The 567326-nt window shown below is 45.4% G+C and overlaps 1 protein-coding gene across 2 annotated transcripts; it reads left to right on the top strand.

Moving 5' to 3' along the window:
• The first annotated feature begins 257303 nt into the window (after positions 1–257303).
• On the top strand, positions 257304–548144 carry BAG1 (BAG cochaperone 1). 2 transcript variants are annotated; one of them, XM_069219547.1, is made up of 8 exons: positions 257314–257436; positions 318804–318876; positions 319577–319705; positions 332733–332815; positions 400177–400290; positions 493201–493308; positions 508378–508440; positions 547192–548144. In XM_069219547.1, the coding sequence occupies exons 3-8, from the start codon at positions 319642–319644 to the stop codon at positions 547279–547281; spliced, it is 522 nt and encodes a 173-aa protein (XP_069075648.1). In that variant the 5' UTR covers positions 257314–257436; positions 318804–318876; positions 319577–319641; the 3' UTR covers positions 547282–548144. The 2 variants fall into 2 exon arrangements, with proteins under 2 accessions (XP_069075647.1, XP_069075648.1); XM_069219546.1 differs by lacking the exon at positions 318804–318876 and having other exon boundaries at positions 257304–257436.
• The last annotated feature ends 19182 nt before the right edge of the window (positions 548145–567326 follow it).

Raw genomic sequence — 567326 nt, 5'->3', positions numbered from 1 at the left:
ATGAGGTCAGTAATAGATGTTATAAGTAGACTTGATTCACGAGTATCTCATCCTCTAGTCTTGTGTGGGAGGAAATATCTCTTTTATACAGCTTAAGCAAAAATCATTGAGCCCCCCCCCCCTCAATGTTCACTTATTGGCAATGTGATTTTCTTAAAGCCACATAAAACCTTTTCTTGGTATCTGCTGTACCTGAGTTTCAAGGGAGTTCCCTTTGTTGCAGAGAAACAGAAGACTACTAATCAGCAAAGACCAGTAGTTCCAATCACTTGTTGTTTGCCAACAACTCTCTGAACCAGGGAAGACGTGTATATGGTGGATGGAACTGTTCCTGTAATCAGTAGACCAGAGGTAACTCCAGGGTACTGTTAGCGCTCCTGACCTTAATAAGTAAACGTCCAAGAGGACGCGAATAGGTCAATGAACCTTTTGACTCGCAATTAAGATGTTCTTACTATATATCCAGTACATAATCAATACACAATAGTCAATCAGTTTGTAATCAATAATCAGTGGAGTCAGTAATTGTCACGCACCATGACCTTTCAGTCATGAATAACCACACCTTTAGTAAAAGTTTAAAATGTTTATTTCCCTATATTAACAATGCTAAGGTCATGTAGATTAATCTCAAAATCAAATGGAACACATACAGAAACAATACTGATTGTCCAAAGCGGCGGAAGAAACACAAGCTAATCAAAGCCTGAACTACACAACATTTTAAAGTTATGGTGCAAATCAATAGCAAAGTCCGCTGCGTCAATGAAATGAAGTACGTGAAGTTTAGCGGAGAAATTGATCAAACATTAGTCTTTGTCCTCATAAGCCGGGATCCTTAACTAACGTCAGATTAGCATCAGCATGTTAGGCTTCATGAAAAACAATTTAGTAACACAAATTTGGAAAAACATCCAACTGTGGCTCTATCAAAACAGCGCAGTTGGTACCTAGAAAAAAAAAAGGCAAATATGCATGGTAATCACAGTTCAAAAAATTACCTATCCTCAGGGTGGATCAGCAAAGCAGAATCAGTCTTCGTCCTCAGGACATCAGTCATTCAGCAAAGCATCAGGCTTCAGCATCAGGAATTTTATAAAAGGGCAAAGTCATTAAGAATTAAAGTTAAGCACGTCTCTAGTAAAGATGCATAAGAAAATAATAACCTCTCGGTCGGGAAAATATGGGCAGAATGAGCCTTTATGTCCGAATGACCCTTTTCTCTCTCTGCAGCGTCATTTTATTAAAGTTACCTAAACTATCCCCTAATTCCCTATTGGTCAATGAATGGTATGTTTGCACTCTGTCCAATAAAACTTAATATTGCAAATCTATGAATTCTAATGTTTCTCCATTGTTATATTGTTGATTGGTTCGTCTTGCGATGTCCTCATCATCCGGCTCACCAGGTAACAATATTGTTGCAGCTTCTACTCTAGTCAGTATCTTCATTGTTCTTGTCCTGGGAAAGTCAGTCTCACACACATTACACATAAAGGCCCTCATTACAACCATGGTGGGTGGCTGAAGCCGCCCACCAAGGTTGGGCCGCCAATGCGGCCGCACTCCCAACGCGGCCATTATGAGATCCCAGCGGGGCTGGCGGGCGGAAACCTGGTTTCTGCCACCAGCCCAGTGGGGATCTCGGCCGCAACACAGGAGCCGGATCCAAATGGAGCCGGCAGTGTTGCGGCTGTGCGACGGGTTCTGTTGCACCTGTCGCGCTTTTCACTGTCTGCTGCGCAGACAGTGAAAATTTGCACCGTGCCATGGCAGGGGGCCCGCGACTCCCCTTTCCACCAGCCTTTTCATGGCAGTTCTTACCGCCATGAATAGGCTGGTGGGAGGGGGACTTGTAATCCCCTGGGCAGCGCTGCCCTGGAGGATTACTTCCGCCGGTCCCGGTGGTGCGACTGCGGCGCTTCCGCTGCGGTTGTAATCCCCCATGGAAGCACCACCAGCCTGTTGGTGGTACTTCCTCCAAACTGCAGGGTTGTAATGACCCCCAAAATGTTGCATTAGCAAGAACATCCTCTCCTAATAGAAGGTTCACACAAAAAACTTCCGTTATGAGCACATTTAAACAATACAATAGGCATTTCACAGTTTAATTCACTTGGTCAACATTGTATTAAACGCTAAGAAATGCAGCTTTTACATGAGGCCTGGCAAAATAGGCCAAGACATTTGCTAAGTTAAGGCCTAAAATTAATAAAGCTACAGCTAAATTCATAACCCTTAATATGACATATTACTGCATTAGTCCAACTTATATTCAATATTTCATAAGTATTAATCATTGATTATTAAACTTTGTTAACATTGGTGGCCATTCTTCGTGATCACATTTTCAAATGCATGCATTATTTTTCTACATTATTTCATTTTCTACATAAACTTATCATTCAAAATACATAAACAATCATTAATATTTTTTATTAAGAAAACCTGCGCTAGCAGTACCAAATCAGCCTATCACCCGAATGTTTAGTTATGAACTGTCCTTGTCTTCTAACGTTGGGCTTTGGCTGAGTGAGTCCTCTTATTTGCCATGAGGTTTAACAAGGGCCAACTTGGGCTATCCTGGATTTGCATCAGTGGAGCTGTCCAGCCTAAACAGTCTATCAGAGGTTGTGTTACAGGACACTGGACATGCCTATTCTTTCAAATTCTGACATTTACAAGGCACCTAGGTCATTATAGACTGAGGCAAAAAGGCTTTGAAGTCTCCCTTATTCCTTTTGTGATCCAACTCTTTCCCCCCAGGTGCCTCGATCTATGGCTCCTATCAAGTTTCATCTGTAGCTCACTGGCTTGAGAAACGTTTTAAGCAAATAGCCAGACTGGTTCCTAGATGACTGGTATAGTCTACTGTTATGGAATTTCTATTTGGGGTCCAACCAAAAGTCAACCAAACAGATTTTAGGTGGCTTAGTGGACCAAATCCTTGTTCATCTGGGGCTAATGAGCCGTAGATGACAGGATATCTAGCCTTTATAATAGTTATTTCCAGATCCCTTGCCTCTGTGTTCCCTTGTGAAATTGCTGAAAGGTAACTTCGGTCCCTTTATATGATGAATCCAATATTGTGCAGGTGGAGGATCTAACTGATTTGTCCAGGAGTCTTTAGACTGGCTATAGGGTTCCCTGTGAGGATACTACAAACATTTTCTTGGGAAAGGTAATCAAAAAGAATCTCGTAGGTAAGCCATTTAAACCTCTGCTTTGCTTTTCGTCCAAGTGCTCCTACCTAAGTTAGATTGCCCACTCCTGTGACTCTGCCTGCTTTGCTTTTTTTGCCTCCCTGGTTGCTGCTGATGAGACTAGCAATGCCTAGTCCTTATCTGACTAGTCCTAACACCTAAACTCCCATACTGTTGTCACGTTTGCTTTGATTATCGAGAGAATCCATCAAGTCTACAGACACCCACTTAATGACATAATCCAGTACCACAGTCCCTTGGGAAGATCGAGTCCTTCACTCTTTTATGAAGTCTAACAATATTCAGGATTTCGTTATTCATTTGATAAAATAAATGAATTCGGAAAATCTGCTCTGTTGTTCTGCTTGCACCTTGTTCTTTTTCTGCATTTGCACGCCTTTCAGTTTGCAATCCAGTCTGCAATCTCTAACCAAACCTCTCGTTAAGTGAGTCAGAGAAGGTAGATGAAGTCATTTGCTCCAGAATTAACTTTCCACACCTTATTGGACGTTGGCTTTGCATAGATGAGCTCACAATTGGTGAATCATTCCAACACAAACACGGGGGTTGTAACTCCTGGGTATAAGGGTTGGGCAGATCTATTCTAACCCCATGCTAGATGATCTTCATGGATGTAGTCAAAATATTGTTATAATTCCTTTCTTTGCCATCATATCAGCGATAATAAATATTTCTTTCGAGTCACTCCTTGTTAAGGTGGTGGGCATCAGTGTAGAACTGCCATCACATTTTTGTGCTATATCCGAGAGATGTCTATGCTGTTTTGTCTTCTTCCCCATCTGCCATCGTAACTTGAATGAAGGTGCATTAAACCCCCTACCTTGCCCTGCGTTGAACCTGAAAAGGTGTTGTGTAGGCACAACCGTAAAATGTGAAAGTTCAGATTTCAAGAGGCACCATCTTCTACTTTAGCTTTGGCCTCGACTATATATCCACAGCAGCTAGAGATATCGGCATTGAGAGTCTCTGCGCAAACAAACCGGGCAGTTTGCTTACAACTTTACTATAGTGGCACAGGAGGTGACAGATGCCTTTTCTATGGTAATGCCCTTTTCCTGTCTTCCAGGCATCAAACACATGTTACATGTGAAACTGGGACAGTTTCAGCGAGTGAATGAATTAATGATTATTTCGGTTAGTAAAAAACATACACAAAAGCACTTCAAAACAAAATTTAAATACATTTCAAGATAAAAGAAAAAGTGCATTTTTGAGTGGTGCTTGATAATTTGTCCAAATGAGATGCTGGCTAAATAATTAGCAAACGTTCTCTTGAGAGGGCCCAAAAGATTTGCTGGCCCCTGGAGGGGAGGGAGGGAACATGACTTCATACAGATGGTGACTACAGCAAGATGGTATATGGTCACCTTCACGCTAGCATCTAGCTAACAACCACCCCCTGAGACTTTTCAAATAATGTCAAAGGGCAATAGGCTGGAGGAAAGAAATTGGACCCTTCAATTCCAAGACTGATTAAAGGCCACCAGGACAGCTATACGGTTTCTTTCCAGTGAAAGTGCAAAATTGATTGATGGCTTGCCCAGTAAAATACATGATGAAATATCAGGACTGACAATTAACATAAATATACCTTCTTGGGCCCAGATGTTTTACTGGCTCTTTGGGGTTTGATAGCATGGGTGTATGGGTGCATGGTGATAGTGGAAGATGTAAATGTAGACTGTAATGGAGTGGTTCTGATGCTGAGGATGCAGGAGATGTGGAATGCTCTGGGTGCTGTGGTTAATGGGAATGCCCTTGCGGTTACTCATCGGTCCACAGGTCCGGTAGGGATGACTTTGACCACAGATGTTGAGGTCCCTCGTAGTCCTCTTTGCGCCAGTACAAGGCTGTGAGAAAGTAGCCTCTTTCTAGCATGGTTGCCCCCATTTTTGGGCTGTTTGTCAGGACCCCAGTGCTTATGGTTTGTGGCCTTCTTGTCAGTATGTTTCACTGTTTTTGTCAGTATGCTTGACTGTTTCACTGGGATCCTGTTAACCAGGACCCAAGTGCTTATGCTCTCCCTGGTTCCAAATTTGTCATTACATACTGGTAACCCAGTATTTCACTCAAAAGTGGCATATTGGTGCCCCTTTTAAGTCCCTAGTATATGATACCTAGTTACCCAGAGCATTGGGTTTCCAGGGGATGCCTATGGGACGAAGCATTTGTCACCCATAGGGGGCCTATGCAAAGGCTTCTATAGGTCTGCCATTGCAGCCTGTGTGAAATAGTGCAAGCACTATTTCACAGCCATTTCCACTGCACAAGGTCACTTATAGGTCACCTCTGTGTCAGGCCTTCAGATGCTGAAGGCTAGGTGCAAAGTACCTGTGTGTGTGAGGGCACCCCTGCAGTAGCAGAGGTGCCCCCACGTCATCCAGGCCCATTTTCTTCATGAGTGTGGGGATGCCATTTTAAGTGTGCATTGGACATAGGTCAATACCTATGTCCAGCTTCACAATGGTAACTCAGAATATGGCCATGTAAGGTATCTAACAAATGGGAATTGTACCCCAATACTGATTCCAGTATTGGTTGCACAATCCCATGCACTCTGTGGGCTCCACAGTGGACCCCCAGTACTGCCATACCAGCCTTTTGAGGTTTCCCAGGCAGCCCCAGCTGCTGCCACTTCACAGACCAGCTTCTGCCCTCCTGGGGCTTGAGCAGCTCAATCCCAGGAAGGCAGAACAAATCATTTCCTTTAGGAGAGGGGTGTTACACCCGCTCCCTTTGGAAATAGGTGGTACAGGCATTGGAGGGGTATCCTCCCAGAGACTCTGGAAGTGCTTTGAAGGACACAGATGGTGCCCTCCTTGCATAATCCAGTTTACACTGGTTCAGGAACCTTCAGTCTCTTCTCTGGTGTGAAACTGGACAAAGGAAAGGGGAGTGACCACTCCCTGTCCTTCACCACCACAGGGGTGGTGCCCAAAGACCCCCCCCATTTTTTTGCTGTTTTTTTTTTTTCCGTAGTGTCACTGGGTTTTGCCATCTTGGAGTCCAAGGTGGTGGGGTACTCTTGAACCATCTGAGTGGCCAGTGCCAGCTGGTGACATCAGAGACCCCTCCTGATAGGTGCTTACCTGGTTAGGTGACCAATCCCCCTCTCAGGGCTATTTAGGGTCTCTCCTTTGGGTGTTTCTTCAGATTCAGATTGCAAGACTCCAGCAGGAATTCTCTGCATCCTTTACTTCATCTTCTACCGCCGGAACCGCAGCTGAACTCTCCAGGAACTCTACAAACTGCAACAAAGAAACAAAGACTACTTCTGCAACATTGTAACTTCAGCTCCTGCCAGCAACTCCAACAGTTTCCAGGTTGTGCATCCTCCGAGGACTGCCTGTCTTCAGCCTGCACCAGAAGAACAGAAGGAATCTCCCGTGGAGTGACAGTCACTTCCCTTCTTCAGCAGGCTCCTTTCTGCAATGCCGAACAGTGGTGTTGGCCCTCTCTCCAGACGACACCGTGGATCCAGCAACACGGGTGGTGGACTAAAGTGACTCCGACAGTCCCAACTTCCAGCTGTCCAACTTTGGTGGAGGTAAGAGCTTGCCTCCCCATGCAGGACAGTACCCTCGTGCACCGTGTGACTTACAGTCGCCAAGGCTTGTGTGCGACCTTCCAAGAAGTTCTTTGTGCAGAGCACAGCTTAGGCCCCCAGCACTCCATCCTGCAACGCACAGATACCTGAGTGGTTCTCCTGCGGCGTGGGAAACCTTTGTGTTGTGCTGCATGGGCCTCCATTTGCATCTTCTTTGTCCCCGTGCTGTGGGAATCCTGTGCATGCTGCCTGGTCTTCTGAGGGCTCTCTGGGTTGCTGAGAGCCCACTCTGTCTCCCCATCCTGGATAGAGGCCACCAGGTCCCTCCTGGTCCCGGGCAGCACCATTTTCTGCTAACCGTGAGCTTTGCGTGTGCCAAGGCTTTTTGGCGGAATCCAGTAACGCAAACCAGACTGCATTCATCCATCCGGCATGGGACATCTTCTGCACCAACCAGGAACCCGCATCTGTCTTCTTTGGTGCAATACTGACTTTGTCTTCTCACCGGTGGTTCTTCTTTTGCACCTTCATCCGGGTTAGCAGGGGCTCCTGTACTCCCTAGACTCTTCAGTGCTTCTTGGACTTGGTCCTCTCCTTCCACAGGTCTCAGGTCCAGGAATCCATTGTTGGTGTCTTGCAGTCTCTTCTGGTTCTTGCATAATCTTCTATCACAACTTCTTGTGTGTTTTAGGTAACTTGCTGTGTTTTACTCCAGCTTTCCTGGGCTCTGAGGTGGGGTCTATTACTTAGTTTAGTTTAGTTTATGGGATTTATAAAGCACATGGCTACCAAAAGGTATCCCAGCGCTGATGGAGAAACGCCAGACGATAGGAGCAGGACTATACTGTCAACAGTGCAGTTTTCAATTTTCTACAAAAAGAAGAGTTCTGAAGTATCTTGGCGAAGCTCTAGGAGAAGGAAGTTCCAAACTTAACTGCTCTACAGGCAGAGGATCTGCCTCCCCATCTAGATTTCTTAGCGCAGAAAGAGTTGATTAAAAAAAGCTGATGAAGATCTAACTGTTCTCCGAGAGATGTAGGGTGTAATAATTAGTCTGAGAAAAAGTGGGCCCTTATTTCGAAGGGCTCAGTGTACAAAACACATGGCTTTAAAAATGGTCTGCTGTTCAATACGAAGCCAATTAAGAGAAGTTAAAGCTGGTTTGGCAGACAAATATCTGGGGGTGTCCGTAAGTAGGCGGGCAGCAGTATTCTGCACCACTTGTGGTCTCTTTAGGACATAAAAGGGGGAGCTCAGGAACAAAACATTCCCATAATCAAGACGTGACAATATAAGGGCCTGAATAAGGAGTCTTTTAGTTGAGAAAGGAAGAAGTTTAAGAATTTTCCTGAGAGTCCTTAGAAGACCAAAGCAGGTGGCTGCAAGTTTCTTGGAATGACATTCCATCGTGAGATGTGAGTCTAGCCAGAAGGCCAGACTCTTTATAGTCTCTTTGGTGGGGTAAGGTCTTTGGACCATTCCGTAGCTGGAGGAGGAAACTTGAGTAAGGAAGGGTTCCCAACCACCATTACCTCTGTCTTATCGTCATTAAGCTTGAGTTTGCTATCTGCCATCCATCTGCCTACATCTAGAAGACAAGAAGATAAAGTAGCCTGTTCTAAGTTAGGCTTGGTAGAAAAGGAAAAGACCAGCTGAGTGTCGTCAGCATAAGATACCAAGGATAAACCATAAGGTTCAATCATTTTTGCCTAAGGGGACATATAGATATTAAAAACAGTGGGGCTTAAAGAGGAGCCCTGTGGCACCCCACAACTAAGGGGCAAATAATTGGAGAAAAAAAAAGACAGATCCAAGACTTGAAAAGTCCAATCCTTCAGGAAGGAGGAAAGCCACTCAAAGGAGGGTCCTACAATCCCCATCTGAGATATTCTATGTAATAATATCTTGTGATCTACCTATCAAATGCGGCGCTCAGATCCAATAGAAATGATTGCTGCATATCCGCCTGAATCCAGGCGTTGACGGGTATCTTCTGTGACAGCCAGAAGGGCAGTTTCAGTACCGTGTAGGGGTCTAAAACCCAGCTCGGTGTGATGCAGAAGATTATATTCCTTGAGGAAGCCTGTAGCTTGTTTATTGACATTTTTTTCAATGATTTTGGATTCTATCGGAAGAAGAGCAATTGGTCTATAATTACTCAATAGAGTTGGATCAAGCCTAGATTTCTTTAGAAGAGGTTTAATAACAGCGTGTTACCAACATTGTGGAAGCTGACCAGATGCAAGAGAGTAATTAAGAACCTTGGTGAGGACAGGTACTATATCGTCCGAGCCTAAGGCTAATATAGGCGGTCGCGCCGGGTCAAGGGGAGAGCCTGATTTTATAGTACATAGATGGATTGCTACTAGATCTTCCGTCAGAGGCTGAAAGACTGAGAAAGTGGCTTTCGGAGGATGGAATTCACCTTGGGGTACCAATTTGGCCTCGAGGGAGAGGTTGTGAGAAAATGTTCCTTGAATATCGAGAATTTTCTCTTGAAAGAAGCCTGCTAGATTGTTGCTATGCTCCACAGAGGCTTGAATTAAACTGCTTGGAGAGGGATCTTGGGTCAATTCTTTAAAAATTAAAAAGATCTCTCTAGGGGAGTTGGAAGATTGTTCTTTTCTAGAGGAATAGAATGTTCCCTGTGCAGCTTTAATTTCTGCATGATAGGATCTAATTGCTCTTTTATATATGTGTTTGGAGACATCGTCATAGGTTTTACTCCATTTCCTTTCCAGCTACTTACATTCCTTTTTTAACTGCCGCAGCTGGGGAGAGAACTAAGGAGATTTCTTAGTGTGGGCAAATTCATGGACAGTCTTAACCGGTAGTATGGTGTCAAGGGAATTAGATATCCATTTGTTAAACATATCTGCTGACCAGGGTTCATTGGTAGAAGAGGAGGGGCAGTTATGTTCTAAAGTGTCTGTCCAGTCTTTACCACATAACTTGGACCAATGACACCGCATTGATTTGCTAGCTAGTGAATGTGTTGGTCAAAATTAAAAAATGATCAGACCAGATCAAAGGAAGCGGGGCCAGGGCTGATAGATTTAAAAGGTTACTGAACACCAGATCAATAATGTGGCCTTTAATGTGGGTGGGGCCATGAATCAACTGTGCCAAATCTAAGTCTGCTAAATTCGTATGCAGAGTTTTTGACGAGTTATCATGTTCATTGTCTACATGAATATTAAAATCACCAGAATGGTGAAATTAGAGTGCCTACAAGCAAAATCTGCTATCACTTCTGGTAAAGCCTGAAGAAACTTCCTATCAGGACCAGGGCGGGTGATAAATCAGTATTCCAGAGAAGGTAAAGGTAGCTGTTAGAAATGGGGTCTTTGGTTGCCCCCTGTTCAAGCAAGGACCCTCACTCCAGTCAGGGTAAAAGAGAATCACCCGCAGCTAACCCCTGCTTACCCCCTTGGTAGCTTGGCAGAGCAGTAGGCTTAACTTTGGATTGCTAGGTGTAAAGTATCTGTAGCAACACACACAGTAACTTAATGAAAACACTACAAAATGCCACAACACCAGTTTAGAAAAATAGGAAATATTTATCTAAACAAAACAAGACCAAAACGACAAAAATTCACAATATACAAGTCAAGTTATCAATAAAAATGGAAAAGAGTCTTTAAGTAGTTTTAAACACACACTAACGCTGTTAGCGTGAAAAAGTACCTTGGGTGCGTCAAAAATAATCCTGCACGGGCGAGTGCGCATCAAAACGTTTGTGATGCGTTGATTACACTCACGAGCAGGACCTTGCGTCGTTTCTGCTTTCGCCGGGTCAGGGTGCATCGTTTCTTCTCTCCGCAGGAGAGCTATGCGTCGATCCGGTCAGCACACTAGGGTCCGGGCAGGCCTTGTGTTGTTTTTCTACGATCAGCAGTACTTGAGTCAGAAATCCAGCCGCACGATGATCCGAAAACCCCGCAACGTGGATTGTGATCTCCCAGCCTCTGTCAGCGATGCTGCTCGTCGTTTCTCCCCGCTCTGTGTGTCAATTCTTCGGTTGCGTTTCCTGCGAGCATCGATTCTCAGCTGCGGAGCCAGCGGCGTGTCGTTTCTCCAGCCGCAGATCGGAGTTGCGTCGATCTTTTCCCGTACCGCGCTCTGTGTGTGGATTTCCTTGTCTTTAGGCTGCCAGCTTCTCCTTTCAGGGTCCCAGGAACTGGATGGGCACCACAGGGCAGAGTAGGAGTCTCTGTAGAGACTCCAAGTGCTGGCAGAGAGAAGTCTTTGCTGTCCATGAGACTTCAAAGAACAGGAGGCAAGCTCTAAATCAAGCCCTTGGAGATTTCTTCTCAAGATGGAAGGCACACAAAGTCCAGTCTTTGCCCTCTTACTCTGGCAGAAGCAGCAACTGCAGGATAGCTCCACAAAGCACAGTCACGGGCAGGGCAGCTCTTCTTCCTCAGCTCTTCTCCAGGTAGAGTTTCCTCTTGTTTCCACAAGGATTTCTAAAGTCTGTTGTTTTGAGTGCCCTTCTTATACCCAATTTCTCCTTTGAAGTAGGCCTACTTCAAAGTAAAGTCTCTTTTGAATGTGAAATCCTGCCTTGCCCAGGCCAGGCCCCAGACACTAACCAGGGGGTGGGAGACTGCATTGTGTGAGGGCAGGCACAGCCCTTTCAGGTGTGAGTGACCACTCCTCCCCTCCATCCTAGCACAGATGGCTTATCAGGAAATGCACACTACACCCCAGCTCCCTTTGTGTCACTGTCTAGTGTGAGGTGCAACCAGCCCAACTGTCAAACTGACCCAGACAGAGAATCCACAACCAGGCAGAGTCACAGAAATGATATAAGAAAGGAAATGCTTACTTTCTAAAAGTGGCATTTTCAAACACACAATCTTAAAATCAACTTTACTAAAAGATGTATTTTTAAATTGTGAGCTCAGAGACCCCAAACTCCACTTGTCCATCCGCTCCCAAAGGCAATCTACACTTTAATCAGATTTAAAGGTAGCCCCCATGTTAACCTATGAGAGGGACAGGACTTGCAACAGTGAAAAACAAATTTAGCAATAATTCACTGTCAGGACATATAAAACTCATTACTATATGTCCTACCGTAACCATACACTGCACCCTGCCCTTTGAGCTACCTAGGGCCTACCTTACATGTAAGAAAGGGAAAGGTTTAGGCCTGGCAAGTGAGTACACTTGCCAAGTCGAATTTACAGTTAAAACTGCACACACAGACACTGCAGTGGCAGGTATGAGACATGATTACAGAGCTACTCATGTGCGTGGCACAACCAGTGCTGCAAGCCCACTAGTAGCATTTGATTTTCAGGCCCTGGTCACCTCTAGTGCACTGTACTAGGGACTTACTAGTAAATCAAATATGCCAACCATGGATGAATCAATCAACCATACAATTTACACAGAGAGCATATGCACTTTAGCACTGGTTAGCAGTGGTAAAGTACTCAGAGTTCAAAAGCCAACAGCAACAGGTCAGAAAAAATAGGACGCAGGAGGCAAAAAGATTGGGGATGACCCTGCATAAGCAAAAAAGTCCAACACGACCCCCTACCAGCCTAAAGTCAGGGGAGAACAATCAATACCTTGATGTACTTCCCTGATTGGGGTGCTAGAACAAGGACCCAGGCCCACAACAGCAGGGGTATGTTCCAGTTCTACGCCTTCCTGACTCCAGTTGGAACCCTCTGTCTATACTCTCAGGGCCCACTAAGCTAACCAACGGGGAACCCTTCTCCTCATCTGCAGGTACCATCTGTGCAGCACCTAACTTTACTTTGTTCACAGATGTATCCCAATGGGCAGATAGTACCACCAGGGCCAACACAGTGGTGTTGCCCACTCCACCCCAGGGGTGTGACTCTCGTCCTTCCCCCCCAGGTACAACTCTGTCCACCAGGACAGCAAGCCACAGTGACCCCTGACAACTGTCAGGTATGAGAGCCCATCCTCAGGCCTCTCTAACCACTGGGACTGTAGAGAGTGGGGGGCTGTAGCCCTAGGTGCCTGGTACCCTTTGACCACTCTCTCTTCCACCAGGTCAGGGATGACACCCTGACCCTGGTCCTCCCCTCTGGGGTTTGTACCCTCCCTGCAGGAGCGGCACCCCCAGAGTCCAAAATTGTCAGGGTGCTTGTAGAAGCAGCCCTGCACAATTCTACCATCAGTGCAGGGATGTTAACCTGCAACTGATTCTCCAACCTGGGGTCTGTACCTTCAGGTTGGACCAGGGCCAGGGGTGAGGCTTCACTCACCCTGCCCTCCCTTCTGGGGTCCTGCACCCCCCAACTAGGAGTGCCCCCCCCAGAAGACAACATGGTAGGGGCACTGTTAGCAGTAGCCCCTTCTTCCAGGTCAGGGTGGACACCCTGAACCTGGCCTTCCAATCCAGGGTCTGTACCTTTAGATCACACTGGGGTCAGGGGTGAGTCTCTCTGTCCCCTGCCCCTACTCTCAGGGTTCTGCACCCCCTCCCCCCACCTCAGGGAGAGTATCCCTTGAAATCACACAAGGGGGGGTGATTGGGCAAACCGCACCCCCCTTCAGGTCAGGGTATGACCCCTGCACCATATCCTCCAGTCCTGGGTCTGTACACACAGACTGGACCACCGCCTGGCAACCCAGGACTTCCTGGGGGCATACCTACCCCCCACCAGGTCAGAGTTTACCCTCTGAACCTGGTCATCCAACCCAGAGTCACCACCCTTCAGTTGAACCACTGCCTGGCGCACCTGGACTTCCTTGGGAGCACACCTACCCCCCATCAGGTCAGAGTTTACCCCCTGAACTTGACCACTCTGTGGTTGAACCATTGCCTGGCACACCAGGACTTCCAGGGGGGCACACTTACCCCCCTCAAGGGACACACTGTTCCCAAGGACCACACAAGAGCCTGGCTGGCGCAGGTCTCCTGTCCTCTGCCCATCTGACAGAGTCTAGACTCCCCCCCCCAACCCAGAAATGGTCTCACCAAGGTCATTCCTGGAGGGCTCTGCTCTCAGAGCAAACTCCTGACCCTCCAGGTTTGCCACTGGGGTCCGCAACCTCCTCTCAACCCTCTGTCTGGACTTCTGCACCACCCCCACTAGGAGTGGTACTGCCAGACACCAGAACTGGTGGGATGCTGGCTACAGCCGCCCCCCCCCCCCAAGTTCTCCTGATACTGTGGGTTCTCTCTCAACAGATGGCCCTACGGTAAAGGCTAGGCTCCCCTCCTGGTGTTCCCTCATGGAACCCTCCAGGACCTGGGACCGGATCTCAGGCACCTTGGGCCTCAGCCCATCCCCATTCCCTCTCCTCTGAGACTGGACATGGGGTCCCTCACTCATCCCGCTACACTGGGACCTACCTGGGACACTGCAATCCTTCCCTACCTCACCTGGTTGGGAAATACCTAGACCACTCCCTTCAGGAACACCCCCAAATGCCCCTTCAGACTCTCTGGTACTCACCCAAAGGTCTGCCTCCATTGTAAGTTCCCTGGGGTTGGAGAACTTCCACTCCACCTGGTGTTGGTGTAGCTCTGGAAAATAAGGACAAGACATATGCTCTTCAGCAATTACATCACTCAGCCCCTCACATGAATTAAACAAAGTACCCTTCACCCAACCATCCAGTGACTCTGCTTTGAAAAAGCACCCCACATCACCCTCCTGGGACTCATGAGACAGTACCTGACTGGCCCTGACACTCAACCCACACTCTTCTGGGATGCCTTTGCACTCCATAACCAGGACTTCTACCTGGGGGGAACCTCTCTCCCTGTCACTCTCACCTAGAGTCAGTAGAGTGTCCCTCCCACCAGTAGGAATATGGCTCCCCATGCCAGATCCCCAATCCCCCCCCCCCCAGGGACCCTGTGCATAACTAGAGCTACCTCATACCCCTAAACTTCCTGGTGTGTGTTAACTCCCTCACTCAAGTAGGGCATCACATCTCTAGGCATGTGCACTTCTTCAGTAGTACTGGATACCAGATTTTTGCTGCCACCATCTGAACTGAACTCAGCCCTCATGGACTCCAGCTTCAGCTCTTCACAGCTCGGCTCTTGAGCTGCAATCCTTTCTTTTTCCAGGGCTAAGGCTCTCTTATCCTCAGCCCTCTCAAGCTCTGCATCTAGCTCTTCCAGACTCCGGATTCGAGCTAGGAGCCAATCATCTCTTTTTGTTCCCTCCTCAGGACCACTGCCCTCCTCCTCGGAGTAGTTCTCCTCCTCAGACTAATTTGGAGGTGTTGCCTGACCACGTTTCAACTCATACTGAAACAGGGCTGACTCAAGATCCTCCCTTCTGGATTTCTTGTTTACAGCCAGTCCCCTTTCTATGCAGAATGCTTTAAGCTGCCACCTTTTATAGATAAATAGGTGCCAGAAATTGACTTCCATTCTGCAAAGGCTTCACAACCAAAAAACTAGAGTCCAAAAATATTAGCAATATTTCCAGGAGGACATCAGAGAACAAAAAGCAGAATCACAAGACAAGTAGTATGTGGTCACGTAGTGGTCTGAGCTCAAAACAGTAGTGTACACTTGCTTACTGTATGTCAAGTACAAATACAAGTCCAAATCCCACCGCTGCCACCAATGTTAGAAATGGGGTCTTAGGTTGACAGTCAGGTTACCCCCTGTTCAAGCAAGGACCCTCACTCTAGTCAGGGTAAAAGAGAATCACCCTCAGCTAACCCCTGCTTGCCCCTTTGGTATCTTGGCAGAGCAGAAGGCCTAACTTCAGAGTGCTAGGTGTAAAGTATTTGTACCAACACACACAATAACTAATGAAAACACTACAGAATGAAACAACACCAGTTTAGAAAAATAGGAAATATTTATCTAAACAAAACAAGACCAAAACGACAAAAATCCATAATATACAAGTCAAGTTATCAATAAAAATGCAAAAAGAGCCTTTAAGTAGTTTTAAACACACACTAACGCTGTTAGCGTGAAAAAGTACCATGGGTGCATCAAAATAACCCTGCATGGGTGAGTGTACGTCAAAAAGGGTTTGCGATGCGTTGATTCCACTCACGATCGGGACCTTGCATTGTTTCTCCTTTCGCCGGGTCGGGCGCGTTGTTTCTTCTCTCCTCAGGAGAGCGATGCGTCGATCCGGTCAGCACACTCGGGTCCGGGCAGGCCTTGCGTTGTTTTTCCCGCCCAGCAGTACTTGAGTCGGAAATCCAGCCGCACGATGATCCGAAAACCCTGCATCGCGGGTTGTGATCTCCTAGCCTCTATCAGCGATGTTGCACGTCATTTCTCCCGCTCTGTGTGTCGATTCTTTGGTCGCGTTTCCTGTGAGCGTCGATTCTCAGCTGTGGAGCTGGCGGTGCATCATTTCTTCAGCCGCAGATCGGAGTTGCGTTGATCTTTTCGCCGCACGGAGCTCTGTGCATGGATTTCCTTGTCTTTAGGCTGGCAGCTTCTCCTTTCAGGGTCTGAGGAACTGGATGGGCATCACAGGGCAGAGTACGAGCCTCTCCAGAGACTCCAGGTGCTGGGAGAGAGAAGTCTTTGCTGTCCCTGAGACTTCAAACAACAGGAGGCAAGCACTAAATCAAGCCCTTGGAGATTTCTTCTCAAGATGGAAGGCACACAAAGTCCAGTCTTTGCCCTCTTAATCTGGCAGAAGCAGCAACTGCAGGATAGCTCCACAAAGCACAGTCACAGGCAGGGCAGCTCTTCTTCCTCAGCTCTTCAGCTCTTCTCCAGGCAGAGGTTCCTCTTGTTTCTAGAAAAGTTTCTCAAGTCTGTGGTTTTGGGTGCCCTTCTTATACCCAATTTCTCCTTTAAAGTAGGCTTACTTCAAAGTAAAGTCTCTTTTGAATGTGAAATCCTGCCTTGCCCAGGCCAGGCCCCAGACACGTACCAGGGGGTTGGAGACTGCATTGTGTGAGGGCAGACACAGCCCTTTCAGGTGTGAGTTATCACTCCTCCCCTCCCTCCTAGCACAGATGGCTCATCAGGAAATTCAGTCTACACCCCAGCTCCCTTTGTGTCACTGTCTAGTGTGAGGTGCAACCAGCCCAACTGTCAAACTGACCCAGACAGGGAATCCACAAACAGGCAGAGTCACAGAAATGGTATAAGCAAGAAAATGCTTACTTTATAAAAGTGGCATTTTCAAACACACAATCTTAAAATCAACTTTACTAAAAGATGTATTTTTAAAATTGCGAGCTCAGAGACCCCAAACTCCACTTGTCTATCCGCTCCCAAAAGGAGTCTACACCTTAATCAGATTTAAAGGTAGCCCCCATGTTAAACCATGAGAGGGACAGGCCTTGCAACAGTGAAAAACAAATTTAGCAATATTTCACTGTCAGGACATATAAAACACATTACTATATGTCCTACCTTAACCATACACTGTACCCTGCCCTTGAGGCTACCTAGGGCCTACCTTAGGGGTGCCTTACATGTAAGAAAAGAGAAGGTTTAGGCCTGGCAAGTGGGTACACTTGCCAAGTCGAATTTACAGTTAAAGCTGAACACACAGACACTGCAGTGGCAGGTCTGAGACATGATTACAGAGCTACTCGTGGTTGGTACAACCAGTGTTGCAGGCCCACTAGTAGCATTTGATTTACAGGCCCTGGGTACCTCGAGTGCACTGTACTAGGGAGTTACTAGTAAATCAACTATGCCAACCATGGATGAACCAATCAACCATACAATTTACACAGAGAGCATATGCACTTTAGCACTGGTTAGCAGTGGTAAAGTGCTCAGAGTTCAAAAGCCAACAGCAACAGGTCAGAAAAAATAGGAGGCAGGAGGCAAAAAGATTGGGGATGACCCTGCACAAACAAAAAAGTCCAACAGTAGCATTAATTGCTAAAGAAAAAGACAAACTTTCACAGTCGGGGATAACCAAAGTTTGGGTGAGACGGTTGATAGAATTTTATGAATAATTGCAACTCCCCCTCCCTTAGATTGAGGTCTATCCAATCAATGGATTAGATAGTCCGGATATATCAGGGGAGGAATCCTCAGATAGCCAGGTTTCTGTTAAAAATAGAGCCTCTGGTGCAAAGTCAGTTACTAGTGAGTGAATATGGAGTTTATGAGCAGGTAAGGAGCGACAGTTGTCTAACAGAAGTTTGCCGACCTCTTTTAAGTTATTCCTTTGCTGAGGTGGAGAGTGGAGCTGGGGAGTCCAGTGGCACATATTAAAAGGTTTGATGGGGAAGTCAAAATTTAAAGACTGCCTACAGGAATATAAGGTATGATTTCTTAAGGCTAAAAGTTGATGAGCTGAGTAAATAAGCCTTTTTGGGGGTACCTGCATAGCATTCCTGGACCCTTGTCTCGGCCAGGCACAGAGGTTGGCCTTAGGCGCACCTTACCTTTGGTGTTTTCTTACACTCCCAGCACCCCTCTACATACTACACTTGCCTAGGTGGGAAACAGACTTTCACATTCCACTATTTTAATATATGGTTTGTGTTCCCCCTAGGCCCACTGCAACCTATTGGGATTTTCACTGTTTGCACTGTTTTCTGACTGTTTACTTACCTGTTTTTGGTTACTAGTGTAGTCGCCAAAGTATTTTTGGCTTAGTGTTACACATATAAAGTACCTTTATTTGTGTAACACTGAGTATTGTCTTTAATGTGTGTACGTAGTGTGTGATTACAGTGGTACTGCAAGAGCTTTGCATGTCTCCTAGTTCAGCCTTAGCTGCTATGCCTACAGCTACCTCTAGACGGCCTGGCTTCTAGACACTGACTAAATTTCACTAATAAGGGATAACTGGACCTGGTATAAGGTGTAAGTACCATTTGGTACCCACTACAAACCAGGCCAGCCTCCTACATTGGTGGCAGCTGTGGGATAACTACTTTTCAATTGCCTTATCACTCTGCCACCGGTGCTTTCCACAGGAAAGTGTACTCTACCTGGAGCTATTCAAAAGTATACCTAGTCTTTTCACTTGCTGTCTAAAACTTAGGTTAAGTAGGTTTTTCTCATTCCTTCCACTTTATTCTAACTTTCTATCACTATGCCTTCCTCTGAGGCCACCCCTAGGGTCATAAAAACCTCTTATGAGAACCTAACCTTTAAACTTTTGAGAAGCCTAGAGATGGGGAAGAAACCTTACAAGGATTTCCTTTTAAATCCCCTTCTCCAGAATGACCAGGAGCAGTCTGGTAACCAGGAAGGGGATAGAGGGAGATTCTAACCCATTAGAATCAGGGGAGCAGCCTGAGAATTTAGGGGAGGGTTGTAGGAGGCTGGCCTGGTTTGTAGTGGGCACCTTGGGTACTTACACCTTACACTAGGTCCAGTTATCCCTTATTAGTGAAATCTAGTAGTGTTCTAGCAGCTTAGGCTGATAGAGGTAGCTATAGCAGAGCAGCTTAGGCTGAACTAGGAGACATGCAAAGTTCCTGCAATAACACTTATAGTTACACAGTACTTATACACAAGTAAAGACAATAATCAGTGGTACCAAAAATAAAGGTAGTTTATTTGGGTGACACAAGGCCAAAAATATCTTAGAGGCAATACTCCTTCTGGAGGTAAGTATTATACACAATATATACACTAGACACCAAAATAAGGTAAGTAATTAGTCATAGGATAGTGCAAACAAAAGGAAATTCTGTAGAATGCAATGGGAGAAAATAGGCCTAGGGGCAACACAAACCATATACTAAGAAAGTGGAATGCGAATAACGAATTCCCCCCTAGACAAGTGTAGTGTGTAGAGAATCGCTGGGAGAGTAAGAATATACCAAAGGTAAGTAAAATACCCCATCCCAGAGCCCAGAAAAGCAGGAGTAAAGTACTGCAAGTTTCCTTACGACACACCGCAAGTTGTGATTACTAGAGTTATTGCAAGAACCAAGCAAGACTGCAAACAACAAATGGTGGATTCCTGGACCTGAAGACCTGCAAAGGAAGGAGACCAAGTCCAGAAGTCAAAAGAAGTTCCAGGAATGACAGGAGCCCCTGCCAACCCAGAAGAGGGTGCTAAAGAAGAGTTCCCGGTTGGAGGAAGACTGCAGAAATGAACCCAAAGAAGATGTCAGCGGGCTCTTGCATGATGCACTGGACGTCCCACGGAGAGAAGTTGGATGCAGGCGAGTTTTGGCACTGGATTCCTCCAAAAAGCCTTGGTTCCAGCAAAGTTGCATTTTGCATCAAAATGGTGCTATCTGGACCCAGGAGGGACCTGGGGGCCTCAACTCTGTGCAAGAAGGAAGAGGGGACTCTCAGCACTTTAGCGAGCCCTCAGAACACCAGATAGCACTCATAGGAGTCCCAGGACATGGGGACAAAGGAGGTGCAAAATGAGGTTGGTGCAGCACTACAAAGGAAGGTCCCACGCCGTCAAGTGAAATGAAAAAGCAAAGAAGAGAAGGAGTCCTGAAGCCTCAGGATCCTCCTCTCCACACAGGGAAAATGGTTTCAAAGTATCCCTTCCCCACCCTACCCCTAAAGATACCATTTCTGTGGGGGGGAGATACCCCTCATAGGGTGGAACCTGTACCAAGGGAATCCACAGCTAAACTCCCAGAGATAAAAGTCCCTCTCTGCGATAACACTGAAACAGATAAGCATAGCTGCACTGTTTTGGTCAATTTGGACCAACCCTCCAGCCCTCCCAGAGAAACTTTAGTGCAGCAGCCCTGCACTACCTCTAAGGACATAGGACAGCAGCCCTGTCCTTATGTGGAGCCTTTAGGACAGCAGCCCTGTCCTGCTCCAACCCAAGAGGAACAGCAACCTTGTTCCCTCTTAGAGCCATGGAGACAAACATTTTGCCCTGCTCTGGCCTTGCTGAGACAGCACCCCTGTCTAGCATTGCAATCCTTAGGTTAGCAGCCCTGTCTTGACATAGGATCACAGGGACAGTCACACTGCCCCACTTTAAAACTTTTTAACCCTAAAAATAAGGAATCTCAGAGTACGCACTTGCACTGTTCTCTAGCTAAAAATCTCCAAACAGGGCGGTTCACCTCCCCATAAGGAAGGGAACATACAGTGGATGATAAAGGGAGTAACCACTCTATTGCAGATCTACTCTCCACTTATCACGACTTAGACAATAAAGTTTCAACAGGCCAAGGTTAGCATTATTGTCCTTCGTTTGGGGGGGAACTTGTGTGAGAAAGTAGCCTCTTTCTAGCATGGTTACCCCCATTTTTGGCCTGTTTGTAAGTGTGTTTTGACTGTGTCACTGGGATCCTGCTAGCCAGGACCCCAGTGTATATGCTCTCTCTGGTTCCAGATTTGTCACTACATACTGGTAACCCAGTATTTCACTCCAAATTGGCATACTGGTGCCCCCTTATAAGTCCCTAGTATATGGTACCTAGGTACACAGGGCATTGGGGTTCCAGGGGGTCCCTATGGGCTGAAGCATTTCTTTTGCCACCCATAGGGAGCCCATGCAAAGGCTTCTACAGGACTGCCATTGCAGCCTGTGTGAAATAGTGCATGCACTATTTTACAGCTATTTTCACTGCACCAGGTCACAAATAAGTCACCTATATGTCATGCCTTCAGACCCTGAAGGCTGAGTGCAAAGTACCTGTGTGTGAGGGTACCCCTGCACTTGCAGAGGTGCCGCCACGTTGTCCAGGCCCATTTCCCTGGACTTCATGAGTGCGGGGACACCTTTTTAAGTGTGCAGTGGACATTGGTAAATACCGATGTCCAGCTTCACAATGGTAACTCTGAATATGGCCATGTAAGGTATCTAACAACTGGGAATCGTACCCCAATACTGATTCCAGTATTAAGTGCACATTTCCATGCACTCTGGGAGCGCCACAGTAGACCCTCAGTACAGCCATACCAGCCTTCTGAGGTTTTCCAGGCAGCCCCAGCTGCTGCCACCTCACAGACAGGCTTCTGCCCTCCTGGGGCTTGAGCAGCTCAATCACAGGAAGCCAGAACAAAGCATTTCCTTTGGGAGAGGGGTGTTACAACCTCTTCCTTTGGAAATAGGTGTTACTGGCATGGGGGTATCCTCCCAGAGCCTCTGGAAATGCTTTGAAGGGCACACATGGTGCCCTCCTTGCATAATTCAGTCTACACCAGTTCAGGGAACCCCAGTCCCTGCTCTGGCGCGAAAATGGACAAAGAAAAGCGGAGTGACTACTCCACTGTCCATCACCACCCCAGGGATAGTGGCCAGAGCTCCTCCAGAGTGTCCCTGGGTTTTGCTATCTTGGATTCCAAGGTGGTGGGGCACTCTGAAAGCATCTGAGTGGCCAGTGCCAGCAGGTGACAACAGAGACCCCTCCTGATAGGTGTTTACCTGATTAGGTGACCAATCCCCCTCTCCGGGCTATTTAGGGTCTCTCCTCTGGGTGTTTCTTCAGATTCGGATTGCAAGACTCCAGCAGGAATCCTCTGCATCCTTTACTTCATCTTCTACCAATGGAACCGCAGCTGAACCCTCCAGAAAGTCTACAAATTGCAACAAAGAAGCAAAGACGACTTCTGCAACATTATAACTTCAGCTCCTGCCGGCAACTGCAACAGTTTCCAGGTTGTACATCCTCTGAGGACTGCCTCTCTTCAGCCTGCACCAGAAGAACCGAAGGAATCTCCCATGGAGTGACGGAGTCACTTCCCTGCTTCAGCAGGCACCTCTCTGCCACGAGGACCAGTGGTGTGGGTCCCCTCTCTAGACCACAGACATGGATCTAGCAACACGGCTGTTAGACTAAAGTGACTTTGATAGTCCCAACTTCCAGCTGTCCAACTTTGGTGGAGGTAAGAGCTTGCCTTCCCATGCAAGACTGTACCCCTGTGCACTGCGTGACTTGCAGTTGCCAAGGCTTGTGTGTGACCTTCCAAGACGTTCTTCGTGCACATCACAGCTTAGGCCCCCAGCACTCCATTCTGCGACGCACAGATTCCTGAGTGGTTCTCCGGCAGTGTGGGAATCCTTTGTGTCGTCCTGCATGGGCCTCCGTTTGCACCTTTTTGTCTCTGTGCTGTGGGACTCCTGTATGCGCTGCCTGGTCTTTTGAGGGCTCTCTGAGTTGCTGAGTGCCCCCTCTGTCTTCCTCTCCTGGGTAGAGGCCATAAGGTTCCCTCCTGATTCCCGGGCAGTGCCATTTTCCACTAACTGCAAGCTTTGCATGTGCCAAGGCTCTTTGGCGGAATCCAGCGACGCAAACCAGACTGCATTCATCCATCCGTCATAGGACATCTTTTGCACCAACCAGGAACCCACATCTTTGGTGCAGCAATGACTTTTTCTTCTCACTGGTAGTGGTTCTTTTGCACCTTCATCCGGGTTAGCAGGGGCTCCTGTTTTCCCTGGACTCTTCAGTGCTTCTTGGACTTGGTACCCTTCTTCCACACAGGTCTTCAGGTCCAGGAATCCATTGTTGGTGTCTTGCAGTCTCTTCTGGTTCTTGCATAATCTTCAATCACAACTTCTTGTGTGTTTTAGGAACCTTGCTGTGTTTTGCTCCTGTGTTTCCTGGGCTCTGGGGTGGGGCTCTATTACTTACCTTTGGTGCTTTCTTACACTCCCAGTGCCCCTCTACACACTACACTTGCATAGATGGGAATCCGACTGTTGCATTCCACTATTTTAGTATAAAGTTTGTGTCCCCCCCCCCCAGGCCCATTGCAACCTGTTGTGATTTTCACTGTTTGCACTATTTTCAGACTATTTACATACCTGTTTTTGGTTACTGTGTATACATTGTGTAATTTACTTACCTCCGAAGGGAGTATAGTCTCCAAAGTATTTTTGGCCTTGTGTCACTAAAATAAAGTACCTTTATTTTTGTAACACTGAGTATTGTCTTTCATGTGTGTGCGTGCTGTGTAACTACGACGGTATTGCAAGAGCTTTGCATGTCTCCTAGTTCAGCCTTTGCTGCTCTGCCTACAGCTACCTCTAGTCAGCCTGGCTTCTAGACACTGACTACATTTCACTAATAAGGGATAACTGGACCTGGTATAAGGTGTAAGTACCTTTGGTGCCCACTACAAACTAGGCAGCCTCCTACAAAGGCAGCTGCTTTTAGGCTACCAGTCTCCATTAACAGTCGTTCCTGTGGTACCTGTTGGTGGAGGCGAGTGTCCCTCGTGGGCAACCAATCTAGACTGGGATGACACTCCTGGGTCTGGCATACTCGGGTGCAACTTTTGGCCGTCGAGGATTGGCCTCTTTGGGAGCCCAGCATTGATTCTACAAAAGTGGCTACTGACTTGCCAGTATTGGCTACTTCAGCTTTGACGGCCCTGGTTCCAGGACAACACAGCAAGATGTTGGAAGGAGTGTGGAAACTTTTCAAACGCTTGCCCCCCAGTCACAGATCTGGGTTAAATCCATTGATCTTTGCTCACCATGCCACCCCAATTGGGACCCAGCCATATTCAAATCAGTCTTGCCTCTGTTCTCCATGGGAACTGTCCAGTCCAAACTGCCAGGCCAGTTCCTCTCTTGGTGGGAAACAAGCATCCTGGGACCGGTTTTGGAGTATCACCCCTCATCAGTCAGCTAGCTTGAATCCAGTGGCACAGTGAGCAAGGGACCCACATCTGGGCATAACCTTGCCACTTATGGTGAATGTAGCAACATAAGATGATGGGCGGACAGCCAACTGACCCTTGGATTCACATGTTCGGTCTGGGGCATGGGATTGACTTTTCCGCAAGCCACGAGCCACAGGCACATTCCTCTCTTCGCTAGCCCAAGGTTCAGCAGGTGCAGTTCAGCAGACAGTACTGCCTCTTTTTGCCAGGGGTCAACAGGGCAGCCTTTTTGGTCCACTTTCAAGTTATGTAGTGCGCTGAGGTTCAGGGTGTCATATTTATGCTTGGAAAGTGCTCTAGGGGGATGATGCGGTCACTAGCCAATTGGTCCCCAGGATCCCACCCACACTGTTACTGCTTCCGGCTATGTGTGGCTTCTGGCAGTCACAAGGTGCACTATTCTGCCGACTTCCAAGATACCTGAACCATTCCTTGGATGTTAGGATCTTGGTAGCCCACCCTAGAGGTGTGGCTATTTGTGGGCTTCACATCCAGGGGAAAACAGGATTGGGCATTGGTCTCCTTTCTGTTCTCGTGGCCTGCCTGTCTACCTGAACAAAGGGGCAGGAGTGTGACTGCCGTTTGCCCACCAAAGGCAGCTTTACCTTTGAAGCTTGCCTTTTGGGCCAAAATCTGGGTTGTCTCCCTGCAGTGGCGGAGGTCACACCTCTCTCTGTAATAAGCTGCCATTGTTCATAAGCCTGGGAGTCGCTCATACAACTCCCTACAAGAGCAGAAAGCTGTCTGCTGGCCAGGCATCATGTAAGGCCATTGTACAAACTGGGCTACAGATTGACAGCTTTCTAAAAGTTGCTATTCCTTTAAAGTGACATTAAATTCAACTTGGGCATCAAGTTGAGTTGAATTCCACAGTTAATTTGATACCTTGAAGTATCAATTTTAGTAGTTCCATTCAGACTTTAGCTAGACTGAGGGATCAGCCGGTACCTCTGTTTTAGCCAATGGGGCTACTAACTTTTCCTCAGCAAAACAACAATTTGGAAATGTTGCTGTCAGAATAGATTAGAAGCATATGTCCTGCTTAATAATATATAGATCCCTGCTCAGGGTTCTGTAGGTCTTCCTTAGGGAAGACTTACATATATTGTTAAGGGAAGTAGGTCTTTGCCATTTGTTTAAATGGAAAAGTCAAACTAGCAGTTTAAAACTGCTCTTCCAGGCTGCAGTGGCAAACTGGGAACCATTTTGTACTTTGTCTCACACAGGATAGCACAACCAGTGCTGCAGCCATGTGTGCGGGGGAGGAGAGGGAGATACTCTTTCTTGCATGATCTTGGTACCATATACTAGTAAGACAGCTTATGCTAATTGTAGGTAGCCAATTCAACATACATTTTAAAAGGGGGGTTAGAACACTAACACTGAGGTCTGGTTAGCAGGCCTCAATGCACTCTGAGTCGAAAAAAACATCAGCATCAGTCGAAAACTGTGACGTCATAATGCAAAAAGAGGCATTTTCTTACAGTGTGACATGTTTGTAATTGTGAGACAGGGCAGGGATTGTGATCTGGATGTTCTGAGACTGAGAATGAAATTTTTCAGACATTGTCAGTGTGAAGTTGGACAATGCTTGAGTTGTTTGCTAGCTTGAGGCAGGGCAGTGTGTGGCTGAAGGACAGTCATCATCAGAAGATCTGTGTGCTAGATAGCAACCAAAATGTCTGCCATTATGAGATAGGGTATCTATGTGACTTCTACAGACATCGATGCATGTTTGACACATTTGTTGTATCTCTGGTTGTGCTGGAGGATTCTTGTGTGAGTTCTTTCTAGTTGTCTGTTCATATGTATGAGTGTAATGCAGAGAAAGAGTTGGCATTCATATTTAGCCTGAATTTACTAGATGAGAGTTGATGTTCTTGTCAATGTGCATTTTGTCCATGAACTTGCGATGAAGAATGGGGTCAGTCATGGAGTATGCTTTCATTTTAGCATGTGGATAATTGCTTGTCATCGTATGATGAAGAATGTTAGTGAAATGGCTTTAGCTAGAGCTGGGTGACTTTGGATTTTGCCCAGAGCTGAGAGAACCCGGGCTTTATCAAGTGCTGGCTATGCACAACCATTATCCAGAATTGTGTGTGTCAGCCTAATCTTTACCTAGAATTGGTTGAACTATTGTGGGGCACAACATTGCTATCACTCCTTTGTGAGACATTACATCATCTCAAGGAGGGACCCCGAAGTGTCATTTTTAAAAAAAAATTACCCTTATCCTATTGGTTAATTAATAAACACTGGAATAATTTTATTACTGATCTTTGAACAAGTAATATGTTATGATGCAGTGGGCTCTTCGGTGGAGCGTATACACTATTGATAGTATGCAGATATGAGTGTTTATGACCTTTATCTGGTATTGACAGAGTCTGTTCTTTCCCCAGAACTGAAAAAAAGCCACAAAGTGGCTTTAGCAAAGTGACTTTGAACATTACCTAAAGCTGATCATGTCTGATCTTTATCTCAAACTGAGTGTTCATGAGATTTTCCTACTGATGGATGAGTCGGACTTTTATCTAGAGCTCCTTTAGTTGATCATTATTGAGAGCTTATTACTTCAGGTCATTATCTGGTGCTGAGTGAATTACTGTATCCAGACCTAGATGGGCTTAAGCTTTATTCGGTGAGTGTGCCTGATGTGTATCAAGAGATGTGTATGCCAAAGATCGATCCAAATTGAAAGTACTGCTATGGACAACTTTGGCTCCCCAGTGTAACTAGATAGGACATCACATTTTAAAAGCCTGCTACATCACGCTGCCAAGGTGCTTAGAGTCTGGAACAAGGTCAGGCCAGTGGAAGACTGGGAGAGTACTTCTAATGTTTTCACACCATTATGAGTAAGCAGTGGACTGAAGGAATTGGGCACCTACAAGGGTTTTTATAGTTTGGGCATGATTGGGATTTCCACTCTGGGGGAATGTCTCTGGCCCAAAGGGACTAAAATACTTTTTTTGCCCTTAGCCGATTTCATATGACTGGCAAATAAGTAGTTTGATACATGCATTTAAGGAATGCTCTGATCATCCATATTAAGAAGACATCCAGATCAACAATGGTGTCCATGTAGACCATATACTCTTAGAAGAAATACTCTAGAAAAGGTGATTTTACTGACCTATATAATCTACTCAACAGTACTCCAGGTCAATTAAGTAAACTAGGATCCATGTGGCAGCAGATCTAGAGTAAATGGAGAACTCTGATTCAGAGGAAGGACTGCAACACCACAAGAGGTTTCTATCAGAGCTGGGCTTAGAATGGGACAGCTCAAGGTCCTACAGATAGAGTGCTATTCACGTTTTAGACTCAAATCTTCCCATCAATTGTAACCTGACATCTGTCTTAGGAAATGTATTCAGGAGAGTGATTACTTACACACCAACTGAGGAGATTTTGGGACAGGTGAATGTCTGAAATCATTATTGGATAGAACAATACAAATGTGAGCTAACCTCATGTTCCTGAGAATTTTGAAGACAATCCCCTGATGTGATATGCTAAAGCATTGTACAATTTGTTTTTATGGTTGCCTCTTTGGACATAGACTGATGTCCTGACCCTGGCAGGATGGTACTCCAGTATGGACTAGTGCCTGCAAGCAGAAAACTGTGTATATGTAGGACAACAGTGCCTTAAGAAATATGACAACATTTGGGACCCATTGATGAGAAATAGCAGAATTCCTGAGGGAGGGACACGTGGAGGATCTTGCAGCACTCCCCAAATATTGAAATTCGAGTCTGCACAATCTAAATAATCAAATCTTGCTGAATGTATTGCTGTTCTAAAATCATGAAGCCCAATGTTTACCAATTGAAACCATGTTGCAGCTATGTTCATGATCACCATGCACTGGTCTGAAGTTTATTCTATTACCGACTGAATATAATTAAATTGTTTTATTAAGGAAAAAAGAGGAGTGTGCGCCTCATCTTAGGTCATGTCCAGGACTGACCCAGTCCACAAATGTATTGGTCTACAGTTTCTCAGACACTCCTTCAATAGCTCTCATGGTGAAATTGGTTAACAAAAGAGCAGATGGAAATTGGGCAGACAGCTATGAAAACATTTTATATGTACATGAAGCGCTACTGTTCCTGGAGCTCTAATGCCCGCAAAGCAAACATACTTAGAACAGGAAAAAAAGACATAGAACAATCCAATGCCGTACAGATACAAAAGGGCATATTTATACTCAGTTTGCGCCGGAATTGCGTCGGTTTTTTTGACGCAATTTCGACGCAAAACTAACTCCATATTTATACTTTGGCGTTAGACGCGTCTAGCGCCAAAGTCCATTGAGTTAGCGTCATTTTTTAGCGTCTAAAAAATCGACTCCGAGGCATGTGCGTCGGATTTATACTCCCGGGCAAAAATCACGCCCGGGAGTGGGCGGGTCAAAAAAAATGACGTACGGCCACTTTTGCGCCGTTTTTTAGCGCCTGCAAAAGGCAGGCGTTAAGGGACCTGTGGGCTCTGAAGGAGCCCAGAGGTGCCACCCCATGCCCCCAGGGACACCCCCTGTCACCCATGCCCACCCCAGGAGGACACCCAAGGCTGGAGGGACCCATCCCAGGGACATTAAGGTAAGTGTTTATTTTTTATTTTTTTTGTGGCATAGGGGGGCCTGATTTGTGCCCCCCTACATGCCACTATGCCCAATGACCATGCCCAGGGGACAGAAGTCCCCTGGGCATGGCCATTGGGCAAGGGGGCATGACTCCTGTCTTTGCTAAGACAGGAGTCATTTCTATGGGGGTTGGGAGTGAAAAAAAATGGCGCAAATCGGGTTGAGGCGAAAAAATTGCCTCAACCTGACTTGCCCCATTTCTTGACGCCCAAGCCCCATATCCCCCTACGCCGGCGCTGCCTGGTGTACGTCGTTTTTTTAACGCACACCAGACGGCGCCGGCGGCTAACGACGGCTAACGTCATTCAATAAATACGGCGCCCGCATGGTGCTTCAGAATGGCGTTAGCCGGCGCTAATTTTTTTGACGCAAAACTGCGTTGGCGCAGTTTTGCGTCAAAAAGTATAAATATGGGCCAAAGTACCCACCTTACTTTTCCGTACCTCTTCGGTGTTGATTAAGGTTTGAAAATGTTTAAACAGCCCTACACACTAGCAACTACTGAGTCAATGGCACCAATAAAAACAAGCATTTGCAATGCAATAGGCCTTGCATTTGCGAGAGTTAGGGCTACTGGCGCTGCAAATGACAATGTCTTTTACTTATGTGTTTTGGTTTGGAGTGTAATGGATGTTTGGTTTGGAGTGTAATGGATGTATGTAGAGTGAAGTGGAATTATGTGGGTTGTTAGTTGCGGAATGGATGTGTGTAGTGGCTGTTGTACAGTGCGCAATGCCGGCTACATTTTAGATTGGTCCGAGTAATATTCAACATCCAGGGCCCCAGGTGTCAGAGATTTACACCTGCAGGTTACCTCTTGCCTTTATAGTTTGGAATCCACAAAGGCTTCCAGTAACACTTTTGTCCCAGTTTCCAAAAGTGCACTCGCTCAACAAGTAAATTTACATATACAAAAATCTTCGTGCAGATCCCATGCGTTTTCTAACTTTTTTTCCAATGGGGAAAACATTATTTCCTTGTTGAGAAACTTCTGAGGTACTGGGTTTTTCAGAACCGGTACTGATCCGGTAACCCAGCGGTGCCAGGGTACACCCAAAGACCTCGGGTACTTTCCTGATTCAGACCACAGAAACTCAGAGTCTTCTAGGTGAAGTAAAAGATCGAATTTATTGGCTGCAACCAATTGACAAGCGTCCTGGAAGTACAACAGCACGACTTGTATGTTCTCAGGAGACTGTGTGTCAATGCAAAATCAAGTTTCCTTATATACAGTTTTTTAAGCTTCAGGCAAACATTCTTGACATTTTGGTTGGTCATTCACATGTCTTCACTACAAAGGAAAAAAACCGTGTCATGATGAAACCTCATATTTCATGTCATCCAACCCATAATAAATTACCCGGCAAGGCCTAGAATTTCACATCAGATAAGTGTGGACCCCCAATAAAAACGGGCACCTCCCCCTCGTAAAGTAAGAAGAAGAAAAGAGCAGGTGCAAGTGTGAGCAAGATTAGGCAGGGTGTGTGAGCGATAATAAGGGTTTTATGGCATGGTGTGCCTTGATGCTATCTAATTCGGCCACTGGGAGAGGGACTGACCAAACAGGTTTGGCCTGAGGCAATGGTTCCAGCTTGCCCAGGTCAGAGAAAAGTCAATCAAGGTGTACGTGTCCTTGCAATCAAATCCGACTGTATTATAAGCCTATGTGAGGGCAACTTTTAAAATGGCTGCCGTGTATAAAATGGGAGCCACGAGTGCAGGACGAAAATGGCGATTTCGAGGTGAAAATGCTGCTGGAATTGAGCGAAAATGCTCATGCTTAGTGTACTAGTCATTATCGGTCTTTTGATACTAAAATCGTACTGCTGTGGCAAAGTAAACTACATGGGTCCAGAATTTTTAGAACCACAAACCCTCCTTTTGCCCTTACATAGGCAATATACCTATTCTCATGCTAATCTGAGTCCAGGTCTATGTTTCTAAAGTCGTTGAGATGTTGCTGTAACATCATCCTAGTATTTAGCTTGTCTCTTGGTGCAGGTTTCCTTATGCATGATGTAACACAGAAACCACATATCGCAGGAGCACACTGCACGCATAGACAGAACAGGAAAAGAATGGCCAAGATCATCCCAATGACCATCAGAATCTTCCATCCCCATGCTGATATCAGCTCCCAGAACCATCCCATTAATGACCAATCTAAATGAATAGATTCGGAAATTCTATGCAATTTGGAGATGGCCTGGTATACTGTTGGAGCGTTATCTGGGACAAAAACACAGCAACTCGACTGGATCAATGTACATACTCCACCCCGGTCTGCAAGGATGACATCTAATGCGACCCTGTTCTGAAGGGTCATAAGACGATCCGACTGGAGCTCAGCAGTCAAGTTACCAAGGGCACCAGCGGTTTCAGCCACGGTGGATTCAACCACTCTTATCAATTGCCTTATACTCCTGCTGTTACTTATTTGTCCCCAGAACGGCAGAAAACCCTTTACGAAGTCCCCAAATTCTTGTCCTGCAGTGTCTTCTTCACTGAAGACGCCTCTAACTATCCTTGTCTTTTGGTAATCTGCCGCTGCTGTGTAGGTAGGGGCAACAGGAATGAAACGAAGCATGTGCCCGAAAAGTCAGGGGGCAACCATGTAAAGGCTCTATCATGGCAGATGAAATAGGTACCCTTAGCTGCCAAGAGCGGAGGGGAGGTCTGAGATGCGAAGACATATGTCTCAGTGCAGACGCTTTCCCCTAGCTGAGCTCTGGCATTCTTGCCAGTACCTTGCAGACACAGGTGACCCTGATGGGGTACAACCCAAATCAGGGAAGATATCTTAGCTTGCTGTTTCTCACTCATTGTGGCTTCATATCCGGTCATGTTCCATCCTATATATGCCATTGTCTCATCTCTGGGGATAGTCTCGTAGAGGATATTGTCCTTCATCATGTCTATGATACCTTTAACTAAAGCATTTTTCTTAGGGTTGTCTTCCGCAAAACGTAGGGGGTAGTGTGCATAGATGAATATCGTTCTGAATGCCCACACGGAACCATTGTGGCTAAAAGGCAGGATCAGATAAGGGATACCTTTATCTGCTGTGTGAGGCATAAGGCCACACACCCAACAGTTAGTTGTATTTATCACTAGCTGGTGTTGGTGCAAAAGCTGGATGAAGGAGTTATTAATGAACTCTAGTCTCCTAGCAGATTCATGTTTAGGGAGGAGTTGAAAAGAATGTGGGGAAACAGTGGAAGGAGGAGGTGCAGACGAGGTAGTGGGTGCCAATATCACATTAAAACAGAATAAAATATATCCTATAAAAAACATAAGTATACTAAATAATATAAAAATGCACAGCAGCAAAAACCGTTTCCTGGTTATCGTTTCACATATTCTCTTCTTGAAACTCAGTCTTTCAACATGTTCTCCATTTTGGAAAGATTCCATCCTCTAAACGTTGCCGCTCGTGGCGATTGGTTTACTTCACTTAGGAGTGTTCTGAATGTTCCAGGCCGCCCTAGAACAAACCAGACCTGTAGACCTTGTGTCCACAGGCTACCCTCCTAAGTCTTTTCAGCCACGATCCTACAGCTGAACCCGGATGGAGGTTCAAAAAAATACAAAAAGCAAAAAGTCATTCAAAAATAATTTTCCATATTGGAGAACTTTGTAAAGAGAAGAAAAGTAAACTATTTTATTTGTCCTTTATTCTTGGTCGTAGATTATAACGGTTAGTCCCAGGTATCGTGTGGTCCTGAAAAAGGAGTTCAGGTTCTGTAGTGTCCAATCGAACTGACGGTGATACTGCTGATTGTAAAATGTCATCACTTTCTTTCTCAGTGAGTGTTCCTTTTATTCGTGCATCGCTGAAAGGCAGAAAACGTGGCACGTTTTCAGTCTCTGAGTCGGCGACACCTTCCTGGACCCACCGGTCACATGGCAGAGGTAGGGGTACCCTTTTGCAATGGGTCCCATGGATCCAGTGTTTCTTCCCTTCTACTCGAACAGCTGATCTTGTGGAGAGAAGAACGAGGTGCGGTCCGGTCCACCTGGGCTGTTCGTTTTTGGTTCGCTGAAAGTTCTTTATTAAAACCCAGGATCCAGGCTCAATGGGATGACCTGGAGATTCAGAGACCGGAGGCAAGGTGTCGTGGACCTGTTGATGTAAGACACGCAATTTAGCCGTCAATTCATACAGATAGTCAAGCAAGACAGGATGCTCTATCTCGCTAAACTTCTTGGGCCTAGGCACTCCCCATATATTGGCCGGGCGGCCAAAGACTATTTCGTAAGGACTAAGTTTCACTCGTGAATGCACAGTCATTCTGGTTGATAGGAGTGCTAAGGGTAGAGCGTCAGGCCATTTGAGACCAGAGCTCGCTTGTATCTTGGCCAATTTTAGCTTTAGAGTGCCGTTATAGCACTCTACTAATCCAGCTGATTGGGGGTGATTTGCAGCGTGAAACTTTTGGTTGATGCCTAGCCCTTCGCATACTTTCTTCATCACTTGACCCACAAATTCACTTCCATTGTCACTCCAGATCATTCTCGGCATTACGAATCTAGGGAAGAACTCTTTCACAAGGGCTTTGGCTGTGGATAGCGCAGTATTGTCTTTTAGGGGATAGGCTTCCACCCATCTTGAAAAGGCACAAACAACAACGAGTACGTATATTAAGTTGTTGCACCTCTCCATGTGGATGAAATCTAGCTGCAAAACCTCAAACGGATACGTAGGAGGTGCAAAATGACCAGCTGGAGTTGGGGTTCCTCTACCAGGGTTGTGTTTCAGGCATACCATGCAATTTCTAACCACATTTTCTGCGCACTTGGGAATTCCTGTATTTTGCCATACTGGGGCCAACAACTTACAAATCCCTTTCACACTGATGTGAGCCATTCCATGAGCCATTGTAACTACTGCAAGCACATACGCATCGGGTAGCAACCATCTCTGATGTTCTGACAACTCGACCCAACAACCATTCACATCCAATTTACCCGTACTTTCTCTCCACACACTCAATTCTCTCTCTGTGGCTTCAGCTCGAATCGACTTCACGCTTTCTATCGTGTCTTCACACATTCCAACATCACCAATCCATCTTGCAGGGCCCGCGACATACATTCGGCTCATCACATTCCTTGCCGTTTCTTTTGCGACCTCATCAGCAAATGCATTCCCACGACCAACATCATCAGTCACCTTTTTATGTGCACTACACTTCACAATCGCAACTTGCAACGGTAAAGTAAGTGAATCAAGAAGCTCATTTACCAACTGACCATGCTGTATTTTAGTTCCATGCGAGGTCAGGAACCCAAGTTCCTTCCACAAACGCCCAAAACTATGGGCCACACCAAACGCATATTGGCTATCGGTATAGATAGTCACTTTCATTCCTTTTGATACTGTACATGCTCTTGTTAGGGCTATTAACTCAGCTGCTTGGGCTGAATTGTGTGGGATACGTGCAGCTTCAACAATCGTACCCAAAGTTGTCACAGCATACGCCGCAGTCGTGTCACCATTCGGGAGCTTAAAGCATGAACCATCCACCCACAAAGTACCATCACTCTTTGCAATGGGAGTGTCAAGAAGGTCTATTCTCCCTTTCGTTTCTTCTTCTGTTCTACGGAGACAATCATGTTGTTCAGAAGTATCTAACTCCGTCACAATTGGCAATAACGTAGCTGGGTTAAGTGTAGTGCATCTTTTTATATGTACATGGCTTGCTAACAATGTCAACTCGTAACCTGACAATCGAGCACTAGTTAAATGCTGTGTCTTGGTTCTGTTTAACAACGTGTCCACTGCATGTGGAACCATTACGATTAATGTGTTATTCATCACTAAACCAGCAGACTGGCGGATAGAAACAGCAGCTGCCGCTGCCGCTCTTAAGCAGCTCGGTAGTGCCTTAGCTACTGGGTCTAAGGTTGAAGAGAAATAGGCGCATGGACGCTCCCTGTCTCCAAACTGTTGCGTCAAAACTGCTAACGCACAACCTTCTTTCTCATGGACATACAATGTAAAAGGCTTGCTGTAGTTGGGGGTACCCAACACAGGAGCTGAACATAATGCATCACGTAATTCGACAAAACTTTTCTGACAATCTTCAGACCATGGGACGGGATTCGGTATATCTTTACAAGTTAATGCCACCAAGGGTTTGGCTATTAACGAAAAATTAGGTATCCATTGTCTGCAATATGATGTAATACCCAAGAAAGCACGCACTTCTCTTTGTGTTCTTGGCACACTCATTGCTGCAACAGCTCTGATTCTCTCTGGGGTCAGTTGCCTTCCCTCCTTCGAAAAGAGATGACCTAAATAGGTCACTTCTTTTTGACAATACTGTAACTTTGAAAGGGACACTTTGTGGTGTAAATCAGACAAATGACGCAATAATGACAATGTTGCTTCTTTGCAGATCTCCTTAGTATCTGCGGCAACTAGCAAATCATCGACATATTGAATGAGAGTGGCGCCATCAGGTAACATAAGAGTGTCAAGTTGTGCTTTCAAAGCCTGACTATAGATGGATGGACTTTCACAATAGCCTTGAGGAGCTCTCTTAAATCTGAAGCTTCGTCCTCCCAAATTGAAGCCAAAAATGTCCCTGCTCTCTTCTGCAATAGGGATGCTGAAGAAAGCATTCTTCAGGTCTATTACTGAAAACCAAGTGGCTGAAGCCGGAATCATTGTCAACAATGCAGTGATATCGGGGACGACTGGAAACTGTGGCACAACTATTTTGTTCACCTGTCTAAGATCAATTACAAACCTATAAACAGGTGGCTGAGTAGGGTCAGTATGCTTCAAGACAGGCAAAACAGGACTATTGCAAACGTTGCCTCTTGTCTCTTCAATTACATCCTTCTCAATCAGATCACGAATAATTGCCATCAACGCTTTTTCCCCCTCACTAGAGATCTTGTATTGGGGAATACGTGGCATTTTAACATTGGCTTTTAATGTTATCACATATGGCTGAATTTCCAAAAGACCTACATCATTAGGTCCAGGAGCCCAAAGAGTATTAGGAAGAGACGAAAATTCTGGTGGAAATCTGTCCTTTGACAAATACATTGGTGAAACCACTTTCTTACCCAATGTGAGTTGCACTCCAGAAGGAGAGCAATACAATGTCGCATACAATCTTTTTAGCAAATCTAATCCTAACAAGTTCTCGCCACAACCTGTCGTCAAAATAAGGGGTGTTTCAAATTTACAAGGTCCAACAGAAAGAGATATAGGGTTAGAAATCGGATTTCTAACTGGGGCGCCGGAAAAACCTACTGATACATTTGTTTCGCCAGACAAAGGTGCGCCAGGGAGTTTTGAGTGCATAATAGAACTCTTGGTAGCACCAGTATCCAACAGAAAAGGTTCTGACACACCTGATGCAATCACCTCAACATAAGGCCCACTCTGATCTACCAGAACTGAAACAACTCCCTCTCTTTGTCTATGGCTATCCTAGCAATCATTACTGTCCAAATGCTCACCCTCTGTATAGTAATCATCAGTATAGTACTGAGCCGTCCTACCGGATGCATTAACCTGTTGATCAAATCTGTTCATTGAGTTTTGAGGGAGGAATGGGCGCGCGTTCTGGGGAACATATCCACGTCCTCTTCGTCTAGGTGCTTGTGGAACACCTCGACCTCTTAAACTGGAAGTACCATTTGCGCGCTGTAGCAAAGCAGGGCAACTATACTTGAAATGACCCTCTTCCTTGCAATATGAACACTGATTGGGACCTACTGGGATACGTGGTTGAGCATACTCTGTTCTTTGCGAGTTTCTCTGAAACGGTTGGGGCTGATAGTTATTCTGATAATTGTTCTGTGCACCACTATTCTGACCACCACGTGGCGGGTACGCTTGTTGTAACAGAACCTTCGTTTTCAAATCTTTTGTTTTCTTCTCTACTCTATCTCTCTCATCTTTATCTCTATTTTCATAGTATTGTGCAGTAGCCAATATCTGCGCTGAAGAGGAAACTGCCCAAGAACTTTCTGAATCTTTTAACTTTTTACACAACTCAGGAAGCAGATTATGCACAAATTTATCGACGAACAAACGTTGACCACCTTCCGTGCTCATATCTTGACCACTGTGGTCCACAAACGTTTCTTCAAACCTGGTGAAGAAATCTGATACCGTTTCTTCTTTCTTTTGCTTACATGCAGACAATTTATCCCAGTTTACACGCATCGCAGGCATTATAGTTTTCATGTAATCAATAATTCTACCAGGAAGTTCTGTCACTAAAGGCTCAGGTTTAGCACCACCAATTTGTCGGGCGTCTGCAGCAGCAATATTAGCCCATGTGTCACCTAATTCTTGAGCATGGTCTGCATGGCGAATCTTTCCCCATAAAGGCTGTGGAACAACATTCCCAAACAACATGTCTATGTCCGCTAAATTAATAATGCAAGACCCCGCAGTCTGTGACAATTCCTTGTAATACCCTGTAGGATTCTTACGGGGATCAGGCAATGTCTGCTTAAGGGCTAAAACTTCAGCTCGCTTCCATGGAACGTATACCCATACACGCTGGAAGTGAGGCAGGACAGGTGGATTAGCATTTGGGTCCCCTTCCCTCCACTGTGGGGGAACTTCTCTCATGGGGTACTGTTTCCCTTTCTTTTTAGCAGAAGAATCATATTTAAACAATAACCTGGAAACACCTTCAGTCCTAAACGACAATAACGTCGCAACTGCTTTCTCGACATCTGAACCCACAATCAAACCTGTCGAAAAATCAAACCGTACACGACACAACTTAGGCGGATTGGGCTCCAAACCATTTTCCTCTAAATCCTCAGAAAGAAAAGTACACATTTTCTCAAAAACGTATCTCTGTTTCAGTTCTTCCCACTGATGGGAGACATCCATAACAGACTCTAGTTCATATCTCGCTGGTTCAGTAACCCATTTATGCGCCAAATAATTCAGTGTCTCTTTCTCCATACCATCAGGCAATTGGCTACGCAATTGCTTACGCTCTGTAACTGGGGTCGTAGCTAATGACCCAAAGAGAGGGGATAAAAGACTAGTCACAGTGTTTGTCATTCTCTGACGGATAGAGGGAGAGGTTGACAAATGAACAGGAGGAAAAACAGAATGAGACAAGGCAGAGACAGAAGAAGTGTCAGAAACAATACCAGGAGTGGTTCTCGCTATAGTAGTCAAAGTTGTAGGAAGTAAAGGCAGAGCAGATGTCAAAGCCGGTGGCCCTTGAGAAGGCTGCACCGGAGGAATAGGAACCAACTGAAGAATAGCTGCTGGGTGCTGGGGAGGAGCAGGAGGCAATGCAACCACTGGTTGTGCAACCAGAGGTTGCGGAGGTGCCGTTGCATTCTGCGCATAGGGTGGTGGCGAACTTAGCAAATGCGACATTAGGGGATCTTTTTCAGAGTCTTTTCCTGCATCTTGCTGAAGAGGCGACAAAACTGGATAGCATTTATCTACTGTCATTTTGTGTCGCCTATGTAACTGCTCATTCAACTGTTCTGCTTCGTTATCTTTAAACTGTATAGCAGCTTGCATAATCGAAATACCTTTTTCTCTCTTATTTTTCTTAGCTAATTTAATTTCCTTTTGCTTGGCTTCCTTACGCCATAAGCGGAAAGAATCAAACATTGCCGGCCGGGCTTTCTTCTTAAAAAGTCTAACTTCGAGGTTATCTAAGATTTCTGTGTCAAAGCTACCATTTTGGGGCCATTTTAAAACACCATCTTTTCTGGTGTAACGGATCCATACTTCATTATATGTGATGGGGCCTACTCCGTGCTTCACATATAGTTCATAAGTTGGAGTTCCAATCGGAGGAACCGGACATGTGTCCTCCAACCGGGAGTCCCTTTTACAACCAAGACAAAACAAATTTCCAAGTCTGCTAAGACCAGGCATCTTCGCTCACTAGTCTAGCTTCAAACTTCAAAGGATTATCGTTTACGATAGTCTCGTGAATACACGAGTCCTTCGGCTTTGGTACTTGCAAGTTCCAAATCAAAGTGATCCCAAAGGGATACCAAACCAAATGTCCAACTAAGGACCAAACCAAGTGTCCAACTAAGGACCAAACCAAGTGTCCAACTAAGGACTGGGAGACGCTCCACTTATACTTAACTGAAAATATCAATGACGTCACCAGAAGACTCGTCTTATCGTTTCGCTCTACCAAAAATCAAGGGTCCAAATCAGGGCGATAGCCAGGGCAGCAGTCCTTCGTAGCCATCGGGAAGCGGGGAACCTCGCAGCAAAGACTTTCGGACCACGTCGACATGCAGGGGTCGATGAAGTGGCGGCCTTCCTCCAGAATTTTCACACGAAGCTCCTCACGAACCTCAGGCTTGGACCGGTACCGCTGGTATCGCTCCACGTTGGGCGCCAACTGAGGTACTGGGTTTTTCAGAACCGGTACTGATCCGGTAACCCAGCGGTGCCAGGGTATACCCAAAGACCTCGGGTACTTTCCTGATTCAGACCACAGAAACTCAGAGTCTTCTAGGTGAAGTATAAGATCGAATTTATTGGCTGCAACCAATTGACAAGCGTCCTGGAAGTACAACAGCACGACTTCTATGTTCTCAGGAGACTGTGTGTCAATGCAAAATCAAGTTTCCTTATATACAGTTTTTTAAGCTTCAGGCAAACATTCTTGACATTTTGGTTGGTCATTCACATGTCTTCACTACAAAGGAAAAAAACAGTGTCATGATGAAACCTCATATTTCATGTCATCCAACCCATAATAAATTACCCGGTAAGGCCTAGAATTTCACATCAGATAAGTGTGGACCCCCAATAAAAACGGGCACCTCCCCCTCGTAAAGTAAGAAGAAGAAAAGAGCAGGTGCAAGTGTGAGCAAGATTAGGCAGGGTGTGTGAGCGATAATAAGGGTTTTATGGCATGGTGTGCCTTGATGCTATCTGATTCGGCCACTGGGAGAGGGACTGACCAAACAGGTTTGGCCTGAGGCAATGGTTCCAGCTTGCCCAGGTCAGAGAAAAGTCAATCAAGGTGTACGTGTCCTTGCAATCAAATCCGACTGTATTATAAGCCTATGTGAGGGCAACTTTTAAAATGGCTGCCGTGTATAAAATGGGAGCCACAAGTGCAGGACGAAAATGGCGATTTCGAGGTGAAAATGCTGCTGGAATTGAGCGAAAATGCTCATGCTTAGTGTACTAGTCATTATCGGTCTTTTGATACTAAAATCGTACTGCTGTGGCAAAGTAAACTACATGGGTCCAGAATTTTTAGAACCACACTTCTACCCTTATACTTGCAGAGATTTTAGGGTATTTTCTGCCCATTGCACCCTGAAAGGGGATTTAATTCATCCTTGAACTTGGAGTAAGTCTCCATCTGGGTGGAAATGGGTAGTGTTTGTGAATATCCAGAAACACATTACTTTGTGTATCTGTGCAAAGTTTCATGGTATTCCTGTCCTGAAAAACTCTCCCACTCCTGGAGTGGATTTTCTCACCAAAAATCATTGTGTGTCTAAGGACCCAATTCATAAAGTCACTTGCGCTCGTAGCACACTTTTAAAAGCATTAACAGCAAGATGTATGACTGCTAAGCATTCACTAAAAATAATCTAATACTTGTAAATCCCGCTATTATCACTTCACATTAAAATATGATGCTGGAATGAATCTCATGCAACGATGGGAATGGATATTCAATTCCACACTGAGGAAATGCCAATGCAAAACACAGAAAAGTAACATCACTTTTCAAGGTTTGCAGATCTGAAAATCATTTTGTGCCCTTACATGCAAATGACGGCAGATGCAAATTTACAATTATTGTCTTGGTTTTATTTGGCTTTAAATCTATTAAGTAGTGCAAATTCACCTTTTGTGAATATGAAAACATGGTTACACTAGAAAAAAGCATCTATTAGCAGCAGTGCTTAATTTGTAAATAAAAAGGTGCCGGTGCTAAAAGCTCTCCTCTTAAACATGCGGCTGCTTCAATTAAAAGTGCGAGCACATAATACTGAAGTAGCGTAATCCTGAAGCCATCTCGGGCCTTTTCAATCCATTAACAGCCACTCCCCGTCCCTTCAGCTCACTCTTGCAGCTTCCTGCTTTTCCCCTTTCAGACGTTTCTTCTCTTTTCTCTTCCTCCGTCTTTCACACGTGTCTTTTGCTCACAGTAAATGCTTGAGACACAAAACTAAGTGCCGGCCCTCAGAAATAAGTGCTGGTGCGCAGCACCGGAAACAACAAGCGCAAATTAAGCACTGATTAGTAGATGTGAATTGAGCATGAAGGGGCAAATAGCTTTGAGAATCTTCCCCTTCCGCCACCATAGATCATTAGTGATATGGAATGTTTAGGTACAAAATTGGAGGACATTACCCTGCAAACCAGAACTATGCGGGTCTCCACTTGTGAATCACAGAGGGGTTTACTGCAACAAAAGTTGGAAATTTAATTTTCACTTGCACTGGAAAGGGATGTTTAGGAACAAGGAAAAATAAATATATATGAAAAGCCTCCGTTTAAGAGGTACACTAATTAGTCCTTTGGGACGATCGTACAGTGAAGATTTCGTCTGCCTGGTGCATTTACAGGGTCACCCATGGCACTTGCTTTCATTCAAGCCGGTGTTGCTGTTCGGGGAGTGGTCTAATCAAAGGAGTTTTATCTCGGATCAGAAGAAAGCATTTAATGCACCCTTGATGCTAAATACATTCACCGGAGCCCACAGAAACAAAGACCATTTAAAAGTTAAATTCCGCACAGATCTCCTAGATTAAAATGCTAATTCTGGATGTTCTTCCTGATAAATGTTGAAAGGTTAGCCTTGCTAAAATTTCTGCCTCTCAGATAAGAAAATGAAATGTTTTCTGAGGAAAGATATGCCACTGAGGCTTGGAAATGTCGCATGAAATATCAATTCACAACGCATGGTTATCATGCGTCAGCCACTGATAATACAGAGTATAAGATAAATTGCTTTTACCGGTTCTGGATATTGCTGTTTATGTTTTTGCAGAGTGTATGATAGAAGATAAGGCAGTGGGGAAAGATGGCTTCCTGGCAGTCTGCTGGCAGGAACGAAAACATAAGGTGAGTAGTGAACTGATGTATAAAGGACGCCGGTCCTAAGGGCTCATAACGAATGGGAGAAGCGGCGCCATTGTGTGTTGGAAAGCGGCACCTGGATTCAGCAATTTCAGACTGTCAATGTATCACAATAATGCATTCAACGTGCCTTGCTTGACACACAGAGGATTAGGCTGAACAAAGCAGACGGAGTGAAGCAATCAAAGAATTCACAACAGATGCTTCCGAAGTTTAAAAAAAAGTAGTCTTTTACTTTAAGAGCGGTGTCTGTAACAGGCACAAACGTTTATCACAAGACGAGGGGACAAACTGTACACCAAAAATAAAGCCTGAATACCCTGAAAGCGGTTTTCCGTAGTTTACCGGTGCTCTCGAGGAGGGCTAAACACCGGAAAAGGCATGACGCATGCATGCCTTTCACAACTGAAAGCAAGCGGATTTTAAAAGGCAAGCCCAGAAACCAATGTAAGTGACTGACTTGACATGGGCGTGGTTTGTAGCCCAAAGAGAGATTGCAGAATGGACGGAGCGCTTTGAGCTCGCCCATAAAGACGATAGTGTTTCAGAGTTTGTGCAGTCAATTTGTCAACAAAAGGGAAAATATCTGGTCTGCAGGTGTTGAGATGAACACAAGGTCACAAACCTGCCAACCTACTAAGTTCACATTAGATCTTAATGGCCTCTGGGTCCTGCTAGGTGGTTAGCCAACTGAATGCTGTACTGATGCATGGAGCAGATGGAGGACGTTAGGAGAAAACGGATTAAAACAAAAATAAGGCCAGAAAGAGGTGTGCTTGCCAGGCAGTCTCCACTATGTGATCTGTAAATTTAGTAGATGATCTCTTTAGTATCTCACCTTTGGTTCCGAACGTGTTTGAGAGCTCAGTGAATGTTCTCAAACATCTGAAGTGGTTGAAGTTGACTCATTAGCAGTCCACCACCATTTCATGGTAAGGAGTCAAGCTGGCTGAGTCTTTATTATGCATGTTAGGTCTTTTGCTTACTGGAGCTTACTCGCAGGGCAAGGTTAGTGGTGTAGCATGCCAGCAGGGCTTTAATAGGACCAACAGTCTTCTAGCCAGGAAGAAGTGGGCAACAAGTCAGCTCTACACTTTAGACTGCGCCTTTAGCAGGAGAGCCCACAAAGGTGTTGAGTCCACATGACATTCCTTGAGATGCTGGACAGTTCCAGCATTTATTTCCAAGGCCAGGATGTATAAAACAGATGCCTGATGCATCCTAAAGCCCTCCCCCCTTTTTATTGGTTTTATGCACTTACACAAAACATATACAACACGTAAGCAGTGTATGGCTCCCTTCTCAGAAAGGGTTGAAATCCGGTTACAAGTCAAGGCAGTATGATTCAAAACAGCGGTACACAATGCTGAACTTTAACATCCATTACATTAAAAGAGAGGGGGGACAAGAGCAAATCAAAGGCAAGTTGTCGAGCCAATAATATATTGAATAATACGATTATACTTGTTTGGCTGCCCCTGTCACTTTACCTCAATACAAATGGCCAACGCATCACCTCTCCCTGTCAGAGCTGTCCTCCGAGCCTGATATATCCTCTGCAGCAAATGTATTGAGAAGATACTCCCACAGCATAATTGTATCCGAAGCACCCTCATGTAACATACTATTACCCCCCCACGCCGGTCACCAGCAACTTACATAGTATTTTGACATCTGTATTGAGCATCATGAGGGTTCTGTACGATGCTGGGTCCGACGCATCTCCCGCAGGCTTCAGAAGGCAGCAGATATCACCCTCTCTTATAGGGTGCTGAAGTATCCACCCTGCCTGCGCCTCACAAAGCACCTCCAACAACTTCTCCCTAAGCACAGCTGAGTAGGTCTGCTAAAACGACATGAGAAATCCATCCCCTTATGGGGCTTTAAATATGTTACGGGTCCGAATGCCGCACCCAAGTCCTCCACAAGATCCAGATCCACGGTAGGCAGATCCACACCTGTCAAGAATTGTTCAATTTGCTCCAGGGGACCCACCTCACCCCTGTGATACACCCTCTTGAGGTGCTCCTTGAAGACACCTAGGATGTCAAAGCAACTAGTCACCAATTCGCCTGGCTGTCACCCGCTATCCAGCCACAGGATGTGCCATATGACAAGGTGTGAAAAAGCACAAGTCCCCAGCAGCAGCACCCAGAGTTTCACAAATCACCTCTGCCCAGACCTTTGCGATGCTCACTATCTCAGGGAAGCCCGTGAGAGGAGGGGAACACAGACCCAATCACCTGGAATTGCATGTCCTAGATCCAAGTCAGGAGTAGCCACCCCTGTTAAGGAGGCTTCAACATGGAATACAGGATTAACTGCAGTGCCAGATTTTAGACCGGGATGTCCACATGTCTTTAGTGCTTATTCACTACCCCACACGCCCACCTCAGCCCACACAACTTCAGGGGCAGGCTCACTGCTGCTCAAACTCACCTCAAAAAAGTAGGGGCCGCCTGCACTCCAGTAACTCTAACTGTGCAACCATCCAGGGATCAGACCCCATGAAGCAGCCCAGGACCCAACCGACCAGAACAAATGCAGCTCCTCACCTCCAGGGAGCCCGCTCATATTCAGTCAAAATCAGCCTCTGGGGGAGAGGGAGCAGCTCGAGACTGCCTATTCCCTCTGGTGCACAGCCCCCCACCTCGAACCACAGTGAGGGAGGCCGCCTCGTCAATCCGATCTCCCATGAGGACTCTGTCCGGCCACAATCCTCTGTCAGCGTGCAGGGCTTCATGCAGAGTTCACTGTAGCATACACAAGGGGCAGCTCTCTCCGAGATCGCAAGTCCTACCCCTGTCCCAAATACCTCACACCTTGAGCAATTCACCAGAAGGGGCCACGTTAGCTGGCAAAGTTCCTGACTCCGCCCTGCAGCCTGTATTAGCAGAGTCCATGGCTCAGTTTGCCTTCATAGGGCGCAGGTTACCAGTCAGCACAGGTGATCTCCCACCACTCTAATCCCACCGCCTGCCTCCCAGGTGTCAGGTGAGAAAGGGGAGAACCTCTGTCAAGTTGAAGGGGCAGGGGAAGGTCAATATGACAGGATCCTAAAGGATGTCACCGGGAATTTGAGAAGCCTCTCAGAGACGCGTCCTGCCAGCCATGTTGCATGGCCACTGCATCCTGAAAAGTTAAATTGTCTATCAATCAGTCTGCAACAGTTTTTAATTCAAAATAGAGGCGACGGAGATAGTCATCTTAGCCCAGGGCAGTTCATCACTGTAAGTTTCTTGGAGTGATTTTGGGGCCAGCGCTTAGGCTCCATTTTAGATTTCCATTTAGCTTGATGACTTTTTCTAATGGTGACTTTCTACATTTATTCCACCAACATGATGATGTGCTGCATACGCATTTGTTTTGGTAGGTATCATTGCCCTGTAGTCTGCACATTTATTCCAGGAACATAAATCGCATGATGCCCTTGTTTTCTTTTCTGTGCTTGTTAGGAGACAACCAATTTATTCTGGAGAGGCCAAAGTAGCTGTTCTGCCTCTCTGCCAGAGTGCAATAAGTAAAGTGTTTTATTTTATAAACAACTTCCATGCTACAATCAGTGAAAGGAGCACTTCATGCTGGGATTATCATGGAACCACTGCTAACTGTGACTGAAATGTAGCCCTGCTCACCCTGACCTTCATCCTGTGAAGAACGAGAGCCCGCACACTTACTGGCTTCCTGACAGCTAGAACCAAGGAATGAGGGTTTGCCTATCCCAATAGATCTAGCAGAAGGTACTCCCAATATGCTTTCTTTAGTGCAGTATTAGTAACAGATGCGAGTAGAGTAATAGTAGTAACAATTATCATGGTCGAATTGTTTGATTACCATGGTTGAATTGTTTGTATTGTTCATTTTAATAATGCTTATTACAGTAATGTGTCTCATGTGCTTGATAATTGCAACTCATGTTTTCTTTGTAAGAACACTATCATTTCAATACATATTTAGAAAATGAACCTTCATATCTCTCTTGTGTATACCTTGGGCGTGCAATAGTAAACAACAAAAGGGTAGATCTGTTTCCACAAATTCCTTAGGAATCAGAGTGGTCATGTTCAAGGTTGCCAGTAACATCTATTACCCTGGTAAGGTTAGGGGTTGGATGTGGTACTGTGAGCTAGCCTACCTAACCAGCATTTACTTATGATATACGTAGACTAAGGCATTCATTATAACAGTGGCGGTAAATGCTGCCTACCGCCACGACGACGGCCGCCAACATAACGTCGCCGTGGCTACCAACTGTCCACCAAACTATGACCGTAGCCAGAATTCCACCAGAAGGCTGGCAGAATTCCAGCTACAGTCATGGCGGTGGACGGCGGTAATGTGGTGTTGCTGCCAGCAGCAGCGCCACACCAATAGTACGCCGCCCACTGTATCATGACCCATGATACAGCCTGGCGGTGTTCTGATGGCGGACGCTGCTGCTGACAGCAGCGTCACGTCCCGTCTCCTGCCGAAGGACCCCCTGCAAGCAAGTAAGTTAGGTTCTCCAACAGGGGAGGGGGGTGAGGTGTGGTGTGTGTGTGTGACTGTGTTTGTATGCGTCCAAACCGCCAATGTCATAATATGGCGATATGTACCACCTGCCTGTTGGCGGTACTACCGCCATTATTACACTGACCGCCGGGGTCGTAATGACCCCCTAAGTGTCTATGTTGTGAATTTCTTGTTGACATATACACAGTCCTACTAGACTGATAGGAACCGTATAACACTTTCCTTCGCCTCTTGAGGTTTCTTCCCTTTAAACTGTGTGGCTAGACCTACTCTAGTTTATTTTGTGCACATTATAAATAAAACATTACATTTTCAGGAACAGTTACAGTCACCCTAACAATATCTTTGTTAAAGAGGCCTATCAACCATAACCCACTCATTTTATTGTTAATGAAGAGTTCTTCCAGTGATGAATAGATATAACATTCATTAAAATAATAAATAAGTCTGCCACAAATATGAACTTTAATTTGTATTGAATGGCTCATGGGCAACTCCCTTTAGTATGCCATGGAACTCCCCCAAAAAATCACCTACCACCACCCAGATCTTGTGCAGAGGGGCACAAAGAGGAGGGTACCACCATTAGGAGAGGAGTGAAGGACAATGGAGGTTCTCACCATTCTAATAGCATAGCTATTATCATCTGAAGAAGCACCAGGTCTGATATATGAGGGTTACCAGGGCATTAGGGCCCATATTTATACTCTGTTTGCGCTGGATTTGCATCATTTATTTTGGCGCAAATTCGGCACAAACTTAACTCCATATTTATACTTTGGCGCTAGACCCATCTAGTGCCAAAGTTATGGAGTGTGCGCCATTTTTTGTACGTGAAAACCTACCTTGCGCCTATGAAATGCCCGTGCAAAAAATGACTCTAAGACATGTGTGCCTTACTTATCCTCCGGCGTCAAAATGACGCACAGGAGGAGGCGGGCCTCAAAAAATGGCACCCAGACGGATTTGCACCATTTTTTAACACCTGGGTCAGGGCAGGCGTTAGGGGACCTGTGGGCTAATTTCCATGGTGGGAGACCATGGAAGCAGTCCACAGGTGCCCTTCCCTGCACCCAGGGACACCCCCTGCCACCCTCGCCCACCCCTAGAGGACACCAATGGATGGGGGGACCTATCTATGGTGAGTGCAGGTAAGTGCAGGTAAGTATTTTTTTTTTTTAAGTGGCATATGGGGGCCTAACTTGGCCCCCCCCCACATGCCACTGTAGCCAATGGCCATGCCTAGGGGACAGAAGTCCCCTGGGCATGGCCATTGGGCAGGGGGGCATGACTCCTGTCTTTGCTAAGACCGGAGTCATTTCATGGCAGATGCTGCCAAACAATGGCGCTAGTCAGGTTAGAGCCTATAAATTTAACTCTAACCTGACTTGCACCATTCTTTGATGCACAACCCTGAGTCTTCCCTTCACCCCGCTGCCCGGTTACGGTAATTTATTTTGTCGGTAACCAGGCCGCAGTTCCGGTTACCGTCATTTCATAAATAAGGCACCCGGCTGGCACGTTGGAATGGCGTTAGCCGGTGTTAAACTTTTTGACGCAAATCTGCGCTAGCACTGATTTGCGTCGAAAAGTATAAATATGGGCCTAGGTGTCAAAAAGCAGAATTCCATGAAAATGTCCTTTGTTGAGCAAGGGTGCCTTAGAATTGGTTCTGGAAAATGAGATCTAGCAGGATGTTAATCACATAATTTTCTTGTTCCAAAGAAAAATTGGGGTCTTTGTGCCTTTCTAGATGATTTTATCCTGAACTCTTTCCCTCTTAATGAGAAATTGAGTATTCTTTCCTTTGCACAGGCCCTTTTAGTTCTAGAGCTGGATTACTGGATGTGTCCATTGACTTGCAAGAGGTGTAATTTCAAATACCAATCTAGCAGTCATAATGGAGGTACATGCTTTTTGTAGCAGGCTCTGTTCACTATCAAATCGAAGCCCTTCTTTTTGCATTAACATCAGCCTCTGTATCCTGGTGGTGGTTGTAGAGCAGCTTCACAGGTTTGTAATTTCTGTATTACCTTCACTCAGTGATTGGCTATTTAAGGCGGGCTCACCGCAGCTGGTGCCTAACCACCTCCAAATCACAACCTCCCTACAATTTCACCAATAATTCTATCACCCTCCCTAAGTCTCATCTCCAGCCCACTCTGTGTCTTCTTTTTATCTGGATCCAGCTGTACACTGTCTCCCATAAGGGCTTCCCACATGTCCAGGTGGTACAGGACATTAAGGCTATAAGCCGGATGTTTGTTTTCCAGCCATGACAGTCTCTTGCATCTTGTTGGTTCACCAGACTTGGTGGTGCATGCAAGCACTTCAGCAGTTCCTAAGTTTTTGGTGGGCTTAGCACTGAGAGCTCCTAGTGGACAACATTTGGATGTCCCCAGAGGTGGCACAGAACCTGCTCTGGTCGATTTGATGGAACACCTCCCTTGCAGGAAGCCCTTCTGCCCTCTGTCAGCAGTGGCCACAATGTTGATCAATGCTTCCAATTTAAAAAAAGGCAGATTGCCAGAAAGCCATTTGGCACCTGAATAGCAGCACTATTGGAGTTCAATACTATCTCAGGAAGAGAGGTGATATTATACTAATTCTATGTAATATGCCATAGTTAAAATCCAGACTGAAAAAGGATCTGAGAACCTGTGTCATTCTACATGTGCTTTAGCTCGTTAGTGGCTACCTTCTTTAACATAGGTCACCAGATGCCCATTGCAATGCACAGTGAGGAGAGGGCTTGGCCTGACATTGTGCTGCCCCCACCCTCATCCTTGCCATCCATTGTCCTAGTCTATGCCTGCTCTCTCATTACAGCCCAGTGCTCTGCCACTACCATGAACAGTTAGCTTGCTATCCCATCCACTTCGTCCCTACCCTCTGTTGTCCAAGTCTGTGCACCAGCCCCTTCCCTCCTGCCCTGCATGGTTCGATGCCCTGCCACTGCCCTCCGTTTAGCTTGATGTCCCTGTCTACTCCTCCTTTCCTCTTTTGCCCAATTCTGTGCCCCATAATTGCCATCCTGCTTAGCCTCTGTGCTTAGCTTGCTACTCCTACCCTCCTTCCCCCTGCCATCTGATGTCTAGGTGCATGCCCGTGCTCCCTCATATCTGCCCACCAGGTCTCATTGAGCTGCCACTGTCCCTCCCACCTGCCCAGCATGGTCAGGTGGCTGCTGGCTGTCCCTGCCACCTCCACCCTACCTGTCTGAGTTCCAGTCCCCTATCCCCTCCCTCCTGTCCTCCATGGTTAATTTTGCCGCCACTCCCTTCTGCCCTCCTCTATTGTGCTGCAACTGGTCCTCTTGCCTGTCCGGTCTGTTATGAAGCCCTTTCCCCTGCCCTCTCTTGTCTGCGTTCCCGCTCCCACCCCTCCCTTCTGTCCTCCATGGTCATTTTTTTATGTCACTGCCCCCCTCCCTCTTGCCAACCATGGGCATTGTGCTGTCACTAACCCTCCTGCTTGCAATACACGGTCTTCAGTGCTGCCACCGCCGCTCCCACCTGTCGTGAGTGGTTAGACTTCTGCCCCTGACTCCCTCCTACCTTCCCTTTGTTGTTTTTGTGTATGCCATTATAGTCTCACTGTTGCCCTCCATGGTGTGTTGTGCTTCCAGTTCCTATCCTACCTGCCCTTCATGGTCAGCTTACTACTCCTGTCCGTCTCCCACCTGCTCTCTGTTTTCCATGTGCAGGCCCCATCCCCCCGTGTTATCTGGTCCGTTGTCATGCTCCTGTCCCTTCCCTCCTGCTCTTCATGGTCTGTTATGCTGCAACTGTCCCTCCTGTCTGTCTGATATGGTCAGCTTGCTGCCTTTGCCTCTTTACCCTCTGCTCTCTGTTGTCCATGACCCTGTCCCCTCCTTATTGCTTTCCATGGTCAGTTGTACTGCACTGCTGTCCCGCTTGCCCTGTGTGGTGTATTGTGCTGCTACAACCCCTGATGCCTGCCGTGTAAGGTCAGTTTGGTGCTCCTGCTTGTCTCCCTCCTGCCCTCTGTTATCCAAGTCCATGTCCTTACCCCATTCCTCCTGCCCTCTGTGATCGAATGTACCATACTTGCCCACATTTTAAACCTGGTAAGAGGGAGATTGTGAAAAGAAAACCTGGGGAATTGATTTTCTCCACTGACGTACATTGTAAAAGAGCATATGTGGTTGTACTGCCATAGTATCTTCCTTATGCCCTCAATGGTCTTTTGTTTTGTCTTGGACTCTCTTGCCTGTCCTGCATGGTTGGTTTGTTGCCCCTGCAACCATTTCCCCTTTCCTCCATGGTCAGTTGTACTGGCACTGAGCCTCCCGCCTGCCCATAGTGCTCAATTTGTTGCCTCTGTACCCTCCTCTCTACCCTCAATTATCAGACTCCGTGCCGCTGACCTCTGTCTCCCCACAGTATTCTAATGAACAACTAGATGGCTAACATTCTGTATTTATTACAAAGGTGTGTCACGCCTGACGTCATCCTGATGTAATCAAATCTGTAATGCCTAAAGCATTTCCGTTAGATATTATAAAAATTAGAGGGTCTTATTGCCATATAAATTATGGTTTGTGCTCTAAAAACTAAAATGAGGATATAATTTCAGAGTTCTCAAATAATGACAAAGCACTTTTTAGTGATTTGTTATTTTTTATTTTTTTATCCAGTTGATCACTTGATTATTTGCTACACCTAGGGGAGAGGATGTGGCTTTACAACCAGAGCTGCAGTCTTTGCAACTGGGAATCGAGGTTTGAGTTTTGGTGCCAGTTCGACATCCTGTGATTCTGGGCGAATCACTTAATCTCCCCATTTCTAAAACCAAAATGAACGTGTCCTTTTGTAATGTAACTTATGCTCATGTAAAGCTCTCCAATACCTTTGCATCAATTCTGCACTATATAAAACTGCAAAAAAACAAAAAATGTAGATGTTCCTAGTCTTGGTGTCAGAAAGGCTAGATTTTATTAAAGACACAGAGGCGAGTATTATGGACTCTTTTCTTTCTTTATTTTTACAGAAGCCAAGCAAGACCTAAGTTTCCTAGACAAAAAAACAAACGTTAGAACTGCAAGATGTTATCAGAAAGGAACAGCCAGTAGGACATTGAGTATCACAATAATTATGTTGACTGCGAACAACAAGTTCTCTTTTCTTGAAGTGAGAATTAAAGAGGTGTATAAATGAACAACAGAACAGAATAAAAAGTAATCATCATGGTGAACAAGCCTGTGAAACAGTCAGTAAAAAGAAAATAATTTCCGAAGCGATCCAATTGGAAAGGTCCATGGTAAATGGAATCATGTGTGTACGAAAGCAACCCAGCTGGATTAAGAGGAGCCAATGCCAGAAGAGGGTGTTGATACTGCAGAAAAGAAAACAGGGTGAGGTTAATAAAACAGTGCTGGGATAATACTTGCTTCCATGTCTTTAATAAAATGTAGCCTGTCTGACACCAAGGCTAGGAAAATCTTAATTTTATTACAACCCCGGAGGCTCATATTATGCAAGTTCAAAGCATAGCAATAACAGAGTCAGAGACATGCAAAATGTTTGCAATAAAACAATCTAAAAGTATTCACATTAGACCAATCTGCAGATTTGAGAATACCATGTAAGGAAGCCACAGCCCAATATGCCTAAGAGGCAATTGCTCCTCTGGCTGAATGGGCACCGCAAGAATCAATATTAATTCCCGCTAAGGACATGATACATTTAACCCAATAGGCTAAGGTAGGAGAGGTAACAGGTTTCCGGGTTTTCTGGAAAGAAATGAGTAACTGATTAGAAGAGGAGGATCTCAAATCTGCAGTGCGAGTAACATAACATTTAAAATCATTTCCAACACACAATTTGGGTTGAGAAGGAAAAAATGGATAAGGAATGGAAGCTAAATTGGCTTTGGAACATCTGTGAACCTGGAAAGAAACGCCAAGAGGAGAGTAATGGAAAGAAGACACATCTAATGCTTTAATATCTGAAACATGTTTTAATGAAATCAAACATAAAAGCATAGTCAACTTGGCAGAAAGTTGTTTAAGCAAGAGTGAAACATTGTCTGACCATGCAATGAATACCTTTAACACTAAATTAACATCCCACATAATACTGTATTTAGAAACTGGAGATTTAACAAATCTTACTCCCTTTAAAAGTTTACAAATAAAAGGGTGCCGTTCACTCTGTAATGTTCAGCTGAATTAGCCAAATAATAAGTGTTGATAGTACAACAAGCTTTACCTTCAGAAGCTAACGAAACTAGGCAATTGACTACCTATGTTACATCTGCTGAAAAGGGATCTGAATTCCTGTCCACAAACCAGCTGCACCAGTCTGACTTGTAAGCCTTTGACATGCCAGGGGCCTGTGATTGTTGAATGAAGTTGATAGCTTCTTTCAAAATCACTGGGGTTCTCCAGGAAGTCCCGAAATCTTCCAGGAGATCAGAAAAAGGGAACCGTTGAGAATCATATTGTGTTGATGACCCAGAGGGTCTAGCAGTAAATCTGGAAAGTGAGGGAGCCAAACAGGACGGTCCGTTGCCATATCCAAAAGAGTTGGATACCAAGGTTGTGCTTGCCAAAAGGCAGTTATGAGAATTAGAGAGGATTGTTGTCTGCATGCTTGAGCTAGGACTCAAGGGATGAGAAGAAATGGAGGAAAAGCATATAGAAGTCTGTGGCCAGTGTTGAAGGAAAGCATCGGTAGCTAGAACTTGCGGGTCTAGTCTCCAACTGAAAAAGGAAGAAAGATGAGAACTGAGATGAGAGGCAAAGAGATCAATTGGCATGTTGCTGAAGATGGAAGTAAGACAATTAAACACTGAAGGGTGCAGTTGCCAATTGCTTGAATTTTGAAGATGTCTGGAATACCAATCTGCTATCGCATTGAATTTTTCTGGGAGATAAACCACTCTGAATGAGATATTCCATTGTAAGCAATACTTCAAAAGATGTTTGGCAAGAATTGCTACAACTTTGGATCTGGTGCCTCCGAGGTGGCGGATATATATTTGACGGCAGAAAGATTGTTCATTTTCAGGAGACTGGTGCAGCTTACGTTTTCTTTTGTAAACGATCGGTTGGCAAAGGAACCTGCAAGGATCTCTAAACTGTTTATGTGCAAGAAGAACTCCTTCTGAGACCATGCACCTCCAGTCAGAACTGACCACACCTGGCGCCCCAACCAGTCTGACTTGCATCGGATTCTAAGACAAGATCTGAGGCGGCAAAGAAAAATGTTTCTCTCGTTCCAGGCATCTAAGTAAGTCAGCCACCAAAGGAGTTCTTCCCTGGACTTTGGGTCTAGAAAATCTGGGTCTGACAAGACCTTTGTGAAGATGTTGTATTTTCAATCATTGAAGAGCCCGATAGTGAAGTGGGCCTGGAAAGATCGCTTGGACTGAAGACGAAGAGAAAAGTCCTACCAGACGGCCTTAATACCTGAGGGAGAAGTGAGGGAGGGATAATTAATAATGAATTTCCTTTTTTATGAGAGTGAACCTGTGTTGAAGAGGTTGAAGGATAGAGCAAGTAGTTTCTATCAGAAAACCCAGAAATTCCAGTTGCTGAGCTGGAACTAGGGCTGATTTCTGGACATTGATGAGGAAACCCAAACGAAGGAGAAGGTCTTGACAAAGATGAAAATGAGGAAGAATAAGATTATTGTCTTGGGTCATAATGAGGAAGTTGTCTAGATAAAGAATCAGACGCACTTCTGTGGCTCTAAGGAAGGCCACAACTGGTCTGAGAATCTTGATGAAACACCAAAGCTGGGGTGACTTGTGTGGCTCTCACTAGAATGTGTGACCCAGAATCTTTTGCAAACCTCAACCTTTGACTAAAAACACCTTTCCTCACATTTCTGCGATGGAAAGTTCTGGAATATGTGGGGAGCCACAAACTTTCTTTTACCTAGCATTCCTCCAAGTCTTCTGATAAAAATTGTACCTCACTTGTGTGGGTAGGCTTAATGTCCATGGCAGGAAGCGGTCCAAAGCACAACTTGGACACATCACATTTTTCCACTGGAAACTGACCCTTTTTTTAATATGCCTAGCTGTGGATTTTGGGCCCCAGCTCAGCCCGCACCTAGGGAAACCTAGAAAACCGATACATTTTTGAAAACTAGACAACTAAAGGAACCAAAGATGGGGTGACCTGGGTGGCTTCCTCTAGGCTGTGTGACCCAGAATCCTTTGCAAACCTCAGACTTTGACAAAAAACAGATTTCTCCACATTTCTTCGATGGCAAGTTCAGGAATCTGGGTGGAGCCACAAACATCCATCTACCTAGCACTCCCCCAAGTCTTCTGATAACAATAGTACCTCGCTTGTGTGGGTAGCCTTAGTGCCCGTGGCAGGAAGCGGTCCAAAGCACAGCGTGGACACCGCATTTTTTCACTGAAAGTTGACCCTTCTTTTGCAATGTGCCTAGCTGTGGAGTCTGGACCCTAGCTCAGCTGGTACCCTGGGAAAGCCTATATATTTTTCACAACTAGACACCTAGAGGAATCTAGAATGCAGTGACTTGCATGGCTCTCACTAGGTTGTGTTACACAAAACCTTTTACAAACCTCAAACTTTGACTAAAAACACATTTCCTTACATTTCTGTGATGGAAAATTCTGGAATCTGTAGGGAGCCACAAATGTCCTTCCACCCAGCATTCCCCCAAGCATTCCCCCAAGTCTTCTGATAAAAATGGCACCTCACTTGTGTGGCTGGGCCTAGTGACTGCAACAGAACAAAACAAACCAAGGTCAATGAGGGTTCCTTTGTGAAGACTCACATTGATATTAGTTTAATCCATTCCTGTCATGCCCACTAGGCCCAGCCACACAAGTGATACAGCATTGTTACTGGGACAAGTGCTGAAATGCTGGGTGGCTGGAATTGTGTAGTTTCTTCCAGAGTCCGGAAGACTGTGGCAAAATAAATGCAAGGAAAATGTGTGATTTTAGTCAAATGTTGAGGTTTGCAGGGTATTAAGAGTAAGACAACTTGATGGCATCCACAAGAGGCACATCACTCTGTAATCTCCTGTGTGTCTAGTTTACAGAAAATGTCTGGAGTTGGTAGATTTGTCCTAGAGACAATGAACACCTGGCAGAGAAAGACAGAAAAGACAAATAATACTGCACAACTATTTGTTTCTCAAGTACACACACATACTGGTTGGATATGCACAAAAGTGAGTAAAAGGTTCAATATTTAAATGTTATTAGCTAGAAATTTTACAAAAATGAAATACACTGTTAATAATTGAAAGTTGCAAAAACTGAACCAATGACTGAGAGCTTGTGAGCTATAAAGAAACAACAAGTCACACTCCTTTCATGTGTGACACACGCAAAATCATCCACACCGCCAGGGCCAGCACATTAGAAATCTCACATCAACAGACAATACAATTCAGAGGCCCATCAATTTTCATTTGCCCACATGACTAACACAGCAGTCACACCAGCTGGCAGCCGCCGGAGTGTGTAGACTGGCATTTGGCTAGCAACGTATATGTAGTGACCAGCAGCAAGTCACTACACACACATCACCAGCCAAATGCCAGCTCACATACACTGCCAGCAAAGCACCAGTCCACACACAATGTCCGCCAAGTGCCATCCACGCATACTGTTAGCCAAATGCTAATTCCATCCACACACACTACCAGCTAAGCACCAGTGCATCCATACCAGCATCCCAAACTGCCAGCCAGCCACCAGTCCACACACGCCGCCAGCCAAGCACTAGTCCATGCACATCGCCAGTAAGATGCCAAGCCACACACACCACCATCAGATGTTTTAAAAAAAATATACAAACCAATTTGATGGAGATGAGAAAACAACTATGACTACAAACATAACAAGCTTAACTAAATACATCAAACTACTGCCAACCGCATGCCTCTTTGGACACAGATTCCACATCTTCTAAAAGAAAAGTTTTTTTGGGGCGGTGGAGGAATATAATCAGGAAAGTGGTGATCCTTCAATCTGGCGGTGCCCGTCAGACATTGCAGTGCCGTGCAGTGGAGCAACTCCGATGATGAAGCATGACAACCTTATGGGTGTGTGAGGTTTCTTGCTCCTAAAAATTAGGATCCCCCTCTGTATCCTTTCTCTCTTTCTTAGCTGGAACAGTGTATTATATATGTTGATGTATTACTTGGGAGGTCATACACTGGACCATAATTCCTCCCCATCCTCCTGATTATTATCCTATCGAGTACAGCAGCCTAGCTGTGGGATTCCTTTTTTCCTCATACCCCCAATGATGGATAGTTTCCAGGGTCTTAGTTTTGATGATGACATTGTGTCTGCGATTCTACAGACTCCATCAATCTTGGGAAACGACGGGGCTGGACCCTCGGGTCCATCTAAAGAAGAGTGGGACAAATTATCTACACTCAAGCGCGATCTTATCAAAACTGTTCTACATGGGACCATTATGACTGAATATCTGAGAGCAAACATAGCTCCAAATGGTCTCCTTGTATCTAACATACCCAGGATCTTCCTTCTGGATTAAGCCTTTAGAAAAGACTAGCCCAGATCGCCTGGAAATGCACCAGGGATTGGTTGGTACTTATCATAAATACATCTAAGCGGATAGCAGAATCTATCATGGTACAGATTAGTCTCATGGAGGGTACGCTCAAAGCTACAGTTTCACTCACCGCTTTCAAGAGTCGGCTAACTGAAATCAACTCCGAACGCAATGAGACGAAGGAATTCTTAACCCAACAGAAAATTACTAAATTACAAAAGGATATCACAAGGTTCAGCAGAGAAAAAGTCTATCCTTATATCACAGATGACTTCACTGCTGAGACACAATCATTTTCCTCAGATGAATCCTCCTCCTCTATCAGGAAACCTCGGAAATACAGCAATAGTTCTTCATCTGATGGGTGGAGTACAGATAATGATGGAGCACATCCTTTCTATCACTATCCCCAATATCCTCCAGGGCAACCCCTTACATGGCAACAGCCCTTCCCGTTTTACCAACCACGCCCCATGTTACCATACTTGCATTTTAGGCCGGGGCAGAGGAAGAGGCAGAAGGAGAGGAAGAGGCAGGAGGGTACACTGGGCCCAGGAAGCACAAATGGTGACTCGCAGCCAAGGCAAGAACCCACCAAATTGGACCTAGTGGTAAATCTTTCATCTAGACCGCTCTCCCCATCCGAGACCCAGGTCTTGAACAAAGGATTGGGCTTTGTACCCACATCTAAAGAAGATTCCTTTTGTCTCCATTGTGAACTGTCTCAGTTCTTCAGAAAGATCAGACTACGATTTTTCTTCAACGATAGACCTAGTATGGAACAGCCCCCAGACTCAGGTCTCAAGAGACCATCCAAATTTATGCCCCCGGCCTCATCGATGCAATGCGAAGTATTGGCATTCGAAAAAGCAGTACTAAGTGACATCACTTCATTACAACCTAAACAGAGTTTTCTCATCACTTCCAATGTTGAAAAAAGTGCCCTTAAGACTTTGGCATCCAACACTAATATTGTTATCAAACCAGCAGATAAAGGTGGGGCCATAGTCGTGATGAACTCGACTGACTACAGACAGGAGTGTCTGCGTCTACTTGGGGATTCTACCTACTATACCCAGATCAGTAATGATCCCACTGAGAGATTACAAGCTGAAATACGTGGGATGATAGAGGAGGCCTTAAGTAATTCATAGATCTCGCACAGAGAAACAGAATTTTTGGACACAGTGAATCCGTGTACCCCCTACTTCTACTGCCTTCCCAAAATTCACAAAGGCAGAGTGCCTCCACCAGGTCGTCCAATAGTCTCTGGGATAGGCTCAGTCCTTGAACCATTGTCGGTTTTCTATGACCACTTTCTACAACCTATTGTCCAGGAGTCTGCCACTTATCTCAAAGACACTAAAGATGCCATCAACTTGATAGAGACTATTAATTCAACGGTTCATGTTCATGCCTTAATTACCCTAGATGTCGAGGCTTTGTACACTAACATCCCGCAAGAGGCCACATTGCAAGTAATCGAAACTGCTCTCCGGTCTGCTAATCAGCCATTCACCACCCCGGTTCATTTCATTATGCACTGTGCTGCCTTAGCTATGAAAGAGAATTTTTTTCCATTTGAGGACCTCCTTTTCCACCAGATCCGCGGGACATCAATGGGCAGTACCTTTGCCCCTAGTCTCGCTTGTCTCTACATGTTTGACTTTGAGTTACGGTTTATAGTGCCGAATACGAATCCCTTTTACGGCAACATCAAATTATGGCGTAGATATATTGACGACATCCTGATAGTGTGGCAAGGAACTCTTGCTGAGGTCGACCGATTTACAACTTGGGTCAATACTCTGGATCCTTTTTTGAATCTCACTTCCTCTGTATCTAGCACACAGATACCTTTTCTGGACCTCCTGATCAGCATAGAGGGCGGCAAATTATACACATGCACCTAGCAAAAAAACACTGATCGCAACAGTCTTTTGTTATATGAGAGCCATCATCCAAAAGCACTAAGAGATAATCTACCCCACGGTCAGTTTCTTCGATTACGACGCAATTGCAGTTGTACGCATACATTTAAATCTCAAGCAAACAACTTGTCCATAAAACTCGGCAGCCGCCACTACCCTAACCCGTTGGTCAAAGCAGCTTATAAGCGGGCGCAGTCTTGCAATAGAGACACTCTGCTTTCTACTATTCCACGGACTTCGGATACTAAATTAACCTGTGTGTCCACTTTCACCCCTCTGTCGAATTCCATTAAGAAAGTTGTGAACAAGAGATGGTCCATATTGTGCAGCGGTGGGGAACAGATCCCTAACCCACTCTTCGCTTTCAGACGAACCACTAACATTAAAGACCTATTAGTCCATACAAGACCCCGTCCTGTCATCCTACCGTCTAGACAGAAGTCCCTTTTGGACATTCCTCCCGTTGCCAGAAATTTCCCGAGTGGCAACTGCAACACATGTGCCTTAACAAAACGTTTAAAGTCCCTCGATCTTGAACCAATAGGTACATGGCACCTGCTTAAACATACTAATTGTAACACTCGGTATTGTGTATATTTGATCACATGCACTACGTGGGGATGACCACACGAGCAGTGAAACTGTGAATTAACGAACATCGCAGCAACATTAGATGCGGTCGCACTACTACCAAATTGAGCATTCACTTCTTAAAAGTTAAACATAGCCCAGACGACATGTGGTGGGTTGTTCTTCAGTCAAGCCCACACTATGATACAAGTTCACTTTTCGAACTAGAACAATGGTGGGTGTTCAAATTACGCACCGATATAAATGGACTTAATGATGATATCCCATGGACCAGTTTGGCCCATTAAACTACACCAATATTCTCTCAAACATTTGCTTGGTTCTGACCAAATACCCCTCTCTGTTACGAAAAATGACAAAAAAAAATCATGTCGACTTACCTTCATTTATTACTAACCGTATGCACTCCATCTCTAAATTATCGAAAGTAACTATCGATAGAACACATGATTTGGGTATTTCAATCGTATGCTGACCTATGGACTCCTTTTCGTTTTTCGTTCTTTTTTTGTTTCCACCCTTATGACTCTCAAAGATTGAGTCCTTTTTCACTTTCCGGAGCCTAATTGGTGGATCCCGGCAAACGCTATGCCAGGTGACTCAGAAGTGTTTCCTGGTCACGTGGGAGTCACTTCCGGGCCGCGGGTTCTAATTTGAACGTACCGCGATGTTCCCAATTCACTCTGGAACACGGACCCGGGTAGGTTACCCGTTCTGGTGGCGGTAAAACCAAGTAAGTCAATACTTTTATGATTACGGTGACTCGTATGTTTTGACAAAATTCGGACCGCCCGAGCCGTCCTCATTAGCGACTCTCCTTCTTTACTTTACGTGCACTAGACTTTCCTTTTTAATTTCTCATGGGAGCGAGATCGACTTACCCATGCTGTGCCTTCTTTAAACGAGTATTCCTCTTTTAGCCACAGCCTTAGTTAGTTCTATTCATTCATTAATTTTATATCTAACGAACGGATCGTCTCTGTTCTTGTTCACATTGGGTGCTTGACTATATACAATAGGACCTTGCTTATGTGATTAAACATGAGGAGTGTATCCCTGTCATACCGATGGTTGTCAGTTGATTACTTACCATGTAGGTAGATGTTTATAATTTGACAATTATTGCAGATTTGAGATAATTACATTAGTATCATGCTATTCATATTGTCCATGGGCCATAAATTATTTTCAAGGTATCTCCCATAAATTTGACCAAGACATTTCACTTCCCATATCATCTAATAATTGTACCACTTTTTGTTTATATCTTCTTGTACCCCGTCTTTAGAGTAGTTTTGCACCTGACCACTGGTCTGTGTGGTCCTATGAAGCGCGCTCCCTAATGGGGACGGTAAGCTGGTTTATTTCCATGTGCATGCTTTTTGTATCACATGTTGACACTCTGACTATACCGCACCACTATTCTGACACCGTTGTTTCCTTAATTTTAATTGATATTGATGACGTCGTCACTATGTAAATATACATTGCCCGTGTTTGACCTGTGCTTATTTAATTACAGGGCGACAGTTAGGAATAATACATCCTTCTTTCGTGAACTAGTGTAAGTGACTGGATACATCTTACTGAGAATTTCCGACTGTAGTAATCCATACATTTTACATTTAGGAGATAACACATAGTCATTAGGTCCTGAAGAAGCGTTGCTGGATCCGTATGGACCACAGAGACGCGAAACATGTTGACCCCTGAGAGGGATGGTTTGTAAATTTCTCCATCCCTGTATTTTCTTGTGTTATAGAGTGATTGACCATTACCTCTGTTTCACTCTTGTGACTATCTTTTAATCTTGGTCTCTATCCTTTATATGGACTAATAAATTAATTACCCGCTATTTAGGTTTTGAGAGCCCATTTTAATCCCTCGCTTTCATCTCCTATTTTTCTTTTTTTCAAACCCACACTTGGGGACGTGGCATCATCACTAAAAAGATCTCCGGCAAAGAGCCCCCCCTTTTGGGGCGGTGCCCGTCAGACATTGCAGTGCCGGTCTGACGTGAAGCGACTCCGATGATGAAGCATGACACCCTTATGGGTGTGTGAGGTTTCTTGCTCCTAAAAATTAGGATCCCCCTCTGTATCCTTTCTCTCTTTCTTAGCTGGAACAGTGTATTATATATGTCGACGTATTACTTGGGAGGTCATACACTGGACCATAATTCCTCCCCATCCCCCAGATTATTATCCGATCTTTCAATCTAGCCACATCCTCCAGCACTCCAACTCTAGGAAAACTCACCTGTTCCACTACAACAAGGCTGCCTATCACAGACTGCTGAAACTAAACAAAAATTATCTTTGTATCTGGGGAACAATCCTTGAATACAACAAAAGTATTGAAGGATGCTAAATGAAACAAATGGATAGCCAACTTCTTATACAAAATGTATTCCTTATAAACAGCAGTGTAAGGCTCCAACATCTGATCTACTCTATCTACACCACCCATATGCTTATTGTAGTTTAAAATGCACACAGGTTTGCACTCTTCAGCAACTGACTCCAAACAGTCATAGGTGAAGTACTTTCATCATGAATGTGGACACCACTCATATTTGAAAATTTCACAGCTAGAAGTTCATCACTACTCAAGGCACTGCACTATCACCTCTTGAGCTTTTTACATGCACGCCTTTTAGGGTATCCTTTATGATTAGGGCAAATTGTGCTACAAGCAAAAGTGTCCACTTTAAACAATCCCTTGAACAAATGAACACCAATGTGGAGGTTATCAATGTATAAATGGTGACCTTGGTTAAAAAATCCTCAACCAAGTTCCCATACAAATATCTAATTGACTCCAAAAGTGGACAGCCATCCAGGAGAGTCAATAGAACAATCCCCACCAGTGTATACCCTGAAACTATAGACATATCCAGTACTACTACCCAACAGCATATATGTCTTCATGCCATAACATGCCTGCTTGCTAGGGATGTAATGCCTAAAAACCAAATGGCCCTTTAACAGGACCAAAGACTCATTCACAGCAATTTCATTCCCTGGAACACAGATCTCTAAAAAGCGATCTACAAAGTCATCAAGGACAGGCTGAATCTTGAAGAGATGATCACAATCAGGGTGATCTTATGGCAATGCTGAAGCATTATCAATACAATTGAGCATCTACAGCAGAAGGAAATTCCAATCATGACTCATGGTTGCAGGAAATATAGATGTTGCTATCAACGGACTAGTAGACCAATATGAAGGCAGCGATGGCTTCTTCAACTCATTTATATTTGTGGGAATCTACCAGCTAGCTCCAGAATGAGGCTTAAGTCTGGCACTGTTATCCCTCAAACACCGTTCAGCACACAAAAAACCCTTGCCAACATTCACATCCAAAAATGCATCATCCATAAACAACTTTAAGACATATATAGGCAGAAAGTTGTCAGTATTGACTCTATACCCTGCAACACTAGTAAAGGCAGGCAACACAGGCTGCACTATGTTTGGGGCAACCCAGAGTTCAGAACTTCCAATAGGAAGCCCTTCAGCCCCAGACTCCAATCGTAATCCAGATGCCTCTTGCTGCACTATCGACATACCAGTGAGCTCATCTAAAAGAGGCACTTCCTCCTCACTGAGAGTGACTTCATCCTCAAATGGTTCCTCTTGGACAGAAAATTCACCACCAGAATCTTGGACTTCCTCCTCTGCCTCAGATGCACAGTCAGTCTCAGAACCAAACCATGGTCAGAGGAAAATTTGTAAAGCAAACTAACAACCTGCTGAGCGGTAATCCTGGGGCTAGCCATAATCCTTACTAATGAAAGTTACACAACAAATAAGTCAACAAAAACTAACACTGCTTAAAATAAGTGACAAACAAGGTGTGGCTTTATCAAACAAAGTTAAAAAAATACAGCAATCTGGAAGGAAAAGTCAATCAATACAAGCACACAAAGACCTATATACTAAAAAGATACCACTCACTTGCCAGAGACAGCTATACTCAGGATCACCTGCACCTTCTCTGCACAGACACAGCAAGCACCAAATAAACCCCACTAGTAAGGAAAAACAAAAGAAAATTACACACACAATAACAAAAAAACGAATCTTGCACAAATCAAATGATAGTTTGGCACTCAATAGAATCTAAATATGCTGCTATTATTACACCATAAAAATGCCTTCATGCAGCACAATGATACTCATTTGAAGTAAAAGGTAGAAACATTTTTAGCTTACTAAACACATGCAACTACACAAACTGCAGGTCTAGCAGCGTTAAAACCCAAAGCAGGAGGTGCCACCAAGGAAATCAAAAGCTTTTCACTAGAATAAAGAGGAGAAATAAAACATTAGGATCACAAATGTAAATGATGACAAGAAATAAAACAGTTAACATTATAAAACACTATGAAGTCTGACATTGAGGGCAGAATAGCATCTCAAATGTCCGATCTTCCCTCAAGTGGGTCACAAAGCAAAGGCAAGAAATTGCCACCCTAGAGGGGAGTGACCCTTACCTCAGCCAAACACCACTACGTGCGCACCACCATTCACATGCCAGCCACACACATCAGCAGCAAGGACACGGTCCACAAACACCACCAGCTAAATCTGCAGCTCAAGCACACCATCGGGTAAATGCCAGTCCACATAGAATGCCAGCCCAATGTTAGTACACACACAGCCAGCCAGATGCCAGAACTCCAGTTAGGACACACACATAACTTTCCCTGGTATCTAGTGGTTTTCTGAAGTGGCCTAAAAATATGGCTCATCTGTCCCTGGGGTGGCAGAAAACAGCCAAAACATTGCCCAATAAAGAGGACCAGCCTCTGCCCAAGGAGCCGCTCATGACATACACATAAAATTATCCCTGTTGTCTAGTGGCTTTTTGGCCCAAAAAATGTGGCCGAGAAATGACCAAAATACATGCCCAAATAAAAGGGGTGTGACACTTGTCAAAGAGGCCTCTACCCGAATTGCACAAACAAATATCCCTGGTGTCTAGTGGGTTTCTGCACTCTTGGAGGCAGATCAGCCTACAAATATGGCCAATCTGCCCACAAGGGGGGCAGAAACAGTCAAAATATGTGCCTGAATAAAAGGGGAGTGACCCTCTCTAAAGAGGCCACTTTGTGAATTGGGCAAACATTTATCCCTGGTGTCTAGTGGCTTCCACACTCCTAGAGGGCAGATCGGCCTAAAAACAGCTGATCTGCCCTCTGGGGGGCGAAATTCCCCCCAAAAGTGGCCCCCAAGGGGAGTGACCCTTGTCCAAGGGGTCACTCCCTTCAAATGTGTAGCTCCCTGTGAGAAGGCGGTTCTGACTATCTGGTCCACCCCGGATTTTTTGCTTTTGGATCACCCGTTTTTTTAACCTTTTACCGTGGAGGAGCCTCCGGGACACACCCTCAGTAATGGTAAAATGGACTGCGCATGTTTTCCATTGAAGCCTCCTTGCTAAGATGAGACTGCGGCGATGCCACAAGTGTAGGAGGCCCAGGGTAGGTTGCAGGTAAACACATGTGCACACGTGTGTGCACCCATGTGGAGGGCTGCGCAGGGAAGATTCCTGTTGTGCACAACCCAATAACTATGCCCAGGTAGCCTGGCACAGAAGGGGCAATGCAGAGTGGGTGGTGAACTGGAGTAGGCCCTGTGCGATGGGTGTAGACATCTAAGGGATAGAGAGTCAGTGTGCTTACTGTCTTTTCATTGCAGTGGCACATCTGGATAGAGCAGAGGGGAAGGCCCGCTGCTCACTTCCGCCCCCACAGAAAAGGACTTGCACAGGGGAGGGCTCTCTCTCTTGGCTGTGCTTTACTGCAGGACACTCGGGCTGAAGACAGGTGTCATGGGCAACTGGAAGGAAGAACACCCTGACTTCCCACTGGGACAAGGACTCTGCCCCTGAATGACCTCATAGCCAGTGGGGCACACTACTGAGCCAGGTGAGCTGGCCTCCTTACACTGCCTGAGGACCAGATGGGGGACAGACTGGGCCCGGGTGCAAGGAGAGCATGCTGCCCAGAAGAAAGGATGGCGTCCAGAGGAGAGGCTGGTGCAGAGAGTCAGCGGGACTGGCTCCCTACCAATTTGGGAACCCTCGAGGCCAGGAGGCCTAAATAAAGTGCTCCTGGTGGCAAGGGCTCGCCACCAGGAGCAAAAGGATTCCAAGACCATCTAAATCGGGCCATGGGGCCCGAAATGTCCCTGGGGGAAGGTATGTGACCTTTGACCCCAGGGAGGACCGGCCAATTCTACTGTTGCCCCCAGGGTGGGCTAGGGCCTGGGGGCTGCCCCCAAAGAAGAATGGAACCACGGAGTGCTGTAGCGCATCCCCAGTGAGCAAAATGCTGTAACAACGTAGTGCTGTTGTGATCCCTGGAAGGTTAGGTGCCCCGGACCCCAACTTGGGGCCCTGCAAAGAAGGTAAGCTGGGGGACTCTGTCACTCACCTCCACTAAGAGTGCAGAGGGGTCCCGGATGACATCCTGGGGCCCCTCAAAGAAGAGGAATCAGGGAGCGCGAGAGGATGTCCACCGGCTGCAGAAGCTGGGGTGTGCCATTGCACTCCCATGAAGAGGGAGGGGGGCCCCAGCCTCCATCCCGGAGCCCTACACAACAGTAAAGTCAGTGGTGCCATCGCACCCCTGTGAAGATTGCCGGGGGTGCTCTGGACCCCATCCCGGGGCCCCACAAAGAGGTCAAAGTTAGGAGCGCCATCACGCTCCCTGTGAAGGTGGAGGAGGGGGCGCAGGGCACCAACCCATAGGATCCGCTGGTTGGAGGAGGAAGGAGGAGTGTGGCCTGGCCACACCAGATCAATCATCTGCCCGTAGGAGCAGGCAGACACCAAATGAAAGACCAGCTCTTGCGGTAGCACATGGAGGCACTGGCCAGACAGGGTGCTGGCGGGAGCGGCTAGGGGAGGGCTCCATGTACTGCTTCCCAACAGGGAACCACTTACCTTGTGTGGGGGTGTTTGGGTGGGACTGAGCACCTCTATGTTGGCAATCCACTTGAGCAGCAAAGCGGCTCTCCCCAGCACAGTGGGAGAGACGCTCATTAAAGATGCACGCACTAGAGGGAGCATCCCATAAAGCCTTGCGAGGCACAACGGTTCTTTTTTTGGCCCTTTCTCAGCATGTGATAGCCCCAGGCAGATGGGGTCACCACCAACAAAAAGTCCATGGACAAGGGAAGCTGCAGGAACAGTGCAACCTCCCCTCAACACAACTTTTTGTGTCCCCACCCTAGGTTAGGTGGGACTGGACATTGAAACCCTCCCCTAGGATTCCAATGTGTGTTTAACCAAGTCCCAGCTGGAACTTTTGTTCTGGAATGCTGGTCTTGCAGCCTCTATGGCCTCAAGGGTGATAACAACAGGACATTTGTAATGGTGAACACTCTTTAGGGGTGAAAGGCTGTCAGTACATGTGTTTTTGCACATAGTGATGTCTTTTAGGAACTATATCAACTGTACATGATTACTAGCCCACACCACCTCCCTTGAGTAAGCCTTGAACTGCTCTGCAATGCTACCCTATTAGATGCAAGTGCTACAATGGGGTGTTTGGTTGCCAGTGAAGGTTGAGTGTGGATTAATTACTTGTGCAGGCCACACAACTGATGACCCACCTTCCAATACTCCCCCAACAGAAAAACAAATCCCTTTTGGTCTAGTGGATTGAATTCCTACTCCACGATAGTTGCCCTACCCACGATTGTGGAGCGGAAATCCACCCCAAACCAGCACAGGGGGATAGGAAAAACTCTTTGTTTTGCACGTGTCTGTTTTCTGACCCTCCACCCCGGAGAAGGACTCACCTTCAGGAGATCCTCTCTCCAAAAGGGCTGAAAGCAAATACTTTCTAGCACATCCCAAACTGCATTTGATGTGTGTGCCAATGTCATCTAATCACCAAGGGGTGGGGGGTGGTATTGGTGGTGGCAGTGGAAGCGCTTCCGCTGCTATCCCTGCTGTAAAGGGGCATCCCACAGTGGAGCACCAGCGCTTGCCCCATGGGTGGGTGCGAGGACGGCCTAGAGCCGTCCTCAACCCACAGTGGCGGAGGACGCTCAGAGCCATCCTCAGCACAGAAAGGGTTAAATGTTTGTAGTTGATCTGAATGTTTTTGGTATTTTTATTGTATGTGTTTCAGGTCTACGTTTTTTGGGTAACTTTAATTTTTGGTTACGTTAACATATTTTTATTAAATTATAGATGTTTATTACATGTTGTGGGTCTATTGAAAGTATTTGTTTTATGTTAAAACTGTTATTTTTGATATATTGTTTAAGGATTTATTAGTTGTGCTGGTGCTAATATTGTAGTAAATATTGTGAGAATCAATATTTTTGCTATGTTATAAGTTTATTTATAGGTGATGATATTTTTGTTTCAGATATTTTTGTTAATGTTTTTGTTATTGATATATTTAAAATCGGTAATTTTGACAATATTTATGTGTTCAATATTTCTGATTTTTATAGTTAGGTATACAGATTCAATATTTTTGTGCTCAATATTTAATTTCCAAAATGTGTGTAAATCTAAATTTGATGGACCGATATTATATCAGTGATCTGTAATATCACAGGGATTCCCTTAGGCTCCTTGCTCAGTATATAGCTGTTGGGACAGCTAATTAGCTCCTTCAGGGTTCAATTCATTAATTGTGCTGACAAAACGCAAGTTGCACTTTCATTTGACAATTCTAGTTTGGAATCAGATATAATTGTAGAAATGCATGAAAGCTGTGCAACCTTGGCAGTCAGACAACTAATTAAAATTCAATGCAGAAATACGGAGGTTCTATATTTTTCCGGCCTACGGAGTTTCAGGTAACTCTAATCTTTCTCCTACAGCCTTGTGACCGGCTCTGTGCCCACCATTATCAGTGCATAATCAGGGTATTCATTTACAAGATGTTATCTTTGGTGATGGAGGTTAACCATCTATTTGCGGCATATTTTGCCTTGATGGGACTTCTATATAAATTAGTTGTTTTCTGCTTCCTAATATTCGATCTTAATGGGTATTCAGCCAAAACGTGTTTCACCCTATCATGGTGTGTAGGTCTAGGGTATTCTCAAGGCCCTGAAAATTCATAAGGGACTGTTATTTTGAATATTATAGTGAGAAAAATCTGCATGGTTGTAAGAGGACTATAATATGTGCCAATAAGTAGCTTGAAATATCATGTTAACATTAATAGAATGGACATTCCTGCTAGGCTGGTTTCAAGTATTTTTGATCAGTTCCTTCGTGAGGTAAGTTCTGTATTTGTATAAATTAAGTTCGGAAAATTCCATCGTGTAGTCTGAGTCAATGGACGCATTGAATGTGAACACATGTTCAAAGAGCATAAGAAATCTTTGTGGACTTGAGCACGTTGTCAACAACATAGGTCTTGTGCAGGTTGGTCACAAGCAAATTCTTGGTTACCTGTAATATTGTAACTCCCTCTCCCTCGGTTCTCTGGCTGGATTGATTAAAAGTGTCTACAGAGGCTAGAAAATGTAGCAGCCAGATTGGCCGTGCAATGGCCTAATTTGTCTCTGGCGTCAGCCACATTAAACAATTTACGTTGGGCGAAACGGTGTACAAACACACCAATTAGGGGTAACAGTCTGCTTTAATAGAACAGGTCTGGTATAAAACAATAACCTTGGCATTCAGCCTTACAAAACTAAACCTCCTCACTAATACATATAACTTACTAAAACCCCACCCCCACCCTCCACAAAACTTATCCTTCATCAATACCCCCTTCCCATCCTCACCTTGACCCGACCAATCCAGTACCCATCTGTCCTGTTGTCCACCTTCTGTAGTTACCCTTTCCTTTTCCTCCCTTGTGTTCCTTGTCAAAACTCCCTGACCTCTCATCTTTGTGCATCCATACTCTTCCCCCCTAAAGCATGTCTGTAAAAACCCGCCACATAGGAAAAACCTGCAAGGCAGTTTCCTGCCCCACCAGAAAAATTCTGTAATTACTCATGATCTCATAAATTCTCATCTAGTAAATCTGAGATCCTCATTCTAAAGTCCAATAATAATGCTTGTTACCTAAGAAAGATAAATGCACCCCGTCTTGTCTAAAAAGATCTACATCCCCATGCACACTCTCCTCATGCTGCAAACTGAAAACCCATGTACCTGACAAAAACTTCTCATCTCCCTGTTCACTTTTTTACGCTGTTTTTCTATCCCATTGAATGAATTTGCTCCCCTCCAAACATGTCTAGCCACCAACACCGTTCAAACAATGTGTGTCCCAGCCAATTTCTGCTTGATCCTCAATAGATCCATCTTCATGGCCTTCAGAAGCCCGATATCCGATAAAGCCACTAAGTCATTTTCACCCAAATGAACCATCAATAAATCAGGACAAACCCCTTGAACTAATCTTTTTGAAAGAACATATAATAATTCTCCCAAACTCATACCACTTTTGCCCACCCAACAGATCTTAATTCTGGCCCCATCCAAACCCAATTGCTGCCCAAAATGTCTTGATGAAGCCTGCTTCTCGGCCCACCGCATGAAGGAATGCCCCACTATCCAAACGGAACAAACTGCTCTGTTCGGGCCAGCCACACAACCTGAAGAAGGCAGAAAAAACACACACAATTACCCATAAAAAACAACTGGTAGCCATGTAACATTTCAAAATGCCTCAAAAATAGCTTGATCTAACATAACGCTTAAAACACTGAGGCCCAAATTTATACTTTTTTAGTGCTGCATTTGCGTAATTTTTTTATGCAAAAGTACAAAATACAATTGTATTTTGTAAGTTTCCGCTGCTTTTGTGTCAAAAAGCAGCGCAAATGCTGCGCTAAAAAAGTATAAATATGGGCTTGAGACTTCCAACGATCCAAATCCATTATTGCCCCATTTGATCACCCAAGTTGCTTAGCTTCTGTAGCTGCCCCAATCCTAAACTAATGGGTACCATAAAAATGTGGCTCACTCTCCATTTTTTTAATTGCCATCGCCAAAACTGAAAGTAACTGATGCAACTTCAATTGTGCACCATCCTGATGAACGCATACAAACCTGGAATCGTCCGGCAAAATCCTGGCAAAAGAAGACCAACAATATAGAGGACCTTCAGGGGGATCTCTCCCATGCATTACCACTTCATGTCCTCTCCCCAACTGATCAACCTTTGATGACCGTAACCACAAATAGATAACGCCTTCCCTCATCCGCACTTCAGAGCGCAAAATGCCTTTTTTACCTTTGACACCCAACAGCTCTGAGACTCTAAACACCCCTTGAAAAAGCCATGACATGCATGGGGGCATTAGGACCACCTCCCATGGAGAAAAAACAACTTCTTTTAAAACTAAGATTAGGACCCTCAACAACTGCGACATTATCGGGTGACTCTGATCACACCTTGCACCCCCGTTTCTAGCCCAGCCCGCGATTATCCTTCTGCAGATTTCTCCATCCATTGGATTATAACCCCAAAAATACTTACTGTGAAACAAAATACCTGACAACTTACCCGATATGGTTACTGCCAACAAACCCAAATCAATCTGTTGCATGAGGAAACGAACTGCATTCTTCTGCCTTTCTTTACAAGCCAAACCCCTCCCCATTCTCCTAACTGCACCAGATTTAAGAAATTCAGACTAAGCCTGATCATAACTTTTCCGTGTATACAGAGCTATGGACTGTTGAATCAGCTCCAACATCCTCAAATTCCCATCTCCCACAATGCCCTAGGAACGGCTGTCTTCTGCGCATTTGCTCCCATTGCAAACCCACGGAATCTCCGCCACTGCGAACGAGACAGTGCATCAGCAATGTCATTAACACATGGAACATACTTGGCCTTGAACATTTTATTGAACTTTAAACAATTCAGTCAAAATAACCTCAATGATCTTAACACTTTCTCATCCTTTGCTTTCTGTGAATTCACTAGATTCACAACTGTCTGATTGTCCACATTAAAAACCAAATTTCAGTTGGCTAATGTGTGTCCCCAAATCGACAATGCGACAACTAATTGAAAAAAATCCAAAAAGGTAAATCTGTGAAAGGCTGTTTTCCATGTAGTTGGCCAACTCTCAGCAGCCCAGTGTCCATGCCAGAAGAATCCAAAACCATGCTCACATGAAGCATCAGAGAAAATTTGAACTTGCCAAAACCGATTCTCATCTTTAACAAACATCGTCACATCATTGAAATCTTGTAAAAAAGATATCCACATCCTCAAATAAGCCCAAACAAAGCCGGATATGGTGTTGAGGTAACACCGAACCACTAAGTGCAAAACCCAACCTCCAACAAAAAGCCCTTCCATCTTTTACAACCTTACAGGCAAAATTTACATGCCCAAGCAAACTTTGCACCTGCCTCAACTCCAACTTAGGTCTTTGAACTGCCTCATTTAACAGTGTAACCAGTAACTGTAACTTTTCTTTAGGTAACTTCCATTTTCTTTGAATCTAGCTCAATACCTAAAAAAATTCAAACAAGTCGTGGGCCCTTCAGTTTCTTCTAGAGCCAATCGATCTCCCATGTCGAGCATGGCCTTTTGAAAAGCCAACAAAGCTGTCTGACATTGTCCCGAATCAGCTGCTCCCACCAAAAAGAAATCATCCAAATAGTGAGTTACAAATTCATAACCACTCCGTGACTGAAAAAAACACTGTAAAAATAAGCTAAACATTTCAAACAGAGAACAGGAAACGAGCAACCCGTAGGCAACATTCTGTCAACATAAATGGCATTGTCAAACTGAATGCCTAACAAAGAAAAATCATCTAAATGCACTAGAAGGAGTCTAAAAGATGACTGAATATCAGATTTTGCCATTTCTGTCCCAATGTCACAGCGTTTCACCAGAGAAATTGCTTCGTCAACTGACTCATAATGAACCATAGAGTCTTCTTGGGCAATGAAATCATAAATGGATGCCCCCAGCGGCCATGACAAATGATGAATCAACTGAAACTCACCCTGTTGTTTCTTTGGCACAACACCCAGTGGGGAAATCGTTGAATTTGGCAACAGCCAACAATCAAAGTGGCCCACAATTCTCCCCAATTCAATTTTTTTCCACAACTTAGCCCTCACCACTTCTGGTTGTTCCATTGCCGACCTCAAAATTCTGTCCCACCTCCGTATTCTTGGCCCTTGGTAACTTAGCCTAAAACCTTCTGTAAAACCCCACAACAAATCTTTGCCTCTGACTCCTTTGGATAACATTGTAACCAGTACTGCAAGATCCCCAATTAAATAGGAGTAGGCCCCCTTACCTGCGAACTGCTGCATGTGTCCCCTGCCCCACTCACCGCCTCTACCATGTGAACCTTGCCATCCCCAATGCATCCCTTAGAAACATTGGTAAACTGGATGTCTACCTCAACACCCGGAGAAGTCATGTCTTAATGTACATTTCTGTCTTGTACACACACCGCTGTTGAACGATCAGCATGCCCCATTCTGAGGCAGCTGTCCTCTCGATGCATTCCCCACCCCATATTGGGTGAGACGAGCCTGAAAGGGCTTATATTGTAATGGCAAACTACTAGCGTGTGCATTACCGGCGCTCTCCTTGCAGTCCGAAGCCACTGCATCCATAATTCATTTTCAATCTCCCCCATTCTTTATCCAGATAAATAGCCATCCTTGCCCGAAATTCCTCATCATATCAAAACCATCCAAAACCACCATAATCCATTTGAGCCCTATGCACAATATCCATATACTTGAATAAAAGGCAGAAGTCCAGTTCTAAATAGTGGTAGGTACTTTGGCCTACGTGCTAACTCCCACTCCTCTTCTTTTGAACATCCCTTGGCCTGGACTTCCCTGTGAAGGAGCTTAAAAACATCTATAAATTCACCTCTACACATTTTATCCTTCATGATCTGAGTGAGATGCACCCCCAAAGGCATCAACACTCCCATGTATGGAAGCTTTTTGTTTTTAACACTTCCTCCAGCTCCCTCACTTTCAGACTTATTCTCTTGAGCATGACTTTTCCCAACTTGACTCAACTCCGGCTTACCTGAACCCATAGTTGCTCCACTTACCTCTTGTGTTAAATTTCCGATGACCGCATCACTTTTATCCCCTATAACCACTTGAATCTCCATGTGTTTAACCAAAGCCTTTGCACCCAAATCTGCCCTCACAGCTTGGGATACCTCTCCCCTTCCAAAACATTCCATTCTCTCCTCACCTTGAGGTAAGTTTCCAGCTGTGATGGTATTCTGACTTCCTCCAACCCGACGATCAGTCCGGACCACCCTCCTTGGTGTCTCCTAGAAAACTCCAACACTTCTTTCTCCTTTAGATTTAAACTGCTCCCCAAAACCTTCCTTTACCCCCTTCTGTTGCACAATTTCTCCTTCTTCTGGTTTATCCCCATCATCATAATCTAAAACTTCTTCCAAATCAAAATTCTGCTCCGCACATCCAGAGCCCCAGCTGGTAGATGGCTCTTCAAACACCAATTGTTGCACATCCTGAAGTACTTGACCAAATGCATCCCCTGATGTCAGATGAGCCACTCCGGGTCCTGCCCTCTCTTCAATCCGGTGTCCTGGGGTGCCCTAACCCCCACCGGCATCCCCTGATTAACCGCAGACCGCCCAAACTGTACTGATGTTGACTGCTCCTCATGCCCGCCCATTGCATGCTTGCCGCCACACCCAGTCTGCGGTACCACTGACCCTAGTTGCCAGAAATCCAGTCTAACCTGCGCCATACCTGCCTTTTCACTAACATCAGTCTCACCATATAACATACCGCTCATACCTAAACCACCTTTGTCTGAAAATTCAATATGCTGCCCTGTCTGATATATCATCTGGTTATTGATATCCCATTCCTGGACCTTATGTAGCATTAGACTAACTAACCTGGTAATAAACTGCAGCCTGGATCACCACAGGCATATTAACCACTTCAATACCTGAAATTACACTCCCTTCTTCCATACGAGGTTCATCCTCCTCATCCAACACCATATCCCGATTTTGTGCAGTGGGCACCGCCATCTTTAAAGCCACTCCCAACAGTCTTTCCTTTAATGCTCTCTTCCCTTACTCACTTGTAGTTTCCGAGGGAAGTAGAGCTTATTTTCTGACTGCCAAAGAGACGCGCATTACCACAGGTGCATGCGCATACCTCCCAATCTCCCAAGCGGCCCTCCTCTGCCATCGTACTCTTCCAAGAGGCATCTCTCCCTATGGCTACAATGCGCTGCCTAATCGACGCACCTGAACGACGCGCACCGTTTGCACCGCCTCTCCGACTGCCCGAACTTTGCACAGGTAAGCCACCACATTTATCAGCCTTATCTGCACCAAAGCGCTCTGGCGATGCTCTGATTTTTCCTTTCTGATACACTTTTTTTGACTGAACTTTTTTGTTTTTACGAGTTGGTGATGCGCTGGCAAGTACTGCCTCTGCCACACCCTTGGAGGATACCCTCTTTGGCCTCCTTAATCCCATCCATGCCTGCTCCAACACCCCATCTGTTATGCCATTAATTGTGTTTGACCAATGACTCTGTGTTTCACCACTGCGCATATTAGTTGTTCAATGTTCATCAGGAGCACATTACATGCTGTATTCAGTGTAGCTGCCTATTGGCTTTAACGTGGCATTAGACATTACATTCTGTATTCAGTTTAGCTGCCTATTGGCTTTAACGTGGCATTAGACATTATATTTGGAATTTAGGTTAGCTGCCTATTGGCTTTAACATGGCATTAGACATTACATTCTGTATTCAGTTTAGCTGCCTATTGGCTTTAACGTGGAGTTTGACATTGCAGTTGAGACATTGCAGATGAGCTGTGTTTTTCCACATGGTAGACCAAGCTGTGTTTTTCAAATTGAATTCACACGAACCCTAACGTGATAAGAGAGCTTATAGTTGGTGTTTTCCTTTCTGCTTAGCCTTGGGAAGAGGAGAGGCTTAGGAGATCTGGCCAATCTCCAATGGCTTGTTTTATTTCCCAGGTCTGAGAGGAAGGGGCCAGGCTTTTTTAACAGTGGCCCTGGGCAGCAGCGAGGGGAGATTCTCCAGGACTTCAGTCAGGAGCAGACGTCAGCTGCCTGGCCTCCCGTTTGGGTGGAAAATCTCCTTCTTGCAGTTGAACAGGAGTCATCAACTTGCAGGCATGAGAAGGATGACGAGCAGTGATAGGCCCTACGGTGATGAAATTTTGACTTTTATTCTTTGCTTTGAAGTTATGCTATAGTATAATCACATGTATTTGCTGTGTACATTGCAATTGAGAAGTACTTTGATATATTTTGATTTCATTGCTGTGACTACTTTTAAACGTGTGCTTCCAACCTACTAATCTCGTCTTTCAGGAACCTCAAGGTGAAGTAATGATAATAAATGTCTTCTTTAAACTAAGAAGTGCATTCCAGAGATGTTTTGTCAGCTCGGTGATAAGATAAGGAAAGCAAAAAATGTTGGCGTTAGTCGACAGTCTGGGAGTCGATTTGGGGCTTGGAAGTGCACTATTTAAAAGTGTAATTGTTTTTGTTGTTTAGGGAATTAAAGAAGCACTGCAGACCATGTTTGAAAATGCATGTGAAGTTAAACTGCCTTATGGTGCTGTGAGAAACATGTTTTCTTGTTTATCAGGACCTTCTGAGTCTTGGGATGAGTGCTTGGATAAAGCAAAAGTGTTTTCATATTTAGAAAATGTACTTTTTGAAAGAAATGATGTCCCTTTTGTTCTTGACAGAAGGGTTTGGATATTTTTGTCTGCTTATAGAAGAATGCATGCGAGATGCAGGCAGTTAGAACATTAAAATAAGAATTTACGTGAGGAAATTAGCCAGAACACATTATTGCAAGATAATGCTGAAATCTATAAAACTATTGCAGGATAATCTGTCTTGTCCCATTCCAGTAATGATGAGGTCAAAAAAGGTGGGGGCCAGTGTGAGCCTCTTGAACAGAACGTAGATCTCAGTGTGCAGAGCAGCCCATGGTTGTTGGCATTTGAAGTGCATTCCTTAAAAGATTACACTGAGCACGAAGTCGAGAATGTTATATTCAGACCAATTTTGCAAAGTAAAATTAATTCAGACAAGGCAGAGGTACTGTCGCAAAATGTGCAGTTTCTGGGAATTCAGTGGAATCCAGAAAATAGACATATGTTGTCACAGGTAAAACAAAAGATTTTAGAGTTTTTTACTATTTGCACTAAGCAAGAGAGACAGAGTTTCACAAGCTTGTTTGATTTTTGGGAACAGTATAGCCCTCGTCTGAGTAAAATCTTAACACTTTGGTACAAAGTAACTAGGAAAAAACATGAGTTTAAATGGAGTGAAAAGCAGCTGCATGCTTTTGATTTGGCAAATGAAATAATTCAACAGACTTTAGATTTGTGCGCAGTGCACGAGGGAAACACTAATTTACATGTAAATCAGAATCAGGGGAAGACAAGAGTTCCCCCTGGAGCTTTGCTTTAGAAAACTATCTGACTTTGTGGAGCGCTGTACTTCTTTTGTAAAACAGCTTTTGACTTGTTATTGGGCTCTAGTGAATACTGAGCAAATGACATTAAATGATAATGTAATTCTGAAACCTGAACTTCCAATCATGCAGTGGGTGATGAGTTCACCTAAATCTCACAGTATAGGACAGGCACAAGAGGCTAGTATCATACACTGGATCTGGTACATACAAAACAGGGCTCGAGTCACTGCAGCCCTACTTGAACAGGTGTTAGAAGTCCCTTTACAGGATGAGGAGAGAGTGCAGAAGGTACCACGGGTAAAAGAGTCACCAGTGAAATTGAGTGCACCATTTGAATTCGTGTCCCCTGAGGATAAAAAGCGTATTTGCTTCACTAATGATTCATTGAAATGCATGAATACGAAAAGACAATGGAAAGCAGTGTCATACAATCCAGTTACTGAAAGGTTGTTGTCTACCACAGGAGAAGGAAAAAATAACCAATATACAGAATTGTACAATGTGTGTCAGACTTTAAAGCAAGAGCTGCTTGAGCCGTGTTATTTTTACACTGATTCTTGATTCACTGCCAATGGATTAGCCGTTTGGTTTTCCACATGGCTTGCACATAACTCGTTCAATTCCCTTGCAGATGTTAAAGAGAAAAATTCAGAGACAGAAGTGTCCACCCAGAATTATGACTTGGTGGGGATGGCAAAGTGGGTGCACCAGAAATGTGGACATCTGGGAGAAAAAGCCACTTGCAGGTGGGCAGAGATTAGAGAGATGCACATTCCCCTAGATTTGATAAAAACTGTGATTTTGCAATGTCCTATTTGTCAGCACACACAAAAGCAATCTGTCCCACAAACAGTCAAAGATAATTTGGGTAGAGGAAAGTTACCAGGACAGATGTGGCAAATTGATCAGGTTTTAGGGGAAGTGATTGCTGCAGATTACCAAGGAGAAATCAAAATTATGCTGATAACTAGAAGAGAATCTGATTTATTCATACAGATTGGAGACAGAATTGCCCAACTTGTCAAAAGTGCAGTGAATGGAGGTTTGGTGAAGAAGGTGTCTGCCCCAGCCCTTCTGACAGTGCAAGTAAAGGGAAGCTGTGGTGCAGCAGATAAAAACCTCAGTGCTAAGGTTTGGGTTGAATCCCCAAATGACCCTCCAGAACTTGCAGAAATGATAGCAAAGGGTCCCAACAATGTTCTGTTGATCATGAAACCAGGACAGGAAAAATGGGAACATATTCCAGATGACAAATGTTATTTGCAAGAAAAGTCATACTTTTTTCTTTTGCAGATTATACCACGACTCGTACTGACCATGAGTGTGCTGAGTGGTCTCCCTTTTGGGTGTGTGCGTGTGGGGATCGGGGGAGGGACCGCCCCCCAACCTGAACCTGATTGATTAAAGTACAAACCCCATGGATCCATTTTGCGCAACTGGCACCTTCAGTTCAAGTTCTACATGGGATCAATATAAAGTTTGTCAACTTGTTTGATTACATTCGTCCACTGGAACTAAGCAACATTGCCAGTTAACTGTCTGTGTTTTTTTCGTGTGGAACTCTGACTTTCACTTACATTCCAGCAAACCTTTCAGGTGGACCGTGTACCTTTACGTGAGTAGAACTCATGCTTCATCAACTTGCTGTTTTAGAGACACTGTTCAATCAGTTATTATCCCAGTCAGAGTATATAAGCTTCAGTCTCTTCATTGTAGATGTATCTGATTTGAAAAGTTATGAGATTATTATGTTAATCCACTTCCATTGCTCTATAGTGATTGTTTTTATCATTCAAATCTGATTTGCTTATAATATTTTGTTGTTGTTTTTGTTTTTGTTTGAAATTAGAGGTATGTAAACAAAAGTCTTTGGTCATAGGGTGGAGATGTTATGCCATTAATTGTGTTTGACTAATGACTTTGTGTTTCACCACTGCACATATTAGTTGTTCAATGTTCATCAGGAGCACATTACATGCTGTATTCAGTTTAGCTGCTTATTGGCTTTAACGTGGCATTAGACATTACATTTTATATTTAGGTTAGCTGCTTATTGGCTTTAACATAGCATTAGGCATTACATTCTGTATTCAGTCTAGCTGCCTATTGGCTTTAACATGGCATTAGACATTACATTTGGTATTTAGGTTAGCTGCCTATTGGCTTTAACGTGGAGTTATACATTGCAGTTGAGACATTGCAGATGAGCTGTGTTTTTCCACATGGTAGACCAAGCTGTGTTCTCCAAATTGAATTCACACGAATCCTAACGTGATAAGAGAGCGTATATTTGGTGTTTTCCTTTCTGCTCAGACTTGGGAAGAGGAGAGGCTTAGGAGATCTGGCCAAACTCTAATGGCTTGTTTTATTTCCCAGGTCTGAGAGGAAGGGGCCAGGCTTTTTTAATGGTGGCCCTGGGCAGCAGCAAGGGGAAATTCTCCAGGACTTCAGTCAGGAGCGGACGTCAGCTGCCTGGCCTACCGTTTGGGTGGAAAATCTCCTTCTCGCTGTTGAACAGGAGCCATCAACTTGCAGGCAGGAGAAGGATGACAAGCAGTGATAGGCCTTACGGTGATGAAATTTTGACTTTTATTCTTTGCTTTGAAGTTATGCTATAATATAATCACATGTATTTGCTGTGTACATTGCAATTGAGAAGTACTTTGATATATTTTGCTTTCATTGCTACAACTACTTTTAAACATGTGCTTCCAACCTACGGATCTCGTCTTTCAGGAACCTCGTGGTGAAGTAGTGATAATAAATGTCTTCTTTAAGCTAAGAAGTGCATTCCAGAGAAGTTTTGTCAGTTCGGTGATAAGATAAGGAAAGCAAAACACCAGCTTGTAGAAGATCTTCTCTACCTTCATACTGCAACATTTTCAATGCCTGTATTACTTTACTGGAACTATCCAGCATAACCACTTCTCACCTAACTATCGACACCTAAACAAACAGCCAACACCAATTACACAATCTAAGGTCTACCTCACAACCTCCAAAAAACAACTGTACTGGGTGTGACAAAATGGCCAAGAGGCTGCCCACAACTTGCCCCTTATTTATAAACGCCCCTATTACTCCCGCCCTTCTGCCCTAATTTACCAATCCTAAAAACCTGGTGGATTCTACCACCAATGCTCGATGAGCCCGGTGGGAGACCGTGCAAGCCCTTGCTCACCCCAAACCCACACGAGCTACCAGTTTAGAAGAGAGTTTGTTCTAAATTTCTTTGCTTAGTACAACAAGCCCTTCAAGGCAGAGCCTCTTGATATCTTCAAACCAAATTCCACTACTGTATACCTTCTTGACAATTGTGTTCTTCAGACAATTCTCTGGTTTCAGTTCCTAGGTTTCTCTATATAAAGTTAGGTTGGAGATCCTTAAATGCCGTCCTACTTTGGACCTCGCTACTGGTTGCCGTGTGGAAGATAGATCAGTTACTACCTTTCCTCAAGTCTTTGTAGACCTGGGTATATACACAGTAAACTAAGAGTTCCAGAAACAACGATTTACCTAGCTCCAGGATACATTAATGGCTGCAGTCAGCTCTAGAAGACATTCTAACAGAACATCACATTCCTGAGCAGGCAGTGTTTCACCTCAGTATTTCATGCAGGCTTTGGCTGATGGTCCAGGAACGTGGTACTTATTTAAAAAGCAATTTCCTTTGTAAGTAGACAGATTCTGGCGAGACATACTCGACAGATACATCATGGTCTTAGGCATATGACAGAGCTCTGTTACGTTTTTCATGTATGTATACATCCCTTCCTCTGACAAACAACTTCCTACTCACATTGGGAGCAGGTATACTGGAAGCCCCCTTGCGACAAACAACATTGGATGTGGACTTTAACAAGGTGGTTTGCCTGGCTTTGGAAAAAAGCACTACACAGGCAATAGAACTGGACAGACTCCCACTTTGTCACCTTCACAGATTCATTTGGATTGTGTGCATCTGCCACTAAAGATACCCTAATACACTGGTATTTACTTTCTTCTCAGGGGCACAAAGATCCTCTTCTAGAATGGATTACATTCTAGACTCTGAAATAGAGGTAAAGAGGGGGCATGGATCCATGCCAAGGAGATTGTCAGACCACACACTGATTGAACTCACCACGAGGGCAGAGAATGTATAGTAGTTAACCAAACCAGAACTCGGGGACACCCTGAGATAGCACAATACCTTCAGCAAAACAAGAAAATTGAAGATTCCCTGGAGACTCAATGGAAAGCATTCATCCCTGCAGTGAGAGGGAACGCCCTCTATTTCATTTTGAATAATATGTGAGACAAGTGGAAGAAACTGTGCTGAATAGAGGCAGACATACTGTGGATGGGGTAAGATACTGGGAAGACTGATAGAGTGAGGCACTCGATAAGCTAGAGACATCCAAGATTATATAGACAAGTCGTAATGGATAAGGAAATACCAGCATTTCAAGCCTCCTAGTGGAGGATATATGAACAGAAAACTAAGGCAGGGAGACTCAACAATTGGCTAAGCCAAAGAGAGACAACAGCATAGAAATAGATCAGCTTCAAGATAATGCAGGTCATATAGTTGAAAACCCACCAGAGATGACACAGATCTTTGCACAGTATTATCACACTTTGTGAGATCCACAACCCTGGGACTGGTGAGGCTCAGTCAGTAAACGCAAGGCCAATCATCCGGAGCCATACTTTGATAACTAGAGAAATAAATGCTTGACAGGGCTATCGCCATTGAAGGAATCTTTGAGGCAATTGCACTGCTGCAAATTAGATAAAACGCTGGATCTGTGATGAAAGTCTTGAAATACTTTGCAGGCCTATTGGCCTTCAGACCTTACAGGAGGGAGAGAAACTGCTGTGTAAGCTGGATAAAAAGATTATCATTGCTATTTCTAAGCCAAATAGATCACCATTTAACAATGGCAATGTCCTAATCCAAGTGAATGGTGACAATCTGCCTTGTTTGATTGCATCTTTCAATGTCTCAATCCTCTTTCAACTGCGTCTCTGTCTTCTTTCTCTGAATTTCGTGCACTGCCTTCTTCCATCCCTGTATCTACCGTGACTGAAACGAAAGCTTCTTGATTTTCACAGATCTCCTCCAACACGGTAAGTGCATTAGCTCTTTTTTTGTTCATTTGTAGAAAGACATATAGGAGGTACCTGAATTACAAGTTCTGATCATTAATTAACTGTTAGTCCTGGCTTCCTTAGAGTGATCTTCCCCTAAACCTTTTGCCTTCACTCCTCCTGTTTTGCTGGCATTGGTTTTTGTTGGTGTTAGGAGTCTAGCAGTGCTATAGTGCATGTGCTCATTCCTTTAAACATGGTAAAATTGACTTATACCCAAGTGGTACATTTCATTTACTTATAAGGCCCTAGTAAAGTGGTACTACACGTACCCGGGGCCTGTAAACTAAATGCTACTAGTGGGTTTGCAGCACTTATTTTGTAGGCTACCTAAGTATCCCTTTTAAAACATGTTTTAAACCTGCCACTGCAGCTTTATGCAGTTTAAACTGCCATTTCAACCTTGCAAAAAAACATTTACAAGGCCTAAACCTTTGTTTTTAATACACGTCACCCAAGGGTAGGCCCTAAACAGCCCATGGGCAGGGTGCAGTGTATTTACAAATATTGACATGTACTCTTAAGTTTTACATGCCCTGGTAGTGAACAACTCTTACATTTGTTTTTTCACTACTGCAAGGTCTCCCTCTACCATAGAGTAATATTGGGTTAACCTATTACATTTAATAAGTGATAACTTTTGTTTGGGGACAAGTAGAAATGTCATTTTTACACTCAAATAAATTGTAAATTAAAACCCTGTATAATGGTAAAGTCATATTTTAAGTCATAATTATGAAAATGCCAGTTTAAAAAAAAAAATCATTTTCTTCTCCTAACCATCTGCTGCCTGTATCCTGGGTCACTTGACTAGGTGTACTTGGCAGTTAGCCTTTGTATATTACTCCCAGACAGGGACACAAAGTGGGAATAGATGTTGCCAGTAGTCCATAGTCTAGTGGTGCTGGTCACCAAATCCACCCCTCTGAGGCAACCCCAGAACTCAGGTTCTGTGTAGTTAACGAGGCGCTGAACTCATTTACCCAAATCTGATGCTCAACCCATACCCGAGCAGTTGAGCTCATCAACACACTAAGAGCTGGCAAGTTCCTGAATACCTTTGATCTCAGATCAACAAGCGGATTGCCCTGACTGAAGGGGCTAAAGGAAGGTCTGTATTCTCTACCGTAGAGGGCCACATCCAGTTTCTGGTGAAGCCCTTTAAACTAAAGAATGTTCCTCCTACCTTCCAGAGGTTGGTAAACAGAGTCCTGACTGAGGTGGAGGGCTCCAGTGTGACCTAGCTTGATGAAGTAGACATCTTCAGTTCTAGCTGCAAGGATCATCTGTTTTACCTCCAGGGGGTGCTTCAGGCTCTTCAACAGGCAGGCCTGACTTTCAAGGTCAGCAAGTGCCAGCTAGGGTAGGGATCTGTGCAGTATCCGGGACAACTAGTGGGAGGGGATAAGGTGCAGCCCTTCCAAGCCGAGATTGGGAGGTATCCTGGCCCAGGGACCCCCTAAAATTTAGAGTGAAGTAAGAGACTTCCTGGGCCTCACTGGTTACTGTAGCATGTTTATTAAGAGCTGTGGCACTTGGATACCCTCAAGAAGGTCATGTGCACTGCACCTGTGGTCAAGGCCCCAGACTTCTCCCAGGAATTCCTAGTGCAGGCAGATTCTTCAAAGCATGGCATAAGGCTATGCTATTACAGTTGAACAAGGGAGGGGGGCTAAACCAACCTGTAGCCTTCATAAGTAGGAGGTCACTAATGAAAGAGAACCCTTTGTTGTGATCTGGGCACTGAGGAATCTGAGACTGTACCTGTTTGGGACTCACTTCAGGTTTCAGACACACTACAGGCTCCTCAGATGACTCATACAAAGGAGGGGTGAGAATTGTTGAGGTGGTCTATCTCCCTAAAGGGAATGGTCTTTATGGTGGAACACCACCCTGGGTCAGACCACTCCAATGCTGATAGTCATCCAAGTTCTTCTGCCTTAGTGATGAGAAGTCCCATGGGGGTGGGTAGATCTCACCACATTCCTCTTGGGTTAACACATGTTAGCATTAGGGTGGTCTTCCCCCAAACTGTTTGTCTTCACTCCCCCTCGTTTGCTTGAATTATTTATTGCTAAGCTTAGAACTCTGTGTACTTTACCTATTCTAAAGGGCTTGTGCTTGCTCCTTTAAACATGGTAAAACTGTCTTAGACCCACATGGCACATTTAGATTACTCATGAGTCCCTGTACTACATGTACACAGGGCCTGAAAATTAAATACTACTAGTGGGCCTGCAGCACCTATTTTGCTGGCCATATAAGTATATATAAAACATGCAGTTTAAAACTGTCATTTCAACCTGGCAAAATAATCTTTGGCCTGGAATTCATTTTTGTTTTTAATGCATGTCACCCTTAAGGTCATTCCTAAACAGCCGTTTAAAGCAGGGTGCAATGCAAGTTGGGCATGTACTTTTATGTTTTACATGCCTTGGTAGTGAATAACACTTACATTCATTTTTCACTAGTGGAAGGCCTACCTCTCCTATAGGATAACACTGGGTTACCGAATTATACTTAATAAATGATAACATTTGTCTGGGGACAGGTAGAAATTTAATGTTTACACTCAAATCAATTGTGATTAATTGTAATGTAAAACCCTCTTTGATGGTAAAGTTGGATGTTAAGTCACTTCTGAAAATGCAGCACTTAGAAAGTTGTCATTTTGTTCTCCTAACCATTTGGTGCCTGCAGCCTGTCTCCTGGTTCACATGACTAGGGAGTATTTGGCAGTTGGCCTTTGTGTATTCCATCCAAACAGTGACACATGATGGGAGGGTGTGCTGTGCAGAGTCCCTCTGATTTTTCAGAGGAGATGCCTCAGCACATTCACAAAGAACCTCACACTGGCCTGTTGTTACCCCCTAGACATCCTAGGACCGGGGTAGGGAGGAAGGAAACTCCAGATCCATCTCGGGGGGAAAATCTCCATAAGTTTTTACCACTTCAAATGTGGTACCAGGTATAAAATTGGACCCTCTGATATATTCTTCAGTCCATCCTGGACCTGTGGATACTACAAAAGGACTGCCTTGGTGCCAGAGGATTGCCCTGCTGCTTGAGGCCTGCCCTGATCTCTGAGAAGGAAGACTGGACCTGCTCCCTTCATCCCAGGCTGAGTGATTTCAAGGTTGCTGGCCTCTTGTACTGAGCTACAGGGGCATAAAGCTCCAGAGGCATTCATGCACCTACCCAGCTGACCTGCTACACTGGATCTGCTATTGGATCTATCTGATACCTGCTAGCCTGTGCTGGAACGAGTTCCTGATTCCCAAGAGGTGCCTTCCCAGGTCCTTAACCTTTGACTAGCATAAGCTGTCTGGAGAAATCCTGAAGTTTTGGGCTCTTTGCAACAATGAACGGGCCTGTTCCCACTGAGATCCTACCGCATTTGAAAACCGCCAATGATGACCTCTGACAAACCCAACTCTTACAGCAACTGCCAGCAATGTAAAATATGCTCTTCGCGCTGCTGCATCGAAAGCCTGAGGTGACTGCCAGCATGAAGCTTCAGGAACCACCATCCGGGATACCTGACGTGATCTTCACACTACATCAATGACTGTCAGCAGCTCTTACTGTTCCTCACGGCCCCTTCTACCGTGAATTGGACTATTTGTGCCAGAGTTTGAGATTGTACCTTTTTCAGCAGAACTAACCCAGTCCCTGTATTGGGTCCGTGATCGATTGCGATCAGTTCGAATCTGTGACTTTCTCCCAGTCTAGCATCACCAGATAACTGCGAGTGGTGCTTTGTGCTTATGGGCCCTATACTTACCTAAATCTTTTTAACTGCTTATCTCTGCCTCTCTGGTTGGATTTCTATAATTTTGGTTTCATTTTATTTATTTAAATGTGCTCTTTTTCTAAATTGGTGTGGTATTTATTTTATGGTGCCGGTTCACTTTATTACCCATTACCTCAAAGCTATACATGACTGCTTTTATGGCAAGCAACTAGAGAGTTAAGAACAGGTTAAATTAGTGACTTTTGTGGCTTACACTGACAGGGATTGGGGTTGTTGCTTGAGAAGGGTTAATCCCCTCAACCAAAAACCCATTTCTCAAGCCAAAATTTACATTCTGAGGTCACTTTTGCTGGCAGCCATCTAGCAGTCAGGGTCCAGCCCCTGATGGTATTTCCACCACATTCTTTACACCTTACGACATTTCTGCAGGCATCTCCTGACCCTGCAGATATATTATTCCACCTGGCACAATAATCCAAACCATGATTCCATTCCTCCGTAGGGTGATTTGATAGCCAGTAGTGGGTGATGTCTCTCTTACCGATCTTCATGCCCATTGCAACCTAAATTCTCGTGACCTCCGGCCAATCCACTCATCCATCAAAACCAGTAGTTCCATTTTAGGATTGGGTATGACAGGTCTACCTACAATTTGAGCTTGTGAATTGGGAATTTCAGACCAATATAGTTGTCCAACCAGGCATTTCCAGATTGTGTGGAAGAAGGAAACCAAACCAGCCCTACACCTAAAGCAATGTGGGTCCGTCCCCTATTCATCCTGTTAAGTCTTGTGGGGCTATAATAAACGTGATGTGAGTATTTCAGTTGAATAAGTCTCAGCCACATAGACACAGCAAGGACCCATGGGCCATCTTTTCCCTCAGCCCAGTCTGTATTTTCTAGGGTAGCAACATCTAACTCCCATGTTTGACATAAATGTGTTAAGGGGTCTGGGGTGTTGGCCACCAGTGAGTGGTATATTTTAGAAATACTGTTTCTTCCTAAGCATGACATCGTAATCTTTGACTCCAGTGGTTTGAATCTGGGTAATACAATTAGGCTACCCCTAGGAGCTTCCAGGACATGACAGCTGTAAATATCAATATAATTGTGATTTGTGCAAAGAATCTGATACAATCGCCCTCCCAAAAGCATTCCAATTTTGAGATGCTGATAAGGTCGCAGGGACGAAAGCCTTTCAGGCCCACCATGTGACTGACCCATTTGCCATACCACAGCGGAGTCTCTGATGTCAGAATGTTGTACCATCATTTTCATCAAAGTGCCTGGAGCCAACACAGCAGTGCTGTTTTAGTGCCGGAGGGAGATCCGAAAATCTTGCCAGGCCTAAAATCAAAACTGAGTATACCACATCTCTCTACACATGTTAGCTCAGAGCCAACACAGGGGCCATCACTGTCCGCAAAGATGGTGGATTTAGGCCCAGATCTATGTACTGGGGGTGAATGTTTGACATTGTTCAGCATTCCGTCCATCACTTGTTCTTTTTGCATTTGCTGCCCGAAGTGGGAAGGGTATGCCCAGACGTGGGTCCCGTGTACCCATGCCACTGGAATCAAGCTAGCCTGGCTGATGAAGGGTGATACCCTGAAACCGGTCCTAGGATGCTTGTTCCCAGTCCAGGGAGGACCTCGCTTGGCATTTTGGGTTGGACTGTTCCCATTGGGAACAGGGTCAAGACTGATTTGCATATGGCTGGGTCCAAACTGTAATGGCATGGGTAGCAAAAAAACAATGGATTTAGGCCCAGATCTCTGTACTGGGGGTGAATGTTTGACGTTGTTCAGCATTCCGTCCATCACTTGTTCTTTTTGCATTTACTGTCCAGCAAAGAGCCAGTCAATAATGGGCACCAGTTGGCTAGGCCTGTAATTTCATTTGATGTACGCAAACCCCAACCCCCATTGGATATAGAGAGAGTGTACATTGTTTAATTGCAATTCAAGGCTGCTTACCAGCCCATAAAAAGCCAGTGATTACTGATTACAGCAATTGGAAGGAGCTTGGTGGTATGTCATATGGGAAATTTTGTAAGACATAAATGAGACAGGGAAGGGAATTCATTTTAAACAAGGCACCTCCACCAGCGGTATTTAGGGAAAGAATGCCATGCCACCATGTCCAGTCTGACACTTTGAAATAATGGTGCTAATTTTAAATCCCAGGCTTTCTATTTCTTGCATGCTATGTGAATACATAGATATTTAAAGTGACCTTAGCAGGCTAATTGTCACCCTATGATTACTATGGCCACTTGTTACGGGCACATAGACTGATTTGTGCCAACTGAGTACCAAGTCCGAGACCTCACCATCCACTTGTAGCATGTACATTTATCTGGGCATAGAGGCAAAGGATCTTGGACATAAATTAGGGTCATCAGCATACAGTGAAAGTCTGTCCTCTCTTGACCGGTCTCATCTAAACCAAATAATGCTTCTCTTCTGATCTAGTCTGCAAGCGCCTCAGTAGTCAATGCAAACAGCACAGGCAAGAGGCCCTCCCATCCTCGCTTCCCACTTTAAACTGAAGGGGTCTGTACACAGGATTTAGACATAAGTAGAATAGAGGGATATATTTATTCATCAAACTCAAGTGACAAGTGCCCTGTCCCAGAAGTGACATCTTCAATGACTGAGAGCCTTCCCCGGGACTGAAGTGGGTGTATGTTGGGCCACGTAGGTTGTGACTGTAGGAAGCTGGCGTGGTGTGTGGTGGACACCTATGGTGTTGTCACCTTATACAAGGTCCAGGTGTCCCCTATTAGTGAAGTGTAGTCAGTGTCTAGGAAGACAGGGCTCTCTAGAGGTAGCTGTGGATGAGCAGCCAAGAATTATCTAGGAGACATGCAAAGCTTATGCAATACCACTATAGTCACACAGCACATCAGACATGAAAGAACCACACAGTGTTACAAAAATAAAGGTACTTTATTATGGTAACACAACACTAGATTACTTATAGGCAGTCCCCCCCAACTGGAGGTAAGCACATAGTAGTCATATACAGATCAGCAATCAGAAATTAGCACAGAAACAACAAGGATTGGCAGTACTGAAAATAGTAAGGGCCCTAGGGAAGGACCAAACCATATACTAAGAAAGTGGAATGCGAGATATAGCCCCTCACCCAAGGATGCAGAGTTGTTAGAGGGGAACTGGAAGAACTAGGAACCTCAAGCGCTGAGTACCTGAGTGACCCCCAGCAACCAGGAGAGCAGAGGTAAGTACATGGTCTTCACAAGGACTAACAGGAAGACTTAGAAAAAGAATTGTGCAAAAACAGGACCAGTCTAGAATAAACCTATGGTGGATTCTGAAAGAAGAGGACCTGTAAAAAAAGGGGACACAGTCCAGTCCATGATGGAGTGTCCAGTGAGGGCAGGAGCTACTACCCACCCTTTTGTGGATGAAGAACCAGGTCGATGGGGGAAGAAGAAGATCAGCTGTGGAGCCCAGAAGCTGAAGAGGAATCCTTGGAGCAGTGCAGATGGTGTCCCACATCAGTTGTTGGGTTGCAGATGGCCAGTGGTGTAGGAGAACCACCAACAAGCCTTGGCAAATGCAAGAGGGTCAAAAGAAGAGTTGCAAGGCTGAAGAGGACCAGTAAAGCCCAGAGGACTCAACCCTCGGAGGGGAGTCCCAGGGTGAGGCTCATCAGTTGAGATAGCCAACAGAAGTAGTCACAGCCCCCACAGGAAACCCACTGGCAGCAGGCACAGTAAGTTGCAGTGAGGTCCAGTTAGCCTACCTGGGGAGGAGTCCCACATCGCTGGAGCAGCAGAGAGGAGACCGTGCTTGACAGGAAGAAGTGCTGGGAGCTGGGGCTACTCATAGCCTGATGATCTCTTGGATCAGGAGAAAACAAGCCTTGGTAGCTGCAAGAGTCGCTTAGCACAGGGGTACAATCCTTAAAAGAGAGGTAAGGGCTCACCGTCTCCCAAGTTGGAAAACTGGCAGAGAGGACCAAGGAGACCACTACAGACAGCCACATGTGATGCAGAATCCATGCAGTTCCAGAGGAGAGCAGATCCACACAGCCAGACGTCATTGCTGTAGGTGCCTGCAGATGCAGGAGAGTGACTCCTTCACTCCAAGGGGAATTCATTTTTGCTTCTTGGTGCAGGCTGAAGTCTCATTGACCCCATAGGATGCATAGCTGGGGAAATATTACAGTTGCTGGAAGGAGCCAGAGAAACAATGTTGCAAAGCAAAGTCATCCCCAGAGTTGCAGCCTTGGCGGATCCTGAAGAGTCCAGTTGTGGTTCCAATGGCCATAAGTCAAAGTAAATGATGCAGAGGAGTCCTGGTGGAGTCTTGCACGTCGACTCTGAGGACCCACTTGCAAGGGAGCCCCTAAATAGCCCTAAAAGAGAGATTAGTCACCTAGCAAGGTGACCACCTATCAGGAGGAGGCTGTGACGTCACCTGCCTTACCTAGCCACTCAGATGCTTCCAGGGGCCTCCGCACATGTTGGTTTCAAGATGGCAGAATCAAGCTCTGGGCATCACCCATGTGTTGGTCACTTCCCTTTCCTTTGTCCAGTTTTGTGCCAGAGTGGGGACGGGGGTCCCTGGACTGGTGCAAACCAGTTTATGCAAGTAGGGCACCAAATGTGCTGTTCAAAGCAAACTGGTGCCTTGTGGAGACTACCCCTCCCAAGCCTTGTAACTTCTATTTTCAAGGGAGAGGGTGTTGCCTCCCTCTCCCATAGGAAACCCTTTGTTCTGCCTTCCACTGCTTGCACTGGTCAAGCAGCTGGATGTCAGAAACCTGTCTGAGGCATGGCCGCATTGTGGGCTGCCTGGGACAGCCTAGAAGACTGGTAGACACAATACTGGGGGTCCTCTAGGGAGCCCCCAGAGTGCATAGAAGCATTCAACCAATACTTGCAACAGTATTGGGGTATGATTCAGACATGTTTGATACCAAACATGCCCAGGTTTGGAGTTACCATTATGTAGCTGGACCACAGATAGAGTCCAGCACATGGGTAAAATGGCTTCCCTGCACTTACAAAGTCCAGTGAAATGGAACTGGAATTCGCAGGGGCACCTCTGCTCATGCAGGGGTGCCCTCACACATTGGGGCCTGCACCCTGCCCTCTGGGCTAGGAGGGCCAACCAAAGCGGTGGCTTACAGTGACCTGGTGCAGTGACCTGTAGTGAAAGAGTGTTTGCACCTTTTCACACTTGCTGCAATGGCAGGCCTACAGACACATGTTGCATGGGCTCCCATGGGTGGCACAATTCATGCTGCAGGCCATGGGGAACTCTGGGAGCCCCAAATGCCCTGGGTACCTAAGTACCATATACCAGGGACTTAATAGGGTGCACCAGTAAGAAAATTGTGGCATGTACAAAGTCTTAGGCAACCACATTTAGAGGGAAAGAGCACAATCACGGGGTCCTCGTTAGCAGGATCCCAGTGAAAACAGTCTCAGCACACTGATAGCAGGCAAAAAGTGGGGGTGTCCATGCCAAAAAGAGGGTTCTTTCCTACAGTGACATCAGCTGAACACTTGTTAATCACGTCCCAGTGTCCTTGCCATAGTGTCTAGGGCTATGGGATATGTAAAACTGTAGCCCTACCGGGTGTCTGGCTCATCAGAGCAAGGACCTGTGTGGATACACATCCAACATCCCCATTGCTGTCTAACCCAAAGGGGTGCTGGTCAAATGTGGCTCTTAAAAAAAAAGTGTCTTTTGTTGGAACCAAATAGTCAGTTTTGAAATGAAACCCTCCAAAACATAGACACTTGATCCAAACTTCCCACAAGAATGGTCAAATATGATTAGCAGATGTCAAAGTATAAAGTGAACACAAAGGCTTACACTTACAAATGTTGAAGCAGACAGAGGTTACAGGGAGGGGCCCCAGACCAAAACAGAAGACTACTTAGTGTTTGATATAGAGTATACACAAGAGACAGGTGTACACCAACCTAACTTTATTTACGCTCATCATCTAACTTCCAATGACAACTGGGAGTTTGAAGGCTGTAAAATGATTTCCTCAGGACTTCATTTAGCCAAAATTCAAAGGACATACCTTGATGGCGCATAACTCAAAAGCATATGACTCATTCTTTATTTTGCAAAACATGATTCTGAAAAGATGCCCATAGAACTGATCACCCAGGGTTCCAAACTGATGCTGTTAACAGCTGTGCCTTATAAATAACGTCCATTGATACCCTGAATTTTCTGCCTATGAAACTGAGCAAGTTGCCAAAAGCCTTTGGTTTTCCAGGGTGTAAAGGTTATTCCCCCCACTTTTTTAACACCTGGGAGAATCAGAATTGTGAGGATCCCATGCCTCCGCTGACAGCTACAGTGTTGAGTATATGATGCCTGCGAAGAAAGAGAGTTTTCTACAATGGTATGATGAAAAGCATGAAAATAAGTTTCATTTTCAACCAGAGTTGAAAGTTTACTGTCAAGCAGATGTAATGATCTTGTGAAAAGCATGCAATCTCTTCAGAGACGTTGTGATGGAGATGGCTAAATAGGAAAAAGTTTTGAAGCCCAACACACCCAAGATGACAGAATCCATTGACTACAAAGACACTTTTCAACACATTACACTGGCTTCCATGTGTATGTGTATCTACAAACACATGTTTTTAAAACCTGAAAGCATAGTACTAGTACCGCAAAACCTCTATAATGGTAAACAGAAGTGTTATTCAACCCCCACTATCCAATGGCTCATGTATGTCTCTGTCAAGGAAAATACCTTCATTCAGCATGCCATAAACGTGGTGAATACCGATTGGGGCCTTATTACTTAGATGGGTACGCTGTAGTTAATGGTGTGCCGATGGCCTTTGAATACAACAGGTGCTTTTATCACAGTTGTCCTCGTTGTTACAAACCCAATGAGTTTTACAGGTTGTTGGATGCCAAGTTTGAACACTTATACTGCCGTACTCTGGCGAAGGTGCAATATGTTGAAAACTGTTGCTTTGTTATGAGATCCCTTTAGGAGCATGAGTGGCTAGATATGTTAACATCAGATGCAGACTCAGCTCTTTCATTAAGAGTCAGACTTACCCAAACCTATGGAGCCCTGTGACGCCTTATTTGGGGGTTGTACAAACGCTATACAGCTGTACAGGGCCATGGGCGAGGGTGAGAAAATACATTATTATGATTTCATGAGTCTGTATCCGTTTGCGAACAAACTGAAGTTATACCCCTTAGGCCATCCTACAATCATATATAGAGACATTAAACCCAAAGACGAATACCTTGGAGAAGTTAAATGCCAAACCTATCCACCCCGGAGGCTTTCTTCCCAGTACTACTGTACAGAGTCAATAGTAAGCTAATGTTCCCACTATGTCAAGCATGCATTGAAAGTAAAGAAACTAACAAGTGCAGACACAATGCAGACAAAGGAGGCTGGCGGGAACCTGGTGTAGCATAGAGATACAAGCGGACCTAGAGAAAGTTTACCGACTTGGTAAAATACTGGAAATATGGCATTTTGAAAGGACTACAGCCTAACTCTTTTCTGAGTATATCAACTTATTTCTCAGCGACACATAGGAGGCATTGGGATTTTCAGAATGGTGTACTAATGAGACCTCTAAGCAAAAGTATATTGATGTTTACTACTCTCACGAGGGTATAAGCTTGAGACCCGAGCTCATCTAGGTCGACCCAGCCAGGCGTCAGTAAGCCAAGTTCTGCCTCAGCTCCTTATGGGGAAAATTCACTTAGCGTACAAACTTGTCAAACACGACCATGATAACAGATCATGACGAACTGTTTGAGTACCTTTTGTGCCGTGTTACCAGGTGTCCAGCTGCAAGTTTATTGATGATGAGACTACAGCTCCGTGTTGGAAATAAACAAAAGAGTACCCCAAAATGTATAACAATATAAACATCTTCATCGCCTGTTTCACAACTGCTCATACTCGTTTAGAGATTCACAGGTTGTTGGATAGACTTCAGGACAGGTGTTTGTATCACGATACCGACTCTGTTATTTTTCTGAGCAAAGTAGGGGATGAAGACCCTCCACTAGGTGATTATCTAGAAGCGAGCTAGAAAAGCATAAGTACATAGTTGAGTTCACCTCATCTGTACCCAAGACCTATTCTTACAAAACTTTTAACAGTGCAGTGTGTTTGAAAGTCAAAAGCATCACCTTAAATTTTAACAATACCATCAAAATCAATTTTGAGAGTCTAAAGGATCTGGTGAATGATTACGCTATATTGAGCGACCGTGAAAATAAATTGTTGTAAAACAGCCTAGTATAGTGTGGTCCAAAAAACAATGGGAAATTACAACCCAACCATTGCATAAAACCTTACACGTAGTGTTTGATAAAAGGGTCATAACTGAAGACTACAAAACCCTACTGTACGCTTAATAAAGGTACATTAGAGTCTCGAATCCCCCCGACTATGGACACCAGATTGCAACATCCGTTCTCCTGCGTTTTAGCAGTTCCCTCAAATTGCAGTAAAAGTTATTTTACAATGAAGCTATTAGAAAATGCTCCCAGGGTTTTATCTCAAACCTCTTACAATATTGTATGGCTTTATTCAGGCTGGCAAAATCTTTATATGGAACTATCCCAAAGGTTTCCCCACACCAAATTTATAGACAGCATACCCAGTAATCTCAACAACGATGCATTGTTACCTACAGGCCTTGTAAACATGGTGATTGTAAACGATCTTATGTGCGAAGGTGTGTATCACCCTGAGATAGAAAAAGCTTTTACTCAATATTCACAACATTGCAATCTAAGCATATCCTACATTGTACAGAACTTGTTTTACAAGGGTAAGAGCAGCTGTTCTAGAGCTCTCAACGCCTCATACCTTGTTTTCTTTAAAACCCTCAGATAGCTATCATAGCTAAACCGAAATACCCCAGAAACATGCAGTTTTTCTTGGCAGTCTTTAAGGACGCTACCACAAAACCTCACAGCTACTTACTGGTAGACTTAAAACCCAATACCCTAGAAGACTACAGACTTCTCCCACCCGATCTCCCTGTCGCTTACACACCTAAAACCAGACTCAGAGCCTATAAAAAGAATTGTTAAAAAGACTTTCAGAACATTTACACTCCAAACCTTATACTACAAGGTGTTGACCATGTCTGTGCATCTGCGCCGCAATTTAGCCCTCCTAAAAATGCTAATCAAAGCTAGCCCCCAGCATAGAAAGGCTATCCTGGGAACGGATTCGTATGACTGAGTGGCTGCCATTTCAGAAATCACCCTAAACACCTTAAAAGGCAATGTCTCTATATCAGACAGCCAGTTGCATTTCTTAAAGGAGAAGTGTCACCTCATCCAGAAGCTTAGTAATAAAAGGGATTCCCTCATTTCTAAGAAGAAACTGGTAAAGCAGTCAGGTGGTCTCATAGGTTCTTAGTTGGGCATAGTTATACTGTTGATTACAAGCCTCCTAGCAGGGAACTGATGGATTATGCCCAAAAGATGTACTTTATGCCATGCCAGCAGCTGGAACAGTTGGGCCTGTCTATAAGTGATGCTTGGGATATACGTAAAAATGAAACGCTACATCTAGATGCCAAGATTAAAGAAATTTTGAACCGTACTGATTTAAACCTCATGACAAAGTAGGCCTTTACTCCAGAGCTCTTCAAAACATTTTACAAAATTACAATGGAATACTTAGAAAAACAAGCTGACTCTATATACCCCGGACTCTGAACTGCCTCCGCCTTCCCCTGCAACGCCTCAAGATGAACAACCACCATCACCATCCTCAGATGTCTTTGTTGAAGAACTTAAAAAAATATATAAGTCGAAGGTGCTTCTAAAGACCTGATCTTGTAGAATGAGTGGGGCGAATGCCTCTACAAAGGTCAGCTGGTTGCTGGGTCCCACATGTACAACTTAGTCAAAGGTCTCACACACCCCAAAATACTAGCTCTCCAGAACGCTCCTTTAGGTTGGGACCAGTTTCGGCATACCTCAGCGGAACTTAGCATTCCTTCTATGATCATCAGTGATGCCGACCACTAACGTATGCTTCCAAGTTTGAAAGCCTCCATCCCCCAGTTGGCAGCAGCATCTTTCGTTCCCTGGCCCTGCATCTGTGGAACCTAAAAAAAAACGATTCTGTCCAAAGGGCACCCGGGGCTCACACCCTGATGTTTTTCTTTTTTTCTGACTTTTGATCGGATGTATATGTGTTCCAATGTTTGTGTGCATAGTTTTGCAATGTATAACATATTAAAGGATTTTTCTTCTTTTATTTCTTTGGTAAGTTTATCAGCGTAATGTTTGTACTAAAAACTGATTGTAATAAACACTTATAACTTTTCAACACACTTCTGTCATCTTGTAAAGCCTTTTTAAATTGTGTTTCCTGGTGTCCGAATGAAGATGTAAGTCTGAATTCAAGTTTAAATTCTTTTATTGCAGACATTCATTGTTACACATACAGGTGTTACACGACCTTACACTTTTGACAAACACTGTCCTCTCTTTTAACAGAGCTTGATGTAGACCTGGTGTTTTCTCAAACATGTTTCACAACAATACTGTCAATGTTTCCTAGATAGCTCGAATATAGATATAAAAAAATTCTAAACATCGTACCCTCAGACATTTTATTAATAAAATATATAGGCCCTCATTATGACATTGGCAGTAAATTCCACTTACCGCCATGCTGACTGCCGCCAACCTACCGTCGTGGTGGTGGATATCCGCTAACCATATTATGACACGCACACACCAACCGTCACTATTCACTGACACGCACAAATTCGCCACACCAAAGGTCAGTGATAAACTGGCGGTATCAAAACCCACACCGTTACGCCAACAGAACTACGCCCACAACATTATGACCCACGAATCACCACGGCGGACATTCAATGGCAGTAAACCATTGGCGGTACATACCGCCACGCTCAAAATACACACACACATACAAAACAGCACCACATTGGACAATTCGAAGTACACACACCTGACACCCATACACACAGCATACCCACACCACTATAAAACACCCACCCACATTACCCACAACCCTTTACAACTAAAAACATTTGCCAGCAGAGAGAGACAGCAAGAGCACTCACACAAACAGAGCCACATATCACCATCACCTGTAGACCACCCACGCACCCTACATCACACACCCCAAAAATCACCCTACACACCCTCACCCACACCACTCACACTACACCCATGGCACCGCAACAGCACCCCAGGTTCACTGAAGGTGGAGCTAAGGATATGGTGGAGGAAATCATCCGGGTAGCGCCACAGCTATTTGGATCACAGGTGCAGCAGATATCCATTGCTAGGAAGATGGAGCTATGGCGGAGGATCGTGGACAGGGTCAATGCCGTGGGACAGCACCCCAGAACAAGGGATGACATCAGGAAGAGGTGGAACGACCTACGGGGGAAGGTGTGTTCCGTTGCAGCAAGACATCAGCTCACAGTACAGAGGACTGGTGGTGGACCCCCACCTCCTCTCCCACAACTAACAACATGGGAGGAGCAATTCTTGGCAATCATGCATCCTGAGGGCCTGGCAGGAGTAGCAGGAGGACTGGACTCTGGTAAGACAACTCTTTACTACTATCACCACCCTACCTGCATGCCATCACATACCCCCACCCTCACCCTCACTCCCATCACTCCACCGCCTCCCACACACCCCACCATCACAACCCACTCATCCCAATGTCAAGCCCTGCATGCAACACCAATGCATGGACACTCCTCACAGACCTGCTTGGACACCTATCACCACACCTATCACCACAGCATGCACACTAGAGAGAATCACCTAGCCCACCAAATAACAACTCATACAAGGCAGAGCTGCCAGAGCAATAACAACCATAGAGGGAAACACACCCATGCACAATATGCCTCACGCAGAAACAATAGAACTGCATTTACATCCCCACAGGTACCCCAGCCAATGTCACCGGAGAAGATGTACCAGCAACATCCAGTCCCCCCACAGAAGAGGCCCAACTTAATGACAGCAGCTCTGGTTGCCTGGATCTGTATGACCAACCTGTCCCATCAGGGACCTCCAGACAGTCGGTTACCCAGGCACAGTCTCACACTACCACAGAGCCTCCCCACTAAGGAAACATCAACACAGCACCCACCTAGCGGGCCCATACATCTGTTCCCAGGACACGTCAATCAGCAGTGTGTCCACCACTACAGGGACCCCAGGGCACACCACAAACACAGGACAATCAGGGACCTGGGGTCAGTGGCAGTGGGCACACGCTTCAGGGGACAGAGGCACAGGACAACAGGGAAGCAGGGAGGACTGCTGTGTGACATGGGGAGGACAGGCCCAGGGAACCGACCCTCCAGGAGGCACTCACCGCGATCCTGTGAGCATACCAACATTCCCAGGATACACTGGGCCAGATCCTGGACAAGATGCAGGAGAACATGCGGCTGCAGGAGGGACAATACCTGCGGATCAGGGAGGACTTGAAGTCCATTAACACCACCCTGGTCTCCATTGCAGGGGTGCTGGCAGACATGGCCAACAGTATGAGGGAGGCAGTGGCATAACAGCGGGCCCCTGACACTAGCCAGACTACTGAACATCCCTCCACCTCCGCTGCCACTAGTGGACAGGAGGCCCCTCCACAGGACTAACAGGCCACCAGCACCCCTCCCCCTGCAAAAGGAGAACCACCCCGCAAACGTTCCCTGCGATCCAGGCAGAAGCCAGACACTATTGCCAAGACCCCCACCAGGAAATAAGACTCTCCTGATTGTCACCCTTGTGTCCCTCTCTGTCACCCTGTCCGGCTTGAACTGCCATTGCTCCCCTTCCAATGCCCCATTGAACCCTGCAACTGTACTACAAATAGACTGGACTCTAACCTGGACTTTCCTCCATCATCACCCCAGCCCATTGCACTTCCCCCTTTTCTTCAGAGCACTGCAATAAACACACTTTGAAAAAATATAAGTATGGAGTATGTCAAATGATTTCAAAATGTATTCATTTAACAAGGTTCAAACATTGCAATTCAACTGTACAGTAATGTTTACATAGGAAAGACCTGTAGTTGGCTGCACTGAACACACCAGGAGCAATCGTGGGGCACCAACATCTGCAAAAATAGGTGCCAAAGGGTACAGTGAGTGGGCATAGAAGTAGGAAGCCTGTCAGTGACAATGTCACACATCAAACTGTCAATGAAATGTAAAATAACACTGTCTTACCTGTGTGTCATTGGAAGTATTGATGAATGACTGCACTTCTGTTGTCCTCATCCTCTGCCTCCTCATCTTCACTGTCCACAGGGTCCACTGCTGCCCCGCGGCCATCTCCAGCCTCCACTTCCTGTAGAAAAGGCACATGGCGCCGCAAGGCAAGGTCTTGCAACATGCAGCATGCCACGATGATCTGGCACACCTTCTTGGGTGAGTAGCACAGGGATCCACCTGTTAGATGGAGGAACCGAAACCTGGCCTTCAGGAGGCCAAAGGTCCTTTCTATTATCCTTGCTGTTCACCCATGTGCCTCATTGTAACGTTCCTCTGCCCTTGTCCTGGGATTCCTCACAGGGGTCAATAACCATGAGAGGTTGGGGTAACCAGAGTTACCTGCAAATATCGAGGGACAACTGTTAGTCACACACTACCCCTTAGGGACACCCACATACACCAACATCCACTGGGTGGGAACCAGGGCTCACCTATTAGTCACACCAGGTGCCTCTAGAGTTGGGCCTTCACATTTGGGATGCTGCTATTCCTCAGGAGAAAGGCATCATGCACCGAGCCTGGATACTTAGCATTGACATGGGAGATGTACTTGTCCGCCAAACACACCATCTGCACATTCATTGAGTGATAACTTTTATGGTTTCTGAAGACCTGTTCATTTTGCCAGGGGGGTGGGAACAAATGCAACATGTGTCCCATCAATTGCACTTATGATGTTGGGGATATGTCCCATTGCATAGAAGTCAGCCTTCCTCCACCTGAGGGAAAACAATGTAGCTGCACATGTTTTTAATCAGGGCAGACAACACTCTGGTCAGCACTATTGAGAACAGTGGCTGACACATTCCTGCTGCCAAGCCCACTGTCACTTAGAAAGGAACTCAGTTGCCAAGAAATGGAGCACAGATAGGACTTGCACAAGAGGGGAGATTCCACTGGGGTAATGGATAGCAGGTATTAGGTCCGGCTCCAATTGGGCACACAGCTCTGTGATTGTGGCCCTGTCCAGTCCATGGGTGAGGATAATGTGCCTGTCCTCCATTGTTGCCAAGTCCACCAGGGGTCTGTACATGGGGGATGTCTCCATCTCCTATTCATCCACAGCAGTTGCATTCTATGGGGTAAAAGAGTGAGCAACTGGTCATTATCTGTACATTGTAACCACTACAGTTCAATGCATATTGTGATTGTTACAATATTTTTGTGGTATGTGTCCAGATTGTGAAATTGTGTACTGTGATGTAGTTAGGATCCATGGCCTGCCTCCCCCTCCCTGAAATGGGGTCCACCAATCCAGTATGGAGGGACAGTTGGAAATTATGTAATTCCGCTGACGTTGTGCACTGTTGCGGGAGGCGGTCGAGAACCGCCATACAACTCCTCATTGGTTATCATTGGGCCCTATGGGGTACAGTGGCCAATGGTGACGGTACGCACCGCAGTGGTCGTGACCGCCATTTTCTGTCTGTTCACTCACTTACTACCTGACCTTCAACAGGAGAGGAGCTACACTGCCTGGGCTGCTGTGACCTGTGTCTGGAACCTACCATGGCTCGTGTGACTGGGGAAAGGGCCACTGCCTTCACCTCGGTGGAGTTGCAGCGACTGGTGGATGGGGTCCTACCCCAGTACCGACTGCTGTATGGGCCTCCAGACCAACAGGTGAGTACACTGTGAGTACGATGCATGGGGCATGAATGCATGGAGTGCTGTGTGTGAAGGCCTCGTGTAGTGGGGGTTGGTGGATGGGCCCTGGGCGGCGTGCAGCATGTATGCTGGGCCATGTCTGTGCTAATGGGGATGGGAAGGGGCATTGTGGGCCATAAGTGTAACAGGCAGGATAGTTGGACTAATTCCCCTCATCCCCAACCTACACCAAGCACACAGTCAGACGAGCAGGCACCCAGGACAACACACACGAGTGGACATGGCAAACACAAGCACCACATTTCATCCCACTGGCACTCACACAAACACCATCCAGATGCAGACATACCAACATCCACTGCCTCCACTGTGACCCCCTCCTCCTCGTCCTCCACCTTTCTCCCAGTTGCGTCTCCACTCATACCTGCATGCACTACATCCTTATCCACTACCACCAGCACACCTCTCAGTACACACCCCTCACTGGCAGTCACCGCCCCCACATCCATGCACTCGTCCCCTGTGTCTTCTCCCACTGTGTCTCAGCCCCCTTCTCCCAAAGTACACAAACACAAGCACTCAGACACCCAACAGCCATCCACCTCACAACAGCATCCAGCCCATGCACCTGCACCCAAACACAGCAGACTGACACCTCCTACAACCACTCCATCTTCCTCCACTCCCAAACCATCTACCTCTCCCCACCCCAATATCCCTAAGAAGCTTTTCACCTCCACCGTTGACCTCTTCCCTACCCCTCCCTCCTCGTCCTTCACATCAGGCCAGGGTGGTCAAAACCCAGGCAAGCACCTAAGCCACCCAGTCCACGGGCACAGTAGTGTCCCCACCAACTCCAGGTGGGAAAGGATCCCGGGCACTAGCCAGCCAGACGGAAGTGGTGCCTGCCCCAAGTGCTGCAGGAAGGAAGAGCAAGGAGCCAGACCCAAGTGCTACAGGAAGGAAGGGCAAGGAGGCAGCGCCAACTGCTACAGGAGGGAAGGGCAAGGAGCCAGCTCCAAGTGCTGCAGGAAAGAAGGGAAAGGAGCCAACCCCAAGTGCTGCAGGAAAGAAGGGCAACGATCCAACCCCAAATTCTGCAGGAAGGAAGGGCAAGGAGCCAACCCCAAGTGCTGCAGGAAGGAAGGGGAAAGAGCCATCCCCAGGTGCTGGCAGGAAAGGCAAGGAGCCTGCACCAGCAGACAGTGAGGACAAGGGGCCTGGTGCTGGGACTCAGTCAGAGATCCCACCACCAAATTAAGGTGGTACAGCCGTCCGAGGTTGCAGGGGATGGCCTGAAGCCACCCCCCACCACCATGAGCTCCACCAGCAGCACCTCCACCAGCACCACCACCATCAGCTGCACCTGTGGGAAGCCATCAGAGGCTGCAGGGGATGGGCTGGAGCCTCCCCCCACCGCCACGAGCTCCACCAGCAGCACTGCCACCAGCACCACCACCAGCCCCAGTGGGCAGCTGTCCGAGGCTGCAGGGGATGGGCTGGAGCCTCCCCCCACCACCACTAGCTTCACCAGCAGCACTGCCACCAGCAACACCACCAGCAGCAGCAGCACCAGTGGGCAGCCGTCTGAGGCTGCAGGGGTTTGGGCTGGAGCCTCCCCCCATCACTACCAGCAGCAGCACCACCACTGCCACCACTGAACACCCGTCACTGCCGGTGGACAGTGTGTAGTCCTGTGTCCATGGGCCATTGTGCGGCCTGGCCCCTGCAAATCCTGTGGGTATGACACCCAGCTGAGAGACTGTGACCTTGCACTCCCCAAGATCTGCATCACAGGTAATGATGCCCCCTCAAGAACCAGTGGAGATGCCATCGACTCACCCCATCCTCTCCAGGATGAAGATCACTGGGCACGATGCCCCGTCCAGAACCAGTAGAGAAGCCATCCACTCACTGCATCCTCTCCAGGATGAAGATCACTGGGCACGATGCCCCCCCCCAGAACCAGTGGAGAAGCCATCAACTCACCCCATCCTCCCCAGGATGACGATCACTGTGCACGATGCCCCCTCCAGACCCAGTGGAGAAGCCATCCACTTGAGAGACTGTGGCCTTGCACTCCCCAGGACAAAGCACAGAGCAAGTTGCCCCCTCCAGAGCATGTGGGCAAGTCACCCACTTGAGAGACTGTGGCCTTTTACTCCCCAGGACCAAACACAGGGCATGTTGCCCCCTCCAGAGCATGTGGGCAAGTCACCCACTTGAGAGACTGGGACCTTGCACTCCCCAGGACCAGGCAGTGGGCGTATTGTCCCCTCCAGAGCATGTGGGCAAGTCACCCACTTGAGGGACTGTGGCCTTGCACTCCCCAGGACCAAGCACTGGGCATGTTGCCTCCTCCAGGACCAGTGGTTTTGTGCCATCTTCAGGCTGAGGTGCCCCCTCTTCCCAATCCCCCTGAGGTGCCTGGCTATTTTAGACCTGATGCCTCTGCAGTGTTCTCTCTGTGTTGTTGCAGGAGTGAGGTGGGGCCTTGGACTTTGTAATGTGGCCCTACGGACATTGAGGACTGGGCAGTGTCCCTTCAGTTGTAATATGTATATACTTTTTGATTTGGATGCACGTCTTACTACTAATTTATCTTATTACACTCTTTTTACTCTATTGTAGTTGTCCTTGCAATCATAGCTAAACCGAAATACCCCAGAAACATGCAGTTTTTCTTGGCAGTCTTTAAGGACGCTACCACAAAACCTCACAGCTACTTACTGGTAGACTTAAAACCCAATACCCTAGAAGACTACAGACTTCTCCCACCCGATCTCCCTGTCGCTTACACACCTAAAACCAGACTCAGAGCCTATAAAAAGAATTGTTAAAAAGACTTTCAGAACATTTACACTCCAAACCTTATACTACAAGGTGTTGACCATGTCTGTGCATCTGCGCCGCAATTTAGCCCTCCTAAAAATGCTAATCAAAGCTAGCCCCCAGCATAGAAAGGCTATCCTGGGAACGGATTCGTATGACTGAGTGGCTGCCATTTCAGAAATCACCCTAAACACCTTAAAAGGCAATGTCTCTATATCAGACAGCCAGTTGCATTTCTTAAAGGAGAAGTGTCACCTCATCCAGAAGCTTAGTAATAAAAGGGATTCCCTCATTTCTAAGAAGAAACTGGTAAAGCAGTCAGGTGGTCTCATAGGTTCTTAGTTGGGCATAGTTATACTGTTGATTACAAGCCTCCTAGCAGGGAACTGATGGATTATGCCCAAAAGATGTACTTTATGCCATGCCAGCAGCTGGAACAGTTGGGCCTGTCTATAAGTGATGCTTGGGATATACGTAAAAATGAAACGCTACATCTAGATGCCAAGATTAAAGAAATTTTGAACCGTACTGATTTAAACCTCATGACAAAGTAGGCCTTTACTCCAGAGCTCTTCAAAACATTTTACAAAATTACAATGGAATACTTAGAAAAACAAGCTGACTCTATATACCCCGGACTCTGAACTGCCTCCGCCTTCCCCTGCAACGCCTCAAGATGAACAACCACCATCACCATCCTCAGATGTCTTTGTTGAAGAACTTAAAAAAATATATAAGTCGAAGGTGCTTCTAAAGACCTGATCTTGTAGAATGAGTGGGGCGAATGCCTCTACAAAGGTCAGCTGGTTGCTGGGTCCCACATGTACAACTTAGTCAAAGGTCTCACACACCCCAAAATACTAGCTCTCCAGAACGCTCCTTTAGGTTGGGACCAGTTTCGGCATACCTCAGCGGAACTTAGCATTCCTTCTATGATCATCAGTGATGCCGACCACTAACGTATGCTTCCAAGTTTGAAAGCCTCCATCCCCCAGTTGGCAGCAGCATCTTTCGTTCCCTGGCCCTGCATCTGTGGAACCTAAAAAAAAACGATTCTGTCCAAAGGGCACCCGGGGCTCACACCCTGATGTTTTTCTTTTTTTCTGACTTTTGATCGGATGTATATGTGTTCCAATGTTTGTGTGCATAGTTTTGCAATGTATAACATATTAAAGGATTTTTCTTCTTTTATTTCTTTGGTAAGTTTATCAGCGTAATGTTTGTACTAAAAACTGATTGTAATAAACACTTATAACTTTTCAACACACTTCTGTCATCTTGTAAAGCCTTTTTAAATTGTGTTTCCTGGTGTCCGAATGAAGATGTAAGTCTGAATTCAAGTTTAAATTCTTTTATTGCAGACATTCATTGTTACACATACAGGTGTTACACGACCTTACACTTTTGACAAACACTGTCCTCTCTTTTAACAGAGCTTGATGTAGACCTGGTGTTTTCTCAAACATGTTTCACAACAATACTGTCAATGTTTCCTAGATAGCTCGAATATAGATATAAAAAAATTCTAAACATCGTACCCTCAGACATTTTATTAATAAAATATATAGGCCCTCATTATGACATTGGCAGTAAATTCCACTTACCGCCATGCTGACTGCCGCCAACCTACCGTCGTGGTGGTGGATATCCGCTAACCATATTATGACACGCACACACCAACCGTCACTATTCACTGACACGCACAAATTCGCCACACCAAAGGTCAGTGATAAACTGGCGGTATCAAAACCCACACCGTTACGCCAACAGAACTACGCCCACAACATTATGACCCACGAATCACCACGGCGGACATTCAATGGCAGTAAACCATTGGCGGTACATACCGCCACGCTCAAAATACACACACACATACAAAACAGCACCACATTGGACAATTCGAAGTACACACACCTGACACCCATACACACAGCATACCCACACCACTATAAAACACCCACCCACATTACCCACAACCCTTTACAACTAAAAACATTTGCCAGCAGAGAGAGACAGCAAGAGCACTCACACAAACAGAGCCACATATCACCATCACCTGTAGACCACCCACGCACCCTACATCACACACCCCAAAAATCACCCTACACACCCTCACCCACACCACTCACACTACACCCATGGCACCGCAACAGCACCCCAGGTTCACTGAAGGTGGAGCTAAGGATATGGTGGAGGAAATCATCCGGGTAGCGCCACAGCTATTTGGATCACAGGTGCAGCAGATATCCATTGCTAGGAAGATGGAGCTATGGCGGAGGATCGTGGACAGGGTCAATGCCGTGGGACAGCACCCCAGAACAAGGGATGACATCAGGAAGAGGTGGAACGACCTACGGGGGAAGGTGTGTTCCGTTGCAGCAAGACATCAGCTCACAGTACAGAGGACTGGTGGTGGACCCCCACCTCCTCTCCCACAACTAACAACATGGGAGGAGCAATTCTTGGCAATCATGCATCCTGAGGGCCTGGCAGGAGTAGCAGGAGGACTGGACTCTGGTAAGACAACTCTTTACTACTATCACCACCCTACCTGCATGCCATCACATACCCCCACCCTCACCCTCACTCCCATCACTCCACCGCCTCCCACACACCCCACCATCACAACCCACTCATCCCAATGTCAAGCCCTGCATGCAACACCAATGCATGGACACTCCTCACAGACCTGCTTGGACACCTATCACCACACCTATCACCACAGCATGCACACTAGAGAGAATCACCTAGCCCACCAAATAACAACTCATACAAGGCAGAGCTGCCAGAGCAATAACAACCATAGAGGGAAACACACCCATGCACAATATGCCTCACGCAGAAACAATAGAACTGCATTTACATCCCCACAGGTACCCCAGCCAATGTCACCGGAGAAGATGTACCAGCAACATCCAGTCCCCCCACAGAAGAGGCCCAACTTAATGACAGCAGCTCTGGTTGCCTGGATCTGTATGACCAACCTGTCCCATCAGGGACCTCCAGACAGTCGGTTACCCAGGCACAGTCTCACACTACCACAGAGCCTCCCCACTAAGGAAACATCAACACAGCACCCACCTAGCGGGCCCATACATCTGTTCCCAGGACACGTCAATCAGCAGTGTGTCCACCACTACAGGGACCCCAGGGCACACCACAAACACAGGACAATCAGGGACCTGGGGTCAGTGGCAGTGGGCACACGCTTCAGGGGACAGAGGCACAGGACAACAGGGAAGCAGGGAGGACTGCTGTGTGACATGGGGAGGACAGGCCCAGGGAACCGACCCTCCAGGAGGCACTCACCGCGATCCTGTGAGCATACCAACATTCCCAGGATACACTGGGCCAGATCCTGGACAAGATGCAGGAGAACATGCGGCTGCAGGAGGGACAATACCTGCGGATCAGGGAGGACTTGAAGTCCATTAACACCACCCTGGTCTCCATTGCAGGGGTGCTGGCAGACATGGCCAACAGTATGAGGGAGGCAGTGGCATAACAGCGGGCCCCTGACACTAGCCAGACTACTGAACATCCCTCCACCTCCGCTGCCACTAGTGGACAGGAGGCCCCTCCACAGGACTAACAGGCCACCAGCACCCCTCCCCCTGCAAAAGGAGAACCACCCCGCAAACGTTCCCTGCGATCCAGGCAGAAGCCAGACACTATTGCCAAGACCCCCACCAGGAAATAAGACTCTCCTGATTGTCACCCTTGTGTCCCTCTCTGTCACCCTGTCCGGCTTGAACTGCCATTGCTCCCCTTCCAATGCCCCATTGAACCCTGCAACTGTGCTACAAATAGACTGGACTCTAACCTGGACTTTCCTCCATCATCACCCCAGCCCATTGCACTTCCCCCTTTTCTTCAGAGCACTGCAATAAACACACTTTGAAAAAATATAAGTATGGAGTATGTCAAATGATTTCAAAATGTATTCATTTAACAAGGTTCAAACATTGCAATTCAACTGTACAGTAATGTTTACATAGGAAAGACCTGTAGTTGGCTGCACTGAACACACCAGGAGCAATCGTGGGGCACCAACATCTGCAAAAATAGGTGCCAAAGGGTACAGTGAGTGGGCATAGAAGTAGGAAGCCTGTCAGTGACAATGTCACACATCAAACTGTCAATGAAATGTAAAATAACACTGTCTTACCTGTGTGTCATTGGAAGTATTGATGAATGACTGCACTTCTGTTGTCCTCATCCTCTGCCTCCTCATCTTCACTGTCCACAGGGTCCACTGCTGCCCCGCGGCCATCTCCAGCCTCCACTTCCTGTAGAAAAGGCACATGGCGCCGCAAGGCAAGGTCTTGCAACATGCAGCATGCCACGATGATCTGGCACACCTTCTTGGGTGAGTAGCACAGGGATCCACCTGTTAGATGGAGGCACCGAAACCTGGCCTTCAGGAGGCCAAAGGTCCTTTCTATTATCCTTGCTGTTCACCCATGTGCCTCATTGTAACGTTCCTCTGCCCTTGTCCTGGGATTCCTCACAGAGGTCAATAACCATGAGAGGTTGGGGTAACCAGAGTTACCTGCAAATATCGAGGGACAACTGTTAGTCACACACTACCCCTTAGGGACACCCACATACACCAACATCCACTGGGTGGGAACCAGGGCTCACCTATTAGTCACACCAGGTGCCTCTAGAGTTGGGCCTTCACATTTGGGATGCTGCTATTCCTCAGGAGAAAGGCATCATGCACCGAGCCTGGATACTTAGCATTGACATGGGAGATGTACTTGTCCGCCAAACACACCATCTGCACATTCATTGAGTGATAACTTTTATGGTTTCTGAAGACCTGTTCATTTTGCCAGGGGGGTGGGAACAAATGCAACATGTGTCCCATCAATTGCACTTATGATGTTGGGGATATGTCCCATTGCATAGAAGTCAGCCTTCCTCCACCTGAGGGAAAACAATGTAGCTGCACATGTTTTTAATCAGGGCAGACAACACTCTGGTCAGCACTATTGAGAACAGTGGCTGACACATTCCTGCTGCCAAGCCCACTGTCACTTAGAAAGGAACTCAGTTGCCAAGAAATGGAGCACAGATAGGACTTGCACAAGAGGGGAGATTCCACTGGGGTAATGGATAGCAGGTATTAGGTCCGGCTCCAATTGGGCACACAGCTCTGTGATTGTGGCCCTGTCCAGTCCATGGGTGAGGATAATGTGCCTGTCCTCCATTGTTGCCAAGTCCACCAGGGGTCTGTACATGGGGGATGTCTCCATCTCCTATTCATCCACAGCAGTTGCATTCTATGGGGTAAAAGAGTGAGCAACTGGTCATTATCTGTACATTGTAACCACTACAGTTCAATGCATATTGTGATTGTTACAATATTTTTGTGGTATGTGTCCAGATTGTGAAATTGTGTACTGTGATGTAGTTAGGATCCATGGCCTGCCTCCCCCTCCCTGAAATGGGGTCCACCAATCCAGTATGGAGGGACAGTTGGAAATTATGTAATTCCGCTGACGTTGTGCACTGTTGCGGGAGGCGGTCGAGAACCGCCATACAACTCCTCATTGGTTATCATTGGGCCCTATGGGGTACAGTGGCCAATGGTGACGGTACGCACCGCAGTGGTCGTGACCGCCATTTTCTGTCTGTTCACTCACTTACTACCTGACCTTCAACAGGAGAGGAGCTACACTGCCTGGGCAGCTGTGACCTGTGTCTGGAACCTACCATGGCTCGTGTGACTGGGGAAAGGGCCACTGCCTTCACCTCGGTGGAGTTGCAGCGACTGGTGGATGGGGTCCTACCCCAGTACCGACTGCTGTATGGGCCTCCAGACCAACAGGTGAGTACACTGTGAGTACGATGCATGGGGCATGAATGCATGGAGTGCTGTGTGTGAAGGCCTCGTGTAGTGGGGGTTGGTGGATGGGCCCTGGGCGGCGTGCAGCATGTATGCTGGGCCATGTCTGTGCTAATGGGGATGGGAAGGGGCATTGTGGGCCATAAGTGTAACAGGCAGGATAGTTGGACTAATTCCCCTCATCCCCAACCTACACCAAGCACACAGTCAGACGAGCAGGCACCCAGGACAACACACACGAGTGGACATGGCAAACACAAGCACCACATTTCATCCCACTGGCACTCACACAAACACCATCCAGATGCAGACATACCAACATCCACTGCCTCCACTGTGACCCCCTCCTCCTCGTCCTCCACCTTCCTCCCAGTTGCGTCTCCACTCATACCTGCATGCACTACATCCTTATCCACTACCACCAGCACACCTCTCAGTACACACCCCTCACTGGCAGTCACCGCCCCCACATCCATGCACTCGTCCCCTGTGTCTTCTCCCACTGTGTCTCAGCCCCCTTCTCCCAAAGTACACAAACACAAGCACTCAGACACCCAACAGCCATCCACCTCACAACAGCATCCAGCCCATGCACCTGCACCCAAACACAGCAGACTGACACCTCCTACAACCACTCCATCTTCCTCCACTCCCAAACCATCTACCTCTCCCCACCCCAATATCCCTAAGAAGCTTTTCCTCTCCACCGTTGACCTCTTCCCTACCCCTCCCTCCTCGTCCTTCACATCAGGCCAGGGTGGTCAAAACCCAGGCAAGCACCTAAGCCACCCAGTCCACGGGCACAGTAGTGTCCCCACCAACTCCAGGTGGGAAAGGATCCCGGGCACTAGCCAGCCAGACGGAAGTGGTGCCTGCCCCAAGTGCTGCAGGAAGGAAGAGCAAGGAGCCAGACCCAAGTGCTACAGGAAGGAAGGGCAAGGAGGCAGCGCCAACTGCTACAGGAGGGAAGGGCAAGGAGCCAGCTCCAAGTGCTGCAGGAAAGAAGGGAAAGGAGCCAACCCCAAGTGCTGCAGGAAAGAAGGGCAACGATCCAACCCCAAATTCTGCAGGAAGGAAGGGCAAGGAGCCAACCCCAAGTGCTGCAGGAAGGAAGGGGAAAGAGCCATCCCCAGGTGCTGGCAGGAAAGGCAAGGAGCCTGCACCAGCAGACAGTGAGGACAAGGGGCCTAGTGCTGGGACTCAGTCAGAGATCCCACCACCAAATTAAGGTGGTACAGCCGTCCGAGGTTGCAGGGGATGGCCTGAAGCCACCCCCCACCACCATGAGCTCCACCAGCAGCACCTCCACCAGCACCACCACCATCAGCTGCACCTGTGGGAAGCCATCAGAGGCTGCAGGGGATGGGCTGGAGCCTCCCCCCACCGCCACGAGCTCCACCAGCAGCACTGCCACCAGCACCACCACCAGCCCCAGTGGGCAGCTGTCCGAGGCTGCAGGGGATGGGCTGGAGCCTCCCCCCACCACCACTAGCTTCACCAGCAGCACTGCCACCAGCAACACCACCAGCAGCAGCAGCACCAGTGGGCAGCCGTCTGAGGCTGCAGGGGTTTGGGCTGGAGCCTCCCCCCATCACTACCAGCAGCAGCACCACCACTGCCACCACTGAACACCCGTCACTGCCGGTGGACAGTGTGTAGTCCTGTGTCCATGGGCCATTGTGCGGCCTGGCCCCTGCAAATCCTGTGGGTATGACACCCAGCTGAGAGACTGTGACCTTGCACTCCCCAAGATCTGCATCACAGGTAATGATGCCCCCTCAAGAACCAGTGGAGATGCCATCGACTCACCCCATCCTCTCCAGGATGAAGATCACTGGGCACGATGCCCCGTCCAGAACCAGTAGAGAAGCCATCCACTCACTGCATCCTCTCCAGGATGAAGATCACTGGGCACGATGCCCCCCCCCAGAACCAGTGGAGAAGCCATCAACTCACCCCATCCTCCCCAGGATGACGATCACTGTGCACGATGCCCCCTCCAGACCCAGTGGAGAAGCCATCCACTTGAGAGACTGTGGCCTTGCACTCCCCAGGACAAAGCACAGAGCAAGTTGCCCCCTCCAGAGCATGTGGGCAAGTCACCCACTTGAGAGACTGTGGCCTTTTACTCCCCAGGACCAAACACAGGGCATGTTGCCCCCTCCAGAGCATGTGGGCAAGTCACCCACTTGAGAGACTGGGACCTTGCACTCCCCAGGACCAGGCAGTGGGCGTATTGTCCCCTCCAGAGCATGTGGGCAAGTCACCCACTTGAGGGACTGTGGCCTTGCACTCCCCAGGACCAAGCACTGGGCATGTTGCCTCCTCCAGGACCAGTGGTTTTGTGCCATCTTCAGGCTGAGGTGCCCCCTCTTCCCAATCCCCCTGAGGTGCCTGGCTATTTTAGACCTGATGCCTCTGCAGTGTTCTCTCTGTGTTGTTGCAGGAGTGAGGTGGGGCCTTGGACTTTGTAATGTGGCCCTACGGACATTGAGGACTGGGCAGTGTCCCTTCAGTTGTAATATGTATATACTTTTTGATTTGGATGCACGTCTTACTACTAATTTATCTTATTACACTCTTTTTACTCTATTGTAGTTGTCCTTGCAATATTCCTGAGGGGTACGGGGTCAATATGTTATGTTGCTGCATCTTCTTGTGTGTATGGTGTTGGGGGTGGGGGTGTTGCATATGTGTGTCACTCTCTTTTTCCTCCCTCCCTCCCCTGTGTGCTAGGCGGCTGTACTCAATGTGTTCGTCTTCGCCATCATTGGTGTTCGTAGTGGAGCATCACGTAGAAGAGCATGGGGAAGACATGCAGCTCGGGCTCCATGGCAGCTTGGTTCTTCCCTGAGTCTCTACAGGTGAGTTCTTTGACTTCTGTGCAGTGTTTCTGCCAGGCTTTTGATGTTGTTGGTACCGCCCCGGAAAAGGTGGCGAATTGGCCTCTCATAATACGGTGGGCGGAACATTGTCTTCTGCCTGGCTAGAGGCGGTTACCGCCTTGGTGCCTGTTGATTCCGCCCTGGTGGTCAGTGTGTAAAAGTGGCTGTCCGTCTGAGCTGTTTCTGCCAGGGTCATAATTTGGTGGTAATTACCGCCAGCCTGATGGCAATATTACAGCCACTTTATCACCAACCACCGGGGTCAAAATGACCCCCATAGTGTTACCCACATGTGATGGCTAGAGAATCCTGTACCCGCATCTTGGTATACTCAACCCTAGCAGCAGTATTTTTTTACATACTTGAATACAGGTTTTGTATAGATACTATGTTCAGGGAACGCTGCTGAACTGTCAAACACTGTAACCTTGTTGTTATCCAAAAACAGGGCTACCCAGTGGGTTCCAACCTTGTAATGCAGATCTGTGTTAAAGACAAGTGGGCAGGGTCTTTCTATCCCTATTTTCTCAGGTAGTCTGTCGCTTGGAAAAACACCCCAAATTTTTGTTTTTGTGCATATATGATGACTTAAGAACTCGCGTATCTGAACAGTGTCTATTTTACAATATTTTATAGTCAAAGAGAATCTGTCGGGCGTGGTTGACCTGAATGATGCTGTTGAATACAGAGAATACAACCATGTTCACATTGATAGCCAAAAGTTAACTTAAATGCATTTCAGCTTTTAGAGTTAAATTTTTGATCAAATTATAGTGGCCGCCGTCTTCCATATCAGGCATTAGATCGAAAGCAAACAGTGTGTAGCCAGTTCCATATCCTTCTCTTGATACAACAACTCCTGAGTCCCACAGGTGTTTCCCAGTTATCGAAACCAGGCCGAGATTTTCCCTGATAAAATTAGCTGTTCCAAAACTAGGTGTGCACGGTTTTGTAGGAATCACAGACTGCTCATGGACCCCTCATCGCAGCGTAGTTGATGTTGTAGTGTTTGAAATTGAAAGGGTTTGAGGTGAAGAGGCTGCTAAAAGTGGTATTTTCCACAAAACCAATGGTAATAAGTTTTGGTAGTTGTCCCAGAAATAAATTTTTCTGTTGGGCTAATCTGGTACCGGTGGGGATTCTGAATATATTCAGAGCAACTCTTTCAATGGCGTATTTGGCGTTCAATAGCTGTAAAGTTTAGACGTGAGCCAGTCTGACGCTTGTTAACACTTTCACTCTATTTACAAACAAGCTAGCGGACAGTATGACCAGTTTATACTGTTCTGCATCCCCACTGATAAGACAGAATGAGTTCTTGTTGCGGTTAAATTTGATCTTAAGGTCGATACCATTGATGAGTAGTAGTTTATCTTGGAAGAAAAGTTCTGAATGTAAACGTTCAAGGAGGTCAAACTGTCTCCTGCCTGCGGCGTAGCTCACTCTTTTTACAAAACCTTGATTGTTCCCATCCAGCTCCTTGTCTTCAAAATAGCCGTAAGTATCTTTGTAGAAGAGCCCTGCTGAAAGTTGGGTGTCCAGGGCATCATGGCTGTAATTTAGAATACTCTCGATGTTGGCCCTATATACATACATGTTATCACTTTGCGTGAGAAGTCTGTCGCAAAGGGTGATGTCCACCAGATTAAATATGGTTGCAATGGGGTAAGCCATTGTCGCCACTTTAGCATTGTTCGCTATGTGAGAACCACCCCCTTTTACGATTTTACAGATAATGTAATGTGCAATAGCGTAATGTTGAGATCCAGATTCATATCCGTGGACCCGGACACAAAAAACCCCATCAGCGCCAATAGTGTCAAAGTGGCTAGCGACAACACCTCCACGAACAAACTGCTGATCTGCGTGGGTTTTAGAGAAAACAAGGCTAACTATGTTTCAGGCTGCTGCGCTTTGAAAAATATTTACGCTAGCACCTTTTCTCTTCTTCGAAGCTCTCTTCGGACTTACAAATCTTCTTTTGTGGGAGCTTTTTAAAAGCGCTGTCTTTTTTTATAGGGAGCCGGTGGCCACCTATGCCTAGAAGCCCTATTCTTCCTTTTAATACGTGTGCAAGACTTGTACACCAGACCCGCTCCTTCTTGGGGCTGTTTATTCATGCGGTCAACAACAGCAGACCTACCACATCAATCAATCAGTAATTTGTTAAGCGCTCTACTCACCCGGTAGGGTCTCAAGGCGTTGGGGGGGGGGCGGTGTTACTGATCGAAGAGCCAGGTCTTGAGGCTCTTCCTGAAGGTCAGGTGGTCCTGGGTCAGACGTAGGTTGACGGGGAGGATGTTCCAGGGTTTGGTGGCAAGGTGGGAGAAGGATCTGCTGCCGGTTGTGGTCCGGTGGATGCGGGGGACGGTTGCGAGGGCGAGGTTGGCGGAGTGGAGCTGGCATGTCGGGATGTGGAAGTTGAGACGCTCATTGAGGTAGAGAGGTCCGGCATCATGTAGAGCTTTGTGAGCGTGAGTCAGGAGTTTGAAGACAATTCTTTTGTTGACGGGGAGCCAGTGGAGGTCTCTGAGATGAGCTGAGATGTGCTTGTGGCGAGGAAGGTTGAGGATGAGTCGTGCTGAGGCGTTCTGGATGCACTGGAGTTTCCTCTGGAGCTTGGCCGTTGTTCCCGCGTAGAAGGCGTTGCCGTAGTCCAGTCTGTTGCTGACGAGGGCATGGGTGACCGTTCTTCTGGTTTTAATGGGGATCCATCTGAAGGTCTTGCGAAGGGTGTTAAAACATGAGGATGAGATGGCGTTGACTTTCTGGGTCCTAGAGAGCGATGAGTCCAGTATGAAGCCGAGGTTGCATGCGTGGGCATTGGGGCAGACCCGAGGGTGGCAGGCCACCAGGAGGCATCCCATGCTGGTCTGTTAGTGCCGAAGATGATGATCACGGTCTTCTCCGAGTTCAGTTTGAGGCGACTGCTTCCATCCATTTGGCGATGGCATGAAGACCGGTGTGGAGGTTGGTCTTAGCGGTTGCGGGGACCTTCGTGAGCGAGAGGATGAGCTGAGTGTCGTCTGCGTAGGAGACGATGTTGAGGCCGTGGGATTGGACGATGTTGGCGCTGTGCAATATTCATCGCTGCCACTTTAACGTCGGGTTTTGCAAATTCGTAGCCTTTTCTCAAGAACAGAATGTCTCTTCTAAACAAGCTACGGAAGAAACCCCCGTACATAACAGGGGCCCCTTGAAAGTATGGTGGTGGTCCTCCATCTCTGGCCTGGTTTCTGTAATAATGCCTGTACATAAAGGGGTTACAGTATGTTTTCATAATCACCATGATGACTTCTAAATAGTCGCTGTTGTGTCACAGCCTTAAATGTTGCCTCTTCTCAAGAACAGAATGGCTCTTCTAAACAAGCTACGGAAGAAACTCCGTACATAACAGGGGCCCCTTGAAACTATGGTGGTGGTCCTCCATCTCTGGCCTGGTTTCTGTAATAATCCCTGTACATAGAGGGGTTGCAGTATGTTTTCATAATCACCAGGATAACTTCTTAATAGTCGCTGTCGTGTCACAACCTTAAATGTAGCTGAAACCCATCAGTCCGCGTGTCGGCCAATGGCTGACACATGCACACCCTCCATGGTGCAGGCTACGACCATTGGCCGACACCAGGGAGGGATTTTAAAAATCCTCAATTTAAAAACATTTTTTAAACCCCTTTGGGTAACACAGTGTCTCCCCACCCCACCCCTCCACCTGCCAATCTGTGACTTCAGCGCGCCGCAAGGCATGCTGACGTCACAGTTTGTTTTCCTCCCCAGAGCAGGAAGCAACATTTAAGGCTGCTTTCTACTCTGGTGGGGAAAGGGGACTCAAAAGGGCCTGCCCAGCTATCAGGAAGGCCTCTTTTGAACGGGGAGTTCCTCCCCTTTCAAACAAAGCCTTTCTGTAAGGGTTTCGGCTGCGCTGTGATCCATGGCCAGGAACCCCCACTAGATGCCTGGGATTTACTCTGGGGGGGTTGGCCCTTTTGAAAATGTGCTGACCCCCTCTCTCCTGGGCATTATTTATTTTAAAAATGTTGGTTTACCACTGGGGGAGGGAGGGGGTGCGATCGCCCCCCTTCAGGGTTTAAAATTAAAAATAACAAATTTTTAAATATTGAAATTGCCAGGCGGTTGCCTGTGAGCAGGGCTGATCCCCTGTGGGGGCACGTTATTTTTTTATAGATGTGTAGTTTCCCTGGGGGCCATGATCGCACCCCCAGGGAAACCACACAGCTATAAAAAAAAGTTATCTTTTATATATAGATATACATATTAATATATATATCTAGAGAGAGAGACACTATAGAGGGAGAGAAATGTCTCTCTCTCTCATATATATGTGAGTCACTATAAAAAAAACTGCTACCCCACTTGTGTGCCTGTGTCTAGTACCTGCATCAGGAATGGATCACCCCAGGGTCAACAGTAGCCCTCATGTAAGTGCTACCATTGACCATTGTGTGATCCATTCCTGTCACTTGTACACCAGTGGGGTAGCATTTTTATCGGGACAAGTTGGGGAACGCTGGTTGGCAAGTAGTTTGTGGATCCCTGCATATTCCTGTAGTTTATGTCACAGAAATGCAGGGAAAAATAGTGCTTTTATTTACGTTTTACCTTTGCAGGGCATTCTGGGGAAAACAATTTGGGGAATCCTCACAATTGATAATTAGTACCCTCACCTTTGTTATTATACACAATATTAGCCACAATACGTTTTAGGACCTTCCCTGTCGCGGGCACTTGGCCTACCCACACAAGTTAGGTAACAATTTTATCAGGGGACCTGGGGAAATGCTGGGTGGAAGGACGTTTGCGGCTCCCCTCAGATTCCAGAACCTTCCAATGCCGCAATGTGTGGAAAAAGTTTTTTTCTTGCCACATTTTGAGTTTTGCAAAGGATTCTGAGGTACCATTTTTATCGAGAGACTTGGGGAAATGCTGGGAGCGAAGAAAGTTTGTGGCTCCCCTCAGATTCCAGAACTTTGCATCTCTGAAATGTGAAGGAAATGTGTTTTTTAGCCATATTTTGAGGTTTGCAAAGGATTCGGGTGACAGAAAATGGCAAGAGCCTCACAAGTCACCCTGTTCCAGATTTCCTTAGGTGTCTAGTTTTAAAAAATGTATAGGTTTGCTAGGTTTCCCTATGTGCTGGCTGACGCTAGAGACCAGAATCCACATCCAACTTTACCAAAAACGTGTCCGTTTTCATTGGAAAAATGTGATCTGTCCACGTAGTGTTTTGGGGCATTTCCTGTCTTGGGCACTAGGCCTACCCACACAAATGAGGCACCATTTTTATCGGGAGACTTGGGAGAATGCTGGGTGGAAGTAAGTTTGTGGCTCCCCTCAGATTCCAGAACTTTGCATTGCTGAAATGTGAGGAAAATGTGTTATTTTAACCACATTTTGAGGTTTGCGAAGGATTTTGATAGGTTTTCCTAGGTGCCGGCTGAGCTAGAAGCCAAAATCCACTGCTAGGCACTTTGCCAAAATCAAGTCCGTTTTCAGTGGAAAAATGAAAAACGCTTTTTGGGGCGTTTCCTGTTGTGGACACTATGCCTACCCACACAACTGAGGTATTTTTATCGGGAGACTTGGAGTAACACAGAATAGAAGAACAAGTATTATTATCTATTGTCTTTCTCCACATTTGCCTTCCAAATATAAGACAGTGTGTAAGAAATAAGTCATTTTGAGAAATGCCCTGTAATTCACATGCTAGTATGAGTACCCCCGAATTCAGAGATGTACAAATAACCACTGCTTCTAAATTCCATATCTTGTACCCATTTCGGAAATACATAGGTTATTTTGATACCTATTTTTCACCCTTTATTTTTTACCAAATTAATTGCTGAATAGCCGGTATACAATGAAAACCCATTGCAAGGTACAGCTCATTTATTGGCTCTGGATACCTTGGGATCTTGATGAACCTACAAGCCCTGTATATCTCTGCAACCAGAAGGGTCCAGCAAACCTAACAGTATATTGCTTTAAAAAATCTGCCATAGTTGGAAATAGTTACAAAAGAAAACGTAGACAGAAATGGCTGGGTTTTTTTCAACTCAATTTCAATATTTTTTTATTTCAACTGTTACTTTCCACAGGAAAAGTTGTGATCCCTTGCTGACTTTGGAATTGTGTCTACTTTTCAGAAAGGATTAGTTATCCCGGGATCCACCTTTGGTTTCACACCCATTTTTGTCACTAATTGGAAGGAGGCTGGAAGCACACAAAATAGTAAAAATGGGGTATGTCCCAGTATCTGTGATGAAAAAATTGGTTTTCTGATTCAAGTCTGCCTGTTCCTGAAATCTGGGAAGATGAAGATGTTATCACTGCAAACCCTTCGTTGATTTTGTTTGCAGGGAAAAAACCAGATGCTTTCTTCTGCAACATATTTTTCCAATTTTTCCCCCAAAACCCCCAAATTTGAGCTTATTTTGGCTAAATTCTAAAGATAGTTATATGATATAATCATTATTAACCGCTTGACCTGCATTGGAATCTCAAAAATTGCTAAGCTAATCTTAAACTTGCTTCTTTAAGAATAGGCTTCTAGTGTGAAGACGTGTGTGAAAGGAGATTACTTAGTATGATCACGGTTAGAAACTGGGGTCTCTAGTTGGCAGAGGTATACTCCCTGTCCTAGTAAGGACCACAGTGCTAATCCGGGCAGGTCACAACACAAACTAATTTATCCTGTAATCACCCTCAGGTAGCTTGGCACAGAGCAGGCAGGCCTAACTTAGAAGGCAACGTGTAAAGTATTTGTGCAATGTCTCATACAGCAAAACAGAGAAACACTACAAAACCAACTCCACACCAAGTTAGAAAAAATAGATGGTATTTATCTGGAGGAATCAAGATCAAAAACGGTACAGATCTGATAAGCATACAACAAGATAATCTTTGGCAAAAGTATCCCCACAGTGCTTTGCAAATTGGGTGCACTCCTCTTAGGAGTACATATAAAGTCAGTATATGGGTCCAGAGATTATGAATAGGGGCCAGAGAGAGAGCTGGTGTCAGAGCATGCGGGCCCAAGTAAGTGACTAGACACGATCGGTGAGCAACCACACTCCTCCTGAAATGCTCATTACAGTACACCAGACGGGGTCCCAGCTGCAGAGTAGTTCAGAAGATGGGGCAGCACCACAGTGGTAGAGCAGTGTGCGACTGCGAAGAGGCACCACGCTCGCTAGCGAGAATCCACTGCAGTATACTCAACTCTTGAGCAAGCAGTTCACGGGCTGTGGAGAGGCTTGCACTGGATGACGATGATCTATGGCAGTAGGCCCAACTTCAAAAAGAGTGGTGTGGGGATTGCAGAGAGGCTCTGTGCTTGCTAGCAATAATCTGTGGCAACAGGCATAGTTTCAGAAGAGTGGCACAGGGTCGGCAGAGAACCACTGTGCTCCCTACTGATATTTCAGGACAACAGGCACAACTTCAGAGGATCAGTGTGGGGACTGCAAAGAAGCGCAGTGCTCACTACCGATAGTTCATGACAAATTTCCACCCGGTCAGAGCATCACTGGGGCTGATGAAGACCTGTTCACAATGTCTTTTATGTCCCTGACACCTTAGGGAAAATTAGGGGAAAGTCAGCAAGCCCTTGGAGATCACTTCTTATAAGAAGACAGAGTCCTTCTTCCGGGGTCAGAGAGCAGCAGGCAGCAAGACAATATGCAGCAGAGCAGTCTTTCCAAAAAAGCAGTTCATTTGAGTCCTTTGGCAGCCCAGCAGTCCTTCTGACAGGGTCTTAGTTTCTGGTCCAGTAGTGTCTAATTTGAGTGGGTCAGGGCCCTAGTACTTATATCCAAATGTGCCTTTGAAGTGGGGGAGGCTTCAAAGAGTGGTTTTGAAGTGCACCAGTTTCCTTTCAGCCCTGTCCTGTCCAGCAGGTTATCTGTGGGGGTCGTCAGTCCCTTGTGTGGGGTCAGGCCACTACCCTTTGAAATGTAACTGTGAGCCCCTCCACCTTTCTTGCCCACGAAGATCCATTAATATGTAGATGACTGCAGAGGCAGCTGAGTGTCCTATGTTTATGGATGTCTGGGTGGAATGCACAGGGGAAGTTGTCACCCAGCACAGACCAGACATGGATTGGAGACAGACTCAAAGGCACTTAGAGTAGTAAAAGAAGAGAAATGCCTACCTTCTAAAAGTAGCCTTTCTAAAATAGTAATGTCAAATCCATTTTGACCAATAAAGAGGATTTATCATTGCCACTCCAATGATATGAAACATGAGGTAGCCACTCCCCCTTGATCAAGAATTACAGCTTAAAAGTATTTAAAGGAATCCTCAATGCTGGTCTATGAGAGGAGCAGGCTTTCTAATAGTGATAAATGACTTTGGGAGTTTTCCACTACCAGGGCATGTAAAACTTAATATTAAACATCCTGCCTTTCACATACACTGCACCCTTCCCGGTGGGTCACATAGGGTCTAATTTAGGGGTGACTTACATGTAACAAAATGGGGATTTGAGGCTTGGCAAAGGGTTTTACATGCCAGGTTAAGGTGGTAGAAAAACTGCACACACAGGCCTTGCAATGGCAGGCCTGAGACATGGTTAAGAGGCTACGTATGTGGGTAGCATATACAGTGCTGCAGGCCCACTAGTAGCGTTTAATTTACAGACCCTGGGCACATGTAGTGCACTTTATTAGGGACATATAGGTAAATGAATTATGCCAATTGGGTAGGGGCCAAATTTGCCATGTTGAGGGGAGAGAGCACAAGCACTTTAGCACTGGGCAGCAGTGGTAAAGTGTGCAGAGTGCTAAAACCAGCAAAATTTAGATCAGAAAAATGGAGGGAAGCAGGAAAAAAGTTGGGCTAAGACCACCCTAAGGCAGTCAGGTCTAACAATCACATTTAAAATATACAAAAATGTTCTTTCATTCAGAAATCCAGGTGGCTGGGAAAATAGCAATGTTTCACCGTAGCTGAAATCTCTACAAAATGTATTTAGATCTCTCTTTGTTTAAACTTTCCATCTCAATGGAAACTGTTCCAGTCTTGCGATGTTCTTGTTTCCTGATTGGCTGATCTAATATTCATCTGAAGAAATTGTGAAATATGTGTATCATATTTCATATAAGAGTGTCCCAGGGAAAGAACAGTGGATATTAGAGCTTTGAGAAGCTGGAGTTTCTTTTCTATTTCTCTCTCTGCAGACACTGACATATTTACTCTTTATGAGTCCTGATAGCTTTACTGGCTTCGCAGACTGTCAAACACTTGCTCCTTTTTGCTGTTTTATATTCAGACTGCTGATGCTCTCTGACTCCGATGATTTTCTATTGCTGAATCTTGAATGCTCTTTTATGAGAAAACTCTTCAGGAGTTACTCGACTTCAATATATGTTCCTGACTTTGAAATATAGAATAGGGATTAGATTTGTGGGAAACCCTTTATGCTAATGTTCTGTAATGTATGCTTTATTAATAAAGGAAATTATTCAAGATCTAATGATTAATAAAATCTTTAAAATGTAACTCTCATTATTGAGTCCTGAGAAACAAAACCTTTGATTGAATGAAATAAGTTTTAAGATTTTGAGTTCCAGTTTCCCTTTCCCTGCTTGTTGCCGAGACCCCCTACTAGGTATCCTATGAGTCGCAGAGATATATGTAAGTTTAGGATCCTCTGTGCTCCCAAAAAGTTAGTAGCAACATTATTGTTTAAACGAGGAGGAAAAGGCACTGTACTAACTAAGAAGTGCCCAAGTTACATAAAGTCCAATTGCCCAGAACCCAATTGTGAAGGCTGATGGAGTGCAGGTCCTGAAGTGGTTGCAGATCGAGGTTCAAGAACTGGTGAAATTGATGGGTGTGAGTATCAATAGGCAATGCATCAAAATTATGATGTTATAAGTGTGAATTGTATTGAACTTTGTCTAATATTGTTGTCTATATGCTCTACATGCTTTGTTGAAGAAGATAAGAGGTTATTGGACTAAGAAGTAGTCTAAGATTGTCAAGATCCGCACATATAAAACAATGTGTTGCAATCCTGATTCTGTAATATGCACATTTACATTACGATTTGGATTATAATGATATGCCCCTGATGTGTATTTACTTTTGTGCTCATGGTCCTGCAGTGTGTGTATTCCATTTATGGTTCACAATGTCACATAGTACTAGTGAGATTACTTGCGGCATCCCTGTACTGAAGTGCATTGTGGACGATTCTTAAAGGAGAGACTTTGGACAAGACTTTTCAAAGATAAACTGCATTACCTACACATGTTTGCCACAGAACCAACTCACATGAGAACCCAACGACCACGTGACTAGCTGGGATGTGGTTGGGCATGGCCTATTTAAACCCTGCCCAAACCGATGACAACTGCTTCATGCTGAGTCTTCCATCAAGATTGGTCTTACCTGTTTAGGGCGTTGGAGTTCCGAACCGTGGAGATCTTTCTGGGTGCCTCGCTCCACCCACAGCTCCATATGGTGCTTCCTGCAAAAAGAAAAAAAGAAGAGAAGTTCAAGGTAAGACAGAGCAATAGCACTGAGCAGAGCATGGCATAGAACTTCATGTTTCAATAGCTCGTAACAAACAGCAAGAGCGCCCAAATGTAAGCAATACTTGGTGGCATTCAGTAACAGTAAGAGGATAATTGCTAATGTGTGGAAGGAAACATCAGTGAAGAAACTGCTAAGTTATGTAATTAACTTTTGTTGTCTTTCAGTGCCAAATGAAAACAACCCAAGACTTGTTTTGGGAAGAAACTAAGCTATTAAAACTCATATAACTGTAAAAACGAATAATAGTTTGCGCAGAAGTGACTTAACATTGTATATCTCTGCAAGAATCACAGAATCCAGGATGATGAGTATGTGGTATACTAGCCCCTTAAATAAGATGCAAACTACCATGTATTAGCTAAGAGAAAGACCTGAATGCATGAATAATTACTTATGTTTATTTATCGCATTCTTTAGATATTAACAACCATCTCAAGTTGCTAACACACTCCTCCAAGGGAGGAGACTTCTACTGCTTTCGGTGTGGCCTTCCAGATGTTCAGAGGTACAAATCATAAATTAAACAAGACATAAATATTAGAAATTTACGAGAGGACTGATAGAAGGGTGAGGGGTTTGTAAGAGTGCAACAAGTAATAATTTCCATTTTATTTTAGGTTGACGATGGGAACCAAGGCTGTGAGGACATCATCGTGGAAGGCCCTCCTCCCTGAACCTTACCTTCTGGAGTATATTAGAATCCCAAACGACAGGTAAGGAGCTAGGAGGTGAAATTCTATTGTCTCAGTTAGCTTAAAAGAAGTATTCTCAGGATACAAATACATTATTCATTCAGCCCCCTAGATTCACTGGTTCAGGTGGAACCTCAACATCTCATGGATCAGCAGCTCCTGCTTCTCCTACACAAATCCAGTTATAACTCCAGTACTCTTTCCATTAACTCCCCCCCCCAACTTCTTTATGGAGATAATACATTTTTTTTATTTTTTATGTAATAATGCCATTTACATTTTATGGCAAGCTCAACGGCATTCCCAGATGAGGATTCTAAGGTGGCTTTTGTTCTTTCATACTTAGGGGGGTGACGCTGCCTAGTGGTCCATACCATTGGTAGACAGAGACGACCCATTGTTGTATAGTTTCAGATGTTTTAAAGAGTCAGTGCGAAAGTTGTTTGAGCGTCACACCTTTTTTACAGGCTGCTAAGAACGAATTACTGGGTTTAAGACAGAGATCTTCAGATTTATTACATTATATCACCACCTTTAATTGTCTGGTCATCAAAGCAAACTGGTCAAAAGAAAAAAGGGTATCTCTTTTTGATCGCAGACTCACAGATGAGTTGAAGGATTTACTCTCTCAGTTGTTGGCGTGCCTCAAAGACGATGGAGAATTTGTAGATTTAGTGGTAAACCTCAACCACAGACTTTCTGAAAGAAAGATTGAAAAAAGGAAGGGTTCTGAGCATAAGGTGATCATCTTCCAAAACCGTGCCAGAGGGGATGCTCAATTTAAATAGTCACCAGATTTAGGAGAACCCATGCAAACCGGTTCAGTCAGGGGACCATTATCAAAAGAGGAGAAGGATAAACGTAGGAAGTTAAATCAATTTATACTGTGGACAGACTTGGCACATTATTAAAGAGTGCCCAACCTGGTAACAGAAGTCTAAAGTAACCTCAGGAGTTTCCTCCTAAGCATAAATCCAGTTCCCAGAACCAACAGAAAACTAGATGACTTGGTAAATAAAGAGGTCCACCTATTGAGTTCAGTATCAAGTAAGACCTCATTTCCTCACCCCCTGCTTAGCTTACCATGATTTAACCATCTCAATCTTGTTACACTCAGTCTCAGTACATTCTTGGAAAGTGGAAGCATTAGTTGATTGTGGGGCTACAGGAAATTTTATTGACGCCCGAACCACAGCAACTCTGGTTATACAAGTCCTAGCTAAAGGTAGACCTGAGACTGTCTGAGCAGTTGACGGTAAAGAACTAACCTCCGGTCCTATACAGTCTATGACTGAAAAGCTGACCATCATCTATGACAACAATCATGAAGAACACATTTATTTTGATATTATCGACTCACCACAGTTTCAGCTAATCTTGGGCTTACCGTGGTTAGTTAAACACAACACACATATTGATTGGCATATTTGAGTCATAGCTCTTGGTTCTCCCTTCTGTACACAACACTGTTATGCATCTACTGTATGAGGCATTCATAATATTCAAGCCAAAGATACTCTATCAAACGCATCAAGTATCTCATTAGTTGATGGTTTACCAGATATTTATGCTGACTTAGCTGATGTTTTTGATAAGATGAAAGCTAACACCTTGCCTCCCCATTGGGACTTTGACTGCAGAATTGACCTAGTGCCAGTAGCCAAGTTGCCTTGTAGACGAATATATGCTCTAACGGAACAAGAAAATTAACACCTCCATCAGTATTTGAATGAGTATTTAGCGAATGGCTTTATACAGCATTCTAAATCTCCAGTTTCATCACCCCTCTTCTTCGTCTCTTAAAAAGGGGCAAGTTACACTCTTGTATAGATGCTCTCAGTGATATCACTGTTAAAAACAGATATCCCCTTCAGTTAATTCCAGAGTTACTCAACAAGGTGAAGGATGCTGTAATTTATGCTCAGATAGATCTCAGAGGGGCATACCATTTAGTGAGAGTCAGACCAGGGAACGGATGGAAGACCACCTTCTGGACCAAGTTCGGTATATTTGACTACCAAGTGATGAAATTCATGCTCTGTAATGCCTCTGTTGCCTTCCAGTTCTTTATTGACGAGGTCCTCAGGGAATTGATAGACATATGCTGTGTCGTGTATATAGATGACATTCTTACATACTCAAAAACAGAAACTGACCATGTCAAACAAGTATGCGCCATACTTCAACAACTGCATAATTACCAATTATACGCCAAGTTAGAAAAAAGTGAATTCCATAAAACAGAAGTAGACTCCCTAGGGAATGTCCTTGGACCAAGTGAGGTTAATATGCATAACAAAAAAGTAGAAGCGGTGATCATTTGGCCAGCCCCCACAACAGCAAAACAAGTCCAAAGCTTCTTGGGCGTTGCAAACTTCTATCACTTCATTCACAATTTGTCTGGAATAGTCACTCCCATTACGCATCTCCTATGCAAGAATGTGCCTTTTACCTGGAATGTTGAAGCTGAAAAAGCTTTACGGCTCCCTAGGAAAAAGTTCACTGAAGCCTCAATTTTGTCTCTCCTGGACAACCTAATAGTACATTTCTTACGAGGGCCAGAGCGAAGCACCATCAATTTCGTTTTCTTCGTGTTCAGCTGCAAACCAAAGTTCCAGCAAAATGATTTAAATCTGTCCACAAGAATTTGCAACCCCATAGGGGTTTTTGAAATCAATAGAGAGTCATCCGCAAAAAGGAGAAATGGGATTTTCTGATTGACTAGGGTGGGGGCATCGTTCTGGCATGTCAATAGTTCTTGGACCACCTCGTTGATGAATAAAGAAAACAGAAGTGGTGCAAGCACACATCCCTGACGGACACCTCTTTTAATGGGAAATTTGTTAGTCAATTCGCCTTGATTGCCCCATCTTACTTGCGCATATGTACCTTCATGCATGCGTATTAATAGATGGATAATATCGGGTGGTGCCCCTATTTTGTGTAACACTCCCCAAAGCTTATCTCTTGGGACCAAATCAAAAGCAGAACGCAGATCAACAAAAATGACATATAAAGTTTGCTTTGCCAAGACTACATATTTCCAGTGTAGCAAGGTCAACCTAAAAGCCTGGTCAACCGTGCTAACTCTGGAGCGGAACCCTGCCTGAAGCGGTGAAAGGATCTGCTGCTCCGTCACCCAGCTCGATAGTCTGACTAGCAACTGTTTGGCAAAGATTTTTTGTAAATTATCAATTAAACTGACCGGTCTGTAATTGATTGGAAGATTTGCAACTAGTTAAACAACATTTCTGGTGGCCATCTTTGCCCAATGATGTGCAACAATACATCAATTCTTGTGGGATTTGCTCTCACAGAAAAAGTCCACATGGTCCCCATAGCAGTCTGCTATGTCCAATCTCAGTACCACCAAAGCTGTGACACACCATATCTATGGATTTCATTATAGAGACACCCAAATCTTCTATTGATCATACTACAAACCTAACTATTGTTGACCACCATTCTAAAGCAACACATTTAGTGGCATTGAAGAAACTCCCGATAACTCAAGAATTTGCGACCATCTTTTTACAGAATACGATATGGCTACATGGCCTACCTTCAGTAATAATTACAGATCACAGTTCCCAATTGATTTAGAAATGTTGGTCTGCCATGTGCACTTCATTGGGCATGGATGCACGCCAAGTAATAATTTCCCTTTTATTTAAGGTCGACAATGGGAATGAAGTCTATGAGGATATCATCCTGGAAGACACTCCTCCTGGAATCTTCCCTTCTGGAGTATATTAGAATCCCAAACGACAAGTAGGGAGCTAAGAGGTGGGTCCCTATCGTCTCCGCAACATTGTGGTACACTTCTACAGGCAAGAGCGTGCCACAGTACCCTTGAAAAGAATCCCGGGATAGATACATAATAGGTAGAGATTTTCTTGTCTGCTAAGGGAAGTGTAAGTTGTGAGAGGTCGACCACACAAATAGATAAGAATGTAATAAACTGTTGAGGTTGTGCGAAATTTTGATTAGTGCTTGTGAAACCTGATGTCCAAAGGTGACACAAAACTAACTGAATGATTTTCCCACAGGTAGAGAACTGATTGTGAGTGGAGGATACTTTCTGATTGAGAATCGGAAGGTGTATAACCTATTTCAGATTGCTGATTGCACTACTGTTTTTTCTTTAGAAGAAGCAGTCAAAGACTGATGCTATTTTATGATGCTTAGTTGTTACTTTTGTCTTTGCTTTTATGGAGAAATTGTAAAGGAGGGTGTGCCGCTGCAAAGAGTGAGTTGTTGCATCATATTGTGCTGCATTGGTATTGGTCGGTTGGTGTAATGCCGTGCTGTGATTGGTTGAATCTCAGCAAATGTTGCAAAGTCATTGGTTGATTGAATTACGGAACTGTGTTGTGATTTGATAAAAGGGATTCTAAGCTCTGATGTATACGGAACAATTTCCAAGCCATGAGATGCTGCAATTTAAAAAAAATTATTAATTTAAATACATTTGAAATCATGATTTTTTTCAATGCTTTGAGGAATCTAATGAGAGGTGATATGATGGTTCCAATAAGGGAGGGTGTAGAAACACTACCTGAGGGACACCAGCAGACGATCTGATGATTAATGAAGCATTACATGCATGTGCTTGGCTTCTTCAAGTGGTGCAAGATCAGTGAAAAAAAGGTGCATTGAGTTTTCCTAGATGGGGTACATTTAATTTGAGAATTCTAGACAAATTACGAGAAAATTTACATTAAATGAAGCCACCTCCTAGACCTACACAATTTGAAGCACTTAGTGCATGGGAGAAAATGGTTCGAAATAAAGAGAGAAAGTGGGACCAAACACAACCTAAGAGAGCAATGTGAGATTATGCAAATGCAATTTGGGATGATCAAGCTCAAAGATGGAGAAGGGGTGTTGTAGAGGGGACAGGGTTATATCCCGTAATTACAAATGAGAAAAATACAAAGGCTGGAGAACCTGAAAAACCTAAAAGGAAAAAGATTAAAGGCGATAAAGAATTGAAAAGAGAAAAAAATCTGATACTAATATTGATATGGGTGATGTCATTTTAGATTAACTCTTGGCTACACATCTGCCACCTTATGTGGGCCCTATACCAAATAATGGAGCTCGAATTGGTAAATAATGTGACCATAGATATGGTTTCTATAGATCCAGCTGTTATTCAAGTTACTAGTCCAATGCAAGCAATACCGCCTGCAAATTCACAAGCCTGGAATAACTCAACCGATTGTTGAACAGCCAGTTAGTAGACAGCCTGTATCTCAGCAAGCAGTTGCAAGTGCTCCAGCACCAATGAGTATTGCTCAAACGGTAATGCTTACAGATGCTACAACTTGGGTAATTGTGATCCAAGCACAAATTACTGATTTGACTGCATACAGACAATGCCTGCATAATTTATTCATATACCAGCTAAAGTAGTTCAGGAAGCAACTGGGGGTATACCAGTAAATGGATTCACCCTAACATAACAAAATTCACAGATTGTAGTGTGGGCACCTCTACAAACCATTCAAGCATTAGGAGAAGGAAGACAATTTGTCTTCACAAAACAAACCGTGCCAGGAAAAAGTAATTTGTTAGAAGGTGGTATATATTCTCAATGGTTTGAAGAAGCTGCCAGAAATTGTGTAAAAGTTGAGGATGCAGAAAGACCGAGTACCAGTTCAAGTTCAAATACTGGTCCAGTCTCAGAAAAAGAGAGACCATTACATGTGCCTACACTAAAAATCGAATTAGAAGAAATCATTAGAGGATAATTGAACCTTGAACACATAAACCAGTATAAAGAAAAATAATTGTTTTTCTGTTGTAAACAAATTACGAGACAAGCTGCAACTGTTCATGTCAAATTAACTGAGTTGCCTAACAAACATGAGGTTAATGTTACCAAAAGGATACCATTACAGATAAATTTTAAAGTGCAGTTAGATGAGGAATCAATTGAAAACATGTGTCCTTCAGGAATACAAATTCATCTCACTGAATAATAAAATGTGTATGCAAATGGAGGGAATTTGACATATTTTTAAAGTAAATGATCACAAAAACATGAAAAGAAAATGAAACAGACAGAAGAGGCTGAGGAGAAGAGAAAGCAAGCCACACATGCAGGAAAGAAAGAGACAGCTACTGCCTATCCTTTAAGAGAGATTCCAGGTGAAGGGTAGGTACATGTCCCTTGGAGTAGGGGAGACCTTGCATTATTTACAAACAATTTTCCATAGTTGAGAGAAAGTCCAATGCCATGGCACATACAAGATGAGAGATTTGTTAAAATTTCAAAGGTGGATTGATTTTAATACGTTTTTCGATCTTGTGGTTCAGAGTGTTGTATGGGCAAAATGCAAGGTTGCTGTATAATGGTCAAGTGCAGAACCAGCCAGCCAGAGATCCTATCACAAATGTACCTTTAATTCTAATAATAACTAAGTATAATGAGGTGATAACATTTTGGAAAAACAGTGTTCCTGAAAGGATTTAGATTATTTGAAATTGAATCAAATTCATCAGGAAGTTAAGGAGTCTGTGCAAGAATACTATGAGACATTGAAGGCATTTCAACAGCATGTAGGACAAACACATCTTGACCAGCAGATATGGGATTTTTCATTACACAGTTTGTGCTTGGTCTGAGATTTGTCCGCATAAACAGCAGGATGTGATTTGTTCACAGACAAAGGGCCTCATTACGAGTTTGGCGGTCTGATGGTAAGACCGTCACTGTGGTGGCCACCAAAAAACTGCCATGTTGGCAGTCATACAGACTGCTAGATTATGAGTTACACAGTTAGGACTGCTGAATTCCAGCCAAAATTCTGACACTGCCAGGACTCTGGAGGGTGGGAAAGAGGCGGTTCCTCCACCAGCACCACCTGCCTGTCAAAAATCCTCTAAACCAATCACAAAACACAATAGCGGTTCTCCCATGGCGTTGCAAACCACAGCGGTCGGCGGTCTACACAGCAATATACCACACCAATTGGATAGTTTGAATTCCACACACTTGACACACATTCACACACATACAAACTGCACTATTAAACACACCCCTTCACACCCCACAATCCTTTGCATCAAAAACGCCATACACAGCAACATAGAGGCCGCACACAGAAAGTAGGAACCATTGAATAGGCTCCCCTCAGCACTCCAAATACCACTCATCACACACCTGCACATCATACATATCCCACAATTTTTGTAACCACACATCAGACACTACCGGCACCCACTCACAGCATTGCACCCACACCCCATCACCTGGGTTTTTTCCTTATTGTGTTGTCCACCTGTACCATGTTCCCACAAAAAAATATCCCGACTTCACAGACGATGAGTTAAGGGTCGTGGTGGATGAAATCATTGGGGTAGAGCCATACGTATTTGGAGCACAAGTCCAACAAACCTCTATTTCCAGGAAAAGGGAGGTGTAGCAAAATATAGTCGACAGGGTAAATTCCGTAGGCAGCTATCCACAGAAAGTATGTTCCATGGCCAACAGGTACCAGCTGCTGGTCTGCAAGACTGGCTCCCCACTTCCTCCCCAACATTGACATCATGGGAGGAGAAGGTCTTGAACATCCTGCATCCTGAAGGCTTGACAGGAATACCTGGGGAAGTGGATTCCGGCAAGTCACAACACTGAAAATGTCACCCTAAAGTTCTGTCTTGCATGCTCACTGATCACCTTTTGACATCTTAGAAGCCAAGACACTCACCACACCTTTGTCCAACTGTCCAAATACCTTTATCTGGCATACCACACATCAACTAAACTCACCTGTGGGCACAGTGCCTGTGAATGGCGTGGGTAGTACAGGGACTGACTGTACTATAGCTCCCAGCAGGCACTGTTCTACCATTAAGAAAACCAGAACAGTGTACCTAAATGAAACTAGCCTTGCATGTCAACTACACAATAGACTAAACCCACATGAATGATGACAGCAATGCCATGGGCATCTGCCAGTACAATACCACCAACACACAGCGACAGCTGTGTCTAATGCTAAAATTGCCCTTTCAGCTCCCAACACCCATTGAAAGCTACTCACCTGGAAAGAACAAACATATCCGTACTAGGTGTAACCTGATATATATGGGCAGGTAGATTGGTTACCCCTAAGCTGATGTACAGGTCAGTTTCCACTTCACATTCTGTAGCTGTCTGGTGTCTCAATACTGAGCTATTGCTCAGTGGGATTAAGCTACAAAGCGGACAAGATATGAGTCTATCAACAGACATCCAACTGTCAAACTAATCTGGTATCCTGTAGCACGGTGTATGTCATAGGAATTTCCTGTATCCCATATAGCTCTACCTCAGCTTTAAAAGCAGGAGTCACTGTCATATCAGAAAATCTAGCTAAGCCATTCTGTACATGACTCAGAGCATACCTATCTGTCAAAGTGTGATACCACATGTTGCATTGCAATCTGTAACTGTCTGTTCCACTTCTTCAACAGGTGACCTACCCATTGTGAACAGGGAGATGACACCTGAGACAGTCACTTCCCCCCTGGATGAAGCCCTCAGTGAGGACAACATGCCTGGATGTGAGGACATTGAGGGTGACTCAGGCCCATCTGGGACACCTGGTCACGCTACAACTTTCAGCCTCACCCTGCCTTCATCAACTCCTCTAAGCCCTGTTACATCCACATCCCGAGCAACCATTTGCCCCCAAACCTGTGTTCCAAGGACAGTTAATACCATCATGTGCCCCCCAGTACAGGGGCTGGAGTCACCACTAGAAAAACCTTGACAATGAAGAACCTGGCACCAGTGGGAATGGGCAAACTGTGCCAAGGGCACAGGCATGTGGGGGTAGGGTACATGGGAGGGATGGTGAAGGCCAGCAGATTGAGGCTCCTAAGGATAAAACTGGCCATGACACCATCTCCCAAATCTTGGGAGCCTACCAACAGTCCCAAGGCGTGGTGGGCCAAGTACTTGCCATAATGGGGGAGTTTAAGGAGCTGCAGAGGGACTACCACCAGGAAGTCGTGCAAAAGTGGGAATCCCAAAATGCTAACATGGCCTCCCTAACAGGGAGGCTAGAGACATTAATACCACCCTGAATACGTTATGTCCTCAACAGCAGACCCCTTTCATTGGCCATGTAACATCAGGGACTTCTACATCTGTGGCAGCCAGTGGAATGGAGGCTCGGCAACGGGAAGGATATGCCTCAGACACCCTTGCCTCTGTAGCTAGAGAAACACCCCGGCAAACATGGACGTCCAACAAAAACCATCCATGAGGAGCAGATGCCAAGACTTCATCCGCTTCCAGGAAATGATCCTCTACTTATTAGTTCCCCTTGTGTGTCACAGGTACACCCTGTTGACTGTTTTACAACCACTCTCTGTTTTCCAATGGCACAGGGACACTTGACTTGAGACTCTAAGGCCCTTATTATAACTTTGGCAGTAATAACCACCTACCGCCATGGTGACGGCCTCCAACAAACCACAGTGGCGGCAACCATTTGTCTGCCAGATTCTGAGCACTGCCTGACTTCCACCACAATAAGGGTGGAAATCCGGCAGTGCTCATACTGGTGGACAGTGGTGACCTGGCGCTGCTAACACCAGCACTGCTCTGCCAGTAGAATGCTGCCAGCCATAATGTGAGCAGAAATACGGTCTGGCGGTATTCTGCTGGCGGGGCTCTGCTGGGGTAGCAGTGCCCCTTCCCATTCCCTGTCGGACGACCTCTTTGCTGGACAAGGTAATTCGGGTGACCGACAGGGGAGGGGGTGGGAGGGTGAGGGGTGTTCTGTGTGTGTGTGTGTCTGAGTACGTGAGTGCCTGTGTGAGTGCGAGTGTGAATGTGTCTGTGTGTGTTGTGTTGTATGCGTAGCTGTATGCATGTGAGTGAATGCGTGTAAGAATGGTGAAGTGAGTGCGTGTCTGCATGTCAGTGTGTCTGTGTGTAGGAATGTGTGTGAGTAGGTGGGGTGGAGGGGTGTTTGGATGGACAAAGGTGGGGGGTGTCATGTCAGTTGAGTGTTGGGGGTGCGGGGGAGCTACCTACCGGTGACAGGGTAAGAATTCCCTATCACCGGTAGGGCCTACTACCATGGTTTTCGTGGCGTTGCTAATGCCACCGACACCATGGTGGGAGGCCGGCTCATAATACCGCTGAGGTACTCTGTGGGCCACCGGGTCGGAGATTGACATCTCTGGCCTGGCAGCTCATACCGTAATGGTGGAATGAGTGGAGAAGTGGCGTGTTGGCTGCAGCCAACCCACCACACTCATAATGTGGAGGTATGTTTCGCCAGCCTGTTGGCAGGAATAACGCCACATTAACCCTGGCAGTTAGAAGACCGCCAGCATCATAGTGAGGACCTAAATGTTATAGCAGCTACCCTGATGATTATAGTCACCATGACTGAACCCTTCACTATGTGCACTTAATGGTTTGATCCCATTTTTTAAATATGCATGAGCACTTGTAAATAAACACTAATAAACCACATACCATGTTTGAGAGTCATTTTCCATCTAATTTGAAAAGTTAACTGTGAAATTTGTTGCTTACACATGATATTGATATTTATACCAAATCTGTTAAATCCCATCTCTCATGTACTGTTGAATATGGTTCAGATATATGCACATTTATACAAATGGACACACTCCTAATCTCACTTATTGCACTCTTCTGCAGATAGGTTGATAGCATGCCAAATATCACACTGTGCAGTACAACTTCACAATTTAAAGCTTTAGCATAGGAGTGAATAACAAGCAACCCACAGACTAATAAAGTTAGGGGCATGTCAGTCTTTGTCTATACAAATAGGCAAACAGATTGGTTCTTTCAGCTAAAGCCTTTTCTCATTCCCATACCATACCACTCTAATGACCATACTCATGATACAGACAGAGGTCAGTCCAACTGTCCCTAGTCATTGAACCTTCCACTCACCATGGTCAGGTATCTGTAGGCATGCTACTCACCTATGTCAGTCTTTACACACATGCACAGTGGCCTGTAATGGGGTAACACATTGAAAGCTACATACAAGTTAAATAGTATCTACATCAAACCAATGAGAAGGTAGAGGTAATGGATTGCACAGGATGAAGTGTCAGATACACAAGGTCACACATTTGACACCCTTGGACCCAGATAACATGACACACAGGATGAATGTGTAGAACAGTACACTACCATCCCACTGTCCTGACAGTCTGGGCATGGAACTCATACACTTACAGTATGATGGCATACAGTACCTAGATCTATTCATGTTCACTTCACATGTCAGGCCTGCAAATCCCACCTGTCATTGACACAATTAGAATTGACCAAATGAGGATGACCTTGTGAAAAAATCTGAAAAGTACAAATGTGATACAAAAGGTAAAGGCAGGTAATGGTAAGGGAGACCTATTAAGACATGTCCCTAATACAATAATAACACTAACTGTGCAGAGTGACAAACATTAACAAAGGAGATCACCACGATAATCATAACTTCAAGTACAATTTTCCATGCACACCTGAGTTATGTACTGCTATGCAACTAATGAGCTTCTTGATGGTCATACAAAGACCCTTCTCAAACATCTCTAAGTCCCCCAATAGCCACAGAGTCAAGTATGTAACAGCACAACACATACCTACAGTCAGTTGAAGTACTGATTTATGAGATCTGTCCGGCTGTGTCCACCTTCATCCTCATCACTGTCATCCTCACTTGGCAATTCTGCATTCTCACCCACTGGAACTGCTGGTTCCCCTTCATCTGGTATATATGGGATCTTACGTCTCAGGGCGAGGTTGTGGAGCATGCAGCAGGCAACAATGATTTGACACAATTTGTCAGGTGAGTAGAGGAGGACTCCACCAGATTTATCAATGCAACAAAATTTAGCCTTTGGGAGCCCAAAAGTCTGTTTCACAACACGCCTTGTCCTTCCGTGCGCCACATTGAAGCAAGCTTCCCCTTGAGTGGTTGGGTACCTCATTGATGTCAACAACTAGGGACAGTTTGGGCAGCCTAAATCCCCTATAATGAATCGTTACATGTGTGGAAATATAAATCTTTCACATCCTTACTTTTGGCAGCAGACATAAGATACTGACACACATCACATATATCACTTACCAACCAGCCAGCCCCTCTCTGTGTGATGTTGTGTCATCAGTAGTGGGATCTTGCTGTTCCACATGAGGAAGGCATCATGAACTGAACCCGGATACTTTACACAAACTTGGGAAATGTATATGCCTGCCAAACAGACTACTTGCACATTTATGGAGTAGAAGTTCCAATACACCTGTTCATTGCCATTTGAGGGTACCAATGCTACATGGGTACCATCAATGGCTCCCACCACCTGTTGGGATTTGTGCCAATGCATAAAATTCTGCCTTCACATGGGCCAAATCTTCATGTTGTGGAAATCTGATGTAGCTGTCCAGGTGGTTTAACAATGCAGAGAGTACATCCTTCAAGACCAGACCGAACATAGCCTGGGACACGCCTGCTGTTAGAGTCATGGTATTCTGAAAGGACCCTGTGGCTAGGAAATGCAGCACTGACATGACTTGTACAAAGAGTGGTATGCTATTTGATTGATGAATGGCAGGCATCACATCTTGCTCCAGCTGACGTCACAGATCCATGACTGTCTGCCTATCCAGGCAGTAGATCTAGATGACGTGTCGATCCTCCATGGTCTGCAGGTCTGCTAGTGGACGGTACACTGGAGGTTGTCTGACCCTTCTCATTCCAGGGTAACTAGATGAAGGAATACAAGAAGGTATGTTGATCAGTCATTATGTCCATTGTAATTGTGAATCCACATGTGTCACACATGATGTGTGGACATATCATATGAAATAGTTAAACATGGTACACAAGACATACCTAGGGAAATAATGATTTATTGCTGCCATGTCATCCCCTTATCTAGATTATGACTTATTTGAATTTCTCTGACCATCTAAGGATTTTAAAATGGCATCTTCCTGACATACTATAGTGGACATTAGGAAATGACCTACGAAGGGCGGTGGAAGTCGTCATGGTGGTAGGTGGATACTAAAGCGATGGATATTGTCATTGGAACACAATGCTGCCTTTGGTGGTCTTAGGCCAATGGCGATGTCCACCAGTGGTGACTGTGTCTTTCATGGCAGACGTGACTGCCTTTTCATACTTCATCTCTCACTTGACTCCTGATACAGCTGCCAGCAAGACCTCCACGACTTGAGCTGCTGTGTACTGCCTCTGGGAGCAATCATGCCATATCCTGCAGGTGATAGGGCCCCTGCCTTCTCACCCGAGGAGCTTGAGAAGCTGGTGGAGTAGGATCTACCGATGTATGAGCTGCTCTATGGTGCACCAGAGGAGCATGTATTTGCACCATGTGCACAAACATTTCCTTAGCCCAACTATACTTTGTGAAACTAAGCAAAGGCTGATGGACAACGTTTCTGATTGTGTGATTAAAGTCTGTAGGGTGCCAAAGTTGTGATAGAATGGGATGAGTTCCTGGTCATGTACTTACGTTTGATGACAGATTGTGAGCCCTGAGACATTGTGGAGAATATTTGATGTATGTTCCCTGACCATCCTTTTGACTGTTGCACAAGGTTAGAGGAGTTGATATACCAGACTCCCCAAGAAATAGCATATTTGAAAATGTGTTTGCTGTCTGGTCATATGTGAATATATGACAGCTGGTGCTGGAGATGCGTGCTGTCTGCCTGTTTCCACCTCACATGTGGCCTTACTGCATATGCTCATCTATCAGTCAAGGGGATGTTAAAGACATTCTGGGGGTCATTCTGACCTCGGCGGTAAAAGGCGCTTACCGCCGGTCAGAAGACCGCCATAACACCGCCGCGGCCGCGGAAAGCCGCCACGGTCATTCTGACCCACAACGGCCAAACCTCCAAAAATCCGACCTCCACTGCAGGCCGCCACATCAGCGGGCAGCGATAAACTGGAGATGACCAAACCTCCACCGTCACGCCAACAGAAAAACGCCCATGCCATTACGACCCACGAATCAACGCGGCGGGCTTTCCAACGCGGTATTCCATTTGCGGTACACACCGCCGCGGTCAAAAAACACACAGCACCAAAACACAGGCACATTGGACAATTACAAATACACACACCTGATACACATACACAACCCACTCCCACACAATCAATCAACTATAAAACACACCCCCAAATCACCCACAAACCCCTACGACCACAATTACTGAGAGAAGGAGAGAGAGACACAGCAGACAATCCATAGCAATACACACTGAGGCACACTACACCATCACACACACCACATAGTAGCACAAAGCACCACACACCAACATACTCATCATCACATACACCACCCCACACCTCACCCACACCACCCCATGGCACCCCAAAGGCACCCACGCTTTTCGGACCAAGAACTCCGGGTCATGGTGGAGGAAATCCTAAGAGTGGAACCCCAGCTCTTCGGCTCACAGGTGCAGCACACCAGTATAGCTAGGAAGGCGGCGCTATGGCAGCGGATCGTGGACAGGGTCAACGCGGTGGGACAGCATCCCAGGAATAGAGAGGACATCCGCAAATGATGGAACGACCTACGGGGGAAGGTCCGATCGATGGTCTCCAGGCACAACATCGCGGTCCAGAAGACTGGCGGCGGACCCCCACCAACCCCTCCCGAATTTACATCATGGGAGCAAGAGGTCTTCAACATCCTGCATCCTCAGGGCCTCGCAGGAGTAGCCGGAGGAATGGACTCTGGTAAGTCCAATCTCAACTACTAGATCCCCCCCACCCCACCAGCATGCCAACCCACACCCCCACCCTCACCCCCAACCCCCCAGCACACATCCTCCCTGACAATGTCTCACCAGCACAACCCACCCATCCCAACACCAACTCCTGCATGCCAACACAATCCATGGACACCCATCACCCAAGCATGACCACTGCACTTACCCCCCCCCCACTAACTACCCTCACAACACCTCCCTCAAGGGAATGCCTGCACTGGGGGACGAGGGCACCCATAACACGCACGCTATTGCACACACAGAAACAATAACCAAACTCTCTTACCCCATGCAGGACCCGAACGCCAAAACACCAGCCAGGAGGGTCCAGAAATGTCCATCCCACCCCCGGAACAGGCCCACAGTGAGGACAGCAGCTCTGTCGACACTGAACCTGATGACCAGCCCGGACCATCGGGGACCTCTGGGCAGTCGGTTCCCCTCACCCAGACACAGGCCACACCAGACCCGACCCCCTCTGCCAACACCAGCACAGCTCCCACCCAGCGGGCCCATGCCTCTGTCTCTAGGACACGTCAATCAGCGGTGTGTCTGCCACTACAGGGCACCCAGGCTAACCCAACACCCCAACAACAACAGGGACCTGGGGGCAGTGGGAGCGGGCACACCGTCCAGGAGACAGAGGCCGTGGGGAAACCGGGCAGCTCGGAGGGCTGCTGTGCGACAGGGGGGGGAGGAGAGGCCCAGGGAACCCACTCTCCAAGAGGCCCTCACCACCATCATGGGGGCCTACCACCACTCCCAAGAGACGATGGAGACGGTACTGGCCAGGTTCACGGAGATCCAGGCACAGCAGGAGGAACGCTACATGGGGTTCAGGGAGGAGCTGAGAATCATCGGGACCGCAATGGGGACCATCGTCCTGGCCCTCAACAGGATAGAAGACGCGTTGCGGGACCATGTGGCACCACACAGGGCCCCTGTCACTAGCCCGGACCAGGAACAGCCTACCACCTCCGCCGGCGCTAGTGGACAGGAGGCCCCAACACCACGGCAGGCCACCAGAACCCCACCTCCTGCTGAAGAACAACCACCCCGTAAGAGGAGCCTGAGATCCAAAAAAAAGACAGAGTAGGATGTCAAGACCCCCGCCAGCAGGACATACCCCCTGAACTCTTCCCACTGTCCCACATTGCCACCCTGTCCAACCATGAACTGCCTCTGCTCCATCCTTCCACAGGCAAAAGGACAATGCACCTGTGAGACTGAGAACTGGACTATGCCATGGACATTACTCCACCCCCACCCATCACCCTTATAATCACATGTACCAATATCTAGCCCTGTAAATAAATCACATATTGCACACAAATCAGTTTGGAGTCATGCTGTATTATTAGCAAATGTATTACATATTACTGTTCAATATCTGTTCTGTCAATTAGTGATGACAACATACCAATGTCAATACGCTGTAGTTCATGGGCAAACCAAGCAGAAGTCAGGCACTGAGTCATACAGCACTGAGAAGGGAAGGGAAAAACAAAAATTACCCAAAAATATCTGGTGGGAACTACAGAAAGTACAGATGCAGGAGGCTAGAACCAATTGTGAAATGGCGTGGGTGATTCTTACCTGGGTGTTACTGGAAATACTGTTGTATCACTCTGTCCCTATTGTCTGTGTCGTCCTCTGAGTCTTCCTCCTCTTCACTCTCCACAGGCTCCACGGCTTCTACAACACCACCATCTGGACCATCCTCCTGCAGGAAAGGCACCTGGTGTCGCAAAGCCAGGTTGTGAAGCATACAGCACGCCACGATGATATGACACACCTTCTTTGGTCAGTACATTAGGGATCCACCTGTCATATGCAGGCACCTAAACCTGGCCTTCAGGAGGCCAAAGGTTCGCTCAATCACCCTCCTAGTACGCCCATGGGCCTCATTGTACCGTTCCTCTGCCCTTGTCCGGGGATTCCTCACTGGGGTCAGTAGCCACGGCAGGTTGGGGTAACCAGAGTCACCTATTAGCCACACACGTTGTCTCTGTAGCTGCTCCATCACATAGGGGATGCTGCTATTTCGCATCACATACGCGTCATGCACTGACCCTGGGAACTTGGCATTTACATGGGAGATGTACTGGTCAGCCAAACAGACCACCTGGACATTCATCGAATGATAACTTTTTCTGTTTCGGTACACCTGCTCATCGTCTTTTGGGGGTACCAAAGCCACATGGGTCCCATCAATGGCACCAATGATGTTGGGGATATGTCCAAGGGCATAGAAATCACCCTTCACTGTAGGCAAGTCACCCTCCTCTGGGAAAATTATGTAGCTCCGCATGAGTTTCATCAGGGCAGACAACACTCTGCTCAAAATCTTAGAAAACATAGGCTGAGACATTCCAGATGACATGGCCACTGTGGTCTGGAATGACCCACTGGCCAAAAAATGGAGGACTGACAAAACCTGCACCAGAGGGGGAATCCCTGTGGGTTGGCGGATGGGGGACATCAGGGCTGGCTCCAGCGGGGCACACAGTTCATGGATAGTGGCACGGTCAAGTCTGTATCGAAGTAATATATGGCGTTCTTCCATTGTCGACAGGTCCACCAGCGGTCGGTACACGCGAGGATTCCTCCTTCTCATCGCAAGTCCCAGCGGACGGTGCCTAGGAAGGACAACATGGAGCAGAGAGTCAGCCAAACCACAGGTACGTACAGACAGCTTGCACAGTTAAAGAATGGCAATGGGTTGAAAGGCGTGTATGTGTGGCAATGCAAGGCCTAGGCCTGTGTGTCGCAGTCAATGCGCTGGCGGGGCACACCGTGGCGGTAGGCGGTCGAAGACCGCGGCGCAAAGCCGCATTGGTTAACATTGAAGCCTATGGGTTTCAGGAGCCAATGACGAAGTGCGCCGGCGGTCGCGGTACGCACCGCCGCGGGCGTGACCGCCATTTTCTATCTGCTTAATCACTCGAGACCTGATCATCCACAGGAGAGGACCTATACTGCAAGTGCTGCTGTGACCTCGGTCTAGAAGATACAATGGCTGCTGCGACTGGGGAAAGGGCCCCTGCCTTCACGTCTGAAGAGTTGGAGAAGCTCGTGGATGGGGTCCTCCCCCAGTATGCGCTACTCTACGGTCCTCCAGACCAACAAGTGAGTACACCGGGTGCACATGGAATGGGCTATGCCTGTGTGGATTGGGGTGGATGTAAGTTGGTGGGGTGGGGGGCGAATGAGGAGTGCAACGCCCGACAGATGAGAGCATGTACCATATGGCAAAGTTGGTGGGGGGGGCCAATCACATCTAACATGCAGGTCATTCATGATTTCCTCCTTTCCACCCTGTACATGTCAAATAGGTCAGTGCCCATCAGAAGATCGAGATTTGGCGTGCCATCGCCAAGGAAGTCCGGAACTTGGGGGTCCACAACAGACGGGGCACCCACTGCCGCAAGAGGTGGGAGGACATCCGCCGCGGAACAAGGAAGACCGCAGAAACACTGCTGGGGATGGCCTCCCAACCTAGGAGGGGTGCCAGTCGCACCATGACCCCCCTGATGTCCCGGATCCTGGCGGTGGCCTACCCTGAATTGGATGGGCGCTTTAAGACATCACAGCAGACACAAGGGGGTGAGTATCAGCACATTCTCCTATCTTTCTGCGCAGTGGAGGCGTCTGGGTGGGGGAGGAGGGCTGTGGGTGACATTAGGCCAGGGCGCTTTCTGTAGTGTAGTCCTCTCCCTTAGGCATGGCCCTGTGCCCCCGGCCCCCACCTCAGTAGGGTGACAAGTACAGCCATTGAAGGTCCAGCATCTCCCATGTGCGCGTTTGACGTCTCTTGGCCTGTTGTCTTAGTCAGTAGTACTGAGTAGTGTACCCCGAATGCGCGGCATAGTGCATTAGGCACCTGTGTCTGTCCTCTCCACCAACGGTGTTGACATTGCATGCACTCAACCTGGTCTTCTTTTTTCTCCCCCCACCCTTTCTCTTCATCTTCTTGTGCATGTGTGCATTAGCATCATCAGGCGGAGGAGATTTGGCATCGGAGCACGAGGGAGCTGCAGGACACAAGGCCCCGGTGGGCCCAGGAACAGACACCGAGGGCACCAGTGATCCGGAGGGCGAGGGGAGCACCACGACGGGGACCGCTGGTGAGAGCAGCGAAAGCGACACGTCCTCGGATGGGAGCTCCCTAGGGGTGGCGGCAACATCCGTGCCCCCCGCCTCTACAGGTACAGCCGCCACCCAGCGCACCAGCCCCGCCCTCCCAGCAGCCCCTCAGTCTTCGCTCCCTGCCGGTTCGCCCAGGAAGGCGCGCATCTCCTTCGCCCCAGGCACCTCAGCCCCTGCCCCTGTTGCCCCTGCTGCCCTCAGTGGGGAGCTCATTGACCTGGTAAGGACGCTCATTGTTGGGCAGACGACCCTTTTGAATGCCATCCAGGGTGTGCAAAGGGAGGTGCAACAGAGCAATGCGTACCTGGAGGGCATTCATTCGGGTCAGGCTGCCCATCAACGAGCGTTCACTGCTCTGGCCTCAGCACTGACGGCAGCCATTGTCCCTGTTTCCAGCCTCCCTCTTTTTACTGCCTCCAGCCTTTCTCTGTCTCCTGTTCCTCAGCCTATCCCATCCACACCATCAGACCAGCCTGCACACACCTCAACACCCAAGAGCAGCTCATCCAAACACAAGCACCACAGATCCCACAAACACTCACCCAAGCAACACCCAGATGCAGACATGCCAACAGCCACTGCCACCCCTGTGTCCCCCTCCTCCTCGTCTCCCTCCTCCCTCCCTGTGACGTCTACACTCACACCTGCATGCACCCCAACATCAGCCAGTGCTTCCATCACCACCTCACCCTCCAGTACAGTCCACACTCGTGCAGTCACTACCCCCACTGCCATTTACACGTCCCCTGTGTCCTCTCCCACTGTGTCTGTCACCCCCTCTTCCAAGACACACAAACGCAGGCAGACACCCACCCAACAGCCATCCACCTCACGACAGCCTACAGCACCAGCACCTTCACCCAATGACAGCACACCTGACTCTCCTACAACCACCTCCTCTACCTCCACTTCCATCTCCTCTTCTCCTACCCTTTACCTTGGCCCTAAAAAACTTTTCCTGGCTAACCTTAACCTCTTTCCCCCCGATGAGCTCCCCCATCCATCTTCAAAGAGTCCCAAGAGCACCGCAGCCACCACCAGCCCAGCTTCGGTTGTCACTGTTGTGCCTGGGTTCTGGAGCCCACCCTTTGCCAGCAGTGACACATCGATCAGCAGCAAGGACACGTCCAGTCCCCCCCCCGGCAAGAGGACCCGCAAAAACAAGGGCCGCCGTGCGAGGACCGACAGGGCTGCCCCCAAGGAGCAATGTGCGGCTACTTCACCACCCACACCATCTAGGGGAGGCAAGGGCCCGAGAGCCCCATCAAAGGAGCGGAAGGGCAGCAGGAGCGCGGAGAAGGTGGACCCCACATGCCACATCCCAGCTGGGAAGGAGGACACTAAGGAGGCCAGGAGTCCGTCCCCGAAGGGTCCAGAAACGTCACGGTCCGAGGGCGACTGAGCAGGGAGTCCAGGCCAGGTCTGGCTCCCTTGACCTGCTGGATGAGCACCGCTGAACAGGGCCCGCGGTGCAGAAGAGCACCGCTGAACAGGGCCCGCCGTGGAGATAGGCACCGCTGAACAGGGCCCGCGGTGCAGAAGAGCACCGCTGAACAGGGCCCGCCGTGGAGTAGAGCACCGCTGAACAGGGCCCGCGGTGCAGAAGAGCACCGCTGAACAGGGCCCGCCGTGGAGATAGGCACCGCTGAACAGGGCCCGCCGTGGAGAAGAGCACCGCTGAACAGGGCTCCGCCGTGGAGAAGAGCACCGCTGAACAGGGCCCGCCGTGGAGTAGAACACCGCTGAACAGGGCCCGCGGTGCAGAAGAGCACCGCTGAACAGGGCCCGCCGTGGAGATAGGCACCGCTGAACAGGGCCCGCCGTGGAGAAGAGCACCGCTGAACAGGGCCCCGCCGTGGAGAAGAGCACCGCTGAACAGGGCCCGCGGTGCAGAAGAGCACCGCTGAACAGGGCCCCGCCATCTCAAGCACCGCTCCACTGGGCCCTTCCTCTCAAGCACCGCTCCGCTGGGCCCTTCATCTCAAGCACCGCTCCGCTGGGCACCGCCATCTCAAGCACCGCTCCGCTGGGCCCTTCATCTCAAGCACCGCTCCGCTGGGCCCTTCCTCTCAAGCACCACTCCGCTGGGCCCCGCCATCTCAAGCACCACTCCGCTGGGCCCTTCCTCTCAAGCACCGCTCCGCTGGGCACCGCCGTCTCAAGCACCGCTCCGCTGGGCCCTTCATCTCAAGCACCGCTCCGCTGGGCCCTTCCTCTCAAGCACCGCTCCGCTGGGCCCTTCCTCTCAAGCACCGCTCCGCTGGGCACCGCCGTCTCAAGCACCGCTCCGCTGGGCCCTTCCTCTCAAGCACCGCTACGCTGGGCACCGCCGTCTCAAGCACCGCTCCGCTGGGCCCTTCATCTCAAGCACCGCTCCGCTGGGCCCTTCCTCTCAAGCACCGCTCCGCTGGGCCCTTCCTCTCAAGCACCGCTCCGCTGGGCATCGCCGTCTCAAGCACCGCTCCGCTGGGCCCTTCCTCTCAAGCACTGCTCCGCTGGGCACCGCCGTCTCAAGCACTGCTCCGCTGGGCCATTCCTCTCAAGCACCGCAACGCTGGGCCATTCCTCTCAAGCACCGCTCCGCTGGGCATCGCCGTCTCAAGCACCGCTCCGCTGGGCCCTTCCTCTCAAGCACCGCTCCACTGGGCACCGCCGTCTCAAGCACCGCTCCGCTGGGCCCTTCCTCTCAAGCACCGCTCCGCTGGGCCCTTCCTCTCAAGCACCGCTCCGCTGGGCCCTTCCTCTCAAGCACCGCTCCGCTGGGCATCGCCGTCTCAAGCACCGCTCCGCTGGGCCCTTCCTCTCAAGCACCGCTCCGCTGGGCACCGCCGTCTCAAGCACCGCTCCGCTGGGCCATTCCTCTCAAGCACCGCTACGCTGGGCCATTCCTCTCAAGCACCGCTCCGCTGGGCATCGCCGTCTCAAGCACCGCTCTGCTGGGCCCTTCCTCTCAAGCACCGCTCCGCTGGGCACCGCCGTCTCAAGCACCGTTTATGGTTCACTGTGCCCACCATGCCTCCTCCTTGACCAGTGGAGACTGTCATCCACCTGATGGACTGTGGCTTTGCACTCCCCAGGATGGTCCAGTGGGCAGCCCACCCACTGTAGAGACATTGAGAGACTGTGGCTTTGCACTCCCCAGGATGGTCCAGTGGGCAGCCCACCCACTGTAGAGACATTGAGAGACTGTGGCTTTGCACTCCCCAGGATGGTCCAGTGGGCAGCCCACCCACTGTAGAGACATTGAGAGACTGTGGCTTTGCACTCCCCAGGATGGTCCAGTGGGCATGGTGGCTCCTCGTGGATCTGGCATCGTGGACTCATGTGGCTGTGGTGCCCCCCCCTTCCCTTCCCCCTGAGGTGCCTGTAGTTTTTACATCTGATGCCCCTGCAGTGTTCTCTCCAAAGGACTCAGGTCTCCTGTGTGGGCTTTGCCCTTATTTCTCAAGACTTTGGCCCACGGACATGCTGAATTCGTAGGATGTGCAGGACTTGGTACTTCAGTTATACACTGATGTGTATGTCATTAGTTTTGTTGTGAATATCTTTCATGGTTGTACGATAATTTTCTGGAGCTTTTTGGTACATAAATATTTATTCCAAATATGATTATGTCCTAGCATTTTTCAGGGGTGTTTGGGTGGTGTCACTGTGACTTGGTGCTCTGCATTGGTGAGTACATAGTTGGGGGGGGGGGGTCGCATATGTGTGTGCCCATAACCTTTCGTCCTCCCCCTCCCGTGTGTCGTAGGTGCAGTACTCACCGTTGTCGTCTGCGCCGGACTTCGTACTCGTGGTAGATGAGAAGGTAGACGAGAGCAGGTAGGATGTTTAATTCGGGTTCCATGCTGTCCTCCTTCCTCCTGGAGTGCGTAGTGGTGAGCGTTTTCCCGTCCGTAGTCTGTTTCCGCCTTGTTTTTATCGGCGGTGCTCCCGCCCCGGAAAAGGTGGCTTATTGGTGAGTTGGAATAGTGTGGGCGGTACATTGTCTGCCGCCTGTCTGTTGGCGGTGACCGCCGCGCTGTTTGTTTGTACCGCCGTGGCGGTCGGAGTGTTAAGGTGGCTGTCTGTGTTGGCGGTTCCCGCCAGGCTCAGAATCCCATTTTTTTTACCGCCAGCCTGTTGGCGGGTTGGCCGCCGCTTTAACACCGACCGCCAGGGTTAGAATCACCCCCTTAGTCTTTCTGTGTGTAATTACGCACCATAGGAATCAATAGGCAGTCACATTAAAAAGCATCAAATATTGTACAGTAGGGCTACAGTCTATTCTTTTGCAGGGCGGTCGAGCTAGTCGGTGTGCACTGTGTGCCAGCTGGAGAGCCTGGGGCGGCTCCTGGTTCCGGCAGGAGCAGCATTAGAAAACCTCTTGGCACGGGCACAGGGGCACCTGGATATGCCACTTGGAAATTAGCTGGTTTGCAGATTTAAAGTTGGTGACTGTGGGTCCCCATGGGCTGTTGAGGTCGTAAGGGGTTGGGGACCCAGGGCACGCAGCAGATCCTGCGATGAAAGGTTCAGTGCAGCCAGGTGCAGGGCGTTTTGGAGGTCTTGGATGCTGTGCGCAAAGGGACCCTTTGGAGCTGGAGGTAAGTCTTCTTCTTGAGGTTGTGCAGAACGTCACAGGCTCTCTGGTGGGGGGCCTGGGTGTAACTGAAGTCCCTTGACTGGGGTTTCCTCCTGGTTGAGTTGCAGCTCTGGGGGAACTGTTGTTGGTGATGTCCAATGTGTACTGGTCAGTGCCTGGGGTAGTGCCACAACTCAGCCATGGGAGGGCCCTGTACCACTAAACTCGGCACACTTGCAGGTCTTATCCAGGCATTGGTGTGTCGTCGGGTCTAGCTAAAACTTCAGGTTGTGGAGATATCGTCTGGTCGGTGAAGGGTCCCTCACCGGTTTGTAAGTTCCTTGCAGGTTCCTGTAGTTTCTTGAGTGGTGCCTCCACTCAGGAGGGAGTTCTCGGGGTCTTGGAGCCTCTTCTGGTGCAACAGGTCCTCTGTTCTCATCTTGATCAGGTTCTTTGGTGCTGTATTCTTTTCTTCCTGATGAATCTAAAATCTTGGTCTAGGGGAGCCTACTAAATACTGAATCTAGTGGGTGTATTAGGGGGAACCTGGTAGTGTCCAATGGAACACTTACCTTTGGGTGGCTACACCCACTACAGTGACCCCTTCCTGTGGGAAGGGTCTCTTCCGTAAACCCTATTGGATATTTTCCTGGCATACAACATGGAGGAAAATGAGATGGAGGGTCCACTTTGCCTGCAAGTCCCTAGGGGTGGTGTATGCTCAGTGAGAGCACTCCTCCTACCTTTTGTCTGGTTTCCCGCCTTTGTTCCCACCAAATGTGGGGATTTCCAAGGGGGAAAGCCTTCTGCTGCTAGCTGCAGGCCTGGAGGCTCGAGTTTCATGGGCTGTAGCCCTTTGAAGCTCACCGCCAGGGCGTTGCACATTCCTGAGGGGAGGGGGGCTTCCCAAGGTTTGTATATTAGCCGTCTGGAGTGGCAGGCTGGATGGAACCAGTCAGCAACAATGCCAGATAGGTTAGCTTTTGCAGGGGGCACCTCTAAGGTAACCCCTGGGTACATTTAGTGTTACATCCAAAACTGGTACCAGTTGTATGATACCAAACAACCCAGGGTACAGAGTGGTCAACATGTAACTGGGGAACTCATGTTTGACCAGTGCCCAGTACATGTACTTAAAATGGCTACTCTGTTCACTCACTATGTCCCAGGTCTGGCAAGGACGCAGTGGGGGCATATTGGTCATAACTATTCATTACATATAGAACGGTGCACCCTGCCTTAGGGCTGTAAAGCCTACTAGAGGGGTGACTTATCCATACCATATGCAGTGTAGGGTGGACAGGGCACACAGGGAGAGTGCCATGTCAAGTTTGTCTTTTTAGGTTTGCCCCAGTACACTCATTCTACACTGGAAGTGCTGGGGGTATCTGGGTGCAGGGCCCTAGAGGGTGGCATAATCAGTGCTGCTGCCCTCAGAGGCCCACCTCTACTATCTTATTCCCTCTTTACTAAGGTCTTACAGGGATATGTAAGAGTGTATCCAATTGTGCCAAGCATCACAACAGATTTAAGGAAAGAGCTCTGGTCCAGGGTACCTGGTTAGCAGGGTGCGTGGGCACTACCAACTTCTAGAACACATCAACATCAGGCAAAAAGTGGGGGCTAACCATGCAAAAAGAGGCCTCCTCTCACAGGGTGGCTGTCTGTTGGGGTGGTGACTGCAGGTATGGTGGATGTGCTTCATGTAGGCGTGTCAGTGGTTGTGTTGTCTGCGGATATGGTGCCCACTTTCACCTACCTAACAGACACCCACCACCTACAAGCACACGTCCTGCAAACACACACCAGAAAGATCCACACCAACACATAATACAAGCACTCCTTCACCCTCCACACCCAAACTCCCTTCAGGTAACTGTCTCTGTGTGTCCAAGGAAGCTTTCCTTTCTGAGTTTGACCTGTTCCCCACTCCTCCTCACCCCCATGATAGCCCTAAAAGGTCTGTTGCCCTCCCAAAGTCCATCCCTTCTTCTTCCAAAGCCTCGCCTACCCCCCTGCCAGCACCCGTGCCCCTCTCCCATCAATAAGAAGTCCACCCCCCAAAAAGACCTGCCCCCTCCCAAGCCAAAGTCTAAACTCCCCTCCTAATCCTTAGTTCAAGTCCCCCCCACCATCACCCCAAAGGATCCCTGAGGTACCTGCCTGCCCCATTGATGCCCCTACCTGACGAGGTTTTGTGGCAGTCAGGAGTCAAGTAGGGGACCATTTAATGCCTTTGGTGCTGTTTTTCAACAGCTGAGGACTGGCCTATAGCTTTGGACATTCATTTTAATCAATACTTTTCATAAAGTTTAAACCAACCAGTTGTTGGTTTTCACGTTACATCTTTGTCTTGCGTTTCCTTTCCTAGGTTATAGTTGTTGCTGGATGACATTGGTTGTGTTGCAGTATTTGTGTGTGGTGCTGCTTGATGCTTCCGGTATTGTCTGTGCAGTCTCTGAGGTTGTGTGCAGTGCTTTTATTCCCCAGGGATAGGTTGTGTTTTGTGTGATGGGTATGTGTAAGAAGCTGAATTGTTGTCATGGTGGTGTGTAGTTTTAGTGTTGATATGTGTACGGACCAGGATGGCTTCCTGGAGTGAGCATCTGTTTTTATTCTGTTTGTTTCCGCCTGGTGTTCAGTGGTGGTTCTGTGGCAGTCCAACTGCGATGATCATGTTGGCAGTATGCAGCCTCGTAATGAGTCCGACTGAAAGATAGTCTCCGTCGAACTGATGGTGGCTCCAATCAACCGCAGCAGTCTGACTGCACGTGACACAGTAAAGAGATTAGGAAAGAATAAGAAAAATTTAAAAATCAAGCAAAATGAGCAGCAGGATGAACACCTCTTAATAATGAAAAAGTCCACTCAGCAAAAGACAGTTCCATAAATCAATAAATAATCAATAATATAATAAACCAGTATCAATATCCTGCAAGGTAGAGGCTAAAATCATGTATCCAATTTGATAAATATACATAAATAGATCTAGGAATTGGTTACCCAGTCTTATTCCTTAAAATTGCTAATCTCAGCTGCCAGAATAATTCGAAAAATGTTGTCACTGATAAAACTATCTGAACGGATAAATCACATTTTAAAATTCTCTCGGCTTAAAAACAAAAGACAGGTTCCATAGATCAATAAATAATCAATAATATAGTGAACCATTATCAATATCAATATCCTACACGGTAAAGACTAAAATCATGGATCCAAATTCAATGAATATACATAAATAAGACTATGCGTTAGCTACCCAGTCTTGTTCCTTAAAATTGCTGATCTAAACCGCCAGATTGATTCGAGAAATTTTGCCACTGATAAAACTATCTGGACGGATGAATCACATTTTAAAATTCTCTCAGCATGGAAACTAGATCTGATCCCTATTTGTTTATAAAGCGGGATGAGCCAGAGAGCTCTCTGTTTGTGATATGCATGACAATGAAAAAAAACATGTGAAACAGACTCTTCACTTTTACAACCCATCGGGCAGAATTTAGATCTATTGATGGAACTGGACCATTTGTGCGTTAGGGAGCACAAAGGGAGAGACCCAATTCTGAACCTAATAAAAAGGGCACGAGCAAATGGAGATAACGCGCATCCATAAAAGGCTCTAAAATCGTAATGGCATTTTACAGATAAAAAATTATCAGACATAGACAGCGGGACAGAACTGGCGAATTGGCCAATCTGGACATTATGCCAAAAAGCATCCTTTAACAGCTGTGCAGCATTTTTAGGAATGGAAATGGGATCCTGCCAATAGGTTCCTTACTCTGTTGATGTTTCGCTTACAAGAACAAAGACTGAGCACCTTACAAATTCTTGACTAACCAAATACGAGCAGCAGACTTTAGCAGGAAGTAATGTTGTGCTGAGAAGATGTCAAGTACTGAATCCCAGCACATTATTACCCATTCCTGAAGGAGATTAATCTGATTATTTTGAACATCATTGCCTTGCTGTCACGGACCTATGCATCAAACCCAGACCAGACATCAAAGGTGAGCCATTAATAAGTCCAGATTATGTCCTATTTGTGGATGGCTCATGCCTGAGAACAAATGACGGTTCTAGGAGAGAAGCTTAAGCAGTCTAAATAGTCCAAGAGATAATAAAAGCTTCATGGCTTCAAGGAATTTCTTCAGCACAAGTTGCTGAATTGATTGCTCTTACTAGAGCTTGCAGCATGACAACCCAAATGAGAATTACTATATTTACAGATAATCAGTATTAATTTGATGCTGTCCTTGATTTTCAGCAGTTGTGGTCACAGTGAGGTTTCATGACCTCATCTGGTTTGCCCGTTAGAAATGGAGAACATATTAAGAATCAATTGGAATCTGTACAACTCCCAACTGAAACTGCTGTAGTGAAATGTGCAGAACACAGGAGGGACAATGCTTTATCACAGTTGGCACAGGTATGCTGATGAGGTGGCACCCTATTGTGTGATTGTGGCCTGTACATTCAATGGATTTTTCACCAGTGAATCTCAAGAAGTGAATGTCTTCTCCATGATGATAGATTTGTTGACACTTGGGATGAAGTAGGGTGAATGTAAGAAAATGCACCAGACATAGAGGAACAGGGATGGATAGAGCAGGTTGTGGGATAGATGAGCATAATGTTTGGGTTTCGGTGTATGCAAGACTTTTCCACGGACCAACTCATTAGAAAGGGATGCAATGGTACTTTTAAGCAATATCGTTTCAATCCCAGATGTAGAGCCCAAGAAAATGAAATGTGTCATTGATGTGTAACATGTCAACAGATGAATGTAGGTAAACAAACATAAGTCACATTGAGTCTCATAAGGAGATCAGGAGGCCATTTTAACAGAATGCATATGGACTTCATCAAAATGTCTATTTGTAGTGGGCTGAGATATGTCCTGGAGATTGTCTGCATGTTCTCCAGATGGGTGGAAGTCCACCCAACAAGGAGAATTCATGCTCCCACTGTAGCAAAGGTACTGGTGCAGGAGTTAGTGCCCAGGCACGATATATCGGTTTCTCTAGAGTCAGATCGAGGTACTCACTTTTAATAGTGAGATTATAAAGATGTGTGCAGCATTTCAAATTGAACAGAAGCTACATTGCAGTTATCAACCAGAAGCTTCTGGCATAGTGAAGCAGCTCAATGGGACGATTAAATTGAGATTGGCAAATGTTTGTGCTTCCACTTCACTGAAATGGCCTGATGCTTTGACTCTAGTGTTGATGAGTCTATGAGGTACACCTGACAGAAAGACTGTTTTTTCGCCACACAGTGTATTGATGGGCAGAGCAATGAGATTACCTGCAGTTCCAGCAAATGCACTTGTGAATATTACAGATGACATGGTACTCAATTACTGTAAGGGATTGACTGATGTGGTACATTCTGTCTCTTGGCAAGTTGAAGCTATCACTGCGAATCCACACCAGGAACAGTGCCACGACCCTAGTCCTGGTGACTAGCTCTTTGTTAAGAAACAAGTGAGAAAGTTGTATCTAGAGCCATGTAGGAAAGGCCTCTATCAAGTGCTTCTGATCACAAATACTGCAGTTAAGTGTGCTGGAATTCCTAACTGGGTACACGCTTCACACACCCAGAGAATGAGAGACCTACATGAAAAAATAGTGCTCTATGAGCCAGAACCAAGAAGAATGGTGAACAAGCCACAACAAGTTGTACAAAATTAGACTCAAAAGAGAAAAAACTGTGCTCAGAGACAGCAAGAATGATTCAGGGGTGAAGAATCTCTGACAGGTGAAGAGGTCCAATTGCCAGAAATCTTACAAAGTGGCATTAGAGTTCTTGGCACTGGAGAAGAACAAAGAAACCAAGTTTAAGAAGTGACTTCTGGATCAGTCACAGGACAGGTAGACAGTCTTGAGGATCCCAGAGAAGGAACAAGTTCTGGAAACAAGAAGTGATCCACATAATGCAAAACGGCCAAAGGCTTTCACTCGAAAGAATTTAAGATTGAATGCATCAATCCATCAACACAAGCTTGTCAATTAACCACCAAAGCATCACAATACACTAAAACTCATTATAAATCCAATGCAGTCCTTGATTAAGACCAATGAGCAATAAATACTTGGGTCAGACATGTGTCCAATTGGTTTCGTAACAAGAAACTTGCAATAAATACTTTTAAAAGAAAAATCTCAGACTACTCATCTAAAATCCCACCCAATCAACCTTCATAACACGTTATTTACAAAGCGGTTACGTATATGCCATGCTGCCACTAAAAACTTGCTAACAGCAAGAACTAACACATTAGAATTATGACATTTTAAAACCCTTAATGCTATCCTACATTGACTCAGGCCCATTTCACAACAAATTTTACGTATCCATTTTGACCGGGGAGGAGAATAAGCAGGGCAGAAAAACATAAAGGCCCTCCTTACAACCCTGGCGGTCGGTGGAGAAGTGGTGGTAATACCGCAAACAGGCTGGCGGTAAAAAAAATGAAATTCCAAGCATGACGGTGACCGCCATGCAAAACCGCCACTTCTCCACTCCGACCGCCAGGGTGGTAATGACTGCTGGGCTGGAGACTTCGGTCTCCAGCCCGGCGGCCGTCACTACACCGCTGGCGGTATCCTAACCCCGCATACCGCCACGGATTTCGTGGGGTTCTGTACCGCCATGAAACCCATGGCGGTAGGCACTATCAGTGACAGGAAATACGTTCCCTGGCACTGATAGAGGTCTTCCCCACCCCCCACCCCCAGAGTCCTCCCCCCAAACCCATGACCCCCTACCACCCCCAGAAATGGGAGGACCCCCCTCCCCCCCAACATTGACACACACACCCCTCCTACACAAACACACACCCCCGCATGCATACACGCACTCACACACACCCTCTACACACTCACACGCACACCCCCATGCACGCACACAACACACAACACCCCCCACCCCGTCCCCTAACGGATGATCACCTTACCTGGTCCGGTGATCCTCCGGGAGGGAACGGGATCCATGGGGGCTGCTCCGCTGCCAGCTCCCAGTCACCAGAACACCGCCACGCCAAATCATGGGACGTGATTTGGTGGGCGGTGTTCTGATGACGTGGCTGTGGAGGTGGAGCAGCCTCCACTTCACCGCCGACCACCAGTATGGCTGCTGGCAGCTCTCCATCCGAAAAAGGGCGAGGGCTGCCAACAGTCATAATACACTGTGCGGAAAACCGCCTGCACTGGCGGTCTTCAGCACAGCGGTACCTCGGCGGTCTTGCGAAAAGAACGATGAGGTCCAAATGATGCCCAAAATGTTCCACTGTTTCTGGAGCGCCTCCGCATGCTGGGCATGTGTCGGGAGTAACAGTTGACCTCCAACTACTTGTCAAAGACATCAATGGCAAGGTCCCAAAAAGAAATCTAGCATATAAACCTTTACCCAATTCGTTGGGTATCATATCTAAATAAGGTTCATACTGCAGATACCACTTGAAGTCAATAAAAAGGTTAGTTAATCGACCATAAGATTTGCGGCAAATATAATCATTCCTTACATAAGACCAGTATGCAGATTTCAAGACCTTTTTATGGGATTTCTTTAAGTTGTGAGGATTCTCCCAATAATCTCCCAAGCCCAAGGTACGAAACCAATTGGACACATGTCTGACCCAAGGAATGGTAGCAGCATTCGGTCTCTTTAATAAATCAAGGAGTGAGATCTTATATATATGCAATTCGGGGACAGTCCAAATCCTTACCCAGCATAATACGGGTCTCAGAGCAATTAAATCAGCAACTCGATTTAACCCCAGATCAAGAAACATTGGGATCAATGGTGTACTGCGAGGGCATGCAATCAAGGCCCTCGCAAAGTTGTTTTCACCCACAGCTAATCTGTTACAATTGGAGAATCCCCATACCTCCGCACTATAGACAGCAGCTGGTGCGCCTTAGCCACATAGATCTTAATAACTGGAGATACAGCTTTTGTAGTCGTACTTTTATAAAAGCGCAGGCTAGATGCTGCTCTATGCTGTAAGAGCCCCACACTTTTACTAATCTGATCCTCCCAATGAAATTTACTTGTTAGCCTTACTCCAAAATAGTCTATTGAACTGACCTTGCTCAAAGCAGCATCATCCAATGTAATGGTACATTTCTTGCATGGTCCAGAATTGAATACCATCAATTTTGTTTTGCTGAAATTCAACTCCAGACCAAAATCCCTACAGAATGAATTAAATGTATTAACAAGAATTTGTAACCCCATTGGTGTCTTAGAAATAAGAAGTGAGTGGTCAGCAAAAAGAAGAGTGGGAATTTTCTGAGCATTCAAGGAGGGGGCATCATTCTGACAAGAAGTCAGGGCCTGCACCACCTCATTAAAAAATAGGGAGAACAATAACGGAGCCATCACACAACCCTGACGAACTTCCCTTTGAATAGGAATTTTTTCAGTCAGCTCACCTTGATTACCCCAACGCACTTGCGCATACGTGTTTTCATGCAACCGTTTTAGTATTCAAATTATGTTAATTGGAGCCCCTAATCTGTACAACACTTCCCACAGTTTTTTTCTTTTGACCAAGTCAAAGGCAGATCGCAGATCTACAAACACAACATACAAGTGTTGCTTGGCGAGAACTACATATTTCCAGTGTAAGACAGCCAACCTAAAAACCAGATCAACTGTGCTAGTTTTTGGGCAGGACCCAGCCTTGAGTGGGGAGAGGATCTGATGGTCTAAAACCCAACTAGTTAGCCTCCCTAAAAGTTGTTGAGCAAAAATATTTTGTAAGTTGTCAATGAGGCTAATTGGTCTATAATTAGTTGGGAGATTGTCATTTCCCTTTTTGTAAATAGGAATGATTTTCGCCCCTTCCCACGTACTCGAAATTTGGCCCCCTGCAGCAATTTTAATCGAAATTGAATTTGTATACCAGGACCATATGACAGGTTCAGATCTATAGAGATCTCCCGGGAGATTATCTGGCCCAGGGGCTTTGCCTGGTTTAAGAGAGTTGATTGCATCAAGGGTTGGTTTCTTCCATGGAGAAAAGAATATGATCCTCAAGGGCATTGACACCCCCCTCTAAAGAGTCAATACCAGGATTCACATCCAACAACAATGAAAGGACCTGATCTCCGTCATGAGAATCAACTACCAAGGCGTCAGTTGAATCCATACCACCGACAATCAAAGTGGAAGCAGAATCAAGAGGTACAAGTGACACAGAAGAAGAACAAAACACACTCAGGAGATCTAACAGATCTATGGTACCTTGTCGATGATATTCATCACCTGAATGGACACATGATGTCAGTCAAATTCTGAACGTTCCAATTTCAGATTTGCTTGACTGGAGCAAAGAACTGCCTGAACCACCCTGAAAAGTTAAAAAGAAAAATACTTGAGTACAAAAAAAAATCTACTTGCTATTGTGGGAAACGAAAAATAAAGACTGAGAAATTGTATAAGTTGTTTTATGAAATAAAAAGAGACTAATAAAATAATTAAAGAAGATAAGAAGAGTGCCCAGGTCCAAGGGGAAAGGTGAAGAGTAGGGATAACATTTTAGAAGAACATGGAGTAGGGTTAAGAATTGTCTTTACAAAGATAGTATTAACAAAGCCTAATGGAAAAAAGTAACAGACTAACTTGAGAAAAAATAACCTGAAGAAGAAGATATTGATATTGTTCATCTTTAACCTAAGACGACAACTTCTTGTTACAAACAATTATTTTTAGTAGATCTGATTGTAGAGAATCATGTGTACTGCTAATAGAACTAGATGCAAAATATTTCAGGGATTTTACTTTCACTTATAATTCTAGTAGGAGTAGCAATAGTTTTAGTTATACACTTGACACAGAAAAATCTGTAACAGGGTTTATAAATTCAACTACTAAACCAAGTATAGATTAAGATGAGTTGAAACCATCATTTTTAGATTACATGAATGAAAATAAATCAATTAGTGTTTATTCTGTTATGTTTGTACATACATGCCATCTTCAACTGATGAACAGGTTTCATATCACCATATTCCACTTTACTATGCTATTTCCTGTATTATATTTCTTAGCTAAGTATATAGGCAAAGACATTTTTTAATACTATTACGCAAACATAGGCCCTCATTACGACTTTGGCGGCCTTAAAGACCGCCAAAGCCACGGGAGCTAACATACCGCCAGTGCTGGTGGTATGCCTGGCCCCCTATTATGACATTTCCGCTGGGCCAGCGGACGTAAACAGCATTTCCATCCGCTGGCCCAGAGGAAAAGTCATATAAACATTGCAGCTGGCTCGTAATCGAGTCGGCGGTAATGTTGATGTCCAGCGGGTGCAGCAGCACCTGTCGCACATTTCACTGGCCATAATTTGGGCAGTGAAATGCGCGTTGGGGCTGTGCCTGGGGGGCCCAGCACTGCCCATGCCAAGTGCATGGGCAGTGCAGGGGCCCCAGGGGCACCCGAGTCCTCCTTAACGCCAGCCTTTCCATGACAGTGTTTACTGCCATGGCCAGGCTGGCAGTTGGGGACTCATAATCCCCAGGGCGGCGCTGCTTGCAGCGCTGCCTTGGAGATTCTGACCGCCCGGAGGAAGCCTGGCGGTATAGTGGAGGGGCCGGCAGTATCGCCATGGCTAATGCGCCATGGGTCATAATACACTGGCGGAACACCGCCAGCCTTTTGGCAGTGTTACCGCCAGTGTTCCACCGGTCGCCAGGGTTGTAATGAGGCCCATAGTTTTTATGTAGTTCTATCAAAATTTCTACTAATGAAGATTATGAATTTACACCCACAAGCTAGAAAGGTGGAAACCGCATGGCATTACTTTAGACCATTTCTACCTTTTAACACTGTTAAGGCACATGAAAAAAATCTAACATGCTTAATGAACTCACGAAAAAAAGCTCTTATTTTGATGCTAGAAGAGAGAAATGAACAATGCAGGAAAGTGCCCCTTTTGGCATGGTTACCCCCCCACTTTTTGCCTGATATTGATGCTCACTTGACTGAGAGTGTGCTGGGATCCTGCTAACCAGGCACCAGCACCAGTGTTCTTTCCCTAAAACTATACTATTGTTTCCACAACTGGCACATCCCTGGCACACAGATAAGACCCTTGTAAAAGGTACCAGTGGTACCAAGAGCCCTGTGACCAGGGAGGGCCCCTAAGGGCTGCAGCACCTGTTGTGCCACCCTAAGGGACCCATTCACCAAACACATGCACACTGCCATTGCGGCTTGTGTGTGCAGGTGGGGAGAAATAGGTAAAGTCGACATGGCATCCCTCTCAGGGTGCCGTGCCCACCAACCACTGCCTGTGGCATAAAAATGTCACTCCTCTATCAGGCTTTTTACATCCCTAAGGCAGGGTCAACTACACCACAGGTGAGGGCATACCTGCATGAGCAATATGCCTCTACAGTGTATAAGTCCATTCTTAGACATTGTAAGTGTAGTGTGGCCATGTTAAGGACATGGACTGGGAGTTTGTCATCACAAACTCCGCAGCTCCATGATGGCTTCACTGAAGACTGGGAAGTTTGGTATAAAAAATAAAACACTGCTGCAGTGTTAGATTTGCTGTTCAATTAACCCAGAGGGCAGCTTAGAGATGCCCCCTGTATTTTAACCAACCCTTTAGTGTAAGGCTGACCAGTCTTTGCCAGCCTGCCATTAAAACACAGGTTTTCGACCTCATGTGGTGAGAGCCTTTGTGCTCTCTGAGGCCAGAAACAAAGCCTGCTCTGGGTGAAGGTGCTTCACATCCTCTTCCCTGCAGGAACTGTAACCCTTGGTGGGAGCCTCAAAGGCTCATGCCTCCTGTTGCAGTGCCCCAGGGCACTCCAACTAGTGGAGATCCCCAGCCCCCAGACAAAGTCCTACTTTTGGCGGCAAGTCTGGTGGGAAAATTATGTAAAACTGGTAGAAGTGACCACTCCAGCTAGGACCACCACTAAGGTGTCCAGAGCAAAAGTGACCCCCTCCCTACAGAATCCTCCATCTTGGTTTGGAGGACAGGGACTGTTAGACCTGACAGCCTAGAGTGGTCATCCCCCCAATTTGTGCCTGCCCCCACCCATTTTTCTGACCCTGGTTTTGCTGGTTTTAGGACTCAGCTCACTTTATCACTGCTGTCCAGTGCTAAAGCGCATATGCTCTCCCCCCTAAACAAGGTAACATTAGTTCCTACCCAATTGGAATATTTAATTTACCTATAAGTCCCTTGTGAAGTGCACTACATGTGCCCAGGGCCTGTAAAATAAATGCTACTAGTGGGCCTGCAGCACTGATTGTGCCACCCACATATGTAGCCCCTTAACCATGTCTCAGGCCTGTCATTGCAAGGCCTGTGTGTACAATTTCACTGCCATTTCAACTTGGCATTTACATCTACTTGCCAAGCCTTAAACTGGGGGATATGTACTTATGTGTTTTAGAAGTCCTGGTAGTGAAAACCTCATAAATTCAGTTCCCACTACTGTGAGGCCTGCTCCTCTCATAAACTAACATTAGAATTGCCCTCATATACCCATAAGTGGTAGAGTCTGATCTGGAAGCAGTAACCATGTCTTGTTTTGTATTGCTAGAATATTAATAGAAAATCCTGTTTACTGGTGAAGTTTGATTTAAAATTACTATTTTAGAAATGACACTTTTAGAAGTGGAAATTTCTCTGCCTTTACTGCTATCTGTGCCTTACAGCCTTTCTCCAATCCACATCTAGTCTGTATTGGTTGACAGCTCCTCTTGCGCATTTCACCTAGACAACCACAAACACAGGACACTCAGTCACATCTGCATTCATCTGCACACTGAATGGGTCTTCCTGGGCAGTGGCCTATCCTCACACAAAGGACTGATAACCCACACAGGGATCCTGGCAGACAGGACAGGGCTGAAAGGGGAACTTGTGCACTTCAAAATGACCCCCCTCCCCCATTTCAAAGGCATTTTTGGGTACATAAACTGGGTCTCTGACCCCACCAAATCAGACACTTTTAGACCTACACCTTCAATCTGTCAGAGGAACTGCCTGTCTGCCCAAAGGACACATCTGGACTGCTTTGCTGAGAAGGACTGATGCCCTGCTTGTTGCCCTGCTGCCCTGCTGGCCTTTGACTCTACTGGAAGGACTCTGCTTTCCTCCTTGAAGTGCTCTCCATGGGCTTGGATTGAGCTTGTCTCCTGTTTCTGAAGTCGCAGGGCCAACAAAGACTCACCTCTTCAAGAAAAATCCTTGTGTACTGAAAATCAATACAACGCCTGCAGAAATCAAGTAAAGGCAGCATTGCGGCTGGAAAATCGCCACACCGCTGACTGGAACGACGCAGCACCGACTTCCTGACGGAAAATTCTACGCAGCACCTGCCTTCCGATATAAAATTCCATGCATTGCCTACCGGATCGACGCAGTGCCTGCTCCTTCTACCAGCACATCAAGGATTTTCAACGCATCATCCCTAGGCATAAAAATATTCCCTCATTGCAGTGAGGAACCAAGGCTGCGTGCCTGAAAATTGACGAAACCCCTAGCAGCATGGAAAGAAAAATTGCATTGTCTGTGCCGCGTTTGGAAAATCTGATGCAGCACCTTAATTTTCCAATCATCTCCTCCTCTGCAGTCTCTGTGCATGGTGATTTTTAACGCATCCCAGGTACTGTGTGTTACAAAGAAACAACTTTTGATTTATAAGGATTGAGACGTTTAAACCTTTTAAAAGTGATATTTCAACTTGTGCTTATTGGATCTTTGTCATTTTTACCTTATTTCATTCAGGTAAATATTGTCTATATTTCTAATCCCATGTGTTGTATTTTTTAGGTGTTTTCACTGTGTTAGTGTGTGATTTATTGCACAAATACTGCACACATTGCCATCTATGTGCCAAGCTACCAGAGGGTGGGCACAGGATAATTTGTATTGTGTTGTGATTTACCCTGACTAGGATTGTGGTCCCTATTTGGACAAGGGTGTACATCTCTGCCAACTAGAGACCTCATTTCTAACAGGGACCAATGGGGTAAGGAGTGTGCCCCCTCCCCAAAGGGAGTAGGCACAGGAAGGGTGTAGCCACCCTGAGGGACAGTAGCTATTGGCTACCCTCTGACCACTGTGACACCCCTAAATCTAGGATTTAAGGGCTCCCCTGAACCTACCTCACTAGATTCCTGGCAACCTTGTAACAAGAAGAAAGAAAAAGGACTGCTAAGCCGAACCCCCAGCAGTGAAGACTCCAGACGGCAACTGACCTGGCCTCAGACCTACCTGCCTGTCTGCAGCTTCAAGGACTCTGCTATTAAAAAGCGATGCATCCAACAGGACAAGCGACCTCTCCAAACCCCCCAAAGGACTGACTGCCCTCCAGAGGACCAAGAACTCCATAGGACAGTGGCCCTGTCCAGAAGAAACCCTCCAAAAAGGACTCCAGAACTGTCCCAGATCCGCAAGTCCTGCCCACCCTACACCTGATGGCCAAGGCACGAGTCCAGAATCCCACTGGCCCAGAACAGGTTCACAGGCGATTTCGACCATGTGTCCACCCTGGGTTGACCCCTCCTGGCCAGCACGATGAAACCTGCAACCTAAATCCAGAGGACCAGCCTGACCGTTAAAGAACCGGATGAAGATTCCTGAAACCTAAAGGTAACCCTGCACACGCAGCTCCCTGGCCTTGGCGAATCTGACCACTGGTCCAGCAGCATTCAGCAGGTGGCCCTCCTCCTTGTCCAGCCTATGGTTTCTCAGAACCAACCCCCTGGACCTAGCCCGCAGCATCTTTGTGACACCCTGGGTCTCCATATTGAAAAGCATTGGGAGCCTGACACTGTGGGAGTCATTCTGCCGCCCGCCAAAGTAACCCCGTCGGAAGACCGCTCCGCGGTCAACAGACCGCGACGGTCATTCCGACTTTCCCGCTGGCCCGGCGGGCGACCGCCAGAAGGCCTCCCGCCGGCCCAGCGGGAAAGCCCCTTCAACAATGAAGCCGGCTCCGAATGGAGCCGGCGGAGTTGAAGGGGTGCGACGGGTGCAGTGGCACCCGTCGCGATTTTCAGTGTCTGCAAGGCAGACACTGAAAATCTTAATGGGGCCCTGTTAGGGGGCCCCTGCACTGCCCATGCCAGTGTCATGGGCAGTGCAGGGGCCCCCAGGGGCCCCACGACACCCGTTCCCGCCATCCTGTTCCTGCCGGTAACAACCGCCAGGAACAGGATGGCGGGAAGGGGGTCGGAATACCCATGGCGGCGCTGCAAGCAGCGCCGCCCTTGCCCTTTTCTGACCGCGGCAGAATTGCCCATGTAGCACCGCCAGCCTGTTGGCGGTGCTACCTCCGGCCTCCACCCTGGCGGTCTATGACCGCCAGGGTCGGAATGAGGCCCTGTGTTTGCTCCGTGCACTCGGCCGATCCTGTGCCGCTGAGGGTGTGTGTCTGGTGCTGACCTACGGCCTCCCGGTGCTCACCTAAACCCCCTAGGTCTGCCTCCAGAAGTCACTGGTACTTACCTGCTAGCAGATCTGTATCCGAATGCCCCCCTGGCTCCAGAGCATCCCATTTTAAAACTAACACCAAATTTGACCTCAGCACCCAGCCGGCCCTGTGTTGCTGGTGGTGTATGTTTGGGGTCATCTTGAACCTTGACCAGTGGGCATCCTAACCACCGGAGACTGGAACTGTAAGTCGAGTACTTACCACAAAACGGCCCTAACAATTTCCCCCCAGGACTCTGTTAAAATTGTAATGTCAACTTTTTAAAGTGAAAAGTGTTACAGACCTGGAAACCTTTTTCTTTGCCAAATCTAAACAAATAGCTGTTGATACATATGCTTGATACTTATTTGGTAATATCTGTATATACTTACATGCAACAAGATCCTTTTGGTTCTAGAAAAAAAGTAACAAAATATATTTTTACTATATAAAAACAATTGGCCTGAAGTTAATCATTGAGGGTGTGCCTCATGTATTGCCTTTGTGTGTACAACAAATGGCTTGCACTACCCTTTGATAAGCCTAACTGCTCGACCACACTGCCACAAAAGAAAGCATTAGTATTATCTACTTTAACAAAAACAAAAAGAGAGCTTGAGTAGTGGGAGATTTTAACGAGAGTGAAAAACTGGTCCTGTGCATAATACTCCCATATAAATCACAAAACTCCAAAATACACAGTTCCACAAAAAAGAAAAATAAACCCAATGAGGGAAAAAAAGAAGAAAGAAGAAAAACAGGTCCCTGTGGATACCCAAATTCTGGAACAAGAGCCTTCACTCACCAATTGGTGACATGCTTCATCATCAGGCTTTGCTCCTCATCGGGCCGGCGCTGCAATGCCCGACGGGCACTGTGCCGGAGATCTTTTAGAGAAGGTATTTGCCGGTATGTGAATGCAAGAATGTGGGGATTGGTAAAAAAAGCTGTTTAAAATTGACTAGAGGGAATAATCAAAATGAAATAATTTATTGAAAAAGACGAAACCCTCTGTCATGGTTAAAAACAATGAGTAAGGGGAAAATAGAATGATGTCTATTCTACCCTATTTATATACAATGTCTAGTGACCACAAACCCTATATTCTGGGGATGTAGTAAAAGCAGGATTGGTCATCCCTATACTGCCATCAAGTAGATCAACATGTTTCTCGCTCAAGTAGTCAAAAAAGATCTGGTGCGATTCATCAGGACCTTAAATCACCTACCTAATCCTCACTCCACTAATGGGCTATAATATCTGTGTGACACAGGAACCCTCCTCACATTAAAGGATGGGCCCCACAGGGATGTCGGAGAACTTTAATAGTCCAGTCATTAACTGACATTTCTTAGGCAACGGACCGGTCAGTCGCACTTACCCCAGCTCGGTACTCCTTTCATCCCCATGTTGACCTACTTGATGCTGTAGGATTAGTGTTGAATGATGAGAAGATTAGAAAGCTTTCAACAGTAGTTGATAGACTGGCATCTAGTACCTCTGGAGCTATACTCATAGAAAATAATGAGCTCATAGTAATTTGATCTCTGGTTTTGCAGAATCAATACATCTTATATAGCCTACTGGCAGAGAAAGGCGGAGTTTGCAAGATGCTGAAAATTGTTATACATCTATATTCTGGATGACAGCACGAAAATAATGGAAACTACAAGCATAATTCAATGATTTGCAAAAAGGTTACCTTAGTAGCTAGCAGGTGTTAGGAAATAGGAGGCAGAATCATTAAAACTATATTTGTTCCTATACTACTAGTAGTAGCTTATTTCCTTTCTACATTAGCAATATATAAGGCAATAAAAATGATATTAGTAAAGAAGAGAGCAAGAGACTTTGACAAAAGAATGAAGAAAGATTTAGAATTGAATGACAGAGTGAATGAAGAATACAAGAGATTAAAAGAAAGAGAAAATCTAAAACGGAAAAGGCGAGGTACTGAAGAAGATGAAAGTGAACTCTGACAAAACATTTATGAATATATTTTTTGTGATGGTTCCAAACCATCAGATGGGGCAAGTTGCTAGAGAATTTAAAACATCCATGTAATTAATAACCAGTATGAGTGAACTCTGGGGGTCATTCTGACCCTGGCGGCCGGTGGCCGCCAGGGCCACCGACCACGGGAGCACCGCCAACAGGCTGGCGGTGCTCCCACGAGCATTCTGACCGCGGCGGTTCAGCCGCGGTCAGAAGCGGCAAGTCGGCGGGCTCCCGCCGACTTACCGCTGCTCGGGGGAATCCTTCATGGCGGCGGAGCGCGCTCCGCCGCCATGAGGATTCTGACAGCCCCTACCGCCATCCTGTTCATGGCGGGAAACCCGCCATGAACAGGATGGCGGTAGGGGGTGCCGCGGGGCCCCTGGGGGCCCCTGCCGTGCCCATGCCAATGGCATGGGCACGGCAGGGGCCCCCGTAAGAGGGCCCCGCAAAGTATTTCAGTGTCTGCCTTGCAGACACTGAAATACGCGACGGGTGCAACTGCACCCGTCGCACCCCTGCAACTACGCCGGCTCAATTCTGAGCCGGCGTCCTCGTTGCAGGGGCATTTCCTCTGGGCCGGCGGGCGCTCTTTCGGAGAGCGCCCGCTGGCCCAGAGGAAATGTTTAAATGGCCGCCACGGTCTTTTGACCGCGGTGCGGTCATTTCACGGCGATACCTTGGCGGACGGCCTCCGCCGTCCGCCAAGGTTAGAATCACCCCCTCTATGCCTAACCAAATGCATTTTAAATTTGCATTTTTCCTTTCTGAACTCTGCATGATCCGTACTTGCTTGACTTGCCCAATTTGCTAATGTTAACTCATTCCAAACTGTTTTAGCTCAGCAGAAATGTTTCTTTCATGACTTTTGCATGGCCTTCTTATGATGCAAACTCCCTAAGCCAACAAAGTTAGTTTTATTTTCTAATCATTACTAACTGCTTTACCTGCATTGCAATCTCATAGCTTGCTAAATTAATCCTAACTTGCTTCTTTATGAATAGGTTTCTAGTGTGAAGATGTGTGTGAAAGGAGATGACAATGGGATGAAGGCTTAAAACTTACACTAATGTTCATTCTTTCAGAAACCCAGGTGGCTGGGAAAATAGCAATATTTCACTGCAGTTGAAATCTCCACAAAATGTATCATGTATGTAGAACTCTCTTTGTTTAAACTTTTTTTAAAAACTATTTATTGGTATTTATTATACGTGAATTCAACAAGTGTATAACCCTAGACGATTCATCTACTGACAAGCGGATAAACTATGATTAGTATGGTACAGGTGTCAAACTCATGTGCTACCTAGCTGTTGCGATGTTTCATCTTTTGCTACCAAAGATAACCAATCATATCTGCCCATGGTTTGTCAGTGTATGTGATCACCAAATCCAAATCTCCCTGAAATAAGAACAAAGCCTCCCCCTCTCAATCCCTCCCCCATTTACTCCATGTGCTGGTCAATGTTTCATGTTTCCTGGTTGTATTATCCCGCAGCATGGGTCTAGCCTTCTGTAGGAGAGTACCCTCTTTCTTGGCATGGTTACCCCCATTTCCTGCCTGGTGTTCACTGGGATCCTGCTAACCAGAACCCCAGTGATTATACTCTCTTCCTTCTAACTTCGTAACTTAGGGCCAGATGTACAACCCCAAGCTTTGCGACTTCGAATTTGCGACTCATTTGCGAGTTGCAAATTGCGAGTTGGAAAAACGTATGTACAACAGTGTACTTCACATTGTGTGCGATTCCCAATGGGATCGCAAATGACCTACCTCTTGAACATTCATGAGTTAGGTCACAATTTGCGACCCCTTTGGGAATGGCGGCACTCACAAGGATGGTGGCCTGCTGGGATCAGCTGACCACCATGTCTGTGAATGCTTTTGAATAAAGCAGTATTTTTTTTTAAAATGCAGCCCGTTTTCCTTAAAGGACAACAGAATGCATTTCGAAAACAAAAATGAAAAGTTGTCTTTTTATTTTTTCAGAGCAGGCAGTGGTCCTTGGGACCACTGCCTTCTCTGAAAATGTTTTTTCGCATGCATTCACAAAGGGGAAGGGGTCCTTTTGCGAATGGGTTAACACCAATTTGAGACTGGTGCTAACTGCAATTGTTTTGTGACCGCATTTGTAGTCACAAAACAATCAAACATCGGACTGGGACTCGCAATTAGGAAGGGAACGCCCCTTCCAAAATTGAGAATCGCAACCCCTTCTTGCGATTCGGTAAATAGATTACCGAATCTCAAAAATGGGTCTGTACATACCAAAATGCTTTTTTCTTTTTCATACCGTTTGCGAAGAATAAAAAGGTACGTACATGTGGCCCTTAGTTACTTACACCACCCATTTGGCATACTGGTACCTCCATGTAAGTCCCTAGTATATGGTACCCAGGGTATTGGGGTACCAGGGGATCCCCATAGGCTGCAGCGTGTATAATGCCACCCATGGGAATCCGATACAAAGTGTATCTGTAGGCCTGCCATTGCAGCCTGTGTGAAAGGGGGCATGCACCCTTTTCACTACAAGTCACTGCAACGGGTCACTATAGGTCACTCCATGGCAGGCCCTCTTAGCCCAGAGGGAAGGGTGCAAGTACCTGTGTGTGATGGCACCCCTGCACTAGCAGAGGTTCCCCCACGAACTCCAGTTCCATTTTCCTAGACTTTGTGAGTGCGGGGACATCATTTTTATGTGTGTACTGGACATAGGTCACTACCTATGTCCAGATACATAATGGTAACTCTGAACCTAGGCATGTTTGATGTCAAACATGTCAGAATCATACCGTAATACTGTTGCCAGTGTTGGAAGTATGACTCCATGCACTCTGGGGGATCCTTAGAGGATCCCCAGCATTGCTCCTACCAGCCTTCTGGGGTTTTCTGGGCAGCCCAAGCTGCTGCCACCCCTCAGACAGGTTTCTGCCCTCCTGCTGCTTGAACAGCTCAAGCCCAGGAAGGCAGAACAAAAGATTTTCTTGGGAGAGGGGGATAACACCCTCTCCCTTTGGAAATAGGTGTTACATGGCTTAGGAGGGGTGGCCTCCTCAAGCCACTGGTATGCTTTGAAGGGCATATTTGGAGCCCTCCATGCATAAACCAGTCTACACCAATTCAGGGACCTCCAATTCCTGCTCTGGCTTGAAACTGGACAAAGGAAAGGGGAGTGACCACTCCCCTGTCCATCACCACCCCAGGGGTGGTACCCAGAACTCCTCCACAGGGTCCCATGATTCTGCCATCTTGAATCCAAGGTTGGCAGTGACCTCTGGGGGCATCTGAGTGGCCAGGTCAGGCAGGTGATGTCAGAGCCACCTCCTGATAGGTGGTCACCTGTTTAGGTGACCATCCCTCTTTCAGGGCTGTTTAGGATCTCTCTCTTGGGTGGGTCCTCAGATTCAGCAAGATTCTGCAAGATTCCATCAGGACTCCTCTGCAACCTCTACTTTGACTTCTAGCCACTGGAACCACGACTGGACCCTCCAGGAACCAACAATCTGCATCCACGACAAAGACTCTGCTTGCAACATTGTTCCACTGCTCATTCAAGCTTCTGCAACATTTCCCTGGCTGTGCATCCTCTGAGGGTGGCAAGTCTTCAGTCTGCATGAGAAGGAAGAAGAAATCTACCTTGGAGTGAAGGAGTCACTCCCCTGCATCCTCGGGCACCTACTGCGGATCTCTTCTAATCCTGAGCTGCAAGGATCCTGCATCACGGGGTGGTCTGGAGTGGTCCTCTTGGTCCTCTCTGCCAGCTTTCCACTTTGGTGGAGGTAAGCCTTTGTCTTCCCACGCAGGACAGTAACCCGTGCACAGCATCTCTTGTAGCTACCAAGGCTTGTTTGCATCTTCTCCAAGGGATCTTCAGGCTCCGTGTAGCCACATCCCCCAGCACACCTTCCTGCGACGCAGAGCCCTCTGTGTGCTTCTCCTGCGGTGTGGGACCCTTCTACACTTGTGCTGCGTGGGTTCCTCTGTGACTCCTGATTCCTAGTCCAGTGGGTCTCCTGTGGGCGCTGCCTCTTCTTCTTTGGACTCTCTGCCTTGCTGAGGTACCCCCTAGGACTCCCCCATGGGTTGAGTCCTCCTGGACCTTGCCAGTCCCCGGCAGCTCCACTTTTGCTTCACAGTGACTTCTGCCTTTGCCAAGGCTTGTTGGGGGCTTTTCCTCTCCACTGACTGACTGCAATCATCCATCCGGCGTGAGACGTCAACTGCATCCTCCAGGAACTCTTCACCTTCTCCAGGGCTGCCTTCCTGATTGTCTTTTTCCTACCTTAGACCAACCTCTGCATCCGCAGCTGGGTGGGTAGTAGTTCCTGCTCCCTCTGGACACTTCTGTGACTTCTGGACTTGGTCCCCTTCTTCCACAGGTGTTCCTCTTCAGGAATCCACCACTGGTTTCTTGCAGTCTTGTCTGGGTGTTGCATTTTCTTCATTTTGTTCCTTTTGGGTGGTTTGGGTAAAATCTAGTAATTTACATCTTGCCTCCTGGTCGCAAGGGGACACTGTGGTGCTTACCTTTGGAGTTTCCTAGTACCCCCAGCTCCCCTTTACACATTCCACTTACCTAGGTGGGGGTTCTGTGTTTGCTTTCCATTTTTTAGTATATGGTTTGGGCACCCCCTAGGCCTAGGTTCACTATTGTCTATCTGCATTTGCACTGTTTTCTATCCTTTTCTTCACCTATTGCTGATTACTAATATACATATCTAGTGTGCTACCTACCTCCTATTGGAGGGTTGCCCTCTCAAGTACTTTCTGGTATTTGTGTCACTAAAATAAAGTACCATTACTTTTGTAACACTGAGGCCCTCATTATGACTTTGGTGGTCTATTTCTTAGACCTTTGAAGTTACGCCCGCCACATTACCACCAGGTCATCAGTCCGCCATATTAGTCCGCCACTATCTCGCGGGCAAGCTGCCAGCAGCCACACTGGTGGTTGGCGGTCCAGTGGAGCTTGCTCCATCACCACCGCCACGTCAACACAACACCGCCCGCCGTATTACTACATTGTAGAGGGAGTGGCGGTGTTGTGTTGGCAGGGCACTGGCGGCGGAGCAAGCGCCATGGACCCCATTCCCTCCCGGACGACCACCAGGTAAGGTGACCGACCAACAGGGAAGGGGGGTGTTGAGTGTTGTGTGTTGTGTGCATGAATGGGGGTCTTTGTATGTGAATGGAAGGTAGTGGGGGGTGTTGTTTTTGTTTGTGTGCGTGTGTGTGCAAGTGTCTGTGGGGGTCATTCCAACCCTGGCGGTCGGTGTTAAAGCGGCGGCCAACCCGCCAACAGGCAGGCGGTAATAAAAATGGAATTCTGAACCTGGCGGGAACCGCCAACACAGCCCGCCACTTTAACACTCTGACCGCCACGGCGGGACAAACAAACAGCGCGGCGGTCACCGCAAAGAGACAGGCGGCAGACAATGTACCGCCCACACTATCACGACCCACCAATCCGCCACCTTTTCCGGGGCGGGAGCCCCGCCGATAAAAACACGGCGGAAACAGACTACGAACGGGAAAACGCTCACCTATACACACTACACGAGGAATCTGGACAGCATGGAACCCGAATTAAACATCCTACCAGCCATTGTCTTCCTGCTCCTCTACCAGGAGCACGAACGCCGGCGCAGAAGACAACGGTGAGTACTGCACCTACGACACAGGGGAGGGGGGAGGAGAAAAGAATCCCTACACACCAATGCAGAGCAACAAGTCAGACTGACACCCCTCAAACCCCCCAGAATAATGCAAAGACAAAATAAAATGATCATTAAAATTGAAGTATATTAAAGCATATTTGAACTTAAGTGAAATATGAAATTTATAAAATAAATATATTACAACATGAACAATATATACATAGTCCAAAAGTCCGGCACATATTGGCTACATGCCATTGTTCGTGGGCCAATGTGCATAAACACATGGGCAAAGCCCACACACGAGACCTGATTCCATTGGAGAGAACACTGCTGGGGCATCAGATAATAAAACCACAGGCACCTCAGGGGGAAGGGAAGGGGGGGCACCTCAGCCACATGAGTCCACGACGCCAGATCCACGAGGGGCCTCCATGCCCACTGTACCATCCTGGGGAGTGCAAAGCCACAGTCTCTCAAGTCTCTACAGTGGGTGGATTGCCCACTGTACCATCCTGGGGAGTGCAAAGCCACAGTCTCTCAAGTCTCTACAGTGGGTGGGTTGCCCACTGTACCATCCTGGGGAGTGCAAAGCCACAGTCCATCAGGTGGATTACAGACTCTACTGGTTATGGAGGAGGCATGGTGCCCAGAGTGCTTCGTGAAGCCCTGCCCGACACAGATCCGGCCCTGCCAATGGGCCAGCGGTGCTTGAGATGAAGGGCCCAGCGGAGCAGGTCAGAGACGGCGGTGCCCAGCGGAGCGGTGCTTGAGAGGAAGGGCCCAGCGGAGCGGTGCTTGAGAGGAAGGGCCCAGCGGAGCGGTGCTTGAGAGGAAGGGCCCAGCGGAGCGGTGCTTGACAGGAAGGGCCCAGCGGAGCGGTGCTTGACAGGAAGGGCCCAGCGGAGCGGTGCAGAGACGGCGGTGCCCAGCGGAGCGGTGCTTGACAGGAAGGGCCCAGCGGAGCGGTGCTTGACAGGAAGGGCCAAGCGGAGCGGTGCTTGACAGGAAGGGCCCAGCGGAGCGGTGCTTCTCACGGCGGGGCCCTGTTCAGCGGTGCTTGTCTTGGCGGGGCCCTTTTCAGCGGTGCTTCTCACGGCGGGGCCCTGTTCAACGGTGCTTGTCTTGGCGGGGCCCTGTTCAGCGGTGCTTCTCACGGCGGGGCCCTGTTCAGCGGTGCTACTCACGGCGGGGCCCTGTTCAGCGGTGCTTCTCACGGCGGGGCCCTGTTCAGCGGTGCTTGTCTTGGCGGGGCCCTGTTCAGCGGTGCTTCTCACGGCGGGGCCCTGTTCAGCGGTGCTTCTCACGGCGGAGCCCTGTTCAGCGGTGTTTCTCACGGCGGGGCCCTGTTCAGCGGTGCTTGTCTTGGCGGGGCCCTGTTCAGCGGTGCTTCTCACGGCGGGGCCCTGTTCAGCGGTGCTTCTCACGGCGGGGCCCTGTTCAGCGGTGCTTCTCACAGCGGGGTCCTGTTCAGCGGTGCTTGTCTTGTGTTCCTAGGGAACCAGATCTGGCCAATAATTCCTGCTCAGTCGCCATCCGACCTTTCGCTTGCGTGGCCCTCCTGTGCTGGAGTCCTGGGCCCGTGGGTGTCCTCCGTCACACCCCAAATGTGGCTGGTGGGGCCCTCCTGGGCAGCTCGCCTGCTGCCGGACTTGTCCGCCCTGCTGCCCTTGCCCCCCTTGGCAGAATCTCTGGGGCCCTTGCCTCCCTTTGTGGATGGGCCAGGTGACGGTGCAAGGGTGGTGTTCTTGGGGGCAGCCGTCTCAGGCCTGTCGCGCCGGCCCTTCCCTTTTTTGGTTCTTTTCCCAGGGGGTGGGCTGGCTGTCCCCTTGCTGCTGGCCGATGTTCCTGCCCTAGGAGCTGGTGGACTCCAATAGCCCTGAACGATGGTCCTAGTAGGTGCAGGGCTTGTGGTGGCTGAGGTGCTGTTTGGACTCTTACGATATGGAGGGGGTGGGTCAGGTGATGCAAAGAGGTTAATTTTGGAGAGGAACAACTTTTTAGGAGCAATGGGAAGGGTAGGTGCAGTGGGTATGGGAGTGGAGGAAGAGGATGTGGTTGTAGGAGAGTCAAGTGTGCTGTCTTTGGGTGCAGGTGCTTGTGCTGGAGGCTGTGGTGAGGTGGATGGCTGTTGGGTGGGTGGCTGCCTGCATTTGTGTGGTTTGGAAGAGGGAGTGACAGACACACTGGGAGAGGACACAGGGGACGTGTAAATGGCAGTGGGGGTGGTGACTGCACGTGTGCGGACTGTTCTGGTTGGTGTGGTGGTGACGGACGTACTGGCTGATAGTGGTGTGCATGCAGGTGTGAGTGGAGACGTCACAGGGAGGGAGGAGGGAGACGAGGAGGAGGGGGACACAGAGGAGACAGTGGCTGTTGGCATGTCTGCATGTGGATGTTGCTTGGGTGAATGCTTGTGTGATCTGTGGTGCTTATGTATGGATGAGCTGCCCTTGGGTGTTGAGGTGTGTGCAGGCTGGTCTGTAGGTGTGTCTGGGATAGGCAGAGGAACAGGGGAGTGGGACTGGGTTGAGGAAGTTGGAGGGGGGAGGCTAGACACAGGGACAATTGCTGCCGTCAGTGCTGAGGCCAGAGCGTTGAACGATCGCTGATGGGCAGCCTGACCCGAATGAATGCCCTTCAGGTATGCATTGCTCCGATGCACCTCCCTTTCTACCCCCTGGATGGCATTCAAAAGGGTAGACTGCCCAACAATGAGCGTCTGGAGGAGGTCAATGATCTCCGCAGTGAGGGCAGCAGGGGTAACTGGGCAGGACCTGAGGTGCCAGGGGCGAAGGAGATGGCCGGCTTCCTGGTCGAGCGGGCACGGGGCGAAAGCTGAGGGGCTGCTGGGAGGGCGGAGCTGGTGCGCTGGGTGGCGGCTGTACCTGTTGTTGCGGTGGGCACGGATGTTGCCGCCACCACAAGGGAGATCCCTTCCGAGGACGTGTCGGTGTCGCTGACGTCTCCACGGGTCCCCGTTGTGGAGCTCCCCTCGCCCTCCGTCTCACTGGTTAACTCCGAGTCAGTTGCAGGGCCCTCCGGGGCCATGTGAGATGCAGCTCCCTCGTGCGCCGATGCCACTTCTCCTCCGCCTGATGATGCTAATGCACACATGAACAGGAAAACCAAAAAAAAGGGGGGGGAGAAGAAAGAAAGACATGTTGAGTGCATGCATTGGCGGCACCGTTGGCGGAGAGGACAGACACAGAAGCCCCCTGCACTACGCCGCGCACTCGGGGTACACTACTCAATTATAGTGACTTGGCCTACAAGTCTATGGACGACAAATGCACACATAGGTGAGCCCGGGCCATGGATAGCTGTACTTAGCACCCTACAGAGGTGGGTGGCGGGGGCACAGGGCCATGTCTAACGGAGGGGACTAGCCTACAGAAACCGCCCTGGCCTAGAGATAGCCACAGCCCTCCTCCCCCACCCAGACACCTCCACTGTGCGCTAATATAGCAGAATGTGCTGATACTCACCCCTTTGTGTCTGCTGTGATGTCCTCACGCGCCCATCCAAATCGGGGTAGGCCACCGCCAGGATCCGGGACATCAGGGGGGTCAATTGACGACTGGCACCCCTCCTACGTTGGGAGGCCATCCCCAGCAGAGCCTCGGCGGTCTTTCTGCTCCCGCGGCGGATGTCCTCCCACCTCTTGCGGCAGTGGGTGCCCCGTCTGTTGTGGACCCCCAGGGTCCGGACGTCCTTGGCGATGGCATGCCAAATGTCGATCTTCTGATGGGCGCTGACCTATGTGACATGTACAGGGTGGAAAAATAAATCTCATCACTTTTCTGCATGGTCGATGTGAGTGGCCCCCCCTCCCCAACCTTGCCATGTGGCACATGCTCTCATCTGTCGTGCGTTGCACTCCTCATTCGCTCCCCTCCCCACCATCTTACATCCACCCCACTCAACACAGGCATAGCCCATACTACGTGCTCCCTGTGTACTTACCTGTTGGTCTTGAGGACCGTAGAGTAGCGCATACTGGGGGAGGACCCCATCAACAAGTTTCTCCAATTCCTCAGATGTGAAGGCAGGGGCCCTTTCCCCAGTCGCAGCAGCCATTGTCTCTTCCGGACCGAGTTCACAGCAGCACTTGCAGTATAGGTCCTCTCCTGTGGATGATCAGGTCTCGAGTGATTAAGCAGTTAGAAAATGGCGGTCACGCCCGCGGCAGTGCGTACCGCGGCAGTGCGTACCGCGACCGCCGGCGCACATCGTCATTGGCTCCTGAGACCCATAGGGTTCAATGTTAACCAATGCTGCTTTGCGCCGCGGTCTTCGACCGCCTACCGCCACGGTGTGCCACGCCAGCGCATTGACCTCACATCCCATTATCACACTTCACAGGTCAGGCAGCCGCCATTTCAAGGGCCCACATGGCTTAATTTCTACTGCGTCACACAGGCCTACGCCTTGCATTGCCACTCATACAAGCCATTCAATGCATAGCGAATTGTGTACTGTGCAAGCTGTGGTTACGTACCTGTGGGTTGCTTGACTCTGTGCTCCATGTTGTCCTTCCTAGGCACCGTCCGTTGGGACTTGCGAGGAGATGGAGGAATCCTCCCGTGTACAGACCGCTGGTGGACCTGTCGACAATGGAAGAAAGACATGTCATACTGACATACAGACTTGACCGAGCCACTATACAGGAACTGTGTGCCCAGCTGGAGCCAGACCTGATGTCCCCCATTCGCCAACCCACAGGGATTCCCCCTCTGGTGCAGGTTCTGTCAGTACTCCATTTTTTGGCAAGTGGATCATTCCAAACAACAGTGGCCATATCATCAGGGATGTCTCAGCCTATGTTTTCTAAGGTTTTGTCCAGAGTGTTGTCTGCCCTGATGAAATACATGCGGAGCTACATTGTTTTCCCTGAGGTGGGCGATTTGGCTACAGTGAAGGGTGATTTCTATGCCCTTGGACATATTCCCAACATCATTGGTGCCATTGATGGGACCCATGTGGCCTTGGTTCCCCCCAGTGGAAGTGAGCAGGTGTACAGGAACAGAAAAAGTTATCATTCGATGAATGTCCAGGTGGTCTGTTTGGCTGACCAGTACATCTCCCATGTAAATGCCAAGTTCCCTGGGTCAGTGCATGACGCGTACATCATGCGAAATAGCAGCATCCCTTATGTGATGGAACAGCTACAGAGACACCGTGTGTGGCTAATAGGTGACTCTGGTTACCCCAACCTGTCGTGGCTACTTACCCCAGTGAGGAATCCCAGGACAAGGGCAGAGGAACGCTACAATGAGGCCCATGGGCGAACTAGGAGGATTATAGAAAGAACCTTCGGCCTCCTGAAGGCCAGGTTTAGGTGCCTGCATATGACAGGTGGATCCCTAATGTACTCACCAAAGAAGGTGTGCCATATCATCGTGGCCTGCTGTATGCTTCACAACCTGGCTTTGCGACGCCAGGTGCCTTTCCTGCAGGAGGATGGTCCAGATGGTGGTGTTGTAGCACCTGTGGAGCCTGTGGAGAGTGAAGAGGAGGAAGACGACGGGGACGACACAGACAACAGGGACACAGTGATACAACAGTATTTTCAGTAGCACACAGGTACGAATCAACCACGCCATTTTACATTTACTTAAAGTTTCCTGCCTCTCTACTGTCTGAGTTCCCCCCAGTTCCTGTTAACTGAGTTGTGACTTTCCCTTCCGTTTTCAGAGCTGTGGGCCCCACTGCGTGACCTCTGCTTTGTTTGCCCATGGACTACAGCTGTGTGACAGTGGTATGTTGTCATCACAATGTAACTGAACATTTTGGCACCGTTATGTCTAATACATTTGTTCAAAATACAAGCAGACTCCAGATTTTTTAAGTGCAATAAGTGATTTAATTAAAGTGCTACATTTAGGAACATGATTGTAAAACGGTGATGGGTGATGGTGGAGTAATGTCCATGGCAGAGTCCAGTTCTCAGTCTCACAGGTGCATTGTCCATAATCAATCAATCAATCAATCATGGAATTTATATCGCGCACTGCTCACCCGGAAGGGTCTCAAGGCGCTTGGGGGAGGGGGTCTGCTACTGCTCGAACAGCCAGGTCTTGAGCTGTTTCCTGAAGGCGAGGTGGTCCTGGGTCAGCCGTAGGTGGACGGGCAGGGAGTTCCATGTCTTAGCCGCCAGGTAGGAGAAGGATCTTCCTCCGGCGGTGGCTCTTTTGATGCGAGGGACGACGGCGAGGACGAGGTTCGCGGAACGTAGCTGGCGGGTGGGCGAGTAGAAGGTCAGGCGGTCGTTGAGGTACCTTGGGCCCAGGTCGTGGAGGGATTTGTGTGCGTGGGTGAGGAGTCTGAACGTGATCCTCTTGTTGACAGGGAGCCAGTGCAGGTCTCTCAGGTGGCTTGAGATGTGGCTGCGTCGGGGGACGTCCAGGACGAGTCGGGCGGAGGCGTTCTGGATACGCTGAAGCCTTTTCTGAAGCTTGGCTGTTGTACCGGCGTAGAGGGTGTTTCCGTAGTCTAGTCTGCTGATGACGAGGGCCTGGGTGACCGGCTTCCTGGTCTCGGTCGGGATCCATCTGAAGATCTTACGGAGCATGCGGAGGTTGTGGAAGCAACCTGAGGAGACGGCGTTGACTTGTCTGGTCATCGAGAGGGAGGAGTCCAGGATGACGCCCAAGTTGCGTGCGTGGTCCGTTGGCTTGGGAGCGGTGCCTAGGGCCGGGGGCCACCAAGAGTCGTCCCATGCGGAGGGCGACGGTCCCAGGATGAGAACTTCTGTCTTGTCCGTGTTCAATTTCAGGCGGCTGATGTCCATCCATTTGGCGACGTCTTTCATCCCTTCGTGTAGGCTGGTTTTGGCGGTGTCGGGGTCTCTGGTGAGGGAGAGGATCAGCTGGGTGTCATCGGCGTAGGAGATGATGTTGAGGTTGTGTTGGCGTGCGATGGCAGCGAGGGGTTTCATGTAGATGTTGAAGAGAGTGGGGCTGAGCGATGATCCTTGCGGGACGCCGCAGATGACTTCGGTGGCCTCCGAGAGGAATGGAGGGAGGCGTACTCTCTGTGTTCTGCCGGAGAGGTATGAGATGATCCATTCCAGGGCCTTCCCTTGGATGCCGGTGTCGTTGAGGCGTTGGACTAGGGTGCGGTGGCAGACAGTGTCAAATGCTGCGGAGAGGTCTAGGAGGATGAGTGCCGCTGTTTCACCGTTGTCGAGCAGGGCTCGGATGTCGTCGGTGGCTGCGATGAGGGCGGTCTCGGTGCTGTGGTTGGCTCTGAATCCGGACTGCGATGGGTCGAGGGATCCGTTCGTCTCGAGGAAGGTGGGCAGTTGCTTGTTGACGACCTTCTCGATGACTTTGGCAGGGAAGGGAAGGAGCGAGATGGGGCGGAAGTTCTTGAGGTCGGTCGGGTCCGCTGTTGGTTTCTTCAGCAGTGCGCTGAGCTCGGCGTGCTTCCAGCTCTTCGGGAAGGTGGCTGTGTCGAAGGAGGTGTTGATGATGTCTCGGAGGTGGGGTGCGATGGTAGAGGCGGCCTTGTTGAAAACATGGTGGGGGCACGGGTCTGTCGGCGATCCGGAGTGGATGGTGTTCATCATGCGTGTTGTGTCTTCGGGGGTCACCTCGGTCCATGTCTGGAGGATGGCGGCGGGGTGCGTAGGTTCGACCGATGGGTGCGGGGGTGGAACGCCGAAGCTGTTGTGGATGTTGGCGATCTTGCAGTGGAAGTACGAGGCGAGGGAGTCGCAGAGGTCCTGTGAGGGAGTGATGTCGTTGTTGTCGGTGCTATGGTTGGAGAACTCCTTGACGATGTTGAAGAGCACCTTGCTGTCATGGGCATGTCCATATGCCTGTGGAAGGATGGAGCAGGGGCAGTTCAAGGTTGGACAGTGTGACAATGTGGGACAGTGGGATGACATCAGGGGGTATCGTTTGCTGGCGGGGGTCTTGGCATCCTACTCTGTCTTCTTGTGAGATCTCAGGTTCCGCTTGCGAGGTGGTTCTTCTTCTGCAGGAGGTGGGGTTCTGGTGGTCTGTCGTTGTGTGGGGGCCTCCTGTCCACTAGCGCCGGCGGAGGTGGTAGGCTGTTCCTGGTAAAGGCTAGTGACAGGGGCCCTTTGTGGTGCCACATGGTCCCGAAATGTGGTGACTATCTGGTTAAGGGCCACGACGATGGTCCCCATTGCGGAACTAATGTTCCTCAGTTCCTCTCTGAACCCCATGTACTGTTCCTCCTGCAGTACCTGGATCTCCTGGAACCTGGCCAGTACCGTAGCCATCGTCTCCTGGGAGCGGTGGTATGCTCCCATGATGGAGGAGAGGGCCTCTTGGAGAGTGGGTTCCCTGGGCCTGTCCCCCCCTGTCGCACAGCAGCCCTCCCAGCCCCCCTGTGTTCCTGGGCCTCTGTCCCCTGGACGGTGTGCCCACTACCACTGCCCCCAGGTCCCTGTTGTTGTTGGGGTGGTGGGTCAACCTGGGTGCCCTGTAGTGGTGGACACACTGCTGATTGACGTGTTCTAGAGACAGAGGCATGGGCCCGCTGGGTGGGAGCTGTGCTGGTGTTCCCAGAGGGGGTTAGGTCTGGTGTAGCCTGTGGCTGTCTGTGGGGAACCGACTGTCCCGAGGTCCCCGATGGGCCGGGCTGGTCATCTGGGTCCAAGGAGACAGAGCTGCTGTCATCACTGGGGGCCTCTTCTGGGGGTGGGATGGACATCTCTGGACCCTCCGTGGCGGTGTGGTGGCGTTCGGGTCCTGCAGGGGTATAAGAGTATGGTTCTTGCTTCTGTGTGTGGCATTTCGTGTAATGGGTGGGTGGCCGTGTACCCCAGTGCTGGCATTCCCTTGTGGGGGCTTTTGTGACGGTGGCTTGTGGGGGTGATGGGTGTGTGCAGTGGGCATGCTTTGGGGATGGGTGTCCATGCTTTGGGGACGCACGCAGGGCTAGGTTTTGGGATGGGTGGGATGTGATGGTGAGCCATTTGCAAGGAGTTGGTGTGATGGGGGTGGGGGTATGATTTGGCATGCAGGTGGGGTGGGGGGAATGAAGTAGTGAAGATTAGACTTACCAGAGTCCATTCCTCCGCCTACTTCTGCGAGGCCCTCAGGATGCAGGATGTGCAAGACTTCCTCCTCCCATGCTGTGAATTCTGGGGGAGTAGGTGGGGGTCCGCCGCCAGTCTTCTGCACCGCGATGTTGTGCCTTGATACCATGGAACGCACCTTCCCCCGTAGGTCGTTCCACCGCTTCCTGATGTCGTCCCGATTTCGTGGATGCTGTCCCACAGCGTTGACCCTGTCCACTATTCTTTGCCATAGCTCCATCTTCCTGGCAATGGTGGTGTGCTGCACCTGTGCCCCGAAGAGCTGGGGCTCTACACAAACTATTTCCTCCACCATGACCCTGAGTTCTGCGTCAGAGAACCTGGGGTGTCTTTGGGGTGCCATGGGTTGGTGTGGATGAGGTGAGGGGTGGTGTATGTGTTGTAGAGTGTGGTGAGTGTGGTGGTGTATGGTGTTTTGTGCGTGGAAATTGTGTGGGTGATGTTGTGATTTGCCTCTGTGTGATGGTCTACTCTATGCTGTGCTCTCTCTCTCTGTCCTTCAGTCGCAATTGTGGTCGTAAGGGTTTGTGGGTGATGTGGGTGTGTGTTTTATATTTAATTGGGTGTGTGGGAGTGGTGTGTGTATGTGTCTCAGGTGTGTGTATTTTGAATTATCCAATGTGGTAGTGTTTTGTAAAGGTGTGTGTATTTTGACCGCGGCGGTGTGTACCGCCAATGGAATACCGCGGTTGAAAGACCGCTGCAGGGATTTGTGGGTCGGAATGGTATGGGCGTATTTCTGTTGGCGTGACGGTGGAGGTTTGGTCATCGCCAGTTTCCCGCTGACCTTTGGTGTGGCGGACTTTTGTTGATGTCGGGTTTTTGGCGGTTTGCCAGTTGCGGGTCAGAATGACCGTGGCGGTTTACCGCGACCGCGGCGGTGTTATGGCGGGCTTCTGACCGGCAGTAAGCGCCTTTTACCGCCGAGGTCAGAATGACCCCCTGTGTGTCTGTGTGAATGTGTGTATGCGGTGGGGTGGGCCGGGTGTTGTGGTCATGTGAGCATTTGTATGTGAATGAGTGAGCGTGGATGCGTGCGTGCATGTATGCAAGTGTGGTCTGTGCGTGCGTGGATATAGGGGTGGGGGTTCGGAATAGGGATCGGGGAGGAGGTGTCACTGCTTGGTGGGGTGGGGGACTTCTGATGGGGTTGGGGTGGGGTGGGCACCTACAAGGAGGGGAAGTTAGGGAGTCCTGCAGTGCCAACAGCAATCAGTATTCCTGTCGCCAGTATCCTTACTGCCAGGGATTTCGTGACAGGGCTGCTGCCACGGAATCCCTGGCAGTAAGGATACTCAAAATACCACCGGGTCGAAGGTGGCCAACCTTTGGTCAGGCGGTCATACCCCCCCCCCCCCGGGGGTACAGGTGGTGAGCTGGCTGCGATGTTCACTTGCGAGGTCAGAATTTGCTGGTCCTGCACCGCCATTTTAACGGCGGTCTGGCCACCACCGGCATGGTGGGGCAGGACCGCCAGGGTCAAACTGACCCCCTGAGTGTTTTCTTTCATGTGTGTAAGTGCTGTGTGACTACAGTGGAATTGCATTAGCTTTGCATGTCTCCTATATAAGCCTTGGCTGCTCATCAACAGCTACCTCTAGAGTCTGGCTTCTAGACACTGCCTATACTACATTAATTGGGGGTACCTAGACCTGGTATAAGGTGTGAGTACCTTAGGTACCCACCACACACCAGGCTAGCTTCCTACACCTTCGCTTTCCAGGTCCTGTGTGCCCCCAGGTTCTCCAGTTTTGCTGTGTTTTGATAGTGTTCTGGATGTGTCAGAGGAATCTAAAGCCGGTTCCCTTAGAAAGGTCACCATATGGTCCCAGGACCCTGGCTTTATCTGTGGTGTACAGCAGCCCCTCGCCATCTCTTGATGGAGAGCCTTGCCTTCTGCCTCCGCCCATCTCAACATTGCATCCCTCCATTTCTCTAGAAGTAGGCCCCTGGGAGACTTCTAGTGTAGAGTCATTTCCCTTTTCGCCGGGACCAGTGCAAGGTCTATGTAGCTGGATGTGATTTTGTGGGATCTGCGGTGTGGAAGCAGGGAGTCTTCTATCCATCACATCATAGATGCTTTGAAACACTCTCTCCCAATATTCCTAATATTCCCTCAAGTGGGGACAAACCCATAGCATATGGAGAAAGTCTGCAGCCTGCTCGGCACATCGGGGACAACTAGCACTCCCCACGCCAAACACCTGGTATATCCTATGTGGGGTGAGGTAGGTTCTATGAAGGATATAAAAGTTAATTAATTTAAAGCAAGCATTTCTGATACTGTGTATGTTTGCAAAGTAATTCAGCCCACTGCGCCTCATCAAGGGGGCACCGATATTGCATTCCCACCTAAGTTTCAATGCATCTAAGGGGAGTAGTGTGTCTTTCCTCAGTGCCCTGTACATGGAGGTAATTGCCTTCACCCTCCCTGTGATGGTGCATGAGCTCCGGTAGCCCGTGTGTGTCCACAGCTCTGCTGACCCTTGCTGTCAGTGTCGTCTGAGTGTAGTTACCAACGCCCTATGCAATAAAAACTGTCCCAGGAGATCCCTCATTTGTCCGCCAGGGTATCAAAGGGTATCAGCTCCCCGTCTCTGTATAGGTCCCTAAGTGTTGTGATATTGCATTTGTCCATCTGGTCACTCCCCAAAGGGATTGGTTCCTGTATGAAAGTACCATCTTCCTTGGCATGTTACCCCCATTGTTACCTGTTTGTCAGTATGTTTTTGCCTGTCTCACTGGGATCCTGCTGGTCAGGACCCCAGTGCTCATAGTTTATGGCCTAATGCGGGTGTCTGTATAGTGCTTGACTGAAGGTTAGGTGCAAAGTTACTAAGTGTGAGGGCACCCTTGCACTAGCCCCACATAGTTCAGGGCCATTTCCCCGGACTTTGTGAGTGCAGGGACGCCATTACACACGTGCACTACATATGGGTCAATACCTATATGTAGCTTCACAATGGTAACTCCGAATATAGCCATATAATATGTCTAAGATCATGGAATTATCCCCCATTCCAAACCTGGTATTGGGGAGCCAATTCCATGCATCCTGGGGGCTCCACTATGGACCCCCAGTACTGCCAAACCAGCTCTCTGGGGCTTGCACTACAGCTACAGCTGCTGCCACCTCACAGACAGGGTTCTGCCCTCCTGGGGTCTGAGCAGCTCAGTCCCAGGAAGGCAGAACAAAGCATTTCCTCTGAGAGCAGGGTGTTACACCCTCTCCCTTTGGAAATAGGTGTTACAGGCTGGTGAGAGGTAGCCTCCCCCAGCCTCTGGAAATGCTTTGAAGGGCACAGATGGTGCCCTCCTTGCAGAAGCCAGTCTACACCGGTTCAGGGACCCCTTGTCCCCTGCTCTAGCGTGAAACTGGACAAAGGAACGGGGAGTGACCACTCCCCTGTCCAACACCACCCCAGGGGTGATGCCCAGAACTCCTCCAGTGTTTCCCGGACTTCAGCCATCTTGCTTTGCAAGATGTTGGGGCACTCTGGAGGGCTCTGAGTGGCCAGTGCCAGCAGGTGACATCAGAGGCCTTGATAGGTCCTTACCTGATAAGGTAGCCAATCCCCCTCTCAGGGCTATTTAGCGTCTCTCCTGTGGATTCTCTTCAGATTCTGCTTGCAAGTTTCCTTCAGGAATCCTATGCAACTTCTACTTCATCCTCTGACCTCGGGTCAACCGCAGCCTGCTCCAGGAACTGCTGTAACAGCAACAAAGTATCCACAAGGGATACTTTTCCTCTGCAACTACAGCTCCAGCCAGCAACTGCAACAGTTTCCATGATGCACGCTCTGAGGACTCCCTGTCTTCACCCTGCACCAGAAGGACCGAAGAAATCTCCCATGGGGTGACAGAGTCACTTCCCTGCTCGAGCAGGCACCTTCCAAGACAACAACTGGTACCCTTGGACTCCTCTCACAGTGACAAGCATGCTCCTAAGGACAGACAGGGTGGACCCCATCGACATAGACTGTCCTGAGGTCCTGTTGACGCAATTTGGAGGATATAAGACCTTGCCTTCCCTGAGAGCGATGGTACTCCTGTGTACTGCGTCTTCTTCACCGCCTGAGGCCTCTGTGCACTATTTGCAAAATTCCTTCGTGGACAACCTGGCCCAGGTCCCCAGCACTCCATCCTGTGATGCTCAACTCGCTGAGTTGTTCTCAACGGTGTGGGACCTTCTTTTGTTGTGCTGCACCAACCGAGTTTTGCACCTCCTTTGTCCCCATGTCCTGGGACTCCCGTGGGTGTTGTCTGGCATCCTGAGGGCTCTCTAAAGTGCTGAGAGACCCCTGTTCCTCCTCACACAGAGTTGAGGCCCCCAGGTCTCTCCTGGGTCCAGCCAGCGCCATTTTGATGCAAAACACATATTTGTCGTAACCAAGGCTTGTTGGTGACTTCCAACACAAAATCATGTCTGCATCCATCTTCACGTCATGGGACATCCTTTGCATCATGCAGCAACCTGCTGGCATCTTCTTAGGGTGCATTCCTGCAGTCTTGGTCGAACTGGGGACTCTTATTTTGCACCCTCTTCTGGGTTGGCAGGGGCTCCTGCCCTTCCTGGAACTTCTTTCAACTTTTGGACTTGGTCCCCCTCTTTTGCAGGTCTTCAGGTCCAGGAATCCATCAGCTGTTGTTGTTTGTAGACTTGGTTTGTTACTACAATATCCCAATCACGAGGTGTATTGTGTCCTAAGGAAACTTGCAGTACTTTACCCCTGCTTTTCTGGGCTCTTGGGTGGGGTATTTACTTACCTTTACTGTATTCTTACTCTCCCAGCGTTTCTGCACACACTACACTTCCACTTTCTTAGTATATGGTTTGTGTTGCCCATAGACCAATTTACTCCCATTGCATTCTATAGTATTTCCTATTGTTTGCACTATCCTGTGTCTAATTACCTACCTTATTTTGGTGTCTAGTGTATATATTGTACATAATACTTACCTCCAGGAGTATTGCCTCTAAGATATTTTTGGTACTGTGTCACCCAAATAAACTATCTTTATTTTTGGTAACACTGAGTATTGTCTTTACTTGTGTATAAGTACTGTGTAACTATAAGTGGTATTGCATGAGCTTTGCATGTCTCCTAGTTCAGCCTAAGATGCTCTGCTATAGCTACCTCTAACAGCCTAAGCTGCTAGAATACTACTACTTTACTAATAAGGGATAACTGGACCTGGTATGAGGTGTAAGTACCCAAGGTACCCACAACAAACCAGGCCAGCCTCCTACAGTTCCCCGGTAGAGCAGGCAGCCAGATTATAGATATCTCTGGGGCCTAGGGCAATGTGGTTCTAATGCGCTGTAAGCTATGTTACCAGCATTGCTTCACAACCTGCACAGCCGGCAGGGTCGGAGGGTGCCACCCTCTGAGGTTTAGTAGGATTTGCAGCAAGCCATGATAGGGTGTGGTTGTCTGTTGCCTATCCCTGTTAGGGTGGGATCCCTCATGCAGCCACTGCGGGAAACATTGAAGTTGACTCGCCAAGTAGTATAATTCTAAATCTGGAGCTGCCAACTCTCCATCTTCCGAGGGGCGCTGAAGTTTTGTCAGAGTTATTCTACGTCATCCTTTTCCCCATGTTAAACCTCTCAGTATTGAGTGAACTTCCCGGAAGAGGGACCCAGGTAGGTACAGTGGCAGGGTGAAAAAGAAATAAATCAGTGGAGGCAGGGCCACTATCTTAACAAAGGCGATGCGGCCCACCACCGAGAGGGAAAGCATTCCCTAAAAGGCTGTGTCCGCCCTAAGTCTCCAAACCGCCCAGCCTACGTTGCCCTCCAGGAGGTCATCAGGCTCGTGGTAAGCCTGCAAGCCTAGGTATTTAAAAGTGGTTGCTACCCAAGAGAGGCCCTGGAGGTCCCAGGCCGGAAGTATGCATTGCCCCATTGGGAATATATGGGACTTCTGACAGTAAATGTGCAATCCCGATAGGTCACCAAATTGCTCAAGTAAAGTTATTGCCCCCTTAGTTCTTGTTTGGAGTTAAGGAGGAAGAGCACCATATCGAACGCATAGAGTGCAATCTTATGTGCATGTTCATCCATGACCAGCCCCCTTTATTGATTTCTCATTCTTGCTGCCTATGCCAGGTACTCCACTTCTATTGCAAATAATGAGGTGGAGAGAGAACAACCCTGCCTCATTCCTCTACACACTGCATATGGCTCAGATATTGTGCTACCTGTCTGGACTCGGGCCATAGGGGTGGTTTGGAGCAGTTTTGTTCGTCTAATGAAACCCTGCCCCAGTCCCATCCACTCCATCACCTGGTAGAGATAGTCCCAGGGAAGACTATTGAAAGCTTTTTCGATATTGATTGTTATTATCATTGTGTCCTCTGCCTCTGGGGGTTGCTGCTGGAGGAGGGAAATCAGCCGTCAGATATTGATAGCTGTATTGTGGTGAGGTATAAAGCCGGTCTGATCCGGGTGAACCAGCATGGCCGTATGCGGAAGGAGGCCTTTGGCAAAAACCTTACTCAGGATTTGATAGTCCATATTCATCATGGAAAGTGAGCGGTATGAGCGCACGTCCCCCATGGGGCGCCCAGGCTTTAGAGGTGGCACAACTATGGTTTCGTTGGTGGAGAGGGGTAGGGTCCCCGTATCCAGTGCTTCAGCGTAGAGATCAACAAGTTTGGGTGCAAGTGTGTCATTATATGTGCTCTAAAACTCTGCTGTAAGCCAATCCGCCCCTGTACCTTGCCCTTAGCCATTGATTTAATGGCTGTTCTAATTTCTGGGAGGGTGATGGAGCCTCCTAGGGTCAGGTCTTCTGCCACCAACAGCTGCGGTAGTTCAAGATCCTCCAGGTTGTCTCAACTGCAAGGGAGAGATGGGTTCACTTGGTGGAGAATATAACAAGGTGTAATATTCAACAAACCTGGCAATTATCTCACCCTGTCGATATAATCATCCCCCCCTTCACCTTCAATCTCCAGTACCAATCAGCTCTTATGGAAGGGATTCACCAGCCATGTGAGGAGAGTGCCTGATTTATCCCCCTCCGTGTGCACCTGTGGGATTGAAGCCCTGTGGTCAAAACATCTCAGCTTATCAAACGAAGCTGCCTCCAGTACCAACAAACCCGAATCCGGATTAACCGCTCTCTCCCATTCTAGGGTGCATAGTGCATTTCCATGTTCCTCAATTTCCCTCTTAAGGGTGGGCCTAACCCTGACCGCCTCAGCTATGCATCTGCCCCTGATCACTGTCTTAAAGGCCTCCCACTTCACCATCCGGGAGGTCGCGGATGAGTCATTATCCACAAAATAGGTTTGGATGGCCTCACCAATCGAGTAGCGGAATGCTGCATCCTCCAGTGTCTCAACTCAGAGCCACCAGTCCGGTATATGGGGGTGCTCTCTGTGTCACACTACTGAGAGCAGTAGAGGGTTGTGGTCCGATATCATGCGACATAGATATTCTGCAGCGCGAAGCTAGCAGCAGATGTCCGGGAACGGCAAGAAGACATCTTATCTGACATGTAGGTAGTGGAGCCCTGAGTAGAATGAGTAATCTCATTCGTCGGGGTGCAGGTGCCTTCAAGTATCCAGGAGTCTCCAGTGTTGCTGCCAGTCAGAAAAGGTCTTGGCAGTGCGGTGGATTGTAGAATTAGGTAAAGGAGGGTATGACCTGTCAAGATCAATATTTGAAACACAGTTGTAGCCACCTCCAATAACGTCTGCTTGGGTTAAGTGAGGGCCTAGTTTTCCTGACAACGTAGCAAGGAAAGACTCCTGCTCATGGTTGGGTACATATATCCCCACTATAGTGATGTCTCGACTCTCCAACTGTCCAGAGACCAGGGCCTGGCGGCCCTCTGGGTCTATCTATTTTTTTGCTGCCTGAAAGGGAACCCCTGGGCAAACCCATATCAGGACTCCCCTAGCGAATGCTGAGTAAATGGTGGCGTATACTTGTCCCTGTAACCCTTTTTGATGACATTGCGTTCTTGGGTTGTAAGGTGTGTGTCCTGAATGATTGCAATGTGTGCACCCCACCTCTTTAGGCAGGAATAGACTTTAGAATGCTTGGACATGCTATTCAATCCGCTGACGTTCAATGTAATGAAGTTATATGTTAGAGAGGACGCCGAGGGGAGGGTCATCAATGTCTAATAAGTGCATGTTGCCAGATTGCTGTTGCTCACTTCCAGCAGGCTCAGGAATACCCCTTATAAGCATAGGAGATAATGGGTGAGTAAATGCAACTCCTATAACAAGCAAAACAACTAAATTAACAGCCCACCTCCCCTTCCCCAAGGCCATAATAAGAAACATCCCCGTCCATACTTTTTTAAAAAATGTCAAAGTAGGGCGTTCCGTGCAAGGAGCCCTAGGCAGACTCTCACAGCGACATACCACGCCATCCACCTCGCCAGAATTATCAGAAGGCCCCCAATCACACTGCTGAATGAGCCTGCCCATCGCCAGTAGGGGCGGTGTGAGGGAGCGCCTCCAGGGCTCCTTTCGATGTGGACAGGGTTAGGCTCTTAGCGCCAGTACACCAAGTCTGTAGTAGATACTCAGACCCTACCATTAGCCTTGCCAGCCTCCAGAAGCCACCGGGGGGAGCAAAGAGTCTGGTCAGTCCCAAAAGATTTAGGCGGTCATTCCTACCTTGGCGGGGGCGGTCGCCGCCCGCCTGGCGGGAACCGCCAGAAGACCGCCGGTCATTCTGTCTTTCCCGCCAAAAGGCCGCCCACCCGCCCAGCGGGAAAGCACCAGCAACGAGGAAGCCGGCTCTGAATGGAGCCGGCGGAGTTGCTGGTGTGCAACGGGTTGCACCCGCCGCAATTTTCAGTGTCTGCCAAGCAGACACTGAAAATCAATGTGGGGCCCTGTTAGGGGGCCACACGACACCCGTTCCCGCCAGCCATGGGGTCGGAATCCCCATGGCGGCGCTGCTTGCAGCGCCGCCGTGGAGGATTCACAGGGGCAGCGGGAAGCCGGCGGGAAACCGCCGGCTTCCCTTTTCTGACTGCGGCTTTACCGCCGCGGTCAGAATAGCCCCAGAAGCACCACCAGCCTGTTGGCGGTGCTTCCTCCGTCCCCTACCCTGGCGGTCTCGGACCGCCAGGGTAGGAATGACCCCCTTAATGTGGTTCTAGAATTTCATCGGACGTCCCAGGTGTTACTGCTGGTGGTGGGTCCGTAGACTCCATGGAAGAGATCGAAGAACATTCTGACACTGAGTCTCGGTCCAACAGATTATCAGTTGAGTGTGAGATGCTAGGGCTTGTTCCACCAAGGGCCACCACAATCTCCACCGCCTTGCGTCTTTCTGTTAGCGCATGCATGCGTGATGGGGCTGGCCCAGTCTTGGTTTGCCTTGGTTTCCTTAAGCGCTTCCAGGGTAGGCCCTGCTTGTCTCCTTGTCCCTCTCTTGAGGCACGGAGGTTCGATACCATCAGGTCTCATGTCTGTTGAGGGGAAGTGAAGAAGAGTGTAGCATTGTTGTTAGTTACACAGCGTTTGGCGGGCAACAACATGGCATACTGGACCCCCAGATCTCTCAACTTCTTCTTGACCTTGGTAAATTATGCTCTTTGCTTCTGTGTTTCTCTTGTGAAGTCTGGGAAAATAATGATGCATCGATCTTCAATTGTTAGCTTTCCACGCAGCCATGCTTGGGCCAGAATATGATCCTGGTCTCTGAAGTGGAGCAGTTTGGCGACCACCGGCCAGGGATACGCACCCGGTGGGGGAGGCTGAGATGGCACCCAGTGGGCTCATTCAAAAGCAAAGTATGGGGGCAGGCCCTATGGGGGAGGGGATCGTTGTGAATCTAGTGTTCGAAGGCAGGCATGTTTACTGCAGACTCTTCATTTTTTTCCGGTAGGCCCACTATGTGTTTATTACTACTTCTTGCTCTATTTTCTGCGTGTTCCGTTCGCGCTTTCAGAATTTTAATTTTGCTGTCCATCTTGGTCATGCGAGTTTGAAACTGCCGGAAGTCAGGTGTAATATTGTCCAGAGTTCGTTCTGTTGTGGTGACTCTATCCGACAGCCTGCGATGAACGTCTCTGAGGACACCCAGGTCAGTGGCGATCATGTCAATTTTAAGTTCTAGGGCCTCCCGGGACGTGGCTATGGCTTGGAGAATTGTGCCCAACGTAGTTTCTAGAGGTGAGGTCTAGAATGAAGCAGCAGCCCAGATCTGCCACTCAGGCGGTGCAGGCTGATTGAGGTGTCCCGATCTATCCCAGTCCTCTTTCTCGCAGACTTGCCCATAGTGGGCAAGGGGAGGTTGCCGGGTCATAGTAGAGAGTGTCTAGTGTCTAAGTTAGGGCCCCCAGGCACCACCGGCCCACATTTTCTAAGTGTTGCAAGGCTCACTGCCTCCCCTCTCCTGCAGGGGGTACCCGATGCACGGTCCAAAACACTCTCCAGTGCTTGGTTGCCAGTTTCACCATGCCCGCATAGGACTCATTCCTTGCGTACATCCCTGGGCCCGTCGTTCTCCTCCGGTCCTGGGTCCAGCTAGGCCCAGATCCCTTTGAAGTAATCAGCCAGGGCCTCATACTTCCAATAACACAAGGGGCCCAAGCCCACAGTGGAGCTGTCACGCAGCGGTGTCCTCCAAGCAGGCCCTCGGATCACCCCCTCCTCCTCCAAGGGCCCATTGAGGCAGCTCATCCAAGATCCCTCACTCAGAGCCCATCCCCGCAAGGGGCACGCAGTGGGGGTCCAAACAGGAACATCTGGGATCTCCCGCAGCTTCAGCTGTGGCTGGGGGTCAAGGCAGCAACGGACGGACACCACCCACCACGAGATTGGGTAAGGTGCTCGCTCCACCGCGAGGCCCCACACTCTCCCACTCACCTGCAGTCTGAGTATCCCACTGAAGTCTGAAACACGTGGTCGGAGGACGAGTGAGGCCACAGGTCAGCTTGGTTCGTTAGCCTTGTTTCCATTCCCCAGTTTCCCGCCTCAGCTTCAGACGTCGCAACTGGTGCTCCAGTCGCGGGCGCACTGGCAGTACACCGCTCTGACCTGTCAGGGGCCTCCCCAAACACCCTGGGCCATCGCTTACAGGCCAGCGACTCGGTGTTCGCTGTACCCTTCGATTAGGGAGCCTGCCATCCAGCTCTGGGCTCCCCCGTTTTAGGTCACCGCTCCGCTCTCAGCCCAGGGCTCAGTGTCTGGCTCCTCTGTGCTCCACCACCTTGGACGCCAGGGCCCCGGACCCCGTCATCTGTTGCAGTCCTATCAGGGTGAACCAGGGTGGTAAGCTGTTTGCAGAGTGTCAGGGGTCATAGCAGTTGTTAGGCCTGCCATCCTTGGCATGGTCTCCCCTGTTCCCATGTTTTGACTGTGTGCTGGACTCTGTTTTCACTGTTTATGGTACTCTGGGCACTTTACCACTGCTGATCAGTGCTAAAGTGCAAGGGCTCACTATGTAAATTATATGTGTAATTGGCTTTTCCATGATTGGCATATTTGATTTACTAGTAAATCCCTAGTAAAGTGCACTAGAGGTGCCCAGGGCCTGTAAATGCTACTAATGGGCTTGTAGCACTGGTTGTGCCACCCACACGAGTAGCCATGCAAACATGGCTCAGACCTGCCACTGCAGTGTCTGTGTGTGCAGTTTTAACCTGCCAATTCGACCTGGTAAGTGTACCCACTTGCCAGGCCCAAACATTCCCTTTTTATACATGTAATGCACCCCTAAGCTAGGACCTACGTAGCCCCGTGGGCAGTGTGCAGTGTATGTTAAAGTTGGGACATGTACTGATATGTTTTATATGTCCTAACAGTGAAATACTGCCAAATTATTTTTTCACTGTTGCAAGGCCTATCCCTCTCATAGGTTAACATGGGAACTGCCTTTTAATATCTTTTAAGTGCAGTTTCCCTTTGGGAACAGATAGAGAGGTGGAGCTTGAGGTTTTTGAACTCACAATTTAAAAATACATATTTTGGTAAAGTTGGTTTTTAAATTGTCTGTTTGAAAATGCCACTTTTAAAAAGAGGGCATTTTCTTGCTTAAACCATTCTGTGACTCTGCCTGCTGTGTATTCCCTGTCTGGGTCAGACTGACATTTAGACTGTTTGTGAATCTCCACTACACAGTGACACAAAGGGAGCTGGGGTGTAGCTTGCATATCCTGATGGGCCATCTGGGCTAGAGTGGAGGGAGGAGTGGTCACTTACACCTGAATGGGCTGTGCCTGCCCTCGCACAATGCTGTGTCCAACCCCCTGGTGTGAGTCTGGAGCCAGGCCATGGCAAGTCAGAATCTGGTGAACAACAGAGACTTTCCTTTGAAGTTTGCCTACTTCAAAGGCAGAAAGGGGTATATGTAGTGGACCCAAAACCCCAGATTTTCAGATTACTTCTGGAACCAAGAGGAACCTCTGCCACGGTGAAGAGCTGAATAGCTGGAGTAGGAGTACTGCCCTTTTGCCTATGACCGTGCTTTGCTGGGGTGGCCTGCAGTTGCTGCTTCTGCCTTAAAGAGGACGAAGACTGGACTTTGTGGTATATTCCTGCTTGTGAAGAATCTCCAAGGGCTGGGACTGAGCTTCCATCCTGTTTTGAAGTCTCAGGGCCATCAAGGACTTCCTCTGTCAGCACTTGGACTCTCTGCTGAGACTCCTGCCCTGCCAAGTGGTGCCCTATCCAGCCCCTGGGCCCTTGAGAGGTGAAGTTGGTAGAAAACAAACGAAATCCACGTACAGGATGCCATGCAGGCAAAATCTTCTGGCCAGTGTAGGTCTTGGGGAGGAGTTGGGTTCATGTGGTTGGGAGCCAGCTGAGATGACCCTTGTCTCACTAGGGGACAGTGAGATGGTCCAGAGGACCCTTGTGCCTGAGAACACTAAAAAGTACAGGTAATGAGTAACCATCAATGGACTGAGAGTAGAGGCTCTGAGAGACACAGGAGCAGTGTGACTACGGTGAGAAGTCACCTGGTGTCTGAGGAGCAGGTAGTTACACATGCACTTCACCAAATAGTTGCAGTACACATCCCTGAGCACCTGTGCAAAGTGGTGCAAGTTCCCTTTTAGTAGGGGGAGTCTCAGGTTCCTTCAGGGTAGCTGTGAGTCCAACCATGCCTGCAGATTGTCTGCTTGGCAATGACCTGCAGGATTCCCCTTGGAAGGAGGTGGAATACAGGTCTCACTTGGAGATGTTGGGTTTGTCTGGGTGTGTGTGTGTGTCCATCCGGTCAATGACAGGGTGATCAGGAGGCCCTGGAGCCTGAAAGAGTGGGCCAGGTGTCTGCCAGAAGAAGGAAGGTCAAGGGGCGTGGGAAACCCATTCCAGAGGTTCCCACGGTCTGGGAGGAGGCTGAACTTGAACGGGAAAGCCCTGGAGCCTACATGGGAACAGGTGGCTGAACTGGGGGAGGTCGCTGAGCTGACTCAGTGGCAGCAGGAAGGGGGACTGTAAGGAAATGCCTCCTTGGCATGGTTATCCCCTGACCTGCTGCCTTTGCTGATGCCAAGTTATGATTTGAACCCCACAGCACCATAATGGATACACTCAAAACTGGGAAGTTTGGCATCAAACTTCTCAGCACAATAAATGCACACTGATGCCAGTGTGCATTTTATTGTGAAATACACCCAGAGGGCATCTTAGAGATGCCCCCTGAAAACATACCCGACTTCCAGTGTGGGCTGACTAGTTTTACCAGCCTGCCACACACCAGACATGTTGCTGGCCACATGGGGAGAGTGCCTTTGTCACTCTGTGGCCAGGAACAAAGCCTGTACTGGGTGGAGGTGCTTCTCACCTCCCCCTGCAGGAACTGTAACACCTGGCGGTAAGCCTTAAAGGCTCACCACCTTTGTTATAGCGCCACAGGGCATCCCAGCTAGTGGGTATGCCCACCCCTCCGGCCACAGCCCGCACTTTTGGCGAACCCCCGGCTCAACCTGCGGAAAGCTAACTCTACAGGGAGGACTCCCCGGCGACTGCGAGCCCGTGAGTAGCCAGAGTTGACCCCCCTGAGCCCCTACAGCGACACCTGCAGAGGGAATCCAGAGGCTCCCCCTGACCGCGACTGCCTGCTTCAAAGAATCCGACGCCTGCGAAACACACTGCACCCGCAGCCCCCAGGACCTGAAGGATCTGAACTCCAGTGCAGGAGTGACCCCCAGGCGGCCCTCTTCCTAGCACAGGTGGTGGCTACCCCGAGGAGCCCCCCCCTTGCCTGCCTGCATCGCTGAAGAGACCCCTGGGTCTCCCATTGAATCCTATTGCAAACCCAACGCCTGTTTGCACTCTGCACCCGGCCCCCTCTGTGCCGCTGAGGTTGTACTTTCTGTGCCCGCTTGTGTCCCCCCTGGTCCCCTACAAAACCCCCCTGGTCTGCCCTCTGAAGTCACGGGTACTTACCTGCTGCCAGACTGGAACTGGGGCACCCGTATTTCCATTGAAGCCTATGTGTTTTGGGCACCACTTTGACCTCTGCACCTGACCGTCCCAGATCTGCTGGTGTAGTAGCTTTGGGGTTGCCTTGAACCCCAAACGGTGGGCTACCTTGGACCCAAGTTTGAACCCTGTAAGTGCTTTACTTACCTGTGAACCTAACAAATACTTACCTCCCCCAGGAACTGTTGATTTTTGCAGTGTCCATTTTTAAAATAGCTTATTGCCATTTTTGACAAAACTGTACATGCTATTGTGATGATTCAAAGTTCCTAAGATACCTGAGTGAAATACCTTTCATTTAAAGTATTGTTTGTAAATCTTGAAACTGTGGTTCCTAAAATAAACTAAGAAAATATATTTTTCTATATAAAAACCTATTGGCCTGTAATTGTCTTTGAGTGTGTGTTCCTCATTTATTGCCTGTGTGTGTACAAAAAATGCTTAACACTACCCTCTGATAAGCCTACTGCTCAACCACACTACCACAAAATAGAGCAATGGAATGATCTCTTTTTTCCACTATCTTACCTCTAAGGGGAACCCTTGGACTCTGTGCATGCTATTTCTCACTTTGAAATAGTACATACAGAGCCAACTTCCGACATTGGTAGATCAGCGGTGAAGTACAAGACTTTGCATTTGCTGGACTACTCAGCCAATACCTGATCACATGACTAAATTCCAAAAATTGTCATTCGAAACTATTTTTTTAAATTTGAGCTATTTTTCTAAATTTTTAAAAGTCCTGCTAGGGCCTTGTGTTAGTCCCTGTTAGCATTTCTTTTAGAGTTTAAAGGTTTTGTAAAAGTTTGAATTAAGTTCTAGAGATAGTTTTAGATTCTTAAAAAGTATTCCAACTTTTAGAAACAAAGGGGGTTATTCCAACTTTGGAGGAAGTGGTAATCCGTCCCAAAAGTGACGGTAAAGTGACGGATATACCACCAGCCGTATTACGAGTCCATTATATCCTACGGAACTCGTAATACGGCTGGTGGTAAATCCGTCACATTTGGGACGGATTACCACCTCCTCCAAAGTTGGAATAACCCCCAAAATGTCTGCTGCAGAAGAGATGGTGGTGGAGCTCAACCTCACCCCTTATCTGCATCTTAGGATGTCAGAGTTAAGGTCTCTGCAAAATCAAAAAGATAAAAACTGGTTAAAACCCTACCAAAGTACAGCTCCAGGAGCTTTTGGCAGAGTTTGCTAAAAACAACCCCTCTGATGATGGCCTCACAGAGGGGGATACTAGTGATGTGGAGGAATTCCCACCTCCAGTCCTAGTTAGGGAGCCCAGGGTTTCTCCAACCCTGACTCCAGAAGTGATCATCAGAGATGTTGCTTCTCTCACAGGAGAGTCCAACAGCTCTGGAAGCATTGAGGGCAGCCTCAATGAAGATGGCCTCCTGCTAGCCAGGATGGCCAAAAGATTGGGTTTGGAGAGACAGCTCCTAGCCATAGAAAGGGAAAGACAAGAGATGGGCTTAGCTCCCATCAATGGTGGCAGCAATTTAAATAGGGTCAGAGATACTCCTGACATGCTAAAGATCCCCAAAGGGATTGTAACTAGATATGAAGATGGTGATGACATCACCAAATGGTTCACAGCTTTTGAGAGGGCTTGTGCAACCAGAAAAGTAAACAAATCTCACTTGGGTGCTCTCCTTTGGGAACTGTTCACTGGAAAGTGTAGGGATAGACTCCTCACACTCTCTGGAAAAGATGCAGAATCCTATGACCTCATGAAGGCTACCCTGATTGAGGGCTTTGGATTCTCAACTGAGGAGTACAGGATTAGGTTCAGGGGGGCTTCAAAAATCCTCGAGCCAGACCTGGGTTGATTTTGTTGACTTCTCTGTCAAAACACTGGATGGTTGGATTAATGGCAGTGGTGTAAATGATTATGATGGGCTGTAAAATCTGTTTATGAAAGAACACCTTTTAAGTAATTGTTTCAATGATAAACTGCATCAGCATCTGCTAGACCTAGGCCCAATTTCTCCCCAAGAATTGGGAAAGAAGGCGGACCATTGGGTCAAGACTAGGGTGACCAAGACTTCCACAGGGGGAGACCAAATGAAAGGAGTCACAAAGACTCCCCGGGGGAAGAGTGTTGAGACATCCAGGGGTAAAAGTAAAGAGTCTTCTACAGGGCCCCAAAAACCTGCTCAGGAGGGAGGGTCCAAAGCCTCCTCACAATCCATTTTTGGGTACAAGGGTAAAAACTTTGATCCCAAAAAGGCCTGGTGTCGTAGCTGTAATCAGCAGGGACACCAAACTGGAGACAAGGCCTGTCCCAAGAAAGGTTCCACTTCAACTTCTACTACAGTTAACACTGGAATAGCCAGTCTCCAGGTGGGATCAACAGTGTGCCCAGAGCAAATCAGGGTTCACACTGAAGCTATATTAGTTTCTGAGGGTGGGGTGGACTCAGCCACACTAGCTGCCTGCCCCCCTAATATGCAAAAATACTTGCAGCAACTCTTAATTAATAGGACTAGTGTAGAAGGACTGAGGGATACAGGTGCCAGTGTCACAATGGTGACAGACAAACTGGTTTCCCCAGGACAATACCTGACTGGACAAACTATCCAGTCACCAATGCTGACAATCAGACTAAAGTAAATCCCATGGCTATGGTAACTTTAGAATGGGGAGGGGTCACTGGCCTGAAACAGGTGGTAGTCTCCTCAAATATCTAGTAGACTGTTTGCTCGGAAATGACCTGGAGTCCTCAGCATGGGCTGAGGTAGAACTCAAGAGCCATGCTGGGTATCCCTGAACTGGTGTGTGTCAAGACAAGGGCAGAATGCAGAGCTCAGGGTGAAAAAGAAGTGTTGGAGCCTGGAATAATGGCCAATCCTCCAAGAGAAAAGGAAAGAAGACTGGGGAACCAGCTTCAACACAACAAAAGAAAACGAACCTCTCTTCCCAGGAAGAAGTTCTACCCTCTGAGGGAACTGAGCCCATGGAGTTGGAACCTTATCAGGTTGAACTCTTAGGCCCAGGGTGACCCACAAGGGAACAGATGGGTGAGGGGCAAGAAACCTGTCACTCTCTTGAAGGCCCTAGGCAGCAAGCTGCTGAAGAGATCCAAGGACAAATCACTGGAACACATAGAGGGGGTCATTCTGACCCTGACGGGCGGCAGAGGCCGCCCGCCAGAGTTCCCCCGCCAAAATACCGCTCCGCGGTCGAAAGACCGCTGAGGGTATTTTGGGATTTGCCCTGGGCTGGTGGGCGACCGCCAAAAGGCCGCCCGCCAGCCCAGGGCAAATCATCGTTCCCACGAGGACGCTGGCTCAGAATTGAGCCGGCGGAGTGGGAAGGTGCGACGGGTGCAGTGGCACCCGTCGCGTATTTCAGTGTCTGCATAGCAGACACTGAAATACTAAGTGGGGCCCTCTTACGGGGGCCCCTGCAGTGCCCATGCCATTGGCATGGGCACTGCAGGGGCCCCCAGGGGCCCCGCGGCACCCCCTACCGCCATCCTGTTCCTGGCGGGAGACCCGCCAGGAACAGGATGGCGGTAGGGGGTGTCAGAATCCCCAAGGCGGCGGAGCGCGCTCCGCCACCATGGAGGATTCACATGGGCAGCGGAAAACCGGTGGGAGACCGCCGGTTTTCCGCATCTGACCGCGGCCGAACCGCCGCGGTCAGAATGCCCTGCGGGGCACCGCCGGCCTCTCGGCGGTGCTCCCGCCGGAATCACCCCCAGAGTCTATTGGGAAGATGAACTCCTCTACACTGAGACAAGAGATCCCAAACCTGGTGCCACTAGGAGAGTGGTAGTGCCTCAGGAGTTTAAGAAATTCATTCTGACCTTAGCTCATGATATTCTACTTGCTGGGCATTTTGGACAAACCAAGACTTGGGAGAGGTTAGTCAACCATTTCTATTGGCCCAACATGTCCCAGAAAGTAAGGGAGTTTGTGTCTCCTGTGCCACCTGTCAAGCCTCTGGTAAGACATGTGGCCATCCAAAGGCCCCCCTCATTCCACTTCCAGTGGTGGGGGTCCCCTTTGAAAGAGTGGGTGTGGACATAGTGGGTCCACTTGAACCACCCACAGCCTCAGGGAACCAATACATACTAGTGGTAGTGGATCATGCCACTAGGTACCCTGAAGCAATTCCCCTTAGGTCCACTACTGCCCCTGCAGTAGCTAAAGCACTCATTGGTATCTTTACCAGAGTGGGATTTCCTAAGGAGGTGGTGTTTGACAGGGGTACCAACTTCATGTCAGCATACCTGGAGCACATGTGGAATGAGTGTGGGGTGACTTACAAATTCACCACACCATACCATCCACAAACCAATGGTCTTGTGGAAAGATTCAACAAGACATTGAAGGGCATGATCATGGGGCTCCCTTAAAAACTCAAAAGGAGATGGATTGTCCTCTTGCCATGTCTGTTTTTCACCTACAGAGAGGTGCCTCAGAAGGGAGTAGGGTTTTCCCCCTTTGAACTTCTGTTTGCCCATCCTGTAAGGGGACCACTAGCTCTTGTAAAAGAAGGCTGGGAGAGACCTCTTCATGAGCCTAAACAAGATTTAGTGGACTATGTACTAGGCCTATGTTCCAGGATGGCAGAGTACATGGAAAAGGCAAGCAAAAACCTTGAGGCCAGCCAACAACTCCAGAAGATGTGGTATGACCAAAAGGCTGCTATGGTTGAGTTTCAGCCAGGGCAGAAAGTCTGGGTACTGGAGCCTGTGGCTCCCAGGGCACTTCAGGACACATGGAGTGGCCCTTACCCAGTTCTAGAGAGAAAGAGTCAGGTGACCTACCTGGTAGACCTAGGCACTAGCAGGACGCCCAAAAGGGTGATCCATGTGAACCGCCTCAAACTCTTTCATGACAGGGCAGATGTAAACATGTTGATGGTTACAGATGAGGACCAGGAAGCTGAGAATGAACCTCTCCCTGATCTCCTCTCCACTGACCCTAAAGATGGCTCAGTAGATGGAGTGATCTATTCAGACACCATCTCTGGTCAACAGCAAGCTGACTGTAGGAAAGTCTTACAACAGTTTGCTGAGCTCTTGTCCCTAACCCCTGGTCAGACACACCTGTGTACCCATGATGTGGACACAGGAGACAGCATGCCTGTCAAAAACAACATTTTCAGACAGTCTGACCAAGTTAAGGAAAGCATCAAAGTGGAAGTCCACAAGATGCTGGAATTGGGATTCGTTGAGCATTCTGACAGCCCCTGGGCTAGCCCAGTGGCCTTAGTCCCCAAACATCACACCAAAGATGGTAAGACAGAGATGAGGTTTTGTGTGGACTACAGAGGACTTAATTCTGTCACCAAGACAGATGTCCATCCCATTCCAAGGGCAGATTAGTTAATTGACAAACTAGGTGCTGCCAGATACTTAACTACCTTTGACTTGACAGCAGGGTACTGGCAAATCAAAATGGCACCAGGAGCAAAAGAAAAGACAGCATTCTCCACACCTGATGGGCATTATCAGTTTACTGTAATGCCCTTTGGCTTAAAGAATGCCCCTGCCACCTTCCAAAGGTTGGTGAATCAAGTCCTTGTTGGCTTGGAGTCCTTCAGTGCAGCTTATCTTGACGATATTGATGTCTTTAGCTCCAGCTGGCAGGATTACCTGGTCCACCTGAAGAAGGTTTTGAAGGCCCTACAAGCAGCAGGCCTCTCTATCAAGGCATCCAAATGTCAGATAGGGCAGGGAACTGTGGTTTATTGGGACACCTTGTAGGTGGAGGCCAAGTTCAGCCACTCCAACCCAAGATCCAGACTATTCTGGACTGGGTAGCTCCAAAAACCCAGACTCAAGTCAGGGCATTCCTTGGCTTGACTGGCTACTACAGGAGGTTTGTGAAGGGATATGGATCAATAGTGACACCCCTCACAGAACATACCTCCAAGAAAATGCCTTAGAAGGTAAACTGGACTATAGAATGCCAACAGGTATTTGACACCCTGAAACAAGCTATGTGCACAGCACCAGTTCTAAACGCTCCAGATTACTCCAAACAGTTCATTGTGCAGACTGATGCCTCTGAACATGGAATAGGGGCAGTTTTGTCCCAAACAAATGATGATGGCCTTGATCAGCCTGTTGCTTTCATTAGCAGGAGATTACTCCCCAAGGAGCAGCGTTGGAGTGCCATTGAGAGGGAGGCCTTTGCTGTGGTTTGGACCCTGAAGAAGCTGAGACCATACCTCTTTGGTACTCACTTTTGACCACAGACCTCTCAGATGGCTAATGCAAATGAAAGGTGAAATCCAAAACTGTTGAGGTGGTCCATCTCCCTACAGGGAATGGACTTTATAGTGGAACACAGACCTGGGACTGCCCATGCCAATGCAGATGGCCTTTCCAGGTTCTTCCACTTAGAAAATGAAGACTCTCTTGGAAAGGTTAGTCTCATCCTCTTTCATTTGGGGGGGTGTTGTGTAAGGAAATGCCTCCTTGGCATGGTTACCCCCTGACTTTTTGCCTTTGCTGATGCCAAGTTATGAGTTGAAAGTGTGCTGAGGCCTGCTAACCAGGCCCCAGTACCAGTGTTCTTTCCCTAACCTGTACCTTTGTCTCCACAATTGGCACAACCCTGGCACCCAGGTAAGTCCCTTGTAGCTGGTACCCCTGGTACCAAGGTCCTTGATGCCAGGGAAGGTCTCTGAGGGCTGCAGCATGTCTTATGCCACCCTGGGGACCCCTCACTCAGCACATGCACACTGCTTGCCAGCTTGTGTGTGCTGGTGGGGAGAAAATGACTAAGCCGACATGGAACTCCCCTCAGGGTGCCATGCCAACCTCACACTGCCTATGGCATAGATAAGTCACCCCTCTAGCAGGCCTTACAGCCCTAAGGCAGGGTGCACTATACCACAGGTGAGGGCATAGGTGCATGAGCACTATGCCCCTACAGTGTCTAAGCAAAACCTTAGACATTGTAAGTGCAGGGTAGCCATAAGAGTATATGGTCTGGGAGTCTGTCATACACAAACTCCACAGCACCATAATGGCTACACTGAAAACTGGGAAGTTTGGTATCAAACTTTTCAGCACAATAAATGCACACTGATGCCAGTGTACATTTTATTGTGAAATACACCCAGAGGGCATCTTAGAGATGCCCCCTGAAAGCATACCCGACTTCCAGTGTGGGCTGACTAGTTTTACCAGCCTGCCACACACCAGACATGTTGCTGGCCACATGGGGAGAGTGCCTTTGTCACTCTGTGGCCAGGAACAAAGCCTGTACTGGATGGAGGTGCTTCTCACCTCCCCCTGCAGAGACTGTAACACCTGGTGGTGAGCCTCAAAGGCTCACCCCCTTTGTTACAGCGCCACAGGGCATCCCAGCTAGTGGAGATGCCCACCCCTCTGGCCACAGCCCCCACTTTTGGCGGCAAAGCCGGAGGAGATAATGAGAAAAACAAGGAGGAGTCACTGGCCAGAAGGTGTCCTGAGCTGAGGTGACTCTGACTTTTAGAAATCCTCCATCTTGCAGATGGAGGATTCCCCCAATAGGATTAGGGATGTGACCCCCTCCCCACCGGGAGGAGGCACAAAGAGGGTGTAGCCACCCTCAGGGCTAGTAGCCATTGGCTATTATCCTCCCAGACCTAAACACACCCCTAAATTGAGTATTTAGGGGCTCCCAGAACCGAGGAAGATAGATTCCTGCAACCTGAAGACGAAGAAGGACTGCTGACCTGAAGCCCTGCAGAGAAGACGGAGACACCAACTGCTTTGGCCCCAGCCCTACCGGCCTGTCTCCCCACTTCGAGAAAAACTGCAACAGCGGCGCGTCCCCCGGGGTCCAGCGTCCTCTGAAGCCTCAGAGGACTACCCTGCATCTAAAAGGACCAAGAAACTCCAGAGGACAGCAGCCCTGTTTCAACAAAGACTGCAACTTTGCAACAAAGAAGCAACTTTTAAAGACCACACGTTTCCCGCCGGAAGCGTGAGACTTTCCACTCTGCACCCGACGCCCCCGGCTCAACCTGCGGAAAACTAACTCTACAGGGAGGACTCCCCGGCGACTGCGAGCCCGTGAGTAGCCAGAGTTGACCCCCCCTGTGCCCCCACAACGACGCCTGCAGAGGGAATCCAGAGCTCCCCCTGACTGCGACTGCCTGCTTCAAAGAACCTGACGCCTGCGAAACACACTGCACCCGCAGCCCCCAAGACCTGAAGGATCCGAACTCCAGTGCAGGAGCGACCCCCAGGCGGCCCTCTTCCTAGCCCAGGTGGTGGCTACCCCGAGGAGCCCCCCCCTTGCCTGCCTGCATCGCTGAAGAGACCCCTGGGTCTCCCATTGAATCCAATTGCAAACCGAACACCTGTTTGCACTCTGCACCTGTCTGCCTCTGTGCCGCTGAGGTTGTACTTTCTGTGCCCGCTTGTGTCCCCCCGGTGCCCTACAAAACCCCCCTGGTCTGCCCTCCAAAGTCACAGGTACTTACCTGCTGGCAGACTGGAACCGGGGCACCCCTATTTCCATTGAAGCCTATGTGTTTTGGGCACCACTTTGACCTCTGCACCTGACTGGCCCTGATCTGCTGGTGTGGTAACTTTGGGATTGCCTTGAACCCCCAACAGGGGGCTACCTTGGACCCAACTTTGAACCCTGTAAGTGCTTTACTTACCTGTGAACCTAACAAATACTTACCTCCCCCAGGAACTGTTGATTATTTTTGCACTGTGTCCATTTTTAAAATAGCTTATTTCCATTTTTGCCAAAACTGTACATGCTATTGTGATGATTCAAAGTTCCTAAGATACCTGGGTGAAATACCTTTCATTTAAAGTATTGTTTGTAAATCTTGAACCTGTGGTTCTTAAAATAAACTAAGAAAATGTATTTTTCTCTATAAAAACCTATTGGCCTGTAATTGTCTTTGAGTGTGTGTTTCTCATTTATTGCCTGTGTGTGTACAACAAATGCTTAACACTACCCTCTGATAAGCCTACTGCTCGACCACACTACCACAAAATAGAGCATTGGAATTATCTCTTTTTGCCACTATCTTACCTCTAAGGGTAACCCTTGGACTCTGTGCATGCTATTTCTCACTTTGAAATAGTACATACAGAGCCAACTTCCTACATTGGTGGATCAGCGGTGGGGTACAAGACTTTTCATTTGGTGGACTACTCAGCCAATACCTGATCACACGACTAAATTCCAAAAATTGTCATTAGAAACTGATTTTTGAAATTTGAGCTATTTTTCAAAAATTGTAAAAGTCCTGCTAGGGCCTTGTGTTAGTCCCTGTTAGCATTTCTTTTAGAGTTTAAAAGTTTTGTAAAAGTTTTAATTAAGTTCTAGAGATAGTTTTAGATTCTTAAAAAGTATTTCAACTTTTAGAAACAAAGGGGGTCATTACAACATTGGCGGTAAAAGGCGCTTACCACCGTGCAGAAGACTGCCAACACACCGCCGTGGAATTCCGCCACGGTCATTATGACCCACTCCCCGGAATCTGCCAAAATTCAGACACCCACACAAGTCCGCCACACCAAAGGTTAGTGATCAACTGGCGAAAACAAAACCTCCACTGTCACGCCAACAGAAATACGCCCACACTATCACGACACACGAATCCACGTGGCGGTCTTTCAATCGCGGTATTCCATTGGCGGTACACACCGCCGCGCTCAAAATACACACACTCTTACAAAACACAACCACATTGGACAATTCGAAAAACACACACCTGATACACATACACACACCACTCCCACACACCCAATACAATACAAAACACACACCCACATCACCCACAAACCCCTACAACCAAAATTCACGAACGAAGGCCAGAGAGAGACACCACTATCAACAAACTAGCATCCACAGGCACACAACACCATCACCCACACAACTTCCACGCACCTCACACAACACACCACTACATATCACCACACTTATCACCACACACTCCACCCCACACATCACCTACACCACCCCCTGGCACGGCAAAGACACCCCAGGTTCTCGGAGGAGGAGCTCAGGGTCATGGTGGAGGAAAGCATCCGGGTAGAGCCACAGCTATTCGGAGCACAGGTGCAGCACACCTCAATTGCAAGGAAGATGGAGCTATGGCGAAGAATAGTCAACAGGGTCAACGCAGTGGGACAACACCCAAGAAATCGGGAGGACATCAGGAAAAGGTGGAACGACTCACGGGGGAAGGTGCGTTCCGTGGTCTCAAGACACCACATGGTGGTTCAGCGGACTGGCGGCGGACCCCCACCTCCCCCCCCACAACTAACAACATGGGAGGAGCAGGTCTTGGTGATTCTGCATCACGAGGGCCTTGAAGGAGTAGCTGGAGGAATGGACTCTGGTAAGTCAAATCTTAACTATTACATCCCCCACCCTACCTGCATGCTATCACATACCCCCACCCTCGCCCTCACCCCATCACTCCAACTCCTCACAAATGTACCAATATCACAAACCACACATCCCTACACCAAGCCCTGCATGCAACAACAACGCAGGGACACCCATCACTAAAGCATGCCCACTGCACATACCCATACACCCCCCTAAACCATCATCACACAAGCTCCCACACAGGAATGCCAGCACTGGGGTACACGGTCACCCACCCATTGCACACCATTACACACACAGATGCAATAATCATGCCTTCCCACCCCTGCCAGACCACTACCCAACTTAACCAGACAGGAGGGTCCAGACATGCCCATTCCACCCACAGAAGAGGCCCACAGTGATGACAGCACCTCTGTTCAGCTGGATCTAGATGACCAGCCCGGACCATCGTGGGCTTTGGGACAGTCGGTTCCCCTCACACTGGCACAGGCCACCACAGACCTTCCCCCCTCTGAAAACACCAGCACAGGACCCACCCAGCGGGCCCATACCTCCGTCCCCAGGACACGTCAATCAGCTGTGTGTCCACCACTACAGGGAACCCAGGATAACCCACCACCCCAACAACAACAGGGACCTGGGGGCAGTGGCAGTGGGCACACGGTCCAGGGGACGGAGGCACAGGAACACAGGGGAACTGGGAGGGCTGCCGTGCAACAGGGGGTGGACAGGCCAAAGGAACCCACTCTCCACGAGGCCCTCTCCTCCATCATGGGAGCATACCACCACTCCCAGGAGACGATGGCAACGGTCCTGGTCAAGTTTCAGGAGACCCAGTGCATGCAGGAGGAACAGTATTTGGGCTTCAGGGAGGAACTCAGAACCATCAGCTCCACCCTGGGCACCATTGTAGGGGTGCTGAAGGAAGTACTAAACACCAGGAGGGACACTGTGGCACTCCAAGGGGCCCCTAACACTAGCATGGATGATGAACTGCCCACCACCTCCGCCGGCGCTAGTGGACAGGACGCCCCGCCACAGGACCACCACACCAGCACCCCACCCCCTCCTGAGGGAGAACCACCCCGCAAACAGTCCCTGAGATCCAGGAACAAGACAGAGCACGATACCAAGACCCCCGCCAAGAAATGAGACCACCCTGATTGTCATCCCACTGTCCCACTTTGTCACCCTGTCCATATTTAAACTGCCCCAGCTCCACTTCCTATGCCCATATGGGCAATGCACCTGTGAGACTAATAGACTGGACTCTGCCATGGACACTCCTCCGTCATCCCCCCTCACCATTTAACTTCCCCCTCCAATTATTTTGCATTTAAATAAACACACCTGAAGCACCATATGATCTGGAGTCCGCCTCTGATTTCGAAATAGTGTATTTGCAATTACTGTGACAAAATGTTCTTGAAATAGTAATGTCAACATACCTATGTCACACAGCTCTAGTCCATGAGGAATCTAAGCAGATGACACACAGTGGGACCCACACCTGTCAACCCGTAAGGGAAAGTGACAACTCAGTGACCATACACTGGGTGAAAACGACAGACAGGATAGAGGTAGTAGTGTAAAAGTACATGTAGTAGGCAGGAATGTATTCTCACCTGTGTTTCACTGGAAATATTTCTGGATCACTGAGACCCTGTTCTGCATGTCTTCTTCCTCTGCTTCCTCCTCATCACTGTTCACAGGCTCCACAGCTGCCACAACACTGCCATCTGGACCATCCTCCTGCAGAAAAGGCGCTTTGCATCGCAAAGCCAAGTTGTGAAGCATACAGCAGGCCACGATGATCTGGCACACCTTCTTTGGTGAGTAGAATAGAGATCCACCTGTCATATGCAGGCACCTGAACCTGGCCTTCAGGAGGCCGAAGGTCCGCTCGATCACCCTCCTAGTTCGCCCATGGGCCTCATTGTAGCGTTCCTCTGCCCTTGTCCTGGGATTCCTCACTGGGGTCAGTAGCCATGACAGGTTGGGGTAACCAGAGTCACCTGCAAATGGTGAGGGACAACTGTTAGACACACACTAACTCTTAGGGACATCCCCAGACAACCATTCCCACTGTCTTGCTTCCAGTGGCTCACCTAATAGCCACACACGGTGCCTCTGGAGTTGACCCATCACATAAGGGATGCTGCTATTCCGCAGGATGTAGGCGTCATGCACTGAGCCAGGGAACATGGCATTCACATGGGAGATGTACTGGTCTGCCAAACATACCATCTGTACATTCATGGAATGATAACTCTTCCGGTTTCTGTACACCTGTTCACTCCTGTGGGGGGGACCAAATCCACATGGGTCCCATCAATGGCACCTATGATGTTGGGGATATGTCCAAGGGCATAGAAGTCACCTTTCACTGTTGGCAAATCCTCCACCTGAGGGAAAACGATGTAGCTCTGCATGTGTTTCAGGAGGGCAGACAACACTCTGGACAATACGTTGGAAAACATAGGCTGGGACATCCCTGATGCTATGGCCACTGTTGTTTGAAAAGACCCACTTGCAAGGAAATGGAGCACTGATAGCACCTGCACTTGAGGGGGATTCCTGTGGGATGGCGGATTGCTGACATCAGGTCTGGCTCCAACTGGGTACACAGTTCCTGGATTGTGGCACGGTCAAACCTGTAGGTGATTATCAAATGTCGCTCCTCCATTGTCGACAGGTCCACCAGCGGTCGGTACACCGGAGGATTCCGCCATCTCCTCACAAGTCCCAGAGGAAGGTGCCTAGGAAGGACAACAGTGACCACAGAGTCAATCAACTCAGAGGTACGTACCCACAGTTTACACAGAACACCAATCTTACACAAAATGTGGCCTGTATGTGTGTTGAGACTAGGCCTAGGTATGTGTGACGCAGTTGGAAATGAGGCCATGTGGGCCCCTGAAATTGCGGCTGCCTGACCTCTAAAGTGGGACAATGGGACGTGAGGTAACTGTGCTGGCGTTGTACACCGTCGCGGTAGGCGGTCGAAGACCGCGGTGCAATGCTGCATTGGTTAACATTGGACCCTATGGGTCCCAGGAGCCAATGACAATGTACGCCGGCGGTGATGGTACGCACCGCCGCGGACGTGACCGCCATTTTCTATCACTTCAATCACTCGATAACTGATCTTCGACAGGAGAGGACCTACACTGCAAGTGATGCTGTGACCTCGGTCTGGAAGAGACAATGGCTCGTGCATCTGGGGAAAGGGGCCCTGCCTTCACATCGGAGGAGTTGGAGAAGCTCGTCGATGGGGTCCTCCCCAGTACACGCTACTCTACGGTCCTCCAGACAAACAGGTAATTACACAGGGAGCATGTTGTATGGGCTATGCCTGTGTGGAGAGGGCTGGATGTAAGAAGGAAGGGGGCAAAGTTCTGCGTGCATGAAAGACGGTGGGTGCATGTGCCACATGGCAAGGGTAGGGATGGGGGCCACTCATTTTGACGGTGCAGTTGGTAATTACTTCTCTTCTTTCCCTGTACATTTCATGTAGGTCAGCGCCCACCAGAAGAAAGATATTTGGCGTGCCATCGCCAAGGACGTCCAAACCCTGGGGGTCTACCACAGACAGAGCACCCACTGCCGGAAAAGATGGGAGGACATTCGCCGCTGGAGCAAGAAGATGGCGGAGGCTCAGCTGGGGATGGCCTCCCAACGTGGGAGGGGTGCCCGTCGAACCATGAACCCTCTGATGTTGAGGATCCTGGCGGTGGCCTACCCGGAGTTGGATGGGTGCTTGAGGGCATCACAGCAGACACAAGGGGGTGAGTACACTATCATTCAGCTGACTTTGCGCGCAGTGGAGTTGTCTGGGTGGGGGAGGACGGCTGTGGGTTTCCCTAGGCCAGGGCGAGTTCCGTAGGCTAGGCCCCTCCGTAAGGCATGGCCCTGTGGCCCCCCACCCCACCTCTGTAGAGTGCCAAGTACAAATAGTCATGCCCCTGTGTCATCTATGTGTGAAGATGTCGTCCATAGCCTTGTAGGCCATTTCCCAGGAATTGCACTGTAGAGCCCAAGAGCGTGGCGTAGTGCAGGGGGCTTCTGTGTCTGTCTTGTCAGCCAACTGTAGCGGTAAGCCATGCACTCAACATGTCTTTCTTCTGTTCCCCCCCTTTTTGTGGTCTCCCTGTTCTTGTGTGCATTAGCATCATCAGGCGGAGGAGCAGTGGCACCGGAGCATGAGGGAGCTGCATCCAACATGGCCATGGAGGGCCACACTTCGGACTCAGAATTCACCAGTGGGACGGAGGGCGATGGGAGCTCCACAGCGGGGACAGGAGCTGACACCAGCGACACGGACTCGTCCTCTGATGGGAGCTCCCTTGTGGTGGCAGCAAGATCTGTGCCCCCTGCAACTACAGGTACAGTCGCCACCCCCCCTACCAGCACCGCCCTCCTAGCAGCCCCTCAGCCTTTGCCCCGTGCTAACTCACCCAGGAGGGTGGGCATCACCTTCAACCCAGGCACCTCAGGCCCTGCCCCAGTCACCCCTGCTGCCCTCAGTGAGAAGGCCATTGACCTCCTCAGGTCCCTCACTGTTGGGCAGTCTACCATTTGGAATGCCATCCAGGGTGTAGAAAGGCAGTTGCAACAAACCAATGCATTCCTGGAGGGCATTCATTCTGGTCAGGCGGCCCTTCACCGAGCCTTTCAAACTCTGGCCTCAGCACTGATGGCAGCCGTTGTCCCTGTGTCTAGCCTCCCCCATCCAACTTCCTCCACCCTGACCCAATCCCCTGTACCTCTGCCTATCCAAAGCACACCATCAGACCTGCCTGCACACACCTCACCACACAAGGGAAGCTCAGGCAAACATAAGCACCACACATCCCACAGGCACTCACGCAAGCATCACACACATGCAGACACACCAACATCCACTGCCTCCACTGTGTCCCCTCCTCCTCGTCTCCCTCCTCCCTCCAAGTCTCGTCTACACACACAACTGCATGCACTACCTCTACAGCCACTATGTCCCTCACCAGCACACCCACCAGCACACCCCGCTCACGTGCAGTCACCACCCCCACTACTATTCACACGTCCCCGGTGTCCTCTCCCAGTGTGTCTGTGACGCCCCCTCCCAAGATACACAAACGCAGGCACACACCCACCCAACAGCCATCCACCTCACAACAGCCTCCAGCGCATGCACCTGCACCCAAAGTCACCAAATGTACACCTCCTACTACCACCACCTCTTCCTCCACTCCCAAACCCCCTCCAGCTACCCGTCCCAGTGTGTCCAAAAAACTTTTCCTGTCCAGACTTGACCTTTCTCCCACACCTCCCCCACCCCGTCCATTTCATAGGTCCCGTACTAGCACCTCAGCCACAACATCTCCGGGACCAGTGGTGCCTGTAGTCACAGGTATGTGGAGTGCACCGTACACCAGGACAGCCAGTGTGTCACGGAGCCACAGCACAGCCAGTCCCCCCGTGAAGCACCAAAAGTTGGCCAGTGCCCGGCGGGAGAGGGGGAAGACTCCAGCCACCCAAGCCGCTCCCAGGGGTCCCGGTGGGAGTGTGGACTCAGCTGTGACACCTCCCAAAGTGGGGAAGAGCCACAAGAAACCCGGCAAGTGTGGGAAGAGCAGCACGACAGAGAAGACCGCCATCATCCCCGCTGCCCAGGAGGGCCCCGCCAGTCCCATCCACGCTGCCCAGGAGGCCACCGCCAGCCCCATCCACGCTGCCCAGGAGGCCACCACCAGCCCCATCCACGCTGTCCAGGAGGCCACCACCAGCCCCATCCATGCTCCCTAGGAGGCCACCGCCAGCCCCATCCATGCTGCCCAGTAGGCCACCGGCAGCCCCATCCACGCTGCCCAGGAGGGCCCCGCCAGCCACAGCCCAGCTGCACAGGAGGGCCTCGCCAGCCACAGCCCAGCTGGGCCATGAAGGACCGCCAGCCCCAGCCCAGCGGGGCCATGAGGGACCGCCAGTACAAGTCCTGATGGGCCATAAAGGACCGCCAAATCAAGCACTGCTGAACAGGGCAAGCACCGCTGAACAGGGCACTGCCAAATCAAGCACCGCTGAACAAGGCACCACCAACTCAAGCACCGCTGAACAGGGCACCGCCAAATCAAGCACCGCTGAACAGGGCACCGCCAACTCAAGCACCGCTGAACAGGACACCAACAAATCAAACACCGCTGAACAGGGCACCGCCAAATCAAGCACCGCTGAACAGGGCACCGCCAAGTCAAGCACCGCTGAACAGGGCACCGCCAAGTCAAGCACCGCTGAACAGGGCACCGCCAAATCAAGCACCGCTGAACAGGGCACCGCCAACTCAAGCACCGCTAGCCCATAAGCGGCTGGGGCACTGACGCAACTGGGACCATCACGGGGTGAGTGATGCACTCTGGGCACCAGTCCCCCTCCAGAACCAGTGGAGACATGCATCCACTACCTGTGTCCTTAACAGGATGGATGAAGCACTCTGGGCACCAGTCCTCCTCCAGAACCAGTGGAGACATGAATCCACTACCTGTGTCCTTAACAGGATGAAGCACTCTGGGCACCAGTCCCCCTCCAGAACCAGTGGAGGCATGCATCCACTACCTCTGTCCTTCACAGGATGAAGCACTCTGGGCAGGAGTCCCCCTCCAGAACCAGTGGAGACTGTTATACACTTGAGAGACTGTGGCTTTGCACTCCTCAGGATACAGCAGTGGGCGACCCACCCACTGGAGAGTCTTGAGAGACTGTGGCTTTGCACTCCCCAGGATACAGCAGTGGGCAACCCACCCACTGGAGAGACTTGACAGACTGTGGCTTTGCACTCCCCAGGATACAGCAGTGGGCAACCCACCCACTGGAGAGACTTGAGAGACTGTGGCTTTGCACTCCCCAGGATACATCAATGGGCATGGAGCCCCCTCATGGATCTGGCGTCGTGCAGTCATCCGGCTGAGGTGCCCCTCCTTCCCTTCCCCCTGAGGTGCCTGTTGTATTTCTATCTGATGCCCCTGCAGTGTTCTCTCTGTTTTGATCTGGTATCGAGTGTGGGCCTCGCCCATGCATTTTGGGACCAGTGGTCTACGAACTATGAATGGTGCAATACCTGGACTACTATTATTGGTGTATATTTAGTTAATGGTGTATATATGTATATTTTTCCGTACTACATTTTGATATATTACAATGATTACACTCATTTCCTTTTGTCTTTGCATTCTTCCGGAGGGGTTTGGGGGGTGTAACTATAATGTCTAGATATGTATTGGTGTGTGTGTTGTAGTGGGTGAGGGTGGGGGTGGGGGTGTTGCGTGTGTGTCCCTGTTTTTTGCCTCCCCCCTCCCCTGTGTCGTAGGTGCAGTACTCACCGTGGTCTTCGCCGCCAGCGTTGGTGCTCCTGGTACAGGAGCAGGAAGACTATTGCAGGTAGGATTTGGAGTTCCGGGTCCATGATGTCCTCGTTCCTCGTGGAGTGTGTAGAGGTGAGCGTTTTCCCTTCGAAATCCTGTTTCCGCCGTGTTTTTATCCGCGGTGAATCCGCCCCGGAAACGGTGGCGGATTGGCCTGTCATAATAGTGTGGGTGGTACATTGTCTCTCGCCTGTCTGGTGGCGGTGACCGCCACGCTGTTTGTTTGTACCGCCGTGGCAGTCGGAGTGTTAAAGTGGCTGTCTTTGTTGGCGGTTTCCGCCACGGTCGTAATCCCAAATTTTTTACCGCCGGCCTGTTGGTGGTCTTACCGCCGCTTTAATACCGTCCGCCAGGGTTGTAATGACCACCATAATGTCTGCTGCAGAAGAGATGGTGGTGGAGCTCAACCTCAACCCTTACCTGCATCTGAGGATGTCAGAGTTAAGGTCTCTCTGCAAAATCAAAAAGATAAAAACTGGTTCAAACCCTACCAAAGTACAGCTCCAGGAGCTTTTGGCAGAGTTTGATAAAAACAACCCCTCTGATGATGGCCTCACAGAGGGGGATACTAGTGATGTGGAGGAATTCCCACCTCCAGTCCTAGTTAGGGATCCCAGGGTTTCTCCAACCCTGACTCCAGAAGACATAGTCAGAGATGTTGCTTCTCTCACAGGAGAGTCCAACAGCTCTGGAAGCATTGAGGGCAGCCTCAAAGAAGATGATCTCCTTCTAGCCAGGATGGCCAAAAGATTGGGTTTGGAGAGACAGCTCCTAGCCATAGAAAGGGATAGACAAGAGATGTGCTTAGCTCCCATCAATGGTGGCAGCAATTTAAATAGGGTCAGAGATACTCCTGACATGCTAAAGATCCCCAAAGGGATTGTAACTAGATATGAAGATGGTGATGACATCACCAAATGGTTCACAGCTTTTGAGAGGGCTTGTGCAACCAGAAAAGTAAACAAATCTCACTGGGGTGCTCTCCTTTGGGAAATGTTCACTAGAAAGTGTAGGGATAGACTCCTCACACTCTCTGGAAAAGATGCAGAATCCTATGACCTCATGAAGGCTACCCTGATTGAGGGCTTTGGATTCTCAACTGAGGAGTACAGGATTAGGTTCAGGGGGGCTCAAAAATCCTCGAGCCAGACCTGGGTTGATTTTGTTGACTTCTCAGTCAAAACACTGGATGGTTGGATTAATGGCAGTGGTGTAAATGATTATGATGGGCTGTACAATCTGTTTAACCCCTTCGCTGCCAGGCCTTTTCTCCCTCCTGTGCCGAGCCTTTTTTTGGCTATTTGGGGCAGTTCGCGCTTAGGCCCTCATAACTTTTTGTTCACATAAGCTACCCACGCCAAATTTGATTACCTTTTTTCCAGCATCCTAGGGATTCTGGAGGTACCCAGACTTTGTGTGTTCCCCAGAAGGAGGCCACAAAATTAGCCAAAATACAGTGACAATTTCGTTGTTTTTTTTTAAATGGGAAAAAGGGGCTGCAGAAGAAGGCTTGTGATTTTTTCCCTGAAAATGACACCAACAAAGGGTTTGCCGTGCTAAAATCACCAACTTCTCAGCTTTCAGGAACAGGCAGACTTGAATCTGAAAACCCAATTTTTCAACACAATTTTGGCATTTTACTGGGACCTACCCCATTTTTATGATTTTTTGTGTGCTTTCAGCCTCCTTCCAGTCAGTGACAGAAATGGGGATGAAACCAATTCTGGATCCTAGAAACCACAACATTTCTGAAACGTAGACAAAATTCTGAATTCAGCAAGGGGTAATTTGTGTAGATCCTACAAGGGTTTCCTACAGAAAATAACAACTGAGAAAAAGAAATATTGAAATTGAGGTGAAAAAATCTGCAATTTTTCTCAACGTTTTACTCTGTAACATTTTCCTGCTATGTCAGATTTTTTAAAGCAATATACCGTTACGTCTGGTGGACTCTTCTGGTTGCAGGGATATATAGGGCTTGTAGGTTCATCAAGAACTCTAGGTACCCAAAGCCAATAAATGACCCGCACCCTGCAGCGGGTTTTCATTCTATACCGGGTATACAGCAATTCTTTTGCTGAAATATAAAGAGTAAAAAATAGCTATCAAGAAAGCCTTTGTATTTCCAAAATGGGCACAAGATAAGGTGTTGAGGAGCAGTGGTTATTTGCACATCTCTGAATTCCGGGGTGCCCATACTAGCATGTGAATTACAGGGCATTTCTCAAATAGACGTCTTTTTTACACACTCTCTTATATTTGGAAGGAAAAAATGTAGAGAAAGACAAGGGGCAATAACACTTGTTTTGCTATTCTATGTTCCCCCAAGTCTCCCGATAAAAATGATACCTCACTTGTGTGGGTAGGCCTAGCGCCCATGACAGGAAATGCCCCAAAACACAACGTGGACACATCCCATTTTTTGACAGAAAAAAGAGGTGTTTTTTGCAAAGTGCCTACCTGTAGATTTTGGCCCCTAGCTCAGCCGGCACCTAGGGAAACCCACAAAACCTGTGCATTGTTGAAAACTAGAGACCTAGGGGAATCCAAGATGGGGTGACTTGCGGGGCTCTGACCAGGTTCTGTTACCCAGAATCCTTAGCAAACCTCAAAATTTGGCTACAAAACACATTTTCCTCACATTTCGGTTACAGAAAGTTCTGGAATCTGAGAGGAGCCACAAATTTCGTTCCACCCAGCGTTACCCCAAGTCTCCCAATAAAAATGGTACCTCACTTGTGTGGGTAGGCCTAGCGCCCATGAAAGGAAATGGCCCAAAACACAACGTGGACACATCCCATTTTTTTTTACAGAAAACAGAGGTGTTTTTTGCAAAGTGCCTAACTGTACATTTTGGCCCCTAGCTCAGCCAACACCTAGGGAAACCTACCAAACCTGTGCATTTTTTAAAACTTGAGACCTAGGGGAATCCAAGATTGGGTGACTTGTGGAGCTCTGACAAGGTTCTGTTACCCAGAATCCTTTGCAAACCTCAAAATGTGGCTAAAAAAAACACATTTTCCTCACATTTCGGTTACAGAAAGTTCTGGAATCTGAGAGGAGCCACAAATTTCCTTCCACCCAGCGTTACCCCAAGTCTCCCAATAAAAATGGTACCTCACTTGTGTGGGTAGGCCTAGCGCCCATGAAAGGAAATGGCCCAAAACACAACGTGGACACATCCCTTTTTTTTTTACAGAAAACAGAGGTGTTTTTTGCAAAGTGCCTAACTGTAGATTTTGGCCCCTAGCTCAGCCAACACCTAGGGAAACCTACCAAACCTGTGCATTTTTGAAAACTTGAGACCTAGGGGAATCCAAGATTGGGTGACTTGTGGGGCTCTGACCAGGTTCTGTTACCCAGAATCCTTTGCAAACCTCAAAATGTGGCTAAAAAAAACACATTTTCCTCACATTTCGGTGACAGAAAGTTCTGGAATCTGAGAGGAGCCACAAATTTCCTTTTACCCAGCATTTCCACAAGTCTCCCGATAAAAATGGTACCTCACTTGTGTGGGTAGGCCTAGTGCCCACGAAAGGAAATGGCCCAAAACACAATGTGGACACATCCCATTTTAGTTCCAGAAAACAGAGGTGTTTTTTGCAAAGTGCCTACCTGTAGATTTTGGCCCCTAGCTAAGCCGGCACCTAGGGAAACCTACTAAACCTGTGCATTTTTTAACACTAGAGACCTAGGGGAATCCAAGATGGGGTGACTTGTGGGGCTCTGACCAGGTTCTGTTACCCAGAATCCTTTGCAAACCTCAAAATGTGGCTAAAAAAACACATTTTCCTCACATTTCAGTGACAGAAAGTTCTGGAATCTGAGAGGAGCCACAAATTTCCTTTTACCCAGCATTTCCCCAAGTCTCCCGATAAAAATGGTACCTCACTTGTGTGGGTAGGCCTAGCGCCCACGAAAGGAAATGGCCCAAAACACAATGTGGACACATCCCATTTTTGTTCCAGAAAACAGAGGTGTTTTTTGCAAAGTGCCTACCTGTAGATTTTGGCCCCTAGCTAAGCCGGCACCTAGGGAAACCTACTAAACCTGTGCATTTTTTAACACTAGAGACCTAGGGGAATCCAAGATGGGGTGACTTGTGGGGCTCTGACCAGGTTCTGTTACCCAGAATCCTTTGCAAACCTAAAAATCTGGCTAAAAAAACACATTTTCCTCACATTTCGGTGACAGAAAGTTCTGGAATCTGAGAGGAGCCACAAATTTCCTTCCACCCAGCATTCCCCCATGTCTGCCGATAAAAATGGTACCTCACTTGAGTGGGTAGGCCTAGCGCCCACAAAAGGAAATGGCCCAAAACACAACGTGGAAACATGCCATTTTTTTTTTACAGAAAACAGAGGTGTTTTTTGCAAAGTGCCTACCTGTAGCTTTTGGCCCCTAGCTCAGCCGGCACCTAGGGAAACCTACCAAACCTGTGCATTTTCGAAAACTAGAGACCTAGGGGAATCCATGATGGGGTGACTTGTGGGGCTCTGACCAGGTTCTGTTACCCAGAATCCTCTGCAAACCTCAAAATTTGGCTAAGAAAACAAATTTTTCCTCACATTTCGGTGACAGAAAGTTCTGGAATTTGAGAGGAGCCACAAATTTCCTTCCACCCAGCATTCCCCGAAGTCTCCACATAAAAATGGTACCTCACTTGTGTGGGTAGGCCTAGCGCCCACGAAAGGAAATGACCCAAAACACAACATGGACACATCACATTTTTTCACAGAAAACAGTGCCTACCTGTGGATTTTGGCCTCTAGCTCAGCCGGCACCTGGGGAAACCTAGCAAACCAGCACATTTCTGAAAACTAGACACCTAGGGGAATCCACGATGGGGTGACTTTTGGGGCTCTGACTAGGTTCTGTTACCCAGAATCCTTTGCAAACCCCAAAATTTTGCCAAAAAACCACTTTTTCCTCTCATTTCGGTGACAGAAAGTTCTGGAATCTGAGAGTAGCCACAAATGTCCTTCCACCCAGCGTTCCCCCAAGTCTCCCGATAAAAATGGTACCTCACTTGTGTGGGTGGGCCTAGCGCCCACGAAAGGAAATGGCCCAAAACACAACGTGGACACATCCAATTTTTTCACAGAAAACAGGGGTGTTTTTTTGCAAAGTGCCTACCTGTGGATTTTGGCCTCTAGCTCAGCCGGCCCGGGGGGGGGCAGAAATGGCCTAAAATAAATTCCCCCCCCCCCAATCCCCACCCTGGGAGCGACCCTTGCCTACGGGGTCGCTACCCTTGCGTGACGGCGCAAAAAAAAGATCCCCAGTGCCTAGTGGTTTTTGCCCCCCTTGTGGCAGATTCACCTAAAATCGGCTGATTTGCCCTCAAGGGGGGCAGAAATGGCCTAAATACAATTGCCCCTCCAGGGGAGCGACCCTTGCCTAAGGGATCGCTCCCCATCTCTAAAAAAAAAAAAAAAAAAAAAAAAAAAAACACAAACAAAAAATTAGCCCTGGCGCCTAGAGGTTTCTGCCCCCCCTGGGGCAGATCGCCTAATAACAATAGGCCGATCTGCCCCCAGGCAGAAATGTCCTAAAATAAATTTGCCCCCCTCCCCCCCCCCATGGAGCGACCCTTGCCTACGGGGTCGCTCCACTTGCGTGACGGCGCAAAAAAAAAGATCCCTGGTGCCTAGTGGTTTATGCCCCCCTTGGGGGCAGATTGACCAAAATCGTCCGATCTGCCCCCAAAGCGGGCAGAAATGGCCTAAATACAATTTGCCCTTCCAGGGGAGCGACCCTTGACTAAGGGAACGCACCCCATCTGTTAAACAACAACAGAAAATCCACCGGTGCCTAGTGGTTTCTGCCCCCCTTTGGGGCAGATTGGCATAATTAAAATAGGCTGATCTGCCCCCCTGGGGGGCAGAAATGGCTTAAAATAAATTTGGCCCCCAGGGGAACGACCCTTGCCTAAGGGGTCGCTCCCCTTATGTGAAACACAAAAAAAAAAAAACTCACTGGTGTCTAGGGGTTTCTGTCCCCCTTGGGGGCAGATTGGCCTGGGGCAGATTGGCCTCATAAAAAATAGGCCAATCTGCCCCCAAGGGGGGCAGAAATGGCCTAAATATAATATGCCCCCTAGGGGAGCGACCCTTGCCTAAAGGGTCGCTCCCCACCTCAAAAAAAAAACTTTAAAAAAACTTATCCCTGGTGCCTAGAGGTTTCTGCCCCCCCCTGGGGGCAGATCGGCCTAATAATAGGCTGATCTGCCCCCAGTGGGGGAAGAAAAGCCCTTAAAACCAAATGCCCACCCTGGGAGCGACCCTTGCCCAAGGGGTCACTCCCTTTATGTCAATTTCAGTTTTTTTTTAAAATCCCTGGTGTCTAGTGGGCGTTTTGACAGCTGGATTGCTTTCAATCAGGCTGCCAAAAGGCAGAGAGAGACTTCAAAGGGAAGGAAATAACTTTCCTTCCCTTTGAAGCCTCTCTCGGCCTCCCCCACGTGATCGGAAGAGAAATGCATATTTTGGTAAAGTTGGTTTTTAAATTGTCTGTTTGAAAATGCCACTTTTAAAAAGAGGGCATTTTCTTGCTTAAACCATTCTGTGACTCTGCCTGCTGTGTATTCCCTGTCTGGGTCAGACTGACATTTAGACTGTTTGTGAATCTCCACTACACAGTGACACAAAGGGAGCTTGGGTGTAGCCTGCAGATCCTGAAGGGGCCATCTGGGCTAGAGTGGAGGGAGGAGTGGTCACTTACACCTGAATGGGCTGCGCCTGCCCTCACACATTGAATTCTCCAACCCCCTGCTGTGAGTCTGGAACCAGGCCTGTGCAAGGCAGGATCTTATAAACAACAGAGACTTTCCTTTGAAGTTTTCCTACTTCAAAGGCAGAAAGGGGTATAAGTAGTGGACCCAAAACCCCATATTTCCAGATGACTTCCAGAACCAAGAGGAACCTCTGCCAAGGAGAAGAGCTGAAGAACTGGAGGGGGAGTACTGCCCCTTTGTCTGCGACTGTGCTTTGCTGGGTTGGTCTGCAGTTGCTGATTCTGTCTGAAAGAGGACAAAGACTGGATTTTGTGGTATATTCCTGTTTGTGAAGAACCTCCAAGGGCTTGGCTTGAGCTGGCCTCCTGTTTTGAGGTCTTATGGCCATCAAATAATTCTTCTGCCAGCACTTGGACTCTCTGCTGCGACTCCTGCCCTGCCAAGTGTTGCCCTATCCAGTCCCTGGGCCCTTGATAGGCGAAGCGTGTAGAAAAAGGTTGAAAGCTATGCACAGGACGCAGTGCTAGGAAAAGTTGGACGTACCACCTGCATCATGGTGGTAAAAATGACGCAACCCCTCGCAGTGTGGTTTTTCCATCATTGTGTGGCTCGATTTCACACGCATCCATGCTGGGCGTCACAATCATCGTGAACCTGCGTGGATCCGAGGTGTCCCGTCCTGAAGTCGACGCATCGCTCTCTTGTGGGAGGGAAAAACGATGCATCGCCTACCCGACTGGAGAAGAAACTACGCACGGCCACACTTGTGAGTAAGGAATCGATTCATCACTGACTTTTCCGATGCGTGCTTGTCCATGCGGCTTTATTTTTTACACAAACCAGGTACTTTGTGTAAAAATGTTTCCTTTGTTTTTTTATGGAGTAAGACTTAAAAAAATCCTAACCTTACTTGTATATGTTGGATTTTTTGTAATTTTGGTCTTTTTTGATTTAGATAAATATTGGCTATTTGTGTAAACTGGTGTGGTGTCCATTTTGTAGTCTTTTCACTGTATGACTGTGTGTGCTGGTACAAATACTTTACACATTGCCTTTGACATAAGTCTCACTGCTTGTGCCAGGCTACCAAGGGAGTGTGAATGGGTTGTCTTAGGAGTGTAACTCCCTTACCCTGACTAGAGTGTGGGTCCCTGCTTGGACAGAGTGCAAATTGACTGCCAACCAGAGACCCTATTTTTAACAGTAGTCTTCACTTTGGATGGTTTGGGGGGCTCCTCATGCGACAGGGGGGTCAGAATTGCAGTGGATGGCGGAGATCATACGGGAGCTTCCCCCAATACGTGCTACTCCATGGGCTGCAGGCCATGCCCCTAACGTTGCCATCTTGATGGAAACTGTTTCTTTCTCACGATGTTCTTGTTTACTGATTGGCTGATCTAATAGTTTATCTGAAGAAATTGTTGAATTTGTGTGTCATTTTATTTCATATGAAAGTGTCCTAGGGAAAGAATAGTGAGAACCTTTAGAGAATAGAGCTTTGAGAAGTCTCAGTTCACTCTCTATTACTCTCTCTGCAGAGGCTGACATATTCACTCTTTATGAGCCCTGATAGCTTTACTGGCTAAACAGACCCTCAGACTTGTGTTCCTTTTTGTTATTTTATATTACTTCGTTGATGCTCTCTGACTCAGGTGACTTTCTGTTGCTGAATCTTAAATGCTCTTTTATGATAAAACTCTTAAGGGGTTACTCAACTTCAATATATTTTCCTGGCTTAGAAATATAGAATAGGGATTAGATTTATAGGACAAGCCTTATGCTATGTTCTGTAATTTATGCTTCATTAATATAGAAAACTATTCAAGATCTCATGGGTAATAAAACATTTAACATTTAACTACAACTCTAATCATTAACTCGTGAGAAGTAAAACCTCTGATTGAAAGAAATGTGTTAAGATTTTGAGTTGCAGTTTCCCTTTCCCTGTTTGTTTCCAAGGCCCCCTGCTGGGCATTCTAAGAGGTGCTGAGATTTAAGAAAGTTTAGAATTCTCCACCCTCTCACTCTCAACACTGCTGTCATATCTTTTCAATTTGAGGATTTGTGACCCTCCATTAGGGACCATGTGGCATGAAAAGAATGAAGTTCAATCTTGCTCTCCAACCTAGAGAGCTGGTGCTCACTGTAAGCATGATTGGAAATTCTGGATGCATTGTGACACCCTTGGGGAGGTTTGGTGGTTTTTACCATCACTGAAGTTGTAACCTGATTTTTAGCAGCAAAGGAAACTTGGCTTCCAGTTACCGGGATGATGGAGGCCAGTGCTTCTGTAGGTGCCATTGTAGAGGATGAAGAAGAAAACTTGTCTTGCTAACACAAAGGCTGACATACGACCCGGAACCTTCAAATATTTTTTCATCTCCTTTCATCTTTGAGAGACATCATAGCAAATAGCAGGGAATCGAAGATGGTTTGCTCTCAATTTGAAAAGGAATTTTTTCTTTGAGTTAATCCTGAATCTGACTCCTATGAAGGGGGCCTTTTTGGAATATTTAGAATAAGTCTATGTTGGTTTAGAGAAGACTCCTTAATTTCCAGATATTATAGGTTTCTGATTGCTGATAGTGGAATGGATCAGCCAGTCTTCATAATGGGATTGATACAAACTCGGAGATAAAGATGATCCACAATTGGCACCACCACTTGTGTAAAAACTCTTTGGGCTGATAAAAACCAAATGGGAGGACCTCACAACATTCTACTCTCAGCTGAGACAGGGAACACACAGGAGGATGCTGGGAATTCCAGACCTTTATTACCCCTAGCTTAAGGTAGATGGAAATTACATTTTCAGCACTCCTTGGTGGGATTCCCTCAAAGTAATGACTGGGAAAAGGAGGATTGTGGGTGAGGTAATGATTTGGTTTGCATTAGGTTTTGCTCGATTTCTTGGGGTTTGAATGAAGGGTGTGTGTCACAACAAATTTGAAAACTCATCCGCATCACGAAGTTGTCACATTTGTTTCGCTTTTCTTTCACCCACCTAACAAACAAAATGGCTCCATAGATTTTCATGGGGTCACCTGCTTTTCAAGCCTATATCAGCTTCCCCCAAAAATGGCAATTCTCCGTTCAACCTAATGGGATCACTCTATTCAGCCTAATGACTTCTCTGCATTTTTGAGTCAAGAGGTAGAATGAGTCAAAAGGTAGACTGGTATGCATATCCTGAAAAACAAAGAACAATTACTACCTTTGCCCAAAACAAACTACAAGATGCAAAGCAAGCATATGCATTTTGAAGGCAGTACCTACTACTCTTTCCGAAAGTTTTCTATGATCAAGCTTTCTGTGGTGTTTATGATGCAGTTGATTGGCAACCTCAAGCCTAAAGTCAAATATGTCCCAGACTTTTCCTTCATTAAAAGGTAATTAAACCCTGGTGTTATTTTCACTTGTATAATAACCAGAAGCATAGCAAGTGTAGTGTCTTGCACCTTTTATAACAGAACTCTTTTGGCTTTGAATGGAGTATGCAGCAGTTGATGTAATTACTAGAATAGAATGTAATGAAAGCTTGCTTTAGAATGTAGGGAGTTGACAGGTACATGCAAAGAAATAAAGATATGTGATTTACAGCTCTGGGAGTGGCCGAGTCATTGGCAGGTACCCAGGCTGGGGAGGATGCTACAACTGGTGACGAGATGGGGGATAGGTAACCGAAGAAGGGCAGTTCTCTTCCTGAGAGTTTGCTGTGGTATAAGTAGACTGCTAAGGCAACAGTTGGCGTATGTGGAGTCAAAGCCCAATTCCAGTCGGTGTGAAGCATTTGAATATAAAGAAAGCTTCACTGAGAAGTCTACGCATTGTTGGTCAAGAAGTTACGACCAAGACCATACTAAAAGGTACCGTGCTTCCATACAAAATAAAGTTATACATGATACAGAATGTTAGCGCCAAAGGCAGGTACAACCAGGTTTACAAAGCACAGTCAAAGACAATCATAATTTACCATATAAGGTTGCAAACAGAAGCTCTGCAAGGCAGAGATCAACCAGGGGTCAGAAAGTGGAAACTGAAGTGTCAAAAGGACAGATTCGTAAATGCTGTGGGAAGGAAAATCATTTTGTGACGGTGTGTAAAGCAAAGGAAAAAGTAAGTGTGCCACAGCTTGAATACAAAATGGCCACCAGTACATTCCAGAAGCAACGTTCTATACACGCCCACACGGCCAAATGGCAACATCAGTTGAGGCAAATTGATACTAAACTAAGTTGATCATCATCTAAATCATCGTCAAACTGTTCATCTGTCTCAATAACAAGTGAAAGTGAAGAAAGTGTTTGTGCCATGTCAATGTTTACCTCAGAGAAATTTGTGCATGTTGGACTGGTCGCATGTGAAGAAAAATGTCAGTCAAAGAAAAGTTGATATGCTAAAGCAGCTACATCATACAAACACTGTCCAAAGATTACATTCAAATAAATGGGTGTTCAATGCCTTTCATTATTGACAGTGGTGCATCGATAAATATAAAGCTTGAAGAGAAATACATGGAACTATCTCCTTTACCACGACTTACACCATTAAAGACCAAAGTGTATATTTGGGCTGCATCAACGCCCATAAAGAGTCAAGGTTCATTTGCAGTGACAGTGAAACATAAAAATGAAGGTACAAGCACTGATCCAATCTTCAAAGTACACCGTCAAGTGCCTGTTTACTCAGTTTCAACATGGCTGCTGATGTAGAACTGATTTCTGTGAATTACAAAATGAATGTTCATCATGAAATATAAGTCAATTCCCATAGATGTTTCATGATTTAGGAAAGCTTAAGACTATGAAAGTAAAATTGAATATTAATGAGGACATCTGTTCTGTTGCTCAAAAACATAGTCAAATTGCTTAACATTTACAAGAAGCTGTTGAAAAAGAACTTGAATCATTACTAAAGCAGGAAAGTGTTTAGTGTTCCATGGGTCCAACACCATAGGTTTCTCCCATGGTTATGAGCTCAAAAAGGACAGTGAAGGAGCTGTGAGTATGTGCATTGACATGCGTCAGGCAATTGAACGAGAAAGACATCCAGGTCCACACACTGCTGGCATGATAATGCAACTGAATGGTACAAAGGTAATTTATTACCTTGATTTAAATGAAGGTTATCATCAGTTGGGACTTGAAGACAGGTACAGGTACGTTATAACCTTTGTTTGTTTAGATAGAATAGATTTAGTTTAGGTGTGCTATCAGCTGCAGAACTTTTTTAAGACGTCCTTGGACGTATCATACAGCCTGGGGCAAATGCATTTACCTCCAGCTATGACATATTAGTTTTCAGAGCTACACAGAAGGAACACGTTAGAGCTCTCAAACAAGTATGTTGTTTACTCAGTTATGCAGGATTGGCTTTGAATGCAGACAAGTGTGAGTTCATCAAGACAAAACTAAAATTCTTTGGCCATTTGATTTATGATGGGGGTATGACACCTGATCCTGCAAAAATAGAAGCTCTGTCAAATGTTGATCCCCCACAAGATGTTTCATTGATACATTCTTTTCTTGGCCTGGCCAGTTACTGTTCAAGGTACATACAAGACTTTGCATCTGTTAGTACTCCATTTCGAGGGCTGACAAAGAAAAATGTTTCTTTTCAATGGTCACAAGAATGTAAGAGAAATTTCAAGAGAATTAAACATGCAACTGAAAATACAACTGAAATGGCATACTTCAATCCAAAGCTCCATAAAGAGATTGTAGTCAAAGCTAGCCTGGTCGGGTTAGCCAATATGCTTACACAGCATAGTCATGCCGAAATGCTCAATGACGTAGTGTGGCCTGTGCTAGTAGAAGCTTGTCCCAAACAGAATGCGCTTACTTACAACCTGAGAAAGGAAGCTTGGCTGTGGTACGGTCTTGTGAACAGTTCCATGTATTCCTGTATGGAAAACCGTTTCTACGCTGGTAACTGATCATCAAGCTTTGCTGACCCTCTTTGTCAATCCAAAAGCAAAGATACCATCTCGCATTGAACGATGGAGACTCTGATTGCAAGAATAAGATTATACACTTTTGCATCGTCCAGAATAGGATCAAAATCCTGCTGACTGCTTTTTGAGAGTTACCATACAAGGTCACGGTACTCCATCCAAGACGGCTGAAGCCTATATCAGATTCATCGTAAAGTCAAGTACACCAGCTGCTAACTGCATAGGTCAGATTATAACTGTCACAAGCCATGATAGTGACCTGCTGAAGCTGAAAGACATAAATACGTATCCGTAATGAAACTGGCACAATAAACCTCTCACCAATGATGGTGAAGATCAAAAAACCAGAAATGTCAAGGATGAGTTGTCCAAAATTCAGGAAGGAGTTCTACTGCAAGAGTTGAAAATCCTGATTCCAGAGATTCTTCGACAGAAATTAATCGAAGTGGCTCATGAAGGACATTGTGGTATTATCACTACAAAGAGAGCTCTCCATGACCGAGTTTGGTTTCCATAATTAGATGAAGGAGTTTAAAAAATGAATTTAAGGCCTATAATATATGCAACTGCCTTTCTACCAATGTTACTCAACATACTCCGAACATGTCAGATCACCCTTGTTAGAAATGGGGTCTCTAGTTGGCAGTGGTTTGCACTCTGTAGTACTCTAGTCATGATAAGGGAGTCACACAGCTAAGATAACCCTTGCCCACCCCCTTGGTAGTTGGCACAAGTTGTCATGCTTATCTCAGAGGCAATGTGTGAAGTATTTGTACATGCACACATTAACACAGTGAAAACACCACAAAAGTATTCCACACCAGTTTATAACAATAGCCAATATTTATCTGAGTAAAACAGGACTAAAACAACAAAGATCCAACATACACAAGTAAAGATATCACTTTTTAAAGGTTTAGGTGAGTCTTAGTCTGTAGGAAACAATGGTTGTATCTTTTTAGCACAAAGTACCTGGGATGCTTAAAAAAAAAAGGCAATGCGGGCCGCAGGGGAGGCGAGGTGCCAAAAAAGCAAAGCAATGTGTTGGTTCCTTACTAGCAGAGAGGTGATGCACCGATTCTTTCCTCGCAGGAAAGGCGATGCGTTCATTTCTAGACATGCAGCCTTGATTCCTTATTGCGATGCGGGTACAATGATTATTTGATGCCCAAGGACGATGTGTGGAAAATCTAGACATGCTGTGTTGATGGAAGCGTGCTGAAAGAGGTGCTGTGTCGATTCTGCAGTCATGAGACCGGCGATGCATCGATTCTACAGCCATGGGACAGGCGCTGCATCGGTTTTTCAGCCATGGCGCATCTGTGCATGGATTTTCTCCTTGAGTTCACCAGCTTACACTTCCAAGGGCTCCGGCACTGGAGTTGGTACCACTTGGCAAGTCAGGACTCTCAGCAGAAGAGCCCAGACACTGACAGATGAAGGTTGTTATGCTCCAGAAACTTCTTAACAGGAGGCAAGCTCCGTTCAAGCCCTTAGAGAACCTTGGAAAGCAGAATGTAGAAAGCAAAGTCCAGTCCTTTCACTCCCAGGACAGAAGCAGCAAGCAACAGGCAGAGTGGAAGTCCCTACAACAGCATCCAGGTCTTCTTCCTGGCAGAATGTCCTCTGTTCAGAAGTGTTCTAATTATATTGGTCAGAGGTCCAGTACTTATACCCATTTCTGTCTTTGAAGTAGGCAAACTTTGAAGAGAAGACTTTGTAGTGCACAATACTCTGCTTTTCCCTGTCCTGGCTCCAGACACACTCCAGGGAGTTGGAAACTGAGACTGTTTAGTGCGAGGACAAGTGTCAACTCCTCCCACCATTCTAGCTCAGGAAGACCCATCAGGATATGCAGGGTACTCCTCAGGTCCCTTTGTGTGACTGTCTAGAGTGAATACACAAACAGCCCAACTGTCACCCTGACCCAAACGTGCATTCAGCAGACAGGCAGAGACACAGAATGGGCAAGCAAGAAAATGCTCACTTTCTGAAAGTGCCATTTTCAAACTTACAATTAAAAAACCGACTTCTCCAAAAGATGCATTTTTAAATTGTGAGCTCAGAGACCCCTAACTCCATATTTCTATCTGCTCCCAATGGGAAATTATACTTTAAAACTATTTCAAGGCAATCCCCATGTTACCTATGGGAGAGATAGGCCTTGCAATAGTGAAAAACTAATTCAGCAGTATTTCACTATCAGGACATGTAGAAACACCAGTGCATGTCCTACCTTTTAAATACACTGCACGCTGCCCTTGGGGCTGCCTTGAACCTACTTTAGGGATGACTTACTTGTAGTATAAGGGAAGGTTTGGGCCTGGCAAGTTGGTACACTTGCCAGGTCGACATGGCAGTGTAAAACAGCACACACAGTTGCTGCAATGGCAGGCCTGAGACATATTTTCAGGGCAACTCTTTTAGGTTTCACAATCAGTGCTGCAGGACCACTAGTAGCCTTTGATTTACAGGCTCTGGGCACACCTGGTGCACTATACTAGGGTCTTACTAGTAAGTCAAATATGCCAATCATGGATAAACCAATAACTAATCAATTTTAGACAGAGAGCATATGCACTTTAGCACGGTTTAGCAGTAGTAATGTGCCCAGAGTCCTACAGCCAACCAAAACAAGTGAGAGAAAATCGGAGGAAGAAGGAAAAATGTCTGGGGATGACCCTGCAAAAAGGGCCCGGTCCAACATCCCTAAGCATGCATGGGAGAGAATACCTATTTACAAATGTGGTCCACTTGATAATAGACATCATCTAATGGTGATTTTAGATGAGAACTCATGATTCCCGTTGGTAGAAGATTTCCCATCTACGACTCATGAACAAATAATTCAAAAGCTTGATGGCATCTTCGCGACATAGTGTATTCCAGCCATTATGAAGTCTGACAATGGCCCACATTTTAACAGTAAATAATTTAAAGAATTTTTGGAGCATCTGAACATAAAGCATCAAAAGAATATGCATACATGCCAACTCCCCACGGTGGCACCATGTGTCACACCATACCAGCTCAGTTCACACTGTCTCCAGTGAACGGCTGGTATCACATGATAAATTCATGCCTGGGTTCTGTGTTGCCAGATCTGGCAAACCACCGCACAAAAGGGTGACATTTTTCCCATTTGTGCGGGAAACCGCTGGCAGGTGAGTGATTGGGCTGGATTTAGTCCTGGTTGTGTGTGTAAACTTTTCAAAATTTGGTGCCATCTGCCTTATCATGAGGCACATACCAGAAACTGCATGGGTCATGCCTCCATAACAGGTCCATCAATTATAGATAGCGCTACCAATGACTTGTTCGCAAATAGTTTGTATTGTCTCTCCTTCCATTGAATTGTCATGTGTCCAGAGTCGAACCAATAGATGAGTGTCCCCACTTTTCACACACCCCAGCAAACTCAATGTGCAGCGTTAGTCAGTTGACAGAGGCGAGCAGCTCCAGTACTTCTGGCCAGCAGGAGTCAGTGACACCATTGATTTATGCGTGTCATGCAGCAGCAAGCATCAAATTTATTAAAAAACAGTAAGGGGGTCATTCTGACCTCGGCGGTAAAAGGCTCTTACCGCCGGTCAGAAGTCCGCCATTCTACCGCTGCGGCCGCGGTAAACCGCCACGGTCATTCTGACCCACAACTGCCAAACCGCCAAAAACCCGACATCCACGGAAGGCCGCCTCATCAGCGGTCAGCGATAAACTGGAGATGACCAAACCTCCACCGTCACGCCAACACAAACACGCCCATGCCATTACGACCCACGAATCCACGCGGCGGTCTTTCAACCGCGGTATTCCATTGGCGGTACACACCGCCGCGGTCAAAATACACACACCTTTACAAAACACAGCCACATTGGACAATTCGAAATACACACACCTGATACACATACACACACCACACCCACACATCCAATCAACTATAAAACACACACCCACATCACCCACAAACCCCCACTACTAGAAATTCGGAGAGAGGGCGAGAGAGAGAGAGAGCACAGCTATCGAAAACCCCAACACACAGAGGAACACAACATCATCACCGACACTACATCCACGCACAAAACACCACACACCACCACACACACCACACTCATCACCACAAACACCACCCCACACCACCCCATGGCACCCCAAAGACACCCCAGGTTCTCGGACCAAGAACTCAGGGTCATGGTGGAGGAAATAATTAGGGTAGAGCCCCAGCTATTCGGCACACAGGTGCAGCACACCACAATAGCCAGGAAGGCGGAGCTATGGCAAAGGATCGTCAACAGGGTCAACGCTGTGGGACAGCATCCCAGAAACCGGGAAGACATCCGAAAGCGCTGGAACGACCTACGGGGGAAGGTGCGGTCGATGGTGTCAAGACACAACATCGCTGTGCAGAAGACTGGCGGCGGACCCCCACCCACCCCACCCGAATTCACAGCATGGGAGCAAGAGGTCTTGAACATCCTGCATCCTGAGGGCCTCGCTGGAGTAGGCGGAGGAATGGACTCTGGTAAGTCGAATCCCAACTACTTCACCCCCCCAACCACCAGCATGCTAACCCACACCCCCACCCTCACCCCCAACCCCCCAGCACACATCCTCCCTGCCAATGTCTCACCAGCACAACCCACCCAACACAACACCAATCCCTGAATGCCAACACAAACCATGGACACCCATCACCCAAGCATGACCACTGCACATACCCATCCCCCCCCCACAAACCACCCTCACAACTCCTCCCACAAGGGAATGCCAGCACTGGGGGACAAGGGCACCCACAAATCGCACGCCATGGCACACACAGAAGCAATAACCATACTCTTTTACCCCTGCAGGGCCCGAACGCCAACACACCGGCCAGGAGGGTCCAGATTTGTCCATCCCACCCCCAGAACAGGCCCCCAGTGATGACAGCAGCTCTGTCGACCTAGAACCTGATGACCAGCCCGGACCATCGGGGACCTCTGGACAGTCGGTTCCCCACACACAGACACAGGCCACAGCAGACCCAACCCCCTCTGGGAATACCAGCACAGCTCCCACCCAGAGGGCCCATGCCTCTGTCTCCAGGACGCGTCAATCACCGGTGTGTCCGCCACTACAGGGCACCCAGGCTGACCCACCACCCCAACAACAACAGGGACCTGGGGGCAGTGGTAGTGGGCACACCGTCCACGGGACAGAGGCCCGGGGAAACAGGGCAACTGGGAGGGCTGCTGTGCGAGTGGGGGTTGACCGGCCCAGGGAACCCACTCTCCAAGAGGCCCTCACCACCATCATGGGAGCATACCACCGCTCCCAGGAGACGATGGCGACGGTACTGGCCAGGTTCCAGGAGATCCAGGCACAGCAGGAGGAACGGTACATGGGGTTCAGAGACGAACTCAGGAACATCGGTACCGCAATGGGGACCATCGTCCTGGCCCTCAACCAGATAGTCACCACATTGCGGGACCATGTGGCACCCCAAAGGGCCCCTGTCACCAGCCCGGACGACGAACAGCCTACCACCTCCGCCGGCGCTAGTGGACAGGAGGCCCCCACACCACGACAGGCCACCAGAACCCCACCTCCTGCTGAAGATCAACCACCCCGCAAGCGGAACCTGAGATCACACAAGAAGACAGAGTAGGATGCCAAGACCCCCGCCAGCAAACAATACCCCCTGATGTCATCCCACTGTCCCACATTGTCACCCTGTCCAACCTTGAACTGCCCCTGCTCCATCCTTCCACAGGCATATGGGAAATGCACCTGTGCTACTGAGAACTGGACTCTGCCATGGACATTACTCCACCCCCACCCATCACCGTTTTACTATCATGGACCTATACGCAGCACTTAAAATAAATCACCAATTGCACTTCAAATGTCAGGAGTCTGCTTGTATTCTTTACAAATGTATTACACATAACGGTGCAATAATGTTCATTTACATTGTGATGACAACATACCAGTGTCAATAAGCATTAGTCCATGGGCAAACAAAGCAGAAGTCACGCTGTGGGTCATACAGCTCTGAAAAGGGAAGGGAAAGTTAAAAACCTGTGAAAAGGAACTGGGGGAAACACAGAAAGTAGAGATGCAGGAGGCCAGAAGTAAATGTAAAATGGCGTGGGTGATTCTTACCTGTGTGCTACTGAAAATACTGTTGTATAACTGTGTCCGTGTCGTCCCCGTCGTCTTCCTCCTCTTCACTCTCCACAGGCTCCACAGCTGCGACAACACCACCATCTGGACCATCCTCCTGCAGGAAAGGCACCTGGCGTCGCAATGCAAGATTGTGAAGCATACAGCAGGCCACGATGATATGACACACCTTCTTTGGTGAGTACATGAGGGATCCCCTGTCATATGCAGGCACCTAAACCTGGCCTTCAGGACCCCAAAGGTCCGTTCTATAATCCTCCTAGTTCGCCCATGTGCCTCATTGTACCGTTCCTCTGCCCTGGTCCGGGGATTCCTCACTGGGGTCAATAGCCAAGGCAGGTTGGGGTAACCAGAGTCACCTATTAGCCACACACGGTGTCTCTGTAGCTGTTCAATCACATAAGGGATGCTGCTATTTCGCATGACATACGCGTCATGCACTGACCCCGGGAACTTGGCATTTAGATGGGAGATGTACTGGTCAGCCAAACAGACCACCTGGACATTCATCGAATGGTAATTTTTTCTATTTCTGTACACCTGCTCATTGTCTTTTGGGGGTACTAAAGCCACATGGGTCCCATCAATGGCACCAATGATGTTGGGGATATGTCCAAGGGCATAGAAATCACCCTTCACAGTGGCCAAATCACCCTCCTCAGGGAAAACAATGTATCTCTGCATGTATTTCATCAGGGCAGACAACACTCTGGACAAAACCTTAGAAAACATAGGCTGAGACATCCCTGATGACATGGCCACTGTTGTCTGAAAAGACCCACTTGCCAAAAAATGGAGTACTGACAGAACCTGCACCAGAGGGGGAATCCCTGTGGGTTAGCGGATGGGGGACATCAGGTCTGGCTCCAGCTGGGCACACAGTTCATGTATAGTGGCTCGGTCAAGTCGTTCTTCCATTGTCGACAGGTCCACCAGCGGTTGGTACACGGGAGGATTCATCCTTCTCCTCCCAAGTCCCAGCGGACGGTGCCTAGGAAGGACAACATGGAGCACAGAGTCAAGCAACCCACAGGTTCGTTCCCACAGCTTGCACAGTACACGAATCGCTATGCATTGAAAGGCGTGTATGAGTGGCAATGCAAGGCCTAGGCCTGTGTGACGCAGTAGAAATCATGCCATGTGGGCCCTTGAAATGGCGGCTGCCTGACCTGTGAAGTGTGACAGTGGGATGTGAGGTCACTGCGCTGGCGTGGCACACCGTGGCGGTAGGCGGTCGAAGACCGCGGCGCAAAGCAGCATTGGTTAACATTGAACCCTATGGGTCTCAGGAGCCAATGATGATGTGCGCCGGCGGTCGCGGTACGCACCGCCGCGGTACGCACCGCCGCGGGCGTGACCGCCATTTTCTATCTGCTTAATCACTCGAGACCTGATCATCCACAGGAGAGGACCTATACTGCAAGTGCTGCTGTGACCTCGGTCTGGAAGAGACAATGGCTGCTGCGACTGGGGAAAGGGCCCCTGCCTTCACTTCAGAAGAGTTGGAGAAACTTGTGGATGGGGTCCTGCCCCAGTATGTGCTACTCTACGGTCCTCCAGACCAACAGGTAAGTACACTGGGTGCACGTTGAATGGGCTATGCCTGGGTTGTGTATGGTGGATGTAAGATGGTGGGGTGGGGAGTGAATGAGGAGTGCAAGGCACGACAGATGAGAGCATGTGCCACATGGCAGGGTTGGGGAGGGGGGGGCAATCACATCTAACATGCAGAAAAATTTTGAAATTTCCTTTCCCACCCTGTACATGTCAAATAGGTCAGCGCCCATCAGAAAGTCGACATTTGGCGTGCCATCGCCAAGGACGTCCGGGACCTGGGGGTCCACAACAGACGGGGCACCCACTGCCGAAAGAGGTGGGAGGACATCCGCCGCGGGACCAGGAAGACCGCCGAGTCACTGCTGGGGAAGGCCTCCCAACGTAGGAGGGGTGCCAGTCATACCTTGACCCCCCTGATGTCCCGGATCCTGGCGGTGGCCTACCCCGATTTGGATGGGCGCGTGAAGACATCACAGCAGACACAAGGGGGTGAGTACCAGCACATTCTGCTATCTTTACATGCAGTGGAGGCGTCTGGGTGGGGGAGGAGGGCTGTGGGTGACATTAGGCCAGGGCGCTTTCTGTAGTGTAGTCCCCTCCTTTAGGCATGGCCCTGTGCCCCCGCCCCCCACCCCTGTAGGGTGCCAAGTACAGCAATCCATGGTCCAGCATCACCCATGTGCGCATTTGTTGTCCATAGACCTGTTGGCCTAGTCACAAGTACTGAGTAGTGTACCCCGATTGCGCGGCGTAGTGCATGAGGCTCCTGTGTCTGTCCTCTCCGCCAACGGTGTTGACAATGCATGCACTCAACCTGTTTTTATTTCTCCCGCCACCCTTTTTCTTTATCTTCTTGTGCATGTGTGCATTAGCATCATCAGGCGGAGGAGAATTGGCATCGGAGCACCAGTGATATGGAGGGCGAGGGGAGCACCACAACGGGGACCCGTGGTGACACCAGCGACACCGACACGTCCTCGGAAGGGAGCTCCCTAGCGGTGGCGGCAACATCCGGGCCCCCCACCTCTACAGGTACAGCCGCCACCCAGCGCACCAGCTCCACCCTCCCAGCAGCCCCTCAGCCTTCGCTCCGTGCCCGCTCACCCAAGAAGGCGGGCATCTCCTTCGCCCCAGGCACCTCAGGCCCTGTCCATGTTAGCCCTGCTGCCCTCAGTAAGGAGGTCATTGACCTCCTACAGACCATCATTGTTGGGCAGTCTACCCTTTTGAATGCCATCCAGGGGGTAGAGAGGGAGGTGCATTCATTCGGGTCAGGCTGCCCATCAACGATCGTTCAATGCTCTGGCCTCAGCACTGACGGCAGCCATTGTCCCTGTTTCCAGCCTCCCTCTTCTAACTGCCTCCACCCTGTCTCTGTCTCCTGTTCCTCAGCCTATCCCATCCACACCATCAGACCAGCCTGCACACACCTCAACACCCAAGGGCAGCTCATCCAGACATAAGCACCACAGATCACACAAGCATTCACCCAAGCAACACCCAGATGCAGACATGCCAACAGTCACTACCACCCCTGTGTCCCCCTCCTCCTCGTCTCCCTCCTCCCTCCCTGTGACGTCTCCACTCACACCTGCATGCACACCACCATCAGCCAGTACTTCCATCACCAGCACACCCTCCAGTACAGTCCGCACACGTGCAGTCACCACCCCCACTGCCATTTACACGTCCCCTGTGTCCTCTCCCACTGTGTCTGTCACCCCCTCTTTCAAGACACACAAACGCAGGCAGCCACCCACCCAACAGCCAACCACCTCACGACAGCCTACGTCACAAGCACCTGCACCCAAAGACAGCACAGCTGACTCTCCTACAACCACATCCTCTTCCTCCACTCCCATACCCACTACACCTACCCTTTACATTGGTCCTAAAAAACTTTACCTCTCCAAACTTAACCTCTTTGCCCCACCTGACCCACCCCCTCCATCTGCTAAGAGTCCCAAGAGCACCTCAGCCACCACCAGCCCTGCTTCAGGTGTCACCATTGTGCACGGGTTTTGGAGTCCACCCTTTCCCAGCACTGATACATCGGCCAGCAGCAAGGGGACAGCCAGCCCCCCCCCCCTGGAAAGAGAACCCGTAAAATCAAGGGCCGCCGCGAGAAGACTGACACGGCTGCCCCCAAGGAGCAAAGTCCTGGGCCGTCACCTGCCACAACATCCAGGGGAGGCAAGGGCCAGAGAGCCTCATCGAAGGAGGGCAAGGGCAGCAGGGCGGAGAAGTCAGCCAGCAGGGGCGCGGACCAGGAGGGCCCCACAAGCCCCATCCCGGTGTGAGGGAGGACACCCACGGGCCCAGGACTCCGTCACAGAAGGGTCCAGCAACTGCACGGTCGGAGGGCGACTAAGCAGGGAGTCCTGGCCAGGTCTGGCTCCCTTGAATGACTGGACAAGCACCGCTGAAGAGGGCCCCGCCGTGCAGAAAGGCACCGCTGAAGAGGGCCCCGCCGTGCAGAAAGGCACCGCTGAAGAGGGCCCCGCCGTGCAGAAAGACACCGCTGAAGAGGGCCCCGCCGTGCTGAAAGGCACCGCTGAAGATGGCCCTGCCGTGCAGAAAGGCACCGCTGAAGAGGGCCCCGCCGTGCAGAAAGGCACCGCTGAAGAGGGCCCCGCCGTGCAGAAAGGCACCGCTGAAGAGGGCCCCGCCGTGCAGAAAGACACCGCTGAAGAGGGCCCGCCGTGCAGAAAGGCACCGCTGAAGATGGCCCCGCCGTGCAGAAAGACACCGCTGAAGAGGGCCCCGCTGTGCAGAAAGGCACTGCTGAAGATGGCCCCGCCGTGCAGAAAGGCACCGCTGAAGAGGGCCCCGCCGTGCAGAAAGACACCGCTGAAGAGGGCCCCGCCGTGCAGAAAGACACCGCTGAAGAGGGCCCCGCCGTGCAGAAAGGCACCGCTCCGCTGGGCCCCGCCGTCTCAAGCACCGCTCCGCTGGCCCCTTCCTGTCAAGCACCGCTCCGCTGGGCCCCGCCGTCTCAAGCACCGCTCCGCTGGGCCCTTCCTGTCAAGCACTGCTCCGCTGGGCCCTTCCTGTCAAGCACCGCTCCGCTGGGCCCCGCCGTCTCAAGCACCGCTCCGCTGGGCCCTTCCTGTCAAGCACCGCTCCGCTGGGCCCTTCCTGTCAAGCACTGCTCCGCTGGGCCCCGCCGTCTCAAGCACCGCTCCGCTGGGCCCTTCCTGTCAAGCACCGCTCCGCTGGGCCCCGCCGTCTCAAGCACCGCTCCGCTGGGCCCTTCCTGTCAAGCACCGCTCCGCTGGGCCCTTCCTGTCAAGCACCGCTCCGCTGGGCCCCGCCGTCTCAAGCACCGCTCCGCTGGGCCCTTCCTGTCAAGCACCGCTCCGCTGGGTCCTTCCTGTCAAGCACCGCTGGCCCATTGACAGTGCCGGTTCTGTGTCGAGCTAGTGTTCACGCTGCACTCGGGGCACCCTGCCTCCTCCATTACCTGTGGAGTCTGTGATCCACCTGATGGCCTGTGTCTCTGCACTCCCCAGGATGGCACAGTGGGCAGACCACCCACTGTAGAGACTTGTGAGACTGTGGCTTTGCACTCCCCAGGATGGCACAGTGGGCATGGTGGACCCTTCGTGGATCTGGCGTCGTGGACTCATGTGGCTGAGGTGCCCCCCCTTCCCTTCCCCCTGAGGTGCCTGTAGTTTTGTCATCTGATGCCCCAGCAGTGTGCTCTCCAACGGACTCAGGTCTCCTGTGTGGGCTTTGCCCATGTGTTGATACACTTTGGCCCACGGACAGTGGAAATTTAAGTGACTGTGCAGGACTTATTGCCTATGTTTATCGGTTTCGCAATGTTCTTACTTGATTTTTTACAATTCATATTGCTATTTTACCATGACTTAAAAGAACCTCTTTTATACATAAATGTTGTTTCTCACTTTAATTATGTCTTTGCATTATTCCGGGGGGTTTGGGTGGTGTCACTGTGACTTGGTGCTCTGCATTGGTGTGTAGATAGTTGGGGGGGGAGAGGGGGGGCATATGTGTGTGCCCGTAAGCTTTCCTCCTCCCCCCTCCCCTGTGTCGTAGGTGCAGTACTCACCGTTGTCGTCTGCGCCGGCGTTCGTACTCGTGGTAGATGAGCAGGTAGACAATAGCTGGTAGGATGTTTAATTCGGGTTCCATGCTGTTCTCCGTCCTCGTGGAGTGTGTAGAGGTGAGCGTTTTCCCGTTCGTAGTCTGTTTCCGCCGTGTTTTTATCGGCGGGGCTCCCGCCCCGGAAAAGGTGGCGGATTGGTGAGTTGTGATAGGGTGGGCGGTACATTGTCTGCCGCCTGCCTGTTGGCGGTGACCGGCGCGCTGTTTGTCTGTCCCGCCGTGGCGGTCGGAGTGTTAAAGTGGCGGCCTGTGTTGGCGGTTCCCGCCAGGGTCAGAATACCTTTTTTTTGACCGCCTGCCTGTTGGCGGGTTGGCCGCCGCTTTATCACCGACCGCCAGGGTTGGAATGACCCCCTAAGTCTTGATTTTATAGCATATTATTGTGTGTAGTAATGTAATACCAAGTGTACTCTAGATTACCATGAATATTTTCTGTGCGATACCCTCATATTATCGTGACATGTTCCACAGTCCCCACCCAGCATTTCTTGCCAACGTGCTCATTAGTACTAATAATAATGCTTATCAGTGCCTTATGCAAGGAGGCCACAAGAGCAAATAACACTGCTTTTCCTTGATGTATTGTGGGGCATGCAAGGTGTCGGGATTCTTGTGAGCTGAGCTCCTTTACACCATTTCAGCACGTCATGTGTGAAGTGACAGTGGGCCACATTAAAATGAGGAACGTAGTTGTATCCCTAATTGTGGCATTCCCGTACCGCTAGCAAGATAACTCACAAGCCAATAACTCTAACATGTTTAATAATGTGCAGGTCGAGAGTTCAGACCGACACTTGATTACGAAGCATCTCTCTTTAATTTTAATTTCTTTTTTTTGTTTTGTTTTGCAATTCTTTATTTGGGGAATAAAAGAAGCATCGTACATAACCTTGTACAACGGGGTAAGCAATCTCACTGAAGCACAAACACCAAAAAACATCAGTACACAGATACATTGCCATTTATGATCATAGCTGCAATCTTAGTACAGTGTGTAAAGGCTGAGTCCGGCATAGTTCGTCCACATGGTACCTAATTACGGCCACTAAAGGACAGCTAGAAGGAAGCTGAGAAGATTCCCTTACCCGCTGATCTATTAACGGATCAGCAGCCTGCGTCAGGGCAGTGGGGAAGGTTAGGAAGAGAAGGCAAGGATGTTGCAAAGGGGGTGTGTTAAGTATAGGGTCTGGTTAACGATAGGTGCTCCGATTCGCAGAGTAGGAAGTGAAAGAGGATACTGCAGAGAGCGGGTATAGATAGAGGGCCGTAGTGAGTGCGGAATGGTGGGGGCAATAAACAAAAAAATGGATGGCATAGAACTTAGCGGAGTAAGATGCATAGACAACCCCACCACACAGAGGCACACAACTCCATCACCCACACAACATCCACGCACAAAACACCACACACCACTACACATCACCACACTCATCACCACATACACCACCCCACACATCACCTACACAACCCCATGGCACGGCAAAGACACCCCAGGTTTTCGGAGGAGGAGCTCAGGGTCATGGTGGAGGAAATCGTACGGGTAGAGCCCCAGCTATTTGGATCCCATGTGCAGCACACTTCCATTGCAAGGAAGATGGAGCTATGGCGAAGAATAGTCGACAGGGTTAACGCAGTGGGACAGCACCCAAGAAATAGGGACGACATCAGGAAGAGGTGGAACGACGTACGGGGGAAGGTGCGTTCCGTGGTCTCCAGGCACAACATCGCGGTTCAGCGGACTGGCGGCAGACCCCCCCTCCTCTCCCACAACTAACAACATGGGAGGAGCAGGTCTTGACCATTATGCATCCAGAGGGCCTCGGAGGAGTCGGTGGCGGAATGGACACTGGCAAGTCAAATCTTAACTATCATATCCCCCACCCTACCTGCATGCTATCACACACCCCCACCCTCCCTCCTCCCCTATCACTCCAACTCCTCACTAATGTACTAATAACACAAACCATCCATCCCAACACCAAGCCCTGCATGACACAACAAAGCATGGACACCCATCACTAAAGCATGCCCACTGCACATACCCATAACACCCCCTAACCATCATCACACAAGCCCCCACACAGGAATGCTAGCACTGGGGTACACAGTCACCCACCCATTGCACACCATGACACACACAGATGCAATAATCATGCTTTTACACCCCTGCAGGTCCACTAACTAACGTCACCAGACAGGAGGGTCCAGACATCTCTACCCCACCCACAGAAGAGGCCCACAGTGATGACAGCAGCTCTGTCCAACTGGATCCAGATGACCAGCCCGGACCATCGTGGGCCTCGGGACAGTCAGTTCCCCTCGCACAGGCACAGCCCAACAATGACCTTCCACCCTCTGGAAACACCAGTACAGCACCCACCCAGTGGGCCAATACCTCCGTCCCCAGGACATGTCAATAAGCTGTGTGTCCACCACTACAGGGAACCCAGGATAACCCACCACCCCAACAACAACAGGGACCTGGGGGCAGTGGTAGTGGGCACACGGTCCAGGGGACGGAGGCCCAGGAACACAGGGGAACTGGGAGGGCTGCTTTGCGACAGGGGGCGGACAGGCCAAGGGAACCCACTCTCCACGAGGCCCTCTCCTCCATCATGGGAGCATACCACCACTCCCAGGAGACGATGGCTACGGCCCTGGCCAAGTTTCAGGAGACCCAGCACCTGCAGGAGGAACAGTATTTGGGGTTCAGGGAGGAACTCAGAACAATCAGCTCCGCCATGGGCACCATCGTAGGGGTGCTGAAGGACATACAGAACACCATGAGGGACACCGTGGCACTCCAAGGGGCCCCTGACACTAGCCTGGACGATGAACTGCCCACCACCTCCACTGGCGCTAGTGGACAGGACGCTGTGCCTCAGGACCACCACACCAGCACCCCACCCCCTGCAGACGGAGAACCACCCCGCAAGCGGTCCCTGAGATCCAGGAACAGGACAGAGCACGATGGCAAGACCCCCGCCAAGAAATGAGACCACCCTGGTTGTCATCCCACTGTCCCACTTTGTAACCCTGTCCATATTGGAACTGCCCCAGCTCCACTTCCTATGCCCATATGGGCAATGCACCTGTGAGACTAATAGACTGGACTCTGCCAAGGACATTCCTCCACCATCACCCATCACCATTTTACCACCCCCTCCAATAATTAGCACTTCAATAAACACCCTTGAAGCACAAAAATCTCTGGAGTCAGTCTGTGATTTTGAAAATGTGTATTAGCTATGACAATGACAAAATCAGTTCGAAAATGTAATGTCAACATACCTATGTCACACATCACAAGTCCATGAAGGATGCAAACAGATGACACACGTTGGTAACCACACCGGTGAAACCGTAATGGAAATGTACAACTCAATTACCAAATACTGCTTGAAATTGACAGACAGGATAAAGGTAGAAGTGTGAAAGTAAATGTAGTAGTCAAGAAAGTGTTCTCACCTGTGTGTCACTGGAAATATTGCTGTATGACTGAGTCCCTGTTGTCAATGTCTTCTTCCTCTGCTTCCTCCTCATCACTGTCCACAGGCTCCACCGCTGCCACAACACCGTCATCTGGACCATCCTCCTGCAGAAAAGGCACCTGGCGTTGCAAAGCAAGATTGTGAAGCATACAGCAGGCGATGATGATCTGGCACACCTTCCTTGGTGAGTAGAATAGGGAACCAACTGTCATCCGGAGGCACCTGAACCTGGCCTTCAGGAGGCCGAAGGTGCGTTCGATCACCCTCCTAGCCTGGCCATGGGCCTCATTATAGCGTTCTTCTGCCCTGGTCCTGGGATTCCTCACTGGGGTCAATAGCCATGACAGGTTGGGGTAACCAGAGTCCCCTAATAGCCACACCCGGTGCCTCTGGAGTTGACCCATCACATAAGGGTTGCTGCTATTCCGCAGGATGTAGGCGTCATGCACTGAGCCAGGGAACATAGCATTTACCTGCGGGATGTACTGGTCTGCCAAACATACCATCTGTACATTCATCGAATGATAACTCTTCCGGTTCCTGTACACCTGTTCACTCCTGTGGGGGGGGACCAGAGCTACATGGGTCCCATCAATGGCACCTATGATGTTAGGGATATGTCCAAGGGCATAGAAGTCACCTTTAACAGTAGCCAAATCCTCCACCTGAGGGAAAACGATATAGCTCCTCATGTGTTTCAGCAGGGCAGACAACACTCTGGACAACACGTTGGAAAACATAGGCTGGGACATCCCTGATGCCATGGCCACTGTTGTTTGAAATGACCCACTTGCTAGGAAATGGAGCACTGATAGCACCTGCACTTGAGGGGGGATTCCTGTGGGATGGCGGATTGGTGACATAAGGTCTGGCTCCAACTGGGTACACAGTTCCTGGATTGTGGCATGGTCAAACCTGTAGGTGATGATTAAATGTCGCTCCTCCATTGTCAACATGTCCACCAGCGGTCGGTACACCGGAGGATTCCGCCATCTCCTCACATGTCCCAGCTGACGGTGCCTAGGAAGGACAACAGCGATCATAGAGTCAAACAACTCAGAGGTATGTACCCACAGCTACACAGAACATGAAACAAAATCCAAAAAGTTGTCTGTATGTGTGTTGAGTCCAGGCCTAGGTATGTGTGATGCAGTTGAAAATGAAGCCATGTGGGCCCCTGAAATGGCTGCTGCCTGACCTCTAAAGTGGGACAATGGGATGTGAGGTAACTGCGCTGGCGTTGTACACCGTCGTGGTAGGCGGTCGAAGACCGCTGCGCAATGCTGCATTGGTTAACATTGGACCCTATGGGTCACAGGAGCCAATGACGAAGTGCGCCGGCGGTGATGATAAGCACCGCCATTTTCTATCTGTTCAATCACTCGATACCTGATCTTCGACAGGAGAGGACCTATACTGCAAGTGCTGCTGTGACCTCGGTCTGGAAGAGACAATGGCACGTGCGTCTGGGGAAAGGGCCCCTGCCTTCACTGCACAGGAGTTGGAGAAGCTCGTGGACGGGGTCCTCCCCCAGTACACGCTACTCTACGGTCCTCCAGACCAACAGGTGAGTACATAGGGTGCAAGTTGTATGGGCTATGGCTGGGTGGAGAGGGCTGGATGTAAGAAGGAAGGGGGCAGAGTTCTGCGAGCATGAAGGACTGTGAATGCATGTGCCAGATGGCAAGGATAGGGATGTGGGCCACTCACTTTGACGGTGCAGTTGGTAATGACTTCTCTTCTTCCCTGTACATGTCATGTAGGTCAGCGCCCACCAGAAGAAGGATATTTGGCGTGCCATCGCCAAGGACGTCCGGACCCTGAGGGTCCACCAGAGATGGAGCACCCACTGCCGTAAAAGATGGGAGGACATCGCCGCTGGAGCAAGAAGACGGCGGAGGCTCAGCTGGGGATGGCCTCCCAACGTGGGAGGGGTTCCCGTCGCACCATGACCCCCCTGATGTTCCGGATCCTGGCGGTGGCCTACCCCGAGTTGGATGGGCGCTTGAGGGCATCACAGCAGACACAAGGGGGTGAGTACACGCTCATTCTGCTGACTTTGCGTGCAGTGGAGGGGTCTGGGTGGGGGAGGAGGGCTGTGGGTTTCCCTAGGCCAGGGCGAGTTCCGTAGGCTAGGCCCCTCCGTAATGCAGGCCATGTGCCACTCCACCCCACCTCCGTAGAGTGCCAAGTACAGGTATACATGCCCCTGTGTCATATATTTGTGCAGATGTCCACCATAGCCATGTAGGCCATATCCCAGGAACTGCATCTTTAGAGCCCAACAGCGCAGCGTAGTGCAGGGGGCTGCTGTGTCTGTATTGTCCCCCCCCCCTTTTTGTGCTCTCCCTATTCTTTTGTGCATCATCAGGCGGAGGTACAGTGGCACCGGAGCACAAGGGGGCTGCATCCCACCTGGCCATGGAGGGCCACACCACGGACTCAGAATACACCAGTGGGACGCAGGGCGAGGGGAGCTTCACGGCGGTCACCGGGTCAGCAACCAGCGACACGGACTCGTCCTCCGATGGGAGCTCCCTTGTGGTGGCGGCAACATCTGTGCCCCCCACTTCTACAGGTACAGCTGCCACCCCCCCTACCAGCACCGCCCTCCCAGCAGCCCCTCAGCCTTCGCCCCGTGCCTGCTCACCCAGGAGGGTGGGCATCACCTTCACCCCAGGCACCTCAGCCCCTGCCCCTGTCACCTCTGCTCCCCCACAGTGAGGAGGCCATTGACCTCCTCAGGTCACTCACTGTTGGGCAGTCTACCATTGTGAATGCCATCCAGGGTGTAGAAAGGGAGTTGCAACAAACCAATGCATTCCTGAAGGGCATTCATTCTGGTCAGGCTGCCCATCATCGAACCCTGCAATCTCTGGCCTCAGCACTGATGGCAGCCATTGTCCCTGTGTCTAGCATCCCCCCTCCAACTTCCTCCACCCAGACCCAATCCCCTGTACCTCTGCCTATCCCAAGCACACCATCAGACCAGCCTGCACACACGTCAACACACAAGGGCAGCTCAGGCAAACATAGGCACCACACATCCCACAGGCACTCACACAAGCATCACCCACATACAGACACAGCAACATCCACTGCCTCCACTGTGTCCCCCTCGTCGTCGTCTCCCTCCTACCTCCCAGTGTCGTCTACACTCTCACCTGCATGCACTACCACTACAGCCACTAGGACTCGCACCAGCACACCCACCACCACACCCCGCTCACCTGCACTCACCACCCACACTACCATTTACACGTCCCCTGTGTCCTCTCCCAGTGTGTCTGTGACGCCCCCTCCCAAAGTACACAAACGCGGGCACACACACACCCAACATCCATCCACCTCACGACAGCCTCCAGAACATGCACCTGCACCCAAATCATCAAACATTACACCTCCTACAACCACCTCCTCTTCCTCCACTCCCAGACCCCCTCCAGCTACCCGTCCCAGTGTTCGTCAGAAACTTCCTGAGCAACGTTGACCTCTTCCCAACCACCCCCCTCCAATTCATAGGTCCCGTACTAGCACCTCAGCCAAAAAATCTCCGGTACCAGTGGTGCCTGTTAGAGGTATGTGGAGTGCACCGGGCACCAGGGCAGCCAGTGTGACACGGAGCCAAAGCACAGCTAGTCCCCTCCCCGTGAAGCACCACAAGTTGGACAGTGCCCGACGGGAGAGGGGTAAGACTCCTGCCGGCAAAGCCGCTCACAAGGGTCCCGGGGGGAGTATCGAGTCAGCTGTGACTCCTCCCAAGGTGGGGAACGGGCAGAAGAAAGCGCCAAAGTCTGGGAAGAGCAGCACGGCGAAGAAGGCCGCCATCATCCCCGCTGACCAGGACACCACCGCCAGCCCGATCGTAACTGGTCAGGAGACCACCGCCAGAGTCAGTGCCCAGGAGGGCAGTCCAATCGTCACTGGTCAGGAGACCACTGCCAGAGTCAGTGCCCAGGAGGGCAGTCCACTCGTCACTGGTCAGGAGACCACCGTCAGAGTCAGTGCCCAGGAGGGCCCCGGCAGCCACAGCCCCGCTGGGCAATGAGGGACCGCCATGGCTAACACCACTGCACAGGTCAGAGACAGCAAAGTCAAGCACCGCTGAACAGGGCAAACACCGCCATGGCAAGCACCGCTGAACAGGTCAGAAACTGCTAAGTCAAGCACCGCTGAACAGGGCAAAGACCGCCAGGGCAAGCACCGCTGAACAGGTCAGAAACTGCTAAGTCAAGTACTGCTGAACAGGGCAAGGACCGCTATGGCATGCACCGCTGAACAGGTCAGTGACAGCAAAGTCAAGCACCGCTGAACAGGGCAAGCACCGCTGAACAGGGCAAGCACCGCCAACTCAAGCACCGCTAGCCCATGTGTGGCAGGGGCAGTGACGGAACTGGGACCGTCACGGGGAGAGTGATGCACTCCGGGCACTAGTCCCCCTCCAGAACCAGTGGAGAACAGCATCCACTACCTCAGTCCTTAACAGGATGAAACACTCTGGGCACCAGTCCCCCTCCAGAACCAGTGGAGAACAGCATCCACTACCTCAGTCCTTAACAGGATGAAGCACTCTGGGCACCAGTCCCCCTCCAGAAACAGTGGAGAACAGATTCCACTACCTCAGTCCTTAACAGGATGAAGCACTCTGGGCACCAGTCCCCCTGCAGAACCAGTGGAGACTGTTATCCACTTGTGAGACTGTGGCTTTGCACTCCCCAGGATGGTACAGTGGGCAAACCACCCACTGCAAAGACTTGTGAGACTGTGGCTCTGCACTCCCCAGGATGGTACAGTGGGCAAACCACCCACTGAAAAGACTTGTGAGACTGTGGCTCTGCACTCCCCAGGATGGTACAGTGGGCAAACCACCCACTGAAAAGACTGGTGAGACTGTGGCTTTGCACTCCCCAGGATGGTACAGTGAACAAACCACCCACTGAAAATACTTGTGAGACTGTGGCTTTGCACTCCCCAGGATGGTACAGTGGGCAAACCACCCACTGCAAAGACTTGTGAGACTGTGGCTTTGCACTCCCCAGGATGGTACAGTGGGCAACCCACCCACTGTAGAGACTTGAGAGACTGTGGCTTTGTACTCCCCAGGATACATCAATGGGCAAGGAGCCCCGTCATGGATCTGGCGTGGTGCTGTCATCCAGCTGAAATGCCCCCCCTTCCCTTCCCCCTGAGGTGCCTGTTGTATTTTTATCTGATGCCCCAGCAGTGTTCTCTCCGTTTCTGGTTAGGTATCTGATGTGGGCCTCGCCCATGCATTTTGGGGCCAGTGGTCCACGGACATTGAATGGTGCATACCTGCACTACTAATCGTGATGTATAATTTTTTGAATGTGTATATATAAGTGTTTTTAATTTTAGCTTACTGTATTTTGATTCATTACAATGGTTGAACTAATTTCCTTTTGTCTTTGCATTCTTCCGGGGGGTTGGGGGTTGGTACTGTGATGTTTGGAAATGCATTGGTGTGTGTGTTGTAGTGTGCGAGGGTCTGGGTGGGGGTGGGGGTGTTGCGTGTGTGTGTCTCTGACTTTTGCCTCCCCCTCCCCTATGTTGTAGGTGCAGTGCTCACCGTTGTCTTCGGCGCTGGCGTTGCTGATGATCGTAGAGGAGCAGGAAGACTATCGCAGGGAGTATTTGGAGTTCCGGCTCCATGGTGCCCTCCTTCCTCGTGGAGTGTGTTATGGTGAGCGTTTTCCCATTGAAATGGCTGTTTCCGCCGTGTTTTTATCCACGGTGAAACCGCCCCGGAAAAGGTGGCGGATTGGCCTGTTGTAATACTGTGGGAGGTACTTTGTCTTCCGCCTGTCTGTTGGCGGTGACCGCCGCGCTGCTTGTCTGTACCGGCGTGGCGGTCGGAGTGTTAAAGTGTCTGTCTTTGTTGGCGGTTTCCGCCACGGTCATAATTCCCTTTTTTTTTTCGCTGGCCTGTTTGCGGTCTTACCGCCACTTTAACACCGTCCGCCAGGGTTGTAATCACCCCCTATGTGTCATTGGGAAATGGATATGTGGATCAAGTCACAAGATTTTGCGCATTGAACTGTATATCGTTCAAAGACAAGTGGGAACTGTTACCTGAAGAAGATTAAACTTGTACAGGCTATGCATTGAAAATAATTGACACTTTGGAAGAATTAAAAACTTTGCAGAATAATGTTGACAGTGAGGAGAAACGTTCATGGAGCAAAATGAAATGTGTGCAAAGACAAGATGAATTGTGGGTTTCCAAAGAGGGTCAATTGGTTTTACCAAATTGCCTGTTGTCTCAAATGGCAAGGTACTGTCATGGTCAAGCACATATTGGGAGGGATGCTATGGTTTATCTGTTTAAACATGATTGGTTTAATCCAAAATTTAGACAAGTTGCTGAAGCAGTTTGCCATTGATATGTCATTTATCAACAACTAAACACAGGGAAAGGTACAGTGGTTTATTTGAGCCACATTAGAAGAGCCGGAGGTCCATTCAGCAGAATGCAAATGGATTTTATTGAGATGCCTGTGTGTGTAGGTTTGAGATATGTGTTGGTAATTGTTTGTATCTGTAGTCATTGAATTGAAGCTTACCCTACACAAAGAAATTATAGTCTCACAGTAGCAAAACTACTGCTTAGGGAACTAATACCGTGGTTCAGGTTTCCGATCTCTTTAGAATCAGATACGGGAAGCCACTTCAACAATGAAGTAATTAAATTACTGTGTGCAGCATGGAACATTGAGCAGAAGTTGTATTGTAGTTACCACCCTGAAGCATCAGGATTAGTGGAAAAGATGAGTGGTACCTTGAAGTCAAGAGTTGCAAAGATGTGTGTGGCTACAAATTTGAAATGGCCCGATGCATTGCCTTTAGTGTTGATGTCAATGAGAAACACACCTGATAGGAAGACAGCATTGTCGCCACATGAGATCCTCATGGGCAGAGCAATGAGGTTACCTGGGATGTCAGCAAATGCACTTGTCAACATTACAGATGATATGGTGTTGGATTACTGCAAAGGTCTGGCTGATGTGGTCCACTCTTTTTCTCAGCAGGTGGAGGCTACCACACTGCCACTGATCCATGACCCAGGACATAACCTGAGAGCTGGGGTCTGGGTTGTGATCCGAAAGCACGTGAGAAAAAAATGTTTTGGAGCCTCTTTGGAAGGGACCATATCAAGTGGATTCACGCAAGTCACACAACGAAAGTGGCATGTCCACTGGATCATGAAGAAGTGTTGTTGAGAGTATCAACAACAGTGAAACAAGTCTCAGGGCCGGAAGGAGAACAAAGGGGAACTGAGACCGGATCTGAGCTCATTGAGAACGGTTCAGTCACTCCTGTGATTGACAAGGGAGGAGACCTGCAGAAGGGTGACGGAGAGCCTATCTCAATTGAAGCAGCAGGAGAGGCTAGTCAGAAGAGGGCTTTCCCAGAAGCAGACTATCTTGAGAGACAAACAGAGCAATTGCCAGACTCAGAAGGGGAAGGAGTTGAGGTGGATCAAAGTCAAAGTGATCTGACTCCTCCTGAACTGGTTGCAGGTCTGTCAAGAGAAAACACCACAGAACAAGGAAAAGGTTCAAGTTCGATTTTGAAGAGAATACTGACAAAGGGTCCACTGAAAGGAGATAAGTGGCTGGCATCGTAAGTGGAGAAAGGGAAAGAGGTGGCTGTCCAACCAACAATCAATGAAGAAGTAAATACCACAAGGAAAGAAGATCTAAGTGAAGGAGATTGAAAATTTAAAATGAAAGATAATAGCAAGTCGAAGATACGCAGGTCCTGAATAGGCGCATGCAACTACTAACGAATGGCAGCAAGAGTTTATGTCTTGTTGTTTTGATTGAAAAGTTCTGGGTCAGTATTTTGGAACGTGAAAGGAAGCTAATGAACTGGACTGTTGAAACAACCTGAGAGAATTTTTTGGGAGAAAGAGACTGTTGAAAGTATCTGGAAGAGACATTGATAACCTGATATGACTTTGAAACCTGATTTGGACAAAGCTGCTAACCGATTTTGACAAGGGTTCCTGGAAGTGAAACTGAACTGCTGAAAGAAGAGTTGTCTATTTTTGCAGCACGTTTTTTCTGATTTCTTCTGCTTTCTGATTCTTTACAGATCATGAGTATCATTAGCCAACAAGGTAGGGATGCTAGGCGCTGTAAATATATGAGCATTGGTTTGGCAATTATGTGTGGAATATTGTTTGTGATGTTGTTTGTGGGTATGTCTGTTCTTGATAAGAGAGAAGCCAACCATACTTCTGCTTTTGAGACAACTACTGCACTAACAACATTAGAGAAGTTTAGGTTAGATGAGAAATACTTGCATAAAGATACTAATGCGCAGGGAGAACTTTCTTCTCATGTTTTCTATCGCTTATTGAGTGAGTATGTTGAGACAATGGATGCGAAGAATTGTTTTGTGTATATGCAGATACTTTCAACAGTCGAGGAAGGAGTCACCTATCATAGTCTGCCTTTAACCTACTGGATAAGTTGTAGTCTGTTACTAACAAGATTTTATAACCAGGAGTACATCTAGTACTTTTATTCTAACTATGACATTGACCCTATAATTAGGCATGGGAGTAGAGTAGCTAAAGATAATGACATAGTAATAGTTAGAGGGTTCTTTGGACCTACATTGACATTTGGCACAGCTCATGTGCATAGAAATAATTTGACATGTTTGCTTACACCTTTACAGAAAAGCTTCTTAGATCACACGGATGACAGGAGGAAGACATTAAAAGAGAAATTAGAAAAAGGCTTAGAGAAAAAGACTTGCAAGAACGATTATGCTTATAGTGCAATTAAAAAGCAAGGAAAATGTAGATTTTCTAAATAATTTATGATGGAAAGTCTTAATTTTATTAAAGACACGGAGGCGAGTATTATGCTTATTTTTCCTGATTTAATTTCAATAGCAGCAGCATTCAAGAATATTAACCAATCCCATATGGCTAGCAGAACAAGCTACCAATGGGAAATAAAGAGTGATAACAAACCAATCAGAATGTGATGCACATAAAGAAATACCCAACTTGACTGCAAGCAGCCCTCTTTTCTTCTGTGAGAAAGTAATTAGTAAGATTTAAATAATGGAAATATACAAGCAATTATACAAACAGCTAAAATTAGAGAAAATACTTCCTGGAATGAGTCCAACACAAAAGCATAGTCCGCTTTGAGGAGAGGAAGGTAGTAGTGGTCCATAATTAGTATAGGAGGAGTAAACCTCTGACCCATGAAGGAAGATAAGCATGGGATTCTATCCTGATGTAGTTGCTGAAGCGTTTGTAGAGAGGTGGGATAATACTCGCCTCCGTGTCTTTAATAAAATTAGGACTTTCCATCATAAATTATTTGGAAAATCTACATTTTATGTAAAGACCGGAGGCTCCTATTATGCTTGTTTAAAGCATATCAATCACTAGTGAAGAAGCATTATTGATAGGTTTACAATAGAAACTACGAAAGGTAGAATCATTTGACCAATCTGCTGATCTCAGAATGTGTTCCAAGCGGGAACCAGCCCAAAAGGCTTTAGACGCCATAGCGCCACGGGAAGAATGGGCTCCAAATTTAGAGATATCAATTCCTGCAAGGGACATAATCCATTTGACCCAACGAGCCAAGGTGGGGGGGAAACTGGTTTAAAGGGTTTTCTAAAAGAAATTAAAAGTTGGGTGGTCGAAGACGTTCTGAGATCAGTAGTCTTTTGTTCATAGACTTTTAGACAGTTAACCACACATAATTTAGGATGGTTGGGAAAGAAAGGGTAGAACACAGAGGAGATATTGGTTTTTGTACATCTAGAAACATTAAACAGTACACCAGTAGTGGTAAAATGTCGAGCAGAAACATATAGATCTCTGACATCAGAAAGACGTTTAATAGAGACTAAACACAATAACATTGTCAATTTAGCAGAAAGCATTTTGAGAGACAACAATTCATTATCTTGCCAGGATAAAAACATTTGTAAAACAAGGTTAATGTCCCATAAAACAGTATATTTGGGTAGAGGAGGATTGGAAAATGTTCCCTTTAACAACTAACAAATGAGAGGATGTTCTCCAACTGGTTTACTGGTAATGAAAGGATGATGAAGAGAGATAGCTCTTGATGGTCCTGTAAGATGTACCAGAACTGGCTTGAGAAGCGAGAAAATTAGATATTAAGCTTAAATCTGCTGAAAAAGGATTACATGATTTTCCCATACACCAGCTAGACCAGATTGACCAAGCGGACTTGTAAGCTTTAGATGTACCAGAGGCCCAGGAATTGTTGATATAGGCTGAAGCTTTGAGAGAAATTCCTGGATATCAGGAAGAAGCCCTGACACCTTCCAGGCTAATAGAAGGAGGGATTGGTTGAGGATCAGGTCATGGGGAAGACCTTGGGGGTTGAGAACTATCGATGGGAAGGAAGGAAGAAGGACTGGAAAGTCTATTGATAGTTCGAGAAGGGGAGGAAACCAAACTTGGGACTTGGGACTGCCAAAATGGGACTATTAAAATGATTGTGGCTTTTTGGCGACATACTTGTGCATGCACTCTGTTGATCATGATGAAAGGAGGGAAGGCATAATTTATTGCATTTGACAAGACTTGGAGAAAAAGCATTGGTTTCAAGAGCTTGGGGATCTGGTCTCCAACTGAAGAAATGGGGAAGTTGAGTATTTAGATGAGACGCAAAGAGATCTATCTGGAAGGGGCCCCATTTGCAGTAGATGAGATTGAAGACGGAAGAATGAAGTTTCCAATCGCTGTAATCTAAGAGATGGCGAGAGTACCAGTCTGCAACTGAATTGAGAGAACCTGGCAGATATTCTGCTTGAACTGAGATTTTGCGATGGAGGCAGAATTCCCAAAAGCTTTTGGCTAATTTGGTAGGAGGCTTGGATCTGGTACCGCCGAGATGATTTATGTATCTGACAGTTGTAAGGTTGTCCATGCGGAGAAGGACCGAACATTGTACTTTGATTATGGTAAACCTTCTGATCGCAAAGGAGCCTGCAACCATCTCTAAACAATTGATATGCAATGAAGACTCCTGAGGAGACCATGTGCCTCCAGTCGATATTTGACCACATCTTGTGCCCCAACCTGTTAGGCTTGCATCTGATTCTAAAACAAGATCTGGGGTTGATGCAAAGATAGTCCTTCCGTTCCAGGCTTCCAGATGGTCTAACCACCATTGAAGTTCTGTACGGTATTCTTGATCGAGGAGGATGGAATCTGAATAAGCAAGACCCTTGCACAGGTGTTGAATTTTTAACCTTTGGAGAGCTCGATAATGGAGGGGACCTGGAAAAATCGATTGAATCGAGGAAGAAAGAAAACCTACAATCCGTGCAAGAGACCGAAGGGAGAGAGAAGTCTGCCGTAAAGATTGGGTTATTTCTGATTTGATAGATTTTATTTTTGAATTTTGGGGAGTTGAAGGGTACCTTGAAGGGAATTTACTAGAAATCCTAGAAATTCTATGGATTGGTATGGGGTTAGAACAGATTTGTCTATGTTGATTATGAAACCTAGTTCTGAGAAGTAGTGTAATAAAGTTAAGAACGAAGAGTGATCAAGTTTTGATGCATGAGAAGTATGTTGTCTACATAAATAGTTAATCGGAAACCCTGTGCTCTGAGATGAGCTACTACTGGTTTCATTAATTTGGTGAAGCTCCAAGGAGTTGAGGAAAGACCAAAAGGAAGGCAAGAAAATTGATGGGTCTGGTGTTGCCATTGAAACTTTAGAACCTTTCTGTGAGAGTGATGAATGGGTATCGTTAGATAGGCTTCTTGAAGATCTAGATGAACCATCCAATCGTTCAAAAGAAGAGAGTCTCTGAGGTGCAGAATCGTCTCCATTTTGAAATGTCGATAAACCAAGAATTGATTGAAGTGCTTGAGAGTTATAACTGGTCTGATATTTTTGTTTTTCCTTATTACCAGAAAAATGGTACTTAGAAAACTAGACTGGTGAGGCTGAACCGGTTTAATATCACGTTTGAGAAGAAGGGATTGGATTTCTGAAGAAACCAGATCTGCCATGTCTGTGGAGAATTTTAGAGGAGGGCAAAAAGGTTGATAAGGGATTTCGTAAAACTCTATTGAATAACCTCTGACTGTGTTGAGGACCAAAGGGTCTGACGTAAGCTCCTTCCACCTGTGGAGGAAGAATTTTAGATGACCCCCTATGGAAAGATAGCCAGAAAAAGGGCTTACCTGGGGGAGAATAGTTTTGGAATTACGTTGGTTTCTGCCCCGGAAGCCTCTGGCTCATTGAGGATAGAATTGTGGTCTTAATTCTTGTGGTTGAGAGTTGAAGGAGCCTCTGTAGTCTTGATATCTGGTGTAACTGCCGGTAAAGCGACCCCTTCCTAAACTGGCCCAGGCAAAAACACGAGCATTAAAAACCTTTTTGAGCGACTGTTGCGCTTTATCAAGGGATGAAAGTTTGTAACGTATTTGCTTAATTCCTTTATGAAGGAATCCCCGAACAACAGGCCGTCAGCTTTGGGACCTGGGTCCATAACAGCAAGATTAGCTAAATTAAGGTCCAGTTTAAGTAAAAGTCTCTTTTGCCGTTCGTGAGTCATAGCTGGGTTTGCATTGCCCAGTAGACAGAACGCTAGTTGAATCGAAAGAGACAGCTCTTCTGGATTAACTGAATAGTTGTTTAATCGAGTGGATTCTGCCATGCCAAAGATGCGGGCTAAAGGACCCACGATATCTAAAACTTTGTCTTGACAGACTGACCAGGCTCTATCAACCCCTTTGCATGGATCTTTTCTGAATTTGGAGAAAAAGGTTATCATGGGGGTATCTATGGAAGGGGTAGAAGTAATGTGTAGAGGTAGAGAAGGTCTAGGGCATTCGGATTTAAGCTTAGCGCGCACTTGTTTATCAAGAGGTAGGCATAGTTTTACAGTGATGTAATTAGCAACATGTTCAGATGGTAGCCACTCAGTGGAATTGGGATGGTGAATTAAGAGGGGATCAAACATAGGCATCCCATCAGCATCTAGAAGAAGAGTAGAGGAATTAAGATCTCCTGACTCTGATTTAACCTTTTTGGCAGGAGGACCAGTCCAAAAATCTGAATTACTGATATCATCTATGTCTTTATCGGAGTCTAAATCATCCATGTCGTCATCGGTATCTTTTATTTTATTAATCACAATTTTATGGGTTGAGAGTATATGTTTTGATTTTGCTTTACTCTTAGTACCCACAGAGCTTTTCCCCTCCTTATTAGGAGGCCTGTGAGGAACGTCGTCCTCCAACCTGTGTGAGGTAGACTCACTGTCCAAAAGCGCAGAAACGTTATTCTGGATATCATCAGAAGCCTCCGTGGCTTTGTGCTTTGTGCTTTCCCCCGCAGATTGGGCCATTTGTGATTGAGTTAGATAGGATGAAAGTGTATTTTCTAATTGTTTAGAAATTTTTGACATGGAGGCAGAAACAGCCTTTGCCACTGAGGATTGTATAAATGTATTCAAATTTTCAGAGAAAACTTCATTTTCATCATTATTTTCCTCAAAAAATGAGGAAAAATCAATTTTAAATTAAGGGGATATTTTGCACTGGTCAAAACAGGGTTAATTTTTTAAGAGGGAGGAAACCTAGGTAAGGGGCGTGTAGAGAAAGGCTTCTCTGCCAACCAGAACATGAGGCAGAGGAAAGCTGCGCTTCCAGGAAGCAGTCGAAGAAATCTCCGCGTGCGAGAGGAAAGGCTAAAAATAGCCACGCACTGGAGCAACACGAAGCAATTAAGAAATCCTGTGAAGCGTGAAAAACACGGAAGAAAACAATGCGGCGGTTGAAGCGAAGCGCGCCGGAGAGTTCTGAAGTGATTATCAGAACTGCCGGAAAGGTGTGGTAAGCGCGAGGGAACGGTCGCGTCGACTGTATAAAAGAAAAGGCGGGGTTGGGGCAGAAAAACCAACAGATAATGAAATGTAAAGCCTTATTAGTGCCAAATAACGCCATCAAATAAATTATAATAGCCAATTAAACAGTATAAATTAGACATGTAGAGAACGCCATAAAGACATACTTATCTTGACTGCGAGCAGCAAGAAAAGAGGGCTGCTTGCAGTCAAGTTGGGTATTTCTTTATGTGCGTCGCATTCTGATTGGTTTGTTATTACTCTTTATTTCCCATTGGTAGCTTGTTCTGCTAACCATCTGGGATTGGTTAATATTCTTGACTGTTGCTGCTATTGAAATTAAACAGGAAAAGTAAGCATAATAGGAGCCTCCGGTCTTGACATAAAATTAGCTTTAGATGCACCACACGTAGGGAAACTTTGTATATATAGGCCTAAATCAAGCACTGACACTTTGTGGGAATGAGTGTATGTGTTTTTGTTTCAGAGTAAAAGGACATTTATGTTGAAAGGACAGGACTCTGCTATTCCAGGGATTTACTACATCTGTGGTCTAAATGCTTATTACCGTCTTCCAAGAAGATGGTATGGGACATGTTATTTGGGGATAGTTATCCCAAAGATTTATCAAATGGAGGATCTGAAAAAGTTTCCAAAAGTGACTGACTTACATTATGAGAGACAGAGGAGGGAGTCCTCTTCTGCTATAGTGGGAGATATATTTAGAGCACTGATTCCTGCAGTGGGAGTCATTCTGAATTCGCTAAAGATTCAAAAGCTGTCTACTATTGTGGATAAATGCTGACAAATTTTTCAGGGGCCATATCCCTGATAAATCCTGAATTAGCTGCTGATAGAGCTACAACTCTTCAAAATTGTCTTGCTTTGGACATTCTTTTAGCGAAGGATGGTGGAGTCTGTAGAATGATTAATTCTAGGCATTGTTTTTCGTATATTCCAGATAACAGTAAAGAAATAAAAGATTTAGGGCCATATGTACGAAAGCTTTTTCCCATAGACACAGAATGGGTAAAATCCTTTCGTACATCTGGCCCTTACTTACTAATCTGATTAATGCAAGTGCTGATTTGAAAGAATTGAAAGAACCAGGTGTTTGGGAAAAGGTTGGCAAGGGGCTTGTTTCGATGGGGAATTGGCTCGGCAAAATTTGGAATGGGGTTCTATTGAAAATCTTACAAGGGATATTAGCTGTTGTGGTTTGTCTATTGGGGATATGGGGATTATATAAATTATGCAAAAGAATTAAAATGAAAAGGTCTGAGAATAGTCAGAGGAGGGAAGAAAACCAAAGAGAAAACTTTTACAGAGAAATTGAATTGTAAAAGTTTTAGCTGATGTGCAAATTTGTGGAAAATAGTTAGTGTGATGACATATTTAGTCATCAGAGGAGGGATTGCTAGCTCAGGTGTCTTAATAAAAATTATTGATGAGTGTTTATCTATTTTGAATAATACGTTTATGTAGAAAATGTAATAATGTAGAAAAATAATGAACACATTTGAAAATGTGATCACCAAGAATGGCCACCAATGTTAACGAAGTATACTAATCAATGATTAATACTTATGAAATATTGAATATGTGTTAGACTAATGCAGTAATATATCATATTAAGGGTTATGAATTTAGCTTTAGCTTTATTGATTGTAGGCCTTAACTTAGCAAGTGTCTTGGCCTATTTTGCCAGGCCTCATGTAAAGCTGTATTTCTTAGTGTTTAGTAAAATTCTGACCAAGTGAATTAAATTGTGCAATGTCTATTGTATTGTTTAAATGTGCTCATAACGGAAGCTTTTCGTGTGAACTGACTGCTAAAAGATGACGTTCTTGCTAATGCAACATTTTATGTGTAATGTGTGTGAGACTGACTTTCCCAGGAGAGGAACAATGAAGATACTGACTAGAGTAGAAGCTGCAACAATATTGTTACGTGACAAGCTGGATGATGTGGACATCGCAAGACGAACCAATCAACAGGTTGAGAACTGAGAAATATTAGAATTCATAGATTTGGGATAGTAGTTTTATTGGACAGAGTATGAACATACGATTAACTGACAAACAGGGAATTAAAGGCTAATTTAGGTAACTTTAATATAAGGACACTGCACAGTGAGAAGACGGTCATTCGGACATTCTGGGACATTCTCCCCTTGCCTTCGTGCGGTCACTCATTCTGACTGAAGACTGTTTTCTGCCCATATTTATTGACTGAGAGGTCACTATTTTCTTATGCGTCTTCACTAAAGACGTGCTTGACTTTAATGCTTAATGACTTTGCCCTTTTATAATTTCTGATGCTGAAGCCTGATGCTTTGTTGATCGACTGATGTGCTGAGGATGAAGACTGATTGTGCTTTGCTGATCCACCTTGAGGATAGGTATCTTCTGAACTGTGATTACCATGCATATTTGCTTTTTCTTTCTAGGTACCATCTGTGCTATTTTGATAAAGCCATAGTTAGATGTTTTTCCAAATTTGTGTTACTAAATTGTTTTGCATGAAGCCCAACATGCTAATGCTAATCTGACGTTAGTTAAGGATCCTCACTTATGATAACAGGGACTAATGCTTGATGATTTTTTCTGCTAAACTTCATGTACTTCATTTCATTTCATTGACACAGCTGACTTTGCTATTGATTTGCACCATAACTTTAGAATGTGTTGTAGTAGTTAAAGCTATGGTTAGAAAGTGTTTCTTCTGCTGCTTTGGACCACCAGTGTTGTTTCTATATGTGTTCCATTTGATTTTGAGATTAATCTACATGACTTTAGCATTGTTAATCTAGGGAAATAAACATTCTAAACTTTCACTAAAAGTATGGTTATTCATGACTGAAAGGTCATGGTGCATGATAATTACCGACTCTATTGATTTTATTGATTACTATTGATTATTGAATATTGATTATTGATTATGTACTGGAGCTATGGTAAGAACATCTTAATTGCGACTGGCCATCAAGACCAGCAATACACCATTATACAGGACTTCTTTGCTTCAAAAGAGCTGCATTCCTCTGGAAATACTTCTATGAACACGACAGCTAGAAATATATTAAGTTGTCTTTTTATGGTGAGCCCTCACGTTTCTTAGGTCCGTGCCTGATGTGCTGCTCCAGTCCGGGTTTTTTCTTTGAATTATGGGGCTTGTAGTCGTGTTTGTTGCATTATAACACAAGGCTACAATTCTCACAATGCACAGGGAAAAAAACCTGAACTGGAGCAGCACATCACGCATGGACCTGGGAAACTAGGCAGTTAATCGTATGTATTGTAATCCGGTTATTTCTTGAGACGTAATTGCTCTGCCGATGTTGTTGCAATGTTCATGCGCCTGGTTCTGTGATTGTTCCTAGTGATCCTCATAAAAGTCATTTAAAAATGTGTTGGGGCTCAAGCAGTTCTGGTTAAGAAGCACGGCGGGGACGGTATTGCTGTATGAAGTCAATTCTAACCGGCTTGTGACTAATGAGACGGCCATCTTCGAACTAGCTTTTTTGCATCTATTGGTAGCGTAAATTAGTTGACAAGCCATGTTTCTAGTGCTAGTCACTTGTCTACTAGATAAAAAAAATCTAATCAAGAATTATACTTGTTTTTAAAAACAAATTGCGTTTCCATGGAAAATTGAAAATATTAATATTTATGTGAAGGTGCATAACAGGGAGTTGTTTTCTGTTTAATAGCTGTAATGTATAATAAGTAAATTCTAGAATAAGTAAAGCGCTATGTTTCAGTCCTCCTTCGATTGTTGTTTGAGTTACTTGGAGCCTACCTAGTCCCTCTGTGCGGATCTGTCCAAGTTGTCCGTCTTCTGTGTCTGCTCGCGCTGACCTACAGTGACAGATCTGGAGTGAGAAAAAAGCAGTAGCCGGCCTAGGCGACAAGAGACCAGCTGCAGTGAGACACCATGTCTGGCTCCGTGAACGTCACTGTGTCCTACGGTAACGCATACATCTCTGAGATGTTCCTGATCTTTTTTCTGTGGGGAAGGCACTGGGAAGGGTGTTGAGTGCCCCAGTGGTTAAGGAGGTGGTTTCTGCTCCACTTACTAGTTGCATAGAATGCCTCATGCCCTCCCTTTCCCCGCCAAAGGGAGAGAAAGACCGGTGCAACACGAAGACATTGAACAAACTAATGCCTCTTTGGGTGTGGCGGGATACGCTGATGCGAGAAGATTACTACAGGGACAATGCCCTTAGGTGTTAGAGATGCTCTTGCTTGTTATCTAGAGGTTTAAAAGTGTAAACACATTTTATTTATACTCATTAACTGGCATGGCTGTTTGCTAAGAGAACACGACCTGCAAAACCTACCGGCCAGACAGCTTAATGCCAGTTGCGTACAAATAACAACTCCCCAGTGTATGGCAAGTACTTTTATTACATTTATCTTCCGACATAGATACAGTTAATGAAACCTTATCGGCAATAGTCCCCCACAAAATTCTGTGATCCATGCTCTTTCTACTAACGTCCACAATTTGCAGTGACCTACTGATGCTCCGTTCTCTTTAAATTGGTTACTGATGGAGCTTTCTTATCGAGAGGAGAGGTGGAAGGAATTAGCATTAGTCAAAACAAATTCCAATTAACAGTGTAACATATTAGGCTACACAATGAGAAGGCAGGAATAAAGCTAAGGAGTTTTATAACATTTTAACAGTCCGTTTAATATGAATCAGTCTCAAGAGCATGCTGTAAAGATACAAGATTACATCTGGGAAAGCATAATTTCAGTTAGCAGTACAAAAAATCAGCAATATAATCATGTGCCCAGAGAAAAGTCTTCAGTCGTCTCTCCTAAACATGGGTAATGTCTAAAGTCATCTAGCCTAGGACCTAAACAAATCAAAATCAGGAAAAATCTCAAATAGTTGGTGAAAATGCTGAAAAAGGAGAACAATTTATATGCGCTTTGCTAAGTGCACTATATATGCCATATATGTGACATGTAAGGGTGCACCCAAAATTAAGCTGCTCCACTACCCATGATATGGCACATCCTTCACATTAATAGAAAAATTCAGACACTAATCAATTTACCTCATGAATAAGTGCAAACACACCATATGTAGGCAGACCTATTTGTGCCATTACAAAATCCTGAAGGATATGACGAATGTTCTGTATCATATAGTTGCTTCTTGCTGCTACGTTTCTGTCTAACTGACCTCTGAGCTCACTTTGCTGCCACTATACAGCAATTCTCCCCTTCATTCTGCTGTCAACGTCACTATTCTTTCCACTGCATTCTATGCAGTGCCTTTAACTAACTGCTTTCAGTCTAAGTTAGGCATTTCTTCAGTGTACCAAAAACTAATTTTTCCAAGTCCACTGAGTCTTCTTTGCCTGGCTACAGTCTTAATGGTTTACACAACGTAGAAAAGCTTTCTGTCTAATCCAGATGACACAAAAACCACATCACCCGTCTTGAAACTATTATCAGTCATGTCTAACTCAACATCGTAGTTGAACTCTTCATTTTTGTGACATGTAAGGGTGCACCCAAAATTAAGCTGCTCCACTACCCAGGAAATGGCACATCTTTCACAATTAATAGAAAAATTCAGCTACTAATCAATTTGCCTCATGAATAAGTGCAAACACACGATATGTAGACAGACCATTTGTTCCATTCCAAAATCCCAAACGATGTGATGCATGTTCTGTATTATATAGTTGCTTCTTGCTGCTACGTTTGTGTCTAAGCAACCTCAGAGCTCCCTTCGTTGTCACTTACAGCAATTCTCTCCGTCATTCTCCTGTCAAGGTTACTATTCTCTGCACTGCATTTTATGCAGTGCCTTTAACTATCTGCCTTCAGCCTAAATTAGGCATTTCTTCAGTGTACCAAAAACAAATTTTTTCAAGTCCACTGTGTCCCCTTTGCCTCCCTACAGTCTTAATGGTATACACAACTTAGAAGAGCTTTCTGTCTAAACCAGACAACGACACAAAAAACACATCACCCATTTTGAAACTATTATCAGTCATGTCTAATTCAACATCATAGTTGAACTCTTCATTTTCCAGACTAATCTTTCTTAATCTATCCGTATTCTGTATTTATCAATGAAAATGGGTCGTGGTGCCCAGTGATGCAACGTGGTACGTTGTACACTCAGACAAAAAATTTGTAATGCCTCATTCCATATAAAAATCATAAAAAACCTTATTCCATATGGTCTTACTAACAGCAGGTTCAGCCTGGTTAAAGCGGGATTGATCACTTATGATAAAGGCTTTGAGGTCTCCTATGTTGGTTTGGCCCTACTTCACTGCAAATGTTTACTTTCTCGATATATAGGGTCTCCGAAGGTAAATATTGTTTGTTTAATGCTGCGTTTTGAGGACGCCCTTTAAAAGGTAGTGCCTCCCTCCCATTTTCCATGTAAACAAAAGCTCCAGAGAAGCACAGCTTATGTTAACAATCCAGCTGTATTTCTTCCACAGTAATCCACATACTATGCCAACTGAAGACTTTCCTTAACAGCTATGTTTAACCTTTTGAGAACACTTAATTAGGAAAAGTACAAAGCCACATACTTAATGTGGGAGTTTTTTGAAACATCGCCATCTGAAACGATACCTGAGGGTCTTAATTTTGTGTACCATGTTAGACCTGGCATCCTTAGGGTGGCCTTACCCCAGACTTTTTGCCTTTTTACCACCTATTTTTTTGCTGTATCTTTTTGATGGCCTTAGGACTCTGCGCACTTTACCACTGCTAACCAGTGCTAATGTGCATGCGCTTCCCCCCTAAACATGAGAACATTGGTGTATCCACAATTGGTATATTTAATTTACCTATAAGTCCCTTGTAAAGTGGTATACCCTATACTCGGGCCTGTTAATGAAATGCTACTAGTGGGCCTGCAGCACTTATTGTGCCACCCACTTAAGTGGCTCTGAAAATATGAAATATGTCTCAGGCCTGACATTGCAGAACCTATGTGTACAGTCTCACTGCAGACTTGGCATCTAAAATCCCTTGCCAAACCCCAAACTCCCCTTTTCTTACACATGTTGCCCCTCAAGTAGCCATTAGGTAGCCCATAGGGCAGGGTGCCATGTAATCAAAAATGCAGAACATCATCGACCTTGAAGTTTTTCATGTCCTAGCAATGAAAAACTTCTAAAGTAATTTTTCATTACTATGAAGTCTTCCCCTCTTATAGGCCAACATTGGGAATTGCTGATAATATCTTTACACTGTAATTCCTGATCTGAGAGGAATAGCTGCATCATGTTTAGTGCCATTGGAATGGTAAAAATAAATCCTCTTTACTGGTTAATGTCAGATTTATTTTTGCTATTTTAGAAATGCCACTTTCAGAAACTGGCTATTTCTCTGCACGCTCACCCTGTGTGCTTGCAGGCTATCTCCAAAACGTGTCTGGCTGGGGTAAGGTTACAGTTACGCTTGTGCAATTCTTTCAGACACCCACAACACAGGATACTCAGCTACATCTGCATTCATCTGCATACTAATGGGTCTTCCTGGGGGGGAGGTTGGGAAGGGGTCACACTTGCATCTTAAAGGGTAGTGAAAGGGGCTGATTACCCCACACTAATAGTCTGCAGCCAAGGCTGAGCTTAAAGGGGGACCTGCGCATTTCACAGAAATCCTTTGTAGTCCTCCCACACATCAAAGGCACTTTCTAGCATAGGTACTGGGCCTCTTGACCCACTAGGACAGTACACTACTGGTCCTGCAAAAAACTCTGCTGCAGTAAAGGCTTTTAAAGGATTGCCACTCTGCTGTTCCTGACTGTTCCTAGGAACTGCTGCCCTGCTTGTTGTTTTGCTCTGGAACTTGCTGACCTTTGCCCTGCAAGAAGGACCTATAAATATCTCCAGAAGTGACTCCAAGAGCTTGCTAGCTTACCCCCTGTACTCCTCAAGGTCTCTGGGACATCAAAGAGCATGCTTTCAGCCTCAGTTAATTAATTCCTGCTATACATTGCCTAAATAACTCCAGGGCTCCGCTTTGGAAGAATCGTGAGCCTCATCGGGTTAACACTCAAGCTGGACTCAGCGCGCCGTGAGTGACATGGCAGAGATTCTGCTTGGCAACCTCTCTGTTTGTCCATAACCGCTTGCCCCCAGAGATGATCAGCTCATCTGTCCGGAGTGCAGAGCGAAGGCACCGCCTGCCTGTTTCGCAAATGACTGCCACACCTCAGCAATCCCTTAGCACTGCCCCCTTCAACCACATCTTTTTAATGAGGGATGCCAGGAGAGCCTACCCTGCCTACTAGCCCCGGTCTGAGGGACCTGAGTGTGATGCCAGCTTTCAGCTCTCCCTGCCCAGTGGGCAATGACGTGGATCTTCCGGCTACCATCGGAGCCACTACAGCGGGCCCAGAAACAAATACAGGCATCTGAACGCTTAGGGTTTTGGGTGTGGAAGGGGCCCTCAGGGCGATTACTATCTGCTCGCATGTCCGTATCGCACCTCCCGGTCTAAACTGACTCACTACAGTAATATGCATGTACTGCGGCTGTAGCAAGCCTCTTTTTCTGCTTGAATCCTCCCTGGAGAGACTGCACCTTATTTACTACAGCCACAATCGAACAAATGGAATCCATAGTAGTATTTCAGCTCTACTTGTTCTTATATGCCTTCAAGAGTAATCTCTAGCAATTCACTAATTGGTCTTAATTATTTTTACATATATAATAAGTGGCTATTTTTTTTCTAACCCTGTGTGGATTTTTTTGTGTGGTATTCTCACTGTAATTATTGCTTGAGTATTGCACAGACACTTTACACATTGCCTCTTAAGTTAAGCCTGACTGCTCTGAGCCAAGTTATCAGTGGTTTAGCACAGGTTAATTTAGGGTGTTTATCTGACTTACCCAGGCTAGACTGGTGGGTTCTGCCTGGCTTAAGTGCATGGCCTAGACAACGAGAAACCCCATTTCTAACAAAGCCAAATAATATTTGTTTGATAAAGTTGGTGAGTTGTTTCAATTTTTAAGACCAAGCTCCGGCATTCTTAATAGTTTTATGGTATGATTTTTATTTTGGTTTATAAAATTGCATTGCTCTCTATTATACGTAGATCAGGAAGCACCTTTTCAACAAAATTTCAAATCAAGATTGTATTATGCAACAAAAATGGAATCAAATTTATCTTTTAATAACAAGTCCAGTCTATTACCATGCTTATTTGTGTTCAATAGCAGGCCATTGTTCTTCTTATGTTTTCCAGGTATTCATTTTCCAAATTCTTCCTTTTGATCCAGTCACAATATTCTGTGTCAATACACCTCCAGCTTTATCACAGTCACTTCTGGCAAATGTATTTTTGACTCCTGCCATTATGCCAAATAGACACCTAGTTTCATTTTGCCTTCTGGTATGCTTCAACCCAGCCAGTACTTATTATGCTGTTTTCAGCTTTATCTTTATCTTCTTACTCAACAAAACTCAAACTTCAGTTATGTTGTACGTGATAATGTATTTGACACTACTCATGTACAGCAGCTCACAATACAACTATAATACATATTGTTCATTCTTCTGTCAAACGTGCTGAAATATCCTTGTGACTGCTGCACACTAAACTCCAATGGCACTGTTATTCATTTTGATATCCTATACTGGATTCTTTTACAAACGCCTGATAGATATGTCCAGTGCTCTTATTTCCTGTGCTGTGCCAATGAGGTCACCTTTATTAGACAGCTCTGGGCCAACTTCTCCAAGCATCCAAAATTCTGACCTCTTTGTAGTGTTCTTTTTTTTTAGCATGCTCACTGCTGACCCCCCAGAAGGCAATTGCCTGCTACACACAATCAGAGACATTCTAATCTTCACTTCAGCAGCACCCTCAGTCAGAGCAGTCATCTACCTCTGGCAAATTCACTAGTTACCCAAAGATAGCCCACATCAAACCCATTCTCAACAAACAAGGTCTTAACCCTGAACACTACTCCAACTTCAACTGATTGCCAATGGACCCTTTCTAGCTAAATTCATTGAAAGGTCCACTTTCAAACAGATCTCTTTTCCAAAGTAAATGATATAGTGTGTGACTATATGACATGATTTTGTCTTGGTTGTGGCACAGTATTATACCTGCCAACTCAAACGGTGACACGATATCGGCTCAGTTCACACGGTCTCTTGGTGAGCAGCCAGTATCACACGGTAAATTCATGCCTGGGTTCAGTGTTGCCAGACTGGGCAATTTCCCACACAAATGGGTGACATTTTTTCCCATTTGTCTGGGAAACCACTAGCAGGTGAGTGATTGGGCCGGATTTAGTCCTGGTTGTGTGTGTTAACTTTTCAAAATTCGATGCCGCCCACCTTATCATGAGGCACACGCCAAAAACTGCCCAGGTCGTGCCTTCATAACAGGTCCATCAATCATAGATAGTGCTACCAATGACTTTTTCACAAATAGCTTAGGCTGGCCCTCCTTCCACTGAATTGTCATTTGTCCTATGTCGGACCAATATAGATCAGTGTCCCCAGTTTTCACCCGCCCCAGCATACTCAGTGCACAGCTCTAGTCGGTCAGTTGACAGAGGCAAGCGGCTCCAGTTCTTCTGGCCATCAGTCATCACTGACACCATTGATTTATGCGTGTCATGCAGCAGCAGGCCTCAAATTAATTAAAAGACAGTAAGACTTGATTTCATAGCATACTAGTGTGTGAAGAAATGTAACGTCAAATGTACTCTAGATTACCATAAATATTTTCCGGGAGATACCCTCATATTATCATGACATGTCCCACAATCCCCATCAAGCGTTTCTTGCCCGCATGCTCAGTAGTACTAATAATAATGCTTATCATTGCCTCATGCAAGGAGGCTTCAAGAGCATATAACGCTGCTTTTCCTTGAGGTATTGTGGAGCATGAAAGGTACCGGGGACGCTTGTGAGCTGAGCTCCTTTACACCATTTGCATAGTGACAACGGGCCGCAGTAAAATGAGGAACATAGTTGTATCGCTAATGGTGGCATTCCCGTACAGCTAGCAGGATGACACACAAACCACTGACTCGAACATGTTTAATAATGTGCAGGTCGAGAGTTCAGACCAACCCTTGGTTATGAAGCGTCTCTCCTTAATTTCAATTTGAATCAGGCCAGCCATAAAATGCTCAAAGCTGTCTTTATGGGTACAGCGTTATGCTGAAAGACGGCAACACAGTGTTCATCCTATTTCATGAAGTGCTCGACTTGCTGTCCTAACTTTTTGCGCCCCAGTATACTGTGCTGCACAAGTCAGTCAGTTGACAGACAGGAAGCAAGCAGCTCCACTGCTTCTACCCAGCGGCTGTCAGTGACACCAAGCATTGATTGATGCATTTTGTACAGGCCTCAGATTAATTAAAAGACAGTAAGTCATTCAGGAACAAACTGTGAATTAAGTGATGCTGCAGGATGGCAACGGAGTTCAGCCGCTCTCTTTCGTGAAGATATCGGATGTCCATCAAAAAGGAAATTAATTCTGCCAGTCACCTAAAGTATTATTTCATCCTTCAGGACAAAACGTTACCCTTTGATGTAAAAAAACAAAACAAAAAACATGCCCAGTTTGTGGCGGAATTGCTTTGAAAAATGAAAACCTGGGATAAATCCCGGCTTCCCTGCCTAACCAATTTGTTTGAGCCCAGGATGATATTTTCTTTCATTGACTCTCCTTTTTATTCACTGGTGTAAGCAAGGAGAGAGCTAAATCTGAGGGTGCTTATTTTCCTAAGACATTCCCATATGTGTGTCCATTCATACCTCTTCATACCCCTCGAAGCAAGACAAAGGTGTGACAGGAATTTATTGTTGCTTATTTAGCTGCAAGGAGTCCATCCAGAGCAGAAGATTCCAGGTTTTGCTCTTCTTGTTTTGCTCTATTTTAATTGCTTACAAAGACAAAGAACATTTATTTATTTGTGCTCCTTAGATAGAGAAAAGCTAGAATATTTTTGCACTTTTCAATCTACTGCACCTTCTTTTGTTTAAATCTGACTTTTATTGAAGTGTTTCTAATATCAGTTTGCAACAAATATCCAGCAGGCTGTTTGTGTGTTTGATTTTGCACTAGAGGTTTTATTTTTATTCTTCATGTTTGCAAACATGCTCGCTCTTTCATATAAAGAGCTACTAACCAAGATTTTAAGTGGCTTGTGGGAAAGGTAATATTGCGAGAGAGGTGGAAATATGGGATAAAGTACCCTCTAGCGTATATGTTGGGCCTTGAGTTGTGGAACTCCTTGGTGGCTTGAAATTTCTTTATAATGTACAGTAGGGGGTACTTTATCCCTTATATAATAAGAAGTTGGAGTAAATTGGTCATGTATTGTCTTTTAACTCTCGCGGCACAGCCCACACAATATACCCACTCCTGTGAATCAGCTGAAGGAGCACAATGTGGAACATTTTCCAAGGTTGGCAGGGTTTCAGTATCCTCCTTATTTACCACCTGGGTGGACTTGAGTCTGCTGGTGGCCAGAATAGAATTTCTTCCCTCCTTCTACTGGACTGTGATACAGCATTAAATATCACCATAGTACTGTAACTTGGCAATCTCTAAATACAAGAAACTGCCCTAACCTTGTCCCACATCTAGGTACAGCCGCTGGCTCTTCTAATTCTTTCCTTTAGTTAATTAGTCTGATGACACCCAACTCCACCTTCTCTTGGACTAGAATTCCTCTATCAACTACTTTGAATTTTCGAGAGTTTTTAATTGCCAAACATGCATGGATGAGCTAGAATTTTTTTCAAAATTAGCAAAAACAAGTTAATAGAAGTAGTTGTTTGAAGGTTTTAGAACTCTTCTTTCTGCCCATCCCCACGTGGCAGTCCTCCCACCTTAAGTGTAAGGCGTCCCAAACCGGAGAGCCAAATTCAATAACAAACTCACTATCAGGAAGTTGGACCAGAGACATTGCTTACCACTTAGTACTCTCACAAGCATGTGGGAGACATACTTCATTCCTGCTCATGCAGTGGTGTGGATGTTTTTTTTTTTTAATATTCTACTTGGCAAAGGAACAAAATGCAATACAAATGTACATGTCTGCAGTGAAAACTACTTGTCCCTCCTTGTTCTGCTTAGCTTCAAACTAAGAGGGAACGTGGCTAAAGAATGCAGCAATGTTAGTCTGAGTAATTAATTTATTAAGGCACTTCGCAGGTCTCAAACGAAAGTATGCAAAAATAGTAATGTGAGCATTTAACTTGTAGTGGCCCAATGTAATCAAGCTTCCAAATCTGTCCCGGCAACTTTCCTCTCCCAAACTGACCATTGACAGTTTGCGGGACAGATCCCTGTTGTTTGTGTTGACAGATAGGACACTGCAGGATCATTGTTTTTATCAAATCTAGGGGAATGTTCATCCCTCTAATTTCTGCCCACCTGTTAGTGGCCTTCTTTCCCAGATATCCAAGTAATACACAGGGTCCCTAAGTCAATAAGGCGTGAGATCTTTTCGTAGGACTCAGGGGAGTGATTTTGCTTACCTGTGGAGCTTCTTTCCCCAGATATCCACAATTTGGTGCACCCTTTTTAGCCATCCCCAACAAGTCAGAATCCTGTGTTGTCACCTCTGCGATTTTGGCTTTATCATCTGCAAGGGAATTAAACCATCATCCTAGTGAATCAGTGGGACAGTGGGCATCTCCAGGATACACAGTAACAGTACTGTGGTCTAGCATTTCCCAAATTTCTTGCCACAATTCTTTGCCCCACACCTCCTTAGAATGTATTTGCCTTTAATGTGCATGCCATGTGCGAAGCCAGGTGGCTAACTCCTTGGCGGTAGACCAAGAATCAGTATAAATGTGACAGGTTCCAGGCAATTCTTGTTTCAGGTCCCGTAGTGGATAGCAACTTCTTGGTGACTGGGTTATATGACACTGCCTTCCAATGTCTTTTGGTCCCCACATACTTGGGTGTTTCCTATTCCCAGAGGACAAGGATTTAAATAGCTCACCCCAACTCACTGGTGACTCTTTTATCTCTGGTACCTCCTGCACCCTCATCATCCTGCACGGGGGCCTGTGCCACTTGTTCATGCAGGGCTGCTGTCCCTTCTGGTCCCACTCAGGCCCTGCCCTGTATGTACCACTTCCACTAAATTATACTGACCTCTTGTGCACGTCCTATTCGGTGAGTTTTAGGTGAACTCATCACCCACTCCATTATTGGAATCTCAGGTCTCAGAATCACATTATGACCTATGGTCAGTTGCTCAGCATGCACTAGAGCTCAGTAACATGCAAGTAACTGTTTTTCAAAGGGAGTCGATTGCTCTCCAACATCTGGAAGCATTTTTGGACAAAGGGACCAAAATTTGACTCAAGTGAGGGATATGCTGTCAATTCCCAGTATATACTCTAGGGGGGCCCAATGAAAACAGTATATTCTCTTTTTGGCGTTCTCCCTATTTTCATTTAAACACTTGTCTGCACTGCGGTGGTTTGCTTTCCACCCAACCCTTTGATGGTGTAGTGTTGACCTATAAACTTTTTTGTATTTCCATAAATTAAAGAGGCCTCCGCTCCGGTGTAGACTAAGGGCTGACCCTTTGAAAATGTTTGTGCTTCCAATGAATTTCTAAATCAATATCTTTACGATCCCATCCCTTGACCGTTGCTTGGCCTGTTTCCTAATCTGATTTAAACCTCTCAACTTTTGCCTAAATCAGGTCTAGAAATATGCTCTCATATCTCCGAGGAGATTCCTCTGTATCCCTGTTTTCATCAGTTAACCAATCGCTGTCCAACCCTTCCTCCTCTTTCCTTCGTGAAGAAAGATTTTTCTCCTTCTCTTTTTCTTCCTCCTGCATCCTTGGCTGGCCCTGATTCACTTGTTTATTATCCTGTTTATTCACTTTCCTGCTGCCCTCCTTTCTGTCCAGCCCTCGTTTACTGTACATCTCCCACAAACTTTTTGTATCTATCTCATCAATCTGCTCCTTGTTGACACCATCCTTCAGTAATGCCATAAACTTGTCTCTCGTAGATACTTTGTTGTTATCTGTGCGACCCTCAGGCGTTGAGGCTCTCTCGGGTTTTGTCCAATCTCCAAGCTCTCCTAACTCGCGAACTGCCTCCAATGCATCTTTCATTGCCTGTCCTGTCTGATTAATTAAGAGAGTCATTATTACTTGCTTGTAAGTTGGAGGAACGCGGCAAATAATTTTATTTCACCCTGACTCAGAGAGCAGTCCGTATAACAGACAGTGAGTATCACCCTGAAAAATAGCAGTTTTCATTCCCTCCTCCTTAATCCTTTGCAGTGCATCTCTTAAGGTTTACTAGGGCTTGTAATTTTGTGGCTAGTCTGATTCTGTAGGATACTTATGGTTACACCCCATGGCTGCTGGCTGCAATGAGGTTACCCTGATAACTCCTAAACTGCTCATGCATTGTGGGGTCAGTGCTAAGAGTACAAAACGTAGGAGCATCTCCTGTATCTAACATTACTCCAGAGGCTCTTGTGTCAAATAATCACACCATCCATGTAATTCATGTTTCCCCAGATCTCTGCTTGAATCTGTCTATAATATCATTGAACTCTTTTTGTGTAATCTTCTGGGTATTGCATTTCACTGCCCCCTGGGTTTTGTGGGGTTCCCTGTATTTCCCATCTAAATATAGGCTGTGCACAAACCACTTTCTGTTTGTCTGGCTCAAACTGGCTCCCACCTTTTTTAACTTACTCACCACTGGAATCGGAAAAATGGGTGAAGTCCCAGATATTAACGTCCCAGATTTCTGGATCCAAATGTAACCGTGCTTTAGCAATATCTAAATTAACATTTCTTTGACTGACTCTAACCCTTCGTTTTCGATATCTGTATTGGACAACACGAACAGCTGCCTTTTCGGCGACAGATTGATAAGTATCCGCTTTACCTTTGCAATAACTTATTCTGACAAGACAGCATGGTTATGTTATTTTTAGGTTCAACTAACTGCCTCTCTAATTGCTGCTTTTTGTGTTCTAACTGTACATACCTTACATGCATTTTTCTTTAAGCAGATAACCGCATCCAGCCCTGTCTGCCTAAAATAGATAAATCACATCCCCGTTCTACTGGAACTTTATGTAAACAGAATGAAACTGTTTTTGGTTCAGCATCGATAAGACATCCATCCCAATTTTCACATAATCCTGCTCCACAACACCATTTATTTGCTAGAACATCTTTGGGGGCTTTTTCTCACCTTCGTATTTGGAACCTCGGAAACCGCCTTTGATTTGTTCCAAACATTTTTCACTTTAAAATCTTTCACTTCATATCCTGCAAGTGACTATGCCAATTTATTCTGCTTAGCTTCAAACTAAGAAGGAATAAGCCTAAAGAACTCAGCAATCTTAGTCTGAGTAATTCATTTATTAAGGAACTTCTCGGGTCTCAAACTAAAGTATGCAAAAATATAAACGTGAGCATTTAACTTAACTGCAGCAAAACATTTGCAGATACTAAAATAATCTCAGCAGTTGAATAACAATAAGCAGAAAAAGTGCAATATATCAACAATGAATATGTTTACAGTGAACATATATATATATTTATGCATGCACACAGCAAAGCTAGATAATTAAGAAATAAAAAAGCATCACCATGCGGATCGAATCCAACATCATCCTTGTCCTTGCCAACGTCAAGCTGAGGAACCCTGGACAGCTGATACAGGAGACATATTCCCCAATGGGACTCTGATTTTTTTCGAGCAGTGCGTCCACCCTAAAAATTGAGTTTCTTCTGCCTCAGTGCCTGGTTTCCCCACCTTATATACCTTACACCCAAGAGGAAAGTTCTGGTAACCTTCCCCCTCCCTTCGAGTAAGCTGTGAAATTCAAGTGCTGGCTGTACTTGCTCTGTGTTGAAAACACACAAAAGAATTGGCCAGATCCCAATGTGCATTTCCAAGACGGAGCCGTACCCTTCTCTGTTATAAACATTCTTATCCTTGTACACTCTTATCATTATTGCATCCCCCATGATATGTTCCTTTCTATGATGAAAAGAGCGAAAACACATTCATTGTAGAAAACAAGCTGTGCGTGGAAATATACCTGCACCCCTGATGTAACAGCATTTGAAGCTAAGCTAAGCACAAAATGGAGTCAGTGTTCAAGATGGAAACGGTGATTAAATACCGATAGCATTACACACCTGCTTGCTAAAATATATGTACCAGCACAGAATTGTTAGCATTCTTACATTTCTATTTCATTTCCATGAAAAAGACACAAATTGTTTTCCAGTAGTGCAACAATAAAATACATTTTATTACTGGGGAAAGTGCCATTATCATTATTCACCCAAAGCTACTACAAAACAATAATAGTTCTTGAAAAGTTAAATGAATGTACTGCAGTTTGGTTATCCAATAAGGCCGGTTGTGGCCCATTTGTATGGGCAGATTCTTCTGTAAAATTTATTATACGGACAATGAAAATGGAACCTTTTAAGACCATTTGCATGGTGATGTGGTAATAAAATGTAAAACAATAACAGCTTAAGAAGCTTTGCAAGATGAGCATCAAGCAGATCATGTGTTTGTGGGAGTAATCATTCAAGATCACATTTTCTTTGGGATAAACTCAGTTTCTGTCACAAATGTAAATTATTTTAACAGTCGGTAAAATAAAGTGCTTTTTCAGATGTAGATTATAAATATTTTACTAAGCAAGAACCATCCGCCCTTTTCTCTAAATAATACTTTGCCACAACAATCTTTTTGGGATTTTTTTCCTCAATAAATTTTTAAATGTCAGGATTGCCCTGTCAGTCTCAAATTTGACTCATCGCTCACACCATGCCCAGGTTGCTTGCGCTGTGTATAGTCCTGGTATTTCTCTTATGGTTTGGGACATCCTAAATGGACTTCTCAGAATCTCTTGTTAGACAATTTATGATGAAGGCTGAATTTGAGTGGGCATCCATTGGCTAAAGTTGAATCATTGTAAAACTGAAATAATGAAGTAAGACACTCATGTGGACATCTGGGGATCGAATTCTAGCTCAAAAACTTTGTAAACTTGTAATTTCAGTTGAAAGCTTGGGCTTTTAAACAGACACCAGTCAACGTGACATCTTCAATTTTTGCTATCTCTTCAACCTATTTCATTTGAAGCTAGTAGCAGGATTTTGTTGGCCCTCACTTTTGAGGAGAGGCATTTTCAAGTCACTCTTATCATTGTTCTTGAATATTTAGCAATAGGCTATATCACAGCCTTGATAGGGACCTTTGTTTGTCTCTCATGTGCTGTTGAACTCTGCAGCTCAAATCGTGGTGTGTGCTCACAAATGTGATCTGGAAATTCCTATTGTGACACACCCCACTGACTTGCATCATAGGTTAAATATATTAAATGACTTGTGGATTGTGCATGAGGTTATTGAAAATCACACTTAGAAGTTCTACCACCACCAGGCTTGCGCTCAGTCATAACTAGGGTTTATTCTTGGTGTTGCATATTAGGAGACCAAGGATGGGGCCGTGAGCCTTTTCTTCTTGGCTGCATTCCTGGTAAGTCTTCCTCCTCAGATTTATTTTGACTAATCACTTTTCCTTCTGAAAGAAGATGAAAAGGTGGCTACTTCTGTCCTCTGGAAAACTAAAGAGGGATGGGTGGATTAAGTGAATTAATTTCAGCTACTGGTAATTGCTTTGGGCTGCAATCCAGTCTGTTGTTGTTAGTCCAACACGTCACCACACACTTGCTCCAGGCACAGCATAGTGCAAACCGGTATGCTCTTTCTACAAATGGAACCCCAGGCAGGTTTCAGGCTACATATGCCTTGTTGGGAACATGTAGTTCGAATGCAATAGGATAATGAGTATTACACTGCGCTGAGGTAAGCAAAGGAAAAGAAAAAAGCGAGAAGGTTATTGCTTGATTAATCTTTGCCACTGGTGAATATTCTGGTCCGCAATCCATTCCATTCTGTTTTTGCTCACTATGATTCCTCATTTAGAACCATTCATATGCATATCAGCAGTCTGATTTATGTTTTTTCTGACGCCTCATGCTTGATGAGTTTTTTCTTCCTAAATGTATCTCTGTAATACATGAAATTGGATGCTTCCATGCTAGAGAAAGGATGTTTATAGCTAACCACAAAGGTCCCTCTTACGTTTGTTATAAGTTTGAACTACTTTTTTCCTGTCCTCTTTCTCGAAGGTGTCAAGGCAAATGTTCATGAACTGGGTGTAGTTTAAGAAATGATCCTTCTGTTCAGCTACAGTCTTCAAAAATGTTCATATTTATTTAATATATCCCATGCATGTATAAGAATCCTGTATAATGGAATGGCACTATTTTCTGGGGCATGGCATATCTGAGTGTGGGACCTGGCCCTCTCAGTAGGGCCACCCCCAAACCTTTTGCCTTTTTACCCTCCACTTTTTGCTGAACTAATTTTTTGTTATGTGTCAGCTCTAGACAGCGCGCATGCTCTGTCTCGAACCAAGACATGCTGTACAGGGGTGTGGAATTTAATAAAATATTTACTTGTCCATGGCACAGGTTGCTTCTTAAATCTACTTGTCCCTTTGGTGCCTTGTACTGCGGCAAATATTATGGCAGCAATCTTATTATTTAAGAGCTCTGATAATAGCCTCTCTGATTATGTCAGGGCTACTACTATAGTAGGGCTTGAATACTTGCAATTTCAATCCCTAACATAGCACTTTCCTTATTTTGCCACCTTTCCGCAGATCTACATACTGGGGCTGGAGGAAGAAGTAAGCAATAGTTCAGGGGTTGGAATGCCTTTGAGTCTCCAAATCAACTAACTTGCAAGTTTTAAGGTTGAATATTTACTGCTGACAGTGGCAGAAGTAGACGTTCTTCCAGGGTTGGGGAAAAAAAAGTTTTTGAAGGAAAAGTGAACTTGTAAACGCTCAATAGATTTTCAAATGACCAAATCTACACATGCATATTTGCTCATGCTAAAATACAGTTCACAAATATTTTCTAGGAGTATGATTTTCTGGTCTACTTCTGTAAGTTCTTGTGAATTCATGAAAGCCACTAATTCAAAGACATATAACATAGGTACACCTTTGCGACTTTCTTTAAGGACTGGGTCCCTAATTAGGTCTGGCATTAACAGAGACATTTAGTTTTTTTATTAAACTTCTATTTCTCTCTCTATCTATCGGCTTGCTATACTGTGAGTGAGCGGATTCTGCTCTTCCACAAGGAGCATATTGGCACACAAAGTACTTTTGTTCAGTGCCAGGAACTACTGTGGCAATCAGTGGCATAACAAAACTGGAGGGAGCACCCCGGGGAAATAACATGGAGGCCCTTTTCCCCCTCCAGACTCACTAGGGGCAGGTGCTGTGCTGAGGGGGGCAGCAGGTCCTTTGTTATGCCACTGGTGGCAATGTGTGCTTTTTGAGACCAAAAAATATTTTTTCTTTTTGCCAGTGTTTGTTACAATGGGGATGGCCTGGCAGCTCCTACAACAATAAAGTGTTACAAAAGCTACGTCAAAACAAGACATTCATTGACAAAACCAAAAGGCTCACAAAAAATGTTGGATTGGTTGGCTTTGCCAGTGCTTGTTTATTTTCATGCTTCCAATAATCTTGTTGAAAATGATTACACTGATTTTCCATTAGGAATATTGTTTTAGAAATATTAGCATGAATCAACACATTTCACTAAATGATGCTTCAATGAAATAGCACCTAAAATTTCACAGTAGCAAAATGTTTTCTTTCATACTTTTTTCTGAATGTTTTATTTTGAAAACAAAGCATCATTACTCTTGCTTACAAGCTTCTGCAAACATTTGCATCTAATCAGAGAGCATTCTGGGAGCATTATAATTAGCCTCATATTGTTAAACTTTTCAAACTTTCTTCTTTTTTAAACTGGAACCACTGTCAGTAGTGCAGTGTGACCTAAAAACATTTATTTACAGCGCTCACGCTTCATTAATCAATGGAAAATACTCGTTCGAACAGCACTAACATATGGACATACATTACCTCAACTGCAGAAAGGTCCCTTCTCTGTAAACTGGCAGTCAAAGGGTTTGTGCTGCAGGTGGTTGGGCCTACTTGTCCCAAGGACAAAATAAACATGAAAACTTGTTGCCCTTGACCCCAAACAATATGTCCTGGGCGTCGGGTGATGGGAATTCCACATACCTGCTGTATCTGCATTGTGGGCTTCTGCCTGCTTATAGGCTTGTCATTGACTGGCTCAATCGTGGCTCTTCCATTGTTTCTCGCCATTTGTTCATGGCTTGCATGAGTCGTGCCACTACCTGTGTTTAGCCCTCCCAAGAGCAGGGACCAATTACTAATATCCGTACACCTTGGGTATTGTTGGATATGTTTTCAGGACTACTTTTTTCTTTGGTTACCTGAGCTTTTGACGCCACTTGGTTTACATTTGTTTCTTTCATTTAGCGCTTTTGACGCACACTCCTGTTTACATCTGTTCAGGCAGTTTACATTTGCAATTTTCTGAGGGCACCTATTCCCTCCCCCACCCTCTCTGCTTGAATGCTTGACCAGTCCCCCAACCCCCTCCCTCATCGCCGCTGGCCCTCTTCTTGTTAAACGTAGGTACTCGTGGCACATTCTTGGTCACCTATGCTCAGTCCATAAATGTTGGAACTGCTTTCGTTTTTTAAAGTGACTGAGTTTGTGCAGTCAATTTAAATTGTGCTATTCATGACGACTGCAGTAACTACATTTGCAGTCGCTGAATAGGGGAAATGCATTTGTGTGTATCTATAAAAACAGCCCTAGAGCCATACACAAATACGCTTACATTGCCATTGCCTATACCTCTCAGATTGCCAAGACCTATTGGCTTTGCCAATGTGTGTTTGGCCTTGAGACTCTGTGCACTTTACTACTGCTTACCAGTGCCGAAGTACTTGTGCTCTCTCCCTAAACAGGGTCAAATTGGTTTATACCTAATTGATATATTTAGTTTTCTTGTGAGTCCCTTGTAGAGTGATATACCATACAACCAGGGCCTGTAAATTAAATGCTACCAGTGGGTATGTGCAGGTATTGTGCCTCCCACCTACGTAGCATGCAGAAAATTGTCCCAGGCTGGCCATTGCAGCCTGAATCCAGTGTCATACTGCCATTTCGACTTGGCCTTTAAAACTCCTTAAGCTCCCCTTCTATTATATATATCACCCCTAAAGTATGCCATAGGTAGCCAATAGGGCAGGTTGCTGTATAATTAAAAGGCAGGGCATGCACTTTCATGCTTTACATGTGCTGGTAGTGAAAAACACCCAACTTTTTGTTTTTCACCACTGTGAGGCTCACCCCTCCCATAGGGCAACATTGGGGATTTCTTATTACAGTTTATAAGCTTTAATTCTTAAGTGAGAGGCAGTAGATATGTCATGTTTGATACCTATGGAATTTTAATGATAAACCCTCTTTAATGGTAAAGTCAGATTTTTCATTACAATTTTGAAAAAGCCACTTTTAGAAAGTTGGCATTTTCCTGCTCTTAGCCCTTGGTGCCTGCAGCCTGTCTTGAGTCACATGACTAGGTGTAGCTGACAGTTAGACTTTGTGAAATCCTCCCAGACAGTCACACAATAGTGGGATTAGCTGAGCCTCAGTGGGCCATCAACTGACAGGATGCGGGGTAGAGCTGAGCACAGCCCCACTTGCATCAGAATATGCTGTGCCTTGTCTCCTCACAATAGGCCTAACAATGCTGTATTGCCACTGCAGCCAGCTTGGAGCCATGGCAGGGGAGTCAGGAAATTCTAAGAACTTCAACGACCCTTTCCAGAAACTTCTCCCACCTTCTAGGAGGGCATCAGGGTATCAAAATAGGACCTTCAGATCCACTATTCAGTTAACTACGGAACCTGCGGAAGGACTCTGAGGACTGCCTGCTGCAGTGACCTGCTGTGCACTCTGTCAGGCTACTGCAGTACCTGGAAGGACTGTTTTGCTGGCTGGAGCCTGCCTTGAAACCTCATAGGCCAGCACTGCTGTTGAGCCCTGTTCCTTCATCTGCAGCCAGGACTTGCAGAAGCGACAAAGGCTAGTTTGCTGGCCTCCTGTTCAGAGCCACAGTGACATGACAGGCTCCCACAATCTTGAACCTGCACGTGGACCCAGTCTGAGTGAGTCCTAAACCCCCAAAAGGTTTCCAGCCACTCCTGGACCCTTGGTTGTGGTGCTAAAATTGCAGAGTTGGCCATTTTCCAAAACTAGAACTGAGACAAAATTTGGCCAAAAAGTTCTCTGAGAACCAAGAGGAGACCGGAACCAACGTGCTTGCCTATCCGCCCAAGGTACATTGCCGGTCGGATTCACTTTGCAGCTTCTCCTGCTACAATATTCTCTGCAGCTGCAAATCAGTTTCAGTGGTCCCTTGCCAAAGGGGTATCGGACCTCATGGAACTGCCTTTGGCTACATCAGTTTTCTTTGTCCCGTTGGAGATTTTTGACTTCCATCTCGACTACTAACTCTGCGGGTAAAAATATTCACTGTATCTTCGTTCCATGGAGATGCGACGATGAACCTCCATCCTTAGACACTCCTGTATCCTTGCTCCACTGAACTTCTACTGTCTCAGAAATTTTGTCTTCATAATTTTTCTAAGTTTGAAGGTGAATGCTGAGAAGGGCCAACCAACTTCTTGCATCCAAAATGCACTCCATCCTGGTTGGCCTTAACTTTCGACTTTTCTCCTGGTCCAGCACGACCAATTGTCCGTGGTTGGCACTTTTATCTTTTGGGTGCTATTTTGAATGTTAAACTTTAAAAATTCAGAACTTGAATACTATGGACAGGATTTGTATTGTTTTTGGTGTTAAATAATTTATTAAAATGTACTCTTTTTCTAAATTGGTTTGAAATTTTTCTTGTGTTGTGTTTTCACTTTGTTACTAATTGTGTGCTGTATAAATACCTTACACATTGCCTCTAAGTTAAGCCTGACTGCTTTTTGTGCCTAGCTACCCAAGGTTAAGCACAAAATAATTCAGTGACTTTTTTTGGTTCACACACAGGGGATTGTGGCTGTTGCTTGACTAGTCCTCACGCGCAGTCAACCAACAACCCAATTTTTCACACTGAGCCTCCCTCCTTTTAAGTGAGTGGGTCAGAATCATCTTGTACTTCCCATTCCTTGGGTAGTGAGTTGAATACTTTTAAATCTTTAAGAGCTTTAGATTTACTTAGGTTTTCAATCTAGTCTTGTGACTAGAGGCAAAAGAAACTACACTCTGCAGACACACTTGGATGCAAGGCAGCAATCTTGTTTACAGTTTAATGAATGAATTCTCTGCATGCATATTTGTTTGAGGAGGCTAGTTATTTCCACTGTCTATCTTAGTTAGGGGATGGGATGTCAATCAACCTGTGCTTCTGAATCGAAATAGAAAATATTTGAATACTTTTAGCTTGGAGCTTTATTAATGGTTTTCAATACTTTTTGGCTTTTAGGGGAAATAATTAAGGGCATGTATCTACTCTGTATTTCATTTGCCATTGCAGGGGTGTGGATTTTTAAAAAAATATCTACTTGTCCATGGAACAGGTGGCTTCGTAAGTCTACTTGTCCTATAAAAAAATCTACTTGTCCCTTTAGTGCCATGTAGTGCGGTGACAAATTATGGCAGCAATCTCATTATAAAAGAGCTTTGATAATAGCCTCTCTGATTATGCTAGGGTTACTACTATAGTAGGGCATGAATGCTTTCAATTTCAATCCCTACTATAGTAATTTCCTTTATTTTGCCACCTTTCTGCAGATCTACATACTGGGGCGGGAGGGAGTAGTAAGCAATAGTTCTAGGACTGCAGTGCCTTTGAGCCTCAAACCTACTAACTTGCATGTTTTAAAGATTTTCGCCAACTCTTCTTTAATCTTTTCCCATAACGAGAAAGGTTGTAAATTTACTCCTGACAATGGCAGAAGTTCTTCCACGGTTGGGGGAAAAAACAGGTTGGAGGTAAAGGGAACTTGTAAATGCTCAGTAGATTTTTACATGAGCAAATCTACACATGCATACTTGCTCATGCTAAAATACAGTTCACAAATATTTTCTAGGAGTACTTTTTCCTGTCCTGCTTCTGTGAATTCTTATGAATTCATGAAAGCCACTAATTCAGAGACATATACTATGGGTGCACTTTTGTGACTTTCTTTAAGAATTGGGTCCCTAATTAGGTCTGGAGTTAACAAAGACATTTTGTTTTTATTGAACTTCTGTTTCTCTATCTATTGGCTGGCTTTACTGTGAGTGATACCATTCTGTTCTTCCACAAGGAGCATATTGGCACACAAAGTAGTTTCGTTCAGTGCCAGGAACTACTGTGGCAATCAGTGGTGTAAAAAAAAATGGAGGTGGCCCCCCCTCCAGACTCTCTCAGGGCAGGGGCTGTGCTGAGGGTCCTCCCTGGAAAGGGCTGTGGGGCCTTTGTTATGCCACTGATGGAAATGTGTTATTTGTGAGACCAAAAGCTTTCTTTTCTTTTTGCCAGTGTTTGTTACAATGGTGAGGGCGAGGCAGCTCTCACAGCAATAATGTGTTACAAAAGCCATGTCAAAACAAGACACAAATTGACAAAATCAAAAGATTCTCAAAAATGTCTGATCAGTTGGCTTTGCCAGTGCTGGTTTATTTTCATGCTTCCCATAATCTTGTTGAAAATTGTGGCACTGATTTTCCATTAGGAATATTTTTTGTTAATACTAGCATGCATCAACACAATTTACTAAATGACCCTTCAAAGAAATAGCACCTAAAATTTCATAGTAGCAAAAGTTTATTTTATTTCCCACTGGGATTTTTTTCTGAACATTTTATTTTGAAAGCAAAGAATCATCACTCTTGCTTACAAGCTTCTGCAAACTTTTTTATCTAATCAGAGAGCATTCTGGGAGGATTATATTGTTAAACGTCTCAAACGTGTGTACATTTACAGTGCTCACCCTAATAATGAAGGTTTTTCATTAATGAACCATAAATACACATTCGAACAGCATTAACATATGAACTCACACATTACTTCAAATGCAGACAGTTCCCTTCTCTGCAAACTGCCAGCCAAAGGGTTTGTGCTGCTGGGGGTTGGCCTACTTGGTCCAAGGACAAAATAAACATGAAAACTTGTTTCCCTTGACCCTAAACAATATGTCCCGGGGGCGTTGGGCGATAGGAATCCCACATCCCTGCATTGAATCATGGCTTTTGAAAAAAATATGCAGCACAATACTCTGAGAAGGGTGCAGAACAACTCGCATGCACTTATCGCAGATACAAACACTTACACTGAGCCACATCCTACAGACATATATCGCTATATAGACGCACACTGAAAGAAATACAGTTTTATCAAGTGTATTTTATTTATGTTATGGAACTCTGAAGAGATCCACATAAAAACTCTTGTAAAATTTACTTATTGTGCATAAAAAACACATAATATGCATAGAAATCACAATTCACATTGAACCTACTGTAGTGTAACAGCAATAACATCAGTACAAATTTAAAAAACAAACACTTAAATAAGTAAAAAATTCTGTAACAAAATATTTCATTAGGAGGCACATGAAGTCAGTGTAGTGCTTCCAAGACCAATCGTATAGATAACTGCAAGCATATGGGTCTCAACCATTTTCAACTGTGTAATAAAAGCTCCAGACAAACAAAAAAGGATGTGGTTTAGATCTTGAATCCCATTTTAGCATAAATTAAATTCAGGGGAGATTCCATACCATTTGGCCATAAGGAGCACACCCAACCTCAGCAAGATCCAAAAGCGTCTCAACCCGTGAGGCAAATTCAAATTGATATATAGGTGCACTCTGTTTGCTGTGATGGAGTCAGGAATGTACTGAAAGCCCCCCCTTTTAAGGCACGCCTCCCTACCCAAGCGAAAATGTAGCGCTTTAGTCTAGCTTCCAATTGTGTCACTGTTAGTGTAAGGACAAAGTTGGGATCTAATTTTAGCTGATTAACTGCAGAGAGGAAATGTCTATAAACTAATGACTTGCCTTTTTTTGTCTTCTAGAATTTCTTTCTTCAGAAGTGACCTTAGTGAGTCTTCTTCGCTCTTCGCTAAGCAGACAACCCTGCGTACCGCCCCAGCCAGTCCCAGCATAACAGCACTTGTTAAACCCAGTTCCAACCTTCAGGGAGCCACTGAGATTGTGGAGTTAACGGAAGAGATATTTCTTAATATTTACCCTTCCATCACATTTGTGAAGCTCCCTGTGGCTACTCCAGTCAGCTACAGACCATAAAGTAGTGAGGCTGGGATTTTCACTTGATACACCTCAAAGGGCAAGCGAAATGTCTTCTGCCAGTTGCCTTGTAAAGAGCACTCAATCCTTTGGCCTGGGCCTTACTTTTATCTTGTTATTCTCAATATGGCCTTATCACTAAGATTTCCACACATTATCTTCCCCAAAAACGAATAAGAGTTTACTATTTCTAACTTTTGGGAGCCCAAAGACCAAGAATAATTAGAATATTTGGGTTTCTTGTTAGCATGGAAACACATGATTTACTTTTGGAGATGTTAATCTTTAAGTGATGAGTATCAGCAAATTATTGCAAAGCCTGCAGACCACTATTTAGGCCTTCCTTTAGGGGTTGTTTTAAGCCATTGTGGGCTGATATTTCTTTTAGAGGCCTCGTTCGCTGCCTAGAAGTACCCTACACCAGGTAGAGGAGTCGAGTGGAGTAACTAAATCTAACAGGGTGCCTGGCATACCCAGCCTTATGAGTTTCCTCCACAGCAAAGATCGATCCACTTTTTAGAATGCTGTGGAGAAATCTATAAAGGCAGCATAGTTCACTACTCCGCTTATCCATACGTATTTCTCATTAATCAGCTAGAGAGCTGCTGCATTATCAATGGCTCCATAATTTCTCCATAACGTAGTTTGCTCAATAGGTATTCTGATGTTATCTTCAGCCCACTTGCTTATCTTAGTCAGTAAGTATTTTGTAAAATCTTTTTGCACCGCATCTAAAATGGCTGTCAGTAGTTCCCTGGTGACTTTCGATCTCCCTTCTTAAATAGCGGAGCTATGATACTTCCTGTCCAGGAGGAGGGGACTCTCCTATTCTTATTGCAGCTTTTAAAAGCTGGGAACAATATTTTGCTTCAAAGAGATGGTTCTTGTTTTATAGCAGAGATTGGGACTTCATTTTGGTCCCACTGAGGCGGAGGTACGCATCCCTCGAATAGGAGGCTCAATTTCGTTTACTGAGGTAGAGTAGTGAGTGTGTATGCCCATTTTTAGTTTGGCACATTTAACCTCCTCTCTGTTTACCGCATACAAATTACCGATTAAGTCAATCCAGCAAACTTCCTCAATAGCTAAGGGAAGTGATCTAATTCTCGAGCCACAGTCCTCCGCTACTAAAGCCCAAAAAGAGCTTGTCTGTCCCTTAACCGTTGCCACTCTCAAGTCTACCCATAGCTGGTCACATTCCTCTCTTTTCAGGCGGGTTTTAAACCTACTGCTTTTTCTCTTTATTAGCAACATCCTAGAGTCCCTTTTAGTGGAAAGTACCACATATGGTTGCCTGACTAGGGCATTTATTTCTCTGTTCAACAAGAGAATCGGGAGGGGGATAGGCTGATTTTCAATTATCCCTTACTATTATCAGCTTCATAAACACAGAGAAACTTTTCAATTCATCACCCAATCAGACATCTAAATTTTCAAGTGTAGTTTCTAATTTACCCTTTAATTCTGTGATCATCCTATGGTACTACTGCGTTCTTCATGTTTTTGTTGTCAGATTTAGATGAGGTCCCATCAAATTTCCATGAACTGGTAGTAGACGTACTTAAGCCCAGAGACAAAATTGTCAGTCTGTAATCACTAATGGGTGTACCTGCTACCTTTAAATCTCCCAGTAAAGAGAAAGAAGAGCAAACGACCACCACATAATCTAAAGTTGCACCTCTCCTTGAGGATTTATGTGTATTGTGCAGGGGAGTCTGAGGGTAGTCTTCCATTTGCGATAATAGGATCATTAATTTTTAGTTGATCGAATAGGAGTGACCCTCTCATCAGTTCTTATCTTTGATGGAAAAGCAATGGAGGGTGAGATTTGCAGAGTCTCCTCTTTTTCGGTGCCACATTATTGATTCCAGGCATTAATAGATATTTTGCAATTAGAACCCCCTACTAAAATTAAATGGGGAATAAGATCCTTATCCTGATAAGAGAAAAAACCTTATGCACAGGTACATCAAAGAATGATTCAGGCGGGATGTAACCATTTACCAGTAAAAGGGGGGATGCATCTTGCTACCAACCAGGATAGAAGAGAGTTACTGCAATGAAGAAATCAGATGAATCTCTATAGCAATCATACTTCCACTTGAATCTATTGGGCATGAGAAATGCTACTCCCCCTCTTAGCATGTCCCTTTCTAGAGGGCCTAGCTTTACAGTCAAGAGTAAAATAGTCATCACACTGAAACTCCCTATCACTGTGGTTCCCAACCTGTGGTCCGCGGACCCCTGGGGGTCCTTCTAGCCTCCTCAGGGGGTCCGTGACTGCTTAGAAAATTAAATAATATTAACAGATTAGGTTTCCAGCTCTCAGTAATGACTCAGTGAGGGTTCCCCGGATTCAAATAATGATTCAGTGGGGGCCCCCAGCTTCCAATAATGATAGTGGGGGTCACAGAAGTGAAAAGGTTGGGAACCACTGCCCTATCACATCATGTCTGAAGGCAGATTACATCCGCTTTTAGAGGGCTTAAAATTGTACCTTCTCCCTACTATTCTTTACTCCTGCTGCATTGCAAGAGACAACCTTTATCTCATTGCTAATTATGGGGCAGCAAAGGGCAATTAGACATAGATGCATTATTTAGAACACCATTTCCATCTTTGTATTTCATCATGTGCACTTTGGTAAGAAATTGTTGTAGATTCCCTACATGCCACCCGTCTACCATTTTTTTCTGAGGTGTACTTGCAGCCCCTGGGCAACAGCCATCAGATCACCAATAACAGGCAAAGGGGAAGACAGTCCCCTACCCCGCTCACTAGCCTGGCATCAATTCATGCTTGCTTACAGTTCCACCACTGGAAAAACATCAGTACCTCTACATTGCATGCTTTCAGAGTTTTGTAAAATCGTTTTTGACAATTTTACAATAACAAGTCACCCTTGATTTGGATCCTACCTCTGTGTATGTAGTAAATAAAACAAGTTAATATCTCAGCTTTGGATTAGGTTTAATGTCCCAGTGTCCGCGAAACAGGCAAGTAACGCAGACCTATTGAAAATTGGATCAGAATCAGAGTGGGATGAAGTCCAGTATACAGGCATCAATATTACACTGCATATGGTCTTTAACTTCAGAGTGGGACAAATCTGAAGGACCCTTCTTCATACTTATATCTACAAATGGGATGGCCATTGGATTCAGAGAGGGCAACACACAAAATGACTGACTTGCTATGGCCTCTGCCTTTGTCCCATCTGTACTATTCACAGTCTCCGAGCTTGAAGTTACATATGAAGGACGCCCCCACGGGGGAAGCAGATTGGAAATTGTACGTCGGCCCTTCTGACCTTAGTAACTCTTCTGACGTTTGTAAGAGATCAAGGGCCAGATGTAGCAACCGTTTTGCATGGCGCAAACTGCGAAATTCGCAGTTTGCGCCATGCAAAACGGGCATCGTGATGCACATTCCCATTTTGCAAGTCGGTACCGACTCGCAAAATTGGGAATGCGACTCACAAGTAGGAAGGGGTGTTCCCTTCCTATTTGCGATTCGCACCGCAATGCAGAATTGCTTTGTGACCACGAACGCAGTCCAAAGCAATTCGCAGTTAGCACCCGTGTGAAGTGGGTGCTAACTCATTAGCAAAAGGTAAGGGTTCCCCATGGGAATGTCACCTAACACATTTTATCCAATGGACCACTGCCTACTCTGAAAAAATGAAACCAAATGGTTTAATTCTTTCTTTTGTGTTGCAACTCGTTTTCCTTTAAGAAAAACGGGCTGCAATACAAAAAAAAAAAACTGCTTTATAAAAAAGCAGTCACATACATGGAGGTCTGCTGTCTCCAGCAGCCCACCATCCCTGTGAGTGCAGAGAATCGCAAGGGGGTCGCAAATTGTGACCCACCTCATTAAATTTAATGAGGTGGATCTTTGCGACCCCCCTTGCGATTCGCAGATGGTGTCATGGACACCATTCTGCATATGATTTTGCGAGTCTCAAATTGCGAGTCGCTCCGACTCGCAATTTGCGAATCGCAAAATCATATCTACCTACATCTGGCCCTTACTCACTCTCTAAAACACAGTGTTCTTCGCCCTATCTTTGTGATTCTTCAATTTAAATTATTCTTCCCCTCTGTTTTTTTGATTTACCTTTTAGGCTTTGACTGGGGGGCATGACTCGCCACATTTGATTCCAGCTTAGGGTGAGCTTTCAAGATAGGGAACACTTCCTGTCGCGCCGCACCGCGCGGCGCGAGCCGAGTGTTCGGCACAAGCCGGGCGTTCGGCTCGGGCCGCGCATCGCGTTTCTAAGAAGCAGCGCGCCCCGAGCCTTTCCTGTACTTTACGAGGCCCCAGACCTTACATGGGGCCTCGCACTGCTCTCTCCCTCTGCATTTTTGGGATCTCCTGACCCCTCTTACCTGTTCTTGTTTCTTCTTTTTCTTCTTTCTTCTTTCTTGGGTTTTTGCTGCACTTTCCTTTATGTCTTTTCCCCCTTCCCAGGTTACCTTTTTCTTCCCAGCATTCCTCATTCCCTAGTCTCTATGGTTTCTACTCTATTCTGTTCTATCTACTTTTCCCTATCTAAGATGGTGTCCTTTTTCTTCCTGTGGGTCACTTCCTGTTTTTTGGTATTTAAGGGCGGTGTTTTCTTCTCTTCTTTGCGCTGCAACACTTTCTGTTCAGATAGTGTCTTCGCTCCTGATTTCCTTGCCTTTTGGTTCTGGAATTCGCCAATTCTGTGCTATTTGAATTCAGTTCTTTTTGATTCCTGTTCTTTTGTTCTTGTTTTCAGGAGTCATTCTGTTGGAGGTTTTTTCCCCTTTTTTGGAAGGTTTTTTTTCCCTCTGGCGCTATTTTCTGAAGGTCACGGTCTGTTCTTGGCGTTTCCATTGCCTACAGCACCGTGGCTACCAGAAAGAGTCGCCCCTTTTTGGGCCAAAGCCGAACACTCAAGATCCACGCCACGAGATCTGCAGATTCCAGGCGCAAGCAGCACGTGAGTCGTGACAGATTGCAGCGCCTAACCATTCCGACTTCTTCAAACACCATGGATGACACAGTGGTGGCTGCTGCAGATCCGGATCAATCTCTCCTGACGACGATTCAGCAACAAGCTCAAGAATTACAACAACTACGCAGTGAGAATGCTGCGTTACGACAGGCTTTGGCTTTCCGCAGTGGTGATGTTCCAACGCTTTCAGCTTCTACCCATCGTTTTTCCGGTGAACCAACCAAACTGCGTGAGTTCCTTGATTCATTAACGGTGTACTTCGCCTTCCGACCCACCCAATTCTCCCATGACAGAACAAAGGTGGGTTATCTAATCAGTGCCTTATCCGGTCCTGCCTTGGCCTGGGCAACCCCGATGGTATCGTCCAACGATCCGGTATTGTCGGACTATTCCGCCTTCGTGAATCGCTTCAAACAAATGTTTAGTCGTCCTGGATTGGAGGCTTCAGCGGAAGAAGCCTTATGCGACATTCAACAAGGTTCACAAGATGTCCTACAATACATAACACGTTTTCGTCAGTTAGCGGCAGAGACCACCTGGGTGGAACGTACGCTGGTGACTTTGTTTCATAGAGGACTCAAAGAAGAAATAAAGGATGAATTAGTACATTCCACCAGAGTGGAAGATCTTCGTGGCCTGATGGATCAAGCCCTTTCCATCGAATACCGCCTTCAGGAACGAAGATCGGAGAAGAGAAGGAGTAGAGGGTCTTTCCAACCAAGCACTTCACAAGTTTATCCGCATCGTTCTGAGGAACCTCGCCCTCCTGCTAGAGACATCGAAGGAGAACCCATGCAGGTGGATACTACTCGAGGCCCTCTCTCCGCTAGCGAGCGGGAAGACAGATGAAAGAAAGGGTTGTGCTTGTACTGTGGTTCTGCTGGCCATATGCTTCGTACCTGTCCTGTACGTCCGTCAAGGCCATCGGGAAACGCCACTTCCCGTCCTCTGTAAGAAGGGAGGGGACGGGATTATCAGCTATACCTTCCATCAGTTCCTTTAATGACAATACAACATCCTTGTTCATAGTACCAGTCCTGTTACAATTTCCTGACGGCCGTCAAGAAAAGACTATGGCTTTACTAGACTGTGGTGCTAGTGGTATTTACATGGATAAGACGTGGGCCACTACTCAACAAGTTCCTACACAACCCAAGGAAATTCCCGAACAAGTGCACACAGTGGACGGATCCTTGATATCCTCTGGTCCAGTTGATACAACTACTCTGCTGCTGAATTTACAGATCGGTAACCATCAAGAACACGTTGCCTTTGATCTCATAACATCCCCCAACCATACCATCATTCTTGGAATTCCATGGTTCATTAGACATAATCCGTATGTGAATTGGGCAACCCGGACAGTTTCCTTGTCTTCACAATTTTGTTACGAGCACTGTTTTTCTTCTGACAAGTATTGGTCACCTAAGAGATCAATAATTACGGAAGGTACCACCGGTTCTTCCATTAATACAGTCCAAGGAGTCCCTGAACACTATTTGGAGTTTCAAGATGTGTTCCAAAAACCATCCAGACCTGTGTTACCTCCACATCGAGACTATGATTGTGCTATTCCCTTGGAACCTGGCACAATCGTTCCTTTTGGAAGGATGTATTCCCTCACAGAACCTGAAAAGGAAGTTCAAAAAGAGTATCTGGAAGAAAATATACAGAGTGGTCTTATTGTTCCATCGTCTTCTCCGGCCGGGGCTCCTCTCTTTTTTGTACCCAAGAAATCAAAGGATCTTCGCCCTTGTCTGGATTTTCGAGGCCTGAATAAGATAACTATTAAAGATCGTTATCCTTTGCTTCTCATCAGGGATATTCTAGAAGCAGTCAGAGGGGCTCAACGGTTTACCAAACTAGATCTACGGGGAGCCTACCACCTTTTACGCATTAAAGAAGGAGACGAGTGGAAAACAGCTTTTAGGACCCCTTTTGGTCACTTTGAATACAAAGTAATGCCTTTTGGTCTCACTAATGCCCCCGCAATCTTCCAGAGATTTATGGACTCAGTGTTTTCTGACCTTCTGAACCAGACAGTTGTAATTTACTTAGATGATATTCTTATTTATTTTAGAATTCCCGAACTCCATTCTTCCCATGTGAAACAAGTCCTTCAAAGACTCCGGGCACATCAGCTATTTTGCAAACCAGAAAAGTGCGAGTTTGACAAGACGGAAGTTAAATATCTGGGTTATCATTTAAGTCCCACCGGCATAGCTATGGATCAAGAAAAAGTACAAGCTATTCTAGACTGGCCTTCTCCATCTTCTATTAGAGAAACACAATGTTTTCTAGGGTTAGCGAACTTTTATCGGCAATTCATCTTAGACTTTGCGAAACAGACTAGCCATATAACTCACACTTTAAAGAAGGAAAATTTAACTAAAGGGTTTGTCTGGACTAAGGCGGCCGAAACAGCTTTTCAAGATTTAAAGAAGGCGTTCACTCAAGCTCCCATCTTAAGACATCCAGATACCAACAAACAATTTATTGTAGTTACCGATGCTTCCAAAAGAGCCATTGGTGCCGTCTTACTTCAACAACAAGACGATGATGGTCTTGAACATCCTGTTTTCTACTTGTCCCATATACTCTCTATAGCAGAACAACATTACTCAGTACTGGAAAGAGAATTATTGGCCCTGAAAACAGCCTGCCTAGAATGGAGACAGTTCCTGATGGGTTCCAAGGAGCCTTTTGAGGTGAGAACAGATCACCGTAATTTACAATGTTTAAGAAATTTCGTATGCCAGAATAGTCGCCAAGCTCGTTGGGCCTTTTTCTTCAGTCAGTATGATTTTTACATTACTTATATTCCTGGATCCCAAAATATTCTGGCTGATGCTCTGTCTCGCCGTTATCCAGATTGTACTCCTGCCCCATCTCAACATCTACTGGAACCTAGTAAGATCATTGGAGTAGCTCAGTCTTTTCTGGAGGAGGTACAACTGGAATACTCCAACTTATCTGATCACGAAATAGAGAAACTAAGGCCTCTATTACATAAAAGACAAGGTTACTATTATTATCAAGATCTGTTATTCCTCCCTACTGACAGAGTAAGAGAAAAAGCATTACAAATGTGCCATGATTCACCGGTTGCGGGTCATAGAGGCATAAAGGCCACACAAGAACTTCTTTCGCGATTTTTCTGGTGGCCTACCTGGAAACTGGATATTGAAAGATACGTTCAGGCTTGTCCCACATGCGCTCAAGTCAAGATTCCCCGTACCAGACCTGCAGGATTACTCCAGCCTTTGCCTGTTCCGCCAACTCCATGGCACACCATCTCTACTGATTTTATGTGTTCGCTACCACCTTCAGCAGGAAACCGGGTAATCATGGTCACTGTGGATTCCTTTACTAAAATGGCTCACTTCACTGCCCTGAAAAAGCTACCAACATCCCAAGAACTAAGCCAGATATTTATCGATCATATCTTCCGTCTTCATGGACTTCCACATACCATTGTATCCGATAGAGGGCCTCAGTACATTTCCCGGTTTTGGAGATTTTTTTGTAAAACACTAAATATCAATAGAGCCCTGTCATCAGGCTTCCATCCTCAGACCAATGGACAGACCGAGCGTCTGAACCAAGGATTAGAGCAATATCTTCGCTGTTTTTGCAATTCTACCCAAAGCAACTGGAACACTTATCTCCCTTTTGCAGAATTTTCCTACAATAATTCTGTCCATAGTGCCTCCAAGGTCACTCCTTTTTTCTGTTCCTATGGCTTTCATCCTACCTCTTTTCCTACTTCTCCTCGGTCTACCTCTCCCCTGCCCGCTATCACTCATTTCTCCATACGACTTCTACAAATCCATAGACTAATTCGATCCAATCTATTACACACCAAGAGATATATGAAGAAAGTAGCAGACAAGAAACGTAGGTCCACTCCGGACTACCATCTGCAAGATAAAGTTTGGCTTTCTTCCAAATTCTTACCCTCACGTCTTTCTCAGAACAAGTTCACACCTCGCTACTACGGGCCTTTCCGTATTCTTCAGTTGATTAATCCTGTCACTGTCTGTCTTCATTTGCCTCATAAGTAGAAGATTCATCCAGTCTTTCATGTCTCCCAGCTTAAACCTTATGTGCCTGACCCTTACCCTCGTCAGTTTCCTTGTCCTCCTCCTGTCTTAGTGGATGATGTTCCTGAATATGAGGTTCAGGACATTTGTGACTCTCGTCTTTCTCACAAACGTCTGCAGTATCTGATTCATTGGAAGGGTTATCCTCTCAGTGAATGTTCTTGGGAAGACGCATCTTCTGTTCACGCGCCTCTTCTGATTCAGCGCTTTCACCGTTTATTTCCGCTCAAACCTGGGCCTTCGGGAGGAGGAGTTACTGTCGCGCCGCGCGGCGCGGCGCGAGCCGAGTGTTCGGCACAAGCCGGGCGTTCGGCTCGGGCCACGCATCGCGTTTCTAAGACGCGCCGCGCCCCGAGCCTTTCCTGTACTTTACGAGGCCCCAGACCTTACATGGGGCCTCGCACTGCTCTCTCCCTCCGCATTTTTGGGGTCTCCTGACCCCTCTTACCTGTTCTTGTTTCTTCTTTTTCTTCTTTCTTCTTTCTTGGGTTTTTGCTGCACTTTCCTTTATGTCTTTTCCCCTTCCCAGGTTACCTTTTTCTTCCCAGCATTCCTCATTCCCTAGTCTCTATGGTTTCTACTCTATTCTGTTCTATCTACTTTTCCCTATCTAAGATGGTGTCCTTTTTCTTCCTGTGGGTCACTTCCTGTTTTTTGGTATTTAAGGGCGGTGTTTTCTTCTCTTCTTTGCGTTGCAACACTTTCTGTTCAGATGGTGTCTTCGCTCCTGATTTCCTTGCCTTTTGGTTCTGGAATTCGCCAATTCTGTGCTATTTGAATTCAGTTCTTTTTGATTCCTGTTCTTTTGTTCTTGTTTTCAGGAGTCATTCTGTTGGAGGTTTTTTCCCCTTTTTTGGAAGGTTTTTTTTCCCTCTGGCGCTATTTTCTGAAGGTCACGGTCTGTTCTTGGCGTTTCCATTGCCTACAGCACCGTGGCTACCAGAAAGAGTCGCCCCTTTTTGGGCCAAAGCCGAACAGTCAAGATCCACGCCACGAGATCTGCAGATTCCAGGCGCAAGCAGCACGTGAGTCGTGACACTTCCTTTATGTGGAGGTCTTTCTCAGCAGCACCTGTAGCTACAGGAATAGCCGTATCATTATCTAATATGTATCTTGTAGTACAGATTTGACTTTCCAACATATGGGTTTCTTTAAAGATGGCTTTACAGTTCAGTTTTCCTGCTTGGGATCTAAAGTTGATTTGCGGGCCTTTTTATGGTAGCCCTGTGTGACTGTCGATGGGATCACCTCTGGTGAAGTCATTTGGCCAGAACCATATCCCTTATCTTTCTTTCCGTCAACTAGTTCCTTCAATACAGCTGTCACTTTATCAAAAATGGAGTCCGACCCCCCCCTTAAATTTTTCAAGCAAATTTAAGATGGAGGATAAAAGCCTCTCTAAGCCTAGTAGGAAAGCCGTGATCCTTATCTCATGATCTGGGGAAGTGACATGGTTGATTGTTAATTTCTTTCAGATCTGGCATCTCTGATAATTGTGATAGTAAGGAAGAGTGATTTGAGGGTGTTCTGCTAAAAAGTTGCAGACCAGTAGGTGGTGTCAGAGGCAGAGGATCCAGGGGCTGTAATTATATTTTCTACACCTGTATCTGGTAGTCATCCAAAGAACTTGAGGCTACTCTTTCAGAGAACCCCTCCTGAGGTGGTGTTGCTGGCTTGCCCACTATGAAGGGAGCTATTGTTAGCGTATCTGAAACCAAGCATAGAGATCGGGTGAGTTTAGGGGAGGAAGCGAAATCCGCACTTGGTGAGCCAAATTATTTTCTTTGAAGATGCTCCCTATAATGCGTTGTTGTTAATTTATTATCCGGGGGCATTGCTTTTGGATTAACCACCACGGGATTAAACCCATTCAAGCTTTGGAGCTGGGGTGCCCCGTTTGGGCCCAAGGTGGGGTTCACATTGGCTTCTTGAGTTGTCTTCTCTGTTTCCCACAGAGAGGAGATTTGCTTCCTTTCTTTTAGTACAGTGACTAAGGGATCTCTGTTTCGGTGCAGATTAGATTTCATTTTTGCTCATGTCCTCTCTATCAGCAGGCATCTGGATCTCCATTTTTTTCTGTTTTGCAGCCATTGCTCTTGCGCTCTTTAAATACCTTAAGTACCGAGATATACAGATTCACTTCTTATATTTAGTAGGATAAGCTCCCTACACAATCGTAATCAGGCTGCTTCAGTTTACCACCTCCAACTATTCTTAGGGACCCTTTACTGCTTTGCTGGGAATTAAATGCAGTTGGAGGCTGAGCTCTCTCTTCTGTATATCGCCCTTCTCAATGAAGTATTGAGTCAGGTCCCCAGTAAATGTGTCCACAGATTAAAGGATGTGGCGGCCATAAAAATGAGGCTTATAGCCAGCTCCTTTCAGCTCCTCAAGGAGCTACTGGAGGAAGAAGAATGATAAAGTTTGCAGACAGTCATGACTCCTTTATTGATGGCAGCAAGGAAGCGGAAAGAGGGAGCGGGATGGAGATGGGGTGCATGAAGCAACAAGCCACCATATTCTAGCCCAGCCACCTCGGCTACCTACGTTCCCCCTTCCGTGGTCCCCCTCTTTACTGGGGAACTCAGGCCCTAAGTCCACTCCCCCTGCTAACCTTCATCCCTTGAATTCTTGGTGGTGTTCGCCTCTTCTCCCAGGTCCTCAGGACAATCGTAGCAATCAGGTCAGAACAGGTAGAGACAGGTGGGGCTAATTCCAATGTTTTTTAGCGGGCTAACAGGCTGGCTTCGGACCAGCGGCAGACCAAGTACAGGAAGTCCCCATTTTTCTTTTGAATCCTCAGACTTTTGGGATAGGATTCCCTATCCATCTTCCAGAAGCTCTACCTGGTGTAGTATATACAGTGGAGATATTAAAACTTAATTAGCCTTTAGTGTGCAGAGATTGCAATCTCTCTGGGGTTCCTCAAGACAGTCTGCAAGTCCTCATCATCCACAAGGCCTTGCACTGTCTCCCAGACCCTGTAAGGCCTAGAAACATGCTTGACATGTGAATTGCCAGTGCTTTATAAATGTGTGATCGCTTTTTAATTGGATGTCCGACATGTTGAGTTTAGTTTGGGATGTCATTTAAATGAGTAAGGAATGGTGTGGCCTGGTAAATGGTGCGTGCCAGTTTTGCCTTAAATAGGTTAGTCTCGGATGTCATTTAAATGAGTAAGGAATGATGTTGCTTGGTAAATGGTGCGCGCCAAGGCTATAACTAGCGAAAGAACTGGGACTTTACTAACCCAAAATGATCCTGGATGCAAATGTTTTCATGTCTGTATTTGCAGACTCACAGTTGCCCCATTCCACGAACCCTTCCACAGTCGGTACGTGTCGTAGGAGCATACCACTTCATAGCTGTTAGAAATGGGGTTTCTTGTTGTCTAGAGCAAACCCCTAAGCCAGGCAGAGCCCACCATGCTAGTCAGGGCAAGTACATTACACGCTAAAGATAACCTGTGCTCACTCTCTGGTAGTTTGGTGTAGAGCAGGCAAGCTTACTCTCAGAGGCAATGTGTAAAGTATTTGTGCAATATGCTCACCGCAACACTGTGTCACACCACAAAAAGACTCCACGTAAGATTATAAAAACAAGGGACTCTTTATATACGAAACATAAGTTACAAAATGGTCAGAATCCAGTACGTATCATGTATGATTTAGAGTATGCCAAATTTCATGAGAAAGTGAGAATTGTACTGTGTGCCCTCGTACGCTGTCGGCAGGGCCACCCGCGGCCAAGCAGGACACAACAAGTACGCGCCTTGCTGATTGCGGGCTGGGAGTTGTGCACTCGGTTAGTTCGGTCAGGCAGCTGGGGCGCCTCCCACTCTGGCAGTTATGTTAGGAAGTGTCTCCCTGTAGGTAGTTCTGCCACAGCAGGGAACTTGCGTTGAGGTGCACAGTGTTTGATGTAGTGATCTCGCACCCACGATGAAAGCCAAGTGGCACGCGGCAGCTCTGTTGCTGGTTGAACTGCTTCTCCGAGCAGTGTGATGACAGATAAAGGGGTGCTTGAATCATTTGGTCGTTTGTGCCCTTGAGATCTCAGAAGAAAAACAGGGGTAGGCCAGCACACCTGTGGAGTCACTCTGGATATGTCTTACAAAGTGATGTCACAATTAGTGCTGCAGGCCTATTAATAGCCTTTAATTCACAGGCCCCGAGTATACCACTCTACAAGGGACTTACAGGTAAATTAAATATGCCAATTTTGAATACACCAATGCTGCCATGTTTTAGGGGAGAGGCACATGCGCTTTAGCACTGATTAGGAGTGGCAAAGTGCTCAGAGTCCTAAGGCCAACAAAAGATACAGCAACAAAATAGGTGGTAAAGGCAAAAAGTCTGGGGTAAGACCACCCTAAGGATGCCAGGTCTAACAAAGCAGAGCAGTTTTCATTTGTTTCATATCCCATCCCATCCTGTTATACAGAGGGAGCCCTTTCACACCCAAAACACCGTTTATTAGTGGGCCGAATGCACAATGACAGCCATTCTCCATAAAGAAAATGTATTGGTTAATGTTGTCGTGTCACCCATCATCCCCTTTCAAATGCTGGATCGTGTCCCGTATATTCAACAAGATCTGCCATTCAAAGGCCCCCAATAAAGTGACTTGCAGCATTAAGGCATGTTCTCTCTTTGAGTCTGAAAGAAGCATATAAAGAATCTGATCATGGAAGTCTGACATCTCAAAATCTGTGCTGAATGTTATGCGGACTATTCTGCAGAATGTAGACTACTCTAGGAAGTGTGATCATTTTGACCTTCGCTACTTGGCCCATATAGTGGTATCTGTGCGCAGTATTAATGGTCTTTGTTCAATGTATCCATCAGTGTGGCCACATTGCCTTCCCACATTTTAGACACCTCTCCTGAAAAGGACAGTATGAGCTATTTCTTCCTCTTGTGGTATCAGTCGCAAAAGAATGGTCCAGCCACCCGCCCTTCCCAAACTGCTTATGGAGTGTATATTGAACTTTGTGCAATTGACTCGCAGCCCGATTAAGTACCAAAACTCATTTAATATCTGCACTGCATGCAGCCCAGACCACTCTGGGCTGCCAAGATATATAAGGAGTTTTTGTGAATATTTCTCACTTTGACACTCTGTGCCTCTCAGTCCTAAACAGTGGTGTGGTTTCAAGCTGCGGGTACTGCAAACCACTTTCACTACATTCACTTAAGGGGTCAGCCTATCGGTTGATTCCAAAATTGCTCACACTGCACTGGGTTCCAAAAGCAGTGGATACTGTAATGTCAGATTATTAAAATATTACAATAACATCTTACTGCAAGTGCATCAAGCCGATTCCTCAGGAGGATGTGATTTAATTTCTTTAGAGACTCGACTTAATGCAAATGGTGTAAGATGCTGCTTTATTATTTTAAAAATCTTGAATAAAGTCTTAAGTTTTATTGCTTTTTTATGACATTGAAGTATCCTTTGCTGTTTAAACCAAATGCAGTGGGATCGACTTTGGAGTAACGGGATAGTATGATACCAAGTGTAAGGTTGTTTAAATACAGTGAAATCCTGTCTTTGACCCCTGTCCCCATGATACTATTAAATAAACTATGAAAGATTTAACATTTCACCAGATTAGTTTAGTGCCTCAAAATGTTTTATTTGGTTACAACACAGTGAGAAAGCTGCACAGGACATGTATTCTAAACAGGGTTAAGTTTAAGATTAAGGGAACAATTTAGAATGTGGTGGATACGGATACACCACCACAATCATATTGCACTAAACTGTCCCTAAAACATTTGGGGCCAATTTTATAAGTGTCTTGCATTGCCAGTGTGCCACACAAGGCGATGCAGGGTGATTAAAAAATAAATAAATCATATTTACCAAGCCGCGCTAGACCACCCTGTGTGGCTTGGTTAATCTGGTGTAATGCAAGGCTGCGCTAGTAGCATCTCTGCGTTAAATTATATGGTGGTGGCATTACATGGGCAAAGCGTGGGTGTTTCAGTGCAGCCACCTACGAATTCTGACACATTCCTAGATTTACCAACACTGACCTGGGAATGCATCCGATTTGTATATTTTTCCATCGTAGGCGCAACAAGGAGAAATATCTTTTTTATTCCTCGCACAGTGTAAGGCTTGCTTTTGAGCTGAAAGGTGACCATACCTGCCTGTAACACAGACACCCTTGTACCATGGCACAAGAGTGCCTGCATTGGCACTAGGTAGCAGATTGTGCACCAGCACAGGCAGAGAGCAGTAATGCACCATATATTGATAACTATAGCTGCTTGTTCCCCCACCCTTTTACACCTCGTGTTGCGAGAAACATTGATAAATCAGCCCCTGGGTCTGCCCAGGGCCAGTGCTGAGCATGGGCCATGTGGGCAGCTGCCCAGGGCCTCGCAGCCTTCTCAGTACCATGGGACTTTCCACCACCAATCCATCAGCTTTTAAACAAGCGTTTGCAATGCAGTGGGTCTTGCGTTTGCGCGAGTTAGAGCTATTAGCACTGTAAATTCCTAACTGGACCTTTCTTGCTACATAAGCTAAAAATTAAAAGTGGAACAGTCGACAGAAACAAGCTGATTCAAAGCGCAACCATGAGAGTTGTTGGCTCCCTGCGTGAATGTATAGAAAGGGTCGCGGCTGGGCTGGAAGGCAAACCGAAACCAGAGGAGGGACCATCACATGCTGTAACAGGAGGAATCTTGACGTAGTGTGATGGCCAAAAGAAAAATGCCCACTTAGTTAAAATGTCTGGGGAAGGAACTCAGCACACAAAGGATGGACATTTCAAAAATTGCACTAATAAAAATAAAGCATTTAAGACAAGCACAAAAAGGATGAATAGCAACAGTGGGTGTGGTTAAAAGCCCACAGAGAGGTTACAACAGGCTAGAGCGCTTGTGCGCTCAATCCTAAAAATGATGAGCAGACTGTGTGTCCCTCGAGCAGGTGGTTGGGGTGACACAGAAGTAACTGAGCGCACGTGCATGGACAGGTAACTGTAACTGAGTGCTCATGCGTGGAGAGGTAACTGAGTGCACGGGCACGGAAAGGTACCTATAATTGAGTGTAGGTGCTTGGAGAGGCAATGGTAACTGAGTGCAGGTGCTTGGAGAGGTGACTGTAACTGAGTGTACATGCATGGAAAGGTAATTGCAACTGAGTGCTGGTACATGGAAAGGTAACAGTGCACATGTGGAGAGGTAACTGAATGCACATGCATAGAGAGGTGACTGTAACTGAGTGGAGGTGCTTGAAGAGATGACTGCAAATGAGCGTATGTGCATGGAGAGGTAACTGAGTGCAGGTGCACTAAGAGGTGACTATAACTGAGTGCACGTGATGGCGAGACAACCGTAACTGAGTGCAGGTGCTTGGAGAGGCAACTGTAATTGAGTGCAGGTGCTTGGAGAGGCAACTGTAATTGAGTGCAGGTGCTTGGAGATGTAACTGTAATTGAGTGCAGGTGCATGGAGAGGTGACTGTAACAGTGCAGGTGCTTGGAGAAGTAACTGTAAATGAGTGCAGGTACATAGAGAGGTAACGGAGTGCATATGTGTGGAGCGGTAACTGTAACTGAGTGGAGGTGCTTGGAGAAGTGAATGTAAATGAGTGCATGTGCATGGAGAGCTAACTGTAGCTGAGAGCAGGTGCATGGAGAGGCAACTCTGACTGCACATGCATAGAGAGACAACTGTAAATGAGTGCAGTTGCGTGGAGGGGTAACTGTAACTGAGTGCAGGTGCTTGGAGAGGTAACTGTATCTGAGTGCAGGTGCGTGGAGAGGTAACAGTGCACATGCGTGGAGAGGTAACTGAGTGCAGGCGATTGAAGAGGTAACTAACTGAGTGCAGGTGCACGGAGAGGTGTGACTGTGACTGAATGCAGGTGCATGGAGAGGAAACGGAGTGCACATGCTTGGAGAGGTAACTGAGTGCATGTGCATGGAGAGGTGTGACTGTAACTGAGTGCAGGTGCTTGGAGAGGTAACTGTAACAGTGCAGATGCATGGAGAAGTAATTTAGCACAGTTGCGTGAAGAGGTAACTGACTACAGGTGCGTGGAGAGGTAACTTAGTACAGGTGCATGGAAAGGTAGCTGTAACTGAGTGTACGTGCATGGAGAGGTAACTGTAACTGAGCGCAGATGCTTGGAGAGGTAACTGTTACTGGGGGCACGTGCATGGAGAGGTAACTGTTACTGGGGGCACGTGCATGGAGAGGTAACTGTTACTGAGGGCACGTGCATGGAGAGGTAACTGTTACTGAGGGCACGTGCATGGAGAGGTAACTGTAACTGAGGGTGCGTGCATGGAGAGGTAACTAATGAGGGCACGTGCATGGATAGGTAACTGTAACTGAGTGCACGTGCCTGAAGAAGTAACTGTTACAGAGTATAGGTGCGTGGCGAGGTGACTGTTACTGAGTGCAGGTGCTTAGAGAGGGGACTGAAACTGAGTGTAGGAGCATGGAGAGGAAACTGAGTGCACATGCATGGAGAGGGACTGTAACCGAGTAGGGGGGCAAAGAGAGGTGACTGTAACTGAGTGCAGGTACATGGAGATACAACTTGTAAGGAAATGCCTCCTTGGCATGGTTACCCCCTGACGTTTTGCCTTTGCTGATGCTAAGTTTTGATTTGAAAGTGTGCTGAGGCCTGCTAACCAGGCCCCAGCACCAGTGTTCTTTCCCTAACCTGTACTTTTGTTTTCACAATTGGCACACCCTGGCATCCAGGTAAGTCCCTTGTAACTGGGACCCCCTGGTACCAAGGGCCCTGATGCCAGGGAAGGTCTCTAAGGGCTGCAGCATATCTTATGCCACCCTGGGGACCCCTCCCTCAGCACAGACACACTGCTTGTCAGCTTGTGTGTGCTAGTGGGGATAAAAAGACTAAGTCGACATGGCACTCCCCTCAGGGTGCCATGCCAACCTCACACTGCCTACAGGTATAGATAAGTCACCCCTCTAGCAGGCCTTACAGCCCTAAGGCAGGGTGCACTATACCATAGGTGAGGGCATAAGTGCATGAGCACTATGCCCCTACAGTGTCTAAGCAAAACCTTAGACATTGTAAGTGCAGGGTAGCCAAAAGAGTATATGGTCTGGGAGTCTGTCATGCACGAACTCCACAGCACTATAATGGCTACACTGAAAACTGTGAAGTTTGGTATCAAACTTCCCCGCACAATAAATGCACACTGATGCCAGTGTACATTTTATTGTAACATACACCCCAGAGGGCACCTTAGAGGTGCCCTCTGAAACCTTAACCGATTATCCGTGTAGGCTGACTAGTTTTAGCAGCCTGTCACACACCAGACATGTTGCTGGCCATTTGCCTTTGTCACTCTGTGGCTAGTAACAAAGCCTGTACTGGGTGTAGATGCTTATCACCTCCCCCTGCAGGAACTGTAACACCTGGCGGTGAGCCTCAAAGGCTCACCCCCTTTGTTACAACACCCCAGGGCATTCCAGCTAGTGGAGTTGCCCGCCCCCTCCAGTCACAGCCCCACTTTTGGCGGCAAGGCCGGAGGAGATAATGAGAAAAACAAGGAGGAGTAACTGGCCAGTCAGGACAGCCCCTAAGGCATCCTGAGCTGAGGTGACTCTGACTTTTAGAAATCCTCCATCTTGCAGATGGAGGATCCCCCCCAATAGAGCTAGGAATGTGCCCCCCTCCCGTCGGGAGGAGGCACAAAGAGGGTGTAGCCACCCTCAGGGCTAGTAGCTATTGGCTACAAACCCCCCAGACCTAAACACACCCCTAAATTAGTATTTAGGGGCTCCCCAGAACCTAGGAACTCAGATTCCTGCAACCTAAGAAGAAGAGGACTGCTAAGCTGAAAATCCCTGCAGAGAAGACGGAGACACCAACTGCTTTGGCCCCAGCTCTACCGGCCTGTCTCCCCACTTCTAAAGACACTGCTCCAGCTACGCTTTCCACAGGGACCAGCGACCTCTGAAGCCTCAGAGGACTGCCCTGCATCTAGAAGGACCAAGAACTCCAGAGGACAGCGGCTCTGTTCACCAAAGACTGCAACTTTGCAACAAAGAAGCAACTTTGAAACAACTTGCGTTTCGCGCCGGAAGCGTGAGACTTGACACTCTGCACCCGACGCCCCCGGCTCGACTTGTGGAGAACAACCACTTCAGGGAGGACTCCCCAGCAACTACGAGACCCTTGAGTAGCCAGAGTTGACCCCCCTGAGCCCTCACAGCGACGCCTGCAGAGGGAATCCCGAGGCTCCCCCTGACCGCGACTGCCTGCTTCTAAGAACCCGACGCCTGGTAAAGACACTGCACCCGCAGCCCCCAGGACCTGAAGGATCCGACCTCCAGTGCAGGAGCGACCCCCAGGTGGCCCTCTCCCTTGCCCAGGTGGTGGCTACCCCGAGGAGCCCCCCCTTGCCTGCCTGCGTCGCTGAAGAGACCCCTTGGTCTCCCTTTGCTTTCTATTGAAAACCCGATGCTTGTTTGCACACTGCACCCGGCCGCCCCCGTGCCGCTGAGGGTGTACTTTCTGTGCTGACTTGTGTCCCCCCCGGTGCCCTACAAAACTCCCCTTGTCTGCCCTCCGAAGATGCGGGTACTTACCTGCTGGCAGACTGGAACCGGGGCACCCCCTTCTCCATTGAAGCCTATGCGTTTTGGGCACCACTTTGACCTCTGCACCTGACCGGCCCTGAGCTGCTGGTGTGGTAACTTTGGGGTTGCTCTGAACCCCCAACGGTGGGCTACCTTGGACCCAAACATGAACCCCGTAGTTGGTTTACTTACCTGCAAAAACTAACAAACTCTTACTTCCCCCAGGAACTGTTGAAAATTGCACTGTGTCTAGTTTTAAAATAGCTATATGTCATTTATGTGAAAACTGTATATGCTATTTTGCTAATTCAAAATTCCTAAAGTACCTACCTGCAATACCTTTCATTTGAAGTATTACATGTAAATCTTGAACCTGTGGTTCTTAAAATAAACTAAGAAAATATATTTTTCTGTACAAAAACCTATTGGCCTGTAATTGTCTCTGAGTGTGTGTTCCTCATTTATTGCTTGTGTGTGTACAACAAATGCTTAACACTACTACTTTGATAAGCCTACTGCTCGACCACACTACCACAAAATAGAGCATTAGAATTATCTCTTTTTGCCACTATCTTACCTCTAAGGGGAACCCTTGGACTCTGTGCATAGTATTCCTTACTTTGAAATAGTGCATACAGAGCCAACTTCCTACACAACTGTAACTGTGCATGTGCCTGGTGATGTAATTGAGTGCACGAGGTTAGAGGCGGGTTTTATGAGGGTGTAGTAAAGACAGGCTCAGGGGGAATTGAGAGCCTTAATAAGGGGGCACAAGGTGTCAGTGGGGCAGGGGAGGTGCTAGAGACAGAAAGATAACTGGATGTGCATGTAAGGGGACAGGCGAGGGTTCAGAAGAGAGAGGGAGTAAAATGCAGATGGCAAGAGGGCTGAGATTTTTTATGAAGATGGTGTGCAAGAGATAAGGGGTGAGAGGTTAATGGGGTACCGGGTGCAAAAGACAGGCTTGTAGGTGAGTGCATGTGGCGGGAGAGGGGCGAGGCAGTCGGGAGAAAGCGGAAGTACAGGAGACTGGCACAGAGAGGTGGCTAGAGATGGTTATGAGAGAGCGGAAGTACAAGAGACAGGCACAGAAGGGCTGAGATTTAATGAGGGGGTGAAAGAGACTGCTTCTAGTGGCTGACAGGTGTAAAGAAAGAAGCTGAGTGCAAGTAACAGACAGAGGAATAACCAAGGGTGGGGCCACCTGTATGAAGTCTAGGGAGCGTTTTTGAGAGGCGAACAACAGATGGACACTGGGAGAGGAGAGTGTACATGCTGGCGGGGAGACAGCTGGCAGAGTACATTGAGACAGGCAGAGAGTGAGCATGCTTTAGAGGAGAGATGTTTTGTGAGTGAGAGGGGAGAGCACAGGAAACCTCATAGAATATGACTGGTAGAGAATGCACATTTTTGAAGAGAGGGAAGTTTTGTGAGGGAGAGGGGAGGCTACAGGAGACCTCCTAGAATGTAAGTAGAAGAGACCGTACATGCTTGACAGTCGAGATTTTTATGAGAGAGGGGTGAGTACAGCAAACTGCCACAGAAGGTGACTGTAAGACTGCACAAGCTTGAGGGGAGAGATGTTTTGTGAGAGAGATTCGAGAGCACAGCAGACTGTCACAGAAGGTGAATGGAAGAGTGCACAAGCTTGAGGAGAGAGATGTTTTGTGAGAGAGGGGGGAGAGTCACAGAAGGTGACTCGAAATTAGTGCACATGCTTAAGGGGAGAGATGCTTTGAGAGAGAAAGGGGAGAGTACAGCAGACTGTCACAGAAGGTGAATAGAAGAAAGTGCACCTGCATGTGAGGAGAGAGTACAGAAGGCAAAAAGGTTTTATTTTTGGGGAAACAGTGGCGTTAAATGGCCGCTTTGTTGACATCGCCGATATATAGGCTATCCATGCCCACGGCATTGACTTTGTTATGTTACCATAGGCAGCATGGTTTATTCTACTTTCAAATACCGCCAGCGGTAATTGCAGACAGCGGTACAATAGAGGTAAATCCTTTTCTATTGTTCAGAAAGTAGAGCTGACATTTTCTCCCCACCAACAGTTTTATTCCTCCCCAGCAGTAAAAATATGTCAGGTCTTGTAATATAAGTGTGCATGTGAGGGGATGGCGATAGAAGCCCAGCCATTATCGAAGTGTGGTGTGCCACACCCACCCAGGCTTTAGGACACCTCTGGTGATAAATACTAATTTAATTCCTTAAGAATGAACATAGGAGGTCATACATTTATAACTAGCCGTAATTGGACCACCACCAGTTATCTGCTGCTTTTTCTGTGCCAATCGGGCAGTGTGATTTTCACAGGTGGGCAGTATTGTTCCCTTCTGGGTGGGTGCTGTGTTCCTGCCTGCTGCATACCCAAATTAGTCTGAACTGAGACCCTATGGAGAGGTGGAGGGGGAGCTGCGACCTGAGTGTATTATTGAGAGAAGGGCCTGCAAGGGACAGACCCAGAGGGTCACTGGAAGTGACACAGTGCTTAATTTGTGCAAGCGGGGGGCACTGCAGTCACTATTTGGGGGACATCATTTGGCAGTTCAGGCACCTGCACAGTTTTTGCAAACGAAGCACTGGGGTGAGCTCAGGTACACGAGGACAAAGGGCCGAATACACAGCTGCATGAGGGGGGTGGGGGAGAGAGGGGCTCGTGGAGGAAGGGGTGGGGCCGGAGACTGACAGACTGTGCACCTAAACATGCACAGAGAGATAGTGTGAGGGAGCCAGGGGGAACAGGAGTGCGTGAGGTGAGAGGTGGGCAGAGTGAAAGCCTTGTGGCAGGAGCTGTGAGAGAGCAGGAGCAGCTGTGAGAGCCGAAGAAAGAAAACTAGAAGTGACGGGAGTGACTGGAGATAGAAGAGGGTGCGAGGGATAGGAAGAGAACTCACAAGAGGGGAGGGACAAAGAATGCGCTAGGAGAGAGGCGATGGTAGTAGGAGTGCAGGATGAATGTGGAAGAAGTGAAGTCTGCAAGAGAAACGGCTTGATAATGGATGGCGGAGACCCCCTTTTGGAAATACCGGCCCTGGATTCTAACCCAAGCCTCGTCTGTGTTAAAGCAAATTGTGTTATCCTCGGCCAACCACAAGTCTACCTAATACATTTCTCTTATCTGCCAAAAATTGCGAGGTCGTACATTCAAGGAAGTATGATGGGACGCATAATTAACAAGCCGATTAAAAGCGCCACTGCCACCGTAGAATTGTTGGTTCCCTGCATGAATGTCTAGAAAAGATTGCGGCTGGAATGAAAGGCAAACTGAAAATGGAGGAGGGGCTATCACACTCTGTAACAGGAGGAAGCGTAACGTAGTGTGATTACCAACAGAAATGTTCAGAAATGCTCACTTAGTTAATACGCCAGGTGAGGAAACTCAGCACACAAAGGAGGGACATTTCACAAAATGGACCAATAAAAATTAAGCATTTAAGACGAGCACAAAAAAGCATGAATATCAAGAGTGGGTGTGTTTAAAAGCCCACACAGAGATTACAACAGGCTCTGGAGAGCTTACGCGCTCGACCCTACAAAAGGTGCCATTGTACGTGTTCCAGTGGGCAGCCCCCTCCCTTCGGTCTTGTAGACATGGTGCAGGTGTAAGGCCTAAGGCGGGCCCCCCTCTCTTGGGCCCTGCAGCTATGGGCTGAAAGGACAAAATGATCCCCGCATCCCTTTCCGCTGTAGTAGACTATGCTGGGCTTTGTTTTGAGGCAGCATTTTCAGCTCAACACGTTTACATATATCTTTTATTGGTTTTCCTTTGCTGGCACCTCTTTCTCTTGGCCTAATCGTTGCACCTGCATGATAACAGCATTAGAGGAGTGCTTGAATTGGCCTGCGGTATAAAGTGAGCCTTGGCCTTGCATGAATGAAAAGCAGGGCATCTTGCAGGGCTCACATAAAAAAGTATGACGTTGCATCACAGATCACAGTAGGTGCTGCTTCCAATTAAGCTAAAAGGATTTGAATAGAAAATGGAGAGAGAGGTTATTTTATTTGTTTCCAGTTCTATTATAAAAAATAAAAAAAAGAATTCAGACAAAATGAACATAAACCGAGTAAAACATAAATAGTAACTCCAGTTGATTATAAGCGAGCAGTGTTTTTACTTTCATGCAATTTACATGAAATAAAGGAATAATGAACGGTTGGGTCTGTAACAGAATAGTAGAGATGATAAAATTGAGTTGGGGAGAAAAGGGAAGGAGGTGTGGCCCCCACATCCACCCTCCAGTATACACCCAAGTCATATAACTAATCAAACCACACATCATTCCTTGTTTAACACATCAAAAGAGTTTGCACTAATCGGCAGCATGTTTGTTTACATCTGATATCCCTGCTTCCTGAGTTCCCAGGTGCACCGAAAGAGGCCTGGTGTCCTCTTTTGCTTTAGTATAAGTATTAAGGGAGAGGCAAGTCTAGAGGGGTAAGACAAACAAAAGAAGGTAAGAGGTGGGTAGATGATAAAGTACAGCAGAGAAGAGACGGCTGAACATAAGGGGCAAAACATCAAGAAAGAAAAAGGCACTGGAGGAAACAGATGGAGAAGGAGTGATGTGTGTATGTAATGGCAGATTCGGTTACAGAAGGGAAGAGTCTTGGCAAGTTAAATGGAACAGCATGCATAAGAGAGGAATGTAAGAGGGGCAGAATCCACACATACATGTAAGAATCTTAGGAAGAGATAGATGTAAAGTAACAAGAGCATTGATGTAACACAAGATGATTGGGCCCCTCTCTGCAGAATGTGGTAATGGGCCCCTCAGTCCCCCACATCTCAAATCTATCCATTAGTCATGTGTCGAAAGGGAGCCCCCTGATGGGCCGGGATCCCCCTGCAATGTTTAGGGCCCATCTGTGCAGCAGGGGCCTGCATTGTGCCCTGGCACAAGAGGTGAAGCAAGGTAAGAGGCTGGAGGAGAAGAGTGGTGAATAGCAGCGCCTGCAAGGGAGAGGTGGAAGCTAGAGGGGCAGAACCAGTGAATGCAGAGTAGAGGTGAGAGACAGTTGAATCATGAAGAGTAGAGCATGGACGGGAGAGGTGGAAATGGAGGGCCAGAACCAGTGAACAAAGTTGAGGCTGAAGAGAAAGATGAAACATGAAAGGCAGTGCTTGGATAGGTGAGGTAGATATAAAAGAAGTGGAACCATCATGCAGGGCCGGCTTCACCGCAGTGGCGGAGGAGTGTCGCCCCTCTGGCTAGGAGATGTAAAATAAAACAATATCTTACTATTGTTTGATTTTTCAACTACTGGCTCAGCCAGCAGGGAGGGGCGGGGCTGGGTCATGGGAGGAGGGAAGAAGAAGGAGGAGGAGAGAGTGCACCTAAGTGCACATGGTTGTTTGGTCGGCCGTCTCAGGCTAGCCAAACACACATGCACACTTAGGTTTCTCCAGCCCGGCTGTGCTGAACAGCCAGGCGGGAGAAAGTCCACAGACTCCAGGGCTGTGTCTGAGCGGCAGTCCGAGCCTCTCAGACCAATCATGGCACTGCTTTCATGCTAGGTTTATCCTGAAAGCAGTGCCAGGATTGCTGGGGAGCCTGTGCTTGTGTCCCAGTGAATGCTGGGACACCACGGGAAGAGGAGCAATGAGCGAGGTGGCAGGAGTCGTCGGTGGCGGGAAAGGTAAGTGTTTTTTTTAATTTTTTATTGTTGTTTCCCTCTCCACCACCCCTATTGATATGTGCAGCGGCCGGCGCCATCAAGAGAACTTAAGTGTCATGAAGAGGGAATGGATTGGTGTTGGATGTAAGAGAACAGGACAACCAAAAGCAGGTAGGAGACTGAAAGAAAGATGCAGGGGAGAGGTAGATTTTAGAGAGGTAGAACCAGTGAGAGAAGGTTATAGGCTCTGGAGAGATGAGAGGTGAAGTGTTCAGCAGGTAGGTGGAAGGTGGGTGTAATAGGGACAGAATCAGTGAGAATGGTAAGAGACTGTAGGAGAGGTAAGGTGAAGTGTATAGCATAAATGAGAGACGTGTATGTAGGAGAGGCAGAAACAGTGGGATAAGGTAAGAGACACGGGTCAAAAAGGAGAAGTGGATATAAAGGTGACAGACCTACAGAAAAGTTAGGAGGCTGAAGGAAGAAATGAGAGGTGAAGGGCAGTACATGGATGGGAGATTTAGATGTAAGAGAGGCAGGACAGTCAAGAAACCTTGCGTGGAAAAGAGAGAGGGGATGGTGAGAGGTAGATATAGAAGGGAGGAATCGGTGAGAAAAGACGCAGGGGTAGAGGTGAGGTGAAGTGTACAGCATGGAGTATAGGAGGAACATAACCAGAAAGAGAAACAACAAAGCTGAGGATAGTGTAGAGATCGATGTGAGAGGGGCAGAGCCATCAAAATAAGGTTTGAGGAAGAGATTTGAAAAAGAGTAGAGCATGAAGGGGAAGTGGTAGTGTAAGAAGGGCAACATCAGGGAGAAAAGATTAGAGTGTTTCGGAAGATGGAAATGAAGAGAGTGTGTATTTAGGACAGAACCAGTAGAAAAAAGTTATGAGGCTGGGGAGAGATGATCAGTAATGGTAGTGCATTGATAAGACATGTGGCTATAAGAAAGGCAGAACTCGCAAGAGAATATAAGCAGAGTGGCAAGAGAGAGAAGGGCGTGGAAGAAAGAAGAACCACCAAGACATAGTAAAAAGCTGGGGGGAGGGGAAAAAGGAGGAAAATGTGGATGTTAGATGTGCCGAACCAGCGAGAGAAAGTTTGAGGCTTGGTAAGGGATGGGAGACAAATAATAGATCAGGGAGGTAAAGTTTGATGTAAGAAGGGCGGAATGCAAGAGGAGAGAGGGAAGGAGGCGGGGAGAGGTGTAAGTAACAGGAGCAGAAGCAGCAATAGGAGATAAAAAGAAAGGGGAGAAAGAAAAGGCATAACCAACAGAAAAGATAAAGGATGGGTTGATATTTGAGAGGTGAAGGGCAGGGAAGGGAGATGTGGATGTAAGAGGGGAAGAACAATCAGGAGAATGTGAGAGTCTGGGTGGAAAGATGAGAGGTAAAGAGTAGAGCAAACTAATAGGCTGGACAAGAGGTGAGGTGAAAAAAGCACAGAGGAGAGACATAGATGTGAGTGTGGAGAATATGCCCAAAAAAAGTAGGAGGCTGGAGAGGTAAAAATGTCTTTTAATTAGCATGTGCTGCTAAGTACATTGACAAAAAGAACAGATGACGGACGGAATGCTGAACAATGCAAACATTCACCCCCAGTCACAAAGATCTGGGTTTAAGCCATTGTTTTTTTTTTTTGCCCACCACGCCTACTTATTTGCATATGGCAGGGTCCAAATAAGTAGGCGTGGTGGGCAAAAAAACAAAACAATGGATTAAACCCAGATCTTTGTAACTGGGGTGAATGTTTGCATTGTTCAGCATTCTGTCTATCATGTGTTCTTTTTCCCTTTGTCGCCGTAAGTGGCATGGGTATGCCCAGATGTGGATCCCGTGCTCACTGCGCCACTTGATTCACGCTGGCCCGGCTGATGAGGGGTGATACCCTGAAACTGTTCCCAAGATGCTTGTTTCTGGTCCAGGGAAGGCCTGGCTTGGCAGTTCAGGCTGGATTGTTCCCAGGGGGAACAGGTTCAAGACTGATTTGCATATGGCGGGGTCCAAAATATATTTGGAGCCATCTCAGTGATATCCATCCTTGGTAAATAGCTAAGCTGCTTCCATTGTGCCTGAAAATGAATGGTCAATTGACACTTCCGATGATGCCACGTCTTCTTATATTACATGTTATGCGAATTAGAGGGGCCTCGTATGTTCCAGTTCTGACCGGGGCCCCACAAATCCTAGAACGGGCCCTGGGTCCCCCTGCTCTATTTTGAGTCTGGTGGACTGTCACCTTTCTGACAGTGGTGTCCTCTCTGGCTCCGTTGTTACAAAGCTTACTCTAGTTAGCCGATAGAGTAGGACCATTTCGATGAAGAAGGCCAGACTGCCAGCTTAATTGAGCGTATGCTCTGTAGTATTTTGCTCTCTGTCATCATAGCCAGAAAACATCTGGCAATACCAGAGAGAAAAAAAAGTAAAATGACGCCCACATCCTTGTAGAAAAGGATGTCATTAGGTCTTTGTTTGTCAGTAACAAAGTCCCATTAGGGACCCTGAAAGAGTCCAGGGATGGCGGACGCAAACCAAACTTATAGTGCATTCAGAGGAACCACAGTGACCTTTGCCACCCTGTCAGACGGATGAGCTGCCTGTTAATCTCTAAATCGTGTTGCATCCATTGTGGTCTGTTTCTCTCAAGCATTTATTCTGTATTGACTGATCTCCTGTTGGCCAACCCACTCCATCTAGTTGAAATCTAAAAAGCAACTGACTGATCTCAGACTGTTCAGACACTTTAATTGCATGAATAATTAAAATCTTTGAAAATGTTCTCTGAAGAAAAAGAAAGAAAAACAGTACAGGAAAATTATGTAAATATAAAATAGTAATGAAATCGTAAAATTCACCAGGATGAAAACATTACAACAAAAATACACCCATATAAAAATCATACGCAAATATATTCAGTAGCAATTAAATTAAAATAGTCAATTGACAGAGGTGCTGTGGGGACTTGAGTTCTGTCGGCAAGATCGTACTCAGTATATATGAGGCTGTGGCATAGTTACAGTAAAGTGCATGAGTGCGTAATTGTTCAGCTGTCCTTCAGACATCAAGTGAATTTGTGCTGTGCAGATTTTTCTTTCCGGCTGCTTGTGCCACCTTAGCAAACTCCCAAAATCGATACATCATAAACGTATGTTTAATAATTTATATCCATATGCATCTGCTTTTCTTTTGTGTTGTATCCAGGCATGGATACATTGCGCTATTTAGTTTGTCCTGCAGTCTGCTCAGTTCTTGAGCACTGGTAGTGATAAATTATCTTAAACACTGCGTGGGGCAGCCTCTTGCATGTTTAGGGCTTTTCCAAAAAAGTGATGATGGGGCAGGCTTCAGGGTCTGCCTGCTAGTTCTTTCCAGTTAATAATATGCAGAGTATCTGGCTTTGATTCTCTCAATTTATGACACAGTATACGAAATGTACTCTGTGTAACTATGAGTTGATTGAGCAGGCCAAATTCTAAATGGGTCTGAGCTGGGGATGCAGTCTTTGGCAGGTGAAAAGTAGATTTATATTTTTTAACCACGAGGGTGTTGAGAAAGCTGACGATTTTACACTCTCATAGGTTATTGCTGGTATTAACTTCGTCTTCATGACCTGAAGGATTGGGTTTAGGCTGGAACCCTATACGTGTTTTGAAGCGACTGCAAATGCATTCTGCAAGGCATTCACTTTGTTTCTGATTGATTCCTTTGCTATGCAAAGTTTCCTCTTAAGTCGATCCATACACCTAAGTACTTGTATTCTGGCACCTTATTAATTTGTTCACTTCTCAGCTTCCAGGTCCCCTTTCTATTAATTATTTTCCCAAAGATGATAATCTTTGTTTCTTTGTTTCTACCAGAATAATTTCCAGCCTGTTAGACCTAGTGTATTCACTTAATTTATCGATCAGTTGCTGAAGTCCCACTCTTTCTTTTACTTAACATCACCAAATCATGGGCATACAGCAGATTAGATAGCGGGCTTCCCCCTAGTTTTGGTATATGAGCATTAACAAGGTCCAGAGCGGATGTGAGATCTGACATATGTAGATTAAATAACAGGGGTGTCAAGATGCACCCTTGTTTAAGCCCTGTTGTGGTGCTCTTTTTTTCTTGAGAGAAATCTGTCATCTCCTAATTTCATCCCTACCCAGGTGTCCATACACAAGACTTCTATTGCTGCTCAGCAGCTTCACGGGGATTGCCCATGATTGTAATTGTTACCCACAGGGTGCTCTTAGAGACCTGGCGAAGGCTTCCTTAAAATCAACAAAGTACATGTATAATATTGTCTGCAAATGGGCAGCCTGGGCCATGGAAAGGAGATTGCCATCAGGTTAAGGTATGCGCCCTTTTCCTTCAGCCCAGATCTTCCAACAGTAATTCTGCAAAATACTTTGTTTCAATATCCAGGAGGCACACTAGCTGATAATAGCTTGAATGCTTCCTCTCCCTTCCCTTAAAAACTGGGTGGATTAGTGAGCCTTTCCGCGAGCCTGGCATTTCTTCTTTACAGAGCACTTCACTGAAGAGCAGCACTACTTTTTCTGCCCAGAAGGCAGAGGAATTTTTAAAAACAGCTTGTGGTATCCCATTTGGACTTGGTGCACAATCAGTACGAGATTTTGTGATGATTTTTTGGTAAGTTGCTATTGGCAGATTCTAAGGTTACCCTTGGGCAGGCTTCGTGTTGGTCTTCGCTGCAAGCATCTGTGGTTAGCGGGGGCATATAACTGCCCAGATCCTACAGGTTGGGCATGGTGGTCAATTGACTGGTTTGTCTCCTCTTTATTTTATCCTATGCCTTCTGCCTGCTTGCTGTTCGGGTTCCACGGCTGTCTGATGAGTTGCTAAAAAAAAATTCCCACTCTTGCTCACTGATATTTGCTTTTTGCCCTGCGCGTTTCACACTCCTTCTGATTGACTATCTGCCAGAATTGCACTGACTTTTTACTCTTGCTGGCACAGGCTAGGTTAGCCTAATATTTATTATAACAATCCTTTTTAAGTTGCCAGACCTCTCTTTAAAGCTTTTTCCTGCCCAATCTTACTGCTAGTATTAGCTCACTGTTACGAAGGATGATTCACAGTAATCGCAGATGTTTACTTAGCAGTTTTTAATACACTTTGTTTCCTGGGGGAGTCTTTCAAATGGTTGTTCTTCTTGAGAGTTGCCAGCGGCACTGCACTTCTTTGAGAATTTCGCAATTGTGTATTCCATAAACTCCTCAAATCTCCTCCTACATTCTTTGTGTAGAAGACTGTGCATTGATCAATAATTGTTTGCAGCTAATCGTCATTCCAGTCTGTCTGTATGCCTAGGCTGACGGTACTTTAGCTTGCTAGGTTGTTCCTTTCTCTGTCTTGGCACCCAACCTGTGAAATTCTCTCTCCTTCTGCATCTGCCATATTGCTAACCATCTTATTTTGAAAAGCCAACAAAAACATGCCCTTTCTATTAAGCAGCATCGCATTATCCTACTGTGGTATTCGAGTATACTTTTATTCATTGTTCTTTGTTAGAAATGGGGTCTTTGGTTGGCAGTCAGGTTACCCCCTGTCCAAGCGAGGACCCTCACTCTAGTCAGGGTGAAAGAGAATCACCCTCAGCTAACCACTGCTTACCCCCTTGGTGGCTTTGCACAAGCAGGCAGGCTTAACTTCAGAGTGCTAGGTGTAAAATATTTGTACCAACACACACACAGCAACTTAATGAAAACACTACAAAATTATACAACACAGGTTTAGAAAAATAGAGAATATTTATCTAAACAAAACAAGACCAAAATGACAAAAATCCACAGTACACAAGTCAATTTATCACTAAAAATGCAAAAAGGGTCTTCAAGTAATTTTAAACACAACGCTACTGCTGTTGTACCTGGGCGCATCAAAAATAACCCCGCACAGGTGAGTGTGCGTCAAAAAGGGCTTGCCATGCGTCGATATCACTCACGAGCAAAACCTTGCGTCGTTTCTCCTTCAGTCAGGTGGGCGGGTGTCGTTTCTTCTCTCCGCAGGAGAGCTATGCGTCGATCTGGTCAGCACTCTCAGGTCCGGGCAGGCCTTTCGGTGTTTGCGTTGAAAATCCAGCTGCACGATGAACCGAAAACCACGCAGCGCGGGTTGCGGTCTCACCAGCCTCCGTCAGTGATGCTGCGCGTCGTTTCTCCAGCCGCGCACATCGATCTCCCCAGCAACACAACAGGCGAGCATTGATTTCAGCCGTGAAGCCGGCGGCGCGTCGATTTTCCAGCTGCAGATCAGAGTGGCGTCGATCTTTTCCCAGCACGGCGGTCTGTGCATGGATTTCTCATTTTTGGCCTGCCAGTTTCTCCTTTCAGGGTCCCAGGAACTGGATGGGCACCACTTGGCAGAGCAGGAGTCTCAGCAGAGGCTCCAGGTGCTGGCAGAGAGAGAAGTCTTTGCTGTCCCTGAGACTTCAAATAACAGGAGGCAAGCTCTAAATCAAGCCCATGGAGAGTTCTTCACAAGATGGAAGGCACACAAAGTCCGGTCTTTATCCTCTGGCACAGGCAGACGCAGCAACTGCAGGATAGCTCCACAAAGCACAGTCACAGGCAGGGAAGCTCTTCTTCCTCAGCTCTTCAGCTCTACTCCAGGCAGAGGTTCCTATTGGTTTCCAGAAGTGTTCTAAACTCTGTGGTTTTGAGTGCCCTTCTTATACCCGTTTTGCTCTTTGAAGTAGGCTTACTTAAAAAAAAGTCTCCCTTGTTTGTGAAATCCTGCCTTGCCCAGGCCAGGCCCCAGACACACACCAGGGGGTTGGAGAATGCATTGTGTGAGGGCAGGCACAGCCCTTTCATGTGTGAGTGACCACTCCTCCCCTCCCTCCTAGCACAGACGGCTCATCAGGAAATGCAGACTACACCCCAGCTCCCTTTGGGTCACTGTCTATTGAGAGGTGCAACCAGCTCAACTGTCAAACTGACCCAGACAGGGAATCCACAAACAGGCAGAGTCACAGAAATTGTTTAAGCAAGAAAATGCTCACTTTCTAAAAGTGTCATTTTCAAACATACAATCTTAAAATCAACTTTACTAAAGATGTATTTTTAAATTGTGAGCTCAGAGACCTCAAACTCCACATGTCTGTCCGCTCCCAAAGGGAATCTCCACTTTAATCATATTTAAAGGTAGCCCCCATGTTAGAGGGACAGGCCTTGCAACAGTGAAAAACGAATTTAGCAGTATTTCACTGTCAGGACATATGAAACACATTACTATATATTCTACCTTCACCCTACACTGCACCCTGCCCTTGGAGCTATCTAGACCTACCTTAGGGGTGTTAACATGTAAGAAAAGGGAAGGTTTAGGCCTGGCAAGTGGGTACAGTGCCAGTGGCAGGTCTGAGACATGATTACAGAGCTACTTATGTGGTTGGTACAACCAGTGCTGCAGTACCACTAGTAGCATTTGGTTTACAGGCCCTGGGCACCTCTAATGTACTTTAGTAGGGAGGTACTAGTAAATCAAATATGCCAATCATGGATAAACTAATTAACCATACAATTTACACAGAGAACATATGCACTTTTGCACTAGTTAGCAGTGGTAAAGTGCTCAGAGTTCAAAAGCCAACAGAAACAGGTCAGGAAAAAAATAGGAGGCAAAAAGATTGGGGATGACCCTGCAAAAGGGCAAATTCCAACATTCTTTAATCTCAAATACATTTCCATTTTCATATCTTATGGCTCCCTTTGCAATGCAGGCATTCATCAAGGCTCAGCCATTATGGCCATTCTGCTCAATGCTTTCCTCAGCCACAATCCCTGCTTCAACTACATTTACGATTAACACATCATCCTCAAAGTTGATCTGGACTCATTAGCCATAGACTCTTGCCTAAAAGCAGTTGACCTGTGGATAGAAGACATCCCCCTAAAGCTTAGTTCCTCAAAAATAGAGATCCTTACATGTAAAAACTAGTCACTGCTCTACAAACTGTACTTTGGTCTCTGAAACTGGGACCTACCACAACTATTGCTAGCACAATGAGTGACCTATTGAGAGTAACAGATGCCTTTATTTTCTTCCACGGGTAATTTATGTTTCTAAATCCTCCTCCTCCGTTCTGGATCATTATGGCCCTAGGCAGCATTTTAACACACCATGGTTTCGCCAAAGGTAACAGGCCACTATCACCTTAGTTTTCTGTCGTCTAGATTGACAGTTATCTGTACATAGCAGCACCAGTCTGTCCTCTGACAACTTCAGCACATTCAGAACAAGGCTACCTGACAGATTCTACAAGTCCATCTATGATTAAATACTCCCTGCCTTTTACGCACTTTGAAGGCTCCAGGAAGCAAAACAAAGCTCTGATAAGGTGCTTTAAATCACCTATCGAGTCCTCTGTGGTGCTAGACCGATCTTCGTACAATTACAAACTATGTATCTACCATTCAAGACAACACTTCAATCTGCTCTGCCTCTGTCTTTGCCCAGACTTTGGTTCACAAAGTCTCAAAGTGGTAGTACCTCCTATTTGGTAAAGACAGCCAAGTTTTGGAACTCAGTAGAGCAAGAATTAGAAGTCTTCAGTTCCACCTGGAGTTCTGAAGAGCTGTAAAGGCTTAACTTTTTCTATTCACTGGACCATGCCTGCCAACCAAATCAAAACAGCACTTATCATGCAATGTGACCGCTATTGTTTGGGGCACTGTGCTTATAAATATACCTTACTGTAATGATCAAATTACCTATTTATGAATGCACTAGGTATATCACCTATCCTTTTGTTCTAGGGAGTACATTTCTACAGAGACGAGGATGAGGTTGTCTTGTCTACCAATGTTTGAGTTCCGTACTTGCAGCATTTTATTCCTACTCCTATGAGTGTGTGCGCAACATACTGCCTGGTCTAAAGAAGGAATCTGGAGCACAACTTTGCACCTGACTTGAGATAAAGGTGTTTGCATTGATAACAATTTATGACGCCACAGGTACTATGTTATCATTGAGTGCAGCCCAATTGCTGTCTAATATGTAATTCCATTTCAAACTATTTTAGGAAATTTGAATGTGAGTACTCCTTTGCAGCTGTGTCCTCTTGTGATTTGCACCGCTACTTTGTATTGGACCGTGGGGAATTAACCTGGTGTGCAGGGACTATTACCACAGCTGCTATTTGTAGATTGGTCATTATCTATTTTTTTTTGCAATCTTACATTAACCCCTTCGCTGACAGGCCTTTTCCCCCCTCAGGTGGCAGGCCTTTTTTTTGGCTATTTGGGGCAGTTCGCGCTTAGGCCCTCAAATTGTTTTGTCAACATAAGCTACCCATGGCAAATTTGCGTCCTTCTTTTCCAACATCCTAGGGATTCTAAAGGTTCGTGGGTTCCCCTGAAGGAGATCAAGAAATTAGCCAAAATACAGCAAACATTTTATTTTTTTTCTAAATGGGGAAAAAGGGCTGCAGAAGAAAGCTTGTGGTTTTCCCCTGAAAATGGCATCAACAAAGGGTTTGCGGTGCTAAAATCACCACCTTCCCAGCTTTCAGGAATAGGCAGACTTGAATAAAAAAAACGCATTTTTCAGCACAATGTTGGCATTTTACTGGGACATACCCCATTTTTACTATTTTTTGTGTGCTTTCAGCCTCCTTCCAGTTAGTGACAGAAATGGGTGTGAAACCAATGCTGGATCCCAGAAAGCTAAACATTTTTGAAAAGTAGACAAAATTCAGAATTCAGCAAGGGGTAATTTGTGTAGATCCTACAAGGTTTTCCTATAGAAAATAACAGCTGAAATAAATAAAAAAAACTATTGAAAACAGCAGTTTTTCTCCATGTTTTACTCTTGAACTTTTTCCTGTGATTTTTGATTTTTTAAAGCAATATACCGTTATATCTGTTGGACTCTCCTAGTTGCAGGGATATATAGGGCTTGTAGGTTCATGAAGACCCCTAGGTACCGAGAGCCAATAAATGAGCTGCACCTTGCAATGGGTTTTTATTCTATACCGGGTACACAGCAATTCATTTGCTGAAATATAAAGAGTGAAAAATAGGTATCAAGAAAATCTTTGTATTACCAAAATGGGCACAAGATAAGGTTTGAGAAGCAGTGATTATTTGCACATCTCTGAATTCTGGGGTTCCCATACTAGCATGTGAATTACAGGGTATTTCTCAAATAGACTTCTTTTTTACATACTGCCTTACATTTGGAAGGAAAACATGTATAGAAACACAAGGGACAATAACACTTGTTCTACTATTCTGGGTTCCTCCCAGTCTCCCTATAAAAATGGTACCGCTCTTGCGTGGGTAGGCCTAATGCCCACGGCAGGAAACGCAACATGTACACATTACATTTTCCTAAAGAAAACTGATGTGTTTTTTGGAAAGTGCCTTGCTGTGGATTTTGGCCTCAAGCTCAGCCGGCACCTAGGAAAATATACCAATCCTGTGCATTTTTTAAAACTAGACACCTAGGGGAATCCAAGATGGGGTGACTTGTGGGGCTCTCACCACGTTCTGTTACCCAGAATCCTTTGCAAACCTCAAAATATGGCCAAAAAACCACTTTTTCCTCCTATTTCGGTGACAGAAAGTTGTGGAATCTGAGAGGAGCCACAAATTTCCTCCCACCCAGTGTATCCCCAAGTCTCCCAATAAAAGTGATACCTCACTTGTATGGGTAGGCCTAGTGCCCTTGAAAGTAAATGCCCCAAAATACTATGTGGACACATCAAAATGATCAAATACTAAACTACCTGTTTTTGTTGGGGTGGTGGCCTGCATTTTTGGTCCTGGGCTCAGCAGCCATATAGGGAAACCTACCAAACCCAAACATTTCTGAAAACTAGACACCTGAGGGAATCCAGGGAGGTGTGACGTGCGTGGATCCCCCAATGTTTTCTTACCCAGAATCCTTAGCAAACCTCAAATTTAGCAAAACAAAACACATTTTCCCACATTTCTGTGTGGGATCACCGCACCGGGACAAATTCCCTACAACCCAACGTTCCCCTCAGTCTCCTGGTAAAAATGATACCTCACTTTTGTAGGTGGGTAAGTGCCTGTGACAGGGAAGAGCCAAAAACATGTCGAAATTGAGGGGGAACCAAAGCGGGTCCAAAAGGGCAGTTTGAAAAACAACATTTTTAGGCTGACAAGTGGGGCAGAATTATTATCGGTAAAGATGAGACAATGCTGGGTGGTGGGAATTTTGTGGAAACCTGCAGATTCCAGAAGGTTCCATTACAAAAATGTGGGAAAAAAGTGTGATTTCCAGCAAAGTTGGAGGTTTGCAGGGCATTGTGGGTAAGAAAATGGTGCAGGGTGCATGTGAAACACACCACCCTGTAATCACCGAGATGTTTAGTTTTCAGATGTGGCAGCATCCCAAAGTCCAAAAAGTGCAGCCCTCACCATTCCAAGTGGGACGATTTTGAGAGTTAGCCAAGCTCTCAGGGCCCAAATGTAAAACCAAAACCCAAAATAATCAAGTGTCCTCTTGCTTGCCGTGGGATAAGATGTTTTAGTGTGCAGGGGAGAGCTGAAAGACTGTTACCCCCTTCAGTTGGGGTGGGGGCATAACCAAGCCCAAACTGGTTGGCAGCCACTACCCCACTATTTATTTATTTTTTGGAATTCCCTGGCATCTAGCAGACTCTCTGCCCACCCCCCGAGGGTGTGCATCGGGGGTAATTGCCCCATCTGAAACCTGGTGAGCAGAAAATCTTTGGCCCCATTTATTTGGTCCACGCAGTAGCGCTCTCCCTCCTGAGCCGGTCCAAGGATGTAACGGTTACGTCCTTGGTGCCTCTGCGCCGCAGCCAAGGACGTAACAGTTACGTCCTTGGCTGCCAAGTGGTTAAACATAAATCTAAAATATATTTTCCAACACCCCTATCTAATTCATTACTCTTCTGATTTCCCAGTGTATAGCACTGTATATGAGCACCTTAAATTGGACATAACAGGAGGCCAATTCAGATTTCTTTTAATTGGATGCAAGCATGCTAGGGGAACATGATAGCAGATAGAAAAGGATGCTGACTGCTGAAGCCTGTATGTTCATTTTCTTGCTTGTGGTGATAAAAGAGAGGCCAGATAACACATATTTAGTATCCAGAAAATGTCAGTTGATAGTTTCATGCTGGACTAAACATGGACCCATTTATTAAAATTGCAGGGTGGTACCTTATCCTCGAAGGAATATGTAGTAACATTTTTCACAGAAAAGTGTTCCCTCTAGATTTATGAGTATTTTAAATGGTTTAACGAATTAGCATCCCTTTGCAGTTTTATCCACGGGATAAGGACATCATATTTCAATTTATAGATTTGCTTTCATTTTTTTTTGTCATTTATGTTTGCAATTACAGAAAGATCCTATAAGTCAAGAAGGAAGGAGGAACACTTTCTGAACAGTACATATATTGGGAACATATATAGGTTTAAAAAGAACATTGTGCTTTGCAAGATTACATAGAAAAAGATTAGGGCACGTGCATAAGACTCTTTTGACACCTCACTGATATTCTTGTAAAATCAAGTATGGCGTTCACTATCCTGCGTCTGAAATATTCCTCATATTCTAGTTACTTATATTTTAAGTGGTCTAGAGGCACAATATGGGTTCTTCTTATTTTTTATTGCAGTTCATTTATTCAACCCATCACTATCCCACATTCCTTCAGGTTTCAGCCCAATTATTCAGACTTCTAATGGAGCCTTCTTCAGAACAAAGAAAATTTTTATCATCCTGTTCTTGCTTCTATGCAGACCTCTTAAACGAAGAACCTGATTGATTAGGCAGTCGGTGAACGTCTCCGCAGCTGTCTGAAAAATTGTCAAGGTGAATTCACAAGTGTGTCTGGGTGGGGGTAACTGTTCTCTGTCACAGTGATGCGGCTGGCTACTGCATTTAATGAAGACTAGAACTCAGTCTGTAAGTGATACCTTCAGCAAAATTGCTGTGTATCTATTTATTTATTTACTGATCTTTTGAGTCTGTAAATTTTCAATTAGAAAAGATGGTTTGGAAAAGTAATTTAGATGTCTTTTTGTGTGTCGTACATTTTAAGTTTAGCCCCTATGTCTTAAGTTAAGCAAAAGGCAGTTGCAGTAATAATTTAATAGGTAGCCATTCTATAGTAAGAGTTAATGTGAGACCAGTGACTGAAATTATATCTAACACGAGAGAATGCAAATTCTACAGTTCAGCCTCTCCTCTAAAATGTGAGCATTGCATTGCCTGACTGACCAGTATGTGCACTTTTTTACAAGCTTTGTAAGGCATTCATTTGCACCCTTGTTAATGTGTTTTGATTGAAATTAAGAAGGGATGCTGTTCGTTTTGAAATGAACCCTTCAAGTGCCCAAAAATGACCGTTGGCTGTGACCTTACTCATTAGAATGGTTAAATGTGATTTATTTTTATTTTTTTAACTTTAGAGCTTACATAGAACTTCTGTGGCCTTAGAGTACATAATCTATTATCAAACCCACCCTTTTCACTTTACAATCTAGTGTTGATCTATTTATGTTTCCTTCAGGCAGTGAAAAGCATAAACTTCAGATTGTGGCCCAGGAGGACGGTGATGAACCCACCTTGCAAGACATGGCTGTAATGCTTGAGCAGATCACTGGAGTCCCCCTGAGTTTTCAAAAATTGATCTACAAAGGTAGTTGTTTCTACTAAAAGTTGATGGAAATGGATACAACGTTGTGTGTTTAGGATGAATCAATGTGCTAGAAGAGCAGTTGTAGGATGAATTTATGTGGTCTATGGCCTTAAGCAAAACTAAACATCTTATGTAATTACCAGGGGAATGAAAAAAGAATGGCACACATGTTCAGCCTGAAGTTTACAGTAGACATATGGCTTTACTTATACATTCCGTTTTCTCATTTACTCCCCTCCACGGCAGACGCAGTAAAGCTTTCACACCTATTTTCTGGTTAATAAAGGGGCACACAAGGTATAGGTAAACTGTGGGTCTAGTCAAGCCCTGAGGGAGGGAGAGAGATAGTGTTTACAGGGGGGACATTGATGAGTTTACGGGTTGTATGTGGGTTTGTTCATGTCAAGGATGTATATTATTGTAACAGAAGTAGATATGATAATATGGTAGACAGAGAAAAGCTAAAAGAATGCTGAGAGTAGCAATAAACAAGTCTGCAGAAGTGGAAGTGTTCATCCAGGAGGATGAATATTCATGTTATTATGTGACTGGTGTGATTATTTTTCCAAGCACACCGCCCGGTCACACTTCCTCTCTGCAGTGACATATTTTCCGTCGTGAAGTATAGCTACAGAATGATTCACGTGCCACTGGTTGCCTTCAGTACAGTTGTCTATGGCGTAACATCTGACCTGTATGAATTGAGACTTGATAAAATTCCACCTTTACTCCATTTTTGTTGGTGCTTTCCTCTGCGTGAGATCCATTTTTGTCTCTCCTTTCTTCTTGCCCCCCACAAAGAGCAAAAAACCTGATAAAAGACAAAATCCTAAACAAAGACACAATCAAACTCGAATACTGTTGCAGTGTACTCCTATGAATCTCTTATAGTGATTTAAAGCCTTCAGAAAAACCTTCATTTTTGTCATCACATGCTTAGCGTTTTTTATGAGCTACTTTTTTACAGCAACATTCAACTTTAACATTACTCATCAATCTAAAGAAAAAATGAACACAAATAGCTGCTGAACTCTCCACAGCATCAGTAACAAGATGTTCACCTATTCAGTACCCATCTCCCATGTCACGCCAAGCGTTATTCATTTGTCCCGTTGACTTACCCTCACCTTCATCTCTGCATAGCACGATTTGAATGTAGTTCAGCTGTTATAAAAATGTAATTACCAGACGCCCAAAAGGATATCTATCTTTTTTTTGCATTCTTTTGCTATTTGGACTCTGGTAAAAACAGAAAAACAATTTTGCAATGAAATTGGCTTATTTGATTCTTTGTTAATTGAGGTGTAATTTTCACACACGTTCCCCGAACTGCATAAAGGCCAAATCCCAGATGTAAGTGTTCATAGGACATTTCCTTCATTTAGATCTGGAGCAAAAACTTCAGTGTGGATCTTAGGCACATGTTAAAGCAAAGCTATAAAGCAAATTTAAAAAGCCAGATGCAACACAATTGTAATGCATCTGTAAATTTAAACAACATATAGACAGTTTTCAGTACTTACTTTGGAAAGAAAGACATATTCTTTTTTTTGTAATTCTTTTTTATTTATTTTTTTCAAACCATAAAAAGGGTTCTCATTGTCACATCATGCAATGAATAAAGGGTGTATACATGTGTTACTTGGCAGCATGCCTCATTGTCAACGACACATCATTCAGTCTTTCGTGGCCCTTCACCTGACCTCTCTCTATCTAGACCAAGGAGTGGTTACCACCTCCCTCACCCTCCCTGCCCTCCCACATGTCTCAATCGCTGCCTGATACCCGAGCAGCTGCCCAGACCTCCCATACTTTTTCCTGTTTCTTGGGGCATCCTCTGCTCTCATATATGACCTTCTCAATCTGCTGGCACCAGTCCAGTTCGTGTTGCCAATCTGATATTTGTGGGGTAACTGCTCTCCCCCAGGCCCTTGCAATGTTGTGTTTCGCCACTCTGGCTACCAGTCTCAGCCATATTTCTGTATATTTGGGCCAGGTGTGTTCTCCTGAGATCCCTAGAATTAACCATTTAGGATCCAATGGTATTTCCAGTGCAATGAAGCGGGTCATCTCTCCCACCACTCCTCCCCAATAGTCCTTTATGTGAGGGCATGCCCATAATATATGCATGAATGTGCCATCTTCGCCACAGTGCCTCAGACAGCGTGGATTCTTCGCCCTGCCAATCTTAAGTAATAGAGTGCTTGGATAGTACAATCTATGTAGATTTTTCATTTGTACCAGTTTGAATCTAGCCCTGATGGCGATGTCCCTGGCGCTGCCAATGTCCTGCCCCGCACTCCTCTTCCTCTAATGGTCCCAAGTCTGTTTCCCATTTCACCTTCAAGTTACGAAACGGGTAGGGGGAGTTGGTAATTAATTTCTTATAAATTACGAAGTGCCTCGCTTAAGAATTGGCCCCAGTAGGATTTGATCTTCCAGCAGGGAAGCATCCTGCAAGCTGTCCCCATCCCTAATGTCTCTCCTCAAGGCATGTCCGGGCTGCATGTATCAAAAGTGTTCACTGGGTGCCAGTGCGTACTCCTCTCTAAGTGTCTCAAAGCTAACAAATGCCTGTCCCCTCCATACGTCTCCCAGGCGTTCTATGCCAATCGTCTCCCATCTTCAGAATCCCGATAAGCCTTGTACCTCTGATAACTCCTCACTGTACAACAGTGGGGTGAGGTCAGTGAGCTTTCCCAACCATCCCAGGCGTTTAGCCGCCTCTCTCTAAGCCTTAGTCACTGCCAGCGTACAAGGCGACAGAGCCCTCTCTTGTCTGGTGTCAAGTAGCAGGGCCTCGGGACCCCTGTCCCATCAAATGTCTTTCTAACTTGTATGCTGGGTCCTGTTGGTCCCCAAACATCCAGTCATTTACCACCAAAAGGTGCAATGCCCAGTAGTATTTCTGAATATCTGGAACTGCCAATCCCCATGTATGATCCCCTCTGTAGCTTGACAAAGGCAGTCCTTGGTGTCTCCCGCCCCTAACAATCTGCGCACATCTGAGGCGATTATACCAAATACCTCACGCGTAATGCTATATGGGGTGTTTTGCAGAACATACAGGAGGCGCGGCAGGCTCATCATTTTATATAGCGCAGCTTTCCCCATGAAGGTCAGTGGGAGGTTGTGCCAGTGTGTCACATCCCCTATGAGTCTCTCCAGTTGGGCAGTCAGGTTTTTCCTCAAGAGGTCCCTGGGGTCTCTGGTCACAAAATTTCCCCAGTAGCAAAATCCATCTGTCACCACCGGGGCCCCACAGTCTCCCGGGAGGCTGGGTTCTCTTCCCGCCAGAGGGTATACCACCGATTTGGACCAATTTATCGTGTATCCAGAGTGGTCACCAAAAATTCAAAATATTTGCATGAGCCTGCCTATCGTAAGTCAGGGCTCTGAGACATAAAGCAGAATGTCATCCGCATATAGGGATATTCGTTCCTCCCAGGCTCCCGAAGTTTGGATTCCCTTCACCAAAGGGTCCTGACGGATCCATGCTGCCAGTGGCTCCAGCGCTAGAGCAAAAAGCACGGGGTGCAGCGGACAACCCTGTCTGGTACCCCTCCGCAGCTCAAATTCACGTGACACGACTCAATTGACCTTTACTCGCGCCATGGGGGTGGCATACAGCAGCCAAGTCCATTTACAAAACTGTGGCCCGAACCCCCGCCTCTCCAGGACCGCAAACATATAGTTCTACTCTAGGGAGTCAAGCGCAGTTTTGGTGTCTAGCGCCATCAGGGTCACCTCGTCTGCCCCCGGCTCTGCGGTCAGGTGCAGCACACCAAACACTGTATAAAGCCCGACTGATCTGGATGCCCTAAGGATCCTATTACTCCTCGCAACGTGTTGGCCAACACTTTGACTAATACCTTGGCTTCCATATTAAGGAGGGATATCTGTCTATATGAACTACACCTCTTCCTTATGTATCACCTCAATTGTGGCTGCCCGTTGGTCTGCTGGTAGGCAGCACATGTCTCTGACCTCCTTAAACATTTCCAGTAGCAGACTGACACAAAAGACATATCAATCAATCAATCATTGGATTTATAAAGCGCACTACGTACCCGTAAGGGTTTCAAGGCATTGGGGGGGGGGGGGGGGGGGGCGGGGAGCTGGTGTTACTGGTCGAAGAGCCAGGTCTTGAAGAGTCTTCTGAAGGATGAGTTGGTCTTGAGTCTGTCGCAGGTTGGTGGGGAGGTATGAGAAGGATCTGCCGCCGGATGTCTTTCTTCGGATGCGGGGGACGAGGGCGAGGTTAGAGGAGCGGAGCTGACAGGTGGGGGTGTAGAAGCAGAGTCTATTGTTTAGGTAGGCCGGTCCGGTGTCGTGGAGCGCTTTGTGAGCGAGGGTAAGAAGCTTGAAAGTGATCCTTTTGTCCACGGGGAGCCAGTGAAGGTTTATCAGGTGGTGGGAGATGTGGCTGTGGCGGTATACGTTGAGGATCAGTCGGGCGGAGGCGTTTTGGATGCGTTGGAGGCGTAGTAGGTCTTTTGCTGGGATGCCTGTGTAGAGTGCGTTGCCATAGTCCAGCCTGTTGCTGACGAGGGCCTGTGTCACTGTTCTTCTTGTTTCTGTCAGGATCCACTTGTAGATTCTGCGGAGCATGCAGAGTGTGTTGTAGCAGGAGGAGGAAACTGCGTTGACCTGTTTAGACAAGGTGAGGGAGGAGTCGAGGATGAAGCCCAGGTTGCGAGCGTGTTCGGTCGGTGTCGGTGGGGTTCCTAGTGCGGTGGGCCACCAGGAGTCGTTCCAGGCGGAGGGGGTGGATCCGAGGATGAGGACCTCCGTCTTGTCCGAGTTCAGTTTCAGACGGCTGTTTCTTATCCATTCTGCGATGGATTTCATTCCCTCGTGTAGGTTGGTTTTGGCAGTGCGCGGGACTTTGGTGAGTGAGAGTATGAGCTGGGTGTCGTCGGCGTAGGTGAGAATGTTGAGGTTTTGTTGTAGGGCCACTTGTGCGAGGGGGGCCATGTAGATGTTAAACAGCGTCGGGCTTGAGAGATGAGTCTTGGGGGACGCCGCAGATGATGTCGGTGGCTTCGGAGCGGAAGGGGGGGAGGCGGACTCTCTGGGTTATGCCGGAGAGGAATGAGATGTGGAGGGCTTTTCCTTGAGTTCCGGTTTCGTGGAGGCGTGATTCCAGGGTGCGGTGGCAGACTTTGTCGAAGGCGGAAGATAGGTCCAGGAGGATGAGGGCTGATGGTTCGCCGTTGTCCATTTGGTGTCTGATGTCGTCTGTGGCTGCGAGAAGGGCAGTTTCGGTGCTGTGGTTTCATCTGAAGCCGGACTGGGAGAGGTCTAGGATGCTGTTGGCTGGTTAGTTGTGTGTTGACGATTTTTTCAATCACCTTTGCTGGGAAGGGGAGCAGGGAGATGGTTTGGAAGTTCTTGAGGTCGTTGGGGTCTGCTTTGGGCTTCTTGAGGAGGGTGCGGATTTCGGCATGTTTCTATTTTTCAGGGAGTGTCGCTGTTTCGAAGGAGATGTTGATGACCTTCCGTAGTTGGGGGGCGATGGTGGAGTCGGCTTTGTTGTGCAGTGGGGTGGGTGGGTGGGGGCAGGGGTCTGACGGAGATCCTGAGTGGATGGAGTTCATGATCTTGCGTGTCTCTGTGTCGTTCACGTTGGTCCAGGAGGTCAGGTGGTTTGCACAGGTGGAGTGTTCGGGGGTGGGGTCTGGCGTGGGAGTGGCGTCAAAACTGTTGTGGATGTTGGTGATCTTCCGGTGGAAGAAGGTGGACAGTGCGTTGCAGAGTTCTTGGGATGGAGGGATGTCGTTGATGTTGGCGCTGGGGTTGGAGAGTTCTTTCACGATGCTGAAGAGCTCTTTGCTGTCGTGTGCGTTGTTGTCCAGGCGGTCTTTGAAGTGGGATCGTTTGGCTTGTCTGATGAGTTGGTGGTGCTTGCAGGTGGCGTCCTTGTGGGTTGTGAGGCTGTCAGGTGTGCGTTTGAGGAGCCATTCCTTTTTTTGCTTCCGACAGTCACGTTTGGAATTTAGGAGCTCGTTGGTGAACCAGGTGGCTTTTCTTCTGGCTTGGTTGTCGGTGGTTTTTTTGAGTGGCGCGAGGGTGTTGGCGCAGTTGTTGATCCACAGGGTGAGGTTGTTGGCGGCGGTGTCTGGGTCGATGGAGTCGGGGGGTGGGTTCTGGACGAGGGCGTTGGTAAGCTTGTCTTCCGTAACTTTGCTCCAGCATCGGCGGGGTGGTTGTTGGGTGCGATGGTGCTCGGTATGTTTCTTGTAGGTGAAGTGGATGCAGTGGTGGTCGGTCCAGTGGAGTATTGTGGTATGGTTGAAGGTGACGTGGGCGCTTAAGGAGAAGATGAGATCAAGCGTGTGGCCGGCGATGTGGGCTGGTGTGTTGACGAGTTGTCTGAGGCCGTGGTTGGTGAGGTTGCCGATCAGAGTAGTGGAGTTGGTGTTGTTGTTGTTCTCCAGGTGGAAATTTAGGTCCCCGAGGAGGATGTAATCCGTTGAGGTGAGTGCATGGGTGCTGGTGAGGTACGCGATGGATTCGCTGAATGGTGCTCGTGGTCCGGGGGGTCTGTAGATGAGCGTTCCTCTGAGAATGGTGTTAGGGTCGGTGTGGATGCGGAAGTGTAGGTGTTCGGGGGTCTTGAGGGAGTCGTCAGTGTGGGTGTCGACCTTGAGGGAGGATTTGTGGGCGATGGCTATGCCTCCTCCGATTCCGTTGTTGCTGTCACTACTGATGATCTTGTAGCAGTCCGGGATGGCTATTGCGATGTCGGGCGCGAGGAGTCGTTCCACCAGGTTTTGGTCAGGAAGGCTACGTCTGGGGCGGTGGAGTCGAGCAGGTCCCAGAGCTCGATGGCGTGCTTGCGTGTGGAGCGGGTGTTGAGGAGTATGCAGTGGAGGTGGTTAGTTTCGGTCTTTGTTGGTTTCGTTGTTCTTTCGCAGGTGAATCTGCAGGTGTGGCATGCGAAGGGTCCGTGGGTGTTCCTTGGTGAGGACTGGGAGCATGCTGTGATGTGGCCGGGATTGAGGGCGTTGAGTTGGTCGGCCGTGTAGTGGCGTCTGGAGGTGCAGGGGTCTCGCGGACCAGCGGGGTGGCGCTGGGCACGGTCCAGGTGTGGATGGGCTTGCCTTTGGCGCGCCAGTGGCGTGGCCGCGCCTCGGCTGCCATAAGAGGAGGGGAGTGGCAGCTGGGAGGCGGGAGGGCTTGTCCCATGAGAGGGCTGGGGCCGCAGGGGACACAGCGGCGGGAAAAGGGAAGAGAAAAAACGGTGAGAGAACGAGGGGGGAGGTGGGAGGGGCCGCAGGGGACGCAGCGGAGGGAAAAGGGAAGAGGAAAAACGGTGAGAGAACGAGGGGGGAGGTGGGAGGGGCCGCAGGGGACGCAGCGGCGGGGAAAGAAGCAAGAGGGAATGGGAAAAAGGTGGTGGTGCAGAAGGCGGAGCGGGGAGCGACCTACCTGCAAGCAGGGTCAAAGGTTGCTCCCTGCTAGCGCGCCGTGGCTGCCATAAGAGGAGAGGAGGGGTGGTTGGGAGTAGCAGCTGGGAGGTGGGAGGGCTTGTCCTATGAGAGGGCTGGGGGGTGGGGCTGCAGGGGACGCAGCGGCAGGAAATGGGAAGAGAAAAAACGGTGAGAGAACGATGGGGGAGGTGGGAGGGTCTGCAGGGGACGCAGCGGCGGGAAAAGGGAAGAGGATAAATGGTGAGAATCTTAACTTGATTCCAAGTTGGTAACGTAGTATTAGTTGCTATATTATGTATATACAGATGCATCCATCTGTAGTCCTTTTAATTGTGACATGATGACCTAAAACCTGTTTTTACTAATTTCTGTAATGAAAATGGTAAATTGTCATTTTTGCTGCTTGTAGGTAAATAAGCAAAATAGTCAATGGAAATTCTGAGGTTTTATTATCTACACTTCTAACATGTCTTTAGAAAAGTTGGCATATTAGAGGCTAAATGATAACCAATGTAAAAAGATGATTCACTCCTTCCCGTTTGCTGAGCCTCCTGTGGCTTAGAGATAATTGGCTTCATTCAAACCTCTTCATCCCTGGAGCACTTTGGCCAAGTGCCCAGTTTTGAAGGATGTCTGATCCAAATGCGTTTCTCTTTGTTCAACCTACAACCAAGCCACATGACACGTGTTCCCTTTGAGAGGGAAGGACCTTGGAAACTTAAAGCAGCCCTTCTCAGCATGGCATGGGAGGAGATGTACCTAAATGCTTTGGATTTCACTTAGATTGTGTTGAGGTAGGAATAGGCTGTTCTTGGTTAGCGTTTTGGAGGTAGAGGGGTTTTAAATATACACCAGCTTTAGGGTTGGCACTTTTAGGAATTGCATATCAATGCACTGTGAGATTGTCTTTTTATATGGCACCTTTGTAAGACTAAAACTGCTTCACTCTATAGTAAAATGCAGACAGAGAATGCAAGGGACTTTTAGCTTTAATTGCTTTGATACTGTCAGACAGTAGGTTTCATCTTTTAGAAAGTGCTGGAATCTCACGTAGTGCTGAGGAAGCTTGCCTCTTACTGACCCACAAGGACAAAGCCATCCAGGTCCTTACTTGGATGCTGGCCGCTTTTGGGACTTCTATCTTGTGGTGTCAGAGTGTGGAAGATAAAGGATAAGAGGAAACTGTGCCAGCCTCAAAGAATACCAGCAAAACTGTAGCAACTGGATGTTTGTCTCTGGGCTTGATTGTAGGTTATAGGAATCATTTTCGCAGCTTAAACATTTTGACAGAATTCAGGAAGATTTCACTAAAGGTTTGGACACTTTTGGACCACCTGAGAAAAAGTTGCAAAACCTTTCTTAAAAGTAGAGAGTTTATACATTTCTATTTCAGGAGACCTGGACAGGGCTCCAAGATCACCCCAAAAAGTTAAATATTCGATATCTGGATTTTTCTGGTTTGTTCCCCTCTGAGTTTTGGACTGCAAAGTTTGAGGTTTACCGTGTAACACCAACAAATAGTACTTGGTTTTGTAGGATGAGCCCAGCCAAAGCTCTCAGTCTTCATTTGCTGAAGATTTCCTTGCTCGTCAGCTACAGCGATCACCTTAGTCTTGGTCCTCCTTAACTTACTACTGTGGTGAATCAAAAACCTTTACCTGAGTTCCATTGGTGATTATCGCTGGAGGATGCTTAGGCCCCAGTCAGTACCTTCCTAGAGACTTGCATTGGATTTTAATGTGTTTTTAATTGAGTCTTTTTTCGTTGTAACTCCTGATCTCTACGCCCAAGGTTTTTCATTCTGTTGTAATTTTAATCATTACTTTTGGATCCTTTCAGCTCAATTGGTTTGGGAAGGTTAACTTTCCTAAATCATTACTATAATATTATGTTGGTGTTACTGCATATGTACCACATACAGTGTGGCTGAGAAACATCTTGCTGCTGATGCCTAGCAACAAAGAATATTCTAGGGATTACTCATTTAAACCTGTACAGTTAATAGGAATTAGATTGTCTTGAATTTGTGAGATTGCAGCTAAAACTCACATCAAACTGCAGCTTCTATCTACCATACTTTAGGAATCCGGTTGCCTACAAATCCCTTATCTTTTAGTGCTCTTGGATGCACCTACCCAGCTGCCTTTCAAGGGGCAGGCAATATGGCTTTATGATACTACTAACTCTGTGATAATCAATAATTTAGTGCCTCATATTAACTGGAGCTCCAACAGAAATCCCAAGAGCACCACTTAGGTCACAACTCCAAAACCACACACCACTTGAGAGTGCATACCTTTATTTTGTCTCTAAAAGCACGTATAGTCACAGACTCAGTGCAAGAAGTCTCTTTATTTAGGGTACACGCTTATATCTACTTCATTTTCTGAGTCCTTTCCCTGATGTAGTATATACTTTGTATTTAAACTGAATTAGGTTGAACATGGCCAAGATTGTCACTAACACACACCTCTTTCCATTGCTCTCTATCCAGTGTACCAATGTCTATTTTCAACTGTTCCATGAACTTTGTAAACCTGCCTGGTGAGTTCACTTTCAGGGCCCAGTAAGTCTTGGACCACCTCTTGATTTTCAGTTTGTCAGCAATTATTAATTTTTCAAGTGAAGTGTACTCTGGGAGCAAGTCAGTTGCTTTCGTATTGTGCCCAGTGCATACATATCTGTTCGTACCTGAAGAACTAACATTTATAAAGATACATTTGGTTTTGGAGGTCTTTGACAGATTCTTTGCAATATGATAGTTAAGAATAGATCTGATCCATTGAATCCTTCCAATTCTTTCACATTTTTAAACAAAACACGTAGCCCACTAACGATTCCTGCACAAACCCCATTCCAGAGTGCTATGCTTCAGGTTTAGAACATCACCTTGGTCTCAGGTGCTGGCTCTCCTGTCATAAATATCATAAATTGGAGAAATAGTTTCCATTGCCTTCATTTCTACCCTTGTGCTGGGTTCCATCCGTGATTCTTGTAACCAACCATTAAGTACCACAAGGTTTGAGGCCCTGTAGTATAACTGAATGTCTACCAACCCCAATTCTGCATCTTATGTTGACTCTTGTGCATCGCCCTTCTCCTTTGCTGGCTATGTATCACCATTCCAATTTGTCAAATGCTTTTCCTAAGTCCAAAATCATTAACCCCGATCAATGTTTTATTTTTATGACAACACCACCAAATTGTGCAATTGCCTTAGGCTGTATTTCATAGATTGGTTTGACATGAAAGCGTTCTGTTCCTGTTGCATGAATTTTTCTACCAACATGACTATTTCCTGGACAGGACTTACGTGAGGTAATTGGCCTCAAAATTAATCTGAGAAGTTTGCCAGATGTTCCCAAGGCCGCTAATGTTCTGTGGAAAAGGGCACCCACACGGCAAATCGTCCAGTATGTGTTGCAAATATTTATGCACAAGAATTGATGGCACACCTCAGTATTACATCATATTAGAATCAACAACATTTAACAGTTTGAAACATTAAACAACATGAATTATAAAAAGTCCATATTGTTTATTTAATCAGTCTTTCAATACAGCTAGACAGCCAATGCGTAATAGGCATTGATATACTAACATGTAGTATATCAATTCCTGCAGATCTAACAAGTGTTTGGTTTAACATCTTCATCGCCATCTTAGACCTAACTTGTAGTTGCAGTCTTCTCATTGATAATGTTAATGCTTAATAATTTCACCTGTAACTTTAACTAATTTCTAATTGCTCAGTCACATAAAGGGTGGAGTTATGAGAGTTGTATCTAAGGTGCAAGTTATGCTTCGAGGAGCTAACCATAACTGGTGGGTTTATTTTTTTTTTGTTTCAGTTCATAGCCACAGTTGTAATTTAACTGTGTTTTTTTAAATATGGTTTTATCTTTCTATCTATATTGCATAGTGACAGTTGCCACTGTAGATTAATGGTTCAGATGCACTTTCCATTATGAAGGCATTTTTGATCTGCCTATAACTTTTGATCACGTGGACAGATTTGCACCAAATTAAGTTTTGCGTGCCAGTTTTCATGTAGATCTGTGGAGGGGATGAAGTATGATGCGTTTTTGTGCTTTCTGATTGTAGCTCCCACAAGTAATTTTGCTCACACCTACAGCCAAAACTGATGAACGAATGTACTCCAGATGTGGCATGAAAGTAGCAATTTACTCATAAAGCATGCTCTCTTCTGGCCAAGCCTTGCACCCAACCTGCCACAGTGGGTGGCAAACCTCAGTTGTTTAAATTGTTACCCGAAGGCCTTGCGCAAAAGGGGCTGGCTGCAAGGAATGTGGCCAGGCCTTGCAACCAACCCAGCACGGCCTTGTGATTGGAATTTAAGCTCTGGGTTTGACCCACCTAATGCATTGGGTTTGGCCGGCGAGTTGACTTAGGACCTAGTCAAAGGCCAAGCCCTACTGTCAAACCGTGCTGCAAAAGGCTGAGCACTCTGAGCGCCCCACCTGCCAAAAAGCCAAACAATAACAAATGACTCCCACCACACCGAAGGCCATGTGTTGTGGGTGTTGCCTCTGCAGTCATCCCACCACAGGTGACCAACGCCTGCGGGCAAACATCCCATGCAATGCAAACCTTTTTGTTAAATGGGGAAATTAATTTCGCATTTTATATTTTAAACATTAGTGATTTTCATAAAAATCTTGATTTTTCAGCTCAAAATGGTGCTTTTTATCCTGCTCACAAAATGGCGGTTGCAAAATCCAATTTTTATTAAAATCGTAATTTTAGCAATGTAAACTTTTTTTTTCAGTGTAGTTTTTCCACCCATTTTGGTGCTGCTGAGCACTCTGGTTAGGGTACCTCTCCTGCTGCCCCTGAATGGCTTTGGAATCTTTTTCCCACAGCAAAAAAATTTGGATTTCTTTTTTTTTAAATCACGATTTTGACGGTGGAAAAATTCAACCCTTTTCCTGCAAAATACATTTGTTGAAAAATTCAAATGTGATTGAAATATTTTGTGACACACACCCCTCCTTCAGTCATTCAAGTCTCCTCAACACACGGAAACATACAGCCAGAGATAAATTGTGGAGAGGATCAAATGTCAAAATAAATGTAAAAAATGAAATGATGCGGATGGCAAATCGAATGGAAAAAGATAATTGAACTATAAAGACAAACTTAAAAATAAAACATGTTTTAAGACGAACAAATAAGTACTGTGGCAGTGATCATCTCCCGATCCCCTGGCCCACCTGGCCAATGAGAGTGTAAACTCTAAAGACATCTGAATGCTTTAGTAGCGTTCCAATGTCTTGTCTTATCCCACTCATTTCATCCTGACTTAATAAGACAGAATATCATCTGCATCAGTTTTGACCAGATGCTACTCCGCTTCACACTTACACCATCTTCTTCCCACAGCCACTGTCGGTAGAGTTAACAGGATTGTGTTAATTTATATAACATATATTTGCTCATTAAACACTGGTGAGTGGAAGTCTCCAGCGGCCAGTTGTTAAACTAAAACATTCCCTTACATCTTTTTCTCTTTTACAGTTCAATCTTTCAGACCCATTTTAATAATACATTTGCTCTTTGTTTGTGTACAGGAAAGTCTCTGAAAGAGATGGAGAAGCCATTGTCTGCACTTGGAGTTAAAAATGGATGCAAAGTTATGTTGATTGGAAAAAGGGTAAGGCAGAGTGTTTTGCTTAATGAATCTCAAAACACTTAGCAATACACTGGTAATGTGGGAACCTTTTGCAGATCCTTTAAAGTTGTATGCTTGACTTTTATTTTGGTTATTCTGTTTTTCTTGTTAACCAATCTTTGCTTTCTTCCTGTCATGTCTTAACTGAAGGGGTAATATGCTAAGGAAAGTGAACTGTATACTACAGACTGTAATCTGCGGGCCTATCTCTTGCATTTGTCTTTCAGCACACTGCTCAGCATTGCATCCCATGACACAATAACTGCACCCCAGTGGTCATTAGCCCTAACATGAAAAGTGACTGGGGGTGAGTGTTTGCATTGTTCAGCACTCCGTCCAGCATCCTTTTGTGTTGCTAAAGTTGCCCTAAGTGGGAAGGGTATGCCCAGACGGGGGTCTCTTGCTCACAGTGCCACTGGTTTCAAGCTAGCCTGGCTGATGAAGGGTGAAACCCTGAAACCGGTCCCAGGATGCTTGTTTCTGGTCCAGTGAGGACCTGGCTTGGCAGTTCGGGCTGGACTGTTCCCATGTGGGACAGAGTCAAGACTGATTTGCATATGGCTGGGTCCAAACTGGGGTTGCATGATGAGCTAAAGAACAATGGATTAAACCCAGATCTGTGACTGGGGGTGAGTGTTTGCATTGTTCAGCACTTCGTCCATCATCATTTTGTGTTGCTAAAGTTTCCCTAAGTGGGAATGGTATGCCCAGACGTGGGTCCCTTGCTCACTGTGCCACTGGATTCAAGCTAGCCTGGCTGATGAAGGGTGAAACCCTGAAACCGGTCCCAGGATGCTTGTTTCTGGTCCAGTGAGGACCTGGCTTGGCAGTTCGGGCTGGACTGTTCCCATGTGGGACAGGGTCAAGACTGATTTGCATATGACTGAGTCCAAACTGGGGTGGCATGGTGAGCTAAAGAACGATGGATTAAACCCAGATCTGTGACTGTGGGTGAGTGTTTGAATTGTTCAGCACTCCGTCCATCATCCTTTTGTGTTGCTAAAGTGGCATTTGCTTGACCACAGATGGGTCAATTGGGCCCCCTGGGAAATTGTGAGAGTGGGATTTACAAGTAGCTATTAGCTGAAAGTGATGTACCCCCATTGCACCTATTCACCTTCACCATCCTGCAATGTATTGTATTGTAAGGTGGATTTGTAGAGTGCTGCATGTCATCCTTGAGGTTATCCAGGAGCTGAATAGGTGAGTGCAGGCATGTGGTGAGGTTGGGCCTGAGTACAGACAGTCTCAGTGGTCCCACAAGAAGACTAATTGAAAAGCCAGCTCTTCAGGTTCTTGCAGAATTCAATAAGTGAGGAGGAGGAGGCCCTGATCTGTTGGGGAAGGTCGTTTCCAGGATTTGGGGGCTTGGTAGGTGAAAGATAAGCTTGCTTCTGTGGATGTGCAGTGTGTGTGCTAGTGAGAGTGATGCTGAGCGAAGTTATCTGGTGGAAGTGAAACCGGTGTTAGAGGTATGCTGGTCCCAAGTTATGTAGTGACGTGCATGCGTGTAAGAGAACTTTGAACTGGCAGCACTTCTAGATGGGGAACCAATGGTGCTTTCTGAGTAGTGGTGTGGGTTCGGTGCGGGAGGTCAAGGACAAGTCTGGCAGTGGCGTTTTGGATGGCTTGAAGTCTGTCTAGAAGATGGGTTGTGATGACAGCCTAGAGTGTGTTACTGTAGTCCAATCTGCTTGTGAATATGGCCTGCATGAAGGTACACTGGTGTCCATTGGGAGCCACTTGAACATTTTACGTAACATGGAGAGGATGTGGAGGTGTGAGGAGGTGACAGCATTGACCTGGGATTTCATGGTGAGGTTGGTATTCAGAATGAGGCCTAGGTTCTTAGCTGGCTCAGTTGGGGGTGGTTCCAGGTTCGGCAATCCTCCTGATGGAGTCCTAAGGTGAACTCTTGTTTTTTAAGCACTTCAGTTTGGTTGGCGTTGAGCTCGAGTCACTTTTCTTTGATCTAATTGGCCAAATTGGCCACGCTGGTCATGCATTGTTGAAAGTTTGTCTTGTTGGTGACAGTGTCATCTTGGAGGAAAAAAACACCTTTGTTTAGGTGAGTAAAATCTCACATTCTGTATCCCTTCTGGCAATCGTTGCATATTAGAATATTGTATACATAATTGTCGTTCCATTGGGTGTAATTTTTTCATGTATGTATGTGTGCGCTATTTCTATAACCTAGCCAAAAGTTAGCAGAGTCAGACAAGCATGAATTCAAAAGATTACAGGAGGGGTAGCTGGTTTGTGGATTGTTAATGCGTTTTGATGTAGTGTTCTTTAACTCTTTCCTAAATTGGATCATCTTTGGGGTGCTCAAGATGAATACTGGGATTTTCTGTTGTTGACTCCAGTATGGTGATATTTTTGTAGACAAGATTTTAGGACATGGAGTTTGTCGCAAATTTTCTGATATTATTCTAATACTGCATTCTGCCAAAAGTACTACATATGTATGAGCAGTGCACATTGAAGGTAAAGGTGGAGAAGGTGGGTGCAGTAAACTCAGATGGGCATAGTTTTGTCAAATGTCCCCCCAGTGGCCACTTGTGTGAATCTTTTGACCAATTGAAAAACAAGGCGTTACATTGGTTAAATCAAAATGATGGGTTTTCCTTTTCAGCTGAACACAATAGCTTGATGGTTTGCAGTTTTGCTTGTGTTGGAACGTTAAAAAAAAAAAAACCTTTTGTGGCGATTTTATTATTATTAATTTTCACCTTGCTAGTATCCCCAGATACCTACTGACTACCCAGGCTTGGAATGAAGCTATACTGAGCCAATCAAGATCCTACCACTCCGCTGCTTTTATCACCTTCATATGCCTGAGTCTGAGATCAGCCTCTGTCCTCATTCTATCTCTCCCTGTAACCTCACAGGAAATCCCTTTTTAGCTCTTGTGCTTTACGCTGAAATTGATTGACTCATTCCTACCTCTTTTCCTTCTTCTGCTCCAGGTCCTCCTATGGTAGCACACATTTTAGATAGTAGTGTGCCTCCTGCTCCAGTAATGCTGGGCAGGGAGAGCTAGGTTCGTATAGTGACATGTCTAGACCAAAGTCTTTATTACAATTAATTCTTGATGGTTTCCATCAGTCATACGTTTCTGATGTTAACACTAAATCGTAATTAAGCTGGAGCATAGCAGGGATAAAGTCCAGATTGAGAGGTAGCGAGTGGGCCTTTTTTTTGTTGATCATTTTGAAATGTATGTCTTACAAGATACTTGGTTTTGGGAGAGCGCTTACAGGTGTGGCTTTACAAGCTTCCACATTCCAACAGTCAACTCCATACTAGGAAGAGCATCGGGTAGAGTGCTAGTGTGATTTAAGTCTTCCTTATTTTGTTCAGCTGTAGAAGTGGATCTGTCTTCGGCAGATTTCCAGATTTTAATATTTTCCCCGGTGTCTGGTAAGCCAGTTCTTTTAATCTATGTCTACAATAAAAGTGCTAGTTGCGAGAAACAGTCCCATACATTGCATGCACTAGATAAGATGCTGGCTTTTTATATCAGCTCTCACAATGTGATCACTGCAGGTGACCTAAATTTAATGTTTGTGACCTTTGGAATTACGCAGGATTTAGCAGCGGGTGAAGATGCTGATTGGGGTACTCCAATTCTAAGCACCGCTTTTAAAAACCAAAAGAGTAGCCTTGTAAATGGCTGACATAACGCTTTCTTACTCCCTTCTCGCCCCCAATGGTTGTTCTCCCTCCAATGCTAATATTGAGTACAATGAAAGATATGAGGATTGTTCAAAGAGTAATCATGATCCTTTGATCCCACCACTCATGACCTACTGTTGGTTATCTGGCTACAACAATTGACTATCTGTGAGGATGCATTAGTACTGAGTGACAATCTGCATTAGTACTGAGTAACAAGCAGAGAACTTTCAAAAGGGATGCTACGCATCTGTTGACTCACTCTCAAGAATTTATAGTTAGGTTTCCGCCCACCTGGATCGATGATTGAGAACTGGGGGCATCCTTGAGGTACATAATTCTTTATTTTAACAGCAGAAAGATTTATTCCAAAAACATTGTAAAAAAGTAAACAGACACCCCCCCCCCCAGAAGCCAGGTTGGTTTTCCCCTGCTTGTCTGCCACGTTTGCTCTTTTGGGCTCTATTAAACAAGGAGATAGACACGTGATCACAGAGGCCAGGGACTTGTATAAAAAAGCGTTAAGACAAGCCAAGTCGAATTGGGAAAAGAGTATCTTGGAGGATGTCCTTGAAACTGTCAAGAATAAAGATTTTAGAACTTTCTAGCGTATTGTCATTTAGGGTAGTAAACACCAAGTAAAGACTCCTTAGGTACACATCCAGCCGAGAGAGTAGACAGCTCATTTTGAGCCACTTTACTCTTCCCCTGGTACACCTCTACCTCGACAGGTTTGTGTAGCCCCTGGAGTTTACCAACCGCCTAGGCCTGTTGTCCCCCCTGCTTATGTTTCTCTTGTTGACACAAATGAAGCTGTCATGTCACATAACTTGGGCAAAGCTCCTGAAATGGAGAAGGTCTCTTCTGACCTGTTTTACTCTGTCCCAGCTATTTGGGCTCATAACCTCAAGTTAGCTTCTAAAGTGATAGCTGACGGAGCACTAATACCCTTGGCCTGGAAGGGAGCCAAGGTCATTCATTTTTTTTTTTTAAAAGGTATGTTGTAATAGCCCTACCATCTGTTGCCCTATTAACCTATTGGATAACCACCTAAAGATTTTTTGCGTGCAGGTTCTTGCAAAATTATCTGAGTGGATCATGGAAATTATGTTTCAAGCCATTTGTGAAGGGTTTCAGAACATAAATTGGAGCTATGGAACAGGGTTTCACCTTTTTGTTGACTTTGTTGATCTAAGGGCTGCCGTTGATTTGGTCTCGAGTGCTCAATTTTGGGACAATTGCAAAATATAAGCATTTGAAGTTGTCTACTTAACATTATAATACATCTCCATGAGGGTAACTATGCGCAGATCCGGTGGGGAACAAATGGTGAACTAATGGAGAAGATTGAGTTTAAGCATTGAGTACTCCAGGGCTGTGGCCTGGGCCTGACCCTTTTTGTTTTGTTTATCAATTGCTGTTTTGTGTTTTTGAGAGATTGTGTAAATGACTCCCCTATATCAGCTGGACGGAAGGTGCCTGCCCTACTCTTTGCAGATGATACCCCTTGAATTTCTAAGACCACTGCCGGCTTAAAAAATATCCTAAATGGATTTTCCCTATTTTGTGAGTTCTGCGGCCTGGAAATTAATGCCCTGAAAACTTTATGACCTATGACAAGTGTAGAACGCTTGAAGGGAAAATATGTTTGGGTCCAATTATCCTGGAGGGAGTGAAAGAATTTGATTACGTAGGCGTCAGTCTGTTAGACTCAGGCTCTTGGACATCACAGATTGCTAAGAGCTGTTGTTGATCAAACATAGGGTTCTGCCTTCAGTAGGTTTGGAAGAAGGGCACTATCATACTCAGTACACCCGTAGTAGAAATGTATAATGCCCAAGTTAGGAATGCTGCACTGTACACTGCAGATCTGTGGAGCCATTGTAATACATCTTCTGTGGTGGTATGCAAAAACAGCTTTTTAAGGGACCTTTTGAATATAGGCTGAGGTACTTCCTTATTGCCATTGAGACTTGATGTTGCTGTGAGGTCATCTGCAGATCTTTCTAAGCTACGTCCTATTCCATATTGACTATGGATCTGAAGTACTCCGGAACTGGAAGCATATAGAGATGCCCTGAGAAAGATTGTTGGTTACCAACAATCCCAGAGGATTCCTTGCTTGGCTTTTGTCAAGCAATCTCTGATTGTCCCTGGGCCTGAGCACCTGTTGGCATCAGCCCTTATCTATCCGTGCACCTGTGGCTGCTGCTGTGAAGCACACATTTTGGGCCCGGTGAATGGAATCAAGTGATCTAGCTGACAGTGTGGGTGGTTGGAATAAATCAATTATCCTTTCTAATTTCTTAATTATATAATAATGTGATCCCTCTGCACTCTTGAGATTTTATTTAAAATTCAGATATGGCTGTAACCTAACTGCTGTTTTTACTTCATCCGGAGGCCATCTGTGTCTGCTTCTAAGTCTTTCCTAGAATGTTGCTATGAGAAGGAAACAGAAGATCACATGTTGTTCTGCCCGGCCTAGCCTAAACTAGCTCTTGGTAGATTGTACATTTGTGTCATGTTCTGTAAACTTGTGGTCATTGCCACATCTAAATTTCTGCATGCTGCATGTTTGACTATGTTGAGCTTATAGGCTGCTTTCCCCTATCGCCTGTTCTGTAGTTTTGCAGACTAGGTAGTACACCCGGGTTTTAAAGGAAATGTATTTAATTTTATATTTTTTAAATGCGATTTTATGTGTTTTAAAAAGTCATGTTCTCATAGGTTTAATGGAAGTTAATGTACAGTTGAGCTAAGTTGTTCTGGTATGTTGTATTTTTGTGTACGTTTCAATGAGTTTTTCAGAAATTAGATCTTAGAATGAATTCACATGATCAATTTACTCCTGTGTGCTAATTTGCTATGAATTCATTCTTAGGTTTTGACATGAAACTCTTGTTATGGACTTATTAGGTCTTTTTTTCTTATCATAATGTTTTCCTTTACAGTTATACAATGCTGTACAATTATGCATTTTTAGGATACTTTTTTTTCTAAAATATTTTATTGATTTTTTTTTTTTTTTTTAAGTTGGCAAAACAACTCGGCGAATATGGATATATATTGCCTGTAAATCTGCTCTATACAGGTATACCTTAGTAGTAGACAAAGCAGCTTTTATTTATGGTCCATAAGAAGCTCCAAGTTGCAGAGTAAACATCAGGGCCCGTATGTAGGAGGCTGGCCTGGCTTATAGTGGGTACCAAAGGTACTTACACCTTGTGCCAGGTCCAGTTATCCCTTATTAGTAGAGATGAGGTGTTTGTAGCAGCTTAGACTGATAGAAGGTAGCTATGGCAAAGCAGCTTAGGCTGAACTAGGAGACATGCAAAGCTCCTCCTATACCACTTATATCATATGCACAATATCATAAGAAAACACAATACACAGAGTTACTAAAAATAAAGGTACTTTATTTTTATGACAATATGCCAAAGGTATCTCAGTGAGTACCCTCAGTAAGAAGGTAAGTAATATACACAAGTTATATGTACACAAACCCAAAATAGGTAAGTAAAAGTCAAAAAAGTAATGCAAACAGTGTAGAATTACAATAGGTTGCAATAGGCAAGCATAGGTATTGGGGCAACACAAACCATATACTCCAAAAGTGGAATGCGAATCACAATTGGACCCCAGACCTATGTGAGCTTGTAGAGGGTCGCTGGGACTGTAAGAAAACAGTGAGGGTTACCAAAATACCCCACCCCAAGACCCTGAAAAGTAGGAGTAAAGTGCACCTACTACCCCCAGAGAGCACAATAGTCGTGATAGTGGGATTCTGCAGTAAGAACAAACACCAGCAGTGCACTGACAACGAATTTCCGTACCTGAGGACCTGCAAGGCAAGGGGACCAAGTCCAATAGTCGTGACAGTGTCCAGTGGGGGCAGGAGCCCAGGAAACCCCGGATGAAGGTGCAAGGAAGCTGCCTCCGGATGGAAGAGGCTTGGAGTTCTGCAAGAAAGAATAGGACTAGGAACTTCTCCTTTGGAAGACAGATGTCCCACGTCGCAATGAAGCTTGCAGAGGTGTTCCCATGCAGAAATACCAGAAAAAAGCCTTGCTAGCTGCAAGGGTCGCGGTAGAGGTTTTTGGGTTGTGTTGAGGACCAGGAAGGACCAGGATGTTGCCTTTTGGAGGAGGAAGCAGAGGGGGCGCTCAGCAACTCAGAGAGCCCTCACAGAAGCAGGCAGCACCTGCAGAAGTACCCCAACAGGCACTTGGAAGAAGAGTGACCCGGAGTCCACGCGAAGTTACAAAAGGGGGTCCCACGACGTCGGAGCACAACTCAGAAGGTTGTGCACTGCAGGACGGAGTGCTGCGGACTCAGGCTAGGCTGTGCATGAAGGAGATCCTGGAAGAGTGCCCAGGAGCTGGAGCAGCTGCAAATCACGCGGTACACAGCTTTGCAGTTTAGCGTGGGGAGGCAAGGTCTTACCTCCACCAAACTTGAACTGAAGAGTCACTGGACTGTGGGAGTCACTTGGACAGAGTTGCTGTGTTCCAGGGACCACGCTCGTCAGGATGAGAGGGGACCCAGAGGTCCAGTGATGCAGTCTTTTGGTGCCTGCGTTAGCTGGGGGCAGATTCCGTCGACCCACGGGAGATTTCTTCTGAACTTCTGGTGCAGGGTGAAGGCAGGCTACCCCCAGAACATGCACCACCTGGAAACAGTTGAGAAAGCCATCAGGATTAGGCGCTACAATGTTGCTGGTAGTCGTCTTGCTTCTTTGTTGCGGTTTTGCAGGTGTCCTGGAGCAGTCAGCGGTCGATCCTTGGTAGAAGGTGAAGAGGGAGATGCAGAGGAACTCTGGTGAGCTCTTGCATTCGTTATCTGAAGAATTCCCCAAAGCAGAGACCCTAAATAGCCAGAAAAGGAGGTTTGGCTACCAAGAGAGGTAAGAGCCTATCAGAAGGAGCCTCTGACGTCACCTGCTGGCACTGGCCACTCAGAGCAGTCCAGTGTGCCCCCAACAACTCTGTTTCCAAGATGGCAGAGGTCTGGGACACACTGGAGGAGCTCTGGGCACCTCCCCTGGGAGGTTCTGGTCAGGGGAGTGGTCACTCCCCTTTCCTTTGTCCAGTTTCGCGCCAGAGCAGGGCTGGGGGATCCCTAAACCGGTGTAGACTGGCTTATGCAGAGATGGGCACCATCTGTGCCCATAAAAGCATTTCCAAGGCTGGGGGAGGCTACTCCTCCCCAGCCCTTCACACCTATTTCCAAAGGGAGAGGTTGTAACACCCTCTCTCAGAGGAAATCCTTTGTTCTGCCTTCCTTGGCCAGGGCTGCTTAGACCCCAGGAGGGCAGAAACCTGTCTGAGGGGTTGGCAGCAGCTGCAATGGAGACCCCGGAAAGGCAGTTTTGCAGTACCCGAGTTCTGTGCTAGAGACCTGGGGGATCATGTTACATGGCCATGTTCGGAGTTACCATTGTGACGCTATACATAGGTAGTGACCTATGTATAGTGCACACGTGTAATGGTGTCCCCGCACTCACAAAGTCCGGGGAATTTGCCCTGAACAATGTGTGGGCACCTTGGCTAGTGCCAGGGCGCCCACACACTAAGTAACTTTGCACCCAACCTTCCCCAGGTGAAGGTTAGACATATAGGTGACTTATAAGTTACTTATGTGAAGTGGTAAATGGCTGTGAAATAACGTGGACGTTATTTCACGCAGGCTGCAGTGGCAGGCCTGTGTAAGACTTGTCAGAGCTCCCTATGAGTGGCAAAAGAAATGCTGCAGCCCAAAGGGATCTCCTGTAACCCCAATACCCTGGGTACCTTAGTACCATATACAAGGGAATTATATGGGTGTACCAGTATGCCAATGTGAATTGGTAAATTTAGTCACTAGCCTGCAGTGACAAATTTGGAAAGCAGAGAGAGCATAACCACTGAGGTTCTGGTTAGCAGAGCCTCAGTGAGACAGTTAGTCACCACACAGGGAACACATACAGGGCACATACTATGAGCACTGGGGCCCTGCCTGGCAGGGTCCCAGTGACACAAGGACTAAAACAACATACATACAGTGAAATATGGGGGTAACATGCCAGGCAAGATGGTACTTTCCTACATAACCTCCTCTCCCCCCTCCCCCCCCCCCAAACGAAGGACAATAAGACTAGCCATGACCTGATGAGTCTTCATTGTCTAAGTGGAAATATCTGGAGAGTCCATCTGCATTGGAGTGGGTACTCCCGGGTCTATGTTCCACTGTATAGTCCATTCCCTGTAGAGATATGGACCACCTCAACAATTTAGGGTTTTCACCTTTATTTGTTTTAGCCAAAGTAGAGGTTTGTGGTCTATTTGAACAATAAAGTGAGTGCCAAACAGGTATGGCTTCAACTTTTTCAGTGCCCAGATCACAGCAAAGGCCTCCCTCTCTATGGCAGACCAACGCTTTTCTCTAGGGGTCAACCTTCTGCTGATAAAAGCAACTGGTTGATCCTGGCCCTCAGAATTCAGTTGTGATAAGACTGCCCCTACCCCTAATTCAGATGCATCAGTTTGAACAATGAATTTCTTGGAGTAACATGGGCTTTTTAGGACAGGTGCAGAGCACACGGCCTGTTTGAGCCCCTCAAAAGCTTTCTGACAGCTAGCTGTCCATAATACCTTTTTAGGCATTTTCTTACTTGTGAGATCATTGAGAGGGGCTGCTATGGAGCCATAGTTTTTAATGAATCTCCTTTAATACCCTGTGAGGCCTAAAAGGCTCTCACCTGGGTCTGAGTTGTAGGGGGAACCCAATCCATGATTGTCTGGATTTTCCCCTGTAGTGGTGCAATCTGTTCTCCACCTACCAGGTGGCCCAGATAAACCACTTTCCCCTGCCCTATGTGGCACTTTGAGGCCTTGATAGTGAGGCCTGCCTTTTGCAGGGCCTCCAAAACATTCCAAAGGTGGACCAGGTGCTCATCCCAGGTTGAGCTAAAGACACCTATATCATCAAGATAAGCTGCACTGAAAGCCTCCAACCCTTGCAGGACTGTGTTCACCAACCTCTGAAAAGTGGAAGGTGCATTTTTCAAAACAAAGGGCATCACTGTAAATTGGTAATGCCCTCCTATAGTTGAAAATGCAGTCTTTGGTTTAGCATCTTCTGCCAATTTGATCTGCCAATACCCTGCAGTCAAATCAAAAGTGCTAAGATATTTGGCAGATGCCAGTGTATGAATGAGCTCATCAGCGCAGGGTATAGGGTGAGCATCAGTTTTTGTTACCTGATTGAGACCTCTATAGTCTACACAAAACCTCATCTCCCTCTTTCCATCTTTGGTGGTAGGCTTTGGTACAAGCACCACTGGGCTAGCCCATGGGCTTTCAGAAGGTTCAATCACTCCCAGATCCAACTTTTTCTGTACCTCTTGTTTAATGCAGTCTCTGATATGGCCAGGCCCCCTATAAATCTTACTTTTGACAGGCAGGCTGTCTCCAGTATCAATTGTGTGTTCACACCAGGTTGTTGTACCTGACACAATTGAAAAGAGGTCAGAAAATTGTCCTAGGAGATTGATGCAGTTGTCTTTCTGTTCTGCAGTCAGACAGTCTACCAAAACTACTCCCTCCACTAAGGCATGTGCTTCAGTAGTGGAAAAGAGATCAGGGAGAGGGTCACTCTCTTCTTCCTGTCTCTCATCTGTTGCCATGAGCAGGTTGAGATGAGCCCTGTCATAGTAGGGTTTCAGGCGGTTGACATGAATCACCCTAAGGAGACTCCTGGCAGTGCCCAGGTCTACCGAGTAGGTAACCTCACCCTTTTTCTCAACAATTAGATGGGGTCCACTCCATTTGTCCTGGAGTGCTCTTGGGGCCACAGGCTCCAATACCCACACCTTCTGTCCTGGTTGGTACTGGATTAGAACAGCCTTCTGGTCATGCCATTGCTTTTGCAGCTCCTGGCTGGCCTGAAGGTTTTTATTGGCCTTTTCATGTACTCACCCATTCTGGATCTTAGGCCAAGTACATAATCCACTATGTCCTGTTTTGGAGCTTTTAAAGGTTGTTCCCAACCCTCCTTTACAAGAGAGAGTGGACCTCTTACAGGGTGTCCAAAGAGGAGTTCAAAGGGGCTGAAGCCCACTCTTTTCTGGGGTACCTCCCTGTAAGCAAAAAAGAGGCAAGGTAACAGGAAATCCCATCTCCTCCTGAGTTTTTCAGGGAGTCCCATTATCATACCTTTGAGAGTTTTATTAAACTTCTCTACCAGTCCATTAGTCTGTGGATGGTAAGGAGTGGTGAACTTGTAGGTAACACCACACTCCTTCCACATTGCTTTTAAGTATGCAGACATGAAGTTGCTACCCCTGTCTGATACTTCCTCTTTAGGAAAACCCACCCTGGAAAACATTCCCAGGAGGGCCTTTGCCACTGCAGGGGCTGTAGTGGTCCTTAGAGGAATTGCTTCAGGATAGCTTGTGGCATGGTCCACAACCACCAAGATAAACCTATTGCCTGAAGCAGTAGGAGGGTCAAGGGGGCAAACTATGTCCCTTTCAAAGGGCACCCCAACCACTGGAAGTGTTATTAGAGGGGCCTTTGGAGTGCCACCAGTCTTGCCACTGGCTTGGCAAGTCACACAAGACTTGCAAAAATCGTTAGTGTCCTCTGACATCCTAGGGCAGTGAAACATGGGGACAAGTCTTTCCCGTGTTTTGATCTGGCCCAAATGTCCAGCCAAAGGAATGTCATGTGCAAGAGTTAGGAGGAACTCTGTACTGCAGGGGAATGACCAATCTCCTGGCTGCTCCAGGTTTTGGGTCCCTTGCCTCTGTGTACAAGAGGTTGTCCTCCCAGTAAACTATGGCTGTTACTGACATCCCCATTTTGCTGTTTGACAGCTTGCTGTCTGAGACCCTCTAATGTGGAACAGGTTTGCTGTGCCACACTCAGCTTTTCCCTGGCAGGCCCCTCTTCACCCAAAAGCTCAGCAGTGTCTGCTGCCAGCTCATCTGGTGAAGGTTCTGCACATGGAGGACATTCCTCTCCCTTAGAAGGGGAATCATCTGTAGAGGGAGGGATAGTGGGTAGGGATTTACCCTTGCTACCCCTAGCATTAGGGCGCACTTGGTCCATTGTTCCAGGATCCAAGTTACCCTGTCCTTTTTGCTTTTTGGCCGGAGCCATGGTTAAAGCAAAAATATGCCCCGGAATGCCCAGCATTGCTGCATGAGCCGCAATACTCCACTTCTGCCCAAGCTGATGTCTCTAAATCATTCCCTAGTAGACAGTCTGCAGGTAAATCTGAGGCAACCACAACTTTCTTTGGACCAGTAACCCCTCCCCCCCCAGTTGAGATTCACAACAGCCATGGGGTAGCTAAGAGTGTTGTTACGAGGGTCTGTCACTTGGTACTGGTGACCAAGTAGGTGTTGTTCAGGGTGGACCAGTTTCTCTATCACCATAGTTACACTGGCTCCTGTGTCCCTGTAGGCCTGAACCTCAACACCATTTATTAGGGGAAGTTGCTTGTACTTATCCATATTAAGGGGAAAAGCAGCCAAGGGGCCAAATCAATGGCACCTTCAGAGACTAAAACAGCCTCTCTGGTCTCCCTAACAAGACCAACCCCAACTACATTGCTAATATTGAGTCCAGCTACACCCTTGGATTAGCTATTTGTAGGTTTCCCACCACCACTGCTATTACTAGGGGCACTATAATTTGTAGCAGGGGTTGTGGTAGTGGGAGGTTTGGTGTTTTTCTTTGGACAACTCGAATCAGTTGCCCAATGGCCTTTGACTTTACACAAATAACACCAAGGCTTTTTAGGTTGATTATTGGAAGAAGATTTGGACCCACCACCCCCAGAGGATTTTTGTGGGCCTGATGAAGACTCAGTATGTTTACTTTTGTCCCCGCCCTTGTCAGAAGACTTACCATCCTTCTTCTTGCCATCCTTGTCACCCCCTGTATGAACTTTTCTGTTCACCCTTGTTCTGACCCACTTGTCTGCCTTCTTTCCCAGTTCTTGGGAAGAGGTCAGATCCGAGTCCACTAGGTATTGGTGCAACAAGTCAGACACACAGTTATTCAGAATATGCTCTCTCAGAATAAGATTATACAGGCATTCATAGTCAGATACTTTACTGCCATGTGTGACCACCCTTCCAAGGCCTTTACTGAACAGTCCACAAATTCTGTCCAGTCTTGAGATAACTCTTTTCTGGGGACTCTGAACTTAATCCTTGATTGTTCAGTGGTTAAGCCAAATCCATCCAAGAGTGCATCCTTCAATTCTGTATATTGGTTAGCTTCACTTTCTCTAACAGTAAGGAGCCTATCCCTACCCTTTCCAGTGAAAGATATCCACAAAATAAATGCCCACTGCCTTTGAGGGACCAACTGTACCATACAGGCCCTCTCAAGTGCAGCAACCACTTGTTGATGTCATCTCCCTTCTTGTAAGGGGGGACTATCTTGTGCAGATTCCTGGAATCATGCTCTCTAACAGGATTACTATCAGGAATAATGCTGCTGCCACCATGGGGTCCTAACCCCAACCTCTTTCTTTCCTTCTCTCTCAATGTCTAGGGATTACCTAACTAAGGCCAGCTGTTGCTGTTTAAGCTTCAGTCTGGTCTCTTCAACCCTCAACTTTTTTAGTTCCCTTTCTAACAAGTTATCCTCAGGGTGGGTGGGTTGGGAATGCTTTGACACAGATGACAAATTGGAAAATTCAGAGGGGGACCTGTCCCTATCTGTCTGGACCCTGGTAGCCTGGCCTCTAAGAATAAAGGATGCCCTACTGTGATGGGACCCTCCATTACTACCAGCATTACTAGGTGCCCTGCTAGGGGGCAGACCCTTATCAGTACCCTCCCCAGCTCCCTCAACGGGTTCCTCTGAGTCAGATTGGGAAGCTTCTATTAACCTCCCATTTGATGGGCCAGCTTGGGACTCATCATTTACAATAAGCATGTTGAACAGAAACTCTTTTGTAGGGTTCTTTCCTATAACTAAACCTCTATCTAAGCAGAGACTCCTTAAGCTCTTGTAGTTCAAAGTGTCATAAGTAGCATTGACAGTTTTGGGAGCAGAATCTACCACAGACATGATAGCAAAAGGTTTAGAGATAGTGAGAAGAGAGAAAAAGTTTCAGAACTTTTTAAAGCACAGAGAAAAAAACTTTTTCTAACTTTTAGAAAACTTTTAGAAGTTTTAGGAAACTTTTCAGAACTTTGTAAAAAGTTTTAGAGAAGAAAAGAAAACTTTTTGGTTATGTGTACATACACTGAACTGTTTGGTGTATGATTCTCTTATGAAAAGTACAAAATGACAAAGTGGTAAGGTAGTTACAAGTACTTATCCCACCGCTGCACGACCAATGTAGGAGGCTGGCCTGGCTTGTAGTGGGTACCAAAGGTACTTACACCTTGTGCCAGGTCCAGTTATCCCTTATTAGTAGAGAAGCGGTGTTTCTAGCAGCTTAAACTGATAGAAGGTAGCTATGGCAAAGCAGCTTAGGCTGAACTAGGAGACATGCAAAGCTCCTGCTATACCACTTATATCATATGCACAATATCATAAGAAAACAATATACAGAGTTACTAAAAATACAGATACTTTATTTGTATGACAATATGCCAAAAGTATCTCAGTGAGTACCCTCAGTAGGAAGGTAAGTAATATACACAAGTTATATGTACACAAACCCAAAATAGGTAAGTAAGAGTCAGAAAAGTAATGCAAACAGTGTAGAATTACAATAGGTTGCAATAGGCAAGCATAGGTATAGGGGCTACACAAACCATATACTCCAAAAGTGGAATGCGAATCATGATTGGACCCCAGACCTATGTGAGCTTGTAGAGGGACGCTGGGACTGTAAGAAAGCAGTGAGGGTTACCAAAATACCCCACCCCAAGACCCTGAAAAGTAGGAGTAAAGTGCACTTACTACCCCCAGAGAGCACAATAGTTGTGATAGGCGGATTCTGCAGGAAGAACAAACACCAGCAATGCACTAACAACATATTTCCGGACCTGAGGACCTGCAAGGCAAGGGGACCAAGCCCAATAGTCGCGACAGTGTCCAGGGGGGCAGGAGCCCAGAAAACCCTGGATGAAGGTGCAAGGAAGCTGCCTCTGCATGGAAGAAGCTTGGAGTTCTGCAAGAAAGAAGAGGACTAGGAACTTCTCCTTTGGAAGACAGATGTCCCACGTCGCGATGAAGCTTGCAGAGGTGTTCCCATGCAGAAATACCAGAAACAAGCCTTGCTAGCTGCAAGGGTCGCTGTAGAGGATTTTGGGTGCTGCTGAGGACCAGGAAGGACCAGCATGTCACCTTTTTGGAGGAGGAGACAGAGGGGGCGCTCAGCAACTCAGAGAGCCCTCACAGAAACAGGCAGCACCCGCAGAAGTACTCCAACAGGCACTTGGAAGAAGAGTGACCCGGAGTTCACGCGAAGTTACAAAAGGGGGTCCCACGACGTCGGAGGACAACTCAGAAGGTTGTGCACTGCAGTACGGAGTGCTGGGGACCCAGGCTAGGCTGTGCACGAAGGAAATCCTGGAAGAGTGGACAGGAGCCGGAGCAGCTGCAAATCACGCGGTACACAGCTTTGCAGTTTAGCGTGGGGAGACAAGGACTTACCTCCTCCAAGCTTGGGCTGAAGAGTCACTGGACTGTGGGAGTCACTTGGACAGAGTTGCTGTGTTCCAGGGACCACGCTCGTCAGGATGAGAGGGGACCCAGAGGACCAGTGATGCAGTCTTTTGGTGCCTGCGTTAGCAGGGGGAAGATTCCGTCGACCCACGGGAGATTTCTTCGGAACTTCTTGTGCAGGGTGAAGGCAGGCTACCCCCAGAGCATGCACTACCTGGAAAGAGCCGAGAAAGCCGGTAGGATTAGGCAATGTTGCTGGAAGTCGTCTTGCTACTTTGTTGCGGTTTTGCAGGCGTCCTGGAGCAGTCAGCGGTCGATCCTTGGTAGAAGGTGAAAAGGGAGATGCAGAGGAACTCTGGTGAGCTCTTGCATTCGTTATCTGAAGAATTCCCCAAAGCAGAGACCCTAAATAGCCAGAAAAGGAGGTTAGGTTCCCAAGTTAGGAGGATTGGCTACCAAGAGAGGTAAGAGCCTATCAGAAGGAGCCTCTGACGTCACCTGCTGGCACTGGCCACTCAGAGCAGTCTAGTGTGCCCCCAACACCTCTGTTTCCAAGATGGCAGAGGTATGGGACACACTGGAGGAGATCTGGGCACCTCCCCTGGGAGGTACTGGTCAGGGGCATGGTCACTCCCCTTTCCTTTGTCCAGTTTCGCGCCAGAGCAGGGCTGGGGGATCCCTGAACCGGTGTAGACTGGCTTATGCAGAGATGGGCACCATCTGTGCCCATCAAAGCATTTCCAGAGGCTGGGGGAGGCTACTCCTCCCCAGCCCTTCACACCTATTTCCAAAGGGAGAGGGTGTAACACCCTCTCTCAGAGGAAATCCTTTGTTCTGCCTTCCTTGGCCAGGGCTGCTTGGACCCCAGGAGGGCAGAAACCTGTCTGAGGGGTTGGCAGCAGCTGCAGTGGAGACCCCGGAAAGGCAGTTTGGCAGTACCCGGGTTCTTTGCTAGAGACCCAGGGGATCATGTTACATGGCCATGTTCAGAGTTACCATTGTGATGCTATACATAGGTTATGACCTGTGTATAGTGCACGTGTGTAATGGTGTCCCCGCACTCACAAAGTCCAGGGAATTTGCCCTGAACGATGTGGGGGCACCTTGGCTAGTGCCAGGGTGACCACACACTAAGTAACATTGCACCCAACCTTCACCAGGTGAAGGTTAGAGATATAGGTGACTTATAAGTTACTTATGTGCAGTGGTAAATGGCTGTGAAATAACATGGACGTTATTTCACACAGGCTGCAGCGACAGGCCTGTGTAAGAATTGTCAGAGCTCCCTATGGGTGGCAAAAGAAATTCTGCAGCCCATACGGATCTCCTGGAACCCCAATACCCTGGGTACCTTAGTACCATATACAAGGGAATTATATGGGTGTACCAGTATGCCAATGTGAATTGGTGAATTAGTCAATTTAGTCACTAGCCTGCAGTGACAAATTTGGAAAGCAGAGTAGCATAACCACTGAGGGTCTGGTTAGCAGAGCCTCAGTGAGACAGTAAGTCACCACAAAGGGAACACATACAGGGCACATACTATGAGCACCGGGGCCCTGCCTGGCAGGGTCCCAGTAACACAAGGACTAAAACAACATACATACAGTGAAATATGGGGGTAACATGCCAGGCAAGATGGTACTTTCCTACACCATATTACTGAAAAAACACACTTTCCCTGTTTGCACCACAGTGCATGATTAGGAAGGTGTGCCTCGTGCAAACGGGGATTTGCACCCTGTTATGAAGAATTTGCTGCCCTCAGGGCAGCTGTGATCTTGTGCTGCCCCAGGGGCAGCGCATTTAAGTGAAGTATGGAGAAGCTGTTTAAAAGCTGCTCCATGTTTCTTCATTTGGGCGGCAACCAGCCTGTGCTTTACGAAGGCATTAGAGATCAGTGACTGCCCGCGCCTGCAGGGGGATGTCTGGGTGGTCCCTGGGGCCCTCTTCGAGCTCTTGAAAGGCTGCTCATAGGGAACGCACCAAGAGTGTGCCAACTTTATATGGTACACATTCAGTGTGCCTCCTAAGGGCATATTTGCCTCTGTGCTCACAACCGTATTACCGCGTGGGCGTAAAGGCAAAGTGATTGCCTTATTTGAATGGGACCACGCCCCCACGCAAATCAGGAAGCACCCTCTCTCAATACCACTGCTGCTACATGTGCATCAGCGCTATTTGTATTACAGAAGGAGCCACACAAGCGTCTGCTGCCCCTTCTTTAAAATCAGAGTGCCCTGGGGACACTCAAAGCTGGGGCACACGCCCTTTTGTGCCCCTTGGCACTTTCTGTAATACCACCCTAGGTGTTATACATGAAGTAGCAGTAAATGGAAAGCCATCATCAGGTTCCTTTTCTTGCATATCGTTATTATCCAGATCCCATCTTGAATGCCCAATTCCCCCTGATTTCTTCAAACCTGCTGGGGCATCCACGTAGGGCCGGCCTTTGGCATGGGCAAGCTAGGCACAGGCCCAGGGTGCCTATTTATAATGGGGCACACTGAACGTGTCTAGGTCTGACCTGTGAGCACAAAGAGCCCTCTCCACCCCCACTATCGCCACCAGCAGCAGCAATGAGCAGGCCGCAGATAAGGTCAGTAGTGGCAGAAGGCCTTGCTTTGAGAGTCACCACACACCAGCAAATCAGTGACCCAAATATGTAAAGCAAGAGCTGCTGTGGTGCAATGCTCCTGTGCCTCCTCGTGCAGTTGGAAGATAGGAAAACTCTGCCTTGCTGTCTTGCCACATGGACTGGCCTCCTCGGCTGCATTTTTCTGGTAGCCTACAAGGGCACAGAGGACACTATTGACAAGCAGTAGAGAAGCAATAGATCATCAGGAGAGCACCACCATATCCACACCCAACAAAACAATGCTGATAAACAATAAGTGATCCAGACCACTGGATTGCCACTGGTTTTATGCATCTTTTGAAAACCAAAATTGTGCAGTCTACAGGGTCCAGTGAGCATTTTGATTCATGTGCAGTGTTACACTCCTGCACCAATGTCACCATACCTTTTTTTTAAATTCCTCCAGCGATGCAGGGGTTTGGAACTCCTCTTCACCCCTTGAAGCCTCTTGGCAAAAGTGCTGAAGTGCCAGGACCGCTATTCTTTCTGTAATTAAACTAAGCAAATTGCAGCAAGGATTCTGCACCTTACATTCTTCATTTTGTTTGAGAGAGAAAGGTGATAGAACCAGGAGAGAGCAAGTTAGGAAAAGAGCCTCTTGTTTGGTACACAATATTGCCCACAGAAAGATGAATAGATGAGTTGGATATGACACTGGTTGAAGCTGTGGTGCTCAACCTAGTTGGCTATTTTACATATAATTAAGAAGTCTTAAACAATGTCATAGAAGTGGATGCCCCCATTTTTACATGGGTCAAAGACAGAAGCTTCTGTTGACTAATGTAAGAGTGTTTTCAAATTCAGTGTTTGATAGATCTTAATTTTTTGTAAAATGCACAGGGCTCGTTCACTAATAGAGTACTAAGGGCCTGATTTAGGACTCGGATGGTGGGTTACTCCATCACAAGTGACAGATATACCGTCTGCTAAAATGTAAATCCCATTATGTTCCATTGGATTTAGATTTCGGTGGACAGGATATCCATCACTGTTATGACAGAGCAACCCATCCCAATTTCTAAATCAGGCCCTAAGACTACTGGAACCTGATCTAATTTAATAAATAGAAATTTAGAAAGGGTTGAGCATTGGTTTTCAGGTTCTGGTGAGGGCTCCTGTCTACAGCAAGAAATAGTGAGATGTCAATCCTTGAAAAAAAATGAAGCGAAGAAAAATGCTGTAAGCATTTTGATGAGAGATCGGCCTTGGGAAATAACCCTTTAACCCTGTGAGGTGTTTTAAAAAAAACTAAAATCTTGTAGTGCAACCTTGGCCCATAGACATTACAGCCAATAAACAAGCACCACACAGGCGATTAAGGGCCTGATTTAGAACTTGGCAGATGTGTCACTCCATCACAACGGTGACGGATATCCCGTCCGTCGAAATCTAAATCCAATTGGATATTAAGGGATTTAGATTTCGGCTGACGGGACTTCCATTACTTTTGTGACGAAGTAACGCATCTGCCAAGTTCTAAATCAGGACCTAATTGATTTGAGCAGAATCACAGCATAATGAGCCAAAACTGGGATTCAAACCTGGTTCTCCAGTTCCAAAGTTGGTCCCCAGGCCACATCTCTTCCCCTCATCTCATAAGCTCTAACATGGAACACCAAAAAGTACTGGAATAGTTCCTTAGTGCCCATTCAGAACCTCTGGATTTTTTCACCATCTGTGTGACAGCTATGCTGTAATATTCACCATTTGGGGCTGTTTTTATGTTTTGTCTTGGGTTAAATCACCCCACCTGAACCTATTTAGTATGTTCACCTATGGTTATTTGATTCCAAGTGGGTTTGAGCTACCACTGAAGACCGTGGGCAGGGCAATGGTGACCCAGTGGTGGAAGTGGGCAATATGAGTGGCAAAAGTGGGCCACAACTTCCTTATTAAAACTTTGGAAAAAGTTAGTTAAGCACTGAATATAATACTAATTCCTGTTACGTGTTCGAATAGGTTAGAGTGAAAGCCTTGGTGTGAGAAAGGAGAAGAGTTGAGGAGCAACAAGGGAGCCAATTTGGATTTTGCCCAGGGTGCTGTCTTAGCAAGGCTGGCCCTGCACCCATGGTTCTGATTTAGCATTTGTTAGCAGCCATACACCAACCCATAACCCTGGTCCATTCATCGCTTGTAGGTACCATGGGGTTACCCAGTTCTCTGGCCATTTTGGCTGTAATAGGACCTCGATTCACAAGGAATTTGTTATCTTGTTAGGTCAGTGGTCGTGCATGTTCCTAGGAGTATGAACACAGCCTGACTTTCTAGTGCTCCCCCACTCACTGATACCAATCCCTACACACCTCTCTCTAGTACTTCCTATTAGGGGAAATTACCATAGCGTGTGAAATAATGTAGCCACCTTTCCCACATCCCCGTACACAGCTTTGGTTTTTCCAAACACACATTTGTTCTCTACAGTTATATGTACCCTAGAGGATCTTGAGCTGGATAAGCGTGAAACTAGCCTGTATTCACCTAAGGACAGAACTGATAGCAATAAGGTATTTAAACGAATTGAAAAGCTGAGAAAACACAGATTAAGGAATTTGCTTATTAGGACACAAGCTGCCTAAAGGAATGTCCAGGATCTCAGAATGATTCTAAAATGAGTATAAGTGAATGTGGAAAGAATATATGAGAGCTTCAGTGTCTGTCCAAGATGTATTTGGAATTGATTTTAATCTGCCTTGAACAAACCATTTTAATGTTGTATGCAGAAGGACAAAATCTAGTTGAGGGAAAGATTTTGTTGTTGTGCACGGGACTGTACAATAAATACACTTTAGTGCATTTGTTACTCAAATTCTAGATGTTGGTAAAATGGTTGCATGAGTTAATGACGTAATAAATGAATGTTGGGCAATCACTTTCCAATTGTAAAATATTTGTTGCCTAGCATTTTCTTTAGTTGTGAAAGCTGTGCAATCTTGTATGGTATGTGATCATTTAAAATCCATTTCCATGCTCTGTGTACACTTGTCTGTATGTGTATTTCTTTTTTTTAACTTTCATTTGTCTGCCAGTGACTTTTTGAAACTAGACCCATTAAATTTTATTAAATAGAAAATTAACAGAAACACAAGAAATGCAGTCTATAGCAGCATTTCCCAAACTGTAGATGCGCTCCACTGGTGGTTCGCTAATTGATTTTAGTTGTTTTGCAAAAGTCCTGGCATATCTCACATTTCAAGTTTATGCTTGATTTGTAACACTCCTTTTCTATGCTAATAGTAAAAAATACTTTGTTACAAAGTAAATGCAAATAACACCAATCAATAGGCTCACTCTTGTTCCCAGTGATGTGTGTGTTATCAGCATTGTCTTATTTAGATCATGTTATAACAGATCAACCACTGTTTTGTTCCTGTTGTAGATGTGGAAATGTGAAGACGTGGAAATATGTAATTGCCTAATCTGTTGTATTTTGACCATTAGGACTGGGAAGTAGCGAGTTACAAATCAAGCACAAGCTTTAGTTGTGACTGACTCCAACACAGCCCTACTGTACACATTGAAAGGAGTCGAAAAGATTCTCTGGAAAGCACTTCTTAATCTGAAGAAGACATTTAAAATAGCTTTTCGCAAGGTTTGTGAAGGAAGACTTGAATAGCAAAAAGTGTACTTTTAAAATGTGCAAAAATGAAGTAGGACCATGTATAAAGAATCTATAAACAGCAAATATATACATGCAAGAATACAAACACTGATATTGATATATGTATTTATATTCATACACAATGCAAACAAATAATAAAAATGTATCACCGTAAGGCCTGTCAAGTGCTTCATCTTTCTTGTGCCAGCAAGCCGATGACCTCATTCGACTGTGAGAAAGAGAGATCTCCGTCCTCACAGGAAATCTATATCAGGCATTCTACGTCTGAATCTGCTACTGTCACTCAGGGTCATCTTTTGTATCTTAAAGAACCAGAGAAGGAGCATGCCGGAAAACCCCTCCCATTGAGAAGTATTAAAAAAATGCTGGCTAGTTTAGGTAAGCTTTGAAAGAAACATGTTGGGAGTTGGCCAAAATCCCAAGGCGTCCCTCCCAAAGTCAAACCGTTCCCTGCTGTACCATAACCATCAGTCTAGTACATCCTTATCGTGCTGACTGACTAACTCCTCCATATTATGTCCTAGCTCTTCGGTGAGAAAGAGAACACGCAGAAATAGAAAACACATTGCATAACATGTTTGTTCAGAAAACTACTCTCACCTCTTAACGTGACAGTGAAGCAGTAAAGCTAAGGCTAAGCTGAATACAAAATGGAGTCTGTAACTGGTGACCACTAATGTGACGGTGGGCAGCAAAGCCAAGTGCAAAGTGGTGCGACACGAAGTCAGTGGTCAAAATACAAATACAAATTCTGCCCTTTGACCAGTGAGTTTTGTAGCCTATAGGTTTAAAATCAACCTTTTTCGGTCTAAACATTTCAAGCAAATTAGGAATACATTGTACACAGCAACATAATGATATAATAAGAGATAATGCTACAAAACTTTCACCCAAAACTTTGCGTAATTGTGCAAAATCAGGTAACCATTGAAGCAACCAGTCCCGCCATCACTGATCTATATCTTGCTTTGCTCCTTTCACTAATGTATGTAGTGCATCAATGTGGGCCTGGATAGATTTAGAGTGGTCAGAAAGATTAAAACAACAAATGCCTTCAAACTCATTGCAACCATGATTATGTTTTAGCAAAATGTGGTCTATAGCAGCCCTGTTTTGTAATGCAGCTTTTCTAGTACCACGCACATCTAATAGAAATTCTGATAAAGCAGTAGATGTATGGTTAATGTTTTTAACTATTAGATATGCTAGCTTGTTGATTACCCTAATATTGTATACAGCTAAACCAGGCACGTGTACAATAGAAAGACTTAAGCTTAGATACTCTGATTGGGATAATAATTGAATATCTGAGTCACAATTTTCATCTAGTTGCTTGGTGTCACTAGGATAACAAGTATGTATAGAGTTGGATGGAAACATCATGAGTCCCAGGCGTGTGAAAGTTTACGGCCTGCCCGTTATATTAGCTGGAATGTAAGTAAAGGTCAGGTTTCCACATGAAAACAGCCAGCAACTGGCTACTTGACATGTTTAATGTGACTGGCAGCAGTCACTAGATGATAACAAACCATATGATTCAACATATTTTTGCAATGTCTGTCTGTTTGGTAAAAGCACAAAACTCTGTGTTCCCACGGTAAGTTTTGAGAGGTTGATATTTTATTTTCTAAACGCAATTGAATGCATTTTCCAATGTCACGAGAATTGCAGGACAAGTAGTAACACACGTCACCGATAGTAATGTTGTAGGTAATTATCTGAGTGAGATTGTCCCACTTGTCATCAGTTGTTTCCTGACAGTCCCTGCAATACTCATCGGGACTGAAGTGGGTTTCAACATCATGTTCTTGTACATCTTTATCCGGGTTAGTAGCATTGAAAATTTCTAACAAGATGCTTGTTGGCTTTGGTATGGCGATCAAACACGTTGACAAAACATCCACAGTACTTCTCATGGCGCCCATGCAGAAGTCGGATCTGTTGAGCACGGTCTGCGCCAAATGAATCCAAATATTGTCAGTTAGATGCAATAAAGGTGTTAAACAACGTGGTCGATCAGTCAAGTTGAGATTGGGGGTATTAGGTCTCTCCTGACCCCACACGCACACGCCCAAAAGGAGACCACACGGAACATTCACGGCAAAAACAAGCTGTAGTATAATCTGTAAAAGAAACAAGTATGATCATTCTCGCAAATAACATTTATCAACTGGAATATGTTCCCATTTTTCCTTTCCTGGTTTCATGATCAACAGGACATTATTGGTGCCCATTGTTATAATTTCTGCAGGTTCTGGAGGGCCATTTCGGGATTCAACCCACACTTTAGCACCAGGGTTTTTATCAGTAGAACCAAAACCTCCCTCCCCATGTACAGTAAGAAGAGCCGGGGCAGTTCTTCCTCACCAATCCTCCATACACTGGAATTATGACAAGTTGGAAATTCCGTCTCCAATTTGAATGAATAAATCAACTTCTCCACTATTTAACAGAATAACTATGATTTCTCCTTGGTAATTTGCATCAATAACTCCCCCCTAACATCTGAATACCTTTGAGGGCCAACCCAGATCTGGGAGCAATCAATCCGAAATGCTCTGGGGGAATCTGTACTTCAACATCTGTTTCACACAGTGCTATGTCTCGTGGTTTCAGTCTGTAAACTTGTAAAGCATGCAAGTCAGGACCTGCAGATTCGGGTGCCGCTCTGTAAGGGGCTAAGGCTCCAGGTTTTATTTCCCAGTATGTGATGGTGTTGGTGGCCACATATGATTGTATGTGAAAAGCTGGAGTTAACATTCGCATCAGGGGTGTTTCAGCATTTGTTAATGGTCTAGTGTTCAGAATCTGGAGGGCTTCATTTAAATGCTTTCTCCAGTTTTTCAAAGTTCCATCATATAATTTTTGCAGTTGAGATTTAAGTAAGCCATTCATTCTCTCAATCAGTCTTGAGGCCTGTGGATACAAATAAATATGATATATCCACTCAATACTGTGGTGAGAACAGTAGTCCTGCACCAATTTGCCTTTGAAGTGTGATCCATTGTCACTCTGGACATGGAGTGGTACTCCACAGTATAACATTAATTGGTCCAAAGTTCTGAAAGTATTTTGCTGAGTAGCACGTTTGCAGGGGACAGCAATCAGGTACCCAGAATAAGTGTCCACTACGGTGCAGGTGTATTGACACCTGTGACTAATCGGTAGAGGTCCAATGCGATCAATTTGCCATATCTATCCTGGAAACTTTCCTCTCCCCAATTGACCTTTAACCGTTTGCGAGACAGATCTCTGTTGTGTGTGCTGTCAAATAGGACATTGCAAAATTACAGTTTTTATAAAGTCTAGGGGAAGGTGCATCCCTCTAATCTCTGCCCACCTGTAAGTGGCTTTTTCTCCCAGGTGTCCAAATTTTTGGCGCGCCCATTTAGCCATCCCCACCAAGTCAGAAATGGGTATTGCCACTTCTGTCTCTGGAAATTTGGCTTTATCGTCTGCAAGGGAATTGAACCAGCGTCCTAGTGAGTCAAAGAGTCATTGAGCATCCACATGATAGACGGTGACTTTACTCTGTTCTAACATTTCCCAAATTTCCTGCCACAACTCTTTACCCCACACTTCCTTTTTCGTGGATGAACCAGTTATGGATAACCCATTGGCAGTGGACCAAGAATCAGTGTAAATGTGACAAGTCCCAGGCAGCTCTTGCTTTAGAGCCTGATACACAGCATACAACTCTGCATATTTCCTACTTCTTCCTTCTCCCGTGGTGTTCAGCAACTTTTTGGTAACTGGATTGTATGACACTGCTTTCCAATGTCTTTTGGTACCTACATATTTGGATGAACCATCAGTGAACCATACATGTTTCCTATCCTCAGGGGACAAGGATTCAGATGGCGCACCCCATCTTATTGGTGACTCTTTTACCTGTGGTACCTCCTGGACCCGCTCCTCATCCTGTACAGGGGCTTGTGACACCTGTTCATGTAGGGCTGCAGTGCCTGCCGGTCCTACTCGAGCCCTGTCTTGGTAGTTTTCTAGTCCAGAACCCCAAGGGCACCCTCATCCTCCCCTGTTTCTGCCACATACTCCAATTTGCCTATTTTAATTGAACAGTTACATGTAACTCAATGTCTCCCTCCTGTACTGGCCACAAGTCTAAGGCCGGTTGAATTACTTCCTTTGCCAAATCAAAAGCAGGCTGCTGCTCTTCACCCCATTCAAACTCATGTTTCTTCCTTCACTTTGTATAGAGGGGCCAAGATATGACTAAAATGAGGTCACTGAATCTGCAACTGTCGATCAGGGTCATCTTCTATATCTTAAAGAACCGGAGAAGGAGCTTTCTGGAAAACCCCTCCCATTGAGAAGTATTAAAAAATGCTGGCTAGTTTAAACACGTTGGGAGTTGGCCAAAATCCCAAGGCGTCCCTCCAAAAGTCAAACCGTTCTCTGCTGTACCATAAACATCAGTCTAGTACATCCTTATCGTGCTGACTGACTAACTCCTCCATATTATGTCCTAGCTCTTCGGTGATAATATGTCCTAGCTCTTCGGTGAGAAAGAGAACACGCAGAAATAGAAAACACGTTGCATAACATGTTTGTATGGAAAACTACTCGCACCTTTAACGTGGCAGTGAAGCAGTAAAGCTAAGGCTAAGCTGAATTCAAAATGGAGTCTGTAACTGGTGACCACTAATGCGACGGTGGGCAGCAAAGCCAAGTGCAAAGTGGTGCGACACGATGCCAGTGGTCAACATACAAATATCACTACACTGGCCTTCCAGCTGGACTGGCCTACCAGTAATTACATTACATAGTCTAGATCGCCAAATCCCTCTGTGCCCGTGAAGAGAGGCACGTGCAATTAAGACTAAGATACTGCAGGCTGCAGCTCAAACTCAAGTTTTGGGTACCCTGTGTAAACCACCCCCCAGAGGTTCTTGCCTTGTTGTTGTTACATTTAAAATTACAATTAAAACATCTTAACAAAAAAACAACCTCAGTTTGAGACAGTTGATCTGCAAATACAACAGGAAAGCAGATGCTGCAAATTTGTTATGGTCAGCAATATTCTTGTATCATCTCGCCAAGGAGCACAATTTCAGCTTTCAGGGGTCAGAAGCAGACAGCACCTATCCTTTATTGTATGTAACAAAAGTCAAAAAAGTCCCTAAGGCTCAAAAATCTGATAATGTTCTTCCAGACTGTTCATGATTGTGCACAGCACAACTTCTTGACAGTGCACACAGCTCCCCTGTACCATGTGCGCCAGCCAGCAGTGGTCGTTATTGTGGACATCAGATTTCTTTCTTTACAGTAACAATTGCTCATGCCTCATGTCCATTAAAGTAAAATGGGTTGCAAATGTTTGTCGGTCTAAAAATTGGGTTGTGTTTCTAACAGGTTTGGGGAAGCACTGGTATAGAGACAAAAACATGCTTCATTTTTAAATAAAAATTGTGGGATTTAGGTTAAAAGTTTTAACAAAGTCTTTGAAAGCGGACAAAGGCAGCTTATTGCAGATACGGAGGGGAGGTGATTCAGAGTTAAGGAGCAACATGAAGAAGGAGCAGGTACTAAAAAATATAAAATGTATGTGAAAACAAATTTTCTAGTGCGTCATTGTATATCCTTCTTAACACTTGTAGAATTAGTGAGATTGTCATTAGCCCCTTCGCTGCCAGGCCTTTTCCCCCTCCTGTGCCGAGCCTTTTTTTGGCTATTTGAGCAGTTCGCGCTTAGGCCCTCATAACTTTTTGTTCACATAAGCTACCCACGCCAAATTTGCGTCCTTTTTTTCCAACATCCTAGGGATTCTAGAGGTACCCAGACTTTGTGGGTTCCCCAGAAGGAGGCCAAGAAATTAGCCAAAAAACAGTGAAAATTTCGTTTTTTTAAAAAAAAATTGGAAAAATGGGCTGCAGAAGAAGGCTTGCGGTTTTTTCCCTGAAAAGGGCATCAACAAAGGGTTTGCGGTGATAAAATCACCAGCTTCCCAGCTTTCAGGAACAGGCAGACTTGAATCAGAAAACCCAATTTTTTCAACACAATTTTGGCATTTTACTGGGACATACCCCATTTTTACGATTTTTTGTGCTTTCAGCCTCCTTCCAGTCAGTGACAGAAATGGGCATGAAACCAACGCTGGATCCCAGAAACCGCAACATTTCTGTAAAGTAGACAAAATTCTGAATTCAGCAAGGGGTAATGGGTAATTTGTGTAGATCCTACAAGGGTTTCCTACAGAAAATAACAACTGAAAAAGAAAAATATTGAAATTGAGGTGAAAAAAACATCAATTTTTCTCTAAGTTTTACTCTGTAACTTTTTCATGCAATGTCAGATTTTCGAAAGCAATATACTGTTACGTCTGCTGGACTCTTCTGGTTGCGGGGATATATAGGGCTTGTAGGTTCATCAAGAACTCTAGGTACCCAGAGCCAATAAATGACCTGCACCCTGCAGTGGGTTTTCATTGTATGCCGGGAATACAGCAATTCATTTCCTGAAATATAAAGAGTAAAAAATAGCTATCAAGAAAACCTTTGTATTTCCAAAATGGGCACAAGATAAGGTGTTGAGAAGCAGTGGTTATTTGCACATCTCTGAATTCCGGGGTGCCCATACTAGCATGTGAATTACAGGGCATTTCTCAAATAGACGTCTTTTTTACACACTGTCTTACATTTGGAAGGGAAAAATGTAGAGAAAGACAAGGGGCAATAAGACTTGTTTTGCTATTCTATGTTCCCCCAAGTCTCCCGATAAAAATGATACCTCACTTGTGTGGGTAGGCCTAGCGCCCGCGACAGGAAACGCCCCAAAGCGCAACGTGGACACAGCCAAATTTTTGAAGGAAAACAGAGGTGTTTTTTGCAAAGTGCCTACCTGTAGATTTTGGCCTGTAGCTCAGCCGCCACCTAGGGAAACCTACCAAACCTGTGCATTTCTGAAAACTAGAGACCTAGGGGAATCCAAGATGGGGTGACTTGTGTGGCTCGGACCAGGTTCTGTTACCCAGAATCCTTTGCAAACCTCAAAATTTGGCTAAAAAAACACATGTTCCTCACATTTCTGTGGCAGAAAGTTCTGGAATCTGAGAGGAGCCAAAAATGTCCTTCCACGCAGCGTTCCCCCACGTCTCCCGATAAAAATGATACCTCACTTGTGTGGGTAGGCCGAGCGCCCGCGACAGGAAACGCCCCAAAGCGCAACGTGGACACAGCCAAATTTTTGAAGGAAAACAGAGGTGTTTTTTGCAAAGTGCCTACCTGTAGATTTTGGCCTGTAGCTCAGCCACCACCTAGGAAAACCTACCAAACCTGTGCATTTCTGAAAACTAGAGACCTAGGGGAATCCAAGATGGGGTGACTTGTGTGGCTCGGACCAGGTTCTGTTACCCAGAATCCTTTGCAAACCTCAAAATTTGGCTAAAAAAACACATGTTCCTCACATTTCTGTGGCAGAAAGTTCTGGAATCTGAGAGGAGCCACAAATTTCCTTCCACCCAGCGTTCCCCCACGTCTCCCGATAAAAACGATACCTCACTTGTGTGGGTAGGCCTAGCGCCCGCGACAGGAAACGCCCCAAAGCGCAACGTGGACACAGCCAAATTTTTGAAGGAAAACAGAGGTGTTTTTTGCAAAATGCCTACCTGTAGGTTTTGGCCTGTAGCTCAGCCGCCACCTAGGAAAACCTACCAAACCTGTGCATTTCTGAAAACCAGAGACCTAGGGGAATCCAAGATGGGGTGACTTGTGTGTCTGTGACCAGGTTCTGTTACCCAGAATCCTTTGCAAACCTCAAAATTTTGCTAAAAAAACACATGTTCCTCACATTTCTGTGGCAGAAAGTTCTGGAATCTGAGAGGAGCCACAAATTTCCTTCCACCCAGCATTCCCCCACGTCTCCCGATAAAAATTATACCTCACTTGTGTGGGTAGGCCTAGCGCCCGCGACAGGAAACGCCCCAAAGCGCAACGTGGACACAGCCAAATTTTTGAAGGAAAACAGAGGTGTTTTTTGCAAAGTGCCTACCTGTAGATTTTGGCCTGTAGCTCAGCCGCCACCTAGGGAAACCTACCAAACCTGTGCATTTCTGAAAACTAGAGACCTAGGGGAATCCAAGATGGGGTGACTTGTGTGTCTGTGACCAGGTTCTGTTACCCAGAATCCTTTGCAAACCTCAAAATTTGGCTAAAAAAAACACATGTTCCTCACATTTCTGTGGCAGAAAGTGCTGGAATCTGAGAGGAGCCACAAATTTCCTCCCACCCAGCGTTCCCCCTCGTCTCCCGATAAAAATGATACCTCACTTGTGTGGGTAGGCCTAGCGCCCGCAACAGGAAACGCCCCAAAGCGCAACGTGGACACAGCCAAATTTTTGAAGGAAAACAGAGGTGTTTTTTGCAAAGTGCCTACCTGTAGATTTTGGCCTGTAGCTCAGCCGCCACCTAGGGAAACCTACCAAACCTGTGCATTTCTGAAAACTAGAGACCTAGGGGAATCCAAGATGGGTTGACTTGTGTGGCTCAGACCAGGTTCTGTTACCCAGAATCCTTTGCAAACCTCAAAATTTGGCTAAAAAAACACATGTTCCTCACATTTCTGTGTCAGAAAGTTCTGGAATCTGAGAGGAGCCACAAATTTTCTTCCACCCAGCTTTCCCCCACGTCTCCCGATAAAAATGATACCTCACTTGTGTGGGTAGGCCTAGCGCCCGCAACAGGAAACGCCCCAAAGCGCAACGTGGACACAGCCAAATTTTTGAAGGAAAACAGAGGTGTTTTTTGCAAAGTGCCTACCTGTAGATTTTGGCCTGTAGCTCAGCCGCCACCTAGGGAAACCTACCAAACCTGTGCATTTCTGAAAACTAGAGACCTAGGGGAATCCAAGATGGGGTGACTTGTGTGGCTCGGACCAGGTTCTGTTACCCAGAATCCTTTGCAAACCTCAAAATTTGGCTAAAAAACCACATGTTCCTCACATATCTGTGGCAGAAAGTTCTGGAATCTGAGAGGAGCCACAAATTTCCTTTCACCCAGCGTTCCCCCACGTCTCGCGATAAAAATGATACCTCACTTGTGTGGGTAGGCCTAGCGCCCGCGACAGGATATGCCCCAAAACACAACGTGGACACATCACAGAAAACAGACCTGTTTTTAGCAAAGTGCCTACCTGTAGATTTTGGCCTCTAGCTCCACTGCCACCTAGGGAAACCTACCAAACCTGTGCATTTCTGAAAACTAGAGACCTAGGGGAATCCAAGATGGGGTGACTTGTGTGGCTTGGACCAGGTTCTGTTTATCCATAATCCTTTGCAAACCTCAAAATTTGGCTAAAAAAACACATGTTCCTCACATTTCTGTGGCAGAAAGTTCTGGAATCTGAGAGGAGCCACAAATTTCCTTCCACCCAGCGTTCCCCCACGTCTCCCGAAAAAAATGATACCTCACTTGTGTGGGTAGGCCTAGCGCTCGCGACAGGAAATGGCCCAAAACTCAACGTGGACACATCACATTTTTTCATAGAAAACAGTGCCTACCTGTGGATTTTGGCCTCTAGCTCAGCCGGCACCTGGGGAAACCTAGCAAACCAGCGCATTTTTGAAAACTAGAGACCTAGGGGAATCCAAGATGGGGTGATTTGCGGGGCTCTGACCAGGTTCTGTTACCCAGAATGCTTTGCAAACATCAAAATTTGGCCAAAAAACACTTTTTCCTCTCATTTCGGTGACAGAAAGTTCTGTAATCTGAGAGGAGCCACAAATTTCCTTATACCCAGCGTTCCCCTAAGTCTCTCCATAAAAATGGTACCTCACTTGTGTGGGTAGGCCTAGCGCCCACGAAAGGAAATGGCCCAAAACACAACGTGGACACAACATGTTTTTTCACAGAAAACAGAGGTGTTTTTTTGCAAAGTGCCTACCTGTGGATTTTGGCCTCTAGCTCAGCCGGCCCAGGGGGGGGAATGCCCTAAAATAAATTTGACCCCCCACCCCCCCCCAAACCCCCCCTGCCCAGGAGCGACCCTTGCCTACGGGGTCGCTCCCCCTGCGTGACATTGGCGCCAAAAAACAAATCCCCGGTGCCTAGTGGTTTCTGCCCCCTTGGGGCAGATTGACCTAAAATCGACCAATCTGCCCCCAAGGGGGGCAGAAATGGTCTAAATACAGTTTGCCCCCCAGGGGAGCGACCCTTGTCTGATGGGTCGCTCCCCATCTCTAAAAAAACATACAAACAAAAAAAACACACATAAAAAATTTGCCCTGGCGCCTACAGGTTTCTGCCCCCCCTGGGGGCAGAAATGGCCTAAAATAAATGTGCATCCCCAACCCCCACCAGGAGCGACCCTCACCTACGGGGTCGCTCCCCCTGCGTGACATTGGCGCCAAAAAACAAATCCCCGGTGCCTAGTGGTTTCTGCCCCCTTGGGGGCAGATTGACCTCAAATCGACCAATCTGCCCCCAAGGGGGGCAGAAATGGTCTAAATACAGTTTGTCCCCCAGGGGAGCGACCCTTGCCTGATGGGTGGCTCCCCACCTCTAAAAAAACAAACATACAAAAAAAAAAAACACACAAAAAAAATTTGCCCTGGCGCCTAGAGGTTTCTGCCCCCCCTGGTGGCAGATCGGCCAAATAATAGGCCGTTCTGCCCCCAGCGGGGCAGAAATGGCCTCAAATAAATTTGCATCCCCAACCCCCACCCCCCCCACCAGGAGCGACCCTCGCCTACGGGGTCGCTCCCCCTGCGTGACATTGGCGCCAAAAAACAAATCCCCGGTGCCTAGTGGTTTCTGCCCCCTTGGGGGCAGATTGACCTAAAATCGACCAATCTGGCAGAAATGCTCTAAATACAGTTTGCACCCCAGGGGAGCGACCCTTGTCTGATGGGTCGCTCCCCAGCTCTAAAAAAACAAACATACAAAAAAAAAAACACACAAAAAAAATTAGCTCTGGCGCCTAGAGGTTTCTGCCCCCCCCTGGTGGCAGATCGGCCTAATAATAGGCCGATCTGCCCCCAGGGGGGGCAGAAATGGCCTAAAATAAATTTGCATCCCTAACCCCCACCCCCCCCCCACCAGGAGCGACCCTCGCCTACGGGGTCGCTCCCCCTGCGTGATATTGGCGCCAAAAAACAAATCCCCGGTGCCTAGTGGTTTCTGCCCCATTGGGGCAGATTGACCTAAAATCGACCAATCTGCCCCCAAGGGGGGCAGAAATGGTCTAAACACAGTTTGCCCCCCAGGGGAGCGACCCTTGTCTGATGGGTCGCTCCCCATCTCTAAAAAAAAAAAAAAACACACAATTTTTTTTTTGCCCTGGCTCCTACAGGTTTCTGCCCCCCCCGGGGGCAGAAATGGCCTAAAATAAATTTGCCCCCCGAACCCCAGCCCCCCCCCCCCCCCGGAGCGACCATTGCCTATGGGGTCACTCCCCCTGCGTGACATTGGCGCCAAAAAACAAATCCCCGGTGCCTAGTGGTTTCTGCCCCATTGGGGCAGATTGACCTAAAATCGACCAATCTGCCCCCAAGGGGGGCAGAAATGGTCTAAATACAATTTGCCCCCCAGGGTAGCGACCCTAGCCTGATGGGTCGCTCCCCATCTCTAAAAAAAAAAAAAAAAAACAAACAAAAACAAAAACACAAAAACTAAATTTGCCCTGGCGCCTAGAGGTTTCTGCCCCCCCTTGGGGTAGATCGGCCTAATACCATGGGGGGCAGAGATGGCCTAAAATTATTTTGCCCCCCCAACCTCCACCCCCCCCCAGGGAGCGACCCTTGCCTACAAGGTCGCTCCCCTTGCGTGACGGCGCAAAAAAAAGATCCCTGGTGCCTAGTGGTTTCTGCCCCCCTTGGGGGCAGATTGACCTAAAATCGGCCGATCTGCCCCCAAAGCGGGCAGAAATGGCCTAAATAAATTTTGCCCCTCCAGGGGAGCGACCCTGGTCCAAGGGGTCGCTCCCCATCTGTAAAACAAAAAAACAAAAAAATCCCTGGTGCCTAGTGGTTTCTGCCCCCCTTGGGGGCAGATCAGCTGAATCAAAATAGGCTGATCTACCCCCCAGGGGGGGCAGAAATGGCCTAAAATAATCCCCCCCCCCCCAGGGAGCGACCCTTGCCTAAGGGGTCGCTCCCCTTGCGTGAAATTCACGCAAAAAAAAAAAAAACTCCCTGGCGTCTAATGGTTGGCCTCATCAAAATAGGTTGGCAGAAATGGCCTAAATATAATTTGCCCCCTAGGGGAGCGACCCTTGCCTAAGGGGTCGCTCCCCACCTAAAAAAAAAAGAAAAAAAAAAAGAAATGATCCCTGGTGCCTAGAGGTTTCTGCCCCCCCTGGGGGCAGAAAAGGCCTTCCGAAAAAAATGCCCCCCCTGGGAGCGACCCTTGCCCAAGGGGTCGCTCCCGTTGCGTAAAATTTGCGGGAAAAAAAAACTCCCTGGTGTCTAATGGTTTCTGCCCCCCTTGGGGGCAGATTGGCCTCATCAAAATAGGCCAATCTGCCCCCAAGGAGGGCAGAAATGGCCTAAATATATATTGCCCCCTAGGGGAGCGACCCTTGCCTAAGGGGTCGCTCCCCACCTAAAAAAAAAGAAAACATCACAAAAAAAAAAAGAAAAAAAAAAAATCTCCCTGGTGCCAGGGGGGGCAGAAAAGGCCTTCCTAAAAAAATGCCCCCCCTGGGAGCGACCCTTGCCCAAGGGGTCGCTCCCTTTTGACAGTTTCATTAAAAAAAAAAAAAATCCCTGGTGTCTAGTGGGGTTTCAAAAGCCGGATTGCAAGCAATCCGGCTTTTGAAACCCTGTGAGAGACTTCAAAGGGAAGGAAATACATTTCTCGAATACTGTGGACTGAAAGAACGTGTTAACTCCTCCATCATTACTTTCTAGTAGAATGCCAGTGCTCCGCCAGTTATGTTGGTGTTAACAAGCCAACCTGTGTTGCCTAAGCACTGGCGTCATCACTGCATATAGTTAACCATTGTGGGCATACTGAGTAGAAATGTATGAAATATTCTTTGACTCTTTGATACAAGATCTTTCCAAGTTATAATAATAATAGATCATAAATAAATAAACTTGTTATGTTGAGATTTTCAGGTCCTTCACCTTTCTGTCTGATGCCAAACGGTACATGCATTTTAGTCCTCCTAGCTTCACGTATCAGTTCTAGAATAGCTAATTAATGGTTAAAGTTTGAAAAAAGACAAATGGAGAGGCTGTTATTTTTATATCTTGTCATTCTGACCCTCAGTTTCAGATTATTAGATAATTAAAGGGTTCGATAGAGTTGGAAATGCCAGCCAGTATCTCAACCCCTGTTCCCTCGAGTCAGCTGCTCTTTTATGTGTTGACTTGATACCAAGGAGTGAAACATTTGTCCAGCCAGCGTGAAGATAGTGGGTTGAGGTGCAGCTTTCCTCTGCAGCATGAAACAAATTATGGTACATTTATACGTAATTAAGACATGATTGTAATAATAATTCATTCTTTCTCATTAAAATGTTTTGTATTGTTATATTTGGAAGATACATTTTACAACACAAATTCTGTTTTGAAAACAGCAGCTGTTTTAAATTGGCACTCGGAGTACAGAAAAATCCCCCAAAATCTACTCGTCTTTTAAATGTTTGAGTTCTTTGATTTTACAGTTAATCCTAGGAAGGCTCTTTCATTATGCATATGAAAATGTACAATCCTGTACAGCAAAGCTGTTTCTTAAAGAAAACAGTTGTCTCTATCGGCTTGTTCTTTCGATACAGACTAAAACTAAACCTGCATACCAAGGGCCTGATTTAGAACTCGGCAGATGGGTTACTCTGTCACAATGGTGATGGATAGCTTGTCCACTGAAATCTAAATCCCATAGAATATAATGAGATTTAGATTTCGGAAGACAGATATCCATCACAGTTGTGACAGAGTAAAAAGTCTGCTGAGATCTAAATCAAATCCCAAGTCCATTACATTAGTGGGATACAAAGAATAAAAGAGGAGCCTATGACTACAACGTTGTATATTTTACACAAATTAATTTACTCTGGGACGTTGAAAGCACAGTGATAATAAAATTGTGTTCCTGTGCTTATATGCATTAGAACATTAGTATTTGTTGCAAAATAACACTTTAAGTAGAGTCTGTTGAATAGTGGTGTATCAGGGTGTGGAATTTAATAAAATATCTACTTGTCCATTCAACAGGTTGCTTCTTAATTCTACTTGTCCTGTAAAAACATCTGCCCCTTTGCAACAAATTGTGGCAGCAATCTCATTATGCAAGAGCTCTGATAATAGCCTCTCTGATTATGTCAGGGGTACAGCTCTAGTGGGTCTTGAATACTTACAATGTCAATCCCTAATATAGCAATTTTCTTATTTTGTCACCTTTTTGCAGATCTTCATACTGGGGCTGGTGAAAGCAGTAAGCAATAGTTTCAGGGTTGGAATGCGTTTGAGTCTGTAAACTTACTAACTTGCATGTTTTAAGGATTTTCACCAGGTCTTCTCTTATCTTTTTCCATAATGGGAAAGGTTAGAAATGTACTCCTGACAGTGGCAGAAGTAGAAATTCATCCAGGGTTGGGAAAAAAGTAGGTGGAGGGAAAGTGAACTTGTAAACTCTCAATAGATTTTCACATGAGCAAATCTACACATGCATATTTGCTTGGGCTAAAATACAGTTCACAAATATTTTCTAGGAGTACGATTTCCTGGTCTACTTATGTAAGTTCTTGTGAATTCATTAAAACCACTAATTCAAAGACATATGCCATGGGTGCACTTTTGTGACTTTATTTAAGAATTGGAACCCTGATTAGGTCTGGCGTTTACAAAGACATTTTGGGCCACATGTAGGTACGATCCGATTTGCAACTTGCAAATTGCGAGTTGCAAATCGGAATGTAGGATGGTGGCTCGCAAGGGGGTCGCAAAGGCCCACCTCATTAATATTAATGAGGTGGGTCTCAATTTGCGACCCCCTTGCGAGTGCCGGCATTCACAGGGATGGTTGCCTGCTGCGGACAGCAGACCACCATGTCTGTGACAGCTTTTTTAATAAAGCAGTTTTTTTTTTTTTTAAATCCAGCCCGTTTTCCTTAAAGGAAAACGAGATGCATTACAAAAACGAAAAATGAAACATTTTTGTTTAATTTTTTCAGAGCAGGCAGTGGCCTGTAGGACCACTGCCTGCTCTGAAAAAATGTTTGCAGTTCCATTCACAAAGGGGAAGGGGTCCCATGGGGACCCCTTCCCTTTTGCAAACGGGTTACCACCCATTTCAAATGGGTGCGAACTGCGATTGGTCTGCGAACGCGTTCGTGGTCACAAAGCAATCTGGCATTGCACTGCGACTCGCAATTATAAAGGGGACTCCCCTTCCTAATTGCGAATCGCAAACCCGTTTTGCGAATCGGTAACCAGGTTACTAAATCGCAAAACGGGTTTTGTGCATTGCAAAGTGCAGTTTGCACGCGCAAACAGCGAAATTCGCTGTTTGCAACGTGCAAACTGTTTCCTACATCTGGCCCTTTGTTCTTATCAAACTTCTATTTCTCTCTGTATTAATCTATCAGCTGGCTTTACTGTGAATGATCACGTTCTACACTTCCACAAGGAGCATATTGGCACACAACGTACTTTTGTTCAGTATCAGGAACTACTGTAGCAATCAGTGACAGAACGAAAATGTAGGAGGCTCCCCTGCAAAGAACATGGAGCCCCCCCAGACTCACTCAGGGCAGGTTCTGTGCTGAGGGCCCCCCTATAGGGGGCTGCAGGGCCTTTGTTACACCACTGGTGGCAATGGGGAGGGCCTGGCAGCTCCCACAACAATAAAGTGTTAAAAAAGTTGTGTCAAAACAAGACATGCATCGACGAAACCAAAAGACTCACAAAAAATTTCAGATCGGTTGGCTTTGCCAGTCCTTGTTTATTTTCGTGCTTCCCATAAGATTGTTGAAAATGTTTACACTGATTTACCATTAGGAATATTTTTGGAAATACTAGCATGCATAAACACATTTTACTAAATGACGCTTCAAAGAAATAGCACCTAAAATTTCATAGTAGTAAAACTTTTTTTCGATACTTGCATTTTTTTCTGAACATTTTATTTTGAAACCAAAGAATCATCACTCTTGCTTACAAGCTTCCGATAATTTGCATCTAACCCGAGAGTATTGTGGAAGGATAATACTTAGCCTCCTATTTTTAAACATTTCAAACGTGTGTACATTTTTGTTTTTTACCTGAACCACTATCGGTAGTGCAGTGTGACCTTAAAACGTTTACTTACAACGCTCATCCTAATAATGAAGGCTTTTCATTAATGAACCATAAATACAAGTTGGAACAGCATTAACTTAGGGACACACATTATACCTCAAATGCAAAAAATTCCCTTCTCTGTAAACTGGCAGCCAAAGGGTTTGTGCTGTAGGGGGTTGGCCCTACTTGCCCCAAGAACAAAATAAACATGAAAACTTGATCCCTAACAATATTTCCCGGGCATCGGGCGATAGGAATTCTGCATCCTTGTGTATTCATTTATTACTTAAGAAACCTTTGTATTTTGTAAAGCATTGGGAACTATTTTCTGTCAACATGACGTAAAATGACAAAACAGACAGATAATATTGGTACAGAACTTGAAGCATAATTTACGTTTTCTTGTAATTCATTTTAGTCAACCCCCGTGTAATTTGTTCCTTGGCCGCTGTGTAATTCTAGTGACCCAGCAGAAATCACACATTTACCATATTACTGCACTTACATCAAACATTATGTAACCAGTACTGGACTAATCCCTTTACAAATCATTGTTATCAAATGCATCAAACCCTGGTGGTGTCAGACGTACATGCATCAAGCTATCTAAAAATGTGCTTATTTTCATATTCCTCTCTTTTTTGTTTTTTTAGTCGTATCTTACATTTTCCTTTTATTTATCAAGAATACAGTATATAGGTATAGGTTATGTAAACAGACCCCACAAAAAGCTGGCTATTTTTCAGAAGGTAGTTTCTTCTCAGGCCAAGCTCTTCTGCTTCTGTTTCAGCCATGACTCAAGGAACCCAAGAGCATGTGACATTCAGTGTCATCACAGGTAACCAAGACAGGATGTAGACAAGTGCATGACCAACATGGAATATACATTCACAGACATGCATACATATATCTAGATGTCACATTTCTCCCTCCCTTTAAAACAAAACAGTAGAGAAGACATGTTCACCCTGGCTTCCCCAGGATGCCCTGGCAGTATAGACACAAAATTCAACATAAGTATGTTTCATCTCACTGGGTGGAATCAGAATTTCTGGTTCCCCAGAATCTCTGCATAGAATTTCTACTGGCTCTTATTTGGGGGTAAATTCAAGTCCCTGCACGAAGAGTTTGCTCAGGATTCGGAAATCTTCTTATTTTGGTAAACACTGTACCTCTGCAATTTTCCCATGACACATTTCTCATGGTCAAACCTGCTGACATTTATCAGGGCAGTTTGTGGAGGAAAATCTGATACAACTGGAATTTGGTGCTGTAAATACCACTTCTACATATTTTTGTCACTATTTGTCCTCTACAAACACAAAGGCTAGGAAGTATTTATTGCATGTGATAACTACCTTAACACTGGCTGTAAATTTTAACCCATATTATGTTAGACTAGTAATCCTGCCTTGTGATGAAATCTTATTTTAGAGTTTCTGGTTTCATGCCAAATTGAATATTTTGCAATCCGTACAGCAGGCCTTTTTATCATTTTACCTTGCCCAGCTATCTGCATTTGATAAGTTTACCCGAAGACAAATGCTCTTGCAATTAATCACTTCAATGGCATGGGGTGGACCTCTACCTTGAAGACGAAGACGCCAGCCAGATACAAAGGTATGAGTCAGGAAGTTAACACTAGAAATTCTTCCTCAAAGTGCTCTTCATATTAACACATTGTCATGCGGTTCCTGTATGGTAACAAGACTGTGTATTTTTAGGGCAGCAACACCACTGCCTGTGGGTGGGTGGGCGGGCGAGTGAGTGGGTCCCACACCATCTGGAAGCTGTTGGCCTGATTCCTGGCGTGCTCGCAACTCTCACCCAAACCTAGAATAAAAAGGTGACTTGTGGCAACCTAGACATGACACTCTAACTCCTAAGAGAAGTTGTGGTGAACAGATCATATCCCTGTCGCTCAGTTACAAAGACTCGCATATGCCAAGGCAGAATAAAAGGTGCAAGATTGATTTCAATATATTTATTTGAAACATGTGCCTCCAATTATAAAAAGCATGGCCTGCGATAATAAGGCAGATGAAATATAAAACAGTAATCATCATTACAATTAGTTAAAGAAGATAAGCAACCCCACCATCTTTCTATATGATCCTAAAAAGCTAAATGATTCCATCATACACCCTGTCTAAAATGTGACAGCACAATGGTATCCCTTCTGTCTATCCTAGTTTAAGAGAAGGACCGCAATGACTGGAATGACCTTTGTCCCCCTCAGGCCTATGTGGTGTTTATATAACATGCCCTATAATGTTCTAGGAACAGGCCTGATGTGATAATATGTCTAAAAATTGGGGACTGGCTTGTCAGCTCCTGGAGCAGCAACACAAGTTAGAATTTCATGGACCAAACACGACATCCTTGAACATGACACAAAGTGAAATGCGTGCAAAGGACTGACAAAATGTGCAGCACTAACAGCAATGTCTTCTCAGAAAGAAACAGCTGATTAGAGTAAAAAAACAACAAGCTGAAAGCTGTCTGAGCTAAAAAAATTAAAAAAATGAAATTAATAAAAACTTGCCTGTGTTAAAGGCACAGACTATGGGCCTAAGGCTAAAACAAGGATGTCCAATCCAGGCTCTAAGTAGAACCTACAATACCCTCCCCTTATCAGTACAGGAATATATACTCCAGAACCTAAAATGAAAAAAATATATAAAACAGCTCACTAAAAAGAAAGTGTAATATAAAATATATATATTGAGATAAAATGTCCATGTTGACAAGCAGACCAGAACCTAAATGAAAATCTTTTATAAAACAGCTAACTAAAAAGCAAGGATAATAGAAAAATTATACCTTAAGATAAAATGTCCGTTGACAAGCATACCAGACCATAGCAGAAGGCTGAATTCAAAGAAGTCAATTTGCAAAAAGTATGCTAATTAAAAACCATCAGAATCCCGGATAAGGTCATCAGACACATCAGTGGAGATGGAGTCCATGATAGACCCCACTTCAGCAGATGATAAAACCACCAGAGCCTCATTCAAAAGGTAGAAGGAGCACAAGTGATCTGTTGTCTCAGCCAAAGTCCTGAGAAGGCAGCATTCCGTGCTGTGGCAGATGTTGAAGTACCGGTAGCCACTTGATCCACGAAGGGCAGCTCATAGGAAGCATCATGGAGCAACCACAATCTAATGGGACAGTTTCTGCAATGAATCCTCATCTAGAAGATTATCAGATTATTGTCCACAGAAAGTACATGTCGCAAAGGAAGACACACTTCCAGTGCGCATTCCAACAGTTACCATAAGCAAAAGAAGACAGGCTGCAAGCAGTAGAGAACTCATCTGAGTGACATTGACCAATTCTTGTCAAGTTCCTCCAATAGTGATCCTCTGAAAATACCTGATCATGCGTTCACAACACAGCTGGGCTGGTGGGAGCTCCATCACTCCTCATAGTTCAGATGGGGCAGCTATTGCAAATAAAAATAGCAACTGCAAGATATCACCATTTAATGCCAAAATAAACGTGACACTCCTGAAAACACTCAAAGAAAGATGTATGGCTGTAGGTATTACTCCAAACACAGTCTGGAAGATGCTGACACATTCAGACCCTACAGCCTTAAAAAAGTGTTCAATCCCTCTGGTCTTGGATGCACTAACATGTGAATGACCAATTCACCAAAATGTTTTGGAAAGTTGGTATTTAAAAGGGACTGCATCTCTGCAGATGACCTTTCCACTTGCAGGTCATATGCTTCACGGACTGATGTGAGGCCCAGGTGTTTTTGAAACAAAAGTGCTTTTAGTCTGCTCAGCTTGTCGAAATTGACATTATAAGTAGCAATGTGAGGCCACAAATTAGCTACTTTTATCTCATGTGTGGGAGGAAAAGCATATTTCCCCAACATGTCGCTATTTGAGAAACAGAAATCACATAAGCAATACCTGCTTTCATCCCACAACAGCCTTGATCGCTCAGCATCAAGTGACTACCATTCATAAATAACTGAAATACTGGGTGAATCAGAGGGACGGAATATCCTTCAAGCAGCAAGCAAAATTTGCCATTGATGTGTTGCTTACGCCATGCATTGCCACCTGTTTAGATAGAATGGCTTACAGAAGTTGCACAATCGCTTCACCTAAGAATAACCCCCAACTCCCATACCTTATGGATTTAACTATCATCTAACTGCTCAAAACTGCCCACAGGAAAATGTTTAAAACACAATGTGAATGGAAATGTTGAAATGGGAAGTGAGATAATTCCGTATATCACCCACACTGATGACTGTGTTTCGCCTACAGTGAAAAGGCAATTTTTCTAATTTCTCATGATGTAGCTAGCTGCCTTCTTAGGCATTATCAGTTGTTTTTGTGTAAAGTTAAATGCATCAAATAACTCCCTAGAGTTAATGTGCTTCCATGGCACGTTGCCACTTTTTAGAAGTCCAAATCAGCCTCATGATGGACCTAAGCTGACTTTGTTCATGGTGCAAAAATGACATGTTGTTTTGAATAATGTCAAATGCAGAAGACACATTGTTGTTTAATGTGCATTATCAACAACAACTAAAGCTTTTTCTAAATTTTCATTGTCTGTGTGCCTTAAATGTGCAGCAGCTTTCATTCGCAAAAGTTTCCATATTTCATTATATATTGCATTTAAGAATTTTTAGAGCGTGGTTTCCTTGGACCGAACAAGAAATCTTGTTAGTCAACATCTTCAGAAAGGAGAGAAAGGTGTACTTTTTCAGCTGTTTGTGTGGAAGACTGTAACCATTGTTGACATAATTTACCCCCGCTATATGTGGTGACCGCTTCTGAGTGCTGTGTGATGACGTAGCGAGGGTCTGGTCTGCTCGATTTAGAACCCCGTGTAGAGTTGATAAAACGTGCATATGACAATAATTTGTGCTCACTGGCGGCAATACCCACTTGTTGGGCCCTGAAAGTGATGAATTAAAGCTACCGTTCTGAACCCAACCACTGAGCTGTTCTGTTGTCACGTTCAAAATATGTTGACAATTTTCAACTTTAGATACTGAGGGAATACTGGGCACGTTCATTTCTTTTACTTTTGCTAGACACAGGCATGTTATTTGATGGACAGTGTTGTTTAGAAAAATAATTTGCAACTAAATTAAACATGTTCTAAACAGAGCCTTTGTGTCTTGTATTTGCCAGTCTTTCATTCCGCAAACACTTTTTTAGTCATTTGACTTTTTCCAATATTCATAATCATCTGTGGCTTAGAGGGAGCCAATTAATTAATTTCATGTTGGTTAGCAATATTTTTCTTGCTTTCGAATTTGGTAATTTGAAATAATAGGACTGCATTTTAGAGCTCCCCACTGGTGGAGTTGGATAATGTTCTCTTGGTTGTAATTAAAAAAGTCTCTTGGAGAACTAGCTCAATGTGAATAATAGTGTCCATAATAATAGTAACAGAACATTTCCCCATAATTTGTGGTATTCATATAAACATCTTCACTTTCAAGTACATTATAAGATTCAAGCTCAGAAAGTATAAAAACAACTGGCATCAGAAACAACCCCAGCCGTAAAAATGTAAGTCATGGAAATTTTGAAAACATATGGAATCTGAATAATTTCAGTAGGACCAAATATATCAAAGGGTACTTTATCCCAAACAATCCCATCAGGAACTGGAACAGCATAAACATTCACATGGGACAAGTCTCTTCGCACTTTGCGTGAGAAGAAATAAGCAGAGCGTTTAGGAAGATAGTGACAATTTATCAGCAAAAAGAAGACGATAACAAAAAACAATTCATAGAAGAAAGGCAAGCAGTGTCAATATGATCCACAGCTAGTACCATGGACGAATCAAATAATTTTGTTTAAGCCAGTTGAAAAGCTTACGTATACCACGCACTGGTGCAATAGCTGGTGCTGAAGAATCTGAAGAAAAATCATCAGTGTCAACAAATTAATCAGGAGTAGTTTGTGCAAATACTGGAGCCGGTACTGGTGGAAGGGAACTGGTAGATGTATCCATAGGTGGGTTATTATAAACGCTCCCATCTGTTTCAGTTGCATTGGAAAATTGCATATTAATACTTGGGACATTTTTTGTCGATGAAGTGGTGGCAGGTAACAGCAAAAGTTAATTCTCCTCCCTCCCCAACCTCTGGGAAATAATTTCAGTGTTGTTTAAAACATGGAGGTATAGCATGTATGGTAGTGAGAGGGGCAAGGGAACTACCAAGGAATCCTCATGGTCTACTCTGCAGGATCGGCCACATGATGCAGTTTGATGTGATCAATGGAGACAAAACGATTGTCTTTAGAACCAGGCAGCAGTGGTAGGATTACAGTTCTGGTACCTTGTAAGCTAAGAACACGGATCCTGTGCCCGGTAGAATGGGTCAAACTCCTTCTTCACAGATATATTTTCTCTTACTATATCCCCAACCTTTGCAATCTAGCATGTGGATGTTGTTAAATCCCTCATTCCCAAGGTGGCGGCATGTGTTAATGAATGCTCATCGTGGAACTGTTGTAATTCCTGCAGACATGTTCATTTATGTCAAAAGGTGTTTCTGCTACCACTGCGCCAGGACCATGAAGCTCTGGGATGTACATAGGGAGGCCAAACAGGACTTCATAAGGGGTTCGACCTCCCAAAGACCTTCTAGGTAGATAGTTTAATGATTTCTGGACTCCTTGCAAGTGATGGAGCTAACTACGACTTGAAACTAGTACCCAAACTGTTGAAGATTGTTTTAAGTTTTGTGTTTTTCTCTCCACAACAAAAGTTCCCTTAAAATGGTATGGCGAAGAATCATGCACCCCAACATCCATTGTTACCATCGCATCTCTGAATGCTCTGGAACCCAAGGCAGGGGGCTTGTCCTAATGGAGTGCTGCATCTGCATAGGTCCCAATAAAAACTTGAAAATCTTTAATAACAGTTTGAGCGTCAGCCGATCACTGTGGCCACACCCATGGGAATCTGGAGCAAGAATCTACAGCAAGTAGTATTTATTTGTATGCACCATCTGAATTTAAGTGACCGCAGTGGTCAAGGTACACACACTGCAAAAGGCTTGTTGGAAATTAAGAGGGGTGGCTGCTGTGGGGGTTTGATGGTGGAACCTTTAATTTGTTAGCAAATGTCACAACTAAGGACTTGTTGCTTGATCTGGTTGCATAGATCTGGCCACCAATAGCATTTTGTAATAAGGCAATGGTAGCCGCTGCACCAACATGGGCCGAAGCAACACACTCATGAACTGCTGTAATCAGATCTAACCTACGGACTTAGTTGGGAATCACACGATCCCCCACCCCTGATACTGTAACAAAGGGAATATTTTGGGCACTTAAATGGCAGGTATTTTTGGTAGGGTATGCTTTTGGTAAAGGCTTTCCATCAGCCGAGGCATTCACGGCAGCCAAGATGTCATCATCCATCCTCTTTTGAGAACGAGTTATCACAGCAACAGAAGCTGTAGCAACTGCAGATTTAGCCGCTTCATCATCCAATGAGTTTCCTACAACATGCATTCCATAACATTGGTGGCCCAATGTATGCACTACATGAGCCCATAGCAGTTTGTCCTTAAGGCCTGCCACCTTCAACCACAATAATTTGTGTTCTGTGGTGTTTCCTTTTGAATCTATGAACCCATTAAGGCACCAGGAATGTAAGTATTTGTTAAAAGACTGGACACAATAATATGAATAACATACAATAAGTGTTGGTAATTTTGGATCCTTATGTTCCAGTGCCAAGATCAAAGCTTTAAGCTCCGCGAGTTGTGCTTTGCAATCCCCTGGGGTTTGTTTGTAGGGCTGTTTAGGGTGGAATTCACCATCCCTCATCACTCCACAAACAGCTGTGGAAGCCACAAAGTACTGGTGTTTGGTACGTACATTTGGTTGTGCTGAATCATTGGTGTAAATGATGATTCTGTACTGATCAATAGGCATGACATTGGCATGGATTAAACCCAGATCTGGGACTGGGGGGTGAATGTTTGATTTGCTCTGCATTACATCCATCATCTGTTGTTTTTGCATTTGTCGCCCCAAGTGGGAAGGATATGCCCAGACGTGGGTCCTGTGCTTGCTATGCCACCAGATTCAAGCTAGCCTGGCTGAAGAGGGGTGATACCCTCAAACCGGTCCCATGATGCTTGTTTCTAGTTCAGGGAGGATCTGAAACATGGGGAACAGGGTCAAGACTGATTTGTATATAGTTGGGTCCAAACTGGAATGGCATAACAAGTAAAATAAAAACGATGGTTAAACCCAGATCTGTGACTGGGGGTGAATGTTTGATTTGCTGTGCATTCCGTCCATCATCTGTTGTTTTTGCATTTGTTACCCCAAGTGGGAAGGGTATGCCCAGATGTGGGTCCCGTGCTTGCTGTGCCACCAGATTCAAGCTAGTCTGGCTGATGAAGGGTGATAACTTGAAACCGGTCCCAGGATGCTTGTTTCTGGTTCAGGGAGGATCTGGCCTGGCAGTTTGGGCTGGACTGTTCCTATGGGGAACAAGGTCAAGACTGATTTGCATATGGTTGGATCCAAACTGGAATGGCATGGCAAGCAAAAAAACTGATGGGTTAAACCCAGATCTGTGACTGGGGGTGAATTTTTGATCTGCTCTGCATTCTATCCATCATAACAAGGGGCATGGGATCCCCATGTTCATATTGGAAAAGCTCTCGGGTCTGTAGTTTTTTGGTCAAAAACATAGTCAACATCAGCGGGAGTCAAGGAGATAGCCCAGTGTATCTAATGTGGATGTAATGCTTTTGCTTTCGGAACACTCGCTTTGGTAACAGCCTCAAGGGCTGGTATTGGGGTCACAACAATGCTGTTTTCCCTGGGCTAGTGATCTCTCCTTGAAGACCGCCATCTGAACTGTAGTCAGTATTTTTTCTGTTGATGCAAAACACATTTCTGCTTTGGACTATAGATGTGATTTGTATGCTGTGGGTGCTGTGTCATCTTCAATGAATGTGACATGTGAATCCAGTGGCACCCTGGATTACCCGGATTACCAAATTTGTTTTGTTTACACATGTGTGCAGATGTTTTGTCTCAAGCATGTCAGTCTGTAATATGATGTGAATTTGTGTATGTTGTGGTGTCCAGTGTTTGCTTGAGAAATCAGTATGAACTAAGTCGTAAAGTGGTTTGATGCGTTGTGCAGAATCTGGCATGCAAGTTCTGCCAAAATTGAAGAAACCTAGCACAGATTGCAGTTTCTTGATGTTATTTGGTGATTTAATTTAGCACATTTCTCTAGGAACTGAACTGTGGCACCAGACTTTTCCCCTCATTTGAAAGCTAGTATCCCACCCAGGAACAGTATACTGAGAAAGGCAATTTTAGTTTTCTTAAAAATGTAATTTATAGCCATGGTTGACAAATCCCAATACGATGCGATTTACCATGGCTAGATGTGTGTTGAGGTCATCATCCGTCAGGTAAATGTCATCTACATAGGACAATGCCTTGTTATCAAATATCATTGCAATATTGATGTCACAGGGGCTGCTAACAATCCAGGGCTGTTCTTATACCCTTGGGGAAGTTGACAAAATTGAGCCTAATGTGGAGAAGCTTAGATCCCGGCTTTCAGACAATAGATGTTAGCAGAAAAATAAACGTTGAAAATATCCAAGGTTGTTTTTGTATTTTAATCACTACATTGTTCATAAGTGCTGTGCTATGTGAATTTTGAATGGCGAATGTGCGTGTATGACTGTTTAAATGTCTGTAATCTAAGACTATTCTATATGAATGGTCTGGCTTTTTTAACAGGAAACAAAGGGTCATTCACAAGAGATACACAGGGTTCAATTACTCCCTGGTACTCAAGTTGAAACTTTCCCTCACTGGGGATTTGGCCTCATGTTTTATTGAGGATATTGAGGTTGTATTTGTGGATTGGACCTTATTGGTATAATACAATAAGGAATACAATAAGGATAATCTCAATCCCAACCCACACGTTTGTGCTACAGCGCTGGAGCCTGCACCAGAGCCCTATCTGCTGCACAGGCTTCTTTTACTGGATGTGGAACAAAGACTGAGAAAGAAGGCAAAATGACATCTTCCGCTTGTGGGAGCGTTCCGACAAACTCTGGCAGCCAATCCTTTTCAGCCATGAGAATGTCATAGTTTAATGTTAATCTTCCCCAGAAGATTATTTTGATAGTGCGCTCAAAGTCCCCCTCAATTTGAATTTTTTATTTGTTTACCCTGTCAGGTGGGGAGAAACGACTGTCTGCTGTTTCGCCTTCAATGAAGTCGTTACTTGCTGTCACTCCAGAAGCACTTGAAGATTCTGGCGAAATATTGTGACGTTTGCCGCTCTGTCTAGCAGACTCACTGCCCACGTTTTGTTCTTCAGTAATGTCCTCAATATGTGTGGCATACTTAGCTGACAGCAGCAGCTTACAGCAGCCACCATCTTTTTAAATTTGGGTTTCTATTGTGGAAGTTTTACTTGATTTTTTTATTGTGACGTCCTTTTTTGGTCTCGCGTGCTTTTTTTTGTGCTCTGACCTCCCTCCTCTCACGTTACGCTTGTCAGATGAGTCTTGGAAGGATCTGGAAGGGCGTGTATCAGTATACTCATATCTGCCAGGAAGTTTTAAGTTGTCACGATTTCTAAGATTACATCTTTTCTCAGCGATCTCAGAATGGGGAGGTCCCCTCTTTATTTTTCTTTATTTTGAGGATTTTTCTGTTTATCCCAGCATTTTTAGAACCCTCTTGTACTTGCTTGGTATTATCCTTAACTGAACTACCTTGAAGCTGTGGCTTACTAGGTCTGGCACCCAGACTATCCCGACCTATACTAGCATGTCTCAGTGATAATCTTTGGCAGCTTGCGTTCCTGATCTAGTGGAAGAATATTCTTGACCCACTGGTGTGCTGCCAATGCTGCTGCTTCCCCTTTAATGTCACTTAAAATGATTGAGGAGACTGTGGCAAAGTTGCCTATTAGTTTCATCCACAAATCCAGGGCAGGAACTGACCCATGTTAATTTTGTATTTGTTTTAACACTTCTGAAGATTCACAAGTATTTGTGAACCACAATGTGCCCCAGGTGGCACTGTAGTCTATAGAGGGAACCATTTCAAATTGCAAGCACATCGTGAGACTTCTTTGTTTATCTTGAGGTCCCGTATGGGAAAACGCTGCTTCCAGCTGATTTGTTTTTTAGTGCCATCCAAAACAGAATTTCATCGCGTTTGTTGTGATCTTTACCCATTATTGAATGAATGGTTGCCGGGTTTATCTCAGGTGTAGCCAGTTGTGGAACAGCTGGAGCATCCCCCTCTGGGGCAGTATTTAAAGTCCGCAGCATGAATTTTACTAATCGTCTTTATATCCTTACTAAATTATTATATAGTGGGTGCAGGTCATCAGCCTCTAAATTTTGTATGTATGGGTGGTGTGTATATTTTGTCATTTCTAGCCATGTAGATCTGTCAGTACTTAGGGGACCTAACCTGACATTTTGAATGACGTGTGGAAGGACGCCTTGAAACCTATTATGGTGTTTTTGATTTGATAGTGGTATTTCTAAGTATGCATAAGCTCTGTATTGTGCAGGTGAGTTTGCTACAGTATAAGCATGGAAGTGATTTGAATTTGCATCTGTTGCAGGAAAGGTGACCAATGAATAGACAATTTCTGTTCTGTATGCATCGTTTGCCTCGACCACAAATGTAATATCTCTACCCCCATTAGGAAGTCCATGAGCTAACAAAAGTTGTGTTAGAGGTTGTCTCATATTCACTGGAATTACCCCCGGTTGTGCCACAGTTAAAGGGGTTAAAATTCAGAGGTAGAAACACCAGATATGGAATCCTTTTAAGGTTCAAGCTTGAACAACCTACAGACTTAGATAGGTACTAGCTATTTACCTGAGGAAGATTTTTCCCTAATACCATGGACGTCTCAGTATAAATGTAATTGGAGTACCTTTGGCATGCAAGTTACTTAGGAGATCCGTTAAAACAAATGCAATACGCTATGATAAAACACATGTTTGGTGTGCTCATACTGTTATATCATACGGTCCACATTTAAAGTCGTAAACTGGACAAAAAATACTTAAATAAGATTTATTGGCTGCCCTATTGACATCACATTACTACATTTAATCAACTGACTATCATCAGCCCCACTGCACCCAAATTAAGAAACAACAGATATTAGTGTTAAGTCTCTTTTTAGAGCACATTGTATTGGTTTCAGTACATTTGCCACATTTCAATAAAGGAAAATCCAAGCAAGAACATAATAAGTGCGGTATACAATTGCCTATCCCTGTTCCTAATGTGCCCTCCACCACCTTCTGTCCCTGCCCACCCCCCTTATTCAGTTAAACATACTAATCAACTATAAGTTAGCTCTTGTATGCCCAAATTCCCTGGTCTAGCACTTCTGACTTTGATGTTCTCTTGTGAAGGTTGATGCCTCAATAGTCCGTCTGTTTCAGCCAGACTTTGGCATGCTTTTGAGGGCCCCTGGCTTGTTACACCGAAATCTCTCTGTTCATGCACCATTCAAGAACCCCCGCCCGGCCTCGACAGAAGAAGGGTTTTTGTCCTCTAACTTACGAGCTATATTACTCTACATTGAGACCTAGCCGCATCGATGTTCCATACTGGCCCAGACAGGTTTGTAGGTTTGTGCAGGAGAACCAGTTTAGGATTATAGGGGATAGTTGCAGCCCGGATAATGCCTAGGCAGGTGATCACTTGCCTCCAGAATGGTCCCAGTCTTCCACTGTAGTATGTATGTTGTTCCCCTCCCAGGCTCCACAGTGGAGGCAGAAGAGAGAGGCAATCACACCAATCCTCCAGAGTCTACTCCTCGGTAGGTAGGTCTGGTGTAGATAGTGACTCAACTCTGTCAAATCCAACTGAACTATCGCTGCATGGCGGGCAAGCCAGGACCTCTGTCAAGTCTGTATCTGTCAGGGCACCAAAATCACACTTGCAGGTGAGCCAAAGGTCCCCAAATGTATTAGGCGTGTGATGGACAAGAGTTTGGTATAGTTGTGTCACCTTGAGAACTACAAAGTATCCTAGGAGCAGATTGTCCTCCAGCGGGTTAAAGTCTGGGAGGTTGTCTAAGTCTCTGATGTATTTGCTCAAAGCATGGCAGACCTCGAGATAGCTGTAAAATTGGCTGGTAGGTAGGTTGTATTCGGACTGTAGCTTCTGAAATGATTTCAAAATGTTACCTTTCATCAATTATCCCAAAACAGAAATACCTATAAAGTCCCACTTACGGGAGCTGACTAGTGCCACTTCCTGTAGCAGCAGGGTCCTCTCCAACAAGGGTGTCTGCTTTGTGAGTTTGTTCCACCGTCCTTGGCGCTTCAGTCCTTTTCCATAAATTGACGACTGTCCTTGTTGCAAGAGGCAAAGGCATCTGCCCTTTCCTTCCATATAGTAGATGACAAATGTAAGTTCCCTGAAATGCCCACTTCTCTGCAGCATAGTCAAGGTCAGATCAGTGGTTGCGAAGTATGACTCAATATCAGCGCTGCAATGCCCCCTTCATTAGTACACTTGAAGAATTTTGTACGTGCTGTACGTGGGAACCCCTGGTTCTACAAGAAGCTGTGGAATTTGGACTGGAGATTGCAGAAAAAGGAATTAGGCAGCTCCTAGGGATGGCTTTGTAGCTGATCAAGGAAGTGTGGGAGGGGCATCATTTTGAAGATGGTGAAATGACCCATAAGAGAGGTGGAATAGCTGACCACGTCTTGAGGTCCACTTCCAGTTTGGGGTGAAATCCATGTTTTGCTTGTCCTCGACCTTTGATACCTTTATTAGACTGTATGTACTCTGCTGGGCAGCTTGTAACACAAGGCTTGCTCAAAAGACACATCACAGGACACAATTGCTGCGCTCACTCAGCAACAGCCAGACAAATCAGTGACCATATCTAGCTTGATATTAAGGCTTGCATTTGACTGTCCCGGGGGGATAAAGAACTTGCTAATGTAAATACTCTAGAAAGTCCCAGCTGTTGGGCTTGTGGACTTTACATCCTGTGCTATATTGTACGTTGTTGACACACTTGTCACACAACCTATTCTTTTTTTTAATTGGTTAGATACCTGTTGTTTGTGTATTCTTCACATCTTCTGATCAACATCACACCATGCATTTTTCCATCATAATGAAGAAATCACCTATCTCTGTATCATGATTGGATGATGTGTTTTCACGCCTTTTGTGATTTTTGGTGTATATAAGACCTGATGAAAGTGTCTCTTGTTGGACATGCTGTTTGTTAAATACGTGGCCCAGTGATCATGGATATACTGCTTATGAACTTGACTTTGTCTGTCACTTTAATTTAAGGAGCTTTTACATATCCATAAGAGGTTGAATGCTGTGTGCCCATGCTGTGTGTGCTTGCATTGTAAGGTACACCCCAAAGTACCAGAAGCCTGGTATCTCTATGCATATGCCAGTTGCCTACTGGGGTTCTTGGTGTGCCTGGGGGTTGGGAAATCTGAGTATTTAGTAAGATTTATGAAGAGACCTGTCATTTCCCAAAATATTCAAAACATATGTAGTGCCCTGGGGCCTGAGTTCTCAGGGTCTGTTAGGAAAATGAGGATATCATTGGCATATAGCGTTATTTTATCTGAAGGCCCTGCCCCCCACTCAAACCCCCATTTGTGCATTGATCTGGAACCACGGTGTCAAAGGCTCCATGGCAGTAGTGAAGAGAAGTGGGGAAAGTGGGCATCCTTGCCGCATGCCTCTTTGCAGGGGGAATGGTGCTGATGTTACAGAGCCCACCTGGGCTGTGAGGCCTGTGTAGAGCAGTCATAGGTATCCCAGGAAGCGTGACCCAAGGTTTTTGTCAACAAAGAAGGATAAAAAGGTAGGACCAGCTGACTGAGACAAATGTCTTTTCTGTGTCCGCGAGAAGTACCCCAGCCGGCTGGTTTAGGCTGTCTGAAAGGGCTAACATATTATGTGGCTGCCTAATGTTGGGTCTGTTGACGTGCTGGGCATATAGCCCGCTTAGTTTGGGTGTATCAGAGATGTGATGACTGTAAGTAGGTGATCATCCTTAGCTATTATTTTCACCTCCGTATTCAAGAGGAAGATGGGTCGTGAGGAGCAGTCGTCCGGGGGTCATCCCAGTTTGTGAATCACTACAATTTCTGCCCACCAAAGGACAGGGAGCAGCATTCCGCTGTCCTTTGCCTTCTGAAAAATATGCTTGTGCCGAAGGACAGCAGGCAGCATTCCATTGCTTTCTGGAAAACAAGCTTCCAGAGGAGTGCCTAGTTTGCACATGAACTGCTTAAAGAAGTCTTCCGGGTGGCAGTTTGGTCTGGGTGTTTTCTCTGAATTGAGGCGGATCAGAACTTTTGAAAGCTCGTCGGCTGCCAGTTCTTCCTTGAGGGATTGTGTCTCTGCAGCTGACAGAGAGGGAAAGAGTCAATGAAGTTGGCCAAGACGACCTCTGCATCTCCGACAATCCTTGCGCTGTCCACGCCTGTAAGGTGCAAGATTGGGTTGTGGTGTTGCAAGTTAGACCATAGGCTCTGGTGCAGTCTGATCACCTTGTCTCCCCATTAATATATACGGGATTGGGAGGCTAGCCAATATGCTTGTGCCCCAAGGAGAATGTGTTTGAGTGATGTCTGTACATGGACAGCTGCTTGCACAATTCCTAGTTTGGATCACCCAGGCAGTGGGCCTCAAGGTCCGCAACCTGCAATTCAAGCATGCCTATGGTTTGTTGCTTGGTGAGCTTCTGGCTTGTCCTGTGACTGATGATATTCCCCCTGAGAGTTGACTTAAAGGTCTCCCAGAGGGTGAAAGAAGAGGACACAGAGTTCTGGTTTCGGGTCAAATATGTGTTGATTGTGTTGCCAGGGTATGCACTGAAAGTATTGTCCTGCAGGACTAGGAAGACAACTTTCATCTTAGTGGGGACTGCCGACTGAAAGACAGATTTCCGTTGGAGAGTGATCTGAGAAGCCCCGGAGTATGATCTGTATGGCTGTTATCTTGTGCATTGTGGATTTCGGTAGTAGTTGAGGCGGGGTATGCATTGTGTGCCCACGAGTAATATGTGCACCCCCTCCTTATGGGCCTGGTCATGTCTCCTCCTCCAGTGCAGGGAGGCTGACACAGCGACCATGATGCTTCAGCACCTCACTGTTTTTGTGTGAGCTGCTCTGGGGCCCTCTCCTTCATGACCAGTTACCACACCCACTTCCTCTGTGGTACAGCTTTCCTCGCCTTTTGATCCCCCCCTCCTCCCCCCCACTGCCCCTTCACAAGGGCCTAGGGAACCCAGGCAGAGCACACCATGGCTGCACCGGAATCAGCTGGCCAGAGATCAGTCGCTGATCCCGGCCTCCAGGGGAAGCAGAGAGCAGCTGGTCAGGCTTTCAGTCAGGAGATATATATATATCTGGTGGGTGTAATTTTTCTAGAATACATGATACCTACAGACCTTCACAATCAGTACCACCCAGCTCTAACTGAGGCCCGAGCAGCCTGAACAGAATAAAAAGTAATGCAGGACCATTTCAGCCAATTTTTCACAAACATGGTACAGATCATCTTCCAACTTCTGGTTTTACCTTACGCCCCAAGCAGAACCCGTAGATCCACCAATGCTAGACTCGCCACGGTCCCAACCATACCAAAAGCAAGAAGCAGAAGGCGCTAAGTCACGTACAATGTGGCCAAGCGATGGAACTTCCTTCCTCACAGCATGGGGCTAATGGACAATGAACTGCTATTTCGGAAGTCTCTTAAATCATGGCTCTTTGAGAACTAATATTTCCTGACACACTGCTAAGCATAGTGGTGTAATCCGTGTTCAGTTTCTAACACTGGGATGCCCAAGAGTAGCTATGGGCTCTATAAATGTGCAGAAGATAAGATCTATTGTAAATACTGGTCTCCTGACTAGTTTGTGATGCTGGCAACAAATACAAATTGTGAATTTCAGGAAGAAAGAGTGACTTCATCACATTCCCATCGTGTCAGCCCAACTAGCAAAAGGTTCACCTACCGAGTAATTTTCCAAAGGCGTTCTATTCACCAGAGGCATGGCTCGTGCAAGCACATCATCTAGCTCATAAATCACCATAGGTACTGATCTTTGAGAACACTGATCATGAATGCACGATCAGGGCAAACGCCTTGCATACCCATAGTGATTAACATTACTCTCACAAAAGTAGGGGCTTAACACTTATCCTGAAAAACAGCTGAATCATAATATAGGTCCTTAGAAAAGGGAAAGATGGGAGCACACTTGGTTAATTGACCTGAAGAGCCATTTCAGAAACAAATTTTCTTTAGTGGCGAACGTAGTCTCGTAGTTTCTCGTATATATGCCAAGCCAGACAAAAAAGAAAGTGTCAGAAGTACTGAAACATATCCATGTAAATGCTCAGAAACACTTCATGGCTTTGTACAAGGACAGTAACTCTTTTTAAAAAAATCTTTCAATATTGATTTTAGTTATGGAAATGGCATCAATAACAGAATTGCAAACCACCAAATAAGTGAGTGGGCAATAGGAGATAGACTTGCGGGCCGCTTGTAATGACGAGTCCAAAGCCCTTAACATTAACTCTTCAACAATAGTGCATGTAATTATGTTATGTTTTATGGAGTACCGGTGATTATCCAGAGGCAGTAAAGTAGTTTTTTTAATGCTATTAGTTTTATTCAAAGTCACCCGGTTTTTATTTATTTCCTTTAATGCCTTTAGTAACAAGAATCTTGCACCATTCCTATCTGCACCCATTTTGCCCTTGACTTCCACTGAAAACTTAGTATTAAGTGAATAGCATTGAATATAGAGCTAGATGGCACACAGGTCAGTCTGAATTCATATTCTTTCTAATAGAGGGCATGTATTAGACCTCGTTCAGGGGGCCATTGGGCAAGCATAGGCTATTGTGATTTCTAGTATGGCTCTGCAAACTGGTCTAGATACAACCCCTTCAGCAGTTGATTCTCAGAGGTAGCAATGGCAAGTAGTTACGTTTCTCAGGGAGGTAATATAGGGGTGTGTAAACTGAAAACTCAACAAACACTCAGCAGTACAATATGTTTGTCTAACCCAGTGCTTTACTTGGCTTTGAAGAGTACTTGAATACACATTCTTAAAATGTAATACCACAAAGCTAATAGTAGCAGGTACAACGGGTACAATAATATACCCTTGGTGCTTGTGCTACTGTGCCTTAGGATCCTGTCCTCCCCATCCTAATTCTGATTAGTCCCTCTTGAGAGTATAGACTGGTCTCTTTTAGGTTACAGAGATTTGTGCAAAACAAATCAAGCCTCAAGTGCAGAAATCCCGGTTCAATAATAGTTACATCCCGTTAAATGCAGCCCCTTTGATACAGTCTCACCACATCGCAGGTCTTCCTGACTTTTCGGCAGCACACAAGTCCAATCTTTCCCACTACTGGGATGAGTCATTGTAGTTGCAAGAGCAGCCTTCGATCTAGGTAGGCTGCGACAGGTTAGAGTCCTTTGGGGAATGGAGATACCCTTTGTTGGTGGGGGCCCATGGCAGATATTGGACCCACTTCTGGGTTACTCAGCATTGAACAGCAAATGGGCTATCATTCGGAAAATGGTGACACTGCGGCACACTGTTAGCCAAAGGGCACAATTTGAAAAAGTGGCACTGGTGACCACCACAGGCACATGTCTTGGCTTTGATGATAGCCACCACCATGGGCAGTTGTTCACTTTGGTGGAGATGGCTATCATGGGCACAGCTCTGGGTTTTGGTGTCCATGTTTGCCAAAGGCACAGCTCACGATTTAAGCAGCAAGGTCAGTCGCAGGTGTTCTTGTTGCACTCCAGCAAGGTTGCCCACCAATCCGCATTTTACACTTGGAACAGCATTTCTAGAGAGACTGCACTGTAGCATACAACCTGAAATAAATGTAGGCGTGGCAGTCAGACTCTTTTAAAACTCAAAGGGTTGAGTTACAATGTTCATTTAGCTCTATTGACAGCGTTTTGACCCTCTTAATAATATGGGGTCTCCTCGGTACCATAACAATGTATGGGACACCTAAAAACAAACTAAATGGAGAGACTTCTTAATAAGAAGGATAGAATGGACCAAAGGTGCGAATTGTGGCATATTAGAGTTCATACCTGAAAGAGGCAAAAGAAACCAGTAATGGTGCAACACACCACAAGTGCTCAACAAAATATAATGACTTGAACGGGGAACCCTGCTTGGGAACTGCATGCAAGGGGCAGTGAAAGAAGGAGGTAATTCAATGTATTTTACCAACAACATAGTTGTAATATTATGTATAAAAAGCACAAAACACAATTAATGTTCATTAGGAACTAATCCCAAGGGAAACTTAAAAATCGAATCTCATGTAGAGGGCTACCTAGGTAAATTAAATAGGCCATATATTAATCTGTATCTTTAATAGGCAGAATCACAAGGGTGGGCTGCATCTTTTAGACTCTCTGCATAACAGAATCCGACCATGAGGTACATGGTGTCTTCATTTCAAAGATGGGGATGTTAACGAGAGGGAGGCTTGTCATGCAGGGGCTCCCGAGTATGGTGGCTTGAAGGGGGTGGAGTTTGCCCTCACCATGGTAATGAAAGGCTCCCCATGCGGTGAGCGACAGCAATGTAATGTACAGGAAAAGAAGCAAATGAACACAGAATAAAGTTTACCGGCAACAGTGGGGGATGGAAGTACTAGTGGGGTTGGCCTGTTGCTATGGTAATTTCTAAAGAAGTCTTGTTTCCTGTGCCCACCACTTCAATGTCTAGGTCTCCTCCTTCCAGCTTCAGAAATGTCAGCAATAAGATCCCACTCAAGGAAAATAGTCTCACTTCTATCTTGTGCACAGGAGCAGGCTAGAGGATTTCAAAAAGAATGCAGCAGGCCTATTTTACTCTCTCACAAACATGCTGTATGTACTACACAAGCCACATACATTAACACACAACATAAACTTGGGATGTTAGTGTTAGAGGCTGGCCTGGTTTGTAGTGAGTACCAAGGGGTACTTACACTCTGCACCAGGTCCAGGTATCCCTTATTAGTGTAGAAGAGGTGTCTAGCAGCTTTGGCTGATAGAAAAGGTAGCTTAGCAGAGCAGCTTAGGCTGAACTAGGAGACATGCAAAGCTCCTACTATACCACTGGTGTCATATGCACAATATCATAAGAAAACACAATACACAGATATACTAAAAATAAAGGTACTTTATTTTTATGACAATATGCCAAAAGTATCTCAGTGAGTACCCTCAGTATGAGGATAGCAAATATACACAAGATATATGTACACAATACCAAAATAATGCAGTAATAGCAATAGATTGCAATGAGAGCACATAGGTATAGGGGCAACACAAACCATATACTCCAAAAGTGGAATGCGAACTACGAATGGACCCCAAACCTATGTGAGCTTGTAGAGGGTCGCTGGGACTGTAAGAAAACAGTGAGGGTTAGAAAAATAGCCCACCCCAAGACCCTGAAAAGTAGGCGTAAAGTGCACCTAAGTTCCCCAGAGAGCACAGAAGTCGTGATAGGGGAATTCTGCAAGGAAGACCAACACCAGCAATGCAACAACGATGGATTCCCAGACGAGAGTACCTGTGGAACAAGGGGACCAAGTCCAAGAGTCACACTCAAGTCGTGAGTGGGCAGATGCCCAAGAAATGCCAGCTGAGGGTGCAAAGAAGCTGCCACCGGATGGTAGAAGCTGTGGATTCTGCAAGAACGAAGAGGACTAGGAACTTCCCAATTGGAGGATGGATGTCCCACGTCGTGAAGAAGCTTGCAGAGGTGTTTCCATGCAGAAAGACCGCAAACAAGCCTTGCTATCTGCAAGGGTCGCAGTTAGGGTTTTTGGATGCTGCTGTGGCCCAGGAGGGACCAGGATGTTGCCAATTGCGTGAGGATACAGAGGGGGCGCCCAGCAAGACAAGGAGCCCTCACAGAAGCAGGCAGCACCCGCAGAAGTGCCGGAACAGGCACTACGAAGAAGAGTGAACCGGAGCTCACCCGAAGTCACAAAAGAAGGTCCCACGACGCCGGAGGACAACTCAGGAGGTCGTGCACTGCAGGTTAGAGTTTCGGGGACCCAGGCTTGGCTGTGCACAAAGGAAATCCTGGAAGAGTGCACAGGAGCCGGAGCAGCTGCAAATCACGCGGTACCCAGCAATGCAGTCTAGTGTGGGGAGGCAAGGACTTACCTCCACCCAACTTGGACTGAAGAGTCACTGGACTATGGGAGTCACGTGGACAGAGTTGTTGAGTTCCAGGGACCACGCTCGTCATGCTGAGGGGACCCAGAGGACCGGTGATGCAGTCTTTTGGTGCCTGCGGTTGCAGGGGGAAGATTCCGTCGACCCACGGGAGATTTCTTTGGAGCTTCTAGTGCAGAGAGGAGGCAGACTACCCCTACAGCATGCACCACCAGGAAAGCAGACAAGAAGGCGGCTGCATCAGCGATACAAGGTTGCAGTAGTCGTCTTTGCTACTTTGTTGCGGTTTTGCAGGCGTCCAGAGCAGTCAGCGGTCGATTCCTTGGCAGAAGGTGAAGAGAGAGATGCAGAGGAACTCTGATGAGCTCTTGCATTCGTTATCTAAAGAATTCCCCAAAGCAGAGACCCTAAATAGCCAGAAAAGGAGGTTTGCCTACTTAGGAAGGAGGATAGGCTAGCAACACAGGTATGAGCCTATCAGAAGGAGTCTCTGACGTCACCTGCTGGCACTGGCCACTCAGAGCAGTCCAGTGTGCCAGCAGCACCTCTGTTTCCAAGATGGCAGAGGCCTGGAGCACACTGGAGGATCTCTGGGCACCTCCCAGGGGAGGTGCAGGTCACGGGAGTGGTCACTCCCCTTTCCTTTGTCCAGTTTCACGCCAGAGCAGGGCTGGGGGATCCCTGAACCGGTGTAGACTGGCTTATGCAGAGATGGGCACCATCTGTGCCCATCAAAGCATTTCCAGAGGCTGGGGAGGCTACTACTCCCCAGCCCTGACACCTTTTTCCAAAGGGAGAGGGTGTAACACCCTCTCTCTGAGGAAGTCCTTTGTTCTGCCTTCCTGGGCCAAGCCTGGCTGGACCCCAGGAGGGCAGAAACCTGTCTGAGGGGTTGGCAGCGGTGGCAGCAGCAGCAGCTGCAGTGAAACCCCGGGAAAGGTAGTTTGGCAGTACCCGGGTCTGTGCTAGAGACTCTGGGGATCATGGAATTGTTCTGGCATTGGGGTGACAATTACATGATCTTAGACATGTTACACGGCCATGTTCGGAGTTTCCATTGTGACGCTATACATAGGTAGTGACCTATGTATAGTGCACACGTGTAATGGTGTCCCCGGACTCACAAAGTCCGGGGAATTTGCCCTGAACAATGTGGGGGCACCTTGGCTAGTGCCAGGGTGCCCACACACTAAGTAACTTAGCACCCAACCTTTACCAGGTAAAGGTTAGACATATAGGTGACTTATAAGTTACTTAAGTGCAGTGGTAAATGGCTGTGAAATAACGTGGACGTTATTTCACTCAGGCTGCAGTGGCAGGCCTGTGTAAGAATTGTCAGAGCTCCCTATGGGTGGCAAAAGAAATGCTGCAGCCCATAGGGATCTCCTGGAACCCCAATACCCTGGGTACCTCAGTACCATATACTAGGGAATTATAAGGGTGTTCCAGAATGCCAATGTGAATTGGCAAAATTGGTCACTAGCCTGTTAGTGACAATTTTGAAAGTAATGAGAGAGCATAACCACTGAGGTTCTGGTTAGCAGAGCCTCAGTGAGACAGTTAGTCATCACACAGGGAACACACAAAGGGCACACTTATGAGCACTGGGGCCCTGGCTGGCAGGGTCCCAGTGACACATACAACTAAAACAACATATATACAGTGAAATATGGGGGTAACATGCCAGGCAAGATGGTACTTTCCTACAGTTAGCACAAGTATTAGTGTTAGCTCAATGAAGCAGAACTTCTCACGAATAGGGCCGGTAGGCCTCTACTCCAGTGGCACAGACAAAAAGGTCTGGTCATGACTATAGTTTCTCAAAATACTCTATGCTGCACCACTGCTCTATTTACTAAACCTGTGACTGGGATGGGGTCCACAGTCAGCAAAATGAGGGCATGCTTATTGCACCTTTCCAGGACCTCACTCGCATCAAGAGACAGGCATAGCTATCTGCTCAAACACTAGGTTAGTGTGAGGCTAGGTCCAAAAAAAAAAAAAAAAATGAGATCTCAGATACTTGCAGTTGGACACTTAGGATAGGGCAACAGTAGTGTACATTGTTGGAAATGGCCCATTTTGCAGGGTTATCTCTTTTTGCCTCTGACCTCCTGTTTCTGACTGTGTGCTACAGTTCTTTTTTACTGGCTCTAGGACGGTGGGCCCTTTACCACTGCTGACCAGTGCTAAAGTGCAAGTGCTCCCTATCTAAATGGTATTGGTGATTGTTTATCCACAATTGGCATATTTGATTTACGAGTAAATCCCTAGTATAGTGCACCAGTTGTGCACAAGGTCTGTAAATCAAATGCTACCAGTGGGTCTGCAGCACTGATTGTGCCACCCACATGAGTATCCCTACAAACATGTCTCAGGCCTGCCATTGCAGTGTCTGTGTGCCCAGTCTTAAACTGCCACTTCAACCTGGCAAGTGCACCCACTTGTCAGGCCTAAAACTTCCATATTTCTACATATAAGTCACCCCTAAAGTAAGCCCAAGGCAGCTTCCTGGGCAGGGTGCAGTGTATGTCAAATGTAGGACATGTACTGGTGTGTTTTACTTGTCCTGATAGTGAACTACTGCTAAATTTGTTTTTCACAATTGCAAGGACTATCTCTTCCAAAGGGTAACATCTTTTAAGTGGTATTTCCCATTGGGAGCAGATAGAGATGGAGTTTGGGGGTATCTAAACCCACAGTATAAATATACATCTTTTATTGAAGTTGTTTTTCGAATTGTGAGTTTGAAAATGCCACTTTTAGAAATTGGCCATTTTCTTGCTTAACCATTCTGTGCCTCTGCCTATGTGCTGAATACACATCTGGGTCAGGATGTGATGTTGTGCTGTTTGTGTATTCACTCTAGGCAATCCTACAAATTGAACTGGGGTGTGCACTGCATATCCTGATGACCCATCACCAGGCTGACTGATCTTCCTGAGCTAGAGTGGTGGGAGGAGCTGACACTTGCATGTGAATAGGGATGTGCCAGTCCTCACACAAAGCAGTCTCTGGAGTTTGTCTGCGGCCAGGCGGTGAAAAGCAGGGTCTTGTGCACTACAAATACTTCTTTTTGAAGTCTGCCTACTTCAAAAACAGAAATGGGTATAAGTACTGGATTTCTGACACCACAGAGTTAGAAACCTTCTGGACTGAGGACATCCTGTCAGGAAGAAGAGCTGGATGCTGTAGGAGGGACTGCCACTCTGTCTGTTGCTTTGTTGTGCTGGCCTGCTTCGTCTGTCATGGGAGTGAAAGGACTGGACTTGGCTTTGTACATCCTGCTTCCAAAGGTTCTCTAAGGGCTTGAACTGAGCTTTCCTCCTGTTAAGAAGTCTTGGGGATATCAAATACTTCAGTTGCCAGCTCCTGGGCTCTTTTGCTGAGAGTCCTGACTTGACAAGTGGTGCCAAATCCAGTTCCTGGGCCTTGGGAGCGAGATCTGGTGCAACAAGGAAGAAACTAGTGCATCATCGTCCAGAACCGGTTGGACCGGTGCCGCACCAGAGCCATGTTTCTCTCAGAGGACAACGACCACGACGTCCACCGCAGGACCGATGCCGCAGCAGTGCCTCTGAAGTCCCTCCACATTGTCCGTCCAGACTGCTGTGTCTCCAAAGTCATTGGACCCTGTAGTATGATTGCAACACTACTAAATTGATGCCTCACGCCTTGACCTGCTGGATCCATCGAACCTGCCTTGCCATAAGGAACGGACGCATTGCCACCAACGCTGCATCACCTCCCCTGCAATCATAAGGAACCAACACCTCAACTCCCCTGCCGAGTAGTAAGGAACTGATGCTGCACCAGCTCCAACTACACCTCACCTGCTCGACTCCGTGCAACGTCTTGTGATAGGCCTGCACTCCCTCGTGAGTGGCGTCGGACTGTTGTAGATGACTCCGTCAAGAAGTCTTGATAGCCCAGTTGGAGCTATTGTGTTTCTAAGCGCTGTACTACAGTTAATCTTTGAAAATCGTTATCGTTACTTGTGAATGTTGGAGCTTTGTTGTTTTGGTCTTGTTTTACTCTAGATAAATATTGACTATTTTCGTAAGCTGGTGTGGAGTACTTTTGTGGTGTTTTCACTGTGTTTCTGTGTGTGTGTGTACAAATACGTAACACATTGCCCTTGACAAGGTACCAAGGTGGTGGGCGGGGGTTCTCTTAGCTGAGTGACTTCCTTACCCTGAGTAGAGTGAAGGTCCCTAGCTGGACATGGTGCAAACCACTGCCAACTAGAGACCCCGTTTCTAAAATACCCATTACAGGGGATATTCCTGTTCCAACCACAAGTTCTGGCAATATGTTTTCCTAAATTAATATAGCTTCTCTTATAGTCTTTTCACTGTGTACTCATTTAGTTGACTCCAATAAATCTATTGTTATGCAGATTCAAGTGTATATTCTTGTCTCAGTGTATAACCACTGGCCTAAATATACATTATTTCTCTGCACTCATGGAGGAATAGCTACTCCTCACCCTGTATATGGTGAGCAGTGTGAAGATTTTCTTTATTCCTGAAGAACATCCTGGGATGATGTAGCAAGGAAATCTGATTTGAGCTATTAAAGTTAACGAGACTGGAGACCTGATAACTGCCTTGCTACAGTAATACCTCCCAATAAATCCCAGCTGACAGTGGCTAAGAGCCTTTAACATTGGACAGGTGATCCGAATAGGGAGAGGTGTTGAGTGGCCTGTAGACCAGATGAGAAGTCTCAAGGTCACAAACAACAGCCTCGCTCGAAGAGTTCAGAGGAAATACGGTCAGCCAATCACAACACCTGACGTGGTAGTACCTTAGGATATACTCATTCCAGTAACAACACAGTGAAATGCCTCCTCACCACTCCCTCTTTTTGTTTGCAAGGCACACCTGAATAACTTCTCACCCACCAGTTTCAATGTCCCTTGTTGCCTCTTCACCGCTCAAACAGAGTTTCAGCAGTACAGCTTAGTTCACCAGGTAACAAAAGATGAAAACAACCACAGTTACTCATCTTTAACCTCCTGACCAGAGAAGACTTCACCAGTGCTGCAAATACTTGTAGGCCAGCAGAATCACTGACAGACCTATGTTCTCTTGAATAGCTCCCGAGCTAATCCAGCCAGAATTGTCAACAACCCCTTAAATACACGTATCTTTTAAAAAAAAAAACTCCAAAAGTCTTAAATAAACCCTCCCTAAAACAAACAGGTATTGAATCATGAGTTTATCTAACCATTTGGCCACTATTGAGGCAATAAGATAAAAGATTGAAAGACCTATTTCAATGCAAAATCCTGCATTGGGGAACCAGCATGCTTACTACTTGACTTCGCATTTGAATTTGTTACTGTTCATCATCCAGAGCTTCTACAGGGACTCACCAACATCAAAGTGCAGGTAGCAAACTAAAGCAGATTGCATCTTTTCTATCAGACAGATCATCATCTCACCGTATTCCTTCAGATCAGCTCCATTCACTTGACAATTGATGTACCCAATAATTCTAACTCCTCTTTAGCATTTGCCTTTGCTTTCTACTGAACTTCATCTTCTACTTCAATTTTAACTGTTACTGTTATGTAGATAATACACAAATGATATTTAAATATGAAAAGCCATCTCACTTTGACTCATTATCAAATAGATATTGCCTCAAGTGATCAAAAATGGATGGTATCTAACAACAGTGTAACAAACAGGTTGGAGATTGAAATAGTCATATGCAGCACGTGGTTCAAACGCCACCCATCAACAATATGACCCCAGTAACTAAGCCCACAACTAAACAACTTAGCCTAAGTGACAAATCTATAGGTAGCCATGGAATCCAGTCTCTCAATAATGGTAAGATTGGTCCTGCCCAATATGCTTTAACTACACAATTCATCAGTTCTTTTCCCTTGTGGATAAAAAGATCTCCCTAACTGCATTGATTGAAATGCCTTACCCACACCACTTACTGGAAGTGTTAGCCCTCTCGCCGGAAGGTCAAGCCTAGTTGCACCCCTGCCTAATGGTAATAATAGTTACAGAGTTAACAGGGTTGTGAGCCCAGGTGGCATCTATGAACTCTGTCCGGATGACTGAATAATATTTACTAGTGTGATAAAAACAATTAATGCATTTGTCAAAAAGGGTTGTTTTTTTCCCTAAATTGTTGATTGTTAACTTTGGCACCCTCTTAAGTGAACATTGGAGACTATGGGAATCAGATTGTTGACTTTTATAGAAGGGGGGAGGGAGCACACTGCTTGGCATACCTGCACACGGTTCGCCCAAATCCATTGGGGTAAATATGGTGTATCACAGTTGTTGGTACGGCCAGTGCTGGGTATTTCTAGATGTGTTTCAGGATATGACAAAATTGACAGGACACAGACAGGCTACTCTGGGTTTCAGCAGGCACTGATATGACTACCCTGGAGCTGGGTGTGCAGGGATACAACTGTTCTATGTGTGGCCTTGGTGCCATTTCTGAAGCTAGTAACCTATTCCCCTAGCTGCATACAGGTGGAGACTGCCCAGTTGCATCTCACTATCCACTAGGTTGCCTGGTACTTGAAGTCCTGATGTTCTGCTGCCTCCCTGCTCTGAAGCACCACACCCTCATTTTCCAGTAGGCACACAAGATCTACAGAGAGCGGACTGTGGGAAGATTCCGGAATGGGACATATCCCAGCAAGTTCCTAATATTCTAAGGTGCGAGTGCTTAAGAAAATAAGTGAACGATCCCAGATGTCTGTGTTTATTCATAAACCCCTTTAAGACACGCCCCTCAATGGATACGGCAAAAGAGCTTCAATAAATCTGTATCCATTGTGGAAATGGAGAGATGGTGTTTTAGGGCAAAGAGTTTTTATTCACACAGAAAAATATTTTCCCTTTCAGAAAAAATTACGTTTTTAGCTCAGTCGCGGTAATGCAGAGGATTTACCCATATCTAAACAAGCAACTGATATTTTTACAAATGCAAACGTTCCTTTAAAGAAAAGGAATTTTGCATTTGCAAAAACATTCCAGAATTACTCTGGAAAACTGCGTCAGAAACATACTACAAAGTGTGGGTAAGTTTAAAGGAGTAAATGTATGAGTTTTTTTGTTAACAATAGGACCTAATGTTTGTTCTTTGGACAACTGAAATAGGAAATCCTCGTCACAGCAATTATTTGTGGTTGTTGCGTTGTGCTGTACAAAGAATTCACAGATGAGTTGAATGTTACTTTACATTTACAAATATAGTTGACAACTACTTTGTATATTTTTCTATTTCTATCGTTCAGAACAGCCCAGAGGAGGATGCAGAATTAAGGAAACTTAAAGATTTGGAGAAGTCTGTGGAGCTCATAGCCAACAAGCTGGAAGAAATTAATAAGGAGTTTACAGGCCTCCAGAAAGTAAGCTTGATCTGTGTGTTATATCCACCTGGTTTTAGATATTGTAATTTAACTGACTGGAATATAACTGCTGTATTTTTAGGTATATGCCTAGGAATAGTTAATGAAAGATTGGTTGCTTGGCCAGTCTGGGTGTGACTGTATACTGCCCTTTTATGTTCTCTACTATAAAGTGTCAAAAACGGGGTGTAGGCGTCCTTTTCACGTTTAAATATTTCAACTAATAACCTAGTCGTCCTGCAGCAAATTTCATTGGGGTTAAAGATGTCTTTAGGAAAAACAATGATGGTCTTGTAGTTTTCTACTTATTTCTTGCACTCATAACATGCCTCTGTGATTAGGATGCGACTCCACCCCTTCCACTCCGCCAACCTCCTCGAGGGCATGAATAACACCAAACGTACCCAACTTGTACACGACCCCACGCACATCGCAGGACACGTGTGTCCTGCGATGTGCGTGGGGTCGTGTGTCCTGCATCATATACAGTCACACCATCAAACTCACATGGACGGACCCCACAATCATCCACTTCATAATTACGACCCCCGACACAATCCGTGTCACCCGTCATAACTGGAACAAGGATTCGGAGACCAAATAGAGCAACACCCTCACCCTCAACCCTCCCAAACACCATGTCAATGTGAACCAGGACATCAGAAGCTTCAAAGCCTGGATCACTGACTGCACTGACATCGTCACCCCATTAAGAACAAGAAACACAAAGATCCAACAAGCAAGCCAGCTGGTACACCAAGAACCTCAGGACATTAACAACATTATGGAGCTCTTGTGCATAGTCGAGGGATTCAGGAAGCCCACAATGGTGACAAGCAACATCTCTCCCTCTCAGGACCAGTGCGACAGCCTCTCAAATTTCTTCCATGAAAAAACTGCAAAAATCTGCAGAAACTTCAACCCCCAACTCAAGCCCGAAGTCTCTTTAAATGGCCATACCTCCACACAAACTTTCATCCCAAGGCTAGGCACCTGGAACCACCTCATCACTTAGGACACCATCATAGTCATGAAATCCATCTGCTCAGGAGCCCCGCTCAACCCATGGCCCCACCCCATTTTCAACCTCGGAACATCGAGGAGCGTCCTAAAATGTTCCACCCTAATCTTTACCTGCCTGAATTCTGCCACCTTCCCAGAAGAATGGCAGCATGCAGAAATCAAAACCTGCTGAAGGATTCTTCAGTGGACCTCAATAAACTCAGCAACTGCAGGCCAATCTCTCTGCTGTCTTTCACAGGCCAAAGCCATTAACCAATAACTCAACATCTACCTGAACACAGTCACCTCCTGGACAACTGCCAATCCGGATTCCCCAGCACCTGCAGCACCAAGACAGCCCTGATCATGGTCACAGACAACATCCAGGCCCTCCTCAACAAAGGAGAGACACCCACTCTTATCCTCCTCCATCTCTCGTTGGTTTTCGACACCATCTCCCACCACAGGCTCATCGGCAAACTTCATTACGTAGGCATCCAAGGAGTTTCCATTAGACGGACCTCCTCCCTCCTCACCAACAGAACACAATGGGTCCACCTTCTACACTACACGTCCGAACACAAACCAATCAAATGCAGAGTAGATCGAGGCTCATCACTCTTCAACATCTACATATCCCCCCTTGCCAACATAGTCAGATCCCTATGACTCAACATTATATCCTAGACCAATGACATGCAACTCATCCTCACCCTCTCAGAAAACTCCACCTCCACTAGAACCAGCTTCCACCAATGCATGACCAGTGCTGCTAATTAAATGAGGAATAACTGCTTCAATTTCACAAAGAGAAGAGGGAATTCTTGATTTTCGGCAGCGACAACTCCCTCTGAGATCCCTCCTGGTGGCCCACAGAACTAGGGCCCACTCCAACCCCAACTGAGACGCCAGGAACCTTGGTATCATCCTGGAGAACAAACTCACCATAAAGTTTTAAGTCAACTCAGTATCATCTTCATGCTTCTTCATCTTGCACATGTTACAGAAGATTTTTAAGCAACTTCCCTAAAACGTGTGATGTACCAGCACCCAAGCCCTTGTCAGCAGTCGACTGGACTACGGAAAAACCCTCTATGTGGGCATCGAGGCCCACCTAGTTCAAAGACTACAGACCACCCAGAGCGCCACGGCAGGACATCCTGGATTTCCCTCGTTGTTGCAGCAGCATCACCCCTACCTCAAAAAAACTACACTGGCTCCTGGTTCAGAAGAGATACCAGTTCAGGCTCCTCACGCACGTGTTCAAGGCCCGGTACAACTCGGGACCTGCCTACGTCAACCACCACCTGATAGTCCAAACCCTCAAGACACCTCTGCTCCGCCTCATTACCTCCCCTACTCTACAGGAGTTCCATAGGATGCTGAAAACCTGGCTCTTTGACTGAGACCCTGGACCTTGCCAGTGCCTGTATGCTCTCACGTGTGACAAGTCGCACTCTAAAAAACGTCTGATATATAAATTGATTGACTATTTTGTTACTAAACAAATGTATGACCATTGTAAATAGAGAAGGTAGTTAGTCACACTTCTTCCCTGCCCATTCCCTACATGATATTTTTCAGTTTCTGATGCTCTGGAGACTTCAGTAAGTTCCCAGAAAGTCACAAACTGAATATGTAGAAGAAAATGCAATTGCCACACTGCATGGAACATTGGGAGCTGGAGAGACAATTACAGTGCTCCCTGTGTTGAACAGCTAGGCTGGTGAAGCTGAACAGGCCCCAGGGTTGTGTCTGAGCAGCAGCCCAAGCTGCTCAGACCAATCCTGGCGCTGCTTTGATTGTGTGCCGGTGTCCTAGTTAATGCTGGGACACCACATTGAGGAAGAGGAGCGAAGCAGCAGGAGATGGCAGCGTTCGTGAAGGCAAGTTTATTTTATTTACTTATTTTTTCACTACCCATACCTCTCCCCTTGAGATTTGCGGCTGCTGTTTCGACCTATAATTCCAATTATAGATACGCACAGGAAGCATTCTGTGACTGTCAGTTCCCTGTCACTTGGTGGTGCTGGTGTCCTGGTGCACCACACACATGTCCCACACACACTTCATTCACAACCTAAGGGCAGGCCCTGTGAGAAACAGTGAGGCGGCTTAGAAGCAGAAGGATCAAAGTCAAAAAAAGAAATGGCAAAGCCAATAAGTATTGCCCTATGTGAGGTCTATTGGCTTTGTTGGAGTGGAGTAGAGTAGTATGCTATGGTGTGGGTTAGCATTGTGTGGCATGGAGTGGCTGTGTGACATGGAGTGGCATTGTATGACATGGAGTGGCATTGTGTGGTGTTGAATGGCATTTTGGGGTGTGGATTGAGGTGGCATTGTGCAGAGTGGCATTGTGGGGAGGTGTGGAGTGGCATTATGTGGAGTGAAAAGGTGTGGAAAGGAGTGGCATTGTGCAGAGTGGAGTAGACATTCAGTGGTGTGGCATTTTGTGGAGTAGAGTGGCAGTGAGTGGAATGGATTTGCCTTGTGTGAACAGGCATTGTGTGACGTGGTTTGGAGTGGCATTGTGTGGTGTGGAGTTTCATTGTGTGGTATAGAGTGATATTGTGTAATGGCGCTGTGTGGAGTCGAATTGTGTTGCATGGAATGGAACTGTGTAGAGTGAAGTGGACTGCAAGTGTTTGGAATGTAGCAAAAAGTTTAGAGTGGAATTGTCTGGTGTGAGCTGGAATTGTGTGGCATGAAGTGGAATTGTTTGGTGTAGAGTGGTATGGAATTATGTGGCATGGAATGGAGCTGAGTGGAAATGTGTGGCATGCAGTGAAACTTTAAGCGGAAGTGTCTTAAGTAGTGTGGCATGGAATGGTGTTGCATGAAATTGTGTGGAGTGGAGTAGAATTTGTGGAACTGTTTGACTTGGAATTGAATTGAATTGAGTGAAATTGTGTGGCCTGAAGTGAGTGGAATTATGTAATGTGGAATTGTGTGGCATGAAATGGAGTGGTGTGTGAATTGTGTGGTGGGGACTGGAATTGAGTAGAGTGGAATTGTGTGGTGTAGAATTGTGTGGCGTAGAGTTGCGTTGATGGGTGTGGAGTGGAATTGTGTGCCTTGGGTGGAATTGTGTGCCTTAAGTGGAATTGTGTGGTTTGGAGTGGAATGGTGTCGTGTGGAGTGGAATTATGCAGTGTGAAATTGTATGGCTTGGAGTGGTGTGGAATTGTGTGAAGTCTAATTGTTTGGTGTTGAGTGGAATTGTGGGTAATGAAATTATGTGGCTTGGAATTGCATGAAGTGGATTTTTGTAGTGTGAAATTTGGAGATGTAGAGTGGAATTGTGTCCAATGGGATGGAGTCGAGTGGGTTGGAATTGTGTGGAGTAGAATTGTATGGCATGGAGTGGCGTTATGTGGAGTAGGATTGTGTAGCATGGTGTGGAGTGACACAGTGTGCAGTGGAGTGGCATTATGTGGTTTGGAAGGTTTCCCAAGTTGCCACTGAATTTTCATATAGAGCTTCTAACTCTTGGGTTATATAAATGTAATGTTGCAAATGAACTCGACTATGATCTATATAAATATCTAATGCCTTTGCGCTGATGCAGGAGCTCGTTGGTATGTGCTGTGCTTCTGCGAGAACTGGTTTGTTTAAACTAAATGTGTTTGAGACTGCAAGGGGCTAGTGAGCAAGGTTGCAACATATATTGTACAGGTTGGGGACAGAGAAGATGGAGCTACAAATGGTAAAAGCCTTCTCCAAATAGGAGAAGCAGATGTGCTCAGTACTCAATTATAATGGTGAATGATATTGCGTAACAACGACCTTTTTGTGAGAAGATGCAAAAAGAACAGATTGTCTGAGATTTAAACCAAAGATTACCCAGAGCTGAAAATCGGGTAGTTTGATGATGACTCTCTGAGACATTGTGGGTGGTGGTGGTGGTGGTGGGGGATTGTGGTTGTAGGGTAAGAAACAACTCAAAGGGGAGGATAGGAGTTGGAAGAAACACCATGGACAAGGGTGGTGGGAGGGAAGAAGGAATGGTACCTCAGTCACTGTGTGAGCAGCGGATGAACAATATTAAAATTAATCTGTCTTGGTCCATGCTTCACAGACAGAGAGGAAGTGACGTCCCCCCACGCGCTGGCTAATTAGGAGTCAGAAACGAAGTGTGACAATGATGTTAACGAACAGTAAGCAATGGTTGGCCTCCAAGTTGTTTATAATAAACAATACTCCTCCCAGCGGACAGCGCATGCGCTGTCTGCAGGGAAGACTTAATGAGTTTCAGAGCTCCACCCCTTGCTTTGCTGTGGGGAACAATTAGTCAGCGAAAGGGACGTGTATATAAACAAACTGCAGTTTAATTCATTTTTTTCTACATTTATTTGGCAATCATGCGTACGTTCCTCTTTACAGGGCTAAAAAAGAGATGTATTTTATCCTCTAACATTTTGAACATTTTCAAGAGTTACTTGAGTAAAAGTGTAAAAGTAGAAATTTTCTGAAAATTAGTGTGGAAGAATATATATTCTGACATGTATGGTTGATAGCACAATTGTATATAGCTCATCAAAACAAACTGAGTAGAAAGTGCTTAGATGAAAATAAATTGGTGATTTACTGCCAAAAGTTATAAGTAATTACTCTATGGTAAAAAAAATATATAAAAAACAGAAACAGTGAATCATTAGGTCTGAAAACAGGAAGATAAATAGTTGAGACTACATAATTTTAGTGGCCTCACTTGCCAGCTACATATATTCAAGTGAATGAAAAAGCTGAAACTGCAGTGGAAAGGCTCAAATGATTTGACAACTTCCATGGAACAATGACAATATTCCTCTTATAAAAGCCCTTTATGTTGAAGTCATTGCTCAGCTACTATTTGAGAGGTGAAGGATGGGGAGAAAAGAAAAACATATTAACTGTGCTTAATTATGAAGACGTTAAATGTGAATAAATTAGGAACAGTGCACATTTTTCAGCTTTCCTGGCTAAAATGGCTACTTAGAGGAGCTCCATGTGAGACATCATTGTGCCCAGGATATACCGATCCTGCTCCCTGGGGATGACAGAGTGGGCAGCCAAACATCGGAGTTGCTAATTGTATGGAAGTCAATCCCTGGTGAGACACCAAAGCAACTGCAAGATGGGTCTGCCCCTGCCTATTTTCTCCTAAAAGGACTGCCAAGCAGATAGAGGGTGATGAAAACATGTAGCTCTACACTACGTACAGGTGCCACAGTAGAATAAACTAGTAAATGGTGCTGAGCAAGGCTGAACAGCAACAAAGAGTGGTGTCAAAGACCCTAAGACCTGTAATGATAGCCACCAGCACATCATGAAGCAAGCTAGCACTTGGTTGGAATAGCTGGTGGGAGCTGCTTTTGAGATTGCTACTGGGTGGTAATGAATGGGGGAGCTTTGCTGCCAAACAGAGTGTGTTCAGTAGTGTGACCAGTGGAGAGGATCCCATCTGCTCTGCCTGCTGCACAGGAACATAATCGTGGGGCATTGAGGGATTGAGGGGTGTGCCCAGACACCGCTTGAGTGGGAAAGGTGACTGAAGGAACTGAGGTAGATCCAGAGAAGAGAGGCCCATTCTCTCAACTTTTTACATTAACTGACATGCACGGCAGAGATGTTGGTTAACCAAATAACACTCTGTGGCCTTGTAGGAAGTAGACTGGAAAGACATAAACAGTCTGAAATAGATGTGACTGTAAACCATATGACAGCCAAGTGGACCAGTGTGCCTACAATGTGCCAGAAGAACTGTGACCCTACTGAAGTAATAAAGATTTGTCAAAAACCTTGGACCCAACAGCAATTATTGACCAAAAGAAAGATAAACAGACTGGCACAATGAATGCCAAGGAAAAAGACTTGACTATTGGTCAAAGACATCTCTGCAAAAGATATAAGGCGATGTAAAGTGGACGAAGCCAGCTGTGTTGATTAGTAGTTTCATTTTACTTTAAAACCGCAGTCGGGAGTAAGATGGAGCAGCTATTGCTCCTCCTCCTAATCCGCTCCTCTTCCCTGCTTCCAAAAGCTAGGGGTAGAAAGGGTAAATCCTTGCCCACTATACCTCCCTCTCCAAAAGATTCCCCTTTTGAGGAAGAGGAATCCTCTCTCTGTGCAGAACCTACACCAGATGAGCTGGCAGCAGACACTGCAGAGCTTTTGGGCGCAGGGGGGCCTGCTAGGGAAGAACTGAGTGTGGCACAGCAGAACTGTCCCACACTAGAGGGTTTAAGACAGGAAGCTGTCAAACAGCAGAATGGGGATATCACTGATAGCCATAACATCTATTGGGAAGACAACCTGCTCTATACTGAGTCAGGGGACCCTAAACCTGGAGCTGCCAGGAGATTAGTCATCCCCTTGCAGTATAGGGAGTTTCTTCTGACTTTGGCTCATGATATTCCTTTGGCTGGGCATTTGGGCCAAAGTAAGACTTGGGACAGGCTTGTTCCATTGTTTCACTGGCCCTATATGTCAGAGGACACCAAGGAGTTTTGTCGGTCCTGTGTGACCTGCAAAGCCAGTGGCAAGACTGGTGGCACACCTAAGACCCCCTTAATTCCACTACCAGTGGTTGGGGTGCCCTTTGAGAGGGTAGGGGTTGACATTGTTGGCTCCCTTGACCCTCCCAACAGCTTCAGGAAATAGATTTATCTTTGTGCCACTAAGTATCCTGAAGCTATACCCTTAAGGCCCACTACAGTGGCAAAAGCCCTCCTGGGAATATTTTCCAGAGTGGGTTTCCCTAAGGAAGTGGTATCATACAGAGGTAGTAACTTCATGTCTGCATACCTCAAAGCTATGTGGAATGAGTGTGGTGTAACTTACAAGTTCACTACTCCTTATCATCCACAGACCAATGGACTGGTTGAGAGGTTTAATAAAACTCTTAAAGGCATGATCATAGGACTCCCTGAAAAACTCAGAAGGAGATGGGATGTCCTGTTGCCATGCCTCCTTTTTGCTTACAGGGAGGTACCCCAGAAAGGATTGGACTTCAGCCTCTGTGAACTCCTCTTTGGACACCCTGCAAGAGGTCCTCTTGCTCTTGTGAAGGAGGGTTGGGAACAACCTTTAAAAGCTCCCAAGCAAGACATTGTGGAGTATGTACTTGGCCTCAGATCAAGGATGGCTGAGGGCATGAAAAAGGCCAGTAAAAACCTTCAGGCCAGCCAAGAGCTCCAGAAGCAATGGCATGACCAGAAGGCTGTCCTGACTCAGTACCACCCAGGACAGAAGGTGTGATTATTGAAGCCTGTGGCCGCGAGAGCACTCCAGGACAAATGGAGTTGACCCCATCTCATTGTGGAGAAAAAAGGTGAGGTCACCTATTTGGTAGATGAAGGCACTGCCAGAAGTCCCCTTAGGGTGCTTCATGTCAATCGCCTGAAACCTTATTATGACAGGGCTGACTTAACCCTGCACTGATGAGGGGCAGGAAGAAGAGAGTGACCGTCTCCCTGACCACTTCTCCACCACTGAAGCTGATGGCTTAGTGGAGGGAGTTGTACTTGCAGATTGCCTTACTGCTGAGCAGAAGGACAACAGCAGAAGGACAACTGCATAAATCTCCTTGATCAGTTCTCTGACCTCTTCTCACTGATCCCAGGTACACCTGCCTGGTGTGAGCACATAATTGACACTGGAGACAGTTTACCTGTCAAAAGTAAGATTTATAAGCAGCCTGACCATTTCAGAGACTGCATTAAACAAGAAGTACAGAAAATGTTAGATCTGGGAGTGATTGAACCTTCTGAAAGCTCCTGGCGTAGCCCAGTGGTTCTTGTCCCAAAACCTCACAGTAAAGATGGTAAAAAGGAAATGAGGTTTTGTGTGAACTATAGAGGTCTCAATCAAGTAACCAATACTGATGCTCACCCTATACCCAGAGCAGATGAGCTGATAGATACACTGGCTTCTGCCAAGTATCTAAGCACTTTTGACTTAACTGCAGGGTATTGGCAGATTAAGTTGTCAGAAGATGCTAAACCTAAAACAGCATTTTTAACCATTGGAGGGCACTATCAGTTCACTGTTATGCCTTTTAGGTTGAAAAATGCACCTGCCACTTTTCATAGGTTGGTGAATACAGTCCTCCAAGGATTGGAAGCCTTTAGTGCAGCATATCTAGATGATATAGCTGTCTTTAGCTCCACCTGGAATGATCACCTGGTCCACCTGTGGAAGGTTTTGGAGGCCCTACAAAAGGCAGGCCTCACTATCAAGGCTTCAAAGTGCCAGATAGGGCAGGGGAAAGTGGTTTATCTGGGCCACCTGGTAGGTGGGGAACAGATTGCACCACTGCAGGGGAAGATCCAGACCATTATAGAATGGGCTCGCCCTACAACTCAAACCCAAGTGAGAGCCTTCCTAGGCCTCACAGGGTACTACAGGAGGTTCATTAAGAATTATGGCACTATAGCTGCCCCTCTTAATGACCTCACATCCAAAAGGATGCCTAAAAAGGTACTATGGACAGCTAGCTGTCAAAAGGCTTTTGATGAGCTCAAACAGGCCATGTGCTCTGCACCTGTCCTTAAAAGCCCTTGTTACTCAAAAAAATTCATAGTTCAAACTGATGCTTCTTAATTAGGGGTAGGGGCAGTTCAATCACAGCTTAACACTGAGGGCCAGGATCAACCTGTTGCTTTTATCAGCGGAAGGTTGACCCCTAGAGAAAAGCGTTGGTGTGCCATAGAGAGGGAGGCTTTTGCTGTGGTCTGGGCCCTGAAAAAGTTGAGACCATACCTCTTTGGTACTCACTTTATTGTTCAGACAGACCACAAACCTCTATTATGGCTTAAACAAATGAAAGGTGAAAATCCTAAATTGTTGAGGTGGTCCATCTCCCTACAGTGAATGGACTATACAGTGGAACATAGACCTGGGAGTACCCACTCCAATACAGATGGACTCTCCAGATATTTCCACTTAGACAACGAAGACTCATCTGGGCAAGGTTAGCCTTATTGTCCCCCGTTTGGGTGGTGGGGGGGTTGTGTAGGAAAGTACCATCTTGCCTGGCATGTTACCCCCATTTTTACGTGTATGTCAGTTTATTTTTGCCAGTCTCACTGGGATCCTGATAGCCAGGACCCCAGTGCTCATAGTTTGTGGCCTGAATGTGTATACCTGTGTAGTGACTAACTGTGTCACTGAGGCTCTGCTAATCAGAACCTCAGTGCTTATGCTCTCTATGCTTTTAAATTTGTCACTGTATGTTAGTGATTTCATTTACCAATTTAAATTGGCACACTGGAACACCCTTATAATTTCCTAGTATATGGTACCTAGGTACCCAGGGTATTAGGGATCCAGGGGATCCCCAGGGGCTGCAGCATTTCTTTTGCCACCCATAGGGAGCTCAGACAAACCCTTACACAGGACTGTCACTGCAGCCTGAGTGAAATAACGCACATGTTATTTCACAGTCATTTTCACTGCTCTTAAGTAACTTATAAGTCACCTATATTTCTAACCTTCACTTGCTGAAGGTTAGGTGCAAAGTTACTAAGTGTGAGGGCACCCTTGCACTAACAAAGGTGCCCCCACATAGGTCAGGGCCATTTCCCCTGGCTTTGTGAGTGCGGGACACCATTACACGTGTGCACTACATATAGGTCACTACCTATATGTAGCTTCACAATGGTAACTCCGAATATGGCCATGTAACATGTCTAAGACCGTGGAATTGTCCCCCCATGCCAAATCTGGTATTGGGATGCCAATCCCATGCATCCTGGGGGCTCAACTATGGACCCTGGGTACTGCCAAACCAGCTCCCTTTCTGGGCTTTTCTCTGCAGCTACCGCTGCTGCCACCCCACAGACAGAGTTCTGCCCTCCTGGGGTCTGGGCAGCCCAGTCCCAGGAAGGCAGAACAAAGAATTTCCTCTGAGAGAGGGTGTTACACCCTCTCCCTTTGGAAATAGGTGTTAAAGGCTGGGGAGGGGTAGCCTCTCCCAGCCTCTGTAAATGCTTTGAAGGGCACAGATGGTGCCCTCCGTGCATACGCCAGTCTACACAGGTTTATGGAACCCCCAGTCCCTGCTCTGGCACGAAACTGGGCTAAGGAAAGGGGAGTGACCACTCTCCTGTCCATCAACACCCCAGGGATGGTGCCCAGAGCTCCTCCAGTGTGTCCCAGACCTCTGCCATCTTGAATCCAGAGGTGTGAGGGCACTCTGGAGGCCTCTGAGTGGCCAGTGCCAGCAGGTGACGTCAAAGACCCCTCCTGATAGGTGCTTACCTGACTAGGTGGCCAATCCTCCTCTGAGAGCTATTTAGGGTCTCTCCAGTGGGCTTTTCGGCAGATAACGACTTGCAAGAATTCATCAGAGTTCCTCTTCAACTCTCACTTCAAATTCTGCCAAGGATCGACCGCTGACTGCTCCAGGACGCTCGCAAAACTGCAACAAAGTAGCAAGAAGACTACCAGCAACATTGTAGTGCCTAATCCTGCCGGCTTTCTCGACTGTTTCCTGTTGGTGCATGCTCTGGGGGCTGCCTGCCTTCACCCTGCACTGGAAGCCACGAAGAAATCTCCTGTGGGTCGATGGAATCTTCCCCCTGCTTCAGCAGGCACGAAACTTCAGCGTCACCGGTACTCTGGGACCCCTCTCATCCTGACATGCGGGGCGCCTGGAACACAGGTGGTGGACCCAAGTGACCCAGACTGTCCAGTGGTCCAACTGGCCAAATTTGGAGGAGGTAAGTCCTTGCCTTCCCTCTCCAGACAGTAATCCTGTGCACCGCGTGAACTGCAGCTACAAGGGCTTCTGTGAACATTTCCATGAAATCCTGCATGCACAGCCAAGCATAGGTCCCCAGCAGTCTGTCCTGCGATGCTCACCTCCCTGAGTTGATCTCCGGTGTCGTGGGACCCCCTTTTGCAGTGTTGAGATGACCGATGTGTTCAGACTTCTTGAACCCGTGTTCAAGGACTTCTGCGGGTGCTACCTTCTTGTGCGTGGGCTCTCTGGGTTGCTGAGGGCCCCCTCTGTCTCCTCTCCCAAGTGGCAACATCCTGGTTCTTCCTGGGCCCAGGAAGCACCCTTTTTCTTGAACCGCGACTCTTGATGCTAGCAAGGCTTGTTTGTAGTATTTTGCCAAGGAAACAACTCTGCATCCTCCAGCATGCCCGGGGACATCTTCTGCACAAAGGAGAAGTTCCTAGCATCTTTCGTTGTTGCAGAATCTTCAGCTTCCTCCATCCGGAGGCAGCCATTTTGCACCTTCATCCGGGGGTTAGTGGGCTCCTGCCTCCCCTGGACACTTTTGCGACTCTTGGACTTGGTCCCCTTCCTTTGCAGGTCCTCAGGTCCAGGAATCCGTCTTCAGTGCTTTGTAGTCTGTTGTTGTCTTTTCAAAATCCTCTATCACCACTTTAGTGTGTTTCTGGGGAAATAGTAGTACTTTACTCCTACTTTCCAGGGTCTTGGGGTGGGGTATCTTGGACACCCTTAGTGTTTTCTTACACTCCCAGCGACCCTCTACACACTACACTAGCCTAGGGGTCTATTTGTGGTTCACATTCCACTTTCTTAGTATATGGTTTGTGTTGCCCCTAGGCCTATTGCATCCTATTGTATTCTACAGTGTTTGCACTACTTTATGACTGTTTTACTTACCTGATTTTGGTTTGTGTGTATATTTTGTGTATTTTACTTACCTCCTAACAGAGTATATCCTCTGAGATATTTTTGACACATTGTCACTAAAATAAAGTACCTTTATTTTAAGTAACTCTGAGTATTGTCTTTCTTATGATATGGTACCTATATGATATTAGTGGTAGAGTAGGAGCTTTGCATGTCTCCTAGTTCAGCCTTGGCTTCTCTGCTATAGCTACGTCTATCAGCCTAAGCTGCTAGAAGACTACTAATAAGGGATAACTGGACCTGGCACAAGGTGTAAGTACCATTGGCACCCACTATAAGCCAGGCCAGCCTCCTACAAAATCACAGTGTGTTCAATGCATAACTTTAATCTTACAATTGGCTTTGCGCATGACTACTAAGGAAGCCAGCCACTCATTGGCTCAATGCTCTCAATGATGTCATTTTCCACCAAATCATCCAGTTCCATCTTGACATCCTACCTCGCACTAAATAGAATGTTCCTTACTACTTACACATGTATAGTTGTCTTTTATAATTATTTTATGTTACAAACCCCTCAAAATACCCACTTTGCATGAAAAGACGTTCGGAAATTGATCACACAAGGACTGTGTAAGGATACCAGTATATCTTGCACTCGATCAGGGTCATCGGGTTCAATGTGATACCAAGGTTCCCTTGATCTGTACCGAAGGACCCTTCTCAGCCAAATATAATTTCCCCTCAACTTCTTAACCTCTGAATCCAAATTTTTGTTCACAGTAAGATACTGTATCGGATCACCAGTAAAGCTCACAGGGTGAACATCTGATTGTGATAAAATATCACACAATACCCCTTGGAATTTTTTTTATTTTTACAAACTGTGTGATTGACGATTGTATAAAGTGATCCTAAATCTGGAACAATCTCAACAGAAATGTCACCTAAAACAATAGAGCAGGAAGGCTGCCTTCTTTTTTCGTAATTCATTCCCAGTTCATCATAATCAATGCATAAGAGATGTTGTAGATCATCCTTTTCTGCATTAGACGAATCAGAGTTTGTCACTCTTCTCACAGGAGAGGTGGAATGTTTCTTACCAGACACACTGAGTAATGACTAATTATGCTGCAGTTGGAGCAGTGTTGTTTCACTTCAAGACAACGTTTATCATATGCCAAGTGTTCTTAACGAAGGCTCACCCTGGAGTTCCCTGAATCTTTTGTTTTCTGTAGTTCAATGTCCTTATCTTAGATGAGTTACTAGAATCCTTCATAATTTTCTTGAACTCGTTGGTGCACCTACATCAACAGTCTCATTCTTCCTTGCTTGATTCAAAGCTACCTTCTCGCAACGCAGAGGAAGTTCAGCCTTCTTCACTATTGCTGTTGCTTCTTTTCAAGTTGTTTCTCCATTAGCCCATAGCCGTACTTGGACATTAAAGTCACTGGTTTGCATAATGATTTGATCACGAATAAGATCATCAAGCGAAGTTCCAATTTTGCACAGTATTGCTATCTTTAACCTTGCAACAGAATCGTCAATAAACGTTTGAGACTTTTGATGCTCTTGAAGTAAATTATATCTGTTAACTGAGATACCTACCGATGCTGTAAAGTAATTATCCAAATCCTCTAAATTGTGTGCAAAAATATCTGTATCCTCCACTTATTTTTATGTTTTTACCATCTGGTCATACAGTCTTAGTCCATCATGACCCAGGGTGTGCAATAAACTTTTTCTCTTGCATTTCGGGGAAAACTCCCATCCGCATTGTCTCAAAAAATGCCACAATAAATATGGCTGCTTCATCAGGTCACATTGCTTGACCTGAAAGCATGTTCGTCAGTGCCACAGTGCACTAATGGAAGAGTTCTAATTATTGAAGCCATACACATCCGTGCTGTTGAAGATGGCTGTTAATGGCTCATATAGGCGACCTACTAAAATGAGTAATATTTACTTGTAATGCCTCTGATCCAAGTCCAATCTGCTGCTTCATATCTGTTGTAGTATACTACTGTTCTTGTCACAACTGAGGTTGAGAGTTGCCAGCACAATATAAATCCTTAGGCACAAGACCCCTTTAGCACATGTGAGATCCACGTAGTGTAGACTGGAGTCTGCCCCTCGTTGCCACTTGTAAAGAAGACAAAGCCAGTTTTTTTGATTAATAGTTTTGTTTTATTTTAAAACCATAGTCGGGAGGAAGACAGAGCTGCAACTGCTGCCTATCTGCTTCCCTCTAACTGCTCCCACATCAATCCACTAAGCATAATTTCCACAGCAGAACGTGTCACACCACAGGAGACTGCTGAAGAGGACGCACCTCTGGTTTAAGGGGTCCTGACTACCAAGTGTATTGACTTGTGGGAGACCATTTGGAGAGAACCGTGTATTACGCCCTTTGTAAGGTGGGTCCCAAGGTAATGTAACACACCCCTGGATAGTATCTACAAAAGATTTTTTGAACACCCTCTGGACACCAGTAGAGTTCTTAGAACGCTTGTGCTCCCATAAAGGAGATTTAAGCGGGATTGTGGAGCCTAAACAGCTTATCAAAAATGTTAAGTAAGTACACCTACCCTAAGAGATAAGTATGAGAGACTGTCAAAGACCCTTTTGTTGGGGGAAAAGAAACTGGAACCTAGGATGCCTCCCTGAGCTTTCCATGAAGGAACTGCTGACTACTGTGTGGGAATTAAGATCACTTGAATAGAAAATAGGCATAGCGTTTATAGATGTTAATCTACTGAGAGATAATTTAGTAAAAAATAACCGAAAAAGTGGGAGGAACTGAACAAACGCTGAAAATAAATGATATCTTCTGTAGTGAGGCTACAGTCAGAAATAAATTTACTGCAAGCACGGATGGAAAAGGACAGACTAGAAGGAGTAACATCCGGATGGTGAGAGAACTGGAACTAGCAGAGATGCCCACTACAGAACAGTTTTTTGAGGAGTGGTAATGTACATTATTCAAAAAGCCCAGCAACTTTCTTTCAGTGGAAAGAGCCCATAGTGCCCTGGTTCGTCTGCCTCAGCCCATGCCTGGTGCCCCTGCCAGTATTTGTTTTAACTTTAACGATAGAGATGCTGTTAGACTTTTTCATCCTTGGCGTGGTCTCCCTTAACTTTTTGCCTCTGTTCCCCAGGTTGTTGATGTGTGCTGGACTCAAGTGCAAGTGCTCCTTTACAAAATGTGTATGTAATTGGGTTATCCATGATTGGCATATTTGGGTTAGTAGTAAGTCCCTAGTAAAGTGCACTAGAGGTGCCAGGGCCTGTAAATCAAATGCTACTAGTGGGCCTGCAGCACTGGTTGTGCCACCCACATAAGTAGCTCTGTAATCATGTCTCAGATCTGCCATTGCAGTGTCTGTGTGTGCAGTTTCAACTGTAAATTCGACTTGGCAAGTGTACCCACTTGCCAGGTCTAAACCTTCCCTTTTCTTACATGTCAGACACCCCTAAGGTAGGCTCTAGGTAGCCCCAAGGGCAGGGTGCAGTGTATGGTTAAGGTAGGACATATAGTAATGTGTTTTATATGTCCTGACAGTGAAATATTGCTAAATTCGTTTTTCACTGGTGCAAGGCCTGTCCCACTCATAGGTTAACATGGGGGCTACCTTTAAATCTGATTAAAGTGTAGATTCTCTTTGGCAGCGGATGGACATGTGGAGTTTGGGGTCTCTGAGGTCACAATTATAAAAATACATATTTTAGTAAAGTTGATTTTAAGATTGTGTGTTTGAAAATGCCACTTTTAGAAAGTGAGCATTTTCTTGCTTATACCATTTCTGTGACTCTGCCTGTTTGTGGATTCCCTGTCTGGGCCAGTTTGACAGTTGGGCTGGTTGCACCTCTCAATAGACAGTGACACAAAGGGAGCTGGGGTGTAGTCTGCATTTCCTGATGAGCCGTCTGTGCTAGGAGGGAGGGGAGGAGTGGTCACTCACACCTGAAAGGGCTGTGCCTGTCCTCACACAATGCAGTCTCCGACCCCCTGGTGAGTGTCTGGGGCCTGGCCTGGCAAGGCAGGATTTCACATTCAAAAGAGACTTTACTTTGAAGGAGAAATTGGGTATAAGAAGGGCACCCAAAACCACAGACTTTAGATCACTTCTAGACATCAAGAGGAACCTCTGCCTGGAGAAGAGCTGAAGAGCTGAGGAGAAGTGCTGCCCTGCCTGTGACTGTGCTTTGCGGAGCTATCCTGCAGTTGCTGCCTCTGCCAGAGTAAGAGGGCAAAGACTGGACTTTGTGTGCCTTCCATCTTGTGAAGAAATCTCCAAGGGCTTGGTTTAGAGCTTGCCTCCTGTTGTTTGAAGTCTCAGGGTCAGCAAAGACTTCTCTCTGCCAACACCTGGAGTCTCTGGAGAGACTCCTGCTCTGACAAGTGGTGCCCTATCCAGTCCCTGGGCCCTTGAAAGGAAAGCTGGTGGAGATCCAAGGAAATCGACTTCGGACGACTTCGGACCGTCGCCGCTGCTGAATCCGGTGATGCCGCCTGCAACCGACTCCATGATCTTCGCTGGAACGCGACGACCTTCACAGGCCAGATGCCGCTGCAGCCCTGCAGAAGTTCGCAACTCCTTGGAAGTCTCCGCACCACGTTTGTGACCGACGCCGCTCGAAGTGCGCGGATTCAACATTTCGCACAAACGCTGTGATCTCCAACTTTGCGCATCGACTTGTTTTCATTCTTCACCAAAGGTACTGTACTTGGGGGTCTACGCGACTCTGTGTCCGGCGCCGCTAGTGTCGGCTTGTTGGGAACGACTCCGTCACAACGCGGTGTTAACACCACATCGAAGCAGTTTGTGTTTCTAAGCTCTATTTTTTTGTTTAATTCATAACTTGACTTGTGTATGTCGGATTTTTGTCATTTTGGTCTTGTTTTGTTTAGATAAATATTTCCTATTTTTCTAACTTGGTGTTGTGTCATTTTGTAGTGTTTTCATTAAGTTACTGTGCGTGTTGGTACAAATACTTTACACCTAGCACTCTGAAGTTAAGCCTACTGCTCTGCCAAGCTACCAAGGGGGCAAGCAGGGGTTAGCTGAGGGCGGTTCTCTTTTACCCTGACTAGAGTGAAGCTCTTGCTTGAACAGGGGTAACCTGACTGTCAAAGACCCCATTTCTAACAGATGCTATGCAATGCAACAGAAGCCAGTACAATGTGATAGAATCAAAGTGTTATCGTTCCTTGACTTCACATGAGCAGTTTTAAAATGAAAGTGGAGCTTGACACAATTAAAAAAATCTGTGATGTTTCATTTACAAAAGTGAATTTGTTTGGGATATCACTTGCATATATATAACAGACAGGGCCAAAGTTATTATCAATCAAAATAACGCGTTTCCTATTAAGTAATCACTAGACCATAACTACAGAGTCGCGATCCCTGGCGGTGTTGTATATATCTGTGTTAAATGACTACCTAATAGGACAACCTATTAATTCCAGAAGAGACTGGTTACAAAGTGCGTTCAAAAACTCAATGGACTCCGCTAGGATTGATTTAAAATCACTACAGTAATATGTACTGGTATAGGATGAATCCAACCGCGACTTCAGTCAAAGAAAAAAGAACATCAGGGGAACATAAAGGGTGTGATGAAGCGTACTCAATGTAAGCTAGCATGCAGTTAGAAAATATTCATTACCATGGTTTTTTTTAATACTAAATATTTTACATGTAATCGTAGGCACCCACACAGTGACATAGAGCCACTCAATTGTATGCAAGATTCCATATGAAATTGACCCTCTGCCATAAAGTCCATTTACTAGTCCTCGTATTGATTCATTGCAGTGTTGACTACGGGGTGTTTCTTCCCCGGCTGCAGCAATAAGGTTGTGATGAACATCTATTTTAGCATTGACATTAAAAAGGGTCGACCAGCTGTGTTTTTCATCTCCTATTGCTCAGGAAGATCTTATGTCTGACCTAGGAGACGAAAACGTCTAGAAACCATACACATCAACCCTACATCTCTTATCATAATCCATCCATTATAAGGAGTACAAGGGCTATTAAATGGACTTTATATGACCGAGTTTCGTATATTTTTGTATCTGTCTGTATGGTTTATATGCATTTTACACATCTACCATCTAGAGTGGGTGAAGAACCATAGCCCAAAGGGACAAATAGGGGAGGATATCAGAATCTCCTATGAAGTGTTCTTGTGTAATGAAGCAAAAGCAGCCCCTAGAGAATAAAAGAGAATGCACAGCCACAAATGGGAGTCAGAACAAATGCACTCAATTGTAGGTCAAATACTTGCAGGAATGACTGGGGAGTATCTCAAGTCACCAGCCGTGGGGGACCCCGCATCAGGTTTAAAACAGCCACTGACTACTTCAGGATTTGTTAAGTAATTAAACCTACGAATCACCAACATGAAAGAATATGTGTGAAATACGCCAGTAAACAACAGATTCATTCTCGAATCAAGCATAGAATCAACCCTTGAAGTCCAGAAACAATCCTCCAGGTGTCTCAACCCTTATTCTTTGGGCACTCTTAGGAATCCACAAAGGCTATGACAGAATCTGCTTGAGTAAACAAGTACGTTTTGACACCCACTAATATCCTCTTCTGGATGGGAATTAGGGCTGAGTCCCCTTTCCACCTCCTTCCCCAGGTCGTGCATCATTTGCCTTCTAAATACGAACAGCGAGCGGATGTCTGTGAAGAGCAAAACTTGTGGCTGCTGGTGGCATCTCACTTTCTTCACAGCTGCTGCTTGCAACACAGCTCCCCTTATGTTCATTTTACCTAGTGGCACTAAGATGGTACTAGTTTTCCTACTGTCCCTCCTAGCACTCTTTATTGGTATGGTGTCACTCTCTAGACAAACAATTGCCATACACCAAATTAGGGAGAACCTTTTTGGCAAAAATATTGTCATTAGTGTAACCAGGTGTGAGTCTTTCTAGTTGGGTAGCCATCTCAGGGCCTTGATAGAGGAAAGGAGCTGCAGAACTGGAATTGGAGAGTTTTCAATGAATCACTTTCAATTTCTGCCTTATTTGTATTCCCATTTGGCAAACCAAGTCTCCTCTCCATGTCTCCAGGGTGAAGGTCCGCCTTGTCCAATTACAGCTTATGCATCTTCAATCCTCCATTGAGTCCAATTTCTTATAAATGTTTCTGAGACTGCATTAAGAATCTTTCCACTCTGGAAAGATCTGCTAAGACTTCCTCATCTGCAACAACCCACAGATGAGGGCGAGCCCGTAGAAAGGTCTTTATTGGGAGTAGCATCCTTTTCTGTCTTGGGTATCATCCCTTTATGGCCAACAGTATGTGTTTCTCCTATATGTTGCCTAGTTCCTAAAACAAATAGCCTAATTAGAAATAAATAAGTTACCAAATAAACTAGATGACAGTACAAATCCTTTTTTCAAATGAATTGAAGGAGAAAGTTAGTCCAGTGTGGCTGTATAACCTGCAGCCATGTAAGGCTGGAAAATCACTGCAGCCTTTAAGACTCCCAAACCCCAAGTAACTCATCACGCCCTCTTTGCGGCAGTTTCTTCACACCTTTTATCGGGCTCCTAGTGACATTATCCTAAAGCTAAGCTCAGTCTTTTTTGGCTTTCTCCACTGGAAATCTTTCCAAATCTGTTTTTTTAAATTTTGCTAGTCAGTGCCCCTAAGGACTTGGTCTGCTTCTCTCTCACTTCCTTCCAGGAAGTATTTTCCTACTTCTCAAACAATAGCATCTCTTTTTGTGTAGTGCCTGCCTTTTATGTGGCAGAAAGAAGCACAAAGATTCCTGTAATTGCCTTCTCTAAGACCCATTTTCCTAACAAATGCCATCACTGCATTGAATGTTCCAGGTGTACATACAAGGACAGTGAGAAAAGCCAACTTTCTGAACTTCAGGCGGAATAGAGCACAAATGTCCAGAACCATTTTCAGGAAGAGCTGGACGGTCAGCTGACTTAGGCAAGGAGTTCATTGTACTAACACTTCAGGCACCATCCCTCTCATTTCCACAAGCAGGAGATCCAAAAAGAGACAGCTGGGTAGCAGCTGCACCGTTCCATGTTGAGATCCTCAACGTGAGGCATTGTACTGTGGTGACAAGTTCACCATTGCGGGCTGGTCTGCCATTGAGGTGGCATTCAATTTTGAAGAAGCATAGATTTTCATTGTCTATAAAGTCCAGGCCCCACTCTACTCAAGGCATACTGAGTCATTAATCTGTAATTACACTGCTTTTAACTCCTGCTTCTGTGAAGATTGCTCCATCTCAGCTGCATATAAAATATAGACACCCTGAGCAGAACCCTTTTTTTTTTTTTAACCATTAAAAAAAAAAAAAAAAAAAGGTATATGGTGAAGTAGTCAATGGCACAACATATTTATCACAATATATTACATCAAGATGAAGTGAGTGAGTCACAGATTTACATGATAATGAATAAAAAAGAATTAAGATTTGCAAGAGCAGAAGATTGTGTTGCTGTTGAACCAATGAACAGAACTATCAAATTAAAACTCAAAGCTTGTTCTGAACAATATTATGGTTATCAACTTTGCGAAATGGCCACCTCGTAGGGATGTCAGATTGTCACTGGGGTACCAAAGTAGTCATTCATGTTACCCAGTTGAGGGAAATAGAGTGAGTGGCCCTCCTTACTCTTGTGGCCATCAGCGCACTAATAGAGTGCTGTGATTGGGCTACGTAAAGTTAATCGTTTTAAAGGAGTATCATATAGACTGGTGATTTTTGACTGTATGGAATACCCCTCACTGCCGCATTGTATCATCTTTTTGTTGTTCCTTAAATATGAATAAAAACTTGTCCCATTCTGATGCTATGGCCGTTGCTGGAGGCCCCTTGTAGCCTCTCTGTGCAGAGAGATGGTTTCCATTTCAGCACACCGTGTTACTGTGGTATACCAATGGGCTATACCTGGGAGAGAGGGAGCTTTCCAGTGCATGGTAATAGTACATTGCGAAAGGAGAATGGTCAGGTCCTCAAACCAAGTGTTAACTTAGGTAGTTTTGGGGCTATTGGAGAGACCAAGGATGCAACACTCTATGCTCTGCAAGTCACAGCAGCCTGTGACAAATGAGTGTGTATTAGTTATTTCAAGCCAGAAGGTGGTAACGATTTGGCAGTCCCAAAACATGTTTAATGTCTGCATTCTCAGCTCAGCAGTGAGGGCATGCTTGGGCATCTAGTTTTCACAATATCCTAGAGGTTCAGCAGCGAGGGTGTGTAGTGTTCACAGTATCATAGGTGTTCCTTATAAGTGCGGGGGTCAGATAAGCTCTCTGTTGAATGTTGAATAGAATAAAATGAAATCTGTCTTTCCGTAATAGCTTGTGGTGATGAGAGATTATTAACCTCTTAAATGCGGGCGTCGGCCACTGGCCGACGCCCACACACCCTCCCTGGTGCGGGTCACGACCAGTGGCCGACACCAGGAAGGGCATTAATAAATCCTCGGGTGCGTCGCACCCGAGGATTTATTTTTTATTTTTTTTCCCCCCCCCGGGAGACACGGAAGCTACCGTGTCTCCCCCGCCCCCCACCCGCCCCTTTGTGACGTCAGCGCGCCGCGAGGCGCGCTGACGTTGCAAAGGTGTTTTCCCCATGAAAGCAGGAAGCAGCCTTGCGGCCGCTTCCTGCTTTCATGGGGAAAACGGCCTTTTTCACGTTCGGGAAGGCCTCGTAAGAAAGGGGAGAGTCTCCCCTTTCTTACGAGGCCTTCCTGAAAGTGTTTCCTGGCCCCCGATCGCAGCACAGCTGCGATCGGGGGGGTCAGGAAACATTTTGAAAAGGCCTCGTAAGAAAGGGGAGACTCTCCCCTTTCTTACGAGGCCTTCTGAAACTGTTTCTGGCCCCCGATCGCAGCACAGCTGCGATCGGGGGCCAGAAACAGTTTCAGAAGGCCTCGTAAGAAAGGGGAGAGTCTCCCCTTTCTTATGAGGCCTTCTGAAACGGTTTCCTGGCCCCCGATCGCAGCACAGCTGCGATCGGGGGCCAGGAAACCCCACTAGACACCAGGGATTTCACTTTTGGGGGGCAGCCCCCCCCCCCGGAAAACGGGCGCCCCCCCCCCCGGCATAATTTTCCTAAAAAAATAAAAAGGTAGGTGCCCCCTGGGGAGGGGGGGGGGAAGGGCGCGATCGCGCCCAATCCCCCCCCCCCCCCCAGGGGATTTAAAAAAAAAAAAAAAAAAAATGAAATGACAGGGGGTCGCCCGTGGGCAGGGTGACCCCCTGTGGGGGCAATTTTTTTTTTAGATGTTGTAGGGTTTCCCTGGGGGCCATTTTGGCCCCCAAGGAAACCATACAACAACTAAAAAAAAATATATGTATATATCTATATATATATATATCTATGTAGATAGATATATCTAGGTACATGGATATATCTATAGATATATCTATGTAGATATATATTTATATATATATATATAGGTAGATCTGTATCAAAGAGATTTATAAAGCGCGCTACTCACCTGTGAGGGTCTCAAGGTGCTGGGGGGGGGGACGGGGGGGAGGGAAAGGGGCTAGGAGGTTCACTGTTCAAAAAGCCAGGTTTTGAGGCCCTTCCTGAAAAGAAGTAGGTTTTGGGTCTTGCGAATGTGAGTTGTGAGTGCGTTCCATGTTTTGGGTGCAATGTAGGAGAAGGATCTGCCCCCGGTGGTGGTGTGTTTGATGCGGGGGTCAGAGGCGAGAGAGAGGTCAGCTGAACGGACGTTTCGTGTGGGGGTGTGGAAGGTGACTCTCGTTGAGGTAGGCAGGGCCTGTGTTGTGGAGTGATTTGTGTGTGAGGATGAGGATCTTGAAGGTGATCCTTTTGTCAATGGGGAGCCAGTGGAGGGATTTGAGGTGTGGAGAGATGTGTTCGTGTCGGTGGAGGTCGAGGATGAGTCGTGCTGCTGAGTTCTGGATGCGTGTAGTTTGCACTTGAGTTTTAGAGTGGTGCCGGCGTAGAGGGCGTTTCTGTAATCAAGCCTGCTGCTGATGAGTGCGTGAGTGACAGTTTTTCTGGTCTCTGTGGGGATCCATTTTAATGTTTTTCAGTATACGGAGTTTGTTGAAGCATGAGGAGGTAAGAGCGTTGATTTGTTGGGTCATAGAGAGGGAGGAGTCTAGGATGATGCTGAGGTTGCGTGCGTAGTTGGCAGGGGTGGGTGCAGGGCCTAGCGTGGTGGGCCACCATGGGGGGTCCCAGGTTTTTTTGGTGAGGGCCAAAGAGGATTATTTCGGTTTTGCTTGAGTTGAGTTTCAGGTGGTTGGCTGTCATATATACATCACTTTTGTCAATATGTGTGTGGTTTCCCTGGGGGGGAAAAGGGTCCGACTTGTCTAGTGGCAGTTTTAGTGCCATAAAGAAGCGCAGAAGGTTTATATGCCTACTGCAAAGAGCACATCTGTATTTTATGTAAATAGCTGAGTACATTAGTAAAGTCTATGGAGAGATGAAGGGCACTTTTGCTGGGTGGTAATGAGGGAATCCGAGGAGGAGGGAGTGGGAGCACCAATAATGATTGTTGGACTGGGCGCAGGAGGTGCTAAAGACTGTGACGAATGGTATGTGACAAGGTGTTTTTTGAGTGTCTTGAAAGTACGTGCTGATTGAGGGAAGAAGCGCAGGTAAGGTGGCCTCTACTGTTGCACGTATCTCACACACACCATCGATTTTGTGACTGTCTACGTAGGCTAGTGTTTTAGAGCAACAGTTTAGCCAATAGCAGAGATGGCATCTTGATGGATGACTGCTGCCTGCACTCGGGTTATAGAGGACCGCTCTGACATAGGATCAGAGACTGAGACATCAGATACTGAGACAGCATCTGAGGGATAGGACAATGGCGCAGACTCTGGGAGTGATTTTTCAGTCAGAGGAGTCCCATTCGAAAACTCCTCTTCCAGTACATTATGAGGGAGGTGATGAGGACAGTCCTGCTGTCCCTTCGCAAGCTGTTCGTGCAACTGGGTAATAGTGGGTTAGGCCAACCCAGAGAGCAGGTGAATGCGGCGGCAAGCAGAGAGAGAGTGCTCTCTTGGGAGCTCACCAATTTAGTTCAGCCCCAAATTCCACCACCCAAATCATATTGTGGAGACATCAAAATTGTCTATGGCAAAACAAACTGGTTTTGTAAGGCAGGCACCTGTGTTTTTGGTCCTGGATTCGGCGGCCATATAGAGAAACACACTAAACCCAAACATTTCTGGAAACTAGACATTCGGGGGAGTCCACAGAGGTGTGACTTGTGTGGATTCCCCAAAGTTTTCTTACCCAGAATACCCTGCAAAGCTGAAATGTTGAGAAAAAACTCTATTTTTCTCGCATTTCTGTCACACAAACTACAGGAATATGCTGGGATCCACAACATTCCTACCACCCAGTGACTCCTCACCTGTCCTGATGAAAACACTACCCCACTTGAGTGCCTACACCTAGTGCCTGTGTCAGGAATGGATCACCCCAGGGTCAACAGCTGCCTCACGTAAGGACCAACATTGACCGTTGTGTGATCTATTCCTGTCGCAGGCACCAGGCCTAACCACACAAGTGAGGTATCATATTTATCGGGAGACTTGGGGGAACGCTGGGTGGAAGGAAATTTGTGGCTCCCCTCAGATTCCAGAACTTTCTGTCACCGAAATGTGTGGAAAACGTGGTATTTTAGCCACATTTTGAGGTTTGCAAAGGATTCTGGGTAACAGAACCTGGTCCGAGCCCCACAAGTCACCTCATCTTGGATTCCCCTGGGTTTCTAGTTTACAAAAATGTGCTGGTTTGCTAGGTTTCCCCAGGTGCCGGCTGAGCTAGAGGCCAAAATCCACAGGTAGGCACTGTTTTCTATGAAAAAATGTGATGTGTCCACGTTCTGTTTTGGGGCATTTCCTGTCGCGGGCGCTAGGCCTACCCACACAAGTGAGGTATCATTTTTATCGGGAGACTTAGGGGAACGCCGGGTGGAAGGAAATTTGTGGCTCCTCTCAGATTCCAGAACTTTCTGTCACCGAAATCTGAGGAAAACTTGTTTTTTTAGCCACTTTTTGAGGTTTGCAAAGGATTCTGGGTAACAGAACCTGGTCCGAGCCCCGCGAGTCACCCCTCCTTGGATTGCCCTAGGTCTCTAGTTTTCAGAAAAGCACAGGTTTGGTAGGTTTCCCTATGTGCCGGCTGAGCTAGAGGCCAAAATCTACAGGTAGGCACTTCTCAAAAAACACCTCTGTTTTCTTCCAAAAATTTGGATGTGTCCACGTTGCGCTTTGGGGCGTTTCCTGTCGCGGGCGCTAGGCCTACCCACACAAGTGAGGTATCATTTTTATCGGGAGACTTGGGGGAACGCCGGGTGGAAGAAAATTTGTGGCCCCTCTCAGATTCCAGAACTTTCTGTCACCGAAATGTGAGGAAAACTTGTTTTTTTAGCCACTTTTTGAGGTTTGCAAAGGATTGTGGGTAACAGAACCTGGTCCGAGCCCCGCGAGTCACCCCTCCTTGTATTGCCCTAGGTCTCTAGTTTTCAGAAATGCACAGGTTTGGTAGGTTTCCCTAGGTGCCGGCTGAGCTAGAGGCCAAAATCTACAGGTAGGCACTTCTCAAAAAACACCTCTGTTTTCTTCCAAAAATGTTGATGTGTCCACGTTGCGCTTTGGGGCGTTTCCTGTCGCGGGCGCTAGGCCTACCCACACAAGTGAGGTATCATTTTTATCGGGAGACTTGGGGGAACGCCGGGTGGAAGGAAATTTGTGGCTCCTCTCAGATTCCAGAACTTTCTGTCACTGAAATCTGAGGAAAACTTGTTTTTTTAGCCACTTTTTGAGGTTTGCAAAGGATTCTGGGTAACAGAACCTGGTCCGAGCCCCGCGAGTCACCCCTCCTTGGATTGCCCTAGGTCTCTAGTTTTCAGAAATGCACAGGTTTGGTAGGTTTCCCTAGGTGCCGGCTGAGCTAGAGGCCAAAATCTACAGGTAGGCACTTCTCAAAAAACACCTCTGTTTTCTTCCAAAAATGTTGATGTGTCCACGTTGCGCTTTGGGGCGTTTCCTGTCGCGGGCGCTAGGCCTACCCACACAAGTGAGGTATCATTTTTATCGGGAGACTTGGGGGAACGCCGGGTGGAAGGAAATTTGTGGCTCCTCTCAGATTCCAGAACTTTCTGTCACCGAAATCTGAGGAAAACTTGTTTTTTTAGCCACTTTTTGAGGTTTGCAAAGGATTCTGGGTAACAGAACCTGGTCCGAGCCCCGCGAGTCACCCCTCCTTGGATTGCCCTAGGTCTCTAGTTTTCAGAAATGCACAGGTTTGGTAGGTTTCCCTAGGTGCCGGCTGAGCTAGAGGCCAAAATCTACAGGTAGGCACTTCTCAAAAAACACCTCTGTTTTCTTCCAAAAATTTTGATGTGTCCACGTTGCGCTTTGGGGCGTTTCCTGTCGCGGGCGCTAGGCCTACCCACACAAGTGAGGTATCATTTTTATCGGGAGACTTGGGGGAACGCCGGGTGGAAGGAAATTTGTGGCTCCTCTCAGATTCCAGAACTTTCTGTCACCGAAATGTGAGGAAAACTTGTTTTTTTAGCCACTTTTTGAGGTTTGCAAAGGATTCTGGGTAACAGAACCTGGTCCGAGCCCCGCAAGTCACCCCTCCTTGGATTCCCCTAGGTCTCTAGTTTTCAGAAATGCACAGGTTTGGTAGGTTTCCCTATGTGCCGGCTGAGCTAGAGGCCAAAATCTACAGGTAGGCACTTTGGAAAAAACAGCTGTGTTTTCTATAAAAAAAATAGGATGTGTCCATGTTGTGTTTTGGGGCATTTCCTGTCGCGGGCACTAGGCCTACCCACACAAGTGAGGTATCATTTTTATCGGGAGACTTGGGGGAACACAGAATAGCAAAACAAGTGTTATTGCCCCTTATCTTTCTCTACATTTTTTCCTTCCAAATATAAGAGAGTGTGTAAAAAAGACGTCTATTTGAGAAATGCCCTGCAATTCACATGCTAGTATGGGCACCTCGGAATTCAGCGATGTGCAAATAACCACTGCTCCTCAAAACCTTATCTTGATCCCATTTTGGAAATGCAAAGGTTTTCTTGATACCTCTTTTTCACTCTTCATATTTCAGCAAATGAATTGCTGTATACCCAGTATAGAATGAAAACCAACTGCAGGGTGCAGCTTATTTATTGGCTCTGGGTACCTAGGGTTCTTGATGAACCTACAAGCCCTTTATATCCCCGCAACCAGAAGAGTCCAGCAGACAAAACGGTATATTGCTTTCAGAAATCTGACATCGCAGGAAAAAGTTACAGAGTAAAACATAAAGAAAAATGGCTGTTGTTTTCAGCTCAATTTCAATATTTTTTTATTTCAGCTGTTATTTTCTGTAGGAAAACCTTGTAGGATCTACACAAATGACCCCTTGCTGAATTCAGAATTTTGTCTAGTTTTCAGAAATGTTTAGCATTCCGGGATCCAGCATTGGTTTCACACCCATTCCTGTCACTAACTGGAAGGAGGCTGAAAGCACCAAATATAGTAGAAATGGGGTATGTCCCAGTAAAATGCCAAATTTGTGTTGAAAAATTCGGTTTTCTGATTCAAGTCTGCCCGTTCCTGAAAGGTGGGAAGATAGTGATTTCAGCACCAGAAACCCTTGGTTGATGGCATTTTCAAGGAAAAAACCACAAGCCTTCTTCGGCAGCCCTTTTTTCCCATTTTTTTGGAAAAAACAAAATTTTCACTGTATTTTGGCTATTTTCTTGGTCTCCTCCAGGGGAAACCACCAACTCTGGGTACCATTAGAATCCCTAGGATGTTGGAAAAAAAGGACGCAAATTTGGCGTGGTTAGCTTATGTGGACAAAAAGTTATGAAGCCCTAAGCGCGAACTACCCCAAATAGCCAAAAAAGGGCTCAGCACTGGGGGGGGAAAGGCCCAGCAGCTAAGGGGTTAAGTCCCATTCTTTTTGTGTGAAGGTGCGTCCCACATCTGATTTCCATTGAGCTTGAAAGTGTTTGGGGAAGGTTTGGATCTGTTTGGAATGGATCTAACCAGCCATGACACCAATCTTCTACCATTTTCTTTTGTTAATATCATGTGTATGAGAGAGAGAGAAAGAGAGAGAGAGCTAGACAGAGAGTGGGCCACGGGTTCTGTTTGCATTATGTCCCAAATATCCCTAAAATCTACCGAAATGATAGTTATTGGCCCACGGAGATTACCCATTGCTCAATCACTAGGTCAAAAGGAATAAGATTACCATCTTGGAAAAAGTCTCCCAAGTATTATGAGTCGGTCCAACCCTTGGCCATGGGGGAGTAACGCTCTGTCTGAAGAAGTGGATCGCAGGCACATAACCTATTGTTCCAGCTAAGGTGGTTTAAGCCCTGCGGTAACAGTTGTGTGCTTCATGAAAGAGGTTGTTAAAGTTTCTAGGGGGGGTGGCAGTATGCAGGAAAGCTTGCAGACTAGATGTAAGGTCCCCTGTGTTAGAATGTCCCACCTCCTGCAGTAGCTGGCCTGCGATCCATCTGGGAGGCTACTGCAATTGTGCTGCAAGGTATTAATACTCGGTCTGTAGCCCCCAGACCTCCGGATTCCTCCAGGAGCCACAGTCTAGATAATACTACCATGCGTGGCCATTACTCCAAATTAAATCACCCATCATCTTGTACCAAATTCTTGCTTAGGTAGCTGTAGAGGTAGATTTGTGAAATAATATCGCAGGTTTAGTAGCATTATCATTTTTGGGAGGGCCACCACAGGACTGTCAATAGTAGGGTCTCCCAGAAGGAAATCTGTGCTCTAAGTGAGGATATTGGTCTCGTCAGATTGCCATCAAGCCTAACTATGTTCATATTACAAATGTTAGCACCCAGATATTTAAAGGTTGTAGCTTCCCAGTTACACTGAGAGCTGTGTATTACTCTGCCTTGTTTGAAAAGTTGAAGCTTAAAGGGAAAATATGTGTTTTTGGATGCCCAAACTGGAGACTGGAAAATCAGATGGGCGCTGCGGGTCGATCAAGGACCGGATCATGCTGTGCTCCCTTCTTGATCTAAAATGGCATTAACACCCCTTTCTGGAGTGTGGTCATTGCAGTGCTCCCATGTTGTTTACAGTTGTCCTCTGGGATGAGGCTACATCAGCGTCCTGGTCGAGAACAATTCTGCATAGGCTTTAAGCAAATAGAAGCTGTTGGTACATGCAGTGGCGTCAAGACATCAGCGCAGGGTATTTTATATAGGATAAATGCCCACATTAGCTTAGAATTTTTTCAGTATTATGTGGGCCGGCAGGGAGCTCCGTATTCAGATGTCTGCCATCCTGGTACACCAAGCCACACCCTGCCTGAGCAGGATTCTTTATTCCTCAGGTCAGACCCATCTCCGGACTCGGTCGTTATCTCTTGGGCAACGAGGAACCATGCCACTGCTCTTTCTTCCACTATTCCTCCTGACCTTTGAAAAGAAACGCCTTCAGAACATCAGCAATGACAATGATGCCTACTTCTGCTACTGCCCTGCTGGCCAGATATGACTGGTTCCTCTGGGATTCCCTACAACTCTCAGCCAAAGGCTTACTCCTTGATAAACTAAAATACTTCTTAGGGATCTTAAATAAGAGCATAATGGTCTCCACCCAAATTATCAGCGCTTTGCGGTTGCTTCTGAATTAGCATCTTATGTCACGCCGTGGCTTTTTCCGATCGGGTCGCAGTGAGGTCGGTGGCCCGTTTTGCGGGCCGTTGGTCCTGTTGTGGCCTTTTGCCCCGACCGCAGTATGAATTGTTGCCCGCTGTAAGGTCGGAGGCCCAGGGTTGGGCGTCAGGCCCTGCCGCCTTCAGTGCGCGACGTGTGTGATTGCCGCAGGGTGTCCGCACCCCCTCCCCCCAGCCCTTCACTTACTTGGTGCCCTGATCTAGGGTTCTTCCTATTTTCCTCTTCTTCTCCCTTGTGGGGCCATATTCTCTTCTTCCCAGAGTTCAGTTCTCGTTTTCCCTGCATGAATCAGTTTCCTTTTTTATGATGGTGTTTTTTCTGCTTTTTCCTATGGCGCTTTTCCCAATCTAAGATGGTGTTCTTACTTCTTCCTGCATGTCACTTCCTGGTGGGTGGAATATAAGGGGCCAGATTCTTGTTCTCTTTGCGTTCCAACACTTACCTTGGTGCTGATCCACGCTCCGTTATTTGGTGGTTATTTGTCTGATTCCAGTCCTGTTCCTGTTTTTTCGAGCTACACCCTGTTGTTCTATTCTTGGCCTAGAAGTCCTGATATTCTGACGTGCCCTTTTTCTGTTCCATGGAGTTCCTGTCAAAGAGGTTTTTTTTCCCTTTGGTTTTTTTTTCCTCTGGGACTCCTTCTGGAGGGCATGGACTGCAGTGGCGTACCCTTGCCAGCGGCACCGTGGCTACAGGAAGGTGCCACCCTTACTTCGGCCTGAGCAGAACCTATAAGAACTGAGGTCGCACTTCAATTTCATTTGACCAGGGCGGTAAGTGGAAGGCAGATCGTGACATCTTATGGCTATTACCACAGCTTGGCATTAAGATAGACTTTCTGGCTGTGACTCACAGGCCTCAAACCTTTTGCCCAACAAAAAATTCAGAAGCTTTCCTTCTCTGGAAATATTCTGTTTGGTTCACATGTGGATGAAATGATGAGTCTCTTTAAGAAAGAGATGGAAATGTTAATGGTTGTTGGCTTATGACAAAGGAAAGAACCCTAAAGCATGCCTATAAGCCCCAAGACCACTGTTTCTTCCATCAGAGTTTCAAAGCCCTCAGATGCCCCAAATGAAGCAGCAACAGCAAAGACAACTGTATGAATGCCAGACATGTCAATCTAGAGGTAAAGGCAGACATAAACCTTTGGCAGCAATAGGTAACCTCCCACAAGCAAGCAGGTACTCCTTATATCTCCCTCCTCCATTACCGTCTCAAATTAGCAGAAGTACTTCAAATCACCCAGAAGAGTGGATGAAAATTTTGAGAGTTAAAAGGGTACTGATTATTGTTGTTATGCTATGTTAAGTGTCCTGGTAAAGTGTGGAGGTCATCCAGGAGGGTATCCTGACACTGATGAGAAAGGGTGATTGCTTGCTGACCGCTCTGGGTCCTATGATATGTTAGCCAACCCCCAAGCCCCCGGGAGGTGCACACATGGCTTGTGTTGATAAAAGTATGCAAAAGGTTGAGGAGCCAGTCCAAGAGCATGGCACATATAGGCACGACATAGAGCTCACATATCAAATGGCAATATAGAAACCATCAAGGGACCTGACAGTTACAACGGAACTCAGAAACTTTTGTCCACTCCGGCTGCAATCAGCAAACTTCCTCATCAAAATAAGTATGTACACCATTATGTTTGAGTAGGCACAAAGTATTCAGAGAGCACCACCCTCAGCTGACTCTTGTTTTAAAGCTAGCCAGTCAAGGGGAGACACTCATCAGCACTGGAGGCCAAGTGAAAGAATGTCAGAGGATGGCAGTGGCAAGCGATAAGACCTGAGAACTAAAACTGACCAGATATACTGGACTACACACATCAGGCTCACAGCTAACCATATTAAAACATGATGTTGCACTAAGGACCACAGCTGACTGATCCCACAGGCAATATGATCTCCCAAAGCTCAATGGGCATCTGCTTCTGCCACCTTCACTGTCCAGATAACAAGGGCCACCCAGCTACGGCACCTCCACTGTACTCAATGGGAATAGAGATTGATTTAGATAATACAGGTGCTGCTTCTTAACTAAGGTGGTGCAAAACTGCCATTCTTTCAGGTTCAGGGCGTTAAGGAATCAGCTACCAGCAAGTCCTCTAAAAAAAAAAAAGTAAAACCAGCAATGGTGTCAATGTTCAAACAGATGGTAGGGCAGACGTACACTGTCTGCTCATGCTATCCAGTCTTTTTAATGATGGTGCCTATGTGGTATGGACTTCTTTCCAGTTGCCCCTGCACAAACGATTGTCACTAATGCCTCTCTGACCGGTTGGGTCACTCATATGGGTCATCTTCGAGAGACCTGGTCTTGAAAGAAAATACCACTATCACATCAATCTTTAGCAAGTAAGAGCTCAATACATAGTCTTAAAAGCATTCCACCCTGCATTCAGAGCAAACTGTTTAAACCAGTAACAAAACAACTGTGCACTACTTAAACAAGCAAGGACGGACATGTTCCAGAATGCTGTCATAGAAGGCACAGTCAGTCTCAAAGTGGTTTGTAGCCAGGAACCTGAGGATCACCACAGTTCACCTACAATGGATTGCTCACTAAGACCCCTCCTCTTCCAGTAAAACCATAAGTAGGTTCTAAACAACGCTATACTGCTCAAAATCGTTTGTAATTGAGATTTCCTCCAATTAGGCCTGTTCGCAGACACAGGCAAGAAAAGCCAAGACTTTATCTCCAGATACTGTCATCGAAGGACAAATGGGGGTCCCTCTGAATGGTCTGTTAAAGGCAACATCTCTACATGTTCCCTCCAATTCCTCTGATAACAGTTGTCTGGAGTGATCATTATAGCACCACTGTAGCCCCAGTGATGGTGGTTCACTGACCTTCACCTGTGAGAGCATCCACACAGGATGTTGCTGTACAAACCAGATTTGCTTCACAGGTTTGGGGGTAAGATCCTTTATCCAAATGTTCTCTAGGTGAATTCTGCAGCCTGGCTCCTGACCTCACCTAACTCTTTCTCTGGAGCGTCTGAACATCTTAAAGAAGCCTAACAGACATTCACCAGAGCTTCTCAAGCACTCAAATAAAATAGATTTTGCATTTAGTGTACTCTTAAAAACCACAATCCCACTACCTTCCAAGAAGAGGCGGTACTATCATGTGCTCTTTATTTGGCCTGGTAAGCTTGCTAGTCATTTTTGATTAAGGTTTATCTAGAAACTAATAAACCTAATAGAATAGAACAGGTCCTTTACAAACCTCTTTTTAAAAGTCCTCCAGTTTTCCAGCCCATGTGCATACAAATTCACTGCTTATGATATCTGTGGAGATTCTTCTGACGGAGAACAAGTGTTAAAGCTTTTCCTAAATGTGCAATGTTTTGAAAACTAATGATTTCTCTGATTAAAATAGTTGTAACCGAAGAATTAATAATGTTGCCCTTGAAATTATTTTATTTAAAGGTTTGAAATTGTGCTTATTAACATAGTTTAGTAGTGCACATTTTTTGCAAAGACACCATTTTATAAAAATATTTGTTTTGGTGTTCTGCTCTTCTTGCACCTGCTCATTTCCCCTCCCAATCAGTGTCCCCCTGCATGTCTTCTCTCACCACAGTTTATGCGGTGCACGGGACATTGTGACGCAATAGGTAATTTAACTTAAACAGCATGTATTGTGAATAAAACTTAGAGGTCTAGTGGCCTAGTGGACTAACGGGTCCCCACTGTAGGGGCCTGTGTTTGACCTCCTGGTCACAGGTTCAAATCCCAGCGGGTCCACTCAGCCTTTCATCCTTCTGATGTAGATGAAATGAGTACCATTGAGTTGGCAAACAATAAACATCTGTTATTCAGCACCAAGACACACTTCTGGGTGAACGTGTGCTTTACAAATACACATTATGTTATGTTATATTTGTTTGTGTTCCTAATGGGACATTCTGGAGGTCCTTCAACTGGAAGTTCCAATGCAGGCTTGCTAGCACACTGGTGTACAAGTCTTTGTTTGAAAATGTTTCACGTTGTGTTGTACATCTCCAGACTACACTGTTGCTGTGAATTCCCTCTTCCTTAGTAATGGGTTAGTGCTATAACTATTATTGTGACAATCTCTATTCTGGTTTGCTCATTAGTCGTGACGTGCTATTTTTTTTTAGTAGGAAAACCCTTTGTCTTGGGGGTAGACTGTCAGACATTTCCTGTTCTACAAGGGCTGCTAACCATTTCATGACTTCCCTGCTCCTCTAGGGAGTCTCTTGTTTCTTTTATGATTTGTGTTGCTTATTGAGACTTAACATCAATTCCGATTACTGACTATGTACTTTGAGCCCTAATGGCTTTTATATTTTGCATTTCTCTGTAATGCCTATTTCAAGATTTTTGTAAGAAAACCCCTTAACTTTTCATTTATCTAAAACTCAGTTATTGAGTGGTCGTAGTCACTAATTTATTACTCTTCTAAGTTGATTTGTGGGGCCTGAAGTCAAGGAGGGTGTAGATTCTTATTCCAAGATCAAAAGTGGAGGAGCTGAGCAGGTGAAGGTAAATTTGAATGTGAGTGAAATATTGGGATACAGTAACATATTGGGGTTTGGCTCCCCCATAATTGGTAGCATAGGATGGTTGCCTAACAGTGCCTCTGTTGTGGTAAGGGTTCTACAGAAGATTTTCCCATGATGTTTGAGTTTTTAATGTCCTGTCCAAAGAAGAAAGGAGTTTTTGGAACTCTGCCAAACATTCGGTGTTAGAGACTCGATAAAAAAGGATTTATTGAACGTTCTTGAATGATCTGTTGTGTAAGTATGAATAGGATGAACTGATTTGTGTGGTGTATGTATTTGTGATGTATGTTGGAGTATGTGTTTGAGAAATGGATTTCTGTTTTTGTTAGTTTGGATATATGATGATTGTGGGTTCAGTTAGTTGATTGGTTACTGTTTTACTGATGTATTATTAATATTTGTAAACACATTTGAAGATCACTTCAACGTCTATTGTTTGGTTTGGTTATTAGATTTTGCGAAAACCAAGAGCCCGAGATATATTGGTTTTACTTGTCTGTAAGAGTGTGTGTGTAGAGAAAGGTGCCGCTTGCACATTGATAGGGATTCCAAACTAATTAGTTTTCTTCCTAGGTTGTGTGCTGAATTTGAGTTGGTGTTTCTTGTTTTTAGGTGCACAGGAGCAAGTGCACTGACTAGGCTGTATTACCACTGGACAGGACTCTGCCTTGTGTGTATTGTAATATTTTGTGCATTGTTTTCTGGTTTTCCATTCTTGATTTCGAATTTTTGTTCTTGTTTCTGAAGTGTCATGGATTTGATTGAATTATTTTACTTGATTTATGTTTTACCACTGGACAGGACTCTGCCTTGTGTGTATTGTAATATTTTGTGCATTGTTTTCTGGTTTTCCATTCTTGATTTCGAATTTTTGTTCTTGTTTCTGAAGTGTCATGGATTTGATTGAATTATTTTACTTGATGTTCTTACTTTCCTTGTCATGTGATTGAGTAGTCAGTCAGGGAGTCGCGCTGAGATTGGTAATATATCATCACAAAGCATTCTTCTGATTTGTCTGTTGCAGAGTAAGCTGCACTGTGTTAGGTTGACTTTTAACAGCGATGCACTGTGTATAGTTGTTGTATGCACACTTCTTTGTTGTAGTTTTGAGTTTTTTTTAAAGAAAAAAGAATGGGAAGTTTGATGGTAAAATATAAGGTTACTGTGGTACTTAGGGAAGGTCAGAAATTACTGGAAGACCAAATGCCAGCCAGGCCTTGAAAATCTATTCGTCCACTTGCTATGGTGAGTCATATTTTATCAGGTCGAGTTATTTTTAGGACATCCCTGCCCCTTATGGCGAGTTGACAAAGATAAGGAGTTCTGTTCAGTCAGAAAGTGAAAAAGATGCTTTTAGATCATGTTCTTGTTACAACTGCTCTGTGTTCACAGACAGAGGTCAAACGTCAGTTTGTCTTTTTCAGAGTTCCAGGATTTTATAAGGTGACCACTCTGACCTGATGTAAAAACTCTGAAATGGAAGACTGTGTGGGTTTTCCTAACACAACAACATTTAAAAATACAACGGTAGCTGTGAAAGACCTTTTTTGTTCTTGAGTTTGATGAACAAATTATTTAAATAGGATGAAAACAAATAAGAACACTTTACTTGGTGATGTGCAATGATAAATATGTTTCTTGGAAACCATTCTTCACAGATTATTAATACATTACCTAGTTTTATCAGTAAAGTTGACAGTTTATTGGAAGGTTTGAGGACATTTCTTGGAAATGTACTGTCTGTAAATGAGTGTGCTACCACATCATGCTTTAGTAATATATTTATTAAAAGTGAGTGTTTGAACATAGGCTGGGAAATACTTCTGCCCTAATGGCAGTGCTACTGGTAAGCTAAGACGAGTCACAGAGCATGTGTACCCTATATGTGGTCTAGATTCTTACTATACATGGAGCAAGCATTTAGTCTATTTAATCAAACAAATGTAGTATTTTATAAGCAGAAAGGCTGAATTCAAATATTTTTAGGTGCACTCGTATGTGAGAATGAAGGAAAAGGTGACTCTGTAAAATAAAATATTTGACAGTGAGTTGTGGGTTATGGTGAACGAGATCATCAGAGTAGAGCCACAGCTCATGGGAGTCCAGGTACAACAAACATCCATAGCCAAAAAGACGGAGTTATGGCAGAGGATAGTCGACAGGGTCAACATAGTTGGCACATACCCACACACAAGGGTAGACATCAGGAAGAGCTGGAACGGCCTCAGGGGAAAGTCTGTTCCATGGCGTCCATGCAGAGGATAGCCAGTAACAAGACTGGCGGAGGGCTCCCACCTCCACCCCTACAGTTGACAACCTGGGAGGAGAAGGTCCTGGACATCCTGTTTCCGGAGGACCTGACTCCATCAGCGGAGGGCTCGACACTGGTAAGTCAGCAATACCCCCAAGCATCAACCACCCATGCCCAGCATGCCTCCCCACCACTCTGCAACCCACCCCACTGACCCTATCCCAAACACACCTCCTCTGCATGCCACACCACCCCACCACACCCCCCACCATCCCTACTCACACACCCCAAATGCATGGATTTCAACCACAATGTGAAGAACCACAGGTCCCACAATCCAATCCAAGCCAATGTCTGCAATGCAGCAGCTTTAATTGCTATCACTGGGAAGCAAGTCGAGCCACTGCATGCATCACAACAGGGACACAACAACAACAGTCACACAACTAACATCTACCGTATCCATCCACAGGTAGCCCTGCCACTGACACCCTGCAGAGGAAGGCCCCTGTCTGGATGTCTGGATAAGGACGACTTGCCTGGGCCATCTAGGGCCTCTAGACAGTCCACCAACAGCACACCCACCCTGGACGTACTGGAAGACCCTACCCATCTGGCAACAAGATCACAGCCAGACCCCGAACCCCAAACCTATGCCCCAGGGACCCATGAATCAGAGTTGTGCCCTGTCGTACAGCGGCCAGAGTCAAGGGGTCCCACCCCAGACAATTACGTCCATGCTGATACTGGGAGTGGGCACACTGTTCCAGGGGCACAGGCACAGGGGGCCAGGGATAGTGGGAGGGAAACTGTGGCCCAAGGGTCGGGGCAGCCACACCAACTGACTGCCACGGAGGGCCTCACCAAGTCCTGGGTGTATAACAGCATACCCAGGAAACAGTGGCCCACATCCTCGCAACAGTGCAGGAGACCCAGCGACTTCAGGGGCAATACCTTCAGGAGGCCATGCAACAGTAGCAGGCCCACAATACCTTCATGGCCTCCATAGTAGGGGTGTTCAAGGACCTGACCACTGTCATGTGTAAGTCCACCAACACTAGCAGGCCCGACCACTGGCCACATCCCATCACAGCCCTCGACGTCAGCGGCAGCCAGTGGTATGAAGGCCCTGCCACAGGACTCGCAGGACACCAGCACCCCTACCCCTGTAGCTGAGGAACCCCCACGCAAGCGAGGACGTCCAAGTAGACATCCAGCTGGATGTGATGACCAGATCACTACCACACCCAGGAAGTGACCCTCACCTGAATTTATTACCTTGTGTGTGACAGTGACACCCTTTCGACTGTCCGCCCCCATATCTCCGCCTACCTATGGCCACCAGACTGAGCCAGGACTACCTACAGCTGGCCTTACCATTTTGATGATCTCCTCCGCCACGACCCCACTCATTACCCCTAACACTTGTACATCCCAAATAAACAACAATTGAGCACAGTCCATGCCTACGTGTTTACTTGCCATGAGTATGTATGGAACTGCCAATACGTGTATAAGTGGCAACCCATCACCCAGAACATCCATGGGAGGGTGCCATGGGGGGAGCAAAATGCTGGGAGGTCGATCGTGGGGCAGGCAGTGGCTGGAGATATGTGTCAATGGAGGCAACAGCCCAGACAGGGATCACAGTACACCACAACATTGTTGCCCCTGTCTTGCTCTCCTTTCAAGACAATCACTGTAGGAGTCGCAGATGCAAACTCCACACAAATGCACTGTAGGAACAGTGTACCAGGACAGATATGCCAGTCAGGTCCACAATCATATGGCCAGTACTAAGACACATACACAACACATACCAACCCAGGGGTCCCACGCACACAGCACCCAGCGCCAGACCTGGCCCCATATCCATTGCCACAAACAACAATGTTGCACTGCCACCCAATGTCGACTCCCAGGGTGGATGCTGCACATATGGAACAAGCCTGTATGGCACACACATAGCACTTGAACTGGCAACTCGGGAAACACTCTGCATACACCTGGATAGCACTTGTGCACCAGCAGAACACCTGCCTGACCATAGGCCTGACCTGTACACTGTGTCTACCTCAGTCATGGGCACATGTGACACACACGCCCAACCCACCCAGTGTTAGAGCTGCAACCAAAACCATCAGTGGTCGCAGACAACAGGTGGCATCAGGGATAAGGCAGACAGTTGTAGAGGACACATACCACACAGTTGGCAGATATAGTAGTGATTACATTGATATGAAACTGACAAAGCTATTGGGAAAAGGTTTCTCAGGTGCAGATGTGTTCAAATATGAATTTTATTCAGACTGGTATGAATGGAATAAATCATATGTAGATGTAAGGTGGTGGAAAAGGTGATCATATTAATATGAGTGCTGAAATGATGAAAAAGAATACAGCCTGTCACTTCTGTGATAAGATGGGGCACTGGAATAGGGAATGCGTCGGAATCCTAACAGGTTTCAGAGTAATGTAGGGCAAATTTGCATAGATGTCGAGAAATAATGTGATAATCCAGAATATGCAATATTCTGAGCAGAATGTGCAGTCAGAAATAATTTTCAAAGCCAATGCCTACAGCCCCAGTGATGCAACAAAACATGAGGAACAAGATGTCCTATAGTGCCACTGGATTCAAGCTAGCCTGGCTGATGAAGGGTGATACCCTGAAACCGGTCCCATGATGCTTGTTTCCTGTGCAGGGAGGACCTGGCCTAGCAGTTCGGGCTGGACTGTTCCCATGGGGAACAGGGTCAAGACTGATTTGCATATGGCTGGGGCCAAACTGGGGTGACGTGGCGAGCAAAATAACGATGGATTAAAACCAGATCCGTGACTGGGGGTGAGTGTTTGAAAAGTTTCAACACTCCGTCCATCATTTTATTTTGTTTTGTGATGTTGCTTTGTGCGCCCTAAGTGGCAGGGGTATGCCCAGAAGTGGGTCCCTTGCTCGCTGCGCCACTGGATTCAAGCTAGCCTGGCTTATGAAGGGTGATACCCTGAAACCGGTCCCAGGATGCTTGTTTCCTGTCCAGGGAGGACCTGGCCTAGCAGTTCGGGCTGGACTGTTCCCATGGGGAACAGGGTCAAGACTGATTTGCATATGGCTCGGTCCAAACTGGGGTGACGTGGCGAGCAAAATAACGATGGATTAAACCCAGATCTGTGACTGGGGTGAGTGTTTGAAAAGTTTCAACACTCCATCCATCATTTTATTTTGTTTTGTGATGTTGCTTAGTTTACAACTGCCCACACAGACACTGCAGTGGCAGGTCTAAGACATGCTTACAGGGCTACTTGTGTGGGTGGCAAAATCAGTGCTGCAGGCCTACTAGTAGCATTTGATTTACAGGCCCTGGGCACACATAGGGAATTACTAGTAAATCAAATATGTTAATCATGAATAATCCAATCACCAATACAATTTAGAAAGAGAGCACTTGCCCTTTAGCACTGGTCAGCAGTGATAAAGTGCCCAGAGTCCTAGGGCCAGAATGAAATTCAGCACAGGATCAAAAACGGGAGGTCAGAAGCCAAAAGACTGGGGAAACCACACCAAGAGCTGACAGGTCTAACAGATTCTTACTGTGAAAATAGTTTTTTTCTCAATAGAAGATTGAATACTGCAAATACTGTTAAATTGTAGGATTAGTATTAATAATAATAATATTAGTACTTTTAGAGGGACTGTTATGCTTAGTGACTCCTGTGGGATATGCTTCAGATCTTGTTCATAATGCCAATATTAAAATTACTTTTAAAAGTAATGAGCTAGAACACAATGTACCAGTGCGGTTAATTAGTAGATTTAAGGATAATGTGTAAACTAAAGTGAATGAAGAAAAGTTGAGATATTGAAGGTTAGTGTGTGCTACCTATACGCCTACCTTCGTAGGTCAGCTGGAACGGTTTCCACTTAACGTTCGTTCAGCTTCCTATTTCGAGCTTATTGTCTTGCAACATATACGTTATGCTTTTTAATTATAATGAATGTCTCTCCTTTTTTGACTGATTTTAATGTGATTCTAGAGGATTTACCTATTAAAGATGAAAATAGAGAAATATGGTAAATATTTGAGAGGGATTGCACAAAAAAAGTATGATACTAACACCGTTCAAGGTTATGTGTCTTTTGAGTAGTGAGGAGCATACTTTAGTTAAAGAGCATAATGAGAGAGGAGTAAAGGTTGTGAGAAACTGGGAAGAAAAGTAGGTTGCATTAGAACAAATGAAAGAGGAATTTAGATTGTCAGGTGTGAATTCTAGATTAGGAATGGATCTGGAGAAAAAAGGTGAGTTGTGTCTGGTTAGAACCTATATTGAGGGGAATTTGCTTTGTCTGTGGAAAACTGCTTATTTCATTTTGCCAAGAAATTGGATTGGTTCATGTTATTTAGCTTTAGTGTTTTCCTGAGTTCATCATATGAAAAATTAGATAATGAACATAGTTTGAGAAGAGTGAGATGTAGTTTTGGACAAGTAGCCTCTGACTTATTAAATGGTATTTCTTCTGGAAGGATGGCAATGAATGATGTGAAAATTGGGCGTTTATCTACAGTTGTAGTTAAGCTCACAGTAGATACAGCATGGCCATTAAAATAGAAAATGTGGAATCTTGCTTTAGATATTCTGTTGGCAAAAATGTGGCATCTGTAAAGTAATAAAGGCCAAGAGGTGCACATTCATATCTCACAATAAAAGAGTTATTGATTCTTTTATTACTAAACTGAATAATATTTCACATGAGAATAAGTCTTTTGAACAACCTGGCTTTGGGGAAACGGTAGGTTCATGGTTTATTGAGTTGTGGAAGAGTTTTGATAAGGTTGGTGAGTGGGTAGGTAATTTAGGTGGAAATACTTTTCAGGCTATACTAACCCTTGTAATAATCACAGTGATTTATGGAATTTGTGACAAATTGGAGGTTGTTGGTTGACTGGGATGTGAGCCCTGGTCAAGCAATAACCACAGTCCTTATCAGGATGAGGCACACGCCAACCCTAAATAAACTTGTGCTCAGCACTCTGGTAGCTTGGCACAGAGCATTTAGAGCTAATGTAGAGACAATGTGTAAAGTATTTGTGCAGCACTTCAAACAGTAATAAAGTGAAAATAACCACACAAAAAGGATCCCACACCAAGCTGGAAAAACAGAGTATAATTTATTGAATAAAATAAGATCAAAATGACAAAACGTCAATCAGTAGAACCGGAGATATACTATTTTAAAGATTTTGGTAAAAATAGTGCCAGAAATCACAAAACGCCAACTATGGATATCTGGTCGCGCTGTACTGGGACAAGGTCAAGCTGACTGCAATGGAATGCGGGCTGGCTACAGAGACTAAGTTAGGTAAGCTGAACAAAGTACCTTAAATCATGGTTTGCAGAGTGTTTTGAGGAACTACGTTGAAGATGCATCACACAAACGAAGCGATGCGAGCTGCAGAGATATGTCTGTTCTACTTGGGGTTGTGCAGCACACCAGAGGAGATGCGTCAGTTCTGCAGGACCCAGAGAGGCTGGCAGAGCACCTTAAGCTGACTTCAAGGGTCCAGGACTGGGGTGGTGCCACCTGGCAAGGTGGACTCACAGATGGCAGAGTCCAGGTGCAAGGTTGATGGAAGGCTGCCATATCCCTCAGGCTTCTGATCTGGAGGCCAGCCAATTAGCCCTTGGAGTCACTCTGGGTTCAAGAGATGCAGATCCAGTCTTTCTCACCCAGGCAAGAGGGCAGCAGGTCAGCACTTCAGGGCAGCTGTCCAGCAGAGTGGCAGTTCTTTCAGGGGCACAGCAGTCCTTCTTCCTGGCCGAGTATCCAAAGGTGCAGAAGTCTACTGATGTGGTGGTGTCTGAGGGCCAATATTTATACCCAGTTGTGCCTTTGAGGTGTGGAGAAGCTTCTAGAGGCATGTCTTTGAGGTACACAGTGCCTTCCTGCCTCTGCCCCTGACTCCTGACTAACTACAGGAGTTATGCAGCCCTTTGTGTGGAGAAAGGACATAACCTATTCAGGAGTAATTGGGGCTGGACCCAACTTCTCCATCCTATCCTGCCAGTGATGGCCCATCCTGTCACACCTAAGCTTCCTATTGTGTGTGGCTCTGAAGGACGACTACACAAACCCAAACTGTCAGCCATACCGAGTCATGTGACCTAGAGATAGGCTGCAAGCACCAGATGGCTAAGCCAAGAAAATGCCAACTTTCTAAAAGTGGAATTTTCAAAATTGCAATTTAAAATCCTACTTCACCATGTTAGGATTTTAAATTCCAGTTCCAAAATCACCGAACGTGAATTGGTTGCCTGGTTCCATTTGTAAATTACACTTATATAATAAGATATCTCCTGTGGGAGATTTAGGCCTTGCAGTAGGTAAAAACAAATGTAATCGTTTTTCACTACCAAGACATGTAAAACCTAAAAGTACATTTTTTTCTTTTTTAATACCTTGCACCCTGCCCTCTGGGCTGTGACATACATGTATCCAAAAGAAGGGTTGGACCTGGAAAATGGTTTATTTTGACAGGTTGACATTGCAAGTTTAAGCCGCACAGGCACAAGCTGCAGTGGCGTAAATTTCACACAAGGGGAGCGACCCCTTAGGCAAGGGTTGTTCCCCTGGGAGGGTACAATTATTTTAGGCCATTTCTCCCCCGTTGGGGACAGAAACCACTAGGCACCGGGGATTTTTTTTTGCGCCAATTTCACGCAAGGGTCGCTCCCCTAGGGGGCAAATTTATTTTACCCCATTTCTGCTCCCCTTGGGTGCAGATCTGCCTATTTCTATTAGGCCGATCTGCCCCCGGGGGTGGGGGGGGCAGAATCCACTTAGGCACCAGGGATTGGTGTGTATGTATGTATGTGTGTGTTTTGTTGGCGGGGCAGCCCCTTGGGCAAGGGTCGCTGCCCATGGGGGCACATTACTGTTGGCCATATCTGCCCCCTTTGGGGGCAAATTGGCCTATTTTTGGAAGGCCCATCAGCCCCCAAGGGGGGAAGAAAGCCCACCTGAGAAGATTTTTATTTAAAAATAAATGGGGCCAAAGTTGTTCTGCCCCCCAGTGGCAGATGGTGCAATTACCCCTGATCCACACCCCTGGGGGGGCAGAATGTCTACTAGATGCCAGGGAATTTTTAAAAAAAGAAAAAAAAGTGGGGTGGTGGCTATCAATTAGTATGGTGGCTACCAATTAGTATGGGCCTGGTTAGACCCCCCCCCCAACTGGAGGGGGTAACAGTTTTTCAGCTCTCCCCCCACACACTAAAACATCTTATCCCTCGGCAAGCGAGAGGACATTTGATTATTGTGGGTTTTGGTTTTACATTTGGGCCATGAGAGCTTGGCTAACTCTCAAAATCGTCCCACTTGGAATGGTGGGGGCTGCACTTTATGGACTTTGGGACGCTGCCATGTAGAAAAATCCACAAGACCTAGACACATCTGAAAACTAAACATCATGGTGATTCTATGGTGGTGTACTTCACATGCATCCTGTACCATTTTCTTACCCACAATGCCCTGCAAACCTCCAACTTTGCTGGAAATCACACATTTTCCCACATTTTTGGGATGGAACCTTCCGGAATCTGCAGGAATCCACAAAATTCCTACCACCCAGCATTGTCTCATCTATACCGATAATATTTCTGCTGCACTTGTAAACCTAAAAATGTTTTTTTTTTCAAACTGTCCTTTTGGACCTGCTTTGGTTCCCCCTCAATTTTGACATGGTTTTGGCTCTTCCCTGTCACAAGCACATGGCCCACCTACACAAGTGAGGTATCATTTTTACCTGGAGACTTAGGGGAACGCTGGGTGGAAGGAAATTTGTGGCTCCTCTCAGATTCCATAATTTTCTGGTGGTAGGAAATTTGTCCCAGTGCAGTGATCCCACACAGAAATGTGGGAAAATGTGATTTTTTAGCTAAATTTGAAGTTTTCTGAGGAATCTAGGTAAGAAAACATTGAGGGATCCACGCAAGTCACACCTCCCTGGACTCCCCTGGGTGTCTAGTTTTCAGAAATGTCTGGGTTTGGTAGGTTTCCCTATATGGCTGCTGAGCCCAGGACCAAAAACGCAGGTGCCCTGCAAAACCAGTTAGTTTTTAATTTGACCATTTTGATGTGTCCACATAGTGTTTCGGGGCATTTCCTGTCACGGGCGCTCGGCCTACCCACACAAGTGAGGTACCATTTTTATCGGGAGACTTAGGGGAACGCTGGGTGGAAGGAAATTTGTGGCTCCTCTCAGATTCCAGAATTTTCTGTCACCGAAATGACCACATTTTGAGGATTCTGGGTAACAGAACCTGGACAGAGCCCCACTAGTCACCCCATCTTGGATTCCCATAGGTGTCTATTTTTAAAAAATGCGCAGGTTTGCTAGGTTTCCCTAGGTGCCAGCTGAGCTAGAGGCCAAAATCCACAGCTAGGCACTTTGCAAAAAACAGCACTGTTTTCTTTGGGAAAATGTGATGTGTCTGTCCACGTTTTGTTTCCTGTTGCGAGCATTAGGCCTAGCCACGCAAGTGAGGTACCATTTTTATCCGGAGACTTGGGGGAACATAGAATAGCAAAACAAGTGTTACTCCCCCTTGTCTTTCTCTACATTTTATCCTTCCAAATGTAAGACAGTGTGTAAAAAAGACGTCTATTTGAGAAATGCCCTGTAATTCACATGCTAGTATGGCACCCCGGAATTCAGAGATGTGCAAAAAACCACTGCTTCTGAACACCTTATCTTGTGCCCATTTTGAAAATACAAAGGTTTTCTTTTTATATTTCAGCAAATTAATTACTGTATGCCCGGTATAGAATGAAAACCCATTGCAAGGTGCAGCTCATTTATTGGTTCTGGGTACCTAGGGTTCTTAATGAACCTACAAGCCCTATATATCCCCGCAACCAGAAGAGTCCAGCCGATGTAACGGTATATTGCTTTCAAAAATCTGATGTCGCAGGAAAAAGTTACAGAGTAAAACGTGGAGAAAAATTGCTGTTTTTTTCACCTCAATTTAAATATTATTTTTATTTCAGGTGTTATTTTCTGTAGGAAACACTTGTAGGATCTACACAAATGACCCCTTGCTGAATTCAGAATTCTGTCTACTTTTCAGAAATGTTTAGCTGTCTGGGATCCGGCATTGGTTTCACACCCATTTCTGTCACTAACTGGAAGGAGGCTGAAAGGGGTATTTTCCAGTAAAATGTCAAAATTGTGTTGAAAAATGAGGGTTTCCAATTCAAGTCTGCCTGTTCCTGAAAGCTCGGAAGATGGTGATTTCAGCACCTCAAACCCTTTGTTGATGCCATTTACAGGGAAAAAGCACAAGCCTTCTTCTGCAGCCCTTTTTTACTCATTTTTTATTTTATTTTTAATGAAATTTTCGCTGTATTTTGGCTAATTTCTTGGTCTTCTTGAGGGGAACCCGAAAAGTCTGGGCACCTCTAGAATTCCTAGGATGTTGGAAAAAAAGACACAAATTTGGCATGGGTAGCTTATGTTGAAAAAAAGTTATGAGGGCCCCTAATAGCCAAAAAAAGGCTCGGCACAGGAGGGGAAAAGGCTGGGCAGTGAAGGGGTTAAAGGTTTAGAAGTGTGTTTATTACCGTAGTTTAGTTACACCTCATTTTTGCAGAAATGCATGTTTATTAAAATGGATGCTGTTTTGGTGTTCTGCTCTGCTGTTTCTTGCGCCTTACCTCTCCCAATCAGTGTCAATTGTGTGTCTTCTCACCCCACAGTTTTGACGGCACAAAGGACAGTGTCGTACATGTGTATTTTCCTTAGAGAGTATGTATTCTGAAAAAAACTTTGTTCATGTTCCTAATGTAGCAATCTGAAAGCCCTTCTCCTGGAACTTCTGATGCAAGCTGGGTGGCACACTGGGGTATAAGTCTGTTTGAAAATGTTTTATATCATGTTGTACATCTCCGGACTGCATTGTTGCTTATAACCGTTTTGTAAAATATGTATAAAAGGACTTTTAGGGGTGAGCTGGAAACATTTCCTGTTCTACTAGGGATGCTATCCATTTGATGATTTCCCTTTGGTAACTTTGTTTCTTTTATGATTTTTGCTGCTTATTGGACAACAATTTTGATTTCTGACTATAGACTTTTTATCTGAGTCGTCAAGGCATACATATTTTACTTTTCTTTGTTATGCCTATTTTGATATTTTTGTAGTAAGACCCTTTAACCTTTAATTGTTGAGTGGTCTTATTCACTAATTTGTCACTTTGCTAAATTCATTTGTGGGGCCCATTGTCAAGGAGGGTGATGACTCTCGTTGCAAGGGTTCAGGAACTGAGTCACAGAAGGTACATTTTGGGGTGATCTAAATATTGGGCTATAGTAAAATGTTGGGATTGAGCTCACACACAAGGATTACAGGTTAAGCAACTGTTCCTTGCAGCTCCTCTCCATTCCATACACCCTTGGCATTTCAAATTTTCACTGTTTAGCATCCCTGTCTCACTTTACTTCAGATGGCCACTGCCATTTTGGATCTCTGAGGCAGAGGAGGCCTTGGGTCTCCATGCCATCTCTTGTAGCTCCACATACTGACATTCAAAAAGGCAGGCATGTGTTTTCTTTGGTGGAATGGGACCTTCGCATTCAAGCCTGGCCACAAATGTTGACTTTGGATAGGAAGAGAAATATGAAGGCCAGAACTATGCATAGAGTTTAGTTAAGCACACTTATTCCCAAACCCAGGTAGCCATGACCTTCAAACAGTGATTTCAGATACTATTTATTGCATCATTTGTTTTCTACACCGGCGACCCCAGCCTAAGCCGTATCTAGGATTTATTACTTGAAACAATATGGAATAATACACAAGCAAATACAGAAATTACAAAATACTTGATTTTGTAAAAGAAAATACAGAAATCAGAATTTGAACATTAATGGGAAGTTTGGTGCTGCTTCTTAGTGATCAGCTTTTCAATATTTGATTTCACTTATAAAAGTTCAAATGTAACATCAGTTTCTGCACTTCCAAAACCGTTTCGGTACTTAATTTTTAGATACATAAGAGTGAAGTAAGCGTTTTCATACAAATTGGTGTTGGGAATTGGAATTAAAAACCTCCAGTACTTTGTACAATAATTTAGGTTAATCAGTTCTTACATGCAGCCAAATATTTGCAAGAGAATTGTCCTTGAATTGAAGTTTAAGTGCACTATGTCTACACATTTCAATCAGGCAATTTCTTCTGTTGCCATCTGCCTACTAATTTGTCAATACCTACAATAGAAGGATATTCATTCAGAATTTTTACTTTCATTTAGAGGCGGAAAGGGCTTGCAAAATCTGCGTTACATATTATGCAGGTCATCAAATAAAACTCATTTCATTTGATAATTTTTCATCAAGAGGTTCAAGGAAGGTTTTTAGGTTTGGAAAAGCATTGAGATTTTTTTCTTGATAAGCAACAGGCTCACAATTCTAGGTTTATGATCACTGTCTTGACCTGTTCTTCTACATTCAGAATTGGAATGTATCCACTTTAAATGCTCAAGTTAAGTGCATTTAAATGAGTGAAGATGTCTGCCATATACAGCAGCAGCCCTCAGCAAAATACAAATTGAGGTTCCGTATCAGTGAAGAAAGGTCTGATTTAATCTATTTAACTTTACCAAGAAGTGACCCTCGAACCTCTTTATGCAGCAAAAGCAGCTGATTATAACTATACACAGAATGACAGAGATGCTCAAAAACTTTGAATTTATTGACTTAGCTTTGTCAAAAATTTCAATTTCAATTGATTAGTTCAAGACCTTTCTCAATTATTCTGGCATCGTATTGGTTGAATGAAACAATGATGCCCTGTAACTGAGTCTCGATATCCTACCAGACAAGTCATGGCCTCCTAATTATTATAATGTTTGACCATTGAACTCCCTTTAATGTCAGTAATGCATTCAGACTGTTAAACAACTCTTCAGCTGACTTATGTATCAAAAAGTGGCAGTAGCATACATTTTCAACAACCTTTTGCTAAAACTCTTACTAAACGTAACACAGTAAATGAGATTTGTTTTTGAAGTCCATACTTTAATCCACTTCTAGGCAAAAACTGACAATTACATATTTATTCAATCAATTCTTCTTATACGCTGTCTATAATTTTTGTCAATCTTCTTATTTATAGTTATCGTTAGACAGTGCCACCAAATTTAAGAGTTAAGCTGCTTTTTGTCCAACTATTCCATTTACCATGGCTCTATCTGAAGATTATATCAAATCTTCAGTGATTTTATGAGGTTTTTCATATTCACTTTTAGCAAGCTTTGACACCATTTTCACTGCTAGCACTCCTTGCAATCTTTCCAGTTAGTTAAATAAGTTGTCAAGAATCTTGCTGTTTATTTTTGCTATAGTCTATGTATGTTGTAGGATGCTCTGTCTGCATACATCCTAAGTGTTTTCATAAAATAGGTGGTCTCTCTGTTCGTGTTTTGAAGTTACACACATGAAATCCATTAATATTCAGAATTGTATTTGTTTCATTAGAGCCTGATTTAGAGTTTGGCAGATGCTGGATATCTACTGAAAAGCAGAAATATACTGTTTGTCCTAATTAGAGTGTATCCATATCAATATACTCCAAATAGGGCAGCTGGGCAACTTCTGTTTTTTTAACTTGATTTTCCAGATTGTCCGAACTCTAAATCCACACCAAAGCCTTTAATTGAATTATTTCATTTTATTTAAAGCATGGTGCACCATCCTTGACTTCTTCAGCGTTTTATCTGCTCAAATGTAAGCCTACAATACATCTACCTTTCATTGGAAACATTCAAATCTATATATTCAAAGTCTACTGTTACGAATTCTTATTCTATTCAAGCACACCTTTGGAAACGCACCTAAACCGTCCTTGCACACTGTAATAAAAAAACGTTATTGCAAACTTACTCTTTGGACTGTACCTGACGATGCTGACTAGATCAGTACCCAGAGCTCTGGCTGTCTAGAACAGTGTGCAGTTTACAAGCTCCTTCTCATATTGTAAGAATATCTGATCAGAAAAACTGTGCAAAACTTTCAAAATGTTCTTCTCTGTGCTCACACACCTTTGTGCGCGTTCACCATGCACAAAGCAAATTGGGGCGTATTCTAAACAAATATACATTTATATCATTATTTTCATCATGAAGGCACTTAGGGGCCTATTCATATTGGTAAATATACACTTGTAGATATACTCATGTTTGCATTTTCAACCGCATCTATTAGTAAATCTACACTTTTTTGCAGTTCACCATTTTTGAGTTTATATTTTCAATCTAGTATAGATTTACATGTCTCCACCCTCTATTGGAGCTTTCTACAACAGGATTTATGAGTGTAAAGTTACTACCAGTATCCTTTCACTAATAGGCAGACCTCTCTGTCACCATGGCAGAGACCTTCATAGAGCAACATATCAGGAAAAATATTAAAGTCTATCAATGTTTTAAAAAGTATTAAAAATATTTGAATATAATATTGTGAAATAATTAAGCACATTTATTATTAACCTAGAACTAGTATAATAAAATGTTGCAGCACATTAACTTGTTACATTAAACATGTATAAAATAATTAATAAATATATTTAATCCATTTTAAATAATATTTCATATTGAATAATTTTATTTAAAAAATCCCAACCCCAATAACATTTTTATTTATGAATTACATTTTCTTAAGGTATGTGTTGAAATAATTTATGATTTTTATTTTCAAACAAAATTATCTGTTATTTTTTTGTTTTTACTTTAAACTATGTTCAGTAATGATTTATCATTTTTAACATTAGGCAATATATATGTAAAATATTGAATTAATGGCATTTATCATCTGTTCTCATGGAATGTTAGTTTAAGTCTCTGTGTCCATTATTTTCTAAGTGATTGGTTTGCAGTACCTGTAAGTGCCCATGTATGGCACTTTACTTCAGTGCTGCGCTGGAAAACATTTGCGTCTGTTTTGATACCTTTATGGCTGTAGTAATGTTAGAAGTGTAGTTTGTAAATAGCAGTGGGCTTATTGTTTCGTAGTTGAGTCATAGGCCAGTAGCCTGACCTTCCCTAAAACCCAGTCCATTTTGTAGTAAGTATTCCCAATTTTCCAGCCACTTCCCCTTGCCCCTGACACATTTACTGGTAATACATAGGCATATGTGTGCAAGGTCTCCACCACTGTGGCAGAGATGTAAAAGAGATATAAAAGATAAGAAAGGCGGCTGTCTCAACCAGCATTTCACTGCTACGTTTCAGGCCACCTGTCTGACATGCCAGGTTATGTGGGGTGCGCTTGCGCTGCTCCCATGAATCAAGCTAAGGATGCAACTTAATATCTATCCTCCAGTTTCAAATTTCTTCATTTTTGAAGAGTGTTTTAAAAATATGTATTGTCACTGTGTATATGTGTGTGTGTGTGTGTGTGTATATATATAATATATATTTTTTTTTTCTTTATTCAGTGTGAAAATTATCAATCATACAAATAAAACAGACAACAAAATACAATAGACTCTCAAAAATCATTATCCAAAATAAACATTCCTACACCTACCGTATCCATTAAATACTTAAAACAAAGTATTACAAACCGTTCATTAAACCAGTTTCAAAGTCCTATCAGCCATTTTACACATATAAAAATTACATTTCAGAATTTTACAAAAAATATAAAATATTACAATAAGAATACAGATTAAGACTCAAGTTGAAAAAGCCTCTATATTATTCTGCCAAGTTATAGCTCCCCTTTAAAAAATACCCCACCCCCACCATACCAACGCATCCGAGGCTATACGCAGCCACAGGAAGGCTGGGCGGTATTGCACAAAACCCCTATCCTTCAGTATGGGAAATAAATACTGACGCCTAAAGGGGGCATAAAAACCACAAAACAGAGTAAAATGAATTAAAGTCTGTAAAGACACTCCATCACAGGGGCATGGTTTTATAGCTTTTTCATCAAACTAAACTAGTGGGAAACACAAATTGCTTCTAATAACCTCAAAACAGAATCGCAAGATAAGAGACCTTTCCCTCACATTTTTTATCTCCAAGAGATAAGCCTCAGGACCCACCCCCATCTTTAGCATTATAAAACCCCTAACTGATTTCTTCCTTTATTCTTCCGCCTCCCTCTTAGCCCCCCAAATTTTGGAGAAATTCTCCTTAACCCAGCGTTTATCAGATTTGGTGAGACTCTCTAGAGCCTCATACATAAACCGGCTGCCCCAATGTGGAACATACTTTTCTAATATACATCAGCCAGGGAATATCCTTCACACACTCACTTGCCATGCAATCCCACAAAATCTCTCTATTAAAAGCGTCAAACTCATTCGTCCAGATAGAGATCCATAACATAAGGGGAGCAATCTTAATGGTATCTTCTATAAAATCTAGGGTCATTTTAGCATGCAAGCAGAAGCTGGAAACGTTTTGACCAACTCCTAACAACTTTCTACGGAAGCAATTTTCCTCTATAGCACGGGCCCTATTTTCTGTGTGCCTCCACAGAGATGCCCCATACAGCAAAACTGGGAGACCCTTTCACCTATAAATTTCAAGCAGGGCCTTAACAGGTTTATTACCCACCCTGGCAGCAAAACTCAAAAGTGGCACCTACTGTAGCGTTAAAAAGTGCCCCTCTCCTGGCAATACAAGATTTCCAAGAACCCTTTTCATCGAAATTAATCCCTAAACCTTACTGATCGCGTGCTCGTTGATCTTCAGCCCCCCCACCCTACTGAATGGTTTCCCACACACCATAAAGTGCAATTTATTGCAATTTATCTCTAAATCCCGAGCTCTCATAAAAGTATCATAAGCTCTGACCGCCTCTCGAAGGACATTCACAGTGCGGGCCATAAGTACTGCGTCACCTGCATAAATCAAAACCGGGACGTTCTTTCCATTAATTTTAGGGGCATCCTTACAGTGTTCCACCAAAAAGTCGAACAGCCCATTTGTGTACAGAAGAAAAAGGGTAGGAGCCAGGACACATCCCTGGTGCACCCCCCTGCCATGCTCAAAAGCATCCAAACATTCCCCATTTACCCCATCACTCACATTGGCATATGTTTCTAAATGGAGGTACCAAAGCAACTCCACAATTGAGGGGTCCATTCCCAGCTGGGTAAGCTTCTCCCACCGCTCAGACCGATTGACCTTATCAGAAGCACAGCTGAGATCCATAAATGCTAGATATAAGGTGCCTTTCCTAGCTTGAGTATGTTTCCCAATCACCATCAGCAAATTTAGGCACTGTTCCTGGGTACCAAGCCCTTCCCTAAAACCTTATTGTAGCCGGCTCAGAATTGCATTTTCAGCCATTCAGTGTACACGTATATATATATTCACTGAAAAAAATAAAGGTTACAGGGACGTTCTAGTTAGGAAATAGAATTAAAAAAGCCATATAAATTCAGTTCAAAATCCAAAGCTTATAGTGGCATTATAATTAGGCTCACATTTTAAACGTAAAAAAACATAGAAATTTACCAGTTATAGTTAGTTATCTCAAGTAACTATAACTCGTGCCCTTAGGTAACTATAAGTCGTGCCCCTGCCAAGCACAGTTTTTTTTGTCAAAAATGTTACTGCAAATACTACATTGATATTATCAAAGATGTCATGAGTGGCGTAATTTGTTGTGTAATTAGCAGTGCATGGCGAGGGCACGAGTTATAGTTAGCTGAGATAATGCCACCTATAACGTCTCTATAACCTGTTTTTTTTTTTTAAGTGAATTTCTATGGTTTTTTTTATTTCTATTTCCTAACTATAAAGTCCCTGTAGCCTTTGTTTTTTTTTGTTGTGAATTTCTGTGTTTTTTTAGTGTGAAGTAATTTTCATTACTATATGTTCATCTAGCCACAACCGCGCACAGCCTTTGGCTGTGCACAGCGGTGGTTGGCTGCCGGGCCTGGGCCTGTGGCTAGACCCTGCTAGCAGTCCCTTTTAACAACTCAAAACCATGCTGCACTCAGCCTTTGGCCTTGCGCAGTGGGAGTTGGCTGCAGCCTGTCTCTTGGTGTGAGAACAGGTGTAACAGGATGTATCTAAGTGTGAGAGTGGCTGTGAGAGTGTCTGGGTGTGAGAGTGGGTGCGTTAGTGTCTTAGTGGATCTGTGAGTGGGTGTGTGAGAGTCTGAGTGGGTCTGTGAGTGGGTGCGTGAGGGTCTGAGTGTGGCTGTGCGTGGGTACGTGAATGTCTGAAACGGTCTGTGAGTGGGTACGTAAGGGTCTGAGTAAGTATGTGAATGGGAAAAGGAGATTGACAGAGAGAGAATGAAAGAGTGAGAGGGAGAAAGAGATTTTAAGGCTTTGATGGATAATTGAAATAAAATGTATTTGTCAATTAAAAAGAGTGAGATCACATTTCAGTATGAAACTTAGACTTTTGAAGTGTAAAAGACATTAGAAAAGGAAAATGACCACAGACACACCTGGAGGAGCACCCTCAACTTTCATTGCGAGGGTCTGTGACCTTAACCTTTAGGCCATAGGTGACTCCTTACTGTGATGCTTTAAGACATACCTATGACAGTCAGTGCACGCTTGTGATTGGAAAGAAACGTGGATGTTGCATCACTAGGGAGGTTTAACAGTCAAAATACTAGTAAATAAACAAACACGCTGCCAAGCAATTCTAGGATTTGAACCTTCAGCCTACTGAGTGACAGCGCAAGACCTTGAAGATTAGGCCAGAAGTGACTGTTCCGCTCTGCATCCAAATGTAACTATAACATTAGTATCAAACATCTTCCCAGTATGGCACTTTGACAATCTCTCTCGCTCTCTCTTCCGTCCCGTTATGGATGGAAGAGAGAGAGTGACAGGACTCCGGGGGAACCTTAAGGTCCCCACGATCCTAGCGAGCTCCCTGTGTCCTGTGGGAGCCAGCTTTGCTCCCACGAACAGGAAGCTGCTTTGAACAGCAGCTCACTACTTGCGGGAGTAATGATTTCATCTGCCTTCCATGCATGCATATTTGTGTGCAGGGAAGACAGATGAAAACTCCGCTTTCTGACAGCGGGAGCTGTTTGACAGCTTCTTCTGTCAGAAAGTGGAATTTGTTTGCTTTTGCTGGATGGTAGCGGTCAGCTCCCACCCAGCAAAACCAAACAGCTATGTTCCTGGGGTGGGCACCCCGGGACATAGGAGGAGCCAGCCCTGGGGGGTGGTGGTCCCCAGGGCCATCATTGGCTGCTTGAGAGGGGCACGCGGCCTCCCTCCAACTAGTATAGCCCCGAGAAGGTGGTGGTCCCTGGGGCTTAGGGGTCCAAAATAGACCCCCTTCATTATTTTATGTTATAGCCCGGGGAGGTGGTGTGCCGGGGGCTGTGGTGGGACCGTATGACCTCACCCTGTATCATATTTATGTAAAGCTCCAGGGTTGTGGTGGTCCCCAGGTCTGTGCCCCCCATCATATTTCTGTAAAGCCCTGGGGAGGGGGTGGTCCCTGGGGTTGCAGGGGTCCGTGTGCCCCTCCCACGTCATGTTTGCGGAAAACCCAAGGGACATTGCAGTCCCCGGGAATGTGAGGGGGGATGCAAGGCCCTCCGCATCATATTACTTTAAATATACCGGAGGCCGCCAACATGTAGTTATGTACTTTCCACAAGAAAAGTGTTTTTTGTTTTGCTAATAACTTTGACACCATTTGACAGATCCTCATAAAACTTTCCAAACACATTTGCCACTCACTTCAGTTGTTGTCTGAAAAGTTTTGGGGTCATTCATCAAGTGGGGGAAGAGAAAAAAAGGGGGTCCCGAACCTTGTTCTCCTCAATCATTTTTCCATAGGTACTTTATACAGAGTTACAGCCCAACCCATTGAATGGATTTGCAACAAATTTGGCAGAAAGCTACATCTTGGTCCAGAAAAGGGTGTTTTTTCATGATTAAGTTTAATCCACTCTGTAGTTTTTTGAGCAACCACTGCACAAAAATATTGCATATGCAGGAACGCATCACCTCCACTGGTCTGGCACATCTCATACTGAGATCTGATTGGCTGTCACCACATCAACCAGGAAGTGTGGCAGCCATCTCAGGATCTGGGACACAGTCCTGAGCCGTAAGAAAAAATGCAAAAGGTGCAAAAAATTTTTGTTTTTTAAAATTTTGCTGCAGATTCAAGAAGGATCTGCAAATCCGCAGCAAAATAATTTTTTCAAAAGTGTGGACTTCCATGCCTTCCCAAAGAATACCTCCTGAGGTGCACCGGGGCATGGGGGTTTGTGCTGATATATGTTAACGGGAATAGTGCGCTCCCCTTTCCCGGACCCTAAGAAGGCCCTTGGGACCCTATCCCCTTGGGGCTGCCATCTTAACGTACACAGGAGGGAGGGCAGGGGCCCCCCTCCCTGAACCTAATAAACCCACTTGGCCGCATCCCCCAGGCCAAGTAATTAATGAAGTCGGGGCGGAGCGTGGCCCCACTCCCTAAGCCTTTAAAGAACCACATCCTCCGTCGCTGGCTTATGACTGTGTCCAGGGAGCCCATCCCCCAGGGCTGAAATGTTTTAAAAAATGTAGGTGGCTGTACGACCCCTTGCCTGAGCTCAGAAAGTCCCTAGGGACCCTATGCCCTGGGGCAGAATAATTAATTGAGAGGGGTGAGTTGGCCTCCTCCCTGCGCTTTTAAAAGATCCCATCCCACATTTTTTACACTCTTACACAAACTGGATGATGTCATCAGTGATTTCAACAGTGATGTCATTTGAAATGTCATCAGTGATGTCACTCACCATGTCATGGGTGGTGTAATAATATCAGAGCCATGTGAGTGGGGAGTGAGAGACTGTCAGTGAATTATGTCATTTGATATTTCATCAGTGATGTTACTGACCATGTCATGAGTGATGTAATATGTGAGGTGATAAGCGGTACATCCGGAGACCTTGTGTTTTAAATAAGGTTAGTTTTAGTATATATGAACGTCTGTGTTTCATATTGGAATGAAGGTGCACCTGTATGTAACTATATATGATACCCTATAATTATTTTAGTTTCAAATATGTGATTTTACACGTATTCCAAATCCGCAGATCCACTAAGGGTACCACAGAGCTGGCCAATGTTACAAGAAGATTCTGCTATTTGGCTGGTTAGTTTTGCACCTCACCTACTTTTGTGAAGGACCACCCCGTAAAACATTTATTATTTAACTGGCTTTTGTGAGAGGAAAATGATGTTGGAGATCTCCTTCAAACACTTGTTTATAATAGCGGAAGGCATTGCTCCACCACCACCTGCAGATAGTTTACATGGTAAACATGATAAAGAGGAAGAAAACACCCATTCAGGTTCATAAAAGGTGACTGAGGTCTAGTAATTTTTCACCATACCTACCAGAGAGAAGAAAGTTATGGCCCAATTTCTTAAATGCAACTTGTGTAGCAAAGAACTGTCTTGTGGCACATCAAAAAAGTACAGCCACAGCACATCTAGCATGTGGAAGCATGTGCGCACAATACATGAACACTCACATCTCCAAATGATGAGGCAGAGAGGAGGAGATTTAAGTGCTAAACCTGGCTCATCTTCATCTTCATCTGGCCATGTGCCTCCTGCAACCATCACTATGGAAGGCACATGCACTGAAATAGGTCCAATGGTAACATCCTGCGCCATCTACCATAATCTTGTTGTTGCAAAAGATGTGTGATTTTTCTTTTTCCCCAGGTGAAGAAGTACTGTTGCTAAATTTTTTTTTTTTTTTACTGTTTGTTTCTCTGTTGTGCTTTCAAAATGCAAATGTTTTGCATTCAGTTTTTTCTAAAGTTGTTTCACTTTTGTTTGGAAAATAAAAAACAGTCAAAAAAATTAAACCGTTTTTCAACAAAAAAGCTGGGGAAAACGGTTCTGGTTACAGCCACCATTGAATCAAACAAAGAGCTGTATCTGACTCTTTATTAATCTGTAATATATATAAATATATATATATATATATATATATATATATATATATACATATATATATATATATATATATATATATATATATATATATATATATATATATATATATGTTTGTGTGTATATGGTATGTAAAATAAAAACTCTGTAGTACTGTTAGTGTGTGTGCTAATGTGTACCAGGGTGTGTGAGTGTCTATTTGGGTGACTGTGTGAGTGAGTTACTGGTTCCATCACTGTGTGCCTGTGTGTGTTAGTGTATGTACATGAGTGTACTTGGGTGTCTTAGTGTATGCATCAGTGTGTACCTCAGTGTGTCAGTGTTTGCATCAGAGTGTGTCTGTGTGTGTCAGTGTTTGCATCAGTGTGTGCCTGGGTGTGTCAGTGTATGCATGAAAGTGTACCTGGGTCTGTAAGTATATATACATTTGTGTGTGCCTGGGTGGTTTAGTGCATGCATAGCTCTTTGCCTGGGTATGTGAGTGTATGCATCCATGTTTATGTAGGTGTGTCATTGTATGCATTAGTGTGTATCTGGTTGTGTCAGTGTCTGGGTTAGTATGTACCTGAATTTATCAATGCATAGATCAGTGTGTTCTTGGGTGTCTCACAGTATATAAGAGTTTGTGCCTATGTGTGTCAGTGCATGTGTCAATGTGTGCCTGGCTGTGTCAGTGTATACATCAGAGTGTGCCTGGGTGTGTCAGTGCATGCATGACAATTTACCTGCATGTTAGTATGTACATCAGTGTGTGCCTGTGTATACATATGTGTGTGCCTGGGTATATTAGTATATGCATAGGTGTGTCCCTGAGTGTGCCAGAGTAGATATTAGTGTGTGTCTGGGTGTGTCAGTGTATGTATCAGTGTGTGCTTCCATGTATTACTGTATGCATCAGTGTTTGCCTGGTTGTGTTAGTGTATGGATATGTGTGTGTCTGTGTGTGTCTTTGTATACATCAGTGTTTCCCTTGGTGTGTTAGTGTTTGTATTAGTGTCTGTCTAGATGTGTCAGTGTGTGGATTAAGATGTGCCTGTATGTATCAGTGTATACATGAGTGGGTATGTCAAGGTATATACCAATGTGTGCCTGAGTGTGCCACTGTATGCATCAGTGTCTGCCTGGGTGTGTTAGTCTGTATGTCAGTGTGTGCTTGGGTGTATGGATGAGTGTGTGCCTGGCTGTCACACGGTGTGCATCAGTGTGTGCCTAGGTGTGTAAGTGTATGCATCAGTGTGTGCTTGGGTGTGTCAGTGTATGCACTTGTGTGTGCCTGGTTGTGTCAGTGTATATATTGATGTGTGTCTGGGTGTGTCAGCGTGTTCATCAGTATGTGCCTCAGTTTTGTCAGTGTATGTATCAGAGTGTGCCTGGGTATCTCAGTGGATACATCAGTGTGTGTCAGTGGATTTACAAATGTCTACTTCTTAAATAATATATTTTATATTATTGTTTTTTAATACAATTCATGTGTGTGAATCATAATGGTAGGCGGAAACACATATAAAAACATCACCTTTGGCAGGCCGCATGATGTCAGAAAATATGGTAATCCATTCAAGAGGAGTAGACTATCATTGGTGTTATTATTTTGATATTTTTCCAGGTGTGCTTGAAACAGAAGTTTAGCAGTATTCCATTTTCTCTTCAGCAGACCTTTGTCCTGGTGTGTAGATTCTAATCTGTGTTTCCAATTTAGTGCTATGTCTGTTGTTTCCTTCCAAAAGTAACTATATTTCAGGATTTGAAATCCCATATAAAGACATCAATCCTGGTAGGCTGTAGGATGTCTTAGGTTGTTGTATGTATTCAATTTTTTAAGTAGTAGTCCTTAATAGAACTTTGGTTCAAGAAACGTAAGGTAAGAATTTGGCAATTTATAATGTAATCCCTGCTTGACTGTAAGGTCTCTATCACTATACTCTGTCCATCCAGTTTTATTTTTTTAAGTAGATGGTTTAGTGTCCAGATGTAACATTTTGTGCTTCATGAAAAATAATGGTTATACAGGTATATGTGTTTCCACAAATAGAGATTTGTCAGCTTTAAAATTAGTAATTTGAGTTTCTAATTTAGATCTGCATTGCATCACTGTAGCACTAAGCTGACATACTTGCCAGTTTTTCTTATGTTCAAAGTTGATTAGCAGATCTGGCTTTCATTTTGCGCAGGTAATATTCTGTGGCGCGTCTTTAAACAATTTGTCAAAACAGTTTTAGAGGCTGGTAGAGTCATGTAGATAAATCGTTCTGAATCTATTTCTGTTGTTGGAGAAAAGGAACAATTTTCACAACTATGCCCCCATGAGTAACTTAGTCCAAATAGGTCATCAATAGGTACCATCTCTTCATCTAAGATACCAGGTAGGACCATCAAGAATTCTTGTGCATCTTCTTGAGTGTTTTGAGTGAAGTTTACAGATCCTGCACACAGATCTGCGAGATTTCTAATAAAAGATGCAAAATGTTTTTATTCTATCACTGTACAAGCGGTCTAACAAGGTAGAGTGCTCCTTTTTCTGTTTAATTTCATGAACCAGAGTAGGTAAAGAGAAAAGTGCATTGAGAGCTACATTGGCATAGCAGTTGACTCCAGAGTTGTTTGAGAACTGGTTACCTACAATTTAACCAGCATTTTTAGTATTGTTTTTCTTCACGACTTCTTCTCTTTTTAATTATTTTTCTCAGGAATATCACTGTGATCCTTTGAAAGCTTTTGTTTCAGTAAGATTGTAGACTTTTTGTAAACTGGGTACTGCTCTAGATGAGGAGCATACAGGCTTCTCAAATGGTTGTACTCCACTATACAGCTGGAATCAGCATTTACTTTATTGTCATTAAACTCTGAGATACAAGCCGGACAAAGTCCTAATGCGTGACAAGACCTTGCTATCTGTTTTACACCTTCAAGATCATCAAATTGAGTTGCTAGATATTGAACCTTATTTCTGTTTGGATGCAAAATGAAATCAGTTTTTCTGCCCCTTGCTCCATTAACTAATCCTTTTTCAATATTTAAATTACACAGCAAAATCCCCCTACAGTTCTTACAAACATGTAAACACTTTCTAATCCTGCAGTTCTCAAAACTGACTTTTCCAAAGAATTCCGTTTTGATTGTAGTTTTTCACTCAACAGTTGTCAGGAGACCAGACCCTCGGGGTGTGCGCACGTTCCCAACATGTCCACCACTAGACAGCTCCAAGACTCTGATAGATAAATCACAGAGACTGAGAGAGTCCAAGCGGGGAAAAGGGGATTAGGATGGGAACAGCTGGGAAGGAGACCTTATGGAAACAAAAGGTTAAAACCCACAGTATCAAGATTATATCACATTGACGTTTACTAGACTATGATTCTAAGCATTGTCATACTGTAACCATGGATAACTTAAGAAAGGACTAATAACTAGGCCTCAAGACGTCTGGTTGCCTGGGAAGGAATCAAGAATGATTAATACAACTTTTCAGTGAACTTTTTAATAGAATGTTACACATTGACTAGGAATATAAGTGTCAACACCAGAGCAGTACGCGCTCTATTGGCGACAAAAATGCAAAAACCCAGCACTCTCAAAACAAAGTAATTTATGCATTGTGCTGATATGATGTGGTTTAACCTTTTGCATTGCAGAGTTCAATCCTGAAAACTTATTTTTAATATGCTTACAAATACTGTTCCTTTGCAATGTATTGCTGCAGGTTTTCAGAGTGTGTTAGAGTGTGGCCCCTTTCCAGGGCCTTCCAGAGACTTTCCCTGCAACATGCCTGGGCGTGGTATTGGGCTGGGCCAAGACTCTATAAAAGAGAGCCAGCCCAACTCCCAGTGCTCACTATTCAGAGGTCCCGGTGCAGAACAGCAGCTTCTTCCTGAGCTCCTGTCCCGGCGGCCTATTTGGATCTTCCAGTCTTCTGCCCTTCATCCTTCATTGGTGATCATTATTCCAGGCGGTAAGACGGTGGTTGGACTGTCCTGACACCGTTATTGAGAATTTTCATATTCTTGATTTAATTCTTAAATGAGTAACAGATTACTTGCGCGCTACCATTTCTTGACATTTATATGGTAGTTTACAAATAGGCAAGACTCGCAATTTGTTTCATAAATGTTTGACTTTGTTATTCATTACGTGCTACCATTTCTTGACATTGGCATGGTGGCTAAGAGAATCGGCAAGACGCGTGATTCGTTTTATGGTGTTTAAACATTGTTGTCCATTGCGCACTACTATTTCTTGACATTTACATGATGTTTTACAAATTGGTAAGACGCGCAACTTGTTTCATGAGGATTTAACTTTGTTGTTCATTGCGTGCTACCATTTCTTGACATTTACATGGTGGCTTAAGAATCGGCAAAAGAAGCGCAATTCGTTTCATTGTACTTTGATCTTGTTATTTATTGTGAGCTGTTATTTCTTGACATTTACATCGTGTTTTACGAATCGACAAGACGCACAATTCGATTAATGATGATTTGACTTTGATATTCATTGCGTGCTACCACTTCTTGGTATTTTACATGGTAACACTCGAATCGGCAAGACGCACGATTCTCTCCTCGAGTTTAATTCATGTTGTTTATTGTATGCCACTATTCTAAGATATTTATTATGTAATATTCGAGTTGACAAGTTATGTGAATTGTTTCCTGAATCCATATTGTGTTATTCATGGTGCACAATCCTTTTATGGTGTTTACTATATAAATATATATATATATATATATATATATATATATATATATATATATATCTGCAATTTGTGTTGAAACATTTTAAGAGTACACAGAAGGCCAGAGTTTCTAGATGCAATATTGTATGGTCCTAGTATACATTCTCAAAACAGGATTTATATGACTGGTTTAAAATTTTGTCAGAATGTTTTTCTGATTCTCATGTAAAGGAAAGTACTTGAATAAGAAAGTTTTCATTTAATTCAACTTGATTCCCCTACAGGTATCTGGCCATCTTAAAACTTAGTAATTTTAAACTTAACTCTTAGATTGTTCATGGTTTCAGAGTGACTAGGCTTAGAATCATAGTCTAGTATTGATTTCAGGAGATATAATTTTCATATTGTGTGTTCTAACCTTTTTCTTACTACAGGTCTCCTTCCCAGCTGTTCCCTTCCTAATCCCCTCTTCCCCTCTTGAACTCTCTCAGTCTCTGTGATTTATCTATCAGAGTCTTGGAGCTGTTCAGTGGTGGACGAGTTGGGAACGTGCACAGACCCCGAGGATCTGGTGACTCTGACAATAAGAACCTTCTAGAATTATGTTTTCAAAATCAAACATGGTCTTTTGCATGAGGACAAAAACATAATCTGAACGTTTCCTGGAACACAATAGGAGTTGTATTAAAGACTTATTATGCACATATAATGTAACATCTAGAATTTTAACACTTTGTTTTAAATGCAGAAAAAATTAATCGCGCACACTGCTGATTTAAACAAGAATATGCAAATACCATGACATGATCGCGCACACTGCAAGCTATCTGAAACATCAAGTTTAAATGCGGGAATGAATCGCACGTCTTGCCGATTCGCATGCCACCATGTAAATGCCAAGAAATGGTCGCGCACAATGATTATCAAAGTTTTAATTGCAAGGAATGAATCGCCCGTCTTGCCAATTCGAATGCCACCATGTAAATGCCAAGAAATGGTTGCGCACAATAATTATCAAGAATTAAATGTACTGAATGAATCGCACGTCTTGCCGATTCGAGTGTCACCATGTAAATGCCAAGTAATGTTTGCACACAATGCTATCAAGAGTTAAATGCAAGGAAATGAATCGCGCGCCTTGCCGATTCGAATGCCACCATGTAAATGCCAAGAAAAGGTAGCGCACACTTGAGTATCAGGAGTTAAACACAAGGAATGAATCGCGCATCTTGCCGACTCGAATGCCACCATGCAACTGCCAAGAAATGGTAGCACACAATGAGTATCAAGAGTTAAACACAAGGAATGAATTGCGCGTCTTGCCGATTCGAATGCCAATATGTAAATGTCTAGAAATGGTTGCGCACACTGTTGCCGACCCGAATCTCAAAAGTCAAATGCCCAAAAATGAATTGCGCGACTTGCCGATTCGAATACCAACATGTAAATGCCAGAAACCAAGAGCACATTCACACGCACAAGGAAAAATCTCTTAATATGAAAATTATGCCCAAGAACTCGAATGCCTTCGAAAACGGGATCGGGAGCCCAGCCCGACCTCCGTCTTACCGCCCTGATCAAGGATCACCAAGAAAATGAAGGGCAAGGCCTGGAAGATCAAGGTAGGCTTCCGGAACAGGAGCTCAGGAAATTGCTGCTACTCTGCACCGGGACCCCTGAATAGTGAGCACGTGGAGCTGGGCTGGCTCCCTTATATAGAGTCTGGCCCAGCCACACTCAGTCATGCTGCAGGGAAGGCTTCTAGAAGGCCCTGGAAAGGGACCACACCCTGACACACTCTGAAAGGCTGCAGCAATACATTGCAAATGAACAGTATTTACAAGCACCTTGAATATAAGTCTTCAGGATTAAACTCTGCAATGCAAAAGGTTAAACAACAGCATAGCAACATAATGCATGAATTACGTTATTTCATAAGTGTTGGGTTTTTGCATTCCAGTCGCCCGTAGAGCGCGCACTGCCCTGATGTTGGCAACAGTATTGTCACTCCCTGGTGTTCTATTTTATCAGTTGATATTAATTCTAATATTTGTTCTTTGTCTAGTTGTAATAATTTGTCATTGAAAGAGGTGAATTCATGAATATTAGGCATTAGGCACACAATGTATTTTTGTTGTTGAATAAACTCAAACATTAGCTGTGCTGCAGATGATTTGGAAAGAAATATGTTCTTTATAAGTATGGTTTCCTTCTTTTGTGAGTATTCCTACTCTAATATCCTTCAGAATATTTCCATATTGCTTGACGCATGTTTCTAATTAGTTCTTTGTTTTGGACATTCAACCAAATGGTTACATTTCCAATGTCCCCCAAAGCATTACAAGTTTCTTTATGTAAGAGTATCTTAAACACAGGCTGTCCTTTCACAAGGGTAAGTTGTAATAAATCACCAAAAACAGTTAGATGCTTTCGTCCACAAAGAAAATCATACTCCATCTTCAGTGTCAGTTACATTCTTAAATGTAAAAAGGTGAACATTAAGTTTGAGACCATGCTAACCTCATTGTTGGAAAATGGGTTATTGGTAGGGCAGGTAGGTACCTACACCTAGCAACAAGCCACTAACCTCCACATAGGTACAGTTAGGTCTCAGTAAATTAATCCCAGCTCAACCCTTGGTAGCTTGGCAACGAGCGTCAAGGCTTAACTTAGGAGACAAAGTGTAAAGCATTCAAATATCACAAAACAGTAATTAAATAAAACACAGGAAACAGTTTAAAAATCCAAAACCAATTTATAAAAATAGTTTATTTTTTTATCTTTAAAATGACACAAAAACGATTAAAATCGGTTCAGGGGAACCGGAGATATGACTTTTTAAAGAATTATTACATTTCTAGCGCTTAGAAACAAAAAGCGCCCTTCGGGTCATCTGGTTGCACCTCGACCGGGGCAAAGTCAAACTTTCAGGCCGACCGCGATGGAGCCCTGCTCGGCTACAGGTCGCGGGAGGCCTCGGTTAAAAAGTTACCTTCTGACTTAGTCTTTATTTTGAAGTTTTTCTTCACCGGGACGAACCTGCCAATTGAATCCGACCTCCTGGAGCCCTTGTCCGGATACGCGATGTGGGTTTCCTCGGTGGAGACTTTTACCTTCGGACTTAGTCGTTTTTTCGAGATGAAAATCCTTCGACCGGGGAAAACCTGGATCTTGATCTGACGTCCATGGAGCCCTTCTGAGTGCAGGGTCCAGGTGCAGGCCAGGGGTCCAGCAGGGCAGTCCTTCTTCTTCTTTAGTTCCTTTCTTGTTGAATTCTGGAGGGGATCTGAGGCGTGGATGCAGGTCTGCCAGTTTTATCCTTGCTCCTGGGTGAAAAGCAGGGGGGTCCTGATCCTCCAATCAGGTACAGGGTCGTCCCCCTGTGATGACCACTTCCTGGGAAGTGTGGCAAAAATCCATCCCAAAAGGCAACAGTCTCTAAAAATCCAACATGGCTGAATCTGATTTTTGGAGGTTACATCTGGCTGAGCCCACCCACTGGTGTGGTTAAAAATCATAAACACACCCCTCTCCTGCCCTCTCCTAATCTAATCAAGGGGGCACCTAGTTGTCTGGGGTTGCAGGATGTGGGGGTGTTGCTGGGTGCTCCAAATGTCCTTCTCTGCCTTTGAAGACCAGTTTGGCCGCCCTCCCCCTTCCTGCCTCACCATCTGCTGAGGGGAGATTCTCTCCCCCAAGCACATTCCTTTGTGTGAAGTCAGGCCACTTCACACCTCATCAAGGCAGCCTGGCAGAAGCTGCTGCAGGCTGGCCAATCAGAGCACAGCAGCAAAAACAATGCAGAGCTGAAATTGGCAACTTTTTAGGTAAAGTCTAAACTTTTTACCTGGACAAGTTATATTAAATCCAACAACTGGAAGTTGTGGGATTTATTACAACAATCAATTTGATACCAAATTCTTGGTATGTAACCTTTAAGGAGACTTTAAAATTTAAAATAAAGTCTGCCCATTCTAGCCTATGAAGGCCATTTACTTCAATGAGGGAAAAACAAATTTGGCTGTTTTTACCTCACCAGGGCTTATAAACCTATTTTTTATAAAGTCCCTGCTTATAGTTACATGGCACCCAGCCCTAGGGGCACATAGGGCACACCTTAGGGGTGACTTATATGTAAAAATAAGGTAGTTTAAGACTTTGGAAGTACCTTTAATTCCAAAGTCGAATTTGCATATAACTTTAATTTAAAAGCAGCCAGCAAGGCAGGCCTGCTTTTAAAATGACACTGGGCACCTCAGCAGTGCACCTAGGTGTGCACCACCTATGCTGTGGTCCCTAAACCTACATGCCCTACCATATACTAGGGACTTATAGGTAGGTTCAATTAGCCAATTATAATTAGCCTAATTTGCATATTGATTTTACACAGAGCACCGGCCCTGGGACTGGTTAGCAGTACCCAGGGCACCATCAGAGTCAGGAAAACACCAGCATAAAGTGGAAAATGGGGGCAAAAAGTTAGGGGGCCTCTGCAATCAGCCCTGTTTTCCCACACTCATCGATGATTAAAAGTTTAAATTTTTTCAACAACTTTGAAACTTCGTGACAAGCTTTTCCAGATAACTTTTGGTACTCTGGTATATTATTGTGTTTAACAGGGAGCATAAGTAGACGGTGTAATGTAATTCCTTTGATGTGTACAGCCAATTCAGTAGGCCCTGTATATATGCATGATAAAATTTGGTCTGTAGTGTTTTGCAGATAAGTGGTTAGAACTTGTTTAAATTTGTTCTTCCAATGCCGGCTTGTCCGCTGACATATACTAATATTGGCTTAAAACTGGAACATTTACATTGATTGTTTTAATTGAGGATTACATTTTCAATTTTTTCTTCAACTTCATTTATATTTTTTTCTGCTCAACATTGAGTTGTTCTAATAACTGTTCTAGGTCAATTGTTTCTTCTCTTGCTTGTTGCATTGCTGTCTGCACCTCATTCATCACTATGGCAGCTTCAGTTTTGATTATTGGTTGTCCAAGGGGATCCTGACAGAGGTCCAGAACTTTGACTGCTTTGTGAACTATCCTTTGTTATCTCAGCAGCAACTGTTTCTTCTTGTTCAATTTCTTCATTTAGCATTTTTTGGTAGTTAGGAAATATTGGACATTCAATACCGTTGTTTATAGCATTGACAGAGTCTTCATAGCAGTCATACTGTCCAAGTAACTCTGTTTCTGAACGCCAAGGTTTAAATAGTTGAAGAAGTGATAAGTAGACAAATTATTTTTCCTCAGTAGTTTGACAAGTACATTTTCTATGGTTTAATAGGTTATCTTTTGCATGGAAAACCAAACAACCATCGCAATCAACTACACCATATTTGCTTTCATTAATGTTTTTGAAATGTTATTTTTGTACCTATAGTGCTGCAGAATTTCGTAAAGACGTACATTTTCAAGGTTGTGGATCTCTTGGATCGTAGGTATCCAACATAGTTGTTTTTACAATATCTGTACTCTCCAGATCAAACTCTGCTAGGTACTACATTTCTGGGAACAAGTGTTTCGTGTGTTGGCAAGGCGTAGAGTAACCCAAATAATTCCTCTAGACTTTGAGAACAAGCTAGCTGAAATCAACCTATCATGGCATTCATATGGACTTATTTCCCCATATGAGAGCATTTTAAAGCTGGAACTCCTCCCATGTTTCTTTCATCTATGTTTTATTTGATTTTGTGATGTATGAAGTGACATAGCAAGCAACAGCAATGGAATTTTCTCCAACCAATTGTATGTCCATATTTGCATTCCATAACTTCAGAATGACAGGATTATAATTGTTAATATATTTGGAGCCCTCTGATCTTTTCAGATTATATGTATTCTTGGGTGATTTTTCTTGTCAATATATGCCACACTTCAGATAAGAAGCTGTTCACTCTTCCCTTAGAAATGATAGGCCTTGGAAATCCAAAACAACATCTCGTATAAAACCTTCCTTAACATCTGTATCTTCGGCAGTAATACTTTCCAATTCTATGTGTTTGGAAGCGTAGAACTTGCTGTCATAGAGTCTTGCTATTACTGCCATCTGGGATAGTGCATGTACATACTGTTCAATGAAAGACAGTGCACACTCATCAGTATCACGTTCAAATTTTGGTGCATCCTTTATCCATAGGAGTATATGAGGAGCACCTTTTGCCTGTTTTTTTTTCTCTCCAAAACATATCTGGAACAAGAGGAGGATGTGTTTTATTGCATATAAATCTCAACATTGCTTGAAACTTGTGATTGAATTACCTACATACATTAGCAGGATCCAAAGATTAAAGCTCTCCTCCTGTCTTCAAATGGATATCCTTCATGTTAGTTTGCTTGGTTTAAACATTCTAGTAAATCATCCCATGCATACTTTGTGGAACTAAGCGTTACAAACCAAGTAGGTGGAACTACATTTCGGAGCAGACATTTAAGTTCTCCATGACAATGGTTCCAATATTAATTTGTCCCATGTTGACATGTCATTAGATTGATCAAGTTGCTTTACAGTTTGTCATCCTTACCTTGTATTGTATCCACAAACTCCCTTGCAGAAAGATTTTTCAGATTGACTCCTGTTTTAAGACTATAAAAGAGTCCTGACAAGTCAATCTCAAATAACAGATGGAATATATAGGGAATCCATCGTCAAAACCTAGGGTCCTCTGAATAAAGTCTTGTTGACCTGTATTCAGCTGCTGGTATTTGTACATTTCGCTCATCGTAGCAGCCACCTACTGCTGTGGGAAATAGCCGTGGAAAACAGCGAGCCACTAAACCTTTTTCCCACATACTCATTGGAGCTCCTGTAGCTTGTTTCATTTGAAACCGATCAATATCATCTCCAACAACTTCTTTTGAATGAAGTGAATACTATAGTGTTCATATATTTCTTCTGGCTTCTGTTTATCCACTTTTTCTATTTGTCCAATTGATTGTAGTACTTCATCATCGCTACAACTTACGTTTCCAGTAATGTCAAAATTTTTGTAAAAAACATTATTTTCTTTCAAGGATAATGTGGCTTTTCTTATTTTATTCACTGACTAAGTCTTGACAGATTTTTTTACTTTTCAAAGTCACTCCGTTCGCTAGAATAATGGGTGGTTGATTTACAGCTTTCTCAAAACCCACAGTGTCAAGTTTAAAAAAAAAATCTAACAGTATATGTACAACTCTTCCTTTAAGTGCTTTCTGTATTACTGTTGGTCGCAGCTTCCCTGACTTTAGCTCCATTCGAATGATTGCTTAAGATGGATGAACAGTTTGCACTAGAATTGATTCATAAACATTTAATTGGTCAAGTTCTTGTGGCTATGGTTCCAATTCTAATCTATTATGAATTGATCTAGCTGGCATTTTAGTTTGTTGTAATTTGTCTTAACAATACTTACATATTCTTTCCTTTGTTTCTAAATGAAAACATTATTCTACAAATAGATATGCACCAAATGCCTGCCACTCATCATTGTTATCTTGTTCAGTTTTGGAAAAGACAACTACATTACGAGTTTGGTTTCTGTAGTGAGTGTGGCAAAAACAAAATAAATAGAAACATACTCAGGTTTCTAAGAACAGATTCTATTGAACTTTCATATATACTGTGTACGTTTTTCAGTATTAATGTCTGTATCCACCTCCTCTACAGCTGCTGTCACCACCTCGTCAGTTTCTCTATTATCTTCTTCAGGCCCAAAGAAACAAACCGAATATTTTCAGAAACTTTCTCAACTTCTGCCACACTTCCAAGTAATAGAGCTCCATTCAAATCTCCTAAACATAAAGCTGGAGTTTGTACATAATAAAGTCTCCTAACCAAAAAATTTGGCATGTTTGAATGATGCACAGCTAACATTCTAAAGAGATGAAAAATGCTTCTGCACACTTTCTTAGAAAGTCATGCCAATGAATGACCTTGTACGTTAGAATATTTTTCTAACTTTGCATGGATCTAATTCTTGAAGTATTTGAATTTTCTGTTGGAGATTTCTCCTTGATAATTCTCTTAGGAAAGTTTTGAATGTATCAGTTGATTTCTGACGTATGGTACAAATACTGCTACACTTCCACTTGTACACAGGAGCTTGCTTACGCCTTCCTTGTACTTCTTCCGCTATCACTTGTTCTACTTTCTTTTAAACTATCTCTTCTCTTCCTATGGAACTACCATCCTTCACTTCATATTAACGTCTGCTTGCGTCAACTGCATACCCTAATGTGTTCTCTTGCATGCAGCTCTCTTCATTAAAAAATGATTCTGTGCTAGATGTGTATATCCGTTCTCCTTTAAAAACTTTACAAAAATTGCTTTTGTTAATAAGCATATTCCTTAATGTTCTTTTTCTCATGCATAGTACTGTTTTATTGAGTGTCTTCATTCTGTTCAATATTAAGATAAAAAGTTTCCTTTTCAGAACAAATAGTTTGCCCATTATACTCTCAATAAGTTGCTTTTGTTTAACTATAGTAGTTCTCCCTTTACACTTCTTCATCTTTTTCAGCAAATTTTGTATTACTGTAGATAGAAACATGTTTATTCTTCTCTCCTTATACTGTTTTTGTCTCCAAGTCAACTCCTTCCTTTCCTTATTGCATTTTCTACTTTTAGCAGTATGTAGACATTCATGTTTATCGTTTGATTTACAGTTCCTATTTTCCTTGGACAAATGTATTTCAGTTTGCAATTTTTCCCATACTTTTTTTTTTTTTAATTCTTAGTGTTCTTACTTGCTGTTCTTTTTTCTTGTCCACATTTTCCACTTTGTCTTTTTACTGTCAATTTGAATTGGGTAGTATTGTTTCTTCTGTTTCTTTTATCTTTGTGTCTTATCAGGTATTATATTTCTTTTTTCAGTACAAGTGGATATCTGCAAATGAAATGAAAAATGTATTTAGCTCTACAGAAAATGGTATTATATTACATACTAGAAATAACTAGGTGTGTTATGTATGTCCACTGGCAACTACATGTGTCACTCATTTTCTAGGTGAGGGGTGAATTGTGTGCAGTAAAAGTAGAGTTTAAGGCTTGGCAAATAGATTTTTAATGGCAAGTCGAGCTAGCAGTACAACTGCACACTCAGACTCTACAGTAGTATGCCTGAACTGTGTTTAAAGGACTACTTGACTGGATGGGTTTGTAGATTGTGTCAGTATTTGTCTACATATCTGACAGAGTGTATCACTACCTCTATGAGCGCCCCACCAGATGTTAAGTAAATATGGTAAATACAGGGATATGTAACTGTGTGTACAACTGTCTCAAATAGTGATGGAAACATAACTGCTGTCTGGATGTGTGCATGAGCCCTCTCACTGTCTGACTGGATATATCATTAGCTCTATCCTTTTGTTAAGGGGTATATCTGTTGTGGTATGGGTGATACATTACATAAATAACTGAGTATAAGAGTCTGCAAATGCATCTTTACATCGCCAAAAATTAGAAGTACGTGTTTCATCTTTTAACCACAAAGCACCCTCCTCTATGGTCTAGCTGAAGTACTCATCTTTCTGTATTAAATGACAGTTTAAGTTTGACAAGCAGCCTTTCTAATGGCAAGTTGAGTGTACTGTAAAGATGCACACTGTCTGCAGTAGAAGGCCTGTCCCATGTTTTAAGGAATATGTGAGTAGGTCGTGGCAGTACCCAGCTACATATTTGAGTGAGGGTATGAGTCCCTTTATGGGTGTGGCACCAGCTGTTTCAGTAAATATGGTACCCACAAGGGTATGCAGCTGTGTGTACAACTGGCTCCAAAACTAATGGGAACATAAGTGCTGTCTGGGTGTGTGCATGCATGTGTGAGCATTTTCCTCAGTGCCTGACTGACCGTTTTTAATGGCTGTATATCACTGATTGTCTTTGTGAAGGGTGAGTTATTTGTACTAAAAGAACACTTTAAAGTTTGACAAATGGATTTTTAATGGCAACTCAAGGTATCTCTAAAACTGCACACTCAGGCTCTATAGTACTAAGCTTAAGCCATGTTTAAAAGAGGACTTGTCTGTATGGGTGATTAGTATTTATCAGTACCTTGCTACATATCTGAGTCAATGTATGAGTCCGTCTATGACTGTGCCAGCAGATGTCTAAGTAAATATGTAAATATGACAGTGTATCACTGCATTCTTACTAAGTCTATGGGTCTGTAAATGTGTCTGTAAACATGTCTATGAATAGCTAACTGGCTGTGTTGGTGAGTATGCAACTGTATGTGCAACTGGCTCTGATACTGCTGTATACATAACTACTGTCTGAGTATGTGCATACCTTCATAAGCAGGCATGTCACTCTCAGATTGGCTGTCAGTGTTTCTATCCTTTTGTTATTATGTATATGTGTTGCAGTATGAGTAGGGCACTGCATTTAGAAGTGAGCTTAGGAGTCTGCAAGCACATCTATAACTCAGTGAAAGTTAAAAGGACATGTTTTATCTTTTAACTACAAAGCCCCCTACTGTATAGGCTACCTACACCCTACCTAAGTACTGGAATTTCCACAGTAAAACAATAGTTTAATGTTTAACCAGCAGCCTTTGTAATGTAATCCTCCTGACAGTAAAACTGCATAGTGAGGGTCTACAGTATAGGCCTGAGCCATGTTTAAAGTAGTACTTATGTAGATCTGTGAGTAGGTTGTGTGAGTATTTGGTACATATCTGAGTGTGTCAGAACTTCCATGAGTCTTCCACCAAATGTCTAAACAAATATGGGAGTACAGAGGTATGTAACTGTGTGCAACTGGCTCATATACTAGTGGAAACATAAATGCTGCCTGGGTGTGTGTGTATGAATCTATCAGCAGCCTTCTCACAGTCCTTGTAGCTGTGTCGGTGGCTGTATCTTTTTCTTAATAGATACGAGAGTTCAAGTATGGGTGGGGCACTGCTTTTATAAGTGAGAATAGGAGTCTGCAAGTGCACCTTTAATTCAGTGCAGCTTAGGACATGTTTAATTTTTTAACCACAAAGCACTCAAGCAGCTTTTGTAATGGGTACTGAAGCTGACAATAAAAGTGCACTCTTACAGTCTCCAGCAGTAGGCCTCAACTATCTTTAAAGTAGTCATTGTATGGATAAGTCAGTAGGTTGTGTCAGTATTTGTCTACGTATCCGAGTAACTGTATCAGTGGCTCTATGAATGTCCAGATGTTTAAGGAAATATGGTGAATACAAGGGTATGTAACTATGTGTGAAACTGGCTCAAATACTGCTAGAAACATATCTATTGCCTGGGGTGTGCATGAATGTATAAGCAGCCCTCTACGTATCTAAGTGTTATATCAGTGGCTCTATTCCTCTGTTAATAGTAATATCAGTTGTAGTATCTACGTCAGACTTTATACATATCAGCATGAGGCTCAGCAACGCCACATGTAACTCAGTTAAACTTTAAACAAACTACATCTCTTAATAACAAACTACTCTGCTCTAAGCCCTATCTGTAGCCTACCCAAGAGTTAATTCTTGTGTGATAAAAGGGAACTGTAATGTTTCTTTCCTGATTATTATCCCTTTCTTTGATGTTATCATATAAATATTATTTATATTTCTTTTTAGTGGTTATGAACATGCTATTCACTGTCATTCAAGTATCCCCGTAGTAGTAATACATTTAAAATTAAAATACATTGTACTACACCTACCTTTTAAGTATGTTTGTTGTTCTGTATATTAGTCTCTCTGTATTAGTTTAAGTTTCATCTCAGTTAAAATGTACAAAAACCAAGCAGAAGAATGGTACACCACTCTAAAGCAAGGGAACCATTAACGGCAACCTTTTCAACTTTGCTTTCAAGGTTACTCAATCACAAAGCCAATCAGAATCTCTTTTTCATATTTAAGTTATGCTATACGTCTTCTGACGTGAACTCCTAGTTAACCCTTTCCAACACTCCTACAAAGATAGCCTAATTCCATACCAGTTTTCGCCGGATCTGCAGATCCTCCGTGGCTCACAGTGCGGCCCCCGTATAACTCTGAGGGTAGATCAGAGGATCAGTGTGGAAGGACGAATCTACTTTTAGTATACATTCACATATAATGCTATATATATTCTTCCTTGAATCAAAAAACTTATAGTCACCTATACATATTTCTAACACTTTTTTCCCAGTGCAACTGTAACTACAAAGTAACAGTCTAGTCTTTTTTATAGTCTTTTCTCCATGCTCCTCTAGCTGTGCTACCATAGTAACATACCTTGTAACATTCTCTTGCAGCAGTAGGTCACAAGTTCATAACAGTTTCTGCTAGCACCATGCTTATGTTTAAATGCAAAATAGCAAGTGTGGTTGATGTTTTCAAATAATATACATATCAGAAACAGCAACACTTGTTCTGGTTCCTCAAAAGCCAATCCCACATCTATTTTCCTTTCTCACAATATCACTACCTACCTTTATGCACCAACATATTTGGAACAACCAATAAAAACTGTTCTCTCAAATTTTAACTAGTACCCTCCATTTTCAACTACAATTATGCATTTCATTTCAAAACTGCCTCATTCAGCTGCAGTCTTGTCCTGAGTGGTACTCCAGCTTCCATCCAGAATGCTCAGAGTGTGGACTGTAGGACACATCTTTGTGTTTTGGGCTAGAGAGTGTACAAGAAAGAGTGACATTAACTTGGACAGGGCTTTATCTAATGTGGATATTATTTGGGTTGGCGAGAGGTTTAAAGTGGCATCAGTTGCTCCCTTTGCATGAAACTATTAAGGATTGCCAACATCCAGAGCTTATGATTGTTCACTGTGGTTGCAATGACCTGGGCATAGTTACTGGGCTAGCATTGGAAATGCTAATGAAGGATATTTTTGGAGAAGTACTGGCAGTTTTCCCACAAAGGCAGAAGTGAGTGGTCAAGTGAATTCTGTCCACAAATAGACAAATCCAGAAAACATGCTAATGGAACTGTTTCTGCCAGTGTACAGCTCCTCTGCTATGGCATAGGAGTGTTGCACCCCCTCTCCCCCCACCAGCAGCAACCGCTGCAAATCCTTTAACAACGAATGGATAATAAACTAACTATATTATTCTTTCATTGTTAAAGGGGTGGGCCAATGGTGATGACCAGCACTGAGGGGAGTGCGCTGGCACTCCCCTCAATGCAGATCTGTGTTTGGCTGGCTGTCTCAGGCCGGCCAAACACATATGCACACTGTGCTCTTTCCAGCCTGGCACTGTATTGCCAGGCTGGGAAGAGCAGGCAAAGGCTCCCAATCTGCCTGTGAGCGCCGTGCCTGGGCACTCCCAGCCAATCCTCACGCTGCTCTGAGCAGCGTGAGGATTGGCTGCAGTGCAGGATGGGAGCCTTTGTCTGCCTGCTGCTGAGGAGCAGTGGTGTTGCGCAGCGTGCAGGTAAGTTTAGTTTTTAATTTATTTTTAAATTTTATTAATATTGTCTACTCATTCCCCCCACCCTCCCCTGTGTGCCACCCTGTGACCTCCACGCGCCACAACTGGTTTCTGCATTCCTGAGAGAGTATAACATGGTCTCTATATACCAAAATAATTTACTGTTTGATACGGATGGTATACAGAAATCATGTAGTTCACCTAACAACCAAAGGCAACACGATTTTCCTGCAGAACCTGAGAGACTGCATCCTGTTTCATGTGCAATAATCACCTACACATCGTAAACACAAAGGCTCTTTCCAGAGCCAATCCTATTATCATACACACATTCATTTATGTTTAAATAATTTATTTGTAAATTCTCATCCGTATCCACAGATCGATCCGCAGATCATGAAAACGAACAAAAAAAAACAAGTTTTTTTTTGGCATTCTCTTCCCATTTATTCCTAATGTGTGACTTTATCTCAACCTCTCTGGTCAGGGAACTCCTACCCTGATCCCTTCATATGTATTGCTGCCCACATTTTTGCCCTGTGTCCCTTTCCGGCTAAAACAAAATGGCTCCACAACTCTGCATCTCAGGTCACAGCCACCCTACTCTGTATGAGTATCTCTGTGAGTTTGTGTGTGTGTGACTGGGTATGAGAGTGTCCAGCTATGTGAGTGTGTAAGTGTTCCTCTAACTGTGAGAGTGAATGTAACAGTGTCTGTTTGACTGCGAGAGTGGGTGTAAGAGGATGTCTCTGAGTGTGACCATGAGTGTCAGAGTGTTTGTGTGCATGTAAGAGTGAGTGTGACAGTGAGTGTGAGAGTATATGGGTGTGACAGTAAGTATTAGAGTGCCTGTGCAAAGCGGGTGTGGTATGTGGTGTTTATTTTGTCTTATTTCTATGTTCATGATTAATATGATATTTAGTGGTGGTCAATTGGTGGAAATTATCACGTGACCAAGGCTGCTCTGTCAGCCGAAACGCGTTGTGTTTGGATTAAATAGATTTTTGCTTTTCCTTGAATCCTGAGTGTGCTAGTATTATATATATATATATATATTTTTTTTTTTTTCTTTTGTGTTTTATATATATATATATATATATATAATTCATACACAAGTCCCGGAATACAGGAGCTCCATACAGCGGTCCTGGATGGGCTCCGAGAGGCCCTAATAAATCCTCCAACACTCCCTTGAAATATCAGGAGAACCAGGACAACTCCAAAATGAAAATATTTCTTGAATTAATTTATTCCAGCATAGACATCCAACGCGTTTCGGCAACCGCCTTACTCATGGATAGATTTCTGCTAAAGTGCTCACCTTAAAAAAACAAATTAATCACAAACATAAATGACAGACAATTCTTAAATACAACAACCATAAAATATATAGTGCGGCGGCCATCTTAGAGTGTCCGAAAGAGCTAATTCGCACAGTAGTTTGTACCCCACTCTTACACAAGGTTAATCCAGTTTGTTCTAATATCAATTCACATTCTATCGTACAATTCATCATGGTGTCATTACCCAGCATATAAAATCTAATTGAAAGAGAAATACAATATTATAAAATTGGTTAATCCAACATTGAGGTATACAAAATATAAATATTTTCGAAATTTTAAATTTTAAAATTTCCATATATTTCTTATAAACCTTAAATAGTCTCAAATATTATAAATATATTATCTATTAGTACCCAAATTGGAATTGCTACCATTAAATCCTATAACGCCCAAGTGGGCATACATAAATTAGGATAACACTGTATTTCTTATAAACCTTCAATATTTTGAATGTATTGAATATTTGTACCCATGTTGGAATTATTAACATTGAGTCTCATTCCACCCAAATGCGCATATATACTTCCAAAAGGATTTCCTTAGAAAATATCTTGCTGCTCTAGATGTTACACAGCAGATCTAATTCATGTACTGGACCTTTTCAACCCACATAATTAAAGGTACACTTTCTTCTACCGTGGTAATTAATAAAAAACCCAATAAATAATCACTTAAACCAATTTTACAAAAAAAATATATATATATTTTACAAAAGAATTTTTTCTCATACATGTCACCATCACTCAAAGTGTTATTCTAAAAAAAATAAAAAAATAAAATAAAAAAAAGGCCCGCCTTCCCCTTCACCTCATGTTAAAGAATATATACAAAATATCTACCCTAGATGGATACTCAACTCTTCACTTGAATTCAGCCCGATAGGTTCCAGTGTCTCAAAGTCTATTATATATCTAGACTCTAAAATGCGCAGCAGCTTCTCTCTGTCTCCACCCCTTTTGCTGATCTTTACTTGGTCAATAACTACAAACTTTAGCAGATTCTCATTGCCAAACTGTTGGTTGTAAAAATGCCTAGCTACTGGATAATTCTTATCATAGTTTTTAATAGCTCGTCTATGCTCCAGAACTCTCTTTTTCGCATTGTGAATTGTACTGCCCACATACAACTTATTGCACGGGCATATCAGACAATACACACAATAAGACGTATTGCAATTGTAACTTCCCCTAATTACAAAAGTGTCTCATCTTCCTTGAACAGTCAATGTCTTGCAGCTATTGCTAGTCTTACAAGCTTTGCATTTCATACAGCAAACAAAACCATCCACTTTGGTGTTCTGTGGGCGACCTCCCAATGTCACGTCATTACGGCATAAATTATCCTTGAGAGATCTACTCCTCCTAAAAGTTATTTGAGGATTATCTTCGATCCAATTTGTCAGAAGAGGGTCAGTCTGTAGAATATGCCAACTCTTACTTAAAATAGTGCGTATTTTGTATGACTGATTATTGTAGGTTGTAATAAATCTGATGGAGTCATTCTCCTTTTCACGACCCCTTTTAGCCCCATACAGGACATCAGCTCTATTCAAAGATTCAACTTTCCGTCTGGCTTGGTCAATAACCTTAGCCCCATATCCTCTATTCCTAAACCTCTCACACATGACTTCACATTCCTGTTGAAAATCAGCTGTCTCACTACAGTTTCTCCGAGCTCTCAGTAACTCCCCAAACGGAATGCTGCGTATCAGAGTCCCCGGATGGGCACTATGAGCACATAGTAGGTTATTACCAGCTGTTGCTTTCCTATACAATTTGGATACCAGTTTATTGTCTCTCACAGTGATTTCTACATCAAGGAATTCAATACACCTCGGGTCCAGATGATCAGTAAATCTCAGATTGAATTCATTAATGTTCAAATCCCGCACAAATTGTGTAGCTGCTTCCTCATCACCTCTCCAAATTACAAAGATATCGTCAATAAAACGACACCATAAGACCACATTAGACTCAAATTGGGTTAGTTCTTCTGACACCTGCTCCTCCCACCAGCCCATAAACAAATTGCCATAGCTGGGGGCAAAACAGGTGCCCATAGCTGTCCCTTGTAACTGCTTGTACAGATGGTTGTCAAAAATAAACAGGTTGTTTTTAAGACAGAACTCTATCATATTGCACAACATCTCTGAATGGAAAAAGAAAGAAAATGACCTAGCTCGAAGAAAGTGTCTAATAGCTCTCACCCCCAAGACATGATCTATGCTGGTATAGAGGCTGGTCAGATCCAATGTTAACAATAGGAAATCATCTTCCCAGTGGATGTCATCAATGATCTTTAGGAAGTGTGTAGTATCCCTCACTTACGAGGGTATTGACTCCACAAAAGGGCGTAAAAAATAATCCATATATTTTGATGTATTCTCCAAGAGAGACTCCATAGCCGAAACTATAGGTCTCCCTGGTGGATTGACTAACTCCTTGTGAATCTTGGGGAGGAGATAGAGTATTGGAATCTTTGGATGATCACACTTAAGAAACAGGAATTCATCCCATTCTATCATTCCTTGATCTCTCCAATCAATAAGCATTGCATAGTATTTTTCATTCATTGATTTAACATCTCCCCAACTTACTTCTTCATAGCACTGAGTGTCACTGAGCTGTCTCATTCCCTCTGCCACATATTTAATGGTATCTTGAATAACTACATTGCCCCCCTTGTCAGATTGTCTAATGACAATAGCATGATCTTCCCTCAATTCCCGGAGAGCTTGCCACTGTTCACCTGATAAGTTACTCTTCTTTACATTCATTACACCATACCTCAATTTCTTCAATTGTTTAGTCATTGCTCGTTCAAAAACATCAAGTGCATCACAATGAATGGCAGGTAAAAAGGTGGATTTCGGCTTAAAATTACTCGGGCAGGTATTATCAAGGGCAATGCCTGATCCCATCAAGTTTAAGATGGGATCCTCATGGGCAACCACCCCCTCACATAGGTCGGTTGCTGTATGTAGCAGATCAATATCAGAAATACACAAATTACTCACACTTTTCCCTTTGTCCTTCACATCTAGCCTCACATCACTTTTAACCTTAGTATGATACCACTTCTTTAATTTCAATTTTCTAATGAATTTAAATGTGTCAATCCTAGTTTGAGTATAATTAAAGCAGCCATTTGGGCAGAATGACAGGCTAAGAGACAGAAGGTCCTCTTCTACAGCCGACAGCACTCTACTTGAGAGATTTACAACATTCATAGTTTTTACTTGCGTGCCCGAGTTACCACTCCCAAGGGCCTTGCATCATCTCCTACATACCCTCTTCTTGGCCTGTCTATTCCTCTTCCTCTTCCTCTGGCTCCTCGTCCCCTCTGAAGATGAGCTTCTTTGTGTTGTCCCATCCTTCCCTGGTTCAACAGTCTGAATTGTTTAAAAAAATTAATTCTATCCACTTCTTTATCTGGTATCGCAGCCCCCGATAGGGCTGCGTCTGATACATCCGAAAGGTTTCCATCCGAAATGTCACTTTCTACCTGTTCCTCAACTGGTTGATTCACCCGTTCAGAGTCCCTTATATACATTTCAGTGGTTTCCCCACTGTACATATGATCATATTTTCGGTGGAAGGTTAGAATACGACCAGCTTGGTAATCCTTATAGTCCCGTATGAATTTTCTCTGTTTCTTACCGGTGATCTCTTCCTCCAATTTGCAGAGTTGTCTCTCTAAATTTTTCATATATTCATCAAATACTTCTTGTGTGACTAATGACAATAGCTCCAATCTTACTTTTTCCATCTCTTCCAAGATTTTACTCCTATCCTTCATCGCATATTTGCTCAATATACGCATCGTGTTCAGTGAGCTCTGTTTCGAATTCTCAGCCCACTCCTTGAGCATTTCCGGATCTCCTGATATTTCAAGGGAGTGTTGGAGGATATATATATATATATATATATATATAAACACGTACATTCACATAAACAGTGGCAGTCACAATTGTGTTGTTCTAGTTGTAGGAAGAGCGTGCTTTGTTTTGCTAATAAATCACATATCACATATCATTTTCACTTTCCACAAGTGATGGCAGGCCTCAAAATATTAGAAGACTTAAACCTCAGTTCATTCTCACACTGTCTCACTCATACATTTTTTCCTCTACCATCAGGCAAAAATAAGTTGTAAAACAGTGGACGGCAGAGGTGGTAAGGTTATATGAGTTTGGCAGATGTTTTCTTTTCCTTCAGCCTGGTTATACCCAAGAGTAGGAGTGATGTGCATTAGTCTCTCCCTCCCCAACTCCTTGCTGTAGCGGGTGGAGACATTTGTTTAGCAAATTACTGTGTCCAAGACAGGGTGAGGTTTTCTTTTTTTTTGTATGTTTTTTGCCCAGGACTATGCCCAAGAATGGAGGTACTTAGAATGTTTTCCACCTTGAGAGTGCTCATTTGCTACTGTTCAACTTGAACAGTGGCTCAAGCAAAGATGTTTTTGCTGCTTTCCTTGTGTAGGTTGATTGCAAAAATTATAGATAAAAACTGTACATGGTTGAAATGCACATACTTGAAAGTCCTGGCCATTGGGGAACCCATTTTATTTGAGGAAACCTATTTTATTTGATAACATGACTCTAAATTGAACCTTTTTGTTTGTTTGAACAATCTGCACCACATTCAGCATTCTGAAATGCTGCATACTATGCAGTATTTCTGACAGGTTTTGTGTATAGTCCTAAAGAATGAGGCAAAGTTATTAAGGATGCACATTGGGATTTCCCAGCAGTGAGGTGTCAACTGTAACTATAGTGGTACAACTTGTATTTTCATTTTGAGTGCATAAAAAATAAAGTTTAGATACCTAGGACTAAAAAGATATCTTTTTCACACAGAATTGTTGGGATAATATTGTGAACTGTTTCCAGGAGACCACCTATTTAACCATTGCACCCATATAGGATAGTCAAAGGAGGATATATTATTGTTAACCATATGTTTTATTATGAACAGTACAACATTGGGAGCGTATACCAGATTGATCTATGGACATTCTCATTTGTCCTGGATCACCAGTCAACTTTTATCTACTGGCTGATCTGTTAGTGTTGTGACATAGTTTCTGAGATTCAGGGTTCATTAGACTTTGAAGCCCATACTTTTGATGAGGTTGTGAATGTTGGTGTCCTTTTTTACTGATAGCGTGTTAATAAAGCATATTGTTAGACTCTTAGATTCACTTGATGTTTCCTTCTATGTGGATATTGAGATTCTCACACAAGTCCTGGATTGATTCCTAGGCAGCCTTGCGTCTTTTTTTTTCACTGGTCTAGTTGAGTGCTTTAGCTGATCCAATCGTATGCTGTCAGTGCTAGGGTTGATGGAGTCTTTAAAGTGTTCTCTGTCTAATTGTGGTTCCGAAAGTACTAGTGGTTGGAACATTTCCATATGTTGGTGTTTACATTAATGTAGCTCTGCTGAATGATGATGGCTTTGCCACTTTTCATGTTTGCATGCAAAAGGTTATATGCTCTTCTGTTTCAGTTACTCCCTGCACTCCTCCACTGATTCTGCTTAATTGCTCCAATCTTGGTGTTGGTTGAAGATGTTGGTAAATACGGTATGTTTGTATGGATCATTGTGCCTTGACACTGCCTGCATTGCCAGGGCAAAATTGTTCTGTGGTTATTGTTAGCATCTTTATGCCCCTTAAGTGAGTTTCATGTAATCACTGTGCCTTTATAGTTGTCTTTTTTTAACTGAGTGTTACACTCCCCCTTGTTTTCATTTCCTGCAAAGGTAATGAGAAGGGTTTTAAACCTACATGCAGTGTCTTGATAGTTCTGGGTAAAATTTGAACAACTAGAAAATTGTTTATCAATTTTACCTTCTTTCGCTTTTGTTGATGGTAAGTTCTGTGTTTTTGGCAGCAGAGTTTTGGTAAGACAAAGTACTTAAAATTCATGATATTTGTATATTAAGGGGGTCATTAGTACTTCTGCGGACGGTTTGCACCGTCTGCAGAAGTCCCAAAGGTCAGGTTGCCGCCAGTGTGGCTGCCTTCCTGCAAATCCCATTAAGAGTTCACCACTGGGTCAGTGGATGGAAACTGTGTTTCTGCCCACTGGCCCAGCACGGAACGACCTACAACATTGACGCCGGCTCATAATAGATCTGGCAGCATTGCTGTAGTGTGTAGTTTGCACCAGCACCTGTTGCAATGTTCACTGTCTGCAAAGCCAAGTGCATGGGCAATGCAAGGGCCCTCCTGGGGCACCCTGCGCCCTGTCTCCGCCAGCCTTTACTTGGTGGAGCTACCACCATGTAAATGCTGGCGGGGGGGCGTAATCCCCACGGTGGGGCTGCTTGCAGCACCACCCTGGTGGATTCGGACAGACAGGACCGCTAGTCCCTCCTGTGGAGTAAAACTGGCAGTGCTGGCAGTCCGGCTGAGGCACGACAGCCACAGTCATAATGTGGCGATCAGACTGCTGCCGAAGCAGCTTTGACGGTGGTCAGACTGCCACCAGTAGACCGCCAGGGACGTAATTAGGCCCTAAGTGTTGTACCTATTATATTTACAGTGTTGTGCTTACAGTGTGGTTGGTGATAATAATTAACAACAAATGGCAACTCATTAATTGAAATAAATGCACATTCAAAATATGTATACAAAAAGGAAATTATGGGTGCTCATAAACTGAAACACACCGTTGCCTTGATGTGTGAAAACGGGTTCACCACAGTAAACCCGTTCTAATAACAATAAAACAAACCAGTGGGGCACACCAACAAATCTAAATCTATACTTTAAAGATAATGTAAAGTCTTAATAAGATAAGCAAAAAAAGATCATAATAAGTTTAACTAGAATGTTATTTTAGTCCTCTTCTTTTCTTCAATCCATAGAACTGACCAAAAAAAAGAAACTTACACAAGAGTATTCCTATCCAATCAAAGGGTATATTTATACAATTATCATACAAAAAAAGTGAATTTTCTTATACACATAAATATATACATATATACATCAAACATATAGAGAAAGAGTGGAAAGCAATCAGCCGACACGTGTTTCGTCCTGACTGGACTTCTTCAAGGCTGAGAAAATCACAACAATCAATACACAACAAACATATATGTACAATTTTACACAAAAGTGAAATATATATATATCTAACATTCATTTTTCCTTTCCTTTTCTAAGATAAATACACAAAAATTATTTGGTCAGTTAAATATCCACAATATTATACCAACATCCTATTTGAGATATGACTCAATTTAAAACTAGACAAGAAACTGCCCAAGAAAAGAAGAGAACCATCACCACATCTCCTTTTGTGCCAAAGTGTTGTATAATGGCCCAAATTATAACATCAGAAAAGACTCTCCATGCCTCCAAACATAAATAAATGAGACCCACCGCAATGATTACACATGCCACATGCGAACCCGAGTATACAGAATTTTCTCTTTTGTGGATAGTAGATTACTTCATGTCCAAAGTGACCCCACCGTATGCAAAGGTGAGGAGAATTTTTTTTTTATCCAATAAATATATACCTTAGATCATTTACATGTCCGTTATGCTCATATCACATCTATCATGCACTAAAAAGGAGAAAGGTGACAATTTCATTATCCTCCTTTTGTTCCTCAAATATATTCTTTAAATATGTGAATTTAATTTATTATGATGCCCTTACTGACCTGTTTTTAACCACAGTCAATCACCTCTTTTTGCCTCTTCAAGAACTGTCTAAACGCTGGACATCACAGGTCTCCTTCATATATTGCAAAACCAACTGAAACACAAACAATTGGAATAACTCTAATGGCCCTTCTACGAAGACCCTAGTTATTTTATAATTGCTATGGGGTCATTGTCTGCCCATGTAATGAGATTTTTATTGGCCAGTGTATAAACGGTTTCCAACAGTGAAACAGACACATACATGACGCTTGCTTTTTCCATTGCTACCATTTGGATGTACTTCCCAAACTAGCATTATTTGCTTAAATATCCATCCATCCGTCTATTCTTTAGGTTCACCCCAGTCGTATTAGCTAGAGTATCTCGACGTAAAGTGCGAGAAACTGTATCCCTCATGTGTGTCTTCCGGCTTTCTCGCAGTAAATGCGAGCCTCTTACCGACATTTTTTAAAAGCAGCGTTCGTGTTGGGAAAGAAGTAACTGACAAAGAAGACGGACTTCCGCCTATCCATTATACCAACAGCGGCCATTTTGAAGTGGTTTGTATTGGAGAAATAGGCTAGCAAACAGCAAGGGCGAACTTCCGCTTATCACATATAACTACGGCGGCCATTTTGACATGATGATTGTGGTATGTCGTTTCTTTCAACTACTGACTTCCGTCTATCCATTATACCGACGACGGCCATTTTGAAGTGGTTTGTATTGGAGAAATAGGCTGCCAAACAGCGAGGGCGGACTTCCGCTTATCACATATAACTACGGCGGCCATTTTAGCATAATGATTGTAGTATGTAATTTTTTTCAACTAGTGCACAGATGAATTTTCGCCTATCCTTTATAACAACGGCGGCCATTTTAAAGTGATATGTATTGGAAAAGAGCTAGCAAACAGCGAGGGCGGACTTCCGCCTATCATATGTAACTATGGCGGCCGTTTAGAAATGGCGATTATAATATGTCGTTTTTATTCATCTGGTCCATAGTCTGTATCAATAACCTATTTAGGTACTGCTCAGAACAATCAAATTATGTTACCCCCAAAAATCTATGTTGCAAATAAATCCCAAATCTGCTTCAAACTTTATAAAAGTATACCAATAAGATCTATTATCCACAAAAGGAATACACTTTCCCTTAGCTTTCAGCCATTAAATTTCTTAGTGGCAACGTGATTTGTGCCCCAAACATATATAAGATGTCATGCAGAGTAAGAAAGTGAAAAGTCCCCCCAGTATATAAATAATTGGGGTGAAAAGATGAAAGGTCCCCCTGATATCTAGGGGATTACAGTGTACAGTATATATCACCAAAGCACAATTGCCCATGTTATATACATGTTATTCACATCAATAGCATATCAGATAGACACATTCAAAGAAAATGATGCAATTCATCATCCAAATTCATGCCCATTTCAATCGTTCTTAATTTAATAATCCATTTCGCTTCATTTTTCCGCAAATCCAAGGTTATATTGCCACCCCTAGCGTTCATCGGGATGTGATTTATACCCATGTATTTTACTAGTGGGACCTCAGTTTCTGGATGTTTGTCAATAACATGTCGTACTACTGGCGATGCTGTGTCATGATTTCTTAGGGCTCTGATATGTTCCTGAATTCGTTCCTTCAAGGGCCTGATTGTACTGCCCACATATATCTGGCCACATATACATTCCAATATATATACCACAAATTTTGTATTACAATTAATAAAGGTGGAGATTTCATATTTGTCACTGCCATTGTAGCTGAATTCAAAAGTTTTATGCAGTGCCATATTGCACATATTGCAATTTCCACACCTATAAAAACCCACAGGTTTTTTAAAAAGCCATGTTGCTTGGTTTTCCGTTAAAGGTGGTAAGAAGCTTTTACAAACTTCGTTTCTAATGGTTTTACCTCTTTTGTGGATTATTCTTGGCTTATTGGGAAGTAGAGCAGCAAGTGTATCATCTGTCTGTAATACATTCCAATGTTTACATAAAATGCGGTATATATTATGACTGTTCTGGCTATATGCCGTACAGAAATTAATTGCTCTGTATGATGAGCTGTCTCGCATTTTCGTATCTTGATCCAATAGAGTAGTTCTACATACTTGATCAATCTTTTTTCTTGATGTTTTAATGATACGTTTAGAATAACCTCTCTGTGCAAACCTGTCTTCCAATTTGTTTAATTCCATATCACATACATTGGGATCGCTACAGTTTCTTTTTAGTCTGGTAATTTCCCCAAATGGAATGGCTGAGATTTGACTTTTAGGATGAGCACTTTCCGCATGTAATACAGAGTTACAGGATGTTGGTTTGCGATGGATTTTTGTGTGAGTCTTATTGTCTATAATGGATATCTATAGATCCAAAAAACATACATTGTTCTTACTGAATTCATACGTCATTTCAATGTTGAAGATGTTACAATTGATATACTCGTAGAATTCCATAAATAGTTGTTCAGATCCAGTCCAGATCATTAAGACATCGTCAATATACCTTCCCCAAAAGAAGATATTATCAGTAAATACAGAGGGGCCCTTTTTCCAAACATTTATTGCTTCAAAGAAACCCATATACAGATTTGCATACGACGGCGAAAACCGTGAGCCCATGGCTACTCCCTGTGCTTGCTTAAACCATTGTCCCTCATGTATAAACACATTATTTTCCAATATAAAGTCGACCATACACAATATCATTTCAGTATGTTCCATATGAGATGCAGATCTTCCAGACAAAAAATGTCTCACTGCTTGTAAACCCTTATCTTTGGGGATACAAGTATATAGGGAGAATACATCTAAGGTGACCAACGTCATATCTGGAGTCCAATTGACGTCCTCCAACTTACGAAGGACATCCTTTGTGTCTTGTAAACATGAAGGGATGTTTTTCACAACAGGCTGCAGATAGCTGTCAATGAACTCGGAAAGTCTTTCCGTAGGTGCTCCTATACCCGATATTATGGGTCTACCAGGCGGTGAGATGGTACTCTTATGCAATTTGGGTAATGTATATATACATGGTGATGTAGGATAAGGATTGAAGATATATTTAAATTCCAAATCAGAAATTAAACCCTGGTTGCACCATAAGAGTAACAATTTCTCAAGATCACTATATCTGGGGAGTAATCAAGATATAGTGATCAAGGAGGCAGACAAGGGGGGAAACATTGTGATTCTAGATAGAGCAAACTATGTCCAAGAAATAGATAGACAACTAGCTGATAGCAGTACATATCTGAAACTGCAATGTAATCCCATTAAAATGATTGTTGACAAACTTGAGAAATTGTTACTCTTATGGTGCAACCAGGGTTTAATTTCTGATTTGGAATTTAAATATATCTTCAATCCTTATCCTACATCACCATGTATATATACATTACCCAAATTGCATAAGAGTACCATCTCACCGCCTGGTAGACCCATAATATCGGGTATAGGAGCACCTACGGAAAGACTTTCCGAGTTCATTGACAGCTATCTGCAGCCTGTTGTGAAAAACATCCCTTCATATTTACAAGACACAAAGGATGTCCTTCGTAAGTTGGAGGACGTCAATTGGACTCCAGATATGACGTTGGTCACCTTAGATGTATCTTCCCTATATACTTGTATCCCCAAAGATAAGGGTTTACAAGCAGTGCGACATTTTTTGTTTGGAAGATCCGCATCTCATATGGAACATACTGAAATGATATTGGGTATGATCGACTTTATATTGGAGAATAATGTGTTTATACATGAGGGACAATGGTTTAAGCAAGCACAGGGAGTAGCCATGGGCTCACGGTTTTCGCCGTCGTATGCAAATCTGTATATGGGTTTCTTTGAAGCAATACAGGTTTGGAAAAAGGGCCCCTCTGTATTTACTGATAATATATTCTTTTGGGGAAGGTATATTGACGATGTCTTAATGATCTGGACTGGATCTGAACAACTATTTATGGAATTCTACGAGTACATCAATTGTAACATCTTCAACATTGAAATGACGTATGAATTCAGTAAGAACAATGTATGTTTTTTGGATCTAGAGATATCCATTATAGACAATAAGATTCACTCAAAAATCCATTGCAAACCAACATTCTGTAACTCTGTATTACATGCGATAAGTGCTCATCCTAAAAGTCCAATCTCAGCCATTCCATTTGGGGAAATTACCAGACTAAAAAGAAACTGTAGCGATCCCAATGTATGTGATATGGAATTAAACAAATTGGAAAACAGGTTTGCACAGAGAGGTTATTCTAAACGTATCTTTAAAACATCAAGAAAAAAGATTGATCAAGTATGTAGAACTACTCTATTGGATCAAGATATGAAAATGCGAGACAGCTCATCATACAGAGCAATTAATTTCTGTACGGCATATAGCCAGAACAGTCATAATATATACCGCATTTTATGTAAACATTGGAATGTATTACAGACAGATGATACACTTGCTGCTCTACTTCCCAATAAGCCAAGAATAATCCACAAAAGAGGTAAAACCATTAGAAACGAAGTTTGTAAAAGCTTCTTACCACCTTTAACGAAAAACAAAGCAACATGGCTTTCTAAAAAACCTGTGGGTTTTTATAGGTGTGGAAATTGCAATATGGCACTGCATAAAACTTTTGAATTCAGCTACAATGGCAGTGACAAATATGAAATCTCCACCTTTATTAATTGTAATACAAAATTTGTGGTATATATATTAGAATGTATATGTGGCCAGATATATGTGGGCAGTACAATCAGGCCCTTGAAGGAACGAATTCATGAACATATCAGAGCCCTAAGTAATCATGACACAGCATCGCCAGTAGTACGACATGTTATTGACAAACATCCAGAAACTGAGGTCCCATTAGTAAAATACATGGGTATAAATCACATCCCGATGAACGCTAGGGGTGGCAATAGAACTTTGGATTTGCGGAAAAATGAAGCGAAATGGATTATTAAATTAAGAACGATTGAAATGGGCATGAATTTGGATGATGAATTGCATCATTTTCTTTGAATGTGTCTATCTGATATGCTATTGATGTGAATAACATGTATATAACATGAGCAATTGTGCTTTGGTGATATATACTGTACACTGTAATCCCCTAGATATCAGGGGGACCTTTCATCTTTTCACCCCAATTATTTATATACTGGGGGGACTTTTCACTTTCTTACTCTGCATGACATCTTATATATGTTTGGGGCACAAATCACGTTGCCACTAAGAAATTTAATGGCTGAAAGCTAAGGGAAAGTGTATTCCTTTTGTGGATAATAGATCTTATTGGTATACTTTTATAAAGTTTGAAGCAGATTTGGGATTTATTTGCAATATAGATTTTTGGGGGTAACATAATTTGATTGTTCTGAGCAGTACCTAAATAGGTTATTGATACAGTCTATGTACCAGCTGAATAAAAACGACATATTATAATCGCCATTTCTAAACGGCTGCCATAGTTACATATGATAGGCGGAAGTCCACCCTCGCTGTTTGCTAGCTCTTTTCCAATACATATCACTTTAAAATGGCCGCTGTTGTTATAAAGGATAGGCGAAAATTCATCTGTGCACTAGTTTAAAAAAATTACATAATACAATCATTATGCTAAAATGGCCGCCGTAGTTATATGTGATAAGCGGAAGTCCGCCCTCGCTGTTTGTCAGCCTATTTCTCCAATACAAACCACTTCAAAATGGCCGTCGTCGGTATAATGGATAGACGGAAGTCACTAGTTGAAAGAAACAACATACCACAATCATCATGTCAAAATGGCCGCCGTAGTTATATGTGATAAGCGGAAGTTCGCCCTTGCTGTTTGCTAGCCTATTTCTCCAATACAAACCACTTCAAAATGGCCGCCGTTGGTATAATGGATAGGCGGAAGCCTATCTTCTTTGGCAGTTACTTCTTTCCCAACACGAACGCGGCTTTTAAAAAAATGTCGGTAAGAGGCTCGCATTTACTGCGAGAAAGCCAGAAGACACACACGAGGGATACAGTTTCTCGCACTTTACATCGAGATACTCTAGCTAATACGACTGGGGTGAACCTAAAGAATAGACGGATGGATGGATAGGTAAGCAAATAATGCTAGTTTGGGAAGTACATCCAAATGGTAGCAATGGAAAAAGCAAGCGTCATGTATGTGTCTGTTTCACTGTTGGAAACCGTTTATACACTGGCCAATAAAAATCTCATTACATGGGCAGACAATGACCCCATAGCAATTATAAAATAACTAGGGTCTTCGTAGAAGGGCCATTAGAGTTATTCCAATTGTTTGTGTTTCAGTTGGTTTTGCAATATATGAAGGAGACCTGTGATGTCCAGCGTTTAGAAGGTTCTTGAAGAGGCAAAAAGAGGTGATTGACTGTGGTTAAAAACAGGTCAGTAAGGGCATCATAATAAATTAAATTCACATATTTAAAGAATATATTTGAGGAACAAAAGGAGGATAATGAAATTGTCACCTTTCTCCTTTTTAGTGCATGATAGATGTGATATGAGCATAACGGACATGTAAATGATCAAAGGTATATATTTATTGGATAAAAAAAAATTCTCCTCACCTTTGCATACGGTGGGGTCACTTTGGACATGAAGTAATCTACTATCCACAAAAGAGAAAATTCTGTACACTCGGGTTTGCATGTGGCATGTGTAATCATTGCGGTGGGTCTCATTTATTTATGTTTGGAGGCATGGAGAGTCTTTTCTGATGTTATAATTTTGGCCATTATACAACACTTTGGCACAAAAGGAGATGTGGTGATGGTTCTCTTCTTTTCTTGGGCAGTTTCTTTTCTAGTTTTAAATTGAGTCATATCTCAAATAGGATGTTGGTATAATATTGTGGATATTTAACTGACCAAATAATTTTTGTGTATTTATCTTAGAAAAGGAAAGGAAAAATGAATGTTAGATATATATATATTTCACTTTTGTGTAAAATTGTACATATATGTTTGTAGTTTATTGATTGTTGTTTGTTGTGAGTTTCTCAGCCTTGAAGAAGTCCAGTCAGGACGAAACACGTGTCGGCTGATTGCTTTCCACTCTTTCTCTATATGTTTGATGTATATATGTATATATTTATGTGTATAAGAAAATTCACTTTTTTTGTATGATAATTGTATAAATATACCCTTTGATTGGATAGGAATACTCTTGTGTAAGTTTCTTTTTTTTGGTCAGTTCTTTGGATTTAAGAAAAGAAGAGGACTAAAATAACATTCTAGTTAAACTTATTATGATCTTTTTTTGCTTATCTTATTAAGACTTTACATTATCTTTAAAGTATAGATTTAGATTTGTTGGTGTGCCCCACTGGTTTGTTTTATGGTTGGTGATAATAACCTCTGTAACTACTTGTGATCTTTATAATGTGGGAGTTTGGCCAGAGCCCCTTATAAATCAATGGCTGAAGGGCTTGTCAGTAAAAGTAATAGAGCCCACTTTCTGGTAAATGTTCGCAATGACTGCCTAGTGATTCTTTAGTCACTTGTAGATCAGCTCTCAGTGTTCACATTTTGGTCCTAGGCCCATATTGGCACTATTCCCTTCTGGTATGTATTTACTGCAGTTGCTTTATCTGCCTCATGAGATTTGACCCAAACCTTTTTCTATCACAGTGCAGTTGCAGTTCTGAAGCCTTTTCTAAGTAGTTGCTTCCATTACAGAAGTGAGTGGTTGCTGGATAAAGAAGCTCATAACTCATTGATAGTTGCACTACAGTAATCATCATAAGGCTCTAACATGACTCTCTCTGTTGCCTTTTTCATTCAGGGTTTTCTAGCCAAAAATCTCCAAACGGAAGCTCTTAATAAGTTGGACAAGCGAATAAAATCAGCAGTTGAGCAATTCATGAAGCTTCTGGAACAGATTGATGCTGTGGTGAGTAATCAGTTTATTGTATGAAATTGAATATGTGTGCACGTAGAGTAGAAAGAGTTTTCCAATATGAGCATGGCTGTATGGCATTAGCGCAGAGAAAGAAAATTTTGCTAGGGATAATAACACATTAACACATTAACTGTCTGGGCTTGGGGACGCTGCATAAGTGTGATGGCGAGCTTACAAGACTATTAACAGAGAGGTCCAGGAGAGATATTAATTCACCAGAAGTGAAGTTGCATGAATTCCTGGTTGAGGTGGCTGAATCATCAACCTTATCGGTTGGAAAGTGTAGGCTCAAAAGATGTACTCCAAAAGTCTGAATAATTATAAATAAGCAGTATATGCCAATGTTTGAAGAAGAAATCGGCATCTTTATATCTTCAGTAGATATATGTATGAAATTCAAAGAGGAGTTGCTTGGTTTTCACCAGTAAGGACGTTTTGCTCCACAGGAATAGAAACATGGCAAAAATCCTGGTCTCTTTTTTATTTGATGCTCTTTATTTTGTGCTACTTCTTTGCAAAGCTGAGTTCTTTCCCTTTTTTATGGTTTTGCTTCTCCTCCTCAGTGGTTTAATATTGCATGGATGTCAGCTGTTTTTAGTGGCATAACATTGTTTAACAATCTATGTTCCTGTTGTGGTTCTGATAATTAGCTTTTTCCTTCAACATACCACTTCTTGATATTTGCTTTTAAAATTTTAAAACAAAGTTTGATTCATTGTTGGGTGCTCCCTCTCCGTGGCAACATAATCTTTTTCCTACTAACCTCATTAGACCTACCTTTTTGTTTCTATTTATGTGACAGCTAAATTGTGACCTGGAACGGTTCAACTTTTATTTGTTGCCTTGCTCATGAGCATGCTTCCTTTGTCTTTTTCGGAAGGTATTTTAGGTTTTCAATAAGGGTGGGTGAAATTCAGAGTTTCGCTCTGTTGAATCCTCCAGAGTTACATACAAACTCTGCGAGATTCTGCAGAGTTCTGTGAGCGACAACAATTCGGGCATGTGGAGCTGCTCGTGCTGATTTTTGGCACCAAGAGCTTGTTCTGTGCTGTATAGTCAGCACAAACAGCATCAATAGGTGCGCCAGAGGGCACTGCTTCTTTCTGCTGCTCGAATGGATTTTCTACTCCAGCGGCAGCTTTTTCAGCGCAAACGCTTGTGACCTGCCCTGCCCGCCCACCTTAAGAAATCTAATTGGGAGGTTTTCTAGCACCCAAAAACCCTGCTGGGGATGCAAGTTTTCCCTCGTCAACTTAACATTGGCAAGCCACGTGCAATAAAAAAGTCCAACACATGGGGGAGTTATGACAGAACTCCACGCTTCAAGCGGAACTCGGGAGGGGTCTAAACTACATTGACGGAGCAGAATCTTTCGCCCAGTCCTGGTTTTCAGACGTTTCCAACTTTACATTGGGAAGTAATTTGCAATTTTCCTGTTTGTATTTTTGACTTGATATTCTGTTTGCCAGAAGCATGCAGTTTGAAATTACTCCTCATTCTAAAATGGTTTGCTGTATAGTGCCCTGTGAAAAACCAGATATCAGACATTTTTAGACTGTGGCAGATGGTATCCCTTTGAGTTTATGTCGTACTGACTGGGAATCAGCAACACTCTGTCCCTGAACATATGGATTATCAGTGAGAAAAATTAGATTCAAGGGGCCAGTCGTTGCCCACCAAGCCTTGACTCTGTTTCTTCAACCAAAATTGTAATATTCACTCCCACCAAGATCCATAAGATGAAGGGGTATTCTTTTGCTAATGGCACAGAAAGTCCACTCCTGTTGGTGAACCCTTCTCAGTAGTGATGCTGTTGACACTTTTGTTCTACCAAGAACGGTCTGTATGCAGGATCAGTGGGGGAGTAAAATGGATTTAGAAACTCTGTCATGAAGAGTTCTACCAAGGGCAGTAATTCGGCCTTCTTATAATATTCGATTTGTTCAGTAAATATAACTAGCATTATAGTAGTAATAAAATCTTGGTTTCTGTTTGGACACTTGTATCTTTATAATACAAATGCAAGCATTCATTAATTATTCATGGAATCTATTCCTCTGAACTAAATTAACAACTTCAAAATACATTGCATTGATTTGTTTTTTGCACAATATTTTCCTGCGCTTTATTTATGCTGGAAGGAAGCATTGCGTTGTATAACAACTTACTTATGTAAATAAACATGTAAAAACATGTCCATGTAATGATAGGCGTTGATAGCTAAGGAAAGTAACAACAGACTAGCAAGCTAGGCAGATGGAAACTATTGCACAATATTTTCTATTTTACAAACGTGCACTTTTATTTGTCATGCACGTCTTAAAGGCCTACTGTGTTAATAACTACAAATTATGTCTAATACATTTTCAATGTAATTATGTTTCTCAGTTCAGCGGTTATCGAATGTACTTTAGTGTGCAGTTGTCATTTAGTATACTGCTAGAACCTAGAAGCCATTCTTTGTGGCTTTCTGCTTTTATAAGTATAAGTTAAATTACATTCTTTTTAGATTGTACTTTTGCGTCCTTTCCTATAAGGTGCCAGGGGGTACATTTTGCAGGACATTATGGCTAAAGCTGTTTCAGAAATATTAGCTAGCTGTAAATAAAAGTAACTTACTGTTCTAACTGTGCTCTTTCATTTCTGCAAAAGTACTAAACATGTAAACTACATATACAAGGAAATGGGTTGAAGACTTGCTTCATATGTGCAATTTTGTGTGCTTTCGGTGTTTGAATATTACACATGTTCATAATGAAACAATCTTACGCAACATGTTGGTGCTGTTTAAATCGGAATAAAAAAAAAAAAAGCACAAGAACTGAAGTCGCAAATGTTTACAGAGGTGTTCTCTTGTCACTCATTCATTTAGGGAGAGACTATCTTGATAATGCTAAACAAGATGACTGATGACGGTTTAAAGCAAACCTATAACACGGCCAGTCACGTAATTTTGTACGTGCGCGTTACACACATGCATGTGCCTACAAAATGACACAGGTGCTTTAATTTCCTTTCTGTTTGCACAAAAGAGTTTTTCTGTTTTGAAAGCGCTTGGGGTATACTGCAGAAGCAATATGAAGGGGCGGATGTGAGGAGCAGACGACATTTGCAAAAAGCAGCATGGAGCGCAGGAGGAAAAAGCAGACAGGCAAGAAAGAGACAAAGGAGAAAGGTGAAAAGCACACACACTCTACTGGATGCTTAATCAGTAGTCATTGAAATTTAGGCAGTGGGGGACACAAGTAATGCGTCCCTGTGCCATAGGAGGGACAAAAACAAGAGGAGGAAGTAAATCCCCCACATGCTAAGAAATAAGAAGCCGGCAAATGAGAGTGACAATAAATTCAACCAATGGTAAGGAATGAGCGGGCTCCAAGCCACTGCAGATAACTCATGCCACGCTACACCCACACACATATATATATATATATATACATATATATATATATATATATATATATATATATATATATATATTGAGTATAAGTTCATCTGCGTTTCGTGTATTTGTTCAAAACAATTTCTACGGTATTTTGAAAGGGGAAATAAATATTTGTGATGCCAAAGTCGAACCCTGACAGGCAGGCATCACATGACATGAAGATGTACCCTGAGTTTTGATGTGCCATTGTTGTATTTAACCCCTAGTTAATGGATGTGTTTGATAACACACTAAGTTTGTCATGTCTTTTTCACTGTTCTTTTTGGTAATATAGCCCTGAGAGCTTGTCTGGATTCTTGGAGGACACAGTTATTGTTCCTAGTTTTACTGATCTCGCCCCTCATTTTTCTAGCTGGTACCCTGATCGAATCAGGGTTAAACTTTCAGCCGGTGCAGTCACTAAACGATTTCTTTCTGATGGATACAACTACCTGTGGATTCCTCACCTTATGAATTCTCCCAATGCGCCAGCATTCGACATAACCTTTTATTCCTAGCTCTGCACGTCGACGAGGACGTCACAATTTCCCAACTTCGTGTGACGTCATTGTGGCAATAAAAGGTCCTCGCCAGAGTGCTGACGTCGGTTCCCTTTTTTCCGTGCCTTCGATGCATAACGGTTTTCTCCTAGCTCTTGGCAAAGGCTACTGTTGTCAAAGGTGTTGATTGTTGTTACAATGTCTCCCCCTAGGAAATCAATTTTTAAACCTTGTCGGGAGTGCGTGGTCGCATGTCTGTGACCGATCCACACAATGATTGTCTATGGTGCTTGAGTTCTGAGCACGACGTAGCTGTGGGTCCTGCCAGAAGAGGAACCTGAAGGCGCTCAAGGAGAGGGAGGACAAATCATTTTTTGCCAAGGCAAAGAAGGACAGGAGTCATCGGAGGTCTTCTTCCGGAAATTCCTCGAAGTCGCACAAGAAACCGCGTCAACATCATTCCCGGCGTTGTTTGGATAGAGGTCGGTCTCGGTCAAGATCTCCATCCAGTCGGCGTCTTGCGACGTGGGAGGTGAGGCCGACGGTGACTCCACAGCAGAGCCCTCAGGCTTCTCTGGTGCTGTCAGTCATCGAGGTGGTTGAGCCTCAGGGAAATCCTCGCTTCTCACCTGGAGCACATTCGGATGTTCCGGACCCGGCACCGATGCCGCAGGGGGAGCAGCGGTATCCTGCCTTACCCACTCCGGGAGCGTATCCGGCGGCATTGCTGAATGCCATGTTTAATATCTTTAACACCATGGCTCCTGGGGGTGCACCGGCTGGTCCCACAGGCCCTTTGGCCTTTACATTGGGTGCTCTGGCTCCATTCAAGCCGGCGTCATTTATGCCCTTTTATCCTGCGAAAAGTGTTGGTCGGATGCCGATGGTATCGCCTGGAAGACCTTTGACACTGATGTCTTCACCTGCTAGACCAGTGGAACCGATGATGTTGCCCCAGGTTCAATCGACGCCAGTGAAGCAGCCCCAAGAGTCCACAGCACTGATGGATTCGGTTCTGGTGCCGGATGAATCCGGAGATCAGGGTGTGTCTGTTAGTCATCAGTCACACTTGAAGCTGATGTCATCGACTTTGGCGAATTCCTTGTCAACGCCGAGATTAGAGGCCAGGTTAAGATCTAGGAGAAGAGCACTGAGGCTCTTAGAGGAGCAGGAATATCGCAGACAGCTCCTGGCGGAAGAAGAAATTGCTGAGCCCCTGGGGGACTACCAGGGCTTGGACTCGGCAAGTGGTTTAGACACTTCCCCTGAGTGGGACCTAGCCTCTCAAGGAGAGTACACAGAAGAGGCGGCCTCTTTTCATTCTTTGGTAAGAAAGGCGGCAGAGTTCCTGGACCTCCCACTACCTGCTGCAGAGGTTAAGACCAACATCTTGACTGAGGTCCTGCATCCTGCTTCAGCTGCTGCAGAGCCACTACTTCCTTTCAACGATGCCCTCATGGAGCCCATTCTGGAAGTCTGGAAGAAGCCTGTGACCTCATCAGCTGTCAACAGATCAGTGGCAAGAAGGTATAGGGTGGCTCCGGGCGATCCAGGATTCCTGTCACAACATCCGACTCCGGAGAGTGTGGTGGTCCAGGCTTCTTGCTTCTCTCATTCGGCTCCAGGTTCCTTCCCTGCTGCACCTTTAGGCAGGGAGTCCAAGAGGATGGAGCAGTCGGGCAAAAAGACATTTCATCGTGCAGCATGGCCCTCAAATCTGCCAATGCGACTTGTGTATTGGGCAGGTACATTCATACCCTGATGAACGGAGATAAAACTGTGGTGCCTGATCTGCCTCCAGAATTGCAGGGACTCCTGTCGGATGCGCAGGCTGCAGCTAGGCAAGTCATTCAGTCGGGTCTGGATACCACAGACTCTGGCCAGGGCGATGGGCTCTTCTATTGTCACCAGGAGGCTCGCGTGGTTGAGATCTTCAGGATTTTCTACGGATGTCCAGACGACCCTTTTGGACCTTCCTTTTGATGGGGACAAATTGTTTGGAGCTAAAGCTGACTCTGCTTTAGAACGTTTTAAGGAAAGCAGGGCTACTGCCAAGTCCTTGGGCCTGCAAGCTTCTACTAACACATTCAGGTCTTTCAGAAGGTTTAGGGGGTTTGGGAGAGGAACTTCCTTTTGTGGGCGACCTCAAACGGCAGCCCAGCAGCCTTCAAGTCTGTCCTATAGGTCCTTTAGAAGGTGGGGTAGTGTTAGAACAAGAGGATCCACCCAGCAGCACACTGCCTCCTCCTCTTCCTTAGGGGGGACGGAGCAAGGAAAGCAGCCTTAGTTCTCCACCCATTGTGTCTCATGCTTCTCCTGTAGGGAGAAGGTTATTTCATTTTCTCCGCCAGTGGGAGTTAGTCACATCTGACTCCTGGGTTCTCAACATTGTGGGGAAAGGTTATGCCCTTCCTTTTCGGGAGTTTCTTCCTCGTTTCCCTCCCTGCCCATCCTTTTGCACAGAAGACCATCTCCTGTTGTTGCAGCAGGAAGTTATAGTCCTTTTATCGAAAAGGGCAGGGGAGTTGGTTCCAGAGCAGGAAAGGGGTCAGGGTTGTTATTCAAGATATTTCCTGATCCCCAAGAAGGATGGTCGGTTGTAGCCTATCATGTACCTGAGGGTTTTGAATTGGTTCCTGAAACAGGAGTAATTCAAAATGTTGACCCTAGTGCAGGTGCTTCTGGCACTGAAGAAAGAGGATTAGATGGTGTCTGTCAACTTACAGGATGCTTACTTTCATATCCTTATTCTGAAGTCGCACAGGAAGTATCTCCGGTTTGTGGTAGGGTCGCAGCACTACCAGGTTGCAGTCCTTCCTTTTGGTCTTACTTCAGCACCTCGAGTCTTCACGAAGGTGATGGCGGTGGTAGCGGTGGTAGTGGCAAATCGCAGGAGGAAGGGAATATCGGTATTGCCTTACCTTGACAACTGATTGATCAAAGCTAAGTCTCCGGAGCTTGTGCTGCATCACCTGCAGATGACAACCCGGTTGTTGTTCGATCTGGGTTTTTCGATAAACGTGCCCAAATCTCACCTGGAGCCCTCTCAGCGCCGCCTGTTGAGAGGGGCAGAACTGGACACAACATTGGATTGGGCCTTTCCTCTGCCGCAGTGGATTCAGGACATTCAGGCGTTGATTCCAATGTTTCAAAATGGAGTGGTTGTTCCAGTCCTCAAAGTCCTGCGTCTGCTCAGTCTGTTCGCTTCTTGCATTCGGTTGGTCACTCATGCACGCTGGCACATGAGGGCTCTTCAGTAGTGCCTCCGCAGGCAGTGGTATCAACACAAAGGGGATCTCGAGGAGTCAATAACGATCTCCAGAGTTGCTCTGGCGGATCTACGATGGTGGGCAGTGGACGGCAATTTTTCACAAGGAAGTCCGTTTTCACTGCCGCCTCCGGTGACCACGGTCATTACGGATGCTTCCACTCTAGGGTGGGGAGCATATCTGGGGGACCTGGAGGTCAAAGGTCATTGGTCTCCAGTGGAACAGATGTTTCATATCAATCTGTTGGAATTGCGGGCGATACGTCTGGCTCTCAAGGCCTTCCTCCCCTCCCTTCGCGGTCAGTCGGTCCAAGTCCTGACGGACAACACTACTGCGATGTGGTACATCAACAAGAAGGGAGAAGTAGGGTCGTACCTTCTCTGCGGAGAAGCTCTGCGGCTCTGGTCCTGGGCTCAGGGCCTCAGATTTGCTTAGTAGCAAACCATCTGGCCGGAGTTCTGAACATGCGTGCAGATGGTCTCAGTCGGCATTTCTCGGCCGATCATGAGCGGCGGCTCCATCCAGACCTGATCCATTACATCTTCCAGATGTGGGGGGTTTCTCAGGTGGACCTGTTTGCCACTCGGGAGAACGTGCACTGCCCGTCGTTCTGCAGCCTTCAGTATCCGGTGCAAGGAGAGTTGGGGGACGTGTTTCAGATGTCCTGGAACGGCCAGTTGCTTTATGCGTATTCCCCATACCCTTGATTCCTCAGGTTCTGAGGAAAATTCGACAAGACCGGGCCCAAGTTATCTTAATAGCTCCGGATTGGCAGAGAAGGGTGTGGTATACAGACCTTCTCCAACTCTCTCTGTGCCCTCCGCTCTGCCTCCCTCACAGGTAGATCTCCTCTCACAGTCATAGGGGCAGGTTCCACACCCCCACCTCCAGAGCCTGCACCTACATGCCTGGAGATTGAATGGGGTAATCTGAATTCTTTTTCTCTGCCACCAGAAGTGGTGGACGTTATTTTATCGGCCAGGCGACACTCCACCAAGACTTTCTATGCCGGAAGATGGGCGAAATTTGTTACTTGGTGTGGAGAGAGACAAATTGATCCCTTAAATGCCCATTTATCTGATATTTGGTTTTTGCACTTTCATTGGCACAGAAGGGTTGTGCAGTTGCAACAGTGAAAGACTACTTATCAGCACTGTCGGCTTTTCTTTGCCTTCCTGATCAACCTTCTTATTTAAGTCCCCTATAGTTCTTAGGTTCCTTAAAGGGTTCACTAACAAGTTTCCTCCCACTCCGTTTGTTATGCTTCAGTGGGATTTGAATTTAGTTCCCACCTTTCTGATGGGTTCACCATTTGAACCTTTGCATTTGTGTCCATTAAGGTTATTAATTTTGAAGACAGTCTTCCTCACAGCCATCACGTCTGCTAGGCGTGTGAGTGAGCTACAGGCTCTTAGTGTAAAACCCCCTTTCACATCCTTTCATGCAGACAAGGTGGTGCTGAGAAACAGGGCGGCTTTCCTACCAAAGTTAGTGACTCCATTTCATATGGGGCGATCCATAAGGCTCCCGTCCTTTTACCCTCCTCTCCATCCATCGAAAGAGGAGGAGAGACTGCATCGGCTTGACCCAAAGAGGGCTTTAAGCTTTTATATTGAAAGGACCAGAGAGTTTCGAGTAGACGGTCAACTCTTCATTGGCTATGTGGGGAAGAGGAAAGGATTAGCAGTCCACAAGAGAACATTGTCCAGGTGGGTCATTCTTTGCATTAAACTCTGTTATTCTTTGGCAAAGAAGGTTCCTCCTGTTGGTATCAGGGCCCATTCCACCAGGGCTAAGTCTGCCACTTCTGTTTTGGAAAGAGGTGTCCCGGTTTCTGTGATCTGTAAGGCTGCAACTCGGGCTTCCCTCCACACTTTCGCTAAGCATTATTGCTTGGACTCAGAAGTTAGGAGGGACGGCCATTTTGCACGATCTGTGCTGCAGGATTTCTTGGTGTGACCAGTCCGGCACCCGCCTCCGAGTGCGGTACTGCTTTGGGACTCTATTCATACGGTGAGGAATCCACAGGTAGTTGTATCCATCAGAAGAACAAGTTACTTACCTTCGGTAACGCCTTTTCTGGTGGATACACTAGCTACCTGTGGATTCCTCACAGTCCCACCCGCCTCCCCGTTGCCGGACGGTCATACCCACATTTCTTTGGGTGTATGTGTATATTAGTTTTTGCTAGTTTTTATTTGAATAAATATTATGTCTTATATTTAATTGATGTATATATATTGAATTTGTGAAGTTGGTGATCACCTGTTCGCCTCAAAGGCACGTAAAAAATTGTGGAAACTGACCTTTTATTGCCACTATGATGTCACACGGAGTCGCGTGGAGTCGGGCAATTGTGACGTCCTCGTCGACGTGCAGAGCTGGCAAGAAAACTTTCAGTTGAATGCTGGTGCATTGGGAGAATTCAGAAGGTGAGGAATCCACAGGTAGCTAGCGTATCCACCAGAAAAGGCGTTACCGAAGGTAAGTAACTTGTTGGTTACTTGGAATGATTTGCTTCAACTTGCTATATATACCTATCTATCTTACGTTGTAGTCAGTGCTTACTTTGTACATAAAAACGTGCCGGTGCCCATATCTCTCCTCTGAAACACGCGGCTGCAGCAATTAAATGTGCGAGCACTGAGTACTGAGGCAGCGTAATCCTAAAGCCATCTCGGGCCTCTTTAATCCACTTACAGCCACTCCCTGCCCCTTCAGCTCACTCTTGCAGCTTTCTGCTTTCTCCATTTGTGTCTTTTGCTCGCAGTAAAAGCTTGAGGCAGAAATGTAAGTGCTGGTCCTCAAAAATAGGTGCCCCAACCCGGAAATCACTTGCTCAAATTCAGCACTGGGGGCAGTTTTATCAGACAATCCTGCATTTATGACAGCAACATGGTGGACTGTAAGCTTTGAAAAACTTCACATGCACAGATGGTTATGCTGTTATGTATAAACTCAGATGGTAAGTGCACTGGTTCCCTAATTCACACATCTATTTAAATCACAAAAATATGATTTTACTACTTAATCTCAGGCATTATATTGCAGCAGGTTGTCATTAAAGTAACTATCTACCAATGATATTTTTGTCAAGTTGGTTCAGTAAATAAAAAAAAGTGCAAATATGCAAAATATTTTTTTTTTTTATCTAATGGTGGGAAGCAACATGAGGATGGCAGAAGCAACACAGGGTGCAGGTGGAGGAAGCAACCCAGAGGGCACGGATTGGAAAGCGAGGGTAAGGGAAGCAACATGTAGGATGTGGGAGGAGCAAATTACATAGTGGGAAAGCAACTTGAAGCGTGGGAGAAGAAAAGCAAATGGATGATAGTGAGAGCAAGTTGGATTTGGGGGCAGGAGTGGCACACAAGCAAGAAGGCTCTGTGTGGGAGAAACTGGAGGGTAAGCGCATCAGAGGGAGGCAAGAAAAAGCACACATGCAACAGCAACATGGACTGTGGAGGAAGAGATGTGCATAACTGAGAGAGGTGGAAAATACATGCAGTCTTGTGGAGTGCATAACCTAAAAGAAAGCAAGCATTCGAAGTACACAAGTAATATGCCCATTCTCCAGGAATGTGACAAACACAAGAAGTGGAAGTAAAGCCCATACATCTGGTAGATGAGACCTAAAAACTGTAGGGACCACAGGAGGTTAGTAGTAGTACAGACAAAGATGAACAAAGCCTAACCACATAAGTCAATGCTAATAAATACAAAGTACTGTGGGGTGTGGGAGATAATTATTTTGTGGGTGAGAAGTTTAGAAATGAAGAAATCCTGGTGCCTGCAGCCTTGTATTGCAGCACTTTAGCAATATCATTCCAGTGGCATCATTTTTGTTTATCCCTGTTGTGTCATGCCTGCTGGCTGAGCACAAGCAATGTTGTGTATATAGTTATCTTCCGTGGCTTGAAGTGGGCTAAATATATAAACATCAGTTAATAGAACCATAGCTGCTTCATTTTAAGATCATAACTGCTTCACTGTTGATTTGATGGGTGAATACAGCTGTTATTCTTCATGGTTCATTCATAACAAATCCAAATAACATATGTACTGATTCCTAGTAACAGATATGCATGTGAGAGTTCAGCAGGTACTTACCATTTAGACAGAGGCTAGCTGGACTGCAGAGAAAGGCTAATAAGACAGGCATCTGCATGCCAGTAAGTTCATATGGCTTTTCCAGAGCAGCCTTTCAGAGGAACCTGCAAGGCACAATGTAAATCATTTCTTGGAGACATCATACTAATTTTAGGAATTGTGGTGAGTTTTAAGGTGATTTTACCCTCTTGAAAAAGCTGATACTCTGCCCACCCCTTGATAATATTGTTTAAATATTAGATCTCTCTAGTAAAGCTGAGCACAATGACATTTGTGTTATTAAGCAAATCAGGTACTGCTCATAAATATACTTTTGTAATTAATAAGTAACATTGACTCACTCCTTTTGTGGTGTTTGAGAATTACATTTGTGTATGCATAAAAGACATATCAGACTGCATGTGGATAAATAGAATTCACATGAAGTGGACACATCGTTTGTGGAGGACTTCGTCATGGCAACACCAGTTACATATTGTAGTTGAAGGAAGAGCAGATTAGGAATGGATGGATAGATAGAAAGGTGTTCAGAAGTATATCTTCCTACAAAAGATGCAAAAGTTAGTGAACAAGGGAACGTTTATTCTGCTCAGGGCAGCAGAAGGACTGAAGACTCATTGTGTTATGTATTTCAACAACCTGCCTCATGATTAGCTCTGGAGCTCCAAATTGATATGGGCAACACTGAGATTTATCCTCTACCTACTAAGCTTAGGAAAATAAATGAGTTGGTATAACTGAAACTGGTCTGCTTGATGAACTTCAGATGTCAGGTATCTTAAGAATAGAGTGCTGTGACTGTCTGTGATACACTCGTCCTGCCGAAGCACATGAAGGATGCAAAAGACTGGTGCAGGGTGCCATATTGTATGCTTTATGAGCATACTGGAGCACATAAAGGGGGCTAGCTTGAAGCACTTCATAGAAAACTGGATCAAGGCATTATTTATGGCAAGGGGATTGCCATCCTTTTTTTCATAGAACTCACACACCAAACACTGGTTCCTCCTCTTCTGCCATGGGCCCCACCAAGGGCCATTATTATGGACTTTGTTAATTTTTGGGTAAGGGTAGGATTGTTCAGGAGGCCAGACCAGACATTCGAATTTCACTTCATATGAAAATACAAAAGTACTCCTGTTTTCAAACTGGCTCTGCAGAAGTAAAGATGGAGCTTTGAAAGTCTCCTAAATGCATGTCTTACCATTACAAGATCGGTGGAGAACCAATCAACCAATGGTACTATCATTAGAAGCGAAAATAGTATTCAACTTTAATAAGTTGTCAATTTTGTCTCTGGTGTTTGAAAAAAATAGGATTAGGTCCTAGGATATTGGAATAGACTAATCTCTGTAGGTGGAGTTAAAGTGTATGGGGCGCTGTCACAGCTCTTTCTACTGGAAATAGAGAAGCCCCTATCTCCAGTCCTCTTTGCTCTTGTGTTCAAACAACTTTCACAAAGCTGCATTAATTCAAAGGTTAAGGAGGTGTTGTGAATGGGAGAATAGGGTTTAATTATATGCAGGCAAGATATTATTGTGTATTACAGGTCCGAATCACACTGAACATAGTTTGCTGAAGGCCTTTCAACCATATGGGCAGTTGTTTGGTTTAGGCATTAACTTGGATGATCTGTATTGTGCTAGTAGATAAATGGCGACTAGCACAACATTCCTGTGCAAGGTAGATACTGAAGTATTTTAAGATTCAGGTATATATTGTGAAAAGTCATTTTATTACAATCTAAACAGCTTTTCCTCTATCACTGACGGGAGGGGCAGCACTTTTTAAAAGATTAAACTCCCCAGGTTTCTTCATATTTGCAAAATTGCCATGGCAGGATCCTGTAAAATCTATTCATAACAGAGGATGCTGTTTTGCTGTAATTCCTACGGGAAGTTGGTACACCCAGGATTTCATTAGGCAGTCTATATAAAGGTAGATATTATGGAATGATATTCCCGCCTAAATTACATAATTATACCTTAGCAGTATATCTTGCAATGATGGGCCTTCAAGGTAAAGGTGAGACATCTCTTTGAATGGGCAGATAGCTTTCAAAGCTCCCGCCAAGTCAGAGGAAACAACTATGTCCTGGAGTGAGCACCCTGGGGCATAGCAGGAGCCGGCCCTGGGGGTGGCGGTGGCGGTCCACAGGTCCATCGAGGGCCCCACTCCAATGTTGTATTTGCCCTTGGGAGGTGGTTGTCCCTGGAGCCGGGGGTCTGCAATAGACCCCCTTTATTGTTTTACTTCAGCCCCAGGAAGGTGGCAGTCCCCAGGCCTGCAGTGGGCTGTGCGCCCCCCACTTAATTGTTAAAATTTGCCTCCGGGAGGTAGGTGGTGGACCCCAGGGCTGCAAGGGGACTGTGCATCCCCATATAATAAAATATTACCCTCAGGGAGATGGCACTCCCCAGGAATGGGGGAGGCTGTAGGATTCCTCCCTACCTATTTTACTCATTTTGCCCCAAGGAGGTGGTAGTCCTCAGGGCATAAATAGGCCCAGGAGGGAGGCCCGGTGCACCCCCTTCTGTTATTTTGAACATCCCACCTGGGGGCTTTCTTAAAACAAGCGTGGGAGACCGTGCTTTTTTTTTTGCTTGTTTTTTTTTTAGTTTTTGCTGCTGATTTGCAACCCTGTCACAAATTTGTGGCAATTTTTTTTTTTTTTTTTTTTATTACTTTTTTCCCCTGGGAGGTCCCTCTAGAACCCTAGCACCAGAGGTAAGAGGTCGGGGTGTCTCTACCCTGGCCCTTTTCTTATTTTTTTCCTAGGACTTGGCTGAAGCCGAGTCCCAAGATGGTTGCCAACATGTGTTACAGCCAGTCAGATCTCACAACGAGAATAGGAGGGTTTGCGGAGTCTTTGCATCCTTATAAATACACATTTGTTTTTTCTTTAATATTTTAAAAACTACTGAACAGATTTTCACCAAATAAAAAGTCCTATTTGTGTGTGTGTTTGTGTGTTATCAACCAACATACAGAAACATATCCACCCAGAGAGGATGGGGAGCAATGCCATAGAATATCTGCTCTTTTTAAATAATATAGGGCACCACTTTCCCAAGTGTTTCTGTATGTTAATTTTCATTTCCAGCTTATGCCCAGTTTTTAGCATTCACTGGCCACATGAATTTCTTCACATCACCAGATAGACAAATCACTGATTGAGGATGTGGGTGATATGTTTTAATTGTGCATGTACATTTGGTTATTATGATATGTCATGTATTTCTATAACATGAAAATAATTGTTCCTGCGTGCAGATTTCATTTTGTATACCGCTCCCGATCTGGAAGAAAGGGTACCAGATTTCGCACAGTAACTTTTTTTAGGTTTATGCACTGTTTGTTACTTATTTTGTTAGGTGGTTGGACTCGCTCAACTTGACAAAGGCTCATGTGAGCCAAAACACGTTGGATCCAATGCTGAACAATAGATATTTTCACAGAAAACACACCCTAGAGCAGCCATCTATTTTTCTGACAGCAGAAAGACTGTGGGGCAAGTGAAGCAGGACCTCGCACACACGGTGGAGCACCAGCACGTCTGGCGGACGTGGCCACTCATTGCAAGCACTGGATCAGTGTGTGTGTGTGTGTCTGTGTGTGAGTGTAGTTGTGAACTGTTGTTTAGTAATCTAAATATGTACTTTCGTTGCTGCTAAGGACTTCACTTACATGATGTTGTGTTATGGAAATGTAATTACTTAAAGTCATACCTATTTGCCTTTTATGTGTTTTATTATAGAGTGTGCCAGATAATTTCAGTGACTGTCGACTTAAAAGAAAGAGCTTAGTGAAAAAGGTGCAGGTGAGTCACTTACGTTAATCTCTTTTTGAGATTACTGTCTTTCTGAGGCATAGTTCGAGTAAGTCAGGTCTGTTGTTTTTACCATAAAAAAATCATGCACTGCAGAATGTTGCTGATGGTCCTGTCTGAAAGTATACACTGCAAAAATATAGATTACACAAATATTACATCTACAAAGTAGCCTCCATAAAACAGTGAAATTACAAACATATCTACCTTTAAAAATGTTTATATCTTTGTCAACATAAACCAAAGAAACTCACTGTTCCAGGGATTGGTTACAATTACAATTCTACCACCACTCCTAGAATGTTCTTGGTGCAAGTTGGGCCATAGGGGAATAGCAGTATTTTTATTGGTATATATTTTGTTGTGTACATTCTACTATTTTGAGCCTTAGGTTCTATAGTGTATTTTTTGGGAGTTTTGATATAATATGTATTGTATTTAAATTTGTAGTAATTTTAATATTACTTTTCCAGTACAAGGGAGCGATTGCTCACATTTTGCATCTCGTCTTTTCAGTGTGAGATGGACAAGAGCAAGGTAGCTTTTGTGGATGCATTATGTGAAATTTATTTTATTTTTTTGTTTCGCAAATTGCCACTAGAGTACTAGTTTGCAAATAAGCAAATGAATGGTATGTTCGATGGCATGTGTGGCTGTATACACATGCTCTGGATACTCCTGCCATCTAGTATTGGGTCTGGAGTTGTGCATTTTGTTTTTCTTCCAAGAAGTCTTTCCAATCACACGGTCGAGTGACTCCTCTTGGTGATAATGCGCATGGGCATCGACTCCATTGTTAGATTGCTTTATGGCACATGGATGAGAAAGGAGTGTAGAGTATGTGTAAGTAATGTGATGGCCATGCAAAATAAATATACAGTGAAAATAGGAAATGGAAAAGAAGTGCAAGAACCACAGTTTTCTGGGGTGGAGAGTGAGTGCATGTCATTACACTACATGCCACGAACAGATGCTTGCAGGGTAAGTAACATATTCCGTTCAATGGCATGTGTGGCTGTAGATATGCATGCTCTGTGTAGACTGTCAAGTAGTCTCTCTCAGAAACAGTTGCTAACCTATCTGTGTTGCACTTGTTTTGAAAAGGGTATGTAGCACTGCCTGACCTACATTGGCTTGCTAGCTTGCTACGACATCCACACCATGTAGTTGCTCTAAATATGTCAGCTATTGGGACTGTTTCCTAAAAATTCCATGGATGCTAAAAAAAAATTAGTAGTGTGTGCTCTGGGAGGAACAGGTGGAGGGCTTTTAGCCTTATCATAACAAGTCTGAATGCTATACCTGATTTGGATATAGGGTTGCCTTTGTGTGAAAATGAAAACGTAACAAAAAGTTACTTTGATTTTCTGAAAGTTTTAGTTCTATCACTATAGAACAAACATGCTCTTTTAACATCTAAAATATGAAGAACTCTTTCTGCAACAGAATCTAGTTGTGGAAAAAACTGGCAATTCAATGGATTGATTGAGTTGGAATTGAAACACTACATGAAGAAGTTTAGGGTTGGTACGAAGAACCACTTTGTCACTGTGTATTTGGAAGAAAGATTCCTTTAAGGTTAAAGCCTGTAGCTCACTAACACGTAAGAGTGAAGTGATGGTAACTAAAAATTACACTGTCCAAGAAAGACATTGAGGGGGACATGAATATATGTGTTCAAAAGGAGGCCCATAAGTCTTGTGAGGACGATATTGAGGTTCCAGGATGGTGCAGGTGGAACCCGTGGTGGCATAACTCTTTTGAGCCCTTCCATGAAGGCTTTAATGACTGGGATCTTAAACAGAGAAAGATATGAATGCCAACCCAGCGTTCTGCAAGTTGAATAGGTAGCAAAGAATGTCTTGAACCATTGCTTTGAAGGGGTCAATTTGTTTTGTATGACTTCCGCCGCCCGCCAAAGTACCCCCGCCAGAACACCGCACCGCGGTCATCAGACCGCTGCGGTGATTCTGGGTTTTCCACTGGGCTGGCGGGCGACCGCCAAAAGGCCGTCCGCCAGCCCAGTGGAAAACAACCTTCCCACGAGGACGCCGGCTCTGAATGGAGCCGGCGGAGTGGGAAGGTGCGACGGGTGCAGTTGCACCCGTCGCGAATTTCACTGTCTGCAATGCAGACAGTGAAATTCAAAGTGGGGCCCTCTTACGGGGGCCCCTGCAGTGCCCATGCCATTGGCATGGGCACTGCAGGGGCCCCCAGGGGCCCCACGACACCCCATACCGCCATCCTGTTCCTGGTGGCAGAGCCGCCAGGAACAGGATGGCGGTATGGGGTGTCAGAATCCCCATGGCAGCGCAGCGAGCTGCACCGCCATGGAGGATTCTTTTGGGCAGTGGAAAACCGGCGGGAGACCGCCGGTTTTCCACCTCTGACCGCGGCCAAACCGCCGCGGTCAGAATGCCCTGCGGGGCACCGCCAGCCTGTTGGCGGTGCTCCCGCCAACCCTGGCCCCGGCGGTCCATGACCGCCGGGGTCATAATGACCCCCAAAATGTTTTCACTTTCCTTTATAGCAAGCTTTAGTGGTGGGCGTACGTGCTTCTTTAAGAATGTTCATACATTTTGGTGGTAAGTTAAGGTAATCAAACTCCATGATCTCAGGAGTCAGATTGCTCGTTCTGAGTGAGAAGGTCCAGCCTAGTGGTGTCAGGAATAAGGCAGTGCGCGGTCCAGGTCCCGCCCGAAACTCCGCTGCGCGGATTTGCAGCGATTTATGCGCACCACTTGTCATCCCTCTTGTTCCAAAAGTGGCCATCAGCGTTGTCTGCCCTGTGGTAAAGCTCATGTAGCTGCAGGGTCAGGACATTGGTGGACAAGATGCATTTATCAGTGCTATTCTATGAAGGGACTACAATTCCCATGTTTTTAGAGGCAGCAGCCATCTTGGGGTGTGGCAAGCCTATAAAGCCCAGCCACACCCAAGAACGTTGCTCCCTATTTTGAAGACTTCGATGCAGTCAGACCTCGTGGGGGTTCCTCTGAAGAAGATCAGATTTCCTGCATGGCAGATTGACGGCAAATCGAAGTATCCTTGTTTCCATGGTGAATTCAGATATGAGTAGGTCCTGCTTTTAGCGGTAAGGTCTTGATGAGCCCAATCTTGAAGGGAGTTGTTACTTCCAAAAGGTAAAGTGCCCCTTAGCACAACGAGCAAAGCGTTTTCAGTTTTCAGAGTAAAGCAGCCTTGGCGTGACAATCAAATCGCTTGGGAGCACAGAAGTAAAGAGCCCCCTCAGCACAACGAGCAAAGTGCTTCAGGACACACATGTAAAGCGCCTTTGGCACGGCAACCAAAGCGCTTCAGTCCTCATGAGTAAAGCGCCCTTGGCACGGCAGTCAAAGCGCTTCAGTCCACATAGGTAAAGAGCCGTTGGCACGACAATCAAAGCGCTTCAGTCCACATGAGGAAAGTGCCCTTGGCACGGCAATCAAATCGTTTCAGTCCGCATGAGTAAAGCGCCCATGGCACGGCAATCAAAGCGCTTCAGTCCGCATGAGTGAAGCTCCCTTAGCACAGCAATCAAAGCGCTTCAGTCCATGTGAGTAAATCGCTCTTGGCACGGCAATCAAAGCGCTTAAGTCCACATGAGTAAAGCGCTCTTGGTACGGAAATCAAAGCACTTCAGTCCACATGAGTAAATCGCCCTTGGCGCGGCAATTAAAGCACTTCAGTCCACATGCGTAAAACGCCTTTGGCACATCAATCAAAGTAATTCAGGCCACATGAGTAAAGCGCCCCTTAGCATAACAAGCGTAGCGCTTCAGATAAGACAAGTGAAAGCGCTTTTTTGCATAAGGAACAAATCGCTTCATGTATAATTATCAAAGCGCTTCATGAACAATAAACAATGTGCTTCCGCCCAAGGAATAAAGCGCTTCAAGTTCAATGAGTAAAACTTTCAGGCCTATAGTTGTAAATGTGAAAGCATTTTTTGGAGATAAGCAAATTATAGTTTCATTGTTTTTTTTTTTTTGGAAAGCATAATATGTGAAAAGCATATTTAAGACTTTGTGTCTGAGTCACCAGATCCTCGGGGTCTGTGCACATTCCCAACTTGTCCACCACAAGACGGCTCCAATACTCTGATTAGAATGTCACAGAGTCTAAGAGAGAGTCCAAGTGGGGAAAAGGGGATTAGGTAGGGAACAGCTGGGAAGGAGACCTGTAGGAAGCAAAAGGTTAAAATATACAATATCAAGATTATATCATATTATTCTTTACTAGACTATGATTCTAAGCATTGTCATACTGTAACCATGGATATCTTAAGCATGGACTAAATAACTAGGCCTCAAGACGTCTGGTTACCTGGGAAGGAATTAAGAATGATTAATACAACTTCTCAATGAATCTCTTAATGAAATGTTACACATTGACTAGAAACATAAGAATCCTCTAGAATTATGTTTTCAAAATCAAACATAGTCTTTTAGCATGAGGACAAAGAAATAATCTGAACTTTTTCTGGAACACCATAGGAGTTGTATTGATGACTTATTATGCACATATAATGAAACATCTAGAATTCTAACACTTAGTTTTTAAACGCAGGAACATGAATTGCGCACATTGCTGATTTCAACAAGAATACGCAAATTCCATGAAATGATCGCGCACACTGCAAACGATCTGAAACATCAATTTCAATTGCGGGAAATGAATTGCGTGTCTTGCCGATTCAAATGTCACCTTGTAAGTGCCAAGAAATGGTTGCGCACAATGAGCATCAAGAGTTACACACAAGGAATGAATTGTGCGTCTTGCCGATTCAAAAGCCACCATGTAAATGCCATGAAATGGTAGCGCACAATGAATATCATGAGTTCAACACAAGAAATTAATCACTCGTCTTGCTTATTCGAATGCTACCATGTGAATACCATGAAATGGTAGCGCACAATGAATATCAGGAGTTAAGAACAACAAATGAATCGCGCATCTTGCTGATTCGAAAACCACCATGTAAATGCCAAGAAATGGTAGTGCACAATGAATATCACGAGTTAAGCAGAAGAAATGAATCGCGCGTCTTGCCGATTCGAATGCTACCATGTGAATGCCAAGAAATGGTAGCGCACAATGAATATCACAATTTAAGCACAAGAAATGAATTGCACGTCTTGCCGATTCGAATGCCACCATGTGAATGCCAAGAAATGGTAGCGCACAATAAATATATCACGATTTAAGCAAAAGAAATCGATCACGCGTCTTGCCGATTCGAATGCCACCATGTGAATGCCAAGAAATGGTAGCGCACAATAAATATATCACGATTTAAGCAAAAGAAATCAATCGCGCGTCTTGCCGATTCGAATGCCACCATGTGAATGCCAAGAAAGGGTAGCGCACAATGAATATCACGAGTTAAGCACAAGAAATGAATTGCGCCTCTTGCCGATTCGAATATCAGCATGCAAATGCCAGAAAAAGCCAAGTGCACATTCACACGCACAAGTTAAAATCTTTTTTTTCTTTTTAAATTAGGCCCAAGAACTCGAAAGCCTTCGAGAACGGGATCGGTGGCCCAGTCCGACCTCCGTCTTACCTCCCTGATCAAGGATACCCAACACAGTGAAGGGCAAGGCCTGGAAGATCAAAGTAGGCCTCCGCAACAGAAGCTCAGGAAGTTGCTGCTGCTCTGCACCGGGACCTCTGAATAGTGAGCACGTGGAGCTGGGCTGGCTCCCTTATAAAGAGTCTTGGCCCAGCCCACAAACCACACCCAGTCATGCAGCAGAGGAAGCTTCTAGAAGGCCCTGGAAAGGGACCACGCCCTGACACACTCTGAAAGCCTGCAGCAATACATTGCAAATTAACAGTATTTATAAGCACCTTGAATATAGGTCTTCAGGATTAAACTCTGCAATGCAAAAGGTTAAACAACAGCACATCAGCATAATGCATGAATTACGTTGTCTTGGAAGTGCTGGGTTTTTGCATTCCAGTCGTCCGTAGCGCGCTCACTGCCCTGATGTTGACACTTTGAGAATTTCTCGGCTGTGATCAAACGTTTATGTTCCAAATGCATAGTTGTTACAGGATTGATATTCAGAGTATGACCATAGTCCAAAGCTCTTGCCGTCTTTTGGTTCTGAGGTTGTAGTTTGTTCTTGTTCCATGATTCAAAGAAGGGGCTTCGCCCTCACCTCAAAATGGCTCTCAATCTTATATCACGGAGACGCCTTTAGTCAAGAGTCTATTGATGAGTTATACGGCTATGAATGAGTATAGGCATATTTATTCTAACCTTTTCTTTTCAGATCTCTCTCTGCAGTTCCCTACCCTAATTCCCTTCCCCCCGCCTGGCTTCATCATAACTATGTGCTATAATAGCTTTTGGAGTTGGCGACACCGGGAGGTGGGCCTTTTGTTCAGCAATGTGCAGATCCAGAGGAAAGGACACTGTGACAAGTGGGGAGCTTCTTGTGTTGTACCACAGAGCGGTTGAGCAGCGTTGTGAATCAGGGCTGGTGAGCCCATGTGGGAGCTACTAGGATCATTGTTAGAGAAGTTTGGCTGAGCTCCAAAACCTGAAATGGAAGAAGAGGGAGAGGTGAAAAAGTGTTGGCAAATATTCCTAACCAACTTATTCATAGTGTGTTGCCCTTGGATAGTGGATGAGGGAACCTGGGGGCAAAGTTCTGGCATTTTGGGTTTTCTAGGGTTGCGAAAAGATCTATTTGAGGGAATCCCCCACCTGTGGCAGTATGGAAGGAGGATTTGTGAGTAGAGTTCCCAGACTTGTTGCTGCATTCTACTGAGCAGGTCTGCAAAGTTGTTATCTGTTCTCAGAAAGTATTCCGCTAACAGATTAATGTTGTGATGTAGAGCAATTCCAGATGGTCTGAGACAGGTGTGAAAGCTTTGGCGACCATGTACCACCTTGTTTTTGTAGGTAATGCATGGCTGTCATATTGTCCGTCCAGACTAGGGCAACCGTTTGAGTCAGGTGAGGTAGGAAAGCTTTTGAGGCTAGGTGAACAGCTTGTAGCTCTAAGTATTTGATGTGGAGAGATTGGTGCTTTGCATCCCAGATGCCCTGCACTGCGATGTCCTGTAGGTGTACACCCCATTTCACCTGTGGTGCGTCCATTGTGAGAGTGATGTGGTGAACAGGGTCGACTAGAGTCCACCCTTTCAACAGGTTGGTGGTGTTTCACCATTGCACAGAGTGGTGAGTGTGGTGGTCTATCAACACTAGATCCTCCAACTGACCCTATGACTGAGACCACTTTAGAGCTAGGCACTCTTGTAACGGATGCATGTATAATTGTGTGTGGGGACTTATGACAATGCAAGAAGCCATCATTCCGAAAAGACGCATGAGCATCCTCATTGTGAGTTGCTGGTTCGTTTGAAATTAGGGCAGTATTGCCTGAAAGTTTTATATAAGTGCTGGATTAGGGTAGGCTAGTCCTAGTTGTGCATGTAGGGTTGCTCCTAAGTGTGGCTGAACCTGCGGTGGATGAAACTGAGACTTGGTAGTTAGTAAGCCCTAAACTGTAGAGAAAATTTGTCATCTGAGTGTGTTGCTGACACTGAAGAAGAGTGTTGGCTTTGATAAGCCAGTTGTGTAGATAAAGGAATACGTGTATATTTTGTCTGTGTATATGAGCTGCTAGGCATTTGGTGAACACTCATGGGGCGGTGGTGACTCTTGAGTGGGAGAAACTTGAATTGGTAATGTTTACCTCGTAATGGTTACCTGCTATGGCAGACCTTGGGTATTTGCGATGAGCTGGGTGTATTGGCGTTTGGAAGTAGGCGTACTTTAGGTCTAGTGTAGCTATAAAGTCGCCCTGTTGAAGAAGTGGAATGATATCCTGTAAGGTGACCATGTGGAAGTGTTCTGACAGAATATATTTGTTTAATGGTCTTAGATCTAAGATTGGCCTTAAAGACTCATCCTTTTTTGGGATTAGAAAGTACAGAGAATATACCCTTAAGCCATGATTTTGAGGAGGGACAAGTTCTATAGCTCCTTTGAGGAGAAAAGCATGAACTTCCTGCTTGAGTAATGTTTGGTGTCCCTGCGTTAGCCAGTGAGCATGAGCTGGAATATTGAGCAGTGTGGTAATGAACTCCAGACAATAGCCATGTTGGATAATGGCTAATACCTACTTGCCTGTTGTGATGGAATGCCAAGTTGGAGTAAATGCTGTAGTCTGCCAATGACAGGTGTTATGTGATTGGGTGATAGGATAAGGTAGTCGCTGCTTGACAGAGGGTGTGGCTCCACAGTGGAGAGGCACCCTTACCTCTGCCTTTGGTGTTATTACCTCTGAATAAGCCAAGGGAGAAGGCCTTTGAGTAGGAGGCTTGGGTTGTTTTTGTTGGGAGGTGGATGCCTCTGAAGAGATATATTTGTAGGCTCCACAGTAAGCTGGGCGCCGAAAAGCCCTGCTGGAAGCAGGTGTTTGAAGCGCTCCCATGGCTTGCACTGTCTCAGTGTCCTTCTTTATTTTTTCTAAAGTAGAGTCCACCTGAGAACCAAGTCAGTGTTCCTTCTCAAAAGGCATGTTTAATAAAGCCTAGTGAATCTCTTGTGGAAAGTTGCAGCCCTAGCTATAACCTCTTGATAAGAAGTAGCATCCTCAGGGGAGGTGGCAGGGGGTGGTGGTGGTGGGGGAGGGGGGTAGTGGGAGGGCAAGTCGTATAAAGGTCAGGATCTGTATCAACTTGGGGAACTGTATCGTAAGTGTCCCATTGATCCTCTCCTTGTGGCTCCCCCATACCCACCAGTAGCTTAGTGTGGTGACCTCTGTGGGGATATATCTAAGAGTTCTCCTGGAGGAAATGGTGGTGAAGGAGAATTTGGTAATGGTGGAGGAGGCACGTGGAAGGAGGGCAGGGCTGTTAGCTTTGTCCTTAGTCTTCCTTTTAGGAGGGACTGGCATATCCAATGCCTCCTCAAAGGTAAGCTTCCTTTTTAGTGGTGGTGGAGAGGAAGCTTTAGCAAGTATCAGTCAGTCCCTATTTGGTTTGGAATTCGATTTTGATATTTTCGGTTCCGAAGATCTCAGATTGGAGGTGGAAGGGGCTGTCAGCGTCAAGGTAGTTGAAGCCGACTGCTGGGTCAGCACCCAAGTTCTATACAGTGCCGAATGCTGGATGCTGGTCTCGGTCCAAGGATGTCGACAGAGAAGGTTTTGGTTTTATATGTGCTTTCGGCCCTGTGCCGAATGCAGGGAGTCTGTAATGGTTTTCCTGTGCTGACCATGGCCAGACAGCAGTAGAGGATTCTTTGACCAGAAATGCCAATGGTTTCTTGGCCAGCTTGGGTTTGAGGTCAGGGGCAGGAGGTGCAGTACTCACAGGTTGAGCCCTTGTAATGTCCTGCTTTTCAAGATCAACCGCAAGCTCAGAACCAGAGCGTTTGTCAGTATAGAAGGCCTTCTCTTCTGTGAACGATTGCTGCTCCTGTGCATGCTCCTCACCGAATATGTCAGGAGTGTCGGTGACTCTGTGTGACATCTTGAGGCGACGAGCTCTACAATCCCGAAGTGTCTTCGTGGACTTGAAGGTCTTGCACGTGTCACAGTCTAATTTCTTGTGGTCTGCAGCACAGATACGTACAGGGTAAGTAACATAGTCCATATGTTGGTAGCGAAACATCAAATTACACAAAGATAGCACATAACACATATAGCAGGAAGGGTGCCTAAGGAAAGGAATCATCAATGAAGCAAACTCTGCAACACAGGAGGGTGGAAGAACTGCAGATGCAAATAGGCCTATACGCAAATGCTCAAACATTTACTGCAGAAGTTTTTAAAAGTCTAATCATCACCCTTTGATTCACGATTTCTAATAATATGTGGGTAGACAGACAATTCATTAGTTCAGTTCTCAATTTTCACCCTCTCTCGACTCTTATAGTTTTTAATAAATGCTTTGTTTTGAAATTACCAAAATCTTTGCGATCAGTGTCTACGGTATTTGTTCATTTTTTGGACTGAGAGCAAACCATTCCGAAGTAAAACAGCTGGAGCCAGTAAAAACTACACACCTGTGACCAAACCATTCTTGACCTTAATATATGCCTGCCACTGTAAGATTGAACCATAATACATAAACATGCACAAATCACACATATTCGTTTTTACATTTACTACTGATAAGTTGTCAGTTGTAATGTTTTATAGGCACTCAATACACTTTCTAGAATACTTTTTTTGCTAAATTAAGAGACATTGAAAATGTTGATCCTGTTTCTTAGAAGAGGCTAAAACACAATACCATATTGTAGCATTCAGACTGACATCTAATTCACGTCCGCAATTTGTGAAACATTTAGCAAAAATAGCCAGCTTCTTGTTTTCAAGGAGTTGACAAATTATGCTGCTCTATTCTATTTTAAATCATTAAAAAGGACAGCCAGGAGGACTTTGGAAGCTGTCAATTGTTTTATAGTATTTATTGATCCAAATCTTGGAAGCACCATTTTCAGAAGTAAATAGTTCCAAAGATTATAACATCAAAGGTTGTCATTATTTGGTTTTGCTAACTTTGAGATATAAAATACTCATCCAGCTCCATCTTTCCCAATGCATAGTTTTACCCTAACATTTTGTTTGTGGGATATACTAAATTGCAGTCATGACCAGTACGTTTGCACTGAGATGTCTATGTTGGACTCCTTGCCTAAGCAGTGACCTGGCTGATTTGATAGAGTGAAGATCTGCATTTGGTTTGATACAATGAGTAAAGAGAATTATGCTAGGCACCTTGTGCCATTCGTGCATATAACAAGTAAATCTCAAAGGCAGGGTGCGTTTTTAAGTTAGTAATATAAATGAATTTATTTCACACTCCTGTAATCTCTAGGATCACAACCTATACAGTCAGTGTGATGTCTTAATTGATATTTCCATTAGGTCATCCCCCTCCGTCTGATGTGCCATGCTTGCTCTAAATATTTGGCTACTACAAATACTATCACAGCCTTCGATTCAAATTTAAGGATTCTCAAAGCCTCTCAATACTGTCTAACACCCAGAAGTTTACAAACAGCAATTATCCATCTCCTGTGTGGCTGTAAGTACTTAGAACAAAAAAAATAACGTGATTTTCAGTTTCTTTTTTCAATGGACAAAAACGGCAAAGCATTGTGGAGCCTTGTTTGTCCCATTTGGCTGTTGAGGATCATAATGGCTATGGACCCGTATCTAAATTGGAGTTACAGCTGTTTAGCAAAAGACTGCTAGATTTCATCCATAAAATCTTCATAAAATGGAGAGCATTTGACATTTAAAAATTGCCAGGTCATATTCTCATAATCATAATTCAACCAAATCTGTTCCAGAGCACGATCCCAATAAGCAGTTTTCACTTTCTGTCTGGCTTCCTTAGCAGCAACAGCTGGCAAGTTCCATAGATCTACCAATTTTCATCTTCTTGCACTGCATCTTAACATTTTTCAACCAGGGCAGGATTACCCGTGAATCACAAGGGATCAGATCACTTAGAGAATCCATATACGGTGTCTGCTCCTCAGTTGACCACAACCATACCCAGTACAATACAGGTTTTACCGCCACCACCAACTTAATAGGGTTAAATGCTAAATCCAACCTCAATGGGACCAGAGGCATGCCCTTCGGTAACTTTAACAAGCCCCTTATAAAATTATTTTCTACTGATAAAAGGGCAGTAGCATCAGCGAATCCCCAAATCTCTGCCCCATAAGAGGCTGCCGATAGAGCCACAGCTTTATAGATCTGAAGGGCCGGAGACATAGCACCTCCACCATTGCCTTCAGTTTTCTGCTAATTGGACAAGCTCTCTGCCTATAGTCATTGTGTCAGACAGCTGGACCCCTAAATAATCAAAATGTTTACCCTGTTCAGTTATGGAGTCGTCAATTATTATACTCCCCTTGAACAACTTTTGAGTATTGATCCCCATGAATTTTAATTTCAATGGTTTAATGTCGAGGCCCCTCATCTTACAAAAGGCCAGAAAAGGAGTCCAATTCTGCCTTGAGGCCCATAGGGGTTCTAGAGATAAGCAGGCCATCACCTGGGAACATTAGTATCAGGAGTGTAGTTCTAGCTGGCTTAGGAGCATAATGCGTACACTTCAAAAGCCATTTAACTGTCCTGTTAATATAGCGGCTCAATAGTGTTTGGCCAGTACGCAACCTTCTTTTACCCCCGACAAATGAGAATCAAGCCCGTTACGTCCCTGCCGATATTACACCTCACTTTTGCATAGACGTTTGTATGGAGGACTCTTAAAATCCATAGTAGATCACATGGGACCGCGTAAGCTTAAAGTATCTTCCATAAGCTATCCCTTGGGACCATGTCAAAAGCCGACCTGAGATCTATGAAAGCAACTTACAAATGATCCCTCTTCAGGGTAACATATTTCCAACACAGCAACTTCAATCGAAAGACTTGGCCAAGGCTACTGATGTTGCACTTAAATCATGCCTGAGCATCGTCAAGAATATGATTATCTGAAGCCCAAGATTGCAGCTTAGCCAGAACCTGTCTCCTGAATATTTTTAAAGAATTATCCAGGAAACTTATAGGTCTGTAAATAGAGGGTAAATCCGTTCTCCCTTTTTTAAAGATTAACAGCTCCTAGCCAGGTGGGTGTCCTTACCCCTCCAAATAGCATAGCTCAGCACCTCAAGATAGGGAGTCCACACCTAGGCCAGGAATGCCGTCCAGCGCAGGAGCCTTTTCCTTCTTCATTTGCATTAGGGCTGCCCTTGTTTTGGTCAGGGATAAGGAAAAAGACTCTTATATTAGCCACCTTCTGGGGAGAGTTAGATTAAATCATTGGACCTTCAGAATAACCCCTCTCAATATACTCCTCCAATACATTCCCATCAAGTTATTGTCCCCTCTCACTATACCAGGCCCTAAAGTGTTCAGCCCATCCTCCAGGCTGCACTACTGTGTCAAGGTAATTATCAAAGATCTTTGAACTGGATGCAACCAATTTCCAGAAGGCCTTCATGTTCTTACTCTTAAGTGCGTTAATGAGCCTGGCCCATTGGTCCATCTCCCAGCTCTTTTTAGCCTTGGTTAAGATAGCCTTATAGTGTTTCCTTGCTGAAGTTATTTGAGTCTTGGTGCCCAACTTCAAGAGACTAGTCTTAGCCATCTGGCATTCCTTGGTAAACCACCCTGGAGCAATTTTAAAGGAACACCCTCTTTTCCTAACTTTAGTGAACAAATGCCTTTATTGCTCCATTACTTGACAGTGCACAGAGACCATGTCAGGCTTACGTCCGCTCAGATTTGTTGCCTCGGCTAAGTTATCCACGAACAGCTCGCAAATTTGGGTTTGGATAGCTTTATTATCCATCACTTCCATCCATTTAACGTTCCTCCTGTTGTTAACTGTCTCTAACTGGCTCATGTTGTATACTGACAATAGGTTACAACTTGAGAACATAACAGGTTCAATTAGAGCACTTAAGGCATCATGGTCGCTATCTACTCTGGGGACAACAACAATGTCAGCCAGAGAAGGCCACATGCCCTTACCCACTAAAAAGTAATCAATATGAGTTTTTGCAAGACCTCTTTTGAAGGTCAGCTGTGGAGGTGTGTCAGAACTAGTATTGCTATTTACAATTCTTAAGCCATTCTCTATAATCAGATCCTCCATCTGGGCTGCCACCGCACTTGAATTTGCTGTGGTTTGTTCAGGCACCCAGGGGCTGACCAGAGAGCTAAGGGCGTGCATCGAGTGATCTAACCTCCTCAGCCCTCTCAAGTCTCTTGTCTGACCTGAATTATGTACATTAACCAGTACATGCCATTATTGTGTGACAGTGCATCCTTTTGTCTGATCACCCTCAATTTCTTTAAATTGTATTGCTGGGTTTTAGACACAACGCACTGGGGTTCTGCCGTCCAATGACCGCTCTTATTCCTAAAAAATGAAAGAGTTGGCTGATCCCTGATTAGCATATTTAACACTCCTATAAGGCCATAGTATATAGTGTAGAAACTACACCCATGGCATGGAAAGGTAAATGTCACCTGTAGACTGCAGCACGTACTGTGCCACCCACTTGTATGGCAAGGAAAACATGGCTTCTGACCTACCATTGTAGCCTGAGTGCTGCTGTTTAAATTGACTGCAGTTTAAACCTGCTGTCCAACCTGTCAAAATAACCTTTTTTGACAGGGAAAATCTTTTAATGATTAATAAGTCAGCCCTATGTAGGTCTTGTGTTGGACATGGCCTTTTTTGCAGGGTCATCCCCAAATGTTTTGCCTCCTTCCTCCTATTTTTTTCTGACCTGTTTACGTTGGCTTTAGGACTCTGGGCACTTTACCACTGACCAGTGCTACAGTGCAAGTGCTCTCTGTGTAAACTGTATTGGTAATTGTTTTTTACATGATTGGCATATTTGATTTACTAGTAAATCCAAAGTAAAGTGCACCAGAGGTGCCCAGGGCCTGTAAATCAAATGCTACTAGTGGGCCTGCAGCACTGATTGTGCCACCTGCATGAGTAGCTCTGTAAACATTTCTCAGACCTGCCACTGCAGTGTCTGTGTGTGCATTCTTGCACTGCCAATTCGACATGGCAAGTGTATCCACTTGCTAGGCCCAATCCTTTCCTTTTACTGCATGAAAGTCACCCTAAGGTAGGCACTAGGTAGCCCCATGGCGCAGCATATATAAAAGGGGGGACATGTACTCATGTGTTGTACATGACCTGATAGTGAAATACTGCCAAATTCGTTTTTCTGTATTGCAAGGCCTATCACTCCCATAAGTTAACATAGGGACTGCCTTTAAATATCTTGTAAGTGCAGTTAGATAGCTAGAGATATGGAGTTTGGGATCTTTCAAATCACAGTTTAAACATACATCTTTTGGTAAAGTTGATTTTTAGATTGTCAGTTTGAAAATGCCACTTTTAGAAAGTGGGCATTTTCTCGCTTAACCATTCTGTGCCTCTGCCTGCCTGTAGAATCCACGTCTGGGTCAGACTGACAGTTGGGCTGTTTGTGAATTCCCTCTAGGCAGTGATGCGAAGGGAGGCGTGGGGAGTGTCCTGCATATCCTAATGAGTCTTCCGGGCTAGAGTGAGGAGGGAGGAGCTGACACCTGCACCTGAAAAGGATGTGCATGTCCTACCACAATGCTGTCTCCAGCCCCCTGGTTTGTGCCTGGGCAAAGCAGGATCTTGTAAACAACAGAGACTTTCATTTGAAGTTTCTGTACTCCAAAAGCAGAAATTAGTATAAGTAGTGGAACCAAAACCCTAGACATTTAGAACACTTCTGGATCAAGAGGAACCTCTCCCAAGGAGAAGATCTGGAGGAGTACTGCTCTTTTGCTGTTTATGCTTTGATGGGCTGGCCTGCAGTTGCTGCTTCTGCCTTAGAGAGGGCAAAGGTTGGACTTTGCTGCGTATGCTGCTTGTGATGTTTCTTAAAGGGCTTGGACTGAGCTTGCCTCTTGTTAAGAAGTCTCAGGGACAGCAAATACTTCACCTACCAGCCTCTGGGTTCACTTGCTGTGGACTATAACTCGCCAGGTGGTGCCTACTACAGTTTCTGGGCCCTTGGAAGTAAACCTGGTTAAAAACCAAGAGCACCGACTTCGGATGACACCCGGACTGACACCGCTGCCTGAACCCACGACGTCGCCTGCAACCAAAGCCATGGTTCCCCCGGGAGTGCGTCGACTTCGACTGACATCATAGGCCTGACGCCCCGCAGCCACTGACGTCCCGTGACTTCGTGAGTCCCAAGTGCTGTGTCACCAACGTATGTGACGCCCAACTCCGCTGCGGCACCTGTATCCCCGTGGCGTGACTGCGACCCAGTGAGGTTGCCTGACTGCATCTTGACCCGTTGGACATCGATCTGCCCGAAACGTAAGGAACTGGCGCTTCACACCGACGCTGCCTCATCTCCACTGCTTAATCTCCACTGCTTCGCAGCAAGAACTCAACTCCTCCACTCCACTGCTCTGCAGCACCAGAACCAGCGTCTCACTTCCCCGACTGCGTGCACTGGCTTGTTTCCTCATTTTTAAAAGGTACTGTACCTGGGGGGGTCCGTGTGACTCAGTGACTAGCGCCATTGGTGTGAGATTGTTCGGAACGATTTCATCACAATGTTGTGATAAAACTAAATTTAAGCATTTGTGTCTGTAAGCGCTATATTTAGGTTTAATCTTTGAAAATTCATAACTTTGCTTGTGTATGTTGGATTTTTGTTGTGCTGGTCTTGTTTTTTTCAGATAAATATTGGCTGTTTTTTAAAACTGTTGGTAAGTCCTTTTGTGATGTTTTCACTGTCTTAGTGTGTGTGATTGTACAAATACTTAACACATTGCCTTTGAGATAAGCCTGACTGCATGTGCCAAGCTACCAAGGGAGTGAGGAGGGGTTATCCTAGGTGTGTATATCTCCATTACCCTGACTAGAGTGAGGGCCCCTGCTTGGACAGAATGCAAACTGACTGCCAACCAGAGACCCCATGTTTTACACCATGTAGCCATCAAGGTAGGGTGCATGGTATTTAAAAGTGAAATATGTAGAAATTAAATGGTACAGCTCCTAAAAGCAACTTTCACTATGGAAGGCTCTAGCAGTTATATGCGGAAAACAAGAGTACAGATTAAAATATTAATTCTGCAAAATTGGGTTTGGGACAAGTTAGAAACTGTTCAACCATTATTTTTAATATTTATTAAAAATCCAATTCATTGGTGAAGTTAGATGTTTAACAAATATTTAGGAAAAGTACCTTTTAGAAAGTTACCTTTTACTGCCTTAAGCTCCTTGATGCTAGTTTATATTAGCCTTCCATGGACTGCCCTGTCAGTGCTTGATCTTAATGAGTTGTGAAAACTATTCCCAGAGTAGGACAATGGCCTAGGTCTTGTGGTAGGATTGGCTGGGTGTGAACAATGTGATACACATCACCTTACGAAGAGTGGCTGGATAGATTCCCAGGACTTCATTAACTTGAAAGAGACAGCGGTACCGCCTGCACATTCATAGTTTAGAGTAAGGGGAAACCTGAGGAATGGGAAGACTTTGTTCTTTAGGCCCATGGCAGTCAATTATGCAGCAGTCCAGCGAGATGGGCAGCCGGTCCCAGAACCAGTTTGGTATGGCTAAGGAGGAGGGGGCTGTTCATTTCCACAAAACACATCCTTGACTGGCATTCAAGCTCCCTCCAAGGGCATCATTGTTCCCCTCTAGAACAGAGCATTCTGAACCTGTCCTGTTTGCAGTAAAACAAATAGGATTTGCTTGAAAAGTGAGCAGGGTTGCCCAAGGGAAAATTTTCTTTAGTTAGGGTGTACTCAGAAGTCACCTCCACCCACTGGTTACTTAAGTTTACAAAAATGGACATCACCACCAGCTCCTCAGAACACTTTCTAGACCTGTGGAAGAACACAATAAGGCCTGCAGCTGTTGTTTGTGATCTGAGAGGAGACCTGAAGGGCTCAAACTTTTTCCTCTTATTGTCAACCAAGAAGTAGACTCCGAGTTCTGGTTGGCTGACCTTCTGTGTGGCTGCAAGGACATGCAAAGCTGCAAGAGGCTTTTTCCTGGAGTGACCAGTTGTAATTAGGAGAGGATTAGATGCTGCTGTGGCCTCTTCTGGAGCTAGTGCTGATCCCTAAGAGCTGTCTCTATTGTCCTAGGTTCCTTAGTGGTATCCAGAAGGATTTGTTCTGAAATCTCACGAAACATTTTGACTTTAAAAAGTTCTGGACTTGCCGACCACTGGAGGACTAGGACCAACCACCCAAGGCTGTCTGCTGGGGATGCAAACTTGCTAGAAAAGAAAATAATGGTTGGTTCTGCTTGGACTTGGGGCTTTTTGCCACAACAAAATCCAGTTCAGCGGTCCCTTGTGGCAAGCCTGAATGCACCCAGCTGCCTTACTCCACTTGAGGAATCAGAAGCTAAGGCAAAAGGTAAAATGTTTGGCCAGGATCAACCTGCTTGGTGTATCTGACCCACGCTTCATTGCATCTGGCCTTAAGTTGTGCCTAAGCCATCTGTTTCCTCATCACATAAACAGACACTGGTATAGCTTGGAATGTTTTTTTTTTTCTTGTTTGACACTGATGCGACATTAAAGGGAAAACAATGAAATTATGAAAGGGATTTCAAACTCTTCCTATTAATTGGTATGCCATCAGTTTGTATTGTGAATTATTTTCTTATTGCTCATCAGCTTATCCACTAGGCATTTTCCATCTTTGTTACCACTGGCCCAATACTTCTAGTGCACAATTAAGAGAGAATTCAGATTTTGTATTGAATTTAGTTTAATATATACTTCAGTTTCCCTGACTCTCTTGAAAGGTCATCTGCGGATTTCCACAAGACTACAATTTTAATTTCAAATCATTCAATATCTTCCTCAAAATGATGTACTCTGCCCTGTTCTGATCCTTTTGTTGGATAAGAGTAAAATACTTGTTCCGCTTACAGAATTCTTCAGTGACTAATAAAACTATATTGTTTCACTTATTCTCGTAAGGTAACATTCTAGTAACAAGCATTTGCAATGCAATAGGTCTCGCATTAGTGAGAGTTAGAGCAGTTGGCATTGTAAATGATAATGACAACCTTACATTTGGGACCTTATAAATATTTAGCCATGCAGCACATTAAACCTTAATCAGAAATAAACTGTGTTTGTGCATTTCTTCATACACTTGGCAGTAGACTGTAATGTAATAGCATTTGTAAGAAACATGGTCATGTAAACATATATTCAACCCCTAGAGGGCATAATCACATAAAAAAGGATTATAAAGAACATTGCAGTGTAGCCATATAATCAGCCTCTTGAGGGCATAGTGTATTACACATTTTCAGGGCTAACAGGCCTTTTAAATATAATTTAACTGTGGAGTCAGTGGCATAAGGGTGCAGTGTCGCAGGTCATTACTAGATGTCCTTGTAGAGTCAACAGCAGAATTTGCAGTATCACTGGGGGTGGCTAGATGTCCCTGTAGATTCAACAGCAGAAAATGCAGTCCCACTGGCTGTGGTTAGATTTATGTAGAGTGAACAGCAGAAGGTGCAGTACCACTGTTTGTGGCTAGATGTCCCTGTGGAGCCAAAAGCACTCAGAGTATATTGTCACGGAATACTGCATAACTTCTTCTAACATAAGAAGCTTAGATTGTCCCACAAACCCCGAAGCGGCTGGAGAAGTACCAGGTCCTCAGTGAAATGGCTGAAATATTTAGCCATGCTGTACATTAAACCTTTATCGGAAATAAACTGTGTTTGTGCGTTAGCAGAAGGTGCAACACCACTGGATGTGGCTAGATGTCCCTGGGAGTCTGCTGTGTTAGTAGTGCCTTGGAGCACTTATCATCCTTCAGCCCTTGAAGGGCACAGTGCATTACACATTTGCTGGTCGAGCAAGGCTGTCAGAATATTATTACAAACAAGGCCTTATAACACAAACTCCTGTCAGCTGTAAAAACAAAAGTTCCAGCTATAAGAGGGTTTAAATATGTATTGAATGGTGGAAGAGGCTATGTTTTTGCGGCTCCTCTATCCTAATGTGACCCACAAGATGGCCTGGACAGAAGGAGCACATTGTTGTGAATGTTTTGGTGGTGGCCGCATTGCCTTAGGACCACCTCAGGCTGAGTTATAGCCAAAAATGTGTTGTAAAAAGAATGCCTGCAAAGCATTATGGGGTGAGTTTCCCTGAGTGCAGTGAACATTGTAGTATTGCCTCTCAAGTTGTGTGTGGAGAGCAGCTGTTGAGGGTTCATTCCTGGGTCGATTTCATGCTATATAAAGCCACAAACAAATGTACAGAATACACGCACAACACAACTACTTGTAATTACTGATTATGTAAAGTAAGGACCAAATGATGGACAAATGCGGAAAACTAACCATGCACATGAACACAAGCACTTAGTGACAAACGTGAGAGGCAGGAAACAAAAATAGTCCATCTAAACAACAGAAAAACATTCCAGGCGTAATAAAAGTGTACTTGGCAGGAGCTCCTCAGCCAAGTACAGTTAGTGACGTATCAGCTGCCAAACCAGTTAGGAGGCAGCAAAACAAGAGCAACACTGCCTTGAACCTATGGTAAGCGCCAGGCAGCGGCAGACGGGAGCAAAGTCCTATACTCCATTCATCAGGTCCTGCAGACGGTGTATGCGCCGCTGTCTAGGCTCGAGTTAAAAAAAGGGTGTAGGAGGCTGGACTGGCTTGTAGTGAGTACCTAGGGGTACTTGCACCTTGCACCAGGCCCAGTTATCCCTTATTAGTGTATAGGGTGTCTAGCAGCATAGGCTGATAGATAATGGTAGCTTAGCAGAGCAGCTTAGGCTGAACTAGGAGACGAGTGAAGCTCCTACAGTACCACTTAGTGTCATATGCACAATATCATAAGAAAACACAATACACAGATATACTAAAAATAAAGGTACTTTATTTTTATGACAATATGCCAAAAGTATCTCAGTGAGTACCCTCAGTATGAGGATAGCAAATATACACAAGATATATGTACACCATACCAAACTATGCAGTAATAGTATTAGAAAACAGTGCAAAAAATGTATAGTTACAATAGGATGCAATGGAGACACATAGGGATAGGGGCAACACAAACCATATACTCCAAAAGTGGAATGTGAATCACGAATGGACCCCAAACCTATGTGACCTTGTAGAGGGTCGCTGGGACTATTAGAAAATAGTAAGGGTTAGAAAAATAGCCCACCCCAAGACCCTGAAAAGTGAGTGCAAAGTGCACTAAAGTTCCCCAAAGGACATAGAAGTCGTGATAGTGGAATTCTGCAGGAAAGACACAAACCAACAATGCAACAACGATGGATTTCCAGTCGAGGGTACCTGTGGAACAAGGGGACCAAGTCCAAAAGTCACAAGCAAGTCGGAGATGGGCAGATGCCCAGGAAATGCCAGCTGTGGGTGAAAAGATGCTGCTACTGGACAGTAAAAGCGTAGGTTTCTGCAAGAACGACAAGGGCTAGAGACTTCCCCTTTGGAGGACGGATCCCTCACGCCGTAGAGAGTCGTGCAGAAGTGTTTTCCCGCCGAAAGACCGCCAACAAGCCTTGCTAGCTGCAAATCGTGCGGTTGGTGTTTTTGGATGCTGCTGTGGCCCAGGAGGGACCAGGATGTCGCAAATTGCGTCAGGGGACAGAGGGGGCGTCGAGCAAGACAAGGAGCCCTCTCAGCAGCAGGCAGCACCCGGAGAAGTGCCAGAAACAGGCACTACGAGGATGCGTGAAACGGTGCTCACCCGAAGTCGCACAAAGGAGTCCCACGTCACCGGAGAACAACTTAGGAGGTCGTGCAATGCAGGTTAGAGTGCCGTGGACCCAGGCTGGACTGTGCACAAAGGATTTCCGCCGGAAGTGCACGGAGGCCGGAGTAGCTGCAAAAGTCGCGGTTCCCAGCAATGCAGTCTGGCGTGGGGAGGCAAGGACTTACCTCCACCAAACTTGGACTGAAGAGTCACTGGACTGTGGGAGTCACTTGGACAGAGTTGCTGGATTCAAGGGACCTCGCTCGTCATGCTGAGAGGAGACCCAAGGTACCGGTGATGCAGTTCTTTGGTGCCTGCGGTTGCAGGGGGACAATTCCGTCGACCCACGGGAGATTTCTTCGGAGCTTCTAGTGCAGAGAGGAGGCAGACTACCCCCACAGCATGCACCACCAGGAAAACAGTCGAGAAGGCGGCAGGATCAGCGTTACAGAGTTGCAATAGTCGTCTTTGCTACTATGTTGCAGTTTTGCAGGCTTCCAGCGCGGTCAGCAGTCGATTCCTTGGCAGAAAGTGAAGAGAGAGATGCAGAGGAACTCGGATGAGCTCTTGCATTCGTTATCTAAGGAATCCCAAGAGACAGAGACCCTAAATAGCCAGAAAAGGGGGTTTGGCTACCTAGGAGAGAGGATAGGCTAGCAACACCTGAAGGAGCCTATCAGCAGGAGTCTCTGACGTCACCTGGTGGCACTGGCCACTCAGAGCAGTCCAGTGTGCCAGCAGCACCTCTGTTTCCAAGATGGCAGAGGTCTGGAGCACACTGGAGGAGCTCTGGGCACCTCCCAGGGGAGGTACAGGTCAGGGGAGTGGTCACTCCCCTTTCCTTTGTCCAGTTTCACGCCAGAGCAGGGCTAAGGGGTCCCTGAACCAGTGTAGACTGGCTTATGCAGAAATGGGCACCAAATGTGCCCATGAAAGCATTTCCAGAGGCTGGGGGAGGCTACTCCTCCCCTGCCTTCACACCATTTTCCAAAGGGAGAGGGTGTAACACCCTCTCTCAGAGGAAGTCCTTTGTTCTGCCATCCTGGGCCAGGCCTGGCTGGACCCCAGGAGGGCAGATGCCTGTCTGAGGGGTTGGCAGCAGCTGCAGTGAAACCCCGGGAAAGGCAGTTTGGCAGTACCAGGGTCTGTGCTACAGACCACTGGGACCATGGGATTGTGCCAACTATGCCAGGATGGTATAGAGGGGGCAATTCCATGATCATAGACATATTACATGGCCATATTCGGAGTTACCATTGTGAAGCTACATATAGGTAGTGACCTATATGTAGTGACCGCGTGTAATGGTGTCCCCGCACTCACAAAGTCCGGGGAATTGGCCCTGAACAATGTGGGGGCACCTTGGCTAGTGCCAGGGTGTCCACACACTAAGTAACTTAGCACCCAACCTTTACCAGGTAAAGGTTAGACATATAGGTGACTTATAAGTTACTTAAGTGCAGTGTAAAATGGCTGTGAAATAACGTGGACGTTATTTCACTCAGGCTGCAGTGGCAGGCCTGTGTAAGAATTGTCAGAGCTCCCTATGGTTGGCAAAAGAAATGCTGCAGCCCATAGCGATCTCCTGGAACCCCAATACCCTGGGTACCTTAGTACAATATACTAGGGAATTGTAAGGGTGTTCCAGTAAGCCAATGTAAATTGGTAAAATTGGTCACTAGCCTGTTAGTGACAATTTGAAAGAAATGAGAGAGCATAACCACTGAGGTTCTGATTAGCCGAGCCTCAGTGAGACAGTTAGTCATAACACAGGTAACACATTCAGGCACACTTATGAGCACTGGGGCCCTGACTAGCAGGGTCCCAGTGACACATACAACTAAAACAACATATATACAGTGAAAAATGGGGGTAACATGCCAGGCAAGATGGTACTTTCCTACACAACCCCCCCCAAAACGAAGGACAATAAGACTAGCCATGACCTGATGAGTCTTCATTGTCTAAGTGGAAATATCTGGAGAGTCCATCTGCATTGGAGTGGCTACTCCCAGGTCTATGTTCCACTGTATAGTCCATTCCCTGTAGGGATATGGACCACCTCAACAATTTAGGATTTTCACCTTTCATTTGTTTTAGCCAAAGTAGAGGTTTGTGGTCTGTCTGAACAATGAAGTGAGTGCCAAACAGGTATGGCCTCAACTTCTTCAGTACCCAGACCACAGCAAAGGCCTCCCTCTCAATGGCAGACCAACGCTTTTCTCTAGGGGTCAACCTCCTACTAATAAAAGCAACAGGTTGATCCTGGCCCTCAGAATTAAGTTGTGATAGGACTGCCCCTACTCCTAATTCAGATGCATCAGTTTGGACATACATTTTTTTAGAGTAACAAGGGCTTTTCAGGACAGGTGCAGAGCACATGGCCTGCTTCAGCTCCTCAAAAGCTTTCTGACAGCTAGCTGTCCACAATACCTTTTTAGGCATCTTTTTGGATGTGAGGTCATTAAGAGGGGCTGCAATGGAGCCATAGTTCTTAATGAACCTCCTGTAATACCCAGTGAGGCCTAGGAAGGCTCTCGTCTGAGTAGTAGGGGGAACCCAATCAACAATAGTTTGGATTTTCCCCTGAAGTGGTGCAATTTGTTCCCCACCAACAAGGTGTCCCAGATAAACCACCTTCCCCTGCCCTATCTGGCACTTTGAAGCCTTGATAGTGAGGCCTGCCTTTTGCAGGGCCTCTAAAACTTTCCATAGGTGGACCAGGTGATCATCCCAACTGGAGCTAAAGACAGCTATATCGTCCAAATATGCTGCACTAAAAGCTTCCAGCCCTTGCAGGACTGTGTTCACCAACCTCTGAAAAGTGGCAGGTGCATTTTTCAATCCAAAAGGCATTACTGTGAATTGGTAATGTCCTCCAATGGTTGAAAATGCAGTTTTAGGTTTAGCATCTTCTGATAATTTGATCTGCCAATACCCTGCAGTCAAATCAAAAGTGCTTAGATACTTGGCAGATGCCAGTGTATCTATGAGCTCATCTGCCCTGGGTATAGGGTGAGCATCAGTTTTGGTTACCTGGTTGAGACCTCTGTAATCTACACAAAACCGCATTTCCTTCTTTCCATCCTTGGAATGAGGTTTTGGTACAAGTACCACAGGAGAAGCCCATGGACTTTCAGAGTGCTCAACCACTCCCAGTTCTAACATTTTCTGCACCTCTTGCTTTATGCAGTCCCTGACATGGTCAGGCTGCCTATAGATTTTACTTTTGACAGGCAAGCTGTCTCCAGTATCTATAATGTGCTCACACCAAGAAGTGGTACCTGGCACAGTAGAGAAGAGTTCAGAAAACTGACCCAGGAGATTTATGCAATGGTCTTTCTGCTCAGCAGTAAGACAATCAGCCAAAACTACACCTTCCACTAGAGCATCTTGTTCTGTGGAAGAGAAGAGATCAGGTAGAGGATCACTGTCTTCTTCCTGTCCCTCATCAGTTGCCATGAGCAGGGTGAGATCAGCCCTGTCATAGTAGGGTTTCAGGCGATTGACATGGAGCACCCTAAGGGGACTCCTGGCTGTGCCTAAGTCAACTAAGTAGGTGACTTCACCCTTCTTTTCAACAATTATGTGGGGTCCACTCCATTTATCTTGGAGTGCTCTTGGGGCCACAGGCTCCAAGACCCACACTTTCTGTCCTGGTTGGTACTGAACCAAAACAGCCTTCTGATCATGCCATTGCTTCTGGAGCTCTTGGCTGGCCTGAAGGTTTTTACTGGCCTTTTTCATATACTCAGCCATCCTTGATCTGAGGCCAAGTACATAATCCACAATATCTTGTTTTGGAGCTTTTAAAGATTGTTCCCAACCCTCCTTGACTAGTGTCAGTGGACCCCTAACAGGGTGTCCAAAGAGGAGTTCAAAGGGGCTGAAGCCCACTCCTTTCTGGGGTACCTCCCTGTAGGCAAAAAGGAGGCATGGTAAAAGGATATCCCATCTCCTGCAGAGTTTTTCAGGGAGTCCCATAATCATGCCTTTGAGAGTTTTGTTAAATCTCTCCACCAGTCCATTTGTTTGTGGATGATAGGGTGTAGTGAACTTGTAAGTCACACCACACTCCTTCCACATGGCCTTTAAGTAAGCAGACATGAAATTGCTTCCCCTGTCTGATACTACTTCCTTTGGGAAACCCACCCTGGAAAATATTCCCAGGAGGGCCTTTGCCACTGCAGGTGCTGTAGTGGTCCTTAAAGGAATTGCTTCAGGATATCTTGTGGCATGGTCCACTATCACCAAGATAAACCTATTGCCTGAAGCAGTAGGAGGGTCAAGGGGGCCAACTATGTCAACCCCTACCCTTTCAAAGGGAACCCCAACCACAGGCAGTGGAATAAGGGGTGCCTTTGGGGTGCCACCTGTCTTGCCACTGGCTTGACAGGTTTCACAGGACTTACAAAACTCTTTTGTGTCCTCAGACATTCTAGGCCAATGAAACAAGGGAACAAGCCTGTCCCAAGTTTTCATTTGTCCCAGATGTCCAGCTAGGGGAATGTCGTGGGCTAGAGTTAGGAGGAACTTTCTGTACTCCTGAGGAATCACTAACCTCCTGGCAGTTCCAGGTTTAGGATCCCTTGCTTCAGTGTACAAGAGGTTGTCCTCCCAGTAAACTCTGTGAGAGTCACTGACATCCCCATTAGCCTGTTTGACAGCTTGCTGTCTTAGACCCTCTAGTGTGGGACAGGTATGCTGTGCCACACTCAGCTCCTCCCTGGCAGGCCCCCCTTCACCCAAACGCTCAGCAGTGTCTGCTTCCAGCTCCTCTGGTGTAGGTTCTGCACAGGGTGGAAATTCTTCTTCCTCAGAAGTAGAATCCACTGTAGAGGGAGGGATAGTAGGAAGTGCTTTACTTCTACTAGCCCTAGCTTTAGGGAGCACTTGGTCCATTGTTCCAGGATCCAAGTCACCCTGTCCTTTTTGCTTTTTGGCCTGAGCCCTTGTTAAAGCAAAAATATGCCCTGGGATGCCCAGCATTGCTGCATGGGCCTCCAACTCCACATCCGACCAAGCTGATGTCTCCAAATCATTCCCTAATAGACAGTCTACAGGTAAATCTGAAGATACCACAACTTTCTTTGGACCAGTTACCCACCCCCCCCCCAGTTGAGATTTACAACAGCCATGGGGTGGCTAAGTGTGTTGTTGTGAGCATCGGTTACTTGGTACTGGTGACCAAGTAGGTGTTGTTCAGGGTGGACCAGTTTCTCTATCACCATAGTTACACTGGCTCCAGTGTCCCTGTAGGCCTGAACCTCAACACCATTTATTAGGGGTAGTTGCTTGTACTTATCCATGTTAAGGGGACAAGTAACCAAGGTGGCTAAATCAATAGCCCCCTCAGAGACTAACACAGCCTCTGTGGTCTCCCTAATCAGACCAACCCCAACTAAGTTACCAAAAGTGAGCCCAGCTACTCCCTTGGATTGGCTATTAGTAGGTTTGCTCCCACCACCACTGCTATTAGTAGGGACACTAGGTGTAGCAGTAGGGGTTGTAGTGGTAGGAGGCTTGGTGTTTTTCTTTGGACAACTGGGATCTGTTGTCCAATGGCCTTTTATTTTACATAAATAGCACCATGGTTTATTTTCTTTGTTTTGATTTGAAGAGGATTGGGGCCCACCACCCCCACCAGAGTGTTTTTGTGGGCCTGATGAAGACTCATTTTTAGATTTTGTCCCCACCCTCGTCAGAAGACTTACCATCCTTCTTCTTGTTGCCATCTTTGTCACCCCCTGTATGAACTTTTCTGTTCACCCTTGTTCTGACGCATTTGTCTGCCTTCTTTCCCAATTCTTGGGGAGAGGTCAGATCAGAGTCCACCAAGTACTGGTGCAACAAATCAGACACACAATTATTAAGAATATGCTCTCTCAGGATCAAGTTATACAGGCTGTCATAATCAGTAACTTTACTGCCATGTAACCACCCCTCCAAGGCCTTCACTGAATGGTCAATGAAATCAACCCAGTCTTGTGAAGACTCCTTTTTGGTCTCTCTGAACTTTATCCTGTATTGTTCAGTGGTTAAGCCATAACCATCCAGGAGTGCATTCTTAAGAACTGTAAAATTATTGGCATCACTTTCTTTCACAGTAAGGAGCCTATCCCTACCCTTTCCACTAAATGATAGCCATAGGATAGCAGCCCACTGCCTTTGAGGGACATCCTGTACAACACAGGCCCTCTCAAGTGCAGCAAACCACTTGTTAATGTCACCCCCCTCCTTATAAGGGGGAACTATCTTGTGCAGATTCCTAGAATCATGCTCTTTTGCAGGATGACTATTGGGAATACTGCTGCTGCCACCATGGGTTTCTAAACCCAGTTTCTGTCTCTCCTTCTCTACTTCTAAGGACTGTCTATCCAAATCCAGCTGTTGCTTCATGAGCTTCAGTCTGGTTTGCTCCACTCTCAATCTATTGAGCTCCCTTTCTAACAATCTGTCATCAGGGTGGGTGGGAGGGACATGTCTTGAAACAGAAGTATGGTGAGAATGGACAGAAGGAGACCTGTCCCTTACAGAGGGCACCCTAACAGCTTGGTTAACAGAAACATCAGTTCTACTGTGGTGAGAATGAATGCTCTTGCTATGATGTGAGACAACACTATCTGTATGGTGTGACTCAACATCAGTACCAACTATGCTAGACTGTCTAGTAATGGGCAGGCTAGGAATTTTCTTTCCTGAATCTTTTTCTAGGGGAGTCCCTGGATCAGATTGGGAACCATTAGCTACTTTTTCAACAGATGGGGCCCTTGTGGCCTTATCTTGTTCTCTAAGCATGTTAAGCAATAATTCCAAGGAAGGATTCTTCCCTACACTCAAACCTCTTTCTACACAGAGACTCCTTGCTCATTTCCAGCTAAGGTGGTCATATGCAAGTTTGGACAGATCAACATTTTGGCCTGTGCCAGGCATTTTTAGAAAGAGTTTAAGTGATAGAAAAAGTGCTAAAAAGTTTTTAGAGCTTTTAGAAAGACAGAAAAAAAAACTTGTTACACTTTTAAGAACTTTTAGAAAGTTTAGAAGTACTTTTCAGCACTTTAGAAAAGAGTGAAAAGAGGAAATGCAAAACTTTTTAGTTATGTGTACATACACTGAACTTGTTTTATATATTTTTCTCTTATGAAAAGTACAATGACAAGAGTGGTAAGTAGTCTCAAAGCACTTATCCCACTGCTGCACAACCAATGTAGGAGGCTGGACTGGCTTGTAGTGAGTACCTAGGGGTACTTGCACCTTGCACCAGGCCCAGTTATCCCTTATTAGTGTATAGGGTGTCTAACAGCATAGGCTGATAGATAATGGTAGCTTAGCAGAGAAGCTTAGGCTGAACTAGGAGACGAGTGAAGCTCCTACAGTACCACTTAGTGTCATATGCACAATATCATAAGAAAACACAATACACAGATATACTAAAAATAAAGGTACTTTATTTTTATGACAATATGCCAAAAGTATCTCAGTGAGTACCCTCAGTATGAGGATAGCAAATATACACAAGATATATGTACACCATACCAAACTATGCAGTAATAGTATTAGAAAACAGTGCAAACAATGTATAGTTACAGTAGGATGCAATGGAGACACATAGGGATAGGGGCAACACAAACCATATACGCCAAAAGTGGAATGTGAATCACGAATGGACCCCAAACCTATGTGACCTTGTAGAGGGTCGCTGGGACTATTAGAAAATAGTAAGGGTTAGAAAAATAGCCCACCCCAAGACCCTGAAAAGTGAGTGCAAAGTGCACTAAAGTTCCCCAAAGGACATAGAAGTCGTGATAGGGGAATTCTGCAGGAAAGACACAAACCAACAATGCAACAACAATGGATTTCCAGTCGAGGGTACCTGTGGAACAAGGGGACCAAGTCCAAAAGTCACAAGCAAGTCGGAGATGGGCAGATGCCCAGGAAATGCCAGCTGTGGGTGAAAAGATGCTGCTACTGGACAGTAAAAGCGTAGGTTTCTGCAAGAACGACAAGGGCTAGAGACTTCCCCTTTGGAGGACGGATCCCTCACGCCGTGGAGAGTCGTGCAGAAGTGTTTTCCCGCCGAAAGACCGCCAACAAGCCTTGCTAGCTGCAAATCGTGCGGTTGGTGTTTTTGGATGCTGCTGTGGCCCAGGAGGGACCAGGATGTCGCAAATTGCGTCAGGGGACAGAGGGGGCGTCGAGCAAGACAAGGAGCCCTCTCAGCAGCAGGCAGCACCCGGAGAAGTGCCAGAAACAGGCACTACGAGGATGCGTGAAACAGTGCTCACCCAAAGTCGCACAAAGGAGTCCCACGTCGCCGGAGAACAACTTAGGAGGTCGTGCAATGCAGGTTAGAGTGCCGTGGACCCAGGCTGGACTGTGCACAAAGGATTTCCACCGGAAGTGCACGAAGGCCGGAGTAGCTGCAAAAGTCGCGGTTCCCAGCAATGCAGTCTGGCGTGGGGAGGCAAGGACTTACCTCCACCAAACTTGGACTGAAGAGTCACTGGACTGTGGGAGTCACTTGGACAGAGTTGCTGGATTCAAGGGACCTCGCTCGTCGTGCTGAGAGGAGACCCAAGGTACCGGTGATGCAGTTCTTTGGTGCCTGCGGTTGCAGGGGAACGATTCCCTCGACCCACGGGAGATTTCTTCGGAGCTTCTAGTGCAGAGAGGAGGCAGACTACCACCACAGCATGCACCACCAGGAAAACAGTCGAGAAGGCGGCAGGATCAGCGTTACAGAGTTGCAGTAGTCGTCTTTGCTACTATGTTGCAGTTTTGCAGGCTTCCAGCGCGGTCAGCAGTCGATTCCTTGGCAGAAAGTGAAGAGAGAGATGCAGAGGAACTCGGATGAGCTCTTGCATTCGTTATCTAAGGAATCCCAAGAGACAGAGACCCTAAATAGCCAGAAAAGAGGGTTTGGCTACCTAGGAGAGAGGATAGGCTAGCAACACCTGGAGGAGCCTATCAGCAGGAGTCTCGGACGTCACCTGGTGGCACTGGCCACTCAGAGCAGTCCAGTGTGCCAGCAGCACCTCTGTTTCCAAGATGGCAGAGGTCTGGAGCACACTGGAGGAGCTCTGGGCACCTCCCAGGGGAGTTACAGGTCAGGGGAGTGGTCACTCCCCTTTCCTTTGTCCAGTTTCGCACCAGAGGAGGGCTAAGGGGTCCCTGAACCGGTGTAGACTGGCTTATGCAGAAATGGGCACCAAATGTGCCCATGAAAGCATTTCCAGAGGCTGGGAGAGGCTACTCCTCCCCTGCCTTCACACCATTTTCCAAAGGGAGAGGGTGTAACACCCTCTCTCAGAGGAAGTCCTTTGTTCTGCCATCCTGGGCCAGGCCTGGCTGGACCCCGGGAGGGCAGATGCCTGTCTGAGGGGTTGGCAGCAGCAGCAGCTGCAGTGAAACCCCGGGAAAGGCAGTTTGGCAGTACCAGGGTCTGTGCTACAGACCACTGGGATCATGGGATTGTGCCAACTATGCCAGGATGGTATAGAGGGGGCAATTCCATGATCATAGACATATTACATGGCCATATTCGGAGTTACCATTGTGAAGCTACATATAGGTAGTGACCTATATGTAGTGACCGCGTGTAATGGTGTCCCCGCACTCACAAAGTCCGGGGAATTGGCCCTGAACAATGTGGGGGCACCTTGGCTAGTGCCAGGGTGTCCACACACTAAGTAACTTAGCACCCAACCTTTACCAGGTAAAGGTTAGACATATAGGTGACTTATAAGTTACTTAAGTGTAGTGTAAAATGGCTGTGAAATAACGTGGACGTTATTTCACTCAGGCTGCAGTGGCAGGCCTGTGTAAGAATTGTCAGAGCTCCCTATGGGTGACAAAAGAAATGCTGCAGCCCATAGGGATCTCCTGGAACCCCAATACCCTGGGTACCTTAGTACCATATACTAGGGAATTGTAAGGGTGTTCCAGTAAGCCAATGTAAATTGGTAAAATTGGTCACTAGCCTGTTAGTGACAATTTGAAAGAAATGAGAGAGCATAACCACTGAGGTTCTGATTAGCAGAGCCTCAGTGAGACAGTTAGTCATAACACAGGTAACACATTCAGGCACACTTATGAGCACTGGGGCCCTGACTAGCAGGGTCCCAGTGACACATACAACTAAAACAACATATATACAGTGAAAAATGGGGGTAACATGCCAGGCAAGATGGTACTTTCCTACAAAGGGCTAGACTTCTTTTCCTAGTTTTTCACTAATGAATTCATTTCATAGCAGGAATAGACTGAATTTCCATCTGCACCTTTTAGGATCCTTCACAATATAAAATCTGCCCACATGCATGGATTTTGGTTGAAAACTTTAATTCGGAGTTATATTTGCTAGTGGGGCACTAACATACAAGAGGCCTATTCAAGTAAATGTTTTATGCCGAGAGGGGCAATATGTGAAATTTGTCTGAATGTTTAATCACTATTTAAAGGGTAAGTCTCCAATCATCCTTTTGACACTGATCTTTTTTAAATGAGTCCAAACTATTACATCAGTCTTGCCTCTGCTTTTGTAGATTCAATTTCTGTCGCACATTTGTTGTGTTGTAATATTGCATTTTTATAATATTATCTCATAGTTAAATTAAGTAATAATATGATAAGTTCCCTAGTTGGGCAGCTATACATTCTTGTGGAGTAGTCTAAGTATCCAGCTTAGAACATAGATTCTTATGAAGATCAATGCTTACCCCCTCTTCCCTTTGTTGAGAAGTAGCTCAGGCATAGAAGCCCAAAACAATCTCTAGTTTGTTTCTTTGCTACTGAATAGAATATGTATGTTTCTTTTAAGTAGGCAAAGTAGATATACTCCTCTTTTAAAGCCACGAGAACTTTTTTCTTTGTAATGAAATTGCATAGACCATTACTTTAAACTACATGCTCGACCCTTAAAATAGACGCCATTAATTGAATATGGGGTTTACCAAAACACACTAATATAAAGCAAGTTTCTGAATCATTATGACTCCTAACGTTTTATTATAGCCCTTATAACGGCTGGTGTTTCCATCTGTACACATCTTTTAATCTGATTAACCAAACGTGTTTTTTTCACCTTCTCAGTTGCATGGTCATAGTCTAGCAATTGTTAGCAGCGCCAGTAGTTATGGCTTGCCGTTTCTGTTACAAGCCAGACTCCTTCCTTTTGCCACTGTTTAATAGAAATGCACTGTAACAAAAATAGCACGGTACGCTCGGTGTCCATGGCTTATCCTCCGCTTTAACAGAGACAGCCACCAGCTCTGGCAAATGCTGTCATTCATAGCAGTGATGTGCAGAGTCCATTCAAAGCATGAAAAAGTTCATGACTCGATGGACCGGTGTTTATGCTACTTTGGAAGTACAGTGGAAGATCAGAGCTAGCCAAAATGCAGTTGTAATTCACATTTCAAACTCCACTTTGTTCAGAATGAAATGCATCTTGGGTCTTTTTCGGAGACTTGGCAGGTGTGGTGCGTAGATCGAATGTGGAAGGTTGACATTCGATCTACGAGACGGGGGTTCGGGAGGTGGCAGTTGGGATGAACGGAGCGGTTCCAGGAGCGGGTCCGACATTGCTCCTGTAATTTACCCGCATTATCTAAAAATAAAGTGATTACCTGTTACTGCTGGTCTCCGTTTTTACAGTGGCGATGAGGAGGGCAGGAGCGATGTCGGAGGTGAGGATTGCGCTTTTATTTTCGGCGATTTTCTGGCTGCTGGTGCTTTCATAACTTGAGGGGCGGCGCATTAAGTACCTCTTGATGTCCAATGGCGATTTTCTGGATGCTGGTGCTTCCATAACTTGAGGGGCGGCGCATTAAGTACCTTTTGATGTCCTGTATTGGCAAGATTCCTGTTTCGGAAAAAAAATATCTGCAACTACGCCAGGAATTATGGGTTGGAGTGTGCCCAAATTACTCTAGAGAGCGAACAACACCGTTTGAGGCAGCCATTTTGAAGTGGTTTGGAGATCCTCTTAACCTTTATTGAGAAACACGGTGATGGGCACACCTGTGTGCCTACAAATAGCAAACTAGCAGCCATCTTGAAGGAGTAGACCTCGTGCATGCACATATTGTCTACAATTACAAGGAACTGGGCACGTTTAGTGTGCAATTAATACAATTACAAGGAATCAGCACGTTTAATTTGGAATACGGTGATAGGCACACCTTGTGCTTATAATTACAAAAAGAACCTTTGTCTATACATTTGACTTGTTGGATGTGCCGGAATTTATTGTGACTGGACTCTGTTCTTAAAAAAAAAAAAACTTTATTGTTCAACTGCATTCAGTAATTATTGATATAGGACATTGTATATTGTTCAACTGCATTCAGTAATTATTGATATAGGACATTGTAAATTACAGAATGTCTAGTATTCAGCCTCCACCATTTCTTTTTTTAATGAACCAGGAGAACCACCCATTCAGTGGGAATTGTGGTTGGATTTATTTGAGGCATATGTTGATGTGTTGGAAGAGGGCGAATGTTCACCTGACAGGCACCTGTCATTACTTAAACATCGTTTGGGCGCTGTAGGGTTAAGGGAATTAAAAAATTTACCACCTGTAGATAATGTGCATGGGGTAGATGTGTATAAATGTGCTTTACAACAGTTACAGGATAGGTATGGCCGGAAAATAAATGTAGTCATGGAAAGATACAAATTTGATTCCAGGGAACAGAAGGCTGATGAGTCCATTGACCAGTATATGGCAGTGTTAAGAGGCTTAGCGGTTACGTGTGCTTTTGACAATATGACATATGACCAAGTTTTGAGGCACCAATTATTAATGAAGACTAAATCTAAAAAAATACAGGAGAAACTTTGGTCTTCTGGGGAAATATCTTTAAAAACGGCTGTTGAAGTGGCGAGGAGCATTGAGATTACCGAAGATTACTTACAAACTATGAGGAGGGAAGTTAAAGATTGTGACAACGTTTGTACCGTAAGCAAAGACAGGGAATGCATGGACAAAAAGGAAAAAATAGTTGCCCGGGCTGGTAGTGGGGACAACAAATCTGGGGATAACAAGTCTAGCATGTACAACAATACTAAAGTGTGCTTTAGATGCGGCGCCAGTTCGCATTTTGCAAATTTTAATGGTTGCCTGGCGATTGGGAAAAATTGCAGTGCATGTAAAAAAAAGGGACATTTTGCACGCGCCTGCAGAAGTTTCGAAAAGAAAGTAAGTTGTGTTGTGGAGAATGTGGATGATGATGAGGTTGAGGGAGGAATTCAGAATTTGGTATTAAGCATTCAAGAGCGTAACATTAAGGGAAGAGAGCTTCAATTTCCTAAGTGTTATATAAATATTGACGGTGCACGAGTGGAAGTTATGGTGGACTCGTGTTCGTGGTACACTATAATAGGCAAATCTCTATTTAATCAGTTGTGGCCTGGAAGGAGTTTACAAAAGACAAAAACCAGTCCTTGTAGTTATTCTGGTCATAAAATTGCAATTGTAGGAAAAATACAGGCAGAAATCGAATATGCTGGAAAGAAGTGTTCAGGTGAAATTCTTGTGGCAGAAGGAGGGGCAACTATTCTGGGTTGGCCACATATTTGTCAATTGAGGTTGAGGGTGGACCCTAATGCTAGTCCGCCAGTGTATACTGTGAGTATGGATACGTCGCAGAATGATTTGTATCGTGATATAAAGGGACTATTTCCTACCGTGTTTAGTGGTTGTTTGGGGAGTATGAAAAATTTTAAACATACAATTGTATTAAAGGAGAACGCTGTTCCCGTAAGGCAGAAGTTGAGGAATGTTCCCTTGAATTATAGAGAAAAATTGAAGGAGATGTTAAGGGATTTGTGTGATAATGATATTATTGAACCAATTGAGTTCTCCGATTGGGTTTCTCTGATTGTAATTTCGGTAAAATCCAGTGGGGACCTCAGGTTGTGTGATGACCTGCGGGCACTCAATGATGCAATTGGATAGATGCATTTCCTTTTTCCAAATTTGCAGGAATTGATGTCGTCTATTGGAGATGCTACAGAATTTTCAACCATCGACTTGGCGAGTGCGTATCACCAGATACATTTAAGTCCTGAGTCTAAACATTGTACAGCTTTTATTACACCGGAAGGGATGTTCCAGTAAAAAAGGATGCCATTTGGATTGGCTAGTGCGTCTGCAGTTTTCCACAGGGAATTGTCCAAAATACTTTCGAATGTTAAGGGGGCAAAGGTATTCCAGGATGATATTTTAGTATATGGTCGTGATAGAATTGAGCATGACCGGAACTTACAAGCAGTACTGCAAGCACTGAGTGACTATGGATTAACTGCTAAGGATCAAAAGTGCAAATTTGGAGAGAGCCACGTTGAATATTTAGGTCATATCATTTCTAAGGATGGTATTCGACCTAAGGTTAGTCACATCAAAGCTATTAGTGAGGCTCCAGAACCAAGGTGCAAGGAACAATTGTTATCATTTTTAGGCCTAGCAGAGTTTTATTCTCGCTTCGTGGAAAACTTTGCATCCAAGGTGGGGAACCTCCGTGCCTTGCTGAGGAAAAATGCGACGTTCTGCTGGACAGAGATACATTCCAAGGAGTTTTCGACTATAAAGGAAGAAATTATTAATGCATCTTGTCTCAAATCGTTTGATGAAACTGCTGAATGTACTGTAGCAGTAGATGCTTCCGCATATGGTATTGGTGCAGTTTTGTCTCAGAAGAAGAAAGGAGACACATGGGTGGTCGCATATGCTTCTCGTACTCTGTCTCAAGCAGAGAGGAACTATTCTGTAATTGAGAAGGAGTTATTGGCCGCTACGTGGGCTGTGCAACGATTTAGGATGTACATATGGGAGCGCAAATTTAAAATTTGTACGGATCACAAACCTCTGATTAATATTTTGGCAAGGTTGGCTTCGAAATTACAAATGTATCACTTTGAAATTTTGCATCTTCCAGGGAAAAGTAATTGTGTGGCAGATGGGTTGTCTCGGTTAGCACTATTGCATAGTAGTGCTGAGGAAATTGATGATGGAGAGTGCGATGTTGCGTTCACTTATAAGGATGTTATGTTTCTGCAAAATGGGAATGTGCATGACAATCTATCTGAATGTGTGTGGATGAGAGAAATGCAGAAGGATGAGGTCTTGTTGAAGGTGAAGGAGTTTATTTTGAAAGGATGACCATAAGAACGTAGTTTACGAGGCAAGAGCAGTACATTCTGGAAGATTAAAGAGGAATTGTCTGTGTCGAAGGACATTATATTAAGAGGCGATAAAATTGTGCCTCCCTATGGTATGCGTGATACCATTGTTAAGTTGGGACATGAAGGTCATGGTGGTATGGCAAGTACCAGGAGGAAGATCAAAGAAGTTTTTTGGTGGCCGGGATTAGATGGTATAGTAGATCGTTGGGTAAGAGAGTGTGCTAAGTGTGTATTGAGTGACAAGTCTGTGAAACCATTAGTGGTACCATTACAGTTGGTTGAGTTGCCAGATGGCCCGTGGCGCAAAGTTGCAATCGATTTTATGGGTCCGTTTGTTAACTTAGCTGCTAAGGAAGGGTATGCGATTGTCCTAGTTGATTATTTTTCCAAATGGCCAGAGGTTCGTATGGTTGGCAATATAACTACTGATACTGTGATCGAATTCTTAAAAGATGTATTTGTGCGGGAAGGTATTCCTGAAACCATTGTTTCGGACAATGGTGTACAACTTACTTCTGTTAAGATGAGTTCCTTTTTGAAGAGTTGTGGGGTAAATCATGTGAGGGTGTCATTATACCATCCTGAAGGTAATGGTCAGGTTGAAAGGTTCAACAAGGTTATCAAGGACACTATACAATTAGCTTTAGAATCTAATTTGCCCTGGAAGGAGGCCATCCAAAATATGTTGTTATCTTACAGAATTACTCCACATTCAGTCACTGGAAAAACAACTTTTGAGTTATTGAGGGGTTGGAAACCATCTTCTAAACTAATCCGTTGGTGGTTGATGAACAGAAGGCGAGGAAGTTTTGGTTGAGTAGACTTTAGCTCTGTGAGAAATGGGGTGCAAAAGTATCAAAACGAAGTTTTAAATAAAATCAACAGTGGAAAAACTATGCCAAACTTGGCAGTTGGACAGTACGTACGTGTGAAAAATTTTGGGATAATAAATAAAGGGAATGCGAGATGGTCACGCCCTATGAAAGTGGTGAAGGTATTGAATGGTGCAGTTCAGCTTGAGGATGGAAGAGTACGTAATTTGCAGCATGTGAGTTTGTTTAAAGCAAGTAACCTTCCCCAGGAATCTGTGTGTGAAGATTTTGATGAAGAGAGTGGATATTTGTGGGGATACGAGGATGCGTGGTCAGACAGAGGTGAAGGAGGTGGTGAATTCCGTATTCTTGAACCCAGGAATCGGGAGGATGACGTGATACCTATTTGTAAAAGTTTGAGAGAAAGGAAATTACCAAGGCATTTCAATGAATTCGTGATGGGAAGTTAATTAAAAGTGGGAATGCTTCCAATTCAATGTAAAAAAAAAAAATTATTTTATAGGTACATGTATTATGTATTTTCTTTTATATGTATTTTCCCGATTTTAAGTATGTTATTTGTTTTGTTGTTGTTGATAAGAGGGGAAGATGTGTGGTGCGTAGATCGAATGTGGAATGTTGACATTCGATCTACGAGACGGAGGTTCGGGAGGTGGCAGTTGGGATGAACGGAGCGGTTCCAGGAGCGGTTCCGACATTGCTCCTGTAATTTACCCGCATTATCTAAAAATAAAGTGATTACCTGTTACTGCTGGTCTCAGTTTTTACAGCAGGGTTTTCCTTGCAGGTAGAATAGGTCAGGTGGGTCAACAACGGAAAAGGTAACATTCAGCTTGGAGCCATGCGGTAAGGACAGCAGAGGTTAGAGGCCGAAAGCTCGATCTATGCACAAAAGAGGAAGAAAGATATTCCAAGAGAGAGCAGAGATCATTTTAGTGCGTTTTCCCTCTACGTGCCCGCAGATCAGCAGACAAATCTTCATTTTTATTGTGTGTGCTGCCTAAAATGGAACTTCGAGTGCCCTAAAAACCGCCCCACAAATATTGTTTGGATAACATTCGATGATATTAAAGTTTTTCAGTTTAGTATTTTTAGGGGAAATTAGCACATCACATTTGCTACATTTCACCTTATTATTGCGAGGTGTTTACAACAGTCCTGTGAGTGCTGTTTAATTCTCTATTTTACCAACACATTTCTCCACCACTTAATTGTGTCGTACTGTGCAGTGCGTGCCCTCCTCTGACACTGGCCCCACAGAGCATATATCAAGGAATAGTTCAAATAAGTTATATTCTCGTCTTATGTGATTTCAGTCTCTCTTCGTTTTGACGTCTCAACTGTTTGTGTTTGTGAAAAGCGAATACATCTACTTCAACCAACGTGCATTTTTTTCTTTACATGCCTCATATATTTCTCTGTTTTCAGGGTCTCCTTGCCCAGTGTGATACAGTAGAAGGAAATATTGGACAAGAAATGGACAAACTACAATCCAAGAATATGGCCCTTTCTGAATAAGACTTTGGTTCCTGTAGTCTAGAAGATAATTGCTCTATGAGCAAGGGAAAATGCGTCTTTGCTCTTTGTTTTGGAGCTTTCACTCAGCTTTTTATCCTTTGTTTTAAACTGATACCAGCTTGTTCCTGCCACATTACTTGTTTCAGGCCCTCATCTGTTTTATCAAAAGTGGTATAAAATAAAGGTATTCAAAACCACTGGCAGTGGACAAAAACGCACCTGAAATAGTCCTACTCCGGGCCGAGGCATCGCTGTCATAGATTAGGTGCGTTTTGCCAGCCTTCCTCTGCCACCTGATTTGTCATTTGCATGTAATGTGGGTCCTTTACAAGTCACCAAATGAATTGTGACGGATATAAGCTTCTAGCATCAACAACCTATGTTAGAGTGTGGCGGGCATCGACAGGTATAAATAAAAAGAAGTTTGACTTTGACACAAGAAGGTCTTTTGCCAGGAGCAGAGAGATTGTCTGGACTTTGGGAGTTGCAGGGCTGCTAAAGTTTATAAAATTGGTATAGTTTGCGATATTATTATTTGCCTTCATAAGCTGTTTTTCTTTGAAAACAATGTATATTATTATATGAGGTCTTTGTGTATTTTCAGTGGCGTCTATACTTGCTGAAAATAGATGAACGCCAACCAAATGCTGCCCATTAGTGACTTCCATCTTCTGAAGTACCCCAAGATTCCTGTTCGTTAACAAAACATATTGATGAGCTATAGTTGGACTGGGATGTGATGTATTTGTACATAGGGGTTAGAGAAGCGTGCGTGTGCATTGTGGAACGTCTTGATCAGAGCATTTCTGAGCATAGTATTTGTAAGCATGAGGGCAGACATGATTAAAGGACATATTTTTAAATACGGTGTAAGATTTTTTTTTTACCTTTTCATAAAAGTGAGGTTATGAGTAACTGGTTTTGTGTGATTCCTACATCCAAATAAAAATCTTATCAATTTAGCCCTATGCCAAGTTTCTATTACGCCAGTGAAATTAGCAAACTTTGTATTGTGCGAAATTTTGCCAATTTTGTATCATGCAAAAAGTCACGAATTTCATGTTATATGGAATTCCACACACTTTTGTGCTGCAGGAAATGACGTAAGCAGAAAATGTCTTGAGGTAGACATTTTCTTTTTGAGCCAGTCCCTTAGTTTGGATCTGATTCAATCTTTTAATGTGAGGTATGCACATAAGGTACTGCTGAGTGAATTTCGTGAGATTTCCACCAAATTTTACAAAAATATTTTGCAGTTTCTTATAACTGGAAACCCTATGTCTGTTTTTGTGTTAGTTAATTTAGATGTATTTATTTTTTGTCCATAGTGTACACAAAGTCTGCATAAATCGTGGCCTTATCACAATTGAAAACCTACATTTATCAGTGTATGATTAGTTAATATAGGAGTTAATCCGGCATGGTTCACACGGGTAATTAATGCATAAGAGTAATTTACACTTTTGGCTTTTCACAAAATTCGAGTTAAGTTACCACTTAAAAAGCAGTAGTCATTCCAGCACCACACATGGCTAACCTCTGGTCCCATAGAAAGTAGTGGAGGTAGGGACTTAAAATACAACCTCACAGGAAATAATGTTAAATTAAGTTATTTAAAATAGTTAAAATATAAATAAATATTACATCATGTTAAAGTATATAAAAAGAGTACATATTTATTATTTAATTAAAATGTATTTCAATACCGTATTTTGAATTTAATTAATACAATTAATCTGTAATTGAATAACTCATTTAATAATGTTATTAAAACATAACTAATTTACTTTTGATTCAGTTTGTTCATCACTTTTGATAATTATTTATCCATAGTAAAACATTGTTTTTCTTTAGGTTAGATATTATTTTTAATCTATACTTTAATATAGTTATGTGAATTAAAGATTTTTTTAAAATTTAGTAATAGTGATGTTGCTTTTTTTTCCGCATTTAAAATAAATATATAAAATGAATTTGCATTATTTTTTAATATAACAGTATGTTTAATATTTAATTTCAAACTCAATAATTTAGTAAACATTTCCCACTATTTTACCATAAGGAGACTTCACTGTCAGGGTGGAAACCTCTGTATGGTGAAGGATAGGGAAGAATAAAAAAACTTTATTCCATTCAAAAAGAAATATTATAAATGTTTGTTTAAATATTTATGTAAATTAATTGTTATATATTTATTTAAATGTAGAACAAAATAAAATATCTATTACAGCACTAGTATCTTAATTTTGAAAATAATATTCCATGCAGATATATGAAATACAATTAAAATTATTGTATAATTTGAAAAATGGACTTCCACTTAAAGAAAAAAACAATATTTATTTTAGGAAGCAATAATAATTAAAAGTGAGTATTAATTAAAACTAAGTTATATTTATTGAACATTCTTACATTAATTTTGAAATTCAAAATGGGGTACTACAATTTTTTATAATTAAAAAATGAATATGTACTATTTTATGTGTTTTAACATTTAATTATATTTAATTATATTTTAAATAATTTCATTTAACATTATTTCCTATGGACTTTTAATTTAATTTCCACCTCCATTATTTTCTATGGGAGGTTTTGCAATACCAGTGGTTGGCTATGTCTTGTGTTGGACTTAACTACAGAGTAGTATCTTTACAAGTGCTGAGTCTCTGCACATAAATAGAAAGTTATTTTTATGTGCGGAGACTCTGCACTCGTAAAGATACTACTTGTAAATCCCTTTGCGAACAGCAAACAATTGTAAACTTACACAAAAGTGTAGGTTTATCTTTGTGAATCAGGCCCTCGCGCTCAAACACGTGGGAAGGGGCATTGCGGTCAAATTTTACCATTAAAAACCTCTCACATTTGTCAGATGTCATCCTCACTAGTACCACAACTCTGCCTTAAGTTGTCTATAAAGGACATAAGCATGTGTTTAGGGGCTTATGCTAGTGATTGTAACTCTGTTTCATATATTAAGTGAGATCTCGGAATTTGTAACCCTATGATTAAGTGCTCGGCTATTAGAAACTTTTTGGCTGTTTCTGTTTTTGTTTAGTGCCTATTGAAGCCTTGATGTAAAATGGGTATTAGGGAACGTTGGTCTGAGTGCCACCTACTTTTTCATATTAGAGTGTTTTCATGAGGAGCAGACAACCACAAGGAAGCTGTGTGTTGCAGTTCCTTGTGGGGCAATTTGTAGTATGTATATATGTAGTCACTGGAAAATAAATTCAAAATAACATTGTTTCAGGTAGTTGAAACACTAAAACCGACACATTTGAATGAAACCTGAGAAATTCACTGAACAAACAGTTAACATGGTGTTATGGTTGCATAAAAAATGTATCAAGCATTGGCTTTGTCAATACTGTGCAACATCAGGTACAGAGATGACGTTATTTTAGCCAATAGTGTGCAGCATCAGTAAAACAATCCAAAACATCTGGGATGATGCAGCTCTTGCTTGCAATTGTTATTCGGCTGATGAATGCATGCTTGATGATATATGTATGCGCCAGCTTAGTGACACGCCATTCGCTGTGTTCTCATTATTTACTTATCCAAGATTGCAACACAACTTGGATGGATAAATAAAAAACAACACAAAATAAACAAGCATTAGCGAAGTAAATAGGTCTTGCCTATGCAAGAGCTTTGGCTTTGCCAGTATGTTTTAGTCATGTTGTACACCATCAGGGCTGCAGTTCAGAATCGCTACAAGTTAGTGGGGCAAAGGAAAGTGGAATGGGATGTCGTAAAGTGGAGTAGAGTGCAATGTTATGGACTTGTGTAGAAAGCCATGGAGTGACATAGAGTGAAGTGGTGTAGAATGCTGTGGAGTGTTGTGAAGGGAGTAGAGTGTTAAATTAGAAGAGTGTAGAGTGGAGTATAGTTTTGTAGAGTTGAGTGGCATAGTGTCATGGAGTGGTGCAGAGCAGAGTGGAGTGGCATAGAGGACATTGCACAGAGTGGAGTAGAGTGTTGTAGAGTAGATTGAGTAGAGCAAAGTAGATTGTTGTAGAGTGGAGTGGCACAGCGTGAAGGAGTGTAGGAGAGTAGAATGGCATAGAGTGGATTAGAGTGTTGTACGGTTGAGTGGCATAGAGTGTCAGAATGGAGTGACAGAGTTGAATGGAGTAGAGTAGTGTGTCATAGAATAGAGTGAAGTATAGTGGCATGGAGTGGTGAAGAGGGACTTGCACAGAGCATTGTAGAGTTGAGTAGATTGGTGTACAATGGTGTTGCATTTAGTGGAGGAGAGTTAAGTGGAGTAACACCTCTTAGAATGTAGCATCATATAGAGTGAAGTGGCATACATTTCACTGTCAGAGTGCAGTAGTGCACAGTAGATTAGAGTGGCGTATAGTGGATTAGCGTAGAATGCATTATTGCAAAGTGGTGCATAATAGAGTGCAGGGGCATAGAGTAGAATGACATAGAGTTTAGTAGCAGAGAGTGCAGTGTTGCAGAATAGAGTGTCGTAGAGTACAGTGGCATTGAGTGCATTGGTGTGTAGAGTGCAGTGACATAGAGTGGTGCACAGTAAAGTGATGTAGAGTGCAGTGGTATAGAGTGCCATTAAATACAGTGGTGTAGAGTGTATTGGTTTTGTGTAAAATGGGGTAGACTGCATTTGTTTGGAGTAGAGTACAGAAGAATAGAGTGGGGTGGAGTGGTGCAAGGTACATTGCAGTGACGTAGAGAGGATTGTTTCAGAATAAAATGAAGTGGTGTAGAGTGCAGTGGCAAGTAGTAGGGTGTTGTAACGTGCAATTGTGCAGAATAGATTACGGTGGCTTACAGTAGATTGGCATAGAGTGCAGTAGCGAAGATTGCAGCAGTGCATCATTGAGTAGAGTGGGTTAGAGTGCATTTGCATAGAGTGGTGTAGAGTAGAAAGGCGTTGAGTGAAGTGGTGTAGAGTTGAATGGTGCAGAGTAGAGTGCAATAACGCAGTGTGGAGTAGTGCAGAGTAGAGTGCAGTGTCATGGAGTGGTGTAGAGTGGAGTGGGGTATGTATGTTGCTGTAGCACACTCCCATTACAGACAACGCATCTTCAAATGAAATGGCCATTACATGTGCACAGACATACGTTTTACTGATGAAAGTATATAGCGCACAAATGATATGTGGAAATGTCATCACCTAGTGCATTGATTTGTTTTGGTTGTATTAAACTGTTTGTTTCCTCCACACTCTGGCATTAACAAAAAAATGTGCTGAATTAGTGCTTTCCATATTCTGAAATATCTGCACAGTTAATTTTGGGGTGGAAGGGTTTGGTGGGGGAGAAGCACTTGAGAGAGGGAGAGCAGCACACAAGAAAGAGAGTACCATAAGAAGCCAGGAGAAGCAGACAAGCGAGAGACTAACACAGAGTTTGTGCGGCAATGCAGTTTCACTGGGAGAAGTACACAAAATAGTCAGTAGGGCACATGGGAGAAAGAAACAGAGAGTGTGCGGGTATTTGGAGAGAGAAGACGTACCTAAGGGTGAGAGGTAGAACATCAATGTACGCTCACAAGGTGCTTAGCCAAATAGAAATAAATAGTTCCCTAAAAGAGATTTGGATGGATACAATCCAGGCAGTCGCAAAGATGGTAAAATGCCAGGGTTCATGGGAGGAACAAACACAAGAGGAGGAAGCCAAGCCATTGAATACGAGCAGACAATGCAAATAACAATAAATTCAGCCAGTGGTAAGCAGTGAGTGGTCTGTAAGCCCACTGGAGGTTTTGGTAAGCTCACAATAGGTCTTTCGCAACCAGACAGTCTGCCCTATCTGGTAGGCAAGACCTAATAACCACTGAAACTTGCTAGTTATGATCTGCTTCTCTAACCATATCTTGCATCCTTGCCATCAAAATCATAATTCACCCCCAATTAGGACTGGGCATGCCTTCACTGGTGACATTACATTTCACCTTATCATTGGCATGGATACAGTATAATTTCTTTGTTTATATGAGTGTAGTTATTTAATGATGCTTTGTAGCCAAGTCAAGTTATTAGTATAAGGATATACACGTTGTGAGTTTACAAGCAGTCCATTGGGGCAGGAGTCACAAAATCACAAAACTGCTAATCCTCATATTACTACTGCCGTAGTTTTGACTCTTGCTCTGGGCAATGAACAATGTGAGAAATAAAATGGAAAAGAGGAAAGTCATTAGCTTGAAAACCCCCACCATCTCGCGATATCACTTGATCTCATTTAGTGTGTGATATGTCCTAATGCCTCAGACAATAGGTCTAACCTCTAACCCAGAAGAGAGCTAGGTGTGCTAAACCTCAATCTGACAATGCCATGTCCATGGGAAGAGCCCCTAACCCTTGTTACCTTGGAATGAGGTCTCAGGCTTAGACTCAGCGGGAACACAAAGACTGGGTCAGCTTCAAGGCGTCGTGCCGCAGCAATAGCAACAATGGCATCTGGTCGGAATCTATCTATCTGATAAAGTGAGGAGTATATATACAGATCTACCTAGACTCCTGATGTCAATTAGTTTCAAAACAGTAGATAACGAGGCGTGCTTGGCATGGTAATTGGTATAAACATTCCCTCGAAAGTGTGAAAAGGAAAAGTCCCTAACTCGGACACCTTCAGTTTGTGTGTATATGTCGTCTGGTCTTGACACTTTAGCATGGTGGCACTGATGAGGGAAATCAAAACATGGGCCTAAGTCACAACAAGGCAGCCATTTTAAAAGAATAATTAAAAAAATGCTCTAAAACAGAGCAGGCTAAGTAGGCTAAAAGTCACTAGGTGACGGGGACACGAGTTCTGCAAGCCAACGGCTAAGATAACTCCTGTATCCCTTTAAGACAAACTAGGATTCTCCACACCCTCCCCATGACCGTAACAAGGACACCATAAAGTGAGAGAAGAAAAAATCCTAAGAAAGCTAAAATGCTCAGTACTAAAAGTTAAAAGCATAATACAAGATAAAAAATCTTCTAAAATACATAAAAACAATAGCTAAAAACATATCGAGAGCTATAGTGTTGATCCTGACATGCAAGGCAAGCAAAAGCTAACATTTTTGAATGTTTAAACGAAGCCAATTCATCAAATTATTTAGAATAGTCATGATCTTGGACAGCATCTTCGGAGTCATTAAACAGAAAGGGCCCCCAAAGAGAGGCCACATCGTCTGATGTTATATCGATCACGGGATAAGCAGACGGATCTACGGAGCAATAGCGCGTAGAAGTCTCTTGTGCAGGTGCATCCGAAGTAGCATCATCCTCCATGGTGTATAGAGCCAGCTCAGTGAGCATTGAAGGCTTGTAGGAGGCCTCGCAAGTCAGCCTTAGTTTAAAGGGCACGACTGTGAGTGAACCCTCATCGGGGACAACAGCAGTTCTTGGTCCGCAGGAGGCACTGGCGTAACAGCAAGGCACACTGCCGGCAAATACTCAAAGAGGCACCATGTGCAGTGAAAGATCGGTTGCACCCACCATAGGAGGGGTCGGAATACCAATGACCAATCACGCTCGAATTCCATTAGCAAGGAGGCATCGAAGATCTGAACCATGCATTCACTGCACATTTGCACTGGTGGCAGCAGCTTCATTGCTGTGTTTAGCTGAAAAGACACAACCACTGCGAATCAGAATAAATAGCAACAGTATCCCACCAATCAAAGTCAAAACAAGTGGGAAACCACCAAATACACTCAAAGAGTGAATGGATGGCCGATGGGATGACTCTGAAGACAGTCTGGAAGATGGACACAAATCCAGACCCAACAGCCTTGAAGAAACGCACAATCCCGACTGTGCTCGAAGCATTAAAAATTCTAAATACCAGCTCTGCAAAATGCTTGGGGAAGTTGGTATTTAATAGGGATTGTATTTTGGCTGATGATCTTGCAATCTGCAGAGTATAGGTCTCTCTGGCTGTGTCAACGCGACCTGTTTTTGAAACAGTAGCACCTTAAGTCTGCTTAGCTTGTCATAATTTACATTAATAGTATCAATGCGAGGCCACATGTCTGATACCTTTATCTTTCATGTGGGGGGGGACAAAACATGTCCACAACAGATAAGGACCTTAGAGACGGAAATTGCGTAGGCAACTCCTGGTCGCATACCGCAACAACTTTGGTCACTCAGCACCACATAAATTCCATTGGAAAGTACGAAAATGCTGGACGAATCAAAGGGACGGGAGTACCCTTCAGAAAACAAGCCAAGTTTGCGAGCCCTGCATTGCAAAGGCCGTGAAGGGACACCTGTTTGCATATCACTAAATGACTAACAGTGATCTCACCTTCGCTTCAGCTAAGAAAGACCTCTGTTTCGCCATTTCGGACATCTGTAATCAAAAGGCAACTCCCACTCTTCCTTAATATAACTATCGCCTAGGCGATCGTACCTACCCACGGCAAGATGTTTCAGGCATTTCGAGAAGCGAAAGGTGGAAATGGGCAGTTTAATGATGCCATGTAAGAGCCAAACTGTTGAGGGACTCTCTGCAACTGTAAAAGGCAACTTTTCTAACTTCTCTACCTGGAGCATGGTGAAACTTGCTTCCTTTTTGGCCATCGTCTGTTGTTCTTTGGACAAATTAAATGCAGTGAGCAATTCACTACCGTTAATATACTTCCAGGGAATCTGGCCGTTTTTCAGAGTCTCTAGCAACCAACCTAACTGTATGATGGAACGCAGCTGACTCTGCCCAAGATATAAACGGGATAAGTCTGTCTGGATGATATCTATTGCCGATGACACTATATTAGTAAGGGAATAGATTCTGTTGGACAATGTATTCATGCGGTTATCAACAACAGCTAAAGCCTTTTCTAAGTTTTCTTCATCTAGTTGTCTCAGACGCGCTGCAGTTTCTATCTGTGAAAGCTTCCAAATCTCGTTACACATGGCATATATAAATCTTTTAGAGCGTCTGTGACGGGTCGGACTTGGCCGACCCGCACAATAACTCGACTGGTGCTGTCGCTTCTTGGGTTGACCCGGAAACGTCTCCGGGGTCAACCAATCCGATGGGCTCGAGACTGTCTCCGCGGGAACCTGGGAGGTCAAAAGGCCAGGTCGCGGAGCTGAGATGGAGGACGGCAGATGAGCGGAGGAGAGTGGGACATCAGGACACCGAGGACGATCCTTGAAGACCCGTAAGGACCCAGGAATCGAAGAGACCCCTAGGCTCATCGGCAACCTTCGAGTGTGGTGCAGGAGTGAAGAACGGGACCGCCCCGGTCCCAGCCAGGGATGAAGAAAGCCGGCCCCGGGAAGCAGAACCTTAAGACCCGCCACGCTTCAGGAGAAGCGTGGCCAAGTCAGGTACGAGGCTGTGGACGGGCAGGGTTAGGGAGGATGGGAGGGAGGTTACACTTTGGGTTACACGGTCACAAGAGGCGAGAATTAACATAAAAGGACAAACACCAAAGGGTTCGGCGCACGGTTGGGGAAATGGGATTTGGGAGTCCAAAGGTAAAGGAAGTCAGTAAAGAGAGAAGAACAGGTTCCGGTTACGGACAGGAAAGTGAGGAGAAAAGAACTACAACGATAAGGAAAGAAGACTCAGTAGAATGTAAAGAAAGAGAGAGAGAGCACAGGAAAGGAAACAAAGAAAAGCCACAATCAACCACAAATTGACAGAACTGAGTAAAGTAGAAACAGGAGAAGAGGGAGAGATAAGAAACAAGGATCAAGGAAATCCTCTCTCCCCCCCCCTCTAAAGACTAGGGATACGGCCAGAAGAGAAAAGGGAAAGACAGACAGAGATAGATAGAAACGAAAAGAAGGGAAAGAAGGTGCATAATTACTTACCAAGCCTATTCTTCTTCTTCTGTCCACAGAAGAAGTCTTCTGTTCCCGAGAGGCCTATGAAGAAATCAGAAAGAAGAAGAAGAGATCAGTAAACCCTGTCTGGAAGAGAAGTCTGAAGAACAGAAGACTTATATTAAAAGACCTACATCACCAGAAATTGTTATTAACCACTAACAAAATCTACTTACCTGTAGAATCAACAAGTCCTGTGTGATTGCTACCGCACATCCTGCAACAAAGTAGTGTCAGAAATGGAATTTCTGGAAAAACTCCATAATGGAGGAAAAGGCCACCATGGCAGATGTTATTGCACAGTTAGCAGAGGGGCAACGTCACCTACAACTGATGTATTAGCAACAAATGAAGGAAGCAATAGAGGAACGCGAGGCCCTACAGACTACCCTTAAGAGCCAAGCTACAATCATGGCAAACAATCAACTGGTCCATGAAACTGCCCTAGGAAAGATTACCGACACCATAGCCCACACGAAGGTACATCCCAATGTACCTAGCAGCGTCTTACAAAAATATCAGGACCAGGAAGACCCGGATTCCTTTTTTCTCAATTTTGAAAGAGTGGCAAGCACTGCAAGTTGGCCTGGGGACAAATGGGGACAGTATATCGCCCCTCTATTGACTGGGCATCTTCAAGCTACATATCAAGCAATCAATCCTAGTGGTACTCTCCCCTATAAAGAGATCAAGAAAACCATATTAGAAAGGGTGTGGCTTGACAGTGAAAGTTACTGGTCCAAATTTCGCCAAACTAAGTGGCAATCACAGGAGAACCCTTGCACCCTGTACTACAGGGTTCAACATGCTGCAGGACGATGGTTGCATCCAACTGAAAAGACCTGAGAAGAGATGTCTGACATCATCGCCCTGGAACAATTTTTAGATGCCCTACCTAACACTACCCGTAATTTGGTTAGACAGCACCCAGGGTTGACCAATGAAACAGCCATCGACCTTGCTTGTGCCTTTCACAGGAGTCCAGACTTCAGAGCTACCTCTAGCAGAATCCCAGTCCCTTCCCCTGTTCGTCCAACCATAGGGAGAGGGGCAACCCCAAGACAAATGGTGACTCAAGACCCGGAGCGTATACGGATACACCATCCCCCTCAAACAACTTTTCCCAATACGGGTCCTCAGTGTTACAACTGTTCAGAGTGGGGTCACATAGCCCGATATTGCCCCCAGAAGAAGGACATAGAAGAACCGATGGAGATTGGAGTTGCAAAGGGAAGAGTTTTCTGGACTGGGGGAGACAAACCCACCTACACACTCCCTATCCTTCTCAATGAAGTGCAAAGGGTCGCACTAATTGACTCCTGATGCAGCCAGAGTGTCATCCGCCAGGACCTGATTGAACCAGGGAAAGGGTTACCCCAGGTACAAGTGTTGATCACCTTTGTACACGGGGACCAAAGATATTATCCGGTGGCTGTAATCAACTTTCAGTGGCGAGAAGAAAAAGAAACTCTCAAGGTGGGGGTATTACCTCACCTGGATGAGGACGTTATTATTGGAACTGACTACGTGGCCTTTCCCTTGTTGACAAAAGCAGGACAGGAGCACACTCTGAAAATGTGGTGGGGGGAAGTTCCATATGAAGCAGGTGAGGGAGTGAGCCGAAGTCCTAGAGAACATCTAAGCAAAAAGCAGAAAAGGATACAACAACAACAATATGCACAAAAACCCAATGGAACCACCAGGCCGAGCCCGGGAGCCACAGGCAAAGTATGTACCGTGGCAGGAGACTTTCGACAGAGTCAACGTGACGATCCCTCCTTAAAAAACAAGTGGCAGCAAGCCTTGAATCACGAGGAGCATGTGGTAGGTCAGAAATTCCTCATACAGAACCAACTCTTATATAGACTCCCAAATGCAGAAGACGGAAGGCAAAAACAATTGATAATACCTAGTAGCCACAGACAACAGGTCCTACATCTTGCTCATGGGGACAAGGGGGAAGGGCATCTAGGTAGGGAGAAAACAGAGGAGCCATACTTAGGAGGTTTTATTGGCCTGGAGTCTTCTGGGATATCCGTAGGCACTGTTCAGATTGTCTGAAATGTCAAAATATATAATCCCGCTCCACATCCACCCGCTCCACTACAACCTTACCCAATCATAGAGACCCCCTTTTCGCGCATGGGCATGGATATTATTGCCCCCCTGACCCCATCCAGTAAGGGGCGGCAATATGTCTTGGTGTTGGTAGATTATGCCACCCGGTATCCAGAAGCTATTCCCCTCCCTAGCATGCATACTAAAGTAATTGCTCAAGCCATGATTGATTTTTTTTCCAGTGCAGGGTTCCCTAAGGAAATCTTAACCGACCAGGGCACACCCTTTATGTCCAGACTCATGGCTGAAGTAAGCAAGACTTTAGGATTAAAACAGATCAGAACATCAGTATATCATCCACAAATAGATGGTCTTGTGGAAAGATATAACCAGACTATTAAGTCCTTGCTCCGAAAGAGTATTACCGAAGACGGTAGAGATTGGGAAAATAAATTACCCCTTGTATTGTATGCGATTCGCACGCACGTTCAGTCATCTTTATGACATAGTCCTTTCGAATTGTTGTTTGGGCGGCCACCTCTAACCCTTCTCGAGATGCTGGCTGAACAATGGGAAGAGTCAGACGATGAGGTTAAAGACCTCCTAACATACACCAAGGAGCTGAGGGATACCCTACATTAATTATGGGAAAAAGCCCACAATGCTTTACGCGAATCCCAAGAGAAGCAAAAAAAAGGGTATGCCGCTAGAAGTGTACTCCATAGCCTAATTGTAGGGGACAAGGCCTTAGTACTCCTTCCCAGTTGCGAGAACAAACTATTGGCACGGTGGCACGGACCCTACGAGGTTCTTGAGCAAATAAATCCCACTACCTATAAACTGGCTCTACCCCACGACCACAGTAGGGAACAAATCTATCATATAAACATCCTAAAAAAATGGCAAGAGCCAATGAGTGCCCAACCCGTCCGGTATATCACAAATACAAGCACCGAGGATATCCCATTCCTATCCCTTCCCTTGACACACTGCCCTGAGGAATCCATTACCCAAACCAATGCCACCCTTCCAGATACGCAGCTTGTACCCCTCTTACATGTTATTGAGTTGTATAGGGATGTTTTTTCCAAACAACCCGGACGTACCCAGCTAGCCGAACACCCGATATGAACCAAAAATGAGTCCATATCGCGACAACGACCCTATCGTATCCCAGAAGCCAAAAGAACAGTAATAGAACAAGAGGTCCAAAGAATGTTAGAAGCAGGTATCATAGAACCCTCCAACAGCCCCTGGTGTTCTCCGGTAGTATTGGTTCCGAAACCGGATGGGAGTACTCGTTTTTGCGTGGATTATAGACGAGTCAATGAGATAACTTATTTCGATGCTTACTCTATGCCACGCATTGACGAACTCCTGGAAAAGTTGGGTCACGCTAGATTTATGTCCACTCTTGATCTCACAAAAGGCTATTGGCAAATCCCATTGACAATAGCAGATAAGGAAAAAAACGCATTTGCCGCCCTATCGGGTCTTTTTTACCAGTTCACAGTTCTCCCTTTTGGGCTCCATGGGGCCCCAGCCACGTTTCATAGACTCATGGAAAAGGTGTTACGTCCTAATCAGCAATATGCGGCTGCGTATCTAGACGATATCGTAATATACAGTAACACCTGGACAGAACATCTAGAACACTTGGGGGCGGTCTTGCAGGCATTACGGGAAGCCCATTTAACTGCAAACCCTGAGAAATGTAAGTTAGGGTTTACAAATATCAGATATCTAGGCTACGTGTTAGCGGAAGGACTGGTTCGTCCTCAGATAGAGAAAGTAGATGCCATCAAACAGATACCCCTACCAAGGACAAAGAAAGATGTACATGCTTTCCTCAGTCTTCTTGGGTACTACCGGCGGTTTATTCTGCAATTCTCAACGGTAGCAGAACCTCTCACCAACCTGCTCAAGAAATCTACTCCCAACACTCTACCCTCTCTTCCTGAAGCTGCACGCCACAGTTTTGACCGCTTGAAAAATGCCCTATCCACCGACCCTGTATTATGCTGTCCAAATTTCCAAAGACCATTTATTTTACAGACTGACGCCTCTGATGTAGAACTTGGGGCGGTGTTATCTCAAACCCAGACGGATGGATCTATACACCCAGTACTTTACATTAGTAGAAAACTCCTCCCGAGGGAGACTCACTATCCCTCTATTGAGAAGGAATGTTTGGCTATTAAGTGGGCTATTGGGGCGTTGCGCTATTATCTCACTGGGCGCACTTTTACACTTCTTACAGATCATGCACCCCTCACCTGGCTTGCTCGCAACAAAGACTCCAATGTTCGTGTTCTAAGGTGGTTTCTCTCTTTGCAACCCTTCTCCTTCCAGATTCTGCACTCTCCTGGCCGCCACATGTTGAATGTGGATTTTCTATCTCGCTATCCTACTCCCGAGCGTCATTGACTGCCGCTCTCTAGGGGGAGTGTCTGTGATGGGCCAGACCGGGCCGACCCGCACAATAACTCGACTGGTGCTGTCGCTTCTTGGGTTGACCCGGAAACGTCTCTGGGGTCACCCAAACCGATGGGCTCGAGACTGTGTCCGTGGGAACCTAGAAGGTCAAAAGGCCAGGTCGCAGAGCTGAGATGGAGGATGGCGGATGAGCGGAGGAGAGTGGGGCATCAGGACACCGAGGACGATCCTAGAAGACCCGTAAGGACCCAGGAATCGAAGAGACCCCTAGGCTCATCGGCAACCCTCAAGTGTGGTGCAGGAGTGAAGAACGGGACCGCCCCATTCCCAGCCAGGGACGAAGAAAGACGGCCCCGGGAAGCAGAACCTTAGGACCCGCCACGCTTCAGGAGAAGCGTGGCCAAGTCGGGTACGGGCTGTGGACGGGCAGGGTTAGGGAGGACGGGAGGGAGGTTACACTTTGGGTTACACGGTCACAAGAGGTGAGAATTAACATAAAAGGACAAACACGAAAGGGTTGGGCGCACGGTTGGGGAAAGGGGATTTGGGAGTACAGAAGGTAAAGGAAGTCAGTAAAGAGAGAAGAACATGTTCCGGTTACAGACAGGAAAGTGAGGAGAAAAGAACTACAACGATAAGGAAAGAAGACTCAGTAGAAAGTAGAGAAAGAAAGAGAGAGAGAACACAGGAAAGGAAACAAAGAAAAGCTAATCAACCACGAATGGACAGAACTGAGTAAAGTAGAAACAGGAGGAGAGAGAAGAAATAAGGATCAAGGAAATCCTCTCTTACCCCCCCTAAAGACTAGGGATACGGCCAGAAGAGAAAAGGGAAAGACAGTGACAGAGATAGAAACAAAAAGAAGGTGCATAATTACTTACCGAGCCTATTCTTCTTCTTCTGTCCACACATGCTTCCCGAGAGGCCTATAAAGAAATCAGAAAGAAAAAGAAGACATCAGTAATCCCTGTCTGGAAGAGAAGTCTGAAGAACAGAAGCCTTATATTAAAAGACCTACATCACCAGAAATTGTTATTAACCACTAATAAAATCTACTTACCTGTAGAATCAACGAGTCCTGTGTGATTGCTCCCGCACATCCTGCAACAGCATCGTTTCCTAGGACCCAGCAAAAAGTCCTGCAAGTCTATATCTTCAGATAGAGTGTTGAGATGTTCTTTCACTGTGGTTAACGTGTTAGACTGTACCCGTTGTTGGCACAGCTTACCCACACTATATGTCGTAACTATACCTGTGTATTGACCTGAGATAAAGCGAGTATCGGGCCAGCTAATCTTGAAACCCCTTGAGGAATTCGAGGACCGTGCCTGACACCCATTGGTATCAATTGGCCAAATTAACCACCTGCCGGTACTGGAAAGAGAAGAATTCTGAACCTGTGCACCTAGTACTTCCTCTGTGATATTCAGGAACGTTTGCCAATCGATAAACTTTGCGGGTGTGGGGATACTAGGCGTGTTCATTTATTTTGCTTTTGCTAAACCCAGACATGAAGTCTGTTGAATGGTGTCATTTAAAAAGATCATTTGGACAGGGATCAGGCATGCTCAAAACAAAGCTCCCCTACCCTGTATTTGCCAATCCTGTGTTCCCCATACACTTTTTAAATCAACTGTGTATTTCCAATATTCATAACCTTTGATGGTAAAACAGTAAACAAAGGATTATGAATATATCAGTTTGATGTTAGTTAACAAAATCTTCATAATTTTTGAAGGAGGCAACCTAAAATAGTATGACGCTGAGACTTTTGTGTCATGTCCAGTGAAATAAGCAAATTTGTCAAAATAGTGTTTCGGGCTCCCCACTGGTGGTGTAGAACAGTGTTCCCACTGTGTGAAGTTAAATACTTGTCTATGTCTAGTGGCACGGTGCAGGTAGTAATGCCCCCAGTTATTGTAGCAGAACATTTCCCCATAATTCATTGTATTTTTATATACATCATCACTTTCAAACACAGAGTAGTCCTTCATTTCAGTTAGCATAGAGTCAACTGTCAGAACATCCCAATCATCAGATACAACACCAGGTGAAATGACATCTGTCATAGAAATTTTAAACACATATGGAATTTGAATGACCTCAGTGAGCCTGTATATGTCAAATGGAACGTTGTCCCACACAATACCATCAAGAATTGGTACAGCTGAAATGTTCACAAGGGACAAGTCTCTTCGGACCTTATGTGAGTAATGATATGGAGTCAATATTTCATCCACTAGCCCAACTGAGGAGCGATCAGGAAAATAGTGGCCATTAATGAGTAAAAAGAAAATAGTCACAAACCCAATCCAAAATGAGCCAAAAGTAGTTCCATGGGCAGATGAAATCGTTATTTTTAAGCCATAGGTTCAGCTTAAGTGTTTTCGACACAGTTTCAATTGTTGGAGTTGACGAATCCGAAGAAAAGTCATCAATGTCAAAAAAGTAACCTGAAGCAGTCTCTGCAATCACTGGAGCCGGCACATTACTTGTTGAAGGATCCACTGCATGTGGAGGCTCATGGTAGATAGCATCATCAGTCTGTGTCGTGTTGGTGTAGAAAACAGACCAAATCTCGGGAAGGTGCTGTCATGGATGTGGTGACAGGAATCAACAAGAGTTCATTTTCCGCCCTCCCCATGGTTGCGGAAGTATTTGAAACATCATTGGACATTGTTACATAGTCCGTAGTAGTCTTGTTAATTCTACTTTGAAGAGGTATATCCTGTTGGGTAGTGAGAAGGAATCGGGTACTACCCAAGGGACCTCTGGATCTACTGTGCAGGATCGGCCACATGGTGAATTTTGACGTCATCAATGGAAAAAAATCTGTTTGCTTTGGAATCTGGTAAGGGTGGTATGATAGTTCTGGTACCCTATAATCCCCAAAACTGGGAGTGGTGCTCTGTAAGATGGACTGAATTCCTTTTTCACAGCAACCTTCTCACGTCCCATATCCCCGATTTTTGGAATCCAGCCAGTGGAAGTAGTTCGTAAATTCCCTTATTCCTAAGGTGGCAGCACTGGCGGATGACTTATCATCACGAAATTGCTGGAGCTCCTGTAAAACAGTGAGACGTTCATTTATGGCAAATGATGTGTCTGCTGCCACCAAACCAAAGCCATCAAGATGAGGGACATACATAGGTATCCCAAAGAGAACCTCATAAGGAGTGCGTCCCCCCAAGGACCGTTTAGGCAGATTGTTCAGTGCTCTCTGGACCCCATGCAGGTGATGTAGCCAACTGCGGCCCAAACCTAATATCCTGGCTGTATTAGATCACAGTTCCACCTCTCCACTGCCGAATTTTCTTCGGGATGGTATGGTAAGGAGTAATGGAGTTCAACTCCCATCGTCCCCAGGGTGTCTCTAAATGCCTGTGAGGCAAATGCAGGGCCCTGGTCCAAATGGAATGCTGCAGCCGCATATTTACTGATAAAATCAGCAAGTCTTTTATAACAGTTTGAGCGTCAGCCGACCGCTGTGGCCATACCCACAGGAATCTAGAACAAGAATCTACTGCGACTAAGATATATTTGTATGCACCATCAGGTTGTAGTGGGCCGCAATGGTCCAGGTACACACACTGTAGTGGCCCATTGGACACTAAGAGGGATGTCTGCTGTGGGTGTTTTATGTTGGAGCCCTTTATTTGCTGGCAAATATCGCAACAAAGGACGTATTGCTTTGTCTGTCTGCATAGACCTGGCCACCAGAAACGTTTCTGTAAGAGTGTTATTGTGGCCAAAATACCAGCATATGCAGAGGCAACACCCTCATGCGCTGCTTTTATTGGACCTAATCTCTGGTCTTACTCGATCTCCAATCCCAGGAATAGTTGCATAAGCAACATTCTGTGCACTGATGTGGTAAGTATAATTTGTAGAGTATGCTTTTGGAAGCAACTTGCCTTCAGCCGAAGCCTTCACGGCAGTCAGTATTTCATTGTCCAATCTCGTCTGAGAACGAGTCACTGCAGCCACAGAAGCCGTAGCCATCGCTGACTTGGCTGCTTCATCAGCCAAAGTGTTTCCGATAACGTGTATTCCTACACGTTGGTGCCCCAATGTATGTACTAAATGGACACAGGGTAGCTTATCCTTCAGATCAGCCACCCTCCCCCACAACTTTTTGTGTTTTATGGTTTTCCCTTTGGAATCCCTGCACCGGTTCAATTTCCAGTGGTTAAGATAAACATTGTATGACTGGACGTAGTAATATGAGTCACAGACGATCAGTGTTAGCATCCCTGGCTCTGTCCGTTTCAGCGCTAAAAGAAGGGCTTTGAGCTCAGACAACTGGCCTGTGCAGTCCCCCAAGGTCTGTGTGTAGGTATTATGAGGGTGAAAGACTCCGTCCTTCATTACACCACTCACGGCTACACAAGCGGCTGAATATTGATGTTTCGTACCTACAGCTGGTTGTGCTGAACCATCAGTATAGATGATAGCATGATACCTATCAAGTGGTAGGATATCTAGAGGAGCTGGGTACTCTTGTTCATACTGGAGATATTCTTGTGTCTGGAGCTTCGGGTCAAAGATGTAGTCAACATCATTGGCAGTCAAGGAGGTAGCCCACTGAATCCATCGAGGATGTAGTGCTTTAGCGTTCGGAACGCTGGCTTTAGTGACAGCCTCTAAGCCTGGTACCGGGGAAACAACAATAATGTGTTTCCCTTGGGCTAGTGGCCTCTCTTTTATCACTGCCATTTGGACAGCAGTCAGAATTTTTTCTGTTGGTACGAAGCATTGTTGAGCATTAGAATACAAATGGGATTTTTGTGCTATGGGTACTGAGTCGCCCTCATTGAAGGTGACATAAGTAAACCCAATGGCACCAGCTATTATTCTGTTGAGCAAATTTGTTTTATTATCACGCGTGTGCAAATGTTTTGCTGCTAGCATGTCCTGTTGCAATTCCCTCAGGATGCATGTGTGATCTACTGTCCAAAGTTTTCTAGAGAAATCTGGACATATTAAGTCATATAGAGGCTTGATACGCAGGGCGTAATCAGGAATGTAGGTTCTGCCAAAATTAAAAAAGCCAAGTAGTGACTGTAGCTTTGTGAGCATGTTAGGTGGGTATAATTGTGCACATTTCTCTAGAAAGTTTGGAGCCAGGCTCTTGCCCTTGCTGGATAGTTCATATCCCAGGAACAGTACACTGAGAAATGCTATCCTACTTTTCTTAAAGTTACATTTGTAACCGAGGTCCGAAAATAATCCGATCGACCCTAGCAAGATGAATGGTGAGGTCGTCGTCTGTGAGATATATATTATCCACATAGGATAGCTCCTCGGGATCCAAGTCTTGTAATACCGATGTTACGCGGGCTGAGAACAGTCCTGGACTGTTCTTGTAGCCTTGGGGTAAATGACAAAAGCGTTTCTGTGAGCCAAATGAGAACGCACTCAGGTCCCTACTTTCTTGCGCTAAATTTTGTCAGAAAAACCCGTTTGATATACCTAATGTGGTTTTGTATTTCTTGCGCACTAAATTGTTGATTAGTGCTGTGCTATGCGAATTTTGTATAGCGTATGTCCTTGTATGGTTGTTTAAGTGTATATATTCTAACACTATCCTGTACGAATGGTCTGGTTTTGCAACCGGGAATAGTGGATTGTTAATCGCAGAGGCACAGGGTTCTATTACTCCCTGGTACTGTAGCTGAGTGAGGATCTCTCTCACTGGGCTTTTGCTTCATGTTTAACAGGATACTGTGGTTGAGGTTGGGAT

Source organism: Pleurodeles waltl, chromosome 2_2 (genome assembly GCF_031143425.1).
Source record: "Pleurodeles waltl isolate 20211129_DDA chromosome 2_2, aPleWal1.hap1.20221129, whole genome shotgun sequence".
Classification (NCBI taxonomy): Eukaryota; Metazoa; Chordata; class Amphibia; order Caudata; family Salamandridae; genus Pleurodeles; species Pleurodeles waltl.
This window is presented reverse-complemented; position numbering and strand designations above follow the sequence as displayed.

What these genes read in the sequence shown, in the direction of transcription:
- BAG1 (XM_069219546.1), top strand. Translation starts at nt 257,403, where the DNA reads ATGTCTGGCTCCGTGAACGTCACTGTGTCCTACG. An exon ending in AGTTTACAGGCCTCCAGAAA is followed by an intron (nt 400,291 to 493,200) that starts GTAAGCTTGATC and finishes TTTTTCATTCAG; the next exon opens with GGTTTTCTAGCCAAAAATCT. An exon ending in TGGAACAGATTGATGCTGTG is followed by an intron (nt 493,309 to 508,377) that starts GTGAGTAATCAG and finishes GTTTTATTATAG; the next exon opens with AGTGTGCCAGATAATTTCAG.